At 42.4% G+C, this 461,844-nt stretch overlaps 129 protein-coding genes and 2 non-coding genes across 131 annotated transcripts; 67 read left to right on the forward strand and 64 right to left on the reverse strand.

Annotated features, from left to right (window-relative positions):
* Window positions 1-21,030: 21,030 nt before the first annotated feature.
* On the reverse strand, window positions 21,031-23,428 carry P175DRAFT_0529537 (La domain family; the record flags this gene model as incomplete). Its single annotated transcript, XM_040899697.1, has 2 exons — window positions 21,031-21,562; window positions 21,645-23,428. 2 exons carry the CDS (start codon window positions 23,426-23,428, stop codon window positions 21,031-21,033), a joined length of 2,316 nt encoding a protein of 771 aa, XP_040753870.1.
* A 12,261-nt stretch (window positions 23,429-35,689) lies between these two features.
* Window positions 35,690-38,494, reverse strand: P175DRAFT_0473534 (nitrogen permease regulator 3 family protein). Its single transcript, XM_040895171.1, has 2 exons — window positions 37,392-38,494; window positions 35,690-37,337 (listed from the first exon to the last, which is right to left on the reverse strand). The coding sequence occupies exons 1-2, from the start codon at window positions 38,455-38,457 to the stop codon at window positions 35,941-35,943; spliced, it is 2,463 nt and encodes an 820-aa protein (XP_040753871.1). The 5' UTR covers window positions 38,458-38,494; the 3' UTR covers window positions 35,690-35,940.
* A 609-nt stretch (window positions 38,495-39,103) lies between these two features.
* Window positions 39,104-40,463, forward strand: P175DRAFT_0433502 (SPFH domain-containing protein; the record flags this gene model as incomplete). The annotated part of the gene is made up of 2 exons (XM_040893602.1): window positions 39,104-39,603; window positions 39,674-40,463. The coding sequence occupies 2 exons, from the start codon at window positions 39,104-39,106 to the stop codon at window positions 40,461-40,463; spliced, it is 1,290 nt and encodes a 429-aa protein (XP_040753872.1).
* A 743-nt stretch (window positions 40,464-41,206) lies between these two features.
* Window positions 41,207-45,188, forward strand: hir1 (putative histone transcription regulator Hir1). The gene is made up of 5 exons (XM_040896642.1): window positions 41,207-41,494; window positions 41,631-41,705; window positions 41,801-42,022; window positions 42,092-44,872; window positions 44,930-45,188. Exons 1-5 carry the CDS (start codon window positions 41,458-41,460, stop codon window positions 45,025-45,027), a joined length of 3,213 nt encoding a protein of 1,070 aa, XP_040753873.1. The 5' UTR covers window positions 41,207-41,457; the 3' UTR covers window positions 45,028-45,188.
* A 654-nt stretch (window positions 45,189-45,842) lies between these two features.
* P175DRAFT_0507324 (uncharacterized protein) lies at window positions 45,843-48,723 on the forward strand (the record flags this gene model as incomplete). Its single annotated transcript, XM_040898260.1, has 6 exons — window positions 45,843-45,917; window positions 46,126-46,683; window positions 46,918-47,299; window positions 47,349-47,513; window positions 47,874-48,027; window positions 48,333-48,723. 6 exons carry the CDS (start codon window positions 45,843-45,845, stop codon window positions 48,721-48,723), a joined length of 1,725 nt encoding a protein of 574 aa, XP_040753874.1.
* A 178-nt stretch (window positions 48,724-48,901) lies between these two features.
* P175DRAFT_0453010 (RIC1 family protein) lies at window positions 48,902-52,594 on the reverse strand. The gene is made up of 5 exons (XM_040894532.1): window positions 52,151-52,594; window positions 50,703-52,097; window positions 50,375-50,642; window positions 49,847-50,322; window positions 48,902-49,795 (listed from the first exon to the last, which is right to left on the reverse strand). Exons 1-5 carry the CDS (start codon window positions 52,418-52,420, stop codon window positions 49,031-49,033), a joined length of 3,174 nt encoding a protein of 1,057 aa, XP_040753875.1. The 5' UTR covers window positions 52,421-52,594; the 3' UTR covers window positions 48,902-49,030.
* Window positions 52,595-52,710: 116 nt separating this feature from the next.
* Window positions 52,711-54,166, forward strand: P175DRAFT_0473552 (putative Hsc70 cochaperone (SGT)). The gene is made up of 3 exons (XM_040895172.1): window positions 52,711-52,809; window positions 52,892-53,889; window positions 53,953-54,166. Exons 1-3 carry the CDS (start codon window positions 52,807-52,809, stop codon window positions 53,993-53,995), a joined length of 1,044 nt encoding a protein of 347 aa, XP_040753876.1. The 5' UTR covers window positions 52,711-52,806; the 3' UTR covers window positions 53,996-54,166.
* A 663-nt stretch (window positions 54,167-54,829) lies between these two features.
* Window positions 54,830-56,407, reverse strand: tim44 (protein translocase subunit TIM44; the record flags this gene model as incomplete). The annotated part of the gene is made up of 2 exons (XM_040893458.1): window positions 54,830-55,505; window positions 55,566-56,407. The coding sequence occupies 2 exons, from the start codon at window positions 56,405-56,407 to the stop codon at window positions 54,830-54,832; spliced, it is 1,518 nt and encodes a 505-aa protein (XP_040753877.1).
* Window positions 56,408-56,642: 235 nt separating this feature from the next.
* On the forward strand, window positions 56,643-57,841 carry P175DRAFT_0453017 (mitochondrial 37S ribosomal protein uS11m). Its single transcript, XM_040894533.1, has one exon. It carries the CDS (start codon window positions 56,842-56,844, stop codon window positions 57,529-57,531), a length of 690 nt encoding a protein of 229 aa, XP_040753878.1. The 5' UTR covers window positions 56,643-56,841; the 3' UTR covers window positions 57,532-57,841.
* A 128-nt stretch (window positions 57,842-57,969) lies between these two features.
* On the forward strand, window positions 57,970-62,540 carry P175DRAFT_0453020 (putative VPS9 domain protein). Its single transcript, XM_040894534.1, has 3 exons — window positions 57,970-58,306; window positions 58,378-58,627; window positions 58,685-62,540. The coding sequence occupies exons 1-3, from the start codon at window positions 58,229-58,231 to the stop codon at window positions 62,251-62,253; spliced, it is 3,897 nt and encodes a 1,298-aa protein (XP_040753879.1). The 5' UTR covers window positions 57,970-58,228; the 3' UTR covers window positions 62,254-62,540.
* A 746-nt stretch (window positions 62,541-63,286) lies between these two features.
* P175DRAFT_0529548 (uncharacterized protein) lies at window positions 63,287-64,081 on the reverse strand (the record flags this gene model as incomplete). The annotated part of the gene is made up of 1 exon (XM_040899698.1): window positions 63,287-64,081. One exon carries the CDS (start codon window positions 64,079-64,081, stop codon window positions 63,287-63,289), a length of 795 nt encoding a protein of 264 aa, XP_040753880.1.
* A 43,383-nt stretch (window positions 64,082-107,464) lies between these two features.
* P175DRAFT_0514569 (TatD family hydrolase) lies at window positions 107,465-108,819 on the forward strand. The gene is made up of 2 exons (XM_040898813.1): window positions 107,465-107,769; window positions 107,846-108,819. The coding sequence occupies exons 1-2, from the start codon at window positions 107,728-107,730 to the stop codon at window positions 108,776-108,778; spliced, it is 975 nt and encodes a 324-aa protein (XP_040753881.1). The 5' UTR covers window positions 107,465-107,727; the 3' UTR covers window positions 108,779-108,819.
* A 27-nt stretch (window positions 108,820-108,846) lies between these two features.
* Window positions 108,847-111,524, reverse strand: P175DRAFT_0514570 (uncharacterized protein). Its single transcript, XM_040898814.1, has 7 exons — window positions 111,011-111,524; window positions 110,907-110,952; window positions 110,767-110,842; window positions 110,527-110,718; window positions 110,218-110,461; window positions 109,901-110,157; window positions 108,847-109,812 (listed from the first exon to the last, which is right to left on the reverse strand). The coding sequence occupies exons 1-7, from the start codon at window positions 111,035-111,037 to the stop codon at window positions 109,146-109,148; spliced, it is 1,509 nt and encodes a 502-aa protein (XP_040753882.1). The 5' UTR covers window positions 111,038-111,524; the 3' UTR covers window positions 108,847-109,145.
* Window positions 111,525-111,712: 188 nt separating this feature from the next.
* P175DRAFT_0499024 (alpha-N-arabinofuranosidase) lies at window positions 111,713-113,822 on the forward strand. Its single transcript, XM_040896643.1, has 5 exons — window positions 111,713-112,014; window positions 112,070-112,264; window positions 112,338-112,465; window positions 112,524-112,712; window positions 112,771-113,822. Exons 1-5 carry the CDS (start codon window positions 111,908-111,910, stop codon window positions 113,664-113,666), a joined length of 1,515 nt encoding a protein of 504 aa, XP_040753883.1. The 5' UTR covers window positions 111,713-111,907; the 3' UTR covers window positions 113,667-113,822.
* P175DRAFT_0555165 (uncharacterized protein) lies at window positions 113,803-114,255 on the reverse strand (the record flags this gene model as incomplete). The annotated part of the gene is made up of 3 exons (XM_040900611.1): window positions 113,803-113,896; window positions 113,969-114,051; window positions 114,130-114,255. 3 exons carry the CDS (start codon window positions 114,253-114,255, stop codon window positions 113,842-113,844), a joined length of 264 nt encoding a protein of 87 aa, XP_040753884.1. The 3' UTR covers window positions 113,803-113,841.
* Window positions 114,256-114,605: 350 nt separating this feature from the next.
* Window positions 114,606-116,042, reverse strand: P175DRAFT_0453034 (PSME3-interacting protein). The gene is made up of 2 exons (XM_040894535.1): window positions 115,660-116,042; window positions 114,606-115,577 (listed from the first exon to the last, which is right to left on the reverse strand). Exons 1-2 carry the CDS (start codon window positions 115,823-115,825, stop codon window positions 114,997-114,999), a joined length of 747 nt encoding a protein of 248 aa, XP_040753885.1. The 5' UTR covers window positions 115,826-116,042; the 3' UTR covers window positions 114,606-114,996.
* Window positions 116,043-116,813: 771 nt separating this feature from the next.
* Window positions 116,814-119,909, forward strand: P175DRAFT_0507335 (uncharacterized protein; the record flags this gene model as incomplete). Its single annotated transcript, XM_040898261.1, has 5 exons — window positions 116,814-116,836; window positions 116,932-117,060; window positions 117,118-117,366; window positions 117,435-117,876; window positions 118,614-119,909. 5 exons carry the CDS (start codon window positions 116,814-116,816, stop codon window positions 119,907-119,909), a joined length of 2,139 nt encoding a protein of 712 aa, XP_040753886.1.
* A 1,571-nt stretch (window positions 119,910-121,480) lies between these two features.
* cbhC (putative cellobiohydrolase) lies at window positions 121,481-123,133 on the forward strand (the record flags this gene model as incomplete). The annotated part of the gene is made up of 6 exons (XM_040895173.1): window positions 121,481-121,722; window positions 121,805-122,058; window positions 122,122-122,259; window positions 122,319-122,576; window positions 122,638-122,879; window positions 122,942-123,133. 6 exons carry the CDS (start codon window positions 121,481-121,483, stop codon window positions 122,990-122,992), a joined length of 1,185 nt encoding a protein of 394 aa, XP_040753887.1. The 3' UTR covers window positions 122,993-123,133.
* A 1,782-nt stretch (window positions 123,134-124,915) lies between these two features.
* Window positions 124,916-125,924, forward strand: P175DRAFT_0529560 (casein kinase II subunit beta family protein; the record flags this gene model as incomplete). The annotated part of the gene is made up of 2 exons (XM_040899699.1): window positions 124,916-125,374; window positions 125,433-125,924. 2 exons carry the CDS (start codon window positions 124,916-124,918, stop codon window positions 125,922-125,924), a joined length of 951 nt encoding a protein of 316 aa, XP_040753888.1.
* A 246-nt stretch (window positions 125,925-126,170) lies between these two features.
* On the reverse strand, window positions 126,171-127,676 carry P175DRAFT_0453048 (arylformamidase). Its single transcript, XM_040894536.1, has 2 exons — window positions 127,317-127,676; window positions 126,171-127,191 (listed from the first exon to the last, which is right to left on the reverse strand). The coding sequence occupies exons 1-2, from the start codon at window positions 127,418-127,420 to the stop codon at window positions 126,336-126,338; spliced, it is 960 nt and encodes a 319-aa protein (XP_040753889.1). The 5' UTR covers window positions 127,421-127,676; the 3' UTR covers window positions 126,171-126,335.
* Window positions 127,677-127,879: 203 nt separating this feature from the next.
* Window positions 127,880-129,227, forward strand: P175DRAFT_0507340 (putative eukaryotic translation initiation factor 3 subunit EifCh; the record flags this gene model as incomplete). The annotated part of the gene is made up of 4 exons (XM_040898262.1): window positions 127,880-127,887; window positions 127,949-127,988; window positions 128,094-128,563; window positions 128,648-129,227. 4 exons carry the CDS (start codon window positions 127,880-127,882, stop codon window positions 129,225-129,227), a joined length of 1,098 nt encoding a protein of 365 aa, XP_040753890.1.
* Window positions 129,228-130,414: 1,187 nt separating this feature from the next.
* Window positions 130,415-136,536, reverse strand: P175DRAFT_0490961 (uncharacterized protein; the record flags this gene model as incomplete). The annotated part of the gene is made up of 5 exons (XM_040895815.1): window positions 130,415-131,752; window positions 131,810-131,931; window positions 131,989-135,436; window positions 135,486-136,280; window positions 136,342-136,536. 5 exons carry the CDS (start codon window positions 136,534-136,536, stop codon window positions 130,415-130,417), a joined length of 5,898 nt encoding a protein of 1,965 aa, XP_040753891.1.
* A 2,827-nt stretch (window positions 136,537-139,363) lies between these two features.
* Window positions 139,364-140,846, reverse strand: P175DRAFT_0473594 (HMG-box domain-containing protein). The gene is made up of 3 exons (XM_040895174.1): window positions 140,132-140,846; window positions 139,768-140,070; window positions 139,364-139,709 (listed from the first exon to the last, which is right to left on the reverse strand). The coding sequence occupies exons 1-3, from the start codon at window positions 140,648-140,650 to the stop codon at window positions 139,611-139,613; spliced, it is 921 nt and encodes a 306-aa protein (XP_040753892.1). The 5' UTR covers window positions 140,651-140,846; the 3' UTR covers window positions 139,364-139,610.
* Window positions 140,847-140,887: 41 nt separating this feature from the next.
* On the forward strand, window positions 140,888-141,922 carry P175DRAFT_0135723 (uncharacterized protein). Its single transcript, XM_040892403.1, has 3 exons — window positions 140,888-141,132; window positions 141,266-141,365; window positions 141,432-141,922. The coding sequence occupies exons 1-3, from the start codon at window positions 141,125-141,127 to the stop codon at window positions 141,783-141,785; spliced, it is 462 nt and encodes a 153-aa protein (XP_040753893.1). The 5' UTR covers window positions 140,888-141,124; the 3' UTR covers window positions 141,786-141,922.
* Window positions 141,809-145,413, forward strand: P175DRAFT_0135750 (DEAD/DEAH box helicase). The gene is made up of 3 exons (XM_040892404.1): window positions 141,809-142,243; window positions 142,302-144,707; window positions 144,775-145,413. Exons 1-3 carry the CDS (start codon window positions 142,060-142,062, stop codon window positions 145,047-145,049), a joined length of 2,865 nt encoding a protein of 954 aa, XP_040753894.1. The 5' UTR covers window positions 141,809-142,059; the 3' UTR covers window positions 145,050-145,413.
* Window positions 144,903-145,612, reverse strand: P175DRAFT_0499035 (uncharacterized protein). The gene has a single exon (XM_040896644.1). It carries the CDS (start codon window positions 145,459-145,461, stop codon window positions 145,249-145,251), a length of 213 nt encoding a protein of 70 aa, XP_040753895.1. The 5' UTR covers window positions 145,462-145,612; the 3' UTR covers window positions 144,903-145,248.
* A 663-nt stretch (window positions 145,613-146,275) lies between these two features.
* Window positions 146,276-146,599, forward strand: P175DRAFT_0135767 (uncharacterized protein). Its single transcript, XM_040892405.1, has one exon. The coding sequence runs from the start codon at window positions 146,371-146,373 to the stop codon at window positions 146,554-146,556; it is 186 nt and encodes a 61-aa protein (XP_040753896.1). The 5' UTR covers window positions 146,276-146,370; the 3' UTR covers window positions 146,557-146,599.
* Window positions 146,600-147,218: 619 nt separating this feature from the next.
* P175DRAFT_0529569 (uncharacterized protein) lies at window positions 147,219-147,497 on the forward strand (the record flags this gene model as incomplete). Its single annotated transcript, XM_040899700.1, has 2 exons — window positions 147,219-147,364; window positions 147,431-147,497. 2 exons carry the CDS (start codon window positions 147,219-147,221, stop codon window positions 147,495-147,497), a joined length of 213 nt encoding a protein of 70 aa, XP_040753897.1.
* A 224-nt stretch (window positions 147,498-147,721) lies between these two features.
* On the forward strand, window positions 147,722-149,703 carry P175DRAFT_0431417 (C2H2-type zinc finger protein; the record flags this gene model as incomplete). Its single annotated transcript, XM_040893488.1, has 6 exons — window positions 147,722-148,982; window positions 149,049-149,189; window positions 149,242-149,318; window positions 149,386-149,413; window positions 149,467-149,529; window positions 149,600-149,703. 6 exons carry the CDS (start codon window positions 147,722-147,724, stop codon window positions 149,701-149,703), a joined length of 1,674 nt encoding a protein of 557 aa, XP_040753898.1.
* Window positions 149,704-149,761: 58 nt separating this feature from the next.
* P175DRAFT_0499038 (uncharacterized protein) lies at window positions 149,762-150,778 on the reverse strand (the record flags this gene model as incomplete). The annotated part of the gene is made up of 2 exons (XM_040896645.1): window positions 150,465-150,778; window positions 149,762-150,402 (listed from the first exon to the last, which is right to left on the reverse strand). Coding segments are annotated over exons 1-2 (530 nt in total), but the record flags the coding sequence as incomplete, so codon positions are not given.
* Window positions 150,779-151,057: 279 nt separating this feature from the next.
* On the reverse strand, window positions 151,058-152,219 carry P175DRAFT_0473605 (SDR family NAD(P)-dependent oxidoreductase). Its single transcript, XM_040895175.1, has 2 exons — window positions 152,128-152,219; window positions 151,058-152,057 (listed from the first exon to the last, which is right to left on the reverse strand). Exons 1-2 carry the CDS (start codon window positions 152,177-152,179, stop codon window positions 151,231-151,233), a joined length of 879 nt encoding a protein of 292 aa, XP_040753900.1. The 5' UTR covers window positions 152,180-152,219; the 3' UTR covers window positions 151,058-151,230.
* Window positions 152,220-152,603: 384 nt separating this feature from the next.
* P175DRAFT_0473608 (adenosylhomocysteinase) lies at window positions 152,604-154,598 on the reverse strand. The gene is made up of 7 exons (XM_040895176.1): window positions 154,523-154,598; window positions 154,384-154,460; window positions 154,193-154,325; window positions 154,009-154,135; window positions 153,356-153,957; window positions 152,850-153,285; window positions 152,604-152,797 (listed from the first exon to the last, which is right to left on the reverse strand). The coding sequence occupies exons 2-7, from the start codon at window positions 154,420-154,422 to the stop codon at window positions 152,785-152,787; spliced, it is 1,350 nt and encodes a 449-aa protein (XP_040753901.1). The 5' UTR covers window positions 154,423-154,460; window positions 154,523-154,598; the 3' UTR covers window positions 152,604-152,784.
* A 1,314-nt stretch (window positions 154,599-155,912) lies between these two features.
* Window positions 155,913-156,193, forward strand: P175DRAFT_0529574 (uncharacterized protein; the record flags this gene model as incomplete). Its single annotated transcript, XM_040899701.1, has 3 exons — window positions 155,913-156,014; window positions 156,067-156,116; window positions 156,172-156,193. The coding sequence occupies 3 exons, from the start codon at window positions 155,913-155,915 to the stop codon at window positions 156,191-156,193; spliced, it is 174 nt and encodes a 57-aa protein (XP_040753902.1).
* Window positions 156,194-156,419: 226 nt separating this feature from the next.
* On the reverse strand, window positions 156,420-157,302 carry P175DRAFT_0521662 (uncharacterized protein; the record flags this gene model as incomplete). The annotated part of the gene is made up of 2 exons (XM_040899214.1): window positions 156,653-157,302; window positions 156,420-156,595 (listed from the first exon to the last, which is right to left on the reverse strand). The coding sequence occupies exons 1-2, from the start codon at window positions 157,281-157,283 to the stop codon at window positions 156,420-156,422; spliced, it is 807 nt and encodes a 268-aa protein (XP_040753903.1). The 5' UTR covers window positions 157,284-157,302.
* Window positions 157,303-157,831: 529 nt separating this feature from the next.
* P175DRAFT_0499041 (U4/U6-U5 snRNP complex subunit PRP31) lies at window positions 157,832-159,691 on the reverse strand. The gene has a single exon (XM_040896646.1). The coding sequence runs from the start codon at window positions 159,606-159,608 to the stop codon at window positions 158,040-158,042; it is 1,569 nt and encodes a 522-aa protein (XP_040753904.1). The 5' UTR covers window positions 159,609-159,691; the 3' UTR covers window positions 157,832-158,039.
* Window positions 159,692-159,863: 172 nt separating this feature from the next.
* On the forward strand, window positions 159,864-162,354 carry clf1 (putative cell cycle control protein (Cwf4)). Its single transcript, XM_040900612.1, has 2 exons — window positions 159,864-161,719; window positions 161,780-162,354. The coding sequence occupies exons 1-2, from the start codon at window positions 159,938-159,940 to the stop codon at window positions 162,008-162,010; spliced, it is 2,013 nt and encodes a 670-aa protein (XP_040753905.1). The 5' UTR covers window positions 159,864-159,937; the 3' UTR covers window positions 162,011-162,354.
* Window positions 162,355-162,798: 444 nt separating this feature from the next.
* On the forward strand, window positions 162,799-164,916 carry P175DRAFT_0555186 (uncharacterized protein; the record flags this gene model as incomplete). Its single annotated transcript, XM_040900613.1, has 1 exon — window positions 162,799-164,916. One exon carries the CDS (start codon window positions 162,799-162,801, stop codon window positions 164,914-164,916), a length of 2,118 nt encoding a protein of 705 aa, XP_040753906.1.
* Window positions 164,917-166,383: 1,467 nt separating this feature from the next.
* P175DRAFT_0521666 (uncharacterized protein) lies at window positions 166,384-168,219 on the reverse strand (the record flags this gene model as incomplete). The annotated part of the gene is made up of 3 exons (XM_040899215.1): window positions 167,844-168,219; window positions 166,563-167,770; window positions 166,384-166,521 (listed from the first exon to the last, which is right to left on the reverse strand). Exons 1-3 carry the CDS (start codon window positions 168,118-168,120, stop codon window positions 166,384-166,386), a joined length of 1,623 nt encoding a protein of 540 aa, XP_040753907.1. The 5' UTR covers window positions 168,121-168,219.
* A 1,000-nt stretch (window positions 168,220-169,219) lies between these two features.
* P175DRAFT_0432700 (C2H2-type zinc finger protein) lies at window positions 169,220-169,933 on the reverse strand (the record flags this gene model as incomplete). Its single annotated transcript, XM_040893556.1, has 1 exon — window positions 169,220-169,933. One exon carries the CDS (start codon window positions 169,931-169,933, stop codon window positions 169,220-169,222), a length of 714 nt encoding a protein of 237 aa, XP_040753908.1.
* Window positions 169,934-175,265: 5,332 nt separating this feature from the next.
* P175DRAFT_0529582 (uncharacterized protein) lies at window positions 175,266-175,591 on the reverse strand (the record flags this gene model as incomplete). The annotated part of the gene is made up of 2 exons (XM_040899702.1): window positions 175,266-175,308; window positions 175,410-175,591. 2 exons carry the CDS (start codon window positions 175,589-175,591, stop codon window positions 175,266-175,268), a joined length of 225 nt encoding a protein of 74 aa, XP_040753909.1.
* Window positions 175,592-176,452: 861 nt separating this feature from the next.
* P175DRAFT_0490975 (uncharacterized protein) lies at window positions 176,453-176,982 on the forward strand (the record flags this gene model as incomplete). Its single annotated transcript, XM_040895816.1, has 2 exons — window positions 176,453-176,578; window positions 176,686-176,982. 2 exons carry the CDS (start codon window positions 176,453-176,455, stop codon window positions 176,980-176,982), a joined length of 423 nt encoding a protein of 140 aa, XP_040753910.1.
* Window positions 176,983-177,339: 357 nt separating this feature from the next.
* P175DRAFT_0514589 (aldo/keto reductase family protein) lies at window positions 177,340-178,693 on the forward strand (the record flags this gene model as incomplete). The annotated part of the gene is made up of 5 exons (XM_040898815.1): window positions 177,340-177,391; window positions 177,499-177,537; window positions 177,572-177,641; window positions 177,667-177,855; window positions 177,932-178,693. The coding sequence occupies 5 exons, from the start codon at window positions 177,340-177,342 to the stop codon at window positions 178,410-178,412; spliced, it is 831 nt and encodes a 276-aa protein (XP_040753911.1). The 3' UTR covers window positions 178,413-178,693.
* Window positions 178,694-179,024: 331 nt separating this feature from the next.
* On the forward strand, window positions 179,025-180,196 carry P175DRAFT_0403844 (C2H2-type zinc finger protein; the record flags this gene model as incomplete). The annotated part of the gene is made up of 2 exons (XM_040893006.1): window positions 179,025-179,559; window positions 179,658-180,196. Coding segments are annotated over 2 exons (1,074 nt in total), but the record flags the coding sequence as incomplete, so codon positions are not given.
* Window positions 180,197-181,583: 1,387 nt separating this feature from the next.
* On the reverse strand, window positions 181,584-186,609 carry P175DRAFT_0136012 (chromatin-remodeling ATPase CHD1). Its single transcript, XM_040892406.1, has 3 exons — window positions 186,514-186,609; window positions 181,883-186,314; window positions 181,584-181,821 (listed from the first exon to the last, which is right to left on the reverse strand). Exons 2-3 carry the CDS (start codon window positions 186,304-186,306, stop codon window positions 181,692-181,694), a joined length of 4,554 nt encoding a protein of 1,517 aa, XP_040753913.1. The 5' UTR covers window positions 186,307-186,314; window positions 186,514-186,609; the 3' UTR covers window positions 181,584-181,691.
* A 4,108-nt stretch (window positions 186,610-190,717) lies between these two features.
* On the reverse strand, window positions 190,718-193,624 carry P175DRAFT_0521671 (snoRNA-splicing protein PRP40). The gene is made up of 4 exons (XM_040899216.1): window positions 193,428-193,624; window positions 193,209-193,363; window positions 192,092-193,145; window positions 190,718-192,032 (listed from the first exon to the last, which is right to left on the reverse strand). Exons 1-4 carry the CDS (start codon window positions 193,566-193,568, stop codon window positions 190,905-190,907), a joined length of 2,478 nt encoding a protein of 825 aa, XP_040753914.1. The 5' UTR covers window positions 193,569-193,624; the 3' UTR covers window positions 190,718-190,904.
* Window positions 193,625-193,899: 275 nt separating this feature from the next.
* P175DRAFT_0430990 (TRAPP trafficking subunit Trs65 domain-containing protein) lies at window positions 193,900-195,850 on the forward strand (the record flags this gene model as incomplete). Its single annotated transcript, XM_040893452.1, has 4 exons — window positions 193,900-194,074; window positions 194,136-194,408; window positions 194,467-195,592; window positions 195,661-195,850. The coding sequence occupies 4 exons, from the start codon at window positions 193,900-193,902 to the stop codon at window positions 195,848-195,850; spliced, it is 1,764 nt and encodes a 587-aa protein (XP_040753915.1).
* A 743-nt stretch (window positions 195,851-196,593) lies between these two features.
* P175DRAFT_0431857 (Mpv17/PMP22 family protein) lies at window positions 196,594-197,910 on the forward strand (the record flags this gene model as incomplete). Its single annotated transcript, XM_040893511.1, has 5 exons — window positions 196,594-196,659; window positions 196,774-196,864; window positions 196,928-196,953; window positions 197,274-197,780; window positions 197,839-197,910. 5 exons carry the CDS (start codon window positions 196,594-196,596, stop codon window positions 197,908-197,910), a joined length of 762 nt encoding a protein of 253 aa, XP_040753916.1.
* A 515-nt stretch (window positions 197,911-198,425) lies between these two features.
* pgkA (phosphoglycerate kinase pgkA) lies at window positions 198,426-200,241 on the forward strand. The gene is made up of 5 exons (XM_040896647.1): window positions 198,426-198,516; window positions 198,581-198,668; window positions 198,732-198,820; window positions 198,911-199,328; window positions 199,395-200,241. Exons 3-5 carry the CDS (start codon window positions 198,755-198,757, stop codon window positions 200,159-200,161), a joined length of 1,251 nt encoding a protein of 416 aa, XP_040753917.1. The 5' UTR covers window positions 198,426-198,516; window positions 198,581-198,668; window positions 198,732-198,754; the 3' UTR covers window positions 200,162-200,241.
* Window positions 200,242-200,910: 669 nt separating this feature from the next.
* On the reverse strand, window positions 200,911-201,701 carry P175DRAFT_0136224 (proteasome regulatory particle lid subunit SEM1). The gene is made up of 3 exons (XM_040892407.1): window positions 201,487-201,701; window positions 201,201-201,321; window positions 200,911-201,102 (listed from the first exon to the last, which is right to left on the reverse strand). The coding sequence occupies exons 1-3, from the start codon at window positions 201,608-201,610 to the stop codon at window positions 201,069-201,071; spliced, it is 279 nt and encodes a 92-aa protein (XP_040753918.1). The 5' UTR covers window positions 201,611-201,701; the 3' UTR covers window positions 200,911-201,068.
* A 708-nt stretch (window positions 201,702-202,409) lies between these two features.
* On the forward strand, window positions 202,410-205,131 carry P175DRAFT_0473642 (TTC39/IML2 family protein). The gene is made up of 7 exons (XM_040895177.1): window positions 202,410-202,514; window positions 202,595-202,612; window positions 202,724-202,800; window positions 202,874-202,940; window positions 202,994-204,012; window positions 204,066-204,992; window positions 205,063-205,131. The coding sequence occupies exons 1-6, from the start codon at window positions 202,424-202,426 to the stop codon at window positions 204,945-204,947; spliced, it is 2,154 nt and encodes a 717-aa protein (XP_040753919.1). The 5' UTR covers window positions 202,410-202,423; the 3' UTR covers window positions 204,948-204,992; window positions 205,063-205,131.
* Window positions 205,132-205,540: 409 nt separating this feature from the next.
* Window positions 205,541-205,612, forward strand: P175DRAFT_0t25. The gene has a single exon. It is a non-coding gene; the product is annotated as a tRNA-Arg (tRNA).
* Window positions 205,613-206,179: 567 nt separating this feature from the next.
* Window positions 206,180-208,496, forward strand: P175DRAFT_0542389 (MFS transporter; the record flags this gene model as incomplete). Its single annotated transcript, XM_040900362.1, has 5 exons — window positions 206,180-206,916; window positions 206,990-207,011; window positions 207,065-207,156; window positions 207,220-207,551; window positions 207,642-208,496. Exons 1-5 carry the CDS (start codon window positions 206,589-206,591, stop codon window positions 208,494-208,496), a joined length of 1,629 nt encoding a protein of 542 aa, XP_040753920.1. The 5' UTR covers window positions 206,180-206,588.
* Window positions 208,497-208,826: 330 nt separating this feature from the next.
* On the reverse strand, window positions 208,827-228,142 carry nrps1 (nonribosomal peptide synthase Pes1; the record flags this gene model as incomplete). Its single annotated transcript, XM_040895178.1, has 10 exons — window positions 227,602-228,142; window positions 227,119-227,535; window positions 226,719-227,018; window positions 226,639-226,667; window positions 220,831-226,551; window positions 217,089-220,737; window positions 214,014-216,995; window positions 213,306-213,960; window positions 211,639-213,257; window positions 208,827-211,265 (listed from the first exon to the last, which is right to left on the reverse strand). Exons 1-10 carry the CDS (start codon window positions 228,094-228,096, stop codon window positions 208,827-208,829), a joined length of 18,306 nt encoding a protein of 6,101 aa, XP_040753921.1. The 5' UTR covers window positions 228,097-228,142.
* A 3,087-nt stretch (window positions 228,143-231,229) lies between these two features.
* On the forward strand, window positions 231,230-236,516 carry abcB (putative ABC multidrug transporter; the record flags this gene model as incomplete). The annotated part of the gene is made up of 15 exons (XM_040898816.1): window positions 231,230-231,451; window positions 231,541-232,078; window positions 232,129-232,355; window positions 232,410-232,689; window positions 232,757-232,990; window positions 233,043-233,827; window positions 233,876-234,038; window positions 234,091-234,435; window positions 234,488-234,611; window positions 234,673-234,744; window positions 234,790-234,905; window positions 234,970-235,588; window positions 235,648-235,728; window positions 235,792-236,166; window positions 236,255-236,516. 15 exons carry the CDS (start codon window positions 231,230-231,232, stop codon window positions 236,493-236,495), a joined length of 4,422 nt encoding a protein of 1,473 aa, XP_040753922.1. The 3' UTR covers window positions 236,496-236,516.
* An 820-nt stretch (window positions 236,517-237,336) lies between these two features.
* On the reverse strand, window positions 237,337-241,434 carry P175DRAFT_0490988 (nucleoporin Nup120/160; the record flags this gene model as incomplete). The annotated part of the gene is made up of 3 exons (XM_040895817.1): window positions 237,337-238,520; window positions 238,575-240,713; window positions 240,795-241,434. 3 exons carry the CDS (start codon window positions 241,432-241,434, stop codon window positions 237,337-237,339), a joined length of 3,963 nt encoding a protein of 1,320 aa, XP_040753923.1.
* A 2,007-nt stretch (window positions 241,435-243,441) lies between these two features.
* P175DRAFT_0499061 (uncharacterized protein) lies at window positions 243,442-244,841 on the reverse strand. The gene has a single exon (XM_040896648.1). The coding sequence runs from the start codon at window positions 244,391-244,393 to the stop codon at window positions 243,830-243,832; it is 564 nt and encodes a 187-aa protein (XP_040753924.1). The 5' UTR covers window positions 244,394-244,841; the 3' UTR covers window positions 243,442-243,829.
* A 319-nt stretch (window positions 244,842-245,160) lies between these two features.
* P175DRAFT_0499062 (uncharacterized protein) lies at window positions 245,161-246,029 on the reverse strand. The gene has a single exon (XM_040896649.1). The coding sequence runs from the start codon at window positions 245,983-245,985 to the stop codon at window positions 245,371-245,373; it is 615 nt and encodes a 204-aa protein (XP_040753925.1). The 5' UTR covers window positions 245,986-246,029; the 3' UTR covers window positions 245,161-245,370.
* A 448-nt stretch (window positions 246,030-246,477) lies between these two features.
* On the reverse strand, window positions 246,478-248,953 carry P175DRAFT_0473658 (uncharacterized protein). The gene is made up of 2 exons (XM_040895179.1): window positions 248,471-248,953; window positions 246,478-248,385 (listed from the first exon to the last, which is right to left on the reverse strand). The coding sequence occupies exons 1-2, from the start codon at window positions 248,850-248,852 to the stop codon at window positions 246,683-246,685; spliced, it is 2,085 nt and encodes a 694-aa protein (XP_040753926.1). The 5' UTR covers window positions 248,853-248,953; the 3' UTR covers window positions 246,478-246,682.
* Window positions 248,954-249,155: 202 nt separating this feature from the next.
* P175DRAFT_0453122 (uncharacterized protein) lies at window positions 249,156-250,489 on the reverse strand. Its single transcript, XM_040894537.1, has 4 exons — window positions 250,211-250,489; window positions 250,118-250,146; window positions 249,917-250,057; window positions 249,156-249,845 (listed from the first exon to the last, which is right to left on the reverse strand). The coding sequence occupies exons 1-4, from the start codon at window positions 250,377-250,379 to the stop codon at window positions 249,450-249,452; spliced, it is 735 nt and encodes a 244-aa protein (XP_040753927.1). The 5' UTR covers window positions 250,380-250,489; the 3' UTR covers window positions 249,156-249,449.
* Window positions 250,490-251,347: 858 nt separating this feature from the next.
* P175DRAFT_0t45 lies at window positions 251,348-251,419 on the reverse strand. The gene has a single exon. It is a non-coding gene; the product is annotated as a tRNA-Gly (tRNA).
* A 1,434-nt stretch (window positions 251,420-252,853) lies between these two features.
* P175DRAFT_0555207 (uncharacterized protein) lies at window positions 252,854-255,534 on the forward strand (the record flags this gene model as incomplete). The annotated part of the gene is made up of 3 exons (XM_040900614.1): window positions 252,854-253,613; window positions 253,664-255,047; window positions 255,122-255,534. Exons 1-3 carry the CDS (start codon window positions 252,876-252,878, stop codon window positions 255,532-255,534), a joined length of 2,535 nt encoding a protein of 844 aa, XP_040753928.1. The 5' UTR covers window positions 252,854-252,875.
* Window positions 255,535-255,943: 409 nt separating this feature from the next.
* P175DRAFT_0555208 (uncharacterized protein) lies at window positions 255,944-256,472 on the forward strand (the record flags this gene model as incomplete). Its single annotated transcript, XM_040900615.1, has 3 exons — window positions 255,944-256,162; window positions 256,272-256,381; window positions 256,450-256,472. Exons 1-3 carry the CDS (start codon window positions 255,963-255,965, stop codon window positions 256,470-256,472), a joined length of 333 nt encoding a protein of 110 aa, XP_040753929.1. The 5' UTR covers window positions 255,944-255,962.
* Window positions 256,473-256,856: 384 nt separating this feature from the next.
* Window positions 256,857-259,437, reverse strand: P175DRAFT_0507369 (uncharacterized protein; the record flags this gene model as incomplete). Its single annotated transcript, XM_040898263.1, has 7 exons — window positions 256,857-256,966; window positions 257,025-257,214; window positions 257,289-257,678; window positions 257,736-258,103; window positions 258,154-258,265; window positions 258,333-258,862; window positions 258,930-259,437. 7 exons carry the CDS (start codon window positions 259,435-259,437, stop codon window positions 256,857-256,859), a joined length of 2,208 nt encoding a protein of 735 aa, XP_040753930.1.
* A 785-nt stretch (window positions 259,438-260,222) lies between these two features.
* Window positions 260,223-262,060, reverse strand: P175DRAFT_0431778 (DNA-directed DNA polymerase IV; the record flags this gene model as incomplete). The annotated part of the gene is made up of 3 exons (XM_040893506.1): window positions 260,223-261,380; window positions 261,454-261,804; window positions 261,863-262,060. Coding segments are annotated over 3 exons (1,707 nt in total), but the record flags the coding sequence as incomplete, so codon positions are not given.
* On the reverse strand, window positions 261,863-262,540 carry P175DRAFT_0499066 (uncharacterized protein). Its single transcript, XM_040896650.1, has one exon. The coding sequence runs from the start codon at window positions 262,447-262,449 to the stop codon at window positions 262,075-262,077; it is 375 nt and encodes a 124-aa protein (XP_040753932.1). The 5' UTR covers window positions 262,450-262,540; the 3' UTR covers window positions 261,863-262,074.
* A 210-nt stretch (window positions 262,541-262,750) lies between these two features.
* On the forward strand, window positions 262,751-264,101 carry P175DRAFT_0499067 (mitochondrial ATPase complex subunit ATP10). Its single transcript, XM_040896651.1, has 2 exons — window positions 262,751-263,195; window positions 263,256-264,101. Exons 1-2 carry the CDS (start codon window positions 262,804-262,806, stop codon window positions 263,941-263,943), a joined length of 1,080 nt encoding a protein of 359 aa, XP_040753933.1. The 5' UTR covers window positions 262,751-262,803; the 3' UTR covers window positions 263,944-264,101.
* P175DRAFT_0499068 (putative vesicle transport v-SNARE protein Gos1) lies at window positions 263,968-265,122 on the reverse strand. Its single transcript, XM_040896652.1, has 3 exons — window positions 265,015-265,122; window positions 264,805-264,918; window positions 263,968-264,706 (listed from the first exon to the last, which is right to left on the reverse strand). Exons 1-3 carry the CDS (start codon window positions 265,078-265,080, stop codon window positions 264,203-264,205), a joined length of 684 nt encoding a protein of 227 aa, XP_040753934.1. The 5' UTR covers window positions 265,081-265,122; the 3' UTR covers window positions 263,968-264,202.
* A 314-nt stretch (window positions 265,123-265,436) lies between these two features.
* Window positions 265,437-266,654, forward strand: P175DRAFT_0136947 (60S ribosomal protein uL29). The gene is made up of 4 exons (XM_040892408.1): window positions 265,437-265,490; window positions 265,580-265,710; window positions 266,031-266,256; window positions 266,365-266,654. Exons 1-4 carry the CDS (start codon window positions 265,488-265,490, stop codon window positions 266,368-266,370), a joined length of 366 nt encoding a protein of 121 aa, XP_040753935.1. The 5' UTR covers window positions 265,437-265,487; the 3' UTR covers window positions 266,371-266,654.
* A 283-nt stretch (window positions 266,655-266,937) lies between these two features.
* Window positions 266,938-270,605, reverse strand: P175DRAFT_0542421 (mediator of RNA polymerase II transcription subunit 16; the record flags this gene model as incomplete). Its single annotated transcript, XM_040900363.1, has 10 exons — window positions 270,019-270,605; window positions 269,615-269,960; window positions 268,841-269,554; window positions 268,561-268,780; window positions 268,391-268,510; window positions 268,364-268,365; window positions 268,230-268,278; window positions 267,902-268,171; window positions 267,714-267,845; window positions 266,938-267,650 (listed from the first exon to the last, which is right to left on the reverse strand). Exons 1-10 carry the CDS (start codon window positions 270,168-270,170, stop codon window positions 266,938-266,940), a joined length of 2,718 nt encoding a protein of 905 aa, XP_040753936.1. The 5' UTR covers window positions 270,171-270,605.
* An 807-nt stretch (window positions 270,606-271,412) lies between these two features.
* On the forward strand, window positions 271,413-272,393 carry P175DRAFT_0430591 (uncharacterized protein; the record flags this gene model as incomplete). Its single annotated transcript, XM_040893432.1, has 1 exon — window positions 271,413-272,393. The coding sequence occupies one exon, from the start codon at window positions 271,413-271,415 to the stop codon at window positions 272,391-272,393; it is 981 nt and encodes a 326-aa protein (XP_040753937.1).
* Window positions 272,394-273,359: 966 nt separating this feature from the next.
* P175DRAFT_0473688 (putative SIR2 family histone deacetylase (Hst4)) lies at window positions 273,360-275,144 on the forward strand (the record flags this gene model as incomplete). The annotated part of the gene is made up of 2 exons (XM_040895180.1): window positions 273,360-273,687; window positions 273,754-275,144. 2 exons carry the CDS (start codon window positions 273,360-273,362, stop codon window positions 275,142-275,144), a joined length of 1,719 nt encoding a protein of 572 aa, XP_040753938.1.
* Window positions 275,145-275,483: 339 nt separating this feature from the next.
* Window positions 275,484-277,015, reverse strand: cbfA (putative CBF/NF-Y family transcription factor). Its single transcript, XM_040896653.1, has 3 exons — window positions 276,586-277,015; window positions 276,243-276,376; window positions 275,484-276,143 (listed from the first exon to the last, which is right to left on the reverse strand). Exons 1-3 carry the CDS (start codon window positions 276,751-276,753, stop codon window positions 275,570-275,572), a joined length of 876 nt encoding a protein of 291 aa, XP_040753939.1. The 5' UTR covers window positions 276,754-277,015; the 3' UTR covers window positions 275,484-275,569.
* A 181-nt stretch (window positions 277,016-277,196) lies between these two features.
* P175DRAFT_0555218 (putative GTP binding protein) lies at window positions 277,197-279,135 on the reverse strand. The gene is made up of 3 exons (XM_040900616.1): window positions 279,077-279,135; window positions 278,898-278,992; window positions 277,197-278,844 (listed from the first exon to the last, which is right to left on the reverse strand). The coding sequence occupies exons 1-3, from the start codon at window positions 279,087-279,089 to the stop codon at window positions 277,309-277,311; spliced, it is 1,644 nt and encodes a 547-aa protein (XP_040753940.1). The 5' UTR covers window positions 279,090-279,135; the 3' UTR covers window positions 277,197-277,308.
* Window positions 279,136-279,412: 277 nt separating this feature from the next.
* P175DRAFT_0473695 (HAD family hydrolase) lies at window positions 279,413-280,698 on the forward strand (the record flags this gene model as incomplete). Its single annotated transcript, XM_040895181.1, has 4 exons — window positions 279,413-279,506; window positions 279,574-279,595; window positions 279,681-279,790; window positions 279,902-280,698. The coding sequence occupies 4 exons, from the start codon at window positions 279,413-279,415 to the stop codon at window positions 280,384-280,386; spliced, it is 711 nt and encodes a 236-aa protein (XP_040753941.1). The 3' UTR covers window positions 280,387-280,698.
* A 4,968-nt stretch (window positions 280,699-285,666) lies between these two features.
* P175DRAFT_0137226 (uncharacterized protein) lies at window positions 285,667-288,315 on the forward strand. Its single transcript, XM_040892409.1, has 3 exons — window positions 285,667-286,197; window positions 286,292-288,026; window positions 288,123-288,315. The coding sequence occupies exons 1-2, from the start codon at window positions 285,868-285,870 to the stop codon at window positions 287,972-287,974; spliced, it is 2,013 nt and encodes a 670-aa protein (XP_040753942.1). The 5' UTR covers window positions 285,667-285,867; the 3' UTR covers window positions 287,975-288,026; window positions 288,123-288,315.
* P175DRAFT_0137227 (phosphoglycerate mutase family protein) lies at window positions 288,316-290,185 on the forward strand. The gene is made up of 3 exons (XM_040892410.1): window positions 288,316-288,712; window positions 288,776-289,009; window positions 289,138-290,185. The coding sequence occupies exons 1-3, from the start codon at window positions 288,560-288,562 to the stop codon at window positions 289,897-289,899; spliced, it is 1,149 nt and encodes a 382-aa protein (XP_040753943.1). The 5' UTR covers window positions 288,316-288,559; the 3' UTR covers window positions 289,900-290,185.
* On the reverse strand, window positions 290,128-293,301 carry P175DRAFT_0137256 (putative nuclear localization protein). Its single transcript, XM_040892411.1, has 3 exons — window positions 293,028-293,301; window positions 292,703-292,822; window positions 290,128-292,472 (listed from the first exon to the last, which is right to left on the reverse strand). Exons 1-3 carry the CDS (start codon window positions 293,128-293,130, stop codon window positions 290,545-290,547), a joined length of 2,151 nt encoding a protein of 716 aa, XP_040753944.1. The 5' UTR covers window positions 293,131-293,301; the 3' UTR covers window positions 290,128-290,544.
* Window positions 293,302-295,899: 2,598 nt separating this feature from the next.
* P175DRAFT_0473708 (uncharacterized protein) lies at window positions 295,900-296,857 on the forward strand (the record flags this gene model as incomplete). The annotated part of the gene is made up of 2 exons (XM_040895182.1): window positions 295,900-296,542; window positions 296,651-296,857. The coding sequence occupies exons 1-2, from the start codon at window positions 296,171-296,173 to the stop codon at window positions 296,855-296,857; spliced, it is 579 nt and encodes a 192-aa protein (XP_040753945.1). The 5' UTR covers window positions 295,900-296,170.
* Window positions 296,858-297,670: 813 nt separating this feature from the next.
* Window positions 297,671-300,913, reverse strand: P175DRAFT_0499081 (uncharacterized protein). The gene is made up of 3 exons (XM_040896654.1): window positions 300,657-300,913; window positions 299,843-300,568; window positions 297,671-299,777 (listed from the first exon to the last, which is right to left on the reverse strand). The coding sequence occupies exons 1-3, from the start codon at window positions 300,792-300,794 to the stop codon at window positions 297,813-297,815; spliced, it is 2,829 nt and encodes a 942-aa protein (XP_040753946.1). The 5' UTR covers window positions 300,795-300,913; the 3' UTR covers window positions 297,671-297,812.
* A 527-nt stretch (window positions 300,914-301,440) lies between these two features.
* On the reverse strand, window positions 301,441-303,091 carry P175DRAFT_0499085 (S-adenosylmethionine synthetase). Its single transcript, XM_040896655.1, has 3 exons — window positions 302,844-303,091; window positions 302,672-302,699; window positions 301,441-302,610 (listed from the first exon to the last, which is right to left on the reverse strand). The coding sequence occupies exons 1-3, from the start codon at window positions 302,955-302,957 to the stop codon at window positions 301,610-301,612; spliced, it is 1,143 nt and encodes a 380-aa protein (XP_040753947.1). The 5' UTR covers window positions 302,958-303,091; the 3' UTR covers window positions 301,441-301,609.
* A 611-nt stretch (window positions 303,092-303,702) lies between these two features.
* Window positions 303,703-305,093, forward strand: P175DRAFT_0555227 (putative signal sequence-binding GTPase GPN3). The gene has a single exon (XM_040900617.1). It carries the CDS (start codon window positions 303,762-303,764, stop codon window positions 304,677-304,679), a length of 918 nt encoding a protein of 305 aa, XP_040753948.1. The 5' UTR covers window positions 303,703-303,761; the 3' UTR covers window positions 304,680-305,093.
* On the reverse strand, window positions 304,784-306,263 carry P175DRAFT_0499086 (Apq12 family protein). The gene is made up of 2 exons (XM_040896656.1): window positions 305,840-306,263; window positions 304,784-305,759 (listed from the first exon to the last, which is right to left on the reverse strand). The coding sequence occupies exons 1-2, from the start codon at window positions 305,853-305,855 to the stop codon at window positions 305,251-305,253; spliced, it is 525 nt and encodes a 174-aa protein (XP_040753949.1). The 5' UTR covers window positions 305,856-306,263; the 3' UTR covers window positions 304,784-305,250.
* A 769-nt stretch (window positions 306,264-307,032) lies between these two features.
* On the reverse strand, window positions 307,033-307,545 carry P175DRAFT_0507388 (uncharacterized protein; the record flags this gene model as incomplete). The annotated part of the gene is made up of 1 exon (XM_040898264.1): window positions 307,033-307,545. One exon carries the CDS (start codon window positions 307,543-307,545, stop codon window positions 307,033-307,035), a length of 513 nt encoding a protein of 170 aa, XP_040753950.1.
* Window positions 307,546-307,884: 339 nt separating this feature from the next.
* P175DRAFT_0555229 (uncharacterized protein) lies at window positions 307,885-308,563 on the forward strand (the record flags this gene model as incomplete). The annotated part of the gene is made up of 2 exons (XM_040900618.1): window positions 307,885-307,895; window positions 307,953-308,563. The coding sequence occupies 2 exons, from the start codon at window positions 307,885-307,887 to the stop codon at window positions 308,221-308,223; spliced, it is 282 nt and encodes a 93-aa protein (XP_040753951.1). The 3' UTR covers window positions 308,224-308,563.
* A 1,062-nt stretch (window positions 308,564-309,625) lies between these two features.
* Window positions 309,626-310,617, forward strand: P175DRAFT_0473722 (uncharacterized protein). The gene is made up of 4 exons (XM_040895183.1): window positions 309,626-309,877; window positions 309,940-310,074; window positions 310,139-310,225; window positions 310,280-310,617. The coding sequence occupies exons 1-4, from the start codon at window positions 309,646-309,648 to the stop codon at window positions 310,405-310,407; spliced, it is 582 nt and encodes a 193-aa protein (XP_040753952.1). The 5' UTR covers window positions 309,626-309,645; the 3' UTR covers window positions 310,408-310,617.
* Window positions 310,618-311,473: 856 nt separating this feature from the next.
* On the reverse strand, window positions 311,474-317,019 carry P175DRAFT_0507390 (uncharacterized protein; the record flags this gene model as incomplete). Its single annotated transcript, XM_040898265.1, has 5 exons — window positions 311,474-311,561; window positions 311,611-313,112; window positions 313,173-314,071; window positions 315,472-316,755; window positions 316,824-317,019. 5 exons carry the CDS (start codon window positions 317,017-317,019, stop codon window positions 311,474-311,476), a joined length of 3,969 nt encoding a protein of 1,322 aa, XP_040753953.1.
* A 722-nt stretch (window positions 317,020-317,741) lies between these two features.
* P175DRAFT_0433055 (H(+)-transporting V1 sector ATPase subunit H) lies at window positions 317,742-319,334 on the reverse strand (the record flags this gene model as incomplete). The annotated part of the gene is made up of 3 exons (XM_040893576.1): window positions 317,742-318,354; window positions 318,430-318,955; window positions 319,031-319,334. The coding sequence occupies 3 exons, from the start codon at window positions 319,332-319,334 to the stop codon at window positions 317,742-317,744; spliced, it is 1,443 nt and encodes a 480-aa protein (XP_040753954.1).
* Window positions 319,335-319,549: 215 nt separating this feature from the next.
* Window positions 319,550-322,640, forward strand: P175DRAFT_0521708 (M protein repeat protein). The gene is made up of 3 exons (XM_040899217.1): window positions 319,550-320,015; window positions 320,077-321,506; window positions 321,573-322,640. Exons 1-3 carry the CDS (start codon window positions 319,859-319,861, stop codon window positions 322,515-322,517), a joined length of 2,532 nt encoding a protein of 843 aa, XP_040753955.1. The 5' UTR covers window positions 319,550-319,858; the 3' UTR covers window positions 322,518-322,640.
* Window positions 322,641-322,680: 40 nt separating this feature from the next.
* On the reverse strand, window positions 322,681-323,933 carry P175DRAFT_0499092 (ankyrin repeat domain-containing protein). Its single transcript, XM_040896657.1, has 6 exons — window positions 323,784-323,933; window positions 323,692-323,717; window positions 323,488-323,616; window positions 323,293-323,415; window positions 322,865-323,194; window positions 322,681-322,787 (listed from the first exon to the last, which is right to left on the reverse strand). Exons 1-6 carry the CDS (start codon window positions 323,839-323,841, stop codon window positions 322,737-322,739), a joined length of 717 nt encoding a protein of 238 aa, XP_040753956.1. The 5' UTR covers window positions 323,842-323,933; the 3' UTR covers window positions 322,681-322,736.
* A 171-nt stretch (window positions 323,934-324,104) lies between these two features.
* Window positions 324,105-326,114, forward strand: P175DRAFT_0499093 (WD40 repeat domain-containing protein). The gene has a single exon (XM_040896658.1). The coding sequence runs from the start codon at window positions 324,351-324,353 to the stop codon at window positions 325,704-325,706; it is 1,356 nt and encodes a 451-aa protein (XP_040753957.1). The 5' UTR covers window positions 324,105-324,350; the 3' UTR covers window positions 325,707-326,114.
* P175DRAFT_0521711 (origin recognition complex subunit 1) lies at window positions 325,985-328,780 on the reverse strand. The gene is made up of 3 exons (XM_040899218.1): window positions 327,902-328,780; window positions 327,725-327,846; window positions 325,985-327,673 (listed from the first exon to the last, which is right to left on the reverse strand). Exons 1-3 carry the CDS (start codon window positions 328,712-328,714, stop codon window positions 326,197-326,199), a joined length of 2,412 nt encoding a protein of 803 aa, XP_040753958.1. The 5' UTR covers window positions 328,715-328,780; the 3' UTR covers window positions 325,985-326,196.
* On the forward strand, window positions 328,767-332,251 carry P175DRAFT_0529635 (uncharacterized protein; the record flags this gene model as incomplete). The annotated part of the gene is made up of 10 exons (XM_040899703.1): window positions 328,767-328,857; window positions 329,450-329,480; window positions 329,531-329,553; window positions 329,643-329,903; window positions 329,964-330,006; window positions 330,059-330,188; window positions 330,242-330,469; window positions 330,530-331,119; window positions 331,180-331,470; window positions 331,531-332,251. 10 exons carry the CDS (start codon window positions 328,767-328,769, stop codon window positions 332,249-332,251), a joined length of 2,409 nt encoding a protein of 802 aa, XP_040753959.1.
* Window positions 332,252-332,521: 270 nt separating this feature from the next.
* Window positions 332,522-333,255, reverse strand: P175DRAFT_0491023 (prefoldin subunit 5; the record flags this gene model as incomplete). Its single annotated transcript, XM_040895818.1, has 3 exons — window positions 332,522-332,586; window positions 332,667-332,784; window positions 332,896-333,255. The coding sequence occupies 3 exons, from the start codon at window positions 333,253-333,255 to the stop codon at window positions 332,522-332,524; spliced, it is 543 nt and encodes a 180-aa protein (XP_040753960.1).
* Window positions 333,256-333,636: 381 nt separating this feature from the next.
* P175DRAFT_0473749 (Dabb family protein) lies at window positions 333,637-334,432 on the reverse strand. Its single transcript, XM_040895184.1, has 3 exons — window positions 334,235-334,432; window positions 334,041-334,151; window positions 333,637-333,946 (listed from the first exon to the last, which is right to left on the reverse strand). Exons 1-3 carry the CDS (start codon window positions 334,301-334,303, stop codon window positions 333,791-333,793), a joined length of 336 nt encoding a protein of 111 aa, XP_040753961.1. The 5' UTR covers window positions 334,304-334,432; the 3' UTR covers window positions 333,637-333,790.
* Window positions 334,433-334,579: 147 nt separating this feature from the next.
* On the reverse strand, window positions 334,580-335,348 carry P175DRAFT_0453212 (nucleotide triphosphate diphosphatase NUDT15; the record flags this gene model as incomplete). The annotated part of the gene is made up of 3 exons (XM_040894538.1): window positions 334,580-334,922; window positions 334,982-335,184; window positions 335,260-335,348. Coding segments are annotated over 3 exons (469 nt in total), but the record flags the coding sequence as incomplete, so codon positions are not given.
* Window positions 335,349-335,839: 491 nt separating this feature from the next.
* On the reverse strand, window positions 335,840-338,177 carry P175DRAFT_0453215 (putative proline--tRNA ligase AIM10; the record flags this gene model as incomplete). Its single annotated transcript, XM_040894539.1, has 7 exons — window positions 337,976-338,177; window positions 337,838-337,916; window positions 337,738-337,781; window positions 337,596-337,686; window positions 337,464-337,543; window positions 337,258-337,387; window positions 335,840-337,203 (listed from the first exon to the last, which is right to left on the reverse strand). Exons 1-7 carry the CDS (start codon window positions 338,075-338,077, stop codon window positions 335,840-335,842), a joined length of 1,890 nt encoding a protein of 629 aa, XP_040753963.1. The 5' UTR covers window positions 338,078-338,177.
* A 163-nt stretch (window positions 338,178-338,340) lies between these two features.
* Window positions 338,341-341,996, forward strand: P175DRAFT_0453220 (RNA-binding ribosome biosynthesis protein MAK21). The gene is made up of 4 exons (XM_040894540.1): window positions 338,341-339,122; window positions 339,179-340,293; window positions 340,374-340,911; window positions 340,988-341,996. The coding sequence occupies exons 1-4, from the start codon at window positions 338,349-338,351 to the stop codon at window positions 341,900-341,902; spliced, it is 3,342 nt and encodes a 1,113-aa protein (XP_040753964.1). The 5' UTR covers window positions 338,341-338,348; the 3' UTR covers window positions 341,903-341,996.
* Window positions 341,997-342,652: 656 nt separating this feature from the next.
* P175DRAFT_0137782 (putative neutral amino acid permease) lies at window positions 342,653-344,674 on the forward strand. Its single transcript, XM_040892412.1, has 5 exons — window positions 342,653-342,702; window positions 342,852-343,169; window positions 343,242-343,384; window positions 343,453-343,579; window positions 343,642-344,674. Exons 2-5 carry the CDS (start codon window positions 342,966-342,968, stop codon window positions 344,602-344,604), a joined length of 1,437 nt encoding a protein of 478 aa, XP_040753965.1. The 5' UTR covers window positions 342,653-342,702; window positions 342,852-342,965; the 3' UTR covers window positions 344,605-344,674.
* Window positions 344,675-345,410: 736 nt separating this feature from the next.
* On the forward strand, window positions 345,411-347,021 carry P175DRAFT_0521718 (glycine decarboxylase subunit T; the record flags this gene model as incomplete). Its single annotated transcript, XM_040899219.1, has 2 exons — window positions 345,411-345,826; window positions 345,925-347,021. 2 exons carry the CDS (start codon window positions 345,411-345,413, stop codon window positions 346,994-346,996), a joined length of 1,488 nt encoding a protein of 495 aa, XP_040753966.1. The 3' UTR covers window positions 346,997-347,021.
* Window positions 347,022-347,286: 265 nt separating this feature from the next.
* P175DRAFT_0453228 (glycoside hydrolase family 92 protein) lies at window positions 347,287-349,982 on the reverse strand. Its single transcript, XM_040894541.1, has 5 exons — window positions 349,913-349,982; window positions 349,206-349,849; window positions 348,833-349,155; window positions 348,631-348,770; window positions 347,287-348,583 (listed from the first exon to the last, which is right to left on the reverse strand). The coding sequence occupies exons 2-5, from the start codon at window positions 349,812-349,814 to the stop codon at window positions 347,442-347,444; spliced, it is 2,214 nt and encodes a 737-aa protein (XP_040753967.1). The 5' UTR covers window positions 349,815-349,849; window positions 349,913-349,982; the 3' UTR covers window positions 347,287-347,441.
* An 873-nt stretch (window positions 349,983-350,855) lies between these two features.
* On the forward strand, window positions 350,856-352,265 carry P175DRAFT_0499101 (PaaI family thioesterase). The gene is made up of 3 exons (XM_040896659.1): window positions 350,856-351,195; window positions 351,270-351,985; window positions 352,048-352,265. Exons 1-3 carry the CDS (start codon window positions 351,039-351,041, stop codon window positions 352,078-352,080), a joined length of 906 nt encoding a protein of 301 aa, XP_040753968.1. The 5' UTR covers window positions 350,856-351,038; the 3' UTR covers window positions 352,081-352,265.
* Window positions 352,266-352,414: 149 nt separating this feature from the next.
* Window positions 352,415-354,243, forward strand: P175DRAFT_0499102 (H(+)-transporting V1 sector ATPase subunit C). The gene is made up of 5 exons (XM_040896660.1): window positions 352,415-352,883; window positions 352,967-353,061; window positions 353,137-353,228; window positions 353,300-353,792; window positions 353,848-354,243. Exons 1-5 carry the CDS (start codon window positions 352,583-352,585, stop codon window positions 354,040-354,042), a joined length of 1,176 nt encoding a protein of 391 aa, XP_040753969.1. The 5' UTR covers window positions 352,415-352,582; the 3' UTR covers window positions 354,043-354,243.
* A 185-nt stretch (window positions 354,244-354,428) lies between these two features.
* P175DRAFT_0521722 (adenylyl-sulfate kinase) lies at window positions 354,429-355,280 on the reverse strand. Its single transcript, XM_040899220.1, has 2 exons — window positions 355,197-355,280; window positions 354,429-355,107 (listed from the first exon to the last, which is right to left on the reverse strand). The coding sequence occupies exons 1-2, from the start codon at window positions 355,202-355,204 to the stop codon at window positions 354,480-354,482; spliced, it is 636 nt and encodes a 211-aa protein (XP_040753970.1). The 5' UTR covers window positions 355,205-355,280; the 3' UTR covers window positions 354,429-354,479.
* Window positions 355,281-355,519: 239 nt separating this feature from the next.
* Window positions 355,520-357,053, reverse strand: P175DRAFT_0473781 (uncharacterized protein; the record flags this gene model as incomplete). Its single annotated transcript, XM_040895185.1, has 2 exons — window positions 355,520-356,697; window positions 356,781-357,053. The coding sequence occupies 2 exons, from the start codon at window positions 357,051-357,053 to the stop codon at window positions 355,663-355,665; spliced, it is 1,308 nt and encodes a 435-aa protein (XP_040753971.1). The 3' UTR covers window positions 355,520-355,662.
* A 686-nt stretch (window positions 357,054-357,739) lies between these two features.
* Window positions 357,740-359,033, reverse strand: P175DRAFT_0529647 (uncharacterized protein; the record flags this gene model as incomplete). The annotated part of the gene is made up of 3 exons (XM_040899704.1): window positions 357,740-358,665; window positions 358,697-358,735; window positions 358,796-359,033. The coding sequence occupies 3 exons, from the start codon at window positions 359,031-359,033 to the stop codon at window positions 357,740-357,742; spliced, it is 1,203 nt and encodes a 400-aa protein (XP_040753972.1).
* A 90-nt stretch (window positions 359,034-359,123) lies between these two features.
* Window positions 359,124-360,141, reverse strand: P175DRAFT_0499103 (uncharacterized protein). The gene is made up of 3 exons (XM_040896661.1): window positions 359,993-360,141; window positions 359,709-359,895; window positions 359,124-359,645 (listed from the first exon to the last, which is right to left on the reverse strand). Exons 2-3 carry the CDS (start codon window positions 359,722-359,724, stop codon window positions 359,497-359,499), a joined length of 165 nt encoding a protein of 54 aa, XP_040753973.1. The 5' UTR covers window positions 359,725-359,895; window positions 359,993-360,141; the 3' UTR covers window positions 359,124-359,496.
* P175DRAFT_0529649 (uncharacterized protein) lies at window positions 360,020-360,334 on the forward strand (the record flags this gene model as incomplete). Its single annotated transcript, XM_040899705.1, has 1 exon — window positions 360,020-360,334. The coding sequence occupies one exon, from the start codon at window positions 360,020-360,022 to the stop codon at window positions 360,332-360,334; it is 315 nt and encodes a 104-aa protein (XP_040753974.1).
* On the forward strand, window positions 360,074-361,485 carry P175DRAFT_0499104 (uncharacterized protein). The gene is made up of 2 exons (XM_040896662.1): window positions 360,074-360,387; window positions 360,580-361,485. Exons 1-2 carry the CDS (start codon window positions 360,357-360,359, stop codon window positions 361,164-361,166), a joined length of 618 nt encoding a protein of 205 aa, XP_040753975.1. The 5' UTR covers window positions 360,074-360,356; the 3' UTR covers window positions 361,167-361,485.
* A 259-nt stretch (window positions 361,486-361,744) lies between these two features.
* Window positions 361,745-362,489, reverse strand: P175DRAFT_0473785 (SUMO family protein SMT3). Its single transcript, XM_040895186.1, has 3 exons — window positions 362,398-362,489; window positions 362,025-362,294; window positions 361,745-361,915 (listed from the first exon to the last, which is right to left on the reverse strand). The coding sequence occupies exons 2-3, from the start codon at window positions 362,241-362,243 to the stop codon at window positions 361,859-361,861; spliced, it is 276 nt and encodes a 91-aa protein (XP_040753976.1). The 5' UTR covers window positions 362,244-362,294; window positions 362,398-362,489; the 3' UTR covers window positions 361,745-361,858.
* Window positions 362,490-362,687: 198 nt separating this feature from the next.
* P175DRAFT_0499105 (uncharacterized protein) lies at window positions 362,688-363,568 on the forward strand. Its single transcript, XM_040896663.1, has one exon. It carries the CDS (start codon window positions 363,075-363,077, stop codon window positions 363,237-363,239), a length of 165 nt encoding a protein of 54 aa, XP_040753977.1. The 5' UTR covers window positions 362,688-363,074; the 3' UTR covers window positions 363,240-363,568.
* A 258-nt stretch (window positions 363,569-363,826) lies between these two features.
* Window positions 363,827-367,262, forward strand: P175DRAFT_0529653 (nucleoporin Nup84/Nup107 family protein; the record flags this gene model as incomplete). Its single annotated transcript, XM_040899706.1, has 6 exons — window positions 363,827-363,889; window positions 363,958-364,192; window positions 364,244-366,298; window positions 366,355-366,679; window positions 366,732-366,856; window positions 366,919-367,262. 6 exons carry the CDS (start codon window positions 363,827-363,829, stop codon window positions 367,260-367,262), a joined length of 3,147 nt encoding a protein of 1,048 aa, XP_040753978.1.
* Window positions 367,263-369,346: 2,084 nt separating this feature from the next.
* On the forward strand, window positions 369,347-373,833 carry pmcA (putative P-type calcium ATPase; the record flags this gene model as incomplete). Its single annotated transcript, XM_040893519.1, has 4 exons — window positions 369,347-372,376; window positions 372,430-372,571; window positions 372,632-372,884; window positions 372,945-373,833. The coding sequence occupies 4 exons, from the start codon at window positions 369,347-369,349 to the stop codon at window positions 373,831-373,833; spliced, it is 4,314 nt and encodes a 1,437-aa protein (XP_040753979.1).
* A 7,995-nt stretch (window positions 373,834-381,828) lies between these two features.
* On the reverse strand, window positions 381,829-381,990 carry P175DRAFT_0402642 (uncharacterized protein; the record flags this gene model as incomplete). The annotated part of the gene is made up of 1 exon (XM_040892997.1): window positions 381,829-381,990. A coding segment is annotated over one exon (162 nt), but the record flags the coding sequence as incomplete, so codon positions are not given.
* A 9,832-nt stretch (window positions 381,991-391,822) lies between these two features.
* Window positions 391,823-392,465, forward strand: P175DRAFT_0555256 (uncharacterized protein; the record flags this gene model as incomplete). The annotated part of the gene is made up of 2 exons (XM_040900619.1): window positions 391,823-392,209; window positions 392,279-392,465. Coding segments are annotated over exons 1-2 (219 nt in total), but the record flags the coding sequence as incomplete, so codon positions are not given.
* Window positions 391,933-392,137, reverse strand: P175DRAFT_0529656 (uncharacterized protein; the record flags this gene model as incomplete). The annotated part of the gene is made up of 2 exons (XM_040899707.1): window positions 391,933-392,045; window positions 392,095-392,137. The coding sequence occupies 2 exons, from the start codon at window positions 392,135-392,137 to the stop codon at window positions 391,933-391,935; spliced, it is 156 nt and encodes a 51-aa protein (XP_040753982.1).
* A 1,557-nt stretch (window positions 392,466-394,022) lies between the features above and the next one.
* P175DRAFT_0507414 (purine-cytosine permease family protein) lies at window positions 394,023-395,797 on the forward strand (the record flags this gene model as incomplete). Its single annotated transcript, XM_040898266.1, has 4 exons — window positions 394,023-394,418; window positions 394,538-394,761; window positions 394,832-395,594; window positions 395,660-395,797. 4 exons carry the CDS (start codon window positions 394,023-394,025, stop codon window positions 395,795-395,797), a joined length of 1,521 nt encoding a protein of 506 aa, XP_040753983.1.
* A 798-nt stretch (window positions 395,798-396,595) lies between these two features.
* Window positions 396,596-398,415, forward strand: P175DRAFT_0499113 (U2 snRNP complex subunit CUS2). Its single transcript, XM_040896664.1, has 6 exons — window positions 396,596-396,733; window positions 397,011-397,124; window positions 397,222-397,619; window positions 397,690-397,798; window positions 397,861-398,016; window positions 398,077-398,415. Exons 1-6 carry the CDS (start codon window positions 396,605-396,607, stop codon window positions 398,287-398,289), a joined length of 1,119 nt encoding a protein of 372 aa, XP_040753984.1. The 5' UTR covers window positions 396,596-396,604; the 3' UTR covers window positions 398,290-398,415.
* Window positions 398,416-399,362: 947 nt separating this feature from the next.
* On the forward strand, window positions 399,363-401,519 carry P175DRAFT_0499115 (tubulin beta chain). Its single transcript, XM_040896665.1, has 9 exons — window positions 399,363-399,456; window positions 399,599-399,622; window positions 399,696-399,721; window positions 399,788-399,829; window positions 399,905-399,959; window positions 400,015-400,470; window positions 400,527-400,861; window positions 400,940-401,299; window positions 401,352-401,519. Exons 1-9 carry the CDS (start codon window positions 399,445-399,447, stop codon window positions 401,383-401,385), a joined length of 1,344 nt encoding a protein of 447 aa, XP_040753985.1. The 5' UTR covers window positions 399,363-399,444; the 3' UTR covers window positions 401,386-401,519.
* Window positions 401,520-402,472: 953 nt separating this feature from the next.
* On the reverse strand, window positions 402,473-404,219 carry P175DRAFT_0507418 (ammonium permease MEP2; the record flags this gene model as incomplete). Its single annotated transcript, XM_040898267.1, has 6 exons — window positions 402,473-402,598; window positions 402,664-402,895; window positions 402,952-403,626; window positions 403,687-403,941; window positions 404,007-404,071; window positions 404,136-404,219. 6 exons carry the CDS (start codon window positions 404,217-404,219, stop codon window positions 402,473-402,475), a joined length of 1,437 nt encoding a protein of 478 aa, XP_040753986.1.
* A 507-nt stretch (window positions 404,220-404,726) lies between these two features.
* P175DRAFT_0138461 (uncharacterized protein) lies at window positions 404,727-405,027 on the forward strand. Its single transcript, XM_040892413.1, has one exon. It carries the CDS (start codon window positions 404,769-404,771, stop codon window positions 404,952-404,954), a length of 186 nt encoding a protein of 61 aa, XP_040753987.1. The 5' UTR covers window positions 404,727-404,768; the 3' UTR covers window positions 404,955-405,027.
* A 792-nt stretch (window positions 405,028-405,819) lies between these two features.
* Window positions 405,820-407,191, forward strand: P175DRAFT_0555260 (uncharacterized protein; the record flags this gene model as incomplete). The annotated part of the gene is made up of 4 exons (XM_040900620.1): window positions 405,820-406,003; window positions 406,255-406,363; window positions 406,450-406,697; window positions 406,772-407,191. The coding sequence occupies 4 exons, from the start codon at window positions 405,820-405,822 to the stop codon at window positions 406,819-406,821; spliced, it is 591 nt and encodes a 196-aa protein (XP_040753988.1). The 3' UTR covers window positions 406,822-407,191.
* A 400-nt stretch (window positions 407,192-407,591) lies between these two features.
* Window positions 407,592-411,771, forward strand: sskB (putative MAP kinase kinase kinase SskB; the record flags this gene model as incomplete). The annotated part of the gene is made up of 2 exons (XM_040895819.1): window positions 407,592-409,411; window positions 409,473-411,771. 2 exons carry the CDS (start codon window positions 407,592-407,594, stop codon window positions 411,769-411,771), a joined length of 4,119 nt encoding a protein of 1,372 aa, XP_040753989.1.
* A 1,647-nt stretch (window positions 411,772-413,418) lies between these two features.
* Window positions 413,419-414,608, reverse strand: P175DRAFT_0430791 (GID4/VID24 family protein; the record flags this gene model as incomplete). Its single annotated transcript, XM_040893445.1, has 4 exons — window positions 413,419-413,485; window positions 413,556-413,913; window positions 413,979-414,129; window positions 414,183-414,608. The coding sequence occupies 4 exons, from the start codon at window positions 414,606-414,608 to the stop codon at window positions 413,419-413,421; spliced, it is 1,002 nt and encodes a 333-aa protein (XP_040753990.1).
* A 578-nt stretch (window positions 414,609-415,186) lies between these two features.
* P175DRAFT_0473818 (mago nashi family protein) lies at window positions 415,187-416,072 on the reverse strand (the record flags this gene model as incomplete). The annotated part of the gene is made up of 6 exons (XM_040895187.1): window positions 415,187-415,399; window positions 415,473-415,560; window positions 415,623-415,686; window positions 415,745-415,840; window positions 415,928-415,965; window positions 416,035-416,072. 6 exons carry the CDS (start codon window positions 416,070-416,072, stop codon window positions 415,187-415,189), a joined length of 537 nt encoding a protein of 178 aa, XP_040753991.1.
* A 184-nt stretch (window positions 416,073-416,256) lies between these two features.
* On the forward strand, window positions 416,257-419,989 carry P175DRAFT_0499120 (coatomer subunit beta). Its single transcript, XM_040896666.1, has 6 exons — window positions 416,257-416,365; window positions 416,460-416,819; window positions 416,885-417,305; window positions 417,370-417,759; window positions 417,810-419,418; window positions 419,515-419,989. The coding sequence occupies exons 2-6, from the start codon at window positions 416,515-416,517 to the stop codon at window positions 419,658-419,660; spliced, it is 2,871 nt and encodes a 956-aa protein (XP_040753992.1). The 5' UTR covers window positions 416,257-416,365; window positions 416,460-416,514; the 3' UTR covers window positions 419,661-419,989.
* Window positions 419,990-420,741: 752 nt separating this feature from the next.
* Window positions 420,742-422,436, forward strand: P175DRAFT_0507422 (putative sphingosine kinase (SphK); the record flags this gene model as incomplete). The annotated part of the gene is made up of 3 exons (XM_040898268.1): window positions 420,742-420,895; window positions 420,976-421,032; window positions 421,121-422,436. The coding sequence occupies 3 exons, from the start codon at window positions 420,742-420,744 to the stop codon at window positions 422,434-422,436; spliced, it is 1,527 nt and encodes a 508-aa protein (XP_040753993.1).
* A 527-nt stretch (window positions 422,437-422,963) lies between these two features.
* On the reverse strand, window positions 422,964-424,338 carry P175DRAFT_0473825 (ribosomal RNA processing 1 family protein; the record flags this gene model as incomplete). Its single annotated transcript, XM_040895188.1, has 3 exons — window positions 424,121-424,338; window positions 423,954-424,061; window positions 422,964-423,833 (listed from the first exon to the last, which is right to left on the reverse strand). The coding sequence occupies exons 1-3, from the start codon at window positions 424,167-424,169 to the stop codon at window positions 422,965-422,967; spliced, it is 1,026 nt and encodes a 341-aa protein (XP_040753994.1). The 5' UTR covers window positions 424,170-424,338.
* An 877-nt stretch (window positions 424,339-425,215) lies between these two features.
* On the forward strand, window positions 425,216-430,317 carry P175DRAFT_0529669 (uncharacterized protein; the record flags this gene model as incomplete). Its single annotated transcript, XM_040899708.1, has 11 exons — window positions 425,216-426,098; window positions 426,153-426,204; window positions 426,258-426,274; window positions 426,331-426,901; window positions 426,951-427,034; window positions 427,081-427,140; window positions 427,212-427,401; window positions 427,454-428,884; window positions 428,935-429,335; window positions 429,395-430,020; window positions 430,094-430,317. The coding sequence occupies 11 exons, from the start codon at window positions 425,216-425,218 to the stop codon at window positions 430,315-430,317; spliced, it is 4,539 nt and encodes a 1,512-aa protein (XP_040753995.1).
* A 786-nt stretch (window positions 430,318-431,103) lies between these two features.
* On the reverse strand, window positions 431,104-432,230 carry P175DRAFT_0529670 (ubiquitin domain-containing protein; the record flags this gene model as incomplete). Its single annotated transcript, XM_040899709.1, has 3 exons — window positions 431,104-431,238; window positions 431,335-432,109; window positions 432,184-432,230. The coding sequence occupies 3 exons, from the start codon at window positions 432,228-432,230 to the stop codon at window positions 431,104-431,106; spliced, it is 957 nt and encodes a 318-aa protein (XP_040753996.1).
* Window positions 432,231-432,976: 746 nt separating this feature from the next.
* Window positions 432,977-435,551, reverse strand: P175DRAFT_0473835 (putative G-patch domain protein; the record flags this gene model as incomplete). Its single annotated transcript, XM_040895189.1, has 2 exons — window positions 435,110-435,551; window positions 432,977-435,026 (listed from the first exon to the last, which is right to left on the reverse strand). The coding sequence occupies exons 1-2, from the start codon at window positions 435,322-435,324 to the stop codon at window positions 432,977-432,979; spliced, it is 2,265 nt and encodes a 754-aa protein (XP_040753997.1). The 5' UTR covers window positions 435,325-435,551.
* A 1,525-nt stretch (window positions 435,552-437,076) lies between these two features.
* On the forward strand, window positions 437,077-440,463 carry kin1 (putative serine/threonine protein kinase Kin1; the record flags this gene model as incomplete). The annotated part of the gene is made up of 3 exons (XM_040898269.1): window positions 437,077-437,700; window positions 437,832-438,459; window positions 438,527-440,463. 3 exons carry the CDS (start codon window positions 437,077-437,079, stop codon window positions 440,461-440,463), a joined length of 3,189 nt encoding a protein of 1,062 aa, XP_040753998.1.
* Between the last annotated feature and the right edge of the window lie 21,381 nt (window positions 440,464-461,844).

Genomic DNA, 461,844 nt, shown 5'->3' on the forward strand with positions numbered 1-461,844 from the left:
CACGAAATCACTACCAACTATAAGAACCAACATGAAGCAATTTAACCATATACAATTAATATTATCTCTTAAATTTTTGATGGTTGAAAGTAGTCATTAGATACAGTCTATAGATGATTTTTAGTCACCCTGAAAGCAGTGTGGTAGTTGGATCTCGCGGCCTCGACAATTTACTGTAGGAGGGGCCTCAACAATATTTATAGGGGTTGTTGGCCTGGTTTCTATAGATTTTGGCTGGCGTGAAGCTATAGATATCTTCTTTAGGGTTTTCTTTACCTCCTAGAAGTTATTTTAAAGCTGATAATCTACCTTCTTTACCAGGCATGCCTCCTCCTTCTGTTGTTTCTTCCACTCTACCTTTAATAACTATAATTCTTATTAAGATACTTAATTTCTCTTGCACTCTTTAAATAAGTGTTATTTCTCCTCTTTAGCAAGCTGCTAATGGACCTTTTCTTCTTCCTTTAAGGCCTTAGCAAGTTATATAGCCTCATTTTTCTGCTTCTAAAGATCACAGGCTTGCTAGATCTTTTATAGAGAGTAAAATACTATACTACTATCTTTAGGTACTATAAGCTTAAATTTTAAAGGCTTACTATGCTAGTACTTCTTCTTCTTATTCTAGAAAGTTAATTCAAGGCCCTTATAATATAGTTTAAGGATTATATTCTCTGTAAAAAGATAATATATTATAGAACTTAATTTTTTAATATTCTTATTATATATATTAGTAACTATATAGTTTAGAAGCCTTTTAATCTTTCTCTAGTCCTCTACTTATAAGATTAATTATAAGGAATTACTAGATAATAGCCGCGAGTCTATCTTTCTATTAAATTAAACTAGAATAATCTTAAGATTAAGTAGTAATATCCTAATAATTTTTTATAAAGAAAGTATATTTTTTAATAATAAAGCCTGATTCCAGGCTAGCTAGAAGAGGTAGAAGAAATCCTGCTTAATAATATAGCTAAGACTTATTAATTTATGCAAGAAATCCTCTAGATTCTTACTATAAGTAGTAGAAAGAGGACTAAAGATTCCAATATTAAGTAGCTACAGCAAATAAGTTAAATAAGGTAGATAGGTTATTAAAAGAATCCTATTAATATCACAGTAATTAATAAACTTTATAGTAAGGTAAGATTTATAACTATCAAGAATTAAAAGTCTCTAATACTTCCATGCTTTCTCCTTTATCTCCTGGTTAAATATATTCATCAACCAGGCATATCCTAGCTCATTATTTATCTAATTACTTGCAGAGGAGGTAAAGAAGCAATTATAAAGCTTAGGATCAAAGTCTTATAGCCAGGAATCCTGGATATTACCACTAGTAGCCTAGTAAATAAGACCTGGTAAGAGTAAGCTTCCATTAGCATAAATATAAGTAATTAAGATTATCTACTCTTAATTTCTATCTTACAGGCACTACTTAAAGGCCCTATTTTTATATTTTTACTTAAAAAAGATCCTGAGACTTTTAACAAGTATTTTAATAAGAAATTCTTTTTTATCTATATTATAGATATCCTCTATATATAGCTTATATTCCTCTAGTTTCTAGTATAGTAATTTAAAATATAGCATGTATTTATATGCAGAATTAGCTTATTTTTATGTAGTATTAATAGTAGTTATATAGGTTAAAATAAGATTATCTTAATATTACTTTAAAAAGCAGCCAGGCTAGTATTTTCCAGGCTTCTATCTACTTATTTCTTTTACAAAATTACATAATATTTTATAGGATATAAAGAGGCCTTATTTAGTAAGTTTATTAATATATTTTATAAGTTCTTTTTTATATTAGTTACTGAAAGCTTGTTATTGCTCATATTAGTAGTCTTTTGAATATAAAACCCCATAGTGGCGCCTTAATAATATTAATTACTTAATACCAAATTATTTTGTAATTTTAATATAATTAATTAAAGCACCTGGTTCTAAGGAATTGATTACTTCTAATGCTACTTTAATTAGAGTTATATTAAATAAGATATGTAAAGTTGAAAATTGCTATCTAGAAAATTAGTGAGGGGCAAAATGTGCATGAGATGGGGCCATGCATCAGGTGATCACCGACTGTAAAGCAGCATCACCATAAAGAAGAAGATAGCGACACGTGACTACTCTGTGTATTTAGGCCACTGTTTCCTTCCAGATCTTTATGCTTCCTCCAAGCATCTCCTTCTCTTTATTTTCTAGTTAGACTAATTAAATCCATTTCAGTTAACTTTCTACTATCATTATTTAACGACCTCTCATCAGGTTATAAGCCCTCCTTGAGGTTCTATTTTATACTTCATAAACCTCCAAAAAACTCTTATCATACCCTTGTACCCCTGTATAGAGATCTGCTACCTAATTAGATAAAGATCCTGGCAGAAATATTACCTACTGCTGTTATGTTACTTTACCTGGGCAATAGTGTGTGGAAAATTTCCACAATTTAACCAAAATAGCAACTAAACCTATCCCTAGCAGATATCCTGACATCCCTGATTTACCACACCTACCTTCGACGGCTACTACCCTGTTTACTAATGGCCGAAATCAAGCAATAAAGCTAAAGAATGGCACATTCAACTTAAGCCTGATAATAATGTTAGAAAATAATTTAAAATTCGAAATTTAGACTTTATTTATATAAATAGAGCTAAAACTTTATAAGATAGATAAGCTTCTTAAAAGTAATATTTCTAGACTATAATTTAATAATCTTAAGTATAAATTATGGGAACTTCTTTTATAAATAGTAGCTAGTTAGATATTATATTTAATAAGTAAGAAATTAGTAAAGAAATTACTAATAGATGTTACTCTATATATCTTTATAGATAATTTCATATAGAAGTTATAAAGGATAATTATTAGTAGTAGTTAAAGATATATATACTAGACCTAGAGAGAAGTTATTAAGATTAAGTATAAAAATTATATAACTATTAATAAGTTTATATTAAATTTTATCTAGAAGATAAATATTTCTAATAAGTTAAAAATAGTTATTATACCCTATTAAGTAGTTATTATAATACTTTAGGAGCTTGAAAGGAATAATATAAGCTTTATAGATTTAACTTTAAATAACCTAGGTAATAATCTTATTAAAATAATAATATAGAAGCATTTTTATACTATATATAATATAATAAAGGATAAAGTTTAGGAGAATCTACTATTAAATACTATATCTAATACTACCATGCCTGCCATGAATATACTAAGTTCTTAACTAACAAATAGAAGAAAGTAGCAGTAATAACAGAAATATGTACTACTATAGAATATAATAGTTATAGGCTATATTAATTATTAATTAAAGTAATTAAGGAAACCTGGAATACTATACCTATTTTATAAGGAGGAAAAATATGATACTAAGGACTACCTATATTTAATGATTAATAAGTGTCAGGGGGCAGAGTTGGATTCAGATATTCATTGACTAGGAGCTAACCAGACAGAACAGCAGAACAGTAGGTATCAGGTAATAGACAGGACGTAGCTCGAAGAGCTATAACAGGATTGAGGACAACATGGCTTAAATATAGGAATAAGGGTGGATAGTCAAGGCAGAATCTAACTAGATAGGTACTACAGCTTCATACTGTAATAGTACTCCCCTTCTTAGGGTTGAGCTCTGTTAAGACTAGGGAGGAATTAGCTGGGGTTTCTTAGGATAATAAAGGTAATAATTATTTACTAGTTAGTAGATATTCTCTAGATACTTAGTAGGCTCTTTAATTAGCTTATTATATCTAATTTACTTAATAGTATATCATAGCTTAGGTTTGCTATAGTCTTAATAAACTTATTAGAAATTAAGGACTTTCTTAACTTCCTATTTTTCTAATTCTTCTACTTTAACAGGTAGTAGTAGATTAGGGTATTAACTAGGTAGAGAGTTATTAATAGTAAGGTAGAGTAAAAATATATTAAATATAAGATAGATTCTTATACTTTTAGGTAATTTAAATTTATAAGTATACAGGCTAATAATTCTCTTAATATAGTATAATCTAAAATTCTTCTAATCTAACTTCTTCTATAGGTAGAGTATTTAAATATTATAGATATCTAGCTAGATTTCTTGCCCTATAGTATAGTAATGTGCAGGTTACCTTTAGTAATTAGCTTATACTTTATAACAGGCTTAAGTAAATAAAATCTTAATATAGATAAACTTATAAATCTTATATATAATATTAATAAATTTCTTAGTATTTTTTTTAGTAGGGTAGATAGTAGGGTAGCTTGATTTAAATCTTAATATTAAGTAGAATCTATAATTAGCTATAAATAGTAATATTCTTATAGATTTAGAGTAGATAGAGTTAGTAATAAATTTAATTATTAATAGCTATTTAGACTAATTATTTTATAAGTATAATATATATACTTGTAAGTATTATTCTAAGATAGTATTAGTATATTTAGTTTAATTATTAGTCTTAGAGTAATAAATAGTAAATAGTAAGTTATAAATCTTTAGGCAGGATATTAGGTATTTCTAGAAGGTAGTAATAAACTAGACTTTATAATCTAATATAATTATTTTAAGGATATTATAGAGCTTCTAGATATACTTAAAATATAGATTAGCTACTTCTTTAGTATTAATTATCCTAGTACAGGGAAGGAAGTACTTTATCTTTATTAGATAATTAACTATAATTAAAATAGTATTATAGCTATTATTTAGTAGTAAGTATATAATAAAGTCTATACTTATATCTTACTAGGTATATTTAGGAATTAGTAAAGGCTTTAATATTTCTTACTTTACTTCTTAAAAAGGGGTAATTTAGTAGTAGAAATAATAGTTTTAGATCTATTAGTTAATATACTTATAGATCCTGGGCTAGAAATATTTATATAATATTAGTTTATATATTTTAATTCTTCTAGAATATTTAGTAGCAGGATTTTTATAATAGAATCTTAGTATTTTAACTTTTATCTTATTATAATTAGGTATGTAAAGTTAGTCTTAGTATCTTAGATATAGACTAGTATATTTATAATTAGCTAGTATAATATTAGGATATCTTGGTAGACTATTCTTTAAGATATTTAGAATAGACTAGAGCTTCTTATCTTATAGATAAGCTCTATTAAATAGTAATTATAGTATTAGTAGCAGGAAGATTAGTTTATTAGTAGCAGGTTATTTAATAAAGTATACTTAATATTAGTTATTAATATTTAGTCTTAGATTAGTAGTAGTCTCAGGCAGCAGGTTTTTAGATTTTAGGATAGTCTAGCTCTAGTAAAGGAGTTATTTATTCCCCTCCTTAAGTAGGTCCTCTAACCTTCTAGTTAATATATTAGGCTTAGTACCTAACTTCCTGGGGCAGTAATATATTTAGAAGTTAAATCTTAATAAAAATTTAGACTAGTAAGCTTATTAATAATTTAATAGCTTAATTAATATAAAATATTCTAGATTCTAGTAATCTATAATAACCTTTATAGGTAATAGAGTTCCTTCTAGTTTAGGGTACTATTTTTTAAAGTAGTAAATAATAGCTAATAATTCTTTATTATAAATCTTATAATTATATTCTATTATAGAATATTTTTTAGAGAAAAATATAATAAGATATAATATATTTTTATTATTATATTATAATAGTACTCTAGTAGATATATAATTAGAAATATTAATTTTTAGAATTATATTTTTTAACTAGTTAAAAGGTTTTAATATCAAGGTATTTATAAAAATAGCTTTTAATTATTTAAATATTTCTTAGTAAGTAGGTATCTAGTTAAAGTTAATATCCTTCTTAATTAGGTTAATTAATAGTCTAATAATTTTTAAAAAATTATAGATAAATTAGTAGTAAAAGTTCCTAAAGTTAATAAAGACTTAAATATTAATTAGATAGGTTAGTATTTCTTACTTAATAATTATTTTTACTTTATTAGGGTCTATTTAGAAGCTATCTTTATTTATAATTAGTTCTAGGAACTTTATCTCGCGCATGAAGAATTTATATTTACTAAATTTAGTATAAAGTCCTACTACTTGTAGGCATTCTAATACTTATTAGATATAATAGATATATTTAATATAGGTTTAGCTATAAATTAGAATATTATCTAGATATATAGTATAGAAGATATCTAGATAATTATATAGAATTTTATTAATAAATCTCTAGAATAATACCAGGGCTCTAGTAAGCCTAAATAGTATTACTAAGGATTTAAATAGGCTTAACTAAGTTTAGAAAATAATAAGATATTCTTATTCTTTCTTAATCTATAAATTATTAAAAGTAAAGATAATATTAATTTTTAAGAAATATCTTATTTCTTTTAGGTTATTTAGTATCTCTTTTATTAGTAATAGTAAGTAATAATCTTTTATAGTAATTATATTTAGGGCTTAGTAATCTATATAGAATTATAGGCCTTCTCTAGGTTTCTTTATAAATAGAATAGGGAATATAGTAGGAAAGAAATTAGAATAAATAAAATCTTTTTTTAGATTCTCTTTAATCTATTTCTTTAGAATTTTTAATTTATCTTAGGACATGCTATATAGGCTCCTAAAAGATAGGATTTTTCTAGATAGTAATTTAATCTTATAATTATTAGGTTAGTAGGATAGTAGGTACTTAGCCTCTTTTAGTAAGAATATATTATAAAACTTAGTAAATTTAGGGGGTAGTTACTCTTGTAGCTTAGATTTAGTAATAATAATAGGGTTTAGAGTAGCTTTAATATTAGTAATAGTAGTAGTAAATATCTAGTATCTATAGCAGGCATATATAGTATAAGTAGTAATTAAGACTCTAGTAATATCTTAGTTCTTTAGAGGTTTAGGGCAGGAGTCAAGGTATTAGGGAGAAGCTTTTAGTAGTATATTATATAATATTAAAATCTTTATAAGCTTTAGAGGCATATTATAGTACTTCTTATAATAGGGACTTTTAAATAGAATAGTATAATTAGTAAATCTAATTTAAGAATTATAGGTCTTTAATTAAGACAAGCTAAGAATAATAAGAAAGTATATAAATTAGATTATAAAGAAAGTAGTATCCTTTTTAATATAATTATAGATTCTTTAGATTAAATAAATAAAATAAGTAATATTACTAGACTTTACTAGAGTATTATTAAATCCTCTTAGTAAGATAGGGTTCCTTAATAATAGTATCTTTAGTTAGTTATTTATGACCTAATTATAGTCTATAAAATATTTATCCTTAGCTCTAGAGTTAATTATAATAAAGATTGGTAGAGTCTTATTAGAGGTTTCTAGGTTAATAAGTAAGATTATTAGTTTAGATTAGTAATTTTCTTCCTTTACTATTATTCTAGCTATCATAGCCTTTAATAGGTAGAGGAAGTACCAGGGGTATCCCTAATTATGACTTAGGTTAGGGATACTCTATTTTCTAATTTAGGAGATATAGGGCATTTAGTAGGCAGGATTCTGGTTAATAAGGGGTACAGGTCTAGTTTAGCAGTAAATATAGAGGTATGGCTGGTTAATCTTTAGTTAGGATGCAGGTAGCTGCCTACTAGGTGGTCAGCACTACTATAGTAGTAATACAGGCGTTGGGTTCAATAATTAAGGTAATAAACAGTAGACAGGTCTATTAGGTCTTTAGCAGGAGTAGTAGTAATAACAGGATTAATAGGAACTACAAGAATTTGGGTAGCAGGAGTTAGCTTTAAGATAAATTAGGGAGGCTAGGAATTCTTTATAGATAGGGGCGGGGCAGTACTTATATAATAATAGTAGTAATTTTCTAGATTTTATAGGTAATTAGTAAAGTTATAGTATTATAATAAGGCCTTAAAGTATATTAATATCTCTTAAAATTCTTAGCTAATAGCTTATTCTAGAATTATAGGTAAGATATCTTTATTTATATTCTTTTTTAATATAAGGTATTAGAATTTAGTAAAAAAGATATTAAACTTATAATAGATTTATTAGAGGTAGAATAGGTTAGTATAAATATTAGTTTCTAGATTTAAATCTCTAAAAGCTTTCTCTAGAATTTCTAAAATCTTAATATAATTACTTAGTTTATAGATTCTATCTTAAATATATAGCAAGATTTAGGTATATAAGGTTCCTTTAAGGTAACTAGTTATATAAGTTATTCTACTATTTAGGGTTAGAAAATAATTAAGGTTTATAATTATCTTCTAGTAGATTTAAGAAGTAAAGTATCTTAAGTTACTTTATTAACTATTAAACTTATTAGGGTTAGGAAGTTATTTAGAGGTTTAGATAGTAAGAATAGATATAGTAAGAGTAGTAGTAGTAGTAGGGGGGGTAGTAATATTAGTATCTTTTTTAGAAGGAGATAATAATTAAGAAGGCATGCTATTTTAAGTAAGTACTTTAAATAATTCTTATTAGGTTTCTTTAGCTTATATCTTCTAGTACTTAATTATACTATCTTTCTATTAAATATAATTAAGAAGGTTAGTAATAATAAAGTATAGAATAGATAATTTATAAAGTTCTTTTATAATAGTAGTAAAGAACTAGTATATCTTAATAATATATTATCTTAATTTATCAGGAGTATTATATAGGAGGGTTTCCATATCTTTAGGTAGCATAAGTAGTAAGGCAGGCATGATAGTAGTAATTAACTTCTAGTAGAGAGGAGCTACATAATATTAGGGGGTAGAGTTAGATTTAGATATTTATTAACTAGGAGCTAACTAGACAGAATAGCAGAATAGTAGGTATTAGGTAATAGACAGGACATAGCTCGAAGAGCTACAATAGGATTAAGGACAACATGGCTTAAATACAGGAATAAGGGCGGACAGTCAAGGCAGAATCTAACTAGATAGGTACTACAGCTTCGCGCCGTGACAATAAGTAAAAGGAAGGGTAGAGACTAACTTTAATACTTTAATACTTTAAGCTATACAAGTTAAAGAATAGAAATAATTTAACCTAAAATTAAGCTATTACCCTAGCTATATAAGCTAATATTATTCTAGATACTAATAATTTCATGCTATCTAGAGTTAATATACTAATAACTTTAATATTAATTACCTTCAGGAATAGGTAGCTATATAACTCCAGAGCAGGCTATATAATATATAATAATCATAATCTCTTTAATAACCTAATTAAAGATCTAAATAGCTTCAAGAATTATGGTTTTATTACCTCTAATAGCAAGGTAATATATCCCTAATGTCATGGGGAGCAGGCAGGCAGTAGGTGTAGCTAACAGCAGGGTGTATATTCAGGCTATCTGTGTACAGGTACAACAGGTAGGGGTTAGGTCAGGACAAGGATATAGCTTGAAGAGCTATAATAGGATTAGGGGTAATATGGCTTAAATACAGGAATAGAGGCAGATAGTTAGGGTAGAATCTAACTAGATAGGTATATAGCTATATTATAATAGTATTCCCTCTCTTAGGCTAAGCTCTAGTAAAGTATTTCTAGAGTCCAGGCTTTCTAGAATAGTAGTAATAATAAGTAGTAATATATTTAGTAGTATTCTCTAGGTAGCTAGCAGGAATTTTAGTAATAGTAGAGTATTTAACCTACTTAATAATATATTTTAAATATAAGTAGCTATCTTAATTATAGTAGTTCTAATAAGAGTTAACTACTTCCTTAACCTCTTATTCCTTAATACTATTAACTTTAATATATAGGGGTTTAATTTCCTCTTATCTAGATAGTAGATCTTTAGTAATTAAATATAATAATTTAATATAAAATACTAAATATATTTTTATACTCTTAAGTAGGTTTAATTTATAAGTATAAGGACTAATAACCTTCCTAATAAGAAAGAGGCCTAGATTTTTCTAGTCTAATTTCTTTTAGAAGTATAGGATTATAATATTCTTAATATTTAATTAGATTAATTAGCTCTTAGTATAATATCTAGTAAGGTAGTATTTTTAATTAATATAATATTTATAGCAGGCTTAAATAATAATTATAATAATATAGTAATATTTCTATATCTACTTTATAATTAGGGTAAATTAGTAAGTATTATAAGTTTATAGGTAATAATTAAATAAGATAGGCTTAAATCTTATATAAAGATTAAAATTATATAAAGTAAAGAATAAGAAGTATTTAATAATTTTAAAATTAATATTATTAGTAGTAAATTTTACTATAAGTAGCTATTTAGCTTAATTATTTTATAGGTAATTAATATAGATTTATAGATATTATTCTAAAATAATATTTATATATTTAGTTTACTTATTAGTCTTAAAATAATAAGTAATAAATAGGAATAATCTTATCTTTAGAATATAATTTAAGTATATCTAGAATATTAATATAAATTAGGATTTTTAATTAAATATAATAAACTTAAGAAATTTATAAAATCTCTAAATATAATCTTAGAATAAGTAGGTAGCTCCCTTAATATTATAAGTATTATTATAGGGAATATAATATTAAAACTTTATTAACTAGTTAATTATTATTATAATAGTATTAAAGCCTAAACTTTAGAATAAATATATAATAAAATTAATAAATATATTTTTTTAGGGACTTTTAAGTATAAGTAAGGAATAAAATACTTTTTAATATCTATTTTAATAAGATATAGATTATTTATAAGTATAGTAGTTATAAATCTATTACTTTATAAATTATAATATTCTAGGCTAGTAATATAATTATAATAGTAATTTATAGATTTTTAATTTATTTTAATAACTAGTAACTATACTTTTATAATATTTATATATTAGTTTTACCTTTAATTCTTCTATATTAGGGATATATAGTTAATTATAATAAAATAGGAATCTAGAATAGTAAGTATATTTAGATAATATAATTAGTAAATAGTAATTATAGCTCTTTTTTAGGCTTTTTAGAATATTATTAGAGGCTAGATCTTATTTATAACCCCTATTTAGATACTCTTTTAGCTATTTAGGGAGCTGGATAGTCTCTTCTTCTTTAGGTTTAGGTAGCTAGAAGTATACTAACTTCCTTCTAGTAATAGCTTGAAGCTAGATTAACTATAGTATCTACTAGCTCTATAACTTTTCTAAATATTTAGGCAGGAAGCTTACTAAATTTTCTTTTTTTAATATTATTTAACTTTAGTATAGTAAGTATTTATTCTCCTCCTTAGGAAGATCCTATAACCTCCTAATTAAATTATTTAATTTTACTCTATACTTACCTGGGTAATAATTAATTATAAAGTTAAAGTAGGATAGGAATTTAAATTATTAGATTTATTATTAATTTAATATCTTAATTATTATAAAATACTCTAGATTTCTATAATTAGTTATAATCTTAATTAGATACTAGTATCCTTCTAATTCTAGAGTCTATTTTTTTAAGTAATAAATAATTACTAGTAACTTCTTATTATATATCTTATAATTATACTTAATTAAAATTATTTTCTTTAAATAAAATCCTACTAAATATAGAATTCTATTATTATTATATTATAATAATACTCTAGTAAATATAAAGTTTAAGATATTAGTTTCTAAAATAGCTAGTTAATTCTAATTAAAGGACCTTAATATTAGTTCCTTAATAAATTCTACTTTTAGTATTTTAAAAGTAGTCTAGTAAATTAAAGTCTATAAAAATAGGGTTCCTTTCTTCTCTAAAGTAATAATAGGTATAAGAATCTATAAGAATCCTTTAATAAAGTATTAATAGAATCTAGTAAATCTTATAAAATTCTTAATATTAGTAACTATCTTAAGTAGCTTCTAATCTACTATAATTTTAATTTTCTCAAGATTTATATAGGTACCTTCTTTTCTAATAATAATATTTAGAAACTTAACTTCTAACTAGTAGAATTTATACTTAAATATCTTTATATATAGGTTATTATCTTTCAGGATTTATAATATTTATTTTAGATATTTAATATATTTTTTTCTTATATAATTATAGATTAAGATATTATCTAAAAATATATTATAGAATATATTTATATACTATTATAAGATATTATTTATAAAATATTAGAAGATAACTAGGGTACTAGTTAGACTAAATAATATAATTAAGAACTTATATAGTCTAAAATAAATTTAAAAAGTAGTTAGGTACTTTAATCCCTTCTTAATATAGATATTATTAAAGGTAGTTATTAGATTAATCTTAGAGAAGTACTATATTTCCTATAGGTTATTTAAGATTTTTTTAGTTAGGGGTAATAAGTAGTAGTTCTTAATTAATATAGTATTTAGTCCTTAGTAATCTATATATAAGTAGAGGCTATCTTTAAGTTTATTAATAAATAGAATAGGAAAAATAATTAGAAATAAGTTAAAATATATAAAATCTTTTTTTAGGTTCTCTTCTAGCTATTTCTTTAAAATAATTAATTATACTTATAATATTAGATATAATTTATTAAATAAGGGCTATTTTTTTTCTTAAATCTTGATATTATAATTATATAATTAATATAGTAGTAGCTTCTCTACTTTTTAGGGATTAAATATATTTTAGAAATCTTATAATTCTAGGGAAAGTATAGATAGTAATTTAAGACTAGTATTTTTATACTTTAGTTTTTTATTAACTTTATTTAATAAGATCTAATATAGTTTTTATATTAGATAATAAGTATATATAACTAGTATTCTTAAGAATATTTAGTATATTTCTATAAGTATAAAGGGTTTTAACTCTAGTAATTCTTTTTATTAATTTAGTTACTTAGATTAATTCTTTTAGGAGATATTTATTAGGGCCCTTATTCTTATAGGCTTAAGAGATATATTATAGTATTTATAGTAATATTAATTATTAAATATAGTTATTTAGTTAGAGAAATATATCTTTAAATTATATATAATAAGCTAGGCTAGTCCTAGAATAATTAGATAGTAGGAGAGATAAATAATATAAAAAATAAATTTTTAATTATAATAATTATTTAATAATAAATTAGCCTTTATATAATATATTACTATACCTTCTTCTATTTTCTTATTATAGAAGCTAGACAGGAATATTAAATAAAGAAATAGAATAATTTTTAATTTATATATTTTTACTTATTAATAATCTATAAAATTAATTTCTTTAGCTCTAGAATTAGTTATAGTATAAGTTAGTATTTTTAGGTTTTCTTAATATAATTATACCTACTATACTATTAGATTAGCACGCATATAATAGGGATTAGAGGAGTTAGTTAATTTAGTAATAATATAGGATAGGTAGAATAATATATCTAGTAGTAAGAGCTTCTATGCATGTTCTAGTACTAGATAGTAATTATGACCAGGCAGACTTTATTTTTTAAGTTAGGTAGGATATTAGGGGAGTATAGTTAGTTAGGTTTCTCTAGAATAGTAAGATAGTTATTCTAAATTATAATATAAGGAATAAGTAATATTATAGTAAAGATTAGGCTAGAATAGTATACTAATATATTTATTTACTTTTAGATTTATATAGGATATTAGTTAAATAAGAAGTAATTCTTTATATAATATATTTTATCTCTATAATAGAAGTATTTCTTATACTTATATTATTTTTCCCTGGGGGAGTATAGTATATGGTAGGTATAAGATAGATCTATAATATCTAAATCTTTTCTAGGCACAGGGGGTGTAACTAGGTAACTAAGTAAGATAGAACTAGGGAGATTCCTTAGTACTATTAGGCTAGAATAGTAGGAACTAGATATTAGATAAGAATAGGATATTTATAGCTAGTATTAGTAATAGTAATTTTCTAGTAATTAAAGATAGTTAGTATATTCTTAAAAGTCTTAAAATAGGGTAGGATTATAAAGTAATATATTTTAGAGTTTAATTAAAATATTTTAAATTAAAAAAAATATTAGAGAGTTATTAAGTATTTCTCTTTCTAAAATAAAATAATAGAACTCTATAAAGTAAGTATTAAAGTCTAAGTTTCTTTATTTCTAACTATAAAGGTAGTTTTAAGTATTTTAAATTTAATTAGGATCTTTAAATATTATTTCTAGATAGTTAAGTAAATTAGGATAGTCTAGGAACTAGGGAATATTAAGTCTTATTTTAGGTAGGATTAGTTTATAAGCTTTTTTAGTTAGATATTCTACTATATAAGTTAGTTAGGCTTTAATAACTAGAAAATAGTCTAGATTAATATTTATTTTACTATAGATTTATTATATAAAGTAGTAAAGATTAAAATAAGTATTATTAAATTCTTATAAATTAGGGAGTTTCTTACTAAGATAAGTATTAAGAAGAGGGCTAGTAGAAATAAGTATAAGTACTCTTATTATATTAGCTATTATAGCTTTAGTAAGGGAAGTATATTTAGTAAGAATAGGAATAGTAATAGAAATAAGTATAATAAAAATAGTAATAATCTATAATATAGTAAATATATATTTAAATTTAATTAATTTCTATTAGATTATTTCTAGTTCTTTCTTCTAGTATAATATTACTCTCTCTTTCTTAGCTAGCTCTAGACTAGCTTTATTAACTTAATTTTAGAGAGTATAAATCTTTTTTTTTAGGAAATTAGTATATTTATTATAGGACCTGAAATAAATAATCTAGGTAGTAAAGTTATTAATAATATAGCTTATAAACTTCTTAATTAAGTCTATAATTAAGGATGGTTTAGATTATTTTAACATACTAATAATAGCTATACCTAGGGTAGGAGCTATATAATATCATGGGAAGTAGGTAGGTAGTAGGTATAGCTAATAGTAGGGTATATATTCAGGCTATCTATATATAGGTATAATAGGTAGGGGTTAGGTTAGGATAAGAATATAGCTTGAAGAGCTATAACAGGATTAGGGGCAACATGACTTAAATACAGGAGTAGAGGTGGACAGTTAGGGCAGAATCTAACCAGATAGGTACACAGCTACGCCGTGACACCTAAGGTTATAGAAAGGTAATAATTTAATTTAAATTAGATAATAGTACTTTAATATTATACTAAATAGAATATCTTTAGAATCTAAATATATTATGCAACCTGATGCCAGTAGAAAGAATAAAGGTAGAATTAGGAATCTATTTTAACTTAAAAAATTAATATATTTGTAAGATAGCAATAAATAAGGTAATTAGATATACTATCTTAGATAATAATATCCTATTTTTAGTTCTAAATAAGGTAGTAATCATGCCTACTATACTAATAGACTTATTATATTAATAACTAGGTTATCTATTTATTAAATAATTGAAGTGTAACAAGGTAATACTTTATAATAAAAGTAATAACTTAGCTACTAATAACTTGCCTGCTAATTAGAATATTAAATTATACTGCAAAGCATGTTAATTATTAAAATTAAAGAAAAAGATATCCCGAAAACTATAATTATATATAATAAAATTATTATAATTTATATATATAGATCTCCAAGAAATTAAACTAATTAGAAGAGATAGTATTAGGTATGTCTTACTAATTCTAGATAATTATTCTAGATACCTTTTTATATAATATTTAAAGGTAAAAAGCAAATCTTTAAAGGTATTAAAGGAAATATATAATAATTAGCTAAATATAACTAATATCTATATTAGAAGGGTCAGATTTAACTCTACTCCTAAATTTAATAAGTATGCTAGGTAGAGCAAGGATTTTGGGACTATATATAAACCAATACTACTATAAATCTCTGAGGAAAATAGCACTATTAAATAGTTTAGTAGCTATATAATCCAGACTGCCTGCATAATATATATACAAGTAAAAATAGAGCTAATTATATAGTTATATAGTATAGATATAGTAGTCCATATTTTAAATAGGTTAGTTAGGGAAGATAATAATAAAGGAAAGCTACTTATATAACTTTTTTATAAAGGATTAAATATTCTAATTAAAGATATTAATCTATAATATATTTATATATAGGGATGCAAGGTATTTGTAAATATTTTATATAAGAATAGGGTTAAAAGTATGAAAATATTGCCTAGAGCAAAAATTAATTAACTAGTTAGATATAATAAAGATTATATCTATAAGGTATAGTATCTAGATACAGGGAAGATAATTCAGTCAAGGAATATAATATTTGATAAAGATAATACTAATAGAATAGATAGAATATAACTATAACTTCCTAATAGACTAAAACTAAATAATAATAATCTATCTAGAGCAACTACGCCTGTTAATACTAAAAGGGAAAGAATAACCTATAATAAAGTATTTTAAAGTAATACTATCCCCCAAATCTTATTATTAGTAATTAATAACAAAGTTATTACAGGAAGAATTTAAATATTAATACCTGATCTAGCCCTACCTAAACCAAGCCTATCTAATCCAGAGGCAGGTGCTGACTTGATATATCTATACCTACCTATCTCTGGGGCTGTCTCTAAAACCACCCTACCCAACCTAGAGGCAGGTATTGAACTCATCATACCTGAGCGGCTACCTGCCTCTGGGCCTGCCTCTGGGGCTGTTTCCGAAACCATTGCTAAGTAAAACAATTAAGTAATTAGCAAGGATATGGAGGAAATAGTAAGACCTAGTATAGAGGAATAATCTAGGTAGGGTAGATATAAAGGGATAATTAACTATTTTACTATAAATAATTTATATACTAGTCAACCTATTTTTAAAAGGATACTAGTATTATAATTAATATAAAGACTTCTAGAGTTATTTACCTAATATAGGGAGGTCTTACTAGTTTTAGAACCTTCTAAAGATAACTATACTCTAATAACTCTAGATATACTAAAAAGGAAGTATTTAAAGACTAGAAAGCAGGTTAAATTTAATATTAGGAATATAGAAATAGTTAACCTAGTAAAAATATAAAATCCTGCTAATAATAATACTAGTAGTAGTATTACTACTCTATAAAGATCTTTAAGATCTATAAAGAATTAATACTAAAGTATTTACTTTAAAGATAAGCAGGCAAAGTAATTATAGAAAGAAGAAATAAAATAGAAATAATAATCTTAATCCTAGTCTATATCACCTCTAAAAATACTTCTAGAAACACCTTATCTACCAGAATCCTATCTAAAGCTAGGAAAATCACCTAATATAATTATTATAATATTACTAGATTCTAGTAGTTTTACACTAGAGATCAAGCTTATAAAGATTTATAAAGTTAGAATTCTATAGATCTATATCTAAGTAATAAAATTATTATAAAAGAATTACTAGATATAAATAATATAAAGTTAAATTAGTAAGTTTAAAGCTATTTAGACTTATAAATTTATATTATTACTAAAGAATATAAAGGTCTTACTAAGAAAATAGGTATATAACTTGAAGTTAGATATAGATAATAATATATTATAATTTTATATAAGATAGGTTGTATATAGAAATTTCTAAAAACTAGGTATAGACTTTAATTAAGTCTACTCCCTAGTAGTAGTAAATACTTTAGTAAAGCTATTTTTAAACATAGTTACTTGTTTTAATTTAAAATAGGCATAATTTAATATGGTAACTACCTATTTTAATATAATAATTAAGGATTGAAAGATCTATATATACTAACTAACTAGTTTTAATAAGTAAGATAGTATAGTATATCTACTACTCCAAGCCCTATATAGATTATAATAGTTAGCATTTCTTTAGTACAAGAAATTTTATAATATTCTGGTAAAAATTAGCATAAAAGTAATTAATAAAGACCTATATTTCTACTATAACCTAGATTAGTAGCTAATACTTATTATCTATATTAATAATATAATAGTTACTGGCCCTAATAAAGTAAATATTCAATAATTTATAGATAAGCTAGAAAGATATTTTAAATTAAAGTAATTAGGTAAGCCTATATAATTCTTGGAATATAATATTTATAAACTACTTAGTAGTCTAATATTAATATCTTAATATATATATATCCAAAAGATACTCCATAAATAGAATTTCTATAGTCTTTAGCCATGTCATATACTAATAACTCTAGAATAGAAATTAACTAGAGAGACACTAGATACTAGTAATATTATTCTAGATACCATATATACCTCTATAGATAAAGATAATATTACCCACTACTAGGAGCTAACTAGATTATTAAATTAGATTACTATTCAGACCTAACCAGATATTTAATATACAATAATATAACTACTATAAAGAAATCATAATCCTACTAAGTTAGATTATAATATAATTAAATAAGTTTTCTAATATTTAAAGAAAACCTCAGACTATATAATAGTCTTAGATTATTTAGATAATCTATTATATATATATATTAACACCTCCCATGCAGATTATAAAGACAAGAAGTTAATAAAAAGCTTTATATTTTTTATATTTAGAGCACTAATTATATAGAGATTAGTAAAGTAATTACTAGTTACCCTAAGTTTAATTATTGCTAAATTTATTACATAGGATATAGTAATAAAGCTAGCTATATAGCTACAAAAGCTATATATAATTATTAGACTAGAAAAGTCTATAAAAGATACTATATCTTTATATACTAATTCTACAAATACTATTACTTTAGTAAAGAAACTAAATTACATATCTATACTTTATTAGATAAACATTTATTACTTCTTTATAAAAGAGGTAATCAAAAATAGCAGAATTTAGCTGCAAATAATTAGTAGAGAGGACAATATTACTAACAGGCTAACTAAGGTACTACCAACTATGAAATTTGATAAATTTATCAAGAGATTGGGTTTTAGTAGGTTAGAGATAGACTCTGAATAGCTTCATGTAATGGATGTGTTGCTAAGGGGGGTGTGTTAGAGTGCTGCACTCAGTGAATGCAACCAGCACCACCATAAAACAGCATTACCATAAAGAAGAAGATAGCGACACGTGACTACTCTATGTATTTAGGCCACCATTTCCTTCCAGATCTCCATGCTTCCTCCAAGCATCTCCTTCTCTCTATTTCCTAGTTAGACCAATTGAATCCATTTCGGTCAACTTTCTACTGTCATCATTTGACGACCTCTCATCATTGGATAACTTTGTATCTCGAGAAATGCAGGCGATCACCAAACCAGTGGGCCAGAACGGGGAACGCGGGGGAAGACCCACAAATGGTAAACGCTTTTGCTTGAGCTCCCCAAAGCATCTCCAGAGTCCAGAAAACCTCTTGAAAGTTGACGCGTCCTTATTCTCTGCCCAACAGTGCGACATCAACCTTGAAGACTCGAAAGTGGTACCTACCTACCTATATAATGAAGAATGGAATGGAACATCTGACCTGACCGCCCCCTAGGGAAATACGAGATATGATATGCACAGTTCACGCTCGAGCTAGGGCCAGGGGATGTCCTCCGTTTAAGCGACTCGCGCTGGACAGCGTTTGTCAAGGAGGAGGGAGGGATACTCTGTATTGTGAAGTCCTCCCCTTCCCGTCATGCATGCGATGCTGCACGTCAAATCTGACTCTCTTGATAATCACAGCTTTTGAAAATCCCACCCTACATACAAATCAGAACGCCCAAAAGTACGGAGTACAAGGAAGGAATAAACCGTCTTGTCTTTATGAATGGAATCTGAAGAATTGTTGTAATATTGGGCTCGAATTAAAATCCAAAACAGCAAAATGGAAGTACAGAGTAGTGTGAATTTGATTCCATCCGGTGCTGAACTATTATCTGTTTTAGAAATATGTGTGCGAAAATCCTCGCTTTTCTCTACCCAAATTACTGAACTAAACGGAGGTGAAATCGTTTCCCGCAAGTAGAGAATATCCATAATGATTTGGATGTCGCTTTACTGACTCCTGAGATGGTTTAAAAAAAAAAAAAAAAAAAAGAAAACCCACTTCACGCCGGAAGAATGGAAGAAAATGCACCACTCCAAACCACATTTGCAGAAGATGTCCGAGATAATAATAAAATGGTAGAGAGGCCGCTGAGCTCCTCCTCGAAAGCCCTGAATATGAGATAACACCAGTCACCTGGGATAATGAGATGAGCTCCTAGATAAGCAATCAATGCCAAGTTTCATTTTCTCTCTTTTTTTTGAACTCATTTGCGCCGCGCTGTGGAAAGAAAGAAAAAAAGAATTTTATCCTTTTGTTGGCTGCGTCTTCGATTCGTACTAGATTCGGGGGAAATAGAGCGTAGGTATTACCGCAGTATTAAAAAAAAAAAAAAAGGAAAAGGGAAAGAAAAAGACGGAAAAAAAAGGTAAAGAAGATGAAGAAAGAAATCGGATGAGTATTCTATGGCCCGGGGAACGAACTTCAACCCGGCACACCCAGAGAAACAGGCAAGCATCAAACTTGAATACTGGCCCAGTAAAACATGCCCGGACTCCAGGAAATTTTTCAGACCCCCCAGTGAATAAAACAAAACAAGGGAAGCACAAGAGAAGAAGAGTAAGAAGTGGAAAGAACAAGCCGATACTCTGAATGTGCACATGACAAGCGATTTCGCAGAGAATAAATGTCACTGGCAACTTGACAGCGAGTTAAATGCAAAAGCTGACAGAAGGTAATGCAAGTGAAGTCATGATGGATAAGCCACGAAAGGAACATAAATGGTAAATGGAAGAAAACAATAAAGGAAAAAAAAAATCACTTTTGCAGCCTGGTTTTCGACCATTCAGAATACGGTCAATCTTTTTCAGCCGGTTCCGAATAACCTCGGTAGGCAGAGACCGTGTTGCTCAACCAAAAAGAACCGTAAAAGTGAAAATTCTGTTGAAACCGTTTCCGATGTTTCGTGCAGGGGTCATAAAACGCTAGACTCTTAAATTCATTGTACATTTGTGCATTGAAATTGTGGATCAAAAAAAAATCGGGGTCAGATTGGGGTGGAGATCCATATCTCGATCACCGTGAAGATTTGCCGTAAAGTCACTTCGTCGAGGACTCGTTTTCGAAATATTATCAGTTCGTTCACATAAATTAGCAGGCGATGGGTTCGGAAGCTCCTCATTTCCTTCATCCCGAATGCCCCTAGATAAGCCGCTAAACTTGTTGGAAAAACAAGGTCTTTTGACACTAAATTCCGTATGATTCACGTTTCGAAGGTGAATTGGTCGTTTAGGTCATCATTTACCTAATCTGCGCGCTACTTCAAGATATCAATACGCTGGGATCTCAACGGAAGTAAGAAGGGAATCCTCACATTCGAAATTTCGCTTCCATTGTTGATACCATTGGAAGGCGAAAACTCGGGAGCGGCAGAGGACAACGGGGTCTTGGAGGTACGAGGCTCGCTAGTTCCATTGGGCAACGAATGCAAAGCCTTTGGGGCATAGCCATTTGTCGCTCCCTCAACATGATTTTGCTGGTTAGAGGCTTCGTTCTGATTTCCAGAAGTTGGGCCATGATGCTGAGCAGAAGCGTCGCGCTGGTCCAAAGGAAGAACCCACTGCTCCCACTTTTCTCTGGGTCGTAGCCTGTCGATGCCGTCCTCACCAGTAAAGTACTCAACGTTTCTCAGTTGTCGGGAAACATGACGGATCATCTCGAAGTCTTCGGTGAGAGACTTAATTCGCTTGAAGCTAGCGATCACATTCAATGAAACGAATCCTTGAGAGTCCATGTGTTTGCGGAGGTAAAGATCCTTGCACAGATTATCAACCGAGAAGTAGTACTCACTATTTTGTGTCAATTATTATTACGATTTTAAAGCTAGCCTGTAATTGTGGGGGGGAAAGCGGGGCGGGGGAAATAACTTACAGCTGCATTGAAATCATACTCATGACGGAGAATGGTTCCATATATTGTTGATAAGGAACTGCAGACATGGGACCAGCTTGCATTGGCTGATAACTATACATGGTGTTGATATCCGCAGGAAAGGGGTAAACACCGTACATAGTATTTGAGTTGGGCAGAGAAGGAGATCTCATCGTCATCGCGTGACCGCGCGAGCCGTTGGTCATTCCAGGTTGCTGCGACCGTTGACGGTCGTTGAAGCCGAAAGATTTGTGGTGCGAGAAATTGTGGTGGGTCATATGGTTGTTAGGGAAGTGAGGCATCTGAGCACCATTGTAGGCGGCATGGCCACCACCGCGGCCGCGGTGCGAGCCTCTGCCTCGATCTGCACGTGACTCGCGAGAGAACTCCTTGTCCTTGCGATCAGCATGTGCCCCGGTGAAATCTGCAGACTTGGGGCCATTTTCAAAGCGACGTTCATTATTTGATGCAGAGCGTGCAACAGCATTTGGATCCACCGATAGATTCTTGGGGTTATGATCGCCTCCCTTCTGGGCGCCATCGTGGTTTCTAGGGAACGGTTTGGCATGTCGAGGGAATGATTCTCCACCGTTAACGTTCTTAGAAGCGACCGCAGCGTTCGAATTGTCCGCTCCTTTGGGACCACGGATTCGGTCAGTTGCGGGTTGCTTACGTGCGTCCGTCGTTCCATTGTCGGCGCTATTTGATCGGCGAGATGGTGCTGGGAGTGAGTTCGCGCGAGCAGAGTTTGGCTCATTCCTTCCCCGATCTCCAGATGCAGTCTGCTTGGCTGCGGAACCTTGGGCTGCTTGGGCAGGTGCGGCCTTCTCGGCAGTAGCACCACCGGCACCACCGTGGGTACCATTGCGAGCATTTTCCCGCCCACCACGAGCGCTTCTTCCACCTCTACGGGCAGCAGATGGCAGGGGGGTGTTGAAAACGGCAGTAGGAACATATGGGACGGGCATCCACTTCTCTTTACCATTGGTCCGAATGATCGGACCCTTGTCGGGTTTATCCTGGACCTTCTTCTTCTCCTCTCCTTGGGCAACATGGGGAGTAGGCCATAAGGCAGCATCGCCTACGGGAGGAACAGTAGTGGCCCCTTCTTCGCGTCCTTTGGTGCCATCGGCCTTCTTCCTGTCCTTGCCTCCATCGGCCGCATCGCCGCCCTTCTTCTTGGAGCTGGCTTTCGACTGATCCTGGCTTTCTCCGGAGATAGACGAAGCATCAGAAGTAGGCTTGGAATTCTTAGGAGCAGTGGGCTTCAGAGCAGCCACTGCCTTGGCCTTGGCTTCGTGGGCCTCCATCCTTTGCTGCCAGATGTTGACAGCTGGCAAAGGGGCCGCCTTCAATGGTTTCGGGGGTGCAGGCTTCTCCTTTTCAGAGCTCTTCTCCTTAGCACCATCTGTAGTAGCATCGGGTTTGTCAGACCCTGAAGCCTGCGACTGCTTATCCCAAGCGGCCTCCGAAGTGCCATTTGGTGTATTCAAGCCTTCTTCATCCTTAGATGATGTAGATGTTTGCGCGGTAGCAGCATTCGGGGTGGAGGTTCCGGAAAGGTCTGCTTTGGAGTCGATGGGAAATTCATCTTCTCCATTGACGGTGACGTTCTCGACATCATTGGGTGCATCAGGCTTAGAAGCTGGAGCATCTGTGCTAACTTCTGGGGTGGAGGTCTGCTCGTCTGGCTTTGAAGCTGTCGTGCTCAACTCTGCGGTCTTGGAGGGTTGCGTGGTAGCGATGCCCTTTGCTGCCTGGGCATAGGAAAAGGCGGCTGCCATTTTTGGAGGGTATGAAGAGAGATATGGGAGATCTAATATATCCGTCGTAGATATTTTAAGAAAGAAAAAAAGTTGTTCTGCCAGAGAACTGGTGCCACCCTAGGCAATCACAAACAGAAGGACTTTTGTGAGCTGTTCCAACACCGATCGAAATCAGGAGAATCAACTTCCACCCTCAAGAACCCCGCCGAACTGCAGCTTCCCGTTGCTGATATTCACCCTTCTCAGATATTAAGTCTGGAGGGAGGTGTGTTGAGCCGGTCAAATCTGACACGAGGATGAGACTGTTGCGAAAGAAGCAATCTGTATGCCCGAATATCCTTTAACCTAGATATAGTGAACTCTCACTCAGATCGCATCTGTACAACGGCCACAAAAAAAAATTTTACCGGTTGCCGCGAGATCGGTCTGGGCGGTGATCGAAGGGAAAGGTGCACGGAGGGAATCGGCGGTTGAAAGGGTTCCTGCGTGATACCGCTTTGATGGAGAAGGTAGGCTGTCCGAGAATCCCACAAAAGATGCACGGAGCCTTGTTGGCAGGTAGGGTGGGAGTTGCAAAATCTGACCTAGAACTCACCCTCTGTTCGGCTGTCGGTCCGTCGGAGGATCCAATTACCGTATAGGTCTACCTGAAGTAGGCACGGAGCACGCTGGAAGTTGTAAGGAGATTCTGAAGCCCCTTGGGAAATGTTGAGATGCGCGACTTTCACGTGGCAACGACCACAAGGAAACCGGAGGGAGACAGAGGCTGATGTACCGAAGTTCCCTGGTAGGAAGGCAAGGGCTACCTTAGGTAGAGAGAAAAAGAGTCGAGAGATGCGCCAGGAAGTTCTGGGAAGAACTCGTGCGGAGAAAAATCAATTTCAGGTAGATCAACTGATCGATTCACCTTTCCAATGAAGGAGAAGAGAGACAGAGAAAAGAGAAAGAAAGAAAGAAAAAAGGGTCGCGGCAAAAAAAAAGTTACAGGACGTGGGAAGGGGAAGTCTGGCAGCGGCGCAGTGAAGAATGAGCAGAACTCTCACTACAACAACACAAACACCAACAACAGGGCAGACTTGGGGGGATGGGAAGGTGAAGACGGAAAGAAATAAAAGGGAAGAGGATGATGTCGAGGATGTTGAGAGGGAGGGGGAAAAGAGAGGAGGGGAAAGAAGAGTAGTAGGAGGAGGAGGGGGAACTAGGAAAGGAAAAGAGGGAGGAGAGAGAAAGAGGAAAAGAATAATAATGCACACAGTGTGAGAAACGAGAAAATAATAGTAAATAATAAAAAAAAAAATGAAAAATCAAAATAAATTGGATGAGGGACGTGGAGGAAAAGCCGACAATAGTAGGGAAAAAAAAAAAAAAAAAACCAGCAATACAGCAGAGTCCACACTTTACACTGATTATTATTACTATTACTTTTAGTGACTAACTACCTATTATTGTGGAATCCAAAGAAAAAAAACTTGGTAGGGAAAAAAAAGTTCTTCCTATCTGGTATTCTCTTCTGTACCAAAACTGAATTAATATTAATTCCCGTACATCCGCACAGTGGGCTTCAGGGCTTCTGTGGGTATGAACCGCCTTTTTTTTTTTCCTTTCTTTCTTAGGCTATGTATGGGGATTGCAGTTTGATTTGTATCAATGGATTTGGGTGGTGCCAACTGATGAATTTTAATTGCTAAAACCTAAATCTCAAATGTAGATGATTAAATGTGATCTTTATATGATTCTTATAATATAATATATACCGGTAGGAAGTGACTAGTCCTACTCTGTACCTTGTATCAGAACCAACCTGTCGTTTAAATTCCTATTTTATATGAGCAGTAGATCCTTCCTTGGATGATCTTTAGGGATTGTTTCTACATCTTCAAATTCAGGCAAATTACATCTGTGGAGTTCAATCCCGCCATAATAAATACCCCCCAGATATTTCTTCAACTCTGAGATCTAAGCTGGGACTATCAGCGTGCAAGTCAACTCAAAGCCATCCATCCATCTTTACAACTAGACAGTTTCTAACTAACTAGTCAGTTAACTAACTACGTTCCTGCTTAACAATACAGACCATTTTAGTCTATCACGGACCTGTTGCCGTCCCCCATGCTAGGGAATCAGCAAGTTACGGTTTCCCCCTCATTATGCCTTGAGATGATGCGTTTCCTACTTGTAGTTAGGTCCATGCCATCCCTCTGATCCCCCTTCCCCCCGAACAGATTAACATGCTGACAATAACGACGGTCAATTAACTAAGATGCCCCTCCAAATAAAAAAAACCGCATCTCGTCTTATACTCATTGGTGGGACTACCAATGATACTACTACGATTCTCATGTTGGAGGGGCTACGCAATTAAGTTACTCATAGCTGCGTGGGCTCTTATTATCTCATCGTCACAGCCGCCAGTATTTATAGAAGTCAGCATCCTACCGACGAGGGGTAGGTATATACCTTTTCCACCCCGCATGTTGGATGTCTAGCTAGTACTGCATACCCAGTAAGTTGGAGCCATTTACCAATTCCCGAACTGAACGGTCGGGGAGATGGCTTCCTATACACTCGGGACTCTGAGTTGACGGAATATACCACCAGATAATCGGGTATAAATAACATATACAGATCAGAATGTTTTTGACGGTTAAGACCTAATAATATGGATTTCACATTACTCGCCTCTCATCTGGTAGCGGGATTTCACCGGAGACAGTACCTTGTAAGTAAGAAAAAAAAAAGCATCCGAATCCGAAACTTGGAAGACCCTGACCAATTACAGTCAGCAACGGCAATGATTGATGTGCGATGAAACAAGACACATTGCTAGGTCGTATATATCTATCTGACTTTTTCAGAACATTGCTGGTGTTCAGGAACTACCTTAATCCCAGTTAAAGAAATTTAATGATGCTTTTACCACCAGTATAGAATTGGAGTAAAATTCACATTCAATTTACCAAGGGGACTGTTAACGCCACACCCTGTATCGATCCAACCACACCCCTTCCCGATCATGCCACACCCCCTGACCTGATAATGCCATACCTATTTATCACATGATTTTTTTTCTTGCTGTATATAGTTTAGTGTTAGGGTAATTTTATAGGGTATTATTATTATTACACGTGTTATAGTATTAATAACTACACTAAATGCATGCAGACCACGTAGACCACTAAAATGCCGCCTAATCTTGTTAGATACAAGAGCTCAGATGATGGCGAGGATGCTGGTGAGGTTAGGCCTTAGCTGCTTCCTCTACTAACTGACTAGATCTTCTTATCCTGACCAGCAGTTATGGAGTTTCTCAATTTATTTACTGTATAGTAAGGATATGTCTTGACTACTAAGTGATTAAAATAATGTAAAATTAACAGGAAGAAGGAGATATACTTAGTCTATTTATATTATAGTCATGGGGGGGAATACTAGAATTAAATTAATAAAGAAGAATACTCTTGAAAAGGAAAGACTTAACTTATAAAGTGCCTATATAAAGTATATTTAAAGCTTGGATCTAATAATAAAATATAGTATCTTAAGGTTAAGAATACTTTATATAATTATGATCTTGCTCCCTATTTAATATATGTAAAGCTTTGCTATTATAAAATAATAAAGAAAGAAGCTAATATTAAATCTTATCTTAATATTAGCTTGTTAATAGGTAAAATTCTTTCTATATTATATAAGGATGACCCTAATTATATTATAAAGAATTATAATATTTATAATTAGAAGTAAAAGTTATAAGATAAGCTTCTTAATAGTAAAATCCCTATCTAGGTACTTCTTTCTGTTATTCTAGAAACTAGTGACTGGATAGTAATATATAAAATAAATAAATTAAATATTATAATAATAGTATTCTATACTTATAAGACTTTCCTGCAACTCCTATAGTATTATCTAATAATTTTATTTATAGATTATATATATCATATAAATTAATATAAGATGCTATTATTAGATATTATTAGATTAACTACCTATAATAAGACTTTTTATGCTGGGTTTGGATTTATCTCTAATAAGAAATAGGAGAGTTATGAATATTTTCTAAACTATCTATCTAAGGTCCTTCAACAGGCAGATATTGCCCCTCCTGTCACGGCGTAGCCGTGTACCTATCTGGTTAGATTCTGCCCTAACTGTCCACCTCTACTCCTGTATTTAAGCTATATTGCCCCTGATCCTATTATAGCTCTTTAAGCTATATCCTTGTCCTAACCTAATCCCTACCTATTATACCTATATGTAAATAGCCTGAATATATACCTTGCTATTAGCTATATTTATTACCTGCCTACTCCCCGTGATATTATATAGCTCCTACCCTAGGTATAGTTACTACTAGCATGTTAAAATAACCTGAACTACCCCTGATTATAGACTTAGTTAAGAAGTTTATAAGCTATATTATTAATAATCTTGCTGCCTGGATTATTTACTTTAAATTTTATAATAAATATATTAATTCCCTAAAGAAGGAGATTCATGCCCTCTAAAATCAAGCTAATAAAGCTAGCCTGGAGCTAGCTAAGAAGAAGGGAATAGTACTATACTAGAAAAAAGAACTAGAAGTAATTTAATAAAAGTTAATTAAGTTTAAGTATATATTTACTATACTATAGATTACTACTACCTCTATTATACTTATTCCTACTACTACCCCCGCCCCTACTAAACATGCCTCCCTTACTAAAGCTATAGTAGCTAATATAATAAGAGTATTTATACCTGTTTCTACTAGCCCTCCCCCTAATACCTATCTTAGTAAGAAACTTCCTAACCTATAAGAGTTTAATAATACTTATTTTAATTTCTATTACTTTATATAATAAATTTATAGTAAAATAAATACTAACCTAGACTATTTTCTAGTTACTAAAGCCTGACTAACCTATATAGCAGGATATCTAACTAGAAAGACTTATAAATTAATCCTACTTAAGATAAGACTTAATATCCCCTAGTTTCTAGACTATCCTAACCTACTTAATTATCTAGAAATAATATTTAGAGACCCTAATTAAGTTTAAAATATTTAGAACTACTTCTATAGTTAGAAATAGAGAAATTTAGACTTTAATACTTACTTTATAGAGTTCTATTATCTTATTTTAGAAGAAAAAATACTTAATAACTCTTTAATATTTTTTTTAACTTAAAATATTTTAATTAAACTTTAAGATATATTACTTTATAACCCTACCCTATTTTAAGACTTTTAAGAATATACTAACTACTTCTAGTTACTAGAAAATTACTGCTACTAATACTAGCTATAAGTATCCTATTCTTGCCTAATATCTAGTTCCTACTATCCTAATCTAGTAGTACTAAGGAATCTTTTTAATTCTATTCTATCTAATTACCTAGTTATACCTCCCATACTTAGAAGAGATTTAGATACTATAAACTTATTTTATACCTATTATATATTATACTCCTCTAGGGAAGAATAATATAAGTATAAGGAATACTTCTATTATAGAGATAAAGTATATTATATAAAGGACTATTCCTTATTTAATTAATACCCTATATAAATCTAAAAGTAGATAAATATACTAGTATATTATATTAGCTTAATCTTTACTATAGTATTACCTGCTTCCTATATTATAGTTTAGAATAACTATCTTACTACTTTAGAAGAACTTAATTAACTATACTCTCTTAATATCCTGCCTAACTTAGAAAATAGAATCTACCTAGCTATAATTATTATCTAGTACTAGAACATGCATAGAAGCCCTTACTACTAGATATATTACTTTACTTATTTTATATTATTATTAAATTAACTAATTTCCCTAACCCCTGTTATATACGCGCTAACCTAATAGTATAATAGGTATAACTATACTAAAAAAACTTAAAAATACTAATTTATATTATAATTAATTCTAGAGCTAAAGAAGTTAGCTTTATAAATTACTAATAAATAGAAATATATAGATTAAAGACTATTCTACTTTTTTATCTAATATTCTTATCTAGCTTCTATAGTAAGGAAGTAGAAGAAAGTATAGTAACTTATTATATAGAGGCTAACCTATTATTAAATAATTATTATAACTAGAAATTTATCTTTTATATTACTTATTTCTCCTACTACTTAATTATCCTGGGACTAGCCTAACTTATTATATATAACCTAAAGATATATTTCTCTAATTAAATAGCTATATTTAATAGCTAATACTACTATAAATACTATAATATATCTCTTAAGTCTATAAGGGTAAGAGCCCTAATAAATATTCTCTAAAAGAATTAACTTAAGTAACTAAATTAATAAAAAGAATTACTAGAGTTAAAATCTCTTATATTTATAGAAATATACTAAATATTTTTAAAAGTACTAGCTATATATACCTGCTATCTAGTATAGAAATTATACTAGACCTTATTAAATAAAGTTAATAAAAAACTAAAGTATAGAGATACTAGTCTTAAATTACTATTTATATTTCTCCCAGAATTATAAGATTTCTAAGATATATTTAATTTTTAAAAAGTAAAGAAACTACTATTATACTAATTATATAATTATAATATTAAAATTTAAGAAAGAAAATAGTTTCTATTTAATAAATTATATCTAATATTATAAGTATAATTAATTATTCTAAAGGAATAACTAGAAAAGAATCTAAAGAAAGATTTTATATATTCTAGCTTATTTTTAGTTACTTCTTCTATTCTATTTATTAATAAATCTAGAGGTGGCCTTTACTTATATATAGATTATTAAGGACTAAATACTATATTAATTAAGAATTACTACTTATTACCCCTAACTAAAGAAATCCTAAATAACCTATAGGGAATATAGTACTTTTCTAAAATTAATCTAGTAACTACCTTTAATAATATCTATATTAAGAAGGGGTTAGAGTATCTAACTACTTTTTAAACCTATTTTAGACTATATAAGTCCCTAATTATGCTATTTAGCCTAACTAGTGCCCCAGCTATTTTCTAATATTTTATAAATAATATTTTATAATAATATATAGATATATTCTATAATATATTTTTAGATAATATTCTAATCTATAACTATATAAGAAAAAAATATATTAAATACTTAAGGTAAATATTATAAATTCTAAAAAATAATAACTTATATATAAAGATATTTAAGTATAAATTTTACTAGCTAGAAGTTAAGTTCTTAGGTATTATTATTAGAAGAAAAGGTACCTATATAGATTTTAAGAAGATTAAGACTATAATAAATTAAAAGCTATTTAAAATAATTACTAATATTAAGAGTTTTATAGAATTTACTAGGTTCTATTAATACTTTATTAAAGGATTCTTATAGATCCTTATACCTGTTACTACTTTAAAAAAGAAAGGAACCCTATTCTTATAAATTCTAATTTACTAGACTACTTTTAAAATACTAAAAGTAGAATTTATTAAGAAACTAATATTAAGGTTCTTTAATTAGAATTAACTAGCTATTTTAGAAACTAATATCTTAGACTTTATATTTACTGGAGTATTATTATAATATAATAATAATAAAATTCTATATCTAGTAAGATTCTACTTAAAGAAAATAACTTTAATTAAATATAATTATAAGATATATAATAAGGAGTTACTAGTAATTATTTATTACTTAAAAAAATAGATCCTAGAATTAGAAGGATACTAGTATTTAATTAAAATTATAATTAATTATAGAAATCTAGAATATTTTATAATAATTAAAATATTAAATTAATAATAAGTCTAATAGTCTAAATTCTTGTCTTACTTTAACTTTATAATTAATTATCGCCCGAGTAAATATAGGGTAAAACTAGATAGCTTAACTAGGAGGTTATAAGATCTTTCTAAGAAGGGAGATAAATACTTGCTATATTAAAGTTAAATAATATTAAAAAGAGAAAACTTGGCAAGCTTCTTATTTAAATACTTAAAGAAGTTATAGAACTAGTAGATATTATAATTAATCTAGCTTTAAGCTATTACTAGAAGGAAGTTAATATATTTCTAGCTACCTAAGCCTAAAAAAGAAGAGATTATCTAGCTCCCTGAATAGTTAAGAGAGTGCCTAGATAAGGATTATAAATAAGATCTAGCCCTTAATAATATTCTAGAAAGCCTAGAAAAGGGCTATAACTACTATTTACTAATTATATTATTTAAGTATACTTATTATTTTAGATTTTTATTTTACTATAATTAATTATATATTCTTAATATAGAAGAATTAAAGGTAGAACTAATATATAAATATTATAAGAATATAATTACTAGCTATTAAAGTAGATTAAAGATTTATAAATTATTATTATAATTATATTACTAGCCTAAAATACTATAATTTATAGAATAATAAATTTATAACTACTATACTTATAAATAATCTATACCTTATTAAGATAAGTATTAAGAAGTACTCTATTTTTTATTTATACTTAAAGATCTCTAGAGAGATATATTTATTAACTTTATTATATATTTATTCTATAGCTTAAGCTTTAATACTATTATAGTAATAATTAACTAGTTAATAAAATTTTAATATTATATTTCCTATAATAATATTTATAATACTAAGGAAGTTACCTGCCTATTTTAAGATTATATTTAGAGATTTTATAAATTTCTTAAGTTTATTATATTTAATTAAGAATCCTAGTTTATATTAGTATTCTAGATATACTTAAACTATATTTTAAAGATAAGATTTCTTCTATTTATTATTTATTATCTTAAAACTAATAAGTAAATTAAATATATAAATATTATTTTAGAATAATATTTATAAGTTTATATTAATTATTTATAAGATAATTAGGCTAAATAGTTACTTATAGTAGAATTTACTATTAATAATACTAATTTTAAAATTATTAGATACTCTCTATTTTTTACTTTATATAGTTTTAATTTTTATATAAGATTTAAGCCTATCTTACTTAATTATTACTTATAAACTTATAATACTTACTAATTTATCCTAATTATAAAATAGATATAGGAATATTACCATATTATTATAGTTATTACTTAAGCTTACTATAAATACTATACTAATTAGAAATATTATCTTGCTAGATATTATATTAAGGACTAATTAATCTAATTAAATACTAAGAATATTATAATCTTATACTTCTAAAAGAAATTAAACTAGAAAAATCTAGGCCTCTTTCCTATTAAAAGGATTATTAACTCTTATATTTATAAACTAGACCTGCCTAAGAATATAAAAATATATCTAGTATTTTATATTAAATTATTATACCTGACTACTAAAGACTTGCTATTTAGATAAGAGAAAACTAAATCCCTATATATTAAAGTTAATAGTATTAAGGAATAAAAGATTAAGAAAGTAATTAACTTTTACTAGAATTATTATAGTTAAGGTAACTACCTATATTTAAAGTATATTATTAAGTAGATTAAATACCCTACTATTACTAAAATTCCTGCTAGCTACCTAGAAAATACTACTAAATATATTACTATTTATTATTACTACTACCCTAGAAAGCCTAGACCTTAGAAATACTTTACTAAAGCTCAGCCTAAGAGAGGGGATACTATTATGGTATAGCTATATACCTATCTAGTTAAATTTTGCCCTAACTATCTATTTCTACTCCTATATTTAAGCTATATTACCCCTAATCCTGTTATAGCTCTTTGAGCTACGTCCTTGTCCTGACCTGACCCCTACCTATTGTATCTATATGCAGATAGCCTGAATATACACCCTGCTGTTAGCTACACCTACTGCCCGCCTGCTCCCCGTGACACCTCCCATGACTATTATTACTAATAAGGAAGGCGCCTTGATAAATATAATCTGTAAGATCTTTTTATTTACATACAACTTAATCTATATATAGTATATTTATCAGAATATTCTTGCAGAGGTATAACCTATTCTTGCTAGCTAAGTTATATAGGAAATCTATGGCAATAATGTGGTAGAGGCAAGAAAGAATAATAAGGAATATAAAGATTATATTAACTAGTAGTAGAAAGTCTTTCAAGCATTATTTAATATAATTGTATATGTAAAAATTAAGGAGGAGAGAGACTTAATAATTAGTAATTTTAAAGTTATATATAGTAGTAAGATCTAGCAAGAATCCATAAAATATATTATTAATAAATAACTAAATAATAAGACTTAATATTACTTCCTATTCTATTATTTTATAGATTATATATACCTTATATAGATAATAACTTCTTATAATAAGTTAGGTTATTAGATACTTAAGCAAGAGCTTTAGATCTCTATAAATAACCTTTTAGAAGTATGGCAATTCTTTGAATATACTATAGTAAGGTAATATATTAAAATATAGTAGATCTATAATAATAATAAGATAAAGTACCTATTATGATTTATAAGAGACCCCTTATTCTAAGTTATATTAAATTAGATCTCTTTATTTATGCTTGGCTATGTTATAAAGGTTAAAGAATACTTTCTAGGGCCTAATAAAACTCTATATAATCTAGACTATAATAGGAATACAAAGAGAATAATAGGGATCCCTTATATTTATATTATTAAGAAATATATTGACTGCAACAAGCCTCTATAGATCTATTATTTTTATTAATACTGGCAGCTTTATATAAATATTAACTTGTTGCCTCCTATTAATTTATAGCTATTAGTCCTTAATCTTATAGTCTATAGGACCCATAGCTATCCAAGAGGCTCAATAAATATCCTAATAGCAAGCTAGCTAGCGAGCCAGGGTGATATAGATAGGTCTACCTAAAGAGAGCTATCTTATCATAAATATATCCTAGCATAGGAGAATTTGACGCCTCGCGGGGGATATAGGAGAGGTAGAGGAGGCAGAGAAGGTAGAGAAGGTAGGAGAGGTTATTAACCTATAAAGAATAGAATAGTTAGTATTTTTTTTCTTAATTAGGATAATAATATTTAATAGACTTATAGCTAGCAACCTCGCAGGCCATTAATCTAGTAACTAATCTAGTAACTGAGCCAGCAACCTTGCAGGCCACTAATCTAGCAATCAAGCTAGCAACCTCACAGGCCACTGATCTAGTAACCGAGCCAGCAACCTCGCAGCGCAGAAGATGTGATAGAAGATGTAGAAAATAGGGAGGCAACTAGGGGTATAGAGGACATGCTATTATATGGAAATAAATTCTAAATACTAGCTTTTAATTAGCTAATAATTTATATGATTAGAATTGCTTAAATAATATATATTTTATTACTTTTATAGGTGCTTATTTTAATAGATTTAAATATAGATATCTAACTTTATATGTAATATTTTTATCATGTGACAAATAGGTGTGGTATTATTAGGTCAGGGGGTGTGGCATGATCAGGAAGGGGTGTGGTTGGATCAATACAGGGTGTGGCGTTAACAGTCCCCTTTACCAAATCCAATACATAGAAAATTTCCAGTAATACAAGAAGTAGAAAACTGTAATGGAATTTCAACTCACTAAACCCATTTGAGCATAAATTTCTTCATCAACTTTGCACTGTCATTTTCACTTCCCAAATCATAGTTACAGTGTACACAGTACATGGTTAGTTAGTTAGTTAGTACTTAATAAAGTAAGCCCTCCATCTAACTAACGAACTAGACCCTGGAAAGGTTAATTAGACTGGACATATAGTTATATATTTTTATATCTTCTTCTCCTCTAACACTGTTTTTTTGTCTCTAGTAGAAATGTTACACAATTGCCCACCTAGATAGGTATACCTATGTGATCCATAACCCCCTCCCCCCTTCAGGTAGGCTATTCTATGCAGATTTCCGGCGTGTGCCGTCGCTACCGCTTTAGTCTACCATTAAATTTACATTAGGTAGGGATGGAGATGTAGATAGGTATTTAAAGGGTATATATAACTATATATACCGTACGACGGTTCGATTTTGATACCAATGAGATCATCCACGGCTGTAAGTACTCCGCTACCTACAGTCTGTCCAGGGTACCAGAGTATACCGCAATTACAGAGTACAATACGGAGGAGTACCTAAGTAGGTACCTAGGTAGAGAACAAATCATCGCTTAGCATGCCGCGTGGTTCATGTCATTTTAAATTCTGAAAAAAAAAAAAAAAATATTAAAAAAATATATATATTTTTTTATTAGGGCTGACGCTTCGGCTTCCAAAAAAGAATTGTCGGAATTCTTCGGAGGTCTGTCTCTCCAGCTAACGCCGCTGCCTATATATCCTAGCCGCCTTTCTTCCGGCCAAAGTTAGCAAAATCTGGTAAAATTGTACCCGCGGCCGAGAGGACCGGAAAATACGGGAGTTCATGCCTACCTAGGTAACTAGGATAATGGTCACGTGCTGGCTCGGATTTACGGAGTAAACTTTTAGATGGGATTTTTTTCTGGGTTCATCACAGTATTACGGAGTATCTAGGGAGATGTTAAATACTAGTATAAGTAAGATAAGGTTGACTTCTGGAGACTGGGTTGATGAATGTCGTCTCGTGTGGTATAACTAGTTATTTCATTCTCCCTCACCAATGTCTCACCGTAACTAGGACTTGCTCTCTCGAGTCTAGCTCGATGGATGATTGCTGTCCAGTGATGAGCCCAAGACGAGTGAGAATCTGCCAGACCAGTTTTCTTTTCAATGCTTCCCGGATAGGGATATTCTCTAGGGCGTCATAGCCATTGAAGTATTTGACATAGGTTGGCCAGACTTGCTTCAGCGACGTTCGAAGCCCGGCGAACTCGGATTCCCCTTCGGGGCTAGCCCCTTTCCCGTTGTTATTGGAGTACCTGGTATACTCGGGAAAGCGGGAGACAATTTCGTCAAGCCACCGGGATTCCAGCGGTGAAGCGCGGTGTGGCAGAATGATCAGAGACGATGTTTTCAACGAGGTATTTCGATCAAGGAGAGAGTGCGAAAGGTCAAGGGTGTCTTCCACCTTGTATCGATTTGGCATCGGGGTTTCTTCGCCGCTGCCCTGGCTTGCGAGAGATGACGACGAAGATGACGCGCTGTCATCGAACCCGTCCTCCGAACCGTCTTCAATAACAAGCTTCTCTGTGTCCGATGTGAGCGATGTCGATCGGCCCTTGCTCAGGTACTGGTCTACTTCCTCTCGTCGGACGGCCATTTCAACAGCCATTTTAATTTTAGGAGATACTTTGACGCGAGCGAATGACCGAAGTTGAGTAACCCAGCCGCCTCGTAATAGCCATGCTAGTATAGCAAAGTAAGTTAATTTGTGATCCTTACTTGGGATAAAGCTTCCGTAAGGCCGCGGGGTTCCGCTCAAAGCTGATAGCATCTTCGGTAGACTGGGAAGAGTTGGAAAAGCGAGTTGATAAGCAGCGGTGGCTGCTTCCAACTTACTAAGATCGCAATTTGGCGATACAATGTAAGTATCGCGTTGATGGAGAGGGGGGATTGCACGAGCTCTTCTCCAGTAAACCAGGTGACTAGCGAGCATTTGAATGGTGGAGAGTGGTATACCAGACGATGCTGAAACTTGGACAAATGACTGCGTTGGTCTGGAACATCGAAGATAATGGGCTAGGGGGGCAGCTAAAGTGCCACCAGAAGCTTCCACATCCTTCAAGATAGCTGCCTCGTTATCTAATAACAGTAGAGCAAAATTTTTAGCCAGCACTTGGTGGGGTGCTGTATTTTCGTCCGCTGTTGGATCGTCCACAGGTGTGATGCTGTCCGCTGTTGTAAGCCACAGCCCCGGATATGCTTGGTCGCTTGGACCAGCAAGATAAGGAGTCGAGGTCAAAGGCGGGATTTGCAGGGAAATAGAAACATCAGGACTCAATGTGACGGATGCGATCTTTGAGGCAGATATGCTGGTGAACAAAGTGTACATTGCCCTTGCAAGAGATGACTGGTTTATTAGGTCGGAATACAGATTATTGAGGGGAATTCCTATGCAATGATTAGCTTCGGTAGCTGAACAAGCAGCGTCGTCTCTATACGCACTTTTTTCCTTAGCTTTTTCCTTGATATGCAAAATATGTTGGGACTCCCTCCAAACATAGTCGGCTCTAGCCTGCTCCCACTTAAGGGCTTTCGTAAATTTTTTGATAATATTATCATATACTTCGCGGAGGCGCATTGAATACTCCAGCAAAGGGGGATCAAGGACAAAAACCACATTGAACATGGTCATTGAATCCTTATCATCGGCATCCAGTGAATCGCCCAATAGCTTTGATGATCTATTGCTAGACACAGACGTTCGTGGGTGTTTCACAGTCGTCATATGCGGACTCAATGTTTCTGTCGAAGCGGCGATTGCCTCAGCACCATCATCTTGGGAGTCCTCAGTTGTCTCGTTATGCCCCAGCTCTCCTCCTTCCCACTCTGCACGACCTTTCTTCTTTTTCTTCCGCCTCTGTTTCCTCCAGGCGCCATCCTCGCGAATGAACACCGGCCACCCAACAAGGGCGAGATCGTTGATTCCAACTTCAAAGCGCCGTTTATGCCATGAACGTGACGGGCTTAGCAATTTTTCCCAAACATTAACGGGCAGACCAAGTAATGATTCCCATGGTGGACGGGACGGACCTCCCGATCCGTCCTCCTGCCTGTCAGAACCCCCGTTGGACTCGTTCTCGACGTCAGAATTATGGCCACGTTTTTTCATATACGTTCTCGAGGAGCCGATAGATCCCGGTCGTTGACTCTCGCCGCCTGGGGAAACTGACATGGACACATCGTCGATCCCAAAGTTGCTCGACCTCCTGGCACTCAGCGTGTTTCCTGCGGCGTGAGTTGGAGTTTGGGCCAGTGTCTGGACCTGAGGTTCCTCTTCATCTTCGTCGGAGCTAGAATGAGAATCATCGCTGGAACTGGACTCATTACTTTTCGAGCTTTGTCTGCTCTTTGACCGTGATGTGCGCCTTGCTTTCCCTGGTGCTCGGGGGGCGTTATCGCTGAGAGGTTTCGGCGGGTAATGGAATACAAAACGAGGACCAGCACGCGAGCGGGCGATAAGAATAATCGCTACCAAGCAGGGGTCCGATGGCCGTGCAATTGAAGACATCTGAGGAGATCACTGCTGCTGATGAGTTGCTCCTGTGGAGCTTCGACGGGAGATTCCAGAGGCTGGAGCTTGGTATTTGGCGGACTAAGAATCGGTTCCCCGCATCGATTCCCGCATAACCAGCCACATAGCTGGACAGAGGTCTCTGGTCACCATCCAGGATACCTTGAAGGATATGATCCGAAATAAACTGACAGATATGGGGCTACTGAATAATCTACTTGCTGACAAGTTAGTTTGAACTAGCACCATCCAAATACTTTGGGACTAATGGTATTCACAGCTCAATTGTAAGAGCTTAGCGTCACTTCGCTGTTTAATGGCTTTGTCGAGCGATTTTTTGAACAAACTGGTTCTCCTAAAGTAGGATTAAGTAAGTAGAACAAGTAGCTTTTTACTTGAATATTCTTCTAAATGTTTCTTATTCTTTTCGTAATCTTTGAATCCTTGCCTTGTTCCCTACTAACTAACTAGTCAATAGTATAGGGTTATGTAATCTGGTGCCTCAGGCCGCAATAGGTTGAGCGAGTGACGAACATCCAAGCAAGTCAGCTCCAGCCGCGCCTCCCAGCTTCTTCCCCAGATTGCCTGGCTGGACAACCTTAATTCCCGCTTATATTTCCGACCTGGTCCCTTTCTATTCAGTATGGAAGTGGCCTCTAAGCAGACCTCAAGGCTGCTTCGATCCTCTGCGAGCGGCCTACTCCTCCAACCTCATCCACCTCTTCGTCTTCACTCCGGCATTCCAACGACACACGCCTTGAATCGCATTCGACGCAGAAATGTGTCCACTACGCAAAGGAGGCCTGCTCCCGAATCCTCGATTCTCAACCTGGGATCTGGATCCCCGTCGTCCGGGGTGCCGCCTACATACTTTGGCAACCGTACCTCGCTGCCGATGAATACGATTATCCGGTTCGTTCCTCAACAAACCGCATGGATTGTTGAGCGCATGGGAAAATTCCATCGGATACTGGAGCCTGGTCTAGCAATTATGGTTCCTTTTATTGATCGGATTGCCTATGTTAAGAGCTTGAAGGAGTCGGCAATTGAGATACCTAGCCAGAATGCTATTACTGCTGATAACGTCACGCTGGAACTTGATGGAGTGCTTTATACGAGGGTTTTTGATGCTTATAAAGCAAGGTAAGAGAAAAAGGATCAAACTTAGAGAACTTGTTGAACGTGTGCTGATGGCAATATTTGTACCTTTTAGTTACGGTGTGGAGGATGCTGAGTACGCCATCTCCCAACTTGCACAAACGACGATGCGATCGGAAATCGGTCAACTCACACTGGATCATGTTCTGAAGGAGCGTGCGACACTCAACACCAACATCACACAGGCTATCAACGAAGCTGCGCAGGCATGGGGTGTGGTTTGTCTGCGGTACGAAATCAGAGATATCCATGCCCCAGAAGGAGTTGTGGAGGCCATGCACCGTCAGGTTACAGCGGAACGCTCCAAGCGCGCGGAGATTCTCGACTCCGAGGGTCAGAGACAGAGCGCGATCAATATTGCCGAAGGTCGCAAGCAGTCCGTTATTTTGGCTTCGGAAGCCATGAAGCTTGACCAGATTAATCGCGCTGCTGGTGAAGCACAAGCGATTTTGTTAAAGGCGGAGGCGACAGCCCGAGCGATTGAGGCGGTATCTAATGCCATTGAGGCTGGCCAGGAGAATGCACATGGAGCTATCAGCCTCAGTGTCGCAGAGAAATACGTCGAGGCATTTGGCAACCTTGCCAAGGATGGCACGGCAGTTGTTGTCCCCGGAAATGTTGGTGATCTGGGTGGAATGATCGCACAGGCTTTAGCTGTTTATGGCAAAGTAAACGAAACCCAAGCACGAAGCATTGCGGCCAAGACCCTCGGAGTGCCAGAGGTTTCGCCTACAAATACTGCGACAAAAGACACCGGATCCCAGGCGGAAGACGGGGCCGCAAGGGATGCAGTCGCCGAGCAAGTCCTCGAAGGATTTGACCAGGCCACCCAACAGAAACATTAACGAACGGGAGCTTTGACTTGAGCGATACCTATCATTCTGTGCCATTCCCCATATAGTTTGCCGACCCTCTACTCTATCCAGTGATGCATTGAGTATCCGCGTTACTGGGTTTTTACGACTATTTCGGGTGGGATGGTCTTTCTCACCCCCCTTCTCTGTACCTTGTGCCATCTACTCTGGTCTAGTTTCTGTTCTACATTTTCTTTGGCATGTCTCAGGAGTCAGGTATGGAATAGTGTATGGAACCTCGTGGCTGGTGCGCGGGTGGGGGTTTCAGTGCCAGGGCTGCTATTCTTTGATTAGTGAACTATGTACAGTAGACAAATGGGTTGAGGCAGATCCATGTAACAATCCACGCCTCACGGGACTCTGAGTGTACTATATTCCTACTTTCTCACTGTGTATTATCTGTTCTATGGTTATTGTCTATGAGAAATGTGGATTCTTGCCTCCCCTACTCCCGAGACTTGAACATGGGCGGTTGTTGGTTTACCTCCACCTCAAATGAAGCAGGCTGTGGGATACAATGAAGCTTCACCGTCATTGAAATCCTAAATGCCTCTGGACTGCTCCAATATAATTGTATTGATTCCCATGAGGACGATAATAATTGGTGCTTATAATTGCGGAGAAAATAATATATCTAAACGTACTATAGGAAGCTCGGACCACCTCCTGCCGCGCCGCCCAGAAAGAATCCTGGGAGATCGCGACAGCGAATTTGGGCGCGCCCTCCGTCGGCCCTTTTTCTGTTCGCATTGCTCCCATTCGCTTCCATCCGTTCCTCGACAACAGATCCCCCTCCGAGTCCACCCTAATCATCACATCTTCTTAACCGAAGACCTCATACCCTATTACCAAGTCCGTGGTCCGATGCGAGGTGGACGTCATCTTGCGATGCCCCAAATAAGCTGTCCTTCATCCACGTCAACTCTCTAGTAACCGACTTTCAAAACAACTCCCAGGAGAGGGAGGCAGCGACAAGGTTGCGGCAATGCATATCATCAAACCCGTCTGGCTTACACATGGAGGTAAATTACTATCTGTCCTCTCCTCATTTTCGCTTTCCCCTATCCACTCGTTTCTTTCAACCCCCATGGTGTGCTGTTGGTCTTGAGAGCGTGTCTGGCTAACCCCATTGCCTTCCTTGATATTTTCTTATCATAGGTGAGAGGAAAGATTTCGAGGTGTACAGTTGCGATGTGTCGCCCGATGGAAGCCGCCTAGTGACTGCAGCAGGAGGTCAGTTGTTCCCCTTGCCATACACCGCGGAGCATAACCGGGAAACGCTCTGGGAAACGGACGGTGATTGACCGGTGCATCATGCTTGGATTCAGATGGATACGTTCGAATATGGTCTACAGAAGCTATTTGCGGCACCGAGGACCCTACTACCGTCAACAAACCAAAGCAGCTGGCTTCGATGAGCAACCACTCCGGAACGATTCACACGGTCCGCTTTTCGCCCAATGGAAAATATCTTGCGTCAGGTGCAGATGACAAAATTGTCTGCATTTATACGCTTGATGCCAACCCCCCTTCTCATGCTTCAACATTTGGTAGGTCATGGAGTCGGGATTCTTGGGGTTTGGAAAGATGAATGAGAGATTGACGAGTCTTGTCGATAGGATCGAACGAGACGCCCCCCGTGGAAAACTGGCGCACAATCCGCAGATTGATCGGACATGACAACGATGTTCAAGATTTGGGCTGGTCATACGATTCTTCGATCTTGGTTTCTGTGGGCTTGGATTCGAAGGTGGTCGTGTGGTCGGGACATACGTTTGAGAAACTCAAGACGCTATCCATTCACCAGAGTCATGTCAAGGGTATCACTTTCGACCCAGCCAACAAGTACTTTGCGACAGCAAGTGATGACCGTACTGTCCGCATTTTTCGTTTCACATCCCCAGCGCCGAATTCCACCGCACACGATCAGATGAACAACTTCGTCCTTGAACAGACCATTACTGCGCCTTTCTATAATTCCCCCCTAACCGCCTATTTTCGCCGATGCTCATGGTCTCCTGATGGTATGCATATTGCAGCTGCAAACGCGGTCAACGGACCGGTGAGCTCTGTAGCAATCATCAACCGTGGATCATGGGACGGAGATATCAATCTAATCGGACATGAGGCTCCTGTCGAAGTTTGCGCTTTCTCTCCTCGACTTTACTCTCCACAGCCGATCAAGAAACAACCTGTAGACGGCCAGGGCCATGCCGTTCAAAACGCGGTCACCGTCATCGCATGCGCGGGAGGAGATAAATCCCTCAGCATCTGGATCACTAGCAACCCACGGCCCATCGTGGTTGCGCAAGGGCTCGCTGCGAAGTCCATTTCTGATCTGGCGTGGAGTCCAGACGGAAAGTGTCTGTACGCAACTGCGTTAGACGGCACCATCCTCGCGGTTCGATTCGAGGAAGGTGATTTAGGTTACGCCATGCCTTTGGAGGAAAATGAAAAATCTCTCACTAAATTTGGTACAAATCGAAAAGGTGCTGGTATTGCGGAGACCACTGATGGGCTACTTCTGGAAGAAAAGAGCAAGGCAGGTGAACTGAAAGGCGTTGAAGGGCGTATGGGTGCTTTAATGGGAGATGGCCACCCGGCTGGAGACACCGTTGTTAACGGAAAACCAACGCCGCTGCCCTCAAACGCTGCAACTCCAGCAGCAGCTCCATCCCCTAATCATGATACCCAGAAACCTCAACCTAACGGCACTACCGCCACTACTACTGTCAACACCACCACCACAACAACAACACAAGAAGCAGACAAACCTGACCCCTACCAGGCTAAACTCGAGAGATTGAAGCAACGACCTACATATACCAAGGATGGTAAAAAGCGTATTGCTCCCCTTCTGGTGTCTGGTGCGGGCGCTGCCGAGTCATCTCTACCACAATCCCGGTTGATGGCATCTGTTAGCAGCCAGGTAAAAGCCGATGCACCACAATCAATTATTGATCTCTCTAAGCCTTTCGATGGCCTTCCCAAGGGAGGCCTTACCTCCTTGCTTTTTGGCAATAAACGAAAGCTTGCGCAGTTAGAAGGTGATGATGATGGGCATGTCGAGAAGAGGGTGGCAGTAGCAAGTCAAAACGGTGCTACCCCTATCTTGGCGAACACGCCAGATGGTCTCCTCCCTGCACAAACCCAACCCGCTCCAACGGGGCAACAAGCGACCCCCGAATTTATCCGACCTGCAGTTACGAATCCTTGCATGGCAGTCAGTCAGCTGCGACTAGCTGTTCCGAAGGTCCGCAGCCAGATTTTGCGTGCTATCGATCCGGCAGGGAAACCAACAGAGCCTCCCGGCACCTCGGGAGAATCAAACAAATCACGCGTGGATGTTGTCTTCGAGGCTCGTAATCCATCGGCTGCTAGCTTGACCGGGCGAGCGGTTGACCGTGAGCCTGTTCGCCTTACACTTTTCCGTGGTGAGCAGCCCTTGTGGCAAGATTTCCTACCAAGAACCGTTCTACTGGTGACGGGGAACCAGAGCATGTGGGCCGCTGCCTGTGAAGAGGGGTCGGTGTACATTTGGACACCGGCTGGGCGACGTCTTGTTAGTGCACTTGTCCTAGAAGCCCAACCGGTGATTCTAGAATGTAATGGGCCCTGGATTCTGTGTATCTCCGCAGTGGGCATGTGTTATGTGTGGAATGTCGAACATCTTTCATCACCGCATCCTCCAGTCTCACTTCAACCGGTTCTAGACGCCGCAATTCACACCCTTGGAGCACATCCAACCGCCGCCCCCTCCATAACAAATGCCAGGATAAACTCTGAAGGCCGGGTTATAGTTGCGTTATCAAATGGAGAAGGGTACGCTTACTCTCCATCCATGTACACATGGCAGAGAATATCGGAGGCCTGGTGGGCTGTCGGCAGTCAGTACTGGAATACTACAGAAGCTCCGGTAGGAAATTTGCAGTCTGCCGACTCCCAACAAGACAAAGAGGCCAAGGCAGCCGTATCGGCCGGTATAATTCCATTCCTAGAACGCAACACAACCAGTGAAACTCTACTACGTGGTCGTGCCTACTTCTTACAGCGATTGATCAAGGTCCTTCTGTCAAGAGAAGGATACGAGAGCTTCGAATCCAGTGTGTCAATTGCCCACCTGGAGAACCGCCTTGCAGCTGCCCTCTCCCTCGGAGCCAAGGACGAGTTCCGCTTGTACCTTTCCATGTACGCGAAACGGATCGGAGCTGAAGGCTTGAAGATTAAGGTGGAGGAGCTACTGAAGAGTCTTATTGGTGGACTATTTGAAGAAGACGATACGGATGCAACCCGACGCTTGCAGCGCAACGATCACGAGGACCGAAATTGGCGAGATAGTTCGGAGGCGCTCTGTGGCTGGCCACGCGAGGTGCTACTGAAGGAAGTGATACTGGCCCTTGGTAAGATCCGGCCCGAGCCTGTATGTTTTCATTACTTACTGACAAATTTCTTTCCAGGAAAACATCGCGACCTCCAACGCGTCACTGTGCCCTATGCAAAGTTACTAGGAGTAGTCGATAACGAGTCCGAGGCAGGAGACGCAATGGAAACGTAACCATACTTATACTTCATCTTCTAACGTGTTTTTTTCTTTCTTTCTTCTTTTTTCATCTTTCATTCTTCTTGTCTTTCTCGAGGCGTTCACGGAGTAAAGCTCATGGATGGGCTGCGGGAGGTAGGATAGTGCTCATTTCAGTCTTTTTTTTTTTTTTTTTTTCAATTCAAGGGACCGGCGATGTAAACTACGGAGTGTTTTTACTGGATTCTCAAAAGGCTATTATACTTTCTTCCATTTCTGAATATTCTTCTTCTTCATAAAGGGAGTAATATAGCTATAGCCTGCTACAATCTTCAGTCTTATAAACGATAGTATCCATAGAATCGATAGAGATTTCTTTCCTGGATTAATAGTTAATCCGGAGGCATTACATCAGCAATCAGCTCACACTCACGTGGGCGGTGAGTAAGGAGATTACCCTGTAAAAAAACATCAAAATAATTTTCGAGGAGCTTTCGAGGATTCGATTCTGGAATATCAGCCTCGAAAAACCCCCTGAAACCCGTCTAAGACCCAATCTGACCTCGTTACCGGTCCATTGGTCTTCCTATAGCTATAACGCTCTCTTTAACCGCCTCCCAAAACCTTCTCCTACCCACTTGACAGTGGGCGCCGCCACGACGTCACCTACGCAGCCAGTCGTTCTGCTTTGTACCTCCCGATCCGCAGCTGGTCCTGTGTTGGTCTCACGTTTCGTCCATTCTTGGTGCTGCTCTGCCCCCCCGCTTGTCTCTTCATTTCCTTCCCCTCCTCCCTCCTTCTCTCTTGACTTCCGCCGCTTCTATTCCAGCAAGAAAAAGAAGTCGTCCAAAATGCCTCCCAAGAAGGCTGCTGTCCAAGAAAAGGTCCTTCTGGGCCGCCCAGGAAATAACCTGAAGAGTGGTATCGTATGTGAGCAGTGACCCCACCAGCTATTTAATTTTTTTTTTTTTTTTCCCCTTCTGCCCCTCTCTCCCAGCCTCCCTCTTTTCCCACTTTCCCCCTATATAATCTCCTATCCAGCCCACAAAAAATTTTCTCTTCTTTTTTTCTTCTTCATTCTTCCACACATTCCTTACTATCCAAGGAGGAAAATATGGTCTAACATGGCTGTAGGTTGGTCTCGCCAACGTCGGCAAGTCCACACTGTTCCAAGCTATCACCAAGTCTAACCTTGGTAACCCCGCCAACTTCCCTTATGCCACCATTGACCCCGAAGAAGCTCGAGTCATCGTCCCCGATGAGCGCTTCGACTGGCTGTGCCAGCATTACAAACCTAAGTCAGAGGTTCCTGCCAACTTGACCGTCTATGATATCGCCGGTCTGACTCGCGGAGCCTCCACTGGTGCTGGTCTGGGTAACGCTTTCTTGTCCCACATCCGTGCTGTCGATGCTATCTTCCAGGTGGTTCGATGCTTCGATGATGCTGAGATTATCCACGTTGAGGGTGATGTCGATCCTGTTCGTGACTTGGTCATCATCAGCGAGGAGCTGCGGATTAAGGATATCGAATTCGTCGAGAAGGCCCTCGAGAACTTGCAGAAGCAGACAAGGCGTGGTGGACAGTCTCTAGAAATGAAGAAACTGCGTGAAGAAGAAGCCACTGTTACCAAGATTCTCGAGTACTTGAAGAGCGGCAAGGATGTCAGACACGGTGACTGGAGTCCTAAGGAGGTACGTTCAAAAAAAAATTTTTTTTTTCTCCCTTTTTATACCCCGGCAACCTTCATATGATGAATAAGAGCTTTGCTCGAATAATAACCCAGCTCGTCGAATGCCCTCATTTTTTTTAAAACTCACGTAGAGGGCATGTTGAGATAAAGTCCTATCTGACAACTTTGTTGCTTGATATGATTCATTACATTTCACACAAACCATATCTACCAGTCATACTAACTGGTACAATAGGTTGAGGTCATCAATCCTCTCTTCCTTCTCACTGCCAAGCCTGTTGTTTTCCTGATTAACCTCAGCGAAAAGGACTACATCCGCAAGAAGAACAAGTACATTCCTAAGGTCATGGAATGGATTAAGACCAATGCTCCTGATGATGCTATTCTTCCCATCTCTGCTTCCTTTGAGGAGCGCTTGACCCGGTTTGAGACCGAGGCTGAGGCTTTGGAAGAGTGCAAGAATGTGGGCGCTTCTTCGGGTTTGCCCAAGGCCATTACCCAAATGCGCACCGCACTCAACTTGGCCAGTTTCTTCACTACTGGCGTGGATGAAGTCCGTCAGTGGACCATCCGCAAGGGCGTCAAGGCACCATCCGCTGCAGGTGTTATCCACACTGGTATGTTCATCGCTACGTTGGTAACGAAAGCAAAGCTAACTGTCCCTAGATTTTGAAAAGACTTTCATTCAGGTTATTGTGTATAACTACTCCACCCTGAAGGAACTGGGTGACGAAGGCGCCGTCAAGGCCGCCGGAAAGGTCATGACCAAGGGTAAGGATTATGTAGTGGAAGACGGAGATGTTCTTCTAATCAAGGCCGGAGCTGCCCGTGGTTAGAGTCATCTAAAAAATGGAATAAGATTGTTTTTAATCTGTACATCTTTCCTTGTAATTCTGTAAACTGTAGCCTTGCAGCACAACGGATTAAAGTAATATATATCCATCGCCGTTCGTGGAGGTATAAAACCGACAAAAATGCCGTAGCAAATTTCCAGACACGTGACCGCATTCCCCGCGATATCACGCCGCGCAAGAGGAGCTTCAAGTACCCCTACAACCAACAAGCAGACACCATGTTCAAAAAGGAGTAAGTTGCTACATATTTTTTTTTTTTGACTATCAGTGATTCATCACAAACAATATCCTCCCAGGAAGGGGCAACAAGAAACTGCAGAGAAATCAGCTAACGAAGCAACAACTGCTAGTATCCCACCGAGCAACCGCTCGAAAGTCAAGTCCTCTGTACAGCGAGCTCTCCGCCAGAAGCTCATAGAGGCACACCCCAAATGCGAACCTTATATTGATGAGATCCTTCCGAAGAAGGCCCAACTCGATGCCGTTAAGCTGTTCGTTTCCCTTATCCTTACCCTTGTGCTGTTCCTTTGTCCTTTTTTTTTTTTTTTTTTTTTTCCGCTGGTCATATTTTACCCCGCCTTGCTCTCTGCTTGCTATCGCATCAAATGTCCAAAGCAATGGAATGCGCAATGCAATGCAAGAAAACACAGTACAGTTCCGGTTCGAGCCTACAGAGCAGACCAAACATTTATCTATCTATCTATCTATCTATTTATAGATATAGTCAGAGAAAGAGAAAGAAAAAGACAAGCTAATAATAAACTCCTTTTGGGGGGGGGGGGAGGGGAATCTCTAGACCCGAAAGAACAACCCTCTACACCATCGACTCCACCCCTCTCTTTTATCAACCTCTCGACGGCCCTCCCATCCCCCACCTGAAACTCCTGCATGCCTTCCCCGATATCCTACCCAGTATCCAGATCGACCGAGGCGCCATCCGTTTCGTGCTCTCCGGGGCGACGCTTATGGCGCCTGGATTGACGTCGCCTGGTGGACGATTACCGGATGCAGAGCACGCGCTGGAAAAGGGCACTGTTGTTGCGGTGCGGGCCGAGGGCAAAGAGGAGATTTGCATGGTTGGCGCGCTGAAGCTAAGCACTGAGGAGATGAAGGCCAAGGGGAAGGGGGTTGTGATTGATGATGGGCATTATCTTGGGGATGGGCTTTGGAAGATGACTTTGGATTAAGGGGGTTTTTTGTTGTTTTTTTTTTTTTTTTTTTTCTTCTTGAGTCGGGGTGTGAGGTTAGATATGGGATAGATATATGTGTGCGGTGTGGTTGGAATTGGAAAGGTTGAAGAACCTTCCAATTTCCTTTTTTTTTTTTTTTTTTTTTCTTCTTCTTATTTTGGGTTTCTTACTATATGATATTTGATTGAATGGAGGCCCCCCCCAAAAGAGAAAAAAGAGAAAAAAAAAACAAAAACAAAATGATTGACTGCGATTATGTACATAAATCAATGTGGCATATTTTCAAGCTATATATGGCGGCGACCTAACCCTCCACCTCATCGTTCTTAATTGACGCATCACTTACTCTGCCCGGGCTGCCATGGGGGGAGATAGAGGTTGCGGGAGAAACTGAGGACCATGATGGAGAACGGATTTCCAAGCCTAAGCCTTTCAAGCCGGTTCCTGAACCATTGAGTCCCGCTCCGGGAAAACCGTCGCTGCGTAGACCTGCTCGCGACACTGCACGTCGTAGCATATCTCCTGACCCGTCAAGGCCAACCAGGAACCTGGCTAATTGGGCACAAAGTTCCCAGTCACTCCTTTGGGATCCTAGAATCATCAGTCGAACTACATAGTCTTCGACTGATGCGCTGTGGCCCTCTGCTTCGTCTTCAAAAGCCTGTAACACGAGCAGGTAACCAACGGCTGTTTTGAGGGAGTTCAGTTTCAATGCCTGTTCGAAGAGATCCTTTGGAGTGGGGAGGTAGGCGAATAGCGTGCGCCATGAACGAAGCTCCGTCTTTCGTGTACATTGGACAACGATATCTAGATATACACTAGGGGGAAGTGAGGCTTGGAGAAACGAGATTACAGACGGAAGCAGAGGGTCGTGTTTTGGAGAATCATCATCAAGTTTGCGATCGCGTGCTGTGTTGTCGACCTCTTCGTCTAAGACGTGGTGTAGAAGTATTTCGAGGGCGTGAGGAAAGTAGGAAAGATGGGAGAAGTATTGGCATAGCGAGAGAGCAGCGGGCATGTCCCCATGTACAAGACTGTATTGTAGGAAGTATGGGAGGAATAAATGTGTCTAATACAGGGTCAGCAATCTTTGTAATGCAGGTAGGCGGGCAGAAATTACTCGAATTGCGAATTTTTGCACAGCAAATGTTACATCGCGCCGTTGAATCGTTTCCGATTCCACCCCGAGAGCAATCCCTTTATTCAGTAGAACAGATAGAGGGTAGAAGTCAAGAGGCACTTCAATCGGGTTCGGCACATCCTCCTTTTTTAAAACGTCTTGAACGTCGCCCCAGGCCGTAAGATCCTTACCACAGAAGGTCCAAAGCGAATCTCGGAGGGAGAGGTTGTTGTGATATTTGCTCAAGGCCAATTCGGCAGATGGACTAGGTGGCAGAGATTCTTCAAATGATGGAGCAAAATTGAAGGAGAGCTGGTCTCGCATCAAGATATAGTACTCAACATCATGAGATATTACGCGCATATCATATTTTAATTCCCCGGCATCCGACAAAGATGGCTGGAGCAGAACAAGATTACCATCCACGAGGAGAAGTACTGACGCAACCTTCACGTCCCGAGACGGATCTCCGTTGCCTTCTTTCATTAGATACGTAAGGACGCCGGGGAAGTTAATTTGGAAACTCACGAAGTTGGTCTTCCGGTAAAACCCAGCTGATAGCTCGGACACGAGTGGGTGCTCGTACAATCCCGTTGAACGCGATTTGGCCGACGGGGACGAGAGTGATTCGAGGTTGCGTGGAATTGATTATATAGTGGTATAGGATATTATCGTAGGTATAGACAAGGAGAGAGTCCTCACCAGAAGGCCCGATGAAGACCACCGGCGAAGGAAGGTACTCTATATGCAAAATAGAATTATTATTCAGTGGTAGTTCGCGTGGAAAAAGACACAACTATGGCAAAGTCAGTATTAGCAATCAACAAGGTCCAATAATATAATATAATATACATACCTCGTACGATCCATCACGATCGATAGCAGCGATTAGTATATGCCCGTACCAACACATTCCGCCACGGACTGTGAAGGAATTCTCTATCTTGGAATCCTCAAATACCTTCCAGCGACCGCTGTTTACGCTATAGTGTGCAAGACCGCGTCTGCCGGCGATGGCAACGTATCTTCCATCTTGAGACACGACGGTGGAACGAATTGGCCATTGAGAGTGAAGATAGGCGGGGGGATACTGTGCGTGGTGCCAAAGGGAGTCCTTCCCGGAAATCGTTATCAAATCTGGCAGATCATGGCCACGATAGATGATAACCTCCGTCCCTGTTTGCAATAAACCTCGAGCAAGATTGGCAGATGAAAAGCAGCCGGTGAGTGCACTTCGGGCTGTTTCTAGAATCCATAAGCGGCGGTCGTCTTGCCCCGTCAGAATGATATCTGAGCCTCCACCTATCCAGCATCCGTGTGAAACACCTATCAGCCAATCTTCGCTATTAGATTTCGCAAGAGACCGGTCGATCGAGAAACTATTCCCGCCCGGCTTGCCAAACACACTCCATGTCATCCAACCACGTTCATAGCCTGCGAAGAGGCAGTACCCGTCCGGCGAGTAGCTCATGAATGTCAGACTGCCTGTCGTGTTGGGCGAAGCAGGAAGCTGAAGTTTATGTGAGAGAGGGACATTTCCCAAGTAGTCTTTGGCTGTGTAGACGAGAATATCACCATTCGCACAGCTTACCGTAAGCAGTGAAAAACGCGCGTTGACGGTAACTTTTACGGCTTTCTGCCCATCATCTGTCGGAGTATGGAAGCAATGGCCATTGAATAACTTCTTCGGGAGTTCTGACTCGTGCGGGTCATCGGAGATGCGTTGAACAGCATAGGCTTGTCCTTCACTGGTAACCCATACCAGGAGGTTTATCGCACGGTCATATACCATATCTGTAATAGATATCCGCTTCGAGATACCGAGAATGCGGCTCAAAAGCTCCGACGTGGTTTGGGTACCGTCCTCATCGGGGGTCCATCGAATGCACTGTATAGCAGCGGGCTTCACGGTACCAACCACAAGCTCATTATCCAACGCCAACGCTTTCACAATTCCAGACTCTATCTTGATCGCCATTCGAAAACGTATGCTTACATCCCGGATTGCGCTAGAATCCTCCTCTGCTGATAGGCGGGCAAGCTGCTGACGGCGATTTGACGTGCTCTGATCAAACTGCTGTTGATACACGCGGGCGTTGGGGTCTGTGGAAATGTTGTAGGTAAGAAGATATCCTTTCAGAGTCTGGACAACAAGGATTGTCGAATCGGGACGCATTAAGAGAGCTACGTTGGCTCCGTAGGTTTCGAGTGATGTTGACGACCGAGAGACAGCAGCAACGACTGCGGTAGGCTAAAGCCACTTAGACTATATATGACTAGAGGTTCACAAATTGGTTCACATACCCTCGTTTGCCAAACGGCTATGGACGAATTGGTCATCGTAGCAAACATGTGCCCGCTTCGAGAAACACACAGCCCACTAATAGCTTCATCTGTCCACTTTGCTGATGCGTCCAGCCCGGACAACAGCTCAGATCCATTGTTTTGGTTTAGGGGTAGCCTCTGCTCTGGAGAGTTTTCAGGATCTGCTACATATTCATCGTCTGAGGGTGCAATAGGAATTCCAGGGCCATTAATCGCATAGACCCGAGGAACTCCATTTGGCCAGTACATGGCGCGAGGTAGAGGGGAGAATCACGGAGAAGGCCAGGCACACATCGGGTCATCTTCGTCAAGCTAAGAGACCTTAAACCGCCGCGCACTGGACAAGCACGAACCCAGAGCGGCCTACCATAATCATCCGAAGCCTTCCCAATTGCGATGGAGCATTAATGTAATCAACTCCTGAACTCTCCGTCTCCCGCCTTCACTGTCCACCGGAGGTGAGGATCGGGCCGAGCAATCACGTGTATCGCGAGCAAACACTGCAAAAAAGAACCATCCAGATTCCGGACGGCAACATATCCCCCCCGCATCGCAAAATCCCCCCTCCCCATCACATCTTGCCAGCTATACAGGATCTTGAAGAAGTCGGACTGACGTCTTTGCTACCTTCAGTTATGGTAAATTAGCTTTAAACGAACCCTTCTGCTTTTCTATCTCCAGAGCGCATGGAACTAACCTTTTATCTTCTGCTCAATGTAGGCTCCGACAGAGTCCAAGAAGCGCCTTGCGCTCGCAATCATTGATTTCCTCAACACCAGTGTGAAGGACGGCACTCTGACTGCAGATGATGCAGAGTCGATCGAAATTGCTCAATCATGCATCGCCGATACATTCAAGGTCGACCCTTCCAACGAGGCTGCGATGAAGGAAGCTCTGGGAGGACAGTCCCTGGCCAGCATCTACAGTGTGTATGAGAAGCTTCGAAACAAGCCTTCGGCCGGCAGCAGCTCCAGCGCTGGGTCTCAGGCCAAGGCCGATGAAACTCAGAAGCCCCAGTCTGGTGCTCCCACCCCCGAATCTGACAAGCTGAAGTCGGAGGGCAATGCCGCCATGGCTCGCAAGGATTACAACGCCGCTCTCGATCGGTATACACAAGCCCTGGCTATTGCTCCCGCTAACCCAATCTACCTTTCCAACCGGGCTGCCGCTTATTCTGCGTCTGGTCAGTCTGAAAAGGCAGCGGAGGATGCGGAGCTCGCCACCAGTGTCGACCCCAAGTACTCTAAAGCCTGGAGCCGTCTGGGTCTCGCTCGGTTTGACATGGCCGATTACCACGGAGCGAAGGAAGCCTATGAAAAGGGTATTGAGGCAGAAGGCAATGGTGGCAGTGACGCTATGAAGAGGGGCCTTGAAACCTCTAAGAGAAAGATTGAGGAGGCTAGCCGTGGGCCCGAGCCTCCTGCGGATGATGTCGACGATGCGCTGGGTGCATCCCGCGGTGCTGGTGGCATGCCCGATCTCTCTTCCCTCGCCGGCATGCTCGGTGGAGGTAGAGGCGGCGGTGGTATGCCCGATCTTGGGTCTCTGATGAGCAACCCGATGTTTGCAAACATGGCTCAGAACCTCATGAGCAACCCTGATATGCTCAATAATCTCATGAATAACCCTCAATTGAGGCAAATGGCTGAGAACTTTGGCCAGGGCGGTGGAATGCCGGATATGTCAAGCTTGATGAGTGACCCGAACGTTGCGGAAATGTAAGTCTTACAGCAATGCGTGCGCCTTTTAACTTCTCCGTATATTAACGTATACTCTCTTAGGGCCCGTAATATTATGGGCGGTGCCGGACGTGGTGGACAGTAATGCGCTTGCATCTTTTGGCCCTCCCTTTTACGCCCTTGCTGATGCCTGGTTTTTTTTTATTTTGAGTTTTGTCTTGGTAAATAGGTATTCAAGTATGATAATGTTGAGAAGCGTATAGACCGTATTTTGTTTGGAAAGTTAAAAACAAATATGAACTCTGCCTCCCTTACTAATTAAACATCCACCTCTTGATGATGATGATGATGATGATGATGGGCATCTATCTGCACTGTAGAATGAGTCTTATGATGTTGATTGAGATACTATGCATGATCGAAGTGAGAAGGTACGACTAGTATAGTAACAACGCGCTGGACCATGAAACAGATGCAATGACAATGACAGGAAGAGTGGATGGTGATGGAACAGCAGCTCCGCCAAACAAAAGCACCAGGCGCCATCCAAAGCAAAGAAAAACACGAGGCAAAGAGAAATTTCCAATGCATGTGATGTAGTAGGATGCCTCATGTCGTCGCTCTTCTCGTAGATTTGCGAATCGTATGTAAATATGCGGGTGGCAAGGTATTTCACTCTCGAGCACGAACACAGCAGACCAAACAGATAATACGAATACATGCCCATCAAAGGATAGAAAGGAAATGTGAAAATCCGGGGAAGAATTTTCCGAGTAATGGTACTATCAAAACATAGTTTCAAGTGTGCCAGTCCACCTGGCCTCTATCTAAAAGAGTCAATATTGTACAGTCGGATATATCGAACAGTCGAGAAGGGTAAAAAAGGTTCGGAGAAAGGAGTTAAATCGTCGCGAATTGCGGATAATTCAGGATGAAGGTAGAGAGAGAGGATGGTCATAAGGGGTGTATATAGGTGTGCTTAGATGTAGTCACGAGCAGCTTTTTGCAGTTCAATCAACCTCCATCCCCTTGTCTCGGGGTTATTGACATCCTCAGGGATTCTTGTGAGGCCAATCGCATATGTCACAAGCTGGACCTTATCTTCCATACCAGCAGCCAACTCGCCTGTTTTTGTGTTTTTATAAACGTGAACTTCCTGCGTACGGCATGTCACGACAAAAACAGGGATCTCACCAGGATCCAGCATACGAGCGTGAGAGACATCCACGCCACGAATATCTAGAATACGTCCATCTGATTTCAAGCCTGCCGTGGTGTATTGTTTTGCAAGGGCAGCATAGACATGGTACTGGGCATCTGACAGCCAGAGCTTGAGCGTCTCGGCATCTCCCTTGACATAGGCATCGAGAACCTCGGGGAGAATGTATTCACGCATCTCCCGCAAGAATGCCTCCATCTGGAAGTTGGGGTCCATTTCTCGGAACTTCTTAATAACCATAGCTGTTTCATTTTCGGCGAAGAAGCCCGCTACTCGGTCTGAGATACTGCGGGCAGTGCTAATCAAAGGGTTCTCGGACTCGTTGTAGCTTTCTTTCAGTGTGAAAAGCTTCTGCATCATGGGGTTTGAGTCCTTAAAGTCGCGCCAGGATTCTTTCCAAGCCGAGTCTTTGTGTAGAGTAATATTGGTACCGGCTCTGTGCAAGCCACAAGGTTAGAAAACAGTGCATCGAATCTGGAGGGAGGGTATGACATACTCGGGATCTTCAACCATGGGCTCAACCCTGCGGCCAGACTTGGCTTCCATCTCTTCACGAAGCTGCCTCTGTCGCCGGCGTTCCTCCTTCTCAACCCAACCACCATAACGAGAGCTGCTGCCGTCATCAATGGCCTCCTTCACACCCCCAACGGCGGTCTTATAGGCCTCAGTCTCGCGAACAGGACGCGTAGCTCGCTCAATTCCCGAGCCAGTCGCATTGACCCCCTTCCTAATACCTTGGACAACAGGGGTATTCCATGTCCAAACAGCACTTTTGCCGATGGCCTTTCCAGTTGTCTTCAGCGCAGACGAGGTACGTGAGGTAGCAGCCCCTGAAGCTGCTTCATACGCCGCACGAGCGCGCTTAATGTTTTCATTCTCAGTGAACTGATGTGCTGAGGATGCAAGAGCCTTTGTGGACTCGTTCCATTCCTTGGATGCCTTGAACTCCGATTGAAGGGTGTCCCGGAAGACTTGCCAGGGGGATTTGTCTCCGTGGGGGGGTGGAGGAGGCGCATCCTCTTTGTCTTCCTCTGATTTCTTTTCATCTTTAGATTTTTCACTGTTTTCTCCCTCTGACTCTTCGGCTTTCTTTGGATTCTGCTGTTCCTGCTTCTGTTGCAGCCGAGGCGAGCCGACATGGAAGGACCGCGTCAGGTGAAGAGAAGCGTAGGGGGAAAGAAGGCGAGAGACCTGGGGATTAGAGGATCTGCTCAATACTGATGTTGCATAAAAGGGAGCCTGGATAAAGGATGGGTGAGAAGTGACTGCGTTTCCACCTGTCGGCCTTAGAGCCGGCACTTGGGATCGCAGAACGGCCACTCGAGCAGTGGCCGACATTCTGGTAGCGGAAATCATGCTCTGTCTGATGAAAATGGCGCCCAGAACGAAAATTTAATATTAAAAGATATAAGATGTAAGGGAAAGTCCCGAAAGGACAAAGGAACGGAGGTGATTGCAAAGGTTGGAGGCGTGAGGCGAGAAGAAAGCGATCTCGGCAATGACTGATGAAAGGAAAAAAAAGTCGAGCCGCAAATGCCAAGATTCGAAAATTCGGGCCTTTTCCGCCGCCTTCGCGTTCCGAGCCATCAACGCTTCTTCACGGCAGAGGTGTTCAGCCTGCTTTTTTGATCAAACTTCTTCCCTAGATTCTCTTTGAACATCCGGTCATTCTCTTGTTGGTTTATAGAACAAAGTTGCAGAGTTCTTGGGCTACGAACCCTGCACTCCTACTCCTGAATTCCCCAAAATCTTTCCAACCAAGCCCAGCAAAGATGAGCACGACGTTTGTGAATGCACTGGCGAGGGTTTTGCCGTCTGTTGGCCGACAATGCCAGGCCGGAGCCCCCGTCTTTCGCCAGATGAGACAAGCTTCTTCGGCACCCAAACCGTTCAGCTCGAGGGACAAGACTCGTGAAATGGAACGAAAGCTTTTGAACAAGCAACCGGCACAGTCTGCAGGGGAAGGTTCATCACTATCCGCAATATCTAAACTAATGCGCGGAGAGGAACAGCCTGTGAGCCTTGATTATTCGAAGATGGCCGAGAGTCTTGAAGCAGAAATGATCAAACGCCCCTACGCCGACCGATCCCCTCCACACCATCTCCACGTCTACTCGCATAAACACAACACTCAACTGACTTTGACCCGACCAAATGGTAACCCGTTGCTGTCGATGGGCTGTGGTAACTTGGGCTTTCGAAAAGGTGGTCGGTCAGGCTACGACCCAGCATACCAATTGACATCGCATGTTTTCGGTCAGATCCAGGAAAAGGGGCTTCTTCCGGATATCCATCGGCTGGAGATTATCTTCCGGGGTTTCGGGGCTGGGAGAGAAGCGTTTACCAAGGTCTTGTTGGGTCATGAGGGAAAGAATATTCGCGGGCTGGTGAGTCGGGTAGCGGACTCAACCCGGATAAAATTTGGTGGTACAAGGAGTCGGAAGGTTCGCAGACTGGGTTAAAGTCCAGTCCTTGTTCACCAAGTGGATTTGTCTCAGTCCTCCGGAGCCATATGGGAGGAGAGGATCCGAAGATGTCCTTTGCCCAAGCCAAATGGTAAACCGAACGTTCACTCCACGGGTCTCTTTTAAAGCCGCGGGGAGAGAGACATGGCGTGGAGGAAAGAGCGGGTGTGATTTGTGACTTTTATGTATATTATCATGTAGCCTCTTCCTTGGGATACACAGGATTTTCTCTTTATAGTGCAGATTTCGATATGCAACCAGTATATTATTAAGATTCACAAGAGATTTTATAGAATCGATAAACAAGAAACCTCTTTGCCGGTAACAAAACAATAAATTCCTTCTCTCGGTGACTCGATTCCCATATCCGGTATAGCGCGGACAGCTTCCAGGTCTCCCAGTGCGCGAAAGCTCCTGACTGAACACTTCTTATCCTTCGTCTCTAATCATCTATGAGCTTAACTTTTCATATATCATATTTTTATACAATCTTTATTCCGAGCTAAATTCGTGACTTTGAATTCCCGAAACCCTCATTGCATTTTCACGTTGTTCAGGCTGCTCGCGGGTAGATGCGCCTGAGTTGCTCCCCTGCAACGATTGAGCAGCGAATATCTCTTTGGGTAGGATTGATCGGGGGCGGCTTCATGAGTGTTAGAGAATCTCCATTGGGCCGTCGTCCAGGATCGCTTGGATGCACCCTCTAAACCCTTTCCTCCGGGCCTTCTTCCGAAGCACTGTGCCGGGGCAGTGTGTGCCAATTGAGAATCATGTATGTGCCCCCCTCCTAACCCACTTTGCTGCCGATCTTGGAGCTCGATCTTGACATGGCATTACGGTTAGGTCCTCCTTGTTCCTGTGGTTGACTCTTTAATCGGATCGCGCGACCGGGAATCGTCTCTATTCTACTCCGATCTCGTCGTCTCAGAAGAATTCTTAGGCAGCCACACTCTGCGGATACCCATCTCGAACGGGGCCATAGGAGGAAAGGAGGATTCTAACGTCCGCGATAGCCGGGGCAAGGCTAAGCAGGTGACTACTGTTAATGGGAGAACTGTGATAATCAGGGAGAATTCGGTATACAGTAATAAAGGTGAGGCGCATTGTTTGCTGATGCTGTTCTGTTGGATGCGCTAAACAATGCGTTTAGGCTTCAAGTCGCTGAGCCAGGCCCAGCTCCTATCCGATGCGTTGTACTACGCTCCAAGCAATGAATCCCAGCCATGGCTCATTTACTTTATCTCTCGGCCTTTGATCGGCTCCTTTGAACCTGCGAAAATCGTCCCCGCTATCGTGCCCGGAACACTTATCAAACAAGATCCCCCCAAAACCGGTAATAAATCTGGAGAGTCGCCTGGGGGATCGACCTCTTCCCCACCGAAAAAGGAAATTAGGACATTTGGAGAATTGCTGGCCCATTTCCCCATGATTGCAAGACAGATGCAGCCAGGTTTAGAGAGGCTATTCCGCGAATTCGGGAAAGAACTTGGGAAACCACTGCCGCCCCCACCATCGCGGTCGCCCGTGTCAGACGACGATGAGCAGTTACACACCCGTGAGGAGGTTTTTGCTGACGAAGCTGCTTCAATCCGCAGCTCATCGTCACGCCGCCGGGAAGGACTTCCCTTCAACTCTGAAGAGTACTTCGAAGATGATGAAGATCTGATGCGTCGGAGTCTAGAGACAGCCGTCACCGCCGCGATTGATTTATTCCGGTTGGTGGACAAGCAACAACTATCGTTTCTTGGGGCCACCACTGATCTTACAGGACCGTTGGTTGAGCGGTTGATCGAACGTTATGTAGCGGAGCAGGTTCATGAGTCCCTTCTTTTCCCTCGTTTATGCAGCTTCCGCCAGCCTGAAGATGCAGAACTAGATTCTAGAATCCGCCAGATGGAGTACGTTGACGTATCCCAGGTTGGTCTTGCTGTCGAAGGAGGAAAAGATGGGAAACGTGAACTGTTACGCCGCCTCGGCAATGCAGTGGAAGAATTTCGGAAAGTACTCGACGCAAAATGTCCCCATGACATGCTCAACACGCTTCTGGAGACAGTCAAAATCCTATCGTATCCTGGTGACCATGGGAAAGCCGGCCCAAACAACTCCGAAAAGCAGCCGGTTCCGGTCTTGGTCAATGCTGATATTCTGGTCTCACTCCTACTGATCGTAGTGATAAGATCTCAAGTCAAGCATCTACAGGCACGGCTATTATATATGCAGCATTTCATCTATATCGACGACGTTGACAGCGGGGAGATGGGCTACGCTTTGAGCACCTTTGAGGCAGTCTTGACATACTTGGTGACCGATTCTGCGGGCCTTCGCAGGGCCAGCATCCGAAACAAACGGCTTTGGAATGCGACAAAATCCGGGCGTATAATTGATATGAAAGCTATTCTGGAGCCAGATGGAGATCAGGAATCATTATACAACAACCCTTGTGATCCCGACCTGCGTGCAGACGAGGATGTACAACCCGACCAGATGCATTATGGATCACTAGTACCTCCCGTCCCAACAGATTTGGAAGATTCAGCTGAACCACCCCCACTTGCTCATGTATTCCCATTTCAGACGTGGAAAGACTCCTCTCCGCCGCGAGAAACGAGACGACCCATCAAAAGAGTGTCGATGGATGTTCGCAGTCTTTCTGAGTCATCTGGTATTTCGCTACTCTCGCGGACGACGACCATGAACTCAATCAGTAGCACAATCGAAGGGGACAGTTCAATCGAAACATTGACCAAGACCCAGGATCCTGCGGGCGATTCGATCTTGATGATGGCGGTGGAAAGTCGCCAACCTGAGGCTTTGAGATATCTACTTGGTTTGGACGAGTATTACTCGGTGATGGATATCCTTGAGGATACAAACACCGAAGGGACTACTTTACTCAGCGCTGCCGTCCAGCTGGCCAATACCGAAATGGTAGACATTCTGCTTAACTATCTTGAGGAGGAGGCCGATGAAAGTGTCATTGCTTCTTATTTGAGAATGTCTGATGTGCACGGGCGTACCGCCGCCCATTACCTATTCAGCACGCCTTCTGTAATGCACAGGCTGAAACAGATACTTCCGTGGCGCCAACGCGATAAGCACGGTCAGACGCCACTATTTGCTCTCTGCAGGTCCTATGACCATCCTGACTACAACGCAATGGTAAATGAGGCACTCACGGCCGCTCAAGAATCTCAAGAGGATGGTAAGCCCTTACACCTGGATGACCATGTTGATGCGAAGGGCAACACCCTATTACACATTGTCAGCGATCCTGAGATCACCATTCGAATTCTAAGAGAGAGCGATTGTGACCCGAATGCGACGAATGACAAAAGATTTACACCCTTGATGATGGCGAGCAAATACGGACGCGTAGACCAAGTACGGATCCTCTTTTTGGATTCCAGGGTGGATGTACATCTCAAAGAAGCCCGTGGGTTGACAGCTGTCGAACTTGCCAAGGACGATGAAGTTCGAAACCGCATCGATGATCTGATTCTGCTCTCCAATCCCCCGTCGACCCACGATGAGCCTTCGGGCCGGGTCACAACTGTGGTTCGCTCTTTTTTCGTCGAGGATGCAACCGTCCGGTTTGTCCTCAAATCAGGCGCACCTAGTCTGCCAACAAATCCCGATGCAGTTCCTGAAAATACCACCACTTATACAGTCACGACTTGTCGCCGCACATTCTCTGACTTTGAGAATCTGGCCGAATGTCTCTCTCTTGAGCACCCTGCTTCTTACATGCCATCCCTATCCGACTTCCGGAGCCCTTTTCAAGTTCACTCAAAGCCGTCCCGCTCTGTCCTTCATGATATGCAGGAAAAATTAGATAGATTTTTGAAGACTTTGCTGTCCCATCCGACTTTTGCAACACATGAGATGCTGTGGGAATTTTTTCTCGTTCCGGAACTACAACCTGAGATGATGATGGACAGATCCCACCGCAAGGCCCAGGTTCTCTCGGAATCCATTGTGGAGGACTACGAGCCTATTACTACGGAAGGGATACGGGAGACGGAACAGTTCATTTCTCACGCGCAGGACATGGTCCGCGCCTCCCACACGCATACCCGTAGCTTAATCCGCCGAGGCCACGCTCTTCAAAATGCCGCGTCAGATATTGCTGATGCCGTTGCCCTTTGCTCTTCTGCCATCTCAACTCTCAAGGAACCCACCAACGCTCTCCCTAAATCCTACCTTGATGCATTCTCTCGCTATGCGACTTGTCTGTCAACCTCGTCCTCGGATTCCTCTCCACTTCTCCAGTTCCTTGCTTCCCTCACCTCTGTTGACAACACCACCTCCGCGATTCTTTCCTCCTTATCTCGCCCTGTGTCTCTTATCTCGACACTGAACTCCGCCAACCGGAACCTATCTAGATTCCGTTCCTCTCTTGCTTCTTCATCACTGCCCCGAAAGTTCAACCTTAATTTCCCGGGGCTAGAAGAGTCGCGGCTCAAATCCGTCCGTGATCTTGAGCATAAAATCCGTGACTCGGAAACGCAGATCTCGCGCCTCTCGCGCGAGATTTCATGGAACAAAGATGTGGTCGTTGGCGAGCTGGCCGGCTGGACGTCCTGGCGCGAGAAGATTGGACGCGACGCGATCCGGTCCTTTGTCAGGACCACTCTTACTCGGGAGAAGGAACGAGGGAAACGTCTTGAGCGCTGCTTGAGAAATGTACGCGAGAAGAACGTCCCTTCAACCCAATCATAGATAGATATATTCATTGTAGACTTAGCCTCCCCCCCCTGTACTTCTCTTTTCTTGGCATATTTCTATTTTGTCAGGCTTAAAAAAAAAAAAACACCCTCTTTTTTACTCTTTACTTAGATAGGTAGTTAGTGAGTGAGTGATCCTGACCTGATGACTATTCTTAATTGCCACTGTTATGATGATGACGATATGGAAAGAATTCAGGAGATTTAACCAGAACGATGTCCCTGGATCCAATACATAAAGACCGTGTCTATCGACGTACGGCAATCATTAATCTAGCAAATCGTACCACTACCCAATAAATTAGGTTATATATATATATGTATAAGGCAGTGCTTGAAATTATCTCCCTGCTCCACCACCTAGTTAGTTAACTAGTTATGTATAGTTATAAACAATAGATTCGTAAGTCAACATGGGATTTACCTACCTAACTACCTGATCATGCCAAAAGTTTTCTTCTGCCCCTGTAGCTCAGTGGTAGGGCGTGTGACTGCACGTGCCCTGGCCCTATCTATGTCAATTGCTGAACTGCTTGCTAACTTACCTAGATAGCTAACTATGCAACAGTCTATTCATTTTCTTTTCTTTTCTTTTCTTTTCTTCTCTTCTCTTCTCTTCTTTCTTTCTTGTTGGGGGGGGGGAGAGGGCAGACATGCCTATACTCCGTACTGTACTGTAGCCAGTGTATAAGAAAGCACCTTTATTAGGTCTATTTTTGCTATCCTCTCTAGCATAAACTCGTGTACAATAATTGGAGAATTGTCTAATCTTGTTAAAGTTACATAACTACTAACTAGTATAATCTAAGGAGACTTGAGGGAGCCCTAAGAACCCCAACACCTGGACAAAATCCACCAGCTCACAGTATATGGTTTGAATGTCCCCAAGCTCCAAGGGAACAAATCCAAAATTCAGCAATGGGAGGTGCAAAATCCTGTCAGCTTTATTTCCCCTGCCATGGTCTAACCCAGCAGCTGACCAGTTGGGATCCAAGGATCTTAACCGACCAGAAGCGCATGCCACATGGCTAGAAACGAAAGAACGGAGACACCGTCTTTTTGAGAGACGGCAACCGGAGAAATCTGGATGAATTCGAGGTTTCGACAGGCTGCTCTGTATGAACAGGTTCAGTCGCAGATGGTGCGGGAGCCTCTGTCGATTGAAGGATAGGGACGGCTGATCGTGACACCACAGGTTCCAGAGGTGGTGACACAATGACAATCGGCTTCGGTATAGACCCAGAGCGTCCCTTTCGAGAAGAATTCAAGGCGTCCAAAGGAGATGCTGCTTCGAATTTGATATTCACCGGCGAGGAGTTTGTTTCATCTAGGGTTGTTGTAGCGATGGTATCCCGTGTAGGCGTAGTATCCGGGGTAGGCGTAGAGGAAGAGCCGTGGGGAGTTGCACAAACCACTCGAGTTACAGATCCATTATTCTGTTCGACCACATATGTGCGAGAGGAGTTCTCGCTGAACATCAGGTTCTCTCGCTTGCGTCTTTTCTCCATCGTTGAATTCGTGTTGGACCCCCTGCTGTCCCTTATGCTAGAATTCTGCCTCCATCTTCTGCGCAGCCTTTGAATAAATAGCACCACTAGGAAGAGAATTGCTGCGGCGGTAATTGCGGTGAAGATACTGGCTGCAACAATTGAGCCTGTTCGATAGCTCCAGTTCGAATCCAGTGACTTGGATGTTTTTGTAGGTTCTAGGGAGTCTGTCTTCGAGCCTTCTGGCGATCTCGCCAGATTACAGGCTTCGAAGTTGCAATGATGTTCTGTTTTATCTCTCCAACCAAGGCCCACTGGTTCGATTATATTCTTCATGATTGATGAGTTGGTTCTCGGGAATAAGTGAAAAGGCCGTGAGTTGGAGACAAGCTGAACTTGAACGATCGATAGCATCAAGAATCGGAGTATTACAATGTTGCAGACGGTGTAGCAATAAAGAGATTTAATATAATATATAAAAGAAGGACATTAAGGGTATAATAGACAAGAACCTGATTGATTCTTTCGAGGCCAGAGAGGTCGTCCGGCCAGCAACCAGCATACGGAAGCAAGTGCGTTCGGAGAGAGGACAATTCCTAGGCAGCTGCGCAAAAGAATGGATTCTTTATGGATATAATTACGTAGCTACTAGTAGGAGACTTTGGTAGTGTTGAATCCAACATGGTGCCCTCTACCGGTGTAGTTTATTAATTCGTTCTAAGCATTATAGTATATCTACAAATATACTGATGAAGGTCGTCAAACTATGACAGTAGAGAGTTGACCGAAATGAATTTAATTAGGTCTAACTAGGAAAATAGAGAAGGAGAGATGCTTTGAGAAAGTATAAAGATCTAGAAGAAAATAATAGCCTAAATATATAGAGTAGTCACGTGTTATTATCTTCTTTATAGTAATGCTACTTTATGATAGTACTGGTTACATTTACTGAGTATAGCACTCTAATACACCCCCCTTAGCAACATATCTATTATATAAAGCTATTTAGAGTCTATCTCTAACCTGCTAAAATCTAATCTCTTAATAAATTTATTAAATTTTATAGTTAGTAATATCTTAATTAGCCTATTAATAATATTATTCTCTCTACTAATTATTTATAACTAAATTTTATTATTTTTAATTACCTTTTTAATAAAGAAGTAATAAATATTTATCTAGTAAAGTATAGATATATAATTTAATTTTTTTATTAATATAATAATATTTATAAAATTAATATATAAAAATATAATATCTTTTATAAACTTTTCTAATTTAATAACTATATATAGCTTTTATAATTATATAACTAGCTTTATTATAGTATTTTATATAATAAATTTAGTAATAATTAAATTTAAAGTAATTAATAATTACTTTACTAATCTCTATATAATTAGTACTCTAAATATAAAAAATATAAAGTCTTTTATTAACTTCTTATCTTTATAATCTATATAGAAGGTATTAATATATATATATAATAGATTATCTAAATAACTGTAAGTGTCTTGCTGGCGAGGCGCTTGGGTATGGGTAGTGTTGGTAAAGGAAATAAAGCTATATGAAGTATAAGGGTAGTAGAAAGATATTAGAAGTAATAAAATAAAGTACTTGCCTCTTAATACTTTAGGGATTATTATATTATTATTTATATTACTTAGTTAAGTTACTAGCATAATATAAGTAATTTAAATATTACTATTCTTTTAATTATTCTTAGTTACTAGATATATAGTTTAGTATATAGTTTAGTATATAATTATATATTATATAATTACTATAATAATTACCTCTTCTTTTCTTAATAATATATCCGCGCGCTATATATATTATACTTAATCTAGCTTAATACTTTATTAAGGAGAAGCTAGTCCTAGTTAGTATAATATAATCTACTTTTTTATTTAATACTAGAAATAATAATAATATATATAATATTACTTTTATTAATTATACTTTATTAAATAAAATATAAATAATATTATATTTTACTTTAAATAAAATAATAAATAGGAGTAAATAATTTACTAGATATACTAGTAATAAGTAAAGATATTATTATAATATAAATATTATAAGAAAATATTCTTTTATATATATTTTTCTTAATTTAATCTATATTTTAAAAAGTTTCTCTTAATAAATTAATATATTATACTAGATAGATTATTATTACTTAAGTATTATAATAATAATTAACTATATTATAAATCTTATGGCTCCCTTAAAGTATCCTTTATTAGATATTATACTAACCATGTCTCTATAGAAAAGAGCTTATTTAATTATTATTATTTTTTCCTCTATAAGTACCTTTATTCTAGTAATATAAATCTATTATACTAATTATTTATAAGCTCTTATAGCAAACCTTCCTATACCTATATTAATTATAATACTTATAACCTTTATTACTACTAGTATATTTCTTATAATTCCTACTATTATTACTTTATTATCTAGTAAGACTATATCCTCCTTATCCTCTATAACTACTTCTAGTATTATAGTAACTCCTACTATTTCTTTCTTTATTTCTTTTACTATAGTAACTCTAGCTGCTCCTACTATTATTATCATGCTAGCTCCTGCTATTATACTAACTTCTATTATTATGCTGGCTCCTATTATTCCTACTATTACTATGGTCCTAGCTGCTCTAACTATTCTAGTTACCTCTACTAGCCTGGCTACTATTACATGGATACTATATTACTTATATTATATTAAGTCTTGGTAGTATATAAATAATAGTCCTATAGAAGCCTATTTTTATATATACCTAAATTTAGAATAATAGTATATTTAATATACTTACTTATATAAAAAGTACTTTCTTATTATCTTACCTGTATAAATTAGTTTTAAAAAAATTTAAGTAATATTTAGTAAGGTAGTAGGTATAATAGCCTATATCTAATAAACTTATATTATTAAGATTTTTATTTATTATCTTAAGATTAAGAACTAGATAAAGAGATTATTTTAATTTATTAATTATAATATATTTTACTTATTTAATATATAGTATATTAGGGGTAGTATAATAGAGTTAGAAGATAATAATAAAAAAATTTAGAATAATTATAATAATTAAGAGTTTATTAATATTATAATATAGGTATTTTATTATTTCTATTTTTATATAATAAAATTAAGTTATTTTTTTAAAATTTTTTAATATTTATAATATATTCTTATTAAATTTTAAAATCTAGTAGAAAAAAAAAAATAATATTATTAATATATTTTTATAATTTTTTTAATTTTTTAATTTTATTAATTTATTATTTTTATATTTTATTATTTTATAATATTTTACTAGTACCTTATTTATATCTTATTTATATAGTAAAACTTATTTAAAATATCTTATATATTTTTTAAATTTTTTATTAATTACTAAATATTCTTATATATTAGCTATTTTTTTTATTTAACTAGATATTAATCTTTATTATATAATTTTTATTATATAATAATTTATTCTACCTTTTATTCTTTCTTATTATTAATAATAATTAACTAGAGTAATACTAGTAAGTTACTATCTCTTATATTTTATTCCTTAAAAAATAATATATAAAAGACTAGGTAGATTTTCCTATATAATCTAGGTAATTATAGGTAGTATATTTATTAGTTTATTATCTTAACTATTTTAAATAGCCCTTTATATTTAATATCTAGCTTCTTACTAGGCCTTTATATATAGATATTCTTTATAAATAGTAGTATTTATTAGTCTATATAGTATTTAGTTAGGTAATACCTTCTATTATAGTTCCTTACTTACTATTTAGTAGTATAGTATAGGCTCTTTTCTAATTAATAGTATTTTACTTATAGTTAGTTAAATTATTCTCTTACTATTATAACTATACTAGAATCCCTAATATTAGTAAGCTTAAGTAGTACTAGCTAGTAATTATACTATATCTTATAAAAGAATATTCCTAATAATATATTTTTTATATTATTATATATAAATTCTATTATATCTAGCTAGTTTATTTAATTAATTTATTAGTAATTAATATAGGTCCTTAAATAAATTTTTAATATCTAGTTCTAATATTCTATTTAACTATTTATCTATAGATAAAATATAGTACTTAATTATTTTTTAACTTAAAGTCCTTAGTATAGCTAGGTCTAATATTTACTAGTAAAGAGTAAGCTATAGTTACTTACTAGACTTCTTAATACTCCTATTTTAAGTATAATCTTTTTTATAAATATATTAGCTAGCTCCTTAGTATTAATATTTTTTATTATTAAGAGGTATTTAACTTTCTTAATATATTAATTTATAATTATTAAGATAATATTATATATATACCCCTTTTATATTAATAGTAGTAAGCCTATAATAAAGTCTAGAGTTAGGTCTTATTAAGGGTATTCTAGTACCAGGAACTTTATAAGCTAGCCTAGTAAAAGTTATTTAAGTATTTTTATCTTTTAATAAATTAAATAGCTTTTTATATACTTCTTAATATTATATTATAGAATATTCTAATAAAATTTTTATTTAATAAGATTTAATATCTTTTCTTAACTAAAATAGCCTATATATAGATTATTATAGTATATTTTTAATAATTCTTAATATATTATTTAATTAGAAAAAATATAAATAATTTTACTATATTATATTAATTTATTACTATTAATATATTATTTATTCTTATAAATTTATCTTTATTTAGTATTATTCTTAAGCTACTTTATTACTTCTTATTTAAATAGTTTCCCTACTATTTAAATATATTTCTAGTATACTAGATATTTCTTACTAGTATTACTTTAAATTTAATTTATATAAGTATTCTTATATTATATCTTTTAAAATAAATTTTATAAAATAATTAATAATATTTTATAGGCTTATTTATTACTAGCTATTTTTTATATTAGTATTTTTTAGGTTAAAAATTCTAAATCTTTTAATTATATAATTAGGATTTTTTAGGAAGTTATTATCTTATTCTTACTTTAATTATTCTATAAATTTCTTAACTTTACCTAAAGTATAGGTAAGAGTCCCTTAACTATATCTTATTAGGCAGGTTTATAATCCTTTTATCTTAAAAGTATATTAGCTAGGTTAAGGCTATTAGGCTAATATTTAATCTAGAAATTATATATTATTAGAAGCTTAGTCTATCTAGTCTAGTATTAATTTAAAGTCTTAATAATATAGAAATATTTTAGATTTATATAATTTATTTATATATATATTATATATAAATTACCTTTAAAATAATAATATTATATCTTAAAATATTTTATTATAATTAATAATTCTTAATTATAAGTTTTATATTTTTTTTTTATCTTAATTAATTTTTTTAAGTAAAAGACTATAAGTTATTAAATAATATATTATATTTTTATAAATTAGATATTATTATATTATATTAGGATTTTTATAATTATAAAATCTAATATATTAGTTACTAGGAGTATTTCTTATTCTAGATTAAAATATTATAGTACTAGGAGTCTAGAGAATACTTATTTTAATATTTTAAAGGTACTTTAACTATTCTTTATTATTTTAAAAAGGCTACTCTTTCTCTCTTTTATTATTTTCTTTAATATATTACTTAGTAGGGTAGTAATCTTAGAATACTAATAAATAAATTTTTAAAAATATTCTATAAATCCTAAAAATACTTAAATATTATAGAATAAGTATAATTCTAGCTAGTTACTTATAATATATACTTATTTAAGATTTATTTAGATTTCTTTAATTTCTATAATAAAGTTAAGAAAATATATTTTTTTTTAATAAAAGTTATACTTTAAAAGTTTTATATAAAGATTATACTTTTAAAGATATAATAATATTTTATTAATATAGTACTTATATTTTTTTTTTATTTATAAGTAGATTAGGATATTATTTAGATATATTATATAAAATTTATCTAGAATTTCTTTTATTATTTTATTAATATATATTTAAAAGGTAGCTAGAATATTATATAATTTAAAAAATATAATTAAATATTTATAATATTTATACTTTATATAAAATATTATTTTTTATTTATTATTCTAATAAATATAAATCTAGTAGTAGGTATCTTATAGATTTAGTTTAATAAATTATTTAATTTTAACTAGTTAGTTTATTAGTTTATTAATTTATAAGAGAGAATATTAGTTCTTAATAATAATTATATTTAGGCCTTTATAATCTATATAGAGTTATAGTAATTTATTAGTCTTTTATATAAAAAGTACTAGTATACTTATTATATTTATTAAGAGCTAGATTTATTCTTTTTTTAATATTTAATTAATATACTTCCTTAAGATTACTAACTTTATTCTTAATATATTATATAGCTAGTCTATTAATAATACTATACTAGTAATTAATAATATATTATAACTAGCTTTTTTAAAAGAGAATACCTCTACCTTTTTTTTTAAGAATATTATTTTTTATTTTTTATAATATTTAGGGAGAGTCCTTATTATACTATTATTATTATATAATTAACTTAAAACTAATATAATAAATTCTTATCTTATTATACTCTTAAATTACTTAAGTAATTTAATTTTAATCTTTAATTTTTTCTCTTAATAATACTAGGTATTTACTACTAAGAAGATATTAAAATTAACTAAGCTTAGCTAGCTATATTTTAAAATTAGTTAATATTTTTTTTTTTCTAAATTTATTATATAATATTTTATATTAAATTTTCTAATTTTATTAAGACTATCTATAATTTAGCTCTTTATCTAGAATCTTATATAATATAATACTATTAAATTATTAGTAAAATATATAGGTTATTCTATCTTTATCTTATTAAAGTTTATTCCTTCTTTAATTAAAAGATAGTAAAAAATAAAGTCCTTATTTACTCTAGTATTTATAAGTATCCTTATTATAACTTATTTCTTACTTATTAGAATAGCTATAATAGCTAGAAGAAGTCTTACTAGTACCTTTTTATTTTATTAAAGTACTAGAAATTCTAGAGTATTTAATTATTATTAGTTCTAGTCTTCTAATTCTCTTATTTCCTTAATATCTTCTCTATACTAGGGATATTTTCTTATAATATAACTAGTTTAATTATACTAGTAATATTAGCCTTTTTTTTATTAATTCTAGTAATTCTATTACTCTTTCTTTAATTCTTTCTACTAAAATTTATTTAATTAGAAATTTATTACTTTACTATTATTTTTCTTTTTTTTTTTTAAATTATTTTTTAATATATAAGATTCTAGAGATTAGTTTAATTATATTTTATTTAATTTTTTCTATTTTTCTTATTTCTAAAATTTCTTATATCTTGTCTCTAGTTTAGTAACTTTAGCTAGACTTTATAATATTATTATATCCTACTAGATTTCCTTATATAATTTAGGCCAGGCTATTTAAATAGCTAGCTAGTAAAGGAATTTTTTAAAATTAATTTTAATTATTAGAATAAACTCTTTTATCTAGATTATTAAGATTTATATATTTTATTATAGTCCTTATCTTATATATAAGAGCTAGTAGGCTATTATTTACTTATAATTTTTTTTTAGTTCTAAGAAATTCTATAAGAATTTAATAAACTTTATATAAATAAGTTCTTTAAGATTTACTCTATATTTAGAATATTATACTTACTTTATATTATTTTTTAAATAATTTATAATATAATAGATCTTAATTATATTATTCTTATAAAGTTTCTCTTATAACCTAAAGTAGTTTTAGAAATTTTCTAGGAAGATATTAAGTTTCTTTAGATTTTATACCTTAAAGAACTTAAGTTTAGATACTTTTTTCCTACCTATTTATATAGCTTATACTATATATTAGATTATATATTATAATTTATTATTTTCTATTAATTTAATAAGTTAGTACTAGAGAATTACTAATACTATTAAATCTTTTTTAATAATAATTTTTAAAATTATAGTTATAAATTTTATAAAATTTAGATTTATTATTTTTTAAAAGAAGAAGTAAATAGTTCTTCTTATACTTATTATATTACTTTACTTAGTTAAAGAAGTACTTTAAATTATAAATATCTTACTAGTAAGGTACTTAGATATAAATAATATTAGTAAAGAAAATAAAGCTATATAGAGTATAAGAATAATAAGAAAATATTAGAAATAATAAAATAAAGTATTTATTTTTTAATATTTTAGGAATTATTATATTATTATTTATATTATTTAATTAAGTTACTAGCATAGTATAGGTAACTTAAATATTGTTATTCTCCTAATTACTCTTAGTTACTGGGTATGTGGTTTGGCATGTGGTTCGGCATGTGGTTGCATGTCACGTGGTCGCTGTGACAATAACCTAAGACTATTATATAGTCTAAAGTTTTCTTTAAATATTAGAAAACTTATTTAATTATATTATAGTCTAACTGTCACGGCGTGCACTAGGTACACTGGTGCCAAGGCAATGATTACTAGGGTATATAAGGTAGGATTCGGGCAGATCAGACCATCAGGTCTGATCATAGTAACCTTTTAGTCTAATGGTTTAGACATGTTGCCCGAATCACATGCTCTTACAAGTATGATCAGACCTGATAGGTAGATGGCTGTAGTTCGAATCCAGCTGGTATCATTATGTGTGCGACAATAATAATTAAGTCCTAGGGTTGGGTAGTCCCACTAGACCTAGATAGGTGCTAGGGTTGGGTAGAGAGTCCTACTAGGCTAAATAGGTGCTAGGGCTCGGTTAAAAATCCTGCTAGACCTGGATAGGTGCTAGAGGTCCCCCCCTGCTAGACCTGGTTACACTACTAGATTTAAACCACGCCTACCTGCTTACAGCCCTTAGCTTAGCCTAGCTGGCTTAGGGCTGGGGGTCCCTACTGAATATATGCTAGTCGGCTTGTGGTCAAGCCTTATCTTAAGGAAGGAGATAGTTGTCACGGCGTGTACTAGGTGCACTGGTGCCAAGGCAATGATTACTAGGGTATATAAGGTGGGATTCAGGCAGATTAGACCATCAGGTCTGATCATAGTGACCTTTTGGTCTAATGGTTTAGACATGTTGCCCGAATCGCATGCTCTTACACTAACTTACTAAGATTATAATTTCTTTATAGTAATTATATTATTATATATTAAATATCTAATTAGGTCTAAATAGTAATCTAATTTAAAGATCTAGTTAATTCCTAGTAATAAGTAATATTATCTTTACTAGTAGAGGCATACATAGTATCTAGAATAATACTACTAGTATCTAGTATCTCTCTAGTTAATTTCTATTCTGGAGTTATTAATATATAATATAGCTAAAGACTATAGAAATTTTATTTATAAAGTATCTTTTAAATATATATATATTAGAATATTAATATTAGATTATTAAGTAGTCTATAAATATTATATCTTAAGAATTATATAGGTTTACTTAGTTACTTTAATTTAAAATATTTTTTTAATTTATCTATGAATTATTAAATATTTACTTTATTAAGGCTAGTAACTATTATATTATTAATATAGATAATAAATATTAATTACTAGTTTAGATTATAGTAGAAGTATAGGTCTTTATTAATTACCTTTATATTAATTTTTACTAGAATATTATAGAATTTCTTATATTAAAGAAATGCTAACTATTATAATCTATATAAGACTTAGAGTAGTAGATATACTATATTATCTTACTTATTAAAACTAGTTAATTAGTATATATAGATCTTTTAATCCTTAATTATTATATTAAGATAGATAATTACTATATTAAATTATATTTATTTTAAATTAAAATAAATAATTATACTTAAAAATAACTTTATTAAAGTATCTACTACTACTAGAGAGTAGATTTAGTTAAAGTTTATATTTAGTTTTTAGAAATTTCTATATATAATCTATCTTATATAGAATTATAATATATTATTATTTATATTTAATTTTAAATTATATACTTATTTTCCTAGTAAGATCTTTATATTCTTTAATAATAATATAAATTTATAAGTCTAAATAGTTTTAAGCTTATTAATTTAATTTTATATTACTTATATCTAGTAATCGTTTTATAATAATTTTATTACTTAAATATAGATTTATAGGATTCTAATTTTATAAATCTTTATAAGCTTAATCTCTAGTATAAAATTACTAGGATCTAGTAATATTATAATAATTATATTAGGTGATTTTCCTAGCTTTAAATAGGATTCTAGTAGATAAAATATTTCTAGAAATATTTTTAGAGATAATATAGACTAGAATTAAAATTATTATTCTTATTTTATTTCTTCTTTCTATAATTACTTTGCCTACTTATCTTTAAAATAAATACTTTAGTATTAATTTTTTATAAATCTTGAAGATTTTTATAAAGTAGTTGTAAGTGTCTTGCTGGCGAGGCGCTTGGGTATGGGTAGTGTTGGTAAAGGAAGCAAAGCTACACAGAGTATAAGGGTAGTAGGAAGGTATTAGAAGTAATAAAATAAAGTACTTGCTTTTTAATACTTTAGGAGTTATTATATTATTATTTATATTACCTAGTTAAGTTATTAGTATAATATAAGTAATTTAAATATTATTATTTTTTTAATTATTCTTAATTATTAAATATATAGTTTAGTATATAATTTAGTATATAATTATATATTATATAATTACTATAATAATTACTTTCTCTTTCCTTAATAATATATCCACGCACTATATATATTATACTTAATCTAGTTTAGTATTCTATTAAGAAGGAGCTAGTCCTAGCTAGTATAATATAACTTACTTTTTTATTTAATACTAGAAATAATAATAATATATATAATACTATCTTTATTAATTATATTTTATTAAATAAAATATAAATAGTATTATATTTTATTTTAAATTAAATAATAGATAGGAGTAAATAATTTACTAGATATATTAATAATAGATAAAAGTATTATTATAATATAAATATTATAGAAAAATACTTTTTTATATATATATTTTTTAATTTAATCTATATTTTAAAAAGTTCTTCTTAATAAATTAATATATTATTTTAGATAAATTATTATTACTTAAGTATTATAATAATAGCTAATTATATTATAGATCTTATAGCTTCTTTTAAATATTCTTTATGTCACGGCGTAGCCATGTACCTATCTGGTTAGATTCTGCCCTAACTATCCACCTCTACTCCTATATTTAAGCCATGTTACCCCTAATTCTATTATAGCTCTTTAAGCTATATCCTTATCCTAACCTGATCCTTATTTATTATACCTATATATAGATAGCCTGAATATATACTCTATTATTAGTTATACTTACTACCTGCCTACTTTCTATAATATTATATAGCTCCTACCCTAGGTATAGCTATTACTAATATATTAAAATAACCTAAACTACCCCTAATTATAGACTTAGTTAAGAAATTTATAAGCTATATTATTAATAATCTTACTATTTAGATTATTTATTTTAGATCCTGTAATAAATATACTAATTTCCTAAAAAAGGAGATTCATGCCTTCTAAAATTAAGCTAATAAAGCTAGCCTAGAGCTAGCTAAGAAGGAGAGAGTAGTACTATATTAGAAGGAAGAACTAGAAGTAATTTAATAGAAATTAATTAAATTTAAGTATATATTTACTATATTATAGATTATTATTATCTTTACTATATTTACTCCTATTACTATCCCTGCCCCTACTAAATATACTCTCCTTACTAAAGCTATAATAATTAATATAATAAGGATACCTATACCTATTTCTACTAGCCCTCTTCCTAGTACTTATCTTAGTAAGAAACTCCCTAATCTATAAAAATTTAATAATACTTATTCTAATCTTTATTACTTTATATAATAGATTTATAGTAAAATAAATACTAACTTAAATTATTTTCTAGCTATTAAAGCCTAACTAACCTATATAATAAAATATCTAATTAGAAAGGCTTATAAACTAATCTTACCTAAAATAAGACTTAATATCTTCTAGTTTCTAGACTATCCTAACCTACTTAATTATCTAGAAATAATATTTAGAGACCTTAATTAAATTTAAAATATTTAAAACTATCTTTATAGTTAAAAATAAAGAAACTTAAATTTTAATACTTATTTTATAAAGTTCTATTATTTTATTTTAGAAAGAAAAATATTTAATAATTTTTTAATACTTTTTCTAATCTAAAATATCTTAATTAAATTTTAAAATATATTACTTTATAATCTTACCTTATCTTAAGACTTTTAAGAATATACTAACTATCTTTAATTATTAGAAAATTACTACTACTAATACTAGCTATAAGTATCTTATTCTTGCCTAATATCTAGTTCTTACTACTCTAGTCTAGTAATATTAAGAAATCTCCCTAGTTCTATCTTATCTAATTACCTAGTCACACCCTCCATATCTAAAAGAGATTTAGATACTATAAATCTATCTTATACTTACTATATACTATACTCCCCTAGGGAAGAATAATATAAGTATAAGAAATATTTTTATTATAAAAATAAGGTATATTATATAAAAAATTACTTTTTATTTAATTAATATCTTATATAAATCTAAGAGTAAATAAATATACTAGTATATTATTCTAGCCTAATCTTTATTATAGTATTACCTGCTTCTTATATTATAACTTAGAATAACTATCTTACTATTCTAGAGAAACCTAACTAACTATACTTCCTTAATACCTTATTTAACTTAGAAAATAAAGTCTGCCTAGCTATAATTACTACCTAGTACTAGAACATGTATAGAAGCTCTTATTACTAGATATATTATTTTACTTATTCTATATTATTACTAAATTAATTAACTCCCCTAATCTCTATTATATATATACTAACCTAATAGTATAGTAGGTATAACTATACTAAGAAAATCTAAAAATACTAACTTATACTATAATTAATTCTAAAGCTAAAGAAGTTAACTTTATAAATTATTAATAAGTAAAAATATATAAATTAAAGATTATTTTATTTTTTTATTTAATATCCCTATCTAGCTTCTATAGCAAGGAAATAAAAGAAGGTATAATAATATATTATATAAAGATTAATCTATTATTAAATAATTATTATAACTAAAAATCTATTTTCTATATTATCTATTTCTTCTACTATCTAATTATCCTAAAACTAGCCTAGCTTACTATATATAATCTAAAGATATATTTCTTTAACTAAATAACTATATTTAATAGCTAATATTATTATAAATACTATAATATATCTTTTAAATTTATAAGGGTAAGAGCCCTAATAAATATTTTTTAAAAAAATTAACCTAAGTAATTAAATTAATAAAAAGAATTACTAGAGTTAAAACCCTCTATACTTATAAAAATATATTAAATATCCTTAAGAGTACTAGCTATATATACCTATTATCTAGTATAAAAATTATACTAGATCTTGTTAAATAAAATTAATAAAAAACTAAAGTATAAAAATATTAATTTTAAATTATTATTTATACTTCCTCTAGAATTATAAGATTTCTAAAATATATTTAATTCTTAAGAAGTAAAGAAGCTACTACTATATTAATTATATAACTATAATATTAAGATTTAAGAAGAAAAATAGCCCTTATTTAGTAAATTATACTTAATATTATAAGTATAATTAATTACTCTAAAGAAATAGCTAGAAAAGAATTTAAAAAAAGATTTTATATATTTTAGTTTATTTCTAGCTATTTTTCTTATTTTATTTATTAATAAACCTAGAGATAGCCTTTACCTATATATAGATTATTAAGAACTAAATACTATATTAATTAAGGATTATTACTTATTACCCCTAATTAAAGAAACTCTAAATAACCTATAAAGAATATAATATTTCTCTAAAATTAATTTAGTAGCTACCTTTAATAATATCTATATTAAGAAGGGATTAGAGTACTTAATTATTTTTTAAACCTATTTTAAATTATATAAGTCCCTAATTATATTATTTAGTCTAACTAATATCCTAGCTATCTTTTAATATTTTATAAATAATATCTTATAATAATATATAAATATATTTTATAATATATTTCTAGATAATATCCTAATCTATAATTATATAAGAAAAGAATATACTAAATACTTAAAATAAATATTATAAATTTTAAGAAATAATAACTTATATATAAAAATATTTAAGTATAAATTTTACTAGTTAAAAGTTAAGTTTCTAAATATTATTATTAGAAAAAAAGATACTTATATAAATCTTAAGAAGATTAAGACTATAATAGATTAAAAATTATTTAAAATAATTACTAATATTAAGAGTTTTATAAAATTTACTAGATTCTACTAATACTTTATTAAAGGATTCTTATAGATTCTTATACTTATTATTATTTTAAAGAAAAAAAGAATCTTATTCTTATAGATTTTAATTTACTAAACTACTTTTAAAATACTAAAAATAAAATTTATTAAGAAATTAATACTAAGATTCTTTAATTAGAATTAATTAATTATTTTAAAAATTAATATCTTAGACTTTATATCTACTAAAGTATTATTATAATATAATAATAATAAAATTCTATATCTAGTAAAATTCTACTTAAAAAAAATAATTTTAACTAAGTATAATTATAAAATATATAATAAAGAGTTATTAATAATTATTTATTATTTAAAAGAATAGATTCTAGAACTAGAAAAATACTAGTATCTAATTAAGATTATAACTAATTATAGAAACCTAGAGTATTTTATAATAATTAAGATATTAAACTAATAATAAACCTAATAATCTAAATTCCTATCCTATTTTAATTTTATAATTAACTATTACCCAGGTAAGTATAGGGTAAAACTAGATAATTTAACTAGAAGATTATAGGATTTTCCTAAGAAGGGAAATAAATACTTACTATACTAGAGTTAAATAATATTAAAAAGAGAAAATTTAGTAAGCTTCCTACTTAAATACTTAGAGAAGTTACAGAGCTAGTAAATATTATAGTTAATCTAGCTCTAAGCTATTACTAGAAGGAAGTTAGTATATTTCTAGCTACCTAAATCTAAAAAAAAAGAGATTATCTAGCTTCTTAAATAGTTAAGAGAGTATCTAGATAAGGATTATAAATAAAATCTAGCCTTTAATAATATTCTAGAAAGCCTAGAAAAAGATTATAATTATTATTTATTAATTATATTATCTAAGTATACTTACTATTCTAAACTTTTATTTTATTATAATTAATTATATATCCCTAATATAGAAGAATTAAAAATAAAACTAATATATAAATATTATAAGAGTATAGTTACTAATTATTAAGATAAATTAAAAATTTATAAATTATTATTATAATTATATTACTAGCCTAAAATATTATAGTTTATAAAATAATAAATTTATAATTACTATACTTATAAATAATCTATACTTTATTAAAATAAATATTAAAAAATATTTTATTTCTTACTTATATTTAAGAGTCTTTAAAGAGATATATTTATTAATTTTATTATATATTTATTCTAAAGCTTAGGCTTTAATATTATTATAATAGTAATTAATTAATTAATAAAATTTTAATATTATATTCCCTATAATAATACCTATAATATTAAGAAAGCTACCTGCCTATTTTAAGACTATATTTAGAGATTTTATAGATTTCTTAAGTTTATTATATTTAATTAAAGATTCTAATTTATATTAATATTCTAGATATACTTAAACTATACCCTAAAGATAAGATTACTCTTATCTACTACTTACTACCTTAAGACTAATAGGTAAATTAAATATATAAATATTATTTTAAAATAATATTTATAAATTTATATTAATTACCTATAAAATAATTAGATTAAATAGCTACTTATAATAAAATTTACTACTAATAATACTAATTTTAAGATTATTAAATACTTCCTATTCTTTATTTTATATAATTTTAATCCCTGTATAAAATTTAAGCCTATCCTATCTAATTATTATCTATAAACTTATAATACTTACTAATTTACCCTAATTATAAAATAAATATAAAAATATTACTATACTATTATAATTATTACTTAAGCCTGCTATAAATATTATACTAACTAGAAATACTACCCTGCTAGATATTATACTAAAGGCTAATTAATCTAGTTAAATATTAAGAATATTATAACCCTATATTCCTAAAAGAAATTAGACTAGAAAAATCTAGGCCCCTTTCCTATTAAAAGAATTATTAATCCTTATATTTATAAACTAGACCTACCTAAGAGTATAAAAATATATCTAGTATTTTATATTAAATTATTATACCTGATTACTAAAAATTTATTATTTAGATAAGAGGAAATTAAATCCCTGTATATTAAAGTTAATAATATTAAGAAATAAGAAGTTAAGAAAGTAGTTAATTCCTACTAGAATTACTATAGTTAAGGTAGCTACCTATATTTAAAGTATACTATTAAGTAAGTTAGATACCTTATTATTATTAAAATTCTTACTAGTTATCTAGAGAATACTACTAAATATATTACTACTTATTATTATTATTACCCTAGAAAGCCTGGACCCTAGGAATACTTTATTAGAGCTTAGCCTAAGAGAGAGAATATTATTATAGTATAGCTATATATCTATCTAATTAGATTCTGCCTTAACTATCTATCTTTACTCCTATATTTAAGCTATATTACCCCTAATCCTATTATAACTCTTTGAGCTACATCCTCATCCTAACCTAACCCCTACCTGTTATACCTATATGTAGATAGCCTGAATATACACCCTGCTGTTAGCTACACCTACTGCCTGCCTGCTCCCCATGACACTTTATTAAGTATTATACTAGCTATATCCCTATAAAAGAGAGTTTATTTAACTATTATTATTTCTTTTTCTATAGATACCTTTATTCTAGTAATATAAATTTATTATATTAATTATTTATAAGCTCTTATAGTAAACCCTCTTATACTTATATTAATTATAGTACTTATAATCTTTATTATTATTAGTATATCTCTTATAATTCTTACTATTATTACTTTATTATTTAATAGGACTATATCTCCCTTATTCTTTATAATTACTCTTAATATTATAGTAACTTCTATTATCTCCCCCTTTACTTCTTCTACTGCAGTAACTCTAGCTACTCTAGCTATTATTATCATACTAGCTCCTGCTATTATACTAGCTCCTATTATTATACTAGCTCCTATTATTATACTAGCTCTAGTTATTCCTATTATTACTATAGCTCTAGCTACCCTAGCTATTTTAGTTGCCCCTACTAGCTTATTTACTATTATATAGATATTATATTACCTATATTATATTAAGTCTTAGTAATATATAAATAATAGCCTTATAGAAGTTTATTTCTATATATACCTAAACTTAAGATAATAGTATATTTATTATACCTACTTATATAAAAAATATTTCCTTATTATCCTACCTATATATGCTAGTCTTAGTAAGATCTAGGTAATATCTAGTAAGGTAGCAGATATAATAGCTTATACTTACTAGACTTATACTATCTAGATTTTTATTTATTATCTTAAAACTAAAGACTAGTTAAAGAGGTTACTTTAATCTATTAATTATAATCTATTTTACCTATTTAATATATAGTATGTTAGAGGTAGTATAATAAAATTAGAGGATAGTAATAAGAAGGTTTAAAATAATTATAATAATTAAGGATTTACTAATATTATAGTATAAGTACTTATTATTTTTATTTTTATATAATAAAATTAAGTTATTTTTTTTAAAATTTTTTAATACCTATAGTATACTTTTATTAAATTTTAAAATTTAGTAAAAAAAAAAGAAAGGGTAGTACTATTAATATATCTTTATAATTTTTTTAATTTCTTATTTAATTAATTTATTATTTTTATATTTTACTTATTTATAGTATTTTACTAGTACCTTACCTATATTTTATTTATTTAATAGAATTTATTTAAGATATCTTATATATTTTTTAAGTTTTTTATTAATTATTAAGTATTCTTATATATTAGTTATTTTTTCTATTTTACTAGATATTAGTCTTTACTATATAACTTCTATTATATAATAATTTATTCTACCTCCTATTCTTCTTTATTATTAATAATAACTAGCTAGGATAGTACTAGTAAGTTACTATCTCTTATATTTTATTTCTTAAGAAGTAATATATAGAAGATTAGGTAGATTTTCTTATATAATCTAGATAATTATAGGTAATATACCTATTAGCCTATTACTTTAACTATTTTAAATAGTCCTTTATATTTAGTATCTAGCTTCTTACTAGGCCTTTATATATAAATATTTTTTATAAATAGTAGTACTTATTAGCCTATATAATATTTAATTAGATAATATCTTCTATTATAGTTCCTTACTTATTATTTAATAGTATAGTATAAGCTTTTTTCTAGTTAATAATATTTTACTTATAATTAGTTAAGTTATTCTCCTATTACTATAACTATACTAGAGTTCCTAATATTAATAAGTTTAAATAATACTAGCTAGTAACTATACTATATCTTATAAAAGAATATTCTTAATAATATATTTTTTATATTATTATATATAAATTCTATTATATCTAGCTAGTTTATTTAATTAATTTATTAATAATTAATATAGGTCCTTAAATAAGTTTCTAATATCTAATTTTAATATTCTATTTAGCTATCTATTTATAGGTAGATGTCACGGCGCGAAGCTGTAGTACCTATCTAGTTAGATTCTGCCTTGACTGTCCGCCCTTATTCCTATATTTAAGCCATGTTACCCTTGATCCTGTTATAGCTCTTCAAGCTATATCCTGTCTATTACCTGATACCTACTATTCTACTATTCTATCTAGATTAGCTCCTAATTAATAAATATCTAAATTTAACTTTATTCCCTAATATTATATAGCTTCTCTCTACTAGGAGTTAATTATTACTATTATACCTGTCTTATTACCTATACTATCTAAAGGTATGGAAACCCTCCTATATAATACCCCTAATAAATTAAGATAATATATTACTAAGATATACTAGTTCTTTATTACTACTATAGAAGAACTTTATAAATTATTTATTTTATACTTTATTATTACTAATCTTCTTAACTATATTTAATAGAAAGATAGTATAATTAAGTATTAAAAAATATAAGCTAAAAAAACCTAATAAGAATTATTTAAAATATTTATTTAGAATAATATATCTTCTTAATTACTATCTTTTTTTAAAAGAGATATTAATATTATTACTCTTCCTATTACTATTATTACTCTTACTATATCTATTTTTATTACTTAAATCTTTGTCATGGCGTAGCCATGTACCTATCTGGTTAGATTCTACCCTAACTATCCACCTCTACTCCTGTATTTAAGCCATATTACCCCTAATCCTGTTATAGCTCTTCAAGCTATATCCTTGTCCTAACCTGATCCCTACCTATTATACCTATATATAGATAGCCTAAATATATATCCTATTATTAACTATACTTACTATTTACTTACTCTCCATGATATTATATAGCTCCTACTCTAAGTATAACTACTACTAGTATATTAAAATAACCTAAACTATCTTTAATTATAGATTTAATTAAGAAATTTATAAGTTATATTACTAATAATTCTATTATCTAGATTATTTATTTTAAGTCCTATAATAGATATATTAATTCCCTAAAGAAGGAGATTTATACCTTTTAAAATTAAGCTAATAAAGCTAGTCTAGAGCTAGCTAAGAAGAAAAGAATAGTATTATATTAGAAAGAAGAACTAGAAATAATTTAATAAAAATTAATTAAGTCTAAGTATATATTTACTATATTATAGATTACTATTATTTTTATTATATTTATTTTTATTACTATCCCTGCCCCTATTAAATATGCTTCCCTTACTAAAGCTATAGTAACTAATATAATAAGGGTATCTATATCTATTTTTACTAGCTTTTTCTTTAGTATCTATCTTAGTAAGAAACTCCTTAATTTATAAGAATTTAATAATACTTATTTTAATCTTTACTATTTTATATAATAAATCTATAGTAAAATAGATACTAATCTAGATTATTTTCTAGCTATTAAAGTCTAACTAACCTATATAATAGAATATTTAACTAGAAAGGCTTATAAACTAATCTTATTTAAAATAAGACTTAATATTCTCTAATTTCTAGACTATTCTAACTTACTTAATTATCTAAAAATAATATTTAAAGACCCTAATTAAATTTAAAATACTTAGAACTATCTCTATAATTAGAAATAAAGAAACTTAAACTTTAGTACTTATTTTATAGAGTTCTATTATTTTACTTTAGAAGAAAAAATACTTAATAATTTTTTAATATTCTTTTTAATCTAAAATATTTTAATTAAATTCTAAAATATATTACTTTATAATCCTACTCTATTTTAAGATTTCTAAGAATATACTAATTATTTCTAGTTACTAGAAAATTATTATTATTAATACTAATTATAAGTATCTTATTCTTGCCTAATATCTAGTTCTTACTACCCTAGCCTAGTAATATTAAGGAATCTCTCTAATTCTATCTTATCTAATTATCTAGTTATACCTCCTATATCTAGAAGAGATTTAGATACTATAGACCTATTTTATACTTACTATATATTATACTTTTTTAGGGAAAAATAATATAAGTATAAGAAATATTTTTATTATAGAGATAGAGTATATTATATAAAAAATTATTTCTTACTTAATTAATATTTTATATAAATTTAAGAATAAATAAATATATTAGTATACTATTCTAACCTAATCTTTATTATAATATTACTTACTTCCTATACTATAGCTTAGAATAATTACCTTATTATTTTAGAGAAACCTAACTAACTATACTTCCCTAATATCCTGCCTAACTTAAAAAATAAAGTCTGCCTAGCTATAATTACTACCTAATACTAGAATATATATAGAAGCCCTTACTACTAAATATATTATTCTATTTATTTTATATTATTACTAAATTAACTAACTTCTCTAATCTCTATTATATACGCGCTAATCTAATAGTATAGTAGGTATAACTATATTAAAAAAATCTAAAAATACTAATTTATACTATAATTAATTCTAGAGCTAAAGAAGTTAATTTTATAAATTATTAATAAATAAAAATATATAAATTAAAAATTATTTTACTTCCTTATTTAATATTCTTATCTAGCTTTTATAGTAAGAAAATAGAAGAAAATATAATAATATATTATATAAAAGCTAATTTATTATTAAATAATTACTATAACTAAAAATCTATCTTCTATATTACCTATCTCTCTTACTACCTAATTATCCTAAGACTAGCCTAACTTACTATATATAACCTAAAGATATGTTTCTCTAACTAAATAGCTATATTTAATAACTAATATTATTATAAATACTATAATATATTTCTTAAGCTTATAAGAGTAAGGGCCTTAATAAATATTCTCTAGAAAAATTAACTTAAGTAACTAAATTAATAAGAAGAATTACTAGAGTTAAAACCTCTTATACTTATAGAAATATATTAAATATCCCTAAAAGTACTAGCTATATATACTTACTATCTAGTATAGAAACTATACTAGACCTTATTAGATAAAGTTAATAAAAAACTAAAATATAAAAATACTAGTCTTAAATTACTATCTATATTTCTTCTAGAATTATAAGATTTTTAAGATATATTTAATTTCTAAGAAATAAAGAAGCTACTACTATATTAATTATATAATTATAATATTAAGATTTAAGAAAAAAAATAGCCCTTATTTAATAAATTATACTTAATATTATAAGTATAATTAATTACTCTAAAAGAATAGCTAGAAAAGAATCTAAAAAAAGATTTTATATATTCTAGCTTATTTCTAGCTATTTTTCTTATCTTATTTATTAATAAATCTAGAGATAGCCTCTATTTATATATAGATTATTAAGGACTAAATATTATATTAATTAAGAATTATTATTTATTACCCCTAATTAAAGAAACTCTAAATAACCTATAGAGAATATAATACTTTTTTAAGATTAATCTAGTAATTACCTTTAATAATATCTATATTAAGAAGGGATTAGAATATCTAATTACTTTTTAAACCTATTTTAGACTATATAAGTCCCTAATTATACTATTTAGCCTGATTAATACTCTAACTACCTTCTAATATTTTATAAATAATATTTTATAATAATATATAAATATATTCTATAATATATTTTTAAATAATATTCTAATTTATAACTATATAAAAAAAGAATATACTAAATATTTAAAGTAAATATTATAAATTCTAAGAAATAATAATTTATATATAAAGATATTTAAATATAAATTTTACTAGCTAGAAGTTAAGTTTCTAAATATTATTATTAGAAGAAAAGGCACCTATATAGATCTTAAGAAAATTAAGATTATAATAAATTAGAAATTATTTAAAATAATTACTAATATTAAGAGTTTTATAAGATTTACTAGATTCTACTAATATTTTATTAAAGGATTCTTATAAATTCTTATACCTATTACTATCTTAAAAAAGAAAGAAATCCTATTCTTATAAACTCTAATTTACTAGACTATTTTTAAAATACTAAAAGTAGAATTTATTAAGGAACTAATACTAAGATCTTTTAATTAGGACTAACTAGCTATTTTAGAAACTAATATTTTAAACTTTATATTTACTAAAGTATTATTATAATATAATAATAATAGAATTCTATATCTAATAAGATTTTACTTAAAGAAAATAACTCTAATTAAATATAATTATAAGATATATAATAAGGAGTTACTAGTAATTATTTATTATTTAAAAAAATAGATTCTAGAATTAGAAGAATATTAGTATTTAATTAAAATTATAATTAATTATAAAAATCTAAAGTATTTTATAATAATTAAGATATTAAATTAATAATAAGCCTAATAATCTAAATTTTTATTTTACTTTAATTTTATAATTAACTATTACCTAAGTAAGTATAGGATAAAACTAGATAACTTAACTAGGAGGTTATAGAATTTTTTTAAGAAAAGGAATAAATACTTACTATATTAGAGTTAAATAATATTAAAAAAAGAAAATTTAGTAAGCTTCTTATTTAAATACTTAAAGAAGTTATAGAGCTAGTAGATACTATAATTAATCTAGCTCTAAGCTACTACTAGAAGGAAGTTAGTATACTTCTAGCTACCTAAATCTAAAGAAGAAGAAACTATCTAGCTCTCTAAATAATTAAAAAAATATCTAAATAGGGATTATAAATAAGATCTAGCCCCTAATAATATTTTAGAAAGTCTAGAAAAGAATTATAATTATTATTTATTAATTATATTATTTAAGTATATTTATTATTTTAAACTTTTATTTTATTATAACTAATTATATATCCCTAATATAAAAGAATTAAAAATAAAATTAATATATAAATATTATAAGAATATAGTTACTAATTATTAAGATAAATTAAAGATTTATAAATTATTATTATAATTATATTACTAGCCTAGAATACTATAATTTATAGAATAATAGATTTATAATTATTATATTTATAAATAATCTATATCTTACTAAAATAAATATTAAAAAATACTTTATTCTTTATTTATATCTAAGAATTCTTAAAAAAATATATTTATTAATTTTATTATATATTTACTTTAAAGCTTAGGCTTTAATACTATTATAGTAATAGTTAATTAATTAATAAAATTTTAATACTATATTCCCTATAATAATATTTATAATATTAAGAAAGCTACCTATCTATTTTAAGACTATATTTAAAGATTTTATAGATTTTCTAAATTTATTATATTTAATTAAGAATCCTAGTTTATATTAATATTCTAGATATACTTAAATTATATTTTAAAGATAAGATTACTCTTATTTATTACTTATTATTTTAAGACTAATAAGCAAACTAAATATATAAATACTATTTTAAAATAATATCTATAAGTCTATATTAATTATCTATAAGATAATTAGGCTAAATAATTATTTATAATAGAATTTATTATTAATAATATTAATTTTAAGATTACTAGATATTCCTTATTCTTTACTTTATATAATTTTAACCTTTATATAAGATTTAAGTCTATCCTACTTAATTACTATCTATAAATTTATAATACTTATTAATTTATACTAATTATAAAGTAAATATAAGAATATTACTATATTATTATAGTTACTATTCAAGCCTACTATAAATACTATATTAACTAGAAATACTACCCTACTAGATACTATATTAAGGGCTAATTAATTTAATTAAATACTAAAAATATTATAACCCTATACTTCTAAAAGAAATTAAATTAGAAAAAATCTAGATTTCTTCCCTATTAAAAGAGTTATTAACCCTTATACCTATAAACTAGACCTGCTTAAGAATATAAAAATATATCTAGTATTTTATATTAAATTATTATACTTAACTACTAAAAACCTATTACCTAGATAAGAGGAAACTAAACCCCTGCATATTAAAGTTAATAGTATTAAGAAATAGAAGATTAAGGAAGTAGTTAACTCTTACTAGGACTACTATAATTAAGATAGCTACCTATATTTAAAATATACTATTAAATAGATTAGATACCTTACTATTACTAAAGTTCCTACTAGCTACCTAAAGAATACTACTAAATATATTATTACTTATTATTACTACTACCCTAGAAAGCCTAGACCCTAGGAATACTTTGCTGGAGCTTAGCCTAAGAAAAGGGATACTATTATAGCATAACTATATACTTATTTAGTTAGATTCTATCCTAATTATCTACCTCTACTCCTATATTTAAGCCATATTACCCCTAATCCTATTATAGCTCTTCAAGCTATATCCTTATCCTAACCTAACCCCTACCTATTATACCTGTACACAGATAGCCTGAATATACACCCTGCCATTAGCTACACCTACTGCCCGCCTGCTCCCCGTGACAATCTTTAAATAATTTTCTAACCTTAATAAGTTTAATAATTAATAAAATAACTTAAGATACTTTACTTCTTAAATTTATTAGAAAATAATTATAAACCTTAATTATTTTCTAACTTTAAATAGTAAAATAGCTTATATAACTAGTTATTTTAAAAAAATCTTATATACCTAAATCTTATTATATATTTAAGATAGAATCTATAAATTAAATAATTATATTAAGATTTTAGAAATCCTAGAGAAAACTTTTAAAGACTTAAATTTAAAAATTAATATTTATATTAATCTATTCTATCTCTAATAAACTTATTATAAATTTAGTATCTTTTTTACTAAATTCTAATACCTTATATTAAAAGAAAATATAAATAAAGATATCTTATCTATAATTCTAGAATAAGCTATTAATTAAGAATTTTAAAAAATATTAATATATTTTAAAATCTTATTATAATATTATAATTTTACTAATTATTTATAAAATCTAGAAAATTATTACTATTATTATATAAGTACTATCCTACCCCTATTTATAAAGAATTCCTAGCCTCCCTAATCTATTTTAAAGTTAATTCTTACTATCTAAATTCCTATAGTCCCTATTAATCCTATTATTACTACTACTCCTACTAAAGACTTAATAGACTTATTTATTACCTATTACCTTAATTATTAAATCTAATGCCTGTGTTACTACTATGATAATACTAACTATCTAGTAGGTAGCTACTTATACCCTAACTAAAGACTAACTAGCTATACCTCTATATTTATTACTAAACTAGACTTATACTCCCTATTAACTAGAACCCTGCCTGCTAAATACTCTATATCCCCTAAATTAGAAAATAGAGTATCCTTAATCTAAACTATAATTAAGGATACTCCTAGTACTTCCTTTATTTATTAAAAATTATAATAGCTAGAATAATAGTAAAAGAAAAAAATTACTAATCTAAATTAATAATCTTATTTATTAACTTAGAAATTTCTAATAAAATTCTACTAATCTTTATTATAATTAACTCTAGAACTAAAAATAAATATTTTATAAATTATAATTAAGCTATAAATAACTAACTAGAGATATTATTATTAAGGAATCCTATCTTATTAAAAAGATTTAATAATACTTTAATAAAATCTAGTAATATTATTTATTTTATTTATTTAACCTAAAGAATTTATAATTATATTAAAAAAAATATTATTTTTTTTATAACTTAATTTATATATTTTCCTATTATTCTTAACTTATCTTAATTAAAGATCTATAATCTTTAGATTAGATTTACTAATTATACTATTTTATTTAAAAGTTCCTATTATAAGAAATATTATAATATATTTCTAAAGTTTATAAAGATTTTAGTATTATATAATATATTATTAAAAATTTCTTTCTAATATCTTAACTTCTACCCTAAATCTCTAAAGAACTAAGATATTACTAGAGTTTTAATTACTACCTATATTATATATACCTACTATAGATACTAGATATTTATTATTATTATTACTAATATTAAAACTACTCTAAATCTTATTACTATTACTAAATTTAAGCTATAAGAATAACTACTTCCTAAATTTACTAAATTTTATAATATATTCTTATTAAAGAAGGCTAAGTACCTGCTACCCTATTAATCTAATAATTATAAGATTAAACTACTATCTAAAAAAATTCTACCTTTTAGAAGCCTGTATAGTATATCCTAAGATAAATTAAAAATTTTAAAAAAATAGATTAAAAAGAACCTAAAAAAAGATTTTATTTATTCTAATTTCTTTCTTATTATATTCCCTATCCTATTTATAAAGAAACCTAAAGGAGGCCTATAATTTTATATAGATTATTAAGCTCTAAATATAATTATTATAAAAGATTATTATTTACTATTATTAATAAAAAAGATACTAAATAATCTAAAAGAAATAAAATATTTCTTAAAAATTAATATTATCTTTACTTTTAATAATCTATAGATTAAAAAAGAATAAAAATACCTTATTATTTTTTAAACTTAATTAAGCCTATTTAAATCCTTAATAATATTATTTAAGCTTACTAGAGCCCTAGTATTATTCTAGAAATTTATTAATAAAGTCTTATATAATTATTTAGATATTTTTTATACTATATATTTAAATAATATTCTAATTTATAGCTAAACCTATATTAAATATATTTATTATATTTAATAAGTATTAGAATACTTATAAGTAGTAAAACTTTATATTAAATTTAATAAATATAAATTTTTTATATATAAGATAAAGTTCTTAAAATTAATTATAGATAAAGATAGCTTTTAAATAAATTTTAATAAAGTAAAAATAATTATTAAGTAAGAAATATTAATCTATCTAATTAATATTTAAGCCTTTATTAGCTTTAGGAACTTTTACTATTAATTTATTTATAATTTTTTAAAAATTATTAGACTATTAATTAATTTAATTAAGAAAAATATTAATTTTAATTAGATACTTATTTATTAAGAAATATTTAAATAATTAAAAGTTATTTTTATAAATATCCTAATATTAAAATCTTTTAATTAATTAAAAAATATAATTTTAGAAATTAATATCTCTAATTATATATTTATTAAAATATTATTATAATATAATAATAAAAATATATTATATTTTATTATATTTTTTTCTAAAAAATATTTTATAATAGAATATAATTATAAGATTTATAATAAAGAATTATTAGTTATTATTTATTACTTTAAAGAATAATATTCTAAGCTAGAAGAGACTTTATTACTTATAAAGATTATTATAAATTACTAGAATTTAGAGTATTTTATATTAATTAAGCTATTAAATTATTAATAAGCCTGCTAGTCTAAATTTTTATTAAAATTTAATTTCTAAATATATTACTACTCTAGAAAATTAGGTACTAAACCTAATATATTAATTAGGAGATTAGAGAATCTACCTAAAAAGAGAAATAAATAACTCCTTTACTAGAATTAAATTATCCTAAAATCTAAAAATCTACTACCTGAGATTACTACTAATCTAAAATTAAATATTAATAGCTAATATTAAGTATACTTTACTAAATAACTTATTACTAATAAATTAATCTCCCTGCTATTAATATTATAACTACTATTTAATAAAGCTTATCTATAAGATAAGAAGCTCTAGTCTATTTTAAATATTTTAAAGGATAGTCTACTAAAATACCCTAATATTATACTAGCTAATTATAAATATATTAATCTATATTTAAAATATTAAGACTAACTTTATATATTTAATTATAATAAAATAAAAGCTAAAATATTAAGACTTTATTATAAAAATCTTATTATTAGATATTCTAAAAAAATTAAGATATATAAACTAATATTATATAAATATTTCTAGTCTAGGATTTATAAATATATTAATTAATAAATTTAAAATTATTATTTTTACTACTAAATTACTTTTTTCTAAAAAATAAAGTAAGAAGTACTAAGGCTTTTACTAATTTCTAAATATACTTAATAAGATATAAGTATAGACTTTATTATATATTTATTATTAAGTAATAATTATAATACTATCCTAGTTATAATTAACTATCTAATAAAAATAAAATACTTCCTTCCCTATATTAGAATAATTAATACTAAAGAAGTAATTAATTTATACTTTAAATATATTTAAAAGCTCTATAATATCCTTAAAATAATTATATTAGATTATAGAGTCTAATTTATTATTATTTTCTAGAAATATCTAATATCTTGCTTAAAAATTTATAACTTACTATTTATTATTTATTACTCTAAAATTAATAATTAAATTAAATATATTAATATTATTTTAGAATAATATTTATAAATATATATATTATATTTATAAGATAATTAGTTTAAATAATTATTAATAATTAAATTTATTATTAATTCTATCTATTCTAAGTTTATAAGAGTATTACTATTTATAGTTAATTATAAATTCTATCTAATATTAAGATTTAAATTAAACTATCTTATTATTTATTTTATTAAGAAAAATACTAAGAAATTTATTAATATTATATATAAAATTTATAAGTTTATTTATATTAAGATTTTATTTACTTAAGCTTATTATAAAATATAAGCTAATTATTAAAAATAACTTATATATTATTATATTATAAGATAAGAAGTCTAATTAAATATTTATAATATTTAAATATTCTACCTATAAAAGAAATTAGACTAGAAGAATTTTAAGCTATATTATATTAAAAGAATTATTAACTTATATACTTATAAATTTAAATTATTTAAAAGTATAAGAATTTATTTTATATTTAATATATTTTTACTCTACTTTATTATTAATAATTCTTTATTTAGTTAATACTCTAATCTACTATTACTTATTAAAGTAAAAGGATTAAAAGAATAAGAAGTTAAGAAAATTCTTAATTTTTAATAAGTTTATTAAGACTATAGTAAATCTAAACTATAATATATTATTAAATAGATTAAATATAATAAGCTAATTAAAAAATTTACTAAATATTTAGAGAATACTTACTAACTAGTAAATAATTATTATTTTTATTATCCTAAGAAACCCTAGCTAATTCCTCCCTAATTTTAATAGAACTTGACCTTAAGAAGGGGGATACTATTATAGTATAAAGCTATAGTATCTATCTAGTTAGATTCTACCTTAATTATCTACTCTTATTCCTATATTTAAGCCATATTACTCTTGATCCTATTATAGCTCTTTGAGCTACATCCTGTCTATTACCTGATACCTACTATTCTGCTGTTCTGTCTGGATTAGCTCCTAGTCAATGAATATCTGAATCCGACTCTATCCCCTGACAGTAGAATATAGTACTTAATTATTCTTTAATTTATAGCCCTTAGTATAACTAGATCTAATATTTACTAGTAAAGAGCAAGCTATAGTTACTTACTAGGCTTTTTAATACTTCTATTTTAAGTATAATCTCTTCTATAAATATATTAGCTAGCTTTTTAATATTAATATTTCTTATTATTAGAAGGTATTTAGCTCCCTTAATATATTAATCTATAATTATTAAGATAATATTATATATATACCTTTTTTATATTAATAGTAGTAAGCTTATAATAAAATCTAGAGTTAGGTTTTACTAAGGGTATTCTAGTATTAAGAATTTTATAAGCTAGTCTAGTAAAAATTATCTAGATATCTTTATTTTCTAATAAATTAAATAACTCTTTATATACTTCTTAATATTATATTATAAGGTATTCTAGTAAAATTTTTATTTAATAAAATTTAATATCTTCTTTTAATTAAAGTAACCTATATATAAATTATTATAATATACCTTTAGTAATTCTTAATATATTACTTAATTAGAAGAAATATAAATAGCCTTATTATATTATACTAATCTATTATTATTAATATATTATCTATTCTTATAAATTTACTTTTATTTAGTATTATTTTTAAGCTATTTTATTATTTTTTATTTAAATAGTTTCTTTATTATTTAAATATATTTCTAGTATACTAGATATTTCTTACTAATATTATTTTAAATATAACTTATATAAATATTCTTATATTATATTTCTTAAAGTAAGTCTTATAAAGTAATTAATAATATCTTATAAACTTATTTATTACTAGCTACTCTTTATACTAGTATTCTTTAAATTAAAAGTTCTAGATTTTTTAATTATATAATTAGGGTCTTTTAGGAAGTTATTATCTTATTTTTATCTTAATTATTTTATAAACCTCCTAGCTTTATTTAAAGTATAAGTAAGAGTCCCTTAATTATATCTTATTAGATAGGTTTATAATCCTTTTACCTTAAAGGTATATTAACTAGATTAAGATTATTAGATTAATATTTAATCTAGAAATTATATATTACTAGGAGCTTAGCCTATCTAGTTTAATATTAATTTAAAGTCTTAATAATATAAAAATATTTTAGATTTATATAATTTATTTATATATATATTATATATAAGTTATTTTTAAAATAATAATATTATATTTTAAAATATTTTATTATAGCTAGTAATTCTTAATTATAAATTTTATACTTTCTCTTTATTTTAATTAACTTTCTTAAATAGAAGACTATAGATTACTAAGTAATATATTATATCTTTATAAATTAAATATTATTATATTATATTAGGATTCTTATAATTATAAAACCTAATATATTAATTATTAGGAATATCTCTTATTCTAGATTAAAATATTATAGTACTAGAGATCTAGAGAATATCTACTTTAGTATCTTAAAGATATTTTAACTATTTTTTATTATTTTAAAGAGGCTACTCTTTTTCCTCTTTATTATTTTCTTTAGTATATTACTTAGTAGGGTAGTAATCTTAAAGTACTAGTAGATAAATTTTTAAAAATATCTTATAAATTCTAAAAATATTTAAATATTATAGAATAAATATAATTCTAGCTAGTTATTTATAATATATACTTACTTAAGATTTATTTAGATTCCTTTAATTTTTATAATAAAGTTAAGAAAATATACTTTTTTCTAATAAAAATTATACTTTAAAAGTTTTATATAAAAATTATATTTTTAAAAATATAATAATACTTTATTAATATAATACTTATATTCTTTCTTTATTTATAAGTAAATTAAGATATTATTTAAATATATTATATAAAATTTATTTAAAATTTCCTTTATTACTTTATTAATATATACTTAAAAAATAATTAGAATATTATATAATTTAAAAAATATAATTAAATATTTATAATATTTATATTTTATATAAAATATTATCTTTTATTTATTATTTTAATAAATATAAATCTAGTAGTAAGTATCTTATAAATCTAATTTAATAAATTATTTAGTTTTAACTAGTTAATCTATTAATTTATTAATTTATAGGAGAGAATATTAATTCTTAATAATAATTATATTTAGACCCTTATAATCTATATAGAATTATAGTAATTTATTAGCCTTTTATATAAAAAGTACTAGTATACCTGCTATATTTATTAAGGGCTAGATTTATTTTTTTTCTAATATTTAATTAATATACTTTTTTAAAATTACTAACTCTATTCTTAATATATTATATAGCTAGCCTATTAATAATACTATACTAGTAATTAATAATATATTATAATTAGCTTTTTTAAAGGAAAGTATCTTTATCTCTTTTTTTAAAAATATTAATTTCTATTCTTTATAATATTTAAGGAGAGCCCTTATTATATTATTATTATTATATAATTAACTTAAGACTAGTATAATAAGTTCTTACTTTATTATATTTTTAAATTACTTAAGTAATTTAATTTTAATCTTTAATTTTTTTTTTTAATAATATTAGGTATTTACTATTAAAGAGATATTAAAATTAATTAGATTTAATTAATTATATTCTAGAATTAATTAATATTCTTTTTCTTCTAAATTTATTATATAATATTTTATATTAAATTTTTTAATTTTATTAAAATTATTTATAATTTAGCTTTTTATCTAGAATTTTATATAATATAATATTATTAAGCTATTAATAAAATATATAAGTTATTCTATTTTTATTTTATTAAAATTTATTCCTTCTTTAATTAAGAAATAGTAAGAAATAAAGTCTTTATTTATTCTAGTATTTATAAATATTCTTATTATAATTTATTTCTTACTTACTAGAATAATTATAATAATTAGAAAAGATCTTACTAATATCTCTTTATTTTATTAGAGTACTAGAAATTCTAGAATATTTAATTATTATTAATCCTAGTTTTTTAATTTTCTTACTCCTTTAATACCTTCTCTATATTAGGAATATTTTCTTATAATATAACTAATTTAATTATACTAGTAATATTAGCCTTCTTTTTATTAATTCTAGTAATTCTATTACTTCTTCTTTAATTCTTTTTACTAAAATTTATTTAATTAGGGATTTATTACTTTACTATTATTTTTTTTTCTTTTTTTTAAATTATTCTTTAATATATAAGATTCCAAGAATTAATTTAATTATATTTTATTTAGTCTTTTTTACTTTTTTTATTTCTAAAGTTTCTTATACCTTGCCCCTAGTTTAATAATTTTAACTAGACTTTATAATATTATTATATCTTACTAGATTTTCTTATATAATTTAGGCTAGGCTATTTAAATAACTAGCTAGTAGAAAAATTCTTTAAAATTAGCTTTAATTATTAAGATAAATTCCTTTATCTAGATTATTAAGATTTATATATTTTATTATAATTCTTATTTTATATATAAAAATTAGTAAGTTATTATTTACTTATAATTTTTTTCTAATTTTAAAAAATTTTATAAAAATTTAATAAATTTTATATAAATAAATTTTTTAAGATTTATTTTATACTTAAAATATTATATTTACTTTATATTATTTTTTAAGTAATTTATAATATAATAAATCTTAATTATATTATTTTTATAAAATTTCTCTTATAATTTAAAGTAGTCTTAGAAATCTTTTAAAAAAATATTAAATTTTTTTAAATTTTATATCTTAAAAAAATTAGATTTAGGTACTTTCTTTCTATTTATTTATATAACTTATACTATATATTAGATTATATATTATAATTTATTATCTTTTATTAATTTAATAAGTTAATACTAGAAAATTATTAGTACTATTAAATCTTCCTTAATAATAATTTTTAATACTATAATTATAGATTTTATAAAATTTAGATTTACTATTCTTTAAAAGAAAGAGTAAGTAATCTTTCTTATACTTATTATATTACTTTACTTAGTTAAGAAAGTACTTTAAATTATAAATATCTTATTAGTAAGGTACTTAAGTATAAGTAATATTAGTAAAGGAAGTAAAGCTATATAAAGTATAAGAATAATAAAAAGATATTAAAAGTAATAAAATAAAGTACTTACTTTTTAGTATTTTAGGGATTATTATATTATTATTTATATTATTTAATTAAGTTACTAGTATGGTACAAGTAACTTAAATATTGCTGTTCTCTTAATTATCCTTGGTTACTAGGCATGTGGTTCGGCATGTGGTTCAGCATGTGGTTGCATGTCACGTGGTCGCCGTGACAGTAGTAATATTACTACTAGTATTCTTACTAGCAAGATTCTATATCTTTACCTAATTAACTATTTTTATATTCTTAATATTAAATTTAATCTACTTTCTAATTTTTAAATACTTCCTTTTTAATATATTTATAAATATTAGAGTATAATTATCTTTAAAAGGTTCTAAAACTAGTAAGATCTCCTTATATTAAGTAAATAACTCTAGAAGCCTTTATATTAGTTATAATATTAATATTCTTTTAAAAATAAGTTAACTAGTATATAAATTATTTATAATAAAATAATTAATTATTTTTTTATATCTATCCTATCTAGATTATTTTTCTATATTAAATCTTACTACTTCTTTTATATTCTTGCTAATTACTTGATTATTTTACTTAGAAATAATTTCAGAAGCAGCCCTAGAGGCAGGCCTAGAGGCAGGTATCTGCTCTAGTATGATAAGTTTAATACCTGCCTCTAGGTTAGGTAGGGTGGTTTTAGAGACAGCCCCAGAGGCAGGTAGCTACTTAGGTATGATAAGTTCAATACCTACCTCTAGGTCAGGTAGGCTTGGTTTAGGTAGGGCTAGATTAGATATTAATATTTAAATCCTCCCTATTATAACTTTATTATTAATTACTAATAATAAGATTTAGGGAATAATATTATTTTAAGATACTTTATTATAAGTTATTCTTTCTCTTTTAATATTAATAGGTATAGTTACTCTAGATAAATTATTATTATTTAATTTTAATTTATTAAGAAATTATAATTATATTCTATTTATTCTATTAATATTATTTTTATTAAATATTATATCTCTTAACTAAATTATCTTCCCTATATCTAGATATTATATCTTATAGATATAATCTTTATTATATCTAACTAGTTAATTAATTTTTACTCTAGGCAATATTTTTATACTTTTAATCCTATTCTTATATAAGATATTTATAAATACCTTATATTCTTATATATAAATATATTATAAATTAATATCTCTAATTAGAATATTTAATCCTTTATAAAAAAGTTATATAAATAGCTTTTTTTTATTATTATCTTTTTTAACTAACTTATTTAAAATATAGACTACTATATCTATACTATATAGCTATATAATTAATTTTATTTTTACTTATATATATATTATATAGGCAGTCTAGATTATATAGCTACTAAATTATTTAATAATATTATTTTTCTTAGGAGTTTATAGTAATATTAATTTATATATAGTACTAAAATCCTTACTTTACCTAGTATATTTATTAAATTTAGGAGTAGAATTAAATCTAATCCTTCTAATATAAATACTAGTTATATTTAGCTAATTATTATATATTTTCTTTAATATCTTTAAAAATTTACTTTTTATCTTTAAATATTATATAAAAAGGTATCTAGAATAATTGTCATGGCGCGAGGCCGTAGTACCTATCTAGTTAGATTCTGCCTTAACTGTCCGCCCTTATCCCTGTATTTAAGCCATGTTGTCCTTGATCCTATTATAGCTCTTTAAGCTACATCCTGTTTATTACCTAATACCTACTATTCTATTATTCTATCTGGTTAGTTCTTAGTTAATAAATATCTAAATCTAACTCTATCTCCTAATATTATATAGCTCCTCTCTATTAGGAGTTAATTACTACTATTATACCTACCTTACTATTTATATTATCTAAAAATATAGAAACCCTTTTATATAATACTCCTAATAAATTAAGATAATATATTACTAAAATATACTAGTTCTCTACTATTATTATAAAAAAATTTTATAAATTATTTATTCTATACTTTACTATTACTAACTTTCTTAACTATATTTAATAGAAAGATAGTATAATTAAGTACTAGAAAATATAAATTAAAGAAACCTAATAAAAGTTATTTAAAGTACTTACTTAAAATAATATGCCTTTTTAATTATTATCTCCTTTTAAAAGAGATACTAATATTACTACCCCCTTTATTACTATTACTACTCTTATTATACCTATTTCTATTACTTAAATCTCTAAATAACTTCCTAACCCTAATAAGTTTAATAACTAATAAAGTAATTTAAGATACTTTACTTCTTAAATTTATTAGAAAATAATTATAAACCTTAATTATTTCTTAACCTTAAATAATAAAATAATTTATATAATTAGTTACCTTAAAGGAACTCTATATATCTAAATCTTATTATATATTTAAGATAGAATTTATAAATTAAGTAATTATACTAAGATTTTAGAAATCCTAGAGAAAGTTTTTAAAAATCTAAATCTAGAAATTAATATTTATATTAATCTATTTTATTTCTAATAAATTTACTATAAGTTTAGTATCTTTTTTACTAAATTCTAATATCTTATATTAAAAGAGAATATAAATAAAGATATCTTATCTATAATTTTAGAATAGGCTATTAGTTAAGAATTTTAAGAGATATTAATATACTTTAAGGCCTTATTATAATATTATAACTTTATTAATTACCTATAAAATCTAGAAAATTACTATTATTATTATATAAGTACTATCCTATCCTTATTTATAAAGAATTCCTAGCCTCCCTAACCTATTTTAAAGCTAATTCCTGCTATCTAAATTCTTATAGTTCCTATTAATCCTATTATTACTACTACTCCTACTAAAGACCTAATAGACTTATTTATTACTTATTATCTTAATTATTAAATCTAATACCTGTGTTACTACTATAGTAGTATTAATTATCTAGTAAGTAACTATCTATACCCTAACTAAAGACTAACCAGCTATATTTCTATATTTACTACTAAATTAGACCTATACCTCCTATTAACTAGAATCCTGCCTACTAAATACCCTATATCTCCTAAATTAGAAAATAAAGTATCTCTAACCTAAGCTATAATTAGGGATACCTCTAGTACTCCCTCTATCTATTAAAGGCTGCAATAGCTAGAATAATAGTAGAGAAGGAAAGTTACTAATTTAAACTAATAATCTTATCTATTAATCTAGAAACTCCTAATAAGATTCTATTAACCTTTATAATAATTAATTCTAGAGCTAAGAATAAATATTTTATAGATTATAATTAAGTTATAAATAATTAATTAAAGATACTATTATTAAGGAATCTTATCTTATTAAGGGGATTTAATAATATTCTAGTAAAGTCTAGCTATATTATTTATTTTATTTATTTAATCTAAAAAATTTATAATTATATTAAAAAAAATATTATTTTTTTTATAACTTAACTTATATACTTTCCTATTATCTTTAGCTTATTTTAGTTAAAGATCTATAATTTCTAGATTAGATTTACTAATTATATTATTTTATTTAAAAATTTTTATTATAGGAAGTATTATAATATATCTTTAAAATTTATAAAAATTTTAATATTATATAATATATTACTAAAAGCTTCTTTCTAATATCTTGACTCCTGCCCTAAACCTCTAAAGAATCAAGATATTACTAGAGTCTTGATTACTACCTATATTATATATACCTATTATAGATACTAGATATTTATTACTATTATTACTAATATTAAAGCTACTTTAAATCTTATTATTATTACTAAATCTAAGCTATAAGAGTAACTATCCCTTAAGTTTACTAAATTTTATAATATATTCTTATTAAAGAAAGCTAAGTACCTGCCACCCTACTAACTTAATAATTATAAGATTAAATTATTACCTAGAAAAACCCTACCTTTTAGGAGCTTATATAATATATCTTAAGATAAATTAAAAATTCTAAAAAAATAGATTAAAGAGAACTTAAAAAAAGATTTTATTTATTCTAGTTTTTTTCCTACTATATTCCCTATCCTATTTATAAAAAAACCTAGAGGAGACCTATAATTCTATATAAATTATTAAGTCCTAAATATAATTATTATAAAAGATTATTACCTGCTATTACTAATAAAAGAAATACTAAATAATCTAAAAGAAATAAAATATTTCTTAAAAATTAATATTATCTCTACTTTTAATAATCTATAGATTAAGAAAGGATAAGAATATCTTACTATCTTTTAAATTTAATTAAATCTATTTAAATCCTTAATAATATTATTTAGGCTTACTAGAGCCTTAATATTATTCTAAAGATTTATTAATAAAGTCTTATATAATTATTTAGATATTTTTTATACTATATATTTAAATAATATTCTAATTTATAGCTAAATCTATACTAAATATATCTATTATATTTAATAAGTATTAAAATACCTATAAGTAGTAGGACTTTATACTAAATTTAGTAAATATAAATTCTTTATATATAAGATAAAGTTTCTAAAACTAATTATAGATAGAGATAGTTTCTAAATAGATTTTAATAAAGTAAAAATAATTACTAAATAAGAAATACTAACCTATTTAACTAATATTTAAGCCTTTATTAACTTTAGGAACTTTTACTACTAATTTATTTATAATTTTTTAAAAATTATTAGACTATTAGTTAACCTAATTAAGAAGAATATTAACTTTAACTAGATATCTACTTACTAAGAAGTATTTAAATAATTAAAAGTTACTTTTATAAATATCCTAATATTAAAACTTTTTAACTAGTTAAAAAATATAATTCTAGAAATTAATATTTTTAATTATATATTTACTAGAGTATTATTATAATATAATAATAAAAGTATATTATATTTTATTATATTTTTTTTTAAGAAATATTTTATAATAGAATATAATTATAAGATTTATAATAAAGAATTATTAATTATTATTTATTATTTTAAAAAATAGTACCCTAAACTAGAAAAAATTCTATTATTTATAAAAGTTATTATAAATTACTAGAATCTAGAATATTTTATATTAATTAAGCTACTAAATTATTAATAAGCCTGCTAGTCTAAATTTCTATTAAGATTTAATTTCTAAATATATTACTACTCTAGAAAGTTAGGTATTAAGCTTAATATATTAATTAGGAGGTTAGAGAACCTACTTAAGAAGGAGAATAAATAATTTCTTTACTAGAGCTAGACTATCTTAAAATCTAAAAACCTGCTACCTAAGATTACTACTAATTTAAGACTAAATATTAATAATTAATACTAAGTATACTTTACTAAATAACCTACTACTAATAAATTAATTTTCCTGCTACTAATATTATAACTACTATTTAATAAAGCTTATTTATAAGATAAGAAGCTCTAGTTTATTTTAAATATCTTGAAAAATAGTCTACTAAAATATCTTAATATTATACTAGCTAATTATAGATATACTAATTTATACTTAAGATATTAAGACTAACTTTATATATTTAATTATAATAAGATAAAAGCTAAAATATTAAGACTTTATTATAAAAATCCTGCTACTAGATATTCTAGAAGAATTAAGATATATAAACTAATATTATATAAATACTTCTAGCTTAGGATTTATAAATATATTAATTAATAGATCTAGAATTATTACTTTTACTATTAAATTATTTCTTTTTAAAAAATAAAGTAAGAAGTATTAAGGTTTCTACTAATTTTTAAATATACCTAGTAAGATATAAATATAGATTTTATTATATACTTACTACTAAATAATAACTATAATATTATTTTAATTATAGTTAATTATTTAATAAAGATAAAGTACTTCCTTCCCTATACTAGAATAATTAATATTAAAAGAGTAATTAATCTATATTTTAAGTATATTTAGAAGCTCTATAATATCCCTAAAATAATTATATTAAATTATAGAGTCTAGTTTATTACTATTTTCTAGAAATATCTAATATCCTATCTAAAGATTTATAACTTATTATTTACTACTTATTATTCTAAAACTAATAATTAAACTAAATATATTAATATTATTTTAGAATAATACTTATAAATATATATATTATATTTATAAGATAATTAATTTAAATAATTATTAATAATTAAATTTATTACTAATTTTATTTACTCTAAATTTATAAGAATATTACTATTTATAGCTAATTATAGATTTTACTTAATATTAAGATTTAAATTAAGCTACTTTACTATCTATCTTATTAAGAAAGATATTAAGAAGTTTACTAATATTATATATAAAATTTATAAGTTTATTTATATTAAGATTTTATTTATTTAAGCTTATTATAAAATATAAACTAATTATTAAAGATAACTTATATATTATTATACTATAGAATAAGAAATCTAGCTAGATACTTATAATATCTAAATACTTTACTTATAAAAGAAATTAGATTAAAAGAACTTTAAGCTATACTATATTAAAAAAATTATTAATCTATATATTTATAAATTTAAATTATCTAAAAATATAAGAATTTATTTTATATTTAATATATTTTTATTCTATCTTACTATTAATAATCTTTTATTTAATTAATATCCTAATCTACTACTACTTATTAAAATAGAAGAATTAAAAGAATAAAAAATTAAAGAAATTCTTAATTCTTAATAAGTTTATTAAGATTATAGTAAATCTAAATTATAATATATTATTAAATAAATTAAATATAATAAATTAATTAAAGAGCTTACTAAATATCTAGAGAATATTTATTAATTAGTAAATAATTACTATCTTTATTATCCTAAGAAATCCTAGCTAATTCCTTCCTAATCTTAATAGAGCTTAACTCTAAGGGGGGGGGTACTATTATAGTATAAGGTTATAATACTTATCTAGTTAGATTCTACCTTGACTATCTATCCTTATCCCTGTATTTAAGCTATATTATCCTTGATCCTGTTATAACTCTTCAAGCTACATCCTGTCTATTACCTGATACCTACTATTCTGCTGTTCTGTCTGGTTAGCTCCTAGTCAATGAATATCTGAATCTGACTCTGCCCCCTGACAATAATTATCTAGAACTAGTAGGATATATTTAATATTATTTCTTTTAATTAGTTTAATTTCTTAAAAATCTATATATATAAATTATAATAATTTTATTATATATAGTTATAGTTTTCAGGATATTTTTTTCTTTAATTTTAATAATTAATATACTTTATAATATAGTTTAATATTTTAATTAGTAGGTAAGTTATTAATAACTAAGTTATTATTATAAAATATTATCTTATTATATTTTAATTATTTAATAGATAAATAATCTAATTATTAATATAATAAGTCTATTAGTATAGTAGGCATGATTACTACCTTATTTAGAACTAAAAATAAGATATTATTATTTAAGATAATATATTTAATTATCTTATTTATTACTATTTTATAAATATATTAATTTTTTAAGTTAAAATAAATTTCTAATTTTACCTTTATTTTTTTTACTAGTATTAGGTTATATAGTATATTTAGATTCTAAAAATATTCTATTTAGTATAATATTAAAGTACTATTATCTAATTTAAATTAAATTATTACTTTTCTATAATCTTAGGGATATACTACCTTACTATTAGAGATAATAAAACTATAATTCTTAAAACTATTTAAGTCTTTAATTAGATTATTAAAGAGATTATAATTATTATATACTATATAGTCTACTCTAGAGTTATATAGCTATCTATTCTTAAAAATAGTTAATATTAAAGTTATTAGTATATTAACTTTAAATAGTATAAAATTATTAGTATCTAGAATAGTATTAATTTATATAGCTAGACTAATTTAGCTTTAAGTTAAATTATTCTTATTCTTTAACTTAAGTAGCCTAAAGTACTAAAATATAGAAATTAGCTTCTATTCTTCCTTTTACTTATTAATTACTAAATATAGATAGTTTTTAGTATTATATTTTTCTTCCTTATAAAATAAGTATAGTATTCCTAGTTTTTTAAATTACTTTAACTAATAATTAATATAATCTATAATTATTATATTTTATAGTAATATATATTTCTACTATTATTATTATTTTTTTTTATTATTTATTATTAATTAAGAATTTAGTATATTTATAATAAATATAATAATATTAAATATAATATTAGATAATAGATTCTCTTAAATCTTATTCTTTACTATATTATATATAGTATAAAAATACTTTTATATAGTTATTTTAATAAGATTATTACTTAAATTATTTAAGATTAAATTTATAAAGCTTATATTATTCCTTTTAAGCTCTTAAAGTATTATAGTAATTATTTAATAAAGTATAATAATTATTTTTAATTTATTAAAAGTATTTATTTTTTAGATAAAGTTTAATATAAACTTATTAATAATTATATAATTCTTATATTTAATCTTAATAACTTCTCTCTAGATCTAGTATATATATTTTTAATTATTATTAATAATTATTTTTTATAATTTTTATATAAAATTATCTATAAAGATATATAGAATAATATTTATTAATAATTTTTTTACTAGTTTTTTACTTATTAAATATAATATCTAACTAACTACTATTTATAAAAAAAGTTCCTATAATTTATACTTAAAATTATTAAATTATAATCTAGAAATATTACTTTTAAGAAGCTTATTTATTTTATAAAGTCTTAACTCTATTTATATAAATAAAGTCTAAATTTTAAATTTTAAATTATTTTTTAATATTATTATTAGGCTTAAATTAAATATATTATTCTTTAATTTTATTACTTAATTTTAGTTATTAGTAAATAGAATAGTAGTTATTAAAGGTAAGTATAATAAGTTAGGGATATTAAAATATTTACTAGGGGTAGGTTTAGTTATTATTTTAATTAAATTATAGAAATTTTTTATATACTATTATCTAAGTAGAGTAATATAATAGTAATAGATAATATTTCTATTAAAATCTCTATCTAATTAAGTAGTAGATCTTTATATAAGAGTATAGAAGTATAATAAGAGTTTTTTAGAGATTTATAAAGTATAAAATAAAATCTTAAGAAGGGCTTATAACTTAATAAAGGTTATTAAACTATAATAATAGAGAATTAACTAAAATAAATTTAATTAAATTTAATTAAGAAAATAGAGAAGGAAAGATACTTTAAGGAAATATAGAAATCTAGAAGGAAATAATAGTCTAAATATATAAAGTAGTCACGTGTTACTATCTTCTTTATAGTGATACTGCTTTATGGTAGTACTGGTTGCATTTACTGAGTGCAGCACTCCAACATATACTACTAATAGTCACTCTGAGTACAGGCATTTCATTGCAACCAAAATCCTCAAACTAATGAGCCATATGAAATTCAATAATATTAAATATTATGACAAGCTGCACACATACAAAAACTTACTTACTTGAGTCACATCGCTTAGCAATACCTAGATACTGTCAGGACACAGATATACCTAGTACATTGTTGCTTTATATCCTCCTCATTCGTTCACCACCCCCAAGAACATACATACCCAGTATGCTTTTAGTAGCGAGGTCTAGAATCACACAAGCAATACCAGTCCTAGTTAGAATTATTATGCAGAAAAATCACTGAGTGATCTCCAATTTCCGATGGCGTACAGGAGGCTCTCGGGTACATGTACCTGAGTTAGTCTCCAAGAATGGCTGGGCCACAAAACCCCACCACGCCGAGTCCAACCACGCACTTTAGTCTGTCTTCTTTCTTTATCTTTTCCTTCTTTTTAATTTCCTTGGAGCGTTTTCTGGGAAATATCAGAGAGCTTGGGGTTAGAACTGGGCAGAATCTACCCTATTTGTGGTTACCAGGGCAAAGAGCCAGGTATCTTAGGGCAAGCAAGCGGCTGATACGGATTTTCAAGCACCCTGGCATTTTCCTTGGGATATGTTATAGAAACAATATCCGATCTGCTCTGTCATCATCAGGGTCAAAGGCGAGATATATCTTCATCGCCGATTTTCCCTATTTCTGGCCGTATGAGTAAAAGAGCCTTCCGCTGCTCAGCTTCATACATACATTAGACGCCATGTCTCCAACACCAGGATCCTCGCCGCTGCGGTTTGCAGATGTAAGTATCACACAAGAAGAAGAAAAGAAAAGAAAAGAAAAGAAAGCCAAAGAAGAGGCTAAATTCTTTCAATCAGGTCGCGGTCACATTCACTGCTGACCAATTCCAAGGCATCTACCGGGGAAAACAGTACCACGAGCCCGATTTCGCAGAGGTCCTAAACAGAGCCAGAGAGTACGGCTGCGAGAAAGTCATGCTCACGACAATGACACTAACCGGAGCAAACGACAACCTCAAGGTCGTTCGAGAGTTCCCGCACTTGTGCAAAATGACTCTCGGCGTGCATCCATACCACGCCAGGGAAATCTACGAGGAATCCCCAACCCCCAAGTCCAGCAGCTACTTAGACAGACTCCAAAACCTGGCCGAGACCCTCCTGGCCGAGCCCAATTCTCCCCTGGTGGCATTTGGAGAAATCGGCCTCGACTACGAATACCTGGATCGAGCCGAGAAGGAAACCCAGAAACGCGCATTCCGCGACCAACTAGAGCTCGCCGTGAGGCTGCAATTGCCGCTCTTCTTACATGTGCGCGAGTCCTACGAGGACTTTGTCGCTATTCTTGAGCCCTTCCTTCCCCTGTTGCAGCGGGGAGGGCTCGTGCACTCGTTTGCCGGAAGCAAGGAGCAGATGCTGCGTCTCGTGGACCTGGGCCTGGAAATCAGCGTGAATGGGATCTCGTTCCGGACGGAATCGCAGCTGGACATGGTCCGTCATATTCCCTTGGACAAACTCCAGCTTGAAACTGACGCCCCCTGGTGTGAAGTTATGGGGAATGATCCGAAGATTGCACCGTATCTGGCTCCGGGGCGTCCGTTGCCTTCCTCTTGTAAGCACAACAGATTTGTGTTAGGGAAGATGGTCAAGACCAGGAATGAAAGTTGTACGATGGAAAGGGTTGCCTTGGTGGTGGCGGGACTGAAGGGAGTCTCTGTGGCGGAGGTGGCAGCTGCGGCTTGGGATAATAGTGTGCGGATGTTTGGACTGGGGGGTGTAAAGCTGGTTCTGTGAAAGTAATTGAAAGAAGAAAAAAAAAAGCCTAAGAAGAGGATAGACAGACTCCGAATAGATTTTGCTTTGAGATTATTGCACACGAAAAAAGTACTGTTTGGTATAGGGTAACATGATATTCATCGTGACGATAAGACATACAGAAATGCATGCGGCATAATATAATAATTAAAGCTAGAAGGCTAGAAAGGGTTTCGTCTGCAGCCAAACATCGTATCAACCACCACACCTGCTGGGGTTGAATACCGTTAACTAATGCCATCCCTAGTCTATCTTCATATTCGTGGTTGTATTGACGATTGATCATCTTGTTGGAGTACAAAATGTATAACGGGTGCACCACGGCAGATACTAAGATACCACCAGCCTATTTCTCCTCATGGGTAGCATAAGCGTGCTGTTTCTCTTCTTGCTCTTCTACTCTGCGCTCCAAGTCGTTCACCATATAGTTCTCCTTGCGGGTGCCGGGGATGATCCATGGAGAGTTAGAGAACAGATAGTTCATCTCCTCGAGAGGCAGCTTCTTGGTCTCCGGCAGGAGCAGCCAGAAGAATACCGCGTTGGTGAAGTTGCAAATAATAAACACAAAGTAATAGCGGTAATGGATGTTGGACATCGCAATGGGGGTAACCTGGCCGATCATGGTATTGAAGGCGTAAGAGGTCATTGTGGCAAGAGACACGCCCTTTGCGCGAGTACGTGTGTCGAACACCTCAGCGGGAATGATCCAACTCAGGGGTCCACAGGTGCAGGAGAACGAGAAGTTGTAAAGCCAGGTCATGATAATGAAACCCCAGTGAGCTCCGGAGTTATTGACTTCAGGAGGGAACTTGGCTAGGAGGACGCAGGCGATGATGAAGGTGACCATATTGCCCAAGTTTCCACCAATCAAACTCCAGCGACGGCCGAAGCGATCGATGAGCATCATGCAAAGGAACTGGGCGACCAAGGCAATGATGGAATTAATCGCCTGGTAGCGTAGAGTCTCATCGCCCTTGATTCCAATCTGGCCGTAAATGTCCACCGAGTAGTATCTATACAGATGATGTCAGTAACAATGCTCTCACGTGGCAACCAGAGCCCTAGACAACCAGAGCCTCTCTAGTAAGGAAGGTAACTCACTGAATAGCAGATACACCCGTCATTTGCACAGAAGCTTGCAGGGCGCAGCAAAGGAATAAGCGGCGGAAAGAAGAGCGCGAAGTAAACAGCTCAACGTAAGATTTAGCCTCGTTTTCATGTTCATGGACAATGCTTTCTTGAATCTGGTTGTATTCCGCGCGGACCCAGGCGTCATTCTCGTCTCCATAAGCGTGCAGCTTTGCAAGAGTCTTCAGTCCCTCCTCGTTATGACCGTGATCAATGAGCCAACGGGGAGACTATATGCAGGTGAGTTGGTACTCGGCATGAAGGGGGGGGGGGATCATGTTAGATATTACCTCAGGGAAGAGCATGATAAGTAGACCAAGACAAACAGCGGGAGCAACCTGTAAACCTAGAGGCACCTGCCACTGGGCATCGTTGTCCTCTGAGAAGCCGATGTAAGTACCGTAAGAGATCCAGGATGCGCAAAGGGCTCCGACACCAAGCATAAATTGCTGCAGGGCAGTGACACGGCCTCGAATGTCAGGATGGCAGATCTCGGCCTGGTACAGGGGAACGATCATAGTAAGGAAACCAACTCTAGGTAGATGGGAGTTAGTGCTTGCCCTTGAGACTTTCCAAAGGGTGGGTGGTTTTTCACGTACCCAAATCCCGCGAAGAATCTTCCACTGTACAGATATTCTACATTTTGCGCTCCTGTCTGAAGACCACCGCCCAGGCAGAAGGCAATACAACCGATAATGATAGTCCATCGTCGCCCAATAGCATCACCAACGGCACCAGCACCCCCAGCTCCGAAGAAAGCACCAGCCGTGAACATTGATACCACCAACCCGCTAGGCAATGTCAATTGAAGGTTTCTTAATGATGGGGCAACAGCTTACGTTTGTGTATCATTTGCTGCGAACTTGGATTTAAATGATGCGCAGGAAATAACCTCTGCAATAACACCTAGATCGTCTGCACGCAACATCCATGTCAGTTTGAGAGAACCATAGTTCTTCTCAAGAAGACAGAAACTTACATCCATAAAGGAACGATCCCAGGGAGGCGAACACGCCGACCAGGAACTGGGATTCTCGTCAGTATAGTTTATGATATGAACTTCCCGAAGCATCACAGTCATACCTGGTACCACGCAGGAGAAAGACGCATGGCGATATCAATTAATCACTTTCTTCCCTTTTTTTTTCTCTCTCTCCTTCTTCCAACGCTTTCAATTCTAGATGGACCCAAGAATCTGGGGAGAAAATGCGGAGGCAAAATGAGGAGAATGAGGAGCAGGATCCGCCGTTCTTAAAGAGTCTGGGGATGAAACTAAAGAACCGGCACGGGGTGCTGGGAGGGTGATGAGCCAAACGCCTGGAAAAGCCATTATCGTGATAGCTACTAAATGAATGCCCGCCGGATTAATCCCAGAATAACAAGAGAATCTCCTGGCATGACGACCAGAACGATCACACACCCTATCGGCCCAATGCCAACAAGCAGCGTCGCGGCACGAGAGGGAAGAGAAGAAGAAAAAAAAACCACACGCCACCAACAGCCCGCACTGTGGAACGAATCAAACAGCGAGTCAATTTCAGGGAAACCAGACGAAATGCCGCTTGAATTTGCGGAGAACCGAAGGCGCAGACTAAGCAGGACCAGCAGAGCTGGCGTGACAGAGTCGGGTGCTGATTGATGGAATATCCCATTGTATAGCCTTGGCTGCATCACCGAATCAACGGCGCCAAAAGCCTCATGAGACAGCAACCCCGGAGCTCATGAATCCATTCATTTAATGTTAGGCTTCAATCAACCCCGCAGGGGATTTGCCTGATCCATGCTGGCCGTCTTGACAAGTTCAACAGACATTAATATTACCCGTCCAGTCACCTCGACCACCTACGTTTTCAAATATTCAGTAGTACTTGTTTGTGCCTTTATTATTATTATTATTATTATTATTATTCTGTCCCCTACCAATCAATATTCGAACTACGCCTTTTTCCTCTTGTTTAATCGGGAAATCTTGTTAACGCTATGACAACCTTCACACAGCTCAACGAGCAAGATGCCCCGGGCATTTCCATTCATCCGGACCGTCGCATCTCCAAGATCAACCCTAACATCTATGCAGGGTTTACAGAGTAAGCTCAGACTGCATCGATGACCTTGCTTTGCTAGGCTTACTCGTGGTTTTAGGCACATGGGTCGATGCATCTATGGGGGTATCTACGATCCTGGTAGCCCACTGTCAGATGAGAATGGTTTCCGGAAGGATGTCCTCGAAGCCCTAAAGACGCTAAATATCCCCGTGGTCCGCTACCCTGGTGGTAACTTTATGGCAACCTACCACTGGCTTGATGGAGTTGGACCAAAGGATCAGCGTCCTTCAAGGTGTGTCTTTCTTCGATATCCTTCACGACGAAAACTTGACATTAGTGCTGACGCTGGCAATGCTCTTTCCCAGACCTGAACTTGCCTGGCTAGGAACAGAGACCAATCAGTTTGGAACTGACGAGTTCTTGAAGTGGTGTGAGGTTCTTGAAACCGAGCCTTACTTCTGCCTAAACTTTGGCACTGGCACTCTGGATGAAGGTAGCTCTTGGATGTTCTCAATCTATGCTTTGCAACATTCCTAATTAACCTCAATTAGCTCTGGCCTGGCTTGAGTACTGTAATGGTACCCGGGACACCTACTACGCCAATCTTCGACGAAAGAATGGCCGCCAGGAGCCATACAATGTCAAATATTGGGCACTGGGAAACGAAGTCTGGGGGCCGTGGCAGGTCGAGCAGACTACCAAGGAGGCCTATGCACACAAAGCATACCAATGGGCCAAGGGTAATCCCCCCCCCCCAAATTTGATTCATAATGTTTCGCCTGCTGACTATTCCCGTAGCGTTGAAGCTCCTTGACCCTAGCATCCAATTGATTCTGTGCGGACAGGACGGCACCGCATCTTGGGACTACTATACTCTGAAGCACTGCATGCTTCCTGTAAACTCTCCCCTGTCAACCTCTGGCGTTCCCCTTATCGATATGCACAGTATCCATCTATACACTGCCTCTTCATCCCACCTCCCTAATGCCACTGCCCCCCTCGCGGCTGAACGCGCTATTGAAATTACTTCCTCCTTGATCGATCTCGCCCGGATCGAGAACGGGGTTCCCAACGATCAGGTTCGCCCAACCATCTGCTTCGACGAATGGAACGTCTGGGACCCTATCCGTGCCGAGGGCAGCAAGGGTGCAGAGGAGACCTATACGCTGTCTGATGCGCTGGCCGTGGGTGTCTGGCTCAACGTCTTCATCCGGAAGAGCAAGGACGTTGGAATGGCATGCATTGCTCAGACCGTCAATGTTATCTCCCCTCTCATGACAACGAAGGACGGCATCATCAAGCAGACTACTTGGTGGCCCCTCTACCTGTTCTCAAAGTATATGCGTGGCTGGACAATCAGTGCACATGTTTCCGCTGCGACTTACGACGGCGAGACCTCTCCAAAGTGGGTTCGTGGCGTCAAGGACACTCCCTGGTTGGATGTTAGCGCTACCCTTGGCGAGGATGGATATGTCAATGTTGTCGTGATTAATATTCACGAAGAAAAGGCCTTTGAGACCAAGTTGGACGGCCCTACCGGTGAGGTCACGGTGTTCACAGTCACGGGTGAGAATCCTACAGTGACAAACATGAAGGGTAAGGAGGAGGTTGGCATTTCCGAGAGCACCTGGAGTGCCCAGGGCTCTTATGTCTTCCCCAAGCACTCCCTGACTCTTCTGAGATGGAAGGCTTAAGCGTTGCCACTCTTCTTCTTCTTCTTCTTCTTCTTCTTCTGCTACTACTACGACTACAACTACTTCTTTTTCTTATTTCTTACGGATCTTACCATTTTATGAGGCATAGAACGCAGTCTAAGAATCCAAAGCATGTCATTTCATCTCCAATAAACCCCGTATATTCCGTACATCTTTAAGCATAGTTGACATCCCGAACATTATCATTCTCATCCAGGTAAATATTCAACCTGCAATATAACCCTCCAATTAGCACAACTACTGCCAACTACCTAGGACTGAATATATATATATGTACGCACCTGTCTGGTCTATGGTCCATAGTCATCATCTCGCCGCGCTTGACAATCCGATGGATCTTAGGGAGATCTTTCTTCGCAAACGTCTACCCCCAAATAGCCAAACGTCAGTACCAACCCTTCCTTCAACCTAGCAAAATAGGGGAAAAAAAAAATAAACATACCGTTTCATCGCTAGAGGACTCACTAAGCTTCTTTCCAACAAGCTTGTTGAGCCACTCGTCCTTGGTGGCTTGCCCACTGGTATTAGCGCCACCAGTATTGGTGATTCCAGGGACAACAAGAGGCATGTTGGTTCGACACTGGTTATGGTAAAATCTTGAGAGTAGCCGCAAATTATTTTTCTGAAAGGCACACGATTTTTTCATGAAGATGGAGTAGGGATGTGGTGTTGCATTTTCCCAGGCAATCCGCAAGTATATAACCTGGTTGAAGGAGGCGATGACGTCGTTTCTGGTAGTTAAAGGAATGCATGCCAGGCAGCATTTTTTCTGGATCTGGACTAGTGCAAGTCTTGCTTGTCTGACTAATGTACATGACTTCCAAAAGGGGACTAGTGATAGATAGTTATAGTTGATATGAATGATGGAGCATGACTATTTTACAATGCAGGGACAAGCTGATCACTGATTATCCTTGGGTGGAATTAAGTCTCAAAATTTGAGTGTCTATTCTATCGGAGTCAGATTGGCATAGGATTGCGTGCCCTGCTAAGGAAGGGTGATCCGTTTATTAACTTATTCCGCTTTCTGGGCGGGGGCACAAGAAATTTGATCACTTTCCAAGCTCTGCCGCTCCAGGAAGGGAAACATCCAGGCAGGCCTCTTCCTGAATGATTATCGCTTTATGGCAACTGTATGGGTGTTTTGGGAGCTACTATTGCCTTGCCCAGGACCATGGACTGCTCTGGGGTGTTGCCAGAGCGGAGTGAAACCACTATTCCACAAAGGCAAACTCGATCTGTACAGACTAGCGCTCGCTAGGTACATAGTGTTAACAGAGAAGTTTTGGGATAGCGGAGTGATAGCGGATCACTCCGATTCAGAACTGTAGCCAGCTAGGCCAAGAGACGATAAAGGCGGGCTAACAGCCTGCTTGGGCAAGATCTGTGCAGAACCTCCGGTCTCCGTCCGTTTAACAGGACTTTTCGCGGCGTTCTGGCGAGCCAGTTGTTTTGGTTTGTCATCCACTGGCTTGAAACCAGGATCCTCAGCTGTGTTGCTTTCTTCAGGAAGCTTCTTATATTTTTTATTCGCGCTTTGTTCCGTCCTAGGGACATCTGTGGAATTTTCACCCACAGATTTCCGCTTTTTTCCGGGTATAAGCAGCTCCTTATTTTTTTCGCGTCGCTTTTTGCGCGCAGGGATCCTCCAGTCCTCCCCCTCAGCCACTTCTGCAACATCTGCAGAGGTATCCTCAAGGAGAGTCTTTTCAGCCTCCTCCCGCTGTCGCCGAAATAGCTCCAGTTGCTCTGCGGTCTCCCTTTTTACATTAGCCTCCTGGGCACGGGTCGACTCCATAATTGAATCGAGAAATTCAATCTCGTCTTCGTCGAGGGAGCGGAATTGGTTCTTTAATTTCATCTTTTCTTCGAAAGCTTCCTGTTTGGCCACTGCGTACAACCAAAAGGATCGTCAAGGCATGTCAATTAAGGCACTGGGATATTGGCTTAACTCAAGATACCCATAACTCACTTTTGTTTTGTTCAAGAATCTCAAAGAGACTTTTCCCTCCATCTTGTTTTCCTAGATCCGCTTTGCGCCTTCGTTCCTCCTCGAGTTCCTGGTGCACTCGACGCCATTCGTCATCGCGCTCGACGGGCTCTTGGTCCGTCCCTGCGGATACAAAACCAGAAGACATCCTATACTATATTGCTTTTCCTTTGAAACAAAACGCGGCATGAGTCTCAATCTCCGCCTATTATCTGGTGGGTGGAACTGGCCAGGAAGCAGCAAAAATGCAGCGTGTTCCGTTTAATTTGAGACTTGCCACACGTATAAGCGTCTAAATAAAACCGAGGCGAACTCGCGCAATAGAATTAAATTGAAAGCGTTCCACAGGAACAATTGCGTGGGAGTGTGTCAAAAAATAATTCCCTCTGGGGTTTGAAACCAAGCTCCAATTCTGGCCACATTGTATTGGCAGAAAAAGGCGGTGAGTTTACACCCCTAGAAATTGGCCTTAGGCAGCGGCTAAATGTGGGCTTACAGCTCGGCACGGGTAGAAACCCGGAACGGATTAACCCTTCTACGGTGAGCCGCGTCTCCCCGGTTAAATGTCGTGGTGCGGATAATTACTCATATCGATATTCCAGCCACTTTCGCCGTCAGTCAGGAGCCCCAACTCCCAGAAACCGAAATACAATACTATTACTAGGTAACATTGAAGGTATATATACATAATTTATTGTACAAATCGACTTTCAATACTGTTTTTGGCTCCAACAAACACCAAGCATCTTTGTATGCGTAGTAGTTTCCTACGCTTTTACATGACATCTCCTGGCTCTCTATAGAGTCTATACATACTCCTCAGGGAGTGACGGGTAAAAATGACCTGCACCATTGTGCAAGACATTACTGGCCAAACATAAGAACACTAGCTGGCTACATCCCCCACCTTTTAAGTTTGCGGAGCCATTCAGTGCCCCTCTATCGACATCATTCCCACCCATATGGGGGTGGACCTGCCTAACATGAAGTCCCCTCAATTTGTTCGTATAAATTCCTCTCTCCTGTCTCTTAATCTCCGTTGTTCTTCTTCATACTCTTCCATTCCCCATCAATCTATCTTGTGTCCTCCTTTTATAAGAAAATATTCCACAAGATTTCCCTCGCAATCACGCAAAATGTCGAACCCCGAGAATACAAAGTAAGCACGAGCCGAGCACGGATTTGTTTCGAATCCTTTCCTCTGGGAAATAAACAAGAAAGACCAATCACTAATGTCTACTCTCCGTCTTACAGGAAGGTCTACACCCTTAACACAGGAGATAAGATCCCTGGCCTTGGTCTGGGTACCTGGCAGTCCAAGCCAAATGAGGTCCGAGAGGCCGTGAAGAATGCTTTGCTGAAGGGTTATCGTCACATTGATACGTAGGTCGCTTTCAGAGACTGCCAAATGGCGAATATTAATTGTCAACCCGATTGCAGTGCCCTTGCCTACGGCAACGAAGCCGAGGTCGGCCAAGGTATCATCGACTCCGGAGTCCCCCGTAACGAAATCTGGATTACTACTAAGCTCGACAACACCTGGCACCACTGCGTTACCGAGGGCATTGACTCCTCTCTCAAAAGCCTTGGGGTCGATTATGTCGACCTGTACCTCATGCATTGGCCTAGCTCCACTGATCCTGCCGACAAATCAAAACATCTCCCCGACTGGAACTTCATCAAGACATGGTATGTCATACCCGGTTGCTTGGGTGCAATAATCGTATTTCGGAAAAAAAAAACTGACCTGGGGAAAGGCAAGAAATGCAGAAGCTTCCTGCCACCGGCAAGGTCCGTAACATTGGTGTCTCCAACTTTGGAATCAAGAACCTTGAAATCCTCTTGAACGACCCTAGCTGCAAGATTGTCCCGGCTGTCAACCAAATTGAATTGCATCCAAACAACCCATCACCCAAGTTGGTTGCCTACAACACATCCAAGGGCATTCATTCCACTGGTTATTCCTGCCTGGGTTCCACCAACTCTCCCCTCTACAAGGACCCTACCCTCCTACAGATGGCTGAGAAGAAGGGCAAGACTCCCCAACAGGTGCTACTCGTATGGGGCTTGGAAAAGGGCTGGAGTGTCATCCCCAAGTCCGTCAGCAAATCCCGCATTGATGCCAACTTCGAGCTTGACGGCTGGAATTTGACTGCTGAGGAGGTCACTCAGTTGGACAACTTGAAGGACCGTTTCAAAGTCTGCGGTGATGCTTGGCTTCCCATCAGGGTCTTCTTCGGAGATGACGAGTAATTTAATCATTTTGATGATATCCACGCCAAATAAAGCATTAGAATTCTACATGACCAATTTATTTTTACTCATTTCGCAAGTCTTGTTCTCCTTTGAAGTTGAACACATTCCTAGGTAATACAAAATTGTCGAACTTTACCGCTGAGCTAAAAAGGTGTCAAGACAACCATTTCTAGCCAATACAGCATTATATGTATTGGTTCACAAAAATTTAACATCGGCCTTTTTTAGCAAGTAGTTGCGCTATATTAGAACACGATTTTTAGCCACAAAAATTTGGCCTTTTTTTACAGTATTCTTTCGCATATAGAGATCTCTACAAAAACCTGATAATTGGCAACCATTATTGGTGAAGACATAACCCTTCCTACCGTGCCCGAGGCTTGTGGCGCAAGGTCACATGCTGCACCGCCACCCGTGAGATTGACTATTCCGTCATCAGGCATCCTTCCATCATCCTCTCTCTTCCAATTCTTATCATCGAGAACTCATCTCGAGGATGGCAGTTTCATCTCCTTTCCTCAATTAGGATTGTTCTCTCTTACCACCAGGATGCCTCCGTCCAGTGGGCACCTGCTGCTCCCCAAATTCTGGAGAGCAGCTAAGTGAGTCATTTACCGCCCCCATTGTATAGTTACTTCCCCTGGAGTTGCTGACATCCCTCGAGGTTTGCCTATGCGAAGGCCTACAAAGCCTTGAAAGCAAAACTTCCAGAGCCATCTCAGCATATCCCCCTTCGTTTTCAACCAGCATATGCGCGGATTACTCCACAACAGCCGATTCACCGAGCCGCGGCCATCCGTCAAGCTCGCCGTCACTTTTCCACTGGCGCGGCGAGCTCGTGGGCTTCATACCTACAAGCAGCTCTACAGGGAGAGCGTGTCGCCTACAAATCATCACGCATTGGATCAAATCTCAGCCGCGTCACTAACCGCGCACCATTTGCATCAGCCCTCCGTCCTAATCTTACTGGCGGCACCCTTGGTCGTACCGCTGGAGGCTATGCTATCGGTGCAGGCCGCATTGGAGGTGCACGGTATTTCTCACATGGCCCGGCAGCACCTGCTCAGGTCATAAACAATGTATCAGTGGGTGTGAGAGCCTTTTTCCTCTCTGGTCAAAAGGCTCGTTTTGATGGCATTGATCCTGCCACTGGAAACAAGAAGTACAAGACTGTGAGCGTGCTACAGGATGAAGCTGAACGTAAAATGTCTGCTATCCCCCGCACTGCCCCTGGCTCTTTCATTGATTTCCAAATCTCTCCTACCATCACCGCCTTTGGCCTTCTGAAGAAATTTGCACCAGTCGATGCTTGTGACTCCGAAAGTCTCAACTCTGAGGGTCTCTTGGACCTTCTCTCTGCTGACTTTGCACGCGCTCTCAAAGATCTGGCTGCTGTATTGAACGATCTCAAGCGACTTTCAGCATTGGGTGACCTCCCAATATTGCTTCATGATAGGTCAACCATTAGGGTAAGATTCCCAGGTTGTGATGCCGAGACAGTTGAGCGACTTTGCGATGAAGTTGGCATCCGAAGAGGGAAGGTCATGCAGGATCCAGACTTTGACCTCCGGATAGGGGCTGAACTTGCACTTCTGTTCCCGTTTGCTCCAAGTGTTGCAACTACTTCCGACACGGAGGAGTTCTTCTTCCGGAATGAAGTATCCAAGTCACAGCACCCTGATGCCGTTGATTGGCAGGCGATGATGTCATGTGATAATGGCACAGAAGCATCCCCTGAATTCCAAATGGATTCAACCAATAAGCTTAGTTTCGAGGACAAGTCTCTCTTCGGCTCAAATCCATGGGCGAGGTCCCCGTCGGGATACTCGAGCATCAATGTGAGCGAGCTTGGCGATTGCGCATTCTTCCCTGACATATCCAGTTTCGGTATACCTGGCAGTACTTCCGAATACGAGGGATCTGAAGGTATACGCAGATTTATAGCCGAATGTGACCAAGCGCCACAATATTGTTAGTCGTTTATTGTTAACCTTCTTGCTACACAGACTTTGACAGTCATTTCCATTTGTTTATTCCCTACAATAACCTTGTTTATTTTCACCCAGTCTTTGTGTTCTGAGAAACAACAGCCGAGTACAAATCAATAGTCCAGATATTGTCAGGCAGTTGGATTTGAATTTAACTATTATTTAATTATAATACCCCTTCGACTTAGGCTATTACCTGTTCTCTGCAATACTGGGAAGTAAATCGGGTGGCTTTGGTGGCTTGTAGGCGGCATGCACGATCCTAGGGTTCTTTGAATCCTGTTACCTTGTCGCTGATGAGCCCTTTCTCCCGATTCAACTTCCAATGTCCGAATTGAGATGAACACTGGGTGGCCTACGGAGGTCTTTTTCTTCTTGGAAATCCGGTCCGTCGAACCGGCTGAGCAACCGGGGGTTTCTCCATGGGGCAAGAACTTGAACACAACTACCTAGTATAACCCGAAGTCCATGAAATCTGCACACTATTCCTCATTGCACTAACTATAGGCTAGCCTTTCGCTGACTTTCCCGGTGAGTTTCTGGGCATTATGACAATATTAATTTAAAGTAAACCAGCTGATGGATTGAGCAAGTCGGGGGTCCGACATAGACTTGCAGCAAAGACGGGAAAATTCTAGACAGCCCTATAGATGAAACCGTTCCGGTTAGTGTAACTGAAACATGATGGATGATGAATGGATGGATTATTTCCTTAGCCCTGGATGAAGGTATCCTGGTCAATTGTCATTTCCCACCAATTTCCTCCGCAAGCCCCCAGTAATCACCCGTCGATAGCTTGGAAATACATTGCCTTTGTGCCAGGGTTTCCTAACCCCTCTTTGTATAGTAAATTCCAGTCGTAAGGACAGACCTAGGCCTAGGTCTAGTACCTAGGTATCCATCGTAGGACAGTTTGAAGATGGAATATGACAGTGTACCGTCGGAGCCTTATTCTACAATCTGAAAAGCAAAAGACTTTGTTGAAGAAAATTGCTCAGACGTGCTGCGTACAGGCAAAATGAACAATACAATGTCTCTCTAGTGATCCTCTCCGTCCATGATTAGGAAGTGAAACGTGCATGGATCTTCTCTCCCGATTAATGACGATCAACTACCCTTTAACCATTTCTGTCAAGGAGAAAGTCCATCCTAAGCTGCCACTCTGCGAGTTAGTAGGACCCTGGAGCATAGCATAACCAAGACAGAACCTCATAGGCACGCCGAATCCGGCATCGAACCCATCAGTATGCCTTACGGCCCTGCTCTTACCCTCGCTCTGAACCAATCTGGAGAGGGAGCTGCCCGGTTTAGCCAGATAATATGTCACATCACCCGTGCTCCTTAATTCTTTCAGTCTTCTGAATGATAGCCTATGTTCGTTTTTTTTTTTTAGTTACTGGCTGGAGGGAATAGTTATATAAAAGGCTCTTCTCTCAACCGTCTTTAGAAATCCTACGGCAAGAACAACTTTCCTGCAGGATCAGAGAAAGACAAATTTCACTTCTACTGAATCTTTCTTATCCATCTTCATTATGCAGTCCATACATATGAGGGCCTTGATGGCCCTAGTGCCACTGCTCGGTACTGTTAACGCTTTGCCCCAGGCTACTAGTACTTCTGCCACCACAACAATCTCCTCCGGGGCCGCGGTGACTGCAACTGGTAACCCCTTTGAGGGACACCAGCTTTACGTCAACCCGTACTATAGCTCTGAAGTGATGAGTTTAGTTGTACCATCCATGACCGGGTCCCTAGCAGAGCAGGCAACCCATGCTGCAGAGGTCCCATCATTCTTGTGGCTGTAATGCGTTTCCTCTTAACTTTTGTTAGCCTTAGATTATAGAGACTAAGAGCTGATTTTTTTTTTTTTTTTTTTTAACTAGGGACACTGCGGACAAGGTCCCCAAGATGGGCGAGTTCCTGGCAGATATCAAAAAAAAGAATGACGCAGGAGCCTCCCCTCCAGTTGCTGGTATCTTTGTCGTTTATGATCTTCCTGACCGTGATTGCGCCGCACTAGCTAGTAACGGAGAGTACTCCATCGCCGATGGTGGTGTTGAAAAGTACAAGGCGTATATCGATTCCATTCGCGAGCTTGTTGTGCAGTATTCCGACACCAAGATTATTCTGATTATCGGTGAAATTCCTGCAAAATTGGTCATCATCTATGAATCAAGGGCTGAACGCTAATACACTGCAGAACCCGACAGCTTGGCCAATCTGGTTACCAACCTGGCCGTGTCCAAGTGCGCCAATGCCCACGATGCCTACCTCGAGTGCACCAACTACGCTATTACTCGGCTTGATTTACCCAACGTCTCCCAGTATCTCGATGCTGGTATGTAAAAACTATTAATGGGTTCTTATTACCTTGAGCCGGATTTTTAACTCTGTAAGGTCATGCTGGTTGGCTTGGATGGCCGGCCAATATCGGTCCCGCAGCCAAGCTCTATGCCGGCGTATATACGAATGCATCTTCTCCTGGATCAGTCCGTGGCCTCGCGACCAACGTTGCCAACTATAACGCTTTCAGCATCGGCACCTGCCCCTCTTACACCTCAGGGAATAACGTCTGTGACGAGAAGAGCTACATCAACAACTTCGCTCCTGAACTATCTGCCGCTGGTTTCAACGCCCACTTTATCGTCGATACCGGTGAGTCCAGAACTATGGAATACCTATTACTGAAGTTTGCGAGCTGATATGCAACCGCCAGGTCGAAACGGAAAGCAGCCCACTGGCCAGAACCAATGGGGTGACTGGTGCAACGCCAAGGGAACGGGCTTCGGTGCCCGTCCAAGTACTGATACCGGTGACAATTTGGTCGACGCATTTGTCTGGGTCAAGCCTGGTGGTGAGAGTGATGGCACCTCTGACAATTCTGCAAAGCGCTATGATGCCCACTGTGGCCTTGCTTCTGCTCTTCAGCCCGCTCCTGAAGCTGGCACCTGGTTCCAGGTAAGTTTATCCCAAACACAGGTTGGTTTCAGGGATGTATGTCCTAATTTTTTCATCTGCAGGCCTACTTCGAGCAGCTGGTTGCCAACGCCAACCCTCCTCTTGGTAGCTAAGGGGTTGTTTCTCGTTTCTCTTTTGCTTAGGTCACATCTCTTGCATAACATTCAAGGAGTTCAGTGATTGTTTCAGAAGATGTGTAAATAACAGATTTTCTTCCGTAAATGTGATTTTGCTGAATGAAAACAGCATCAGCACCAATGAATTGAACAGTGTTTTACCATGAATATGAAATAGTTATAGTGTAAACTATAGAAAACTTCAAGAGTTCAAGATATAAAGTGCATGGATGAAGAAAGCAGGCGGTGAAAAAAGCCCAGCTATTTTTCACCGCCAACTACGGCAAGCTAATACCGCCATTCCGCAACAATAAATTTTTCGATTTTTTTGCGGGCAGAATTCCTAATTAGGACTAGTCTTGAACTATATAATATTATTATATAATATTATATTACTATATTAAGGTAATCTTACTACTCTACCTCTATTTAGGGGTATCACATGTTATTACATAACCCTGTATCATAGTTAATCCGCTCCGTGGAGATCCTTGGTTGCATCACATCAGCAGTATAATATATTTTATCTAGCATGGATAAACTAATTACCCGTAAGTCATATAGGAGGTAAGAATTTTAATTTTAAAATCTAAATACTCTGGGTTCGACCCCTATCTATATTAAAATTACTTGGGATATCTTAAAAGGTCGATTAGGAGGTCGATTCAGAGGTTGATTAGGAGGTCAATTAGGAGGTCGATTCAGAGGTTGATTAGGAGGTCAATTAGGAGGTCGATTAGAAGGTCAACTAGAAGGTCAAGTCAACTAGAAGGTCGACTAGGAGGTCAAGTCAACTAGAAGGTCGATTAGGAGGTCGATTAGGAGGTCGATTCGGAGGTCGATTCGGAGGTCAATTCGGAGGTTAATTAGGAGGTTGATTAGAAGGTCAACTAGAAGGTCAACTAGAAGGTCAAGTCAACTAGAAGGTTAAGTCAACTAGAAGGTCAAGTCAACTAGAAGGTTGACTAGGAGGTTGACTAGGAGGTCGATTCAGAGGTTGATTAGGAGGTCGACTAGAAGGTCAAGTCAACTAGAAGGTCGATTCGGAGGTTGATTAGGAGGTCAACTAGGAGGTCGACTAGAAGGTCGATTCGGAGGTAGGTTGAAAGTACGGAGTATGACTAGAGAACTCACTAGGTCATAGTTAATTATATAATATAATATAGTAATATATCTTGTACAACATCAAATATATGAATCTAGCAGGCGGTTGTTGTAGCGGTCAAAGGTCTTAGTGAGAATTTTGATTGTTGCGGAGTGGCGGTATTAGCTTGCCGTACCGCCAACCCCGCGCTAAACCTGAACAAGGTGATCCACCGATAACAGCCACCAGAAGAATGGCGAAGACACACAACTAACAGCTTCCAACTTGGAGTCTCTAGATTTCTCCATCTTCTGTGCAATCCCCCCCTTCATATTTGTGTTTCGATTGCCACCAGTGGATGCTCTGAGGAAGATTATTCCTGCTGTACAGTTCTGGGGGCTACCTTCTACGCTTGGGTCATTTTGCCCGGTCTTCTCAGTAACTGCTACAGGCAAAGCGAAGAAATAATCTTACCTCCAGATATATTCCTGTTGTCCTATTCAACGAGCCAAAATGATGGAGGATTTTAATAGCGAGACTGATAGCGATTACACCAGCTACTGGAGAGATTGGGTAAGTGGTATCTGTTCACCTTCCCCTCGTGAATCTTCTTTTGTGGGACGCTCGTCGTGAATGGAAGGAAGCCGCTACGCGGTACAAGGATCCAAGCTGGAAACGTTGCGGTGGGCAGAATGGGGGTTACTTAGGGATCGCGGTTGAGAAAGTTACTTGCCTGCTTTTGTCTCGAGGAACTTTCTCTCCCAGCGTGTACCAAACTCTCGTCTCTTCGCAGTCCATCCAGGAGTCAATTCATTGGCCTTTCAAAGCGATGAGAAATGGAATCTCCCGACTTAACCTCTGCCTTTGAATCGTTCTCTGATTTTGGCCCTTCTGTATCCTCCATCTGGTCAGAGTCGGGCGTTTATTCCCGGTCTGCCTGGGATTCGCTGTCCGACCCTGGCCCTTCTGGGCGTGCCCTCCGGAACAGATATCCTTATTTCATTTCCCTCCCACAACTTCCGAAAGCGAAGCCTAACTTTCGTGCACAGTTCATCTCGTCTCGTGGGAATGAGTATTTCTGTGAGATTGATGAAGAATACTTGACCGATCGCTTCAATCTTACCGGCTTGAACACCGAGGTTCCCTATTATCAGTATGCTTTGGATCTGGTGACAGACGTCTTCGATCTCGATGCGGATGATGAACTTCGCGAACAAATTGAGAAATCAGCACGCCACCTGTATGGCTTGGTTCATGCTCGGTACATCGTCACAACGCGCGGTCTAGCTAAAATGGTACGTGGTGGTTGTGCAGAGTCGGAAAGGGAGAGTTGCTGACAGCTTCGGTATGCAGGTCGAGAAATATAAGAAAGGCGATTTCGGGAAATGCCCCCGTGTCATGTGTGATGCCAATACCCTCCTCCCGATGGGCCAGCACGATATCGCCAACATGAGTACCGTCCGCTTGTACTGCTCCAAGTGCGAGGATATCTACAACCCCAAATCTTCACGACATGCTTCGATCGACGGAGCGTATTTCGGTTCCTCCTTCCCCAGCATGCTTTTCCAGGTCTACCCTGCTCTTCTTCCCGAAAAAAGCACCCGTCGCTATGAGCCACGCATCTACGGTTTCCGTGTCCATGCCAGTGCCGCACTTGCCCGCTGGCAGGATCGTTATCGCGAAGAGACTCGCACCCGTCTTCGTGATGTTGGGGTAGAAGTTCGATACATCGAGGATAGCGAAGATGAGGAATTGGAAGATGAAGAAGATGAACCAGGCACTGAGTCGAAGGAAGTTAGGGCTTCAGGCGATGCTGCTTCCGGTCGTATGGACCTTGGTAACTAAGTTATACATGGGCTCTTTATTCTCGTGCTCATGTCGGTTTTCTCCATGTTATGAGATCCACGTTCTACAGACTGAACAGCTAATTGTCAGACCTGTTTTTTTCTTTCTTTTCTCTTTTTTTTTTTTCACCCTCTCTCTTCTTTCGTTTTCTTTAGTGGCTGGCTTTTGCAACATCAGGCGTATGGTTTCGCATTTTCTGTGTGATTATGATAATGAATTGTGGAGGAGTTGAAGTTCTGAAAAATGGCAGGTCTGTTTTCTATTCTTCTAATGTGTACTAGTTTCATATCCTCTGCCTTCTAGACGTGAAACGTAACTCATAAATGCATACATATATCCTGCAACTATCCTGCATCCATAATTTCACAGAATAGCCACCGCTCAAACCCCTCCTCATTCAGGTCAGAGCCGTCAAAGTATACCCATCTCCTCTAACTTTTCAAACGTGAAAGCTATTGCCCTTGCAAGCTCCTCTCCCTTCTCCCAAGCTTCATCATGCTCCCCTTCTACAGAAAGATACTGTACCTGTCTCTCCCCATTTACAGACCCAGAGGGACTCCGACTCCGACTCCGCCACGTACCTAGCGCATCTCTCATTGCATCTCTTTGTTCGGGGTCAACCAGGCCATCTCCAGCCGAGTGCGTCAACACCACTAACCTCCCACAATGCCATGCGCCCTCGACACCCTCCGCGCCCTTTACAACAGCCGGGGAGACAAAGTCCCAGACGCTCTCGTCCGGCCCGAACGCCCCCTCAATAAACTCCTGGTACGCGTATACATCTCGATGAGAATCCCGGAGCAGTCTCAGATCATAGATCCCCGCCATTCCAAGAATAGCCGTGGGAGAGGGGTGGTGGTGGTGGTGGTCCACGAACACATCCTCCTCCTCCTCCTCCTCCTCCTCCTCCGTATGAAACCGGCCCATCACGGATTGAAACGCAAGCGTTGCGCCGCAGCTGTGTCCGACGAGAATGTACCTCTCTCCGATATCATACTTCTCGTCCAGGAATCGCAGGGCGGCGTGGATATCCTGGATATGGTCTGGGTGGGTGGCGGCGCGGAGATCGGTGCGGGGAGTGGTTGATGCGGTTTGTGGGTGGTTTGGATGGCGGCTTAGGCGGTAGGAGATTGAGGCGAGGCCGGCGATGGGTAATGCTTTCGAGGGGTTTCTGGGGGAGGAGGGGGAGAGGATTGTAGCGGCGGCGGGCTGGAGGTATCCGAGGGCGGTTTGGGTTGGGTCGCGCCATGCACCGCCGTGGATGAGACTGTGGGGTTTATTTGTTAGTTGTTGGTTTGGGGCTGGCTGGTTATGGTGAGGGAAGATTGATTGAGTAGGGTAGTTAGGAGGATGGTATGGGTTTTTTTTGGGGGGGGGGGGGAAGGGAAGTACATCACCCAGTAGCTGCCATTGGGGATTGGGGTAGTAGGGTTCTTTGCGACTGTTACGGTTTGGAGCGCATGGATCTCGCCGTAAGCGAAGGTTTCAAGGAGCATTTGCGGGTAGGGTCTATGGGTTGGATTTAAAGGTTGGATTAGTGAGAGAGGAAGAAGTTATGAGTAGAGAGAGACTGCTATTGTATGAAGATGGATTTCTGAGAGGGGTAGTTTCTTTCGGCGATGATCTAGACAAGCGGAGGAGAAATGTAGGGGCAATCAAGCGCACTACTTTTCTACCAATAACGAGCAGGAAAAGACAAATACACCCACTCGAGTGTAATTCTAGCTGGGAACAGATAAAGAATCTCATTCCATCATCAACAACTCTGTATAGAAGTTGAAAGCGATCTTGGAGGATTTCCAAAAGAGGAAATCTCGTATGTGTCTTGGCGCGCTAGCCGCTTTCGGACTTGGCGGTGGGAAAATGTTTGATTCCATCCACACAAACCGTCGCCGAGTTGTCAACTATCATTGTCGCTGTCAGTCTCTCGCATTCCCCGGGTTGCAGCATCCAATATGGCGGAGTAAGTCTTTCATGATCTGTCTGGTTTTATTCTCTAAGTTCTCCGCTAATGTTCTGACCAGGAAAGAAGTCCCCCTCACGGCCGTCAAGGTCGAGGCCTTGGTACGAAAACTCCCTCCAGAAACTTCCCCTCCCGTCTGATATAATTTTTCAAGGTCGACAATGAGTGACGGTGATACTGATAAAAATGCAAAAAAAAAAAAATAGGTCGTTATGAAGATCATTAAGCACTGTTCTCAAGCATTCCCCACGACTGCGACTGGTTCGATCGTTGGTATGGATGTGGGCGGTACCCTCGAAATCACCAACTCCTTCCCTTTCCCCGTTGTCGAGATGCCCGCGGAGTCGCACTTTGACAATGCTGCGCCTAACCCGGCTGCCGCTGCCCCCCGTGCGAAGGCGAACTCCGTTTACCAGGCGGAGATGATTCGTATGCTCCGGGAAGTCAACGTCGATGCGAACAACGTCGGTTGGTACACAAGCGCGAACATGGGCAATTTTGTCAACATGAACGTGATCGAGAACCAGTTCTTCTACCAGAAAGAGATGAACGAGAGGACAGTTGCGCTCGTTCACGATGTTAACCGTAGCTCCCAGGGCAGCTTGAGCCTGAGGGCGTTCCGTCTGTCTCCTAAGTTCATGGCTGCTTTCAAGGACAACAAGTTCACCTCTGAAGAGTATGTTTCTGGACAACCTGACTTTGGACTTGATAACGTTGGGTTCATTTAAACAAAAAAAACTCTTACTGACAAATGTTGCAGGCTCCAAAAGTCCAACTTGAGATACCAGGATATCTTGGTTGAGCTCCCAGTTGAAATCCACAACTCTCACCTGATCACCTCCTTCGTCCACCAACTTCAGAACCCCGCCCAGTCGGCTTCTTCTGACCTCCCTGCCTCTCTTGCCGCCCTGGAGTCTGCCCCATTCACCAAGCAGCCCATCCTGGCTCCCAACTTCGATAACCTCTCCCTCAGCATCGACCCCTTCCTTGAGAAGAACTGCGATCTCCTCCTTGACAGCATTGAGACTCACCACACCGAGACCAGCAACTTCCAGTACTACCAGCGTTCGCTCGCCCGAGAGCAGGCCAAGATCACGGCCTGGCAGGCTAAGCGCAAGGCTGAGAACGCCAGCCGCGCAACCCTCAAGCAGCCTCTCCTCCCCGAGGATGAGTGGCAACGGCTGTTCAAGCTCCCTCAGGAGCCCAGCCGTCTGGACAGCATGCTCAACAGCCGACAGGTGGAGCAGTACAACCGCCAGATCGACAGCTTTGTGTCATCCACAACGGGCAAGATGTTCGCAGTCAAGGGCAACCTGCTGCCCGGAGAGACGGCTAAATGAAGGGGTGGCTTGAGGCAAGTTGATGTTTCGTATATCAAAACCTCTGGGGGATTTGGGAATTTCATGCATGCATGACCTTACGGCGTAAGGAGGCCAAAATTCTTGTATCTGACTGTTAATATGTCTCCTGTGTGTGTGTTGATTCCAGTGACGAATAGAGTTACGGGATATATGACTAGAGATGTTGAATGGCTTATTTATCTGTTCCATGACGCTCAGCTTCTGCAGTCTTCGATCTCATCTCATTGCGCTCTCAGTTCGTAGCCCTAATCGCGCTTTAGGGCCAAGTCCAGCACGTGAATTGTATGACTTAGTTACTTCATCGACGATTAACTATTAACTAATCACTGATTAGATAAGATGATCAGATAGATCGAAATGCAAGACCAATTCATGGTTCTTCAATTGTCCTAAACCCATCTTAAAATGCCAGATATCATAGCTATAAACCATATCACGACTCAGCTTTGGAGGAGAGAAAGCCAATGGAATGGAATACCTAACTAACTATAGAAAACACACTTACTAACGTGGATATCTCCTCTAACTAACTACTAGTTACCCACCTAGCATAACTAACGAGCAGTGCGTGCATCATCACTAAGAACAGAACAGAACACACTCTTCAATTCATCATTAGCAAAGCCTCCTCCTAGTTGGTATTCAATATCATTCCACCCTACGGGCACACTTAGGACATGATTGAAGTTAGGAGGATGCAGACGATGCTTGTCACTACTTGAGTATCAGTTGTAAGTAGTATGAATGATGGTAGTACTCCGTAGTGGTGTGGATAAGTTGTAAGTGAGGCAGGCCACTGTCTAGTTCAATTGTATAGTGTGCTTTCCAAGACTGTTTATTATGTATGTATTTAATTGTATCCCACCGGGACTCCGTGCAGATAAATATCAGGTTGCTATTATGGTAGATTGGAGTTTATCATAGGTTAATTTTACATTGCATCAGATCAGGTATTAGCATTCGCTTGAAGCAGCAAGGCAGGGCAAGGCGCCAGCCCAGCTTAACCAAAAAACAAAAAAAAAAAACAAAAAAACATCACCAATCTGTCCAAGAAAGCCCAAACATAGTATTCGTAATTCAACAAAATCGCCATAAAACTATCATTTCATCATATCATTATCGTCATCAGTGGTCTGCGTGAAAGGAAAGTGTGAAATTGATGCTGCTCAAAAGGTGGTGAGCTTCTTGAGCCAGCTGGGACGCTTTGCGTTGGCGTAAGCCGGTGGTGGTGGCTCAGGAGCATACCGACCGTCGTATCTTGGTCCACGTTCTCGCTCGTAGTCACCACTACCAGAGCTCGTTTTGGCACCACGCTCCGCTCTTCGCGCTTCGCGTCTCCTCTCACGAATTTCCTCGATCTCTCTGTCGTCAAGCCCGGGGTATTTGCTCCGGCGTCGGGCTTGTCGACGGAGCTGGCGTCGAGCCTCCTCATCCGACGACATTGAGTGGCCGTTGAGTGGCTCGCCAGCACCAGGGGGCATGTCCAAGACAGTCGGAACGATTTGTGGTGCCTCAGGCGGTTCATCTACCTGTCTATCGATCCAAGACGAGGTCTTGTCCTTGCGTGCTCCGAGAGGCATTGGCGTAGGTCTTGTGTTGTCCCGAGCTCTGGACCTTCGCCGTCTGGATCTGTTGCCATCTTCTCCGGATCGACGTGCTCGGTCGCCATCGTAGCCGTTCATGTAGAATTCTCTGGCGGTTCTGTCGTCAATTCGGGGCTGATGGCGTCTCTGTCGTTGTGCGTTTTCATACATCTCTGCCTCCTGCTGTCTCTTTCGCTCACGGCGCTCAGCGGCTTTAGCTTCCGCTCGAACTTCTGCCTCTCTCGCTTCTTGTTCTTCCCTTGCACGGCGCTCTTCGCGGGCGGCCCTCCGTGCTCTCTTCTCCTCCTGGCGCCTAGCCTCTCGCTCTTCTTCCTCTCGAAGTTGCCTTTCATACTGCTCGCGCTCACGAGCCTGCTCCTCCCTCCGTCGAGATCGCCTCTCTTCCGCGGCTCGGAGCTCAGTCTCGCGCAGCTCATCAGCAGCGGCTTGGGCAGCCTGTCGCGAAGCACGACGTGCTCGACGTGCCGCTCTTTTAGCCTCCACATCTTCTGCTTCGGTGTCTGGGAATGCCCCGGCCATGGCAGCTTCGGGGGGGATTCCGTCACCATCAGTATCGGGTCGTACAGATCGTCGTCTACGTTCGTCTCGTTTAAGATGTCGCGATTCATCTCTGTCCGTTTCTGTCGGATATCTGCCATCGTCGTCACGGCGTGGCCGCGATTTTCGGCGTTCTGGAGGTTCAGGCCTCGTTGATCTCCGCAAAGATCCGATCAATCCCATGAAGCCACTAGGCTCAGGTCGCTTTGGAGTAGTATTTGATCGCTTCATACGTCGTTCTCTTGATGGAGCTTCTACAAAGGCCATGTCATCGGGACCGGAAGCCACATCTGGAGCTTGATTGGGAGGCTCCCTCTCAACCATGACTTCACCTCCATTAAGTTCTCCTGCGTTTGATCTCGACTATCGTGAGGATGAGGTTAGTATAACTATCGCGGTTACCCCAGATTGATGTCTTACCCTTCTAGATCCCCGTCCGGAATGTTTTGAATATCTCGAGCCATCTTTGGAGGGGTTTTCAATATCATCTCTGTTGACAACCACGAGGTCATCATCGTCAACAATGTACGGATCGCGAGCACCTGTGGAAACCGAGTTAGGATGACAACCAACGATGATTCTATCACGGTAAAACTCACGTGATTTCCTCCGCTCTCCATGAGTTCTGTCCCTTTTAGATCCCGAGGCATTGACACCCATCATCTTAGCCGCCTTGTCAGGAAGATCTCTGTCTTCTGGAGGAGGAGATGGAAATCCAGTTTCATTCATATCTACTGGTCGATGCCTCGATGATCGTCTCGAAGGGTGGGCTCCAGACTTTCGACTTGAGCTCATGCGAGAAGGTTGAGGAGGCGCTCCAAAGATGAAGTTTGAGAAGGTCATCCCACGGCTGGATCTAGACTCTCGCTGCCTGCCCTTATCGGATGTGGATGACCTTTCAGCCTCGTTTTCTGATTCTCTTACCTTAGCCTGCTTAGTCGATCTTGATCTTGCCAATGCAGGGGAGGCTTCATTCCTGCTCGACCGGACTTCCCGAGTCGTTGGCTTCCTAGGAGGCGTGGCACCCCAGAAGCCCCAAGGAGCAGCTACTGGCGTGCGCTCCGAACGAGAGCGCTCCTTTTTCGCAGGTCGTTCCTCTGGGGGAGGCGTCGGTAGACTATCAGGGTTTACTTCTAGCGCACCAGTAGCCATAACGTCATCAGCAGTGATAGGATCCTGTGGTGGTATGGCCTTCTTCGAGCTCGAGCTTTTCTTGCTCTTCTTAGCCATCTTCTCAGGCTTAGGAGCAGGAGGTTGTTCGTCCTCTAAATCTATAGCCCTCTCTGCATTTGCTGCAGACTCATACTCCTGGATTATTTCCGGTTCAGGCAAAGGCTCAGGTTCAACCTCTTTTGCTTTCTTCTTCTTCTCTGTCTTTGTGAGAATGACTGGCTCTGGATCGGGTTCGGGGACAGGTTCGGGCTCGACTTTTTTTGATTTCTTTTTCTTCTGAGTCTTTGTTAGAATACCTTGTTCCGGCTCAGGTTCTGGTATAATTTCCTGCTCGGGCTCGGGCTCGGGCTCCAGCACAGGTTCAGGTTCCGGCTCCTTTGCTTTCTTTTTCTTCTTCTTCTCAGTCTTGGAGAGAATGACTGGCTCTGGCTCCGGCTCCGGTTCGCGCACGGGTTCCGGTAGTGGTTCAGGTTCAGGCTCGGGTTCAATAAGTTTCCCTTTCTTCTTCTCCTTCTTCTTCTCCTTCTTAGATAGTATGGGTTCAGCCTTGGCCTTCTTGGGTGGTTCTGGTTGTGGTTCTGGTTCCGGTTCCGGTACGGGCTTGGGCTCAGGGACAACCTCTACTGGTGGAAAATCATCGATTTCATCATCAAAAGCGTCAGGGAAACTCCCTGGAACAGAGTCTCGAGATGCTTTGGTTTTTGTTGGCTCCGGGTTGATATCCACTGGATCCACCTGCGGGGGCTCCACAGGCTCTGGGGGCGGGGGAGGAACTTCTTTTAGCTTCGCTTTTTCGAGCGCAGCCTTTTCTTTCAACTTTTCTTTCTTTGCCTTTTCAAGGGCACTGATGCGCTCCGCTACTGAGAGCTTAGTTGATGGTTTGATCTTGGAGGAGGCAGCAGCCGTCTTCGTTGTCACCACGGCTGGCGCGGCTGGTGGTTCGGGTGCCTCAGGTACGATAGGCGCGATAGGCGCGGGCTCCTCCTTAGCCACATCACCAACATCGATTAATAGGTCAGCTTCGCCTGCCTCTTCTACAGGCTCGATTGATCTGGGGTTTTCCTCTGACTTCTTCTTTGTTGGCTTTGGTTTACCCATTGTAGCCTCGCCTATACTAGCCCAAAATCCTTTAGCAGCCTTCACAATCGTCTCTTCAACCGGTACTTTTTTCGGCTTTGAGGGCATACTGTCAAGGTCGTCCCATATCGGGTCTTCGGGGATATTCTCGAACTCCCTGGTGTATTCTCTTTCAAGGCCCCAAGATGGGGGGGTAGGCGCAGGCGGGGGCGGCTCCTCTGAGATGCGGTTCTTCTTAGACTTTTTCTTGTCCTTCGAAGAACCCCAGATTCCCCAGCTACCCTCAATTGGGTCATCTGCAGGGACATCATGGCTTATCTCAACCAGCTGGTTGTTCTCGTTAGGAACAGGCTCTGGATCTGGGACTGGAGGATCCTCGTGGACCGGCTCGGGGGCAGCTTCTGGCTCAGGTTCCAGTGCTGTGTCCTGCTTGGGGGGGGATAAGTCAATATCTTTACCTGGGATCGGAAGCCCTTTCTTCAAGAGTGATCTCTCTCGCCTCTTTCGCTCCTTCGAGGATAGCTGAAGCCAGTTATCGTAGAGAGGATCGTCGGGAAAATCGGGTGTCCAGGGCTCCAATTCAGGTTCGGGTTCTGGTTCTGGTTCAACAACAGGTTCTAGCTCAGGCTCAGGTTCCTGTTTCGGCTCGGGCTCTGGAGGAGGTGTAGGCTGACGAGGTTCTGGAGCTGGCTCTGGAATTAGCGCGGCCTTGCCCTTCTTTTTCTTCTTTTTATCTGTAGCAGTGAACCCCCATCCCCAGCCGTCATCTTTCTTCTCCGCTTCCTCTTTAGCCTTGCGCTCCTCTTCTTCCTTTGCCTTGCGTTCCTCCTCCTCTATTCTCAATCGTTCCTCCTCCTCTATTCTCAATCGTTCCTCCTCTGCCTCTTGTCGTTTTCTCTCCTCTTCCTCCTCCTCCTCTTCTTGCCTTTTCCTCTCTTCTTCTTCCTCTTGCTTCTTTCTCGCTTCCTCCTCCTGCTGCCTCTTCTTCTCCTCCTCTTCTCTCTTTTTCCGTTCCTCCTCCTCTTTCTTTTTTGCCTTTTTGTCCTTCTTCTTGGTTGTTGCACCACTAAACCAATCGTTTTCAATCGGGGCTGGCTCAGGGGCCTTGGGCGGCTCCGCTGGGAGTTCTTCAAATACAAGATCTTCCTGTTTCTTCTTCTTGTCCTTCTTCTTGGTTGGTTCATCCCAGCCCCAGTCGTTGTCATCATTTACCTCCGTAACCTTCTCCTCTTGAGGAGCGTCCCAAGCAACGTCTACCTGCTCGGAAATGGGGTCAGGTGCGGGTTCGTCAGCCTTGCCAACGTCCTTCTTTGCTTTCCGCTTCTCTTTCTTGGATAATCCAATGCCCCAGGCGTTGTCTACCGATGGCCCAGGTTCTTTGATGGGAGCTGGTTCGGGCTCGATGAGAAGTTCAGCCTCTTTGTTCTTCTTCTTCTTGTCCTTCTTGCTCACTGGAGCCATACCCCAGTCATCATCCTCGTCGTTTTTCGCTTCCGTAGCATCACCGTTAGTTGCTGGGTTATCGAAATTTCCGAAATCGAAACCGACGGATGTCTTGAGAGGATCATTTTTGCCGCCTGGCGACCACGGATTGTTGTCATCATTACCTTTCCCGTTACCTCCTGCGAGAGAGTCAACGCCCCATTTGTTGCCAGTTGCCCAATCTTTGCCCCAGCCTCCGAAACTAAAGCCGCTGTTCTTCGGAGGGTCAAGACCCAGGTCTAGCTGTGGAACACCGTCGCCCAAACTGACCTCCTGGAACGAACTGGCAGGAGGTTCAGCGTCAACCAGCTCCGCCTAGCGAGGGGTAAGCAGCGAATAGCGGTACAGGCGAGACAGCACATACCTTGCCCTTCTTTTTCTTCTTCTTTCCAAGGCCAACCCATGTATCGTCGCCATTTCCTTCAGCGTCATCAGCCCAGCTGAGACTGTTTTTGGCTGCTGTGGCTTCTTCTGCGGCCTTCCTTTCTTCCTCCTCCTTAGCTTTCCGCTCCTCTTCTTCCTTGGCCCTTTCCTCTTCTTCCTTGACTCGCTCCTCTTCTTCCTTGGCTCGTTGCTCTTCTTCTTCCCTCTTCAACTTTTCTTCCTCCTCTAACTTCTTTTTCTCTTCTTCTTCTTCTTCTTGCTTTTTCTTTTTCTTCTGTGCCTTTTTGGACAATGGTATGCCCCATGCATTCGAGTCCTCATCTCCACCGTCTCCATCCCCACCGCCATTACCGTCATCACCATTGCTTCCGCCGCCCCCCGCATCGCCCCCGCTATCTCCCGCGCCTTCATCAGGCTTATCCCCCCCGTTGTCCTGGGGTGGCGGTGGGTCGTTGGCGGGCGGCGGCGGTGCGGGGGGTTTCGCGGCATTTGACTTTTTCTTCTTTCCTTTGCACTCGCGTATACCGGTGGGTTTTTCAAAGTCAAACGCCTGGGGTGCAGATCTAGGTTTCGAGTCGCCTTCTAGGTGAATGCCCTGAGTCAGATCTTGCTTTTGAGCCAATGGCGCATTCTCGGAGTATTGGGGAGGCAGATCATTAACAGCATCATCGTATGGGGGAGGCACGATATTGTAGGATGGTGGCTCTGAAATGCGGAGATCAATTTCGAAACCTGACATTGCCTTTTGGAACGATCGCAAACGGCCTTGGATATCCTTAAATAGGAATTTTAATCAGCATGAAATTGCATCTGGTATCATGGAGAGATAAACATACATTTTCCGTAATGTTCCCGGCTCGCGCATTTAAAGTAATTGGTTGAGCTCCGCCGGACCCAGGGAACCGCAAACTGGTCTTCATTGCTTCACTGCATTCTTCTCTCCATCCCTTCTCTACGACCCGGCTCTGGACCCAGGAGGCAATGTCGCCCTCCAGCAAAGATTCACCGTACCAAGTGCGCGCAGCATCCATGACGAGCAGGAGGATGACCAGCGGACTCAATTATACCAAGCGCATAAGATCGGTTGATCAGCCGTAGGTGAGGCTGCGCGGTTTGTATTTAATTCGATCGGGCTTAACCTGGATGGCTCTGGAAACGAACCGCCTAACTAGATTCGGGGAGATAAGTTTAGGATGTTCGAATTCTGCAAATTCAAAGACAGGACAGACAAGGGGACGAAACCTCTTCGACTCTCGTGTTCGGAAATTTCAGGCACTCAATGTTGCTGGTAATCCAGAAACAACGTGAAACCCACGGCTTCAAACTCATCAATTGGGAGCTAAAATTTGTCGCGAGAGCGTGAATGAAAGGAGCATCTGGGCCCCGGACGAAAGACTCGGAGCGAAATGACGGTTATCGCAAAGATTTCAGCAGGGAGAAGTAGGGATAAGAAAAATGGTCATGAAGTTCATGACCTCAAGGGCGGTGGATGGGAATGAAGGAGGAACGAATGATGTTGCCGAAGATCGTGCGACAAGCCGACAGTAATTGGACGGTCTGATATGCGATAGACACAGCTAGGAATGTAAACTACAGGGAGTTTGGAACATCCCAGGATATTAGTGGATATGCGCGACAATCGAAGGACCTGAGAAAGCGGAAGGAAAACAAAAAAAATTTTTTCTGTAAACCCCCCTCCTTCTCTTTGTTCTTTTTCTCCATGCTTACCATAGGATCAGTGCAGTGCTACTAGATCGGCATGATGGAGGAATGTCAAGGTGACCTGATCTGATTGCCCGAGTATAAAACGGTGGCTGGGGCGGCGCGAGCCAACAAGATGAGAGGAGTAGTTAGAAAAGAAAGACGGCTAAGCGGGATAGGGATAGGCGCATCCAAAGTGACAGCGGTGATAGGAGCAAGATGTGAGTCAAGGATGGACAATAAGATGGCGATGAGGAGGGGACGAGTCAAAGAGAATCACGCAGGGACAAACCACTAACACGCCAGACTGGGGACGGGCTGTATCACAGGCACTCTTAGCCAGACTGAGGATTGGGCGGTGGAGGAAAAGATTCCTATCGATAAAGATTGCACCCCTCCTTGAACTCGATCTCTGGAAGGTACTTTTTTCCAAGTCAACTCGAGTTCTACAAGAGGGGGAAACAAGTGGGGGGGAAAGAAAGACGGGAGGAAATGGATGGCTGGTGCAAGATGGCCAGTCCACAGGAAAATCATGCAGGGAACTAAGTAATTGTCTGAATTCTATCCAGCGTGGACTCTCAAGAACTTGAAGCTATATGGATACTTTCTAATAGTACCTAATGCATTCCTCTTAGTAACTAGTTGAAATCGTACAATTCGCACTTCAATTCCCCCTCAAACCCGGATGGATCTCCTTGCATTGAGAGTTACATACTCCTACACTACATGACTCCGTACATGCAACCAAAATCAACGCCTACTGTCTTGATGATTCTCCGGCTCTTCTTCACCGCATCGAAGGCGAATCGTCCACAGGACCCTATGAGATGCGTTGGCGCGCAATGAACCTGTCACCCATTGGCTCCTCGCATTTTCCTCTCTACCTACTGCCTTCCTATTATTATTCTCCGGGCCCCAAAGAGGGAAACAGACCCAAAACCCGCTCCACTGCTAACATTATCATGGTCATTATTTAGATTATTTATCCTCCGTACGTACTGCGGAGTATTGTTTTCTTTGTCGCCAGACCCGACATGTTTATTCAGCCTGTGGATTCTCCTCCCGATGGACGGACGGACGGCTGTCTGCCTGCTGTCTGCAGGGAATGGGGTCCGTTACCACCACCCCCCACTCACTATCCACCATTTCGACGCAAGCCATTTCCTATAATCCAGCAAGCTGCACACATACACTGCTCACAAAGACATGCGACTTACTAATAGAGATTGTATCGGAACCCACACGGTACTATTCTGAACAAAGCCTCAATTCTAGATTCCTTCCGGGCCAATGTTTGCATACCTACCTACACTACGGAGTAACAATACAGGGTAAGCACGCAGCCGGCGGTCCTTCATGCCCAATATGGAGCCGTTGTCCGCGTGGATTGGACGGGAATTGTCTGACACCTTCAAGGTTTCCAAGGTACTGATTCGATTCCATTGGATTCGCCGAGTCCCCGAGGTTATGCTAGCAAAAGGCATGAGTTGTCATTATCCATAAGTCACCTACATACATACCTTTCCCTCCGCTTGAATTACCTGAAAGAACAATGCACCCATCATATTAATCTTGCATCTCTGATGTACGGAGCACAGCTTGATAGATCAGCTAGAATCAGGTATTCTGGTTCTTGGATTGCATTGATGAAACATCAGAGCCATACATACGTTACACTTGCACCGCATGGAGGGGATTTATTCATGCCTGCAGCAGGCATATCAATCAGCTGCCATGTTGAGGCATTTTCTTTTCTTTTTTTTTTTTGAGGCCGATTGATGTTTAATATGACATGTTGTATTCTTACTTATTCTGATCTAGCTGTCTACCTAATTGGCTAACTTGGGGCGATCAAACGGTAAACGAGGTTGGGTCTACCTCATAACTATAACTAACTATAGTTAACAGTAGGTCTAGTAAGTGCAACTCTATCCACATATACCTGTCTGACCAGCTACTAGCTAGTACATTAGATGATTTGAAGAGTCCAAGATCGCAAATTACCCTAGGGTTCAATTCTCGTTCGAATTTATTTTACCATAACGTTATTTTTTAAAGTAGGTTCTGATTCCATGGTTGCCAGGTTTTTTTTTTGACCCACAGAATGAAATATGGAGACTGCTACCATTCTACGGGGACTCAATCAACCCAAGAGTACTTGAAACCAATACATTGATAGCATTATACAGTACAAGGATAACCCAGTAAAAAAAGACTACCTAAACTACCGACGAACACAGGTTGAGTAGCGAAGGGAAACAAAGGAAAATCGGACCGGTACCTAAATTCATACAAGAATCCCTTACTCCAGCGATACTCCTTCACAAAACCACCATCGGCTTGCGCCAGATCTCTTTCAGACTGAAGACACGGACGAGGATGCGTTGGTCAACAATGCACCGCTTTACGAGCTCTTCCTTTCTGCCGGGGGGTCCAGGCCGTAGACATCGCGATACTCTCGGTCATAGCGCTCCCGATCGGCTTTAAATAAGTCATTGTATTTCTGTGTCCAAATCGTCAGCTGGTGGAAAACTATATATGCCCTTATAGTCAGAACTCACCTGTTTCTCAGTATCCGTCAAACCCCTCCACTCCTCTGCCACCCGTGCCGAGAGGTCCGCGGCCGCCATATACTTCAGATCTCCAGCTTCGTGCCGCTCTTTGAAGAAGTAAATATACGGAGAGTTGGGACGCTTGACCAACCTATCATCGCGGAGGAGAGAGAGGGAGGTGTCCTTGATCCTGGCCAATCTGCGCCGAGCAATGTTGGCCTCCTTGATCTGGAGAGGGGTGTGTTCTTGGATCCATTCGTCATAGGCAGTTTTGTTCGCAGCCTTGTTAGCATTCGCTTGCTCAACAAATCGCTAGAGTCTTTCGTTAGTCTCTCGGGTTCAAGAACTTAGAAAGGGTAAACACAAGACATACCTCCCGCTCTTCAGCGCTGATTGTCTGTGCAAGCTCAGTAGCTTTCTTAAATGCCTCCCCGGGAGTTTTAGTGGTCTGCTGGGCTTCCGGAATCTTGCTTGTGACGGCCAGGGTCCATGGTGTGCTTGGAAGCTTCTTAGGTGGCTGCAGAGCTGTCTTCTTGAGTTCGCGGACAAGTTTGTTGAAGTCTTTGGCCTTCTTCTTTTCCTTTTGGGCTTCGGTCAATTCCTTCTTAACCTTCTTTTTCGGAGCGGCCTTCTGCTTAGTCTTGGTGGTCTTAGCCCCAGTGCTAACTTTGGGGCGGCCAGCAGTCGCATAGGTTCGGATAAGGTTGCTGACGATCAAGCTCGAACGGGGGGCATTGGGTATAATCGACGCACGGGAAAAGGGACGGTGTACAACGAAAGAAACACGCCTGATGTGGCTCTGTGAGGCGATCACACGAACGGGGCGAGTGAAGGCATCTTTGACATGGAGGTGTCGGAAGAACCCCCCACGCCGAACTAGATTGAGAGGCATGGCAAGCTCCAAACAACAATAGAGCGGGCGATATCAACAGGATGGAGAGAGCACACGGGGGATTAAAAAAAGAGCAAAACACAAGACTTCGTGACCAAACGGTTTAAGACACTCCTAGTGCGATCAGGGCATCCGCTGCAGGGGCTTTGGGCGGCGCAGGAGCTTGAACTGAAACCGGGAGGCTGGGGTCGCGTTTGACGTTCGTTTGTAGTATGCCGAAAGGGGAAAGATATGTCACGTGACTATCGACGTAATCGGAGGTGTCCGAGTGTCACGTGAAGCGGCGTGGCCAAGGGCGTCGTCGAGGCTTGAGTTTGGAAACCCGATGGAAAGACCCTGCGATTGGGAAACTACAACCAGTTTCTACGCCTAAGGAGAGAGAAAAAAGACCCCTTGGTTTGTCGCCATCACGCTGTTGATTAAAAGTTGGCGATTGCAGAAAAGAAAAAAAGATTCGACGGGATCTAGCGTCAAATGGAAGGGTAATATCACAGTTGCTTTTACTATCCTCGTCGTGTCCTCGGGTTCTCTTTGAGTCTCAGTAAAACTCACTCATTGCTGGTCTGCAACAATGGCTCGCCACGGGGATACTCGCTCACCATCACCTGTAGGCAGCACATATTCTTCGTCCAGACGAAATCGCAGAGACGATGATCGCTATGAAAGAAGCAAACGAGATGACGGGCGGAGCTATCGCAGGTCTCGCAGTCCCGAGGTTCGTACCTATATGCCTCCTTCACACCTCTACCAGCTTGGCTAATCATAGCGTTTCTCATTTCAGCGGCGATATCGTGACCGCGACCGAGATTCATACCGAAGACGCGACCGCTCCATAGATAGACGCGACGATTACCGTGATGAAGATAACTATCGACGACGAGATCGTTCTCGCGAGCGGCGACGCTCTAGAGATAGAGACCATGACCGGGATCACCGCCGAAGGAGTCGCGAAAGGGATTATCGAACCAGGCGAGATGACTCCCGCGACAGGGCGCGCAGACGGACAGACGATTCTGCTGACTTGAAGCACAAGTCTAGACGGGATGATAGTCGAGATCGGACAAAAGGGGCGGACTCTAAGTCTCGTGAGGTACGCTTCTATTTCATGTCCCACTCACACCCATCGATTTCGTAAAGCCAGATACTAAACTTTTTATATTTAGACCTCAAAACCTTCGACTCCGGCCGCCGCTGTTCCTACAGAAGACGAAAAGCGAGCCGAGAGACTGGCGAAATTAGAAGCATGGAAACAGAAGCAGGCCGCCGAGAAAGAACGAAAGCAACGGGAGGCTGCTGCATCTGGTGGCGCGAGGAGCATTTTGGAAGAGATTGATAGGAAGTCTGGTTTATCCCCGGCTGTTAGGTCTCCCCAGTCTCCTGCAACACCAGGCGCCGATGTTCCTCCTCCTATGTATACTGGAAAGTTCGACCCAAAAGTTATTGCCAAGAATGCTGCTCAAACCCACGCCACACCGTCGGTTCTGGGTAATGATGTTGCCGTTCCGGCCTCGATCAAGCCATCGCCTGGACTGTCAGGTACGACTGCTCAGGTACCTACGGACAAGAGATTTCCGAGCACAACTACAGCCTCAGGTATTATCCTCTGTCTTTTTTATCAATAACAGGCTCAGCACTGACATCTTTCTTCTAGCTGCCTTGAAAGCAAAGGGTAACGTCGTCGGGAGATTCGGCCTGGGTTCCAAACAACTGGCGGATGCCGAGAAACCGTCTGCTACGAGAACACTTGGGTTTGGCGAGGAAGAGTCCACCCGCAGGAAATTAGAAAAGCTGCCCACTCCCCCGTTAGACGATGTAGAAGATGCTAATAAAGCAGTGGAAATGACTGTCGAGGATGACGATGACGGCGATGTTGACATGCAAGATGGCGGAACTGAGGAGGAGAACCTGGCTGCTGCCCGTGCGGCTGCGGAACGGCGTTTACAAAGTGAATCTCTAGCCTCACAGCCAGATATCAACGGCCAGACCAATGGCCACGCACAAACGAAAGAAGACACATCTGATGAAATGGAAATCGATTCAAAGGAAGAGGAAGAAGAGATTGACCCTCTCGACGCTTTTATGTCTGAACTTGCAGATTCGGGTCCTCCAAAGAAAAAAACATTTGGTTCAAAAATCTTGCGCACCAAGGAACAACAGCCCGAGGCTATTTTCGGCGACGAGCACGATGTCGATGTCACTGCTGTCGGTGAGGGCGATGCGGAGGATTTCCTTGCTATCGCTAATAAGGCGAAGAAGAAGAAAGATATTCCATCTGTTGACCACGGGAAAGTGGAGTATGAACCATTCCGCAAACAGTTCTATACCGAATCTACAGATCTTGCGCAGATGTCCGAGGAAGAAGCCGCTAGCTTACGGTTGGAACTCGATGGAATTAAAGTCCGAGGGCTGGATGTCCCAAAGCCGGTGCAGAAATGGTCACAATGCGGACTAGGAATTCAAACCCTGGATGTTATCGAAAAGCTTGGTTTTGAGAGTCTGACGTCTATTCAGGCACAGGCGATTCCGGCTATTATGGCCGGTCGTGATGTGATTGGTGTGGCGAAGACAGGATCCGGAAAGACAATGGCATTTTTGATTCCTATGTTCCGCCATATCAAAGATCAACGGCCCTTGGAAAACATGGAAGGTCCCGTAGGGCTAATCATGACGCCCACTCGTGAACTAGCAACACAGATTCATAAAGACTGCAAACCTTTCTTAAAGGCATTGAATCTTCGAGCTGTGTGCGCTTATGGTGGTGCCCCAATCAAGGATCAGATTGCCGATTTGAAACGCGGCGCAGAGATAATCGTTTGCACCCCGGGACGGATGATTGATCTTCTGACTGCGAACGCCGGCAGAGTGACTAACTTGCGCAGAGTTACGTATGTCGTCCTGGATGAGGCAGATCGTATGTTTGACATGGGCTTTGAGCCTCAAGTTATGAAAATTTTGGCCAATGTGCGACCCGATCGCCAAACGGTGCTCTTCTCGGCAACTTTTCCTCGAAATATGGAAGCTCTAGCCCGCAAGACCTTAACCAAGCCCATTGAAATAGTTGTTGGCGGGAAGAGTGTTGTTGCTCCGGAGATTACCCAGATTGTCGAAGTTCGTAACGATGACAAGAAGTTTGTCCGGCTTCTGGAACTGCTGGGTAACTTGTATTCAAGCGACGAGAACGAAGATGCACGGGCGTTGATCTTTGTTGATCGCCAGGAAGCCGCTGACGCTCTCCTTCGAGAACTGATGCGCAAGGGTTACCCCTGCATGTCGATCCACGGTGGGAAGGATCAAATCGACCGCGACTCTACCATTGAGGACTTCAAAGCGGGCATCTTCCCAGTTCTCATTGCAACATCTGTCGCTGCACGAGGTCTTGATGTCAAGCAGCTGAAGCTCGTTGTGAACTATGATGCGCCAAACCATCTGGAAGATTATGTGCACCGTGCCGGACGTACCGGGCGTGCTGGAAATACTGGAACAGCGGTGACTTTCTTGACGGAAGATCAGGAGCGTTATTCGGTTGATATCGCCAAGGCTCTAAAACAGAGTGGCCAGAAGGTGCCGGAAGCTGTTCAAAAGATGGTGGATTTCTTCTTGGAAAAGGTGAAGGCTGGAAAAGAGAAGGCTAACACATCTGGGTTTGGCGGCAAAGGTTTGGAGCGACTGGATCAGGAACGTGATGCAGCAAGGATGCGCGAACGACGTACGTACAAGACCGGAGAGGAAGGTGAGGAGGAAGAGGAGCGGGAGGAGAAGAAGGAGCAGGCTGAAGATCGGTTCAATAAAGCCATTTCTTCTGTCCAGTCTGCCGCCGCACCATCGATGCCCGGTGTTCCCAAGGGCATCGACCTGGATGGCAAGATCACCGTGCATAAAACAGAGAAGGATACATCTGGCGCCACCAAGAATCCTCTGGACAAGGTGGGCTCGGCAGTTGCCGATATTCACGCTCGTCTCAGCCGTGCGGGAGTGATGAGATCCGGAGTGCCTATCGATAATCGCGGGCCCGATGCTGGTGCCTTCCACGCTACATTGGAGATCAACGACTTTCCCCGTAAGTTTACTTTTCCAATTTTCTGCGTGTTGAACAGTTGCGCTAATATGTTTCTTCCACTGAACAGAAAAAGCTCGTTGGGCGGTTACGAATCGTACGAACGTTGCCAAGATTCTCGAGGCTACCGGAACATCCATCACCACCAAAGGTAGTTTCTACGCAACTGGCAAAGAGCCCGGTCCGGGAGAAAATCCCAAGTTGTATATTCTGGTTGAAGGGGAAACTGAACTGGCTGTGACCAATGCTATGCGAGAGTTGATGCGGTTACTGAAGGAGGGCACAATCGCTGCAGCTGATAGCGAAGCCAGGGCTCCTGCATCAGGCCGGTATAACGTGGTATAGATTAGTGCGATGGTGGTGTACCTGTATGATATTCAATGCACCTTTCCATTGACATGTAGATCTTTTTGGGCCTCCCCCCCCCCACAATCGTAAACCGAGTAGATGCTGGATACCAATAAACAAACCCTCCCAGATATCAAAATAAATCAAAATCAGCATATGTACGATGGTGGTATACGTATTTACAACTCCTTTTCCTTTAATCCCACCTCCTCGCTTCCGACGCATCGTCCGCATCCCTCGCAGCTCTCTGCTCCCCACTCGCCTCGCTCAGCGTCTGCGCGTGAGTTTTGGCCTTTTGCGCCGCCAGCTTGGTCCCTAGTTTCCCTTTACCCGTAGCCTCCTCTGCTCGTTTCTCCCCGGTTCCAGACCAGTTAGCATTGATTTGCACGCATATAACCCCAACGTACATCCCGGATAGTTATAGAGAGAGCACGTAGTGGTGGGTGGGCATGTACATACCTGAGCCGCCAACGCCGCATTGGCCCGTGCATCAGCCTGACCAGACCCATGTGCCTGTGCCTGTGTCTGTGCCTGCGCCTGTGTCCGTGCCGGTGTCTGTGTCTGTGTCTGTGTCTGTGTCTGCGTCTCTGTGTCTGCGCCTCCCAAGGTCCTCCCCGGGGATTCCCAGTTGGATTTTGACTTTGCCTTTGCACTTGCGGGGACAGCAGCGCGCGGGGCAGGTGTTCCGGCGGCGGCGGCGGCGGCGTTGGAACCTAGAACGCGCCCAGGGGTGGAGAAAGCTTCAGGTTGGTTTTTAGATTTGGAGCAGATATTTCCCATTCTTTTTTTTTTTTCCCGCTTTTTCTTTTCTCTGCGTTTGTCTTGATTTAGGGGATGAAGGGGGGGGGGGTGGAGAAGGAGGACGACAGGCGTAGTTGGTTAGAAGGGTGTATGTTTGTGGTGGAAGGGTGGAAGGGATCAGTTACTGTTATCCATGTGGGGGGTTGGAGATGATGGAGTTGAGTTGAGTTGACTTGACTTGACGTGTCTCGAGGATTGACTATTGAATCGAGTGCTTGTAGTGGGATCGGGGAATTTCGAGAGTCCTCAATATATCGTTGTATGAAGTATACGGAGTAGAGCTATGTAGATGCGACAAGTGTGATGATAAGAGATAGAGAGAGAGAGAGGGTTTGGCGGTGAGGGCACGTGGCTGGGGTTGCTTTACTTGGCGGCATTTTTCTATTAAATAATATATGAAAGTCGCCCTCAAACACCCGTGGTATGACCCGTACACCGTGCTGAGTTCTACGCGCGCTGGCGGTTCGGAAGAACTATGGCCCGCAGGGCCATCTTTTCCATACTATAGAACCTGGGGATGTTGGTTAACCTGTTAGTTATAGAGATTCCTATATTATCTACTTTTATGAGCTATTACCATGCTAATACCTACTTGAATGCCTACTTGAATGCCTGCTTCAATACCTACTTGAATGCCTACTTGAATGCCTGCTTCAATAACTACTTGAATGCCTGCTTGAATGCCTGCTTCGATGCCTGCTAATACCTCCTTTAATATCTACTTTAATGCCTATTTTAATTCTAACTTCCATACTTACATTAATATAGTAGCTATCATACTATAATTAAGACTATACTATTAGTTTGCCATATGCCCCAACAAGCCGCCGAGCGTAGCGAGGATTTAAGGCTAGTACGATATATGTATATATTTACTTACTGCTCAAGTAGTTCAAAGAAATCCTTTATGTTTTAGTAGTTATTTGCTATATATATTCAGTTTCATTAACACGTATTTTGGAAAAATTTTTGGATCTGAATTGAATGGGTTGTTACTGGTTTCTAGAGGGAGTGGGATAGGCCTGATTTTGCAGGCAGAAACAGCCTCCGCTCCCATGTAATTCATCCATGCAGAGTAACATTAGTAGGTTGCAATGCTGTATGTATAAACTACCTAGTAAACTACCCAGTAAACTACCTAGTAACTACCTAGTAACTACCTAGCAACTACCTAGCAACTATATTAACCCCTAAATAATCCCATCATCTGGATAGAAATCCACCTTTGGTCATTCGCGGAATCTCCCCCTAACCCACAAGGTCCTCCCCCACTCACGTCCCCAAGGTCCCTCTGTCGCCGCAAAAACTCCATCAGAATGCAACTACTCCGTCCTGGTCATGCTACTACCTACCTAGACATCATGAATGGCTAAGCAATGTTCTCTCCTCACGACCACCCTCAGTCGTATATCCGCTACCCCCAAGGTCCTCTGCTTCCTGTTCTTCCCTTATGCCTCAGGCAATCGGTTTCCCCTCCTGATTCTGGCCGCAATCTCGGTGCACCCAGCAGTGTACAGCCCGCCTTGTCCTGATTAACAGACTTTGCAGCTCACCTAACTGTATTTTGCCTTGTCCAGTGTTCCTATTGGTATGTCATATCCTGTGGCATCGTCAATCCCCTGGCAGAAACGGACTAATGGCTAATCTTCCCACATCCGTGTCCAGCCAGGCCTGTCAGTCAGACTTTCCGCTGGTTTTTCTTGCCACCCCGCGCATTTCTCTCATCGAGTATAGAACACGCAATCCCTCCGATAAAGAGAGATAGATGCAGCTACGCTTCTACCTGAGTGGATTGTAAGAGCATTATTTGGGGGTCTAAATATCTGGCCCCGTGGGAGTTAAATACGTGGTGAAACCCGCCGTTCGACATGGCTTCTCACACGAAACAGGACGACTTCTGTCTCGAATGCCACTGGGAGTCATTCCATCTCGACGGCAAAAGTTCGGAAGATTCCTCCGAGGTGCAGGTGCCTGTATCGGTGTCACACTGGGATTGCGCCGACGGGGAACACCATCATACCTTCGAGGCTCATTGCGATGTCGATGAAACATGCTGCGATGCCGATAACTGCTCTATCACTTGTCCATCAGTATGCGATGGCTTTGTTGACTGTAGCGACTCGACGCCGTGCTCTGTAGCTCACTGTGAAGATACAAACTGCCATGACGTTGTCCCCGTCTGTTTTGACGAGCATTGCTTTGATGGAACGGGTACGGATCCTACCTTAGAGTCTTTATTTGGGTTGGGCATTCCGATGAGTTCCGAAAAGGATGATTTGCTTCCGGCTCCTGTTGAGCAGGAGGACCAGTTGTCCAAAGCCGTTGGACATCCTGTACCTGATATCTCAGAGAACCAGCTATGCACCGGTCCTTTTTTCACGCCGGACGCGATAGCCATAACTCACTGTCATCCTCACAACTTCGACGACCTTCATTCTCATCCCCTTCCGCAGACAACACCCGATAGTCTAATACAACAGTCGCTCCCTGTTCAGAACGTCAACCCCGCAGACGTGTTCCACATGTTAGGAATGTGTCCGGATTTCTCAAACCATTTCCACGTACATGAAGCCTCAAACTGCCCGGAAAACCTGGAGACCAAACTCGACAGTTCCGCCCCAAATTCATTCACATGTCTCCATCTCGATGAAGACAGTGTGAACAACTTGATAAAAAACTCCTTCCACCTGGATGGCATTCCCGCCAGAGGGCCTTGCCGCTCAAACCACCGTTGTCGAACACACTCCCACCCACACGTCCATCCATACTCACCTTACTCCCGCCATTCCCGGTCCAGCTTCAGCTCCCAGCTGCTCCCCAGCCCAGGCGAGACTCCGCCTCCTTTAGACGGTGGCTCATCAGTCCTCGCAAGCCCCGAGTTTTGTCCAAACGAAAACGCAATCCACATCTGCAAATGGGTCACAAACTGCCGAGGCGTTAAATTTACCTGTGGAGCAACCTTCCCCAGTGCCTGCGCTCTCCAGGAGCACCTTGTTTCTCGGCATATGGGACCAGTGCACGGCGCAAAGGGAACCGGATACTACTGCTGCTGGGAAGGATGCAGTCGTCCCGCAGAGCCGTTTTCGCAAAAGTCGAAACTCCAAGGCCATTTCCTCACACATAGCAACTGTAGGTTTTCATCCACCATATTATGCATATTATGACATGGAACTTCAAAGCTGACCGGCGTTGCAGACAAAAACTTCCAATGCTCGGTCTGCGGCAAGCTCTTTGCCCGACAAGCAACCCTAGAGCGACACGAACGGAGCCATCGCGGTGAGAAACCGTATAAATGCTCCGACTGTGGAAAGTCCTTCACGGATAGCAGTGAGCTGAGTATGTTTTTCATCCAATCCAATACACCCTAGTAGCTTTCTAACCACGGTAGAAACGCATTCCCGCACGCACACGGGCGAGAAGCCATTCAAATGCACCTTTCCTGGATGCAAATTCCAAACTGGCGATGTACGTTTTCTTAATCCTCGATAATTTAGCGTGTACCGTGTCAAGACATTGAACTAACGCATCGCAGTCATCAAACATGTCAAGCCACAGACTTAGTATTATTTCTCTATCCTTGCCCAAACAAACTAGTAACTAACATGACAACCAGCCCACGGCGAGCGAAGACATAAATGTCAATTTCCCGGGTGCAACAAAAGCTTTACACGGCCTGGTACGCCTTTTTTTTTTTTTTTCCCGCATTCGCATCCAATCAAAATAAAGACAGTCGACTGACGAATTAGACCAATTAAAACGACACATGAAGTCCACGCATAAGGAGCACTCGGCTTTCCAGTCTCCATTACTAAGTGACCAATTAACGCTCTCTTTTGGCGCAGCTGTATAGGCACTATTGATAATACTTTGAGAACGGAGTACGGCGTTGATGATACCATAAAGGATCACCAGAAAATGGCTGACGGATACATGTTTATATGGATATGAATATGGATATGAATGAGTAATGAGACGAAGACATACATAGATATATACACTCCACATAGTAAAAAACAACCCCTTACCTTGAACATACCTTGAACACGCAAGAGAAAAGAAAAGAAAAGAAAAAAAAAAAAAATTTTAATCAGCTTTAGCCCTCCCCTCCAAAGCCTCCACAGCACTCTGCAACTCCCGGATCCGCCCCCCAATCCTCCTCTTGACCTCCTCTCGAACCTCCTCTGTAATTTCCTCCGGATCAACCCCCAACTCAATAACCGCGCCGTCCTCAAAATCCTCCTCTTCTTCAAGCGCTTCCTCCACCCCCGCACTAGAACTCACCCTCCCCCGCAACGGAGAAGAATCCCCCAATGCTGCTGCTGCTGCTGCTGCTGCTGCTGCACCCGGTGCACCAGTCGCACCCCGCAACTCAGCAATCTCGGCCTCGGCCTCGGCCTCGGCCTCCGCAAAGGGACTCGTGTAGATCGAGTACACGGCAAGCAGCTGGTCCAGGGCGTCGCGCGCAGACTCGCGGTCCGAGGCAGCGTAGATGGTTGCGCCGTCGGTGCTTTCGGATGCGATTTCGAATTCGTCCTTGGCGGTTTCGTATCTGGGGTTTTGTTAGTTTTCCCTTCTCTTTTTTTGGTTTGTGTAGTGTGAGGTGTGTAATACAGGTCCTGGATCTCCTCGATGATCTCGTCCGCTTGTGGTTTCCCGGTTGAAGCTGTGGAGTAGGGCATTCGGTTCGCGCGTGTGCCTGCGAGTGCGATTGTGCTTGTGCTTGTCGGAGCTGGGACAGGAGCGGGTTGTTGTTGTTGTTGTTGTTGTTGTTGTCGTTGTCGCTGCGCATCGCTCACGACAGCGGGTGGTGGTATGGTGATGGTCTGCGCTGGAGAGAAAGCTCCCAGCTGGATTAAGGGGGAGCTGCGCAGGGAGCGCAGGGCTAGGGGTATTCTGGATCGAGCTAGCATTTTTGTTTTTTTTTTCTTCTTCTTCTTCTACTTGTTCTTCTTTGCGAAAAGGAGAGGAATGGGGAAGATAACTCTGGGGTTGGAAATGATGAGGTCGACATGTATGTATGGGTGGATCGGAAATGCAATGGGGGTGATGACGTCACGTGTTTCTCTCTGCAAACCTAATTAATTACTCGCGTTGAGGTGTTGCTTGCTTATATTCATTTATTGTGGGGGAAGGTGTATATGTATATACGTTATGGGATGTGTAGTGTAGTGTAGCTTCTTTGTTTAAATTGAAGAGTTTATTCGGGGGGATGGTATGAACTATGAAGTATATATACTTGGAGGGATAACAATCTACTAACTATACGGAGGTGAGTGATATATATACTACAGTACTCCGGATGTCAAAACACATCCTAGTGTAAAATCATGACCATCTATATACATACCAACCCGACTCAAAAGACATTAGATTAGTACTAACAACCCATTCTCATGCCACCATTCGCACAAACCACACTCCCCGTGCACCACCCCCCATCCCCCGTACACAACATGGCCACCACGCCCGCGATTTCACTGGTAAACGCGGGCCTCCTCCCTCCCATCTTCTCCTGGATCAACCGCACCTGTTCCCCCGATAACCCACCGACCAACGGATCCGCCTCGACAAGCTTACTCAGGGGCGTGTTATCCTGGAATCCCTGGATCTGGTTCCAGAAGCCCTCGCCAGCCTGGAAGTACATGTCCCCGATGACAGGGCCCGGGTTGACAGCATTCACCGTCGCCCTGTCGGCCAATTCCCGGGCCCAGGTGCGCGTCATGGCTTCGAGCGCGGCCTTGGTGCCGCCGTAGACGCTTTGGCCCTCGAAGCCCATCGACGCCGAAACCGAGGAGATGTTCACGATCCGCCCGGTCCGATCGGTGGGGAGGTAGGGGGCCACCGCCTGGGTGAGCAGCAGGGGCGCGAGCACGTTGATCGTGTAGTGCCAGGTGAAGTAGTCGGCGTCGATGGCGCCCTTGACGGGGTCGTTGAGGGTGCGGTCCTTGGAGACCCCGGCGTTGTTGATCAGGATGTCGATTTGGTGTCGGTCGGGGAAGTGTGTTTTGAATGCGGACAGGATGGCTTGCACGGCTTCGGTGGGGGTCGAGAGGTCTGCTTGCACGGAGGCGCAGCGGACAGAGTAAGTGGTGGAGAGGGAGGCGCAGAGCTCTTCGGTTGGCGCGCGCGAGGACTCGGAGGTGAAGTTTAGGAGGAGGAAGCATCCTTTTGCTGCGAGATTGTTGGCGATGGCTTCGCCGATTCCTGTTCAATCCGTAAGGGGGTTCTCCATTAGTTATGTAGGAGGGTTGATATCCTTTGAATGAGAGCGTACCCCGCGATCCGCCAGTGATGATACCAACCTTTCCTTCTAGTGGGCGAGACATTGTGGTCTGGGTAGAATTTGTAGGTAGGTAGGTAAGAAAGGAACAAGAGCGAGAGTACGGTTAAATAATCGGGATGCTGTGGTATATACTCCGTCGCGAAATGGTGGTGATCCCCACCCCCGGGAAATTTCCATTTTGGGAGATCCGGCGGGACGGGAGACAGCACTATATAGATAGTTCCTGCCTGAGGACTCGCGGTAAAATTATCCAGTGGGCATTGCCTCTACTAGTCAGCTAAGTCGGTCATTAAGGGATGGATGCCGTGAAATGTACAGAAAGACTCTAGGCTCAGTGTCATATGGATCAAGTTCAATTTATTATGGTATCTGCATGGGAGCTACTATCCCATCTCCTTGATCGATGATAAACATTAAGACATATCCTTCGGACGCACTGTTGAATGCAAATACTCCACTAGGCCGGCCCATTGCAACCAAAAACTACCCAGAAAAAAACCCCATATATGCCATTTTTATTTCCGTTGAAGGACAATGCTTTTGAGCCCTAGTTGATAAAGAACCCCCATATGTTATTCGTCACATCATGATCATGTTGAAAAAAATCTAGTTGTTAGGGTATCCCAAACGAATAGAAAAGAAAAACATTTAGTAGCGGTAGCTGCAGCAACGGGTTAGTGTGGCTCCTGGTACTAGAAAGGAAAGGAACATACTGGTCAGCCTTGTAAGGGCCGTTGGAATCAAGGCCAAGGTACTCAGCCTGGACAGGGGTGAGCTTGGAGAGCTTGGCGTTGACGTGCTCAAGGTGGAGCAGAGCAACCTGCTCATCGAGGACCTTGGGCAGGACGTAGACACCAATGGGCTTCTTGCCCATGGCGGCGAACTCGACGTACTTCTGGCCGAAAGCCTTGTCCTCAGCCTTGAACAGAGCGATCTGGGCAAGGACCTGGTTGGAGAAGGAGCAGGACATGACGAAAGAAGAGTGGCCAGTGGCACAGCCAAGGTTGACCAGACGACCCTCGGCGAGGAGGATGATGTGACGGCCGCTGGGCATCAGGTAACGGTCAACCTGGGGCTTGATGTTCTGGGCAGACTTGGCGTTGGCCTTGAGCCAGGCAACGTCGATCTCAATATCGAAGTGACCAATGTCTGGGCATTGTTTAGTTTCTCTTTTTTTTTTTTAAAAAAAAAAAACCATGACGGAATTGAGATGACTTACTGCAAACGATGGCGTCGTTGCGCATGACCTCGAAGTGGGAACCGACCAGGATGTCACGGCATCCAGTGGTGGTGACGAAGATCTGACCAAGAGGGGCAGCCTCCTCCATGGTGACGACCTCGAAGCCCTGAACGGCGGCCTGGAGGGCGTTGATGGGGTCGATCTCAGTAACGAGGACACGGGCACCCATGCTGTGCAGGGCCTGGGCACAGCCCTTGCCGACATCACCGTAACCGGCAACAACGGCGATCTTACCAGCGATCATGACATCGGTGGCACGCTTGATACCATCGATGAGGGACTCACGGCAGCCGTAGAGGTTGTCGAACTTGGACTTGGTGACGGAGTCATTGACGTTAATAGCGGGGACGAGGAGCTTGCCGTCCTTCAGCATGCGGTAGAGGTGGTGGACACCAGTGGTGGTCTCCTCAGACAGACCGTAGCAGCCCTGGAGCTGTTCGGGGTACTTCTTGTGAACGAGGGAGGTCAGGTCACCACCGTCATCGAGGATGAGGTTGAGCTTCTGGCCATCCTTGAAGGCAGAGAGCTGCTGCTCCAAGCACCATTCGTACTCCTCCTCAGTCTCACCCTTCCAGGCGAAGCTATTCACAATTAGCGGGGTGGTAACGCATTTGGGTGGCTGGCTGACTTACACAGGGACACCAGCAGCAGCAATGGCAGCGGCAGCGTGATCCTGGGTGGAGAAGATGTTGCAAGAGGTCCAGGTAACCTCAGCACCGAGGGCAACGAGAGTCTCGATGAGGACGGCGGTCTGGATGGCTAGGAGGAGTCAGGCGGGGTTCAATTTGCACCTTCGTGGACGCAAAGCAAACATACTCATGTGAAGACAACCGGCAATGCGGGCACCCTTGAGGGGCTGGTCGGCAGCGTATCTGGTACGGATGGCCATGAGACCAGGCATCTCAATCTCAGCGAGCTCGATCTCGCGGCGGCCAAAGGCGGCCAGAGACTAAGTCCGTGTCAGCAATTGTTGGACTTGAGAGGTATCTGGAGAACAGGACACGTACGATATCGGCGACCTTGAACGTCTGGGCGGGGGCAGCCATTGTTGTGTATTTACACGTAAGTGTGAATGAAGAGAAAACTGTGGAGAGAGAGTTAGTAACTGGGAAGAGATGAAGGAGATGGACAGAAGAATCTACTCACTAAAAGGAGATGGGATGGATGAGAGAAGAATGGATGAAAATCAAAAGAAAGGAGGGAGAAGAAGGGAAGAAAAGAAAAGAAAAGGAGTTGAGAAGAGAAGAGAAGAAGAGGGGCAGATCAGCTCGGGGCCCGGAGTGTGGTTGAGGCGGCGGGGCAGAGAGAAAAGGAAAAAAAATGGGGCGCGATGCAGGAGAGGAGGATTTACCAAGTAAGCCCTCTCCAAAGAGATTTCCATTCTTAAAACTAGTAAATATTTTATTTTAGTTGTTTTTTTTTTTTTGGGATATAAAAAAGTACATTGTTTTCCTCTTCTCTGGTGGTAAATTGAACAATCAGTAGAGAATTTCGGGTTTGTATCATGGACTCAAGGTTCGCAAACAACAACAACAACAACACCAAGACAGTCCTCCAAAGTACCAGGTAACAACTAGCTAATCCACTCTGTATAGTGCTAGTACGTAGGCATCCAATCCAGTAAGACAACGCTCCGAGCATGAACCCGAACTGAGGGAAAGAAGCTCAAGATACTCCGGTCATCGAGAGGGTCGGAGTATTTCACTTGTTGTCAAGTCCGTCCAGCCCCCACATTCGACACCCTCCCGGTAAATGAAGGAGAACAATTGTATGAATGCTTGAATACTGATATCAATTATTCTTTCAATTCACCAAGGGAAACCTGTTCAGTAAGTAAACCCATCAGTTGAATTGAATAGTGCTGGGGAATAATTCTTCGTGCAGATAGTTAACTTGTTATGTATAACCCCGCTTTATAACTGCCACATCTCCATAACTATCCCAAGATTCAAGTCAGCATCTCAGACCAAGTGGAAAATATCCACGCCAGTCTATGCTCAGTTCCTTATCCCTGAAGCTATCGTTCTGGATTACCTGGACCAAAATAGATCAAGATTTGATTGCATCATTCTGGGGCTGAATAAGACAGCTCCTCTACCATACTCAGAGGCAGACTGATGAATTGAATCGAATCGGACGCGAATTGTAGAAATAACTCTAGAATCGTATCTATGATTATATGACCTTTCTGATTAGCTCTTCCTCATCCACCCTTGCTTCGAAGATTCAAACAATGTAAGGCTTCGGGTACTCTACATTCCACTGAACTGCCAGAGCCTCATCAGGTGGAAGAAAGCGGCGTTATCCCTCGCTTGAACAGCTAACCAACCTTACATAGGTAGAGACTGCCTCATACCTCTAGGTATCTAAGTAGTTGGAGCAGCTTATATAAATTCAAGGGATGGTTCGTGCTTTTCTTTTCTCAAGAATACCAGTATCGATCATAATACACCATCCACCAGCAACTTGATCTCCTCCGGCAGCTGAAATGAACTTCCTTGGGCTCCTTCTGTTCTCTCTTCTTTCTCTATTTGCGATGGCGCTTCCAATGCCCATAATCGATGCACTTGCCGCAGTCCAAGGCTCCTGTAATGTTGCCGGCGGCTCTGCTGCGGCTAATCTGGCTTGCAACAATAATGTACCTTTTTCTTTCGAGTCCAAGGTCCGGGTGAGATGCTGACGGGTGATAGTGCTTTTTGCAGGGAGGGGGGTGGAAAGGCGGGTATTGTGATGCTGGGTTGTATGGCAACTTTTTTTGGATCTCATTGGCGATGTGAAGACTGACCTGGCTACAGAATCTGTCATTGTACGTTTTGAGGCGGATGTGATATCCAGGAAGAGGACTAGATTGAGGGGACTGCATTCTGCATTAAGTTGCATACATCAAGTATCATATATAATCTAGCCTTGCGCAGCTGTCATTGAATGGGTAAATTGCACTCGTGATCTGATATGTGAGGCCCTAATTAAGATAAACCTCCAAAGTTTCATATATCTACAGTATACATCTATATCTATATCTATATATCTAGCGATAGACAGATCAAACCGCATGCTCAACCCAATCCCTCAACTCCCACTCCCCAACAGAACCCCCCACCACCAACTCCAACGTGGTGAATTCAATCCCCTCATACAATTCCCTCGCGGCCCCCCGAGCCTTCTTATGCCAGGGTCCAGTCCCTCCCACCCGCGCATCATGCCTACTCCTCCAAATACCTATAAAGAAAGTCAGCACCAATTCCACAGCGACAGGGGGGGGGGGGGGAAACATACAAGTCGCCAAATTCTCCCTCCTCTCGTTCCGAACCCCAAACCAATACTTCAACAACCCCCCACTCTCCACCGCTTCCCGATGCGATTCGAAATCCAATCTATACAGGAGGTCCAGGTCCGCGGTTTCGCGGAGGACAGACCGGAACACAACCACGTAGAAGCTTTGCGGGGTCCAGTTGGCTTTCTTTGGGGGTGCTGTTTCTGTTTCTGGTTCTGTTTCCGGCTCGGGATCGGGATCGGAATTGGCAAGGTCCTGGAGCGTCTGGAATACAGTGTCCCAATTGAAGGACTCCGCGTAAGGTGCTGTGGCGTAGTCCGCGCGGGTGTTGGTGAGGGTTGTTAGGGCTTTTGCGAGAAGTCGTGGTTGGCGGTCGAGGGTTGTTAGGTCCAGGAGGTGGTCTGGTTCCGGATAGGGCGAGGCTTGGATGAGGGGTTTCTTATGGGATGTATTGCTGTTGCTGTTGGTAGTGGTAGTGGTCGTGGTGTTTGGCTTTCTACTAGGTGAGACTAAGATTGTCGTAGAATCCGGGAAACACCCTGGAATCGAGACCTTCTCGTCCTCCTCGAGAATATTTTCGTTGATCGCCTGGGGGACGGGAACCGGAGCAGCAGCAGCAGCAGCAGCCGTCATCTCTACCTAGGTATGTACTGCTACTCGACTTCCCGACAAGATGAGGATCAACTTGACTGATCGTATCGCGATGACGCTGACACAAACTTGGACTTGGTGCGATTTACCTTAGAAAAATAACAGAGCAACCGGATACATTATACGACCCTATCTTATATAATGAGTCGAATTCCAGACCCAGACCCAGACCCAGACCAAAATGAAGAAAATTCCTTCCAGAGCACGCAATTGCGGTGACGGGATACATACATACCGGGCCGCGATGGTATCGTCAATCACTGGGCAATGTCGGTACACCGCAACGTTCCCGCGTGCCTCAGAGCTTGGGAGCTTAGGAAGTATCCGTACCCCCCCTGCATTAGACCGGGGTATGGTATGGCTGTTAGATACCTATCTAGTCGGACTCCTACTTCCTACGGAGGATTTCATTCTTCGTTAGTGGACGATTGAATGTCGGTGAGGGTTGTCTTTGTTTCCTGCGGAAGTTGGTGTCTAGTAGTATAACTGCTAATTGAGTTACATACATGGAACCGGGAAAAAGTTTTCGTGCCGAACCTTGGATTGCAATTATTGAAATCTAAGGATTGGTTGATTGCCCAACTTAAGAGTTAAAAAAAAAAAAAAAGAGTATCATACATTATTTTATGGTATCATGCTGGTCCAGGATCATCTTATCTTAAAACGCCGTTTTAATGCCCACAATAACCGGATTTGAACCAGAACAAGAAAAAGAAGAAGAAGAAGAGAGAAAAATAACTACCGCGTAGGTGGAGGAGGAGGCCCCATCTTGCCTGAACCAATGTCAACTTTCTTGTTGGGCAGCGCGGGAACTTTGAATCCTCCGTTCACTTCCGAGGCATTTGACGAACTCTGCCCCCCGACTTGCGTGAATGTGCCTGACTTGAACCATCGGTCTTCCTCTGCCTTGCGCTTGCGGCTTAGCTCGGCCTGCACCTTAGGGTCAACGAGTTCGAGACCTTGCACAGGAGTGAAGGCGATAGTACTTGCAGTACCAGCTGCGCCGCCGAAGGAAGTTCCAACACCAGAAGTTCGAAGACCCTTTGCCTGTAGCACACTTGCTGTGCCGCTTGTGCCTTGGCCAAATCCGCGCAAGGATGAAGCAGTGCCGCTGACTGGGGTTGCGGCGCCCCAGCCCTTATTGGATTTGCTGAGCTTCGCCCTGGTTCTTTGATCGATTTGGGTGGCGCGAATGCGCCCGTCATTCTGTTGGCCGATCATGCCCAGCCCGACAGTCCCTTCACCAGTCCCATAGCCAACCTCGGCTTCTTCCTTGCCAAACGCCACACGATTCTGTGCCTTGCGAAGCTCCGTCATCGCAACCGCCTCCTTGGCCTTTCGTGCCCTCCGACCACCTCTCTTTCTGGACGGCTTGTCATCTGGGGCGGGGAGAGCCTTGGTATTGGCATTGGGGGCAGGCTCAGTAAGTTTATCTAAACGGGTGTAACACTGCTGCTTTAGTTCTTCGCCCAAGGATCCATCGGGGCTATAGTTTGAAACATCCGCTCGAGTCGCAAGCACCATTTTAGCGGAAACGATCCGGATCGCTTGCCGTTTCAGATCGTTCGGAATATCCTGTATGAGCGAGGAGTTATAGAGAAACCCCTGGGATCTAATACCAATGTTCGTAGCAAAGCCGAGACCTTCCTTTCTCTTCGAACCCTGCGCAGCCAAGTTACACGCGGGGATCTTTGCAAGCTCCCGCAGGCCACCGGTCTGGTTCAAGAACTGAGCGGCTGTTTCTGGTCCGATCAGCGCCGCCAGGTTAGGCGCAATCTGGCTCATGCGCGACTGGATACTTTGAGTAAGGGCGGTGCGCTCCCGATCCAACTTCAGAATCCTTTCACAAGTATCTAGCACGGTCTTGAGCTCCGCCTCCGTCATCTCCCGGCCTCGCGTTGTTGTGCCTTCCATTGCAACAGCCATCAGCGATGGGCCATCCAAGATAGATTTCAACGGCACACCGACCAGATTATCTGCAGAGTTCGAGAGCGCTTTGATATCGTTGAGCGGTCCATTTTTGAGAATAGCCACCGTCTTCGCGTAGTCAATAGAATTCGACACGAGAATCTCTAGTTCCGGAAATCGGATTGAGTAGTAATCGCGGAGGTTTTTGTGTAGACGTGTGAGTTCATCCGCGGTCGATAGGGCGACTTCGAACTCGTTTGAGACCTCCGGGTTAGCGAGCTGTTCCTCGTCACCGTTCTGCTCCTCATCTTCCTGCTCTTGTTCCTCCTCGAGGCCATCCACACCTTCGAAATCTTCATCTTCTTCGAAATCCCTCAAAAGGTCCTCAGCGTTAGACATAGTGGAATCCTCTAGCTGACTGATGCAGCTACCTGATCTAGGGAGAATATCGCAGGAAAAGGGTAGGGGGGAGGAGAGAAGAGGGAAGGGTTTGAAAATGGATCATTAATTTATTTCATCATGGTAGCTAGTTAGTTAACGGTGGAGGGACTGATTTGCTGAGTCATCCAAGCTGTTCGCTGATTCGGGAGGCGGAAGAGACCTTCAGCGCAGCATTTTTTGGCCATCCCGAAAGGCGTCAACCTCATACATACCCTTCAACTTAGGCTTCAGCTTCCCACACCTTCCCTACCCCATCGACCACTGATTCGGTCGGTCCTAACGTCGCCATGGAGTCGTCACGCGGCCCGCCCAGGGTCAAGAACAAGGCTCCTGCCCCAATCCAGATCTCAGCGGAGCAGCTGCTCCGCGAGGCTGTTGACCGGCAGGAGGAGACATTACAGGCGCCGACGCAGCGATTTGCGGATCTTGAAGAATTACATGAATATCAGGGTCGGAAGCGCAAAGAGTTCGAGGACTATGTGCGACGCAACAGGATTAACATGAACAACTGGATGCGGTATGCCGTGTGGGAGCTTGAGCAGAAGGAATTTCGACGGGCACGGTCGATATTTGAGCGCGCGCTGGACGTGAACCCGACCTCTGTGGTGCTGTGGATTCGGTACATTGAGTCGGAGATGCGGAATCGAAATATCAACCACGCGAGGAACCTGCTTGATCGTGCCGTGACGATTCTGCCGCGCGTGGATAAGCTCTGGTACAAGTATGTTTACATGGAGGAGACCCTGGGGAATATTCCGGGAACCCGGCAGGTGTTTGAGCGGTGGATGTCCTGGGAGCCGGAGGAGGGGGCGTGGAGCGCTTATATTAAGCTGGAGAAGAGGTATAATGAGTTTGAGAGGGCGCGGGCCATCTTCCAGCGATTCACGATTGTGCATCCTGAGCCGAGGAATTGGATCAAATGGGCTCGCTTTGAGGAAGAGTATGGCACTGGCGACCTTGTCCGGGAGGTGTACGGCACGGCTGTGGAAACGCTAGGGGAGGATTTCATGGACGAGAAACTCTTCATCGCTTACGCCAAGTTCGAGGCAAAGCTAAAGGAGTATGAGCGCTCTCGAGCCATCTACAAGTATGCTTTGGATCGGTTGCCTCGTTCCAAATCCGTTGCACTACACAAAGCATACACGACTTTCGAGAAGCAATTTGGCGACCGGGAAGGGGTGGAGGATGTCATTCTCTCCAAGCGCCGAGTTCAGTATGAGGAACAGCTGAAGGAGAACCCCCGAAACTACGACGTTTGGTTCGATTTTGCGCGGTTGGAAGAGACTTCCGGGGACCCCGAACGGGTTCGCGATATCTACGAGCGCGCGATTGCCCAGATCCCCCCATCTCAAGAGAAGCGACACTGGAGACGGTATATCTATCTTTGGATCTTCTATGCGATCTGGGAGGAAATGGAGGCCAAGGACATCGACCGGGCGCGCCAGATCTACGCGGAATGCCTCAAACTCGTCCCTCACAAGAAGTTTACGTTTGCGAAAATCTGGCTGATGAAGGCGCAATTCGACGTCCGACAGATGGACCTACAGGCAGCGCGCAAGACCCTGGGCCAGGCCCTGGGAATGTGCCCGAAGGATAAGTTGTTCCGGGGCTACGTGGATCTGGAACAGCAGCTGTTTGAGTTCGTACGGTGCCGGACACTATACGAGAAGCAGATCGAGTGGAACCCGTCCAACAGTCAATCCTGGATCAAGTACGCGGAACTGGAGCGCGGGCTCGACGACACGGAGCGTGTGCGGGCGATCTTTGAACTTGGCATCGACCAGGCGACCCTAGATATGCCGGAACTTGTGTGGAAGGCTTACATTGACTTTGAAGAGTACGAAGGCGAGTATGAGCGAGAGCGACAACTGTATGAGCGGCTGCTCGAGAAGACGGATCATGTCAAGGTGTGGATTAACTACGCCCGCTTCGAGATCAATATCCCCGACGAGGAGGAAGAGGAAGAGGAGGAAGCAGAGCGACCGGTCAGCGAGGAAGCTAAGCGACGTGCTCGGGCGGTGTTTGAGCGAGCACACCAGCTATTCAAGGAGAAGGAACTGAAGGAAGACGTAAGTTTTTTTTTTTCTATTCCAAAAATAAATTTAGAAGCTAACGTGAAAAAAAAACAGAGAGTGGAACTACTGAATGCATGGCGGTCGTTTGAGCATACGCATGGATCGGCCGAGGATATCGATAAGATCGAGCAACAGATGCCTCGACGGGTGAAGAAACGGCGTAAGCTGGATGATGATCGGTATGAAGAGTATATGGATTATGTATTCCCGGCGGATGACCAGTCTGCAGCGAATCTGTCGAAATTGTTACGGATGGCGCACCAGTGGAAACAGGGGCAGAGTTAGTTTTCTATATGAGCAGAAGTTTCGGGGTGAAACCATATCGGATATCAATGAATATGAAGATGAAGATCAAGATACTAGAGAAACCCCTGAATGGGTCCCTTACAGACTCCAACCCTCCTCACTTTACCAACCATCTTCCCTTTTCATGTTATGATTCTATCATCTCTTCTTCTTTTCTTCCATTTCATTTCTCTTTGCTTCTCCTCTCTCTCTAGTCCGTGAGTGAGTGTTTTTTGGGGTTTTATTTGATGGTGTTGTGGTCTAAGTTGCCGCCATTGTTTCACTTCCCATTACTCGCCCATAGTTTCCATCCTAGAATTAATTAATTTCCTTCTTCTTCTTCTTCTTCTTCTTCTTCTTCTTCTCTCCAGTCACCTCCCCTATCTTTCTCTCTCTCTCTCTCTCTCTCTCTCTCTCTCTTCCGTGTTGCGTTCTTTCTTCTCTCTCCCTGCCGATTTGACATCGTGCAGCAGTCTATCACTTACTTTCCCTCTGAAATTTCCCCCTTGACAGCCACCAGGTTAACTCAGGTCGCCTCTCGCTTTCTTTTCTTTCGCTTTCTGTGCTCCTCCGGTTCTCGTTCCGTTGATCGATCGCGACCACCGCCATTCCATTCGTTGTCACTCACTCTGCCAAATGTGTCCTCATTGACCATGCGATAGTGCTCTGGCAGTCAACTTTCTTTCCTTTTTTTTTTTTTTTCCTTTCCCCCCGGATTCCTGTCGGGTGGCTGGTATACTCGAAGACTCGACTTCCTTTCCAGTGACGCTCTTTTCTCTGGTATCGATATGATTGTGCCCAACCCCCCCGTGCCACTGGAGGGTCATTGCTCCGTCATACACGACAACACTCTTTATACTTACTCTTCCACTGGATTCCTCGCCATCCCTCTCCAGCGCAATGGGACGTGGTCGAATCTAACCATGGGCGAGCCGGTCTCCGATGCGGCATGTGTTACCGGTGGAATCGATGGGAATGAAGATCAGCCCGCCCTCTACGTAGTTGGAGGCACATCCTCGTTGCAGAGGAAACCGGGATTACAGCGCTACTCTTTCAACGACAAAACATGGAAGACCATTCTCCCGACAGGCTCGGTTACCTCCAACCGGACCTCGCACAGCGCCATTTACATCAAATCGGTCTCCTCGATATTGGTCTATGGTGGTAGCCAAGTAGATGGGTCTGGCGCTACTTCCGATACATTTCTTCTACAAACCGCGTCGCCCTATACGGTAACATCCCAATCTGGAGAGAATGCTTCCCCGGCTGTTTCCCCCATTCTGGTTCCCTGGGCCGACAATGCAGCTGCCTTGATTGGAGGCCTAACGTCGACGAAAGGAGTCCATATCTATCAACCACCGAACGGATGGGCTGACGCCAAGATTACCCTGAAAAACGAAGTCCCCAGTGATTCTGAGTGTGCTCTTATCCGTAGATCCGATGGAAGCAAAATCCTCCAGGTATTCGATATGAGCGTTTCACCCAACACCGTCACAACCACAGAACTAGTCAGTCCCTCACCAAAGACGACTCGATCCTCTAGGAAAAGAAAAAGGGACAGCTATCCGGAGTACAATGGTACCCTTGCCTCTTCGACCACACGGCAGTCTTACTCGCTGGCTCAGGGTAACAACTCCCTGGTGGTCATTTCGAGCGGGAGTGGCACTGATTCGTTGGCCATCTTCAACCAGACCTCAAATAGCTGGGTAAACTCAACCAAACTGTTTTACGGCGATCAGTCGGAGCAAGACATTCTCGGTTCCACGACAACTACTACTACTACTACTACTAACACCACCAACTCCACAGCCGGATCCGTTTCTACGTCCAGCTCTTCATCAGGTGGCAGCTCAGGGAGTAGCAATACTGGCACGATCATCGGAGCAACTCTGGGTACCCTTTTGGGTATTGCAGCAGTCTTGTTGATAATTCTGTTCTTAATCAAACGTAGGAAGGACAAACAGAAAAGGGCTCACGGAGGCCAAGATGTCGATAAGGACCGGTTGAGCTTCCAGGATCAGGGTGTAGAGCCCCTGGCCCGCTCCGCCTATCCAATGGCGCAAAGTCCAGCACCTCTCGCGGCCAGGTCCATGGATTCGCTTGATATCTTCTCAGGCCGGGTGGGGGATGAGAAATGTCGCGCTCTCCCGGGCTATATGCCAAATTCTCACCCCGTCATGTCCAGTCCCCTGATCACTATCCAATCCAGTGAAGATGAGACTCCAGCCACTGACTATAGACACAACGATAAAGCTATGGAGGCCCAAGAATCCTTGCCACGCCCGGGGGATCGAAGGTCCAATGAAGGCTGGAGCAAGTATTTCCAAAACAATAATAGTGCGGCTAGTTCGGCAGGCTTGCAGCCCCAAGGCCACCAAGCCGGTGCGGGCTTTGAACGGGGTCAGAGAGGCACTCTGTGGCCTGCGGGTGGTAATGCCCTTCCACCCTTAAACATGGGCTTCCTCGAACAACCCACGCCATTGGGCCGCGTTCTCAGCGGCAGCCCGACAACGGAACACGCCTCGTCAATCAAAGATGGCCGTCACATCGCAATCCCGGAAAGCCAGTCGGCTCGAATCTCTAGTGCAGACTCGATCAGCCTTCACTCCGATGACGACGATTATGACCATGACGGGCGGATGGGGTCGAATGATCCGAGTTGGCCAACCCAAAATTGGATCAACCGCCCTCCCAGCAGTACATACAGCGGGAGCTGCTACCACAACACCCAGAGTATCCGAGATCTGCCTTCCGCCGGGCTGTCTCCAACGATTGACTATCGAAAACACGACTCGGCTCGCACGAACACCCGAGGATCCAGTATCCTCATTCCCCATGGCGAACCTATGCCGAGGAACAACATCAACTCCGACATGAGCTGGCTTAACCTTAAAGCCGATCGATAATCCTTTGATCCAACGACAGTCATATCTATTTACTCGTAAAGCAATTCCAGCATTCCTACCATGATCACTACATCAGTGGCGCTAGGTAGAAGCCTCTCATTCTTCTGTGATAGGTTTTTTTTTTTTTTTTTTGGAATTCCCCCACTATTAGCGAGGAGTGACAGCAAATTTGCCTTTTACCCTGGGCCATCCTTGCCTCTGGACACATCAGCCAAATCCAGGGTCCAAAAATCCGCTCCATTAGTTGGAGTTGCTGTCACAATACATCTTATTACACTTCCTATTGTGTAACATATCAAACCCGTGGACTTGAAATAGGAGTCCAAAAAGAAGGAACGTTGAAGCCCAACTTTGAAGAGTCCCTACACTCTTTTATCTTGTACCATGCTGGCTCTCTCTCTCTCTCTCTCTCTTTCTCTGTGTGTCTCTATGTGTGTGTATGCATCTGTCTGTATCTGCCTGTCTGTATTATTCCCACATCACTTCGTGCACTGTCGATTTCTCTGTTCTGTCTCATACGGCCTAATTCGAAAACCCGGTGTTTGCTTTTTTTTTTTGTGGTCTTGGTTGGGTATATTGAACATAGATCGCTGCTGTGCTGTGTTTGTGTTTCGCTTGGATCTTTCCCCTTTTTGACTTGACTCGACTTGACTCGACTCGACTTGGTTTGGGTCGGAGGTCACTTAATCAGGTAGCTACGCTATCTCTCCACGCTTGATTGTGTGGCTGGAATGAATTTTGGCTTCTGCTTTCATTTTGTCCCTCCTCCCTTGGTTTAGGGCAGTCTTCTTCTTCTTCTTCTTCTTCTCCGTAGCTGGTTTCTACAAGCGAGTAAGAGAGGTAAAGTAGTTAGTTACCTTGGACTATGATTGCACTACATCTAGCATACACAGGTATGTATGTATGTATGCATAGCATAACTAGTAACTAGTTAGTTATACCGTATACATAGCGAAGCATGCAACCCTGCAAGCTACACAAGCCAACTCTCAGAACCACAACTCGTACGTACTCTCCTACTCATTCTCGTTCTCGTACTCGTGTAAAAAAAAAAAAACGGCAAAAACCAAGCAAGAGAGCAAGCCCAGTAGTTCTAAAGAGGTAAGGAAAATGTAACAGATAGAGCTCGGGTGCCATAGTTACAGAAAAAAAAAAAAAAAAGTAGCTCGTTATCTCATTCATTATTCGTAACTCTGATATCATATCACGTCAAACTGCAGATAAACCAAGCAAGACATGCGGGTGGGGGACGGTTCTTATGTGGGAAAATGATAGGAAAGAAAGAAAAGAAAAGAAATCAAACAGCCCTCGTAGAAGCGGAACCTTCGCATCGACCTGGTCTGATGGTCCGCTATCGAACCGTTTTCTTCAATTTCATCTGGGTATACTGTTTTTCGAGGAAGATGACGATGGCTCAAGCTCTGGGGGGTGCGTTTTGGGCCACCACCACCACTGCTGCTGCCACCATTAACGGATTTTGGTTTTCTTCGATTCGCGTTCCTTCTGGAATGATGTGCGCTCGCGTCGTTTCTTATCGACATGGTTCCATTCCGAGACGGCGCCGTGGATACTCGCAGCGGCGGGCTTCTTCCGGGGTGATTTCACCTTCGTCGTTTTTTTTTTTTTATTATTATTTTTTTTTTCACGTTTTCAGCGAGCGAGTGTGTGCGGCATGGATGGTGGCGGCTGTGGCCAAGTCCCCTAGCCCAGAGGGTTTCCTTGTTGAGCTTTCTTTGTTTCTTGTCCTCATCGGTACTATTCTCCGAGTCAGAGTCAGGGTTATTATTCTTCTTACTTCCATGACGGGCACGAGAGCGGGCATTAGGGAGGGTTCGGGAGTCAGAGCGAGAGTACTGCGGTCTACTGAGGGTGGTGTCCAAGTGCCCGTATCCGTAGCCGTAGCCGTAGCCCTCATCGCCTCTGTTCCCCATTGAGGTGGTGTTGAAAGATCGACTCACCTCTCTGGAATGCCTGCCTCCCCGTGATGGGCTTGGTTGGCGGCGAGAGTAGTCGCTGTCGCTGTAGCGGCCATCATCCGAGGAGTCGACGTGACGCGATGATCGGTGATGCCGTCGGGACCGATCATCTCTGTCCTGATATTTGCCCTTGTCCCCTTCCTTGAATCCCAATGCTTCTATACCTTCATTGAGGTAGTCGGTCACACTCTTGCTGCGCTTCTTGGATCGGTGGGGGCGCGTGGAATCGTGGTCATAGCTGTCCCGAGAGCTGGACCTGTGACGGTCCCGATTTTGATCTTTGGAGCGGAATCGATCATAGGCTTCCTTACCAGCAGCGGCGAGGATACCGGCGAGGGCGGCATCCTTAGCTCCACTGCGTCCGTGCGAGTGGGAACGCGATGAGTGTTTTCGGGACCTGGAATGGGATCGAGAGCCGTTCACAATCCGGTTCGTGGCCAGACCGGTAAGCGTCGACTCGATGATATGACGCTTGGAATGTCTGCTTGGGTCACGGTCAACGAGCCCATCTGTCCCGCCGGCGGTGATCGCAGCCGTGAGAACCCGTCGGCCTTTCGCTCCAGTCCACTCGCCAGGCTCCTTACGGACACGGAAAGCCTCAATCGCTCCTGCAGTCAAGGCTGCCTTGACAGCCTGAGTGATGCGCTGCTCACCCTTGTCGCTGTGGGGACGACTTGCCCGGGATGGAGATGGCGAGTACGAGTAAGAGCGACGGTCTCGGCCACGCGAGCGACCACGGCCACTGCCATGCGACCTAGAGGCTGCTACCGCCGCTGATCCTAAGCCCGACGCGCCAGGAGCACGGTCTGACGAGGATCTGTGACGGCGTGGGGGTGAGCGGCTAGTTGATCGAGAATGGGAGTAATTGTCGCGATCGCCTGCGTACGTTAGCATGCAAAGTCGAACATGGTTCTTCTACCTTGATTGTCTGCTTGGGGACGGAATACGCACGTCGGTCGTCATAACGCCTGGATCGTCGGACATGGGATCGATAGTAGCCTGGGTCTTCATGGTACCCAGCCGCAGAGTGTGACCTATAAACACCATCCATGGATCGCCTATAGTAAGGGTCACGACCATAGTCATAACCATAATCTCCTGAAGGATGGTCACGGTAATATTTGTCTCTGGTTCCAGAGCGACCACCGTGTGTATGACTAGCAACCTCTACCTGCTGGGTACCTCCATAGCGATCATTAGAGGAATGGCGGTTGTCGTAGTACGCCATGTGGTAGTAGAGTTAGGAAAGGAGCGAAGCAGTCATAAGAACGGTATCAGTTTAAGAAAAGATGAAGAAGAAGAAGATGATGATGATGATTTAAGTGAGAGAAAAGAAGAGAGAGAGAGAGAGAGAGAGAGAGAGAGAGAGCGGGGCAGCAGCCGCAATCCTCTGACGTATTTGGAGATAAGTGGCTGTGGGACTATAACGGTGGCTGCTCACCAGACACACTACACATACAGTTAACGTTTCTTTCCAAATATCCAGAGACTATCTAGAATCTTCCTGCCTGTGCCAGCGGCGAATGAGGTCACCAGCCTGGAAGTTGGACAGGATTCAAGACGAACGTGTTGTAACTAAAATCAAGCTGCGCTGCCAGATCAGGGCCAACTAGTGAGTCCCTGATCCAGACTCGAGATGAGTACAGTACCATGGAGTCTGCACCGCCTCGTTCCGTGGTTCTTTTATCGCGTGTACCATTTACGGAGGAATTTGTGGTTGAATCTGGGTATCACCACGGTGAACTCTCATCGTTTCGCTTAATCTGTACTGTACATTCGATTCGGCTTCCGAGTCGATCTTCCCAAGGCCCTTCATGACAATCACTAATAATCTAACAGGAGGGAAAATAATGTATATCCAACTCGTACGTGGAAGAGTCTATTCCCGAACGGTGTTGGATGCACATGTCTATCCGATTCTATTTGTCGCTTTCAGGCGGCAGATAATTGAATTAAAAAAAAAAAAAAAAAAAAAAAAAGAGTAAAAGAAATTTGGCATAATGCGAGTGCTGCCCAGCAGTCACCTTGGCGTCGCTCTGAGGACGTCTTGGGCTCGAACCTTCCGGTTTCGACACTGTGGGACGAATCGTCCGATGATAAAAGAAAATGTGAGGCCTTAGCTCTCACACGGGAAGCCCTCACAGGCTTCCAAAAGAAGGCTGGTCGATTCTTCCTTGGGCGTCCGTTGCTCGTCAACTATATAGTGATGACATGGTCCCAAAGGACACTGGTGAACGGTGATTGCCACTTCAAATCTTCGAAATCATTTGCCGTCATGCTATCATAGACAGTCGTATTTCCCCCTTCCCGGACTGAACGTGCGATGGCTAATGATCGTATGGGTGTTTTCTCCTGCTTGACCATCCGCTGTTCGCGTCACTGTCCCGCTCGGTGGCGTTGGAGGACATGTCGTCGGAATGTGTTCGGTGGGTGCGGATATGTTGTTTCATGTTGTCTTTCCGCGTGAAAGCCTTGTTGCAGATCGGGCAGTGTACGCTTTTCTCTCCCGTATGTTTCTTACCGTGTCGTGCAGCATGGCCGGAAGTTGTGAATGTAGCGGTACAGGCATGGCTAGCCGCGAATGGACAAGGGTACTTGTTTTTGCGAGCTGGTTTGGGAGCGACAGACTCTTTAGACGTGCTGGCAATCGAGGTCTGGGGAGATGGAGGGTCGCCCACAGAATTGGCACTGAGGCGCTTCTCAGAAGGCAGTCGGTAAGCGTAGGGGTCTGAACGGGTGGGTTGGTGGTAGGAGCCTGCGCTTGAAGTGGCCGTATAGTCGTAAGATGAGCAATCGGAGGAACCGGGTGATGCTGGCTGAGCAGCTTCTGTAACGGGATCAAACGGGTGTCGTGTTACCCTCGGCGATGGAGAGTCGGAGTAAGTTCTGCCAAAATGATAATCGGATGGCGGTTTTGATGACGGTTGCTCTAGTTGGTATGGATGTGAGGAGGTGGATATCCCGTGAGCCGATCGAACAGCAAATGATGGGTTATCATCATTGTTCAAGATCGACACAAAACTTGCCCTGCAGCTGGACATTTCCCTTACCACAGCAAGAAAAAAAAAAAAAAACTTCAGATCTTTTGAAATAACAGTTAGCAGATTTTTTTTTTTGGTTTTAAAGAAGAAGCAAAAAAAAAACAATCTGATGAATCAACTTTAGCCTCCCTCCCACTAGAAACGCCTCTGATAGCCTAATCCAAGGGGCGATTTCATGTGGAGATCTATAAGTTGAGACGGGGAAAAGAACAGGAGGAAGGTCGTAAAAAATCTTCAAAAGAAAAGAAACGGGGGGGGGGGGGGAAAGGGTAAGAGAACACACACCAGCAGCTGCCTTCGAAGATGTTTGTGGTTTTTCTCGTGTAACACGCCCCTCGATCTGTAGACAGGCACCTGGGCGCGCAGATCTGACAGAGAACGGATAGACGAATGGAGATGTCTCTCTGCCTTGCGTCGTTTTCCAGCCGGGTAGACTCTAATGAGGGATGCGTGGCAGCGAAAGCCAGATAGCGCAAGGAATACTGCAAATCGGGCTGTCTTGAGGTTTCAAGAAACGGGAAATTGAGAGAGAGAGAGAGAGAGAGAGAGAGAGAGAGATTAAACTTGAGCAACAATTCTTCCAGAGAAGTGCGGATCAGGGAGAGAAGGCGATTGATAATTTCAAGATGGATTCAAGAGAAGGGAGATGGGAATTGAAAGAAATGAAGAAGAGGCAAGAGTTTTATTCCAAGGCATCTTGAAACTGGTCCAGGGTCTCTCCAGAAGCTCTGACCATCGCCAAAGCCAGTCCTTAGTACATTGGTAGTACGTTGGGAGCCCACTGTGGACTCCAACTAGACTGGACTCTGGAGCAGTTCATTTCAGTGGAGTTAGGCAGCATCATTTAACATTATTCATTCATTCGAGATTCTCTTCTTCTCTCTTCCCAACTCCCTTGGCCTCAAATAATCCACCAGGGGCCAAAATTGGGATGTAATTTTAAAAAAAAAAAAAAGACCAAGCTATAACGGACTTTTAGTTCCTGCGCCGGCGTAAACTTTATGGTATTGTTATAAAGGTAGGATATGGATAACTATAGATTATTCTTATTTCTCAAGGTCTTATATTCCCTGTCCCATCAGAACAGGACAAGCTTTGACTATTTCTTCCATTCAGACAGGTATTCTGAAGCCAAACTCGGATTGAAGTATAACAGGAAATACGTACTAGGGACGAGTAATCTACGGATAATAACTTTACGGCCGAACCCTGTGGCTCAAGCAACCAACCATGATGTGCATTACGTATGTCTAGGGCTTCCTAGGTATCTACTCCCCGACAAAGTATTCCTATTCATGCTCAGCCAGTCTTAGCTCAATTAGGGCCCCCTTTCAATCACTTGCCCACCTTATACTTATTATCAGGGGCACGGCATGGAATACATCCAGGTAGTGTATACGTGTTGGTTGACGTTGCGTCTCCATTTCCGTGCAAGTGCAGTTCTATAGACTATGTAAGCGGGCCGGTGGAACGGGTGTGATTGTGGCTGTTACTCCCTGAGAAATTATCATTTGTTGCTTGGGCCCTGCGCCTCCGGAGGCTAGTATACGCGATGATAAGGCGTTCCGTTCCCTGCGTCGGCTGCTGTAGGCCCCATGAAATAGTATGATCAAGACATGGTGGGTGCATAGTACGGAGTCGAGGAACATTGTAGAGGTAAAATGGTACCAACGAGAGCCCTGAGATTGCTGCTGACGTATCGAAATCAAACTTGAACCCTCAGTTTACCGTTGAATCTCAATGATCAGGTTTCTTTTCTTTTCTACTCTGGATGTTCGCAAGAACAACTCTGTCGGACTTACAGACTCTGCCGCGGATTATTGCTGTTTCTTTTCCGGAAAAATGACCGCTTAATACAGAGTACGGAGTACGATTACGGATACGCCAATCCGAGTACAGACGTGTGTATACTGTAGTATGTACGGAGCCGGCCTATATCACTCAGGGCCAGACTCTCCTGACAGCAACGGTTAACTTCCCGAGAAAATAGACTGAGACGCCAAGATTCCCCTACAGCTGCTGAACGCTGATCACTTCTTTCAGGGCCAGACAGCTACCCAACTCCTCGAAGCGGAGTAATGACCTGGATCAGGTTCTTAAGGGTACCAATCCTCCTACATATTCCGTCCTCCTCGGTACTGTTTGTATCCTAGATTGCTGAGAATTGTCAAGCCAAGCTTGGCTGTGTACGTTCTGTCAGGAGAGAGGTGTGTTCTTTGTCTTGATGAAGTTAGTACGGAGTATTCAGTTGTGAACCTACTACTAAATGCTAACAGCCACGCCCGAGACATACGCGTCCCTGTCCCAAAAAAAAAAAAAAAAAAAAAAAAAAAAAATCAGGGTCCTTCGGGCTCACATATCTTCAGGCCCCAGGGCGGCCTCACTCAGTCCTACGGATTTTCACTACCATAATCCCAGTCCGCTAGACCCGACTGAGTAGTGACTAGTGAGTAGTACGTACAAGAGAAGAATTGGCTAGATCCATAAACGCCATGTGGAGCGGGGGAATAATCCAGACGGAAGACTAAGAGCCATAGAACCGGCCCATAATTACGCCTAGTCTACGAAGTAGGTAATCCCCGGAAGACCCCTAGTTAGCAGCTAGCTTGCTTGCTTGCTCGCTTCGTTCATTCTCTGTACTTTGGAGTTTGGAGCAGATTTCATTTCTCCTTGATCTCGGATGTGTGCCATTTCCCACTCCGAACCCTACGGAGTAGGGGGGAAATGTTGATTTTTTCCGGCTTTACGGCTCTAGCATAAAACTTTCTTAGCCAAACCCTGTTGAATTTAGCCCGGCAGCCGTCCGCGCGGTTTCCAGAGCTCTAATTATATTAACCCCCCTTTCTCTCTCTCTCTCTCTCTCTGTTAAGCCTTTCTCCAGAGTCTCTAGTCTAGTTCTACTCTACGTGTCCTCTTGTGGAAAACACAACTAGAGATCGTAGTGGCTGGGGGCCAAGATCACTAAGGAATTAAAATTAAGACATTTCACATTTCACACGGTGTCACGGAGTACGGATACTAGTAGTAGTGCTATTTTCAGTCCCTCAGATCTTCCCTGCTTCCAGGGATACCATTCCAAAGATAGCTCGCTGCTCAGGAGGAAGGCCATCCAAGACAGAACCACCAACTGGACAATCTAGATTTAAGCCATTCGGGGACTCTTTCAACTTTGTCCGGAGTGGAGATCCTTCACTAGTTAGCTACTAGTAGTACGAGTCCTCCGGTAGGCGAGTTCCATCCCGTATTAGGGATTAGTTTCCGCGTGCATTGCGTGGCAGATACTAGTACTACTACTACTAGTAGTATTGTATCGCCGAGTAAGGTCCGTAGCAACCCGTGGTGGTGGGATCTTCAGGGTCCGAGAGGGAGAAAAAAAAAAAAAAGCTTGGAACAGCGATGCGACCCAGCGGGATTAAAGGGATTAAAGGCTGCACATGTTCATACCGAGGCGTATCCGATTGACAGAGTACAGGACTCTGTACAACTGTAGCCCTCTATCATCGGTATTGAACTTGGCTTTACCTTGCAAGCTCCCAACTCTGGGAGTCTTGACTCTTGAGTGGAATAATCGAAACCAGTACTAGGAGTTACTAGTACTCTGTCCAATCCAGTTCCACTCTTTTTTTTTTTTTTTTTTTTTTTAATTACTTGGATTTTCTCCGGTGCAGTCAGTGGAGTTGTTGGACCTGACGCACCGTTACACTTACAGTTTACTGGCACAGGCAGAAAGATTTCCGAAATCTCCTACCCGACTCGCTTCTCGGAACTATGCCCTAATACCCTTTTTTTTAAAAAACATCTATGTAACTTCTTCACTCGAGTCTCATCCAAGTCCTCGGCTGCCACTCATGCATTTCTCCAGACTCCAGGAAAATAAACACATTCGCTCCACGGCTTGGCTATCAGATAAATAACAATCACCCCCGATCTCAGCGCAATCGGGGTCTCGACTGCAGCCTCGTCACATCAAGCTGCGTAAGCGGAGACGTCACTCGGTGGGGTTCTTAGTAGGATACCTACCGCGTTACTACCAGCTTCAACCCGTCCGACAGACGACTCTACGTCAAGAAAGAATTCACCAGAGTGATGCATATAATATAGATAGGACATGCATAAGTCTCTCTTGGGTTTGATCTACTCGGGAGCCGACAGCACTCAGCACTGAGTTCTTTTTTTTTTTTTTTTTTTTTTCGATACCCTGAGGGTCCAACTCCGCTTGGAATTGTGGCTAGAGATTATGTACCTGCTCGACCACGGACTCAGTAGTCAGTCCGCCCCTTCTTCTAGCGTACCGACTCAAGCCACTTGCCGGTCAATTACTCGCACCTCCGTACACTAACTACCCTGTATGGCGGATGACCATTACGGAATAGGCAATGTGAGTTGAACATACGTAAGCTACTTACTCTACACCACCAAGCGTCGTTTGATCGCAACATCGGCTTTCCCGGGGCTTCACTGGACACCCTCTTCTAATCCAACTGTTCTACCGGAAGTAACTTACGTAGACACCTACGAATGCCCTAGTCTTGCCCCTTAAGAATATCGATATCCATAATCCGCTTTAACCTCTCGTATCCATGCATTTGGTTGAATTGTTTGACGATCAAGAATACTAGAGTTGCGTATGTATACTCCACGCACAAAGACGTGTGGTTTGCTCGACGACCAGGAGTCACGACTCACGGGTGCTAGCTAGGTAGTTCCTTAATCGGGCATCGTTATAGCTTCTGGAACCAAGAGGAAAAAACGAAGCGCTTTACAAGAGCGTAACTTTTGTAGTTAGTTAGTTAGTTAAGAGTACGGATGCTGACGAAGAGGAAGAGGCTAACTAACTAGGGCACTTGTTGCTGAGAACGCTCATAACATTCGTTGTTTCATTTTCATGGATGCTTGCTGGCCGCCGAGAACTCCTTCAGCTGCTGCGTCCGACTACAGGGACTGGATGAAGATGTGGTAGGTGTATGTATGTATGTACTTGTAGCTTTCTCGTCCACAGACAACTACTAGTAACTCCCCATGACAAGTCTACACTTTACCTTCTCTCCTCCAGGATTCAGCTTCAATTCATTCCTGGTCTCCATGTAATATCCCACAGCCAAACCAAACACCAATGCTAACCCACAGCAGGCCAAATCTCACCAGTCACCCAGTCCAACCAACTCAATCGAACTGAACTGAATCGAATCGAATCAAATCAAATACTCAACAGAGCAAAACACAGCAACAGAAACAAAGCAACCCGAAAAGAAACCACAGTGAAAACACAAAAAAAAAAAAAAGAGAAAGATATCTCCCTCTCCACCAAAACGACATCAAGTCTTCATTGCCTCTATCCCGCCAGCACATGATAAGCATCACATGCATCCCGAGCGCTGGCTGCGGATTCAGCACCAGCACCAGCCTGATATCCAGCAGGCTGCTGGGTCATTCGTGATCATGGCTTATTTGCATGGAGCTGGAGGGAGCGCGTCACCTAGAACGGCGCGGCGGGTTCGAAGGTCTTAGATGCAGAGATCTGTTTGCGTTCTGTTTGGGGGTGTGGGGGTTTCTGTTTTGGTTTTGTTTCTGGTCTTGCCCTTGGTCTTGATCTCGGGGGTGTTCTTTGGGTTGTTGTTGTTGTTGTTGTTGTTTCTGTGGTTGTTGTTGTTGAGGCATTGTGGGTGGGTTTCTTATGTCCAGATTGAAGTCACTTGGGTTCTACTGATATGATATGATGATGATGATGATGATGATGATATTTAACTAAGTTTGTGGCAGCGGGGAAGAGGTGTACATTATCGGGAACTACCTTCTCTCTTGAAGCGTCTTGTGAAATAGTATAGCTAGTATAGCAATAAGAAGAGCATACCCAATTGCTTCAAATCAATGCTAACACATTCTCGGTTACAGATAGCCTGCCCTCAGACAACGGAATACTGGTGGCAGGCCTGATCCCCCCCCCCCTCCCCATGCCGGCGGACAAGCTCGTGCAGCATGTTTGAAGCAATTGGAATGTCGTCGTGTCTCACCGTGTCTTGATTTTTGGGACCCCTTGTTTCATCTCCACCACGACGTCACCACGAACAAGTTCCCTCGGGGAACATCACGGCGCAGAGGCCAAGTGATGGTCGCTAATAGTGCTTGATCAAGTTAAGGGAACCCAACTCTCTCTCTCTCTCTCTCTCTCTCCGGAGTACAATAAGTGCATCATACTAATACCAGCCCCAGCTAGCACTCTCCGACACCAGCCGACGCGATCCGTCCGTCTCCATTCCATTCCACATGACGGCAAGCAATCCAAAGGGGTTCATAGATAATTAGGGGGTGGGGTAGGGTAGGGTAGGGTAGGGTATATATGCGACTTGAGGTGATATCAAGCTTGGATTATTGTTCACTTGTTCGTATTATACATATATATATACCTTAGGAAATTAAGTCCCTATCTACCTTTACGTCCCCAATCCATCTATAGAATAAAACTCCAACCTCGCACTGTGCACTGTGCACTGTGCAACTCGCTATCAATCACCAGAAACAATGCTTCCCTCATCAACATGGACTAACCTCCTCCTCCTCCTCTCAACCTCTGTCTTCATCTTCATCTCACTCAGCACCTCCCTTCCAACCCCAGCAACCAATCTGCGCAGCAGATCTCCAGACCCAGTATGTATGTCCTTCCTCAACAACACACACACACACACACACACACACTTGAGATAAATCGGAGAAAAAAGAACCAGCCCATCTAACAAAATAAAATAATCGAATAGAGAATGATCCCCAGCCATACAGACCTACTCTCCACTCTTCTCGCCAACACCAGTCTCGAGAAGCTAGACGAATACAACCATCTCGGTTCACACGGTAGCAATACCAACAGCAACAACGTCCATGGTGCCATTGACGACAGCAACAGCAATAACAGCACCGTAACGGCCAAGGATAACGCAGTCGAGAGTGGGAAGGACCCCGTGGATGACCCGGTGGGGTTTATGAATTCGTTGTTCGAGTCCTTGAGGAAGAATTTCCGAGAGGTCTTGGATGATGGGGATGAGGTTTTATTGTAGGAATCTTTTGATATATATATATATATATATATATAGACAATACAATACAATACCCTACCATTCTTGTTCTTGAATAGTCTAACTTAGGAGTAGTTAGTTACTAGCAGTCCAATAGATATCTGTATTCAAACTCCAAAGCAACAAAGATTTTTTTATCTCCTTGTATGTATGTATGTATGTATGTATGTATGTATGAGAACGTCGTACGGAGTCTTTGCTGCTACCCCCTCATTATTGTGGCACCGAACCAGAGGGGAAAAAAAAAAAAAAAAAAAAAAAAAACCTCGTTCCATGCACAAGAACAATCACTACAGCTGGACGGAGCAATCAAATCCCACAGAGGCAACGGACGTTAATATGCCTTCGCTTGTCGGTCGTGAGGTCGGCGAAACTGGTTATGGGTTGATGGGTACGTATGTATACAATAGTTACAATGTGAGGTGATGTCACCACACCTTTCTACTCCTCCTCCTCCTCCTCCAGTTCAGAAGGAATACCGTAGCTCACAAAGAACAGGAATGACCTGGAGGCCACAGCTTCCATCGCTGGAACAATGTTTTCGAGTGTCTCGAGAAGGCGCTCGAGCTAGGCGGGAATTTCTGGAATGGAGGAGAGCTCTACGGGACTCCCGAGTACAATTCGATGCATGTGCTTAGGCGGTATTTTACGAAAAATCCAGACAAGGCGGCGCAGCGTCGATGAGTGTCTACGGGTCTTGGATAGAACAAAGACGATTGATATCTTTGAATGTGCGAGACAGGACCCGACAACTACTGTGGAGCACACGGTTACTGTTCTCGCCCAGCTGGTTAAGGAAGGCAAGATCGGAGGGATTGGATTAAGTGAAGTAGATGCGGAGACGATTCGACGAGCGTATGACCCCCCCCCTTTTTTTTTTCTTTCTTTCTTCCTTGCTTTCCTTCTTGCATGACCTAATTAACCATTACAGGAACAAAATTCATCCCATCGCAGCGGTCGAGGTTGAACTATCTCTGTGGGATACCAGCATCCTCACCAACGGCGTGGCTGAAACCTGCGCAGAGCTGGGCATCTCTGTTGTAGCCTACTCGCCTTTGGGGAGAGGAATATTGGCAGGCGCCTTCACTAAAGTCTCCGAGCTTCACGACAGTGACTTCCGCAAGCACCTGCCGAGGTACCAGGATGCAGCTATGACCCAGAATGTCAAGCTTCTGAACGAGGTTAATGACCTAGCTGCTCGCAAAGGCCTCGCCCCTATACAGGTTGCTCTGGCTTGGATTCTCACATTGAGCGGGAAACCTGGCATGCCCACAATTATCCCTATCCCCGGTGGTACAACCACGGATAAAGTTACTCAGAATTTGCAGGGAGTCCCTCATCTCTCCGACGCGGATATGGCAGAGATCGATGCTATTCTTGAACAAAACAAGATCACGGGAGCTCGATACTGAGGTTTACACCTAGCAATAAACGACATCCTCCCTGACAATCTACCCCTGTGACCTAGTAACATGGTCGCAGCTAGGCGTTACGTGTATAGACCTGGAAAAGCTTCTATGTTAGCTCAATCTACTAAACACCATTAAAGAAAATCAATGGATAAGAAGTATAATCAGATCAAGTGTAGAAGGGTCAACATGCAATCTCACAAAGTCTGGAGATCGTCGGAATTGCAGAATTCTTAATGGATTCATCATTGACGGGAAATAAACAGTCGAATTGGCATACTTTTACCGAGTTTGAGCTAGAGAGATGGAAGTATTATCCATCGCATAGAGAAGAAAGAGAGGGAAAGAAAATAATGATGCTGAAGATGATGAAGAAGAAGAAGAAGAAGAAGGGAAGAAACGAACCCATTTTATATCAGAGTAATAGCCTCATCACGTGCCCGCAGGCTGTATACTCGAATCCTCCCAATAATCCAGACGCCAGCACCACCACAACCAAGGTTAACCCTCCTGCGGGCCAGATTCACAGCGAAATCTTCGTCATCAGCCCTCTAATTCACTCATCACCTCGTTATTCACCCACCCGCCCAACCTCCCTCCTCGCATTATTTGCCAATGGCAGAATCTCCTGGCTCCCCCCTCTCCTCTATCGTCTCCGACGAAATGTCAGATCGCGAAGACTCCAAGCAGGGCTTCTCACCCTCTGCATCCAACATGCCCCCTTCAAAGCGTCGCCGCACCGGCATGGCTTCCTGGGATCGCAACACGCCCGTTTCGGCATCATTCCAGGATGATTTACTTCCTCCTCCGTCGCCATCAAGCTCCATCTCGTCCGACACGTCCGGTGAAATTCGCAACTCGCCCAACACCTTTGCCCTCATAGGAGCAACCCAGGACGAGGACTATAGCGGCCAATGCAACGACCAGGTCACTATCTGTCGGTGGGATGGATGCGGTTCTAGAGACCTCGGGAACATGGACGGTCTCGTCCAACATATTCACAATGAGCATGTCGGTAGCCGGCAGAAGAAATACTCCTGCGAATGGTCCGATTGTCCTCGGAAGGGCCAAACGCATGCGAGCGGCTACGCACTGCGCGCACACATGAGGAGCCATACAAGAGAAAAGCCATTTTACTGTGCGCTTCCAGGTAAGCTTTTTTTTTTTTTTTACTGAAACCCCCCCCCCCCCCTCCGTCGTCCGATTAACGAAGGGGCGTGACTAACTTGACAATGCTCTTTACTACAGAATGCGATCGCAGTTTCACCCGCTCCGATGCTCTCGCAAAACACATGAGAACAGTCCATGAAACTGAAGCTCTCCGTCCCTCTGACCCCGTCCCCAAGCGCCACGATCTTCCCTCCGCCGCAGGTACTCCGGTCGGAACCCCAGTAAGCAAGCTCCAGCGCATCAGACTAAAGCTATCACATCCGCCGAAGGATGATGTGGAGCGCTACAGTGAAAGCGTCAACGGGGACGCGATCGAAACGGAGGACCTTGATGAGTTCGAGCTACCCGGATTTGGCTCCGAAGGTGGCTTTGATGACCATGAGCTCGAGATGAACCCACATCAGCTGTATAGGCTTCTGCGCCGACAAATTCACTGGGCAGAAAAAGAAGGGTCAACGCTACGGGGTGACTGGGACAAGATCAGACCAAAGAGGAAAGACGCATGGCTAGAGAAAGAAGCAATCTTCGATGACTTGATTGACGCTGAACTCCGTCTGCTCAGCGCTTTAGTCAACAACAAGGAAGCTGCCGTGTCGTCGACTACACCAACAAACGGGGCTGAACACGGTCAATCGCAGCAACCCACGGAGGCAGAAGGCGACGATAAAAATAATACAGACTCGGGCTCCATCCCACCTTGATCAAACCTACCTACCCAGGTAGAATCTCCACGCACCACCCCTCTCTCTTTGGCTCGGGGCTTGCGTTATTCCTAAGGTTTTCTCCTTCCAAGACAATGGAGCCAACCACATGCATGCATGCATGTCCTGAATTCAGGCTGAAGACAACAACTTTTCTTTCTATCTATCTTTATCAATTATGGTGTACTGTATAAGGCGTATTTAAACCAGGGCCAAGCTTGTTTTTTTTTTTTTTTTTTTTTTTTTTTTTTTTTCCTATCTGGTCTCCTTTTTTTTCCCCCCTTCTTTTCTTTCAGACAGAATATCCCTTTTTCTTGCAACATTAACTATCATGTCTCTCAGGTGAAACAGAGACCTACTACTAAAGTACCTACCCTACCCTACCCTACCCTACCTATCCTCTTAGGCGCCATACTGTATTCATATAATGTTATCTTACGCTTCCCTTATATAACTAATTCCATAGTCAAGTACTAGTACGCGTAACTACTAGAGTACGATTTGCAAGGAAAACCCCCACTATGGCAAGAGAGTCTGGTAGGGAAACAAACCTCAATGCAATTTTGAAGTTGACTCGACTCTTCTCTTTCTTTATTCCTATGCCCTCCCTACCTACCTATCATTAAGAAAAAAAAAAATTCTTCGATTTGGATGTGATAAGTTTCTGATGTCCCAGATCTGTGTTAGCCAGGTAGGTAGGTACCTAGCTATTTGCTTCTTGGATGGTATAAAAAAAATCTCAGAAATTAGGGCGAAAAAAAAAAAAAAAAAAAAGGCACAAGAGAGCAAACCAATAGATGATGAGGTCTAAGAGAAAAATAGGTTCGATACATATCTCCCAGAAACACGATGGAGCATTTATTGGTGATGGATGAAGAATCACTCCCAAGTTGGAATCAAACAAACTCGAGAGAGAACTGATCCCTCGCGCCTTCCACCCACCACCCCCCAACCCGGGCAATAGGATGGATACATTATGAATAAATGGATGAAGGAGATAGCGAAACCGGCGAAGGACGGAGGGAGGGTTCTAGATGTGATGTGATGTGATATGAGATGAGATGAGATGAGATGAATGGAATACAGAGGAAGGGCTCGAGGGCCCGTTGGTCCAAACAGGGCACATGGAGGAGTGGGAAAAGAATAAGAGCCAAAAGATATAAAGACAGAGAAAAAAGAGGTAAAGAGATATCATGCTAACATCATATTTAGTCCAGTTTCAGGTGTTCAAATCTTCCCTGGGATGGACTGCACCAGACGCCGTCGCCATGCTTTCCCAAGTATGCACAATGTTAATGACAAGAAAATGTTGGGGAGAAATGGGAAGAAGACAACGATCGAAAAATAAAATAGTAGACAAAAATCAAGCAATGCTTTTGCTGCACATCGATAAAAAAAAAAAAAAAAATGCCTAGTCCCCATTCGAAGTGGCCTTAGCTGCAGCCGCTTTCTTGTGAACATCGCTCAGTTTGTGGTACATTTCCTGGAGTTTGGCTCCGCCAGCATCCTTGTTGGGCCAGTAATGGACCGAGACATAATGCCTGTTTGATCTAGTTAGAAAATGACCTCAGATGGAATATTTGAAGGGCTGGTTGAACGTACCATAATCGAGTTTCTAGGGAGGACATGGAAACTGAATTCTCCCCCTTCAAGTTGCTACCAATAAAGCCGCCGATCTTGTTGAGGAGACGCCGGAGCTCAGAAGCCCGCTCAGCCTTGTTCGGGAAGTTTTCTTTTGTGACAGCTGCAACCTTCTTGAGATCTTCGCGGATTGGTTTGAAGAACAGACGGGACATATCTTCCTTGCCCAAGTGGCCATTCTCATTATTCTTGCGCCGACGAACGTCTTCACTCGAAGCATCGGACGCCCGATGGCGCCGGCGTTCACCGTCATGAACAGATCTTGGACGAGAATCGTGGCTAGGGGTATGGTGACGCTCCATACTCTCTCGAGCGCCGTGAGTGTGGGACCGATGTCGGGACCGATCCTGCTCACGGTGACCTTTACGGGAGACGGATGGGGCTGGAGAAGCAGAAACACTGGTACTCGCGTGAGGCCGGGAGGAACCCTTCCGATTGTTGCGATGGTGGTTCTCAACAGCCCGCTTGGCTGTGATGTTGGCACCGCTGCTGGCCTTGTCTCTGAGAATAGATAGCAAATAATCCGCTCGCCGAACAAGGTGGACAGCACCAGGAGACTTGGTTGTCTTGTCTTCCGCATTCATGCGTTCGGTCTTCCGCTCCACCCGGTGCTCTTCCAGGAAAAACTTATCCCCCAACGCAAGGTCCGAGTCGTCCCTGATCTGCGTCCAGGCGCCATACCCATGACGAGCAATTCCGACACAGAGCATTCCATCTTCTCGTGCGCCCCATGGACATGAATAATCAGGTGCCTTGGTGGCTTCTGGGACCCGGAAGTTTTTGAAATCAGGCACCGCCAGGGTGGCTTCCTTCAACACGCGCATCTCTGCGGGGCGTTCAACGATGGTGTATGCATTAAGACGCTTGACACCATGAAGGTCGAACAGGACCGCTTTCCGTTCTTTCTTGGTCAGCATCTTGCCAGCATTTTCAAGAGCCTCAATTTTCTGCAAATCCTCTCGGACCAATGAAGCTGCCTTCTCAGTTATCTCGCGAAGAGCAGACCGCACGGTTTCTCTATCACGATCAAGCAGGCGCGCTTCACGAATAACATCCTCCTCACGATCCTCAATATCACCGAAGCGCAGGAATGCTCGGAGAAGATGTCGGTATTCCTTCTCCATCAAGGGGCGTTTCGGATCCGCTTCTTGGACATTCGAATCTGAATCATCCCCATCGTCCATACTAACCTGCACTCTTGCTTGTCTTTTGGCTTTGCGCTCTGCGCGAGAATCTCGCTCTTCCCCGGGGGCGTTCCGCTTCCGTGGTCGGTTTTGTTCGATGACTTCGGCAAGATATTTCTCGTCGGCTTTCTTTTTCTCCTGCGCCCTAATCACTTCCAGTTGTTCTTTGGGAATGATATCATCCCAGCTCAGGTCGTCAACTTTAATATCAACATACTCGAATGCCTTGAGGAATTCCTCGCCACCATCGGCTTGGATATCTTCAGCCTGCTCGGTCTGGTGCAATTCAGCATTTGCGAGTACTGAATCGATGTCGAGCTGCTCCAGCTTCTCTTGATTGCCTGTCTGCTCGAACATCTTCTGACCACGGCGCTTGAGGATACGCGAAATATCCTCGGTGGAGTTCGGCTCTCCAAGCGTAATGCCGCCTCTGGCCATTTTATTCTGAATTTCAGAGGCTTCCTTATCGGTAACACCCCGCTGGATTGTGATAAACTCAAGAAGAAGCTTGTTGCGTGCTCGTTCAATCACTTCCTCCTCTACGGTGTCCTTCGAGACCAAACGATAGACGCTGACAGGTCTTGTCTGTCCAATACGATGTGCTCTCGCCATGGCCTGGAGATCGGCTTGAGGATTCCAATCCGAATCGAAAAGGACAACGGTGTCTGCGGTCATAAGGTTGATTCCGAGACCACCTGCTCGGGTGGAAAGGATGAAAGCAAAGTCATTACTACCAGGAGCATTATAATGCTCGATGGCGAGACGACGGGAGGCTGAGGGGATGGTTCCATCAAGTCGTTGGTACGTGTAGCCACGGAATTCCATGTAGTCACCTAGAATATCCAGCATTTTCACCATTTGACTAAAGATCAAGACACGATGACCATCCCGCTTGAGTTTCGCGAGAAGCTGGTCGAGCAGCATCATCTTCCCGCTGCTAGTGATCAGAGCCCTGAGTACGTCTTCCCGGCGAGTGCTTCCATCTAGAATCTTTGCCTCCGCATTGGGAAACATGAAAGGGTGATTGCTTGCTTTCTTGAGCTCCATCATGATGTTCAGAAGAGATTGTTTTTGGCCTCGCGCCCCGTCGTTCAGTGCAGCATAATTTTTCGTGAGGATGTTCTTATAGTATTCCAGTTGAACATCCGAAAGCTCAACGCGAATAATCTTCTCCGTCTTGGGAGGAAGATCGGATTCTACCTTGGACTTTGTTCGACGAAGCATAAACGGCTGGATCGCTTTTGTCAACTCCGCGAGTTTCTGGGAAGCTGCCTCTGCATTCAGATCCATATCGGCATCTACATCAACCATGCCAGGGTTCAAGAAATCCAGCAGGGCAGAAAGTTCAGCCAGGTTGTTCTGAATGGGGGTACCGGTGATGAGAAGACGAGCAGGCGACCTGAATTCGAGAAGCTTCACGTATAGTTGAGACTCCCGATTTTTCAAACGGTGGGCCTCATCTACAGCCATAAATTGCCATTTAAACTGGCTCAAGAAGGCGGAGTCCAGTAAAACATACTCGTAGGTCGTGAGGAGGACGTTGAACTTCGGGCGTTTAGGATTACCATCCACCATCAGCTCGTGCTCTTTGAGAACATTGCGAGCGGCTTCGTTGCCATTGTAGACCACGTAGTTCAGATCGGGAGTCCAATTGTCAAAGGTCTCGGCCCATGATGGCATGGTAGAGAGGGGGACGACAACGACAAAAGGCCCCTGTTGGCGTCTGACATGGCGCAGCCAGTTGATGAAGGAAACGGTCTGTACGGTTTTCCCGAGGCCCATCTCATCTGCTAGGACAACATTGCGATTTTTGACCCAGTTGAAGGCCATGAAGTTCACGCCTTTCACTTGAAACTCCTTCAGCTGACCGTTTTGCAGGAAGCTAGGGGTGCCCTTGATGGTCTCGAAAGACTTTCGGGTGGCAGGGTTTGATTCCGTTTTATCTGAGATGGGCGGACGAGAGGAGCGATCTAGGAAACGGTCTATCTCGCGTTGAGCGATATTACTAACCATCTCTTCATCCTCCCACGTGCACGAGTCGTAGAAAAGTCGTTTCCATTTGACCAGATACTCCGTTCCCTCGTCCCCCTCACGCATCGCAATCACTCGCTCAACTTGTTTGTAGTCCTCAATAGCATCTACATCTCTTTCGCGATCGAGGTTCCATTTCTCCCTGTCTTCGGGGGCAACATCCTCATGATATTTCAAATGGACATCTTCGGCTAGGATCTTTCGGACGTAGTTGTCAAGGCGGCGTATGCTACGGCAGTTCGCAAGGCTTTCAGTAGTCTCCCACGTCGCGTGATAATGGGACTTTCCTTGCCATTTGATATAAAATTCAAATTGACGGCGGTCAGCACCAGTTTCGCTTGGATCCACACCGTCCTTGGGACGATGGTTCAGCACGACGTCTACGGCCGGTCGGTCATCTTCCACAGTGTTCGCCCAGTAACTCTGCATCACATCCTCCGCGTCATCTTCAAACATTGAATCATCCTCGTCTTCGTTGTAGTTCGAGACGCGAGAAGCATTTCTTGTTGAGAAACGAACCTCGGCGTGGGAAGGAACGTTGTTTACAGACGCCTGAAGGAGCCTTCGACGTTTCGCCTTGCTCATACGAGCACGGCTGCCCCCGTATTCATCACTATCCGATTCTTCAGAGTATGTGGACTGGGTGGCAGACCGTGAGGGGACTTTCGAGGACTGTTGGGAGGGGACGGCGCGTCGACGTTTCGGACGAGGGGCTACATCATCGGAGTCTGAGTCAGAAACAGAAGGGGCGATTTGACGCGCCGTGCGGGCTCGTCCACTTCGACGCAGTCCATAAAGGTCTGGGTTCTGTCGAATGTAGTCAGATTCGTTGATTGAAGGCGATTTGCGCTTGATGCCTCTCTCGTGTTCGGAGGATGAAGAATTTTCATCACTGGACGGGCTACTAGCTTTCACACTATTTTCCATCCCAGAATCATCTTCATCTCCCTCCGCATCGGGAGAAGCAGTATCATATGAGTCGTCCGCAGGATCGGGCTCGGGCGAGGACTCGGACGCGGCGTGGTTTTCGTAGCCATTGGAGACACTACTCCCATTGTCGCTGGCTGCTAGCTCGTCCTCGAAGCTGACAGCATGAGGAACAGAAGACATCATATACCCATTCGTGAGGGCCGTTGTGGCCGTGGGTTCGGAGGTAGATGGGATCACCATGCTAGTCGCTATTGGGAAGGAAATGCATCAGCATTGAAGCTCGAGACAGGCCGGGGGAAGGATGGAAGGCCCAGGGGCCTATGAAGCAGCAGTATGCGATCCAGTTTTCGAAAACTAGAAGCTATAAAGCTCAGAGAATGTGATAGGAGATGAAGGTATGATGCATGGACATGATTTTGATGATGAATTGGATGAGACGCGACGGACAAGACAGACAGGAACAGAGCGATCGCCAGGGCAAATTCAAGCGCAAAACCAGATCCAGCCGACGCGACTGAGACAGACTTTGACTTGAAATGATTCAGAGGACCATGAGCTCAAGGAGAGTGGAGGAAATCTTGAATCCTGGGTGGGTCGATATTGTAGAGAAGTACTCCAGCCGACCAGTCCAGGACACGTCCGAACAGGCTAAAAACGAAGAATAAAAAACTTACAATCCATAGCTTGGTGACCCCGAATCACCGCAAAATGAGGAAGAGAATCGTGAAAAAGGAAAAAAGAAAGGTGGGGGGAGGTAAAGGGAGGGGGGTGGATGGGATGAGTCGGTGGAGAGTAACAGGCAGAGGAATGATGAGAGAGAGGGAGACTTGAGTAGGAAGAGAGAGTTGGAACATCCGGCTGGGGGGTTTGGAGCGAGTAGCGAGTCACAGTGAAGAGATTGCTGGGGGGCCTGAGCTTCCAGGCTGCATTGCCACATGCGGCTTAGACCGCTGACAAGCGAGCCTTCTTTGGGACTAGCGGTGGCAGCCTGTCACGTGTACTTCGGATCGGACTATTCTGCATTCCGGAGAAATTTCAACCGGTTTCTGTCTGGCCAATCAGAGCGTCAGGAAATAAATGATTCAGCAGGAGCCCGTGGAGATGCCTGAGGCCAGCATTCGATGCCCACAATAACTAATGAATGCCCGGCATAGTTTTCTTTCTGAGAGCCCCTCTCCCCAAGTTCCCTGGCGACTATCCACGCTACGTCTTCCTTTTCTTCGTCTTCTTCTCGAATCTGGTACTTGCTGCGCCTGGCTGGCTTGATCGTTGCGGCATAGTCCTTCCTCTCGAGCTGAGATCCCCCATCTTTTTCACCTTTTTTATTTTTTCCTGCGCAGTATACTTTGCTTTCTTGCCGCGTCGTCGTTTACTGTAACCATCAGGCACCATGTCTGACAAGCTGACCCGGTAAGAGATAACCTGATCCAAGAGCTGATCCGTTCTTCATAGCTAATTTTCCTTCTTCATCAGTATTGCCATTGTCAGCAGTGACAAAGTGAGTTTTTCAACTTACCCCGCTAACTACAGACGAAATGCCATATATACTCATCTACTCGCGCCCATTACAGTGCAAACCCAAGGTAATAGCTGATTTCCCATTCCATTCATGTCTCTCGATAGCCTGGCTAATGTCTACTCCGTAAAATCTAGAAATGTCGTCAAGAGTGTAAAAAGTCTTGCCCCGTGGTCCGCACGGGCAAGCTTTGCATCGAAGTCACCCCCGAGTCCAAGATTGCCTTCATCTCCGAGCGCCTCTGTATCGGTTGCGGTATTTGCCCTAAAAAGTGTCCCTTCGGTGCCATTCACATTATCAACTTGCCCACCAATCTGGAAAGTGAGGTCACCCACCGTTACTCTGCCAACAGCTTCAAGCTTCACCGTCTTCCTATGCCCCGCCCTGGTCAAGTTCTGGGTCTTGTTGGAACAAACGGTATTGGAAAGAGTACGGCATTGAAAATCCTCAGTGGCAAGCTTAAGCCCAACCTTGGACGTTATGACAACCCCCCCGATTGGGAAGAAATCCTGCGATACTTCCGTGGCTCTGAATTGCAGAGTACGTTTGCCCCCACCAGCTCTCGGAAACTATAGGTTCTGACCTCAATAGACTACTTCACAAAGGTTCTAGAAGATAACTTGAAGGCTGTCGTAAAGCCCCAATACGTTGATCAGATCCCTCGCGCCGTCAAGGGCCCAACCAAGAAGGTTGCAGACCTGCTCAAAGCCCGCTCCCAAATGGACAACATGGAGGACATCCTGGATGTTCTCGGTATGTAACCTCGGTATCAAAGAGTAAATTCCCTGTCTAATCATTCAAAAGAACTCCGACAGGTTCAAGACCGCGATATTGACCACCTCTCCGGAGGAGAGCTTCAACGTTTTGCTATTGGTCTCGTGTGTGTCCAGAAAGCCGATGTGTAAGGGAACCCATTCTACCAAGCGACACGCTCCTAAATCCATGCTAATGGCGTTTTCTAGCTACATGTTTGATGAGCCTTCCTCTTACCTTGATGTTAAGCAGCGTCTCGCTGCCGCCCGCTCCATTCGTGATCTTCTGCGCCCTGACGATTACGTTATTGTTGTTGAGCACGATTTGTCCGTGCTGGACTACCTTTCCGATTTCATCTGTGTCCTTTACGGAAAGCCTGCCGTCTATGGTGTTGTCACCCTACCCTCGTCTGTGCGTGAAGGTATCAACATCTTCTTGGACGGTCACATCCCGACTGAGAACTTGCGTTTCCGCGAGGAATCTCTTACCTTCCGTCTCGCCGAAGCTGGTGACGATTTCTTAGTCGACAAGGCCCGCGCGTTCAGCTACCCCAGCATGGAGAAGACCCTTGGTAATTTCCATCTGAAGATCGATTCCGGAAACTTCACCGATTCCGAAATCATCGTGATGATGGGAGAGAATGGAACTGGAAAGACTACTTTCTGTAAGATGCTTGCAGGTGCCGAGAAGCCTGATAACGGCGCCTCCATTCCCCGCATGAACATTTCCATGAAGCCCCAGAAGATCACTCCTAAGTTCCAGGGAACCGTGCGTCAGTTGTTCTTCAAACGTATTAAGGCCGCTTTCTTGTCGCCCCAGTTCCAGACCGATGTTTACAAGCCCCTCAAGATTGATGACTTTATCGACCAGGAAGTTCAGAACCTGTCTGGTGGTGAACTTCAGCGTGTCGCCATTGTCCTAGCTCTCGGCATTCCTGCTGATATCTACCTGATTGACGAGCCTAGTGCTTATCTTGACTCCGAACAGCGTATTGTTGCAGCCAGGGTCATCAAGCGTTTCATCATGCACACCAAGAAGACCGCCTTCATTGTCGAGCACGATTTCATCATGGCCACCTATCTCGCCGATCGAGTCATCGTTTTCGACGGTAAGCCATCCATCGATGCTCACGCCAACACCCCCGAGTCCCTGGTCACGGGATGCAACACTTTCTTGAGGAACCTGGACGTTACCTTCCGTCGTGACCCCAACAGCTACCGTCCTCGTATCAACAAGTACAACTCCCAGATGGACCAGGAACAGAAGTTGAGCGGAAACTTCGTAAGCCATCATCCCCTCCCCCCATTTGCCATAATATCGACGACGCCCGTCGTCCATTCTAACACCATTTATAGTACTTCCTGGAGGAAGAGAGTTGAAAAGGGCGTTCCTAGAAATCATGATCGCGTGCCTCACAGACGTGACGGCCGTGACTCCGACCAGCGACAGCACCACCGTCGCAGGCACAGGAGAGTTCTTCGGTTAGGGGCGTTTTTAGGCGTTACCAAGGCCTCACGACGGCGACGTTGTGGCGTTGAGCGTTGCGGTGATGCGGTGGGGACTTCCAAGGAGGATGACGACGAGGATGAGGACGAGGTCGAGGTCGAAGTCGAAATCGAAATCGAAACTGAGGACAACAATTGTCAACTCCAACTCAACCTAAGACAACTCCTAGGTTGAGGCTTCCAGTGTGTCCTGCCCTCCCGGGAAACCGCTACCCATCGTCATCCCCTCTTAAAGCCCCGTCCGTGCCTTGCCAACAAACGCCTATATTGAGTAAAAATCGCCACGTTTTTTTTTTCCCCCTCCGTTCTCATAGGCATTTTTTGGTATTTTTCCCCCCCCTTTTTCTTTTTGCAGTCTTCACGATGCTACGAGATGAAGACATGTATGTGGCTTCAGGGTTTGTATATGGGTAACGGTTTTCTTTTTTTTTTTTTTCTCTTGGTCGGCATGATCGTCCCATTGGAGTTGAGCCTGTTCAAAAGTTTCAATTGGTATGAAATGACATAGATGGTCTACTGGCCAACATGTTGATTATAGGCTAGTGCAGACCTGGGCTCTTATGGTCTAGGTTTGTTTGCTTTATCAAGAATGTATTTGATTTGTTTCATTCTTCAGGGTTGAGTGGTGGTAACTGGTGTATTTTATATTGATTGTGCTCTCTTCTTATATGGAGTACTACTAGTAGTAGTAGTTCGGTGTACGCAACACTGTATATATATATATATATATATATATATATTTATGTATGTATGTATGTGCATTCCAGACCTAGTCTCCAAGGTAACTACTTAGTACCTACCTAACTTTACATATATACATCTATCTCTGCTTAATACCAGACTACATTCCCCAACTTGGTATAAGAAAATAAAATAAACCATGCATTACTGGTAGCTAGCTCTGCTATAAAACCATCGCGTTGACTAGTTATAAAAGACGTTATCAAAAGGCAAGTCAAATTCCCCTTTTTCGTTCGTAAACTTCCGAGTACATACATACAATACAATACATAAGTAGTCATAGGTGGAGAGAACGTGAAGACGTCCATAGTCTAACTAACTAATTAATCTTCCTCAATCTCTCCCTCCTCACTACCAGAATGAACCGCCTTTTCTTCTTTCTTTGCTTCGTCAACTGCGACATCGACTGCACCTGCATTGGCACCCGATCCTACAACACTTGCACCCGCACCTGCGCCTGAGGCGGGAGGAGTCCGCTCTCGACGGTCCCGATCCCGCCTGGCCGCGCCTCGGCTGCGGTCACGACTCTCTCGTCTATACCGTTTCGTAGAACGACTGGCAACGCTCTCGGTATCGCTATCACGGCGACGCCGACGGTCCGTGCTGACGGTGCTTCGAGCGTCACCGCCGTAGTCGAGCTCGTCGCGGCCACCGCGTGGGTCTCCACGAGTCCGATAGAGGCGCTCTCGCTCTTCTTCGCGATCACGGCGCTCGCGCTCATAGTGGCTGAGAGAGCGGGAGCTTCGTTCGGGTTCGCGTTCACGATCGCGATCACGGTCGCGCTGGCGGTCTCGGTCGGCCCTATCGCCCTTGTCTCGCTCGCGCTCGCGGTCTTCCCGTCTCTCATGGACGGGTGATAAACCGCTGACTTTGCGGTAGGATCTCTCACGGTCAGCTTGGGCTTTGCGGCGGTCTGCCTCATAGGCATCTGGTTCGGGAGTACGGCTGAGACGGCTGGAGGCACCTCGTCTCTCTCCTCGGTAGGAGGCACCGCTGCGGTGGTCGCGATCGCGCTCGCGATCGTGGTGATGCTCGCGGCGGTTACTGCCGCGGTCCTTGTCCCGGGGCTCGCGATCTTTCTCGGTGTCTTCTTCCTTCTCTCTGATACGGCGGATGACCTTGTCAAAGACGGCCTGGCGGACTTCATCGGATTCAAGAGCTTTGTATTCTTCATACTTCTCTAGTCTAGGTTTGACCTGTTCCCACGCATCGTTGGACCGGAGAGGAGGGTCTAGGCGCTTCATGCGAGAACGCAGGGAGTCCACAGCACGCCGCTGGTGGCGATCGGCTGCATGTTTCTCCTCCTCGTTACGACGAAGAGCTTTCTCTTGAATGCGCTGGAAGATGATCTGAAGGATCTCTGGGTCGATGTTGGCCGTGCGGCGATCCGCAAGCACAATCGAGTTAAACTCTTCAAACGTAGTCTTGGGAGTAACTTCGAATCGTTTATCCTGGGGGAATGGTTAGTACATAGGCCGTGGAAATAGAAAGATGGTTAGGGAATACTTACATCGAGAACATCCAAGACGTCATTACGTGGTCCACGTAACGACCGTTCCTCTTCCTCAACCACATCCCAAAATAGATCCAGGGGAGAAGAGCCCGAATTTCCTAGAATTCCAAGGTATCGGGGATCCTCGCTGATCAGTGGGTGGATATTCATCCATTTGCTACCAGCCTTAATCTTGCCTTGGGATCTCAACTCCTTCAAAAGTTCGATAAACTGTTCACGGGCATGCCGCTCTTTTCGGGCCTTGGCGGCCTTCTGCTGCTGACGAGCATCATTGAAAGCTCGCTCAAGAGACTTAATATGGTTTTCAAATGCGGTCAAGATATCAGATTTGCTTAAAGACTTGAACTTATCGTCATTTTGAACCCTTTCATTAGACTGGATAATGGCGTGCGCCTCCGACCACCGGGTGTATGGTTCGAGGTTCAGGGATTTGAGGATGGTCACGAGCTCGTCCATCGCGGCTTTGCGTAGCACAGACTCCTGCTCGACGTGATTCTTCTTGAGCTCGAGAATATACTCCTCGAACAGCTGTCGTCGTTCGCCTTCGTCGCTGGTAGATCTGAAGATGGTTTCGCCCTCGATGATCGGTCGAATGGTCTTCCATCGGCTGTAATGCTTAATTTCAGGATGTCGTTTCAACATAGTATTGAAATCTGCTCTGAGCTTAGCGAATCTTTCTTTCGCCCGGTCTTTTTCCTGCATGCGAACCTCCACCGCGTACTTCTCGAAAGCTGCCTTGCGGTCTCTAGGGTCTTTCAGAGCACGATACTGGGGGTCTTTGATTGTTTCGCGCATTGTCTGCTCCCAGGTCCAGTCCGGTTGAACATTATGGCGCTTGAGCATCTTCATAAACGCGCCTTCCGCTTCTTCGAGGGATCCATAGTCCGGCTCCTGCGTAGTTCCCAAAACAGCGCCGGCAGCGATACCATTTATCTCAGCAGCACCGAATCCTCCACGACGATCGCCAAAGCCTCTGTCGTAATCGTCACGTTCGCGCGATTGGGGATAGGATGAGAACGAGCTAACACCACCAGCAACGAATGTTGGGGCCCTATAGACGCAGGCTCCATTAGTATATAAGGCAGATAGATGGAATTCAACGCGACAAACTTACGCTACAGGTGGAGGCTGCGGTGCTTGTGCCTGCGCCAGAGCATTTTTGTAAACATCTGGCATCTCCCACGTGCTTTGCTTGGTTTCGGTATTATACCAGTATTTCCGGCCCCCGTCAGCAGTATACTCCTTCCATGGCTGATTTGCTAGAGCCCGCTATAAGAAAAAAAGAAATAAAAGTTAGACAGCTTTAAGAAAAGAGGTTAGGAAAGACACTGACCTCAACAGGGGTCATCAACTCGACCGGCTTCGCCCATTGTGTAGCTTTCGTCTGAACATTGTAGTAGTAGACCCGTCCTTCAGCATTGCGAGCCTCCTGCCACAGAGGGGCAGCGCCAGCAGGGCCAGTCATAGGATTCATAGGGATGATTCAGGAAGGAGCCCCTGATGATAGGAGTGTAGCTTGTTCCGTGTAGCCTGATGGGGATTTCCTCAAAATTAAAGCGTCGGGAGAAGCTCTGCGGTTTGGTTTGGGCGCCGGGTGTTTGTCCTGTTTGCATGTGTGTCCCATTCCCAAAGCGCGCAGTTCCCCCGGAGTGTCTGAAGAGACCAGAGAAGAGGTGCTAGCTAACCCAGCTCATCGTGAGGTGAATGCATGGTTCTTTTCTCTCTCTCTCTTGCTTCATTCTGGTTGTGACGTGTCATTTTTCTAACAGCAGCTGGTAGGGGAGCATGCGACTGCTGCTCTCGCTATGCCGAGTCTCGATGTCCCTGGGGAGTTCCTGAGGCATGCGGTTCTAGATACTGTTGTCCCGCATGCCTCAAATATTGATCTGGAGGCGGCGCTGACGTCGGCACTCGAAGATGGGGCAGACGACCTGTCGTCTGTCCTGTCATTTATCCCCCAGCGCTCGCTTTTGTTCTTTGGTATGTGGGAAGCTACTATCCTCACTGAGCTTTTATCTCTTACTCATGCAGTTTGCTACAGATGAGGTCTGCACGGCTCGCGTTGTCCTGAGACTTGCCAATTGCTCTCAGAACAGTCTGAAAGCGCACCTTCAAAACCTTGAAATCCGCGTCGATGTCTTCGCTATTGATCCTGCGGAAACAGTCGCTGAGAACCCGACGCCCACGCGAGACTTGATCTTCTCAGGGGTTGTCGATTCACAGGCAGATCCGCTGGTGGTGGTTAATGAGTTCGAGGGAGAGACAGGAGGCGGTAATCATGTATATGTGATATGGAGCATTGAGACATTCCTAAGTATGGCTCCTAGTGTTTTTGGTCGATTTGTTCAGGCGTACTAATTACGGCTCTCTAGAGCGCCCACGAATCCGCATCCAACACCCGTCCGTGATCTTCATTGCGTCTGCCACCTTGAACCCTACAGAAACTCGCCAGGCCGATTCTCGTGAAGACGTTTACCTCCCCTCCTTGGTTCCTGCATCAACGAATGTTCTCCAACCCCTCGCAAGCGATGCCGCCTTTGACCACAAAGACCCTTTTCTCCCAGCCTCGAGGCTTTTGCGAGTTGTTCCAGCGCAATATAGTGAAGATCCTATATACAACGTCCATCAAGAGTCGGGCCATCCGACACGCATCGTCCCTGCTGCCAGTGCAAGGATACGATATTCTCGATTAAACACTTATAGCGGGAGGCCTACGACCATTGCAAACCTGGATTTTGAAGTCACGCCCTTCCTAAATTGCGAGGTAATATTCGACAAGGCCGACCTTCATCTGTCTGATGGGCTAATTGAAGCCCTAACTGATGCCCCTGGGGTTTTCCCTCCTGTGACCTGTCGGCCACGGGACGATATAACCCTGGTATACAGGTTGACGCCTGAATATGGACTGGATTCCATCCCATCCACCACTGCGATGGTGAGCATGTTGGACATATCACTCGAGGCGGTTGTTAATGTATCAGACAACTGCAATCCCCGGATTTTAATGCAGTGGACAGCCAACGTCGATTTCTCAATGGCGTTGAACCCGACCTTTGGAGGCCCAAGCCAGGCTTTGCAGCGGAACAACCGCCCTGCAAGTCTCCCAATGATACCCAGCCATGCCAATACCCCAAGTTCAGGGGTCCCAGCCAACCGAAGCTCCCTTCGAGAACGCGCATATTCTACGACGGATCTGGGGATGACCATATCCCTTTCTGGTCCTCCCAGTGTAGAGGTTGGAAAGCCGTTCTCGTGGAGTGTTTTTATTGTCAACCGGTCTACAACCCCGAGAAAATTCGCCATGATTGCTATCCCCCGACGAAAAAGATCAGACCCACGAGGGCATGTCGCGCGGCCATCCTCTTCGTCGATGTCGAATCGCAGAAGCGATCAGGTCGCGGAAGCCGTGACCGATGATAACATCGTGCACGCTCTGCAGAAGAGCGTAGCCGGACAGGAAGCAGAGCTCGTCTGTCTAAGCACAGACGTGCGTGTTGGGTAAGTTCCATCCTCTAAGTGCATGTTTAGGGATAATTCTGGCGCCTAACTTGATCCTCCTGGTATAGTGCATTATTACCCGGAACATGCTTTGCGACTGAAATAAAATTCCTCCCATTGGCAGTGGGTTCTTTACGACTGGAATGCGTCCGACTTGTGGATGTCAATACGAACGAAACGACAGATATTCGAGATCTACCGGATATTTTATCCTTGGGGAAGGGAGCCGCAGGGGTATCTATCCATTTAGGAAGCTAGGAAATTAGGATAGAGGATACGAGTAATGTACAAATCTGAGCATCCATACCAACCATTAACTATACGGAGTAGATGATGATGAAACTTGGATTATTGTTGCCTTCTCTCCTTATTTCTTTGTGGCGTCTCCGCTTCTTTAGGGCCACGGATTCAGGGTCTTTCAGCCCAGGGCCGAGACCTTTGTACAATTTACTATATAAGATGCTCAAATTCTCTGTTAATTTCCTTCAACAAGAATTATATGAAGAAACGAAGCTTTTATTTCTTTTTCATATGAATCCTCTAATTATATCTAGCGAAAATAAATAAATAAATAGAAAGAAAAATAAAAATAAGACAGTGGCAGGACATCTAAGCCCCTCCCTTCCCCTTCTTAAAGCGGCAAGCAGGCAGACGAACAACCGATCGCAAATTTGATCTGCTGCCTTACGTTTTAAACGCCCGCTTGGAATTCTATTCTCGAATCTTGACCTGGGGATATTCGTCCATCAAGAATATCAACCTCCTCATCGCAAGTCAGTTGTCAACCTCCCCAAACTGGGTTATATATATCGTCCCTCTGGGCCCCAGCAGCGCTGGGTCTCCTTTCACTGAATCGGTTCTCTCTCTTTTGCGTCATACTGAGTCGTCTGCTGGACCCGACTGACCCTTCGCCGTAACGCTGCCATCCTCTCGACCTGGTTAACCCTTTTTCTTTTTGTCTTCCTCTCTGTATCTCTCTTTCTTAATTCAACGCCTGCACGATGTTTTCCGTTACTCGCCGTCGAGTCTTGGATGGACTCAATAGGAGATATATCTACGGTCGCTTGGTAATGTTACACCTCGCCCTCGCCCCTTCTCGAGGACGCTGCAAAATCTCTGCGGCTTCGTGCGGGTGCTACCCCCGAAAGAAGGGCTCATACTGACTGGCTCTCTTCCGATAGCCTTTGCTGCATGCTATCATTTTTATGATCGAGATGGCGGCTGCGATGCGGCTGGCCGCCAAGTTTAACTCTTACTATGCTGAGAAACCAAGTGGGTGTCTATTTTCTACATGGGGTTATTTTTGACAGTCACTAACATGGTCATTAAATTTAGTTCTTACAACGATGGTTACGAACGCGGTAAGATGCCCTGGGAGTTTGTGGTTGTGATGCGATATGACATGCCTACCCCTCGTTTCGATATGGTACCACCGTCTCGCTGTACCTTGCGGCATTTGCATGAACCTCACCTGGCTTTGGAATTGACCTCGTGCTTAATGCTTGCACTCGAGTTGCTCTGATCGATTGCGTGGTCAGTTATGATGTAACGAGTCCGTAGTCAAGTGTCAACGATGCAAAGTGGCGCGCAAGAACGAGAGGTGTCTGCGTATCTCACTTCACTATCTACAGCTTTACTTTTATCATTCGATTCTTGGGCTATGGGACTAACGTGGATATAGGTTCTCGGTGGAATCGCGGATACCGTAGCGCAGTTGGTCACAGCCTTCAAGGCAAGAACTGAACACACACGATCTAACGGTGACTTCCTCGCGATCGAAATCCATGAACTAGACAAGGAAAAACCACCGGTGCTAGGAGAACTCGGCCTCGCAAGGGGCTTGCCGCCACCCTTCGATTTTGAACGACTTACCCGCTTTATGTCGTACGGTTTCTTCATGGCACCAGTCCAGTTCCACTGGTTTGGCTTCTTGTCTAGGGCATTCCCACTCACCAAGAAGAGCCAGACCATCCCTGCGTTAAAGCGGGTGGCTGTAGACCAGCTCATCTTCACTCCTATCGGATTAGTGTGCTTCTTCACATTTATGACTATTGCTGAGGGTGGTGGAAGACGAGCATTAGCCCGTAAGTTTCGCGATGTATATTTGCCGACTCTGAAGGCCAACTTTGTCCTATGGCCCGCGGTCCAAATCCTGAACTTCCGAGTCGTACCCATCCAGTTTCAAATTGTAAGTTCCCCCAATATTTAAGAGCGTGGGTTGGCCTTGGCTAATGGATTTTCGATAGCCTTTTGTGTCGTGCATCGGTATTGCGTGGACTGCATACCTCTCTCTTACAAACTCCTCGGACGACGAGTAAATGAAACAACAGGCCGGGGAGTCTCTTGGCACCGTACGGTACGGTCCACCAGGTTCTGGATTTTCCACTCCTTTGATTTGGATGTTGGGTTGGGTTTCATGTGTCATTCTGTGCTTACCGGGCGTCTTAAATTTTGATGGGATTCTTTCATTTTGGGGAGGTGTTGAGGAGTTCACAGTTCTGTCGTCACATTGGGTTTCAATAGGTTGTAACCAAGGAGAAGCTATTGTTGCAGGCGATCACAGCAGCGAATACAAGGATAGATTTCGAAATGCAGCAATGAGGACTAGATCGATCTATGTAGAGGAATAAACCGGGGCCCATTGGGTTAAAAAAGGAAAGACACTGGCACCCATATCGCGGTGAGGACCATATGGAACCACCGGTGCAGATCTAGAGCGCATCAACGAGAATGAACCCGAGGCTATCGATCGAGTCGAGAATCAACAACAGGGTCAAAGTTCTCCCCCGACGGCTTCCGTCACCAGTTCCCAGTCCCCCGTTGACATCAGAGTCTGCGTTTCTCCCGCATCAGCCCGATGAATCAATGACCAACTTTTCTTGTCCTCACCGGAGAAGAACTTTTGCCCCACCAAAACAATCATTGTATGATTACGGTTACCCCGCCACGACCACTGCTCTTGCTAGTACTCACCGTGATACTGTTTCAGTCGTTCACCCCCCATCTTCCTCCTCTTCTTCCTCTTCTTCTTCATCCTTCTCCTCCCTCATCATCTTCTCTTGAGCACCAGTGCAAGGTTCGTCTTATTTCTTCTATCTGTCTTCTTCTGCCAATCGCTAATTTGGTTCTCGTTCAACAGTACATATCTATCCTCCCCCCACCATGTCTCTCACCAACAAGCTCGCCATCACAGACGTCGACCTCAAGGACAAGCGTGTCCTGATCCGAGTATGTCGCTTATTTCTTCTCTTTCAAAAACTACACAGGTACTACTGCAATGATGTGATGAGTTGCTAATATGGTTAAAAAAAAAAAAAGGTTGACTTCAACGTTCCCCTTGATGGCACCAAGGTGACCAACCCCCAACGTATTGTTGGTGCTCTCCCCACCATCAAGTATGCTATCGACAATGGCGCCAAGGCCGTCATTCTCATGTCCCACCTCGGCCGTCCCGATGGCAAGAAGAACCCCAAGTACAGCTTGAAGCCTGTTGTTCCCGAGCTGGAGAAGCTTCTTGGCAAGCCCGTGATCTTCACTGAGGACTGCGTTGGCAAGGACGTTGAGGAGACCGTCAACAAGGCCTCTGGTGGCCAGGTCATCCTGCTTGAGAACCTGCGTTTCCACGCTGAGGAGGAAGGAAGCTACAAGGATGCTGAGGGCAAGAAGGTTAAGGCCGACAAGGCTGCCGTGGAGGAGTTCCGTAAGGGATTGACTGCTCTGGGCGATGTTTACATCAGTACGTTCTCTCTCAAACATATATACAATATTGAGATAAACAATTGACTAACTGACTGCTGTTTAGACGACGCCTTCGGAACTGCCCACCGTGCCCACAGCTCTATGGTCGGCGTCGAACTTCCCCAGAAGGCCTCTGGTTTCCTGGTCAAGAAGGAACTCGAATACTTCGCTAAGGCTCTGGAGAACCCCCAGCGCCCCTTCCTTGCCATCCTCGGCGGCTCCAAGGTCTCCGACAAGATCCAACTGATCGACAACCTCCTCCCCAAGGTCAACAGCCTGATCATCACGGGCGGCATGGCCTTCACCTTCAAGAAGACCCTTGAGGGTGTGAAGATCGGAAACAGCCTGTTCGACGAAGCTGGCAGCAAGACTGTTGCTGAAATTATGGAGAAGGCTAAGAAGTACAACGTCAAGGTTGTCCTGCCCGTCGACTACGTCACCGCCGACAAGTTCGCTGCGGACGCGAAGGTCGGCTATGCCACTGATGCCGAGGGCATCCCCGACGGCTTCATGGGTCTGGATGTCGGCGAGAAGAGCGTCCAGTCCTACAAGGAGACTATTGCCGAGGCCAAGACTATCCTGTGGAACGGCCCCCCCGGTGTCTTTGAGATGGAGCCCTTCGCTAGCGGCACAAAGGCTACATTGGATGCTGCTGTGCAGGCTGCTGCTAACGGTGCTATTGTCATCATTGGTGGCGGTGACACCGCTACCGTTGCTGCTAAGTACAAGGCTGAGGAGAAGCTCAGCCACGTTTCCACTGGTGGTGGTGCGTCGCTGGAGCTGCTGGAGGGCAAGGAGTTGCCCGGTGTTGCTGCTCTATCCAGTAAGTAAATATATTATCAGACCAAACGAAGAGAGAGAGAGAGAGAGAGAGAGAGAGAGAGAGAGAGAGAGCTTGAAGTCAGTTTTCTCTAGATTTCACATGATGTGATGTGATGTTGCTGGGTGAAAATCTGCCCAAGGCAGGCGAAGCGTTTTTATTATTATTACTATTTCTTTTGTGTTGTGAAATGATGAATGTAATGTACTACGACGTTAAATTTAATGATGAAGTTTCTATATCTGGTTCTATTCCCCCTTGTCGAGTTCCGTTCTGATCTATGATGGTTGTTGCAGCTACGGGACCTAAACTCTGATCCTCTTCCTTGCCTGTTGATAATATAAATTTAAAAATTAGCTCGATGGCTTCAAGTCAATAACAAATTGATTTCATTGGTGATGCTCGTGAAATAGGTACTAGGATATATACAGGGTATTGAAGCGGACTTGGCGTACGCCCGCATCCCACAACCAGCACCAACGACCGCGAACCTTTTGAATATCGTATTATAGATCGATCGATCGATAGATGGGCGGGTTGGCTCCGAGCGGGTTGACCGCTCATCCCAAGTACACAAACACACACACACACACACACACACATAGCTGAAAACCGTCCGAAAACAATAGCTAGACAAGATCTTAACTTCCCCCTAACCTCGAAGATGTAGATGTAGACGTAGATGGAAATCTAGCATGGGAGTGGCATCGCGCTTATCCGTCTCTCTCTCTTGGGCCGTTGTCTCTGTACGCGTAGTATCAGGGTATGTGTATATTCTCTTCCATTCACCGATTACTGATTGCTTTGCTTGCTTTGCTTGATTGTTTAGAGATGAATGTGAACCGGGATATTAAGTATTGTATTGTGATTTCGAGTGGGTATTTTATGGTATTTCGGAGATAAGTAGGGAGGTAGGTATTAGTGGGAAGCTTCGACTTTTTTGAGTTCCTCTCTGCTCAAGAAAAAAAAAAAAAACCCCCCCCCCGGTGAGCGATGATTTTCCCAATAGTGTAGAAAGGAGGAGGAAGAAGAAGAAGACTGAGAACGTACTTTAACTGCTTTGAGAAATCCTCAGCGGCATCATCATCGTCCCAGCTCTCTTCCCACAAATGCACATTGTTCCCGTTGGCGGCCGATCCAGACGCTTGCTCGGTTTCTTCTTGGGTCCAGTCTGTTTTTGGTTTCGAATTCTCATTGTTAGTGCTACTGTCTTGCACGAAGATAGAGATAAAACAAGGGTGCAGGATTCGGGATTCAGGCAACAGAAATCCAGTCCGAGGTGGGGGGGGGGGGGGAACTAAGGGTAGGGTTAGAGTAGGATAAACGGTTGCCTGACCATCAACAGGGAAATCCTCAAATTCGTCATCCTCCTCTAGCACGGTGGGCTTTTGTTGTTGGGGCTGTTGCGAAGCTTCAGCCTTGTTGTTGCTGTTGTCTTGGGCTGGGGTGGAATTGGACATGATGAGCGGTGGAGGGGGGTAGTAGCTCTGTGGAGGAGGACTCGGGATACGATAGGATTTGAGAGTTGGGGAGCAGGAGATAAGTAAGTAGAAGGTATTAATGGTCGTCGTAGTGTGTGAGGGAGAGACTTGGGAGAGGGAGGAGGAGAAGAAGAAGAAGAAGAAGAAAGAAGGCTTTGGAGATGACGGAACACAGTCAGCGTCTGTCTGTCTCTCTCTCTCTCTCCGCCTCTCAACCAATTTTCGAGCCTCAAGAACAATCAATCCTAAAGGATTCGCCCCAACTATTATTATTATTATTCTTCTTCTTCTTCTTCTTCTTCTTCTTCTTCTTCTTCTTCTTCTTCTTCTTCTTATAATAATATTTATTTGAACTGAATTCCCTGGCTTTGAATTCCAATTCTTATCACAGGAGGTCAGTCTACTACTCCGCCTCCTGGTGGACACGGCTAGATAGATGCTCCCGGAATTCTAATCATGACTCTCACTAACAAACATAATTATTATTTAACTACTTCAAAGTCCCTTTAATCTCTCATCCGCCTCTTGTTGTCGCTTCTATTTCAATCTTCTTCACTGCTCCCGGAAATCCCACACGTTCCCGGCCAATATCATTCCGTTCGGTTCGTCTTTCGGGGTTCGGTCCCTCCGGCTCACTCGCTCTAATAGACTCAATTTCTCGAACCTTGAACTGCTTCTCTTTTTCTTCCCTCTCTCTCTCTATTTTTTTTTTTTCTCTTCTTTTTTTTTCTGGGGTTTTCGAGTTTTTTTTTTTGACCCCTTTGTGGTCGCTCTCACTCTGCGATCCGCATCATGTTCGGAGTAGGCTCATGGCTCTCTGGCAAGAAGCCAGGTGCCAATGCCTCGACTCAGTCGCTGGACTCCTTATCCGAGTTACAAGATCGTACGTCGTCTTTTTTGGCTTTTCTATCCTTCCGACTATCTGGGAATCAATATGCTAACTATTTCTGGTTGGCACTAAAGTGGACGATGCCATGAGAGGTAATATATGTTGATATCTACTACTCCTACTACTGCGGGTTCTTCACGACCGGGATCCGCGTATAGTAATGACACATACTAACCCTACCCTTTTCTTGCTCTGTGAAACAGCTGCGGAATTGATCCTCAACGATGACGTTGATGGTGCAGAAAATGGCCTTTCTGGACGGATATCTGCTTTCCATCTTGTGTGCATTCCCTTTTGGTTTTTTAATTGGATCGATAACTCTCTCCCTCACTTGGTACTGACGCTCTTTGCAGCTTGGAAGAGGCGTGGTTGCATTTATTCGGGCAACACTCGGGTTTGAACAGGAAATTATGCGCCAAGGTTTGTGATTGCTCTATCTTGGAGCGGTTTGGCAGTTCACTCATCTCTCGCAGCGTCGGATCGACTCAACGAGGCGGAAACGAGAGCCATAAGCGATCAACAGCGGGCAAAACATAATTCCCATATGCCAAATTCCTATCACTCGGAAATCTACGCGCCAGGGACCGAGTTTGTTCTCTGCCAAGCAATGGCCCAACTGATGGGCGCTGTCATTGGTGTCCTAAACGAAAGTCTTACAGAGAGTATAAAAGGGTTCTATAAGATGAGAAAGGCCTATCTAGCGCTGGACGCAATTTTGAAAATGGAGCAGAAGTTCATGCAAAAGAGAAGGTCTGAACCAACGTCACCTGTCCTAGCACCGTCCTTGAGTCATGGATCGGGAGCAGAAGCGACAGCTAAATTGGGCGCGCTTGTTGGTTCAGCAGAGTTGTCCGGCGATCTGTCCAATCTAAATATCAACAACGATTCTACCGCCGCAGAAAAACCAGGGGATGCTAACGCAGCATATCTACTCACTCACGACCCCGATTCAGACATTTTCAAGAACACAGTCGATGTTTTTGTGCATTCTGGAGCCAATTTCTGTTTCGGAATTCTACTGCTCCTCATTTCAATGGTCCCCCCGGCCTTTAGCAAACTACTGGGTATCATCGGATTTCATGGCGATAAGGAACGTGCTCTAAGAATGCTCTGGCAGGCTAGTAAATTCCACAACCTAACTGGTGCTATTGCTGCATTCGCCCTCCTTGGTTACTACAACGCTTTCGTTCGCTACTGTGATATCATGCCGGACATCATACCCGGGGAGAACGGGGATATTCAAGGCTACCCTCGAGAGAGGCTCGAGTCTCTCTTAGCCCAAATGCGAGAACGGTTCCCTAAGAGTCAACTTTGGCTCCTAGAGGAATCCAGAATGAACGGGGCCAACAAGAAGCTTGATGTGGCGTTGAGTCTTCTGTGTGGTAATGATCACAGTCCGCTCAAGCAGGTCGAAGCGTTGAAAGTGTTTGAGAAGAGTTTGAACGCAATGTATCTCCACAGATACGAACTATGCGCTACCTCTTTCGTTGAGGTTTGCCTCCCTTCCTTCCTTTTTTTTTTTTTAAGAAAAACTGATGATTATAGTGTGCCAACTTGAATTCCTGGTCGCGCTCCCTATACTACTATATTGCTGGGTCTTCGCATATCAGCTTATACAGAGATTTCGCTGGTAAAGATCAAGCCAAGGCCGCGGCACACGCAGAAAAGGCAAAGGAGTATTTGCAAAAAGCGCCCCAGTTCGCCGGAAAGAAACGATTTATGGCACGACAGCTCCCCTTCGACGTCTTCGTCACCCGCAAGATCGCCAAGTGGGAGGCACGAGCAAAAGAATGGAAAGTCCCCCTTGTCGACGCAGTCGGGGTAGACCCCATTGAGGAGATGATTTTTTTCTGGAACGGCCATAGCCGAATGACACAGGAGCATCTCGAACAATCACTCGCCAAGCTTGCATGGTTCGAAAGCGACGCGAACAAGATGAAATACCGTGAAGGCGCAGAGGAAAAAGCGATTCTGCAGCTTTTGCGTGCGGCCGTATTGCGTTCCATGCGTCGTCATACAGAGGCCAAGAAAATCCTCCAGGCCGGCGTTTTCAGTCAGGACCGTACAACATTCAAGGGCCACCTCAAGGATGATTGGGTTTATCCGGTTGCCTACTATGAAATGGCGGCGAATCTCTGGATGGAGCGCCCGACATATATAGCCACGCATGGAGCTCCAGCGCCGTCTTCGTTGTCGTCCAACGCGGCCACCACCACCACCACCTCCTCTTCCTCCTTGAAGGAGGAAAATTCGGCGAAATCCAACTACAGGACAGAAAAAGAACTAGTCCGTGAGTGCAAAGAGTATCTGGTTAAAGCTGCTCAATGGGAGAGCTACGAGTTAGACGCACGTGTCGGACTGAAAGTCACTGCTGCACTAGAGGCTGTGGAGAAATGGGAAAGCACCCATTCCACAACTCTAGGGTGAGATATCAAGCGATGTGACGTGACATGATGAATGATGCATGATCATGTATGTGTAATGTTTTTTTTTTTTTTTTTTTTTTTTTTTTTTTTTTGTATTTACGGTTGCTTCTTGATAGACGGCCATGAGCATTGGACGGATAGTGCAAGGACTTTTAGAGGGTATTTCCTTGACTCTAGGCTATCATTAGCTATATACATGAAGGTAAAAGAAGTTCATGATTATCAGCTTAGGGTAAACTGATTCGCTCCTCTCTAGTTAGTACGTCTCTTGTGCAATACTTGGGCTTTGGCTTCAGTATCGGATCTAAATACTTGTTCGGGGAGTGTCCGCTAACCAGGTTCAAGTTACGGTCAGAAAACCCAACTCAAGCCGTCCGCCAGGATATATTTCCGCATGAGATGACAGCATTTAGTGTACCTTTTGACTCATTCTGAATGATCATCAGAACCTAGAACGGGTCGTCATCGGATGTATCCGAAACCGAAGCAAATACTAACCAGTCAGTAGTTAGTGGGGACTGGCCACAGCCAAATTGGAGCTGAAATTAAAAATTGGTCTATGATGTTGAATAGGTCAACAACCCGCAACCACAAGGCCGGCTGGCCCAATGGCAAGGCGCTTGACTACGAATCAAGAGATTGCAGGTTCGATCCCTGCGTCGGTCAATCTTTTTTTATCTTGATCTATGAAGGTGTTATTTAATTAGCATTGGATATCTCTTTTTTTTTGTATGGACTATATATATATACTGTACGGAATACTCCTGTAGAGGATTGAAAATATATGTATCTGCAGCTAGTAATGCAGAGCGTGCGGTTGTCACCTCACGTGCACATGCCCTGTCTTTTCTTTCAGACCCAAATCCCTCACTCATTGCTCTCCTTTCAACCGCATCGTTATTTCAAATTGAACCTTCACTCATCATCATGCGATCTTTTTATCCCTCTCTCTACATACTGTCATACAGAGTACCTTGATAAATGCGACCTGCGTCTTGGACAAGCATTATTGGCACTAAAACAACCTCCGGTAGCTCCACCCACGGATGCTTCCGATGGTGGCGACCGTCCACCTTCTCTGTCTTCAAATCGCACTGGATAAGATTCCGGCGCTTTTTGCCTCATACACTTCTGCCTCTTGATTCAGACTTCTCTCTTTCTTCCAGAGGGTCTGGCCTACTCTATGCACCTCTATTATCTGATTATTGATATTGGGATGTATCACTAGTCATCCATTCAGGGCAGGATGGAGACTCCACCAACGTTTGCCGCAGCGAATTGAATGGTCTGTGCTATCGGATACCCGACATTCTACAGTCATGGCCCGGTTAAGACGGCTTTCAAAGCCCTCTTCGGCCTCGGGGTTAACTAAATTGGCAGGGGAAAAATATAATTGGGCTAGTCAAGCTACTTATAGTTCCTGTGTGCCAAAGCCTACCGGAGTAGAGGCTACTTAATGTTCGGTACGCCCAGAATTGGCCTGTCTTCTCCTCGGTGACGTCTGAGCCCGAATTCTTTTCCGTCCCGTTGGAGTTTGGCACCTCACAACAGAACTTTTTTTGCATTGTTTCGTTCACTGTGTGGATTGTCAATTAAGTCGACCACCTACTATACGCGATTCCCTTCTTGCACGGAAGAAATCATGGCGAGAGATGACGAGATCGCTTCCCACACCTCCTCCGATATTGACTCCCTGGAGGAGCGCAACCAAGACGTAGGAGCCTTGGAGAAACAAACCACTGCTGCTTCAGGCTTGTCGGTGTTTGAACAGCGTGCGCAATCTATTATTTCAAGAATTCGTAGTCGAGAACCAGGACAAACTGCTCGATTTACACATCCGCTTTCGCATACCAAGACCGCCGAGGATGTAATTGTCGACTTTGAGGGACCGGACGATCCTTATCGCCCGATGAATTGGTCGTTTAGGAAGAAGGCGATCACCACGGTGTTATATGGGTTAACGACAATGGGTATGTTGCTCCCCCCCCCCCCCCCCCCTTGGCCATGCGCAAGACCATACCGTTAACTGTTATTGGGGAATAGGCGCAACCTGGGCAAGTGCTATGTAAGACATGAACCGACCTCTAACGCGCCTAGAGCGTACTAACAGTATGATAGCTACTCGACTGGTACTACTCATATCAGCTCTGAATTCAGAGTAAGTGACGAAGTCAGTACCCTAGGAACAACATTACTGCTGTTTGGATTTGGTAAGTTGCATGCACTACGACAAGTTTTAACGAACAGAAGCAGCGCTGACACAACAACAATAGGGCTGGGGCCTCTAGTCTGGGCTCCTCTCTCCGAAGTCTACGGACGCAAACCCGCCGTGCTAGCACCCTACTTTATTGCAGCGATCTTCTCCTTTGGTAGCGCAACATCCAAAGACCTGCAAACCCTAATGATCACTCGATTCTTTACTGGCTTCTTCGGCTCTGCCCCCGTCACCAACACCGGCGGCGTGCTGGGCGATCTCTGGACACCCGAGCAGCGAGGCGCCGCTATTGTCGGATACGCCATGGCGGTGGTTGGAGGACCAGTTCTGGGCCCTATAGTCGGAGGCGCAATTTCAGAAAGCTATCTCGGCTGGCGGTGGACACAATACGTCCGTTCTTTGCCTCTCATTCCATTTCCCAACCCACCAATAACCTCGCGAGGTTTTTTTTTTTATTAACTGATACTAAATGGGGTATAGATCACCGGTATAATGATGATGTTGTTCTTGGTCCTCGATATCGTCTTCGTCGACGAAAGCTACCCTCCCGTCCTCCTCGTGTACAAAGCCCAACGCCTGCGCTATGAAACGGGCAACTGGGCTCTTCACGCCCGCCACGAAGAATGGGACGTCACCTTCAAAGAACTCGGCAACAAATACCTGATCCGCCCCTTTGCTCTTCTCGCCACCCCGATCTGCTTCCTCGTCGCCATCTACGCGTCCTTCGTCTACGGCATCCTCTACCTCTCCCTCGCCTCCTTCCCCGTCGTCTTCCAAGAAGTCCGCGGTTGGAACCAAGTCGTCGGCGCCCTCCCGTTCCTCGCATACCTCGTCGGCATCCTCTTCGGCGCCGCCATCAACCTCGCAAACCAGAGATTCTACATCAAACGCTTCAAAGCAAACAACAACTTCCCCGTCCCCGAAGCCCGCCTGCCGCCCATGATGCTCGGCTCGATCTTCTTCGCCGGAGGCTTGTTCCTCTTCGGCTGGACCGGCCAGAGGCAAATCCACTGGATTGCCTCCCTGGTTGGAGCCGTGCTCACGGGCTTGGGGTTTTTCACCATCTTCCAGGCCGCCCTGAACTACCTCATCGATACCTTCCAGGCCGTTGCTGCGTCCGCCGTCGCAGCCAATACCTTTCTCCGCAGTATCTTTGCCGGTTGTTTCCCGCTCTTTGCCACCGCCATGTTCCGCAACCTCGGTGTGCCGTGGGCCTCGAGCGTGCTCGGGTTTATTGCCGTTGCGCTTATTCCGATCCCTTACTTGTTCTACATCTATGGGCCGAGGATCAGAGCGAGAGGGAAGTGGTCGAGGGCTTCTTGTTATCCTCACTAACGGCTCCCCGCCCGTTTTAATTCTATTGCATGGATAGATATTATATATAGATTACCAGATGTTTCTCATGCGCACATGCTCGATAGTTAATATTATATTAGTATGATGATACGAAACAGTGCCTGAATATTTATATATATATATGCATACAAAAAAAAAAAATAAAAGCAAGTGAGTGGGTGAGTGAGTGACTGCTATCCGTATCTAAATACAAAACAAAACAATGTACATCAAAATGAGTGTATAATTAAAGTCCAATATATATATATATCTCAATATCCGAAAGGAAAAGGAAAGTAGTAATAGTAGTAGTAGTGGTTGTGGTGGTGGTTAAGCCCTGGTAGAGCCTCCAAACCTCGTAATCCTCTTAGCCAAAGTCCTGGCTTTCGCTAGCGCGCTCCATTGCTCGCCGCCGCCGCCGCCCTGCACAGGGGGAAGAGAGGACATTTCACGTTCCGTAGGCGTAGTAGGACCCGGTACAGCGGGAGCAAGAGCAAGAGCAGGAGCAGGAGCAGGAGCAGAAGCAGAAGCAGAAGCAGGAAGATTGAGATTCATTTCGTGTGTTGCGGTATGCATGGCCAGAACGGCCATTTGGCCTAGGAATGTCGGCTGTTGTAGAAGATGCTCAAGAGGAATATGAAGAGTGGTTTCTTGCTCCAAGAGCCAGACGACCTGTCCCATGTTCACGATGTCTCCTCCAAGTTGGAAGAAGGATGAATCGAGTTGGAAGGAGGCATGGGGTTTGCCGGTGCTTGGTTTGGGAGGGAGGACTTGCTGCCAGATTTGGGTTATGAGGGAGGAATGAGTGAGGATTTCAGAGAGACTGCGATTGTTTAAAGAAGCGGGGAGGGGATTGTTGTTGTTGTTGTCGTTGTTGCTGCAAAGCGTGCTAGAGGCGTCCCCTATAACTTGGGAAGGAATGGAACGAAGCGTGGAGGGGGACGGCAAGGCAACGTTGGGGTTTGAGACTAGGCTCTGCAAAGTTTCGCAGACCATGTCAAGAACGTTGATAGCAAAATCAGTATGGATAGGCCCTTTGAGTGAGTATCCTAAGGAAACGGTGAGCTTGTTGGGTTGGCCGGCGACCGGCTTAGAAACGAGGGTAAGATCCGTGAAGTTGTCAGTCACCCCAACACCGCTCATTGTATAGTTGTTTCTATCGAGTTGCATATGGCCTTCGTATTCGACGTTCTGATGGAACACAGATGTTGTAAAGTGTGTTGAATCGGGCCAGTCGGTGCAGCGTCTAATGATTTCCCTGAACCCTAAGGACTCGTAAGGCATGTTTGCGACATGTTGATCTTGGAGATAGCGGAAGAGATCCAGCGCTGTCCATTGGTCTCTGAATTTGACCCGAACCGGGATGATATTAAGGCATGGTCCAATTGTGTTTTCGACTCCTGGTATGGTAGCATTCCTGCCATTCACTGTGAGCCCGAACACAACGTCGTCCTGAGCCGATAGCTTTGCGAGAGTTGTTGCCCATGCTGACTGCATGATTGTTGCGATGGTAACATCACCTATTGCCGTGGATGGAACATCGATAACTCGCCTCTGCTGCGCAAAGCCTCCTATGTGCTGGAAGGAATTAGGGGTGTCTCGCTGAATAATTTCAGTCATCTGAGAACCTTTGAGCAGCGAGGTCCAGTGCTGGTAGTGTTCTGGAGTGATTGTGCCTGGCAGTAGTCGCATATAGTTCATGAACGACGAAGCGCCTGGAACTGGGCTTCCCTCATATGCCATCTTGATGGCAGTCATGATTCTTGGAAGGCAAACTCCATCAAATTGTGCATGGGACATGCGGATGAGTATGCGATGCTCATCACTGTTCCTCTTTTTTACGACGTAAAACTGCGTATATTGTTCTCCTTGCCTTGGACTTTGATCCCGGTCTCGCTGCTGGAGAGATGCAGTATACTCATCCAGGCTCTTTTCAGTTTCGTAGATGAAAATATCCGGCCGAATCTTGCGCAACACTACCTGGAAGAATTGCCCATGGAAACAAACGAACACAGTGCGAAGGATGTCAAAAGCATCAACCACACGCAAAAAGCTCTCTCTTAGGCGCTTGATATCCAACGATCCCCTCCCATCGAGATAGAAGTAGTTTAGCATCCATCTTGATTCAAACATGGTTGCGGTAATAGATAGGGATTGAAAATCAGTTACTGGAAGAACATCAACAATGCCCCCTTTGAAAACACCAACTTTGGGGCATATTGCAGCTCGTAGCGACATATTATCGAGCTCTACTGGCTGCAGTATCGAGATCTCCCGAGAAGACCCGCTCTCCGGTAGAGTAGGCTTTGTTTCTTCAGACTTTGCTATGTGATTCACTTTCTGCGCATCAGACACAGAGGTCGTTAGTTTAGCCTTTTCGTTGAAGACGAGTAGCAAGTCCTCAAACCCAGGGTTTTTGAACACATCGGCCACAGTCAACATTACTCCCTCTTCTCGCGCAAGACCAACCAATTTCATGGCTGTTATGCTATCTCCGCCCAGCTTAAAGAAGCTATCGTGGTGCTTCACTGGGTTCGGCGGGAGCCCAAGTGTGATGCTCCAAAGTCTCCAAAGTCGTCTTTCCATATCAGCTGGAATCTTGTAGTCGTCGGTAAGGGTTTGTGCGGAATCGGAAGGGGTCATTCCTCTAGCAACAACCACGTTGCAAATTGAGGCTTGAATCCCACCCTCAAGAGGTAGGGACGCATGGGAAGAATTTGAGTCGCTGGCTTTAACAGATGGGATAGCAAGTTTTCCTTCTTTCAACAACTGGTTAATGACAACCTTGATGCGGTTATCAATGATCTCTTCTAGGGAGCCATTGTCTACTGTTCGCATAGGGATTGGGGGGGTCTCTGCAGCACAAGCAGTCTCTTGGAATCTTGGGGAACGCCTTAGCGATTCCTTTTCAGAGAGACACAGTTCTGAAATTGGCTTGGATGGGTCCTCAATAAAGCAAGTGAAAACCTTAGCGATAGAATCTGCCAAGGTAGTCGCCTCGCCCTCAGACACACAATTTGTCCAATATCTCAATAAGATGCCTTCTCGACCCCGAGCGGTTTCAACATTGACTGTGATGGGATACTGATACCAACCACATTAGTTCCTTTACGGTCATTAGATTTTCAGTTATAGCGCTTACCTCGGTTGGATCAAACGCCTTCAGGAACTTAAATGATATGTTCGTTTTCTCAATACTAGGATCCGAGTGATTTTGAATTGAGATGGTTGTGTTGAATAGCGTCTTTCCTTTTTGGCCAAGTGCGTGTTGAATTTGTGCAAGTGAGCAGGTTTGATAAGGAAGGCCCTGGATGTAGTCATTTTGCACTGCTTTAATGACATCAAGGAAGGTCTGACCGGCCGAGAATTGGACTCTGCAGCATAGCATGTTTATAAAAATACCCACTGCATCTTGGATTCCGGGAACTGGTGAATCACGTCCCGTGGACGGGTAACCAAAGCAGACATCGTCTGATCCAGCGTGCTGTCGAAGCACAATTGACCATGCGGCAAGAGTTAAGTTGGCAAGTGTCATCGAGTGATCTTCACAGAAACGCTGGAGTTCGGGGAAACGGTCAAATGTCATCATGAGGGACCCAAGCTGACGAGTACCGCTTTCTCCCGTGGAAACGGGGAGATGACACGGCCGGACACCCGCTAGATGTTGTTTCCAATATGCCAGAGCCTCATGTTGAGACACGCCCTTGATGTGTCTGATATATTCGCTGAATAAGGGTCCCCGACCTGGAGGAAGTCGATTGCTGTAGGCTAGTTTCAAATCTCTCAGAAGAATGTCAATTGATCCCCCATCGATGATAGCGTGATTCATTTCAATCTTTAGCAGGACACGTCTGGTAGATGTTTTGCAGATGACCAATTGATGACAGAAATCAGAATCCTTGCCTGCATTAGCATCTTTAAGTCTGATAGTGTCAATCTTGGCCAGCGCGGATGAATCATCAAACTCGACATCGATTATTTTCTCGTTGATATCCTTGACTACCACTTGGTCAAACGAGCTTCCTTTGCAGTTGCTGTCCACGAAAAGTGTTCTTAGAATTGAGTGGCGAGAAACGACCGCTGACCACGCTTTTTGGAGCCTGGCCAGATCTATGTCATGCCCTTGGACTTCAAAGACTGCATTAAAAATATACTCCTGGGGGTCCTTCAGTTGACTGAGCAAGATCCCTTCCTGCACCGGAGAGCAGGGATAGATATCTTCCACTTGGTTCAGACGCGATATTCCAGCACACGGAAGCGTGCTCTCTGTTAAATTCTTCAACCCTTGGTAAGTAATCGGAAGCAAAGGATAGTCACTTAGACTAGGCTCAGGCTCTAAATTCTTGAATTGGAGCAAGTCGATTTCAAGAATTCGTTTACACTCAGAGGCCCATTTTTGGATCTGCGCCTCGCGCCGCATATTGCGGTTGTAAGTGAATGAGACGTGGAGTTTCTCTTTCACGATGAGGGCGGACACTTCAAATAGGGCGAACCGAGGTGTTTCTGGTCCCATGTCCCCAGCAAGCTCGAAGGTTTCGGCATTAAAGACATCTCCATAGTGCTGGAAAAGCGACTCATTTCCTTCTAACTGCTGAAGCTGTCCAAGATAGTTGAAAAGTATCTCGAGAGGTACGGGGAACTTGTCAGCCTCCGTATTTTTATCGGAATGAAGGATATTTCGAGCGAATAAAGCTCGATTGATTCCAGCGATTTGGCGTCGAGAGTCCTTAACACGCTTCAATGTATCAAGGAGATCTGAATCTGAGTCAGAGAGATTGTTGTTATGATAGGTACCACAATGTGTCTCACCTGGTAGCGCTTTGATATGTAGAGGGCACAATGTAGTGAACCACCCAGCCGTTCTTGAAGGGTCGATAGAAGAATCCCAGGCCTCACGTCCATGGCCCTCATTGTATATGGTTGGAATATCTCTATCGTTGAACACATGGCCAAAGGCCTGGATCACAGCAGAAAGCAGAACCTCAATGGTTTCTGTCCGAAGAACGTCGTGACAGTCGCGAACGAGGAATCGAGTGGCTTGCTCGCTCAGCGTGAAAGTTTCCATCTTGACATCTCCATAATTGTTAGGGGAATTTTTCATTCCCCAGTAGTCGAGATTAGGTGGCTCCATAGAAATATCCAAACCATCAATCTCCTTGTTGCAATCCTCAGCCTGTAAATTACACCAGGATTGGAATGAGAGCGGCGTTTCAGGAGCCAGTGAGCCAGTGTCAACAAACTCCTGAATATCCTGCAGAACAAGACGCCACGATACCATGTCGACACAAAGGTGACTGGCTACAAGGAAAAGTACTTGATGTCCGTCTATGAACTCAAACAAGTCTGTCGCAAATATGGGCCCCGCTTGAATATCCAGGATGCCTTGACTGTCTGCAGCATGACGCAGGATCTCCCGATTATTCTTGACCGAGTGAATGCGGAATTTGTAAGACGAATCGATATCCTGCAGCAGTACAATTAATTTGGTGTCCTTGAACAATGAATTCTAATGCTTACCTCTGTAATTCTTTGCTGCCATGTTCCATCCCGAGCCTTGCTGAATCGTGCTCTGAACATCGAATGTTTGTTAACAACAGCACGAACAGCGTCCTCGATCACCCTTGGTTTCACTTTTCGAGATAAGCCAACAGTCATGCTTTGATTGAAACGTCTACAACCCTTAGGAGCTGCCTGAACACAACGGAAGAATAATTCCTGGACTGGAGAAGGGTTGAATGGGGCGATCGACTCGGTTTCACGCTTCATTTCTCGAGGCTTTCCATCACAGTATGCAACAAGCTCGTGCATGGATTTACTCTGGAGGACGCGATTGAGAGCCAGACTTAATCCTTGTTTGCGCGCTTTTGCTATGACAGCCATTCCGGTAATACTGTCTCCACCCTGGTTGATGAAAGACCGGTTCGGGTCGATCATATGTTTAGGTAGGTTGAGAACCTGGGCAAAGACATCCCGGAGAATTTCCAGCACGGCTCCTTTCTCATCTTTCTTTTCTTGTTCGATATCTTCGCCTTTCAAGTTATCGTAGTCCTGCATTATATGGGCATAAGAATCCTCTGCAAGCTCCTCGACCCAGTGTGTGATTCTCTTTCTGTCTAGTTTGCCAGAGACAAGCATTGGGATGTTTTTCATGACCGCCCAGACCTGCGGAACCATGTAGATAGGTAGCTGTCTTTCCAAACTATTTTGAATGGCACTGGTTTCTGGGCGTCCTAGCTTTATCATGTCCATCTGGCTGACAAGCTCACATGCACCGCTCGCGATGATACTTGAGCCCGATATCAGCGAGTTCAAGGAAAGAACAGCAACCAGCTTGTGACGGAGAGGACCTTTCTGTGGTAACACGACAACCGCATGTCGAATCCGCTGGTCTTCATAGAGACGATGCTCAATCTCACCGAGCTCCATTCGTTGTCCATGAAGTTTGATCTGGTGATCCTTTCGACCTAGGCATTCTATTGATCCATCAGGGTTGTACTTAACAAGGTCACCTGTCTTGTAAACCCTTCGGGGTGAAGGTAAAGGGCTCTGGAAGTTCTTCATCCAGACAGGATCGGTAATAAAGGCCTCTGCTGTTTTGGTAGGATTTCTGAGGTATTCCCTTGCAAGAGCTGCGCCTTCAAGTGCAAGTTCCCCAACAGCACCTAGAGGAGTAAGTCTATCGTGATTATCCGGGTCAACAACCCAGGTTAGTGTGCTTCGAATTCCATGACCAATGCAAGAGAACTCATGATTGATAAAGTCGGTATTCAAGACAGCAAAAATGGTTGTCTCTGTAGGACCGTATCCATTGATCAGCTTCACACGGTGAGCCCATTTGGTTACCACTTCCCTTGTTAGCTTCTCTCCACCACATGAAAGAACCTTCAGGGAAGGCAGACTCGACGGGTCAAGGATAGCAGCGATTGAAGGCGTGAGGAATGCCCATGTGACGTTCATGCGCTGCATAGCACCTGCAATATCATTCAAGCGCTCCTCTTCGTTGGGAATGCAGATACATCCTCCAAGCATTAAAGTACCGAGCACTTCCATGATTGCTGCATCAAAGGTAAGTGATGCAAATTGGAGAGCTCTAGCGTCTTTATTCAAATGCACAATAGGACCAAAAGCCATGACACTACTTGAAATCGCGCGGTGGTCGATAATAATGCCTTTTGCACGTCCTGTACTGCCAGAGGTGAAAATCGCATAGGCCATGTTTGACGGGGTAGCAGAAACACGGGGCTTCGTAATTGTCTTAATTTCCTTGTAAGCTTTGATGGTATCCTTGCTTACCGGAATAACCGTGCTCACAGAGCCCAGATAGCGACCGCGGTACTGGGGAGAACAAATGATCATATTAGCCTGAGTCTCCGCCAGGACCTCCTTGTGCCTCGATGTTGGATGAGAGGGGTCAAGTGGAACGAAAGCTCCACCAGCAATCAAAATAGCAAGTATAGTGACTACAGCCCAGACGGATTTGTCTAAACAAACTGGAATGAGGGTTTCGGGGCCAATCCCGCAGGATACGAGATAGGCAGCAAAAGAAGAAGCCAGACTGAACATCTCCTCATAAGTTAGCTGCCCATCCCAGGAACAAATAGCTGGTGCATTTGGTTGCGTTAAAGATTGCTCCCTGATAATGTCGTGAGCACATCTGTCCACACAAGTAGGATTTCTCTGATTCCATGAAGCAATATCGGCCTTATCCAGAGGGCTTGACACATCAATCTCTCCAACCTTCATCGAACTACCCTTCGGGGTATTGAGGAGCTGTTCGAGTACAAAGCTGAACTGTCCCAGTAGTCTTTCTACTTGCCAGCTGCCAAGGATAAGCTCATCGTGATGGGCCTGGATGGTCAATTCGTATTCGGAAACCTTGCACTCGACAACAAGTGGGTAGGTAAAGAACTCTCCATTTGTCTGGTTGTTTTCCGGTGCCCAGATATCGTTGTTAAGCTGGCCATAATCGGACTGGATCACAAGTAGATTCTGGAATTCACAAGCGAGAGCTGTGTCACTGCTGAGTTTCTGGATCCTCTGGAGTCCGGAATGCTGGTGTGGTATCATCGCCGCTGTTAATTGGCGCACATAATACAGAAATTGAGGTATTTGGAGTCCGTTGTCCACCTTCAAACGCATGGGTACTGTTGTTAGTGCCGGTCCAGCCACATCTGTGATACCAGGCATATCAACATTTCGGCCCATGAGAGTTTCCCCAAAGCAGACATCTCCACAGCCAGTATGGATAGAAACCACGATTGACCAAGCTGCACGAATTAGCTCAGGGATAGTAATATCAACGCTTCCAGTCGCCCGTGCAATATTCATACTGCGGCTTTGTCTGTTTCCCACGCGGATAGATCCAGAGTCAGAATTTTTGCTCTCCGGGAATGGAACGGAGGAAAGGTTGGAAAGCTGTAATTTCCAAAATTCGTCTGATTGAGAAGGGTCTTGCTCCAGCAGATAGTTGATGAAGAGATTGTAAGGAATTGTGGAATTCTCTGCAACGGTACCAAGGTAGATTTCCTCAACCCTTTTCAGGATCTGTGGAATACTCCAACCGTCATAAAGTGCATGGTGAATTACCCACACGAAGTAGCGCACTGAAGGGCCGGGTTGAACAATAGCGTAGTTAGTCAACAAGCCTCCATTGCTCTGAAGAGTGTCCTCCATCAAGTTATCAAATGTTGTCTCCATACTCCAAGAGATCCGTTCATGGTTGAGAACAGCTTGGAGGAATCCCGCAGCTTCGGTGTGCACAATTCGGGTCCGTAAAATATCATTCTCATCAACTGCTTGTTGCCAAGATGCCTTGAACCTTTCGAGATCAATGTTTGGAGCCAATTGGAAAATGGGACGTGCGATGTAGGACCCCCGGTGCTGAATAGAGAGTGTAAATAGTCCTTCCTGCACCGCGCTGCAGGGATAGATATCCGATATAGAATCTCCAGGCACACTGCACTGCTCAGAAACTTCTTCCAGAATATTTTCAAAGGGTACATCAGTAGACAAAAGGCTGAACCGCTTTAGCACAGGTCTTTCTGTGGATTCCCTCGCGATATTGCACCTCTTGCCCAAATCCGACAAGCCCGGATGTCCATAGATATCGGCAACAGACAGTGAAATTCCCTGAGACATTGCAGCTCCAACAAGCTTCATGGCAGAAAAAGAGTCTCCCCCTAATCCGAAGAAAGAGTCTTCAGCGCTGATGGAACTGGGCTCGAGGTCCAGAACTTCTGCCCAAAGATTTCTAAGGGTTGATTCTACTCCTTGTGCGACGGCCTGTTCCGGGCCAGTGTTCGAAATCATGTATGCCTTCAGCTGTGTCTTGGAAAGTGCCTGGACCATAGCTTGTAGCCCTTTTCGATCAAGTTTGCCAGTGGCTCCCAAGGGCAGATATCGCATGGGGAAATAGAACTTGGGTATCATAAGCTGCGGCAAAACTTCACTCAGGGATCTATAGAGTCTCTCAATAGTGCTTTGAGTAGATTCGGACCCCGGAACCAGTGCATTAGATGTCGTAACATCCTTAGATTCTTTCGCATCGTTGACTGTGAAAAAGGCAGCTAAACCTTTAGCCATCATTTTGGTTTCGGGTGTCACGATGTCAACAACTACTTGAGAATTGCCTGGTAATGATAGAGCGCATTGTTTCTCAATTTCCTCTAGCTCAATTCGCTGGCCGTTGAGCTTGATTTGCGTGTCCATCCGGGAGATGAAGCAAAGGTTTCCATCGGACTTGTATCGAACAAGGTCTCCAGTCCGATACATCCGCTCACTATGGTCAAGAACATCTCGAAGCCCTGATTTTGGACACCATCGAGGGTTTTTTATGAAGACCTCCTGGTTTTTCTTGTCGTTGTTAAGGTAACCGCGAGCAGTGTTGCATCCTTCCAACACTAATTCCCCTACAGCTCCAACAGGAAGGAGACGATTGTAATTCTTGGGATCAACAATCCATGCCCGACCACAAAGTGCAGTTCCAATGCAGTTAATGTCATCATCAATCCTGACACCCGTTGAATCTGTTTTCAAGCTTGCGGTTGCGATGATAGTAGCCTCTGAAGGGCCGTAGGCATTGAAAACATGTCTGTCCACCCAACGACTAACATGGCTTTCCGTTAGCTTCTCTCCACCACATATAATGATGCTCAAGGTTGGAACACTTTCTGGGTTAAGAGTGCTCATAACAGATGGTGTGAAGGTGACGAAATTTGCCTTCATCCTGTTAATTGCGCCAGCAAGGTTATTCAACCGCTCTTCATCGCTGGGGACGCACACGCAGCCACCAGTCATGAGAACTATGATGGTTTCAAGTACACTGACGTCAAATGTATAACTTGAAAACTGCAAGGCACGTGTAGTTGAATTTATTGACAGATGATGGGCGAAAGAAACAGAAGCAATTCCAAGGGCAATATGTTCGAGCACCGTCGCCTTTGGCTTTCCTGTAGTTCCAGACGTGAAAATGGCGTAGGCGGCATTGTCGATGCTTGGCTTCGGGATCGAGGCCGGGATAAAAGAATCAGGAATCTGTTCAATTACACTTTCGGTGACGGCAAGGGCAATCTTGCATACCCGGGACACTTTGTCAAGATATTTTCTCGAGCACAAAACAATAGGGGCGTTAATATCATCAACGAGTCCCTTCAGACGGCTTTCAGGATGAGAAGGGTCCAATGATGCAAATGCGCCACCGGCTTTTAGAACTGCCACCTGCGCAATAACAGCCCAAGCCGACTTTTCGAAGCACAGCCCTATAAAAACTTCGGGGCCTACCCCGCTGTTGATCAATTGAATGGCAAGTTTAGTTGACAATAAATCGAGTTGCTTGTAGCTAAAGTCTCCATCCCAGGAACATATAGCTGGTGCGGAGGGTTGTTTTGCTACTTGCTCTTGGATCACCTCGTGTGCGCACTTGCTTGGTCGCTCGGGAAGAGTTGCATTCCATTTGCATACTTGTTGACAGGATCGGGGACCAAAGAAGTCAACATCTCTAAGTAGAGCATCCGACTTCAACAGGGTCAGAACGGAACCCAGAGTATGTTCAAAGCAGTCCATAATGCTGCCGATATCGTTCGATGACAAGCTTGCCGGGAGATACTTAAAGTCAATTTCTCCAGAAGACCCAGAAACTTTGGCGTTGACAATGATGAGATACCTGCTGAGGGCTTCTTCGAAGCTGTAGAAGGCCTCATTATTGAACTCCTCAGTATACCTGAAGATCGTGTTGAAAAGCGGAGAACTCTCAAACCCAGCAACTTGCTCGATCTCGTGGAGAGGCATTCGGTGGTTAAACATCAAGTCCAACTCAATCCGCCTCTTCGCAATCAAATCCTGTAGGTTCATTTCATCATGCAAGCTAAGTTTGCAAGGCAGGAGGTCGTGCTGCGCATTCTTAACTTTAGGTTGGCCAGTATTGTCAGCCAAACTTGTCCTTGGCCCATAGTAGCCGAAGCAAGCATCCTCCAACCCGGTATAGCAACGCAAGACCAACCCCCAGATAACCTGGAGGAGAAAGTTTGGAGTGACCCCAAGCCCCCTGCACTCCTGCTGCATCTGTGGTACATTTTTCAATTTCAAGCTTTCCATGTGAAGTTTGCCTTGCTCTCCCTTTCGCGTGCTTAAAGAGGGGAATAGGCAGGGCTCGGTCTCGGCTAAACCCTCTTTCCAATAAGCAACATTGTCTTTGAAATCACGAAGGCTGTCACTCGTCTTTGCCAAATCACAAAGCTTCTCCTGCAACACGGTTTTAGATGCCAGAATCTCCAAGTATTCCACGAATAGGGAAGTCAGGCGTTCAGCTTGGGAGGAATACAAAACTGTGTTATCGTAGCGAACCCTCAACTGTAGTCCGTCCGTCTCAACACTACAAAATAGTGCGAGAGGGCACAAATGCAGCCCACATTGTTCTTGCAAATCGGACTCTAGCTGTTCCAGGAAGTCGCTCTGCTGGCTTATGTCGAAGTCCGAGACCGAAACCGAGAGTAGAGAGTTAAATTTGCATGCTTGAGCAGCATCCGCGCCGAGATTCTTAATACATCGAAACGGGGCCTTCTGGTAAGGCTTAGCTGCGGCCAACGCAGAATCGACTTGTTTGAGAAATCCAGCAATGGTACAGGTATTGTCGACTCGAATGCGCCGGGGAATAACTGTAGCGGAGGCTAGGATATCTTTTGTGGAGCCGCCGGCAGCGTCCAGCAACAGATCCCCAAAGATTATGTCGTCACAGTGTGCATAGCTGTGGATTGTCAACGCCCAAGCACAAATAAGAGCAGTTCTTGCTTGAGACTCCAGCCATGCATTGTTCCAAGAAACTTGTGTGCTCTTGTACATCTTTTTCTGGCCTTCGAAGGCCTGCGGTACTGAGAGAAACTCATGTGAAGTCACCGGCTTCTCTAGTTGAGCTCTCCAGAAGTCACCAAAGGCCTTGATACTAAATCCACACCTAGTTTCCTCGGGTAAGGCTGAAGCTGCCTCTCTTAGCATTCGACGGTTCAATTTACCCAGTGTTGTCAACGGGAGAACTTGTATAGGGAAATACAGATCCGGCACCTGGCTTGACGGCATCAGATTCGACAAATATGAGTGTAGCTTTGCCATGGTATTGTGGAAGTCAAGCGTTTTCTGACCGATGAGAGTTCTTTCTGTCTTGAAATTGGTTGACTCGTTTGTCTCGGGGAGAGCAAAGACAACGAGAGATTTTGAAGGGCTCTTTTCATCGTCAATGCCAATCGTGTCCACAACACATCGGTGACCTGGAAGTGAAAAACGTTCCAAAAATCGTTCGATTTCAAAAGTTGTGATTTGGGATAGCTGGCGGGAAATATCGCCTTTCTTCCCCAGGTAAACGAAGGTTCCATCTGAGTTGTAACGGGCTAGGTCTCCCGTTTTCATCATCCGGCCAGACGATCTGGAAAGCAGTGAATATGAGTCCTGACTCCGGTGGGAACCCCAGCTTGACTCTTTGATAAAACTGCTCTTTGCAAGCTCCCCTTCGCATAGATAACTATGGGAGACACCAGGGCCCTCTATCACCAGTTCACCAACGCATCCCACTGGAACAAGCCGGGAATGGTTTGAAGGGTCAACAAGCCACGAGCGGCATCCAACACTTGATCCAATAACATGTGAATTTCCCATTTTGTCCAAATTTGGATTATGGATACAAGTGAAGGAGCATTCAGCTGTGCCGTAAAAACCGTGTAGTTCCACCTTGTTCGACCAAATCTCAATGACTTTGTTTGGGATAGCTTCACCAAATAAGGAAAGTATTCGAATGCTTGGAACGTCAGATTGTTGAATGAGGGACGCCATTGACGGAGTGACGCTAAGCAAGTTGACATCTAGCTTATTGATAGATGCCACCAGTTGACTTGGCTCATCGCCCTCGGGAATGCAGAGGCAGCCGCCGCTCATCAAAGTGCCGAATACTTCCTGGAGAAACATGTCGGTCGTGTAAGGCGCAAATTGTAGCGTTCTTGTCTCTGAACCGATCTTTAGAGCAGAAGAAAAAGTATTGGCGCGAGACAGGATGGCTCGGTGATCCAAGATAGTTGCTTTGGGGGGTTGGGAGTCGCCGCAAGTAAGCACAACATAGCCATCATCTGAAGGAGGCCTTTGCGTATGAGATGCTGCGCTTGAACCCGACAGACAATCAAAAAGACTCTCATCCACAGCAATAACACCCAAAATCTCGCCTTCGAGAACTTCCGCATGGGATACCGATGCGAGCACAATGTGTGCTGCAGTGCCAGTCAGCCGTCCATCCAGATGTCCAGGAAAGTGGGCCTCGTTCCTTGGAACACAGACGCCTCCTGCTTTAAGCACAGCAATAATAGATACAATTTGCCAAATTGATTTGTTAAAATGAATTGGCACCAGATCTCCAGTGGATATCCCGAGCTGTGCCAAATAACTTGCCAAACGAGAAGACAAGTCGTCAAGGCTGGCATACGTGAGAGTCCCATCCCAAGCTGCAATGGCAATAGCATCTGGGTGCGCAGCCACTTTTTCATGGAAAGCTTCATGTACACACATGTCGATTTCCTCGACAAGTGGTTTATTCCATCTTCGTATTTGGCGCTTGTTCCATTCACTCAAGTTCTCGACCTGGGCAATTTGCTCGTCATGGTGCGTGACAATGTCCTTTAGGCATTTGAGGAAAATGGTAGCAACGTTTTCCGCTTGTTTATCAGACAAATGATTTGTCCAATAGTTCAGCTCAATACTTGCGTCTTGTTCTGACACCTCAATATTCACAAATAGGGGGAACTCTGCAGGATCTTGGATTGTGCCGACTCTGGAAAATTCCACAGCTGTGGTCGATGCGGTGTCCGTATTGGAAACTTTTCTGTAGGAAACTCCGGTATTGAGTAATACAGTATCAGAAAGTTTCAACTCATGTTGGATGTCAATGAGGGACAATGTCTTATGGGGAAGACTGTGCATGTAATTGTCCTGTACTCTCTGCAGTATACCTTTGAGTGAATCATCTTCAGAAACTTGCATACGACAAGCTAAGAGATTGATGACGGGCCCAACGACTGACTCTATATCCCTAACCGATGCATCTCTAAGAGAGGTCATATAGCTAAAGCAAACGTCGTTTGAGCCGCAGAAAAGACGAAGCGTTAGACCCCAAGCCGCACTGAAGGCAGTTGACAGTGTCAAACCACTCTGCTCACAGATAGATTGCAACTCGCGGAAAGAGCCAAAACTGAGCTGCACGGTTCGGAGCTGCTTTTGAAGAATTTGCTTTCCATCGTCAAGTATGGGGAAAATGCAGGGCTTGATATCAGCCAAATATGTACGCCAGTATTCAAAGCTAGGAGCCTGAGGGAGGTCGTGTAGATATTGCATGTAGTTCCTAAAAATTGGTTTGTGGTCGTTGAGTTTGCCCTCATAAGCCATCTGCAAATCTCTTAAGATGATCGAAATTGACACGCCGTCCATCGCTGCGTGGCTGAGTTCAATTCTGAAAAACACCTTCCCGGAAGTTGTTTCGCATATTGTCAAGCGATGATGGGGTTGATGCTCATTGTAAATTTCTCGCTTCTGGATATCAAATGTTTCTAGGACGTCACAATCATCCGAACATCTCAAATGGATAGGAGATGGCTCAAACGACTTAAGTACTATTTGGCAGAACAAATCACGACTGGTCAAATTTTCAACAAACAAGGTACGCAGCATCGCATGGCGGGAAACGACCATTCGCCATGCATTCCCCAACTTTGTAGCGTCAGGCTTGTGCTCCGAGTCGAATACTTCGTAAGTATCATGAACAGCATATAGAGAGCTGTCACGAGAGCGAGCAAGTAAGATGCTCTGCTGCATGCGTGAGCAAGGATAAGCATCTTCGATATCGGCCCAGCTGACGCCGATGCTTGGTAACTTTTGGGCCACCATGTTTTCAAGCTCCTGATATGTTAATGGAAGCATGGGGAAACTGCCCAATGTTGGTCTTGGTGAGAGATCCTGAAGTGTCTTTCCAATGGATTTAAGCAGGTCACTACAACAAGATATCCAGTCGTGAATAGCTTCCTGGTGTTTCATATATTTATTAAAGGAGAACGTAAACCGAAGTTTACCATTCACAGCCAGCGCAGATATTTCGAAAAGTCCAAATCGTGGGGTCTCTTCGCCAAAGTCTGCTGCACCTCCACCTTGACCAGTCTCTCCGGCCATTTGGTCCATGAGCTTGAACAAACCGTCTTGTCGTTGTAAATCACGATGCTGGCCAACATAGTTGAAAGTGATTTCCATTGGACAAGGATGTCTGCAATCACCGGACTCAGTAGTCGAGAACATACGATCCGCAAAGGCCTGCCTGCCATTATCTAGGACACTCCTGCGGACATCTTTGACACGTATCACTGTCTCCACGGGGTTGCTGGCATCAAAATCTGTCACAGAGATTGGAAAGACCGTGGTGAACCAGCCAACAGTACGAGAAATATCGATTGTCGAGTCCCATACTTCTCTCCCATGACCCTCGTTGAAGATGGTTGGTAGAGGTCGATCTTTGAATGTTTGCCCGAATGAATGCATTAGTGCTGCCAACAATATATCAATAGGTTCAGTTTGAAGGCTGTCGTGACACTCTAGTAATATAGATTGAGTATCCTCTGCGCTGACTTCGAATATCTCACAAACCACGTCTCCATACGTTGAAATGGGATTTTCCATTCCCCAGTAGGCAAAATCTGGAGTCAGCATGCTGTCCAAATCGGTACTCTTTTGCGAAAGCGAAACATGTGTCCGTTCGTCCTGTAAGCGACACCAAGTTGGAAAAGGAAGGGAGCTGCTTAAAGTCGTATTGTCATCTGCGTTTAAGAGGAGATCTTCCAAATCTTCGAGTATAATCCGCCATGACACAATGTCAACGACAAGATGATGGGCGACCATTGATAGGACAGTGGCATCATCACTCCGCTGGAAAATATCGACGGATAAAAGAGGCCCATTGACTGCATTGATGGATAGCTGGCTTTCAGAAATAGCCTGTTCAATATCGGACTCGTGTCTGATATTGTGCGTTTGCAATTGATAGGAACCATCGACGTCTTGTGTAATACGCTGTTGAAAGAATCCATGACTATCATCCTCACTCAGCCGAACCCGAAGCATGGAATGGCGCCGAATCAGGGTTTCAATAGAGCGGCGTAGATCGCCCTCCGCCACTGGTTGATTCAGACGGGTACGAATTCCTTGATTGAAATGTCCTTGCCCCTCCCGGCGAGCCATAAAATGGAGTTTTTGTATTGGCGAGAGTCCAAAGGGCTGGTCCGTTGCTTCCTGATATACCACTGGTTGATTGATCTCCTTCACATGTGTGGCCAGGTCTTTGATTGACTTGCTTTGAAGTATATCCTGCACTGTAACGCCCATTCCTTGCTTTTTACAAAAGCCCATGCAGGTTATCGCAGCAATAGAGTCGCCACCCAAGCTCAAGAATCCCTGATCAAGACCGATTTGATTTCTGGGAATGTTAAGCACTCGACTCCATACTGACATCAATCGGTCATGAATTGTGTTTTCTGGGTCCGTAGTATGCACCACGGCGACAGAGCGGACTTCAACAGCTTCGTTATCAGGATCTTCCGCCATATTTATAACCCAGTTCATCACTTCCTTCCGGTTTAATTTACCGGATGGGAGTAATGGCAGGGATTCAACGCACAACCATACTGAAGGAATCATGTAGGTTGGAAGCCGCGAAGAGAGTTGGCTACGAAATTCTGCAATAACAACAGACTTTTTGGAATGATCAAGAAGTTTGAGTGGCATTTCTTTCGAGGATGGTCCGCCCTGTAAAGACAAAACGGCCACTATTTTGCCTTTGGAGAACCCGGAACCTGACAGAAATGCTAGAGAGTGCTTGACTTTGGGAAGTGTGCTGAGGTTGTTCTCGATCTCCCCAAGTTCAATTCTCTGGCCGTGCAGCTTAATCTGCGTATCCTTTCTTCCTATGAATGTCAGCGAGCCAGCATCTGAGTTATATCTTACCAAATCTCCAGTCTTATAGAACCTGCGATCACCGGAGCCAGGATTGTCTCTTGACCACGCAGGATTATAGATGAAGACTTCGTTTGTTTTCTCTTCGTTATTCACGTAGCAGCGGGCAAGCGTTGGGCCCTCAAGCAGCAACTCACCTGGGCTGCCAACCGGAACGAGTTGATCATGGTTATTTGGGTTGGCAATCCAGGCACGCACTCCAGTCGGAAACCCTATATCTTGACAATCAGATGCAAAGCGAATGTTTGTATTAAGTGCCGCAGAGACTGCGCTTTCCGTGGGGCCATATCCATTCACAAGCTTGATATTGGACCACGTTTCCTGGTGTGTTTTGGACATTGCTTCCCCAGCAAGGACGAGAGTTTTGAGAGAAGGAACTTGGGAAGGGTCGACGAACTTGACAAAAGACGGAGTAAGGCAGGCCACGTTGACCTTCATTTGATTGATTGCCCCAACGATATCGTTTAAGCGTTGCTTATCACTGGGGATGCATACACAGCCGCCATGAATTAATGGTGTAAGAGATTCAAAAAGACTCGCATCAAATGTATGTGCCGCAAATTGCAACATCCGACATTGAGAATCAATGTCCACCGGTGGACCGTGCGCCATCGCGCTTGACACATAGGCCCCATGTTCCAGTAAAGTACCCTAGTTGCGTTAGCGACCAGACAAAGACTGGGTTGTTATCCGGTCATCTACCTTTGGCTGCCCTGTCGAACCAGATGTGAATATCAAGTAAGCTGCGTTGCTGCTGTTTACTTGCGATTGAATTACTTCCCCGGGCGAGAGCTGAATCCCATTCAACAGGATATCATCCAGTGGGGTTAAGAGCTCTGCAACATTCCCCAAATGCTCTTCCCTGTTTCTAGAACAAAGCATAATCCTTGCATTGATCGATTGAACCAAGGAACGCAACCGAGATGTTGGATGAGTCGGATCCAGGGGAACGAATGCACCTCCAGCTTTCAGAACCCCAAGCATCGCCACGATATACCATTTCTAACAAGTCAGTCACAATCTTTGACAGGTTCATCTTGACACTGGACAAGCTCCATGCGAAAATTGCCATCAGTCTTTATGGAGACGGTAGAGCACTTACTGATTTATCAAAACAAAGGGGCACGCGGACTTCCGGTCCAACACCCTGGGCTTGAAGATGACTTGCCAGCTTACTGGAGAGATAATCTAACTCCCCATAGGTAAAGCTTCCATCCCAGGCGCACACAGCTTCATTTTGGGGATGGATAAGTGACCGTTCTCGTATGACGTCGTGGATACAACGATTGACCGCCTCTGGGAGGACGGAGTTGAACTTGCAGATCCGCGACCAGTCAAGTCCGAGAAAGCTGTTCAAATCCGTTAAGACAACATCCGTGGTAGAGAGTGTGTGATTTAACAGATTCTCAAAGTAGCAGGCGACACTGTCCATTTGCGCTACAGATATTTCCGTATTCCACCATTCCAGGAAGATGCAAATTTCTTGCTGCAATACTTTTACATGGAGTCTAACGCGACACTGAAAGAAGTCAGGAGGTCAAATCTTGGTTTTTTTTTTTTTTTTTTTTTTTTTTGCACAACATACCTCCGATGGAAGATTAATTGCTAGCATTGATCGCACAGAGGTTCCTCCGGAACCTTTGGTGCGATCACAGCAGGTCCGTACCATGAGGATGGTATTGAATGGCCAATCGCCATTGTGATCGGCATTTAAGCCCTCCGAAATTTCAGAAACAGCCTCAAGGCTATCGTTCCCCTCGACTCTCCTTCTTACAGACTGTATCGAATCACTTTCAGTGATAGATAGCCTGCACATTGACAACTTTCTAGACTGTAACAAATCACTGCTAGAGGCATGGGCATGTTGGTAGCCAAAACAGATATCCTCTAGGCCAGTGTATCGATACAGCAGCAATCCCCATGCCGTTCTGAGCAGCGAAACTAGTTGGCCTTGGTCAAATGCGGCAAGTAGTTTGGTGTTTTGCATAGGGGTTGTTCGTGCTCTTATTGAAACAGCGCGTTTAGGTCCACTAGAGGTGGTACCAAAGCTAGGTAGACAACACCGTGCATGCTGAGCCATTTTCAGGGTCAATTGCAAACAAGTCTTGCCCAGAATAATAAAATCGTCTGTACAGGAAGAAGAATTTTGGGGGGGGAGTTACTTAGAGCCCACAGAGGTACACCATTCTATCTTTAAATTGGACCATCATTGCCATCGCATCGTGACTGACTCCTAGCGGACAAAAATAGCCGGAAAGTTCTCACAATGTTCTCGTCGAAAAGCTTTCATAATGCACACAAACATTGCTAGAGTCAACACGAACCTCTTGAGGACCAATAGCAGCCAGTCACCGAAGCAAGATCGAATCCAGTCATCAGACTACCAAGGGTATTCGCCATTCCCTTGCTTATTCCCGAGACAGGTGGGTGCATCCAAGCAGGCTTAATGTCTAGTGTAATTTCAGGGCGCGTCTCCAGCCGAAAGTTAACAGGCCACATGGTGGAGCGGGTTGACCGATTGGGAGATCTGGGTGGATATTTTTTTTTTTGTTTTCCTAAAAGACATGAAGAAACATTGGTGCACACAGTGGCCAGGGGTAGACCTGAATTCGAAGATAGCTGGTATTTTGCCATCCAGAATCAGAAAGAATCGTCTGGGAAGATACATGGAGGAGCCTTTCCTGCAGTGTTCCGGGCCAAAGATATGAGTCCCTGAGGGTCTCAACCCGGTCTCGAACAATATGGGATGATGCATCATCGAAGGCCCAGAGAAAGGAACTGGGTTTTGTCAATATTTTGCGATTGTGTCGGGACCCACTTTCTTATGGAGAGAAATATCCTAGTGAGCTTAGCATAAAAAGGAGACAATTGGTAGAATAGAAGTTGGCCAGGGGGGATCGATGGATCTCTGTCGTTCCTGAGGGAACACGCCGCAAGAGCCCCTCCCTGGCTATTGGTAAATGTCCCCACGCACGAGTTTGAATTTTTAGCACTTGTTAGGTAGTAAGACATTGTCAGATATAACATAGGTAGTATGTACAGGGATTGAGGATGATTACCTTCTTACACCTCAGGGTGTTGAGGCAGAGCGTCACCTAACATCATAGCCAATTGCGAATAAAATGATGGTGATTCAATATTGCAAGGTTCGTGCTCCTGAAAATTTAGGCGGTGGTGTCTGATCACAAATGCCAAGGACAATGTCAAAGTCAACAAACTAAAGAGATCCAATTGACTACGCTACTTGGGACACATGAGACCTGACAGCTAGGTAGGTACCTAGAGGGATTAACATATCGTGCTTTCAATTTTTCCGAAATTTGTGGATTTTACGATTCAAATTCTCCCAGATAATGGCAAGTTAGATTTTAGCCTGAGGTCGTATTGATGTACTTGCCAAGTAAGAAGACAAGGCATAAGCAGCAGGACCCAGACTCAGCCTTATCACTTTTACGTAAATCATGAGGGACGACTGAAGATGGCCCAAGAGAAAGAGAGATTCGACCAAGAAAGAACCCGATCTACCTATTCGCTTCTGCATCGTATTAGCTAGTGCCCAAGTCTAAATTCGATAGCGATACACGAGCGGTAAGGAGGTCGAAAACTAAAAGTCCGATTTTCACCCGCATATTCCATTTCTGTCAGATCTCCGCACTGGAGGAAGCAAAGCTGCAAAAGTCCCCACTGCGCCCTAAGGTTTGGATAATGCCGGATTATTCCTGATTGAGATAAGCTCCATGATATTTCCAATCTAACCAACCCTCGCTAACAGAATTAAGCCGCTGCTAGCAGCAAAAAGCACTAAAATGATCCCCGATGGGCGAATGTTTAATATCACGACGCATCGAAATATAAATTCGGCAGAACATGCAGAGCTAAAAGAAGAAACCACATTGAAAATTGGACGACATCGGACAGGGGGGGGGTTGGTGCCGAGTTAACCGACTTTGAAAGCTGGCGTTCGCACAATAACGCCACTTTAATATATACATACAGAGTATATATGTATGTACTCTCAGCTTTCTACCCGGCGAGGCCCACCTCTCTCTCTAGGTTCCGAAGCCTCGCCGTCGCACTAGTCTCGGTGGGTACCTGCCTTGGATGGTGATAATCCTACTTATCAACCCGGATCAAGATCTCCACACTAATACGTAGATACTCGTACCATTACCCAAAGTGGTATTTATTAGAGAGGTACAAGGTACTCACTCTATTAATAGTATTCATAAACTTTGTGACTGGTAAGATGTAAGGAGCCTACATACATACGTACCTTGAGGCGGACGGACGTTCCAATGGTTGTCCTTTTTTTACTTTGGATTCTTTATTACCTCGGTATGCATTTGGCGTGTTCAGTATACAGGTACCCAACGATAAGAATGTCCTATCTCTCCAAAGATTCTACCTAAGTAATAGAAAAGAATTAGGTAAAGAAGAAGATAAGAGAAGTAATTCCCAGCGATGTTACGTAAAACTTGTTTTGACCCAAAAAAAAAGAAAAAAACTCACCTGACTCGACAACCTGCCAATCCAGGATTCATAATTGGGTGATGCGGGTTGTCACTTAAGCATGATTCCAATAGTACCGATAAACTACTTAGGAGTTAGGACTCCGAATAAATAAAAAAAAAAAAAAAAAAGCAATGACCCATAACATATATCCTCCATGTTAAGATCAGCATTTCCATGGAATATAACTGGACGGGAATCACCGAGTTAAGACAGCAAAGACTTCTAGACTGTAATCTGCCACTGATGATCAGGTCAGCCTGGCCCGATTCACTGCAAACAATGTGCAGTTCGGAAATTTCAAGCGACCAGGAAAATAAACCCTAATGACAACTCGTGTTGACCGGGGATTTTGTTTTGTTCAGGATAGGATGCGAGGGGGTCACGAATTATTGCCACTTGTGTCTCAAAGTAGTACCTCTATCATCCCATCTAACTTCATGAGGAAGGGGATCGATCAGTCCCTCCCAACACGAGCTCATGGCTCGCGCTGGATGTACGGAGTCGGGAGTCCTCCATAATGCGGATTCTCCCATTCTATAATTAAACTATAAAGAATACCAATGTTTATTACTTTCCATTAATGCTTAGATTCAACAAGAGATTTAGGTAACTATCTGAGACACGGCTTACACTATAAGGTGCCATTATAGATCCATGATATCCTCACCAAGCGTAAACCGTCTCCATACTGTAGTGGCAGTATGGCGAGTCACTCATTTTTCTCTTGCCAGCAAGCGGACAATTCCCTACACATTGTTCCTGATTCATGTCGAGGAGGATTCGATTTCTCCCTTCTCTTCGAAGAGGTAATTCTCGGTGCTTTGCCTGTGGGCATAAGTTTAGCCTTTATACCATGGCGCATTTGGCATCTATTTCAGCGGTCTCGCAAGGTTGTCCCATCAATTCTGGGATACTCTAAAATCGTAAGTCCTGAGCCTGAATCTCATTTGCCTTGGAAAGGACATCTAGCATCATCATACAAGGAACACTCATCGTTGCTTCAATTGCGCAGTTTTTTTGGTGTTCTTTAGCAATTCTGCAACTCGCATTGACCATACAATGGACGCTCTCATCAGCCCAACGCACAGATGCCTCTATCGGGGTAAATACGGCCATGACCATTGGATTTTTCCTCCTCGGTCTCCTCTCCTACGCGGAACATAGCTTCTCGACCACCCCATCTTTCCTTCTCAGTACATACCTCTTTGTTACTCTGCTCTTCGACATTGCAAAATCGAGAACCCTTTGGCTTCGACAAGTTGGAGGTACTGACGAAAAAATTGCTATCCTTACGTCCGTCGTGGTCGTCACAAAACTCCTCCTCCTTCTACTGGAGACAGTGGAGAAAAGGCACATTCTCCGTTATGACTACCGAGGATATCCACCCGAAGCCACAGCCGGTATATTCAACAAGGTTTTCTTTTGGTGGCTGAACCCTTTGTTTCAGCGGGGTTACTTGAAATCTCTCGCTATAGATGACCTCTATGTCCTTGACAAACAAATGGTCTCGAAGCGACTGCATCAAATCTTGGAAAATGTTTGGAAGAAAGGTAACCTCTCAGAGCGTTCACAAAATCCTGCCCGAGCTAATAAACTGCAGAGAAACAAAAAGGCCCAAATACCTTGCTCCTCGCATCACTCAAGGCGTTCAAATGGGAGCTTTCTGCAGTAATTCTCCCACGAGCCCTCCTTGTCGGGTTAAACTTCTGCCAGCCGCTGCTCTTGCACCGATCTCTCACATTCTCGACAGAACCAGTCAACAACCACACAAACAATGTCGGATACGGGCTCATTGGGGCTTATATCCTTGTATATACTGGGATGGGAGTAAGTTGGTCGGTCTGAAATCCAGTAGAAGCCTACTGACCGCACTCACTCCAGATAACACTCGGTCAGCACCAGCACTTAACGTATCGTGCCATCACCATGGTACGAGGCGCAATAGTCTCGATGGTGTACAAAAAGGCGTGCACGTTGAATCTCAAAGACGCCGACCCCGCGGAATCAGTTACTCTGATGAGTGCAGATATAGAGCGCATTGTACAAGGCTGGCAGACCATGCATGAAATTTGGGCGAACGTCATTGAAATCTCTTTGGCAATCTTCCTTCTGGAAAAGCAATTGGGCATCGCCTGTGTAGTTCCAGTCGGCGTCTCAATCGGTAAATCCAACTTGTCCCCAGTTGCTTTTTGTCAATAAAGACGTCACTAATAATGCATACTATACAGTGGCTCTAGCGGGATGCTTGGTAGGAATGGCTTTCGTTGTAGCAAGGCAAGCCCTATGGCTTCAAGCGATTGAGAGACGCATATCAGCCACGACTTCAATGCTAGCTTCCATGAAAGGAATCAAGATGCTGGGCCTGCAATCATGTCTCATGGCGTGCGTCCATGGCTTTCGCATTGACGAACTACAAATATCAAGGAAGTTCCGAAAGATCTTGGTTTGGAATATGGTCTTCGGTTAGTCAACACATTTCACCACTTCCCATACGGGTCTAATCCAAACGTACAGCTTGGCTCACGCGAATCTTCGCCCCTATTTTTGCCTTGGGCGCTTTCGTGGCGATCTCTCATAATAATGGCCACGACTCTGCCTTGAACACATCAAAAGCGTACACTGCATTGTCACTCTTTTCCCTCCTAGCAGATCCAATTCTGTCCCTTGTGATGGCCCTAATGGCGTTTGCCGGGTCTGTTGGCTCCTTTGCACGAATTCAAGTATTTTTAGATAAGGAAAGCCATCTCGACCCACGAAATAAATGCTTGCCTATTCCTTTGAGCCCCTTCAAAGAAGAATCAAAAATATACTCCCAAATAAAAGAGTTAGATGGAGTCGTGAGTGGATCAGACTCCCATTGCTCGAAAGGGTCAGCTTCGTCCCTGCTTCACCAGATGGTCATGGTTCAAAACTGTTCTTTCATATGGGAGAGCAATAAAGAACCATCAATAAAAAAGGCGACCTTCACCATTCCTTCCGGAAACTTGGCTATGTTCATAGGGCCATCTGGCTGCGGGAAATCAACCCTACTTAAAGCCGTTCTTGGAGAAGTTCCATGTCAAAGTGGAACTATACAGCTGGCAACAGAGAGCATTGCGTTCTGTGATGAAACACCGTGGCATATGAATGGGTCGATTCAAGACTGTATTGTGGCCATGTCCCCATTTGATAGCATGTGGTATGCCACTGTGGTCAACGCCTGTGCTCTTTCCACGGATTTTGAGCAATTACCGCGTGGAGATCAAACACACATCGGAAGCAAAGGAATTTCCCTCAGCGGTGGCCAAAGTCAACGAATCGTACGTCACATCTGTCATTCTTCATAGAGTAAGAGCTAACCACCGTAGGCAATCGCACGAGCCGTTTATGCACGAAAGGAACTTGTCGTCTTTGACGACGTCTTTAGTAGCCTTGATGCAGAAACGGAGAACCATATATTCCAACACTTGCTGGGTGAACATGGTCTTTTGCGTTCAATCAGCGCAACAGTATTGCTCGCATCATCATCTGGCAAGTCCTCCAATCGATCCATGAGGGTTTGCATTTCTAACCCTTTATACAGTAAAACGGGTCCCTTTTGCGGACCATCTCGTCGTCCTTGACAAAGACGGCCATATAATTGAACAGGGAAGCTTTTCAGCTCTTGACGCATCAGGAGGCTATGTTGCAAGCCTTGGCCTGAATTCCCCTGAACCAGACATCAACATCCACAACCCGCCCAACTTATCGGGATCTTCCATAGCCCAGTTCCATTCGGTAAATGAAAGCATAGAGGAAGAGACAGAGAATTATAGGGGTAATGGCGATATTTCAGTATATTTATATTATATTCGATCTATCGGATGGCTCTCTACTATATTCTTTTGTGTATCCATTTCAGGCTTCATATTTTGCATTTCTTTTCCAAGTGAGTTATACCATCCTTCCATCACCCACCCCTCTGTTGACATTTAAAACAGGCATTTGGGTGAAATGGTGGGCCAGCTCCAACGAAGCCAATCCAGGAAAGCACACTGGATATTACGTGGGAATATATGCAATGCTAGGGGTAGTTGGGATGTTGTCTCTGATTGCAGGCGCATGGTTAGCATTCCTAGATCCGGTTTACCCCCCGCAGTATGGCTCACCAGTCACCAACTCACAGGCAAATGATAATCAGAATGGTACCGAAGTCAGGTGAAGCGTTTCACAGAACGCTTTTGAGGACAGTCCTAAGGTATTGAAACGCGAATCTTGCTAAGACAGGTGTTAACAGTACCAGTGCCCCCATGCTATTCTTTTCTACTACAGACAGTGGATCTATCCTCAACAGATTCAGCCAGGATTTGCAGCTTATTGATATGGAGCTTCCAATTGCTGCTATAAACACATTTGCGAGTATGTCTCTCTCCACTTACAAAATCATAGTACGACTTCATAATCAACTAAATCATGAATTTAGCCCTCGTTCTCTGCCTCTGCCAAATGATTTTGATGGGGATTGCCTCCAAATACGCAGCCATCTCCTTTCCTCTAGTCATTCTGGTTGTCTACACGGTACAAAAAATCTACCTCCGGACATCAAGGCAGCTACGATTCTTGGATCTTGAAGCTAAAGCTCCGCTGTTCTCTCATTTTACCGATTCCCTCAGCGGGCTGGTAACATTACGAGCATTCGGGTGGCAGCACAGGCTACAAGAAAAACACTACCAGCTTCTCGACCGCTCTCAGCGGCCATTCTACCTCCTCTACGCTGTCCAGCGCTGGCTTACATTGACCCTAGATCTGGTAGTGGCCGGCATCGCAGTGCTACTTATCATCCTGGTCGTCACATTACGCGGTAAGATCAGCGCAGGCTACGTCGGAGTAGCACTATTGAACGTCATCATGTTCAGTCAAAGCATCAAGCTCCTCGTGACTTCCTGGACTAATCTCGAAACCCATATCGGCTCAATCCAACGAGTCAAGTCATTTACCGAGACTGTCTCCTCGGAGGATCTTCCCGGAGAGAATGATCAAGTTCCACCAGACTGGCCAGCCAAAGGACACATTGAGTTCAAATCCGTATCCGCAGAATACAAGTAAGTCCCCAACCTCATTCACGCATCCCATCCCCATACTAAGTTAGGGTTCCATACAGAGAATCCGAACCCGTTCTCAAAAACATCACATTATCCATCCAAGAAGGCGAAAAAATGGGCATCTGCGGTCGAACAGGAAGGCAAGCATCTCCTCTCCTCCACGATCCCCCAAGGAACCTAAACCTAACCCACGACAAATGCAGCGGCAAAACATCGCTCATAATGAGCCTATTCCGCATGATCGAGCTGCGCACAGGCACCATCACAATTGACGGAATCGACCTAACCACCCTCCCCCGTCAGGAAATCCGCTCACGCCTAAACGGCGTCTCGCAAAGCCCTCTCCTGATCAAGGGCAGCGTTCGCCAAAACCTCGATCCAACGGGGCAAAACTCGGATCTTGCCATTCTCAACGCCCTAAAAGCCGTCCACTTACACGCCAAAGTCCACGAGCTAGGAGGCTTAGACATCGACGTCGACGACCTGCACCTCTCGCACGGCCAAAAGCAGCTCTTTTGTCTAGCGAGGGCGACTCTTCGGCCTGGGAACATTCTCGTCCTCGACGAGGCTACCAGCAAGTACGTCCTTCGCATCCTCCCTCCCTTTCCTATCAATTTTAACTTGATTACTAACATAAGGCTAAAAAAAAAAAAAAAAAAAAAAAAGCGTCGACTCCAAAACTGACGAAATCATGCAACGCATCATCCGCGAGAAATTCAGCTCCCACACTATCCTCACAGTCACACACAAGCTCGACTCCATCCTCGACTACGATAAGGTGATTGTTCTTGAGGCCGGACGGGTCCTCGAATCCGGTGACCCCTATGAACTTCTCATGGACGCAACGTCGCATTTCACTAAATTGTACAACGCCAGCCATGTAAATGAGGATCCTATATTAGTTTAGTTTTGTCCTTCCTGCCAGGTTTATCTATCACAGCGCTTTCCTAACTTAACTATAACTAGTTAGCCTGCAATTAAGCTTACTCATAATGTGCCTGTCTTTAGTTAACTAATCTAATCTATTCGATTCAATATTATTATTATATTACGCTTGGGGGGTGTCTCTCGCTAGATTCTTGTTCCTTTCCGTATATAGATCATGTTTTTATATCCAGATTTCATCTGGCAGTCTTTATACACTACCCTACCTACCTACCTACCTTGTAACATATCTACCTAGGTCCCTAAGTAAATACATTACATTATATACATACATACATACATACATACATATATAGATAGATATCCATCCAGCCTATTTATTTATTCACTCATGGAGAATTACTAGGTAGGCACTCCCTACAACTACGACTACGAATACTTATATATCTCCCACTCGTACAGAGGAGATATAGCACACACACACACATACATAGAGAGAGAGAGAGAGAGAGAGAGAGAAAGTAAAGGAAGAATAGTGAATAAAAAGCCGCCCCCATCCATTGCATCCTATTTGCGCCGTTTCGGCAATCCAAACTAAAAAAAAACTAAAACTAAATACTAAATACCTAGACTAGAAACTTGCACATATACCAGTACAGCACAGCACAGCAAACACGCAAACACTTAAGAGAGAGAGAGAGAGAGAGAAAAAGAAAAAGAAAAAGAAAAAGGCAAAAAGAAGCCTACAGGTACAAGTACAAGTACATTAAATGCAGCTCATTCATTTCTTGGGAATTTGTATGATAAATACCGACCAGATAGACCATGAAACAAAGTTGAAAAAGAGAGAGAGAGAGAGAGAACTAAGCGAGCAGCATCGTGTCATCATTATCAGCTAGGCCTTCGTCGTCATCTAAAATCCCAAACTCCCAGTCTCCTCTTTCGATCCTACTGACTCTGTCCAGCTCCAACTGGTATTCGCGACGTAGGTGGTCCAGGGTGACGATGACCCGGTGGCGTGGGGAATGAGAAGCGGCAGGGATGGAGAAAGATACGGAGGATTTTGCGCCGGGTGGGGGGAGGATGGAACCCGTGCTGGCGGTGAGCGCGACGATAGAGCCGCGGTGGGATGCGGGAGACGCGGCGACATCGTCCATGAAGACGTTTCCGTCGTCGTCGGCGGGCTGGTGGCTGCTGGTCGCGCTGCTGCGGCGGTGGTTATTTGAGAGATCGTCTTTCTCGACGAGGATGTAGGCTTCGCTCTTATCTACGCAGGCGAGGAGGTTGATCAGAGACAGGAGCTCGCGGCGGATTTCGTTGCTCTCAGGGTCGTCTTCTTCAGGGATAGGGTGGTGGTGGAGGCTGTCGTTTGCTTTGGCCTTGCTGAGGACCAGGTGGGCGGATGAGGTGTCTCGCGCCTGGCGGAGCCGTTCGACGTTCCGGTACGCTACTTCGGCGGCTCCGCGGTAATCTCCGCGTTTTATGCGGTACGCTTGGAGAATTCTGTGGTAATTCACTGTGTCTTCCGCCCACTTGTTTCCGGTGTCGGTGAGGGAAGTGAAGGAGGTTTGCCTCCGAGCAAGAGAAACCAGGATTTCATCCACATGGGAAGTGATGTTAGGGATAAGGGAGGTAGGGAAGTGAAGGATCTGCGCGAGGCCAGCGGTGCCGGGCCCAGAGGCTGCGAGAATGCTCGTGATAAGGGAGGCGAGAGCTGATTTTTGCAATGCAAGATCTCTGTACCGGGAGAGCGCGGAATATGCTTGGTCGAATTGACAGTTTTGGAGCGACGCATAGAACAACCGCGAAAGGAGATCTGTCCGCAATCTCGCCGACTCTAAATCCTGCTCGCTGCCATGCTCACTAGCGAGAGCCTGTAGGGCTAAGCTTGCAAATTCCGAGACATGTGAAAACGCACGCGCTTGCTCAAATATTGACAGGATATGCTGGAAGTATTTAGGAAGTCCATTATGGAAACAGTCTACGGAGACAATGTCGAGGAGAGTCGACGACATCTCGTGCAGGTTACCAAGAGGTTTTCCACACGCTAGAAGAGTCAGTACTTGGGATGACGGGTGCAGGTCATAAAAAAAAGACTTACAAAGAAGGTAGGCCGCTTTGCGGAAATACAAGGCTGCGGTGTCGAGCTCAGACATAGCCACATATAGACGACCCTTGACGTAGGTTGCCCAAGAGGTGCTTGCCTGGAACCTGAGGAAGTCCCACGCGAGGTCAATGTTGTTCTTCGCTATCAGGTCGCACTGAATGTAGACCAAGGCATTCGGGTATGCTACCTCGCCCGGACGAGTCACCCAGGACAGTACATCCTGGATTCCGAGAGTCAAGGTATAACTCTGGGGCAAACCAATCGTCTGACGGGGTTTGATGTCCGTGGCAAAGAGATCCTCTAGAATGGTGGCAACCCTTCCTTTACCATTCACGGATGTATTCTTCAAGGAGAAGGACGGAGTTGACGGCTCATCAGTGGCCTTTGTTGACTTATCAGTGCACTTCCGGGTATTTGAGCTGAGCCACAACATCATCTCATATTCGCGGAGAAGAGTAATCAACTCAACAAACAGCTCCACCGCGTCGAATGCCGAGCCCTCCTCTTGTTGCACCTCGCCGTCCACAAAGACAACAAGAACAAGGAGATCGGTTAGAATCTGGCGCGTAAAAAGAATCGTCTCCTGGACGCCGTTCACAGTAGCCTTGACTCCAAAATGGGTCGGGAGAAGGTCGGAATCCTTCCCAGGGAAGCCGAGCGGGATTGTTTCGAGGATCTTGTAGAATATTTCGCTCGCTAGATGATATATGTTCAGCTGTTCATTCATAGCAGCCACCAGTTCTTCGTATGTCTGGTTAGAAATCTGCTCTGCAAAATCACACCTCTCACGGAAGGCATCCATCCTGTCCGGGACGGAGGATGAGGGCTCCGCAAATATTTCTACCTCGATCGCACCCTGGCAAGCTGCCTCAAGGTCTGCTGAGAATTTCTTCCTGAACCCAGAAGCAACGGTGATAAGGTGCGACGCTTCTTCAAACAAGTCACCAAGCTCTGACTCTAGATTTCGATGCCTCCATCGATCTACAATCTTGGGGCCTTCGTTGCGGAGGACAGGTCCCGAGTTGTGCAGCAACAGCTCCGTTGAGCTGCATTCCCGAACCACAGCACAGCTATCTGAGAGCAGAATCCATGGGATTTCGTAGTATGCATCGTACGCAAGCGTAAGAGGCTCAAACTTCTTCTTATTAAGATCATCCGCAATTTGCCAGAACTGCCGCCATTTAGAGTCGGCATCGGTGCGATACCGTGTGAAATCCATTTCATCATCAGCGAACTTTCGCAGAGACACTGTCGCCGCGATTGTCGAGCATAGGCGTTCCGAAAGAGAGGCGCCTTTCTTGAGCACGCTGGAGGAAGACAAAGGTTTGAGAGCTTCCTGGTAAATCGCCAGTGCGGTCTCGAGAATCTCTGGTGAAAACCTGTTAGGGTGCAGGAGGAATTTCAACCATTTCTCTGTCGGGTCCACGACATCATTTAGCGCCATCCGCGGCGGAGGTTCTTGTCTGCGGGTATCTGAAACAGTCGAGGTCCAATTCGTCGCCCAATCCGACACCAAAGATTCAAAGTTAAAGTGAAGAGTGTAAAGTTGATAGAGGCCGCTATTTCTCCATAAGACCCACAGTTCCATGCGTTTCCCTTCTTCCGCCGGCTTGACCTGGAAATCGGCAATACTCCAGAACATATTGCCAGTGGAATCCGGATCCCAGGGTCGGAGCGTGTCGTCGGGGAAGAGATCTTCAATAATCAAGGGAGAGGTCAAGCCTCCCTTCACAGCCCAGAACTTGAAACATCCATCTTCAAACGGAGAATATGTAACCACATAATAGCGATATCCACCCTCCAGAGCCCTCTCGACATTAAAGACCCGGATAAAAGACGATTCAGAGGGGTTCAGCGAGTACGATAGCGCATCGGTTTGTTGTATCTCGCGGCCCAGTAAATCCTTGGTCGCGACCAATCTATTCGTGGCCAAGTTCCAGACCTTCAATGTATGATTCAAACAGACCGCGAAAGCGTATGTCTGATCGGATGTCGTAGCAATTGCGTTTGCCGCGTTCTGGTCGAGAGTGCGTCCCCCATACTTGATCGAAGGCTGCGCGTGCCACCTAACCAGTCCGCGGAAAGAGGAACCCCAAGTTCTCTCATCAAAGGTCAGAGGAGACCAATGCGAACCTAGCCAAAGTGTCCAGGTTAGCTAAGGATTTTTTTTTTCGCTTTCAATGAAATTTTTCCGGATAGAAAAAGGATCGTTACCATCATCAGCGGCCCTCCTAGTCAAGCGCAGAAGAGAACCATTATCCAGGGAAATGAACAACTCCAACGGACTGCTAGCATGTAATCGGTGCGGGTGTGAAAAAGACAGGGGCGCCGGAACACAAGACTTGCACCAATCCCCAACGTTCTCATCAATTGAGGTAGCTCTCCTGAAAAACTCCGGGCGCAGGGCCAGCGTATGCAGCTCCTTGGAGGCTGTGATCACAAACACATTCAACACATCATGCTCCTCCAAGTCTGCAAAGTCAACGCCCGAGGGGAGGATCTCTTCGTGGAAATCCAAGCGCAGAGTGACGTTGTATTCGTGATGTTCAATCCCACCCTTGGTCAAATCCACGCATTGAATCTCCAGAGTCTTGCCTTCGTTGACAACTCTCCACAGGAACGCTCGGGGATAAACGCTACGTTTGCGGAAATACACCGACCCCTGCGTTGCTAGATATCGCCGTGCAAAGTCTTCTTCATCCTTCGCAACGAAGTCGTCCTGGCCTGTGAGCGTAGAGATCGAGAATCGAGGGCGGTTCTGGGGGCTCGTTTGCGTGGGAATCGGGATGTTGACGACGGTGCTCGACGAGTACGGCCGGAGGTCGACCTGGGTATCCTTATAAATTTTTGCCATGTCGAATTGACAACAGACCACCTTCCACAATCTGAGGTTCGGGGATTCGTCAGGTTCAGGTCTCCATCGCCGGTAGTCGCAAATGGCCGGAGGTGGAAAGGGCAGAAGCTGAGTTGGAAGTGAAGCTCTTCCGCAACTCAGAAAAAAAACAAGGTCTTGGCGCCGCCCCCAGCAACACCACCGCCTTCAATATCATCCCTCTTTATTCTTTACTTTAGAATCGGTAACTACTGTTTAAATACAGAAAAGAAGAAGAAGAAGAAGAAGAAGAAGAATATGTACTAAAGAACACACAGCTCACAAACGAAACAGGGCTCGTCTAAATCAATCATCGAATCATAATCTAAAAGCACGTTCCAGAGTTAGTCATTCTCTAGATCCTTTGGGCTCGGGTCTCCGATTCCATCCTCGTTGATAGCAAAGAGGCAATCGCTCTCCGGAAGACAGGGACTGTCATAGATCTTGCAGATTCTAGTCTCGCCTCGTCCCTTTTTCAAGCTCAATCGCGTCGTACTCGCGTGCGCAATGATATTTCCACCGATGGGTTTCTTAGGATCGGGATTGAACATCGAACTCGGGCCACCATCGACTTGCGCAACGACCTGGTTGGTGATAACGACCGCGATACCAAACTCATCGGCGAGACGCTGCAGCGTTCGCATAAACTTGGCCAAATGGGTCTGTCGAGTCGACAGCTCGCCGCGGCCATTGAAATCTGTTCGGTACAATGAGGTGGCAGAGTCAACCACCAACAATGAGAATCGAGTTTCACACATCATCTGAGATGCTTGGTTGAGCAGCTGGAGCTGGTGGTCGGAGTTGTAGGCGCGCGCATAAGCCACATTGTCCAGAACCTCCTCGCCAACAAGGCCATATCGCTGGGCAACCGCCAGCAGACGCACCGGTCGAAAAGTCCCCTCGGTATCGATGTAGAGACATTTTCCTTCTCCTCCTCCCATGTCAAACGGTAGTTGGCAAGTAACGGCGAGTGTGTGGCAAATCTGGCTCTTTCCTGTTCTAAATTCTCCAAAGATCTCCGTAATTGATCCCGTCTCGATTCCACCTCCAAGGAGAGTATCGAGTTGTTTAGAACCGGTGGTGATCGATATCAGTTCGCTTCGTCGAGCGTGCATCTCGGTGGCTGTCGTGAACCCCATCGGAACCAATTTCGCAGCTGTCAATTGAGGTCTGTTAGGCACTCGTACCTTTTGCAATGCAAGGGTCACTTCGTAGATTGACTCACCCTCAACTAGAATCTTCGTAGCCTTCTGCTCCGAGATACCTTTGATTTGTTCGAGTAATCGCTTGGGTCTAGAAACGCCGGGCAAAAGCAAACGTCAGTTATCTGCGTTTTATTCTTAAAACCCCCCGGCCATGGGGGTTGAGAGGAGGATGTGAGGAAGTGGTAAACCCACGTATATGCAATTGACTCAACTGTATGATAGCCAGCATCGACAAACAACTTAATATCTCTAGCTGTCAAGCCCGCCATTCCCTAGGAAATTTATGAGTTTCTTTCACAATCCAGGCAGGGTTGAATGGAAACTAATTGTGTGAAGAAGAAACAAAACATTCTCACCTCAAGGGTCGACAGTGGCGTGGGCGCTCCTGGCCCTGGAAGACCACTCTCATCGTACTCATTCTGAGTTTCCATATCTGCGGTCATTTCAATCGAAAATCCTCAGCCAGTAGCAAAATCCCCCGCGCGCGGACGCGTCTCAGCTCGGCTGCCAGAAGTTGAATGTATATGTGACAAACTCCTTTTTTCGAAAGCGCCGTATGGCTTGCCTGTCAGACAGCAGTTTTAGAGGAAGCTTTATGGGCTGGGAATTGTTGCTTTGGCAATATCTGGGTGTCTTTCTTCTCTTTCCCTTGACTCCATGATGTCGAAAGATGTTGGTGGACGCGTTGGCATGTCGCGCGGTCACGTGCGATTCAGGCAGCCGCGAAGGGTGCTGCCTGAGGAGCGGAAAGAGGCAAAAAGTCGACAAAACAAAACTCATGGAATTTCTGCTGAATACATTTATAACCCCCAGCAGGGCACCATTTTTGAGGCTAAAAATTTCGACGATAGACATACAAGCATAATGAGTGCTAACTGTCGCTTCCCTGCGGCATGAGACCACCTCTTGCTATGAGAAAAGCAACATCTAACTAAGTATTGGGCCCCAAGACCAGCAGCATCCGACATGTTACCAGTACCTAGATGTGGCCTCTACCATTGTCCCTTGGATTGGTGTCCAACGACCCTTTGCTGGCAATTGACTCTTGGTAAATAGGCTTCAGTTGGAACATCTCAGCCGGACGCACTGGCGCATTCTCATCGAAAAGCTTGCTGAACCGACGCCGAAAGTCCTCCGAGGAAGTGCGATTATGTTCATTTCCTGGATTATCATCAGATCCTCGATCTCCCATGCAAATCGCACTGTTGTTGGTTACGATTACCTTCACGCACAGACATCCTTCTATGGCCTTCGAAAGGCTTGGTCATCCATGAGCTCCGAGAGGCAAACCAGCCACGGGAGCGAGGCCTCTCTGCGTCCCTAGCACGCTCGTAAATCTCGAGCTGCGGTGGTCGGCTAGCACGAAATGTGTCAATATGTATACTTTCCAGCTCCCCCGTTTCAGTGGCATCGGTCTCCCCTCTTGAGGTACATTGCAAGCCGGACTCATTGGTTAGCACGGGTGCTACAGGCGATGCAGGCGATGACGGCGGTGCCACCACAGTGCTCGTGGTCGACTTTTGTTTCAACGTAGAGCCCAAACTCTCCTGTCTGCCTACTTCCGATGGACTAGTTTGCTTGACGAGAGAATGGCGCTTCGTGGTCCAGATGCCCTCGACATGAACACCTCTCTCCAGGGCTTTCGCGCCGAACGGGATGTCGCTGGATTCGGACAGAATGGGATACTTTTCAGCCTCTCGCCGTTCTGCTTCTTCCGCAGCGTGCCTTTTGATCATGCGCCGGTTGTACGCGAGAACGCAGAAGGAGTAGATCAAAACGACCGCCAGGAGGATCGCAAGAACCTTTGGGGGGTCAGTCCAAGGCCTTGACTGCTTCTACCTTTCCTTACAAAGCTCAACTTCTGCCATAGTGGCCAGCCGATCCAGAACGGCATCCTAGCGTGAGCGTATGCGTGGGTCTTGTGTAGGATGTCGTGGGCGTTTCTCCAATCTTGTGTATGCTTTAGGGTGGGGAAGAAGAATAGTATGGTAAAGGCGATATAGGTGAGGTTCTGGAGTCATAGAACTTGTAGAGAATGCATGGTGGAGGGTGATGGTTGTAATGTAGAGTGAGGGAGGAGCGAACGAGACGACGAGGTAAGAAGGAACGGCCTACTCCCCAGTAACTCGAACAGAATTTCCAGTCAAATGCGTCGTCGTTCGTTGAGTAGGAGGAGAGTTGGGAAAAGAAAAAGAAAAAGAAAATAAAAAAAAAAAGTAGTTGTTCAGCCAAACAGCCAAATTCCCTGTTACGAGACGGTGTAATCCGATGACGCCACCCCAGGGTGGAAGAGTCTCTGCAGAATTGCTTCCCTCAAGGGTCACTTCCATTGCTTAATGTCGTGTAGCGATCGCGGATTACTCGCGCGAGTACAGTCGACAACCCCAGGATTCGTACCGGGCACCAGTCCCGCTGGCCAAGACCGCAGCAAGGTCTCTAACTTGGCGGCTAACCTCCCACTCGACTATCCATCACAGATGGGAAAAAAGAGAACAAATGAAGGGTTATTACCTCACTTCCACTTCCACTACAACTACAAACTACAAACTACATCGCTATACCTTATGTATTAGAATGAGATGAGATAAATTACCTCTTAAAGAACACCAAGTACCTCGACATACCAGACCAGCAAGATGGACCAACTCTACCTAACTACCATAGCCAACACAACAGTTCTACCAAGCAAAGAAAGCAAAGAAAAAGAACCCACTCAAACCCCAATCTGTTTATCATGCTTGCACCGCTTCCTCCCAATAATCCACCACTTCCGCCTACACCTCCCCGAGCAGCACTGATCATTCCGCTTACACTCCCGATCAAACTGATAACACATCTCATTGGCGCCCAGCACGCAGATGTTACTGCGGCAGACTTGTCCGGCCAGACATCCAGAGTCATGTCTGCAGCCGACCCTGCACTTGAAGACATCGCAGAGATACCCGGTATCGCAGTCCTGGTCCCAGTTGCATTCGTTCTTTGGGTCGGGTTGCTTGCCGCCGCCGATGGCCCTGTCTTTGTGCTGGTAGGGCAGCGGGGTGGTGGGTGTTCCGGTTGCAGCTTTGGTTGCGAATGAAGTGGCCACTGGTGTTGTGGGTGTAGATGTATTTGCTGCTGCACTCGTGGTTATATTGGTGCTGGTGCTGGTGCTGGTGCTGGTGCAGGTGCAGGTAGCAACTTGCACGGCACTGGTGTTGGGGCCGCTGGAGCTACTGGGTTGTATGGCGAGGGTGCTGAGACTGGGTGCGTGGGCAGTTGTTTGGCTGGGGATGGAGAAGAGGGATAGAGTGGTGAGGGCGAGCTTGGAGTAAAAGGATATCATCTTCATTTTGGAGGAGGTTGTGGTTTGCTTGGGTGGGTATAGAGACACGGAGGGATAAATAGGAAGGTAGATGAGAGTTGAGAGTTGAGAGACGAGATGCTGGGATGCTGGGATGAGAAGAGTCATAACTTTATATATACAGATAGATATATGACCGCAGAATTCAGCAATTATGTGTTCATAGATGTGAATGATGATGTGAGATTTACGCGCTACATCCCAAATTCAATAACTATATATATATTTTATATCTTTATATCTCTATATACTAGATCATCAGCGTACCAGCCATACGAAATAGCAACCTCGACATACTAAGAGTTGATTGACACTCGACAAAAAAAAAAAAACCAATAGACATGAGCTTGTCTATAGAAGAGACGAAGGACTGCACACTGCCTATGATGGAAGCATCGAGATAAACTGTATTCGTTGTGACTCACACAGTACCACGGTACTGAATAAATCCTGGTATTCGTCTGATTGACGTGAGAGATACGAAAGTACCATGCAGTATGAGGGGGAAAAAAAAAGACTACATACATATAGGAAATATCTATATAGAGAGAGAGATACTCGGGTGGAATTCCCATCAAGATAGAATAAAATGCTTTTGCTTCATTGGCCCATAAGACCCTGTACACTTAAAAATCAAGATTAGAAGGGAAAACGCCTATAAGTAAACCATGCTGAAGACACAAGTCTATCGGATCTTCTCCAGCAACAGCTTCGCGCCGCTGCCTGCCGGCCCTGCCTTCTTTCCGTCCTTCCCGGCGGCAGAAGCCTTCTCAAGAGCCTTCTTGCCCTTCTTCAGGGCCTTCAACAACTCCCCCTTCTTCTCGAAATCGTCAGATTCAGCGAGAGCCACCACGACGAACACACTGGGTCCAGTAGCCCACGACATGACATCGTCCTGAATCTGCTCGTACAAAACACCGTGGAAGTCGAGGGCCGGCTCCACCTTCTCCACCTTCTTCTCCGCGCTGTTGAATCGTCCTCCCTGCACCAGGGATTTTAGGGTTCGTCCCACAGACGGGGAGTCCGCATCGGCCTTGGATTTAGCGGCAACGGCGACCGCGGCCAGAGCGGCACTCTTATCTCCGTCAGCGTCGAACAGGACCTCGTTGATAAACTGGCAGCCGAAACTGGTTTCGAGCAAGGCGTCAGCGCGAGCGGCGATGAATTCAAGAAGAGTAGGAGACGCCGCCTTGATCAGCTCCTGGCGTCGAATGGACGGCTCCTTCTTTGATGTCTCCTTTCGGATCTCGCGAATTTCTTTCAAGATCTCGTGATCAGAGTCGGGCAGAAGCCACTTGGCCTTGTCGCCGACAAAGGGATAAAGAATGGGGATACGTGCGGTCAAGTCTGTTGTTTGGTAGAGCAGTTCCTCACCCCGCGCCTCTGCATCAGAGCCTTGGTTCAGCAGCTCAGGGAAGATCAGCTTCGAGGTAAGTTTGGTGTCGTCGATAACCTCGTATGCCGCCAGGAGGACGATATGGCCGTGAAGGTCGCCCGCCATCATTTTGATGGTGTCTCGGTAGAATCGAGTAAGTTGTTTGCGATCCTTGGCGTTGGAATAAGCCAGGGCCAAAGCCATCAGCCGTGCACCTGATTTGGTAAAGGCAAGGTTCTTGACCAGATCACCCTCCTCATCGCCCTTGATCAACTCGATGAATTCAGAGGCCTCCGAGCTCCCGGGCTTGGTGTTGAGGAAGTACTGTAGCATCGCATCATGCAGGATCGTGAATCCGGAGGTCTTCTTTTGAATAAGCTGGTTAACGAGCTCGAGGAGGAAATGCATGATCGTAGATCTCTTCGCTGGGTTCTCCTCCAAAATCTTCGACAGCTCAGCAGTAGATGGTTTGTTGTCTCTGAAGATGGCAAACTCCGCGCCATACCATTCCCGTAGCAGGTTCGCTTTCTGTTCCTGTGTCGCGACTGTCCGGTAAATGTCGTCCAGAATCCACGATCCCTCGGGGTGTCGAATAAGGCGCTTGACATGGCCGTAAAACTCGGGAATAATAGTATCGCGGATCTCTGCATCACCGTGGACAATCAACTTGCCAATCAAGAACTTGGCGTATCTGCTCTGGGCCAGCTCTTTGTAGCTACCCTTGAGCTCCTGCGCAATCTGTTTGCGCTGCTCGGTATTGGCATATTTCAAAGCCGTTTGGATGACACGGACGGAATCGTGCTTGAAGACAAAATCCTTGACGCGTCCTGTTATAATCTCGAAAAGCTCCGCAATCAATTTCTTTCTTTCCTCGAGAGGAACGTGCGATTTGCGACGCAGGCGCTCCCACAATTTCTTCGAGCGAGCGATCATATCAGCATTGGGCTTTGCGGCTTTGCGCTCCTGCAAGAGAGCCTTTTGTTTTGCGTGTGACTCGCGAGAGGCATTAACATCTATATCAAAGGCGCATTAGTGTAAAGGCCTCGAAACCAAAGAGAGCAAAAAAAAAAATTTAAAATTTCGGGGCATCATTCATACTCTTCGCAACATCTGCGGTCTTGGCCTGCTGAGACTTGGTGTCTGCCCCTTCCTCCTCATCCTCATCAGCATCCAACTCGTCCATATCAACATCGTTGTCGTCGTCGTCTCCGCTCTCAATCTCTGAGTCCTGAACATCATCGATATCGAAATCATCATCATCATCTTCCTCCTCCTCCTCCTCTTCCTCCTCAACCTTCTTCTTCACAATCTTCTTATCCTTCTTTCCACTTTTGGAAGAGCCCTTGCCCTTCACAGGACCAGATTTGCCGCGGCTGCTGCTGCCGCTACTCTTCTTCGTCGAAACAGCGGTAGTTTTCGTCTTGGTCCGCTTCCCATTGCGGTCGTCGCCGGTGTCGACGCGGCGTTTTACACCAACCATAGTAAATATTTCCCCTTTTTGGCCTTTAGATTCTCTTCAGCAAAGTTCCGGGAAACGCTAGGATGGGTAAATGTAAGTGGGTTTGTTGGGAGATAATTGCCGGTAACTGAAGGCGTTCGACTTTTTTTTTTTTTTTTTTTTTTTTTTTTTTGCCTGTCTTGGAAGCGGTCAGGTGGGGTTTGCATGGTTTGCACTCTGCGATAAGAGGTTTTATTGTACAGTGCAAGAAATCGCACTCTCAGAGTCTCAGGTATATTTTAAAAAAAAATTAATTTAATTTAATTTAATTTGGTATTATAAAATGTAATTAAATATTGTTTAGAGAAAATAGATTAAGTATTATCTCAGCAAAACAATTCCAAAGGAATCTCTAACAGTGCCGCGACATAACACGGCGCGCTGGGCCAGATGTCCGTCAGTCAAGACTCAAGCCGCCCCAGGAATTTCAACTAGTCAAGTGCTAACTAAATTAACGCCAAAAACACCAGGGCAATTAATCAATGGATCACCCAAATCCAACCAGCCATGCGGTAGCGCCCATCCCCATCTAACCCATCTCACTCATCATCGTCATCAGTCGCAGCAACTCAACTCAGCTCACCCCTCGCGCATTTCCACAACCTCCGGTGGAGGGGGCGATTTCATTGCTCCCAATTCCGATCCGGGATTGCTTTGGCCTCGTTTTCGGCCGGGGATATGGAATCCCAAGTGCGATGAGGACTTGGAACCACTTGTCTGGGTGTCGCCGGTGAGATCGCCAAATCGGGAAAACAAGCCGCGCTTTTTTGGTTTGGCGCTATTGTTGTTGTTGTTGTTGTTGTTGTCATCGTCGTCTAGTCCGACGTCTTCAAAGCAATCCTCTTCCGTGGTTTGGGGCTGTTTCTCAAAGGGGCGGGGACCAGAGGGGGAGGTAAGACGGGAGAAGCGGGAGTCGAGCGATGTTCGGGAAGGGAGAGCGTCGGTATAGCTTACGGGGGATCGGGCGGAGATGTCCTGTGTCCTCAAGTGAGTTTTTTTTATTTTCTTTGCATTCAATTATGTCCAGGGTAGAATTGGGGGCGTACGAAGGAGCGCCGGTACGAATCAAATGATTCGCGGGATATTGAGAAAGGTTCATTTTCATCGACTAGATTTCGATGGTGCGAGGAGGGTCTTGACACCCCGGGGTATTTTCGCCAGAAGCTCTCTTTTTCTGGGGGTGATGGCTATCAAATGAATCATTAGCGACCCCAGGCATGGTCAACCCAGAGAGCGTTGAACTGTACCGGAAGGTATTCGCCATTGACATCGACGACTAGTTCAAAGTCACACATTTAGTCAAGGGCGGTCGGTAGTTACGGGTGGGATTAAGAACGTACCGCTCAATTTATACTCAAGCGGTTCTGTTTCATGACTTTTCCTGATACTCAAAGGCGTCGAGCGATGGCCGTCTTCAGCGAGCTGATTGTTACTATCGGGGAGACGATCAACTTCCCCGCCATTTAAGGTGCCGGATTTTCTGGCGAGAAAGTTGCGAAACGGAGGCATGTCGAGAGGCACAGAGAGAGAGAGAGAGAGGTAAAGAGCGAAAGAGAGGGTTGAGACGAATCGAACAGGACCCGGAAAAGCAATTCCAGTCAAGAGAGAAGAGAGAAAAGAAATGAATGAAATAGTTCAGTTCCAAAGATTAATTAAATCTGGTTCTTTACAATCCCCCAAACCTCACATGATCGATCGGCGGGTTCGGTGCCGGCGGCAATAACTTTTTGCATTTACATACATTTATCCACTGTTTATCATCCTTGAAACTCTTCCGATTATTGGGAGGATTGCTTCATATATATATATATATATATCAGTGCCTTCATCATCTCAATTTTTTATTTTCTGTCAACATTAGATCCTGTTAACGGGTCTGATATCCGCTTTGACTCCAAGTACTCTCTGTATACTGGGTGGTTTCTTCTACTTGGAGTACCGAATGTGCCCCGCAGTTAGGGATGGGCTCTTTACTACGAACGAGCCTTGATATGTACAGGGTATGTATATCATTATATCATGCAGGCACGGCTAATATAAGGTACATGATCCTGACTCACAATGCTGCATTAATCCTGCATGTGGTATCTCTCCTCTCTGCGCTCTGGGGGAAAGCATAAAACCTGCTTTCCACCGCTATGGCTTCATACTTGACATGGAGTCAAGCACGAGGCATTTCGTCGAATACTCTAAGGACCAGCCTAAACGCTGACTGGAGGTGTGCCTCCTCCCCCCCGGTCGTTGGGAAGGAGATTCTATGAAAAGATAAAAAGTAGCATCTTGCAGCAGGTATGGGTCAAGAAAAGGAACTATAAACATAGGTAGTACTCCGGACTATCAGCTCCAACTTAGGATACTCTAACTATTGAATTAAGCGATTGTCAATAAGAAGCATAAAAAGGATAAGTTGAAACATGCACAATTACAGTAGTCCTGTTCAGTTCCTCAAAAGAGGAAAAAAAGAATTGCTTGATGATTGCGTTGTCGGGGAGTCGAACCCCGGTCCCTACCTTGGAAGGGTAGGATGATAACCGTTACACTAACAACGCCTTGATGGGAAATCTGCTCATTTTTAACTATATGATCATAGTGCTCAATTCACCCAAAGTGGTAAATTGTTTAGATCCATAATCTATGATCTATACGGATAATGATGAAGTGTCTTTTATTCTGGTCAAACCCATGGAAAGATCTCAGAATCAGCACAGTGGCATGTGTAAGAAGGCTCGACTCATCCACGGCTAAACGAGAACACCAGCCCTCAAATCCTTCATGTAGTTGCATGCACTATACGGGGGAGAGGGAGCCCTTCATCCATTTATTTGCAGTAGTGATTTGGATACAACACGAGGTTGCTGTTGGTTTTTCGATAGTTCGTCGCAGTTGGTTTTTTACTTTTTTGTCTTTGAGAGTCAGTCAGTGACAGTCTGACATTGGCTCTACCTCGATACTACGAAGTAAGTATTTCTGTTCAGGCCGTCGGGATCAGCTCCTCAGGTGTCGATCTGGCCTTACTTAGTATTGGACCGTATGAATTGGACCAAGTCGAGAACATCCAAGTCGTGGTATCAGATTCTAGAAACTGACAAAGGGGATGAGAGACAGGGATAAAATGGCCCGCATGGAGAAATCCAGCTTAATGAAAAGGTACTTAGTACTATAGTACTATGCAAGTAGTGCGAGTCTAGAGTTATAACCAGTGGTTATCAGAGAATCTTTGATGACGATCTTCGGGGGTTGACCGGTCTTTTTTTTTTTTTTTGAAATCAACATCAATTATTTCTATTATAATACAATACATCTTCTGTTTACTAGAATTACTGAGTCTTTCTATATAGATTACCTAGAGGGATCTCTGCCTGATTTGAGTGGCATCAGAGAAATTCAACCCAAAAAATCCCAATCAAATGAATTCGGAGTCAAAATCAAAATCTTCCCCTAAACAAAACATTGCATTTTTAATCATATTAGCAGTCACTACGGAGTACTTTATTATTCAACTTTACTCGAGAAATTCTTCTTTCCTCTCTTTCTTGAATCTTCATCCTTGACCCCCTCCCCTTGTCCCCTCTTTTGCTTCACTTGGACTCTTCTCGACCCTCTTTCCCTCTTCCACAGTGCGTCCACTCGCTGGCCGTCAATTTCAATCTCCTCTCAGCACAGACACTGTCCTGTGGCCTGTAGATCATCATTCAATTGACTGGACTCTCCTGTCCTTGCAGTGGGCTCTTAAGAACCCCCTTCCCATCCCCTGCCGCTTCAGCTTTTCTCATAGTGGAACCAGACGCTCTCCTTTGCTTTGGAAATGGCCTGCGTTTAGAGAAGAGCATAATAATAAAAGGAAAGAAAAAAAAAAAGAAAAAGAAAGAAAGAAAAGGGAATTGCTTTGTGTATCATCAACTGGATATATCGGGCACCCACAATCCGGTGTGTGTGTGTGTGTTGATCCTCGGCGCGTACGCTGGACTGGACCCCAAACAACAGTTATTCCTCCTCACAGCCAACATGTTCTCAACAGAGGATTCCCGACACCACCAACAGCTTCCACCTCCTATTCCTCCATCACCAACATTGTCTAATCCGGATATGATCCTGCCCTTCGACGAAAACGAGCGCGAAAATGCAACCCCGTCCCCGCCGTTTAACCTACCATCGTTATCCCACTTGCAGTATTTCTATGGGAGCCGGACGGATTATGCGAATGAACCTACCTCGGATCCGACGAGGAGTGGCATGTCAGGTGGAGCCCCCAGGCCTCAAAAGAAGCCGTTTCCGCGCCGCGCATGGATGCATGAGGGTCATGATGCCGCCAGTCGCCGTCTTTCGGACATTGGAGAGGAAGACACAACGTCGCCGTCACGTCCGGGGTATACGGGAGCCTCCCAGATCATGTCGCATCGGGATCGCTCAACGGGCTTGCGAGTCGAAATGCGTCAGACGGATGACACCGACCCTACGGAGGCTAGAACGCCCAGTAGCTCGTCGAGCTCGACTCTCAGTGGGGCAAGCGAAACCTCGTCCGGGGACAGGACCAAAGGCAATCAGGACGGATACGCGGTGTCGCAGGACAACCCCCAATTGACCGAGAGCCCTGCAATGGAGCTGCCGGCCAATGGCGGACAATCGAGCAGCCCAAATGCGGTGACAACTAAGGAGGAAGGGGGTCCTGGTGAGGACCTATCGTCGGCGATTCTGAGCAGCGAGGCAGAGCGCATTCTGGAAAATGCAAAGAAGAGATTGACGGTATGTGAGCGGTGGCGAATATTCAGGCGCGTGGTTCTAACTGAGGATAGCTTATGGAGGGAAACCTTACCCGTGCTCGTACTTCGGTGCGCGCGTCCCCATCGCCTTCACTGTCGCCCAGTCTGTCCGTCGGTTCGCCGTCAGCGGGGCTGGGTCAGCCTGTCGGGGGTCTTTATCAGTCAATATCTCGCACTGACCGACGATCATCGAACCTTCGCCCACGCCAGATGTATCCCTCACAGGAGAAGACTAGCAACCGACACTCGCGCGTTTATAGTGAAACAAACCTGCCATCTAATCTGAGCAATAATATTGAGCCTAGTCTGTCCCGGTCCCTCAGCGCCATGGGCTCTAGTAGTACCTGGAGCTTTCGCAGCGATGAGAGGTCCTTCCCCTATGCGCCTACTCGAGCATATCTAACGCATCGGCCGTCGGCTTCATCGATGCAACAGCCCCCGATTTCCAACTCAATTCCGCCAGCGATCAGTGAGCGCTCCTCCTCTAGTTCTCCGCAGGGGCTTGGAATTTCCGAAGAAGACAACGAAAGGACCGCCAGTATGGAAGATTTCAACGCAGCCTGCCCGACGAACGACCCTCCGTCCAGATCCCAGTCTCAGCTGCAGGTGCGAGACCTCCAGGATCAGATGAAGGGACTTCACATCAAGATTTCGAGTCTCAAGGTCAAGGCGCAGGAAGACAACCTCCGCCGCCGGAGTCTGCAGAGCCTGCGGACCCCAAGCCCTCTGACTGCCGCAACGCACTGGTACGCTAATCCGCTTGATCCTACGACGCGCCATAGCAACTTGCATCCAAGCTCGGGATATCGACCCTCCCCTGAGTCGCCCAGGGGAAGTCAAGACAGCAGCGGCCGTACGTCCAGTAACCATACGGAGACGACTCTTATCCTCGATCCTCCACAAGATGGCGGGTCTTCCACAACGGACAGCAACATCTTGCGTCCATTCGAATTGGCTGATCACGACGATCACTCCGTCGTTGTGAGTCTCTACGAAGATGCAGAAGAGGGAGAGTACGATTCTGAAAGCTCGCCGCCTTCCGATATTGACCGGGAGGCTTTGGAGGAGATCCTGCGGGAACCTCTCGACGAGGACTTGGACGGCGCCCTTGAGGCTTTCCCTGCCGTGCCGCGACCGGACGCTACGCCGCACGAGGAGCGGGAGGACGCGTTCGACTACGAGCACTTTATTCTTCACAGTGCATTGGGCAACTACTCGCAGGCACGACTACGCCGCCCGAGCAATGCGTCAGATACCTCGGTGGAAACCACACGACCAATCCAGGACCGACACCCTGTGCGCCACTCTCGCTCGGACAGCACCGCGTCTTTGTCCACGGTTGCGAGTTTTGCGACGGCGGCCGAGGGCAATGACGATATTGAGAGTGTTCTTTACTGGGACCGGAAATTCAACAAGGGTAAGCTACCTTACCCTCCCCCCCCCCCTCCTTTTTCCCTCGTGTAAACGACAGACAAAAATAACCCGACACAGAAATGCGTAGTAACTACCGCGAGCCCGACGTGGAGGATCGGGCGTTGGCCCCAGATTCAGATCCGGGCACGCCGCGAGCATCGCGACACACCCATGGTGGGAGGCTTGCAGTCTCACAACGCCCGGACTCTGCCGCGACCGGATCCGCGACCCCAACGTCGCTCGCATCATCGCTTGTCTCTACGGTTCGAGCCGCGGCCAGTCCTCACCCGAACTCGGTGAAGAACGGCCAGCTCGGTATCAACGAAGACGACACGCGACTGCTGGAGCAACTGTTCAAGAGTCTTGGGGATGTGTGCACGAATCTGCAGTCCATAACGACATCCCCGGAGCCTGACATGAAACAGGCGCGAGTACTCCGACGACGACTGGAAGGCGCACGACGAGTACTTGACGGGGAGTTGGATGCATAATTTTTCTCTTTTTTTTTTTTTTTTTTTTTTTTTTTTCCCCAGTGGAATGCGGAGGATCATGATACCCTTCATATATATATATATATATATATATATACCCTGATATTTCCATTGTTTGTTCTTCCTTTCATGATTTGATGTATACTGTATATATTTTGATACCTTGATCCACACGCTAAGCAGCACACGTGTTGACGCGCCACGCGATTCACTAATGATATCTTGTACAATACCTTCTAATTAATATATAATTACTTTAATAGAATATATATATATATATATATATACTCATTTTTCCAACTAATTGATTCAATCCCACACAAACACACAACAACCCTTTACAACCTGTTGTATTCACAACCCACATACCGCACACAAACCTGAAAACCAGAGCAAAACCAGAGAGGGGAAAAAGGAAAAAAAAAAAAATGAACAACCGCCGACGCCTCCTCATCTTCCAAGAATCCCCCAACCCCTCCAACCCCACCGAACCAATCTACCACGCCGTCAACAAACTCGGCCTGCCCATCTGCGGCGCGGGACCCGACATGCCCTCCATCCTCGACCTGCCGCTGCGGATTCTGCGCGCGTTTACGGAGATTTTCAACGATCCCCGGTATAAAGGGTGGTGCGTGCCTTCCCTCCTGCAATCCAGCTGGCTAGCTAGCTGGCTGTGTGTATGTGTATGTGTATATGTGTGTAACTGACTGACTCATATATATTGGAGGGGTGTGTAGGGCAATTGTATCCGCTGCACCGTACAAGGATCCCACTGTTTCCGGGACATTCTTTGCGGTTGTTTTGGAACAGGTTCAGGGTCAGGTTCAGGGTCAGGGTCAGGGTTGTAGTATGCCTGGTGGGATTCCTACGGGTAGTATTCCTGGTGGGTCTGGGTCTGGGTCTGTTCATGGGCAGGAAGGGAGTATGATTTGATTTGATTGAGTGAGTGAATCTGTTTAATATACCTTGTATTTTTTTTTTTTTTTTTTTTTTTTTGTAATGATGAATGATGATGATGATGAATGTGAGTGTCATGTGGTACTACTGTACTTGTAGATCGATGTCGATTTGTAAGTAACTGCTACATTGGTAGGTACATACATGATGTGTGTTGATAAGGAGTACGGAGACTTGGAATATATTGTAATCCTAATTCCGTGATACACCATCCTGACCGTTCCGCCAATAAACATACACACGGCTTAAAACATAAGAAAACGTAAATTACAAATCCCGGTAGGCACATTAGCAGCCCGTGCGATACCGATTGCAAGGAGCTGTGGAAGGTTCAAAAGTTCGTGTCGGGTCGTAACATCCCGCGGTCATGAGTACACATTCGCCGGGGGCAGCAGTTTGGCGCCGTAGCGGAGATCCAGAGACCGTGAATCCGTCGGGTCAAAGGCCGCGGCCTGGCGCTGTTCAAGGAAAAGGGCTGCGTCCGTTAGACTCGAGGCACGTCAAAGGGAGGGGGGAGGGGGGGGAGCACGAACGGGTGATTTTGATCATCTCAAACCAACGAGCAGCATTATCGTCACTACCCTCGACGGCTTTCAGGATTCCAGTGTCCGGGAGAGGCGTCGCCTTGGGTGGCAGGCTGCGCATCTTCAGCAACATGTGCAGAATATCAGAGAAACGATCGCCCTGACTGGCGTAGTAGGGAGGGCGTTTGTCGAGGGGCCACTATAGAGGTTAGCCGAGTCAAATTAAAAGGCCAGAAAAAAAAAAAAAAAAAAAAAAAAAAAAAAGGCGCATACCCGCTGAGCAAAGTTTTCGTCATCCCACGAGCGGAACAGCCAGCAGGTTCTCTCAACACAGTTTAGAAGAATCAGAGAAACCAAAAAGGTCTCAAACCAGCCACTTTGCTGCCGCTGGAGTAGGCGACGCTCCAAATCGTTCATCACCGACTTGCTCAGCTGTGACGCACGCTTCTCGGTGGCGGAGCGCAGCTGGCCACACAGCAGCGCGTACGACTCGGCGTTTGTCACTTCGTCAATGGGAATACGTCCATCATCCGAAGACTGCGCGAGGGAGTGCATCGAGGTCGGTGGCAGGGTCGGGTTGCAGTACGTTTTCCAGTGAAGCTCCGAGTCGACCAGAATATGAGTGGCAACCCACAGTTCCAGCACTCGCTCCAAAAGCAAATCCTACGTGATATCAGCAAATGGCTCTCAAAATAAACCCCTGAGAGGGAGCAGTAAAACCTTCTTCTGTTGGCTCAACTCCGATGCAAGCATCAAAGTAGGTCTCATGATATCTGACGTCTCACGCTCGTAGAAAAAGGGAGCCGTCTTTTTGATGTACATTTCAATCTTCCCGGGAAGATCATCCGCATCGCTGTCGAGTAGGTACAGCTCGTGAAGGGGACCCTGAAACTGTGTATCATCGCCAAGGGCTTGAAGCTGGGGATCTAATGTGGATGCCGATGCCTTGTGACCCTGAACCCCACTGAACGTTACAAAAACCATGCTCTCTTCGAAATGTGTCACTTCAATACGACCCGCGTAGTGTTCGAATTTGACTTGGTTCCGGATCCCGCTAACGTCGTGGTAGGCCAGTGTAGCGTGCAAATCTGCGTGGTCAGCAAGTTCATCCGAAAAACTCCCATCCGGATACACATACTGGCGTTGTATAGCTCAAACTCCTCGGCAATACGGGTACGAATGCATGGATGTTTCCAGAGACGTGCGCTTTCAACGCTGGCGCAGGTGGTACACGGGCTATCACCAGAACACTAAATATCGGTAAGCAAAGCAAAGCAAAGCAAAGCAAAAAAAAAAAAAAAAAAAAAAAAGGCATACAGGTTTCTTGAGCATCCTACACCGAATACAGGCACCTCGTTTTCGCACTTCTTGGACTTCGCGACGTCTGGCGGCGGAGAATCGACCGCGGACCTTGGGCTTGGTCGGTTTGGTGGAGTTGCCAAATTCGTTGACAAAGCCCTTGGCCTGCGAATTGGGGTTCATGGCGATCGGACGGGGGAAGGAGGCGGCGCGTTGGGTCGCGGCGGTCAGCGTTGGATCATGTTCCTGAAGGCTGTCAAACAGCAGTTGTTCCTGTGTTGAGAGCTGGTGGTTCCATGCGGAACCCATCTTGGGCAAACCGTCAGAAAGTCCTGTGGTAGGATCATGATCCATCGGGAGGCCGTGAGGTACCATTTCACTCGCAGATGCGGCGATCAGGGACAGCTGCGACTGCCGAGACGTGGCGGTAGGATCGGGGGTTAAGGAGGTCTCTGGCAGCGGAGGCGAGACGGAGGCCGTTGGGTCCATCTGACCGGTTGTAGGGAGGGAAGGGATCACCGTCGCGTTGGTCGGGGTTTGAGGCGACCCTAAGAAATCTCACCTTGTCAGCGCCCACCTCTGTGAGCTGGACAAGCCAAGAAAACCAATACTTACCTGGTGGCTTCACATCCTCGTCCATTGGATCCGGCTGGGTAGGATGACCCTGGAAGCCCTCCGCCTCGAGGGCCGGGTCCACGACGACCGTCTTACCCCCGACGGTCACGGATTGGGTATATGCAGGGCCTCCCCGCTTCGTCTGGTCGGACGCACCCACCTGCCTCGAGGCTTCGGCCAGCACATTCAAGCCATCGAAATTCGGTCGCGTCGTATACGGCAGGTCCACCGACTTTCCTCTATTCTGCCCTGCGGCATTGGGGTCTTTATTCTGGTCCCCATCGGCGAGGTCTGGGAGTTCATGGAGTCGCAACAAGACGCGTTGTCGGTCCCGCAACGGAATCGCCTGGCACTTCTTGACCAGATGATTGGTGAGACTGTCAATGCGACCCTTGGGGAACTTCTCACCGCAGGCCTTGCACGTATGCTGGTAGCGGTTACTGGCATCCTCGAGTTTCTGGCCGCGAATGAAGAACTCGAGGATGAGCTGGTTGGGCTTGCGACCCATGGTGGTGGGAAAAGGTGGCAGAAAAACAACCAAAACAAAAAAGGGCACCCGAGTCGATCAAGGCGGAGGAGAGCAGGGGTTGAGGGGGGTGAGAAGAATATGTTACGCGGTCAGAATCCGAAAGCTAGGATCTGAAAGGATTTTCGATACTTGAATCTGCCTCGACGGGGAGAGAGCGAGAGAGCGACAGGGAGTGACGTGACGCACACAGGCGAGAATCGAGGGGATGGCAAAAAAAAAAAAAAGACAGACAGAAAAGAAAGACGAGGAAAATACGGTCTGCAGGGAGCAGCTGAGTCAACACCTTCTGGTGAAGTCTCTGAAGAGAGCAAATTCCACCGAGTCAGCGATTCTCTAGAGCACAGATGGATGATAGACAGAAGCCCAGGAAGAGAGCAAAGAGGCTGATGAACGAAGAGTGGGATGGAGGAAGAGTGTTACAAGTCGCGACCGGGCGGTCTGGTGGTTGCCGCCTCACATTCACGACTTGGGGTTGGAGATGTGCTTCACCGCATGAAAGGCGGTGATGAGATCGGTGATGAGATCGGTGACTCTAATAGAGAAGACTAGATGGAGAGGAAGAAGGAGAAAGAAGAAGAAAAAAAGAGAAAGAGAAAGAGAGAGAGAGAGAGAGAGAGAGAGAGAGAACTGATTATGTCTTACTATTCTGCACTGAGATCTGCTCAGTGACCGCTTCTTTTCTACTGTACTACCGGGCAGTCCCACGATCTGATGCAATCATATTAAAAGAAATTAATATTAAGAAGAAAATCCTTCGTTGGGCATCAGCAGATCCGATGCTCGGGAGGTCGCCAGGGAACTCCAAGGATCGCAAAAATCCGTCGTTCATCGCGACTCTCAATCAATCGCCCTGCATTGAGTTTCGTCCGTTGCGGCCCCCGTAGCACATCTGTGTAGAGCCCGCGCTGGTTCAGGCGCATCGACTTCTTGCTGGCAAGCAGTCGCAGGCTGCGGTTGAAAATATCATTCCCCGTGAAATAGATCAATGCCGCCCCGATTTCCGCCCCGGGGACAAAAAGCAAATCGATCCGGCGCCAGAGCGCTCGACCCGGGAGTTTGGACGCCCCATGCCATTTCGACCCATCGTCTCGGGACGTGGTCGCTAAACTGGCCTGGAGAAACCCCTGCCGGAAAAGCTGAGGCACCACTGTATCCGTCATCATCGTCCGGATCTCCTCGATCGTGGCCTCGGGCTTCGTGATGATGAGGTCAATGTCGCCCGAGTCGCATGCACCGCGTCGGTATGAGCCCCCGACAATCACCTGCATTTCCGGGTTCGCCCTGTGCACCGCCCGACGGACAATCTCCCCATGTGCTGCCACCTCGTTGCGTGGGATTCTCTGGGAGAAATCGTCGTAGCGCTCGACCCCGATGCGTTGCGCCGCCGTAAGAGAAGCCCTGGCCTGCAGGTCCGCCAGCGATTTGTACCCTTGAGCGATCCATCGGGAAGCTGTGGAGACGCCCGCCCCATAAACGCCCAAAAACTCTTGAAGTAAATGGTCCTCGGGGGTCCTGTTCGTATTCTCCAGCCGACGGAGTCGATTGGTAAACACAATTTCCTCGATCTTGTCCGCTAACCGTGGCCCTATTCCAGCTATGGAGAGGGCTTGGTTTCGGGTAGCCACCTTCGTCGACTGGTTTCGAAGAGCACTAATGGCCTTGCGGTACGCCAGCGTGCGCCAGTGGTCCGACGTTCGAGTATAATAATCCAGCATCTGCTGCAGCACTTCAATGGTCCTGAGGTTCGGGTTGCCGGAATTGAACGTCGAATCATGTTTCTGCATGCACAAAAACTTTTGCTGCTCATCGTCCCATCGCTTCCGCTTTTTCTGCATTGCAGCAGTCTCGGACTCGGAGTCTTCCGAGAGATCAGAGGCCGCGACAGCAGCGTCACACTCTAAGCCGTCCAGCGGGTCCCAGGGCTGCAGACACTTCATTAACACTGTCCTGACAGGTTTTTTTTTTTTTTTTTTTTTTTTTTTTCGTATACCTTACCAGATGCTTCGCGGCTTGGGCCTCCTCAATCATATCATCCAGCACGTCCCGTTCCCTCGAAGGCAAGGGCTCGCAAACTTGATCGCGAGGATCTTTCGAGAGACCAGCTAGCTCTAAATACGGCGCAGGGGAGTGCTCTTGATGCTCTGAGATTTGGGACGGTTGCGTCTCGCGGTTTCGAGCCGGTTTCAGAGACAAAGATCGAGATAATGGAGCTTGATTTGCGGCTGATATCTCCTTTGCTTCAGACGGCGCACCATTGACTTGGAATCGCACATGGGACGCGCTCAAGACGCATCGAAATTTGATACACTCAGAGGGGTAGCTTTCATCAACTAGAGCGATGTTCGGCTTTATACCGTCAGTATAGGGAAACAAAAAAAAAAGGTCTGCGGTTTCTCCGACTAACCGGGAACGAATCCAAATTTAGATGCTTCAGGACTTCGCAAAACTTCAAGCCTTTATCAACTATAACATGCGTGATATTATCACCCCATGTTTTCTCCCACAGAGCGCCATACTCTTGCGCTTTCTGGATGCGCAGACGTCGAAGAGGCGACACATCGTTATTCGGGAAGAAGACTAGCGCAGTCAGCATTGCAAATATAGAATAAAATTAGGCTACATACAGAAGACGAGACCCTTGAAGATCTGCGGCCGCGCAGGGATTACCGGCCCAGAGGAACCCCGTTTCCTTTTCCCAGGGGCATTACTTCCTACTGGACGACGTTCTGAGGATCCTGCCATGGCCTTAGGTCGGTTCCCCTCTATATCAATTGGGGATTCTTTGCTGAGGCCTATAGTCGCATTCCCGGCAGCAGAAACGCTGGGGGAGGGATCCGTCACTGAGCGAGAATGACGCAAGACGGCTTTTCTATCTCTAGGAAGTGAGGCCGAAATCAAACGGTCAAACTCCCCTTCCGAGTCATCGGTAATAGAATCCAACTGCTCCAGGCCTTTAAAAAATGCCTCTTTATCTGTCGTCACCCGCGACATCTTCGGGGGTGCAATTGCAGGGTCACCAGGCTTCCATCCAAGAGCAATCGAGCCATGAGTAATCCTGCCAGTTGCCTAGACGGTTGTGAGGTCTCAAAATGATCTGATGTAAAAAAAAAAAAAAAAAAAAAGAACAAATATTGGCCCTTGCTTCTTCAGTCCTCGTCTAGGCCTGGTGACGCGAAAATAGGTAGACGTAACGTGATGCTGAGGCACGAAAATGCCACCAGGTCACGGGACTCCAGAATCCAAATAATTAAAACTTATTTCGGCGAAGTAAAACTGCAACAAGAGTAGAAAGGTCCAGACAAGCAACCAATCAAGCAGGTATTGAACAGATATAGCCGGGTCACGATGTGGAAGCGTTCGTCTATGCTCCTCTCGTCCCTCTTAGAGCCCTCACTCCTCCAGGGCAGCCGCTGTCTTAGCTGTCAGCTGCGCAGTGCTACCGCGACAACCAATCTACGCTCCTACGCTACCACGAAACAGAGCACCAACGAGAATGAGAAGCCGTCCGCGATAAGCACACCCAGAAACAATAAAATCGAGTTCAAGCAGAATGGCCCCTCTGCCCCTGAATCTGCAGAGTCCGCCGACCCCGACTTCATCCCGACCCTCGACCGTCCAATTGGCTCGGGTATCCCTCCACAGGAAGGACAGAACACAGGCATTGATTCACGATCATTGCGACAAAGACGCGATGACTTTGTCAACTACGAACGACATCTCGAGCGACGAAAGGAATTGTACGACTCTTTATCTTCTACCATGCGGGCCAGTTGACTGACGTGGGTTCACTCTTACAGGACGAGACAAGTCGCAAAACCCTACTTCCGGGAATGGTCCAACATGCGCTATAACCAGGGTAAGACATTCAAGTCAAACTCCCGACTATTTAAGCGCGACAAGGCGCTCTACTTCCCCAACCTGTCCGGCGCCACACTCGCGTCGCCCAGCGAACCCCAGAATACAACATCCGTACTCCGCGGCAAGGTGTCCATCGTGGCCCTCTTCTCAAGCGTGTGGGCCGAGTCCCAGGTTGCGACCTTTACCGGCCCCAAACAGAACCCGGGTCTCTACGAGGCTATCGAGAGCGGAGGGCAGCTCGTCCAAAGGGTTGAGATCAACCTCGAAGAGAATGCCCTCAAGGCAAACCTGGTCCGGATGTTCATGTGGCGGATGCGCGGCAAGTTGCCCGAGCAGCAACATAAGAGATACTTCCTAGTGCGCAAGGGCTTGGATGACGGCCTCAAGGAGGCCATTGGCATGATGAACAGCAAAGTCGGATACGTATATCTCTTGGACGAGAACTGCCGTATCCGCTGGGCTGGGAGTGGGCCAGCCGAACCAGCGGAGCTGGAGGCATTGAACAATGGCGTTCGCAAACTGATCCAGGAGCGAACGATTAGTTTGGAATCCGAGTTACCCGCGCAGGACTGGCAAGGGACAGGAAGAGACGAGAACAAGAAACCCCGAGTTGTCATGAGGCCTTGAGAACATAGCGGTCGAGTGTGCATGTATATATTTGTGTATATATATATATATATATATATATATATATATATATACATATACATATCAGGAGTGAGCGTGTAAGATATGCTAGCAGTCCAAACACCATCAACCATGATTAGCTTCCTGTACGATAGGAAATGACCAAGTAAGAAAGAAAGAAAGAAAGAAAATCTCCCAACGCCTCTCCTCAATACCACAAATAAAATAAATGCAGATGGACGCCTCAACCCCCTCAACCTCATCGGAGCAAAAGCAACATCAAAAAACAAACCCCAATAAAGGCTCCCAGAATCACCGCATCCCGCCTCCGCTTATTCCCAATCTTCCCAATCAACGCATTCACCCCCGGCACCTGGCCTGCAGCCCCAACAATCCGCCGATTAATGCTGGTCAAAGTCTCCCGCTGCAGGCCAAAGTTCTCATTAATTGCATACGCCTGGCTAAGCACGCCATCCATCACACTATGGCTCCGATCAATCCGGCCTCGCTCTTCAAGCATGTAATCCGCCTCGGCAGCGGCGGGGTTCGACGAGCGATAGGCATCGATATCGGAGCGGACGTTGGAGAGGAGGTTTGCGCGGTCCCGGGATTCCGAAATGGCAGCGGTGAGACGCTGCAGTTCCCGCTTGTGTTCTTGGAGCACTTCACGGTGTCGGGAGACGTAGCTCTGTTTCAGGGCGGACGAGCTGAGCGTGGCCTCGGAGTCGAGGAGACGGGATAGTTGTGCGATCAGGGATTCTCTCTACATAAGAGCGAGAGAGTTTAGTATATTTCCCCCCCCTTCCCCCGCCCCCCCAAAAAAGGGTAAATTGAACAGCCAGGGAAGAATCAAGGACGAACCTTTTCGAAGAGGTCTTTCAGCTGCGACTCGGTGCGGAGTTCGTCTTCGCATGGGCTAGCAGGCAGCTTGGCCATGGAGGCATATTGCGAGTAGGTATGGAAGAGGTTCTCGGTCTATGCCAAAAAGTGAAGGGTTCAGCGTTAGCATCGCTTTTGCTAGCATTAGGTATATATCTCTAGGAGCCAAACATGGTGGCGTAAATACCATACCTGAGACTCTAAAGATCGGGCCTGTTGGCGGAGCTGCGCCCATCCAGTGCCGGTTGAAGCAGCCATGGAGAGAGAAAGAAAGAGAGTCCGGTAAACAAACAGAGAAGAACAGTCGTAATTAAGCGCAAGGGTGAAATCGTCAATCCGTCCAGCGGAACACATGCACACAGAGCAACTCAACTTGGGCAGTGACTACGTCCACTATAACTCAGTGCCCCCCAAATGTTCCCACTGGCTGGTTTCCTGTTTCGGCTGATGGCGCGGCAGCGGCGTCATCCCGGCTTAGTCAGCACAATGCATCAGCCACAAGAAAAAAAAGGAAGACACCAGCCACAATCACGTGCCCGCTTAGACGCCGCACGACACAGGAAAAAAACGAAGCCCTAGTCCCACAGAAACATCCCCAATTTGAGCCGGTCCATCTTCAATCCTCACGTCCGACAACCAACGATTCCGACAAGAAGCCGCCCACCATGGTATGTACAGCTGGATGGAAATACGTTTCTTTTTTTGGGAATGGAATGGAAAATACTGATTGACATGTTCTCTTGTACAGTCGTCCAAGGTCAAGGCTGGTCAGCTCTGGGGAAAGAGCAAGGATGATCTCTCTAAGCAGCTGGAGGAGTTGAAGACCGAGCTTAACCAGCTCCGTGTCCAGAAGATCACCGGTGGTGCTTCTTCCAAGACCCAGAGAATGTGCGTTTGAAAATTATTCCCTTCCAGTTCAGTTACAATTTTTGGGGGGGGGGGGGGAGGTCGAGGAGAGAGAATGTGCAACGGTCGAATCGCAACAATCCACACAATACAATGAGACGCGACTGGGCAAACAAAAAAAAAATGAGAAACTCAAGCAAAAGAGAAGGAAGTCGCATAGGAAAATATGCATATATAAAAAAGGACAAAGCAGAGATCTCGACTCGACCAGGCGCATTCAATTCTCAAACGACCACACAAATACACACCCAATACATTATTATGAAGGAGGATTGGTTACTGATGGATCTTGTTAAAAACAGCCACGACGTCCGCAAGTCGATCGCTCGTGTTCTCACCGTCATCAACGCCAACCAGCGCTCCCAGCTCCGCCTCTTCTACAAGAACAAGAAGTACACTCCTCTTGACCTCCGCCCCAAGCTCACCCGTGCTCTCCGCCGCCGCCTCACCAAGCACGAGGCTACCCTCAAGACCGAGCGCCAGCGCAAGAAGGAGATCCACTTCCCCCAGCGGAAGTACGCCATCAAGGTATGCACACATACACACCCACACATAAACACATACACACTCAACATAAACAATGGCATTCGTCGTTTGAATAAACAACTAACTGTTTTTCTCTTCTCTCTGTTCTAGGCTTAAATAAATAAAAAAAAAGCCCGAAGCGTGTCTGGATCTGGATGATGGAGTTACGGGAACGTCGTTTTTTTTTTCCCTAAAGAGATGACGGGGTCGACCTAACCTTGCTTTTTGAGGGAGGGGGCCGGTCGGTATAAAAAGACAAATGGATTATGTATCTTAGAAAGAAAGATGCAGGTCGATCTTAAATGAATCCTTTACTTGCCATGACATAATAACACAATGTGGTTTCTGGACATGCTACGCTACGCTACGCATTTCTAGGTACTTAGCTACCTACTTACTAGGCCACCCACAGAACGGATATAACCAACTTCACCATGGTTGGGTTCAATCTCCGGTCCCTACCTAGGTAGTAAGTACTAGGTACATATATTATCCAAAACAAAACTCCTAGAATATACCTAGGCACAGGAAAGGAAGAAAGAAAGGAAAAAGGGCTTTCAGTTTACCACACAGATAAGTATGTGTGGATGGTGAGCATTCTATCCAAAACAGTGCAACAAGTATTCGCCAAACCAAACCAAACCAACACGTTCTTACCTACCTAACTTAGGTAGTAGGTACCGGTTACTGATCAGAAACAGACTCCAAAGTCCACATCCCACCACAGATACAAGCCCGTAGATGACCCAGTTTATAAATCATGCGGAACGCCAACACCGTGCGGGGCGGATACGTCCCATCCGAGATCTCACAGCACCGCACACACCGTCTCCGCAGGTAGCCCTGGTTGTTGCCATGCTTACTGGACTGGTTCATCTCCGCCACTGACGGCCCCGAGACAGCCCTAAGCGGGATCTTCTTGATTATGTCTACATCTCGAGACCTTTTATAGAGTTCTGTGCGCGGGTCAGAGCCGAGCCCGAGCCAGCTGTAGTCGCCCATGTAGATCGCCATGCGATCGACGTCGGATTTGAGGGCCGGCATGGTTTGTCGGAGGATGGCAGAGACCGCGGTGATGAGGACGGGCGGGATGCGGCTGCTAATGAGGAGCTCCTTTTCGGGGCCGGGCCGTTCGTTGTCGCCGAACCCGGCGCCGTGGTAGGCGTGTCGCACGGCGGAGTCGACGCTGGCGAGGAATTTCTCGTAGACGTCGATGCGCACGGGGCAAGTGTCGAGTGTTTGGCAGATTTCTGCGTAGTAGATGCGCGCGTCGCCCGTGAGAGGGGCGCTGGCGTATCCGGCGTGGATTCCTCGGAGGCCGCGGCAGATGAAGCGGAGGAATGCTCGGGACATGCTGGACAGGAGAATGATAAGGGGGAGCGAGGTGGTTGATTTCACTAATTGGGAAGTTTCGGTTAGCGAGATTCTCTCGGCTTTGTGTAGAGCTTTGCGGGACGAACGTTTTTGAGTAAAGGCTTCCTGGTCCGAGGATAGACCTTCGAATTCATCGGCAAGATCAAAGAGTTCGTTTAGAATGTACGAGGCAAAGTCCAGAGCCCACTTGGTGTTTCCAAGCACCATCCGCAGCACATCTGGGAGTTATTCGTCATTAGAAATCATTGCCAAACATCCATCTCGGAAATCTTACCTGGGTCGTGTGGTTCTGCCGTCTGCACCCCTTTGTTGTATTGAAAGAAAAATGGATACAGGATCGCAGCTTGGCGAAGCTGAAGAATGGCCCAAGGGGCAACGGACGCGAAGTTCCGCGGCTTGTACTTGCTCTTAAACCCCAGAGCAGCCTGTATGCTGAGGGCACGCGGGATATATGGGTGGTTCATTAATTTTTCCTGTTCCATGGTAAAGTTGCAGTTGATAGAAAGCGCGCGATATACTTCATTAATGAACGCAGTCTGGGCATCTGTGAAACAATGAGTATAAAAGCATCCTACATGCAAAATCTATCATGAAGGACAGACCCGGAGACAGTTGTCGTATCAAAATCAACAAGATATCATCGGTGTTAACCTCGCCACCGCATCCACGGCAGAATGCGAGGGTCAAGGAGGCAACAGCGGCGGAAAATTTGTCGGTAAGTCAGTTAGCCAAAGACTTCTGAATTAAGAACATTGTAACATACTCTCATCGTAAAGACCACTTTCTGCTCCGTAAGAGTGCTCCATAACCCTAAGGTGGGTGTGGCCTTCGCTATCAAGGCTTACGGCCACACAAGCGCTGGGCGAAAAGCTGATGTGCAATCCTATCGTTCAAGTTAGATACGGAAAGGCATTGTCGAATAGGTAGTCGAACCTGAAGATTCAAGAGGGTAGTGAAACCCTGCCTGGGCTAAGCTGGTCACAGTATTTGCATCATCGACGCCGTTAAACACTGTCATAGTCTTTGGGTCATAAAAAGCAACTGAACCATCATCATAACATATGGCAAGTACGTTGCCATACTCCATTTGGTCTATCGAAACGACATGCCGGTCAGAGATAATGTCATCTAGTCGACGCAGAACCGTTTTTGGCTACTGAATATTAGCAAACGAATACCAAAAAAAAATCTTTGGATATGAATAGTCCCATACTTTCATCTGCAGGCTGCCCTTTCTTGAGGTTACTTCATCGAATTTTGGGTGAAGAATAAGAGCCGCAGAGTCGAGCTGCCACCGAACAATAACACTTGAGGGTACTTGAGGCTGCTGATGGGGAAGTACAGCATGAGGAGGAATAGAGAAAACCGCGACAATCCAAGGATTCGGCGCAGACCCTGCCGAGTTGTCGGATGCGGGCAGGATGATTTGCAAGGACGTCAGGCAGTAAAGAGAATTCGTAAATGGGAGCTGGTCATCTTGATTTTCTCCCGCAGTGCGGTTCGCCGACGGGATATTGTAAGGAACCTCAACCTTGGAGTGCACGAGACGAAAGCTTGGAACAGGGAATTGCTGGGGAGCTTGCTTCTGTTGGGCCGGGTCCCACTGGGCCGGATTCCACTGAATATTTACTCGATAGAGTGAAATCTTTTGACATGAAGAGTGTGTAGCAATGAGAATGCCAGCTTGAGTGGCTACCAGAGCCGCGTGCGTGAGAAGCCTATCTGAATGATTTGTATTATTCAGCTCTACTGTTATTTCGGCCCATCTGGCATCGGGATTCTGGTAGAGAAGTTTCATGATGCCAGATCTTGTCACACAAAGCAGGGCTGCCTTATTAGCCGGATGGAATGGACCGATTGGCCGGCGCCTGAATGGTGAGTATGCCCAGCGACCCTGCACTTTAGCGGCTTGATAGAAAGAGTGCACCTGGCAAACTGTTAGCACGCCGCACTCCAAAAGCGCAAGGCGCAGAAGTATACGACTTACTGAGCGATGTTGATTCAACCACATCATCCCAACAATTTGCGCTCCGTCATCATCCGGATCGAATGCCGCTTGACGAATTCCGTTCACACCATTCAGGGCAAAAGGGATGGAGTATATGGAAACCCGACCAGAAGAATCGACAACGGCTATTTCCGACCCGGGCTCATTCCACGAAAGATGCACGATAGTATGCCCATTATGAGCCTCTGCCACCTGTGGTAACGGTGTCTCGTCACTGAGCACCCACTTACCATCTGAGGGCCGACACTGGAGATGACGCACATTCACCCTTGACGAGTCCTGCGAGATATATGCAATACACCCAAGTTTCGACCAAGCAATCTTTCTAGACGGAATTAGCTAGGAAAAAAAGGAAAAAAAGGGCTTCGCATATAGTAACATACTGACAACATCCCACCAATCTCATCTCATCCAGACGCTGTGCTAGTCCTTTGGTGGTTGGAGGGGCAGTAGTCGTCGGCAAAGCCAGCTCCAGAGAGGCGGATTCACCGAACAAATCGTCAACATTGATACCATCCTCCATGATCAATGGCATCCTATAATGCAAAACAAAAGGAATAGAAGGTGGTTTTTTTTTTTTTTTTTTTTTTAAATGTTTTTATATACGACCTCGCCACAGAATAGGATTGTCAGCGCTGCAACATATTATAGTGGTTGCGATCCGAGGCAGATCAAACACTTCTCGCGCAGAAATGACGGCAACCAGCACAGAAGTCTCTCATATGGGAAGAAGGACAGCCAAAGAGAAATCGCACCGTCTTCAATTAGGCCCCGGTCCAGCGATCAAGATTCCTGCGACTTCTCTTTCCTTGTGCAAAAGTGATGCATTTCCCAATCTATCACCAAAATAATAGTTGACTGAAGCGAACCCATCGAACTGGCTGAGTCAGCATCACGTGTGGTCAGGTGCTAGTGGTAACCCGGCCAACGCCCCACGAGTCACAACAATCTGCGACCTTGAGACAGACATGAGACACCAAGAAGAACCCCTTCAGTCAATGAACAAAAAGGAAGTAGATCCACAGTGAGTACGGAGTCCCGAGTCGAGGATTATATTGACCTTGCAGGGTTTAAAGACCTAGTCTAGTACCAGACTCTGGGGATACAACATCTACTCCGTACAGTTCCTAATCGTCAGAAACACCTGCCCAACTGCTCCACACCCTAGTCTATAACACATGCAGGATCATGCCACCTCACGGTTAAGATGATATTATAGCAAGAAATCAACTAGGATTACAATTCATGTCCAATCGGCCATTATTTTCCTATTGAAGTAGCACCCCTGCAACCCCCTTCCCCGTTTGGAGATACACGTTAGAGAAGAGGCCAAGGGTAGAGACAAGGCTGCATGTTTGAGTCAGGTTTCTACATCGTCAGATAAGGTGGGTAGTATCATGGTGCTCGGATGTAGTGGATAGCCTATTATTCTTGCTCGTGTTAGAAAATCTGGCTTTACCCTTGGCAGTACTAAATACGCGACACGGGAATCGATGGCATTGCGGGGCGGAGGCGCTGATTTTGAATTAAAGAGAGCCACTCCGTACTGTCAATATTGAATCCCCCATTGATAAATATTCGTGGAAATTCCGATACCTGCAAGGGATTGTTGGTGAATTTTCTAACCCTAGATCTGAGGACATCACATCACTTATACTGTCCGTAGTCAAGGTAATAATAAATCAATCTTCTTCTTCCATCTGCCACCACAGAGGTACTTATCCGTGCGCGGCGCAAAGGCACAAGCTAATGCATATACATCTCTAGTCCAGTCAAGATGACAAGACCCAACAGGCCAATATTCTTTCTCAGCTACCCTCGTTCGGCGTCGAACCTCTTTATCAGGGTTCTCGGGTTAGACGACCAACCAATGGTTCACAAACAGTTCCCTTTGGCAGCTTATTTCTTCATGGGATCACATTTTTTCTTGCACGAAGCAGGAATCCTGACGAAGCCCATGAAGGAGTGTTCCGAAGCCGATAAACGCCAGGCGAAGCGACTCCTGCAAGAGGCTTTTGACAATTTAGACGCGTGTTTGAAAGAGGCCCAAAGCCAGGGGAAAATCTTTTTCAATAAGGAGCACACCCATATGGTGGTCGATCCCTACCTCCATAACAAGCGGATGTATGGCGCGGGCGCGGTGGAAGGAGAAGAGCCCTGGGGATTGCAAGTTCCCAGCGAATTCGCCGGGGATGGAGTGGAGTACAACGACACAATTATCCCCGACGAATATCTACGACAATGGCAGTCGACCTTTCTTATTCGACACCCGGCGTTGTCTGCTCCCTCGTATTTCCGCGCGGTGGCCCACTCGCGACCGCACCTCAGCCAAGACGAGGTCCTGATTCTGACCAAATTCGCGATGGATTTAAAGCGCATTCGACGGCTCTTTGATTGGTTCGAGTCCGACGCCGGAACATTAACCCCAGTCCTCCTCGACGCTGACGATGTGATCCGGCAACCTGAAGTCGTGCGTCGGTACTGTCAAATGGTGGGACTCGACCCGACGAAGGTGCGTTTTACGTGGACAGCGGGGGAAGAGATTGACAACAATTTGGTCCGGGCTACCTTCATGAGAACGTTAAAGGAGTCATCCGGAGTGATAATGGAAAAGGCACCGGACGTGGTTGATATCGAGCATGAGTGCCAGAAATGGAAAGAGGAATTTGGAGAGGAAATGGGACGAGAGCTCCAAAACTTGGTGGAAGAGGTAGTGCCAGATTACGAATATCTGAAAGCCAAACGATTGAGGGTATAAAAAGATTCCTCCTGGACTGTTCAAAAGTTGAGGTTAAACCGTTCTGAATGCGGAAGAGCGATATCGAGACACTAGTCCGGTTTAGGGTTAGAGCTGCAGGTCCACCCGGCCGGCAGAAAAAAATGGACGAATCAGAGATGCGCAGGTGAATGAAAGAGCGGGAGCCTAACCAGATCTAGGTTAGCCTGTATCATGAAATCTTTTCGCATTTTTGTATTTTCTTATTTACATTATTGTTATGATAGTTATTTTATTCTATGATTCTTTAGAGTTGTTGAATGTTTCAAGAGAAACCCTGATATAGAGATAGGTCAATTATATAAAGAGGAGATAGAATATCATTTTCTACTATGTACCTACCGTCGCATTCCTCCCACATACCTCCCGTTGCTGCTCGAAATCAGTCCCGAGTACTCCGTAGACATCGTAGACTGCCAAGGAGTTCTCTTTTTCTCTTTTCCATATCGTACCGTAAAATAAACACAACACTGGCTCAACCTCATCTGGCTCCAAGTTTTCTTCTTTTCTTCCAGAGTATCTTTTTGCCCAATTTTCTTGCTCCCAACTGCCAGCCCCATCCCAGTCACGGGGCTCCCTTTCATCCTCATCCTCATACTCTTCTTTCTCCCTCTCTCTCTCTCTCTCTCTCCCCTCCTCTTCATCCCCTTTCTTTTAACTCTTCTTCTCTCCCAATTCCAAGACGCAGAGAAGATCGAAAAATTTCCCCTCCATTTCAATCCCAATTGATGTTGGAATTTTTATTCATTTTCTCCATGGTCATTCTTCAGACTGGTATCTGAAACGTCCTTCCTCTTTTCTTTCCCTCCTCTCTTTGTCCCTGGCGTCATCGCGACCGGCTTCATGGCTCTTCTTCCCGCAACCACCACCATCGCCATTCCCGTCTCCTCCTCCTCCTCCTCCTCCTCTTCCTCTTCCTCTCCAGATAGTCTGTTGGCTTCTTTTGAGATGGATGACGATACGGACTGCTCGAGTCTGAGCTCCGTGCCGTCCTCCCCCCTCGCGCCTCCAGGCTTCTCCTTACCCTCCCCGTCCCAGGACCTGGATGAGTCTAGCGCCGGCCGTAGCCAAGACGACGACTTGCCGCCCGCCAGGAAGAAGCGCCGTGTGGCCGCCCCCCCGAAAGAACGCCGAACACAGCATCTGGACCTGTCCTCCAACGCAGGGCTCTCCTACGATGAACAGCAGTCGCAGATCGATCTCCTGGTGAAGACTATCCGCCGCCACCGGAAAATTGTCGTCATCGCTGGCGCTGGCATCTCTACATCTGCCGGAAGTATGCATCCCAATTTCTTTGTGCCTCTCCGATTGAAAGCTAATCTTCTTGTACCTCAATTGACAGTTCCCGATTTCCGCTCCACTGATGGCCTTTTCAAATCTTTGCAAAAGAAACACAATCTCAAAGCATCGGGAAAGCTACTGTTCGATGCCGCCGTCTACCAGGATGAAAATTTGACTGCCTCCTTCCAGGACATGGTCCGGTCGCTGTCCGAAGAGGCCGCCAATACCTCCCCCACCGCCTTCCACCATATGCTTGCCCGACTTGGCCATGAAAATCGCCTCACCCGCCTATACACTCAGAACATCGATGGCATTGAAACATCGATGCCCCCCTTGGCCACACAGATCCCACTGAACGTCAAAGCCCCATGGCCACGTACCATCCAACTCCACGGCAGCCTGGATAAGATGGTTTGCCAAAAGTGTCGATATCTTCGCGACTTCGATCGCGCCATGTTCGATCGTCCGGATGCCCCAGAGTGCCCAGAGTGCTCAATCAACAACCAATTCCGTATCGAGACTGGCCAGCGCAGCCACGGTATTGGGAAAATGCGGCCGCGCATTGTCCTTTACAACGAACACAATCCAGATGAGGAGGCAATCACTTCGGTTATGAACGCCGACATTCGCTCACGTCCAGATGCTCTGATTGTGGTTGGAACCAGTTTAAAGATTCCTGGAGTTCGTCGCCTGGTGAAGAGCCTATGCTCGGTAATTCGGGGTCGTCGCAACGGGATCACCATGTGGATCAATAACGAACCGCCTTCTGGAAAGGAATTTGAAGACTGTTGGGACTTGATGGTTCGAGGTGATTGTGAAGAAGTTGCCCGACTTGCTCAGTTGAAACGGTGGGATGATCTTTCCGAGGATGTGTTTGACGAATGCAATTCTTCCGAGGTCGAACGGGCCAAGAACAAGCAAGGATCTGTCTCTATTGTCATTCACCCCCCCAAGAAGAAGAAGAAGAAGCAGCAGAAGACTGAGACTGGAATGCTCACGCCTCCGCCCAGCCAGGACGAGGACGTATTCAAGGCTGCCGCGACCAAGAGTTGCCCCAACCCTGCCAGCAAAGGGCGGAAAATTACCGAAGTTCTCAAGGCCCCCAAGAAAGACGCGCCCAAGAAAACGGCCGTCAAAAGACCCGCGCCCAGGAAGCGGACCAAGAAGGACGAACAACCCCAGAAATCGAAAATTACCACATTCAGCAAAGTTACCAAAGCCCAGAAGACTCTGCCTGATGGGGACAAATCGTTCAAACTGGACACGGACGAAACCAAGCCGATGCACCCTGTTCCACGGGGTGCAGCGCGCAATAATGGCCCGATGTTTCCACATTTAGTGACCCAGGGCGATGTAACGCCCACTGATAAACGATGGCGCGACCCGGAAACGATTTCTCCCCAGTCGATTCCCAACGGAATGGGCGAACTGTTGAACCAAGCGACTGCATGAATTCTTCAACTCCCCTTCATAATGTTTACACTAGACCACTTTTAATTTCGAGATACCACCAATAGACTATTTGGGACGTTGGCGTTTGAGTATGGGCGGGGGGGTTCAGGTCTCCCTCCAGCCGCTTCTGGTCTATCTGATGTGTCTCGTCTAATCGAGCTGGCGGACTTCGCTCGTAGGTGTGCTTTGTCTCTCTCTTCTTTCTTTCTGTGCTGGATCATGAGAGGTCAACGGCGGCGTTCAGGCATGGTGTTGTTGTGGAGTCCGGTGCATTCCCACAGTCTAATCGACTGCGAGGGTAATTTTATTCGTGTGGAGTAATTTATGACTAGGTGGTGTCGAAGCCATATCATTATTATGTACCTTTGATATGCGTACAACGTTTATTTTGAGCTATCTGAACAAGTTTGGTAATGTGTGTGTAACTATCCCAACCCTAGATCCCCTCGTAATTGATTTCCCACCTCGTCGTCGCTCTCCGTCTCCTCGCCCGCATCGGGATCCATCGTCCGTCGGGCTCGAGAGTCGCGATCCAGATCTTCAACCCGATCAATATCATCATCATCCCTAGTATCGTCATCCTCGTCCTCTTCTTCCTCCGTCTCATTCTCATCCTCCTGCATCTCGGGCTCATCCTGGGTCTCATCACCATCTGCTTCTTCTTCTTCCTCTTCCTCTTCCTCTTCTTCTTCTTCTACTTCCACGGTATCATTCCTCTTTTTCCCCTTTCCGTCGTCCCTCTTCACCCTCTTCGCTCCCCGATCATCTTCCTCCACCTCTTCGTCCTCGTCCGCTCCCTTGCCCGCATCCCCATCCCCATCCCCATTAGCACCAGCACCAGCAGACCCTTTCTTCTGGCTCCTCTTCCCAGCCTTCAACTCCGTAAACGCATCAAGCTCCTTCTCCAGTCTCGACCGAAAGGAATCAAACTCCAGTTCCGAGATCGCACTGAAGACGTCCGAGGGCGCGACTGTTCGTTTCAAGGTTGCTTCGTTGGCACTGTTTCCGTTAGAATCCCTGCTACCTACCTGGTTCCCGAACCAAGAACACGAACAACAGGAAACGGCCCCCCCCAAAAAAAAAAAAAAAAACACATACTGAGACGAGAGATAGGAAACAAACACCGTCGCGGCCTTTTGGATCGCTAGCACCGCGTCCTTTTGGATCGATGTATTGGGCGGGAGAACGGACTTTGCCAGGCGAAGGGTTAGCGAGCGCGGGAGGAGGTAGTCCTGTTTTTTTTTTTTGCATTAGCTTTTGGTGTTTGTTTTTATCACGTTGTGTTGTAGGTGGTATCTATAGAGCTGGTGCTGATATATATATATATATATAGTATACTACCTCTAGTAGTAGTAGTAGTAGTAGTAGTAGTAGTACTGCCTACTAGTAAAGAGTAAGAGTAGCAGCAGTACACAGGGAAAAAGAAGAAAAAAAAACAAACCTCAATCGAAACACCCTCCGCCCGAGCCTTCAGCTGCTGCTCCGTCGCCTGGACAGAGTGCGCCGCCGGTGCTCCTCCGCCCTGCGTACTGGAATGCGAATGCGCAGGAGGCGAGTCCGGTACTTCGTCCCTGTCCCCGGGGGCACTGGAGGTGGGTTTTCGGGGCATTCTGCTCTGTTCTCGATACTTGGATGCTTGCTTGATCTCTGTTGCAGTGCAGTTCAATTAAGTCGTCTTGGTTGTGGTGCAGTGGGCGGTGTGTGTGGGCTGATTAGGCACCTACTAGTTGGTAACTATCTCGGGAGGACGTCATGCGAGGAATGAATGAAAGAAGAGAAAGGAAAAGAGAAGAGAAGAAAAGAGAAGAGAAGAGAAGAAAAGAGAAGAGAAGAAAAGAAACTCTGGGCTGGTTTTGGTGGAGGTCGCAGAGTCTCTGGTGTGGCGATGAGATTGAGAAAAAAAAAAAAGACGCGACGCGGGTTCAGGGTTGGCGGGAGGGAATGCAGTAGTTTTAACATTAGATGATGATTTTGGAGGTCTTTAATTCATTCATTATTCATCGATTCTATATTGCGCTACACCCTACTCAGGATATATATAGATCGTCATGGCTAAAAGACTGTATTCATGAAACCTGCATTGACTTAAACAGAATCTACTTTTACCGAAACGCCTCTGGTATCCATATAGAACTAAAAGAGAGAGAGAGAGAGAGAGAAAGATTTACTCCTCCATCGCTTCCTCCTCCCCATTACCCCATAGACCCTCGATCTTGAACTCCGCAGCCCACTCTGTGACAACCTGCTTCGTGTCAACGCCAGCAGCGGCTTCGGCTGGCGCTCCTTCGGCGGCAGTCACAACCTGCAGCACAGGAGGAGTAACCCATCCCTGGATACGTCCGTCGCGCCAGTCATTGACGACCGTCATCGCCGCGGCCTCGAGGTTGGGGACGCCGCCCTTGCCGAGACGGCCTCGCTTGCGCGCCACCTGGATCAGGAAGTCGTTGGTCTGGTCTGCGCCGGTCGGGTAGAGCGCGGGGATACCGTAGACCTGTAGCATCTTGGAGAGAAGCTCCTCCGACGAGGACAGGCGTCGGAGAAGCAGAGAAACAGCGGGAACGGGGTCCTCAATCTGCTTGGGCGGGATGGCGTTGAGGAGGATGAGACGGGCGTGCTCGTCAACCTGCTTCTTCCGGCTCTTCTTGGCGCCGCTCTTCTCGCCCGTGTTCGGGAAAACAATACCAGGAGAGTCGATGAGCTTGAGCTTGTTGTCGAGTTTCACCTCGCGCAGGCTGGTGGTAACGCCGGCCTCTGCGCCCGTGGGGCAGGCATTGCTGGAGCCCTTGTTCATGCGCGCGGTCAGCGCATTGATGACGGAGGACTTGCCGACGTTCGGGTATCCGATGACACCGACAGAGATGGCGCGCTTGAGACCCTTGTTCTGGGCGTACGTCTTGAGGGCGCGGAAGAGCGTCTCGGATGTGCCCTTGACGCTGAGCTGCTTGTGGTCGAAGCTATGTGCGTTGCCGGAGCCGTTGGACGCCTTCAGAGGGAGAGTGGGGAAGTACCGCCGCAGATGCACCAGCCAGTTCTTCAACACGGGAGGAGGCACAAGATCGATCTTGTTTAGGATCAGAATCAATCGCTTTGAGCCGCCGTCCGCGGCCATGATCTCGCGCTCGACTTCCTTGGAGCGGGTTCCCTCGGGGTCGCGCGCATCCAGCACATAAAGCACAACATCAGCGGCATCGGTCACCTTCTTAAACACCTTATCAAACGCCCGTCGTGAGCTCTCCTTGCTGGTAAACTGCGACACAAGCGCGGGGGCATTTTCACCATCCGCGTCCTCGTCCTCGTCCTCATCATCCATCCCATCCATATCCTCATCGTCATCATCGTCCATCTCGTCTTCTTCCTCCTCCTCCTCCTCCTGCTCTCCATCATACTCCGCAGCCCTGGCTCTCGCTGAAGCCAGCAAAGCAGCCATGGGGTTCGACGAGTCGCCACCGAAATCCTCATCCATATCGTCGTCATCCAGCAGATCCTCCTCCCGGGCATCCCCCATCTGGTCCTCCGCACCGCCTTCCTCGCCCTGCTGCTTCTGTGCAATGCGCCTTGCACGAGCGTCCTCCCGAATCTGCTCTTGCTCTTCCATCTTCAGGCGCTTCCTCTCCTCCATCTCGTGCAGGAGCTTATCCTTGTGGGGGAATAGATTGGGGATTCCGGGGTCCTTTTTGATTTTGGAGCGCCATTCGGGGTTCTATTAGGTCAGCACCTGGCATACATTGGTTCAAAAAGGCTAGGGCAAGGTACCTTTTTCGCAAGCTTTCTCATCTTACGCTGCTTCGCCGCCGAGGCCTTCTCGATCTTGTGTCGTAGCCGGACAGGCACCCGCTTAGAGTTTTTCCCTGGGCCGGTTTAGCAGGGCATGTATCGAATACAAACATAAACACAAAAATACGGAGGATGGGGAATCAAAGAAGACAACTTACCTAACTTGACCATCTTGAAATACTCCGGACTTGTCTGTATAGCAATTTCTCAAGTCTGAATTCTACCATCGAAAACTCCATCGGGAAACCAATTTTGGATTTTTATTTCTCGCGCTAAGATAACCGGGATGACTGTTCTGCCGATCTCCGTTCCCCCCTCAGTGTCCTCAGCTTCAACTTTCTGATAACTAACTAACTACTAGACTGGCAGACTGACAGAGAAGTGTTCGATCGTTTATTATCCGGGGTTCTTTCTAGAGGAATATAGACTCCTTTTCATTCTGGGTGTTTTTCTCTCGCTTATAGATTTTGTTCTTGGCCGTGGTTACGATCAAAATGACTAAAGACTCATTCTCCGCCGCTCCTCAAATCCTCGAGGTCGATGCAATCCTGTCTGACTTTGATGGCACAATTGTTGACTCTACGGAAGGTAAGGGATGGGATACATTATCCCCTACTTAACGAGTGAACTCGTGTACTGACCCAGCGGCTTACAGCAATCGTGAAACACTGGCACAAGTTAGTCACCCAGCAATATATAACTAACTAACTAATAACTAGTTACTTCCCTCCAGTCAGCTAACCACGATATATACTCTGCCAGACTCGCAGCCGAATTCGGCGTCGATCCAAATGTCATCCTCGCTACATCGCACGGCCGTCGAAGCATCGACATGATAAAACTCTACGACCCCAAGAAGGCCAACTGGGAGTGTAAGCCTGCCCTGCCACACACCCAACCCAACCCAACCCCCAACACATACAATTCCACGGAAAGAATGAACAGCTAAGAGATGAAACCACCCCCCCCCCCCCCCCCCCCAGATGTAAGCCACGTCGAAGGCCTAATCCCGCAAGAGTTCGGCTCCGATGCCGTCGAAATCCCCGGCGCGCGCGCCCTTCTTTCCGCGCTCGATGCGAACAAGGCCACCTGGGGCGTTGTGACCTCCGGCACCCGTGCCCTGGTCAATGGCTGGCTCGGCGTCCTGGACCTCATCTCGCCCAAGATGCTGGTTGTCGCGGAGGACGTCGAGGCCGGCAAACCGGACCCGAGCTGCTACCTGCTTGGTCGCAAGAGGCTGGGCCTGGAGCACTCGGCCGACATTGTGGTGTTTGAGGATGCCCCGTCGGGGATCCGCGCGGGCAAGGCTGCCGGGTTCAAGGTGCTGGCGTTGACGACGACGCATACCTTGGCGCAGGTCCTGGAGGCCGGCGCGGATTGGGTCGTGGAGGATTTGAGGAGTGTCAGTGTTCTCGAGGTGGATGGGGAGGGGAGAGTGAAGTTGGAGATTCGGGATGCGTATTGTTAGGGGGGGGGGGGACTCCCCTTCAATCTTCATCAACCTTCGCTTCCGGTTTAGGTGGGTATACCACTATACTTACTGGGTTGGAACTCGGGGGCCAATAAAGGGGGTTTCTTCTTTTCTTCCTCTTTTTTTTTTTTTTTTTTCTTTTTCTCTAAAGCTGGTTACTTTATTCGCTAAAGGGTTCAGTGGGGGAGGGCGGCGGCGGCGGTTTGAGTTCGATTCCAGTCGCACTATTTACTCTTCTGGGCATATACATAGAAAGACACATAGACTCAGATTGATCGATAGACAATACTACTACTGTATATAGAATATGTCGAGCTTCCCTACCGTACGTAGGTCGACCATATTCTAGTCTTGGAGTTACTGGTACGGAATACTCCGTACTAGAGTTAGAGTCCCTTCTAGATATCCGGCCGGGAGATATGACGAGTAAGTCGCTATTACTATATCCCATGTTAGGGACACGCCTTGCATGAATGAACACAGATAGGGCTGGTAGCCAAGTAGGTACGGTACTGTACGGACGGTACGCTTTGGAGCAATTGCCGGAAGAAAACGGCGATGGATGGATGGATGGATGGATGGATGGATGGATTCACTACCTACTTAGATTCAAGGCACTGGTTGGTATGCATACCGGCTGATCTGATACATGGACTGCTCTACCTAGGTGGTATGTAGTTAATTGTAGATGTTAGATTACGTGCTGACGGTTCGGATATAGTGAGAAGTCTCGGGTTAGGTAGGTACCGAGCTATTGTGTAAGCATGGGTAAGAAGAGTAGTTATTAGGCTGCCCGCGATTTACTGCTCTAGTGTTGGTATGATATGATATGCATGGTAGAGCCGAACGGAATTCTCAGGCTCAGCTTTCGGTAACAACTCAACCGGAAACGGGTCCAGCCATCAAGGCCGCACTGCACGTTAGCGGTGTAAAGTAGAAGTGTAGGTGACACTGTACCGTCAACAATACAATAGTATTATACGGATACGGGAGATGGGTTCCAACTTCCAGCAAGGCATCCGATATCATTGGTGTTGATGCGATTGACCGAGATCCCAAAAGTAGCCGGACAATTGACCGACCGACCGACAAGTCGTCCTGGGAGGCTTGACTTGACTCGCGGTGGTTATTATTGCAAATTGCTGATGCTGTTGCGGTTGCGGTTGCTGTAAAGTCAAGGGGAACTGACCGTCCACCGCTCTCTCACCCTTTTTAGATATATCTCATTGGTGGGCTGGGGTCGGAACACTGAGTAAGTAACATATCACATCCCAGTTGTACCGGCAAAGCAGGAGCTTGCATTATAGGGTTAACGGTCGGCAGCCGGACGGTTGGGAGGTGGCATGCTCATTGCTCACGGCTCACCGACACTTGGACTTGACGTAAGATTTCTTGGTGGCTAGCTGCTAAGATCTAAGGTTAGGTTCATGGAAACTGTAGCAGTGATCGGATAGGAGAAGAACTTGGAAGCAAGCGAGACTCCCGGTGTGGCATTATGTTGCTTTTGGGGATCAAAAGTACCGATTAAATCAAGATGGACCAGGGTTCAGCACGGCTGGGACTATATCTCACTCTTGCAAGTTCGAGACCGTCGGAAATAGAACCGGGCCACCAGTGACCCGGGTTGGTTCGAACGCCATGGTCCCAGACACGAGCACCTCTGGTCCTAGAGCAGAGCCAGACAAGGCGACTCCCTCGTTGAGAGAAGAGGCGATCGGGTTCTGGAAAGATGATGAATCAGATGAGGTTTGGTCCCAAGACTCAAGTTCAGGACTTCCTGGATCGACGAGATGGGATCGTCCGATGGGTCCTCTGCGCTGCAACCTTTCTCGTTCATCTCAGTCTGTAACGCCATGCTGCAAGGGATGCTGCAAGCTGGGCAATCCTTCAAGTTCCAAGATGCGTGGATGTGGATGATTTCCGCTCTTGCTTTTCCTTCTGAATTTGTGTTTCGCGGCCGCGTTTCATATTCTCCTTTTTAGAATTAGGAATTTTTTTTTTGAGTTTGGAGATCCAGTTTCTGGGCAAACTTTGTGAAGTTCCTGAACACTAAACAGTATATCAATAGTTCAATTTGATTAAAGAATATTCGAGTGGGAGAAAAAGAGAAAAAAAAAAAAAGAAAAAAAAAGGAGGAGAAAAAGTAAAGATCGGGGGTTTTTGTGAGAATGCCCAGGTAGTAACGATGTGATTTCTTTTAGTGTACTCCGTACATCACATCCATGCATAATAGAGTCGTGCATGCATGCAACAAGCACTCCATAACCATGGGTAGAGAGACCAGGATAGCAGCGGTCCAGACATTCAGAGATGAGCGCCTCGAGTCAGCTTCTGACTAGAAGCACAGGTTAGCTGTCTGTACTTGCCTGTAACTTGGAGACAAAAATTGTCAGCAGAGAAAGAAAAATTTTCGGCCCCGCCATTGTCGTGCACTGTCGTACAGAGTCACAGACCCAGGAGGAGTCTTTTGAGGGTTGGGCAGGAGTTCTCGAGCGGCAAGACGGGCCCCGCCGATTAATCGGTACTAACTAGCTAGCTATAGTCACGGCATGACAAATTCCAGCAAGTCCTTCTTGGCTTGGAAGGCTGCCTGGGACCCTGCGGGGTGTACGGAGTACTGTGTAAACTCTACTCTGGAGGAGTTCAGAGCAATGAACGTACTGGGTAAAGTCGGACGGGCGATCTCCAGGCTGATGATACCAAACGCACCGCCACACAATCCTGGAACTGGAGTGCGCGAGCTTTGGTGGAGACCGTTCTGTGGCGTAGCTGGTCACTGCATGTTGACTCCGAATTAGTTTCATCCGCCATCCACCGCCACGGAGTACGTATTCACGAGTGCTGGCAAATGCACAAAGGCCAGTACAATTTTTTCTTGTAGTAACTGGTACGTACTCCACTGAATCCCTGGACAAACTCTTTTCCATCCTATCATTCTGGCTCTCGAGGGTGTGATGAGAAAGTGATTGACGATGATCAGACCCAGGGGGGTGGGCAGATGGAGATGCGAAGGGGAAATGGGACTGAGAGCAGATCATTCCGATGCCAAATGCTAACCTTATACCAACAAGGGATTAGAGAACCGGCAGCCTTGAACTAGTTACTGGAGACAGATCACTAACTTACTCCGTAGAAGTGTGCCCTGACTACACTTGCCAAATTGGGTGTAGTATTGGTCCTTTGGGCATCTCGAGCCTTTTGCTTTCAGGAGACTCAAGAGGGATCTTCGGGGAATTTTTTTTTCAAGGATCCGAATCCCATATTCAAGATGCTCATCCCTCCGAGTCTTGTACCGGTGATATTCTCTCTCCCTCTCTGAGACCTGGGTGGCGATCTGTGCGTCGCTGTTGAGTGTTCATTTTGTGAAGTAGGCCACAGAGTTCGGTGGGTGATCCGCGAGTGATTTTCAATCTGATTGGTCTAGATATGGAGAAAGTCGGGGGTTCACTGCAGCGCAAGTGCATTCCGGCACGTGAACCAGGATGTGAACAGCGCGAATCTTTCCGAGTTATAGAATATATCTTGGGGTACTAGATTGATATGGAGGGAGGATTCTACTACCTAGGTATACCAAGTGCCTATAATCGGTTCCGGGCTAAAGGATCGCAAAGAACGGTTGATGGTGAATGGATTATAGGCAGATGGAATTAGACTCACAGCAAAAGGCGGGAGATGCATGCATGCATCAACCGCTTTCTTCATTACTGCGACCACTTGACGAGCGCATATGATATCCCGAACCTAGGTACATCTCTTCTCGCTGACTTGGAGAATGAATGTTGCGTAACATAAAAACTTGGCGGCAGTAACGAAGTTTTAAACAGGATGGACGATCAAGTCCGTATTTTCCGGAGAGTGGAGGAAAGACTGACGGGATCTGTCGACTATTGAATTTAGTGGGGCTTGGCTGATTGGTTCAGAATCCAGATTTACTAAATGACAGGCAGCCTGGAGATCTGTGCAGGCGGATCCATCAATTTGAATTCCATCTTCTTTCCCTTTCTCAATTGAAATCCTTATCTAGCTATCTACATAGCTACCTAGGTACCTGTCAGTATAATGATATATATTTAGATCCTTCATGATAACCAGGAAAAATGGAATTACTCAATCAGGAATGATCACTGGACGGGGGACCTTGGCGACGGGGCCGAAACACTAACCAGATCTAGAATATGTAGTGCGGTGGCTCCACATCTCTTATCCATGATCTGTTCCGGGTTGACCAATCAGAACATGAGAACAACGCTCCCGTGATCGATTCACAATCAAGAACCAGTAGGAAGACGCGGTAAAGCCCCTCTTTTTTTTTTTTTTGCCTCCCTTCAGAGTGAGACAGCGATCGAGTTCTTAGTTTAGGTACGAACCTGAACCGTACAATATACTACGTACCTAGGGTACCTGACAAGTGCTATCCCTGACGCACTAATGCAGGAACTACAAGCTGTAGAGACCAAGTCATGATTCCAGTTTTTCCTATTAATTCATCAACTCTTTCCACTACGCTCATCTGCCATATTAGATATATAATATACAATACTCATACCATATAATCAATGGTTGGGATATCTATGTCGATAGAGAGTACCTAGGTACCTAGGTAGGTTAAACTAGGCAGAAGAAGGTTAATCCCGGTCATCACTGTCGCCACCCCCTCGAATAGAAATTAGTAGCAGAAACCGAACCGCTCAGGCGGGACATGACACTGTAATGTATTACCTACTAGTATCTTCAAGTTCTTCACTAACCTCTACCCTCTGTTCAAAGCCTATATCTATTATCAAGTACCGTGGAAACTCGGTGTGGAGTGGCCCGTAACTTACCAACAATTACTCGTAACTCGTACTGACGCCATACTTGAACTTTACAGCTGTACAGCTTTCCACCCTTTTTTTCTTCTCTCTCTTCCTTCTTCTCTCCTCCTCTTTCTTCTCTTTCTTCCTCTTCCTCTCTTCTCCATCTCACTCTCACTCTCTCTCCATCACTCTTTTTTTTTTTTTTTTTTTTTACTCTCCTTTTCCCTTTTTTGTTCCCCTTTTTGGCTTTTCTTTTTCTGTTTCTTTTTCCTTTTGTGACTTTTTTTTTTTTTTAGATATTTTTATTTTCTTTTTTCCATCTTGGATCTTCTTCTACTTAGTCGCTCCCTTTCTTTTTCCTTATTAGTCCCAGCTCTTCGGACTTCATACCTTCCATTCCCTCTCCACGACTTTTTTTCTTTAAACATACCTTCAATCAACTCGTTGACTCCAGTCTCTCTCTCTCTCTCTCCTGCTCCTATCCCTCTTGTATCAAGTTCATAAATCACCCCAAGTCCTTAAATCCGACCCCCTCTCCTCCATCGAATAATATACTGTCTCCGTTCCTCATCCCAAGTACCGTTTGTCTCGCAACACTAGGTCAACTGTCCTGAACTCCATTTCATCGATCGTTCCTCCCCTCCTTTCTTCTCCAAGCCATCTCGGCTTTCACATCATAGCCATGAACTATTTACACCATCCATATCCTTTTGCCAGCCATGCCGCTGTCCCAATGGATCAGCCTGTGGCGTACGACCCAGCAATGGCCCATCCATCGATGATGCACCCAATGGACGGCTACCTCTACCCTCATCCTCCGTTTGATATGGTCGACTTTTACCACCAACCAATCATGGACTATGAAGAATATGCCGAAAACTTGTCCCGCCCCAGATTGACCAAGGAGCAAGTCGAGACGTTGGAAGCCCAGTTTCAGGCGCACCCTAAACCCAGCAGCAATGTCAAGCGGCAATTGGCAGCCCAAACAAACCTGAGCCTGCCCCGTGTTGCTGTACGTGATGTGATAGATAGATAGATATATATATATATATATATATCCTTGTTTTCCCCTGTTCTCCAGCTAACTGTTGTTTTTCTTCGTCTAGAACTGGTTCCAAAATCGACGAGCCAAGGCAAAACAGCAGAAACGACAAGAAGAGTTTGAGCGGATGCAAAAAGCAAAGGCCGAGGCCGAGGAGGCTGCAAAGGGGAAGTCCAAATCGTCGGATTCCTCTGCGACGGAAGCCAACGAACCCCAAAATGATACAACCAAAGATACCCCCAAACCATCAGAATCCTCGTCGGATGACCGCCCACAAGCTTCCGCTCCTTCCCGATCAAAGCACCAAAAGACCCGAAGCGAATCGGCCCGCGAAGCCACCTTCGCTTCGCTCCAGAGGGCTTTGAATGCCGCGGTTGCTGCCCGATATGCCCAGGATGAAAAGACTGGCCTGCCCGTCACCCGTGCAGACGGATCCGTCTCCCCAACCACACTACCCGTTAGCATCAAGGACAGTGCAGATGTCTCAAGTGAAATGAACACCTATTCCGAGTGGGACCCTATGGACCAGTCTCCACTAACTTCTGCGGGAGAATCCCTCGCTGTACCGAGTCTGGACAACGCACAATTTCAAGCCACTGCAGAGGACTGGTCTCATCACACCAAGTCGCTCTCCGGCTATCGTTCAACCAGTGATGCCGAGGCTCCGTACAATGCCATGCAATATGCACTGCAGGCCGATGTGGCTGTGACAAGGCGAGGCTCATCGGATGAACTTGCCGACTCTCTGGAGGGTATTGGAATCAACACCTCTCACGCCATGTCGCAGCTCGGAAATTGCACGGACAGGGCTTCCTGGAAGGAGGCTAGCAAGGAACTTGATATTGCCGCACGCCGAAAGCGACCAAGGCCGGCCGCTATTGGTACTGCTCGATCGTCTTCAATGCTCTCTGGGGCGGCGATGTCGCCCACAACAAGACTTCCAAGCTATGGCACTGTGAAGCAGTCCAAATCTGCCCAGAGTCTCAACTCGCGGTATGCGGGGGTCCGAAAAGCATCCGCTGCGCAGCGTTCGCCGCTGAACCTGTCAACCTTTGCTGAAGCTGGCGCCCTGACAGCGTCCAAGGCGGAAATGTCCACCATGCTACAGCCAGTTACGACTGGTTCGCTGGCCCCGCCTACCCCTCTAACCCCCGAGGACCTGCACCATCTCCTACCTAACACACCTAGCGATGGGTACAGTCTGTCAGCACAGCCTACCGCCACGCTTTTCCCTCCTACTCAGCCTATGCAGATCAATATTGCGTCCCCTCCTGCAACCCCATTGGCAATGCCAATGATTTCTCCTTATCAATATCAGAACGTCGCTCCCCCCATGTCCGCCCCTGCTCACTACACGTCTTTTCCTGACTATGCGTGCGATGGCGGTTCGCTGACCGGGCGAAGCTGGACTGAGGCCACATCCATGCCTTCTCCAGAGGCTTCGTTCCAGGGCCACTGCCAAGTGCCGCAGCATGACATGACGTCCATGTCGTATGAGCCGGCGATGGAGCACAGTGTCCATTCTGCGGATAGCGTGACGGGATCTCCGTCGTTCATGTACGCCGGCAGCGAGGCGGATATGCACACACCATCGGGGTCCTATGCCGGGGACTCCAAACGCACAGAGTTCGAGATCATGGAATTCCCTGATCAAAAGGAGGCCCATCGCTTCGTTGCGCGGCAGCTTCCTTCCCACAAGCCGAAAGCCTACACGTTCGCCAATAACCGGACCCCGACCAACTTCTAAGTGGGACCGGAAGGATACCTAGTCGGGCTTTACGTCCGATGTGCTAGATATTGTACTTCACCCCAGCGATGACTCCGGGGCCTGTGTGCCCGGGACTTTACATATTATTGGACTAATTCTTTTTTTTTTTTTATTCTTGATTCCCAAGCATATTCGTTGGTGTCATTTTATGGTGTTGAGGGTCTGCATTGTGAACTGGGTAGCGGTCTGGACATAGGAGGCTTGGTTGATTGGCCGCGTATATTACTACCTACACTAATACATAAACTATATAATCGGCCGACGTGGTATTGAGTCATGGCTATACATAATTTCGGGAAATCCCATACCTTGTCTACACTCTCCAGCCGTCGTCTAATATCAAGGAATTAACGGGGACCATTTGATATTAAAAACTAGAGCGTTAGTTCGCACGTGGGAAGCTGGTAGGCGGAAAACCGCAGCCGCTTCAGAGGGGGAGGTGGTTCTGCAGGGAGAATTTACGGAGAATTGACGCAGCTATAAAATGCAGCAGTTTTCCGCAGCAACGGGTTCTTGTTAATCTGCAGAGTGTAGCTCAGAACGACCGTTGACTCTCTCCGCAAGATGAAGTTCGCAACTGTTGGCGTTTCTACCGTGTTGGGGCTGGCCGCCGCCGCCCAGGCGTCTCCTTCGTCCTCCTCGTACACCAACTTTACCGTGATGCACGGGTACTTTCTGCAGGACGAGGAATCCACCAACCCCTCTACCTTTGATTATGTCAGTATCTTACATGAACCACCCGAATATATATATCATCTAACGAGGAAATCAAAACCCCAGACGCAAGAGAACTTCGGCCTCATTAACCGCACCTACGAAGTCGATGAGGTCAAGCAGCACCACAACCACAAGGAACACAAGGACCTGACGCAGTGGGAGCGCTTCTACAAGCAGGTCAAATACTTGAATGAAAAGGCCGCCGATAACGTGGAGTACAAGGTTTTCTTCTTTGGCAGACACGGCGAGGGCTACCATAACGCGGCGCAGAGCTACTACGGCACGCCTGCGTGGAATGTACATCCCCCTTCTCCTTCTCCTTCTCCTTCTCCTTCTCCTATCTCCTTCCCCTTACAAGAACAAGCATTGAAAGAAAGAAAGAAAGAAAGAAAGAAAGAAAGCTAATATGGAATGGGAATGACAAGTGCTACTGGTCCCTCCTCACCGGCAACGCCACAACCAGCTGGGCGGACGCAGACCTCACCCCAGCCGGCGTGAGCCAGGCCCTCGTGGCGCACGACTTCTGGGCCTCGCAGATCGAAACCCAAAAGATCCACCTGCCGGACTCGTACTTCGTCAGCCCGCTGACCCGCACCCTGCGCACCGCGAACCTCACCTTCGCGGGGCTCCCCTTTAAACAGGAGCACGCGGCCAAGTTCGTCCCCGTGGTGAAGGAGCTGATCCGCGAGGAAATCAGCCTGCACACCTGCGACCACCGCCGCAGCAAGTCTTACATCCAGGCCCTGTTCCCGGAGTGGGAGATCGAGCAGGGCTTCACCGAGGACGACGAGCTCTGGAACGGCGTCACGGGGGAGACCGACGAGGCGCAGGACCTGCGCAGCCGTACCGCCCTGGACTCGTTCTTCTTCCTCGCTCCCAAGGAGGAGAGCAAGAAGGAGGACAAGGAGAAGAAGAAGCACCAGGGCTCCACCGGCCTGTATGTTTCGGTGACGAGTCACTCCGGGGAGATCTCCTCCATGCTGCGGGTGCTGGGCCATCGCTCGTTCTCGCTGAGGACTGGCGCCGTCATTCCGGTCTTGGTCAAGGCCGAGAAGATCCGCCAGGTTATGCCGACTACCACGGCGCCTTGGGCTGTCAGTGCCCACTGCACTGCGCCTCCGGTGACTTCGCTGGCTTCTTGCGTTTGCCAGTCGTCGGCTGCTCCTGTCACCACCATGTTGTCTTAATTTGCCCCCTTTTTTTAAAAACAAAAAAAAAAAATGGAGAGGTTAATTAATGTGTAGTTAGTTATTGGAGTGAGAAAGTCTTTTGGGGGGACTTTCTCTTTGTTCATATTGACAGAAGAAATGTATGCTAGGCTAGATAGATATTATAAAAATAATGATTGCAATTTTCCTGCATACTCCCCAAGTTATATAGACACAATCATGATACCGTACTGAGAGGAGAACCACATGCTAAAACCATAGATAATGAAAGAACCCCAACAACAGAGGACGGACGCCTTCCAAGAAAGATCCCATCTCCATATTATCTGACCCCAGTCCCTCTATTGCTGACATAGGGAGAATGCACCACGTCGTGATTGCCCGTTGCTCGGCTATTCCAAGAACAGATTCCCAAGTCCCCCGAAAGAAACCAAAGTAACAAGTTAAATGAAAACATGATCGGGTATAACAGGGTATTAAAGGAAATGCGCAAATTATCATTAGCTATCCTCCTTGGCCAGGTAATGTATAGCACAAATGAAAACGCACAACTGGGAACGCGAACAAAAAATAACCCCACAGCCGCCTCAACTCCCCATCCCATAAACGCCATAAATATTCTGGACAGCACCGGCTATGAAACTGTTGTTAAACGAAACTTGCTTAATAGGTTGACCACCCAGGTTGGGGATGCCCGGGTTGCATCGGCCCCGTCGGAGGCCAGCCGGGAATCGTCCCCGTTGCGCCCATTCCCATCGCCATGCCTGGCTGCTGGGGAGCCCCAGTCATGAATTGCTGACCACTAGGCCCATGAGCCGATGGATACATCGCGCGTGCAGTGGGCATTGCAGGGTATGGAGCAGCAGTGCCCCCGGGAAAGCCCATGGCCGCCATGGATTGCTGCTGAGGCGCCTGCGGGTGATGCATTTGGAATGCTTGCGGCATCTGTGGCACAGTTGGGCGGCCTTGGTTACGCGGAGACTGAGACGGATGCTGCGGCAGATTGTGAACGAGAGGAGAAGGAGATTGTTGTTGAGCCTGTGACTGGGCTTGCTGCTGCTGCTGCTGCTGCTGCTGCTGGAGTTGACTCGCGTACTGTTGCATCCCCACGCCCTGGGGTCCGGCAGCCAACAGAGGTGAAGGCTGGGGGGGTGGCTGGCCCCACAGCTGCTGTTGCTGAGAAGGGTAGCCGTAAAGTCCGGCCGCCTGTGGTGCACCAGCCAGAGCAGGATTGGACCGTTGGTGCATCAAATCTGGGCGGACTGGAGGCATGCCTCGAGCAGGCGACTGCGCCACAGCGGGCTGTTGGTGCACGACGGGGGGCTGGAATCCAGCCTGGTTAGGCATCATTGGGGCTTGCTGGGGGATCAGGCTGGGTTGGACCGGAGTAGAGCCCAGCACGCCAGCATTCGATAACCGCGGAGACTGCAAGGGCTGTGCCACAGAAGCAGCAGTGGGCTCCAGTTGCCCGGGCTGCGACTGAGCCGCAGAAACCGGCGCCTCTCGCTGCTTGGCGTAGAAATCCTCTAAACCCTTCTGACGGAAGCTACGCTGCGAGGACAGAATCTTGTTGAACTCTGTCGTATGCGTGGCTTGGTTGAGGATTTCAGCGGCCGAGCTGGGCTGGGATCGGTCCTGGTACGGCTGACCAGTCAGTTCCTGACGAGGTCGAGGCATACTATTGTATTCCCTCAAACGCGGATCATCCGTCGTGGTGGCCATGTGAATCATGGGAAGTGGCTGAGCTAGTGAACCGCCCGAGGCCCCTCCTAGGGACAAATTGCTGGGCACCGTCTCCAGAGCGTTACTGTATATCACATCGCCGTGGGTCAGGGTGGGTAAGACACTGGCCGCATTCGCTGCCTCTGCGGCAGCCTCGCGGGCTTTCGTGCCGCCCGGGCGTTTTTCACCCGCGAGATCATCCTCAGTAAAGCCTTGCTTACGGGCTTTGCTCTCCCAGTAATCGTCACGCACACGTCGCCCGTTGATGATGACCCGGCTGCCGAACTGACGGAACATCGACCGGGCGGACACGATAGCAATCTGACGCGAGCGGTAGGAGTATGGAAGAATATCCTGCGCGATGAGATCATCCTTTTCGATCTGGGTGGCGATTATCTTATGTAGTGAGCGATTTTTGTTGAAGAGAAGATAAGAGTCCCTGTATCCCAGAACTCGCGCGCATTCCGTCGCCAGCATGAAAAGCTTTTTGCCGCGCAGAGGCACCGTGAATGTTCGACATCTGTACTCCCGGTCGCCCTGGAGATAGCCGTTGCCATCCACTTTCTTCTCACCGGAGTCATCAAACTCCTTGGGAATGTATTCGTCGCGCGCCTCGTTCAGTTGATCGGTGGTATGGTCTCTCACGGTGGGGAGGGCTTTCACCAGCGGGGCCTTGGTGGGGGTGGTTTTGTCCGGAGGCGACGCTAATGGAGGCGAAACTGCCGCGTGTTGCGGCAATGATTGAGATTGCATCCGGGGGGTTTGTAGATGGACGTTTGACGCAGTTTGGTCGCTGGGGGCTGGGTGCGGTGGTCGTGGTGTCTTTGGGGGGCGCCCTCGTTTCCGACGGCCATGGTCATCTGCAACTACTGCCCGAAACGCGTCCCATCAGTTAGCCATATTCTAATGTTGCAAGAGGAAAACTAGGGGAAAAAATAAAAAAATAAAAATAAACATGTGTATGCGTGTAGTGCAAGAGTGAAAGGCTATCAAAAAAAAAAATAGTATCTAAAATGAGACGAAGCGGCCCGGGAGGCCGCCGTTGCTTCTGGGATAATCCCCAAAATGAAGCGCACGAGACCCCCCGACGCGCACATACCGTCATCATGGTCTCCATCTGCGCGGGAATGTCCGCGTTGATCCGGTGTACGACCGCGCTTGATACCACGGGGAACGCTGGGATCTGTTGCTCCATACGGCGGAGTTGGCAGAACAGAGACTAGCAGCCGGGGGTCAGTTTGGGGGGTTGTCGCGACGGACAGACACATATGCAAGTGACGATGAAAGAAAAGAAAAGAAAAATTTTTTCCCAAAAAACCCTCCGGCCACCACTCCAACCGCGACTCCAGTAGTGAAGGGATTTCGTTCCAAGGATGAAAGAAAAAGAGACGTGAGAAACGGGACAGTAGATAGGGCAGACATACCATTGTTATTCAACGCAGCAGGGTTAATGGTGCCCGAGCCATCAACCAGATCCCCCCCGATCCCATTCATCGGAGCGGAAACGGAGTGGGAGGTGCCATACATGGCGGGCCAAGGACGTCGCAAGGCCGCGGGCTGGCAGGTCACAGAGAGACGAGCGAGGTGACTAGGGACGGCAGCGAAACAAGAGGACGGAAGGGGGTGACGATACAAGTGGTCCTCACAACAGGTTCAACGGCAGACGGGTCGTGGTTTGCATGCAGAGGTAGTAAGACGGGAGCAAATCAGTAGCAGAGCTGCGACAGGTCTTCGGGGATAGGACTGGGTTGTGGTGGAATACTGCTTGAGAGAGAGGAGGGGGGGAAGGATCCCGTTAAGTAAGGGGTGACTAAGCAACCAGTCTGCGCGAGAAAAACAAGCAGACCGTTCGGGCAAAGTGTGGCTGGTGATGGAAAGTGCCGACCACCGCCACATGAGGCTGTTCCAGATGGAGAGAAGTCTGTCAGCGGGGGGCCTGGAGGAGGAACCAGGGCAGGATTTGGTTTTCCAAGGTTCCCTGTCCTGCAGAAAGCAAAGCCACCCAGAACTAATCCTACCACTACTGTTGTAACTAGTAGTCGCGGTAAATAGTACGAAGCAGCAGCAGGAAACGATTCACAGCTTGCCACTGGTGAAACCAATCTCAGTGGGGACTCTCCAGACAGGGGAGGGGAGAGGTGGAGTGGGGACGAAAGTTGAAGATACGGAGGAGTCGAGGACTGGGGTTGAGACCATAAAAAGGGAAGGAGGGGTAGAAAGGGAAAGAGACCACACACAGGTTAAAGAGAAAAAGGGGAAACAAAAAGAGATGGATCAAGATTGTCAGGATGGGGGGGGGGGATGAAGAGTAAGAAAGAGACGGGAGGAGGGGGAAAAGAATGAGATGCAGCCAGGAAGAGGTTGAGACGCCACGTGAGCGATGATTGGCTAACAAATCCCAAGTTGCTATCTGCACGTATGCTTGGAAGGAATATCTTGATCCATGCCGCAGGATGGAATGGGAGGAATCTGAGTAGATGCAGCCACGGATAATTGCGGGAGGGTTGGGTAAGGAAGGAAGACCGATAGCCCTAGGAACTCAGTTGGACGGGATGAATCGAAGGAATCGAAGTCGTATGAGGGGTTGATATGAGTGCTACCCTTGCCGCACGTAGGAGCATTGCGTACGATAGCTTTGGCTGGCACAACGTGATAAGCATCTCAGATACATCAACATATCAATTCGCAGGAACAACCTCTCCCGCATGTTTTAGATTGAATCAAAAAAGAATGCGAAAAAGGGCTGTAGTTCTGTTGCGCAGATGACATGAGAAACCGAGGTCACTTGAGCGGGAACCAGGTATACTACGATCAGGGCCGTGGATGGTTGATTCTAAGTAACCATTACAGCTAGACAAACCCTTGAAAGCGATTAACAGAGGTCTGACAATGATATTCAAAACCACCAGGTAGGGACTGTCAAAGTAACCTGCAGGTCAAGATTCAAGCCAGATTTCCCCTCTTCTTGAGAATGAGTCAATTGGTGATTGGGTGAGAGTGTCTTTGTCCAACCTGGAAAGTTAAATCATTGTCTAGGTTCTTGTCACCTATAGTAGGTTGTAGTAGGTTGTAGTCAAAAGAGAATTAAAGACATCTTTTGCGCTTACCAGGTATTATAACCTGACTTGTGTTGCATCTCTGGTGACCCTAATCACAGCATTTAGCCAGTCAGAATGAGATGTTTGTTGAAAACTCCGAGTAAATATGGAGGATTCATGCAATTACCCGAGTATATAGATCAATACTAACGGGAGATGAGACCAATATACCCTCTTAATTTCTCCAAGTAGAATTTCCCCCATCTTCTATCTACTTGTATCGCATTCCAACTTGTAGTTCAATTCCAGCAGTCAGGGTATAGTTATTGGGTCAATGAATCAGCGATGATTTAACCAGTAAAGTTAGGTTAGTCATTCTATATGGAGAGATATAACCTAGTCTAGATCTCCATGAATAAGATATCATGCAACCTTTACTCAGATACAAGACAGTTAATGAAACAAAAACCTTGTTAATATGAAGTCATACAGTGGCTTCTGACTACATCATGACCAGCCATGACATAATCTAGTGAGTTTTTGAATTTGATACCTAGAATAGGTCCGATTCAGAAACAATAGATCAACAATGGCATCTAGATCCATCCATGGATGTATTAGCAGTGTCGCTGTGATACCAGTTGATCATTGTCGAACTTGCTTTCTAGCGAATACAGTATTATGTATATTGGTTCACAATAATGTATCGAAGTAACCTCATCCGCGCTAGTCCCAGATAGGCACTGACTAACCGGCCCAGGTGACCCCGCAAAAACTGGCCAATCAAACTCGGAATCCCTTCGCTCGTGATTTGGACTGATATGAGAATAAAACAAGAAGGATATATATATTTATATATGTATTGATATATATATTATATATATTTATGTATATATTTATGTATGTATATATATTATTTTATGATCAGACAATAACTTCAGAAAAAGGCCTTTGAACATTCCATGGCTCTGCCGCCAGACCCGGCCCCACTCCCTGGTCAGCTGGTTGTTCGGATTTTGCGTGTGGAGTGGAATCGATTCTAGCCAGACTTCCAGAGTACTACTTGATTATTATCCTTCTTCCTCTGAACAATATTCTACTCTGTATTAAATAAAACAAAGACAACTGAAATACAAAATCATTCTGAAAGAAAGAAAGAAAAAAAAAAAAAAAAGAAAAGAAAGAGGTCCAGAAGAGAAAAATCTGGGAAAAAGTTCCCCAAGTCTAGACCCGAACCTTGGATTCTCCGCTTGCAGAGTCTGACCCGGCTTTCTCTTTTCGGTGTCCCGTGGAAACGCTGGCCAGACCACCAACAAAAATAATCACGACTTTGCACGACTCACCTCCCAATAAGAACCGAACCGAACCTTGTCTCGATTCTTCTTCTTTTCTTTTCTCTCTTTTCTCTCTTCTCTCTCTTCTTCTCTTCTTCTGAGTTGGTTCAAGGTGCACCCCAGCAGAATCCCTCTCTCCCGTCGACGGAGTACATCTCGAGGCTCTATCCTAGCCCTAATCAAAAATCAACCCTAATGGCAGTAACCACAGCCATCGTCGACATTGTCCCTCCATCTCCTGCCCCTGCGCTTCTCCCCTCCAATAAGTCCTCCATGAATAAGCGCTGGCCCCCCCTGGCCGACAAGACCTCGCTTCCCTACAGACTCACCACCCTCTCCAAGCAAAAACTCGCCCGCGAAGCCACCGCGCCAGACCCGGATATCCGCCGCTGCCTGGGCCATTTCCGTCTGCACTGCCGCTCTATGGAATGGGCCCAACACGATATGACCACCAAGATCAACTCGTTTGAATTGGAGGATGACGAGTCCGAGTCCGAGTCCGAGGACGACGAGCCGCGTCCTATCCGGCGCCAAGACGCTCTGACGGCGGAGACTCCTACGGAGAATGTCTCTCCTGCCGCGGCCGCTCAGACGCAGCCCAAGCCCGAGCCCGAGATGACGACAACTCCCACTCCCACCAAGGACAATTCTACCACCATCGTGGTCGTGGTCCAGGAGATACCCGCGGAGTCGACTCCAGAGCCGCAGCAGGCCCAGGCCATCCGCATCCACTTTGAGGTTTCCCCGCCGCCGTCCTCGGAAGAAAGCGAGGAGAAAGACGGGCTCCTCGAGAAGGGCCGGAGCTGTCTCGAGAAGACCGTGCAGCGCAAATCCTTCTGGCCGTCTGCGGGACAATGCATGCCCGTTCGCATTACAGGATAAGCCTGGAGAATTCTCTCTTTTGGAACCTACTCAACTCGACTCGACTAGTCTACACTCTCAACTTAATCTCGACAATCCCCCTCCCCCCAACTCCCTCATCAAGGACATCCTGGGGCACCACCACATCTAATCCAGCCCTCCCTGCCCATGTAACGAATTCACGAAGTCCACGAATCTTGTTAACCCTATTATTCTCTTTCTCCACTATACTCTTCCTACTCCCTTACTTATTATTATTATTATTATTATTATTATTATTACTATTATCTTCTACCCTATTATCTTTTACTTCTTCTACATCTTGTCTTTTTCCCTTTTTCCCTTGGCCCTGACCCTGATCCTGACCCTGACCCTTCTCTACCCACGCATTATATTATACAAGGACGGAGCAGAGCAATGCTCTCACATGTTTTTACTTTTACTTTTACTTTTTTTTTTTTTTTTTGGATATTCTCATTGTTATGGTTATGGTTGGTTATGACATGACATGACCTACCTAGCTTGGAGTTGGCATGGACCTGGGGTTTTGAATAAATTAGGGGGGGGGGGGGGGGGGGGTGTCAGTCAGGTCTCGCGGATCCAAAAAAAAAAAAAAAACAATAAAAGCTTCTTTTTTTTTTCTCCTCTTTCTCTTTCTATAGCATTGTGTATATATATATATATATACATGAATACATCATGATAGATTGAAAGAATCAATTTTTGTTTGCTGTTGCTGCTTTACTCTAGTAGTCTACTAGTCTACTAGTAATAGAGTAGTAAGTTAGGGTTTTGATTGAGTCATTACATAGTTATTACTCACACAGTGAATCCTAGTCTTATTATATATTATATATACTAGACGTATACATGGTAATCAGATCTATTTTACATCACTCATCATGTCATGTCATATATAATCAACCGGACTTGCGAGGAAGAGAGAATCCCAAACCCCGCTAATGAACTACACAAACTAAAGAATCAAAGAATCGTCATCATCCCAGCCCAGATGCGCGTAGATGGATTTCTCAGGCGTCACCGGCACCACTGGTCGACCACCACCGCTGTGAAATAAGCTCCCTGCACCGGGTTTGGGTGGGGTCTCCAGCACCGTCGAGGACTTCACTGGAGTGGCTTTGATGCCGGAGAGCGAAAAGAGAGGCGGGGGAGGGGGTGCGCGCGAACGAGAGGCGTCGAGGTGCCTGTCCACGTCTGCGTCTGCGTCTGCGTCTGCATCTGCATCTGTGACATTCACGTGCCGTGCTGCGACTGGCGTGCATGGGCCGTTTGCTAGAGGCGGAGCTGCTGGCCGGCGAGGGACGCGAAAGAGATTCCCAGTGCCAGGGAAGCTGGGTGATTCAGCCACGTTAAGCCCAGTAGCGTCGTTGAGGGAGTTGGGTGGCTGCGCTGGGCGTCGGGACGGCGTTTCCTGCACCGCACCCACATCGGTAGAAAGCGACGCGCCCGAAAAGGAACTGGGTCGGACTGTTGATCCCGGGATGACCTGTGGCTCTCCGCTGAACGGCGAGGAAAAAGATGTAGACGATCCCCGAGCTTTGGGTGACGATCGAACTAGGCTTTTGGGCAGCGGCGGGAGACCAATGACAGCGTCCTTTTTTCGACTTCCCTTGGGCGTAGCCATGACCTGGACCCCTTGCTGAAAGGGGTTTCGCACTGGGTTCTTGGGCTTCCTGGAGCTGCCGCTGGTGGTCAGCCTCTTGTCCGCATCGTTGGCAATATCCTGGGCCACGAGTTCGCGGTTTGGCTTGCGAAGGGCGAGGATAGCCGCGTCCAATTCTTTCTTCTGGTCCGCAAGCAGCTGTACCCGCTTCAGTTTTGTCTCGTGCTGACGCGCTACGGCAATCAGATCCACCTCTCGGTTTTCTGCTCGCTTGGCCTTTTGTATACCTCCCCGCACGCTGGTGCTAAGCACCGGGAGCAGTGGAGCCAAAGAGTTTCGACCGGCTTCGGGCTGTGACGAAACAGTGTTAGAGCGACTGAGACTGGGCCGTGATCGGCCCTGAGAGGCCGTTTGTTCGTTCGTCGTTAGGTCTGTTTGCAATGTACGTCGAGGATGTTTCTGAGAGGAGTGTCGCTCGATAGCCGCGCCAGGTTCTCCCCGAGATATCTTCCTTGACGAGGACTTGGCAAATGGCGACTTGGTGCCGACCGAAACCCCAAGTTTCCGGGTGATCGACTTACACCGGTCTGGCAAACGGGAGGCATAGAATGGAATGATTACTTCCGTGCAGAAGTCTCGCATTGCATCATTCCCCGCCGGCTTGCTGGACGGTGGGTTGGACCCAGAGTTGGCTAGATCGGAGATAGCCGTATCCCCAAAGCCTACCGCATGCCAAATACAAAGCCGATCGAGATGGAGTTCAAGTATCACGTTCAGGTCCTGAGGCTTCTTGGTCTTTGGCCTTGGTTTCGGAGGATTTTGGTCGGAGGTTGTTGCTTCGATGGAGACTGTCTTTGCCGCATCTGTCGCTGCGGCCTCCAGCGCCATCGCCTCCAGGATGAGAAGAATCTGGAGCTGGGTTTCTCGTAACCGTAAGTCAGAAACATGTTTCTTGAGTTCTGCCTCCCTAGACGTTTCAACCAAAGCACCAGTCTCAGTCAATGGCCGGTTCTTCCACCACTGCCGGATAAATTGATCCTCTTCAGAGTATAGTCCGTTCTTTCCTAGCGTTTTCTTCTTTTTCTTACTCTGGCGCTTCTTTGGTCCTGCCATTTCATCATCGGATACCGCGAGCATGACGTCTTGGATAATTGCGGGAAGAGTTTCCCGGTACTTCAAGTCCATCTTCTTCACTGGCAAAATCGCTTCTCGGTAAAACTCGGTGAGATGGGAGCTTCTGTAGGAGCTAGACACGGGAGATTGAAACGCAGCCCGACAGCGTGGTAAAGGACCTTTAGCAAAGTACGCTACAGATGCCTATATCACGTTAGTGGAAATGCATAGACAGAGCCTAAAAAAAAAAAAAAAAAAATCAAACTAACCTTAGAGACATAGAGAGCCTGCAGATACTGCTCTCTCAACCCATCTAAGAGTTCCTGCGGAGACTGCGCCGCGGGGCAAGGGTCTTCACCCATTTCCTGGGCCCCCACAGGCTCCGTATGGTGCTCTTGAGTTTCTGGTAGCGCAGAGAGCATCTGATGAAGGTCGCAGCTGGAACTTCTATCCATCGGGTCTGTTGGGGGCATATCTTTCACCTGTGTCTCATGACGCTCCATCAGGTGCGGAGTAACCCCAAAGGCAAAATTGACCTTAACCCTTTTTGTAGCGATTTGAGCATCGAGGTTAGGAGCCGGATCCTCGATCTCTGCAACTTGCCACCATCCACGAGGACAGCCGGCATTCCTCCCTTTCAACGGCGTACAACGTCCTCCTAACCCTGCGCTGACTGGGCGACTGGACGCCTTCACCGCAACACGGATATCCCCCTCTTCCACGCCGCGCGCCAATTGGGAAAGGGCGTAAACGCCCTGCTTGACTCGCTCAATTGCATACAATGCTCCATCCGTGATCAATCGTACAACCAGGACTATCGGCTCGACCGGGGGGTTCGACTCGAGGACAGGGATATTTGCCATGAACAGACTGCCGGACTGAATCGGTGACGATACCGATGGAATATCCAACCAGTCAAAGGGGAGTCGGGTCCGAGGGAGGACAGCAATCGGCTGGAGGACAAATGGATCATCTGATAGTGACGCGGCGTGGGCCTGTTTGGATGGGGCAGCAGCAGTTAGCGGAATCCATCCAGGGAGAATAAAACGCAGGTCATGTTAACGTGTCGGAGGTAAATCGTACCCGGATCACGATGTTCTGGGCTTCAGAGTCATCCGTAAGATCGCATATTTTGCGCTTCCTCGAAATCGGAGGAGCGGGATCTTGGAGTCGGTTAAGCGGGATATGTTCGAGGACATTGAGAGATTCACGCGAGGCCATGAACGCGTCGAGGGCTACTCATACATTCTGTGATTGGGAATAGGCGAAGAAAGTCACGTCGAATGTATAGACATGTAAAGATGGTCTGAGAAGAGAAAGATGGCGACAGGGCTCAATTTTAATGCAAGAAGTGAAGAGTGAGCCTATGAAGGACTGTGCAATCAATTATTGGTGACGCGACGGCAACGCGTCAGTGGGGGGGGTTTGGTGCCTTGGTGCCTGAGATAGAAGCCTGGACATTTGATGGCAACTAAGAATAGACTAGAGATATCAATTTTCATGGAATGAATGCATAACTACGGTACAAGAGGATTGGTAGAATCTTTTTTTTTTTTTTTGCAATTAATGCAAGTGGTATTCATTACTCTATATTGCTAATGTTTAGATTAGCATGCAATGGTGGTGGAGGGATTAAACCCCTATGGGTGAGTTATCACCACCGTCGAAAGCCTCTCGGACACGTTTCGTCCAAGATGCGCGCGTCTGACATCAAGTCAAGACGCAGAGCATGGAGGCTTATGTGTTGAAAACTATCGCTCCCAAAAAAAAACAAACAAACGCCGATATACATCCCTCCCAGCCGATGAAAGTGGTATCATGTTGAATTTATCCTCGCCAAACCCTGGTCTTTTGCAAACGACCATGCAAAAAAGAAAAATATTCAAGACATTAAAAAAGGAAACAGAAGCTGCTTTTTGTTTTGACATGTCTATGCTGCTGCTCTGAGTTGTTGAAACAAAGCAAGGAATCATTACATTCGTAAAGAAAGCGAAGAGAAAGAGGTGGTAGAAGTAAGGAGTCCTAAGGCACAGCGCTTAGAACTTGAGGGCCTTGGGCTTCTCCCAGGAGAAGTCCTGGCTGGTGAAGTGGCCGTTCTTGGCGGTCTGGTAGTAGATGGGCTTGGCCAGGTCAAGCTCGCGGACGATGACACCGGGACGGAGGTCAAAGTTGTTGCGGATGATCTGGACGAGCTCGTCGGAGGTCTTGTCAGAAGTACCGTAGGTGTCAACATAGAGAGACAGAGGCTCAGCAACACCAATGGCGTAGGAGAGCTGGACCAGAGCACGGCGGGCAAGACCGGCGTTGACGAGGGACTTGGCGATCCAGCGACCAACGTAGGCAGCAGAGCGATCGACCTTGGAGTAGTCCTTTCCGGAGAAAGCACCACCACCGTGAGCACCCCAGCCACCGTAGGTGTCGACGATGATCTTACGGCCAGTGAGACCGGCATCACCCTGAGGACCACCAATGACGAAGCGGCCAGAGGGCTGGATGTGGTAGACGGTGCGGTCGTCCAGAAGCTCAGCGGGGATGACCTTCTTGATGATCTTCTCCTTGATAACGGCACGGAGCTCCTCGGTGGTCACATCATCGCTGTGCTGGGCAGAGACGACGACGGTATCCACGCGGAGGGGCTTGACGGCACCGTTGTCGTGAGCGTACTCAACGGTGACCTGGGTCTTGGTGTCAGGGCGGAGCCAAGGGATGGAGCCGTCGTTACGGGCAGCCTTCATGGCAGCGTTGAGCTTGTGGGAAAGCAGAATGGTGAGGGGGAGGAGCTCTGGGGTCTCGTCGGTGGCATAACCGAACATGATACCCTGGTCACCGGCACCGAGCTTCTCAAGAGCCTCATCGTAGTGGAGACCCTGAGCAATATCGGGGGACTGTTGCTCAATGGCCACCAAGACGTTGCAGGTCTTGTAGTCGAAGCCCTTCTCGGAGTCATCGTAACCGATGTCCTTGATGGCACCACGGATGATCGCCTGGTAGTCGAGCTTGGCCTGGGTGGTGATTTCACCGAAAACCATGATCATACCTGTGCAAGGGGGGGTTAGCGGGTGGGGAAAGACATGCAGATTCGAGATAAGAAAACATACCAGTCTTGGTGGCGGTCTCGCAAGCGACCTATGCAGATTGTTAATCATCGCCCAATTGAGTTTATCTGCAAGTTGGGCAAGAATTCTTGCGGAGATACGAGCCGGTGTGCAAAATGAAGGGGGAGGGAGTAAGGTGGCAAGAACGGAAGGATCCAAATTTTAGGTTCCGTACCTTGGAGAGAGGGTCCTCAGCGAGACAGGCATCGAGGATGGCATCGGAGACCTGGTCACTGTAGAAGAAAAAGAAGTCAACATACAATTCCCCAAAAGGACACGTTTCGAACATTCAGAGAGAGGAGAAGAAGAAGAAGAGCAAGCGGTCACATACGCAATCTTATCAGGGTGACCCTCTCCGACAGACTCGGAGGTGAACAGGAAAGTTCCAGTCTTGGGGGTGTTGGCGACGGAGCCCATTGTGAAGGAGAAATATGGAATTGAGTGAGGAGGATAGAGAGGAGAGTAGAAGAAGTTCAGATGAGAGAAAAAAGTAGAGAGGTGTAGAGAAGAGAGAGGGGGAGAGTGAGAAGAAAAAGGAGGAGGGGAAGCGAGAAGAGGAAGAGAAAAAGAGGGGGGATTTGGGGCTGATTGGTGGCCGCTTTAATGTGATTCCGATGGCGCAATTCTGTCTCTCCGGCGGTGAACCGGGGCAGAAAGTTTGGTGGAAAGAAAAGAAAAATACCCAATACCAATACCAAATACACGAGATTCCGTACAGAGAAAGACCGAAGTCCGAAAACCCAGCCAAAAATAAGAATCTACCGGAGTAATAGCTATTTGTTATGGGGGCAGAGTCCGGGTTAACGGGGCCGAGTATTTCTTCCCTGTTTATATTATTTGATAACTATACTCTGTACTACCTGTATGTAGCTATGTAGCCACTGGTTGAGTAGTTGAATTGGTAGTGGATCCTCATCGAGCGGAGTAGAGAAAAAAGAAAGAAAAAAAACCCGAATAATTCAACCCCGCGTACGTACCTGCAAGGACCCCCCATCCTCACACTTATCCCAGTCATCTTTTTTCCCCCTCTAGAGAAAAAAAAAAAAAAAAAGAAAGGGAAAAGAAAAGAAAAGAAATAAAGTCCTAAAAAAAAATGTCGAAATTCGGAGTTCTAGTAATGGGACCAGCCGGAGCAGGGAAAACCACCTTCTGCAACGGAATTATCCAACACCTCCAAAACACCCGCCGGAGCTGTTTCTACGTCAATTTGGACCCAGCCGCCGAACACTTCGAGTACACTCCGGACCTGGACATCCGGGAGCTGATCACCCTGGAAGATGTAATGGAAGAGCTCGGGTTAGGCCCCAACGGAGGCCTGATATACTGTTTTGAATTCCTACTCCAAAATCTGGATTTCCTGACGGAGGCCCTGGACCCGCTGAGCGAGGAGTATCTCATCATCTTCGACATGCCCGGTCAAATCGAGCTATACACACACGTGCCGCTGCTCCCTTCACTAGTCCAGTTCCTGTCTCGGGCTGGGCCTCTGAATATTAATCTGTGTGCGGCTTACCTGGTGGAAAGTACGTTTGTGGTGGATAAGGCCAAGTTCTTCGCGGGGACGCTGAGTGCCATGTCGGCTATGTTGATGCTGGAAATGCCCCACGTGAATATTCTCACCAAGATGGACCAGGTCCGCGATATGGTTTCCCGGAAGGAATTGAAACGCTTTGCGCGGGTGGATGTGCAGCTGCTTCAGGATCCAGAGCATCATGAGGAGGCGGAGAAGGAGGAGGAGGAGGAGGGGGAGGCCCAGCATGCCACCGTGGCTATTAACCCCATGTCCAAGGAGTCGCTCATGAGTGGGGGGTCGTTCAACCGGTTGAATCGCGCGGTCGCGCAACTGATCGATGACTTCAGTATGGTTTCTTTCCTCCAGTTGGATGTGCAGGATGAGGATAGTGTGGCGGCTGTGCTGAGCCATATCGATGATGCCATTCAGTACCATGAGGCCCAGGAGCCCCGGGAACCGAATGATACCCAAGAAGTTGACTGGGAGGATGCTGATTGAGCGTACACCGAGAGACTGAACTATTGACTACGAGATAGACACATCTCTCACTCTCTCTCTCTCTATACCTATCATCTACGAATGGATCTATTCCATCACTCAATTTCTGCACCTGTCGTCTCTACACATACACACAAAACTCGAAGACTCTATTCAAACCGAGAATAAATCAGAGACGATTTACTGAGAGGAATAATGCAAGTTAGGGACAGAAGCTGAAGATAACTATTATCTTATCTCCCAGCGTGCCAAAGAGAATGGATGCACATGTAGCACCCCCTCCAAAAAAACAACATAATCTAGTCATCCAGCTAATATGAATATAACCATTCATGCACACATACACACACACACACACACACGTCATAAGAACAGTCGTAGAACCCTAATCAAGGTGTATAAATATTTCCCCATCCGACCAAAATTCAACACGCTCGTATAGAATAGAATATACCAATCCCAACGCCGACAAACAGACCATGAGTAATGCTGATAATAGGTCGACCAACCCGACCAAGCAAGCGCAAGGGAAACAACTAAGCCCCGAGACCCGAGGAGAACGACACAGGTGTTAAGAGTTTCGCCAGAATTTCTGCGTGTAGCCATTACCTTCCGTGGCGGGTGGCTCCATGCAAGTCCAAAAGCGATCGACAAACGCCTTCAGAACGCCCAGAACCCATCCCAGATCCTGCGCCGACTTCTCCAGGCCGGCCTGGTACACGTAGAGTCCCAGGGAGATTATGGAGGCCCACCAGAGCAGGCGCATCACGAGCGACACCCAGAACATCACCATGCGGCGGGCGTAGTCGAGGATTTTCAGGGAGAGCAGCAGGACGACGAGCAGGACCAGAACAGAGACGAGATCCGGCATGGATGCGAGGAGAGTGGCGGTGGGTTGCACGACGTAAGGGTCAACGTATGTCGAGCGCAGGTGGGCGAGAGAAGGGTCAAGGTAGGTGGTTTGAAGACGGGTGAGGGAAGGGTCGAGGTAAGTCGCGTGAAGATGGGCAAGGTTAGAGGCAATGGGAGAGGAGGCAAGTTGTTGAATAGTTGGATGCTGAATGATGGAACTTATTGATTCTAATGGGGTTTCCGTCAGTGAATACCTCCAACACCTTGTATTATTATTATTATTAAAGCTTTGCGCTGTGGGAACTTACCTGGGAGATAGTCCATGGTGGTGGGAATGTGTACTTGGATGAGGAGGTGTGCAAGAGAGAAAGAGAATAGTTGGGTTATTCAAGACAGCTAACGATGAGCATATTTATCTGTCAAGAACAGTAGGATCCTTACGGATATTTAAAGAGATCAAGGGCAGTTAGTTTCTTTGTATGTACAGAAGATCACCAAGTTGAGAGAGGACAATGAAGGAATGAAGGAATGAATAGTCGAGGAGGTTGAATGAAAACAAACAAAGCAAACATTTGCTTTCATGGCGGAGTCTGATTTGTACTCTGCACCTTAGGTTAGGTAGGTAAGAGTTCCTTTCCTGGTCCAGCCCTATCCTGCGGAAATCGGTAGAGAGGAAGGAGGCTCCCGTGGAGCAGATATGGGTAGTTATTTATCAATAATGCATGATAGGTTTATGCAATTCATCTCAAAGATCAGACATACACGGAGTATTATAGGTACCTAGGTACTCTCCTGTAGACCCCCTGTCATGTGATGCCAAGACCATTAATAATCTGGTTAATCACATGCAAGCCGTCACTAACTAACTAACTATAAATTCTTTAAACTAAATTGGAATTTTAGGTTTAACTGTATTCAGACGCAACCACCCTTTTATTTTCTTCAGAGCGATTAGATTGAAAGTCTACTTCTGGTTCTGGGAGTATCATCATTGGTGGTGTACTTCATGGCAAACTCTTCTAAATCTCATTTCAGAAATCCTCAGAACGGCGCCCAGGTAACATTTCCACTACCCACTCTTGAAAGGACCTCAACTAAGAGCATTAGACCAGCATAAATTGCCAAGGTTCAAGTCTGATCAGCTTGTTTTCGTTGATGAGTTTGGCTGTGATAAAGGGGTAGGTAGGACTTTGATCGACTCCATTGGGCGCAACCCAGTCCAAATTTCTAGATTTCAGCAGGGAAGGATCATAAGTGGGAACACCGTTGAGCGTAGCTTCAATTTACAGTGAGGCAAGACTACGAGTCAACTGGTATTCTAAGGGGAAGATTTCTAGGCTCCTTTGCTGTCTCAACGTTTATACCTTGTCGTCTCCAACAGTTCCTCTAACCTATGGAGGGCACATGAACAAATTGGATTGACCTTAACCTAGCATCCCCTTAGATTTCTCCAGATAGCTCAAAAGTTCAATATTTCACATAGGCAAGCCAAACCACAGGGTTACCAATCCGAGTAGTACGACGACGTCTCCTCTTGTTCGTCCAGCCTCTGGTTGCATATCCTATCCGCTTGCTCATTCTGTTCCCTCGGGATCCACACATATTGCACGTCTCCCTGCTCTTTTAATTCATCATCAAGTCGAGAAGCCTCCTCAATAAGATCTCGATTTGCAACCTCATAGCCTTGAGCATTGATCCATCCGTTTCGCGTCCACTTATAAATCCAATCCGTCATACACCCAATCGCATACCTGGAATCCGTATATATCGTGACATCCAGGTATGGATTCGTGTTCAGTGAGTCATACTTTTGGAGGGCCATCTCGAGTGCAAGAATGATGCCGGAGATTTCGGCCCGCTGGCTTGTGGGTGCTGGATACGACGGTAGTGATTTTCTCCAACTAAGCGTTCCTCCGGACCTTTTCTCCAATACGGCGGCGGCCGCACCTATTGCTCCTGGTTTTCCGTTGCGTCTGCAGCCACCGTCGGTATAGAATTTCATGATGTAACCCATCTTAGCGAGCTAGGCGATGGAAGCGACGGTTCGGTTTTGTGCTGAAATATGTACGGGGGAGGTGGTTCCATGTTAGTATTTATATACAACGTTTTTTTCGCATCTATCTCCAGCATGTCCCACCCACCTTGTTGACGCGTTGTTTTCAGGTTCGAGCTTCCTGAAAGATGAAGTTGGATAGTTTACTACCGATAGCAGGGTCAGATCCAACTTAGCCCCTCTTGCGGGAAGGGGAGTTGGGAACTGAGTTATGGTTAAGCATGTCAACCATCTACAGATCAACAGGGGGCAGCCGGCGGCACATGTATAATCGGGAAAATAGTATTGCCGAATTCCGACATGTCATTGAAGTCATCAACTATAGTTGTTACTGCCAGTTTTGAATGATTCTTACACATAATACCCAGTAATGTTCCAAAATCTTCTTCATCCTATCTCCAGCCCGTGCCTTCTCATTCTGTTTTCCCAGCAAAACTGTATCGATTCCAAGTACGCCCCGAGTCACAACTTTTTGACAAGAAGTTCGACCGGGATGATTTGGAATGGAACGGCGAATCTGTATTGCCATACAAAATGGCTCTTTTTGATCTCGAGAAATTCAACGATTCTGCCTCTTCTAGACACATATTGAAGGTAACATATTATTGGGTTATGGATAGAGCGTACCTCGGATTTTGATAAGCCAGGTCCATTAGTTATCCAGATATTCTAAATAACTCGTCCGTACTTGGAGCCTGGTAGCTGTATTCAACATCAGCATACCTTGGTTTTGTGAGATAGTTGGGATTCATATTAGAATAGCTTTAGAGAGTTTATGTTCCTAATATAAGCTGTAATTATACAAGAATGGCTGAGATATCCGAAGTGTCGTGTTCGCTGCTCGGCTGTTGAATACATTATATGTACATAAAAAATAATGATCCAAGCCTCTGAGCTGGAACTTCACTACTTCCTTTTTCACTACTCAGTTCTTTACATTAGTTAAAGGTGATTTCTTGGGTTCCATGACCAATTGCTTCTCTTGACAGGAGAAATCAGCTTTATTTGGTGGGGAATGAGTCATAACCACGTACTAGTTAACTTAGGTATATAGCGCGTATGGGTTCACCAATAGGGAAGCATGTAGAGCATTCAAGTTTCAGGCTTCTGGGGGTTATGATATCTCACTCCTGATCTTATATACAACCTCCGTCACGGGGGATCTTTAAATAATATCCTGGGTAAACTAGTATAAAGGACCTAGGAAGGTAATATCACACCATTTTCCTATGAGAATAGGAGAAGGTTATCTGGAAATTTTTTTCTGGCCGCCAAATATAGATATCGGCGCCTAGATTACAGCCTATTATACCTCGCTCTTGCGACCAGGTCCATGATTTGATGTGATATCCAGGGGTTCATACTGATGATCCCTACTTACTGTTTGATTGTTGTTTGACTTTGTCAATTTGATTGGCTGCTGTTGAATTAAAGACTTCAGTGGTTAAGCGCTATTCACAGAGTTTGCGTCTACGACCCACACCCATATCGCGGGTGAGAATCGAGAGGTAGTTACATATATATACCGCCATTCGTCCTCCGTCCTCGACCAGCTCTTTCTACCCCAAAATATCAACACCAGTGGCCTTTTTAACTGTTTCTTATAAGGAATATTCATTTACCCTCTAACATCTTAGAACTGAATGCGAGGATTACAGACTTCTTGGCTACGAAAGGAGAACGTCTGACTAAGGAGGAGTGGCTGGAAAAATATCCTGAGGTGACTGAGGAGTCGGCATAACGTAGGTGAGGGAAGTCCGTGGATCGATCGATCTATCATAGAGCGTTGCCTCTTTACTTTGAAATTTCCAGACGGATTTTCAAGACTCGTACGTTCGTTATTATTTGTATTGTATTCCATTGAAAGTTATTCGCTCTTTGTTGCTATATCAAACCTTGCTGTGGGGAGGTGGTGGTACCGAGCAAACCCCAAATGTTTGCATTATTTGATACATATGTAATCGGTAGAATAGTGTTTCCGAATTCTGACACCTCAAAAACTGGCGGACAAACAGAAAAGGCATTGGTGACTTGAATGATTCTTACACACAATACCCAGCAATGTTCCGAAATCTTCTTCGCCCTATTTCCGGCGCTTCTGCCCACTGGCAGAACCGCCGGGGCCTATCATATGTGTCGTCTCATTCTGTTTTCCCAGCAACGCTGTATCGATTCCAAGTACGCCCCGAGTCACCACTTTTTGACAAGAAGTTCGATCGGGACGATTTGGAATGGGAAGACGGTATAGAAGTTGCCAACGATGGATTGGTCTATCCCAAAATATCTATGGATGGTATGCCTCTTATCCAATGTTTTCCGGGGTAGGCAACTTAGACCACCAACCATACCACACAGTTTCAAACGGGGCACTCTTTATGCCAAATACCCACTTGATGCAGGAATTCACACGAGGGTCATATGACAATTACATGGAAGCCGTAGACAATGGCCAGCCTGCAGGCAGACCCGGCTACCTGTCCATCTCGAAAGGTAAGCTAGAAGAGGCTTGTTGGTTGGTTATGTGAGAGCTGGATACCTAATAACTCCGCCAAAGGAACGGCAATCCCAAAATCCTTAACCCTTTACCGAGAGCGAGATTCGCGATTTACCCTTCAGCCCTCGCAGCCTATGACTTTGCAAGGTATGTCGCGTGTATTTGGAACATTCTTGAACCATCGCTAACTACGCAGCCTAGCTCTCAACGAGACTCTCACCGATTTCTATAGCAAGTTTTCCACGTCAACGCCTCCAGGAGAATGGCTGGACAAGAATCCCTACCACGAAGCCTTTTTTGATAATTCTGAGGAGTGGATGGATCTTTAAATGATTAGCTGTTGATATCCCACGTCTGTGTCTTGTCCTTCCAGCGACAGACACAGACCGGGTACGGTGGAAGTGATCTAGAAGTGTACGACTACGGGTTTTTGTAATGTTGTTACTTGTATTCATGATGAGGTGGCAGATTCCTAGTCAAACACCATCGTCCTTGCGATGCTCTCGAATCCAGTTTTCTAAGGGAAAGGCACATTCAGCATTTCATTCCAGAGAATACAAACTCTGCCGTAATACGTCCCCCCCCCCCCCCCCCAACTGATGAACAAAGAAGGAGAGTCCGAGTCCTCTAGAATTGAACCCTGAATATCAACAAGTAGTTACGAAACAACAACGCCTTGGAAACCCCCTTTCTCCGCGAGGCCAAGGCAACGAAACAGCGGCTGGCTGGAGAGCGGAGACGTCGTCTGTCTGGATTGCAGATGCGGCGAGGAATCGCTTTGTCTTTTTGGCAGCTTGCAAGCTGACCAACTAACTAGTTAACCAACTAACTAACTAACTAGTTAACTAGTTACATAGTTACTTCTCCCGTGGTAACCAAGTCGGTTTCAAGGAACGCCTCAGCGGGCAACTTACTTGTTACCAACCAGCTGTTGATCTAACTGACGATTAAACTAACTATCTTAATTATATTATATTAGATAAAATTGAAAACAATATAGGAGTTATTATAAGTTTAAATTATTTATATAATTTTACGAGTTTTCTCTGGTAGGTAGCCCATAAATCCGACAGCCCTGTGTGATACCAGGCTCCGTCAGTAGGAGCTTCGTCTAGATAGATCATAGGTAGGATGTGTTATATACAACCATGAAGCGCGGGAAACGTCGTGGTGCTCGTGACTAGCATATATACACTGCGCTCTGGGTGCTGGTCAACCAGCCGAGGAGCACAGAAGTGAGCAAGAGCAAAAACGATGCGAAACAGGAAACTCCAGGGACACCGGCACCGGGGGGATATAAAGGTAAGTAATAAATGTTGTTACAGACAGACAGACAGACACACACAAGATTGACGAAAATCTCGGGCATAACCGGAGAAGGAAAAGAAAAAGGGATTAATTTCTGCCTAGGAGGTTTTTAAACACCTCACGTTCTGTAAAGATAGCGGTTTGGAGTCGGCGCGTTTCGCGGAGTGCCTCGTCCCTATGGGAAGTTAGTACCCGGGAAAGAGGGGAGGGTGGGTGGTACATACCGATCAGATTGGAGTTCAGCCACTTCGATCTGAGCACGGTTCATGCGGCTGACGACTTCGCTCATTTCCACGTCCGCGACGCGCAGTAATTTCTCCAGTTCCTTCACGCGGAGTTCAAGCGTCTCGGACTGCACGACCTGGGTCAGGGGCATGCCGTCACCGCTGGTGGTCTTATCCAGGCGCGGGGAGCGGATGGTGAAGGGGGTGCTCGGGGGAATGGGGGACAGAGCCACGGGGCTACGGGAGCCGTTCTTCATGCGCAGGAGCTGAGCGTTATGGCTCTCTTGGATCTGGCGGATCTCGTCTTCGTGACGAGCCATTTCGTCTTCCGCGTTTTGCTGGGCCGTCAAGAGGACGTCTTCCATTTCCTTGAGGTGCGCTTGCATTTCGTTGATGCGGATGGCGGAGAGCTGTTGCTCTTTCTCGCCCTTGCCAATGGCGTCGGCGAGACGGCTACGCAGGGCATTGTTTGTGGCCAGCTGTTGGCGCACATGCTGCGCGAGCATGTCCGTTCGGTCGACCGACTCTGCCAACTCGTTGGACTCCGCCTGAGGCGAGTGAGCAACGCTAGCCTCTGCGTATTCGCGATCGGCTTGGAGTTGTTGGTATGCGGATTCGAGCGAGGAAGAGGTGGCAATGACCTCGGCGAAGCCATCTTCCAGGCCCTCGGGGACTGCGATGTCATGTTCTTGGAGCAGAACACGGAGGGAGGTGGTTTCTTGCTCGGCGCGGTCCAGATCCATCTTCAGACCGGCTAAGCCCTTTTCGCACTGCCATTTCTGATCCAAGGCATCCTCTGCACGGATGCGGAGGTGGTTCACCTCCTCCCGCAAGTTGCGCACTTCGCGCTCGTATCCCATTCGACGTGGGGAGTCCGATTCTTGGGCACGCGCCAGTTCCAGTTCGAGGATCCTGATGCGCTTCTCGCTCTGGCGGGATTCATGCGCCTGGCGGTCCAGCAGACGGCGGAGAGCTTGGTGAAGCGCGTCTCGCTGGGCTTCAGCGCCTTCCACCCGGTCCGCCAGGGACTCTCGGGTGTTGTCGCGTTCTTTGCCTGATATAGAGTTGGATCGTGAAAGGGAACCGGATCGTTTGAGACCGGTCGAGCCATTCGCCTTGGGAGGCATGCGAGCCAAGGAGTTGGACCGCGAAAGGCCAAAGGCGACGCTTCGTCGCTTCGCTGACGTGTTGTCCTCTTCCGCAATGGAAGCAAACCGATTGCCCTGTAATTGGGCTAGCGCAGCATTTTCGATCTTCAAAGCCTCGATTTCTTCCGTCAAGCGTTGGATCTCGGCGGGATCGGGCAGAGCTTGGGTATCTCGGAAACCGTCGCGCTCGTTACGGATCTGCTCGAGCTCCACGCGCATAGCCGTCAAGAGGTCTTCAAAGTTGTCTTTGATTTGGCGCTCCTCTACGAGCTTCCGACGGGTATCGTCTAATGCGCTTTCTAGTTCTCGAGTTCTCGAAGACAAGTCGGAGATCTCCACTCTCTCCCGTCGAAGCTAGGGGCACGGATTATTAATGTGGGCTCCAAAAAGAGGGGAATAGAGCTTGAGCTTTACCTGCGCAACCTGCGATTCCAGGATCTGGACATGCGACTCCGATGCCATGCGGCGCGCGCGCTCCTCCTGCAGTTTCTGACTGAATTCAACCTTGAGTTGAGCGCGCTCCTGCTCGGCTGCGCGGCGGTACTTCTCGATATCTTCAATTCGCCCACCGGATTCGTAGGCATATCGAATCGAGCTCGTTCCCGAGTCTGAAAAATAATCACTGGTACGTCGGCCAGGCGTATCGATAGGCGTTTCCGACTGTAACCGTTCGACCAAGTCCTCTAGTTCCATTTCGCGCCGGATCGACCCCGCCAGCTCAGAGCTGATTTCCCGCAGCTCATTTTCTAGGTCCGCCACCTGGGCGGAGGGGGCGGAGGGGGCGGTTTCCAGGATGCTGGCACTGCTAAGGGAGCCATTGCGAACGGGGTAATGCCCAGGAGCCCTACCGGTCGTATCGAACGGTACGGTAGTAGAAGGAGTAATAGAATAGGAGGTGCTGGGTAGAGATGGAGGCATGGGGGATGGTAGCGGCGAACGACCGCTGTCGGAGATTTCTGTACTAGAAGACTCGGCGCCAGGAGACGTGCTCGCGCGCCAGCCAAAGAAAGAACTAATTTTATTCCCTGGCGTTTTTGGTTGTCGCGGATCTGTTACACCATTGGACACGGTTCGACCATGGGCGTCAATGTGTAGTGGAGGGGGTCTGTTCAATGGTGGGTGTAGTGCCATTATCGTGGCACGCTTATGGGTCGTAGAGACTGGAGAGGGAAGGACCGGAATGAAGGGTTCACTGACAAGACGACTATGTACCGGCGTCCCATTCGTAAATTGGGATCTATAGAGTTGGGTTATATCGAGGTCGTCGTCGTCACTGTCGTCGCTGTCCACATTCACTGCGGAGGCGGATGTATCTATGCGGAGAGGGGACCGAAACGGAGCTCTCTGGGGTAACCTGTATAGAAGAGATGAACGTAGGGGGTTAGTCCTGCAACGTCCCAAGAGGACGATGAACATTTGACGTCCCAATCTCGTAAGGGGGGAATGAGGAGGAGGAGGAGGAGGAGGAGGAAGGAGAAAGGAAAGAAGGAGAAGAGAGAGGAGTGGAGCAGGGGGGGGGGGGGGAGGAGTCTTACCTATCCAAGCTTCGGCGAGCAAAGAGAGACGGGTCGTCATGGGCAGCAGGCGAAGTGTGAGAGGACAAGACCGGAGAGGGTAGCTGATTTGGAGGTGAGGTCCCCCCAGAAGACGCACGGTGGAGAGAGATGGGAGACTGCAGAGAGGAAGGGAGAGGATCGGCGTCGGAGTAGACGGAGGGCAGAGACGACGAAGAAGACGCTCGAGAGGGAGTCGATCGGCGGGCTGTGGGCGGCAATGGCTTCTTGCGCACGAGGGCGGCAGCAGGAGAGGGAGGATGAAGAGGAGGATGAAGAGGAGGAGGAGGAGGAGGAGGAGGAGGAGGAAGATGAGGATGGTCAGGGCCATTTGTAACAGGAGGGGGAGAACTTGGGGCGCCAGGCGCTGGAGGAGAAGTCCAGCCAGGGCCCATGATTCGTTTATTAGATGAAGATAATAATAATAATCGGACTCTAGACCGACGAGTCGTATAGAATATAGTAGTAGGAACCCTGGGGAGGAAAGGAAACTAGTATCAGCCCAGGTATGAAAGAGAAGTCAAAGGGGATCAAATCAGAGAAGAGAGATCGACAGATCCTCATGGTGAGAGTCAAAGAGAAGCACAAAGCGAGAAAGGCGCCAACCCGGAATGAAAGAGAGAGAGAAGGGATGAAAGCGATTCAGGGGGAGAAAGAAAGACATCGAAAAAGGAGTTCAGCAGGACTAAATTAGTAGCAGTGGGTCAAAATCAATATAGACCTGAGTTTATCTGCTTGACATCTGAATGGTTACTATAATAGTCTCTCCGTACAGAATCTACGCCGTACCTAGATAGATAGATAGATAGATACCAAATGGATCAAGAAGAGAAGAAGAAGATAATAGCATAATATAATATAATATATATATATATATATATATATATATAGTAGCGGCAGCCGATCCTAGCGAACCAACTTTCCAAACTCCGCTAATCTTCAGGGGTAAATAGTACCAACTAGTAGTATGGATATGAGCGGGATTTAGAGTTGGCGCATTCTTGAGTCTATATATAAATACCAATCTTCATCTCTGTATAGTGTATGCTGGAATAATATCGTACAATTCCTCAGTAGGGAATAAAATCAAATCCCATCCGGTCTACCTCGTCAGCACTGGAAAACTTCTTCTCTTGGGGGGGGGGGGGGGAGGGAAATACCTAAATACCCATTCCAGCTTTCATTCTCATCCAATTGATGAGCCCAATACTGCTCTAGAAACTTCAACGATTGCAACACATTCGGAATGCGAATCGTATCATGTAATGACGACAGAAGCTGTCGAATATGTTGGCGATCGTCTCCCTGTGCCTCACAGCCCGCAATGAACAGCGGCGTCGTGAGCATCGTCCACGGACTGAGTCCCTGAGAGGGTCGAATCTGCTCCGTACACTCGAGGATCCGCTGGACTGACTGCTGGACCGCGGGGCCCGACGGCGGTATCTTGCGGAGCCGACGGTGGATTTGGATCAGCGCACTGTGCTGGAACGCTTCGTTGCAAAGAAGGAATTGTCGAATGTACTCCGTCGAGAGGCCCTCGACCACCCCCGGGTAGAACGCCGGCGTGGACTGAGCCCCCGCGTCCATCAGTTGGCGTAGGGACGCCTCCAATTCCGTCGCTGTCGTTTCGTCCCCCGGTTGATCGTGGGGGGTCTGCCAGGCTGCGGCTCCGATTCCGCGGAAAATCGCCGCCAGACTCACGGTAAACCCCCAATAGTCGTCGAGATAGTCTGGCGTCTCCCCCGATGAGCTGGGCCCCAGTAAGATAGCCTGGCTGGTGGCATCGCCGATGGGGGGTCCGTTCCCCGTCAATGCGGTAAGCGATACGATAGACCGATACCATCGATTGAGGTACCTGTGGAAACCCTCGGAGGACGCGGGAGACCACCCGGCTTGCTCGCGCGAGGCGATCATGAGCGCCTGCGCGCCTTCAATATGAGCTCGCCATGAATGCGGATGAATTGCGCCGGAGTGGATCTCTGCGAGACAGAGGGTACGTGCCGTCGCCAGCAGCGCATCCGACCCCTTCGTCCCCGGACTCTGGAGTTCGTTGCGAAAATGCTCCAAACTGAGCGCCATCAACCGCGCAATATCGGGGGCGGACTTGACGTTTTCGGATTGGTTGTGTAAGGCCTGGATATGGATGGCCGATAGCGCCATGGTGGCGTACAGTAACGAGGGCGTTTGCAGGGCCATGGGGACGAGCATTCGACATATATCCTGCTGCATCCCCGAATGACAAGCGGTGATCTGGGAGGCATCATGAACGAAGTGGTGAAGGAGGGACTTTTGGTGGGAGGATAGCGAAGAAAACGGATCGACAGCTTTTGTCCAGGACACGACGGAAGAGAACGAGGAGGAGGAAGAAGTAGAAGAAGAAGAAGAAGAAGAGGTGGCGGCGGCGGATGATTTGGTGGTGTAGATGAATTCTCCCGGAGAGTATTCTACAGCAAGAATCTGGGGTCAGAAACACATCCCTCCTAGGAGATAGTTTATATACCATAAGACTCACCTAACCTCTGCATGCCTCCATCCCGAACGCAGGCTCCAAACCTCGACCGCGAAAAAGCGCGACCTCCCCACTGCAACTGCATCGCATACCGACACGGTGATCCCGCAGTTTTGCATCGACCACACGTCGGACGCTGCTCATCACATTTTTGCCGGCGTGACTTACATCTTTTGCAACCAGTAAACGATCGTGACATTGGGAAGCGTTATCCTGAATTTTTGGACTTATGCCTGTGTGTGTGGTTTTTTTTTTTTCCCCTTCCCTTCCCCGCTCCTGCGGTTCAGCGGGAAATCTCTCTCTCTCTCTCTCTCTCTCTCTCTCTTTTAAATAGTGGGAGAGGAATTGAGAGGATATCATGGACGAAAGGAGAAAAAGCAGTGTCTTATATATATACCTATGAAAAGTCGTCCTTCCTGTTGTGAGAGGCAAAATAGTGGACTGTAGATAAGCTGCACCTCGAGATTTCCCCCCTCAACCTCAATCCCATCACATCCACTTTTGTATCAAAGAGCCACCAGTTTGTTTCGCAACACGAACCCCCTTGGATAAATTTTGGACAAGTTCCCGCTTCTTTTTCCTTTTCCTTTATAGCTTGGGGCTGATCCTACCGACTAAGATGGAGTAGTGTGTTCTTTTCGGAGAGATCCCGTCGATAAGCATTCTCCATAAGTAATTCCTTCACATTCAGTGGCTTGACTGCGTTTTCAATCCACCACGAGGAGAATCTCTTATCTATATTTCTCAGTACAAGACACAATAGAAAGGTCTTGATATAGCTGCAAAGCCCGTTCAAGGCAGCCAATATGCCTTCCTGGCCACATAGAAAAGAGAAACGAGTACAAACAAACAGGGTAGTATAGTATAGTCGGTTCTTATTCGACAAGAACAAAAGAGGAAAAAAAAAAAAAGGAAAAGTGTTTAATCATCAAAGGTATAGCGGAGCCACTCTCCTACCGCCCGCAAGCTTTCCCATCGCACAGACTCGTCTTTATCGGCCATCAGCTCCATCACGCGGGTCTTCAATCCCAGCTTTTCCAGCTGCCCCCGTCGTTCGGGAAGCTCCTTGACCAAGTGTCCCACGTCGTTGCAAGCAATTGCCAGAACCTGTTTGTCATTCTCCCAGCTCTTCGACATAATCTCAGCCAGCTTCTTGGGAAGCGCGCCGTTGGACTCATCCAGAATCCGGCGAGCATTGTCCTTCCAGAAAGTGGGGTTGCGATGAGGCGGGGACCAGCGCAGGTGGCCAGACTGCAGCTCCGCAGCATACTGATCGAATGTTGTCTGGGTTTTGGTGTACTCCTCGAGCATCTCCCTCAGGGATTTCAGGTCCTCCAGAAGGTCCGGATCGGTTAAATGGCGCCCAGAGAGGGTTGTGAGGAGAGCAGGCAAGCGGACAAACACGGCGACGGGAAGGAGACTAGTGCGGTTGGAGGACAGGAGGTTGTTGAGGGTCGCAAGAAGGAGTCGGGTGGTCTTTTCTTTGGGGGACAGTCGAAGGAGGTGGGAGTATAGCTGAATAATCTCGTAGTCCCTGTGCCGGTCAGTAAGAGCATGCGAAAAGTTGTTGGGTATATATATATATTTTTTTTTTTTTTGGATCACATACGCCTGCAACTCTTCCCCAAGAAGGCGGCCTTCAAAGCTCAGCTGCCAGAGGACCAGGAGGACTCGATACAAGAGCTGGAGCCCCACTCCGCCAGAGATCCCAGTATCAACTACGCGGGAACTGCTGCCAGCTAGGCTGCTGCTTGAGCTATTCTCCTTGGCCCCTGCAGCCGCACGGAGAATTTCAATCAAGGGATCGACCGTCTGCTTCCGTTCATTCCAGAAGATCTGTCGAGAGCTGGATGTGCGAAGCAATGCTGACAGTTCCTGGACTCCAATGTCCTGAAGCCCGCTATCTTGATTCTGGGTGAGAGTAGACAGATAGCTGTAGAGCTGCGGGAGCGCTTCCTCATCCCGCACTGTCGGTTTTGAAGAAGAAGTAAGGCTGAGAGACACCAGGTTGGTCAAGAAGGTGGAAGTGAGCAGCGGAATGGGGTCTTCGGCATTTGTAGAGTGATGCAAGAGGGGAAGGAATGGCTTGTAAGGGTCTGGATGCGCAACCAGGGCGGACGACAAGGAGGGAGCATCTAGAACACGACACAAACATCAATCAGCATTGTGCATTCCTCAGCAGAGGCTTCATTAATCAATTGAGAACAAACCATTGATGAGATCGGCTGCAAGCACTAGAATGTACTGTACAATATCGCTTCGTCTGGCTGCGGATTCCAACACACTCTTCCCCTCCGCACCTCCCGCCAGCAGACTCACGTATCCCAAAAGATCGCCATCGATAGTCTGACGGCGCTGTTCCTTGCGAACCTTATCTACAGCCTTGATCTTCTTCAGATGGTCCTCAGTGATATTCCCTGCACGGACGGCTCCCTCCCACGGGATAGGACGAGCTCGAATGTTGTTCTGCAGGGAGCTGAGATACGTGGGGGGCTCCAGGGAAACAACCGACATGATTCCAGACAAGTCAAGGAGCCTGCCGGGTAAATATGAAGGAAGAGACAAGGAAAGAGGACAGAGAGGAGACCTGGTGAGGGTGTCGTCGGGAGAACACCTAGCAAGCAGTAGGAGTGAAGGTCTAGGAGACGACCGAATGAGGCAAAGGTCGCCAAGCCACTTCAGGTAACTCTCCCGCACTCGTCCAACTCCACGCCGTCTGGTCTGGCATCTCTCATCTCACTTGTGTCAACCTGGAGGCCAGATCTCTCTTGTATTTTACTTCAGCCTGTCCTTTTAGCGCTTCTTTTCATGGATTTTCCTTCAGAACCCGTCTCTCGTTTTCCCATCTTCTTGTCCGCGATTGACGTCGCTAATCACTGGCCAGATTGTCCCCTCATTTCATAGTGACGACAAACAGGCAGCAGATTACACTACTTTCGTCATAACGTCGCATCGTGGTCATCGGGTAAAAGGGGTAGTTCGGGTCTTCTTTTGAGAATTCTGCTGGTCTTCTCTGTCTACATCAAAGGGCTTGCAATATGTCGCAAAGCAAATGGAAAGTTGGTTCTTTTCTCCAGCAGGCTGTCGCCGGCGTGGAGTCGCGATTGGACTTGATATTAGCAGAGGAGGAAGAGTCAAAGCAACCCCAGTCTAAGCCACCGGCAGGAAAAGCAAAACCAAGCGATCCGTCTGAAAGTACGTCGTTGCATGAATGTCGCGCTGCGAATGCACAAACTATGTGGCTAACAAAGTTTAGATGCCTCGCGCAGTTCGTCTAATGCGCGGAAAAATGACCGTCTGCAGGAACGCCTAGCTCGAGCCATGGTCAGATCCAACACTCCCGGTAGCACTGCTTCTGTGTCTTCCCCAGTTACTAGCCCCGTTCCGAGCAATGATGCGCGTTCGAGCCTAGATATTGAGTCCAGTCTCGACTCCATTACCAAAGACCCAAGCCAATCCCAGGGCGCATTGTCAGATATAGCGCCAATGGCCCCGAGGATGAGCTATGACTCCGCCCGATCACCGCGCAATTCTGTAGATGCTGACACGAGAACTTCGATTGAGAGGAATATTACTAGTCCTGTGCCGGAACATTGGCAAGACATGGAGGAACCTGACCCATTACCTGCGTCAAAGGAAGCTGCGCAAATGACCACGGGATCCCCCGTTGAGGTTATCAGGTCATCATCTAATGATGATGATGACACGTCCGCACAACTAGAAGGCGATAATAACGGCCCCGAGTCGCAATTACAAGAGGAAATTCATGGGTATATTGAGCGGATCGATGCTCTACAGTCAAAGTTGAAGTACTTGGCTCAAGAAGCTGCCGAGTCCGCCCGAAATGCTGCTGCCACTGCCGAACCCGGGAGCATAGACAGGCAGCTTCGAGAAAAAGATCAAAAGATCGCCCTTTTGCTCGAAGAAGGCCAAAAACTTTCCAAGGCAGAAATGGACCATAGGGCGGTGATGAAGAAGCTTCGACAACAGTTAGTAGAAAACTCGAAGATTCAGACAGAAGCGAAAAAGAAAGGTGATAGGCTCGAGAGGGATTTGGCTAATGTTGAGGCGAGAGCTAAAAGAGCTGAGGCTGCGGAGAAGAGAGCAAACGTGTCCCTTTCTGCCCAGATGAAGGTTTCAAGAGACTTGGAAGCCGTCACAGCTGAGCGAAATGCACTGAGCCAAACGGTACAGGAGATGAAAGGGCAACTGGCTCGAGCAGTCGCCCGTGCAGATACCGCAGAGGCAAAGGCTCAGTCCGATGCTTTAGAGCAGGGAAAGTACCGTGCAAACCAGTTGGAGGAGGAGCTATCCAGCGCTAAGATTGAGCGCGAGATCAACGAGGAGAAGCTGAAAAGGGAAATCAGTAGTCTGAGAGAGACGATCGAACAGGAGAAAGAAAGAGCCAGAGTATTAGAAGCGGAGCTGAAAGGCGAGCAGTCAGTCTTGGAGAGCAAGATGGAGTCTCTCCGGTCGCGAGCCGAGGAAGCTTCTTCTGGAGTTGCTGGGGATACGCAGGCCAAACTTCTGCGCCAGATCGAAACTTTACAGACTCAGTATGCGGTTGCTAGTGAAAATTGGCAAACTCTAGAGGGATCTCTACTTTCGCGTCTCGCGAATGTAGAGAAGGAGCGAGATGAGATCGCACGTCGTGAGGGGGAAACTCGACGAAAAATTCGTGAATTGGTAAGAGTGTTATACTATTTACTATCCAAAACTATCTCATTTACGCCAGGACTAATACCGCCGCAGAATCTCAAGGTGAAAAAAGTCGAGGAAGAACTTGAGAATGCTCAAGATACGGAGCGGGATCTCTCGAACCAAGTGGAAGAACAGTCTCGGGAGGTGCAGAGACTGGAGCAGAAGCTCAGAAAAGCCACAGATGACCTGGCAGCTGCGCAAAACGAACTCGTTGAACAAAAAGTGGCGATTGATGCGACATGGGCTCAAAAACTTGAAGAGGAGCGAGCCAAATGGCGCGAGCTGGCCCTCCTTCCTATGAATCCCCCCCGACGAACCGAATCACCGGTTGCCTTCAACCGCCGACCAAGCAATCTAGAGGTCGCTGTGTCGGTGTCTGACTACCGACCTACCAGCCGCCGTTCCTCTGTAATGCCAGGTGCATCACCTGAAATCGGCACACCCCCAAGGCAGAACTCTCTCCCTGTTTCTACTGTTTCACATGCAATATTGTCTCCTCTACTCCCTAGCAGTGGGCTTATACATGTTCCCGAAACACCCACTATCATGTTCGAGTCCGATGAGTACTTCCCCCGCTCAGGAACCCCTTCCGCCTTTGGTGGTGCACCGACGCAGCATTCTCGCACCATTAACGATATCATCTCCGAGTCTACTGCTGGGGCGGGGCCCTCTGTACAACTTGTGGAGCGTATGAGTGCCACCGTGCGCAGGCTGGAGAGCGAGCGGGCTGCTTCCAAAGATGAATTAGCCCGAATCACAGCTCAACGGGACGAGGCCCGACAACAGGTCGTCGATTTGATGCGGGAGGTTGAGGAAAAGAGAGTATCCGATACCCGAGTGGAAGAGCTCGAAGAGAAGCTCGCTGGGCTTGACCGGCGGTACGAGACTACACTGGAGATGCTGGGCGAAAAGAGTGAGCAGGTGGAGGAGCTCCAAGCTGATATCGCGGATCTTAAGAAAATATACCGCGAACTAGTGGATAGTACCATGAAGTGAGAAGCACTGTATTGAATGTTGAGCATTATCATGTGTGAATGTATATGTATATAATAGCATTTCCGGGAGTTTAGAGTTCAATTGACATGGTTTTTATATTCGAGACAGGCTTTTAGAAGCGATAAGTTTGAAGCCTACTACGGAGGACTACTCCCTTGAAGATTAGAATCCTACATGTTAATTTGCCCTAGCTATGTTTCGTAATGATGTTAAATGTTTTCACAACTCAATTCCTTCCTTTTCCGCAGTCTGTAAAATATATAGTCGGACCTAACAGATGAAATCTCCGTTAGAATCTCTATACAAAAGGAACGAGAAAAAACAGCAAGTGGCCATGTCATTCATACCTTTGAATCAGGAGCCATATCAATCGCCAACCTCCCCTCAGAATCTTTCTTGTCGGCTTCAGCACCAGCCTTGAGCAGCGTGATTGCGGCATCCCCATGGCCTTCGCAGATGGCATGGTGCAAAGCAGTGAGACCGTCACTGTCTGTGGCGTTTACGGGGCTCTTTCCATCCTTCAGAAGAACCTGGATGATAGGTGTAGAGCCGATTGCCGCAGCGCGGTGGAGCGCCAGTTGTCCGCGCTTGTCTTTTACCCTGGCGCTACATTTATGTGCGACCAAGGTGCGGACGGTGGACAGATTCGCTTTGGATGTTGCGAAATGGAGAGCGTTCTATAGTTAGTGTGTAGTTTAGTATTGGAAGGCAATGTGGTGTACTCCGTAACATGTACTGAATGGCAAGAGAGAGAGAGAGAGAGAGAAAGCCGCACCTGGCCAGTGACACTCTTGACATTAACATCAGCACCTTTTCGGAGTAGAAGATCGATGATAGGGTCCCCTTCTGCGTTTTTGAGACTCGCGGCGATCATCAGAGGGGTCCATCCTGATCCATCCTGTTTTCTAGGTGTTAGCACGGTTTCTTGGGGAGAATTGGAGAATAAATTGGATTCTACTTCGGAACGTACCTCGACATCTGGATCAAAGGATTTGGTAGATACTAGGAGCTCTACGATGGGGAGGTGGTTGTATGCCACGGCCCAGTGGATAGGCAGACGTTCGTCGGCATCTTTGGTTGTTGCTAATTTGGGGTTTGCCTGTAGGCCTGTGAGAATTAAGATTGAGGCAGAATGCAGCGCGTGTCCTGGTAGATAGAAACGAGATATTCATACGTGTAAAAGTGACTCTGCCGTGGGAACTGGATCTGAGTTAGTAAACCGGGCTGGGAGAGTATAGATTTGACATGGTGGGGGGGAGAACATACGTTTGCCCTCTCGAGCAGCCTCGTGAAGGGGAAACTTGGCATCATGATCGGGATCCATGGGAATGATACTGCAATGTAAGGTATTGACCTAATATAATATGCAGACCGTTTATGTGCGAAGCTGAAGGCAATGAAGATGCTAGAAAAGAGGCAGTGTGGAGATGACGATGATGTATTTATTCCGCGTATTGCAAACGTATTTGATACGGGCCAGGAATGGGAGGGACACCTGATGTATGCCTTGCGTCCTCAGGCAACCACTTCCCGTGAAAATCGACTAATGAGAAACTTCCCCCGTCGTTGCTCGACGCCATCGCCAGCTCTCGCTCTCTTGTTTCACCCATTCACATTCGCAACCTGGTCATTGCGGATCTTTCTTGGTGGAGGATTCTGACTAACTTCAGGCTTCGGTGTCTTTTCTCCCTTAACCGGACGACTATCAAGTTCCCCAGCGCTCCAGACGCGACCTGCGACAGGTTACATCTAAACGAATTCCTCGATCGTTTTCTACCCCGAGCTTTCTGGAGCCATTGGAGGCTCTTTTTCGCTACCTTTTACCTGGTCATAATGGATGTCCTCCCCTCAACTACACCGGATGAGGCCGTACGCGGGTCCGCAAAGAGGACTGCTGAGCTTTTCGGCGCCGATTACCTGATGGTCACGCCCTCTGTCGCCAATGGATCTATCGGCCTTTCCTACAGACGAAAAGCGGAATACGAAGATGTGAAGGAACTCCCACCATTATTGGCTGAGAAGCAAGCTCAAGCAGCTGCCGCCCGCTCAAAGCGACCGAAGATCAGTGCAAAAGCGGAAACCGGAGATCGCAGTGGCGCATCCACGGCCCTTGTGAGAAGGGGTCCTAATCCAGCTGCCGGGGGAGCTGTAGGGGAAGATAAGCCAAAGAGTTTGATTCAGCGACCATCTGCCACACGACTGCAGCCGCCTGAGTGGCATGCACCGTGGAAGTTGATGAGGGTTATTTCAGGACATCTTGGATGGGTGCGGAGTCTGGCTGTTGAGCCGAACAATGAGTGGTTCGCTAGCGGTGCTGGTGACCGAACAATCAAGATCTGGAACCTTGCGACTGGTGCGTTGCGCTTGACACTCACGGGCCATATCTCGACTGTGCGTGGGTTGGCTGTCTCTCCCCGACACCCCTATTTGTTCTCCTGTGGTGAAGATAAGATGGTGAAATGTTGGGATTTGGAAACAAATAAGGTCATTCGTCACTATCATGGCCACCTCAGTGGAGTCTACACGCTTGCATTACATCCCCGACTTGATCTTTTAGTTACTGGTGGTCGAGATGGTGTTGCCCGTGTTTGGGATATGCGCACCCGGAGTAATATCCACGTTTTGTCGGGTCACCAGGGCACCGTTGCAGACCTGAAATGCCAGGAAGCTGATCCCCAGATTATCACCGGCTCATTAGACGCGACTGTCCGACTCTGGGATCTTGCTGCTGGCAAGAGCATGGGTGTGCTCACTCACCACAAGAAAGGGGTTCGGAGTATCGTCACCCATCCACGGGAATTCACCTTCGCAAGCGCCAGCACCGGAAGCATCAAGCAATGGAAGTGTCCTGGCGGTGAATTTATGCAAAACTTCGAGGGCCACAATGCCGTGATTAACACTCTCGCCGCGAATGAGGATAATGTCCTCTTCTCTGGCGGCGACAATGGTTCCATGTCATTCTGGGACTGGAAGACAGGATACCGCTTCCAGTCCATCGACACCACAGCCCAACCCGGCTCCTTGGACGCCGAAGCAGGTATTATGGCTTCAACTTTCGATCGTACCGGTCTGCGTCTGATCACCGGCGAGGCCGATAAGACGATCAAAATCTGGAAGCAGGATGACGAGGCTACTCCAGAAACTCATCCTGTAACATGGGCCCCAACTCTCGGAAGACAGAGATACTAAACAGTGCCTTGGTTTCTTCTTTCTGTTCGGATGGACCTCTTCCATCTTATATCAATCGATTATCAATACCCGCCCGCATTTCCTGGGCCTCGTGGGTCGGAACGGGACTGTAACGGCTTAATCATGCACTTTCTGGAGTTCAGCGTTTGTGGTGTGAAATTATGTTTCTGTTTTATCTGGACTTTTTTTTACTGGGGATTTCCTGTTGGGAAGGAAAACGTTCACGAAAACAACTGGCCTGTTGTTGCGTTTAAATCACATATTTCCATGTATCATACCATACAAACATTTGGCAACGCAAAAAGATTCTCTTCAATCTAGATACATACTCAATGGGCACAGTGTTGGGAAACACAAAAAGGGTATCATCATTTAGTTCTGAGTAGTGTACATCTAAATTAATCCATGACCCGAAACGCCAAAAGCTATGCTTCACATATATAATGACTAGTCTTACTTAACTTCGACAGTTGTGGGCATCATATCAGACTCACACATCGATACCCAGCCCCAACCCCTTTGCCTCCACATCCTCGCGGAACGCGGCCCTGACGTCCTCCGCCGCAACCCTGAGTCTCACTTTCCCGCTGCGGTCACCTCGGCTTGGGATAGCAGCGCTTCCCAAGGGCCCCCTGAATCCCGAGCCTGTCTCCAGGGCGAGAACTCCCGAGTTCATGAGCTCCATCGCGGCGAATCCTAGCGCCTTCACACGAGCTCCATTACCCGCTGGAAGCAAGAACTCTCTGATTCCCGTGCCCGCAGCACCTGCAACAGCTACCGCGGCATCTGCAATGCGCTTGGCTTCGTCTACGATATCGCCAAATGTAGATTCGTTTATGCCTGTTCGACGAACACGGGCTAGGAGAGCTGCTAAGAAAAGCTTAGCAGACAAGGGAAGACAGCGAAGGGATTGCTGGAGGGGCGTGGAGGTTGCCTCTTGAATGGCTTGTTTGATTGTTGCAATTGTTACGCGTCCAGGTAGTTGCTTCTGAATGCCGTTTTTCTGTGGGGATTCTAGTTTATCATGGCACAAGGCCTTCTTGCCAGCAGCTCGTTCTTTCCGTGCGGGGGTTTTGCTGGGCGTTGGTGGTGGCGACTCTGTATCATCGGCATCTGCAGCATCCGCGTCTGCTTCATTGGCCTGTTCTGCGATCTCGACTGCTCGTCGACAAATGTCGAGGGCGCGGCGGGCATCACCACTGACGGCGGCGACCTTGCGGCTGGCAAATTGGATTGCATCAGGGTCGACAATGTTTCCTGGGACATTTGCTAGGCGAGTGGTGATAATTTCCATCAGATCGGTGTGCTTGTACCCTGGGAAGGTGATACGTGTCAAGCCAAGACGACTTGAAATCTTATTGCTCAGAGTTCGTTCTGGTAGATCCATGGTGTTTGCGACGGCAAGAACGACGAGTCGAGAATGGCGAAGGGCGGGCCAATTGAAGAAGTTATACATGACGGACTGGTTTTTCGTGACCAGTTGATCAAGTTCGTCCATGAGAACAACACATGAGACTCGTCGGGGCGAAGGATGGGAAAATTCTCGCTCAAGAAGGTCGAGAGCGTGGGAAGGTGAGACGCGATCGCCCTTTAGGGCTTCCCAGAGCAGAGAGTAGGATTGATGGGGATCAGTGACTTTCATGCCGTTGATTTCGACGAATATAAAGTCGTCCATCTCTTCAGCGAGAACAGCAGCATTCAACTGGGCAACAACCTCACGGACAGTGGCAGTCTTTCCAGTACCAGGTGTCCCAGAAATATAGATACAAGTTCCGGTCCCTTCCATAATGGCTGCACTGAGATGACTATAGACAGTGTCGAATTCTGCTTTTCGGCACGGAAGTGATGTGGGAACGGTAGAAACATGGAGAAGATTGCGTGCCTGGCGATAGGGGGATGCAAAATGGGAAGGAGAAAGCACGCGGGTACCGAGAGGAGTGAACTCTAGAGGCTTCTTGATAATAATTCTAAGGAATAAGATTAGACCAAGGACTTTCAATGGAGCGATGCTATGGTACCTTTTATGAGACGGCGTGGTCATTGCTTTCTGACGGCGTGATTGTGGTGTAATGTTCATCGAGGCTACTTTTTGTTTCTTTCTGGGAGTACTTGGTACATCCTGTTCTTTTGTTTCAACATACTGGTCATCATGTTAGAATAGTCCGAGTGCTTGGCTTCAAGAGAACGGCACTCACATCAGTGTCAATTTGCTTGCGCTTTTTAGCTGCCTTTAACTGGTCCTTAATCATATCAATCAGATCGAACATTCGATCCTCCCGATATACATCTTCCCAGATAAACTCCTCCGTATATCGTCCCTGAAGCTGGTTGACACCCCTGCGACAAACGATGCATTTGTTGTATTCAGCCAAAGCCTCTTTTGTCTTTGGGGGAGCTCCGTTGGGGTATTGTGCAAAGAAAGCATCCTTGGACATTACTCGAGCTTTCCCGCTAATTGAGGTCAGCGGGTTAACATTGAAGTCAGCTGTCAAGTATTGCTCGTTTGGCAAAGCATCGGCTCTGCGCTTATTCCTTGTCGACATAAACTCGTCTGGTGAAGCAAACCACATAATATTCGCGGACTTGAGGACCCCCTCATCCTCATCCCCGTCCTTCTCTTCCTCCACGAATTCAGTGATGATCCCCACCCAGTCCTTCCCAGGCTCTGGGGATTTAAGCAATACAACCTGACCTAATTTGCACTCGAAAGAACCCATTCGGGCTCCGATGATGTTCTTTCGGGCTCGGCTAGTAGGGCGGGACGAACGTCTCCTGCTTGATTTCGGTGTATCCTCGGGTGCCTCCCCCACAGTTCCAGGCTTGCTAGTGTCTTCCAATTCAGTATCATATACCCATTCCCAGGGATGGTCTTCGTGGCCTAGCTCATCATCGGAATCATCTCGAATTAGACCTCCCTTGGTCATCCATTGCTGGGCGCGGGTGCGAGCATTGCGAGTGCGAGACTGCAAGCTGCTAGCCTCATCTGCACTGTCGAGAGCCATTGGCATAATGGAAGAATCCTGCAACGACGTAGCCACCAGAGAGGAGTCTAGAGAGGCAATGGGCCGTCGTCCTCGTCCCTGGCGCTGGAAATTTCGCGACGCGTCGGGGAAAAGCCGCGTTTTGTCCACTTTGAACCGCTTTTGGTTTAGTGCGTGTCACGTGCATGGCGCCTATCCATATTGGGTTTAGTTCAATCTGAACCTAAACGGGAAGGTAACGTTTGGATCTATAAAATGCAAGAACTGAGCAGTAAAGAAGCATGTATAAGATCATGTAGCCTATAGCATCATATTTAAAATAGTATTCCTAAAAGAAACATATCCAACTGGTGGATATGTGCATTAGGTACCTAAGTTTCAAGCTAAAGCTATGCTAAAGTCAATTGGTGAAATATCCCCCGGTCAATTATTGATTTTAAGAACAAACACGCAGTGACTGCATGTTACCGAAATTACTATTTCTTCCCATCTTTATTTCTTCACTTATCTGGTTAATATCTTTGAAGAAAAAGTGAAGAAATGGGAATGTTATTTTATTAAAATGCTAGGTATCGCTTCTGCTGTTATGTAAATAAGAAGGTGATTTGCCTGTTACTCTCGGCGATTGCCTTCTTTCCTAATACCTCACGGATTTCTCATCTCTTCCCCTCACTCTGCTTCCCCAGGCTATTAACTCATTGTACCCTTTTTCTTTTACAAAAAGCTTGTAGATATTCTCATTTGCGCGCTTTCCCCTTCGAGTCATCTTTGACCCTTCTGCAGCTATCATGGAGTACGTTTAGAAATCTTTTCCTCGAAGCTTGCTGACTGACTTTTTGGCAGTCACGAAACTACAGGGGCTCAAGGTAAGACGAAGAAACCATAACTCTCATGAAGACAAAAGAGAAAAAATAAGGAAGAAAGGTGTTCGTATGAAATTACTGACCCTCTCTAGAATGGCTGCTGCCGGGATACGGAAGAGCACCGCCTAAGAGGATGGTAGCTCCGCAAACCACGCAGCAACCAATTCGAGCACCTCAAAATGTTGTAAAGCCCCATCTGCAAAAGCAGCCAGTTCGTGGGCATTTTCGAGCTAGAGGTCGAGGGGGTTTTAAAGTTACTGCCAATCCCAGAGGAAACGAGCAGCCATCAGCAAACAATTTATTCCGGGACTCCCCATCAAAGTCACAATGGAGAAATGGTCAAGAGAATACCGGTGAGTATAATCATACTGCTTTACTGAAGTACCTAGCTGATGGTACGTGAAATGATGCAGGTGCCGTGAAATTACCTGCAGCTTTCGGTACATTTAAGCACGAGTAAGTGAAATAGAGTATACACCATAGTATGACGGGTCTAAACCTTTACCAGATTCTTTGGTGCAGCAAGGTCTGCATTCCCTGGGAAATCGTACACGAGACCTCAAGATCGCAATGAAGTCTTTGATGAGATCAGCCAAAGGACTGGTGCTTATGTTAAGCCTCCATTATATTACGATCAAGTTTGTGGCACATCTTTTTTTCAGCACCCCATAGGCTAATTCAAGAAATTTAGGTCGTCCGCATATGGGGCGAACCACCTCAAGTGGCTGCGGCTGCGGAGATTGTTGGAGGGCTGGTTGTTAAGTGCAATATGTCCAAGCCGAAGAAAAGAGACGACTGGACGAAAATCAAGAGCTACTCAGTCAATAAAGAGGCCAGCGCTGAGCTGAAGGAGAAGCGTGAGATTATGCTGCAGCAACTTCGAAAGCAGCCAGACCCCAGTACGACTTTTCCTGAACAGGTGAGTTGCCTGTGATTAAAATATTTTATTGTCATCATCTAAGGCAGTTTCTTCCATTAGCTTCTCTTCCTTTGGCCAAACGATGGGCCCTCAATGATCGAGTGTTTTGGTCCGCAACTTGAAGACCTCGATATTATTCGGGCTAAATTTGGGTGTCATATTTTTGTCCCCAAAGATTTGCCCCGTTACATTTGTGCATTGGGGTATACTCATGATTTAATGGGACAGATTGCGCAGTTAATCAGGACACGGTGGGGAGAGATTGTCGCTAAAAGTAACGTCAAACGCAAGGTTTATATAGTTGAGCCCCCCACACCCACTACTATGAAAGGGAAGATTGCTGTGGAAAAGCACGTGCAGCTACATAGACCTGCTCTTCGTGGAAGTGAACTTAAGGGCTCTGAACTGGAAAATTGGAAGACTCGGGCTACCTTGATACGGTCCAAGAACAATTCTCGGCTTCTAAGTGCTGTTGAAGGGTCTCTAAAAGGTGTTGCTTTTGTGAGGGGACACCTACGAATGAGGATTAACCTTGGTTTGTTTGTCCTTGAGAACTATCAGAAACCGGGCGGCGATAAGGACTGGTATGAATTCGAGGAGTTTAGAGAAATACTCCTACATGAGCAGACCAAGGGTCGGCTGATTCCTGGGTAGGTCATTGTTCTTTGACCACTGTTGTCTGGGATACTAACCCTTGTCCAACGCCCAAGGTTGAAAATTGGACAGTCAGAGCTTCTCGAAAGATGTTTCAAAGCAACCAACCTCCTCGAGCCATATGATAGCACATCGGATTCTCTGAAAAGTGCTGAGCTCGCATACTCCGTGAACTTCGAGTTCCTGGGTACCGACAAGTCCATGCTTCGTCTTGAGGCAGAATTTGCTAAAAGCCCTGGCGCTCAAGACTACGAAATAACTCAACGACGCTGGCTTAGGCCTCACCCAAGTGGTCAATTCAGAGACAACCATTCCCCGTTACATATTGGCGTCATCGATTTTGGGAGGTAAGAGAGCCTCAAATGATTGCATACTAAGGAACTCTAACGAAGTTGATGAGTGGCTAGGTCTGATTGGCAGCTCGAAATAAAATCGCTGGAATTTCATGAAACGTCTTCAATTGATGCGGCTTTGAAAGTCTTTTCGCATTCCATCGGCTTTCGGCGTACGGCCGGGGTGGGAGATATCTCTGCGAAACCTGAAAGAAAAGTCACTTTCCCTGCCTCTGCACCAGTTTCCAGATTTGTTGAGAAATCGGCCCTTCGATATCAGCTGAAGGGCACAAAGTACATCTTTGAAGTTGCGCGTTACGACGAGTATAGCCGTTCGGTTGTTCCAGCTTTTCCAGGTCAAAGTCCGGCGACGGTACCTAGGGAAATATCAGATGTCCCTTTTACATGCTGGAGCGCATCTGTTTTCCATCCAAATTGGGATAATTTGCTTGGAGGGCACGCAAATCTGTCAGTTGGGCATTCGGCAAAATACAAACCAAACCTCGATACTTTCTTCCCCCCAACAGAAGTTGGATTGAACGATGACGATAGAACAAAAGGGTTTTGGAAATTTATCGATTTGGTAAACCAAGTCGCTGAACTTCTCGGCCCAGCAAAGACCATACCCCCTGAAAACACCCATCAACCCCGTGGAAATGTCCCAGCCCACGAGAATTCGTCTCCAATGGGACCCGATTCGGCGAAAAAAGGTTATCATTCGACTGGCATTCCCTCAACTCCTAGTTTTGCGGACCCCTCTGGGCTACTGAATGCAGATCTGGGGACGTTGTTTTAAGCCATCGGAAGCTACGCGAGCAGAACACACATTGGTTGGTTCGAGAACGAGGCGGACGTGAATTGATTTTATTCTTTTTCTCCCAGTTTTCATGCTTCGCACAACGATTGTTCCCTCCTGATTTTCTACACTTTGCCCACTTGGTGTACTTCTTTTTGGCATGGTTGTGAGTATTTGTCCTTGCCTTGAATGGTCATACATCGATGTCGGTTTAGCACTTTCTAAATACTGCTTTTTCCATTTGTGAAGTCTCCTATTAAGATTGTATTCTCAACCACCGGCAGCCGCAGGTGTGGATGATGCAGCACCTTCACTCATCAATTTTTGCCTCAGAGCTGGAGGTGAATTAGCTTCTTTTCGTCTCGTGGAAAATGTAAAAAAAAAAAAAAAAAAAAAAAAGGGGGTTAATGCTTACCATCTTCAAAGAGTCTCTGCTGCGAGCTCTTAGTTTGTACAAGCTTCTCCAAGTCTGTAAGGTTCGCCTCTAGCTCCTTGACCTTTTCTTCGTAGAACTCAATTGCCTTGGCAGTTGTCTATTAGGAAAACGAGCGAAAGTTAGCTACTTCGGTACCCCACAGACAAGACAGGAGGGACACGTAATGAATATATATATCTATATAGATAGATGGATATACCCAACATACCTTTTCAACAAAATACCCCGTTCCCACATCCACCAGGACTGTCTCCCGATCTGCAAGCTTACCCCGAACATAGAGCGAGCTAGTCAGAGGCACAAGAATGTCCTCCTTCCCGGCTGTGCCCTTCTTCTCTGACCCAACAACACCTTCATTGATAGAACGCACACAGTCCCGGAATCTCGACTGTGCAGCGCGAAGCTTCGCATGGGACGAGGTCAAGTGCTCCAGCTCACTTGAGAGCCGGGTCTGGAGCGCGCGCAGTTGCGGAACGGAGAGCGAGTTGATGTTCACTATAGACGTCGTTAGGCAATTTGCTTTTGCAGAGTCCGGGCGGGTATCAAGCAAGAGAGAGATTGTGGGCATCGTTTACCTGCGTTGGGGGGGCATCATCGGATGCGGGGGTGTTTGGAGGGGGGGGCATGGCCGGTTTTTTTTTTTTTTTTTTTGGCTCGCGTTCCCACGGTTCGAGGGTGTGTTTGAGTCTGTTAGGATGCTTGGGGTTATTGAGGAGCACACAATCGAGGGGATTCGATATGATAGTGATTTGGGCGGAATGGGTGGTGGGATTGGGATTGTAAGTCGATCTTCGAAGTTGAAGATTGCGATGGGATGGATGGGAGAGTGTGATCTAACTTACCTGATATGGTTTAGCGTGGATTGGACTATACAAGGCTCGTTTTACTCCGTACTTATAGGTAGGCAACATTCTTTAGGAGCAATATATCATATCTCTTTGCATCGTAATGTTTCTTTGTTTGAATATCTGTTGGTTTAACATCTTTCATTGCGGTTCATAGGAAGATATTCATAATATAGACCAGCAGAATGAATCCCCCCCCCCTGATGTAGTTCTCGTTGTCTTTGCTGCCTTGACAGAAACACAAATATATCGACATATTTAAAAGACTCCTCCAGTAAAGTCAACGACCTGGGCCTTCTCAATTACCCCATCGAGACTCTGCACAAAAGTCCTGTGTGCGGGGTCCTTGTTCACGTAGTAGTCCCGGTCTTCGGTGCTAGCGAATTTAACCACAAAAGCATGGGTTATTCCATTCTTTTGATATGATCAAAATGAGAATGATGTTAGAGAACAAGGACCGATTAAGTATTGTGTGTTGTGTATTGTACATATAGGGAGAGGTACTTACCTGAATCCCTTCTATGGAGTTATCTACCCCGCCTGACGATGTGAGGATATAAGGCTTCTGAGATGTGGGATGGAGACAGTTCTCTCTGAGAGCTAGCATCCGTGTACAGACCTGCCTTAAGTGTGAGCATCAATGTCTCTTGGATTTGTAAATGGGTGGAATCGATAGAATTCCTTGCAAGGTCAGCAGCTTACATCTTTCACGGCTTCTGGGCTGGCATCTGCCTTGAACTGGAAGAGGACGATATGGGTGATGATGGACATGGTGGGTGCTTTCTAGCGAAGAAACCTGAAAATGGTATATAATACTGGACCTAGAGTAAGATGAACTGATGAATATTGAGAAGTTCGTTATAACTTATCCCCTCGAAGGATGACTCGCGCTACAAGCAGTATATGTGCCTTGAGAATAGGGAATTGGATCCGCAGATTTAGTGGCGGAAGAAGTATCTCCCATCTATATACAATTACAATATTATAACATAGATATTGAATAGGTTTATACATATAGGACAGAACAACCCTACTAATAGCTTGTCTCTCAAAGGAGATTGAAATGACTATCATTTAACAGTCCTGATTCAATATTCAAAACGAGCCTAAATTTACTACTTTGCCAAAAAAAAACCCAGCCACCCATCATCATCATCATCATCACAGTCATATTTCGCAATCATGCCAAAACCAGACAAGAAGAAGAGACCCGTCAATTCGAAGGAGAAAACCCCTCCCGCTGAGAAAACAGATTCAAAAGCGGCAGAAACAGCCTCCGTCCTGTGGTTTCGACTCCCTCCCTGTCGGCCTCAACCTGCTTCAGCCGGTCCAATCCGAGTTCTTCCCAGGTCACCCATTTCCATTCGGCACATTTATGAGGCTCTAGAATCTACGCAGTCCATTAGCGATGCCAGACAGACAAGCACCTAATGAGATTGAAGAACTTACCTCTGGTTGCGCATCCCCTCGCACCCTCGCAGCCACAAACACCGTCACGTAGTGCTTCTTGTCCATCTCCATGATATCATTTGTAGCCGTTAGAAAGCGCACATCTTCCACATCGAGACCGGTCTCTTCTTTGAGTTCCCGGACCGCGCAGTCTTCGAATGATTCGTTGAATTCGAGATGTCCCCCTGGTAAACCCCATGTATCTATCCCCCATTGTTTGTTAACTTTTCTTTTGTTTCTTGTTTTATCATGCACGTAGATTGATTCGGTAGACTCACCGGCTCCGTGACTTCCTATCCGCTTCCCAATGATGAACTGGTTATCTTGATTGAGGACGAAGACGCCAACTCCGACCCGGGCGTTCATGATGCTAGTAGGTAGTAGTTAGGTAGTAGTTTGTTTTAAATTAAGGGACGATAACCCGACAATAACGAGAAGAGAATTGGAGTTGGAATTGAAAGAGAGAAAAAAATATATATATTGTGCGGTATAGATCTGGTAAGATGTCGGGGTTTTTTTTATACAGGAGTGTGTAGTCAGTCAGTCTCTTTTTTTCATCCAGGCTGCATCAACCGCCAAGGCGTTTTTCTTTCATGGGGTCGTTCGTTGGATTTCAGATTGAGGCTGTGACTCATTCATTCATGCATGAGGTTGAGTGCTTAAGCGCTGGACGGGTGGATATGTATGTATCATCAATTCCAATCTCTAGATAATGCTACCAAAAAAAAAAAAAAAAAAAAAAAAAAAGTGCGGCTGATCTGGGAAATTCTCAAAGTCAGCCTTGGGGAGAAAATCATTCATCTAGAAATACAACTAGTTAACTAACTATTTTACAATTTCTTGGTCAGCGATGTCAGGCTACAACTGCGCCAACAATGACTGGACAAAGCTGGAAAGTTGCTCCACAGGTACATTTTCGCGTAGATTTAGGCGCCGACATTGCACCTCCACACTTTGTTCTTTCTTCCAGCTTTTCCCAACAACAACAATCACGGGGTATCCGATGAGGTCGGCATCGCCCAGTTTCCACCCGATTTGCTTATCCCGATCGTCTAGGATAGCGTCCGCGGCGTTGGCCCCTGTGATAAGTTCATCGTAGACTTTCTCGGCGTCTGCTTCGAGGCCCTTTGTAGGAACCACAATCACTTCGAAGGGAGCGATCGCTCGCGGCCAGTTAAGACCCTTAGAGTCTGCTAGACTGTCGGCGACCGCAGTAATCATGCGGGAGACTCCGATCCCGTGGCAGCCCATTTGCATTGGCACGGTGGCTGAAGTGCCTGCGGCTCCGTCAACCATAACAGATGCGTCGAGGACTTCGCTGTAGCGGGTGCCAAGGTGGAATGTATGACCAAGTTCAACAGCAGTGTGTGTTTTCACAGCGCCTTGTTCACACTTGGAGCACTGGTCTCCATCGTGAACTTTAATAAGATTCAGCCCGTGGTCAGTTCCTGGGAAGCAGTCAAGGCGGAGATAGTCTAGATCCTCGACGCTACAGTCAGCCTCCTGGAGAAGGTCGCTGAGCGGTGGCCTCTTGTAAACTCGCACGAGGGAGTCGTACAAGTCCAACACCCGAGGCCGACCAGTGCCGTCGCTTGACGACGCCTTGGTGGACTTTGCATTCGCAACCCATTGCTCTAATGGGTTCTCTACGCTGAGGTCGAGATCGATGCCAGCGGCGTTGGCGATAGCCTTGACGGCGTGGGAGTTGACCTCTCGTTCCACTGGCTCCTGACTACCGCCATGCATGGTAAATTTAGGATACCAGCCACGCAGCAGGGTCCTTTTGTCTTTTGAGATTGCCGTCCAGAGACCGGTCGAAATAGCTGCGCTCTTTTGGACGGAGCCTCCTTCTGTCTCGAAACCAGGCGTAGGAACGGTAGCTGTCCCCTCACGAGATAGGAGATTATGAGCCTTGCCATCAGCAAGTTCCTCGTTATAAACATTACCGCAGCTCGAGCAGCTAATGACAGTGTCCTCGCCCTTGGAGCTGGGGAAGTGGAACTCGTGGCTTAGATTCCCACCCATGTTACCTGAATCTGCAACGGCAACGAGATATGGAATCTTCAGTTCGTTGAAAAGCCGAGTGTAAGCGCCTCTTACAGACTCGTACGTTTTCAAGGCCTCTTCCACGTTGTGGTCGAATGTGTATAGATCTTTCATGATAAACTCCCGCCCGCGGAGTAGACCTTGCCTTGGTCTTGGTTCGTCGCGGTATTTCCTCGCTGTAGATCTAGTCATTAGGGATAATTCTGGAAACATTAAAAATCTGAACTTACATATCTGATAGACCCGGACAGGCAGATCTCGGTAAGATTTGGTAAGGCTTCCTACCAGCGTGGTAATTTCTTCCTCATGAGTCGGCGCAAGGAGAAACCGAGATTCTTTCCGATCCAGAAAGCGGAAAACCTGCGAGCTCCCATCAGTACGTGGCTGTGATGAGAGAGAGAAAAAAAAAAAGAAGGGGGGGGGGGCAGTTACTCACCTCAGAGCCCTCTTTTAGGCGCCCAGATTGCTCCCAGAGTTCTTGCGAAGAGATCGATGATAGTGAAACTTTGGATGCGCCTTGAGGTCTGTTAGGTACAATTGGATGCACACGGATAGAATAAAAGCATACCTAATGATCGCATATGCCGATCAATAAGCTTCTCTAACTTGTCTTGTACGCGCAATCCCAAAGGCAGCATATGAAAGATGCCAGAATAGGCCTAATATAAGGTCAGAGGTAATAGTTAATACGGTAGGTTAAGAGGTCCGACCTGTCGGTAAAAGCCTCCTCTGACCAAAAGATCATTAACGTCCTCTAGATATTTGTCAGACGCATTTAGCCGTATATCAGACTTGGGTATAGAATAGAACCTTTCTCTCCCTGGACAGGCTTCTTAGAGATACCTCCTGTCGGGATCCAAAAGTTGGACACTCGACTTCTGCCATCGGTCTTGGGTAATAGGAAATCAGCACACCAAGGACTGAAATGATAAATGCGAATCCCCATACATGAAAATTACATCTTGATATTCGATGGACTCGTAAAGTCCATGTGTATGTTTGGGACGGCCGCAAGCAACGGCCCGGGGTTGGGCGAAACCCGAATATCATTAATACCTGAGGATTGAATCACACTCAGAAGAGGAAAATGCAATAGAAGCAAATAAATGGAGGCGAATTGAACCCCTTAAAATTTTAATTTCCGTCACGGTCGTCCTCTATCTACAATGTAAATAAATCGTCCGATGCATTGGAGAAAACGAGGTCGGATATTCGGCAGTATATTAGTCCGGCGGCATGTTTTCGGGCGGCAGAAAAAAAAAAGTCAAGGAAGAAAAAAGAGATGAAATTCAATCAAACTCCAGTAGCCAAGGATATAACCATGGCAAAAGGCAAGGGAAAGCGCTCTACCGGGGCGAATTCGATTCCTGTGAAAGGTGGAGTCGCCGACACTAACTCCAACCCTGGAGCAGATGCTTCACTCCAGATCGAGGAGAGTGCATTCGCCGGTCTCCGCCAAAAGATTGAGCAGAGGTTGAAGGAGAGTGCAACCAAACAGAAATCGAAGAACACCAAATCGAACACGGCTCCCAATGATAGTGCGAAGAAAGATGACAAAAATGTTTCGAAGCCCGGCCAAAAACCAGCAGCCCATTCCGACAAAAACGTCAAAGGGAAAAAGCGGGACCGCAACGGGGAGGTAATTGCTAGAGAAGAGAAAAAGAAAGCTAGCAACCCCAAGCCATCTAAGGGGGATGATGGAGATGAGGCTGATACTCTTCGACAAGAAATCCTGGCTCTTGGGGGGACCGAGGAAGACTTTGAGCTCCTCGCCGGAGTCGATTCTGAGGATGAGGTAGAAGAGGTGGCAGATACTTCAAAGAAATCGAAAACTCGATCAAGTGAGGATTCTCTGCGAAAAGAGTTGTCGACTATTCTTGCTGCCGCTGGCCAGATTGTCCCAGATGATATTGAAGATGAGGAAGTAGAAGAGGAAGATGAAGCAGAGGAAGAGGAGGAGGAAGAGGAGGAATCTTCAGCGGAGAACGACACATCCAATGATGAAACTGCAGTCCAGGAAATAAAGCAGTCGAATGCAAAGCCGCCTAAACAGGAAATCCCTGAGCCCGTCTTCCCCAAGGAATTCTCGAAGCTTGTGAGTGCTTTTTGACTCTATTTGATTGACGAGGCGCTAACTAGAGATTGTTATAGACTGTCCGGCCGAGATCCGATTGGTATATGGCTCAACTCGCCCCCGTCTCAACAAAAAAAGCGGCTGGACTGCCTCGACATGTGGTGGATACGGTTTACAAGTATGCTGTATCACTACTTGAGAAGGAGAACAAGATGTATGCGGACGCCCAGCAGGCTTCGGCATCTTCGTCTTACAAGTTCTACTCTACTATCATGTCATCCGGAACTCTTAGTGATAAGATTTCAGCACTGACACTGGCCGTGCAGGAGTCTCCCTTGCATAACACCAAGGCATTGGAGAACCTCATCGCCCTTGGAAAGAAGCGTAGCCGTGCTCAGGCAGTAGAAGTGCTTCGTTCGTTGAAAGATATGTTTGCCCAGGGCACCCTTCTCCCAAACGATCGCAGATTGCGTTCATTTGCAAACCAACCCTCTCTTGTCGCTGCCTTCAGCGGCGCAGGAAACAGATGGTCCGAGGGATCTCCACTCCCAGGTGGTCTCCAAAACAGCCACTTGATTGTGTGGGCGTACGAACACTTTCTTAAAGACCAGTATTTCGAGGTCCTTAAAATTCTGGAAGTGTGGTGCAATGACGAGATTGAGTTTTCTCGCACCAGGGCAGTGAGTTACGTCTACGAGTTGCTTAAAGAGAAGCCAGAGCAGGAAGCCAATCTCTTGCGATTGCTCGTCAACAAACTGGGCGATACATCCAAAAAAATTGCGTCTCGAGCTTCCTATCTGCTGCTGCAGCTTGAACAAGCTCATCCTTTGATGAAACCGACGGTCATCAAGGCAGTCGAGGAAGTGTTGTTCCGGCCAGGCCAAAGTCAGCACGCCAAGTACTATGCGATCATCACTCTGAATCAAACGGTGTTGAGCTTGAAGGAGGAAGAAGTTGCAATTCAACTGCTTGATATTTACTTTTCCCTCTTTGTCGCGCTGCTTAAGCCTACCAAGGAGGTTAAATCCAAGGGAGGCAAGAAGCATGGCAAGTTTGGGAAGAAAAACCACAAAGGAAAAGATGCCCTCGAAAAGGGACAGGCCCAAACTGAGGAAATGCAGGACAAGTTGGTCTCTGGAGTGTTGACTGGTGTAAACCGGGCTTATCCATTTACAAGCTCTGATACTGAACGGTATGAAACCAAACTCTGGAGGGGAAAAAAAAAAAGAAAAGAACAAAGAAAACAAAACTGATGCTAACACATGTGTTTAGGCTGGCAAAGCACATCGATACTCTTTTCCGCATTACGCACTCTTCCAACTTCAACACGAGTATTCAAGCTCTCATGCTAATCCAACAGTTGACATCATCTCACCAGGTGTCAACCGACCGCTTTTACCGTACTCTCTACGAATCCCTTCTTGACCCTCGGGTAGTTACCTCGTCCAAACAGCCTTTGTACCTTAATCTCCTATTCAAGGCACTTAAGAATGATGTCAATGACCGACGGATCAAGGCATTTGTAAAACGAATAGTGCAGGTCCTTGGATTGCACCAGCCGGCCTTTATATGCGGTGTCTTTTATCTGATCCGCGAACTGGAAAAGACCTTTATCGGTCTCCAGTCGCTCTTTGATCAGCCGGAAGACAACGAGAGCGATGAAGAGGAGGTATTCAGGGATGTTCCGGACGAGGATGATGAGGTGCAACCAGCGGTGGAGGAGAAACCCAAAAAGCGATCCAACGGCTACGATCCCCGCAAACGAGACCCCGAACACAGCAATGCTGACAAGACTTGTCTCTGGGAATTGGTGAGTTTTTTTTTTCCTTCCCCCCTCAGGCCATTGACTGTCGATTACGATTGCATACTGATTCGGCTACAAATAGCTACCTTACTTGTCCCACTTCCACCCATCTGTGTCAGTGAACGCATCACATCTACTGGAGCACCAGCAGATGAGCGGAAAGCCCGACATGACATTGCACACTTTGACTCACTTCCTGGACCGATTCGTTTACCGCGCGCCCAAGGCGGCGGCAGCTACCCGCGGCTCTTCCATCATGCAACCGCTTGCTGGCAGCGATGCGAAGGATCGGTTCTTGGCTTCCGCGAAGCAGCAGCAGCAGCTACCGCTCAACTCGGAGGCGTTTTGGCGGAAGAAGGCCGAAGACGTGGCGGTGGAAGATGCCTTCTTCCACGAGTACTTTAACCGACTCGGGAAGGAGAAGGAGAAGGCTCAGAAGAAGAAGACCGGGGGCGCCGGAGACGAGGATGAAGAAGATGCAGAAGAGCCCAGCGATGCCGAGTCGGAGATCTGGAAAGCTCTCGTTGACTCTCGACCAGACCTGGAGGCTGGAGATGAGAGTGAAGATGACGTTGATCTGGACGATTTGGAGTCTGCCTACGATCAAGATGAGGATGAGGAAGGCGGAGATGATGATGAAGTCATCTTCAATGACGAGTCCGACGAAGATATGGAGGATGCTGGCGAGGTGGAGGCGGAGGAATGGGCTGGCCTCGAGGAGTCCGCTCCGAAGTCCAAGGCTGGCAAGGGCCGGGCTACCAAGGAAGATGAGTTCGAGGATGAGGACGACTTCGACATGGATGTTTCAGACGAAGAGGCGTTCCTCGACAGCGACGAGGAACTGCCGTCGGATCTGGAAGTCGGAGGCGGAGTGGAACTCCCGAAGGACGAGGACAAGTCGGATCGGAAGAAGCGCCGTAAACTCAAGCATCTCCCAACGTTTGCTTCGGTGGATGACTACGCGGCATTGCTTGCGGGGGAAGATGAGGGGATGTAAGAAGGGAAGGAGGAGAGGAAGGAGGAGGAGCAGCAGCAGTATTTGGTATATTATTTTGATAGGTTGGTGGCTGCCTATAGATCATAAAATTCATTCCCTGTGCATATTCTCTTTCTTGACTATTCATTTTCACTTGGTGGTAACTAAGAGGTTAAGATTAGATTTATTGGGCGTACATGACATCACCTTTGATTATCCACCCTTGGATCTTGGTATGGATTAATATACATCTATATTAGTTATTCATTCATTTTTTGGATGGATATGATCTTTATAAGTATCATTAAGCTCTGAATGTACAGAGTATGTGAACATCCCGGATGCGGGGCGATAATCCGCCTCAAAGAATCCCAAATTCCTTCTCTTTCCCCCCCCGGCAGAGAGGCATGGGAACTTCCATGGGTTCTTGGGTTACAATGCTTCAGATTCACCAATTATATCCTATCAAAAGAATGGGGTCTTCGCACTTGGACCGTGGAAACTGCATTCGAGATGATGAATGCGGGTTCGTTTTGGGCGAGAGTACCTGTCCTGAAACCCTGTATTCCAGACCTATTATTATTCCTCTCTATTATTGATGGCTAACGGACTCTCCGAGCACGTCATGATTTGAATTTTCATTTTCTCCTCTTTTCTTTCTTTGTGATGGCCTTTCAAGTCTCTTGGGGTTGCTTCTGGGTTTCTTGAGGTCTCTGTCATCTCCACTCCCAATCCGTCTTACTAGATTTTCTCCTCCTCCTCCTCCTCTCTCCAGTCCTTGTCGTGCAGAGTTTTTGCTCCTCCAGTTATTTCCATCAGAGGTAATTCAGTTGCATTTTAAATCGCCCCCGTTTTCTTCGTTTCTCGTGGATCTCTCGATATTTTGACCCGTTCGCTGTCTTCCGCTCTACATCCCATCCTCTCATACATACTCCGTACTAATTTACGACATTCCCCCCCCCCCCTATAGTCGTTCTGCACAGTTACCAACAGAAAACAAGTACATGCATCCGAAGGCCCCTAGGTCCTGTTTTTTGCTCTATTCACCAACTCCCCACGACCCCCGGTTCGTCCGCGCGATAAAATGGCGGGATTCGAAGCAGAAAAGGCCGTCGAGTACGACCGTCGGTCGTTGGCCTCAGAACAGCGAGCCGCCAAGTTGAAGGACCCTGAAAGTCAACCGCAATCAACAGGCTTGCTATCTGATTCTGAATCTGGGGAGGTTGGTCGACAAATTGAAATGGAGACTGAGAATTCCATCAAGTATCGGACTTGTAGCTGGCAGAAGGTATGGTACACCCACACATATTTTGTCAACGAAATGGCCCTTTCATATACTAATTGACTTGCGTACCTCTAGACGGCTGCTTTACTGTTCTCCGAGTATATTTGTCTGGCAATCATGTCGTTTCCGTGGTCTTACTCCGTCCTGGGTCTCGTTCCCGGGTTGATCTTGACTGTGGTCATCGCGTTCATCGTGCTTTATACTTCACTTGTTGTCTGGTATGGAATGCGTCACCTATGAACTGTGTTTGCGCAGAGACTGGGTAGGCGCTAACATCATCATCTAGGCGGTTTTGTCTGCGCCATCCCCATGTGCGCGATGTCTGCGACATTGGCCAACATCTCTTCTGGGGCTCCAAGATCGCTTGGTACCTGACTGCCGTCATGTTCTTGTTGAATAACACTTTCATTCAGGTACTTGATCTCTCAATGCCCCTTCATCGTCTGCAGACGATGATTTCCTAACTTCCATCTAGGGTTTGCATTGCTTAGTCGGTGCGGAATATCTCAACACGATCACCGGTCATTCGACCTGCAGTATCGTGTTTTCCCTCGTGACTGCAATCATATCCTTGGTTTTTTCGCTTCCTCGTACATTCAATACCCTGTCCAAAATCGCGACATTATCTGCAATTACTACCTTCATTTCCGTCATGCTGGCTGTCATCTTCTCGGCAATTGAGGATCACCCAGCTGGCTACACCCCGGCCCTTGGTAGCCCGATCTTCACGGCAACCCCCTTGAAAGGGACCACATTTGTCTCGGGTATGAATGCTTTCTTGAACATTAGTTACACATTTATCGGCCAGATCACATTACCAAGTTTTATTGCGGAGATGAAGGAACCCAGGGACTTCTGGAAGTCTGTCACCGCTGTCACTATCGCAGAAATCATCGTGTTCAGCTTGGTTGGGTCCATAGTCTATGTCTATACCGGAAACCAATACATGACAGCCCCAGCCTTCGGTTCCCTCGGTAATGAGACGTACAAGAAAATCTCATTCTCGTTTATGATCCCAACCTTGATCTTTTTGGGTGTTCTGTATGCCTCGGTCTCTGCCCGGTTCCTGTTCTTCCGCATTTTCGAGGGTACTCGCCACAAGGGTAACCATACCGTTGTCGGCTGGCTGAGCTGGGCTGGCATTCTAGCCGGTTTATGGATTTTGGCGTTCATCATTGCAGAGGTTATTCCGTTCTTCTCCGATCTCCTTTCCATCATGAGTTCACTTTTTGATTCTTTCTTTGGATTCATCTTCTGGGGAGTGGCCTACCTCCGCATGAGATATGATGACCATGGACCACATTTTTATAAGAATCGGGGGATTCGTGGCTGGATCGGCGCGATTGTCAACGTTGCTTTAATTCTCATCGGATTTTATTTCCTGGGGCCTGGAACTTACGTAAGTTATCGACTTCTCCAAAAGCCTAGGATTCACTAATGGCGGATTTATATATATATATATAGGCATCTATTGAGAGCGTGATCCAGAATTATGAGGCTGGAACGGTAGGAAGTGCTTTCTCCTGTGCGGACAACGGACTCTAATGACGATCTATTTTATGACCCCTTGAGTTCAATTACATTTTGCTTTTTTCCCCCTCTCTCTTTCCTAGGCCATGGAAATCGTGCGGAGATGGATGTTTCTGACATGTGAATACACGGCCCTGGGGGCTGTTGACGACTGATTTGAAGGATGATTGATGTGCTAGAAATGGCCCCTTGTTATGTTTCCCTCTCCTTAGTACACACATTTCTTTCCTTTATATAGCGGATACTTCTCTGAGGCTCAGAGTCTCCTCACTCATATACCGAACAAATACAAGAATTGCAACAGGCAAGAAGCCCCCGAACCCGGCGGCAGGGCTGTATGTAATATGTGATTCGGAGAACTCACTACTCCGAAGGCGGAACCGAGGAGGAAATTCTCGATAGCACTGGATGTTATCCCCAGTAAACCGTCTGCGTATCCCGGTTTCCTGCAGACTCCAAGTGGATATTTATCATGATAGAGACAACTCAACTAGAGAACCATACAGTCGTAGAGACTGATGTCTCGAGTAGAATCGTAAAGTACTGTCGATGGCTTCGTATACAGAGGAGCACTGGGAAATTCCCGCGGGATTCCCCTATCGCCACGTGACTTTACCGATCCCCTCATGAAGCTTTCTCGGAGCTCATCTGCTGTTCTTCGTTTCTTCTTTTTCTCCCTCTTTCCTTCTCTCAATTCCATCTAAATCCTCCATAATGTCTGCCGTACGACCCCTGCGAAGAGGCCTTCACCTCCTTGGATCGAGGTCCATCTCTCAATCTGCCCCTGTTGGCGTCAATGGCTCTCTGGCTTTGGCCCCGCGCCAGTTTGCTTCTCCGCGCGAGGCCCGCCGCGCTCTCCGCTTGCCCGCTGCTGGACGACCAGTGCTCTCTCCTGCTGCTGCTGCTGCCACCATCACTGTGCCCGTCAATGCGGGCGTGAGATATGCCTCTTCTGAAGCTCCGTCCGGTCCTCTGCGCAAGACACAGCTGTATGACTTGCACGTCGCCAAGGGCGCCAAAATGGTCCCCTTTGCGGGATTCTCCATGCCCTTGCAGTATTCCGATCTCAGCCATGTTGAAAGCCACAAGTGGACGAGAGAGAAGGCCAGTTTGTTCGATGTCAGCCATATGTATGTTTTTCCCTTTGCTTTCTGTTCGAAATGTGAATCCTCTTTCCCCCCCCCTTTTTCCCGAGAATTCACTTTTTTTAACCTATGTGATAAATTAGGGTTCAACACCAGCTCAGTGGCCCAGGCGCCCTCGAGCTTCTCATGAAAGTCACCCCTTCATCCCTTGACAAGCTCACAAACAACTCATCCACCCTCTCTTGTCTTCTGGAACCCGGAACCGGCGGTATCATTGACGACACCGTCATCACCCGCCGCTCCGAGGACTCCTTCTACTTCGTCACCAACGCCGGTCGTCGCGACGAGGACCTGGCCTTCCTCTCTGCCGAAATCAACGCCTACAAGGCCACCCACGGTCCCGAATCCCTTGTCTGGGAGATTCTCGAAGACCGTGCCCTGATCGCCCTGCAGGGTCCCCAGGCCGCTGCAGCCCTGCAACCCCTCATCCACGGCACCGGTACCGACCCAGCCGCCGACCTGAGCACCCTGTACTTCGGCAACTGCCGCTCTCTCTACCTCACTCTCCCCGACGGCTCGCGCACCCCGCACCCACTCCTCATCTCCCGCACAGGCTACACCGGCGAAGATGGCTTCGAGATCTCCATCCCCACCGCCGGCGCCGCCTCCCTCCCAGACCAAGTCACCGAGCTCCTCCTCTCCAACCCAGACCAGGTGCGTCTTGCGGGACTCGCCGCCCGCGACTCCCTCCGCCTCGAAGCCGGAATGTGTCTTTACGGCCACGACATCTCCACCGCCGTGACCCCCCCCACCGCCGCTCTGGGCTGGGTCGTCGGCAAGGACCGCCGCGACCTGGGGTCCGCAACAGGCGCCGGCTCCTTCAACGGCGCCGAGACCATCCTGCCGCAGCTCGCTTCCCCGGGGAAAACGCTCACGCAGCGCCGTGTCGGATTCACAGTCGAGAAGGGCTCGCCTGCACGCGAGGGCGCCGTCATCGTCGCCTTGAACGATGAATCGCGGACCCCGATCGGTGTCGTTACCTCGGGTTTGCCCAGTCCTTCTCTAGGCGGAGTCAATATCGCCATGGGATATATTCAACAGGGCATGCATAAGAAGGGAACAGAGGTTGGTGTCCTCGTGCGGAACAAGCTTCGTAAGGCTACTGTTGCTAGTATGCCTTGGATAGAGAGCAAGTTCTATCGCCCTAAGGCTTAGAGCTCTTTTTTTTTTTTTTTTTTTTGTTTTGGTCCCCCTTTTTACCTGATTTCGATTTCAGCTACTACCCCCGGCATATCACACATATGGCTGATGATATTCAATGTATATACTACGATTCCCCCGCCATTTTTTTTTTTTTTTTTTTTTTTTACCTCATGAAAGTTGTCTGGATCTATGGGCTCAACCCGTTCTTGTGTTTTTTACTACTCATTTACCTTCAACGGACTCATAATAAAAGTGCGAATAAATGATGAACCTCTTTTTTTTTTTTTTTTTTTTTTCCCCTTCAAATCGTTCTCCCTAGCAATATAACGGTGATTGGTGTTGGAAGCATGGATGTCACGTGCCAATCCAGACCCTAAAACCACCCACCCAAGACGATGAACGCTCGTGTGAAGTACACTGATATCCTCGGCTCTACTCGAATCGCCCATCCTGAAAATCAAAAAGTAGACACCTCTGCGCCTGACAAAGACGGCGGGATATCCTGCGCCCCAGTCCCCCATTGGCTCTCGTTCCGGCCTAAGACGAGAACAAGCTCTCTTCCCTGCGTGAAGAAGTCGTGCCCAATCCAATTCTTCGTGTACGATTTTCCATCCAATGTAGCAGACTGGATGTAGATATTTTGGTATGAGGGATCAAAGTTCACGGTACGGATGGTCGCGTTGCGGCCAGTGACGGGGGATGTGATGCGAACAGACTCAAAAAAGGGGGTGGTAATCAGATACACGTTCTGGCCGGGGTTTGGGAAAAGACCCATCATGGTCATCGCAACAAATGAGCCCATAGCACCGGAATCATCATTTCCAGGTAATCCAGTGGGACTAGGATCGAAGAAGCGTGGAATGTAGAAGTGGGCGCGGGAAGTCGACTTTCCGGGGCGCCCCGCATAATGGTACTGAAAAACGGTGAGGAAGGCCGGTTCATTGCCGATATACGTAATGCCTTTATCGTGAAGGAAGTCGAGACGACGGACAAATTGGGAGGGACCACCCAGAAGAGTAATCAGTGCAGCCATGTCATGGGGTACGAAGAATTGGTACTCCCAAATGCTCGATTCAAAGGTCTCCGCTGCATTGTTCTGGAGAGAGCATGACCTCCCGCTAGTATCGATGTTAGAGCATGTTATCGGATCCTGGAACCCCCATGTCCCATTCAGGTACTTTGGTTGGAAGAAGCCTTTAAAGCCGGTATCAGTTCCGGAAAGGAAAGAGGTCTGATCAGCCCTGAAGAGATTCCGCCAGAATCTCGAAGTCCCTTCATACTTTTCTGCATCACCGGTCTTCTTGAGACCCCGGGCCATCTGAGAAATAGTGAAATCGTTATATGAATACTCCAAGGTGCGGGAGATGCTCCGCGTCATAGTTCCAAAGCCGATATAATCGAAATCTTCCACTGGGATATAGTTGAGCGATTTCCAACTCTCTAACCCTCCTCGACCTTCATTTGACCAGTCATATGGCTCTTCCTCGGCATCTTTCTTGACAGCCGCATATCCAGCTTCCCAATCAATCCCCTCGGATACTCCTTTCAAAAATGCATCGGCGAGGACCACATCTGCGTTAGAACCGCCCTGCGTGAAACCTACGACGGTTAGCATCAATCTACACAGGAAAAGGGTGGTAACATACCTTTACAGAACGACATACGGCAATCTGGGAGCCAACCTAGATGCTGCTGGGTGTCAATCAGAGAACGGACTATTTTAGCTACTGTCGAAGGATCTACGAGAGTTAAAAACGGTAACTGAGATCGGAATAAATCCCAAATACTATTGACTTGTTAGAAACAGCCCATTCACACGGCCGAAAAAAAAAAAAAAAAAAACCATACCAGTAGAAGGAATCAAAGTATGGCTCTGAGCTCTTCCAGAGTGGGTTTTCTCCGGTGTAATCTTGGGGATTGATCATAGTCCGGTAGATACCACTGTAAAAGTTGGTTAATACGGAGGAGTTGATTCCTGTCTTCGATACTCGGATAGGAGCGAGCTTTTTTCTCCACTGCTCGACTGCTGCTGATCGGACGGCATCAAAGTCAAAGGTAGGAATTTCGTTCTCAGCATTTCTACATGCCTGATCAGTGCTAATAAAGCTCACGCCAACTCTGGCTTTGATCGTGTGGGTTGTTTGTGGATTAAATCGAACAAAACCACCACCCTAGGATTATCAGTCGCAAATTTGGTTTAGAGCTTGGTAGAAGATCATACCGGGAGAGGATAGCCATTGATGCTCCGGGAGACTGTCAAGTTCTTCACATTTGTGCTTGCTCGCGAGTTGACGAATATTCCATTGTCGCGCATTCCAGCATCACTTTCGAAATCGGCACAGAAGTATGGAACATAAGACCCACTTCCAAAACTTGGTAAGAAACGAGCATTTCCTGCTAGGCGACCTGTCGTTGCATCCACATGTATGGAACCGTTGTCTTGTCGGGAATCTGACAGATCAGTCAGATCCAGCAAGATCAAAGGACTCGATGGCTCTTTAGATGAGGTACGAAAGCGGAATAGCGACGTGTGCTGAGATGTGGTCATGTCAACTTGGATACCAGAGCTCATGGTTAGCGCGAAGTACCCAGGCTCCGCAACTACAGATCCCGGGTCGTAAGATGTTTTGCGTTCTTTTTTGGGGTAGACGCAGCCATTGACCTCATCGTCTTTGCAGGACACGTAGGGGAATAGAGGAAAGTTCCCGAGAGATGGAGAACCTCCAGTGCCAGAGTCATGTAAGCTGGAGAACCCAGTGATTTTACTGCCGTCCAGTGTGAACCCTCCCTGGTTGCTCTCGGAGTCCGTATCAGCAACAGCTTTAGCCATTCCGTACGGGAGAGACGCGCCCGCAAAGACATTTCCTGTGAATGGTTAGAATTTGTGAATTCAGTGAGTGATATGATAGGTAACCAAGAATATTTTACCTCCGTTCGCACTGCCAATGAGGGGATTAACATATTGCAATACATCATCATAGTCGTCGATGATAGAGGGATCGGAAGAGTTCACGGCCCAGACGACCGAAAGGGCCTGGAGGAGCGCGACAAGGAACGAGCAATTCATTGCAAACAACACTGTAGCTGATAGAAGAAGAAGCAACGAGGGGGGGGAGAGGCCAAAATGACCGTGTCACGGTTGTGCTTGGGAGGACCTGCTATGGAATGCGGGCAGGTATGTCTGGGGTTCGTAGGTACTAGCCGCTGCCCCATCGAGGGGGATCATATCAAATTTGAGGTTAACGGAAGGCATGTGGAATCAAGCGGACACCCCTGACGATCAATGGAGTCGATCATGGTAGGATTTTATTAAGACATGCAGCAAATGCTGCACAGTGCAGGGAGTGTAGGACGTGATTAAGTGCATCACAGTAACTAGTCGAGGCCAAGAGGACTAGGATCAAGGATGAGGAGAGGTAGGTTATAAGTAAATGATAATAAGGATAGTGAAAGGAAGGATGATGAAAAGAGGAGAGAGAGTTGAAGAAAGAGATGAGTTTGAAGTACTTCACCTGAGTATAATAGATTTGGTCAGGAATAATAACAACAACAAGCAATCCCTACTTAAGTACCATACTTCACTTTATTTGTTATTCAATGCTAATATTACCATAGTATCCAATAGCAGTACTTATAATAACATAATTGGGGGATAATAGAGATGTACTACCTAACTATAGCAACACAACATCTCGATCTTACAGAATCTCCAATAGTATCAAAATCTTATCACTGCTAATCAAATATCTTCATTCCAGTTCCTTTAATGACCCCCAGAATTCACATCTACAATGCATATCAACTGCATAAAATCAAATGTCAACCGAGGTTCTTTTGGTCTCCGCTTTCTCATGCACCAATCACTCGGTCCCGGACAACTTACTTAGGAATCTGTTCTGCTTCGATTCTACCGATATCTCAGGAACGGGGCAAACTACACTCATTATTGAACCGTTGAACAGGCTTTCGGACCATTATCCTCTTTCTGACCTTGTCTCAACCCCATTCGCTCTTTTGGTGCACTTTCTTTCTCCTCTCCAGCCCCTCCTTCACCATGCACGGAGTTGCATCCCCAACGTTTATTCGAACTGTCTCCACTGCGACCAGGCCCCAAGTTTCTCGCCTTCCTACTACAAAACGGTTGAGACACGCCGTGTCTTACCCAGTCCCTCGAGCTTCATCTTTTCCTCCCCGTCCATATTCCACGTCTGGTGCGTTTCCCCCACCCGCGCTCTTCTCTTTGCGTCGTCGGCGCAGCTAACCATTAGCGTTGATCCCGGGTTAGGTGCTGCTGTCCCGCCTCACTCCCCCAAACCTCGTTCACGTCTCCGTCGCTTTGTGGGATTTACCTCGATTGCTGCAATCGCATTTACTGCCGGACTAGCCTACCAAACACAAAAGACTGTATCTCGCATAATGACGGTTTCACTCCTGACAGACGAAGAAACCCTGACCGCATTCACCCCTCCCGATGAGTTCGCTCGAGAGGTCGAAAACCATATCCACAACCATCCCTTGGCTGTATCGCTACGGGAGGATCCTGCATTTGTCGAGTCGCGGCCTTATATGAAAATTCCCGAAAAGCTACGCCTTCGCAATCTCACTGCTGGCACCCTCTTAAACTCCGAGGGAATCGTCGTTCCGCCATATGTCTTTTGCGATGAGAAGTCCTTGGTCTCCATCATGTATCTCGGCCCGAACGTCTCCGGTCACCCGGGGATTGTTCACGGAGGACTTCTGGCCACGCTCCTGGATGAAGGCATGGGACGATGCTGCTTCCCTGTTCTCCCGAACAAGGTTGGCGTTACCGCTAACTTGAACATCGATTACCGTCGTCCGGCCATGGCTTCTTCCTACGTGGTGATGCGTGCCGAGGTGACCAAGGTGGAGGGCCGCAAAGCCTGGGTGGAGGGCCGCATTGAGACTTTACCCGAGGAGGGCCAGGAGCCAGTTGTTCTGGTGGAAGCAAAGGCTCTCTTCGTGGAGCCTAAACAAGCAGCGGTATGTTTTCACATTTTACACTCGTGGACTCTCTAGAACAGGGGACTAACAGGTTGTTTCAGGCCATGTCGAGTCTTTACAAGATCGCCAATTAGACGAAGTGTTTGATTTTCTTTATTAATACTACAAACATGGGAAGGGTATATAATTCTTGGGGGTTTTTAACTGGCGTCCGAGGAAGGAAATATTGGTGGTAATGTACATACATACATACATATACTTTGCTATACTAGATCGTGTAGAACCCCACGCTGCAAATGGGCGACGAAAGTGACCTTCCTTTTTTATTAAGGCATATTAAAGATATACATAAGTAAGTTCTTAAGGGGCCAATAAATTAAAAGATTACAATCTGTCAGGTCCCTAGATAGTAGTTTGCAGCAGGGAAACACACTAGTCCCCCCCCCTCCCTCCCCCGACCGCCTCCGCCAACGACCTCCCGCAGCTTCGGTGACACCTGGTAGAAGAAGAAGTACATCGTCACCTCGCCCCGTCCAACCTGCCACGGCCCTCATGTCCGCTTCCCCAAGCGCGGCAACTGGATCTTCCAATTTCTAACCTCGAAATATCCCCTCGTTTGCCCTCCTACCGCCCACCATGTCCAAATCAACCAAGTATCTCCTCATTTCTCTCCCCTCATCCATCACCCCCTCGCACCACCGCGACGATGCCCTTGACGCCATCACCACCACCGTCGCTCCAGAGAACGGATCGGTAGCCCAGTTCCCGATTCCAGAATTCAAGATCGGTACTCTCGATGCTCTGGTGCAGCAAGCCGACGAACTTGCTAAGCTTGAGACTGCCTGCCAGGGTGTCGTGGGCAAGGTCAGCGATGCGTTGAAGAATATCTTGGACGGAGATGAGGCGCAGATTGAGAAAATGAAGGCCGTGAATGATAGTACGTTTCTCTTTTTTAGATCATGTCTAGTCGGGTTTTTGGGGGGGGAGGGGGGACTGTTATGTATTAACCTCTTGAGCTAGAACCTGCGGATCAATATCTGCGCACCTTTTCTTGGAACAAAGTCAAGTATCGTGCCGATAAGCCGCTGGCAGAGATAATCGATCTTCTCCAGAAGGTCAGGTTCATATATATATATATATATATATATATATAATCCGTGATGTGGGTGTTGGGTGTTAACTTATCGCAGGAGGCAGCTAGCATCGATAATGACGTCCGATCGAAATACTCTCAGTACAACCAGGTCAAAAATACATTGGCCACTCTCCAACGGAAGCAGACGTGAGCTCGCCTTTCCCCCCCCCCTTTTTTTTTTGCTGAAATTATGAGACCCTCCCTAACTTTCTGATCAGAGGAAACCTATCCACCAAGTCCCTCGCCTCGGTAGTCGACCCCCGCACCATTGTTCAAAACTCAGAGTACCTTGAGACACATCTGGTCGCGGTCCCAGCCCAGCAAGTGAAGGAATTTCTCAAGACCTATGAGACTGTCGCACCCATGGTAGTGCCTCGATCGGCAAGCCTCGTGGCCTCGGATGATGAGTTTACCCTGTACGCCGTCACCGGATTCAAAAAGCATAGCGCAGAGTTCGTGCACAAGTGCCGTGAACAAAAGTGGATCCCCCGCGACTTCAAGTACGTCGAAGGCGGGAGAGAGGAGGAACGTAAAGAGGTCGAGCGGGTCGGGGGCGACGAGCGCAAGCTCTGGGGCGAGACCCTCCGACTGGGACGGACGGCGTGGAGCGAGGCTGTCATGGTATGGATGCACGTGCTTGTCCTGCGAGTGTTTGTGGAGACTGTGCTGCGGTACGGACTTCCGTTGGACTTTGTGTGCACGCTCATTCGCGTACGTTTTCTCTTCCAAAACCGTTCTGGAATCCTGGCATACTAATTCATTCCAGGCCCCGAGTACAAAACAAGCCGACAAGGCCAAGTATAACCTGGACGAGAAATACTCGTACCTGGCCGGGAATGCGTTCGGACGGGACAAGAAGGGCCGAGTCAAGAAAGATGACCCGAACGAGATGCATGCCGGTGGCGAGGGCAGTGGAGCAGAGTATACGCCGTACGTGTATTATGAATTCGAGTTCAATTAAGATACTGGGGTTGGGTTGTATTTGTTGATATTTAATTCTACCACTTGGATGGTTCGTTGAATACCTGCATTGATGTTGGTAGCGTACATAGCTTTGAACCGGTTTTCTTTCTCCTTTCACTACTTTGAAACCTTTATGCCAGCAAATATATAGAGTATATGAATTTCGTACGTGTTTATTGTATGCACAAACATAGATAGGTATATAGCAATCTATCTGCACTTCTATAAAACCCAGCAACACGTCAAGTCATCCAGTATCATGAGCCATGTCAAAACAACCATAAAAGAGAGAGAGAGAGAGAGAGAGAGAGAGAGAGAGGGAAAAAAAAAGTGTATATCCAAGAGAAAGAAAAGAGAAATGCACCCAAAAAAGGAACATAACGTAAAAAAAAAAAAAAAAAAAAAAAAAAGAGTTTCGTTGTTGTTGTTGTTTTTTTACTCCTTCTTAGGAGGCAAATAACCCTGCTCATCCAAATAAGCAATAATCTGCCTCACAGCCTCCTGCACGGGCAAATCATAGTTCTTAACATGGACTTCGGGCTTCAGCGGAGCCTCATAGGGCGAACTAATCCCGGTAAACTCCTTGATGATGCCCTCCCTGGCCTTCTTGTACAAGCCCTTGGGGTCCCGCTGCTCGGCAACCTCAATGGGGACATCGATGTAGACCTCGACGAAGGGCAACCCCGTTTGCTCGCCCGGGGTAGGCACCTCGTGCAGCTGGCGCGCGGTGTCGCGGTCGGCGCGGAAAGGCGAGATGAACGAGGTGATGGCGATGGTGGCGCTATCGGCGAAGAGCTTGGCGACTTCCGCGATCCGGCGGATGTTCTCGTTGCGGTCTTTCTCGCTGAATCCCAGGTCCTTGTTTAGGCCGAAGCGCACGTTGTCGCCGTCTAGGCGGTAGGCGGCGACCCCGCGATCGCGCAGGAGCTGGTGCTCCAGTTCCACTGCGATAGTGGACTTTCCGGATGCGGATAGGCCGGTCAGCCAGATTGTGAGGCCGCGTTGGTTGCGTAGCGTGCTGCGCTCTTCTCGTGTGAGGGCGCTGGCGTGGAAGGTGATGTTACTGGGAGGGGAGGGGTTGTTTGTTAGTTCATTTTGTTTTTGATGGTCGTTGTTGGAGAGGAGGAAGGGCACTGGGTTTAGAGCACATACGTGGCCATTTTGGTGGTGCTGAGCAAGGAATTTGGAGAGCAGGAAAAGTGCAATTGGAAAGACGAGAAAGAGGATGAGGATGAGGATGAGGAAGAGGGGGAAGAAAAGGGAGAAAACGTGGCTGGCCGCCGTTGTCGGCGGAGGGGGAGGGGAAATTGGCGGCGGAATGGGTTTTTTTTTTTTTTTTTTTTTTTTGCTGGGCTCACTATACTCCGTACAGGGTGAAGAATTAGGATGTAAAACCAAGGAAAGTAGATCCCGACTAGTTTTCTCTGTAAAATGACATTTCTCTAAAAAAAAAAACAATCTAATCCTGCCATCAAGCTCAATCCTATCATCCCTCGCACGCCAACGAAATCACGAAATCCGCTTCTTACCCAGATGATACACAATTCAGCGCCGTAAATAGTCTTTACTATTCATCAGTTAGCTAACTACCTTTCCCACCTTTGTCAGATACCACTCACTACGGCAAGCTAATTGGCGGTATTGGCTTGCCGTACTCCGTACACTCACTGCCTACGGAGTATTCTTCATCAAAACCGCCCGCAGCAGACGCATACCGTTCATTCGCCTGCTTGATGAACTCGTTTCTCTGTTCTTGAGCCAGGTCCCGAGCATTTCGATAAGCAGTTATACCTTGCTGAAAGGTCTCTGGGTCGCCAGATAATGCCCATTGTCCAAGTTGGGTCATCACATAATCGGGGTGATTGTCTGGGCTATTAGACCTAGAGCTCGTAGGATGGGTCGCGTATATACTGAGGAATCCAGATTGGTAGACAGAAATCATAGTATAGGCATTACCATCGTAATTGGCTGGCATGTTGGTGCTACTCTCATTCCCAAATTGCTGGAGAGAATGCATAGCCCGTGCCCCTAGAGCACCATCATAGCAGGCCTTGCCTCTTGCCGCAAGCATTGATCCAGCATGACCTTTGACTTCAATAAAAAAATTTGGAGCCATTGGACGGTTGCTCTGCTTTGATGGGATAATCTGGTCACTCAGCTGCTTCCGGATGACAGGGTTTAGCTGGTTTGGGGCTGCGCCGTGGTAAAAGTCGGGTATAGCAGAGGGCAGGGTGCCGTCAGTTAAAGGAGCAAGATTCTTAAATGGATATCCACCACCAGTTCGAGTAAATGGGGGTTTCTTGCCTTCAAGAATAGGAAGTATTTCCTTCATGACGAGTTGTTTCTCACCAGCCTCTGCATTAATTGTCGCGAATTCTGAATATTCCTTTTCCAAGGAGTCTGGTGGCAACATAAGTGAAGGTCGACGAATCAGTAATCTCCTCTGGATGTCTGCAAAGTTCCCTGGTTTGGATAGCCCAGTACTATCGGGGTATCTAGAGAATGGAGGATAAACACCATGGCTGATTAGATGATCCTGAAAATTCTCGTCATAATTCGTCGTGTGCTCAGCCGCCTTATCCCTAGGAGAGCGTCTCGAGCTAGTCTTTGTAGGACTCATGGAGATCTGGTAGCAGTGGGGTGGTTCCGGATACTAGGAGTAAATAACATACCAGTTAGTTAGTATATGATATCTGTTTGCTGAATAGGTATTCAGGGGGTTGGTAGTAAACCCACGTTTCTAATATCAGATAGATCCGGCCCTCCACGGTGGGAAAGTTTTCTAATCTCCCGCAAACAAGCAGCAGAGCAGTTACGCAGAAATTCAGAAGCAAAAGTATGAGAGAAAGAACGGGAGCCCCGGTTTGGAGAGAAGAGATTATTTCTGCGATTAACTTCTCTCAACGCGCCCTTGGTCAATCGTATCCTAGTTAATCTATCCCAAAATACCGGAGGAGGATGAAGAGGGTTTTTCTCTCGCTGTCGGTGCTGAATTTTGGAGGATGGCATAAGGGGGGGTAAAAGAGAGAGTAGAGTGGTGGAAGGAGAGGTTGGGAAGAATAGAATCAACTATCAGGTTGGAGGGCCCTTGATAAAGTGCTTGGAACAGACAGATCATGGTGGAATAAATATAGAACAAAGAGAAGCAGCATCAACACATATCAGGTTTCCATTCATTGAAGGTTCAATGGTTAGGAACCAATTATACCCCCCTCTATCAGTCATAAAGCAATGCACCTTTACTTGGCTACTGCATCATCTTCATAAGACATAGCTAAGGCTGTAGCGCGGTTAATTACTCCAAGACTAAGAAATAAGTGCATCATTCAAGCCTTTCAGTCTTTTTCGGGCCAATACATAGACGACAATAGTGGTTTTACATGTAAGCATACAAAATGAAAGGAAATAGGTAGTATTGTTCTAGACCCATTAAACCCCTTTACTCACAACTGAAAGTCAGAGCCATCCGAAACTCTTGATGTCTTTGAGAGATACCTGGAGAAAGTCCAGGGGTTTGAAGTGATAGGTTTGGTTCTACATGCAGCGGACCGTGTGTAGCAAGATTGGCTGGTGTAGAGACCGACAACAGACATGGAAAAATACTATTCGACCTGTGTTAGTATCCCCACCAGCCTCAAGTTCTTGTGACTAGTTAAAAAAATCACCATGTTAGAATAAAACCGCAAAGTCTCATCTCAAATATGAGCAGCAGCATCTTTGAACCGCTGAGACAGCTTATTGTCATAGTCCTCTTTATCTCGGAGCTTGGCAGCTATCACTTCCTCCACATTTGCGGCCCAATAGTCCGATACAACCCGCGAGAAATCCGAACTAACACGATGAGCGGACGCAAAGATGGGGTGGATATGCTGATGGAAAAGATTAAACAGGCCTTTCGGGCTGTCCAAGGCCTGGAAATACCAAAAGTTCCCAATTTGCCAACCTTTTCCCATAAGTTCTGTCCGATATAAGCAGGTGTTGGTTATACGTGGAAATGATTTCTCCTCCTCCTTACAAACATCCATAAACTCTTCATATGCCTGCCTAAAGGTGTCCAGGTGCTCGCCTGTTAGATCGTCTATAGAACGACCAGTCAACCAATACGGAGGACGTAGGGTTTCCGCCGGTAGAGAACATGCCCATTCGAGATCAACCACAAATTTGATATCCCAATTATTGTCAACAAAAATATTGCTTGGGTGGAGGTCTGTGAGTCTGTATAAGAAAGGTCCTTCGCGAAGCTCTCGGTTAGCGAAATGTGGCAGAAGCGCTTGCATGATAGTCAATCTTGCCATCTGGGCGCGACCATCGTCCGCGTCACTCAAGGAATTTGGTTGATATCGTATGCGACTATCATGACAAGATAAAAGATCTAGGTAGTATGCGTCCGCCGTGGAATAAGTCAAGCTTCGACCGATATTGGTTGCAATACCCGCATTTTCTAATTGATGAAGTCGAAGAGTAAGAGGACGGTTGGAAAGCTGCAAGATCCCATTCGTGTCTAACGTCCAAGATCCTATACGAGGCAGTGGCGTCCGACTCAAAGAGAGCATAATCCGAGATAGACCCCTAAAGAGGTTGATTCTTTTGTCTTGGCGATGACGATCTTCATCCCATGTCTCTGAGAGCGTTTGCACCTCTTGGTTAGTTACCAATGTAATCCATGACTAAGTATCCGTTTTCAAGCATAGCTGAACGGCGATGGCAAACATAGTAACAGGGCATGGTAGACCCCAAGAGCTATGATATACATCGTTTGATATACCAGAGGACCCTAGGTTTCCAAGGGCAGGTGTCCGAGGGACATAGGCCAAGGTGATATGACGCTATATTCTCGATATCGTCGCGACTGCTGTAAAGTGACACAAAGAATTCTATCCGCTGCTCGGGATAGCCTAGGTCAATGAGCATGTCCTCCTCTTGCTCGAGGGCTGACTCCAATGTGGTGGTACCCCGAAGAAGTGGAAGGGTGAACCCTTGACGAGCCATCATGATGTCGTTTTTATAAAGGTCTACATGTAAAACAACACGAATGCCACAATTGTTCGATTATTTAATGTAAATGGCCAAAACGATTGAGAATTTGTTTAACTTCAAAAGGCATTTTGGTGAGAGGTTCCTTTAGGCTGAACCCCTGAGGACAACACCAAAATAACTAAAATTACAAGTTACGCCTACCTAGGTACATAGCTTGCTTATCTTCTATCTCGTGTAGAGCCAAGGTACAACAGGTACGACGGCTGAAGCGCCTTGACATATTCCCAGGACCTACTCTGGGTGCCAACCAGCATCATCCCAATCCAGGATCGCTATTACATGGCCACTTTCGCCGACAAGGATTTCTGAGGAGCCAAATCAGCATGAGTAAAGATAATCTCATGGTTGGTTATTTAATAAAGGGCACGTTTTGCATAGTGCCGCAGGAGGTCTGGTGCTGTCTGGATGATATCTGCTAAGATGAGTTCATTGAACAACTGCTCGGAATCGAACTGGACACCTTCCAGGGACGCAAGCTGTGCGAGTATCGCTTTGCCGTGATCAACAGCCCCAGTATAGTCTCGCCTTTCAAGTTGCGTAGTTGGGAAACATAGCCATGAAGTTCTTTGGCAACGGTGAGCTTCTGAACAGGGTTCGGAGAATCCCAAGCTTCATCAAGCTGCTTACCAGGTGTATAGTCCATAATAATGGCCGTAACCCTACCGTCTTCCCAGCAGGTGCCATGAACTTTGGGTACAGGGATTATTTTGTTCGCAGCAAGGAAACGGAGAGCTTGTGGTCATGGAGGTTTGGCCCGGATTTTTCTTGCGGCCGAATAAAGAATGAATAACCCTCCCTTCTTCTATTTCGTCTGCTGTAAAGTATTTAGCGTCAGTTTTTCCAATAAAAGAAAAGTCTGGGGAGTTGTTCGTAGAGGTCTCTAGACAATGAAGTTGTGGTGGGATCTTTACATAACCAAATGGGAAACTGTGGTAGAAATGAGTAGAAGTCATTCTATCCTGTCCCTCCTCCCCCGACTACCTACTTCCTCAAGTCGCGAAGGAAACAACCGATCCCACTCCCTGGATCATGGAGAAAAACTCCATCTCCCTTCCAAAATCCAGACAGCGGCGATGGAGAATGTGGTATCCGGATTCTGCCACAGGCCAATTACGACACCCAACCAAACAAAGCGGGGTGGAATTTACTCGCAACTCCACGACTTGACGCCATTCATTATTTCACAGTCGACTATTAATAACTACAAGGGTATTATCGACTGGCAATCGACTCTGCTCATTCTCTGGGCCTGAGGGCTCTTGCAACGTTACTAACATGGCAACAAAGCCTAATCCGAGTGCTAAGGGTCCGTTTCTTCTACCTGTCTTTCTCTCTCTTCCCTTCTCACCTGCTCTCTCGCACAATTGAGTTCGTTTCACCTCTCTTGGTCTCTCGCAACCTCTTCTATTCATCCTTGCCTCATCTTGCTACCCGCATACTGCTGCTGCTGCGCATAGTGCCTTTTCTTTGCTAACCCCGCCTTCCATGTCTATTCCAGCCTCAACATCAGCTCTACAATCCTCCATCCGTGAACTATGTATCGGAGGCAAAGGCCCGATCCGGGACATCGCCCGTCCCTCAATACCTACCTCGGTGCCAAAGAAGAAGAAAGCTCCTGTCGTAGCCGACTCCTGGGAAGATGAGATGATAGACTCCTCCGCATCCGACTCAGAACCTCCACAGTCCCATCAAGACAATTCCTCGGATATGCTATCGATGTCCGCCCTAGTTGGGGCAGAGGGACCTCTCGACCCCCCACCTACCCCGATCTCTCCACAGACCTCTCACACATGGGCTGCTAATACGCCGGCGTACACTAGCACCGGTCCAGTCCCGTCTTCGCAGGATTCGTCAAACTTCCGGTCTTCTGCTTCGGCTCGTCGACCGGAGAAGCAGACCGCCGTTGCGAACAGGATGATTGCGGGGGCCTTGGGTCTTAGAGCTCCAAAGAGGACAGAGGAACAGCGGGCGTATGACCGGGCCGTGAAAGAGCAGGAAATTAGGCGGCGTAATAAAGAGAAGGAGGAGGCAGCTAGAGCCAAGGAAGAAGAGGAGAAAGCCAAGGCTGCTGTTTGGGATGACTGAATCCTTTTCTTTCTTTCTTTTTTTCTTTTTTCTGTTCGTTTCTATCTTTTTCCTCGTGGTACATTTCCTCTTCATTGTTTCGAAGGGGAGTTTAATGACGGAGTTGTGTTGCGGTATGTCTGTATTGTTTGTTATACGAGTATGGGATAATTCCGGGGTGCCACAGGGGATTTCTTGTCTTTTTTTAGGCTCCTCTTGTAAGACGCAAGAGAGATACTAAAAGATTATACATCGGCGTTGTGGGCTATTGCCATCGATAGAGAACCGGCCAATGGATAATATAATATGGCTCTAGAGTCCTAAGAGTCTTCAGGTAGCCCAATCGTTCTCTAGTAAAAAAGCGCAACATACTAGGTTCATAAGAGAGCAGACTCGGAATCTGCCGGCATTCACAGCTATCTTCTTTGGTATTCTCCTCTTATCTAAGTATCTCCTGGGTCCCCTTCAAAAAAGTCGAAATTCACAATTCACAAGACAGCCCCTTCCTCCCCACCCGGATCCGAGCCGAAGCTAGGTTCAAATATTGTAAACACCTAGGCGCCTATGTCTGGAATGCGACAATAAATAAATGGATAAATGAAAAGAAAAAGAAAAGAAAAAAGACAAAAAAAAAAAAAAAACTAAAAACGAACTTGACGGGAATAAACAGAAGTTAAAAAAGTATTCGTGATCTGAAATAGGTAGTAGTCTATTTAACCACCGATCTGTTCCTGGTGCACCTCGAGAGTATCGCCGTCGGCCATGTCGAGCTAAATTAGAACTGAATGTTAGGATCATATTCATTTCAACACCAACCCACAACGGGCCGTTGGTAAAACGAAAGAAAAACAAGAGAGACAATGTAAATAAGAGCCATACCGTGTCAGGGGTATCTTCTGGGCGAACACGAGTTCCATCGAATAGGAATCTGACAGTCGATGGCTGCTTTCCTTGGCGCTCGCAGAAAGCGTCCATGAGCTTTTTCAACTGTGTTGTGCGCTTGATCTTGAAAAACACTTCGTTGTTGTTATCCGTGACTTTGATGTTGAGATGCTCGACCGGAGCAGGGGCTTCGCCGCCGGGGACAGAGTCAGACATAGCTTCGGTTGGCGAAACGGAGGAAAGGGGGGAAATAGTTGCAGATTATCACTAATTTGGAGTGTTTCTATCAGCGTTGTTGGCGTTAAAGTCTCATTAATAGGATGCGGGGTAGAGCACGGAATGAGAGGTGGGCGAAAGAGGGGAGACTCACGGTTTGTTGAGAAGGAGCGGAATATGCGAGGCAGTAGGCGGTTAGCTAGGAGTTGAGGGGTATAAGAAGGGGACGGAAGGAAGAGAGGATGGGCGCTGAATATATGGTTGAAGTCAATGGATTTGAACGGAGGCGATGAGAAGGTGATCGAAGCCCCCACCAAGTTGAAGATGCGCGGAGAATCTATTTTTGCGGCGCAGGTTCGTTGTGGCTTTGAGAGGCTTCTTCTTTTTCTTCTTCTTCTTCTTCAGCACGACTATAGCCCGAAACCCTGAGACTACTTTTAATTCACCTCACAATCCCCTCACCTGCGGTCATTAATCAGTTCTTTTTTGGTCTCAGAATTTCTCTTCTCAACCACTATTAGTTGAATTTCATTATAGCCCTGGCTCGTTAAATGTTTCATTACTAGGATCTCAACACATCATGGTAGGATCTGGAGATATATATGTATATCTGAATTTATCAAGGAGTCCATTGGTAATAGGCAATAGGGAGACCTGAAGAGGGATCTAGCACACGATCCGCCGTGTCATCCACGAGCAGTAAGTTACTGTATCCATGCTATCGAACCCTTCCCAATAGGTGCTGAGAAACATCTGTAGTGCGCCATCCAAGGTAAAGGTCTCTATGGTTCGCTGTGAGCTTCAGAGTTAACTGGTGCAGCATGCTTGACCATGAACTCCTACCAAGAGGATAAATGCCAGTCCCAGATTAATGCCTTATACGAATGCTGTAATGCTTTCTACATAGAACGAGGCGAGGATGCGAAAACTCCTAGCTGCCCTAAACCTAGTTTGCTGAGGCTCCGAATGAAGCAACGCGACCAGAAGCACTCTTAGGGAGGCTATTGTGCTCCCTATATTAAGAGTGCTGGTGTTGCTCTTCTGCATATATCTATGCTTATGTATATAATCCGTGCTGTTATCATATATATCTGTTTCATTCGACCTATGCAGGATATGGATGTTGCGACGTTGCTGGTAGAGCCTTGAGAGAGGAGGGTGTACCAATTCCTTTGCAATCTGAGCTCTCATGTAAAGTGAAGAGCTAGGATATTTATAAGAATTGGCAGGATTGCTCTAAGACAATCTTGAGCACGCAGAGAGGCCGTTAGCCTGAACGAAGATTGAAGCGCTCGTTCCGAGACTCTAATGATTGCCTATTGACATTAATTAAGAAGAAGAAAGAAAGAAGAAGCTGAAGGAATCCGAGAAATTCTTTTTAATGCGTGCGCGCTTGATGCGCTAGTCCGTATTTGGCTTAGCACCGGGTTACCCAAAACACGCCTCCCGGCCAACAAGAATTCATGCCGTGACAACTCAAGACAGCAGACAGACTGGATTCCCCGAGCCCTGACGAGCCGCTGAAATTGTTTCTTCCCAGTTCGGTATCTGGGAATCTCGTCTTTTGATTCCCTCGGAAGCTGATGGCTCCACTGAGCAGAGCTACCGGCCCAGCCGGTCCTGCCTCTGGCTTCACTTCATTAAACGTGAGTTCTTGTGTTCAAGCTTGATTCTTAGGCGATGCGCCTGCTGATTTACCATCGGTTGTTTGTAGCGTAACCAAAGGCCCACAACCCACCCAGCGGTTATTGAGATTGATGATGACGATGATGAGCCTATGGAGGATGAAGAGGAGGAAATAGACGAAGAGGACCTTGAGTTCAACAGTGATGAGGAGGAGGAAATGGCTGATGGGGATGAAAATGGAGACGAGGAGGAGGACCAGTCCATCGAAGATATGAATGGAAGCGAATCGCCTCTTGATTTAGTTGCAACTACAAATGGACAACGTGCGTTTGCTTCTGGGATTCAGAATGAACACGGGGCTGACCATGCTTCAGGCGGATTTGACGTGACTGCTTCGGAATTCTTCACTTCAGCCGGCGCACAACAGGCATTACATCCCCTTCGACGAACTGCGGACCGGGTTACGCGCCAAATCGAAGCTTTTGCAGAAAAGCTAGACCGGTTCAAACAAAAGGGCAATCGCGCCAACGAGTTAGGGAATTACCAAGCCGTTTACCAATTAGTGAAAGACTACCAAACCATCGCGGAAGATGCCATCCACGACCTTTCGAAGCAGAATACCCTAAAGAGAGCGAAGATGGGATGGAGTTCTAGCCGGGGTAATGGCATTACATCAAATGATCCTAAGACGGAGGAAGAGCTTCAGCGGTTACAGTTGGAAGCAAACACTTGGAAGCTTCTCCTGAACCTGATCAGTGTCGATGGCCCTTCTAGCAGAGCTAGTTTCCGCCAGACACAGGAAACTGTCTTTCAGAAGCTTCACCGATATTCTACTGATCGAGAAGTTTGGGACCAATTCTTGAAGGCAGACCAATATGCGCTAGAATGTATGGTCACAATGAAATGGTTGGAGCACACCGCCCGATTCTCTAGCCAAGATATTGATTCTTTAATATCGGAGTTAGAGGCACAAGCAGAACGAGGACAGGGTCTTTGGTCTCATGGCTGGCTTTATACGAAGGAGACTATTAAGGGCCAAAAGCGACTGCGCGCTTGGCCTCAGCCTCTTGAGCCAAATGACCCCGGGGTTACCGCTTCGCTTCTGACGTCTGAACAGTCTGAACCTCTAATTACCCAGCTAGACCCAGATGCTGTCACTCGTCAGAAGCAGAACCTTCAGAAACAGGACCAGTTCTATGAGCGTGCTACCTGGATGACGTGCTGGAAGCTGCTAAGACAGGGAGAAAACTGGACTAAAATTAGAGATTGGTCGGCAGAGCGGCTTGAGAATTGGCGGGCAGTGAGCATTTGCGGCTCGAGCGTCGATGGGAACTCTGGCGGAGGGAATACACCCATTGACGATGGCGCAACTCGCATGATGAACTGGCGGTCTCAAGATTCGTGGCGAGCCGCCTGCTCTAGTCTGGCGCGGGACCCCAAAACCGAAGATTTCGAGCGTGCCGTTTATGCACTGTTGTGCGGTGAGACGGAAGCAGCCTTCAAAGTCTGTCAAAGTTGGGATGACTATCTCTACGTCTATTTCAACAATGTCCTTCTTTCTCGCTACCGAGGGTTCTGCAAGCAGTTCCAGAGAAAACTTAACCATTCTCCTACGACGTCCGTAGGCTTCACCCCTGAACCCGTCGGCTATGCAGACTTCAATAAGTTTGTGCAGTATACCAAGGGTAATGATCGAATTGGCGGCGAAGCTCGCAACCCGTATCGCACAATCCAAGCCGCAATCTTGGGGAAGGGATATGACTCATTTTTCACGTCTCTGGCTAAAGCTGTATCGCAAGCGGCGTTGAACAAGGAGCACTCTACCTTTGTGCCTGATCTATCGCCAACATTTGTTGACGACTCTCTCCTTATCGCCGCTGAGGATAGTGATGCGCTGAGGATCGCTACTCACCTCTATATCATCGCTAGCTCCCTCGGCTATGTGCGCGTCGACACTCAGTTTTTCGATACCGCATCTGTGAACGTCATTGGTTATATTGCCAACCTGGAGGAGGCTGGTATTCTTGAAATCATTCCGCTTTACGCTTCTCTTCTCCCAACCCATTTGACCCATTCTGTTATGGGACAAATCCTTATTGAAATCACTGACCCTAGGGAGAGGAGGCTTCAGGTGAAGTTGATGCATAAGCATGATGTTGACGTCGAAGCTGTCCTTCGAGATCAATGGACGTGGATCACTTCTAGTGTCTCTTCTGTTGAGCATTCCAGGGCTGTGAGGCGCTACCCGAAAGTCATCAGTCGCAAGGATGGAAACCGTGAATTAGCGCCGGTAAAAAAGGATTTTATCGGAACAGACCTCTCGAGGGAAGACGAACGAATCATACGCAGCCTCGAATGGCTCAGGTATATTGAAGGACAGTGGGGTAGAATCTGCTACCTGGGTGCTCTACTTTACCGCAAGTTTTACAGTACGTCTTTTGGGCTCATAAATCAATCTTGAAAGTAATGCTAACACGGTTCATAGCCACCGGCAAACTCCCCGCAGCCCGAGAGCTGAGCAGGCGCATGCGATTGTCCGACATATCTCGAGAATCGTTTGGATTTGATGTTGCCGATTTCCTCATGGATGTCGAGGATGGAGTTGAGCCTAATACTCCGGAGTCTTCGAGCCCAAGCAAAACACGAGTATTTGGGCATAAGCGGAACAAGTCCTCGGGTAGTGGCTTGCCATCCACTAGCCAGACAAGGCTTTTGTCCGAACAGTCACAGACCATGCGTGATCTCGAAGAGCTTATACTTGCATTTGATGCTCTAGAGAAGTTTGCGGTTATCTGCGACAAACTTGACAAGTACGTGCTTTGTACCTGTCAGCCCAGAGTCTATACTAACGTATGCATATAGAACAAAACGCCGACGGGACTCTGGCACCGTCAAGGGCCTGAAGGCAGATTTACAGGACGCCCTAGATGAAGTCAGTCAGCATATCGACGCTGTACTCTATGAGTGGCTCATTAATGCTCAAGATGGTGAGAATGGACTGATCCTATTCAAGAGTCTTGCAGGAAGCTAATTTGGTTGGTGCTTCCAGAAGCCGAACAAGCCGAGCTGGAGGAGATCCGAAATACCTACATCCCAGAATTGTTCCTCGACTACCACAGCGCTCTATACTACTCGGCGCATGTTATTAGCAGTGATATCCTGGTGCAGTGTATGAACCTGGCGATGCAGGTAGCTGAGAACGAGTACCTGACGCGCAGCTTCGTGTCGTCCCAACGAATGGCGGAGCTGGTGGACGCGTTGGCCCTGTCCAGCAAAGCCATGGTCAATGCACGTGCGAAGTCGAATACGAGACTGTTAGGCGGCGAGTCTTTAGGCATCTGGAATGTGGAACTGCCGGCGGACGAGGAGAACGAAGTGCTCCGTGAGGCGTAGTGAAGTGTACCATGAATGATAGTGGATCAGCGTGTACTGTACATTCCGAACGAGCACCGCCTCCTTGACCCATTTTATTCGTTTCCTTGTTTCACCTTCCATGTCTCTTTTCTATCTAATGTTTTGGGAGGTAATTGCATCTGGACAGGATTCAAAAGGAGGACTTTTTCTCACGAGCCAGTCAACAGTAGGGGATAGAAGGATAATGATTGACTTTGTCTATTGTTGATTAGACTTATTGGATACCTATCTCATCATCTCAAAAGTCTGAAATCCGAAAGCGTGGCTTTTCCCGCTGCGCATCGGTGCCGTAGAGAGTGCAATTTGGCTATACCCGGTGTGTCTTGGGATATATGTGCTTCCTTGACATGGGATTATTGAGGATAAGGATGAGGAAGTTCAATGCCATGAGTACCTTGGGACTCTTTTCCGGGAATCAATATAACCTGCGTGGTTTTGGCGAGTGGAACGGTCGATTATCACTCGTAATCCCTCCGAACACCGAATATGTATAGTAAACAGAATTCCGGGACTCCAGGAGTGAGAGTACCAGAGAGATGTTCCTCCCAGAGCCTTTCAGCTTGGTGGTAACACACCCTCTATGTATCACGGCATCGATGTGAAAAGCACAGGGGTTGAGGAGCAGGAAGCAAACGTGAGGTAGAAGTTAATGAATCCATGGATCGATATACTATATCAGTAACTAAAGAGCTCAACGCCCAGCAAGGAATCTTCCACGATGCCCCCAAAGGGTCCCAGCCTCATGATTGACATGATATGATTATTTAGTCCATATGCGGAACATCTGACTTGCCCGGTTACTTTTCTTTTTGAGAGAAAAAGGGGGGGGGGGGGGGGGGGAAGGGTGCAGGCCGTGATATTTACTAGAGGATGTACTATTTATGCGAGAAAGAACCTGGTTAGATACCGAATCCGGTCATGCATACGTGATGCGAAGTCTGTCCTCGTCTCCATTATAACTTCAGTAGATACGGAGTTACTCTGTGATACTGTAAGGTGGATGTGGCTGGATGGAGTCTTTTTGCACAGCCCTCTTGCCAAGGACTACAACGGATGGAGGATTTTATTGTTGCATGATGATTCATTATTCTAAAAAGAAAAATTTGGTCGAAGAAGAAGAATTCGTTCAATAGGGGTTCGAGAGACTGATTCAAAAAAACTAATTAATAAATCCATAAAAAAGAGTGAGGCAGTGCAAAACTGGAAGCAGCGAGTAAGGTTACAGCAAAGGGAATAATTGGGGGTCCGGTTCATTTTGGTGGGAATCAACCAGATTTCTCACTTGGTATGCTGGACCTCTTGGAAGTTTTCTAGATTCTCAATATAGGGATAGCTAATGGGACTTTCCAAGGATTCTTCTTTTCTGAAGTGAAGGAAATTAATTAAGTTATAAGATAAGGATCACTAGAGCTTTATGGAAGTCTGGACAAGTTTTGGTGGATCCTTGTGGGGGTGACGGCTTGAATTGGGCGGCCGTGAATATCTCCATGATTGGCTTCATTTGATGATTTCTTTCTTGGCTTCAGGGTCTCTCTCTCTCTCTCTCTCTCTCTCTCTCTCCTCTTTGATCTCCTTCTCATTGGAACCTACTCTACCGGAGCTGTCTTTTCCTTTTCAATCCCTTGATTGCTCTCTGTCCCTCTTTACCTTTCTCCCATCTCATTCATATCCCTTTCTTGCGTATCTGTGGATGTCGATGGGCGTGGTGGTATTATCACAACGTTGGGCATTCAATAGCAAGCCTTGTGTTTCCTCGGAATTTGCTTCCCTCAACACAAGGACCCCTCGTCCTGGCTAACCACCACTTCGTCCACATGGACCATCTCATTCAATTCCCTTGAGTCGGAGTTGGACATCATCATCATCATCATCATCAATGATATTTACTCCACGACCCGGTGTATGAAACAGTGGCATAACTTCTAGTTGCTCCTTCCCGGACCACATTCTTATTGATATCAACCATCCCTTCGCCATTCTGCTTTCCTGCTTTCCTGGCTTCCTGGCTTCCTGAGACCAAACTAGCAAGGGTGGGTCTTCTCTTACTACCCCTTTGACCGACCATGTCGGACCCTCGCACATCGAATGAAAATGAGGCCAGGCCACCGGCTTCGGCGCCGCTCCGTCGTGAAAGAGCGCCTACAATTACAATCGATACCTCGGCCGTGACTTCAGTTTCAGATCACAACCCCCTGCCGCCTCAGGTCTCCGGTTCATCCCAACATTCAGCACCCCGATCTGCCAACAATGCCGATACAACTGATACCAGCGCGCTTCTAAACAGCGGCAGTGTTTCTCCCTCAGACGTCCGTTCGGCACCCTCCATCCGGTCATTTGCCTCGTCCGAAGGTAGGGACCACGACAGTAGACCGACTTCACCGCATAACTTTTCGTCTCCTACCTCAAACATGGTAGAATCCATGTCCAACTCCAACTACTTAGCTGTACCAGGTACCAGGTCGCGGGGGAATTCGCTGGAGTCGGAGGACTCGTACCAGTCGGGATCGATTTCGGGGGAAACTCATGTGGCAAATGGATCGCATGGCAGTTCGACAAAAGCCACAATCGAAAACTACGAGGACGCCCTTCAACCAGACCCAGGACGCGAAGCTGAATTTCAGGTGCTGCAAAACAAGTTCGCCTTTTCCCCAGGCCAGCTGAATAAGCTCTTGAACCCGAAGAGCTTGGGAGCATTTTACGCACTGGGTGGAATTGCTGGCCTTGAAAAAGGATTACGGACCGATTTGCGCAGTGGGTTGAGCCTCGATGAAACCGAATTGGACGGTACGATCAGTTTCGAAGATGCAACGGCGCCGATGAGCCCCGACTCGGTACCCAAGTCGGCTGCCGAACCTGCACCTCCAGAGCCTACTAGGACACATACTAGCTCCACAAAGCACACGGGGAACGCCTTCACCGACCGGAGACGCATCTTTGGCGAAAATAAGCTCCCCGAAAAGAAGACCAAGACCATTCTGGAACTAGCATGGATCGCCTACAACGACAAAGTGTTGATTTTGCTGACGATTGCGGCAATCATTTCCCTCGCCTTGGGAATTTACCAGTCCGTCTCCGCAAAGCCTGGTGAACCACGGGTACAATGGGTGGAAGGCGTCGCCATCATCGTCGCTATTCTGATTGTGGTGGTGGTCGGTGCGGCCAACGACTGGCAGAAGGAACGCCAGTTCGTGAAACTCAACAAAAAGAAAGATGATAGGATGGTCAAAGTGGTCCGCTCCGCGAAGATGTCCGAGATCTCTATCCATGATATTTTAGTTGGTGATATCATGTACCTCGAACCTGGTGACCTTGTTCCGGTTGATGGCATTTTTGTCGACGGCCACAATGTCAAGTGCGACGAGTCCTCTGCCACTGGTGAATCAGACCTGCTCCGCAAAACCGGAGCCCACGAAGTCTATCGTGCTATTGACCAGCACGAGAACCTTGCAAAACAAGACCCCTTCATTGTCTCTGGCGCCAAAGTGTCGGAGGGCGTAGGAACTTTTCTGGTTACTGCTGTGGGCCCTTATTCGACATATGGCAAGACCTTGATGTCCCTGCATGACGAGGGCCAGACGACCCCTCTCCAGACCAAACTCAATGTGCTGGCCGAGTACATTGCAAAGCTTGGTCTTGCAGCTGGCTTACTGTTGTTTGTTGTGCTCTTCATCAAGTTCCTTGCTACCTTGAAAAGCATTGATGGGGCCGACCAGAAGGGTCAAGCTTTCCTGCAGATATTCATTGTGGCGGTGACGGTCATTGTGGTTGCAGTTCCGGAAGGCCTGCCCCTAGCTGTGACTCTGGCACTTGCATTTGCTACCACACGAATGCTGAAGGATAATAATTTGGTTCGCCTGCTAAGAGCTTGCGAAACCATGGGGAATGCGACAACTATCTGCTCGGATAAGACGGGCACACTGACCGAGAACAAAATGACTGCGGTTGCCGCCACACTAGGCCTGGACTCTAAATTTGGAGACAAGTCCGCTGGCTCCTCTCCTACGGGCGAGGATGGGGAGCAGACCAGCAATTCAGGAAACATACTGTCTCCCTCAGAATTCACAGCGAGCCTTTCCGCCACGTCGAAGGAGCTTCTACTTGCCTCGATTGTGCTGAACTCCACCGCATTTGAAGGAGAACAGGAAGGGACAACGACATTTATCGGATCCAAGACCGAAACCGCCCTACTAGGTTTTGCCAGAACGTACCTCGGGCTAGGATCCCTTAGCGAAGCCCGTAATAATGCCAGCATTGTGCAGATGGTCCCCTTCGATTCGAAACGCAAGTGTATGGCGGTGGTAGTAAGGCTCGACGATGGAAGATACCGAATGCTGGTCAAAGGCGCGTCGGAAGTGTTGCTTGCGAAGTCGACCCGAATCGTTCGAGATCCCACCCAAGATCTATCTGAGGATCCTCTATCCGATAAAGATCGCTCTACCTTGGATACAATTATCACCCATTATGCCTCTCATTCTTTGCGAACTATCGGCCTGCTTTACCGCGATTTCAGCCAGTGGCCTCCCCGGGGAGCACCAACCCAGGAGGAGGACCATTCGCTTGCAGTTTTCGACTACATCTTCAAGGACATGGTCATGTTTGGAGTCTTTGGTATTCAGGACCCTCTGCGACCTGGGGTCACAGAGTCCGTGCACCAGTGCCAACGCGCAGGAGTTTTCGTGCGCATGGTCACCGGTGATAACATCATTACTGCCAAGGCCATTGCACAGGAATGTGGCATTTTTACTCCTGGAGGAATCGCAATTGAAGGACCTAAATTTCGAAAACTCAACACGAAACAGATGACCCAAATTATCCCCCGGCTCCAAGTTCTAGCGAGATCTAGTCCGGATGATAAGAAAATTCTCGTTTCTCAGCTGAAGAAGCTAGGCGAGACAGTTGCCGTAACGGGAGATGGTACCAATGATGCTCAAGCTCTCAAGACTGCAGATGTTGGGTTTTCCATGGGCATCACCGGCACTGAAGTTGCCAAGGAGGCCTCAGACATTATCTTGATGGATGATAATTTCACTTCTATTATCAAGGCTATGGCTTGGGGTAGAACTGTGAATGATGCTGTGAAGAAGTTTTTGCAGGTAGGTCTTTTCTGAGCTTTGTTGATTGATATACGGACTCATGAATAATCTAGTTCCAAATCACCGTCAATATCACGGCGGTCCTTCTTACGTTTATCTCTGCAGTAGCTAGTGGTGACGAGGAGTCTGTGTTGACCGCTGTCCAGCTTCTCTGGGTCAATCTGATTATGGATACCTTTGCAGCTCTTGCACTGGGTAAGTTTCGATTTTAAGAGAACGGTTTGATATGCATTTTAACCCTTATCATTCTTCCAGCAACCGACCCTCCATCCCCATACGTTCTGAATCGCCGACCCGAGCCGAAATCCGCACCTCTTATAAGCCTAACCATGTGGAAGATGATTATTGGGCAGAGTATCTATCAGATGGTCGTCACGCTTATCCTGAACTTTGCGGGAAAGCCTATCCTGAAATCCATAATCGACTTTTCTGATAGCAGTGGGGACACAGTCCTCAAAACGGTGGTGTTCAACACTTTTGTCTGGATGCAAATCTTTAATCAATGGAAGTAAGTCATGATCCATTCCACGCTATTTCCTAGAGACACCAGCGGCTGACCGAATTCCAGCTCCCGCCGCCTGGATAACAATTTCAACATCTTTGAGGGTCTCTGGCAAAACAAATGGTTTATTGGAATTCAGGTTATCATCGTCGGTGGCCAGATATTGATCATCTTCGTTGGTGGACACGCTTTCTCTGTTACCAAACTCACTGGAGCTCAATGGGGGGTCTGCCTCGTTCTCGGTGTGCTCTCACTGCCAGTCGCCGTGGTAATTCGTCTCATTCCAGATGAATTCATTCGCAAGTTTATCCCTACATTCAAAGGCCGCAAGAAGCGCCCGGAGCTTGTGGTATCTGACGAGGACCGACGCTTCGAGTGGAACCCCGCATTGGAGGAAATCCGAGACCAGCTGAAATTCTTGAAGACGGTTCGCGGAGGGCGATTGAAGCACTTGAAGCACAAGTTGCAGCATCCCGAGGAATTGCTCCCGAGATCACGCAGCGGTTCACGATCCCGAGAAAACTCAATCCCTGGAACTCCCATCGGGGAGAATAACGAAGGCACTCCTCCGCTACCCGCAACTCCAGAGTCGCGATCCAGAAGGCGTACTCGTTCCCGGTCGAACTCGACCTTCGGACCCGCCGCTGCAATGGCAGGCGTGGTGGCAGGTAGCATCGCGGGTTGGTCACCTATTGAGAGGACAACAGAAGGGGGAGAACCCTTCAGGGTTGACTTCAACAATGGGTTAAATAAACAACAAGGCATCGAGATCCATCCCGAGACAGCCGCCGACGACAATATTGTTCCCAATTATCTCGCATCCTCATCAACTCCTCCTAGCCAAAATCCCGATCTCCTTCCTTTCTTTGAGCATGCCCCCCCTGCTCGTGAGCCATCCAACCGCAGCAGGAGGTCTACATCTCGACGCTCCCGATCTAGCCAAAGCCAGTCATAATCCACTACTCCATCAATTATGGTTTTTTTTTTTTAACACATACGTCGCCCTAGGCAGTTGCTCAAAAGTCCCGCAGAACAAGATATAAGATACCCGCTGTAGCCTTTTATCTCCCTTCATCGGCGTTTTCAAACGAAAAAAAAGAACCCCCCCCCCCACATATTTCATGATTGAAAAGTCTCTCGACCGACGCCAGCATTATCCACCATAACCGAACTGCCTTGTTTTGTCATTTGCGAAATACCCTCATTCTAACTGGTCGAATTTTTTTTTCGGGGGGTTGTTTGGCGTCCATGGGGAGAACATGTACACTACGCTTTTGCTCTGCTTCGTTTGCTTTATTTTGCTTCTGTTATATTATTATAGACCACTCGAAGCATTTATTTGCATGTGGCTGGAGTCTAGGTGCTTATTGAGATTTTGTTGCTTTTTATTTCTGTTCTTTATCCCATTCAGTGACTCTTGTTTTCTTGTCGTCGTACTTGGTACATACACGCCTGATGTCACCTTTTTTTTTTCTTCCCCCCCCCCCCCCCCCCTATTTCTTTTGTTTATTAGGAGAAACTCATGCTCGAGCTTATGTTAAAGTATTTCTTTCTTGTTCTCTCTTGGGATTTTCATTTCTTGTGTTGCTTGGTTGCTTGTTTCTTTACTTTTTCAGTGAGATATCCATCCTGAGTGTAGGAGCACTTGTTGCGTTCTATCTTGTATTATTAAGGATAAGAAAGCCAAAACACGATTCAAATTACTCTTCATTAGGTTCTTTCCCTTGCATTTCTTCCCTGGGGTTAGTTTGAAATTGAAACCGGGAGCTGTAGCCATAACCAGATACTTAGAGCGTAAAGCCATCATTGGTTTGGTTACCCGAGCGTATCTCTGTTCTGATTCCAACCCTTTGGAACCTTCAGCACAATTGTTGATGATCAGAAGAAGCCACTTACTTCCCTAGGAAATCCCACCAACACCCCTGCCTGATCTTGCCCACAACGGCAACCCACGACCTACACACATTCTAGAGAGTAGACCCAGAAAGGGAATGAAATAGCTAACATACGGAGTACTTTTTCGTAGCAATATGTACCTAGTATTAATTCCTAGCTAGAATAAAAAAGAATAACCTCACCGACTCCCTCCCTCTAGCTGTTGGAGAGCAACAAAACCAAATCAACCATTGAGAAGTTGTGCTTGATTGAGATATATATATATGTACCTAGTCTTGGCCAGCCTTTCTGGCGTTGACTCTGGCCGAGACGGTGCGAAAAAAAAAAAAAAAAAAAAAAAAAGGTCAACCACCACCACCACCACCACCACCACTCTGCGAATCTCTCTAAGGTCAGCCACTGGTCAGACTGGCTGGGCATGGCAGAATTCGCGTACAATAACGCGAAAAACGCGTTATCAGGAATGTCCCCTTACAAGGCGTGGTATGGCTACTAGCCGGTGCTACTCAAGCTTGCTGATATCGGGAGCTCCAGCACGGTTATAGCAGTGGAAGAATAGCTTGACTACCTATAAGTAAAACACTAATAATTAGAAGAGAGCCTGCGCCATGCTACTAAATAGCAAGTAAGGAGCTATAACAGGAAATACTGCCTAATTAAATACTATATAGGCTAATAAGTACTACTATTTATAAAGAATATCTATACATAGAGGCCTAGTAAAAAGCTAGTGTCACGGCGTGCACTAGGTGCACTGGTGCCAAGGTAATGATTACTAGGGTATATAAGGTGGGATTCGGGTAGATCAGACATCAGGTCTGATCATAGTGACCTTTTGGTCCAATGGTTTAGACATGTTGCCCGAATCGCATGCTCTTACACTCTCTAAGATTAACATATATAGGTAGGATAATAAGGAAATATTTTTTATATAAATAAGTATATTACTGTAAACAAGCCATAAACCCTCACTACGCTTGGTGTCTTGTAGGTTAGGCTGTAAGGCAAATTACTAAGCCATGCTAGACCTAGTATAGATTATAAAGGATAAAGAAATATAAAGAATAAATATTATATTTATAAATTAGCTTATTTAAACTATATAATATAAAATAATTTTATTATTTAAATTATTTTTAAAAAAATAAAATAATAAATTAGTAAAAATATATAAGTCTTTATTCTTAATTATAGATTATAAAACTATATAATTATTTAAAATATTTAAAATAGTATTATAAATATAATCTCTATTAATAATAATACTAAAGTACTAGCTATCTAGTTCCTTAATCTTATAACTATAAGTAGAAACTTATTAACTAATATAATTAAATTATCTATCTTTCCTGTCCTCTACAAGCTAGTCCTACAGGCTACTAGTACTAATCTTAGTAGCTTAAATACTACTTATATAGTTAATTATAAGGCTATAATAATCTAGGTTACTAGCCTTAAGAGATTAGGGGGTAATACTTACTTATATTACTAAAAGAACTTTAGCTTATTTTTATATTATATAATATCCTCAGGCTAGTTTAATAATATATATACTAATTATTACTAGAATAATAGTAACTTATATTACTTTTATTATAATATATTATTCTTTCTATAAATTATATATATTAGCTAATATATCTAATAATAAATATTTAAGTAGGTAAGGAAGAGGAAGAGAATAAAGAAAAGAATAAAAAGAAAAATAAAAAGAAGAATAAAAAGGAGGATAAAAAGAAGAATAAAGAAAAAAAAATAAATAAAGAAGTAATTTATTATCTAATATATTATTATATAGCCTTATTAGCCTACTATATATATTAATTATTTATAATAATAATAACTAGTTTTAATATAATAATAGCTAATCTTATATTTATAGCTTATATAATAATTATAATAACTAATAAATTTATAGATAATATAGAGTTTATAATAATTAATAATAAAAATAATAATTTTAACTTTATAAATTATATAATATTAAAAGAGAATAAAGAAGTAAATAATAAGAATAATAAGAAAAAAAAATAAAAGAGATTTAATAAATAAAATTTACTAATTTTAGTATTTTAACCTAAATATAGGCTATAATTAAGGGTAGGACCCCTAATAAATATATAAAAAAAAAAATTAATTATAAAATTTTATAAAAATTATAAAATTTTTAAGTAAATTATATTATATATAATTTTTATATCTAATTTTATTAAAATTATTAATTATATAATATCTATAATATAAAAAAGTACTATATATAATTAATTATAAGAAAAAACTAGTAATTATAGATTAAGATTTATAATCTATAATAATTAATTCTAGGACTTATTAATAATTATTATAAAGTAAGAATAGACTAAAAATTAATATTAAGATAGTTTAAAAAAAAGTTCTAAAGCCTTTAAATAAAGAATAATATAAAGAATTATATAAATAATCCTTATATAATTACTTATAAAAATATAATTAATAATTAAATATTTCTCTAGATTTATAATAAGTAGCTAAATATTATTATAAAGGCCTTTTATTAATTATAAATTATATAATATTATAATTAATATATTTTTCTTTAATTATAAAATAAATAGTAGCATGCCTAGAAGATTAATTAAGATAATATAGTTATAAGTAAACTCTTTATAACTAGTTATTATATTATTTATTAGTATCTTATTTATTATATAATAAGGAGTTTCTAGCCCTAGTAAATAAATAATAATTTTATTATTAAACTTATTTAATCCTATATTTTAGATTATTAAAATAATTTAATTTATAAAAAAAATATTATATAAAAAATCTTTTAAGACTATAAATAAAAAGATATACTTATAAAAATTATTAATAATTCTTATATAACTCTATATAATATAGCCTAGAAGAATAATTAGATTATTTAAACTAGAATTATAAAATATATAGCCTAGCTAGTCTATATATTTATAATTTATACTAGTTAGGGGCAGATATATATTATAAATAAGATAAAGAATTATTAATTATTACTAGAAAGAAGATTACTATAAATAAGCTACTATTATTATAGATTATAATATCTTAATAATTACTAGTAAGATCTAGGTAAAGTCTCTATTTATAAGAATTAAGATTCTATTAAATAAATAATTATTCTTATAAATATCTTAAAAAATCTAATTTATTACTTTAAAATTATAATAGTACTATATTAGTATTTTATCCTAGATAATTAAGTTAATCTTATATAATTAATAGGTTAGATTAGATTATAAAAGAATAAAGTATATAGATACTTTATTTAACTTAAAAGAAATATAGAATATTAAATAGATTATATAGTTATATAAGAGAAGTAAAATAATAATTCTTAAAGAAATTATATAGATTACTTACTTCTCTATAGTCTAGAAATAATAATAAATAGCCTAATAAAAAAATATCTTATCTATACTACCAAGCCCCTAGAGGAAGAAACTAGCCATAGCCTTATTAAGAATAGCTATAATAACCTAGTTAAAGTAATTATATTAGTTATTATTTAGATTACCTATTAATTATAGAGTAATTTTAACTAGATCCTCTAGTAGGGACTATTCTAATATAATATTAATATTTACCCCTCCTAACTAGAATACTATATCTAGCTTGTAATCTTATACTCTCTAGGGAGTGGGCAAACTATATTACCTTAAGGTAGAATTATAAATCTAAAGAATATAGTTTAAAAAGAAGAGATCTAGATTAAGATATAGTTTATTAAAACCTAGAGGAACTATTATATACTCTAAATAATATAATAGATTATTATAAATATTATTTTTATATATATTCTAAAGGGCTAATAAATTATTAAACTTATTAAATTATAAAGTAATTATAAAAAGATTATATAAAGCTAACTTAATCTTATAAATCTTTACCTTATTAAAAGCTATATATTATTTATAATTATTTTCTAATAAATTTATAGCTCTATAGGCATCCTTAAAGATTAGATATAAGATATTATTAATTATATAAAGGTTTTTAAAAAAGGTAGGGCCTATCTTAATAATTAGAAGCAAGTATATATAGAATCTCTTACTATAACAAGCCATAAACCCTTACTACACTCAGCATCTTGTAGGTTAGGCTATAAGGCAAATTACTAAATCATACTAGATCTAATATAGATTATAAAGGATAAAAAAATATAAAAAATAAATATTATATTTATAAACTAGCTTATTTAAATTATATAATATAAAGTAATTTTATTATTTAAATTATTTTTAAAAAAATAAAATAATAAATTAGTAAAAATATATAAGTCTTTACTCTTAATTATAGATTATAAAACTATATAATTATCTAAAATATTTAAAATAATATTATAAATATAATTTTTATTAATAATAATATTAGAGTACTAGCTATCTAGTTCCTTAATCTTATAATTATAAGTAGAAACTTATTAACTAATATAATTAAATTATCTATTTTTTCTATTCTCTATAAGCTAGTTCTATAGGTTACTAGTACTAATTTTAGTAGCTTAAATATTATTTATATAGTTAATTATAAGGCTATAATAATCTAGGTTACTAGCCTTAAAAAACTAGGGGGTAATACTTACTTATATTACTAGAGGGACTTTAGCTTATTTTTATATTATATAATATTTCTAGGCTAGTTTAGTAGTATATATATTAATTATTACTAGAATAATAATAGCTTATATTACTCCTACTATAGTATATTATTCTTTCTATAGACTATATATATTAGCTAATATATCTAATAGTAGATGTTTAAGTAGGTAAGGAAGAAGAAAAGGATAAAAAAGAGGATAAAGAAAAGAATAAAAAGGAGAATAAAAAAGAAAATAAAGAAAAAGATAAAGAAAAAAAAGTAAATAAAAAAGTAGTTTATTACCTAGTATATTATTATATAGCCTTATTAGCCTACTATATATACTAGCTATTTATAATAATAGTAACTAATTTTAATATAGTAGTAGCCAGCCTTATATTTATAGCTTATATAGTAGCTATAATAATTAATAAGTTTATAGATAATATAGAGTTTATAATAACTAGTAATAGAGATAATAATCTTGACTCTATAAATTATATAATATTAGGGGAGGATAAGAAAGTAAATAATAAGGATAATAAAAAAGAGGAATAAGAGAGATTTAGTAAATAAAATTTACTAGTTTTAGTATTTTAACCTAGATATAGGCTATAATTAAGGGCAGGACCCCTAATAAATATATAAAAGAAAGAAAACTAACTATAGAATCTTATAGAAACTATAGAATCTCTAGGTAGACTATATTATATATAGTCTCTATATCTAGTTTTATTAAGATTATTAGCTATGTAATATCTATAATATAAGAAAGTACTATATATAACTAATTATAAGAGAAGGCTAGTAATTATAGATTAAGACTTATAGTCTATAATAATTAACTCTAGGACTTGTTAATAATTATTATAAAGTAGGAATAAACTAGAAATTAATATTAAGATAGCTTAAAGAAGAGTTCTAAAGCCTTTAAATAAAGAGTAATATAGAGAATTATATAAATAGTCCCTATATAATTACTTATAAAAATATAGTTAATAATTAAGTATTTCTCTAAACCTATAATAAGTAGCTAAGTACTATTATAAAAGCCTTCTACTAGTTATAAATTATATAATACTATAATTAATATACCCTTCTTTAATTATAAAGTAAATGGTAGCATGCCTGGAAGATTAATTAAAGTAATATAGTTATAGATAAACTCCTTATAGCTAGTTACTATATTATTTATTAGTGCCTTATCTATTATATAATAAGAAGTTTCTAGCCCTAGTAGATAGGTAGTAATTTTATTATTAAACTTATTTAATCCTATATTTTAAACTACTAGAATAGCTTAATCTATAAAAAAAGTATCATATAGAGGACCCCCTAGGACTATAGATAGAAAGATATACTTATAAAGATTATTAGTAGTCCTTATATAGCTCTATATAATATAGCCTGGAAGGATAATTAGGCTATTTAGACTAGGATTATAAGATATATAGCCTAGCTAGTCTATATATTTATAATTTATACTAGTTAGGAGTAGACATATATTACAGGTAAGATAAAGAATTATTAATTATTATTAGAGAGGAGACTACTATAGATAGGCTATTATTATTATAGATTATAGTACCTTAGTAACTACTAGTAAGGTCTGAGTAAAGTCCCTATTTATAAGAATTAGAACTCTATTAAATAAGTAATTATTCTTATAGATATCCTAAAGAATCTAATTTACTACTTTAAAGCTATAATAATACTATATTAATACTTTATCCCAAATAATTAAGTTAATCTCATGCAATTAATAGGCTAGATTAGACTATAAAGGAATAAAGTACATGGACGCCTTATTTAACTTAAGAGAAATATAGAATATTAAATAGGCTATATAGCTATATAAGAGGAGTAAAGTAGTAATCCCTAAAGAAACTATATAGACTACCTACTTCCCTATAGCCTGGAAATAATAGTAAATAGTCTAATAGAGAAATGTCTTACCTGTGCTACCAGGCTCCTGGAGGAAGAAACTAGCTATAGCCCTACTAAAGATAGCTACAACAACCTGGTCAAAGTAGTCATGTTGGTTGTTATTTAGATTACCTACTAACTATAGGGTAATTTTAGCTAGATCCTCTGGTAGGGACTATTTTAATATAATATTAGTATCTATCCCTCCTAATTAGAGTATTATATCTAGCTCACAATCTTATACTCCCTGGGGAGCGGGCAAACTATACTGCCCTAAGATAGAACTATAAGTCTGAAGAATATAGCCTAAAAGGAAGAGACCTAGGTTAAGATATAGTTTATTAAGACCTGGAGGAACTACTATATGCTCTAAGTAATATAGTAGATTATTATAGATATTATTTTTATATGCATCCTAGAGAGCTAATAGATTACTAAGCTTACTAAATTATAAAGTAACTATAAAAAGATTATATAGAGCTAACCTAACCTTATAAACCTTTACCTTATTAAAGGCTGCATACTATTTATAGTTATCTTCTAATAGATTTATAGCTCTGCAGGCATCCTTAAAGGTTGGATATAAGATACTATTAACTATATACAGGTCCTTAAAAGAGGTGGGGCCTATCTTGATAATTAGGAGCAAGCATATATAGAATCTCTTACCATGATTAGGGCTGTAATAATACAGGCGACTAATCATAAACCCAGCCTAATAAGGCCTCCATATATATCTAGACCAATCCTAGATAAAGATCTGTAGCATCTAATTATAAAGATAACACAGGAGACCCTGGAAAACTATAGTAGTATTATAATAGAAAAATACTATTAAAGAAGTACAGAAATAGGCTAATTAAGTCTCTAAACAGGCTACGGTGTTACCTATATTATAAGAAATAACATGCTTCCCAGGCTCATGAACTTAAAGAGCCATAACTGGAGGCTACTCCTAGTATAATAAGAACTATAGAATATAGTAGATACTCTTTAATAGACTAAAATAAGTAGACTTTATATAGATTTTAACCTTATTAACTCCTATAATCTATAGAGTTATATAGTCCAGATCCTTATAAATATATTTTATAATATATTTAATTATATTAACTCTATAATAAATCTTAATATTTATATAGGACTAGTATTACTTTAGAAGATATAGATTATATAGGACTACCTACTTATCTATAATTAGAAACTTCCTCCCTAATAAATCTTTATTAAAGGCTATATAAGGATAATAATAGTATTAATATTAAGGATACCCATACTTATTTGGCTAGATCTCTAATATATAGGCCTTTAGGAAACCTTTAGTATAATAAACCTTATTAATAGTATTACTCTTAGAGAATCTTATTCTATAATATAAAGTATATAGATTAAATACTAGACTATAAGGCTAGTAGACTATATAAGTATAGACTAGATTATATAATTCTAGATTATTTATAAGATTAGGTAACTTTACTAAAATTACCTAATTAATATAATAAGGCTCTAAAAAATAGTCCTAGCTCTCTAGAAAGAATAATAAATATATATATAATAGATTATGCTTCTAATACTTAATAATATAAAATTAATTAATAACTTTTTTAAAGATATTTTTTATATATAGGTCCTTAACTAGTATAGCCTGCTTTAACTTAAAAATATATATAACTAACTCTAGATAATTATCTAGAATCTAGTTAAGTAATAGTTCCTGTATAATTTTATTCTAATAAGAATTTATTATAAAGGTAATAAAGAAAGATAGTAATCTATAAAACTAGTAGATTACTATAATATTCTAGAATAATTATTATATATATTAAGGATTACTAATTATAAAGAAAGGGAGGATAACTTTCTAACCTATATTAATAAGTATATAAATATTATTATCTATATAGATTAAGGTATCCTAAATACCTATATATAGATTAGACTATATAGTATTCTAGTTCTACTTAACCTAGTTAAGCCTAGACTAGTAAATAGTAGCCTAGGTATTAACTAAATACTACTACTATAGCTAACCAGCCTATAGCTAGGGACTAAAATACCCATGATACTAGAATAAGTAATAAGTATAAAATACTTAAATTATAGTATAGGAGTTTTACCTCTCTTTATTAAGGTTATCTAGCTATAAACCTTAATACTAGCCAGTATTACTATATAGGAACAGTATAAGATATTATAATAGGAGATAGGAGGTATAGCTTAAATTAATATAAGTCAAACCTAAATTATTATTAGACTAATATAACTATAGAATAATATTTTAAAAGATATATTAATTAAAATTATCTATAATATTAAATATAATAGCTATAATCTTATTATAGATAAAAATATTATAATAGTAATAATCTATATCTTTCTCTATAATTAACTATATATTAGGAGTAAATATAATATTAATAAGAATATTATAGACCTCTATTATATCTAATTATTCTAGAGTAATCTTATATAATAGGATAAAAAGATTATACTCTAAAAAAACCTATATAATATAGCCTAGAATAAATATATTAAGGCAAGGATTCCAGGTATAGTAGATCTTATTACTATATACTAGATTATAAAGCTAAACCTATATAAATATTAACTACTTACTATTCTTAGCAAGTAAGGGGCCATATATATAGTATAACTAGCTATAGATTTAAAAAAAATTATAACCTAAAATCTAGTTATTTCTATAATAAATTAGACCTATAAAATAAACTATACTATTATATTACTAGATATAATAGTAAAACTTAATAACTTTAGTATCTATACTAGACTATAGATCATGCATATCTAATAGAGTATTAACTAGGGATAAATAGACTATATTATATAAATAATATTTAGTAAATATAGAATTATATAATATAAAATTATTATTATACTTATTCTTCTAGTAGAGAATCCTATAGTAAGGATATTCTAGATTTATATAATTAAGAATTAGGGGGTATAGAGTATATAATTTAGATTAATAATTTTTAGGATTTGAAGGAGTATTAGTAATAGGAGATATAGGAGGTATAAAGAAAGCTATTAGGAGGGGATACTTAATTATAGAATAGCTATTTTTATAATTATATAGCTATAAAATATTAGAAACAGGTATATAATAAGAAAGAAATATATATAATAGTTAAAATACCTAGCCTAGAAATACTTAATAACTATATAATAGGGCATAGCTAGAGAAAAATTATCTAGAAGCTTCAAAGTCTTATAGTTAGAGCAGTATTTTTAGCCTAGGATAGCTTTATACCTTCACTAGTATCATAGAGAGCACTTAATTAGACTGTCTATAGTATCTATAGAGTGCCTTGAATACAACTATGGCATGATAGTAGACTATAAAGCTAGATAATATAGGGAGCCTTGCATCTAACCAGGTTGACCAACACATCTGGATCCATGGCGCGACAAAAATGAAAAAATGGCCCTGCGGGCCATAGTTTTTCTGAACCGCCAGCACGCGTAGAACTCAGCACAGTGTACGGGTCATACCACAGGTGTTTGAGGGGGACTTTCATATATTATTTAATTAGGGCTATAATAATATAGGTAACTAATTATAAACCTAGCCTGATAAGGCCTTTATATATATCTAGACTAATTTTAAGTAAAGATTTATAGTATTTAATTATAAAAATAATATAGGAGACCCTAGAGAACTATAATAGTATTATAATAGAAAAATACTATTAAAGGAGTATAAAAATAGGCTAATTAAGTCTTTAAATAGGCTATAATATTACCTATATTATAAGAAATAATATACTTCCTAGACTTATAAATCTAAAGAATTATAACTAGAGGCTATTTCTAGTATAATAAAAATTATAAAATATAATAAATACTCTCTAGTAAACTAAAATAAGTAGATTTTATATAAATTTTAATCTTATTAATTCTTATAATTTATAAAGTTATATAGTCTAAATCTTTATAAATATATTTTATAATATATTTAATTATATTAACCTTATAATAGATTTTAATATTTATATAGAATTAATATTATTTTAGAAAATATAGATTATATAAAATTATTTACTTATTTATAATTAGAAACTTTTTTTCTAATAAATCTTTATTAAAGGCTATATAAGAATAATAATAGTAATAATATTAAAAATACCTATACTTATTTAACTAGATTTCTAATATATAGGCCTTTAAGAAACCTTTAATATAATAAATCTTATTAATAATATTACTTTTAAAGAATCTTATTCTATAATATAAAGTATATAAGTTAAATATTAGATTATAGGGCTAGTAAATTATATAAATATAAATTAGATTATATAATTCTAAATTATTTATAAGATTAGATAGCTTTACTAAAATTACCTAATTAATATAATAAAGCTTTAAAAAATAATTCTAGTTCTCTAAAAAAAGTAATAAATATATATATAATAGACTATACTTCTAATATTTAATAATATAAAATTAGTTAATAACTTTTCTAAAAATATTTTTTATATATAAATCTTTAACTAGTATAGCTTATTTTAACTTAAAAATATATATAACTAACTCTAGATAATTATCTAGAATCTAGTTAAATAATAATTCTTATATAATTTTATCTTAATAAAAATTTATTATAAAGATAATAAAGAAAGATAGTAATTTATAAAACTAGTAAATTACTATAATATTCTAGAATAATTATTATATATATTAAGAATTACTAATTATAAAAAAAAAAAAAATAACTTTCTAGCTTATATTAATAAGTATATAAATATTATTATTTATATAAATTAAGATATTCTAAATATTTATATATAAATTAGACTATATAATATTTTAATTTTATTTAATCTAGTTAAGCCTAGACTAGTAAATAGTAGCCTAGGTATTAATTAAATACTATTATTATAGCTAACTAACCTATAGCTAGAGACTAAAATACTTATAATACTAGAATAAATAATAGATATAAAATATTTAAATTATAGTATAGGAATTTTACCTCTCTTTATTAGAGTTATCTAGCTATAAACTCTAATACTAGCTAGTATTACTATATAGGAATAATATAGGATATTATAATAAAAGATAGGAGATATAGCTTAGATTAATATAGGTTAAATCTAAATTATTATTAAGTTAATATAGTTATAGAATAATATTTTAAAAAATATATTAATTAAAATTATCTATAATATTAAGTATAATAATTATAATTTTATTATAAATAAAGATATTATAATAGTAATAGTTTATATTTTTTTCTATAACTAACTATATATTAGAGGTAAATATAATATTAATAGAAATATTATAGATTTTTACTATACTTAATTATTTTAGAGTAATCTTATATAATAGAATAAAAAAATTATATTTTAAAAGAATCTATATAATATAATCTAGAATAAATATATTAAGATAAAGATTCTAGGTATAGTAAATTTTATTATTATATACTAGATTATAAAGCTAAACTTATATAAATATTAATTACTTATTATTTTTAATAAGTAAGGGACTATATATATAATATAACTAGCTATAGATTTAAAAAAAATTATAATCTAAAATCTAGTTATCTTTATAATAAATTAGACCTATAAAATAGATTATATTATTATATTACTAGATATAGTAGTAAAATTTAATAACTTTAGTATTTATACTAGACTATAGATTATATATATTTAATAAAATATTAACTAGAGATAGATAGACTATACTATATAAATAATATTTAATAAATATAGAATTATATAGTAAAAAATTATTATTATATTTATTCTTCTAGTAAAGAGCCCTATAATAAGAATATTTTAAATTTATATAATTAAGAACTAGAGAGTATAAAGTATATAATTTAGATTAATAATTCTTAAAATTTAGAGGAGTATTAGTAATAGAAGGTATAGGGAGAGTAGTTAAGAGAGAATACTTAATTAAAGAATAGCTATTTCTATAATTATATAGCTATAAAATATTAGAAATAAGTATAAAATAAAAAAGAAATATATATAGTAGTTAAAATATCTAACCTAAGAATACTTAATAGCTATATAATAAGATATAGCTAGAAAAAAATTATTTAGAGGCTTTAAAATCTTGTAGTTAGAGTAATATTTTTAGCCTAGAATAGTTATATACCTTTACTAGTATTATAGAGAGTACTTAATAGGACTATTTATAGTACCTATAGAGTGCCTTAAATATAACTATAATATAATAGTAGATCATAAAGCTAGATAATATAGGGAGCCTTGCATCTAACTAGGTTAACTAACATGTAATCTAGATCTATGGCGCGACAAAAAGGAAAAAATGGCCCTGCGGGCCATAGTTCTTCTGAACCGCCAGCGCGCGTAGAACTCAGCACGGTGTACGGGTCATACCACAGGTAAAAGTGAGACTTTCATATATTATTTAATATATTATTATCCTAAGTTTAGGTATATATAGGAATAAGCTTTTATAAGATTATTATCTTTAGATTACTAAGATTTAGTATAATATAGGTAATATAGTATCTATATAATAATAGACAAGCCAGCGGAGGTAATTAGAATAGTTAGAGTAGCTAGGGCCATAGCAGCAGCGGGAATAACAGGAGCTGGTGTAATAATGGCGGCTGGAGTAGCTGGAGTTATAGCAGCCAAAGAGGCAGAGGGGGAGACAGCCAGAGTTACCGCAGCTAAAGAGGTAGAGGGGGAGATGGCAGGAGTCACTATAATATTAGGAGTGGCCACAGCAGCGGAGGATGTGGGGGATACAGTCCTGCTAGATAATAAAGTAGTGATGGCGGGGACCACGAGAGATGTACCAGCAGCGGCAGGGGTCGCAGGCGCCATGGCTGGCATGGGTGTGAGGGGGTTCGGCGCGGGAGCCTATACATAAGTAGTTAGTACGACAGACCTGCGCCGCGAGAACGAAAACACCCACAGAGGAGGAAGCAGTAGCGGCGAGACGGGCTTTCTTTCGCAGGGACGCGGCCAGCGCGGCACCCTCTAACTCCACCATACCAGCCCCAGCACGCTGCACATTAAGCAGCTAAAAAATATTGTAATTAATAGAATATAACAACCTCTCTATCTAATCTTTAGTCTTAAGGCGTCGTATAAAGATCTTAGTGGCATGAGTCTCCCTAGCGCAGGCCACAACGCCAGCAGCCCCGCCAGACATGGCCTGGATCTCCCCGAGGCTGGCACGCACAGGCGGAACGACTGGGAAACACTTCTTGTGCAGGCGGGCACACCGAGTGCACCGCTGCCCCGGATTGGGACGCACACAAGAACGAACCTCCACCGGACCATTGTCCCTATGCCACCAGGACTTGGCCAGAATCGTGCCTGCTTGAATGAACACTGCTGCCCCTGGGTCACTGGAATCCTTTCGAAAGTTCGGTCTGGTTGGAAATAAGGTCATCCGGAATCCCACCACCGGAGACAGGAGCGAGCAAGGGTTTGAAAGGGTTGGCTTTTGAAGATAAAGCACCCCATCCTCCGACCGGCCAGAGTTTTCCTTGCTTCAACCAGTATAGTCCCGTTTTTTTTTTTTTTTTTTTTTTGCCCAGAGGTATGGAGATGGTGAGCCGGAAGGAGAGAGAGATATCGACAACGGGGGCGGCGGTTATGTACAGTCAGTGATCACCTGACGCCCGGTCCCACCTGACGCCTGATTTCCCCTCACCAACTATTTTTTTGATAATTTTTAATAACTTATATCTTAACTAATATAGGTTTAATTAAAGCCGCGATAGAAGTAATCAACTTATTAAAGATTGGTAATTTAATTAATTATACTAAGATTGCAAAAGAGTTTAGTATTAATCAGATAATATTATCAAGATACCACTATAGGGTATAGCACCTGTAAGAGCATGCGATTCGGGCAACATGTCTAAACCATTGGACCAAAAGGTCACTATGATCAGACCTGATGTCTGATCTGCCCGAATCCCACCTTATATACCCTAGTAATCATTGCCTTGGCACCAGTGCACCTAGTGCACGCCGTGACAACTATCTCCTTCCTTGAGATAAGGCTTGACCGCAAGCCGACTAGCATATATTCAGTAGGGACCCCCAGCCCTAAGCCAGCTAGGCTAAGCTAAGGGCTGTGAGCAGGTAGGCGTGGTTCAAATCTGGTAGCGCAACCAGGTCTAGCGGGACTCAACCCAGCCCTAGCACCCATTCAGGTCTAGCGGGACTCAACCCAGCCCTAGCACCTATTCAGGTCTAGCGGGACTCAACCCAGCCCTAGCACCTATTCAGCCTAGTGGGACTCAACCCAGCCCTAGCACCCATTTTAGGTCTAGCGGGACTACCCAACCCTAGGACTTAATTATCATTGTCGCACAATGACACCAGCCGGATTCGAACCACAGCCATCTACCCATCAGGTCTGATCATACTTGTAAGAGCATGCGATTCGGGCAACATGTCTAAACCATTGGACCAAAAGGTCACTATGATCAGACCTGATGTCTGATCTGCCCGAATCCCACCTTATATACCCTAGTAATCATTGCCTTGGCACCAGTGCACCTAGTGCACGCCGTGACAGCACCCTAAAGACTACTAATATAAGTAATAGCAAGTTCTTACTAACTAATATAAAAAAGAATTAATAAACTATATTAATAAGCTTATTAAGCAAGGCCTCTTTATATCTTATAAGATACTTTAAAATTTTATAAAAGAAATTACTAGTAAGAAGCTTAAAAAATACTAGCCTAAGTACTTTATAAAATATTACTAAGATAATCTTATCTTAACCTATATAATAGCTATTAATACCACGCGAAAATAAGCTAATTCTATATATAGATATACTCTATATTTTAAGTTATTAAGCTAGAAAATATAGTAATATAAGCTATAGCTAGAGAATATCTATAATATAGATAAGAAAGAATTTCTTATTAGAATACTAGTTAAAGGTCTCAAGATCTTTTTAAAGTAGAAATATATAGCTAGAAGAGGACTTAAGTAATACCTATAAAATAAAAATTATAAGTAGATAACTTTAATTACTTATATTTATATTAATAAAATTTTTCTCTTACTAGATCTTATTTACCAGGCTTTTACTAGTAATATATAAGATTCCTAGCTTTAAGACTTTAATCTTAAGCTTTATTCTTGCTTCTTTACCTCCTCTATAAGTAGTTGGACTAATAATAAGCTAGAATATACCTAGTTAACTAATATATTTAACCACAAGACTAAGAATAAGGCACGCAGGTAATAGAGGCTTCTTATTCTTAATAATTATAGATTTTACCTTACTATAAAGTTTATTAATTACTATAATATTAATAAAATCCTATTAATAATATATCTACCTTATTTAACTTATTTACTATAGCTACTTAATATTAGGATCTTTAGCCCTCTCTCTACTATTTATAGCAAGAATCTTGAGGACTTTTTATATAAATTAATAGATCTTAATTATATTATTAAATAAGATTTCTTTTACCTCTTCTAGCTAGCCTAGGAATAAACCTTATTAATAAAAAATATCCTTTTTTTATAGTAAATTATAGGGATATAGCTACTAAATCTAGAAATAATTCTAGTTTAATTTAATAAATAAAATAACTCTAGGCCCTCCTTAAGTAATTCCTTATATTCTATCTTACAGGCAGAGGACTGGTAGAAGATTAAGAAGCTTTTAAATTAAGTTATTACTAATATATATAATAAAAATACTAAGAAATTAAGCTTAATAATATATTATCTCTCTATAGAGAATATTATCCTAAAATTATATTATTAAGGCCTTAAATTAGCTCTCTAGAATAAGAAAAAAAAGTATTAATATAGGAAATCCTTATAGTTTAAGCTCACGGCTCCTAAAAATAGTAATATAGTTTTTTACTCTCTTTAAAAGGTTTAACAGGCTTGTAATCTTTAAATATAGAAGGATAAAGCTATATAACTTGCTAAAGTATTAAAAGAGTAAGAGAAGGTCTATTAATAACTTACTAAAGAAAAGAAATAATACTTACTTAAAGAGTAAAAAAGAAATTAAGTATCCTAGTAAGAATTATAGCTACTAGAGGCAGAGTAAAAGAAATAATAAAAGGAGGATGCTTGCCTAGTAAAAGAGGTAGATTACTAGCTTTAAAATAATTTCTAGCAGGTAAAGAAGTCTCTAAAGAAGGTCTCTAAAATTTTATACTAGTAAAAATCTATAGAAACCAGGCCAATAATACCTATAGAAGTCCTAGAGGCCCCTCTAATAGTAAATTATCAAGGCCGCGAGATCCAGCTCCCACAGTACTTTTAGACTAATTAAAAACTGTATATAAAGTCCTAATAATGACTATATTTATCCACTAAAAGATCACGCGATAATAATAATTATATATGGTTAAATTGCTTCATATTCAATATTGCTGGTGGTAGTGAAATCAGGCGTCAGGTGGGACCAGGCGTCAGGTGATCACCAACTGTACTGTATCGGAAAGAAAGGTTAAAAAACCCGGGTATGTATCGGCGATGGTCCTGTTGGACTATCAGCAAATCATACTCTTTTGTGAGCCTGTGGATAGAACTTACCTTTTACTCTAATGATATTCTTCTTTTCCCCCCGGGGAACAGAATCCATCTCATCAGCGATATCTTTGTCCAGTGATCCATTAATCACGACTGTTGTCGGGGCAGTGGGCAGTCATCTTTCCGGGTACTGGGATCACTGCAATTTCTCCTTTGTCGAGAAGGGATTCAATAATCTTGTGATGTCGTGAAAGTCCTGAAAGAGTTGGCTATGTTCCCTGATAAAGCAGAGAAAGTGGTCTTACCATTTTGAGGGAGGGTAGTGACAGCGACTTCGTCACCAAACATATGCCCTAATTCTGCCTGGACATGCTCTTAGGTACCAGATGGGCCGGCCGGCCGCCTTGACGAGTTTTTGGGGTAAAATCTCCCAGATCTCCCAGACTTCAGTCGAGTCAACAGCATCACTAATGACGTTAGAGGATGAAGCATCCTACATTACCGAAATCAAAGCCGGAGGGCCCTCGATAGCGTTGAATGGCCACTCCCGTTCGACCCTTGGTGTAGTAAACTCAGTCATGACTGCTGATGGTAAACAACCAGCCCAAGACTTCGACAGAAAGAAGGTCAAAGAAGATGTCAATACTTACTGTACTGCAACGTTAAAATGGCCATTGTCCGAGTCCGGCTTTGGTTTTCCGTAATGTAGGATGCTTCATCCTCTAACACCATTAGTGATGCTGTTGACTCGACTGAAGTCTGGGAGATCTGGGAGATTTTAGACGCTGTGCTGGTAGATCAGGTTCGGTGATGTTTTAGAGATTCTTGGCAGCTTGGTGGTATAAGTGATGTGATCCTCTTGGGAATCAGGAAGGGACAAATGTTATATGGTTGGATGGCAGATGGTGGATGGTGGATGGTGAATGGTAAATGGTGAATGGTGAATGGTAGATTGTAGATACTATTTAATATCTACCAGCATCTATAATCTACCATCTACCTCCACCATTCACAATCCATTATTCATAATCCTACAGACAAGTTAGGTATTAGGGCCTACCACGTAGTCTAGGTTTTCTAAATCTGGTGAAGACTTGGGGCAATGATCATTCTGCATATTTAGGAAACCTAAGTGAGGAGTGCTTTACTACAGACGCTATGCTTTGCTACATAGTGGATATTTAACTTGACTTGGCTTGTCACTTAATCAGGGTGAATAAGAGAGAAACAAAGAGGTGAAGTATCTTTTAGTTCCTTAATTATTACTACTACTGATATTCTTATATTGTTATTATTGTTGTTGTTGTTTCCCCTAGCACGCTAATATCAAGTTTTATTATCTGTATCATCATCACTTTAGGGTTGTTTCAGCATTCCCAGGAATTTACTTCTTAAGATTAGTGAAGTGCAGACTCCCAGATAGAAAATGTTGCAATGGTGATCTTGACCAATGGAGCCCTTCCCCTTGCGTTGCTGGTACATACCAGATGTACGCAAGAGAAGCTAATCCGCCTCAGATGGCATGTGGGTATATCAGGTTACCGACGGTATCCGGAGAGAGAGAGAGAGAGAGAGATAAGTGACCATTTGCAAGTTTCCGTGCAGGCTTCACAGAATCATACTCTCACTCTGTGATCTCATGGGTCGATCGTAAAGAAGAATAAATCCTGAGGAATGGGACGGATGAGCAAATGATAAGTGTCAGAGGGTAGGGCTCGGGAAACATCCTGAAGCTCGAAATTCCCCGGAGCTCGGGATCCCACATTGCCAACTTCCCAGGAGCCCCTTTTTCTCGCGTTTCTAATGGAAGGAGTTGTTCACTTGTGATGCTGCCAATGTCCCTGGGTAAAAAGCTGAGTCGTGGTGGAGGTGCAAGCACCCGGTTGATTAGGTGGCCCCTTCTTGTTACTTGTGGAATGTCGATGAGAGAGTTGCGCAAATGTCACGCTGGCAGAAGAAAGGGTGATATCAGGCCGGTCGACTGCTTTCTCCTACGACCGGCCTACCGAGGATCCTTTTCAGTTTCCCTCATATATACCGACAGGGCTTCTTGTTGTTGTTTTTTCCCCGGTCTTCTGCATACGTGGAGCGGTGGAATTGAATCGGTGATAACCCGCAAAATTCGCACGAAAGGGAAAGAAATCCACGGCCTTTTTTAATATCTTAAAGGGTTTCATACCTCCCTGGCTGTTCCTTCGCCATGGAGGCTATTCATCTGTCGAGCTCGTCTGAAATGGAGCCCGAGGTCGAAAAGAAGCGTGGATCTCCCTCCCTACGAAGTGTTACTCAAGAAGAAGTCGCAAGTCATGATGATATCCCCAGTACGACGTGCAAATCGAGATACCACCGGTGGGCTAGGAACGTCAAGGGCCTTGAGACTCGCGGTATTGAGCCCGTTCCGCTTGAAGAGCGTCTGAAAAACACCACCTCAACTTCATTCCATATGATGATCACCTGGTTTAGCATGGGAATGGCAATCAACACTATCGTCGTTGGGTCATTAGGAACGCTAGGGATGAAGTTGAGTTTTCTTGACGCGGCACTCTGTGCAGTGTTTGGAAACATTTTGGGAGCTATAGCTATTGGATATATGTGTCTTTGGGGGCCCAAGAGTGGCCATCGCACGCTTGTACGGTAAACCCATTTCCAATCATCTCCCTTCCTGCAGTTGCTCCTTGGATCCTCATATCACTTATCAGCATGCCTCTTCATTCAGATGGATTCACGACTTACATGCCTCCTCTATAGATCGTGAGCCGATACTTCATGGGATATCACCCAAACAAGATATGTTGCTTCCTTAACGTGCTGACAAACTTGGGTTACTGCATGATGAACGCAACCATTGGAGGTCAGCTTCTTTCTCAGCTTTCGGGAGGTGCTGTCTCCGTGGTTGTTGGGATTATCATCGTAGCCGTCGCAAGTCTAGTTGTAGCCACGTTTGGCATACACATCTTCCAATTTTACGAAAGGTACGCGAGATACGTCCACAGAAGGTCCACAACAAGGGTTCGGCCCTTTCTAATATCTAGATGCGAGCAGATATGCCTGGTTCCCGCAACTGGTGGTCTTTTGCATCCTGGTTGGATCTGCAGGTCCAGAAATGAATTTCGGCGGTACGTCCTTTGGCTCGCCCGAACAGATCAATGCCAAACGGCTAGCATTTTTCTCCCTCTGCTTTTCGACAGGTCTGTCGTGGGTACCAGGGGCTGCCGACTATCATGTCTATTATTCGCCAGAAACCGGGTCCTGGAAGATATGGTCCATGACGGTTATTGGGGTCGGTATAGGCATGATTATCCCTCTGCTCCTGGGGGTGGGACTTGGGACCGGTGTCTCTCACACTCCTAGATGGGCTACTATTTACGATGGTTCTCCTGGAAGCTTGTTGATAGCCGGATACGACCGGTTGGGAGGGTTCGGAAAGTTCTGTGCTTTCATAAATGTTTTATCAATTGTGTCCAACAATGCACCGGGCTCTTACTCGATGGCAATGAACTTTCAAATGCTTGGAGATATATGGCGCAACGTTTCCCGTCCCGTGTTCACGGTTGCCAGTACTATCATATACGCCGCCTGCGCTATCGGTGGGAGAAACTCTCTGTATGAGATTTTCAAGAACTTCCTCCCACTCATTGGGTACTGGATCGTTATTTGGCTCACAATCGTGGTGGAGCAGGATGTCCTATTCAACAGAGGCAGAGTATACGACTGGACTGCATGGAACAATCCACGCAAGCTGCCTATGGGGTTTGCTGCCACTGCAGCTTTTCTGATCGGATGGGTGGGAGCCATTGTTGGCATGGTACGCCTGCAACCCTTTTTTTCTATGATGGCAACACGCTAACATTTTTTTTTGTTTTCTAACAGGATCAAGTCTATTACACGGGTCCAATCGCAAGTACCGTTTCTGGAGGCTGTGATCTGGGTATCTGGCTTGGGCTAGGATTCGCAGCCTTTGCCTTTCCTCCTCTAAGATTGCTCGAGTTGCGCATTATCGGCGTTTAGAAATCAAGCACGAGCATGAGGCCGTAGCTACGTCCATCCACCCCGATCGATGTATTTCGCGTGTTTGATCCGAAACGCTCGCCAGATATCTTCTAGAGCTCAACTGATGAGATCAGACGTGTGGGTATGGATTGGGCTGTCGTTTGAGAACAAAATTCTGTATATATTCGTGTCCATCCATTCGGCGTGGTATTCATGTCGGAAATATGTAAACAATAGCTCATCCTGGTGCTTTTAGTGCCCATATCCAGGGACGGCCACAGCTAAAACAGGCATTGCCCTTCTCCAGAACTACCTTATTCAACCTATCAGGTTTATCCATCAGTACGGAGGAAATGACTGTAGAGGAATTGAAGGCCGCGCAAACTGGTTGGTGCTATTATTTTGTACTCTGTACAGAGTGTATATATATATATACACTGTGCTCTTTATTCTTGTCTCTGCTTTTGCTTTTTCAAGCACTATCTAGTTCCAGAGAAATACCCAAGTTTAATTACAGTGTTTAAATAATTCTATCAAGCAAAATTATCTTCTGGATGAAACAGTTTTGGTCGAAAAGCCACTATTGTTGTACTGTACTACTGTACTGTACAAGCTCTGGGAGCTCGCCCGAGCTTATGTAACTAGGTGACAAGACCTCTCTCCCCGCAAAATTTCCCGAATCCTGATACCTTCACTCTCGCATCGTCGCATCGATTGTCATTATTGCTTGATTTCCAGATACCCAGCTTTGTAATTGTCGATATGTCGTTACAGAACCCTACAGATGAGGCGACGAACTCGCCGCCGCCGACGAATAACTTCCCCATGGATCCTTCGGAGTTCGACAGCGATCCGCGGATCTCCTTCTCGAAGCTTGACGACAAGTTTATTTTAGAGACGGATGATGGGCATGAATACAGCTACGACTCAGTATTGAAGCGGTGGATTCCGACGGTGTGTGCGCGCGCTTTCTATCCAGCTGGATGACTCCCATTGCATCCCCCAGCTGTTGAAACCCTACCCTGTTGCTTCTGCTCCTATTTCTTTCTGTTTCCCCGTCTTTCTTCTTTTGTTCCGTTTGGCGATGGCTTGGTGGTGGCATACGATTGATGGGTCCGACCTTTTTTCCGTTGCAAATCAGCTGGAATGGCTAAGTCTGCATGGATTTTGGGTGGTTCGTGAAACTGATTGTATGGGTGGCGCGTCCTTTGCGCCTGTTGTTGTCCTCCAGGTCGATCAAGACTTGCTCCAGCAGCAGCAAGAAGCCTACAGAGTGCAAGGAGTGGATGAGAATGAGACGGTCAATTTCAAGAAAAAGCGCAAGCAGCAACCAGGTGCAGAAGAGGTCAGTATTCTTGTTGACGTTCCCCGTCATATATCCCGGATCTGTGAGTAATAGCCAGAGCTAATAGCCCGGGGGGGGGGGGGGGGGAGTTTATTAGGGCAATTCCCAAAAACCGAAAAAGCAGCGCGTCAACACCGCAGTCTACGTCACATCGATTCCTCTCGATGCTGAATTCGAAGAAATCCGAGACGTCTTTTCGAGATGTGGCGTCATCGCGGAAGAAATCGACAGCGGCCGTCCTCGTATCAAGATGTATACCAATGACGATGGCAAATTCAAGGGCGAAGTTTTGGTTGTATATTTCCGACCAGAATCGGTAAACCTCGCAATCCAAATGCTAGATGATTCAGACTTCCGGTTGGGTGTAACAGGTCCGCATGGACCAATGCGCGTTCAAATTGCGGATTTCTCGTTCAAAAGCCAGCAAGAAGCGCCAGCAAAGACCAGTGCCAGAGACAAAAAGAAGATCATCAAGAGAACTCAAAAGCTTAACAGGTACGGCTGGCTTTTTCTGCGTCCAAACACATTTTCCTTTTGCGGCGATTGCTCATAAATAGTTGGATAGCAAACTTGCGGATTGGGATGATGACGACCCAGCGGCAATTCCGGACACCAGCTCGAAATTCGAGAAGGTTGTTATACTCAAGCACATGTTTACGCTCAACGAGTTGGATGTATGTCCCCTTGAACGGTTTGTCTGGGAAAGGCTGTATTGTATATCGCTGACATGGCACAGGAGGACCCTGCCGCCATCCTCGATATCAAGGAAGATATTCGGGACGAGTGCTCCAAGCTTGGAGAGGTGACCAACGTTGTTCTCTACGACAAAGAGCCAGATGGCGTCGTCAGTGTCCGGTTTTCGGATGCAGAGGCGGCAAGAGGCTGTGTCAGGGTAAGATTGCCAGCGATAGAACCCTAGTCCACTGAGCTTATAATAATGACGTGTTTTTAGCTTATGGATGGGCGCTTCTTTGCCGGAACCCGTGTTGAAGCATACATCTCGGATGGCAGCGAGCGGTTTCGGAAGACCAATGAGAAACGGGCAGCCCTTGAGGATCTGGCAGAAAAGGGACTTGACGCCGAGGATGAGGAGGAAAACCAACGACTTGACGAGTTTGGTACATGGCTGGAAAGCTCACATGCGGTGGAGAAGCAAGAAAAATGAGCAGGGTTTAAATCCAAGAGGTGATGTGATTTCTTTCTTCTTAACATGCTGAGTCTCCTTGACGGACTTGTCATGGCGTTCGATAGCCAAAAATCATATCTGTGTATTCCATTTGCACTGCAGCAATAATGTTTACCTGATCAACCTAGCCTATACATTGGAACCAAGTTAGGTCCAGATATCCAAATAGCCCCCCCCCCCCCCCCCAAAAAAAAACCAACTCTCACTCTACATCCTCCGCAGAACGAAGCGGCAGAGAAATATAAAACTAGGACAATCTACTTCTCCTTGATACCCACGTTTATCTTCTTGTTTCTTTTCCGAGATACTCCCTACTCAGATCCGATCAACCAACCCTAGTAAGTATGCCTGGTAAAAAGCGCCACCTGCATGTGACGGAGAATTTAAACCACAGCCTCTTAATGGGGAAAACCCTTGTTTAGACATCAAGGCTGAATAGTGAAGTCGTTTAGTTAATTGTTCGGTGGCTGACTGTAGTAGTAGTACCTAGAGGGGATAAAGCTTAACCAATGTATGGATATATTTGAGGATTATGTCTTTGTTTCAGTTCTTCAGGAAACAATATCTTATATCGAAATAATCAAAGCTCTCTAAGGCTGTAATAGATATAGGTATCATAATATAATATAGATGAGAAACAACTAAAGGAGTACTTTTTGGTTCGTGAGAGGCTTAAATGTGGTTCGTTCCCGGAGACATCCCGTGACCGGACCTGGAGCTAAACCCAATCAGACGAGTTCCCCTTTTCTTTTTTCTTTAGCGGGTCAAAAATATTCGACACTTTTTCGAGTGGAATTATTGGTTAGTAGGGATTATTTTATACGTATTACTGCACTATTTTATATTACTGTATTGTTTGATATTACTGTATTTAAGTATTATGTACATACATAGTAGTCCTCAGGCCAGCCACACAACGGCCACGCCTTCACCGCTCCCAACTCTCTCTCCCTCTCAACTCAACCCAACAACCCAAACCCAACTTCCCTCCTATCTTCTTCTCTTCTCCTCTTTCTCTCTCTTCCTTCCTCCCCTCCACCCTCAAATTCCGGCTGTCCTCAGTCTTCTTTCTCTCATCAACTTTTGTCTAATCATTTTCCCCCTCCTCTTCACCCTCTCTATCCTCCTTCCACAATGCGTGAGATCGTATGTTGACACCTCTCTTCCGACGCGTCTCAAAGGGGGGTTTGCTGTTCCCCATTAGGGGTTGCCTCCCCCCTCCCCCCCCCCACCGGTTCTCCGTATAAACAATTCAATTTTGCTAACCATCTCTTTTCGTTTTTAATAGGTCCATCTTCAGACCGGCCAGTGTGTAAGTGACGGAGGGTTCTGGAATTGATTGTGTTGACGTGGGAAAACATACTAAACTGGGTGGTCGGGAATAGGGTAACCAAATTGGTGCTGCTTTCTGGTACGTCCCAATTTTCATCTTTATTTCCCCCCCTCATATTTTGTCAACATGCTAACAACCAAATAGGCAGACTATCTCTGGTGAACACGGCCTGGATGGCTCCGGTGTGTGAGTACAACCTGTGTGCAGCTTCGACAAAAAAAAATAATCATAAAGAGAACGTGAAGTCTGATGGATGGATAGTTACAATGGCTCCTCTGACCTCCAGTTGGAGCGTATGAACGTCTACTTCAACGAGGTGCGTGGTCATGATTCTAGTCTACTGTCAAGATGGCCACCTAATTAAATTATAGGCCAGCGGAAACAAGTACGTTCCTCGTGCCGTCCTCGTCGATCTTGAGCCCGGTACCATGGACGCCGTCCGTGCTGGCCCCTTCGGTCAGCTCTTCCGTCCCGACAACTTCGTTTTCGGTCAGTCCGGTGCCGGTAACAACTGGGCCAAGGGTCACTACACTGAGGGAGCTGAACTCGTCGACCAGGTCGTCGATGTTGTCCGTCGCGAGGCTGAGGCTTGCGACTGCCTCCAGGGTTTCCAGATCACCCACTCTCTCGGTGGTGGTACCGGTGCTGGTATGGGTACCCTCCTGATCTCCAAGATCCGTGAGGAGTTCCCCGACCGCATGATGGCTACCTTCTCCGTCGTTCCATCCCCCAAGGTTTCCGACACTGTCGTTGAGCCCTACAACGCCACCCTCTCCGTTCACCAGCTTGTTGAGCACTCCGACGAGACCTTCTGTATCGACAACGAGGTGCGTCGACCGACGATACACACCACATCCTCATCCAGATAACTAATATTCTATAGGCTCTGTACGATATTTGCATGCGTACCCTCAAGCTCTCCAACCCCTCTTACGGTGATCTGAACCATCTGGTCTCCGCCGTCATGTCCGGTGTCACCACCTGTCTTCGTTTCCCTGGTCAGCTCAACTCTGATCTCCGCAAGCTGGCTGTCAACATGGTTCCCTTCCCTCGTCTCCATTTCTTCATGGTCGGCTTCGCTCCTCTGACCAGCCGTGGCGCTCACTCCTTCCGCGCCGTTTCCGTTCCTGAGTTGACCCAGCAGATGTTCGACCCCAAGAACATGATGGCTGCTTCTGACTTCCGCAACGGCCGTTACCTTACTTGCTGTGCTATCTTGTATGTTTCTTTTTTATCTATATCTATATCTATATATACCTTGGAGTAACTCAGACCTGCCCGCTAACTCTGTTTCAGCCGTGGAAAGGTTTCCATGAAGGAGGTCGAGGACCAGATGCGCAACATCCAGAGCAAGAACCAGTCCTACTTCGTTGAGTGGATTCCCAACAACATCCAGACTGCTCTTTGCTCCATTCCTCCCCGTGGTCTTAAGATGTCTTCCACCTTCATTGGTAACTCCACCTCCATCCAGGAGCTCTTCAAGCGTGTCGGCGACCAGTTCACTGCTATGTTCCGTCGCAAGGCTTTCTTGCATTGGTACACTGGCGAGGGTATGGACGAGATGGAGTTCACTGAGGCTGAGAGCAACATGAACGATCTGGTCTCCGAGTACCAGCAGTACCAGGAAGCCTCCATCTCTGAGGGCGAGGAGGAGTAGTAAGTTTCCCCGATTTGATTCGGCTTCATTTTGGACTAACCAAATCCGCAGCCCCGAGGAGGAGATTATTGAGGGTGAAGAGTAAATTACTTAGTCGATAGCGACATGAATTGAGACCAGCTCATAGTAATACCCATGGCCAGTCCGTGTTCGTGAACTTTTACCTACTCGAAAGTTTCGTTCCGGATCAACGTCATTGAAATGTTTTGGTTTGAGCGCTCTTAATCTTTACTTCCTGTTTCTAATTTCTTTTGGGCCCCACCAAGGCCTTGAAACTATTGAAATCAATTCTAGCACATAGTCTAAAAGCAATTCAAGCGTCTAATTGCGATCTTTTCTTTTGCCTGCATCAAATCACCAACCTTCCTTTCCACTCTATGACTGGTCACACCGCCGTGCAGCATCTGTGTTAGGCAATCGCTCAATCGCTCAATCTCCGGGCTGCGTCCTGTACCTGCATGAAGAATGAAGACCACCGAAGCTTAATATGAGGTAATATTAGCTACGCCTTACCCCCCTTGCACTACGATTTCCTGTCAAATATTCCTTTGTTTGGAAAAAAAAAAAAAAAAGGGAGGGGGGAACAGGCCACTTGAACTTCAATCACACTTGGATCTTTTTGATGGGTGGAGTTCTTTTTACAAGCAAAGAGGGGGTGGGGTATTATTATGTATTCAAGTTGATAGTCTTATTCAGAAGTGAGTTAAGTAGTTAAGTAGTAACTATGTAGACCCCAAGACTTCTCAGACAGGTTTTTTTTCGAATTGAATTGAATTGATAATGTGTACAAGATAAAAAAAAAAGAAAAGGAAAGGGTATCGATCCGATGTAGTCCGTAAAGAATCAGAGAAGAAGGAAATCAAAAATGAAATGAGCAAGTATGTGGAGCAGATGAGGAAATGATGACCGTGATATCGATCATGGTTATGTAGGTGTGGTATGAATGATTAGAGTGAGATATAAGTGAAGTGAAGAAAAAAAAGAGGCCAAATGCAAAGAAGTGAAAATCCAATATGTACAACCCGATGGATAGATCATCACGGTGGACAGAGTCCACTTCTCCCCCCATCCCCGCCTCAGGGCAACAGTGATTATTGTAAGATGCATGATTCATCAATCAGATTTGAGTTGAGGGATGAAGAGGGCAAGGCAGGAATGAGGGGATTCGTCATTTATACCTTCGGTTCTACGGAGGTATCGTTGGTTGCGGTAGGGGTGGCGCTGCGCTTCGAGGCGGCATCGACCTGTTCGGAGCTGGGGCTGCTGATGACATCGCGGGTGACCTCGACGTAGTCATACTAAAAATATAGATATATATATTAGTCGGTTGGGCTGACAGTCAAACAACGGAAGGGGTACATACGGCAAACTCTCCAATCTCGGCATCATCAATACCAAGAATTTCATCCTCCTCAGTGGCACGGAGACTAAGGCCAGGGATCATGTTGATGATGAACAGGATAATGCAGCTACCGAAGAAGGAGTAAGCCATTCCGGAGACGGAGTCCGCGAGCTGGTAGCCGAGCTGGATGTAGTTGTGGTTAATCCAACCACCGGGGATCTCAGTGACACCATCAAGATGGGCAATGTAGTCACTAACGCATGGAATTAGAGAATGATATTGTCAAAGAGATTCAGAAGGGCAACTTACGCAGCAAAGAGACCGGTCAGGACGTTACCAACGAAGCCACCGATACCGTGCACAGCGAAGATATCAAGGGCATCGTCAACTTGGATGAGGTATTTCAGTTTGGTAGCATAGTTGCAGGCAGCAGCACCGACAACGCCAAAGATGAAGGCAGCCCAAGGGGTAACGAAACCGGAGCCGGGGGTAATAGCAACGAGACCACAAATGACACCGGAACAAAAGCCAACAGTAGACCATTTCCGCTCCAAGCGGTAGTCGAGAAGACACCAGGTAACACCACCAACAGAGGCGGCCAAGTTGGTCACGACAGCAGCCATGACAGCGCGCAGGTTCGCGCTAAGGGCCGAACCGGCATTGAAACCAAACCAGCCAACCCAGAGGAAGACGGTCCCGATGACAACGTGAGTGACGTTGTGGGGTCGGTAGTTGAGCTCGTGGGTTCCATGACCGCGACGCTTTCCAAGCATCAAGGAGTAGGCCAAGGCGGTGGTACCGGAAACGATGTGGACAGGAGTACCACCGGCAAAGTCCAAGCCTCCAAGCTTGAAGACCCAACCGGAAGAATTCCAGGTCCAACAAGCAACAGGGTCATAGATAATCGTACTCCAGATAAAGACGAAGACCATGCAGGGCAGCATACGACCCCGTTCCGCAACTGCACCGACGGCGAGAGCAACACTATTCATCATTAGACACCCCGAGTTACGTGGAGATATTTTAGAGGCAGATGAAACTCACGTAATTGCGGCGAACATTCCCTGGAAGACCGCAAACAAGAGATCGGGGACCTTGCTAGAACCCACGGAAGGAGCAGCCAGGACACCCTTGAATCCAAAGTTATCCAAATTTCCGATGTAAGAGCCAGCACCGTGAGAGAAGGCGAGAGAATAGCCCCAGAAGAACCACTGGAAGGAAACCACGCCGACAGACATAATCGAGAGCCAGATCAGGGAGAGGGCGGACTTTCGACGAGCCAGACCGGAATAAAAGAAGCTAGACGGAGTATTAGCTTCCTGTCAGCTTACGGGGGAACTGTAGTTGAGCGGGCTATTTCTTACCCAACACCAGGAATCATAAGCAGGACGAGCGCGGTGGAGGTGATAACCCATGCGATATCCCCAGACTGACGATTGAATTAGTTCCGAATGCCCCCCGATGGACCTGGCATGCGATCCGGAGAGACTCACGCTGTAGTAGATGTTAAGATCCTCGGTCAGAGAATCTCCACCGTTCGCGCCGGTGCCATTGTAGGCGACAGGATATTCAGCCATTACGGGAAGGAATTGTGACCGAGTACCGTCGCAAAAGGAGTGAACAGGAGGTATCACACTGGATCCTACTGGTATTGACCGGGCCCGTGGTGTTCTGCAACGGGGGGCAGGGGGGAGGAAGTGAGCAAGTAGATATATATGAATGCACACAATCGCGCAGAGCTTAACCCCCCAGGGATTATGATTATTGAGCAGGAAGGGAAAAGGGTTTGAGGCTACTAAAAAAAGAAAGGAGGAGGGAAAAAAAAATAAAGTGCATTAAGGGGAGGATTGGGGGGGGGGGGAAGGGGGGAATGGAGACGATAAATAACAATAATTAGGGTAATGTACTAAATAGTCTGGCAAGTGACAAGCGGACCCGGAACCAGTCATAAAATCGTGTGGAAACGAAAGCACAGCGTCCTCCCTGCAGATAGATAGATAGATAGATAGAAGGCACGGAGCAGGACATGATATCGGACCCAAGCGATCCACCATCGACCAAGACACTAGGCAGAGCTCCACCATCGTGCGGGATGCTGAAATATTATCCATACTAGGTTACTCCTTATGTGGACGAGCATTAGTCTCATCCTGAGCTTCATTCATTCATTATCCGGCATCGTTCATGTCCTCCTTTGCAAGCGGACCTCAGTAACCCGAGACCAGGTGATAAGAATTCGAGGCCATCGGAACAAAAAAAAAAAAAAAAAAAAAAACTTCCGGGCAACAATGGAATGGGTGGTGATTGGATAGGAAGCTACCTAGGTAGATAGGTACTGACTGCATTCAATTACAGGTATGGAATGATATGAGATTACGATTTCATTGACAGATCAGCGTAAATAATGGAAATGACGCTTTTTTTTTAATTCTGAATAATCAGGATAAGGCCTTAGGTACGGAGGCTAACTGTGAATGACCTGACAGGATCTTGTTATTGGTGGATCTGCGTGCATTGGGAGTGGTCAGAGATAACTACCTGGGACATCCAAGACTCATCTCTCGTGCCTGGGACTTAGGATTAATCTACAATCACAGGAACTCTGCTTGGAGAGAATACGAGATACAATCAGTCAAGAAGAGAGAGCTACGGAGTATGGAGTACGTACAAGGTATTAGCAATGATCATCAGTACGGTCAACCTAGGATCAAGATAGGTTAGGCCTTTAATTTATCTAGATAGTACCCGCACGACTCCATTCTGGATACCTCCATTATACATACCTCTACTATCTCCCTAGGTAGGTAGGAAGTACTCCCACAATCCTGAATTCCCCGAACCATGGTCAAAGAATATTCCCGATGTTATGTTGCTGCAATACAATATTTCCTTGGTACCGAATCGCAAAATCCCTTGTAACAGGGTTCTAACTACCTGGCCCGAAGTTTCAACCTGATTAAACCGAACCCAAGAAAGTGGATCGTTTTGCCGTGGCTTCTCCCCTGTTATCTATTCCGATTCCAACCAATCAACACGAGATCCCCCTTCTTATCATGTGTATCTCACACAAATTGTTATTGAAATATCAAGCTATATTGATTGATAAACGAGATCTTGGCTTCCAACGCCAAGATCTGTATTCATTGATTCTAATGCAAAGCCTGAAATTGCCCCGTGATGGTTCTATCTACTTCAAGAGTCAGTTGGTACCCCCACGTCACACGCAGGAACACCCAGGGCCCAGCTGTCGTCAACGTTGACCGATTCAGAGGGATCGGAGGCTGCCGTGCGCTAGTCAGTTATTGCAAACCCGGTGAACAGCATGAACGGCATTCTGATATTATTCAGCTGGATGGGGAACGTTAACCTAGACTCCAGAGTAGGGCTGTATGTATCCCCCCGCAAAGAAAGCCCCCATCTCGACCTAATCTTCAGCTCGTACCCAGTGTTAATATTAGTAACTCTATGATGATGTTATCCGACGGGCTCGTAATAGGTAAACCCATCATTCACCATACCAACTTCATCGCTTTGTACCTGGTAGGTACCTAAAGAGAGCTGAAGTTAAAAAAGGAGAGGCTAAAGATAAACATTATGGTTACCATTGGCCAGGGTCTTCGGCATCCCGAATCCCTCCCCTAGTGGGCTTGGCGATATCCGATGCGTCTGCCACGACCTGTATTTTCGACAATAATCCTCCAGAGCTGTGGTCATCGACTGTGTATTATTCGATTTGATTTCAATAGGTAACAGTAGAGAGGGTATCACATCAACAAATAAGCAAAGCTTACCGGAATCTGATGCAAGGATTCTCGGCACAGAGATCATCAACTTGGCATCAGACCATGCAAGGATCAAGCTTGTGATGTTGACACTTGACAGAACTTTCCCCGGAATTCCAAGATTCCCGAGGGTTCGCCTCACGATCCACAAAGACTCAGTCGCAGCAAGGTCCACTGATCAACATAACGAACACCTCTCCTTCATGATTCTACAGAGTTCTCTGAGCGATGAGAGGAGACCAATGATCCTCCCAATCCAAGAGTCATCAGAAGGTACCTACTCTTCGTTCGATCAGGATATACTACAACCTTATATACAGACATCTTCCTCCTGACCTACCCCCTAGTTTCCACCCCTGATGCAAATTGTCCTTTTGCCACCTCTCCTCTTAAATAGCTACTACAATCTAGCTGTTCCATGCGGATCTACCGCATCCGTGACTCCCATGGCCCCATCACATTTTATGATCTCCAAATAAGACCTCATAGTGCCAATAGTTCCTCCGGATTCTCCTCCTATTACTCAGCTCAGACTATGCCCGGGGCGTACATACCCCCACCCAAAAAAAGCATAGTGGATACAACAAGATTTCCCAAGGCGATGATGGATTATTGAATATCGTCTTCATTCCCCGCCAATCAAGGAGGCTGGCCGCTGAACCCCCCTCACCCTGACACTGAACAACAATTGCTTTTGATGTAACCAGCTCCATTGCTCAATTTTATATTATTCTTCATTTTCTGAGGAATATCAAGTTATCATTGCCAAGATCAAATTTATTAGTTTGAAGTTTTCAGTTGCGAAGGAAATGTTTAATGTTGACGCTGTAGTTAATCGTGGCTGAAGCAAGAATTGATTAGTCATTATCCTGCTGCACACAGACACGTTTTCAGGTCTAAAAAAAAAAAAAAAAAAAAAAAAAAAGAGGGAATGCAAATCGAAACGTCATGTCCAGCCCCTTGCTGTGGCATTCAAAATTTCCAAGTCAATTCGCACTGAAGTTCCTCATATTCCTCTTCAAAGCCGGGAGACCTCAATAGCGAGCCGCAACTCTGGACGTGTTTAGATCCCAAAGCTATGTAATCGGATAATGCACCGCCACATCCCCTACATATCTCTCCACCTAACAAGGCTGTCCTCCTCCGAACAAACACTACCTCTGCAAGATGGACCCTCAAACGGGCCACGACTACCAAATCATGGAGCATCCCGACATGAATACCCCAGATTCAGATAGCTCGGGCTCTTCCGACGAGCTGCTACAACAGCCATATGCTGTGCGCTCGGGTTCGAGTTTCCCGGAGAATTTCGACCCCCAGATTCAAACCCCAGCTTCCACGATCGCCTCCTCACCTCCTCCAAGCCACCCCTCCACAACCCTTAGCTCCTGGACAAGCGTCACACCGACGCGGCCCCGCGGCGCCAGCGTCGGTACCCCAGCAGCTATGAGCATGGAAAAAATGACCTCGCCCGTGGATGGCGGCATCCCGGTCTCTGATCGTGAGCTCCGGCAACAACGTCCGTCAGGCCCCGCCAGAACTCCTTCCAACACGTATGCCCCGCAACGGCGTCCTCCTCAGTTTATCAGCCTCCAGAATGACCGGCAGCGATCGTCGTCCACGAAACGTAATTCCAGGCGCGACCCTATTGCCCAGTACCGAGCGCAGGAGAAGGCCTATGTCCAGCGGATTCGAGCGGATCCGCAGGGTTGGTATAGTCAGCTCGATGACACTCAGGCCATGCCGGTTACGGATTTGGATCTTGAAGAACCGTCTCCGTCATCTGAGGTGCCATTTGAAGACGATGCTTACGACCCCGATATTCAACTGTTCGTGCCGGATGGCGATCAGCCAACGATTGACGAGCTCAAGAACCCGAAAAATCAGGAGAGGCTGGAGTGGCATTCTATGCTATCTTCTGTGCTCAAGGGAGATGTCGTGAAGCAAGAGAAGCAGCGATTGCTGGGATCTTCCGAGTCCAAGAGATCGACTGCTCAGAACAACGCGATCTGGCTGGGCGTGAGGGCGAAAACATGTGGGCGCAGTGTGGTTCTGCAACGGAAACTTATTGAGGAAGCGAGGTCCGGTCTTGCGCCTATCATCGAAGAGATAATCAAGTTTGAGATCAAAGGCGAAACCGAAATTGGGAAGCCACCTATCAAACAGGTCGAGGACGTTGTTGAGCAGATTGAAAAGTGTGAAGCGCTCTACTCTACACATAAAGAGCTGGAAACGGCGCATCCTCGTGTGGCGTCGGAGGAGTTTCGCTCGAGTCGCGATGCCATCTTCGCCTGGCACAATACGACGGTCCTCATCAACACTGAGCTCGCTATTCTGCAAAAGTGGGTCGGTAACGATGGGCTTGACTTCAGCAAACCTGGAATTAGGTCTACAAACAGCGAGCTTTCCGATGAAGCGTCTTTCTTGGACCGGATTATGAAGGAAGATGGCCTGAAGACGCTTCAAGGCGAACATAATATGCTATACGGCATTGGGAAAGTCATCCAGAAAGCAAAAAACACCTTGATCGAAAATGCCGACTCCTTTGCCAATCGACACTTGCCTCCATATATCGAAGAGCTTCTCATTCTGATCAATTTCCCCTCGCGTCTGATCCAGGAAATTATTCGCGTGCGGCTCTCCTACGCGAAGAACATGAAGGACCCGGCCCAGCAGTCCCCCATTTTGGTGGACCAGATGATCTCGCAATTTCAAATCTTAATGAGAGTTGCGGTTGTTATCAAACAACGTTACTTGGATATCGCTCGACCCGAACCAGGCTGGGACCTCCCTCCTTGCATCGACGAGAGCTTCGATTCTGTCGTGCTGGATGCGATGAAATATTACTTCCGTCTCTTGAACTGGAAGTTGAATGCGAACAAGAACACCTTCAAAGAGGCTGAAATTCTGGAACAAGAATGGGAGTTCTGTAACGAGATCGGTCAACAGCTTGAAAGTGGAGATATTGAAGTGGCTGAACAGTTCAGGTATGGCTTCTCCACCAAACGTAGTAATATTATTTCACCGTGGCTAATATCATATATATAGTGCATTGACTGCAAGGTCAATCCAACGACTGATGGTTCATTTCGAGCGAGAATTGGCCACGCGCTTCAACGAAGACCCCGCCGACATGGATAAACGGTATAAGAGTGTCTTGGACTCAACTCGCATTCGTCAGCGAAAGCTTTATCGTTTCTCCTTGTTCTTGCGCCAGCTGTTCGAAAACGCTACGGAGTATAATCTTCCAGCTGACATATCGTATGACTTCTTCGAAGCTTTGCTTGTTTCGGATCACTTCCTCATCAAATCCAATGCTTCCGTCGGCCAAAAAGGCGTTTATCTTTTCGCGCACCACGCACTCTGGGATCGTCCTGGTGATATATCAGCGATCCTCGGAACTTCTTTTCGCGAGGAGGAACCCGGCAAGGAGTCACCCCATGTGCCGTATATCTTGGCCATCCGTCCGGAAAAGCCTTTGTCTTGGGCAGGCAAAGAGTTACAGGCAGAAATACTGGAACAACCTACAGACCTGCGGCTAGGAAAGCTTCGCCTTGTTGTTGAAGGGACACAGCAACGGCTGTCCAAGGCCAGAATCGAGCTGGCTCAGTTAACAGGAATCCAGCTCGATATGGCCATTGAACAGCGTGCCAATCTTGGCCGAGTCAATGTGGAACTCAACAAAATTAAAAAGATATCATTCAAGCTGTCCATGGCTATCATGGACAGTGTCCAGACAATCCGAGATCAATGGGCAGAGAAGGGCCAGGAGAACCAGGAGCTTGTCCAGGCTTGTTACGCCTTTGCTACGGAATTCGGTAAACGTTCTTCCAACGTCGACCCCAACCGACGCGCAATGAACAGTGCTAGGCTTGCAGAGCTGTCGCTTGACTGGGTCTCTTTCGTCTGCGATGACTGTGATGCTGCGGACCGGAAAACCTTCAAGTGGGCCGTGGCTGCACTTGAATTCGCAATGGCACTTACCTCGAGCAGACACCTTCTGTCCATGGACGATGCGCATTTTACTCGTTTGAGACAGAAAGTTGCTGGGTGCATGTCACTCCTCATCTCCCACTTTGATATCATGGGCGCTCGATCTTCCCGTGCAGCCCAGGCTGAAAAGCAGCGCATCGAGGAACGTTCCGGCTCGAGGAAAATCGGTGCTGGTCGAATCTTGACTGATGAAGAAGCCACAAGACTTGTTCGCGAACAACGTCTAGCTCATTTGGCCAGCATTGAAGAGGACAGAGTCGAAGCAGATGCCAAACGTCAAGCATTAGGAAGGGTGTTAGAAGGATCGAATGAGGCTGATAGATCCCTTACCGTACTGTCCTCCTCTGCCACGAATGTTACTCTACGCTGGCAACAGGGCCAGTACATTGGAGGAGGAACATTTGGATCTGTCTACGCTGCGATCAACCTGGACAGCAACTACCTCATGGCAGTTAAGGAAATTCGCCTGCAAGATCCCCAGCTTATTCCCAAGATTGCTCAACAGATCCGCGACGAGATGGGTGTTTTGGAGGTGTTGGACCACCCCAACATTGTCTCGTACCATGGTATTGAAGTTCACCGGGATAAGGTCTACATTTTCATGGAGTATTGTTCTGGTGGGTCCCTTGCCAGCCTGCTCGAGCACGGTCGTGTGGAGGACGAAACTGTCATCATGGTGTACGCTTTACAACTCCTGGAGGGGTTGGCATATCTGCACCAGGCTGGAATCGTTCACCGCGATATCAAACCTGAGAATATCCTCCTCGATCACAATGGTATCATCAAGTACGTCGATTTCGGAGCTGCGAAGATCATTGCCCGTCAAGGCAAAACAGTCATGCCAATGGATTCGGTCTCCAACGCAGGCCACAAGGAAGCTCTGGTTCCCAAGGACGCCCAAATCGCACACCAGCGTGGCAAGAACCAGAAAACCATGACCGGAACCCCGATGTATATGTCCCCCGAAGTCATTCGTGGCGACTCGGCGAAGCTCATCCACCGCCAGGGCGCCGTTGACATCTGGTCCTTGGGTTGCGTCATTCTGGAAATGGCCACTGGCCGCCGCCCCTGGTCCAGCCTAGACAACGAATGGGCGATCATGTACAACATCGCCCAGGGCAACCAACCTGCATTACCATCCCAGGATCAGCTGAGTGACCTGGGCATTGACTTCCTCCGCCGCTGCTTCGAGTGCGATCCTCTCAAACGATCCACAGCTGCAGAGCTGCTTCAACACGAGTGGATCGTCTCGATCCGACAGCAGGTTGTTCTTGAACCACCAACTCCCACCAGTGACAACAGCAGTAGCATAAGCAGTTCTGCCTCCAGTCGTCACAACTCAACATACATGTAACTCTGTTCCTCCTCCTTTTTATTTTACCCCACCTTATATGTCTCCTTCCTCTGCACGCCTCCTCTACACTACAGCATACCCACGCGCTCCGCAAAACCCCTATGAGCCCGCCGCCCCCCCTTTCCTAATTCTCCTCTTCTCTCATGTCCACATCCACGCCCATGTCCACGTCTACGCCACCTTAGTACAACCTCCTCGTCCTCGATTTCATTCCGAAAGGTTTGCATTTGATACCCCCTCATCCGCCATCTCTATTTGCTTTTTGCTTTTCTTTTACCAGCTCCCGCTTTAGTACAGCTTACCTCACCATCCATTCCTCTGTTGTTGTGTCCCCATATTTTACTATACCTTTTTTCATCACTGTCGTTTCCCGCCTCTTATTCCAGATGATATCCCATACCTGATACCTCTACCTGAATTTGAGACGTGCAATAGCATACCAACCTCACTCATTCCCCACTCACGCACTATCTTATTGGACTTGGTAATCCATTGATCTGGTGATTTGGGGTGGGGGGGGGGGGGTTGGCCAGTTTATTTGTTAGTTGTTGATTCAAGTATACGAAATGGTCAATCAACTGGTGAGCGAGTTAACTAGGTACCAGCCATTGTTTGCATTACTCATCCGGGGTCTATTTATTTTTCTATAGATTTCAGGGGGATACCTATCTATTACCAAGTTGTAAATCACGACACATGCACGATGATACCTACCATGGACACTCACGTACTAGTACAACCTAGTAGGACTCATACATACATACATACATACATACATACATACATAGATATCTTTGCGTGCATGTATGCGTGATAAAAAAAGGCTCTGTATGCTATTACGTATTTCACAGATTCAATAAATCACTCGTAAAAAGTATCGACTCATCCCCGTGCATCGAATACCTCGAATCCCGCAGGGTATGGGTATAAAATTTTACAATCGCTACAGGAAGTCAGGTAGGGAGGGGCTAGCTAGGTAGGAGATGAGATGAGGTATGGTATGTTCTCTGTACCCAGTACAAACTCCCCAGGCCAAGTTAAAAGTTCGGGAACAAAGTCAAGGTTGTTGCGATATACTCAAAAAGTGTATACGCAAGAGAGAGAAAAAAAAAAAAGCGCATCATTTTCTGGCATGGCGTAGAGACATATCGGACCGTTAAGATGGTTAAGATAGTAGTAGTAAGGTAACATAGAAACCCATTGTTCCTGTATAGCCTGCAAGCCCGAGGGTTGTTTTCGGAGAGAAGATGAAGGAAGAAGGACGATGCCATGCATGTGTGTGGACTGAGAGACTTCAGATGGGAGGAAAAAAGAAGACGAAGAGAGAAACCGGAGAATGAAGAAAAGGGGGAATAATGCTAAGAATAGAAAAGAGAGAAGAGAGAGAGAGAGAGAGAGAGAGAGGCACGATTGAGAGGAAACGTTGGACCATGACAACAACCAAGTGAAACGCCAATGCGAGGGAAAATCATCGTAAAACATCCATAGGGTCAGACTAGTGAAGATAGAAGTATAGTGGGTTTTCCTGGTTGGGGGAACGGAGTGTACAGTTCGATTGGAGAGAACTGGTGAAATGAAGTATAAGGAGAGGTAGTAAGAGCGCGACGCGATGTGAGGTGGTAGTGAGGGTAGTTTTACGGATATACATCAGCGGAACTCAATTGCGGGAGTGCAGCCGTGGTTCTCGACATGTCTCAGCTCCAATTGTTGGTATCTGGGTCGAGTTTCCAATTAGTATTCCATGTACATAAAAGATAGGACGTAAGATTGCATTCAAGACATACTTCTCACTCTTTGCATGAAAATAGATACCGGTTACGGTACCTTCAACCTGGTTGAAACAAATGTAGTAGAAACCCTCGAAGCTTGCGCCAGAGATTGTCCGAACACGATGATCTGGAACAAGGAAATGTTCTTTCCACCGCATGAAGATGTGGTCTCGTTCAGCGAAATCCCAGTATGTAAAATCAGGTCTCTTCGCCTGTTTCGCCAACGGTCGCCAGGCGGGGAATCTGGCCCAGTGATGCATGTCGGTTTTCTCCGAAGCACCCCAGGATTCATTCCGGGTCTTAAATGTGTGCTTCGTTCCAATGATCTCGCCTTCGAAAAAGGTCGTCAAAGTAGGATGATCTTCAGTGAGGCCTATGTGCAAGTGGAGACATTAGATCAACTCTTAAGAGGGAACACACATTTGAACCTCCACGAACCTTGGATGCGTAGATAGCCGCAGAGATAGGATTCAGCCATGTCCACGTGCTTGATTTCCACGTCAACGTTGTAGACCTGACGGTCTGACTGTTGCGTTCCAGTGAATTTACTTCCGGGACGCAGAAAGGATGAAGTATAATTAGGAAGCAGCTGGTACGATTAGTTCGGTTCATATACGACAAGGGCTGTTTGTAATCACGTACACGTATATTAGAAAACTCATAGCTCAAAAGCGATGCTGTCGATGGCGAGGTGACGGGGGAGGAGGAGTTGGAAGAGCGAGATGGTCGCCTGCGAGGACTCAATCTCCCGACAGCAGGATCCTCGTCCGATGTCGCCATCGCCCTTGGAGAAGCACCGGTTTCCATCTCCAATCTCACCGCGTCCGGGTTCGAACGAGCGATCGCATCATCCGACCGGGTCAGCACGAACTGCGCTGATGTAACACTCGGGGAGAGAACATTGTCAAGGGGTGAATCACTCTCGCCGGGGGAGGATGATTCGGGAGAATCTCTCCAGGACAGCGGCAACCTCTCAATGGGCTCAGGAGGACAGGTCGTGCGAGCGGAAATATCTTGGGCGATCGAAGCAGCATTCAAGCGAGGCGTATTATTACTCGGGGTCGGCATTGAGGAAAATTAACTAAGGAATGACATCGGATCTGGCTGAGATGCAGGGGAAGGAGGAGGCGAACAAAGGCGGAGGAGGCCAGGCCAGGGTAAAGCATACAAGAAACAAGAACGGAAAGCAACAAGACAGCGGAACAAAGCTGGGGGGAAGTAAGGGGAGGCGTGGAGGAAGAAAAAGGAGGGGTTTCAGACGAAAAGCGAAGATGAAAAGGTTAGCCGCAGTAGTCGCCCAGTCGAAGGCAAACTGAAGGCTGGATGGGCTGGAATGAGAAGATGTGGTGGTTGTCGAGCGTCGAGAGTCGTGACTGATTCCTACTGGTTGGTGGTTGGTTATGGAGTCCAACTTTGATCATGCGAGCGCGGGGGAGGCGAAAGCTACCACAGTACTCTGTATATATTGACTGATTTATTTTATCTTGCGTGACGGACCAGGAGGGTGGATTGCGCCCATTTTATTATAGATGCCTTCACAGCTCTCATCATTAGAATTTGAACGAATTTGGAAGAAAAAAAGAACAGAAAAAAAAACGCCTATTGACCCATCCTAGACATGTCCTTCTATTCCACTCCACTACAACCTAATCTTCTGATTTAAATTGGCTTGATCTGAACGGATAAACAGGGTTAACCAGAGCACTAACAATCGTGGTCGGAGATATACATACCTTAAAGTGGAGGGATATCAGAGAAAAAATGAGAGCCTTCAGATCCTGCACAAGGTAGTAGAATACACGAAGACCTTCCGGATCGGCAGACTCGGTCACATCTACCAGGGAGCCGATTTTCGCAGTCTACCCAGGTGTTAAAACGGGGGAGGGGGGGGACCTTTGTGTCGAGATATCTAGAGATAAAAAAAAAACGCACCTCAAAGGAGATATGCTCATTTCCCAGTCGGATTTCCAGTTCCTGTCGTCCATCCTTGTTCTTCTGCGGCCATTTCGAGTCATCCTCTCTATTTTTACATTAGCCAAAGTATGCTTCCCTGTAGCCAAAAGGAGTCGGTCTATTGCATACTTCATGATCTCACTGTTCTTGATGATGCGCTTCACTTCCTGGATCATCGCCGAGCTCACACACACTGGATTATTTCCGATCAGTAACAGTCCAGCCGATGACAACCTCATGTGTATACTCACTCTCTTTGCGGATGAGAGAGTCATTGCGGTAGTTCGAATTGTTCGCATATCGGACTGCGGCACTGCGACCATCGCCAAGCGTACGGAAATCGAATTCTACCAACAATTAGCAACCAGAGTATGATGGAAAAAAGGCCAATAAAGGACCCCCCAAAAAAAGGAAGGGGATCAACCCAGACTCACCTAGAAACTCATGTCCAAACCGCCCAGAGTGACCCGAGCTGCGGCATCGTCAGCAGCGGAGGAAACCTGGGCAACAACAAAACAACAACAAGACAGGTCTGCCTTACTAGTAGCGGAGATAAAAGGTTTCGTTTTGGTTTGCCATCTTGACAGCTTCGTCAACCTGATCAATCAGCGATGTTGTCGTGCTAAACGAGTCGCGGCGTGAAAATGTACCCGATGCAATTGGAGTGGGCTTTTGGCGGTCTGGGGCTTAGTCATCCACACACTCCGGACAGCTTGCCCGCCCGCGCAAATGGCCAGGTTGATCTCCAGCATTGTTGAAAGTCCCCGGATTGCCTGCATTCGCACGGATGAATACTAGGTAGGCGAGGGGAGTCGAATTGTTTGATATTATCTGCTTCTGCTTACTTTGTGATTTTGGGGAGTGCTATTCTGGTTCGTTCTCACCCCTCCTCCCTTCTCCCTGGACCCTCCTCCTCCCTGAGGAACCCCCCAAAACAACACTTGGTACTGACTGGCATCTTGCAAGCTCTCCTCCCTCCTCCGCCCCTGTTACGGCCGTTCGCTCCCCGAAATCGTACACTATGGCGTCATTTCTGGATAATGCGTACAGTTTGGTCCACCTGGACAACACTGCAGATCAGCCTTCCATCCAGGAGCTGAAAGTGCAGTTGGAGAAAGGCACCGATGAGACCAAAATGGACACAATGCGCAGGATCATCACGATCATGCTCAATGGAGATCCTATGCCTCAACTATTGATGCACATTATCCGTTTTGTTATGCCGTCAAAGAGCAAGTCTCTCAAGAAATTGCTGTACTTCTATTATGAAATCTGTCCTAAGCTTGATTCCAATGGCAAGCTTAAGCAGGAGATGATTCTGGTGTGGTAAGGCGCCCACGTATCCCTTATTGCTGTCTATGTTTCTCTCTAATTGACTGTCTTTTCTACAGCAATGGCATTCGAAATGATCTTCAGCACGCCAACGAATACGTTCGAGGCAATACCCTTCGATTTCTATGCAAGCTCCGAGAACCTGAGCTCATCGAACCTCTCCTCTCATCTGCCCGCTCATGCTTGGATCACCGACACGCTTATGTGAGGAAGAGTGCAGTATGGGCTGTCGCGTCTATCTTCCAGCACTCCGAATCCCTCATTCCAGATGCGCCAGAACTCATACAAGCTTTCCTCGACACGGAGACCGATGGCACATGCAAACGCAATGCATTTGCGGCGCTCATGTCTATTAGCCACCAGAAGGCTCTAGAGTATCTAGCGTCTACATTTGACAGCGTTCCCAATACAGATGAGTTGCTTCAGCTCGTGGAGTTGGAGTTCATTAGGAAGGATGCAGTGCAAAACGCCCAGAACAAGGTGAGTTGTTTGTTTGGAAGTTCTTTTTTTTTTTTTTTGAAATACAGCCGATTGACGAACGTAGGCGCGATACTTGCGTTTGATCTTTGATCTCTTGGATGCGTCAACAAGTACTGTGATTTACGAAGCCGCCACATCCCTCACTGCACTTACCAGCAATCCCGTTGCCGTGAAAGCCGCCGCTGGGAAATTGATCGAGCTGAGTATCAGGGAGGCCGATAACAATGTTAAGCTCATCGTTCTCGACAGAGTCGACCAGCTCCGAATCCGTAACGAGGGTGTTTTGGACGACCTTACGATGGAGATCTTACGCGTCCTCTCTAGCCCTGACATCGATGTTCGCCGGAAGGCCCTCAGCATCGCCCTGGAGATGGTTTCAAGTAAGAACGTAGAGGAGATTGTTATGCTGTTGAAGAAAGAGCTTGCCAAAACCGTCGATGAGCAGTATGAGAAGGTAAGCTCACTATTCCCATGTCAAAGCCCCCTCACTAACACCGTATATAGAACAGCGAGTACCGTCAACTCCTAATCCAATCGATTCACAACTGCGCTATCAAATTCTCGGAAATCGCCGCTAGCGTTGTTGACCTTCTGATGGACTTTATTGGCGACTTTAACAACAATTCTGCAGTTGATGTGATCTCTTTTGTCAAGGAAGTCGTCGAGAAATTCCCCAAGCTGCGGGCCGCTATTGTGGATCGCCTTGTTTCGACTTTGAGCGAAGTCCGGGCAGGAAAGGTGTACCGTGGTGTTTTGTGGGTTGTTGGTGAATATTCGTTGGAGGAGAAGGACATCCGGGAGGCGTGGAAGAAGATTCGGGCCAGTCTTGGGGAGATCCCTATTCTCGCTTCGGAGCAGCGACTCCTCGACGAAGTGCCAGAAGATAGTGTGCTCAAGGAACAAGTCAACGGCCATGCCAAGTCCGCAGCTCCTACAGGGTCCAGAAAGGTTTTGGCTGATGGCACATACGCAACTGAAAGTGCTCTCACCAGCCAGTCTGCGGCTGCTGCCCGTCTTCAAGCCGTTAAGGCGGCTCAGAAGCCTCCTCTTCGCCAGTTGATTCTCGACGGCGATTACTACCTGGCAACTGTTCTGTCATCCACATTGACCAAGCTGGTAATGCGTCATTCGGAAGTCTCTCAGGATGTCGCTCGAACCAACGCCCTGCGTGCGGAAGCCATGCTGATCATGATCTCCATTATCCGTGTTGGTCAATCTCCGTTTGTTACAGCGCCCATTGACGAAGATTCCGTGGATCGTGTCATGACATGTGTCCGCTCTCTTGCTGAATTTTCTCAGAGGAAAGAGCTGGAGACCACCTTCCTTGAGGACACACGGAAGGCATTCCGTGCTATGGTTCAAGTCGAGGACAAGAAGCGCGCCGCCAAGGAAGCTGTCGAAAAGGCCAAGAGTGCAGTCCAGATCGACGATGCAATTCCCATCCGCCAGTTCACCAAGAAGAGCGCTGTGGAAGGTGCCGAGGAGATTGAGTTGGATCTGGTAAAGGCTACAGGAGCCGATTCCACCATCGAGACCGTGTCTTCGAAGCTGAGCCGTGTCGTACAACTTACCGGGTTCTCGGATCCGGTCTACGCCGAGGCCTATGTCACAGTTCACCAGTTCGATATCGTTTTGGATGTGCTCTTAGTAAACCAGACCCTGGAAACTCTACAAAACCTGTCTGTTGAGTTCGCAACCCTCGGAGATCTGAAAGTTGTGGAGCGCCCAACAACGCACAACCTTGGTCCTCGGGACTTCTTGAATGTGCAGGCTACAGTCAAGGTATCTTCGACAGACACAGGTGTCATTTTCGGTAACATTGTGTACGATGGTGCTAGCTCGACTGAATCCCATGTGGTGATACTCAATGACATCCACGCCGACATTATGGATTACATTCAGCCCGCTCACTGTACCGAGACCCAGTTCCGGACGATGTGGACCGAATTCGAATGGGAGAACAAGGTCAACATTAACTCCAAGGCAAAGAGTCTCCGTGAATTCCTCAAGCAACTCATGGAAAGCACCAACATGGCGTGCCTGACCCCCGACGCATCGCTCACTGGGGATTGCCGATTCCTCAGTGCTAATCTATATGCTCGCAGTGTATTTGGTATGTATTCTTTGTCCTCCATTCCCGTGTCATCTTGCCAGCCTGGCGGCCAGCCCGAACCTAAAGAAATTTGTCACTAACTCTTGGGTCCCTTAGGCGAGGACGCTCTGGCGAATCTGAGTATTGAAAAGGAAGGAGAAGATGGACCGATCACCGGCTTCGTGCGGATAAGAAGCCGTTCCCAAGGCCTAGCTTTGAGCCTGGGATCGCTGAAGGGCCTCAAAGCCTCCACTGCTGCATGAATAGAATACTAAGCTTCGTTTGACCGGGCATTTGAATAGTGATTATTCCCCTTATTATTTATTACATTATCGTATTAACATACTTGCCTGTTCCTCTCTTCTTGTGCGACGAACCCCCCCCTTTGATGGATGAATCTGTTTGACCATATGCTTCTTTTACTGTGTTTTACCGGATGAGAAAAGAGATTCCTTTCAATGAAATTACCTTGCATTTCCTGTGCTTCTCCAGGGATGGACAGACGATGGTGGCGCTGCTAGTGGAGCAGGTTTTCTGTCGAATTTAGACTATCCCCAACTAGGGAGAATAGTGGCCACCTGACAAGTGCTAAGGAGTTGAGTATTCTCTTGTTTCTACTCCGTAGTCCGTACAGGGTGAATTTAAAGAGATAGAGGGCTCATAATCCGTCAAGAGTGAGTTGTTGATTCGCCTATATTTCGCCCCCTATTGTTGGCCACGTGACCAACAGTCCTTAGTTAATCCGCTCCGGTGAGGATTCCCCGAGTGCATCCCGTCAGCACAGTCTACTGGCCTGTGGAATTGGATAGAGATGAGATTTATGTTTGACCATTGAGCTAACCCTACTGGATAAACCCATAAATCCGACATTTCCTTTCCTCCTCTGTGATCCGTCGGAGTATATGGGATCCCCCTAAATTTTCTGACTGGATTCTTCTCACTTCTACATGAGTAAATGCATGCGGATGTTGTCGGATGTCGGGGGACAGAGACCAAAAACGGCTAAATTGGCCTCTATTAGATGGAGAATAGATAATAATAATAGATAATAACCATGTCAGGTAAAAGCTCGTGGTTCCTGGGAAGGGAAACCAGATCCAACATCTCAATAATTATATCATCTTGACTTCTTCCATCCTCGTTGCTTCTGTTGCTTCTTCTTCCTCCTCTTCTTCTTCTTCCCACTTCCTCCAGCCACACAATTCTTGCCTCTTCCCTACTACCATCTTCCTTCCCTATATCCTCTCTCTCGTGATATTCCTAGCTCTGTCTTATTGCTTACATCTATTCAATTTCACTGCTCTTGCGGCCTCTCCCTATGTGCTTTGCCTTCTGCGGAACAAAATGTCCTCCCCTAACAGCAATCTCCAAGATCCCACCACCACCCACCACCTCTCTCCATCAGACTCTAAGTGCCACTTACTAGACCATGACTTGACTTTGATGGTGGGGCAATCGGTCTCCCTCACACTGGGAAATGACTCTCTTTTGATCGTCGGTATGTTCCATGTGTCTATGATCAGCACTCGAGCGTGGCACGGTTCAGTCTAGACTAACCCGTCCCCTTGTCTGCTGCAGATGAAGGCGCCATGCGCAAACCTGATCGTACATGTTGCGGACTGTTCCCTAAGCCAAGTATTTATTCTCTTCCCCTCTCGGTCCCCGCTCCCCCTGTTTTGTTTCTTGTTTTCAAAATTAACCCCCGCCTGTGCCCTGCTTTTAGCAAACAAGGTTACCCATTCCATCTCGTTGTACAATGTCCTGGACGCCGACCTTTCCGCCACCAGTTTGACCATCACATATGCGGAGCACTCGGGTAAAGATGACGTCGCTGTGAATGCGCTGCAATATCCGATCGCTGAAGACGAGACAATAACTGCGAAGACGTGGACGGCCAATTTGATCAATCTTGCATACAGAAATGCGCTGCGCCATAAGCGACTCAAGATCTTGATCAACCCATTTGGTGGAAAGGGAACAGCGGCCTACTTGTATCGGACATATGCGGAGCCGGTTTTTGCAGCCGCCCATTGCCAGTTGGATGTGCAGGAGACAACTCATTCTGGCCATGCCACCGAAATCGCCGAGCAGATAGACATTGATGCATATGATGCTATTGTATGCTGCTCTGGTGACGGCCTCCCATATGAAGTCTTCAATGGCCTTGCAAAGAAACCCAACGCCGGGACAGCGTTGGCAAAGATGGCTGTTGCGATGTTACCTTGCGGCTCTGGAAACGCAATGGCGTGGAACCTCCTTGGAACCGGCAGTATTTCTATCGCAGCTCTGACCATTGTCAAGGCTTTGCGCATGTCTTTCGATCTAGCGTCAGTCACGCAGGCAGGAACGCGCACACTGTCGTTCTTATCGCAGTCTTTTGGTATCGTCGCAGAATCGGACCTGGGGACCGACCATGTCCGCTGGATGGGGGCTCATCGCTTTACATACGGCTTTCTCGTCCGTCTCATGAGCCGAACAATATATCCCTGTGACCTCGCCGTAAAAGTGGTCATTGACGATAAAAACGCCATTAAGGAACATTATAATGCCTACGCAAGCGGCGCTGCCGTGACCTCCTCTACTGAGAATGCCACTGAGCAATCCGAGGGGCTTCCTACGCTTGAATACGGGACAGTCCAAGATGATTTGCCCAAGGACTGGGAAGTCATCCCAGCAGAGACGATAGGCAATTTCTACGCTGGAAATATGGCCATAATGTCCAAGGATATGCCATTCTTCCCAGCCTCAGTCCCGAACGATGGATTGATGGATGTCGTCATGATCGATGGGACCATCAGCCGTGCCACCAGCCTCAAGATGATGACGGCAATCCCTGAAGGTGGGTTTTTCGACATGCCAGACGTGAATATCCACAAAGCAAAGGCGTACCGACTCATTCCCCGAGAAAAACAGGGATACATCAGTGTTGACGGCGAGAAGATTCCCTTTGAAGCCTTCCAGGTTGAGATCCATCAAGGCCTAGGCACCGTTCTGGCAAAGTCCGAACGCCTGTATGAAACACCAGGACCCAGGCCGTAATCTGTTTTCCGTCATAGATGAGGGGCCGAGATGACCTAGTTTATTCCCTGATTTCTTTGTGCTTTTGTTCTATACATTATTCTTGCTATTCGTGGTCTTCCCGCGCCGTGATGATACCCTAATGGAAGACTTTTCTGAGTGAAATAAGTACAGCATGCTTTGTTATATATTTTTATTCTTGAGGTATGAGTTCATTCACTTAGACTTGATTGTTTTGGTTTGTTTTCAGGTCGTATCTATATGATTATTAGGTAGAAGTATATACATATAAAAAAAAAAAAATATATATATATATATATCATATTTATATCCTCTCCTAAAGCTGTTCTCTATGAGCATAGAGAGGTAATATTAAATAAATAGATAGACATTGATATTCAGTGATTGTTCATGTACAGCTCAGTATAACTAGTTATATATATACCTATATGTAAGCCTCAATCTTTATCTATGTAGGAAAGTACAAAAAAAAGAATTTTTTTTTTCTCAAAGAATAAGATATAATAATGATTCACATCACATTACCTCCTACTCATCTCCAAACCCACCCCATTCCTCCTCACTTTCCTCCTCGTCATCACTCTCGACCTTGTTCTTCCTCTCCCTCCACCCCCACTCAATCAACCGTTCATCCTCCAACGTTTCAGCCGCCCTCATGCGCACAGGCTTATACGGACTCTCCTTCCTCAACTTCTCAATCGGACGCAGCAAAAGCTCAACGGGGACATCACCCTTGGGTTTGCGACTCCGCTCCTCTTCCTCACTCTCATCAAACTCCAGAACCTTCTCGAGCTCGTCAACCCAGATATCCAGAACATGGTACCGCAATCCATCCGGGCCATGGGGCATGGGCACGTAATCGTTCTTCTCATCAGCCGGGGGTTGAGATGGATCAAAGTTCACAGGGCAGAGAGGGCCTTCTTCAAGAATTGTAATGTACGATTCTAGGGCGGACCATTTACCACCGTGATTGCCACCCGGGGTAGTTTGCATTGTTTCATTTTCTTGTTCATCTTGTTGTTCCTGCTGCTCTTCTTCTGCCGGTTCGTTCTTGGCTGAAGAGCTATTCCGTTTCTTTGACTTTGCGCGTTTCTTTGCGGCGGCTGTCTCTTCTCTCTTCCGTTTTCTGATCCCCGCGGCGGTGGCAGAGTTGCCGCTGTTGTTGTTGGCGGAGTTCTTGAGAAAGACCTCGAAAGCAACACCGATATAGCAACGGATCAAGTGGAGGTACTTATCGAGTCGGAGGCGGTCGAGAGAGTGGAAGTCCCGGCCAATGGTGATCCAGAATGCGCGCAGGAAGCGGTGGACTGTGGATCGGGGGAGGGTTGGGACGAGCGAGTAGGATAAGTCGCGGGCTAGAGCTTGTTGGGTGAGGGGACGATCGGAGTGGTAGAAGCCTGGTTGGATTTTCATATTAGTTTCTTCTTCTTCTTCTTCTTCTTCTTCTTCTTCTTCTTCTTCTTCTTCTTTTTTTTTTAGTCCCCTTCCTCCGATCTTGCTCTAGGATGGGGCCGTACAGAAGAAAAGGCCCTTCCAGAGTTTTAGCAGCTCGAGCAGCGACAGGTCGGTTCTGGATCGCAAGAACAGTGTGAGGGAGTTAGTGGCTTTGTCGCGGATTTTTTTGTCTACGGTATAGTTAGCATGGGCTGGTGTATAATTGATACCCAGAGTGGAAATGGCATACCGCTGGAAGCGAGCTCCCTTACAAAGGGAGTCTTTTCGATATCGACCATGGCGTCGTCGGATATCTGGGGTATGGTTGGCAAGTCGTTGGCACTGGTAATGAGGACTGCGCGAAGGGGAAGGATAGAATTGCCCTGGGGTCAAGTTGAATAAACCTTTGCGGTATTAAAAAATACAAACAAGGCGTCTCGAAGCCCCGATCTTGAAGATAGAAGAATGATTGGAGGGAATGTCGCTGAGATTGATCCCATCGCGACTATCATGTAACTTTTTTTTTTTCTGTGTTTGCACTGTTTGTTTGGACGGGGCGGTGAGAGTGGAGCATTGTAATTGGTTTTTGTTTACAGTAGTAAATTTGATCACTGAGATGTACTGAAGTCTGAGGTACCTACTCCGTACTCCGTACTCTCTACCTAGGTACTTAGCCGATCCCGACTCAATCTCACCCAATCTCATTCTTGACTGCAAGTTGAGGGTAGAAAAAGTTTACAAACTTGGCATTTGTAATGTTGTTTTTATTCTAGTATACGGGGCGTAGTAACTTTAAGCTACCTCCTGTACGGAGGAAGAAGCAACCCTGGGCCACTTGCGTAGTCCCACTCTACCGCATCCGGTGACATCTACACCAACCGTGGACTCATTCATCAGTTGAGACGAGGAAAGCTATTCCACATTTTTCAGATCTTTTCGCCGGATTACTTTTGGTTACACCACGGTTTGGAACGATTTCCCCCATGACATCACGACTCCCGCTTTGGGCGAGTCGCAGCTCCGAGATCCCTCAAGCTCAGCGTATCAACAACCACGGTTCCTGCCAGAATCCCAGCTGGAGCTGAGTCCGGTACTTCTCTTACGGCGCTAGATCTATTTGTCCCCAATGCTCTTCTGTTACATAGATCTTGATATCACATGATGCCGGGGAAAAGCAACGGGAGAAGACCGTGGTGGAACATGTTGTTCCTGGAGTTTACCGTCCCCTACCTAGGCCCTAGAGATTTTCACTCAGGCTCGTGATATGTGTTTTTCTTCTTTACCGTCTCTCGTTCCATCCTTTCTTCCTCTCAAATTCACACATTGTCCCCCCCCCCCCGGTTAAATGGCTCTAGACAGAGAATCTAGCGAGAGCTCGCAGCCGAGCTCGGCTCACCAAGATGAGATACATGAGGAGAAATCCCTTCTGCGGCGAGAATCGAATGTTGGATACTATGATAACCCAGTATTTGAGGAGATCAACTCCGAGAGGAAGACCGAACTGGCTCGCATCGCATCCAACTTCCACAGGCGTAGCACCGCGGAGTCGGGGGTGAGCAGGAAAACCCTCGAAAGGAAAGATACAATCGATGAGATGAGCCTTGACGACCCGGTCTTTGATCCTACTAGTGATCAGTTTGACCACTACAAATGGGCTCGGATGATGATTAAACTGAGAGACAGGGAGGGTATGCCTCGACCTCCATCCACTGGCATTACATTTCAAAATCTCAATATCTCCGGCTCGGGATCGGCCCTTCAATACCAGAATAATGTGGCATCGCTCTTTATGGCCCCCTTTCGGCTCAACGAGTACTTCAGCTTCACGGGAAGCTCCCCCGAGAAGCACATTTTGCGAGATTTCAACGGTCTTATCCGGAGTGGCGAACTGCTGATTGTCCTAGGACGACCGGGAAGTGGTTGCTCAACCTTTCTGAAGTCTCTCTGTGGCCAATTGCAGGGACTGAAAATTTCGAAAGAGTCACACGTCCAGTACAATGGTATCTCTATGGAGACCATGCTCAAACAGTACAAGGGAGAGTTTCTTTACAATCAAGAGGTGGACAAACACTTCCCTCACCTGACAGTGGGCCAAACTCTAGAGTTTGCAGCCGCAGCAAGGACTCCTGAGCACCGATTGCAAGGCATTGACCGACAAAAATTTGCCAAATACATCACTCAGGTCGCGATGTCCATTTTTGGTCTTTCTCATACTTACAATACCAAAGGTAACACGGATTTCTGTGATAACTTTGCCCTCCGGCTGCTAACAATCCCTGTAGTTGGCGATGACTACATCAGAGGAGTGTCCGGTGGTGAGAGAAAACGGGTTAGGTTAGTCTTCTTGATGATTTCAATACTTATGCCCAGCTAACTTTTGTTCTCAGTATTGCAGAGATGGCCGGTAAGTCTAAGCCCATGAATTCGACAATCTACTGTGCATTTTTGAGACTCTATTAGTTACGGGGTCACCGTTCGGTGCATGGGACAATAGCACCAGAGGACTTGACTCTGCAAGCGCTCTGGAATTTGCCAAAGCATTGCGAGTTTCCGCCAATATCGCCGGCACCTGTCATGCCGTGGCAATTTACCAGGCTTCGCAGGCAATATACGACATCTTCGACAAAGTAATTGTTTTATACGAAGGCCGGGAGATCTACTTCGGACCATGCAGCAAGGCAAAAGAGTACTTTACCAACATGGGTTGGTATTGTCCACCACGCCAGACGACTGGTGACTTCTTGACTTCGGTCACCAACCCTCAAGAACGTCAAGTGCGAGAAGGAATGGAAAACCAGGTCCCGCGGACTCCCGATGAGTTTGAGATTTATTGGAAGAAAAGCCCCGAGTTAGCTCAGCTTGAAAGGGAAATTGCCCATCATGTGGAGGAGTTCCCCCCTGGAGGAGAGTCGGAGCAAGTGTTTAATCAGGTTAAACGGCACCGACAGGCCAAGCACGTTCGACCAAAGAGTCCATATGTCATTTCCATTTCAATGCAGGTAAAGCTTTGCACCATCAGAGCATATCAGAGGTAAGTCTTTCTTAATATGGATTCTGGTAAATTGACTAATGACTTGCAGGATTTGGAACGATAAACCGTCTACTTTGACAACAGTTATTGGTCGAATTGCGATGTCTCTTATTATTGGTTCTATATACTACGGGTAATACCTTTCAGCTCGTCCTATAGCTATGTTCTAATCTGCATAGGACCCCAAACGCCTCTGCCGGCTTTCAAAGTAAAGGAGCTGCTCTCTTCTTCGCTGTTTTGTAAGTGCACAATATGCGGCAGGCCATAATATACCTACGGAAAAGAGGCTTGGTGCTAACCCCATACCTAGGATGAATGCCCTCATTAGTATTACGGAGATCAACTCGCTTTACGACCAACGTCCCATTGTAGAGAAACAAGCTTCCTATGCTTTTGTACATCCTTTCGCGGAAGCATTTGGGGGAATCGTGTCCGATATTCCGGTCAAATTCGTAGCCGCAGTGGTATTTAACATAATCTTTTACTTCCTGGCTGGATTGGTATGCCCTCCATATCCTTACATCATATCATGTCCATGCTAATGAACACCAGCGTTATGAGCCCTCCCAGTTCTTTATCTTCTTCCTATTCACCTTTCTTAGCACGCTTGCGATGTCGGGAATTTTCCGGACTCTTGCCGCCTCGACCAAGACCCTTTCCCAAGCAATGTCTATGGCTGGTGTGATAGTGTTGGCTATTGTCATATATACAGGGTTCGTGATTCCAGCACCTCAAATGGCTCATATTCCCTGGTTTAGCTGGATTCGGTGGATTAACCCGATCTACTACACCTTTGAGGCTCTAATTGCCAACGAATTCCACGGTCGACGCTTTGAATGCTCGCAGTTTGTACCTGCTTATCCTAGCCTGAGTGGAGACTCTTTCATATGCTCTGTGCGTGGTAGTGTTGCCGGTGAACGAACTGTATCTGGAGACGATTACATTTACTCCCAGTACCGGTATACGTACGCCCATGAATGGCGAAACCTCGGCATTCTGATTGGATTTTGGATTTTCTTCACCGCGCTGTACTTGATTGCAACTGAAATCAACTCCGAGACTTCTTCGAAGGCTGAGTTCCTTGTGTTCCGCCGTGGTCATGTTCCAGCTCACATGCGCAACCCTGACAGGAAACAGGGAGATGGCCCCAACGCAAACGTTGTTCTTGCGGAGAGGTCCGCAGAAATAGCGCCAGACACCTCTGTAATTCCTGAACAGCACAGTGTTTTCACCTGGAGAAATGTATGCTATGATATTCCAGTTAAGGGAGGTCAACGGCGTCTTCTTGACAATGTTGCCGGATGGGTTAAGCCAGGTACACTTACAGCGTTGATGGGTGTCTCTGGTGCTGGAAAGACTACTCTTCTTGACGTCCTTGCGAAACGTGTTTCTATCGGGGTTGTGACGGGCGATATGTTCGTTGATGGAAAACCGCTTGACAGTAGCTTTCAACGGAAAACAGGCTATGTACAACAACAAGACCTACATCTTCCAACAAATACTGTAAGGGAGGCCCTGCGCTTTAGTGCTCTTCTACGACAACCAAAGTCTGTCTCCAAGGCAGAGAAATACAAGTATGTCGAGGAAGTCATCGAAATGCTTAATATGCAGGATTTCGCCGACGCAATTGTTGGAACTCCAGGGGAAGGATTGAATGTCGAGCAAAGAAAGCTATTGACAATTGGTGTTGAACTTGCTGCAAAGCCTGCTCTGTTGATCTTTCTTGATGAGCCTACCAGTGGTTTGGACTCTCAGAGTTCCTGGTCAATTTGCTCCTTCTTGCGCAAACTTGCAGATCGTGGTCAAGCGGTGCTTTCTACGATCCATCAACCCAGTGCCATGCTCTTCCAGCAATTCGACCGCTTGTTGTTCCTGGCAAAAGGAGGAAGAACTGTCTATTTTGGGAATATTGGAGAGGAATCGCGTACCCTGCTCAATTACTTTGAGGCAAACGGAGCACGGCCGTGTGCTGCATCAGAAAATGTCAGTATCATCTTTGTCATGTCGACCTTGTACGTACTAATATTAAACAGCCCGCCGAGTACATCCTCGAGATCATTGGAGCTGGGGCCTCTGGCAAATCAGACAAGGATTGGCCAGTCATCTGGAGCGAAAGTCCTGAATTCAGAGAAGTTCAGAAGGAGATTGACCGAGTTCATCAGGAAAGGTCCGCAGCTCCAGTGGAGGAGAACCACTCTGCACACCAACAATACGCGATGCCATTTGGTACTCAAGTGTGGTATGTCACCCACCGAGTGTTTCAGCAGTATTGGCGTGAGCCGGTCTACATCTGGGCCAAGTTGGTTCTAGCTGTTGCTTCCGGCCTCTTTATTGGGTTCACTTTCTTCAAGCCGAACAGCTCGCAGCAAGGATTCCAAGATGTCATCTTCAGTGCCTTCATGCTATGTTCCATTTTCTCAACCCTAGTCCAACAGTGAGCTTCTTTCTTCCCTACTTCCCTTCCTACCAGATCAGTACTGAACAAACTACCAGGATCATGCCTAAATTCGTTGTCCAACGATCCCTCTATGAAGTTCGTGAAAGGCCCTCAAAGGCCTACTCCTGGGCCGCCTTCATTATCGCCAACGTTCTTGTCGAACTCCCCTGGCAGATTCTCGCTGGAGTCCTCTCCTGGGCCTGCTACTACTTCGCCATCTATGGCGCAAACCAAGCCGCCAACCGCCAGGGTCTAATGCTCCTCTTCGTGGTCCAGTTCTTCCTCTTCACATCGACCTTTGCGACATTCATTATATCTGCCCTCCCAGACGCCGAAACAGGAGGTACCATCGCTACGCTTCTCTTCATCATGACCCTGACCTTTAACGGAGTCATGCAGCCACCATCCGCCCTCCCAGGCTTCTGGATCTTCATGTACCGTGTTTCCCCACTAACCTATCTTATCGCGGGCCTCACTGCGACAGGCTTACACGGCCGAGCCATCCAATGCTCTACCGATGAATTGAGTGTATTCAACCCACCATCAGGACTCAACTGTGGCCAATACCTGGCTCAGTATCTCCAACTCGCGCCAGGACGACTTTATAACCCATCTGCGACACAGGGATGCGAATACTGTTCTCTGCAAAACGCAGATCAATACCTTGCTGCTTCTAATATCTGTTCGTTTACCCCTCCTTCACTTATTGGCCTAGCCCGAGTCCCATGATCATAGCTAATTAAGACTCCGAACAGACTATAGCGAACGCTGGCGGAACTTCGGAATCGGGTGGGCCTATATCGGATTCAATATCATAGGCACCGTCGCACTGTACTACATCTTCCGCATTCGACACTGGAACCCTACGTCATTGATCCGGGGCATTAGAGACCCAGGGAGGCTTGTCTGTCGGGTGTTCAAGAGGCGTTCTGGACAAACCCCAAAGGGTAAGGAGGCTGATAACGGGAGACTTTACTAATGTTATGTTTGATTGATGTCGATATGTTAAGAGGTGGGATATTATTTTTCTTTCTTTCTTTCTTTCTTTCTTTTTTTTTTTTTTTTTTTGCCTGGCTTGATAAATTTAGTTATTTATGCTTGGTAGAAGTACCCTTCTTACATAATTAGTCTTGTAACTATCCAGCTTGACTGAATAAGATTTGACTGGATATTTCGCGTATTGTTGGTTCCCAGGCTCAATTAAACCACGAGGGAAAATCCTGTTAGATACTGCATGCAGGTAAAGCTGATATAGCTTTGGAAAATACCATGGTTTTAAAGTGTTTGAAAGAACCTTGTAGATTTGATTTGATTTGATTCAAAATTACAGTTATTCGAGTCTGGACAGATCAGGTTCGAGATGGTGCGGTGCGGTGTGGTGTGGAACAGACAACAATCAGGATAGATCAAGGTTACATGGACACCATAACACCAGGGATATCACCAGAAGGATACATGGGTAAAAAGTAAGGTAAGCTGAGGGCAAAGGGGGGCAATAAAATTTTAATGGAAGGAGAGAGAAAGGAGAGACAAAGAAGTAAAAGAAACAGCTAGAAGGGGGGGGGGGGGGGGGGGGTATTATGCTATGCAAACAGAAACGAAACGCCAGAAGCATTATTAATGACATTAGGAGCGAGGCCACCAAGAACCTTGAAGGGGACAGGGAGGGATGGGATAGTCAGTTCTCGTAACTGGATAGCTACTTGCTGTAAGAATCAAAGCCGATGGATGTCTCCCGCTCATAGGGTTAAAAGATGAGGATATATCATGAAGAAAGAGGCCGAGTGGCAACCAGAGCGTTTACAACATGGCCCGGTTTCCAACCCTGGTCAACGAGCGGCGTCTGCTCTTTGAGAATCTTGCCTAGATAGGCGATTCTCACACGGTGCATCCTAGAAATCTATACCACATATCACACGTGTCAGTTACACATACTACTGGCTTCGCCAATGGGGAAGGAACGAAGAAATGAAGTAGAGAGAGGAATGGAACATACCCCCGCCTCCTGTTGCACCTTCCTCGCAATAAACCCAACATTCTGGGACTTGGCAACCGATATAACAATATCCGGTCCACCGCGATCACTCAGACGTGCCTTAACAAGGATCAAATCCCGCTCGCTAGTTTTCCCCTTCTCATCTCGGCGGCGCTCACGCTCAACATCATCCGCGATCAACTCATCTCCTGATGCCTCATTGAGCGAGAGTTTCCCATCGTCCGTTTCAAAGCCCACATCCACGTCGTCATCGTCGTCATGATCGTCCGTCATTGTCAGTCTCAATGACCGCGCAATGTTCTCGGGGTCGCTCACGATACACTGCGGTAAACGATAGAGCGCACCCTGTTCATCGTAACAGCCCTGGCATAGATCACCTGTGGGAACAGTAATCCCCGCAGCGTCGATAATACTCTGAGCAGTTACCAGGTCTCCTACGCGCATAAAAGAGAGGGCGACTGAAAGAGCGGTCCAGACTTCGGGACGACCTGTTACCCGGGTCTCGAAGAACTCCTTGCGTTCCTGGTCAAGCAGAGCGCGGGTCCATCTCCGTCGCTTACTGCGCCAGATGTGGCAACGGATGGGGGCGTTGAAGTGTTCCCCGAGAGGGAGATTGTGGGTGGCGGCGGAAGGCTGGACGAGGTGCGACGAGGCAGCGACTGGGCCGGCGGGAGCGATGGTGGATGCTACTGGATGATGATGATTATGCGATGATGGGTGGTGAGCGGGTGGTGCGGCCGTCGCTGGGTCAGTCTCTTCTTGGGTCGCATATTGGCTATTACGCGACGAGGACAAGCAACAACCCTTGTCAGGACATATTAGATTGATTGATTATGGGAATCCAGATACACAGCAAGTAGATTGGTAGGAAGAGCGGAGGTGGAAATGAGAGGCATGCAGGCAAGAAGAAACCTTGGAAATGGCGGGGATAATGAAGCTTACCATGTTTAATGAAGAGAATCAACTCCATCAGTCACAGCCTGGAGACATACCACCAACAGGAGGATGTGATGAGTTGAAGAAGAGAAGAAGAGAAGAGGAGGAGAAGAAGGGGAAGAGAGATGAATGAAGGAAATGAATGAAGGAGGGGAGAGAGAGGGAGAGAGAGAGGGGAAAGACAGAATTGATTGCAGGAGAAAAAAAGCCGCGTGTCGAGTGAGGATGGAATGACGCCGCAGTGAAGGAATCAGTGGCAAGCTTTATTATATTTCTCTCTCTCTCTCTCTCTTCATGTATCATAACCTAGCAGGGTGAAAGAAAAAGAGGAGATCCAGATCGCGTGCTTTATTATAATTCCTGGGAAGAGCAACTGATTACCCTCATTTCCAATTCTTACAGGAAACTCCCATGGTTCATAAAGCTTGACTTTGGTGTCTCTCCACCTTTTTTTCTGACCAGTCTTTGCTCACCGTCTTATACAAGTCATAACTTACCTACAGCACTACAGCGCATCAACTCGAAATCCCCTGTATGGGGACAGTCAGAGCGCTTATGCTCTCGAGAAACGAGGCTGACCTACACCGCGGAACTCCTCTATCTATGCGGGGTTGTTCTCTATCTTACCAATCTATTGTTCCTTGGGGGGAAACAATAATGCCTCGTAGGATTGCTTTTATACGCTATTACGAAGCATTCGGATTATTTATTCCTCCTCGTCCTCCTGCTCTTCATCGTCGCTCCCAAAAATCGCCTTAAATACCGCTTCGCCCGGTCGCTCCCCCTCAAGTGCTTCGTTGCGCTCAGGCTCAGTCGCCACTGGTTCTCGCTTCTCTACCTGCACTGGGGACCCTGCACTAATCGTAGTAGTGGGATTAGTGTCTCTGCGGGATGATGATAGCGATGGTGAAGCTAGCGGGCCGTCCCCACGGGCCTCGAGGAGAAGCTGATTCATGACATCTTGTGACACCAGCTCCCGGGGACGCATATTGCTCTGGTATCCTGCAGACTGGAAGCGCCCCCCCGATGAGGATGATGAGGATGAAAATGGAGCGTTTGACCCCCCACCCAAGGGCTCACCCGGGTCAAGCTGCACATGGCTCGGGGGTTTGATGTTGAACCGTTTACACAGTAAACGGGTGGGGTAAAACGAGATCGTAGTGCGTGTCATCGGACCGAACATGCCGATTTTGGCAGCGGCCACGGCAGGGTCCTCAGGTTTGTCAGTAGATTTACTGAGGAGTGCATCCGAGGGTGACCCGGTCTCGTCTGAAGAACCCTTGGGGCCCGAGGAGGCGGATGTAAAGCGTGATGCCATTACCCCGGATACAGGCTTGAAAACCTCTGCTGCACGTGTAAACTCATGGAGCTCCGTGATCCATTCGTCAGTGCTGGTCCCGGGGACCCGCTCGGGTAGGCTGTCACGAAGGCCAGCGCGGATTTCGAGAAATGTTCGGTAGCGCGCTCGTTTAGTTTCGTCGTCCGAGTACGGCATCCATCCGCTAGCTGCCCGTGTAAGCGCTTGCACGGCCAGCTGCTTGTCCAGTTTCGGGACAATATTCCACAGCTCCTTGCGCTTCTCTGACTCGGAGAGTTTGTAGCCTTCGGGGGCTTTCTCGTTTAATGCAGGCGGTAGGTCTGTTCTTCCAGTAAGCCTGGCAATCTTCTCCCGACCTTCAGGAGTCATATAGTCGAAAATGGACTTTGCAGGCAATTGATCTTCTCCAAGGAGTGCAGCCCTAGATATAGGGTTCAGGGTCGAGGCTCGAGCTGCCTCAGCGGGAGAAACGTAGTTCGATGCGTCTCTCTCCTTTGAAGGCGTCTTTTTCGACTTCCAGTCTTTGGGGATCTCGGGAGGTGCGTATTTCTTCTCTGAAAAAAGTGAAAGACCTAAGGTCCCATCGGTCAGGAGGAACCCGTCCAAAGGTAAACGTCCGTCATGACATTTGCGAAATCCTGCGGCAGTCTTGGCTGCAATAGTCTTCTTGGGGATGAAAACCGGTTTGTTGCTCAGAAGCGGATTAGATGCGCCTAGTATAGCCTTCAGATCATCTGCCGGGTTTCCCTTTTTCTTTTTCTTATCCCCTCCAATAACCCGGTTGTAGGAGATCTGAGGACCCAGTGAGTACGGGTCTTCATCATCCGATCCGGTGTCATTTAAGACTCCAACCCCGAAAGCCCCTGACCGGGGCCCTTGCGCTTTCGCCTTCGGTTTGCGTTGAGCTATCAGCCGCTGCCCAAAAAACGGATCTGGTTCTTCTTCTTCTTCAGACTCGGGTCCATCTTTTCGAGTCCCAAGACGGGCCTCCGCTTCGAATCCAAGTCCTTTGTAGTCAGTCTTGTGTATAAAAGCAACCATCGGGGGATTCTCCGGCGCAAACAAATACGTCTTGCCCGCTGCCTCGCCAGTATGAATAGCTCCATCTCCGAGATCTGCTTTCCTCCTCACTTTCGGGCCAATCCCCTGGCCTTCCCTCCACCCCATTTTCTTCATTAGCTTAACACCAATTGTTTCCCCCGTCGTTTTAAAGATATCCATCAGCCCCCCTCTCCGAACCGAATCCGTAGCCGTCGACCCAAACCCAGAAAACCCATCGGTGGTACGTAAATTGCGCGCTTCTTCCGCCTCCCGAATATCCTCCTCGTCCATGAAATCCTCCGGTCGCTGCTGTGGCTTATCCTTGGCCCTGTTCTGGCGCGAGGACACAAAGGTTGCGGGGGTCCATCCTTCCTTCGAGCCGACGGTGTTGAAATACCTGGAGAAGAAGAAAAACAACAACAACAACGAAGGACCACATTTAGTGCGCTGTCCCAAAAGTTCGATGAATCGTGAGCTCACCCGGCACTAAATCCACCGGTAAAGGCGCCATGCAAACGTTTCCTTCCTCGGTCATCCGTCACCTCCTGCTTCCAGATCGGTACGTAGGATCCATCGTCCCTAGCGGCGGCGTCTAGCGGAGGGAGAGGAGTACCAAAAAACGCGTATGGGGATTGTTGGGCCTGGAAATCGGCTTCGAATGCGGCGCGGGTCCGTTTGCTACTCATGCTTATCATGCAAGCTGGAACAGGACAATGGACATCACGATCTGTAAATGGGTCTTGTCAGGTCGAGAGAAATTCGGTAGGGGACGTACAGTAGGTAGTTGGCATGTAACTACTGTACTGTATTGTGTACGTATGTAAGCGTACCTGGGAGAGCGGTGGATGGAGTCAGGAATGCTCTAGTTAACAAGGTCTAGGCCAGTACTGAGTGGGGACGAAGAAGCTGCAAGGAGAGTACTCTGTAGACATAAGATAGTTACATTCAAATGGGTGAGGATGTTTCAAACAGATGCGGATATGTGACGACTAGAAATGAGGGAGGGTGTTGCACCGCCACAGTGGCTGGAACATTCCCCAAACTATAACTACATACAGAGTACTACAAATTTTGGTAGATAGTTGGAAGTACACCCATAGTGCAAGAAAAACCTACCAGGATCAAGAGATTCTACGTTACACAACCTAGGCAGACATATAGGGAGAACAAAAAAAGAGAAAAGAAACCAGAAAAACCAAAACTGCTGGCTGGTATCCTCTTTGTTTCCCTGGTAAACGACTCCAGAGACACATATATATCTCTTGAATGTGAACCTAATTTGCCCAGGCTCGCCGGAAGAAGTGTCTACCAATGCCATCAGATAATAGAGATAGTTTTAATAAAGGTTCTTACTTCTTCCTCTCTGCTTCCTACTGTCTCCATTACTCTCTGCTATATTGGTTCTTCCATTCTAAAGCTTTTTAAACTATAACATATTTATTACTAGATGAGAGCTGGATTATAGTAAATTGCATGATCATCCTACCATGATGGAAATATTTTTATACCTAATAATGGACTTATGGACATCACCATTCACACGATCCTAGATAAATAGGCTGAAGTATCGAGTAGCATTTTATGCGGCGCTTGACCAGGCCAGTTGGAAACCATTTTCGGTGTTGTTTCGGTGGTGAGTTGAAACAGACTGGAGTTAAGGTGCGAAGCTTACTGCTAAGAATTATAGGTGGAAACACAGCCATTTATGGCCTTAGTACCTACATATAGAGTAGTGGTTATTTTCAGCATTAATTTCACAAGTCCTTAAGGTCCTATAGAAGAGAGACTCTCTCCAGACATGTGATATTTATCTTACTGGATAACTAGTAGTCTTTATAGCAGTACATCATTAAATAAGATAATTATACTCTTAAAATAAAATATAACAATCTACTCTGTAATATCATTATCATATAAAGTGAAATAAGCTAGTTACAGCCCCTAGCTTGTTCTGGCTTCCCTGGCTTCATGTGTTTCTCCGCAGCCGCATCCATCGATTGACCCCAGTCAACTCAGCTCTCCTCTTTCTTTACCTTCTCTTTCACACAACATTCCTTTCTCTCTCTCTCTCTCTCTCTCTTTCCCCCCTCCCCCCCCCTTTCCCTTCCCCTCCCCTTTCTCCATCCTAATCTTTATTTCTTTCATCTCTTCTCGTCTCCTTTTTGTACATGGGGTTGTTGTGACTTGTTTGTTTGATGTGGACGCTCATTATCACTTTCCTTTCGGGCTCTCGTCAGCAAACTCCCTCTCTCTCTGCTCCCCCCCACCCGCTCTCCTCCCGACCGGCCACTTCAACGGCTTCGTCCATTTGGGCTTCGTCCACCTACCCCCCTCCCCAAAACTACGATTTCGCGTCAATCCTATCATAGACGACGTTTTCTCTCGGGTGTTTCAGGTTTGCATTGTTGGGCTCTCACTCTTCCTTTTAATTCCCTTGCCCATACGTGATGTCCACCACTGCTCCCTCGTCTGCCATCGCTCGCAGCCACTCAACCTCGTCCCGCCCACCGTCTTATGGGACTGCTACCTCCGACATCCCTCATCGGACTCGAAGTGTCGCTACTAGGCCCGCGACTGCATCCCAGTCATCCACGCAATCCCAAAGCAACTCCTCCAGTCGTCATTCCTATTCTAAATCCCAGTCCTATGACCGCCGACCCCCTACTAACCACGCGGTTTTCGACAACATAGCCCGTCGGGACTTTGAGTCCTCCCGAAGTGCCCAACCGGTCTCCTCTCGTAGGGATTCCTCGAGGGAACGTTCCCAGGAGCGCCCATCGACTGCCCACCGGGCCGAATCTTCATCACATAAACACCAAAGAAATCTCTCGGTCAAAAGCCATCAACGGGACAGCATAGATATGGCTTCCGCAGGGCCCGTCGTGCCAGATGGGGGTGCAGGTCACCACCAGACTGCTTCAGGGAATCACCTCCACCCAGCAAACTCCGTTCAGTCTAAACGTCGCACAATGATCACTACCCCGACCGGTCAGTGGGCGCTAGGAAAAACTTTAGGCGCGGGAAGTATGGGTAAGGTGAAAGTGGGAAAGAACATGGAAAGCGGGGAACAGGTGAGCTTTTGTTTTTCTCTCTTTCTTTCTTCCTCCCCCCCCCCCCCCCCCCCCCCCCTTTTTTTTTTTTTTCTTGTCAGATCCAATTTCGCATTACATTTGTTTTTAGTCGGTCCTAATCGCCATGGTAGGTGGCTGTCAAGATTGTGCCTAGGCAGTCGACCGAGGAACATCGAAACGCACGCGAAGCCGAACGGGCAGATCGCTCAAAGGAGATTCGAACTGCCCGTGAAGCCGCAATTGTCAGTCTCGTGAACCACCCCTATATCTGTGGCATGCGTGATGTGGTGCGGACCAATTATCACTGGTACATGCTTTTTGAACTTGTCAACGGTGGTCAGATGCTTGACTACATCATCTCCCATGGCAAGCTGAAAGAAAAGCAGGCGAGGAAATTTGCCCGCCAGATCGTCAGTGCGCTCGATTACTGCCATCGCAATAGCATTGTGCATCGTGACTTGAAAATCGAAAATATCCTAATCAGCAAGACTGGCGATATCAAGATTATTGATTTTGGTCTCAGCAATCTTTTCTCTCCTAAAAGCCTTCTCAAGACATTCTGTGGTAGTTTGTACTTTGCCGCTCCGGAACTGTTAAAGGCAAGAGAATACACTGGCCCAGAGGTGGACGTCTGGAGTTTCGGTATCGTCCTCTACGTTCTGGTTTGCGGAAAAGTTCCTTTCGATGACCAGAGCATGCCAAAGCTCCATGCAAAGATCAAGCAGGGCGTGTTTGAGTATCCTCCTGGGCTCTCAACAGGTTAGAACCCTTCTCCCCAAAACATGGAAATACCGGAAATCATGTTAACAGTCCTTTTTCTCGCTAGAATGCCGCCATATTATCTCACGCATGCTGGTGACAGACCCCAAGCAGCGCGCCAGTTTGGCCGAAATAATGAACCACCCGTGGATGAACAAAGGATTCAGCGGCCCCCCCGACAACCACCTGCCCACCCGTGAGCCGTTACAACTTCCATTGGATCCCAACGTTGTCGAGAAGATGACAGGCTTTGATTTTGGTCCATCGGATTACATTACCGCACAGCTCACTAAGATCATAGAATCGGAAGAGTACCAACATGCTGTGGCAGTCAATTCCCGGGAACTACCACACCCAACCCATTCTGACAAGAAGCGCGGTGTGTTTGACTTCTATAAAAGACGAAACTCAGCTAGCAGAGACACTCTTTCGGCACCTTCGGCCGAAGCTGTTCAACTGGGGAATGATCCCTTGAACGCGTACAGCCCCCTCCTCTCTGTATATTATCTTGTGAAAGAGAAACTAGACAGAGAGCGAGGAGAGTCCAACCCAGGAGCTCTTGCCATTCCCCACGCTCCTAGCGACGCCATGCTCCAAGTGCCCGATCTCCCGGCCCCAGAAGCTGCCCATACCAATCAGTATCACGTCCCTGGAGAGAAAGACACATCAAGAAGATCTCGTCCCCGGGCAAGAACACATGGTGATGACGATATCACGCAAGGCATGAAAAATATCAACCTCATGCCTCAGCACGGACAAGCATCTCTTAGCCCTGCTGCTTCCCAACCAGAAACCCCTGCCAAGAAGGAAAGCGCGGCTGCAGGTCTTTTGAGACGCTTTAGCACACGGAGAACTAAAGACCGTAGCCGTGATCGTGAACGGGGGAGACTTACAAGCCCCCATGCACCATCTCTCAACATACAACCGCCTGCAGATTCTGCGTCTCCACTGTCTAGAGGATTCAGCATGCGGAGAAGCCGTCGCGCAGAGCCATCGCCAACTACTATTCCCTCGGCAGGCAGTCAGCCCCAGCATCAAGACCTCCTTAAAGCACCTGGATCGTCGGAGCCGGCCTCACGATCCAACAAGTTCCTGGAGAGGTCAACCAGTGTCAACTCAGCTGACTATCGCCCACGACGAGCTCGCCGGAACGACCCCGATGCGGCCAGTCAACCACCGCAGACCAGTGGCTCAGAATACTCGGCTGTACAAAAGGAAGTAGTAACACCTGGACAGGAACCGAAGGTGTTGACCCGCACACACGCCACCCGAACCATGTCTCTTGGCCATGCACGGCGTGAGAGCATACAGGCACGCAGGGCCCGACGCGATGCTGCGAGGGAGGCAAATGTTCCCGAAGAGACTGATGGTGAGGTGTCTGGAGCAGGCGCTGCCTTGGAAAGTGCCAATGAAGAAGATTTATCCAAGCCAGTTTATCTGAAGGGTCTTTTTAGTGTCTCAACTACCAGCAGCAAGCCGCTTCCATTTATCCGGGCAGATATAATTCGCGTCTTGAAACAGCTTGCTGTAGAATATGTGGAAATCAAGGGAGGGTTCAGTTGTCGCCATGCACCCAGTATTGACCTTGAGAAGGTGGTTGATATTCAACCTCCGAGCCCCGAGCGACAAGGCCAGGTCGCTGGTCACCGTCGCCGTATCAGCTTTGGAGGTCTGCTAAATCACGATGACCCCCGAGAGGAGGTTCGCAACACGCCTCGTCGTCGCAACCGCGCACCGGATCGCAGCTTTGTTACTAACTCGGAGGGGTCGGATGAATATCTTGGCAGTCGTGAAAACAACGTATCCGTTGGGGATCGAGTCATGGGGGAGACAACAACCCGGGTTCAAAGTGATACTGGTGAGAACCTTATCCTCCAATTTGAAATTCTTATTGTCAAAGTTCCTCTGTTCTCTCTTCATGGTATTCAGTTTAAAAAAGTGTCTGGAGGCATGTGGCAGTACCGGGAGATGGCAAAGAAGATTTTGGATGCTCTAAGACTCTAATTGCACCTCCCCCCCTTCAAAAAAAAGGCCTTTGTAACCTATGACCTTATACATGAATCATGTCTATCAGTGAAGTTATCTACTGTCTAGCACAGTCTGATCCATGAAGCATCTATACAAGCATGACTTTTTTTTTTTTCTTTATTATTTTCTTATCTCCTTTCTTTTTCTTTTTCTTTTTCCCCCTATAGTTCTCTTTGTGCCTGCATGATAATTAACAGCTTTCGGACTACATCTTCATTGAGCTGGCTCATTTTGCAAGATACTGGTTTTAACATGGTGTATGTTAGAACCTCACACTAATTTCAATCAGGTCTTCCCCTTCATGTGATTATTAGCCCCTTTTGATTTTGTATATCTTGATTTGAATGTGTTCTTCGCCCTCTGATAATGTAATTCCTTCCTGCCTAACCTGTGTGGTTCGCTCTGCTTCGTGTGTAGCAACAATTAGAGATTATCCCCTTGACTTCCATGTATGTACATTGGCCTGGTTTTAGTCGAGCTCCATTAATAGAAAGAGGGCAGAGATAAATTTATCAATAATAGAACAGTCTACAGAAGTATCTGACTAGGTATACTACCTAATTACCCAGTATATATTATGTAGTGTGGCGGGGTCGTCTAGTTTCAGGGTAGTCAGGGCATAATAATATTCTACTGATTCAACACTAGACTGGCACAACCCGCCCAAAGAACCCGACCCTAACCCGACCCGACCCAGGGTTGGGCGGGTGTAAGCGTCTCGCTGGCGAGGCGCTTGGGTATTGGTAGTGTTGGGAAAGGAAGCAAAGCTACATAGAGTTGTAAGAGCATGCGATTCGGGCAATATGTCTAAACCATTGGACCAAAAGGTCACTATGATCAGACCTGATATCTGATCTACCCGAATCCCACCTTATATACCTAGTAATCAATTGCCTTGGCACCAGTGCACCTAGTGCATGCCATGACAACTATCTCCCTTCTTGAGATAAGGCTTGACCGCAAGCCAACTAGCATATATTTAGTAGGGACCCCCAGCCCTAAGCTAAGCTAGGCTAAGCTAAGGACTGTGAGCAGGTATCCATGCCTTTCTGCCCACCTAAACCACTACCTGCTTTAGGTGCGCCACATATTCTTCACAATCACACATTCTTTGCGATTTTTTTAATATTTAAAGCTATATAATAATAATAATATTAGTAATTAAAATAAAAAAACTCTCTAGCTTTTTTAATATATTTTATATTATTAATTCCTCTTTAAATTAATTTTTATAAGTATAGAAAGAGTAAAGAACTATATATTTTCTTTTTTTATTTTACTAACCTTCTCTATTTATATTTAGTATCTTTTATCTTCCTATCTTTAATTAATTAAATAGTATTATAAACTCTTAGAACCCTATTATTAAATAGATTTTTAATCTAGTACTTAGTATAAATCTAGTATTAAGACTCTTATATAGCCCTAATCTTTTAAATTACTTCTTAAGTTATTTTTAGCTCCTCAAGCTTCTCTACCTAATATTAAAAGAATTTTAATATATTCTACCTTATCTAGTTAGATATCTTATCAAGTTCCTTTATAATCTTTACTTAATTCTTTAGAAGAGCCTTTATTATTACTAGAAGATTATTTTTAATACTAGAGGATAATAATAGTAGTAAAAATAAGATTTAATAAAGATTAATTAATATATCTAGTATATTTATCTAATTTACTAGTTTTTTAATAATTTTAATATTATTAATTAATTAAATATTATATTCTTTAAAAGTATCTTAAATAATTTATTATTAAAAGATCTAATTATAGATTAGCTAAATAATCTTTAAGAACTCTACCTTCTTATATAACTTACTCCCTTATTAAGATAGCTTATTATTCTTAAGGTAAAAATTAGTCTTATAAGTAAGAAAAGGTTTTCTATTAAGAGATTAGTGTCACGGCGACCATGTGACATGCAACCACATGCCGAACCACATGCCGAACCACATGCCCAGTAACTAAGGGTAATTAGGAGAATAGCAATATTTGAGTTGCCTATACTATACTAGTAACTTAACTAAATAATATAAATAATAATATAATAATTCCTAAAGTATTAAGAGATAAGTACTTTATTTTATTACTTTTAATACTTTCTTATTATTCTTATACTCTATATAGCTTTACTTTCTTTATTAATACTACTTATATTTAAGTACCTTACTAATAAGATACTTATAATTTAAAGTACTTTCTTAATTAAGTAAAGTAATATAATAAATATAAAAAGGACTATCTATTCCTTTTTTTAAAAAGTAATAAATCTAAATTTTATAAAATCTATAACTATAATACTAGAAATTATTATTAAGAAAGATTTAATAATACTAGTAATTCTCTAGTACTAATTTATTAAGTTAATAAAAAATAATAAGTTATAATATATAATTTAATATATAATATAAATTATATAAATAAGTAGAAAAAAAATATTTAAATCTAAATTTTTTAAAATATAAAATTTAAAAAAACTTAATATCTTTCTAAAAGATTTTTAAAATTACTTTAGATTATAAAGAAAACTTTATAAGAATAATATAATTAAGATTTATTATATTATAGATTATCTAAAAAATAATATAAAATAAATATAATATTTTAAATATAAAGTAAATTTTAAAAAACTTACTTATATAAAATTTATTAAGTTCCTATAGAATTTTTTAAAATTAAAAAGAAATTATAAGTAGATAATAGCTTACTAACTCCTATATATAAGATAAGGATTATAATAAAGTATATAAATTTTAATAACCTAGATAAAGAAATTTATTCTAATAATTAAAGCTAATTTTAAAGAATTCTTCTACTAGCTAGCTATTTAAATAGCCTATTCTAAATTATACAAGGAAATCTAGCAGGATATAATAATATTATAAAGTCTAATTAAAGTTATTAAACTAGAGATAAGATATAAAAAACTTTAGAAATAAGAAAAATAAAAAAGGCTAAATAAAATATAATTAAACTAATCTCTAGAGTCTTATATATTAAAGAATAATTTAAAGAAAAGAAAAAAAAATAATAATAAAGTAATAAATCTCTAATTAAATAAATTCTAATAAAAAGAGTTAAAGAAGGAGTAATAAAATTATTAAAATTAATAAAAAGAAGGCTAATATTACTAGTATAATTAAACTAATTATATTATAAGGAAATACCCCTAGTATAAAAAAAGTATTAAGGGGGTAGGAAAATTAGAAAACTAGAATTAATAATAATTAAATATTCTAGAATCTCTAGTACTTTAATAAGATAAAAAGATACTAGTAAAATCTTTTTTAATTACTATAGCTATTCTAGTAGGTAAGAAATAGATTATAATAAGGGCACTTATAAATACTAGAGTAAATAAGGACTTTATTTTTTATTATTTCTTAATTAAAGAAGAAATAAATCTTAATAAAATAAAGATAGAATAATCTATATATTTTATTAATAATTTAATAATATTATACTATATAAGATTTTAAGTAAAAAATTAAATTATAAATAATTTTAATAAAATTAGAGAATTTAATATAAAATATTATATAATAAATTTAAAAGAAAAAGAATATTAACTAATCTTAAAATATAACTAGCTAAATCTAGTTAATTTTAATATCTTCTTAGTAGTAAATACCTAGTACTACTAAAAAAAAAAGTTAAAGATTAAAATTAAATTACCTAAGTAATTTAAAAGTATAATAAGGTAAGGACTTACTATACTAGTCTTAAACTAATTATATAATAATAGTAATATAATAAGGGCTCTCCCTAAATATTATAAAGAATAAAAATTAGTATTCTTAAAAAAAGAGATAAAAATACTCTTCTTTAAAAAAGCTAGTTATAATATATTATTAATTACTAATATAATATTATTAATAGGCTAGCTATATAATATATTAAGAATAAAGTTAGTAATTTTAAAGGAATATATTAATTAAATATTAGAAAAAGAATAGATCTAGCCCTTAATAAATATAGCAGGCATGCTAGTACTTTTTATATAAAAAGCTAATAAATTACTATAATTTTATATAGATTATAGGGGCCTAAATATAATTATTATTAAGAATTAATATTCTCTCTTATAAATTAATAAACTAATAAATTAATTAATTAAAGTTAAATAATTTACTAAACTAAATTTATAAGATATTTATTACTAGATTTATATTTATTAAAATAATAAGTAAAAAATAATATTTTATATAAGATATAGATACTATAAATATCTAGTTATATTTTTTAGATTATATAATATCCTAGCTATCTTTTAAATATATATTAATAAAATAATAAAGGAGATCCTAGATAAATTTTATATAATATATTTAAATAATATCCTAATTTATTTATAAATAAAGGAAGAGTATAAGTATTATATTAATAAAGTATTATTATATTTTTAGAAATATAATCTCTATATAAAATTTTTAAAGTATAGCTTTTACTAGGAAGAAGTATATTTTCTTAACTTTATTATAAGAATTAAAGAAATTTAAATAAATTTTAAATAAATATATATTATAAATAACTAGTTAGAACTATATTTATTTTATAATATTTAAATATTTCTAGGATTTATAGAATATTTTTAAAAATTTATTTACTAGTATTTTAAGATTACTACCTTACTAAGTAATATATTAAAAAGAATAATAAAGGGGAAAAAAAGTAGCTCCTTTAAAATAATAGAGAATAATTAAAATACTTTTAAGATATTAAAGTAGGTATTCTCTAGATTTCTAGTATTATAATATTTTAACCTAAAATAAGAAATATTTCTAGTAATTAATATATTAAGTTTTATAATTATAGGAATCTTAATATAATATAATAATACTTAATTTATAAAAATATAATATATTATTTAGTAATTTATAGTCTTTTACTTAAAAAAATTAATTAAGATAGAGAAAAAATATAAAATCTATAATTAAGAATTACTAGTTATAATAAAATATTTTAAAATATAATATTATTATTTTAAAAATAACTTATATATAATATATATATAAATAAATTATATAAATCTAAAATATTTTTATATTATTAAAACTTTAAATTAATATTAGGCTAAATAAGCTAAACTCCTAGTAATATATAATTTCTAGATTAAATATTAGTTTAGTAGCCTTAATCTAGTTAATATATCTTTAAGATAAAAGAATTATAAACTTATCTAATAAGATATAGCTAAAGGACTCTTGCCTATACTTTAGGTAAAGCTAGGAAATTTATAAAATAATTAAAATAAAAATAGGATAATAACTTTCTAAAAGATTTTAATTATATAATTAAAAAATCTAGAACTTTTAATCTAAAGAATACTAATATAAAAAATAGCTAGTAATAAGTAAGCCTATAAAATATTATTAATTACTTTACAAGACTTACTTTAAAAGATATAATATAAGGATACCTATATAAGTTATATTTAGAGTAATATTAGTAAGAAATACCTAGTATACTAGAAATATACTTAAATAGTAGAGAAACTACCTAAATAAAAAATAATAAAGTAACTTAAGAATAATATTAAATAAAGGTAAACTTATAAGAATAAATAATATATTAATAATAATAAATTAATATAATATAATAAGGTTATTTATATTTTTTCTAATTAAGTAATATATTAAGAATTATTAAGAATATATTATAATAACTTATATATAGGCTATTTTAATTAAAAGAAAATATTAAATCTTATTAAATAAAAGTTTTACTAAAATATTCTATAATATAATATTAAGAAATATATAAAGAGCTATCTAATTTATTAGAAAATAAAGATATTTAAATAACTTTTACTAGGCTAGCTTATAAAGCTCCTGGTACTAGAATACTCTTAATAAGATCTAACTCTAGACTTTATTATAGGCTTATTACTATTAATATAAAAGGGGTATATATATAATACTATTTTAATAATTATAAATTAATATATTAAGAGAGCTAAATATCTCTTAATAATAGGAAATATTAATACTAAGGAGCTAGCTAATATATTTATAGAAGAGATTATACTTAAAATAAGAATATTAAGAAGTCTAGTAAGTAATTATAGCTTATTCTTTACTAATAAATATTAGATCTAGCTATACTAAGGACTATAAATTAAAGAATAACTAAGTATTATATTCTATCTATAAATAGATAGCTAAATAGAATATTAAAACTAGATATTAGAAATCTATTTAAAAATCTATATTAATTATTAATAAATTAATTAAATAAACTAGCTAGATATAATAGAATTTATATATAATAATATAAAAAATATATTATTAGAGATATTCCCTTATAAGATATAATATAGCTACTAGCTAGTATTACTTAAGCTTATTAATATTAGGGACTCTAGTATAGTTATAATAATAAGAGAATAATTTAACTAACTATAAATAAAATATTATTAGCTAGAAGAGAGCCTGTATTATACTACTAAATAATAAGTAAGGAGTTATAATAAGAGATATTACCTAATTAAATATTATATAGGCTAATAAATACTACTATTTATAAAAAATATTTATATATAAAGGCCTAGTAAGAAGCTAGATACTAAATATAAAGGGCTATTTAAAATAATTAAGATAATAAATTAATAAATATACTATTTATAATTATTTAAATTATATAGAAAAATCTACCTAGTCTTCTATATATTATTTCTTAAGGAATAGAATATAAGAAATAGTAATTTACTAGTATTATTCTAGCTAGTTATTATTAATAATAAGAAAAAATAAGAGATAGAATAAATTATTATATAATAGAAATTATATAATAAAGACTAATATTTAGTAAAATAAAAAGAATAGCTAATATATAAAAATATATAATAATTAATAGAAAATTTAAAAAATATATAAGATATCTTAAATAAATTTTATTAGATAAATAAAATATAGATAAGGTACTAGTAAAATATTATAAATAAGTAAAATATAAAAATAATAAATTAATTAAATAAAAAATTAAAAAAATTATAAAAATATATTAATAATACTATTTTTTTTCTTTTTCTTACTAGATTTTAAGATTTAATAAAGATATATTATAGATATTAAAAAATTTTAAAGAAAATAACTTAATTTTATTATATAAAAATAAAAATAATAAATACTTATATTATAATATTAGTAAATCCTTAATTATTATAATTATTTTAAACCTCCTTATTATTATTCTTTAACTCTATTATACTACCCTTAATATACTATATATTAAGTAAATAAAATAGATTATAATTAATAAATTAAAATAATCTCTCTAACTAGTTCTTAATCTTAAGGTAATAAATAAAAATCTAGATAGTATAGATCTAATAAGTATAAGCTACTATACTTACTACCCTGCTAGATATTATCTAGATCTTACTAAGACTAGCATATATAAGCAGGATAATAAGGAAATACTTTTTATATAAGCAGGTATAATAAGTATATTATTATTCTAGATTTAAATATATATAAGAATAAACTTCTATAGGGCTATTATCTATATACTACTAAGATTTAATATAATATAGGTAATATAGTATTCACGTAATAGTAGACAAGCTAGCAGGGGTAACTAGAATAGTTAGGATAGCTAGAGCTATAGTAGTAGCAGGAATAATTAGAGCTAGTATAATAATAGGAGCTGGCATAATAATAGGAGCTGGTATAATAGTAGGAGCTGGCGTGATAATAATAGCTAGAGTAACTGGAGTTACTATAGTAGAAGAAATAGAGGGGGAGATAGTAGGAGTTACTATAATACTAGAAGTAGCTATAAAGGATAAGAAGGATATAATCCTACTAAATAATAAAGTAGTAATAGCAGGAATTATAAAAGATATACTAGTAGTAATAGGAATTACTAGTACTATAATTAGTATAAATATAGGAAGGTTTACTATAAGAGCTTATAAATAGTTAGTATAATAGACTTATACTACTAGAATAAAGGTACTTATAAAGGAAGAAATAATAATAGTTAAATAAGCTCTTTTCTATAAGAATATAGCTAGCATAATATCTAATAAAAAATACTTAAAAGGAGCTATAAGATTTATAATATAGTTAGCTATTACTATAATACTTAAGTAATAATAACTTACTTAAAATAATATATGAACTTATTAGGAGAGATTTTTTAGAATATAGATTAAATTAAGAAATATATATATAAAAAAGTATTCTCCTATAATATTTATATTATAATAATATCTTTACTTATTACTAGTATATCTAGTAAATTATTTACTCTTATTTATTATTTAATTTAAAGTAAAATATAATTGTCACGGGGAGCAGGCGGGCAGTAGGTGTAGCTAATAGCAGGGTGTATATTCAGGCTATCTGTGTATAGGTATAATAGGTAAGAATTAGATTAAGATAAGAATATAGCTTGAAGAGCTATAATAGGATTAGGGGTAATATAGCTTAAATATAGGAGTAAAGGTAGATAATTAGGGTAGAATCTAATTAAATAAGTATATAATTATACTATAATAGTATTCCCTTTCTTAAGCTAAGCTCTAGTAAAGTATTCCTAAAGTTTAGGCTTTTTAGGATAATAGTAATAATAAATAATAATATATTTAGTAGTATTCTTTAGATAGCTAGCAAGAATTTTAATAATAGTAAGATATTTAATCTACTTAATAATATATTTTAAATATAGATAGCTATCTTAATTATAGTAATTCTAGTAAGAATTAACTACTTTCTTAATCTCCTATTTCTTAATATTATTAACTTTAATATATAGGGGTTTAATTTCTTCTTATTTAAATAATAAGTCTTTAGTAATTAAATATAATAATTTAATATAAAATACTAGATATATTTTTATACTTTTAAGTAAGTCTAATTTATAGATATAAGGGCTAATAACCTTTCTAATAAAGAAGAAATCTAGATTTTTCTAATCTAATTTTTTTTAAGAGTATAGAATTATAATATTCTTAATATTTAATTAGATTAATTAGTTCTTAATATAGTATCTAATAAGGTAATATTTCTAATTAATATAGTATTTATAGTAAGCTTAAATAATAATTATAATAATATAGTAATATTCCTATATTTATTTTATAATTAAAATAAATTAATAAGTATTATAAGTTTATAAGTAATAATTAGATAAAATAGACTTAAATCTTATATAAAGATTAAAATTATATAAAATAAAGAATAAAAAGTATCTAGTAATCTTAAAATTAATATTATTAATAATAAATTTTATTATAAATAGTTATTTAACTTAATTATCTTATAAGTAGTTAATATAGACTTATAAATATTATTTTAAAATAATATTTATATATTTAATTTACTTATTAATCTTAGAATAATAAATAATAGATAAGAATAATCTTATTTTTAAAATATAATTTAGATATATTTAAAATATTAATATAAATTAGGATCCTTAATTAAATATAATAGATTTAAGAAATTTATAAAATCTCTAAATATAATCTTAAAATAAGTAAATAGCTTTCTTAATATTATAGATACTATTATAAGAAATATAATATTAAAACTTTATTAACTAGTTAATTACTACTATAATAATATTAAAGCCTAAACTTTAAAGTAAATATATAATAAAATTAATAAATATATTTCTTTAAAAATCCTTAAGTATAAGTAAGGAATAAAGTACTCTTTAATATTTATCTTAATAAAATATAGATTATTTATAAATATAATAATTATAAATCTATTATTTTATAAATTATAATATTCTAGACTAGTAATATAATTATAATAGTAATTTATAAATTTTTAATTTACTTTAATAGCTAGTAATTATATTTTTATAATATTTATATATTAATTTTATTTTTAATTTTTTTATATTAAAGATATATAATTAATTATAGTAAAATAAAAGTCTAGAATAGTAGATATACTTAAATAATATAATTAATAAATAATAATTATAGTTCTTTTCTAGACTTTCTAAAATATTATTAGAAGCTAGATTTTATTTATAATCCCTATCTAGATACTTTTTTAGTTATTTAAGGAGCTAGATAGTCTCTTCTTCTTTAAGCTTAAGTAGTTAGAAGTATACTAACTTCCTTCTAGTAATAGTTTAGAGCTAGATTAATTATAATATCTACTAGCTCTATAATTTCTTTAAATATTTAGATAAGAAGCTTACTAAGTTTTCTTTTTTTAATATTATTTAATTCTAGTATAATAAGTATTTATCCCTCTTCTTAAAAAGATTTTATAACTTTCTAATTAAATTATCTAATTTTATTCTATACTTATCTAGGCAATAATTAATTATAAAATTAAAGTAAAATAGGAATTTAAATTATTAGGCTTATTATTAATTTAATATCTTAATTATTATAAAATACTCTAGATTTTTATAATTAATTATAATCTTAATTAAATATTAGTATCCTTTTAATTCTAGGATCTATTTTTCTAAGTAATAAATAATTACTAGTAACTTCTTATTATATATCTTATAATTATACTTAATTAAAATTATTTTTTTTAAGTAAAATTTTACTAAATATAGAATTCTATTATTATTATATTATAATAATATTCTAATAAATATAAAGTTTAAGATATTAATTTCTAAAATAATTAATTAATCCTAATTAAAGAACTTTAGTATTAGTTTCTTAATAAATTCTATTTTTAGTATTTTAAAAGTAGTCTAGTAAATTAGAGTTTATAAAAATAAGATTCCTTTCTTCTCTAAGATAGTAATAAGTATAAGAATCTATAAGAATCCTTTAATAAAGTATTAATAGAATCTAGTAAATCCTATAAAACTCTTAATATTAATAATTATTTTAGGTAGCTTCTAATCTATTATAATCTTAATTTTCTTAAGATTTATATAAATACCTTCTCTTCTAATAATAATATTTAAAAACTTGACTTCTAGCTAGTAAAATTTATATTTAAATATCTTTATATATAGGTTATTATTTCTTAAAATTTATAATATTTATTTTAAATATTTAATATATTCTTTTCTTATATAACTATAGATTAGAATATTATTTAAAAATATATTATAGAATATATCTATATACTATTATAGGATATTATTTATAAAATATTAGAAGATAGCTAGGGTACTAGTCAGGCTAAATAATATAATTAAAGACTTATATAGCCTAAAATAGATTTAAAAAGTAATTAGGTATTTTAACCTCTTTTTAATATAGATATTATTAAAGATAGCTACTAGATTAATTTTAGAGAAGTACTATATTCCCTATAGATTATTTAAGATTTCTTTAATTAAGAGTAATAAGTAATAATTCTTAACTAATATAATATTTAGTTCTTAATAATTTATATATAAGTAGAGGCTATCTCTAGGTTTATTAATAAATAGAATAAAAGAAGTAGCTAGAAATAAACTAGAATATATAAAATCTTTCTTTAGATTTTTTTTTAGCTATTTTTTTAGAGTAATTAATTATACTTATAATATTAAATATAATTTATTAAATAGGGGCTATTTTCTTTCTTAAATCTTAATATTATAATTATATAATTAATATAATAATAGCTTCTTTACTTCTTAAAGATTAAACATGTCTTAGAAATCTTATAATTTTAGAAGAAATATAAATAGTAATTTAAAATTAATATTTTTATACTTTAATTCTTTATTAACTTTATTTAATAAGGTCTAGTATAATTTCTATACTAAATAATAAGTATATATAACTAGTATTCTTAAGAATATTTAGTATATTTCTATAGGTATAAAAAGTTTTAATTTTAGTAATTTTTTTTATTAATTTAGTTATTTAGATTAATTTTTCTAGAAGATATTTATTAGGGCCCTTACTCTTATAGGCTTAAGAAGTATATTATAGTATTTATAGTAATATTAGCTATTAAATATAATTATTTAGTTAGAGAAATATATCTTTAGATTATATATAATAAGTTAGGCTAGTCCTAGAATAATTAGGTAGTAGAAGAAATAAGTAATATAGAAAATAAATTTTTAATTATAATAATTATTTAATAATAGATTAGTCTTTATATAATAAGTTATTATATTTTCTTTTACTTTCTTACTATAGAAGCTAGATAGGGATATTAAATAAGAAAATAGAATAATCTTTAATTTATATATTTTTATTTATTAATAATCTATAAAGCTAATTTCTTTAACTCTAGAATTAGTTATAATATAAGTTAGTATTTTTAGATTTTTTTAATATAATTATACCTACTATATTATTAGGTTAGCACGTATATAATAGGGATTAAAAAAGTTAATTTAATAATAGTATAAGATAGATAAAGTAATATATCTAGTAGCAAGGGCTTCTATATATATTCTAGTACTAGATAGTAATTATAGCTAGATAAATTCTATTTTCTAAGTTAGGTAAGATATTAAGGAAGTATAGTTAGTTAAGTTTCTCTAAAATAGTAAGATAGTTATTTTATACTATAGTATAAGGAGCAGGTAATATTATAATAAAGATTAGGCTAGAATAGTATACTAGTATATTTATTTATTTTTAAATTTATATAAAATATTAATTAAGTAAAGAGTAATCCTTTATATAATATATTTTATCTCTATAATAAAAGTATTTCTTATACTTATATTATTCTCTTTTAGGGGAGTATAATATATAATAAGTATAAAATAAATTTATAATATCTAAATTTTTTCTAGATATAGAGGGTATAACTAGATAATTAAGTAGAATAAAATTAGAGAGATTCCTTAATATTACTAGGCTAGAGTAGTAAGAACTAGATATTAGGTAAGAATAGGATACTTATAGCTAGTATTAATAATAATAATTTTCTAGTAACTAGAGATAGTTAGTATATTTTTAGAAATTTTAAAATAAGATAGAATTATAAAGTAATATATTTTAGAATTTAATTAAAATATTTTAGATTAAGAAAAGTATTAAAGAGTTATTAAATATTTTTTTTTCTAGAATAAGGTAATAAAATTTTATAAAATAAATATTAAAATTTAAGTTTTTTTATTTCTAATTATAGAGATAATTTTAAATATTTTAAACTTAATTAAGGTCTCTAAATACTATTTTTAAATAATTAAGTAGGTTAGGATAATCTAGGAACTAGAGAATATTAAATCTTATTTTAAATAAGATTAATTTATAAGCCTTTCTAGTTAGATATCTTATTATATAGGTTAGTTAAGCTTTAGTAGCTAAAAAATAATCTAAATTAGTATCTATTTTACTATAAATCTATTATATAAAGTAATAAAAATTAAAATAAGTATTATTAAATTTTTATAAATTAGGGAGTTTCTTACTAAAATAGATATTAGAAAAAAAGCTAGTAGAAATAAATATAAGTACTCTTATTATATTAGTTACTATAGCTTTAGTAAGGAGAGTATATTTAATAAAAGTAGGAGTAATAATAAAAATAAATATAATAAAAATAATAATAATTTATAATATAATAAATATATATTTAAACTTAATTAATTTTTATTAAATTATTTTTAATTCTTCTTTCTAGTATAGTATTATTCCCTTTTTCTTAGCTAGCTCTAGGCTAGCTTTATTAGCTTAATTTTAGAGAATATGAATCTCTTTCTTTAGAAAATTAATATATTTATTATAAGATCTAAAGTAAATAATTTAAGTAATAAGATTATTAATAATATAACTTATAAATTTCTTAATTAAATCTATAATTAAGAATAATTTAGATTATTTTAATATACTAATAATAGCTATATCTAGAGTAGGAGCTATATAATATTATAAGGAGTAGGTAGGTAGTAGATATAGCTAATAATAAAGTATATATTTAGGCTATTTATATATAAGTATAATAGGTAGGGATTAGGTTAAGATAAAGATATAGCTTGAAGAGCTATAATAGGATTAGGGGCAATATAGTTTAAATATAGGAGTAGAGGTAGATAATTAGGGCAGAATCTAACCAGATAGGTACATGGCTACGCCATGACAATAATATTATTTATATTTTATTTAATAAAGTATAATTAATAAAGGTAGTATTATATATATTATTATTATCTCTAATATTAAATAAAAAAGTAGGTTATATTATACTAGCTAGGACTAGCTTTTCCTTAGTAAGGTACTAAGCTAGATCAGGTATAGCATATACAGCGCGCGGACATGCTACTAAGAGAAAGGGAGGTAATTATTATAATAATTATATAATATATAATTATATACTAAACTATATACTAAACTACATACCTAGTAACTAAGAATAATTAAAAAAATAATAATATTTAAGTTACCTATACTATACTAGTAACTTAACTAGGTAATATAAATAATAATATAATAATCTCTAAAGTACTAAGAGATAAGTACTTTATTTTATTACTTCTAATATCTTCTTACTACCCTTATACTCTGTGTAGCTTTGCTTCCTTTACCAATACTACCCATATCCAAGTACCTCACCAGCGAGATGCTTACAATTAGTAAAGATATATTAAATAAATTATAAAATTAAAAGGAATAATATTATTTTCCTTATAATATTATAGAAATTTAAGTATAAGATATAAGTTATAATTATTAAATATTAGATATTATTTCTTACCTTATTTAATATAATTAAGATACTTTATTTTAATATTAAATTAATATAGCTAGGTAAGTATAAGCTTATTAGTTATTTAATTATTTAAGAATATTACTATTATTATTTTAGGTAATAATTATTCTATATTATAATACTAGATCTCTATATAGTTGCCTGTTACTTTAAAAATAAAAATAAATTTATTACTTAACTATCTATAATAATATATTTAATTATAGTAATATTTTTACCTTACTTACTTTTTATAAGATTAGGATATTTAGTGTCAGGGGGTAGAGTCAGATTCAGATATTCATTGACTAGGAGCTAACCAGACAGAACAGCAGAATAGTAAGTATTAGGTAATAGATAGGACATAGCTTAAAGAGCTATAATAGGATTAAGAATAATATAGCTTAAATATAGGAATAAGAGTAGATAATTAAGATAAAATCTAACTAGATAAGTACTATAACTTTATACTATAATAGTACCTCCCTTCTTAAAGTTAAGCTCTATTAAGATTAGAGAGAAATTAACTAGGGTTTCTTAAAATAATAAAGATAATAATTATTTATTAATTAGTAAGTATTTTCTAGATATTTAGCAGGCTCTTTAATTAGCTTATTATATTTAATTTATTTAATAATATATTATAACTTAAGTTTATTATAGTCTTAATAAACTTATTAAAAATTAAAGACTTTCTTAATTTTTTATTCTTTTAATTCTTCTACTTTAATAAGTAGTAGTAGATTAGGGTATTAACTAGGTAGAGAGTTATTAATAGTAGAGTAGAATAAAAATATATTAAATATAAGATAGATTCTTATATTTTTAAGTAATTTAAATTTATAAGCATGCAGGCTAATAATTCTTTTAATATAATATAGTCTAAAGTTCTTCTAGTCTAATTTCTTCTACAGGTAGAGTATTTAGATATTATAGGTATCTAGTGTCATGGCGCGAAGCTGTAGTACCTATCTAGTTAGATTCTGCCTTGACTGTCTACCCTTATTCCTATATTTAAGCTATATTATCCTTAATCCTATTATAGCTCTTAGAGCTATATTCTATCTATTACTTAATACTTACTATTCTACTATTTTATCTAGTTAGCTTTTAATTAATAAATATCTAAATCTAACTTTATTCCCTAATATTATATAACTCTCTTTTATTAAGAGTTAATTACTATTATTATACCTATTTTATTACTTATATTATCTAAAAATATAGAAATCTTTTTATATAATATTCTTAATAAATTAAGATAATATATTATTAAAATATATTAATTCTTTATTATTACTATAAAAAAACTTTATAAATTATTTATTTTATATTTTTATTATTATATTTTCTTAATTATATTTAATAAAAAAATAATATAATTAAGTACTAGAAAATATAAATTAAAAAAATTTAATAAAAATTATTTAAAATACTTACTTAAAATAATATATTTTCTTAATTATTATTTTTTTTTAAAAAAAATATTAATATTATTACTTTTTTTATTATTATTATTACTTTTATTATATTTATTTTTATTACTTAAATCTCTAAATAACTTTTTAATCTTAATAAATTTAATAATTAATAAAGTAATCTAAAATATTTTATTTCTTAAATTTACTAAAAAATAATTATAAATCTTAATTATTTTTTAACCTTAAATAGTAGAATAGCTTATATAATTAGTTATTTTAAAGAAAGCTTATATATTTAAATCTTATTATATATTTAAAATAAAATCTATAAATTAAGTAATTATATTAAGATTTTAAAAATTTTAGAAAAAATTTTTAGAAATCTAAATCTAGAAATTAATATTTATATTAATTTTGTCACGGGGAGCAGGTAGGCAGTAGGTGTAGCTAATAGCAGGGTGTATATTCAGGCTATCTATGTATAGGTATAATAGGTAGGGATTAGGTTAGGATAAGGATATAGCTTGAAAAGCTATAATAAGATTAGGGATAATATAGCTTAAATATAGGAGTAGAGATAGATAATTAGGATAGAATCTAATTAAATAAATATATAATTATATTATAATAGTATCCTCTCTTTTAAGCTAAGCTCTAGTAAAGTATTCTTAAAGTCTAGGCTTTCTAGGATAATAGTAATAATAAGTAGTAATATACTTAATAGTATTCTTTAGGTAATTAGTAGGAATTTTAGTAATAATAGAATATCTAACCTACTTAATAATATACTTTAAATATAAGTAGCTACTTTAGTTATAATAATTCTAGTAAAAATTAATTACTTTCTTAACTTTCTATTTCTTAATACTATTAACTTTAATATATAGGAATTTAGTTTTTTCTTATCTAGATAATAGATTTTTAGTAATTAAGTATAATAATTTAATATAAAATACTAAATATATTTTTATATTCTTAGATAAATCTAGTTTATAAATATAAGAATTAATAACCCTCTTAATAAAGAAGAAGCCTAAATTTTTCTAGTCTAATTTTTTTTAGGGGTATAAGGTTATAATATTCTTAATATTTAATTAGATTAATTAGTCCTTAATATAGTATCTAATAGAGTAGTATTTCTAGTTAATATAGTATTTATAGCAGGCTTAAGTAATAATTATAATAATATAATAATATTCCTATATTTACTTTATAATTAAGATAAATTAGTAAGTATTATAAGTTTATAAATAATAATTAAATAAGATAGGCTTAAATTCTATATAGAGGTTAAAACTATATAAAGTAAAGAATAAGAAATATTTAATAATCTTAAAATTAATATTATTAGTAATAAATTCTATTATAAGTAGCTATTTAGCCTAATTATTTTATAAGTAATTAATATAGACTTATAGATATTATTCTAAAATAATATTTATATATTTAATTTACTTATTAGTCTTAGGATAATAAATAATAAATAAGAATAATCTTATCTTTAGAATATAATTTAAGTATATCTAGAATATTAATATAAATTAGAATTCTTAATTAAATATAATAGACTTAAAAAATTTATAAAATTTCTAAATATAATCTTAAAATAAGTAAGTAGCTCTCTTAATATTATAGATACTATTATAGGGAATATAATATTAAAACTTTATTAATTAATTAACTACTACTATAATAATATTAAAGTCTAAATTTTAGAGTAAATATATAATAAAATTAATAAATATATCTCTCTAGAGATTCTTAAGTATAAATAAGGAATAGAATACTCCTTAATACCTATTTTAATAAGATATAGATTATTTATAAATATAGTAATTATAAACTTATTACTCTATAAATTATAGTATTCTAGACTAGTAATATAATTATAATAATAATTTATAAATTTTTAATCTATCTTAATAACTAGTAATTATACTCTTATAATATTTATATATTAATTTTACCTTTAATTTTTTTATATTAGGGATATATAGTTAATTATAGTAAAATAGAAATTTAGAATAGTAAGTATACTTAAATAATATAATTAATAAATAGTAATTATAATTTTTTTCTAGACTTTCTAAAATATTATTAAAAGCTAGATTTTATTTATAATCTTTATTTAGGTACTCTCTTAATTATTTAAGAAGCTAGATAATTTCTTTTTCTTTAGGCTTAAGTAGCTAGAAGCATATTAACTTCCTTCTAGTAGTAGTTTAGAGCTAGATTAATTATAATATCTACTAACTTTATAACTTCTCTAAATATTTAGGTAAGAAGCTTGCTAAGTTTTTTCTTTTTAATATTATTTAACTCTAGTATAGTAAGTATTTATTCTCCTTTTTAGGAAGATCTTATAATCTCCTAGTTAAATTATCTAGTTTTATCTTATATTTACCTGGGTAATAATTAATTATAAAGTTAAAGTAAGATAGGAATTTAGATTATTAGGCTTATTATTAGTTTAGTATTTTAATTATTATAAAATATTCTAGATTTCTATAATTAATTATAATCTTAATTAAATATTAATATCTTTCTAGTTCTAGGATTTATTCTTTTAAATAATAAATAATTACTAGTAACTCCTTATTATATATCTTATAATTATACTTAATTAAAGTTATTTTTTTTAAGTAAAATCTTACTAGATATAGAATTTTATTATTATTATATTATAATAATACTTTAGTAGATATAAAATCTAAGATATTAGTTTTTAAAATAGCTAATTAACTTTAATTAAAAGATTTTAATATTAATTTCTTAATAAATTCTACTTTTAGTATTTTAAAAATAATCTAGTAAGTTAGAGTTTATAAGAATAGGGTTCCTTTTTTTTCTAAAGTAGTAATAAGTATAAGAATCTATAAGAATTCTTTAATAAAGTATTAGTAAAATCTAGTAAATTTTATAAAATTCTTAATATTAATAATTATTTTAAATAGTTTCTAATCTACTATAATCTTAATCTTCTCAAGATCTATATAAGTATCTTCTTTTCTAATAATAATATTTAAAAACTTAACTTCTAGCTAATAAAATTTATACTTAAATATTTTTATATATAGGTTATTATTTCTTAAAATTTATAATATTTATTTTAAGTATTTAGTATATTCTTTTTTTATATAATTATAGATTAGGATATTATTTAAGAATATATTATAGAATATATTTATATATTATTATAGGATATTATTTATAAAATATTAGAAAATAGCTAGAGTACTAGTTAAGCTAAATAGTATAATTAAAGACTTATATAACTTAAAATAGGTTTAAAAAGTAATTAGGTACTCTAACTCCTTCTTAATATAAATATTATTAAAGATAGCTACTAGATTAATCTTAAAGAAGTACTATATTTTCTATAAATTATTTAGGATTTCTTTAATTAGAAATAATAGATAGTAATCCTTAATTAATATAATATTTAGTCCTTAATAATCTATATATAAATAAAGGCTATCTCTAGGTTTATTAATAAATAGAATAGAAAAAATAGCTAAAAATAAGCTAAAATATATAAAATCTTTCTTTAGGTTCTCTTCTAGTTATTTCTTTAAAATAATTAATTATATTTATAATATTAAATATAATTTACTAAATAAAGATTATTTTTCTTCTTAAATCTTAATATTATAATTATATAATTAATATAATAATAGCTTCTCTATTTCTTAGAAATTAAATATATCTTAAAAATTTTATAATTCTAGAAAAAGTATAAATAATAATTTAGAACTAGTATTTTTATATTTTAATTCTTTATTAATTTTATCTAATAAAATCTAGTATAATTTCTATACTAAATAATAGGTATATATAACTAGTACTCTTAAGAATATTTAATATATTTCTATAAATATAGAGAATTTTAACTCTAGTAATTCTTTTTATTAATTTAGTTACTTAAGTTAATTTTTCTAGAAAATATCTATTAAGATCCTTACCCTTATAAACTTAAAAGGTATATTATAGTATTTATAGTAATATTAGCTATTAAATATAGCTATTTAGTTAGAGAAATATATCTTTAAGTTATATATAGTAAGCTAGACTAGTCCTAGGATAATTAGGTAGTAGGAAAGATAGGTAATATAAAAGATAGATTTCTAGTTATAATAATTATTTAATAATAAATTAGCCTTTATATAATATATTACTATACTTTCTTCTACTTTCTTACTATAGAAGCTAGATAGGAATATTAAATAGGGAAGTAGAATAATCTTTAGTCTATATATTTTTATTTATTAGTAATCTATAAAGCTAACTCCTTTAATTCTAGAATTAGTTATAATATAAGTTAGTATTTTTAAATTTTTTTAGTATAATTATACTTGCTATATTATTAGATTAGTATATATATAATAGGGATTAGGGGAGTTAGTTAATTTAGTAATAATATAAGATAGATAGAATAATATATCTAGTAATAAGAGCTTCTACACATGTTCTAGTATTAGGTAGTAACTATAGCTAGGCAAACTCTATTTTTTAAGTTAAGCAGGATATTAGAGGAGTATAGTTAATTAAGTTTTTTTAAGATAGTAAAGTAATTATTCTAAGCTATAATATAGAAAATAGGTAATATTATAATAAAGATTAAGCTAAAATAATATATTAGTATATTTATTTATTCTTAGATTTATATAAAATATTAGTTAAGTAAGAAATAATTCTTTATATAATATACTTTATTTTTATAATAAAAATATTTCTTATATTTATATTATTCTTCTCTAGAGAAATATAGTATATAGTAAGTATAAGATAGATCTATAGTATCTAAATCTTTTCTAGGTATGGGGGGTATAACTAGGTAACTAGATAAGATAAAATTAAGGAGATTTCTTAATATTATTAGGCTAGGATAGTAGGAACTAGATATTAGGTAAAAATAGGATACTTATAGCTAGTATTAATAATAATAATTTTCTAGTAACTAGAGATAGTTAGTATATTCTTAAAAATCTTAAAATAGGGCAGGATTATAAAGTAATATATCTTAAAATTTAATTAAAATATTTTAGATTAGAAAGAATATTAAAGAGTTATTAAGTATTTTTCCTTTTAAAATAAGATAATAGAACTTTATAAAGTAAGTACTAAAATCTAAATTTCTTTATTTCTAATTATAGAGGTAATTTTAAGTATTTTAAACTTAATTAGGGTCTCTAAATATTATTTCTAGATAATTAAGTAAATTAGAATAATTTAAGAACTAGAAGATACTAAATCTTATTTTAAATAAGATTAATTTATAAGTCTTTCTAATTAAATATCCTATTATATAGGTTAGTTAGGCTTTAGTAGCTAGAAAATAATCTAGATTAATATTT

This window comes from Aspergillus ochraceoroseus (genome assembly GCF_002846915.1).
Source record: "Aspergillus ochraceoroseus IBT 24754 chromosome Unknown P175scaffold_2, whole genome shotgun sequence".
NCBI lineage: Eukaryota > Fungi > Ascomycota > Eurotiomycetes > Eurotiales > Aspergillaceae > Aspergillus > Aspergillus ochraceoroseus.

Coding starts and splice junctions, on each gene's coding strand:
- P175DRAFT_0514570 (XM_040898814.1), bottom strand. CDS start 111,037: ATGCGTCTTTCTCCTGCGTGGTACCAG. Junction 110,719..110,766: donor GCAGCAAATGATACACAAAC/GTAAGCTGTTGC, acceptor GACATTGCCTAG/CGGGTTGGTGGTATCAATGT. Junction 110,158..110,217: donor TTATCATGCTCTTCCCTGAG/GTAATATCTAAC, acceptor ACCTGCATATAG/TCTCCCCGTTGGCTCATTGA.
- cbfA (XM_040896653.1), bottom strand. CDS start 276,753: ATGCCCCGAAAACCCACCTCCAGTGCCCCCGGGGACAGGGACGAAGTA. Junction 276,377..276,585: donor CGGAGGGTGTTTCGATTGAG/GTTTGTTTTTTT, acceptor AAAAAAAAACAG/GACTACCTCCTCCCGCGCTC. Junction 276,144..276,242: donor GTTTCCTATCTCTCGTCTCA/GTATGTGTTTTT, acceptor TAACGGAAACAG/TGCCAACGAAGCAACCTTGA.
- P175DRAFT_0499061 (XM_040896648.1), bottom strand. CDS start 244,393: ATGATCAAAAGGCACGCTGCGGAAGAAGCAGAACGGCGAGAGGCTGAA.
- pgkA (XM_040896647.1), top strand. CDS start 198,755: ATGTCTCTCACCAACAAGCTCGCCATCACAGACGTCGACCTCAAGGAC. Junction 198,821..198,910: donor ACAAGCGTGTCCTGATCCGA/GTATGTCGCTTA, acceptor AAAAAAAAAAAG/GTTGACTTCAACGTTCCCCT. Junction 199,329..199,394: donor TCTGGGCGATGTTTACATCA/GTACGTTCTCTC, acceptor ACTGCTGTTTAG/ACGACGCCTTCGGAACTGCC.
- P175DRAFT_0136224 (XM_040892407.1), bottom strand. CDS start 201,610: ATGTCCAATTCCACCCCAGCCCAAGACAACAGCAACAACAAGGCTGAA. Junction 201,322..201,486: donor TGAGGATTTCCCTGTTGATG/GTCAGGCAACCG, acceptor AACCAAAAACAG/ACTGGACCCAAGAAGAAACC. Junction 201,103..201,200: donor GATTTCTCAAAGCAGTTAAA/GTACGTTCTCAG, acceptor TTTCTTGAGCAG/AGAGGAACTCAAAAAAGTCG.
- P175DRAFT_0453020 (XM_040894534.1), top strand. CDS start 58,229: ATGCACCCTCTAAACCCTTTCCTCCGGGCCTTCTTCCGAAGCACTGTG. Junction 58,307..58,377: donor GTGTGCCAATTGAGAATCAT/GTATGTGCCCCC, acceptor CATTACGGTTAG/GTCCTCCTTGTTCCTGTGGT. Junction 58,628..58,684: donor TTCGGTATACAGTAATAAAG/GTGAGGCGCATT, acceptor CAATGCGTTTAG/GCTTCAAGTCGCTGAGCCAG.
- P175DRAFT_0137227 (XM_040892410.1), top strand. CDS start 288,560: ATGAAGTTCGCAACTGTTGGCGTTTCTACCGTGTTGGGGCTGGCCGCC. Junction 288,713..288,775: donor ACCCCTCTACCTTTGATTAT/GTCAGTATCTTA, acceptor TCAAAACCCCAG/ACGCAAGAGAACTTCGGCCT. Junction 289,010..289,137: donor ACGGCACGCCTGCGTGGAAT/GTACATCCCCCT, acceptor GGGAATGACAAG/TGCTACTGGTCCCTCCTCAC.
- P175DRAFT_0473749 (XM_040895184.1), bottom strand. CDS start 334,303: ATGTCCATCATCACCCATATCGTCCTCTTCCAGTTCAAGGCAGATGCC. Junction 334,152..334,234: donor GCCCAGAAGCCGTGAAAGAT/GTAAGCTGCTGA, acceptor CACTTAAGGCAG/GTCTGTACACGGATGCTAGC. Junction 333,947..334,040: donor ACTCCATAGAAGGGATTCAG/GTAAGTACCTCT, acceptor TCATATCAAAAG/AATGGAATAACCCATGCTTT.
- P175DRAFT_0499113 (XM_040896664.1), top strand. CDS start 396,605: ATGGATCCTTCGGAGTTCGACAGCGATCCGCGGATCTCCTTCTCGAAG. Junction 396,734..397,010: donor TGAAGCGGTGGATTCCGACG/GTGTGTGCGCGC, acceptor GTTGTCCTCCAG/GTCGATCAAGACTTGCTCCA. Junction 397,125..397,221: donor AGCAACCAGGTGCAGAAGAG/GTCAGTATTCTT, acceptor GGAGTTTATTAG/GGCAATTCCCAAAAACCGAA.
- P175DRAFT_0473594 (XM_040895174.1), bottom strand. CDS start 140,650: ATGCCTCTCAATCTAGTTCGGCGTGGGGGGTTCTTCCGACACCTCCAT. Junction 140,071..140,131: donor TCAGCGCTGAAGAGCGGGAG/GTATGTCTTGTG, acceptor GAAAGACTCTAG/CGATTTGTTGAGCAAGCGAA. Junction 139,710..139,767: donor TGACGGATACTGAGAAACAG/GTGAGTTCTGAC, acceptor ATTTGGACACAG/AAATACAATGACTTATTTAA.
- P175DRAFT_0136012 (XM_040892406.1), bottom strand. CDS start 186,306: ATGGTGATCCCATCTACCTCCGAACCCACGGCCACAACGGCCCTCACG. Junction 181,822..181,882: donor TCCCTAGAAACTCGATTATG/GTACGTTCAACC, acceptor TAGATCAAACAG/GCATTATGTCTCGGTCCATT.
- P175DRAFT_0499101 (XM_040896659.1), top strand. CDS start 351,039: ATGCACGGAGTTGCATCCCCAACGTTTATTCGAACTGTCTCCACTGCG. Junction 351,196..351,269: donor CCGTCCATATTCCACGTCTG/GTGCGTTTCCCC, acceptor ATCCCGGGTTAG/GTGCTGCTGTCCCGCCTCAC. Junction 351,986..352,047: donor TGGAGCCTAAACAAGCAGCG/GTATGTTTTCAC, acceptor AGGTTGTTTCAG/GCCATGTCGAGTCTTTACAA.
- P175DRAFT_0499041 (XM_040896646.1), bottom strand. CDS start 159,608: ATGTCTAACGCTGAGGACCTTTTGAGGGATTTCGAAGAAGATGAAGAT.
- P175DRAFT_0135767 (XM_040892405.1), top strand. CDS start 146,371: ATGTTGGTTAACCTGTTAGTTATAGAGATTCCTATATTATCTACTTTT.
- P175DRAFT_0514569 (XM_040898813.1), top strand. CDS start 107,728: ATGTCTCCAACACCAGGATCCTCGCCGCTGCGGTTTGCAGAT. Junction 107,770..107,845: donor CGCCGCTGCGGTTTGCAGAT/GTAAGTATCACA, acceptor TCTTTCAATCAG/GTCGCGGTCACATTCACTGC.
- P175DRAFT_0499093 (XM_040896658.1), top strand. CDS start 324,351: ATGGATGTCCTCCCCTCAACTACACCGGATGAGGCCGTACGCGGGTCC.
- P175DRAFT_0453034 (XM_040894535.1), bottom strand. CDS start 115,825: ATGTCTTCTGGTTTTGTATCCGCAGGGACGGACCAAGAGCCCGTCGAG. Junction 115,578..115,659: donor GATTCTTGAACAAAACAAAA/GTGAGTTATGGG, acceptor GGTTGTACGCAG/TGGCCAAACAGGAAGCTTTC.
- P175DRAFT_0473608 (XM_040895176.1), bottom strand. CDS start 154,422: ATGGCTGCCCCCGCCCAGACGTTCAAGGTCGCCGATATC. Junction 154,326..154,383: donor CGTTCAAGGTCGCCGATATC/GTACGTGTCCTG, acceptor ACACGGACTTAG/TCTCTGGCCGCCTTTGGCCG. Junction 153,958..154,008: donor GCTGCTGCTGGTGTCCCTGT/GTAAGTCAGCCA, acceptor AATTGTGAATAG/CTTCGCCTGGAAGGGTGAGA.
- P175DRAFT_0473534 (XM_040895171.1), bottom strand. CDS start 38,457: ATGTCTTCAATTGCACGGCCATCGGACCCCTGCTTGGTAGCGATTATT. Junction 37,338..37,391: donor GGAAAAAGCTAAGGAAAAAA/GTGCGTATAGAG, acceptor ATCATTGCATAG/GAATTCCCCTCAATAATCTG.
- P175DRAFT_0521671 (XM_040899216.1), bottom strand. CDS start 193,568: ATGAATCCTATGACTGGCCCTGCTGGCGCTGCCCCTCTGTGGCAGGAG. Junction 193,146..193,208: donor CCGCAGCCTCCACCTGTAGC/GTAAGTTTGTCG, acceptor CTGCGTCTATAG/GGCCCCAACATTCGTTGCTG. Junction 192,033..192,091: donor ACGTCTTGGATGTTCTCGAT/GTAAGTATTCCC, acceptor CCATTCCCCCAG/GATAAACGATTCGAAGTTAC.
- P175DRAFT_0499102 (XM_040896660.1), top strand. CDS start 352,583: ATGTCCAAATCAACCAAGTATCTCCTCATTTCTCTCCCCTCATCCATC. Junction 352,884..352,966: donor AATGAAGGCCGTGAATGATA/GTACGTTTCTCT, acceptor CTCTTGAGCTAG/AACCTGCGGATCAATATCTG. Junction 353,229..353,299: donor ACTCTCCAACGGAAGCAGAC/GTGAGCTCGCCT, acceptor CTTTCTGATCAG/AGGAAACCTATCCACCAAGT.
- clf1 (XM_040900612.1), top strand. CDS start 159,938: ATGGAGTCGTCACGCGGCCCGCCCAGGGTCAAGAACAAGGCTCCTGCC. Junction 161,720..161,779: donor AGAAGGAACTGAAGGAAGAC/GTAAGTTTTTTT, acceptor AAAAAAAAACAG/AGAGTGGAACTACTGAATGC.
- P175DRAFT_0135723 (XM_040892403.1), top strand. Junction 141,366..141,431: donor GCAGGTCTCGCAGTCCCGAG/GTTCGTACCTAT, acceptor TTCTCATTTCAG/CGGCGATATCGTGACCGCGA.
- P175DRAFT_0499024 (XM_040896643.1), top strand. CDS start 111,908: ATGACAACCTTCACACAGCTCAACGAGCAAGATGCCCCGGGCATTTCC. Junction 112,015..112,069: donor ATCTATGCAGGGTTTACAGA/GTAAGCTCAGAC, acceptor TCGTGGTTTTAG/GCACATGGGTCGATGCATCT. Junction 112,713..112,770: donor AGCATACCAATGGGCCAAGG/GTAATCCCCCCC, acceptor CTATTCCCGTAG/CGTTGAAGCTCCTTGACCCT.
- P175DRAFT_0473552 (XM_040895172.1), top strand. Junction 53,890..53,952: donor GACCCGAACGTTGCGGAAAT/GTAAGTCTTACA, acceptor ATACTCTCTTAG/GGCCCGTAATATTATGGGCG.
- P175DRAFT_0499092 (XM_040896657.1), bottom strand. CDS start 323,841: ATGGATCCCGATCATGATGCCAAGTTTCCCCTTCACGAGGCTGCTCGA. Junction 323,416..323,487: donor CCTTTGATCCAGATGTCGAG/GTACGTTCCGAA, acceptor CCTAGAAAACAG/GATGGATCAGGATGGACCCC. Junction 323,195..323,292: donor TCAAGAGTGTCACTGGCCAG/GTGCGGCTTTCT, acceptor CACTAACTATAG/AACGCTCTCCATTTCGCAAC.
- P175DRAFT_0136947 (XM_040892408.1), top strand. Junction 265,711..266,030: donor TCTTCCAAGACCCAGAGAAT/GTGCGTTTGAAA, acceptor TGTTAAAAACAG/CCACGACGTCCGCAAGTCGA.
- P175DRAFT_0499081 (XM_040896654.1), bottom strand. CDS start 300,794: ATGGCCTCGCGTGAATCTCTCAATGTCCTCGAACATATCCCGCTTAAC. Junction 300,569..300,656: donor CCCAGAACATCGTGATCCGG/GTACGATTTACC, acceptor CCATCCAAACAG/GCCCACGCCGCGTCACTATC. Junction 299,778..299,842: donor AGGCTCTCTATGTCTCTAAG/GTTAGTTTGATT, acceptor AACGTGATATAG/GCATCTGTAGCGTACTTTGC.
- P175DRAFT_0137782 (XM_040892412.1), top strand. CDS start 342,966: ATGGCGGGATTCGAAGCAGAAAAGGCCGTCGAGTACGACCGTCGGTCG. Junction 343,170..343,241: donor GGACTTGTAGCTGGCAGAAG/GTATGGTACACC, acceptor GCGTACCTCTAG/ACGGCTGCTTTACTGTTCTC. Junction 343,580..343,641: donor TGAATAACACTTTCATTCAG/GTACTTGATCTC, acceptor ACTTCCATCTAG/GGTTTGCATTGCTTAGTCGG.
- P175DRAFT_0135750 (XM_040892404.1), top strand. CDS start 142,060: ATGTATACTGGAAAGTTCGACCCAAAAGTTATTGCCAAGAATGCTGCT. Junction 142,244..142,301: donor GAGCACAACTACAGCCTCAG/GTATTATCCTCT, acceptor TCTTTCTTCTAG/CTGCCTTGAAAGCAAAGGGT. Junction 144,708..144,774: donor GGAGATCAACGACTTTCCCC/GTAAGTTTACTT, acceptor TCCACTGAACAG/AAAAAGCTCGTTGGGCGGTT.
- P175DRAFT_0499115 (XM_040896665.1), top strand. Junction 399,830..399,904: donor GGCCTGGATGGCTCCGGTGT/GTGAGTACAACC, acceptor ATGGATGGATAG/TTACAATGGCTCCTCTGACC. Junction 401,300..401,351: donor TCTGAGGGCGAGGAGGAGTA/GTAAGTTTCCCC, acceptor CCAAATCCGCAG/CCCCGAGGAGGAGATTATTG.
- P175DRAFT_0453122 (XM_040894537.1), bottom strand. CDS start 250,379: ATGCCTCCGTTTCGCAACTTTCTCGCCAGAAAATCCGGCACCTTAAAT. Junction 250,058..250,117: donor TCAATGGCGAATACCTTCCG/GTACAGTTCAAC, acceptor TTCATTTGATAG/CCATCACCCCCAGAAAAAGA. Junction 249,846..249,916: donor ATTCGTACCGGCGCTCCTTC/GTACGCCCCCAA, acceptor TTGAGGACACAG/GACATCTCCGCCCGATCCCC.
- P175DRAFT_0521711 (XM_040899218.1), bottom strand. CDS start 328,714: ATGCCAATGGCTCTCGACAGTGCAGATGAGGCTAGCAGCTTGCAGTCT. Junction 327,847..327,901: donor GCAAGCAAATTGACACTGAT/GTGAGTGCCGTT, acceptor CATGATGACCAG/TATGTTGAAACAAAAGAACA. Junction 327,674..327,724: donor ACCACGCCGTCTCATAAAAG/GTACCATAGCAT, acceptor CTTATTCCTTAG/AATTATTATCAAGAAGCCTC.
- hir1 (XM_040896642.1), top strand. CDS start 41,458: ATGCATATCATCAAACCCGTCTGGCTTACACATGGAG. Junction 41,495..41,630: donor CGTCTGGCTTACACATGGAG/GTAAATTACTAT, acceptor TTCTTATCATAG/GTGAGAGGAAAGATTTCGAG. Junction 44,873..44,929: donor GGAAGTGATACTGGCCCTTG/GTAAGATCCGGC, acceptor ATTTCTTTCCAG/GAAAACATCGCGACCTCCAA.
- P175DRAFT_0138461 (XM_040892413.1), top strand. CDS start 404,769: ATGTGGACGAGCATTAGTCTCATCCTGAGCTTCATTCATTCATTATCC.
- P175DRAFT_0453220 (XM_040894540.1), top strand. CDS start 338,349: ATGGCAAAAGGCAAGGGAAAGCGCTCTACCGGGGCGAATTCGATTCCT. Junction 339,123..339,178: donor CCAAGGAATTCTCGAAGCTT/GTGAGTGCTTTT, acceptor AGATTGTTATAG/ACTGTCCGGCCGAGATCCGA. Junction 340,294..340,373: donor ACAAGCTCTGATACTGAACG/GTATGAAACCAA, acceptor ACATGTGTTTAG/GCTGGCAAAGCACATCGATA.
- P175DRAFT_0555227 (XM_040900617.1), top strand. CDS start 303,762: ATGTCGAAATTCGGAGTTCTAGTAATGGGACCAGCCGGAGCAGGGAAA.
- P175DRAFT_0499066 (XM_040896650.1), bottom strand. CDS start 262,449: ATGTCGCGGGTGACGACAGATAAAGAGGCATTTTTTAAAGGCCTGGAG.
- P175DRAFT_0473605 (XM_040895175.1), bottom strand. CDS start 152,179: ATGTCTCGCCCACTAGAAGGAAAGGTTGGTATCATCACTGGCGGATCG. Junction 152,058..152,127: donor CATCACTGGCGGATCGCGGG/GTACGCTCTCAT, acceptor CGGATTGAACAG/GAATCGGCGAAGCCATCGCC.
- P175DRAFT_0453228 (XM_040894541.1), bottom strand. CDS start 349,814: ATGGCTAAAGCTGTTGCTGATACGGACTCCGAGAGCAACCAGGGAGGG. Junction 349,156..349,205: donor TCAATGGCTATCCTCTCCCG/GTATGATCTTCT, acceptor TGATAATCCTAG/GGTGGTGGTTTTGTTCGATT. Junction 348,584..348,630: donor CCGTATGTCGTTCTGTAAAG/GTATGTTACCAC, acceptor TAACCGTCGTAG/GTTTCACGCAGGGCGGTTCT.
- P175DRAFT_0499062 (XM_040896649.1), bottom strand. CDS start 245,985: ATGAAGATGATATCCTTTTACTCCAAGCTCGCCCTCACCACTCTATCC.
- P175DRAFT_0473658 (XM_040895179.1), bottom strand. CDS start 248,852: ATGGTTGGTGTAAAACGCCGCGTCGACACCGGCGACGACCGCAATGGG. Junction 248,386..248,470: donor GACCGCAGATGTTGCGAAGA/GTATGAATGATG, acceptor CCTTTGATATAG/ATGTTAATGCCTCTCGCGAG.
- P175DRAFT_0453017 (XM_040894533.1), top strand. CDS start 56,842: ATGAGCACGACGTTTGTGAATGCACTGGCGAGGGTTTTGCCGTCTGTT.
- P175DRAFT_0473642 (XM_040895177.1), top strand. CDS start 202,424: ATGTTCGGAGTAGGCTCATGGCTCTCTGGCAAGAAGCCAGGTGCCAAT. Junction 202,801..202,873: donor GGATATCTGCTTTCCATCTT/GTGTGCATTCCC, acceptor CGCTCTTTGCAG/CTTGGAAGAGGCGTGGTTGC. Junction 204,013..204,065: donor GCGCTACCTCTTTCGTTGAG/GTTTGCCTCCCT, acceptor TGATGATTATAG/TGTGCCAACTTGAATTCCTG.
- P175DRAFT_0499068 (XM_040896652.1), bottom strand. CDS start 265,080: ATGGCTGCTTCAACCGGCACTGGATGGGCGCAGCTCCGCCAACAGGCC. Junction 264,919..265,014: donor CCCGATCTTTAGAGTCTCAG/GTATGGTATTTA, acceptor TTTTTGGCATAG/ACCGAGAACCTCTTCCATAC. Junction 264,707..264,804: donor TGAAAGACCTCTTCGAAAAG/GTTCGTCCTTGA, acceptor GCTCTTATGTAG/AGAGAATCCCTGATCGCACA.
- P175DRAFT_0137256 (XM_040892411.1), bottom strand. CDS start 293,130: ATGTATGGCACCTCCCACTCCGTTTCCGCTCCGATGAATGGGATCGGG. Junction 292,823..293,027: donor TGCTGCGTTGAATAACAATG/GTATGTCTGCCC, acceptor CCCGGCTGCTAG/TCTCTGTTCTGCCAACTCCG. Junction 292,473..292,702: donor AGATGGAGACCATGATGACG/GTATGTGCGCGT, acceptor CGTTTCGGGCAG/TAGTTGCAGATGACCATGGC.
- P175DRAFT_0555218 (XM_040900616.1), bottom strand. Junction 278,845..278,897: donor TGAGAAAGCTTGCGAAAAAG/GTACCTTGCCCT, acceptor CTGACCTAATAG/AACCCCGAATGGCGCTCCAA.
- P175DRAFT_0473722 (XM_040895183.1), top strand. CDS start 309,646: ATGTTCCGAAATCTTCTTCGCCCTATTTCCGGCGCTTCTGCCCACTGG. Junction 309,878..309,939: donor TCCCAAAATATCTATGGATG/GTATGCCTCTTA, acceptor CATACCACACAG/TTTCAAACGGGGCACTCTTT. Junction 310,075..310,138: donor CTACCTGTCCATCTCGAAAG/GTAAGCTAGAAG, acceptor ACTCCGCCAAAG/GAACGGCAATCCCAAAATCC.
- P175DRAFT_0137226 (XM_040892409.1), top strand. CDS start 285,868: ATGAACTATTTACACCATCCATATCCTTTTGCCAGCCATGCCGCTGTC. Junction 286,198..286,291: donor TGAGCCTGCCCCGTGTTGCT/GTACGTGATGTG, acceptor TTCTTCGTCTAG/AACTGGTTCCAAAATCGACG.
- P175DRAFT_0499120 (XM_040896666.1), top strand. CDS start 416,515: ATGGCGTCATTTCTGGATAATGCGTACAGTTTGGTCCACCTGGACAAC. Junction 417,760..417,809: donor TCGATGAGCAGTATGAGAAG/GTAAGCTCACTA, acceptor CACCGTATATAG/AACAGCGAGTACCGTCAACT. Junction 419,419..419,514: donor ATATGCTCGCAGTGTATTTG/GTATGTATTCTT, acceptor TGGGTCCCTTAG/GCGAGGACGCTCTGGCGAAT.
- P175DRAFT_0453010 (XM_040894532.1), bottom strand. CDS start 52,420: ATGTACTGGCCAAATGGAGTTCCTCGGGTCTATGCGATTAATGGCCCT. Junction 52,098..52,150: donor TAGCCGTTTGGCAAACGAGG/GTATGTGAACCA, acceptor AAGTGGCTTTAG/CCTACCGCAGTCGTTGCTGC. Junction 49,796..49,846: donor TGCAAAAATTCGCAATTCGA/GTAATTTCTGCC, acceptor ACCCTGTATTAG/ACACATTTATTCCTCCCATA.
- P175DRAFT_0499067 (XM_040896651.1), top strand. CDS start 262,804: ATGTGGAAGCGTTCGTCTATGCTCCTCTCGTCCCTCTTAGAGCCCTCA. Junction 263,196..263,255: donor CTCGAGCGACGAAAGGAATT/GTACGACTCTTT, acceptor TCACTCTTACAG/GACGAGACAAGTCGCAAAAC.
- P175DRAFT_0453048 (XM_040894536.1), bottom strand. CDS start 127,420: ATGCTCCTTGAAACCTTCGCTTACGGCGAGATCCATGCGCTCCAAACC. Junction 127,192..127,316: donor AATGGCAGCTACTGGGTGAT/GTACTTCCCTTC, acceptor TAAACCCCACAG/TCTCATCCACGGCGGTGCAT.
- P175DRAFT_0521708 (XM_040899217.1), top strand. CDS start 319,859: ATGTCGCAAAGCAAATGGAAAGTTGGTTCTTTTCTCCAGCAGGCTGTC. Junction 320,016..320,076: donor ACCAAGCGATCCGTCTGAAA/GTACGTCGTTGC, acceptor AACAAAGTTTAG/ATGCCTCGCGCAGTTCGTCT. Junction 321,507..321,572: donor GACGAAAAATTCGTGAATTG/GTAAGAGTGTTA, acceptor ATACCGCCGCAG/AATCTCAAGGTGAAAAAAGT.
- P175DRAFT_0499104 (XM_040896662.1), top strand. CDS start 360,357: ATGGCAACAAAGCCTAATCCGAGTGCTAAGG. Junction 360,388..360,579: donor GCCTAATCCGAGTGCTAAGG/GTCCGTTTCTTC, acceptor TGTCTATTCCAG/CCTCAACATCAGCTCTACAA.
- P175DRAFT_0473785 (XM_040895186.1), bottom strand. CDS start 362,243: ATGTCTGACTCTGTCCCCGGCGGCGAAGCCCCTGCTCCGGTCGAGCAT. Junction 361,916..362,024: donor CAGAAGATACCCCTGACACG/GTATGGCTCTTA, acceptor GTTCTAATTTAG/CTCGACATGGCCGACGGCGA.
- P175DRAFT_0499035 (XM_040896644.1), bottom strand. CDS start 145,461: ATGTACGTTGGGGTTATATGCGTGCAAATCAATGCTAACTGGTCTGGA.
- P175DRAFT_0499105 (XM_040896663.1), top strand. CDS start 363,075: ATGAACTCCTACCAAGAGGATAAATGCCAGTCCCAGATTAATGCCTTA.
- P175DRAFT_0499085 (XM_040896655.1), bottom strand. CDS start 302,957: ATGTTCGAAACGTGTCCTTTTGGGGAATTGTATGTTGACTTCTTTTTC. Junction 302,700..302,843: donor CTGAGGACCCTCTCTCCAAG/GTACGGAACCTA, acceptor CAATCTGCATAG/GTCGCTTGCGAGACCGCCAC. Junction 302,611..302,671: donor CGAGACCGCCACCAAGACTG/GTATGTTTTCTT, acceptor CCCCTTGCACAG/GTATGATCATGGTTTTCGGT.